The sequence below is a fragment of the Heterocephalus glaber genome, unplaced genomic scaffold (genome assembly GCF_053883595.1).
Source record: "Heterocephalus glaber isolate CG9 unplaced genomic scaffold, H.glaber_assembly_v1.0 deba00001442, whole genome shotgun sequence".
NCBI lineage: Eukaryota > Metazoa > Chordata > Mammalia > Rodentia > Bathyergidae > Heterocephalus > Heterocephalus glaber.
In genome coordinates, this window is record NW_028258296.1 from 53,154,296 (window position 1) to 53,731,011 (window position 576,716).

The 576,716-nt window shown below is 39.3% G+C and overlaps 4 protein-coding genes, 3 long non-coding RNA genes and 1 pseudogene across 19 annotated transcripts; 4 read left to right on the plus strand and 4 right to left on the minus strand.

The window, feature by feature from the left end:
- Positions 1–20,040: 20,040 nt before the first annotated feature.
- Positions 20,041–138,768, minus strand: Tbx15 (T-box transcription factor 15). Of its 2 annotated transcripts, none has more exons than XM_004853830.3 (8): positions 138,295–138,768; positions 70,744–70,957; positions 65,879–65,980; positions 64,113–64,284; positions 62,905–63,072; positions 51,357–51,421; positions 35,836–35,933; positions 20,041–22,443 (listed from the first exon to the last, which is right to left on the minus strand). In XM_004853830.3, exons 1-8 carry the CDS (start codon positions 138,497–138,499, stop codon positions 21,659–21,661), a joined length of 1,809 nt encoding a protein of 602 aa, XP_004853887.1. In that variant the 5' UTR covers positions 138,500–138,768; the 3' UTR covers positions 20,041–21,658. The 2 variants fall into 2 exon arrangements, with proteins under 2 accessions (XP_004853887.1, XP_021121423.1); XM_021265764.2 differs by lacking the exon at positions 138,295–138,768 and adding an exon at positions 88,335–88,551.
- A 25,706-nt stretch (positions 138,769–164,474) lies between these two features.
- On the minus strand, positions 164,475–164,587 carry LOC147827748 (U6 spliceosomal RNA; annotated as a pseudogene).
- A 15,616-nt stretch (positions 164,588–180,203) lies between these two features.
- Positions 180,204–262,693, minus strand: Wars2 (tryptophanyl tRNA synthetase 2, mitochondrial). 3 transcript variants are annotated; one of them, XM_087213320.1, is made up of 7 exons: positions 262,505–262,619; positions 257,250–257,280; positions 213,221–213,478; positions 196,105–196,185; positions 193,895–193,980; positions 183,866–183,984; positions 180,204–182,377 (listed from the first exon to the last, which is right to left on the minus strand). In XM_087213320.1, the coding sequence occupies exons 3-7, from the start codon at positions 213,365–213,367 to the stop codon at positions 181,929–181,931; spliced, it is 882 nt and encodes a 293-aa protein (XP_087069446.1). In that variant the 5' UTR covers positions 213,368–213,478; positions 257,250–257,280; positions 262,505–262,619; the 3' UTR covers positions 180,204–181,928. The 3 variants fall into 3 exon arrangements, with proteins under 3 accessions (XP_087069446.1, XP_004853888.3, XP_087069445.1); XM_004853831.4 differs by lacking the exon at positions 257,250–257,280 and having other exon boundaries at positions 262,505–262,682; XM_087213319.1 differs by lacking the exons at positions 213,221–213,478; positions 257,250–257,280 and having other exon boundaries at positions 262,505–262,693.
- A 177,687-nt stretch (positions 262,694–440,380) lies between these two features.
- LOC106010137 (uncharacterized) lies at positions 440,381–469,316 on the plus strand. The gene is made up of 5 exons (XR_001184066.3): positions 440,381–441,062; positions 442,701–442,761; positions 455,350–455,462; positions 468,618–468,702; positions 468,869–469,316. It is a non-coding gene; the product is annotated as an uncharacterized LOC106010137 (long non-coding RNA).
- Positions 445,005–499,165, minus strand: LOC147827749 (uncharacterized). Of its 4 annotated transcripts, XR_015452076.1 has the most exons (7): positions 498,688–499,165; positions 497,963–498,136; positions 480,379–480,488; positions 467,437–467,527; positions 453,514–467,054; positions 451,356–451,430; positions 445,005–451,171 (listed from the first exon to the last, which is right to left on the minus strand). It is a non-coding gene; the product is annotated as an uncharacterized LOC147827749 (long non-coding RNA). The 4 variants fall into 4 exon arrangements; XR_015452078.1 differs by having other exon boundaries at positions 445,005–445,956; positions 497,963–499,165; XR_015452077.1 differs by having other exon boundaries at positions 445,005–445,959; positions 497,963–499,165.
- A 31-nt stretch (positions 499,166–499,196) lies between these two features.
- Positions 499,197–539,585, plus strand: Hao2 (hydroxyacid oxidase 2). 7 transcript variants are annotated; one of them, XM_004853836.4, is made up of 9 exons: positions 499,197–499,355; positions 515,779–515,821; positions 521,847–521,985; positions 524,662–524,813; positions 525,613–525,896; positions 527,517–527,726; positions 531,554–531,712; positions 532,064–532,133; positions 533,243–539,585. In XM_004853836.4, exons 3-9 carry the CDS (start codon positions 521,855–521,857, stop codon positions 533,296–533,298), a joined length of 1,062 nt encoding a protein of 353 aa, XP_004853893.1. In that variant the 5' UTR covers positions 499,197–499,355; positions 515,779–515,821; positions 521,847–521,854; the 3' UTR covers positions 533,299–539,585. The 7 variants fall into 7 exon arrangements, with proteins under 7 accessions (XP_004853893.1, XP_021121429.1, XP_012931013.1 ...); XM_021265770.2 differs by lacking the exon at positions 515,779–515,821 and having other exon boundaries at positions 499,209–499,355; positions 527,520–527,726; XM_013075559.3 differs by lacking the exon at positions 515,779–515,821 and having other exon boundaries at positions 499,210–499,355.
- A 12,032-nt stretch (positions 539,586–551,617) lies between these two features.
- LOC101707488 (3 beta-hydroxysteroid dehydrogenase/Delta 5-->4-isomerase type 1) lies at positions 551,618–559,172 on the plus strand. Its single transcript, XM_004853838.4, has 4 exons — positions 551,618–551,762; positions 551,881–552,087; positions 555,706–555,870; positions 558,089–559,172. The coding sequence occupies exons 2-4, from the start codon at positions 551,943–551,945 to the stop codon at positions 558,898–558,900; spliced, it is 1,122 nt and encodes a 373-aa protein (XP_004853895.2). The 5' UTR covers positions 551,618–551,762; positions 551,881–551,942; the 3' UTR covers positions 558,901–559,172.
- Positions 559,173–564,933: 5,761 nt separating this feature from the next.
- Positions 564,934–574,384, plus strand: LOC147827750 (uncharacterized). The gene is made up of 2 exons (XR_015452079.1): positions 564,934–565,407; positions 568,419–574,384. It is a non-coding gene; the product is annotated as an uncharacterized LOC147827750 (long non-coding RNA).
- The last annotated feature ends 2,332 nt before the right edge of the window (positions 574,385–576,716 follow it).

Here is a 576,716-nt window from a genome sequence, read left to right on the forward strand (position 1 = left end):
CATGGAAGTTAATAAGCATAAAATATAGCATTAGCACTAAGAATAAATGAGGAACCAATGAAAGATGAGGCTGGTGCTTGCCTACATGCATAAGGTTGGACAACTGAGGCCCCCACCATTCAATAACTCTGAGATTCATGACCATTTTCCTCCAGGTTGTCACCAGCTTTAATGCCATGAAATGATAGAGTAGCTCCTATTAACCATGTCAAAAGCTCAAAGCAGAAGGTCAAACTCAAGCAGCAATGAAGACAATGCTGATGGATTTCCCTGGCTAGTCTAAGAGGATCCGTATGCTCACTAGAAAGTAGCACCACCAAGAGCCAAGATAGTGTGCATACATATCTCATACTGCCTTAGAAAGTGGCTTGTGTAGCTTTTTCCAGGCAAATGGATATTTGAGGCAATCAGCGATGCTTCCAACTGAAGAAAGAATCATAATAGTCTTTAGTTGGGCTCAAAGTGTCATGGTAATACCACAGCCATGTACCTTGATGACGGTACCTGGATCTGAAGTCTACATAGAACTACAGGGTCACGCACCTGGTTTAGTGAAGTGAAAGTGGGCTTCTGCCAGGCCGGTGTTAGTGTTTCCCTGTACTTAAAAGTGGAAGAGAGCAAGCTGCCCCAAACATTGAGCCAAGAACTAAAGGAGCAGACGTTATTTTGGTGGGGAAGGCACCAGGGCTTATGCTTTTCCATGAGCTAAGGCTTGGAGGAAAGGTCCTCAGATGCCACCAGAAATAGCAGAGCCCAGAAGGAATTGCTACAGGCATACTCTGTCCTTTGCCCCATGCTTTCTCATAAATATTTCCTGGCTCCCATTTGCTCAGAAAGTAATGTTTTTACTTGACATATACAATGATTTTTCCTTCAGCAAGCCAGAGATCATTTCTGTGGTATTGAGAATCTCAGATATCCAGGACTTTCTTGTTGGCATTATTTGTCCTTCTAGAAAATTTCTTCCAAACCTACTTTGAATGTCATGATATCAACAGCTCTGATGTTATCAGGGTTGGCTTCATGAGTCCCAAACTCGGAAAGTCTCACAGTTGGTTTGATGCCCTGCTGTTCCCATCTTGAAATTTGGGGTAAAGTTGAACAAGGAGCCCTACATTTTCATTTTGGACTGATCCTGCATATTATATAGTGGTCCTGACTGCAGCCAACTGAAAAAATTATCTCTGGCTTTTTTACATTTACATTTTTCACAGGGTTTTCACATTTGTTATCTTACTTGATCTTCATAAGGAAGCACGCAGAAAAGGTGGGAAATTGATGTAGAATACAAACTTTTGAATTTAGATTTGGGTTCCTATCTAGGCTCTGGAGCTGTGTGACTAACCTTGGACCAGTTATTTCTTTTGACCGTCTTCTTCATTCATGATAAATATGCAAAACAACATATATGGTAATGCCCAGCGCATGGTAGATACTGAATAAACCTCAGATCCTATCTATTCTAGTTCCTCTCTCTCCCCACCTTCAAATCTCCCAATGTGTAAGATAGAAAAATGAAACTAAGATTTGGATGATCTGACAGATTTGTTATTCTGGGTCATATGAAAAGCAGAAATCAAACTGGGGTTAAACGTGCAAAAATTTTATTAAAGGAATAGGCTGTGTCAGAGTAATGGGAGAAAGGTAAAAGAGAGAGAAAACTATCAAACCATGAATCAAGTCTGATCCAGAGAGAGAGAGAGAGAAAGAGAGAGAGAGAGAGAGAGAGAGAGAGAGAGAGAGAGAGAGAGAGAGAGAGAGAGAGAAACAAGGCTGGGTGGAAGTATGCTAGACTGCTGTGCCATTTAAGGAGGATTTGGCAGGGTAATTGAGGATCCTTGAGCCAGCCAGAGATAAGACCTCAGTTGAGTCCTCACCTTCCAGGAATGGTTTTGGCTCAATCCCAGCTGTGTTCAATCATTCCCTGGAGCAGCTCATTGAAGGCGCAGTCTTAGTGCAAAGACAACTTTGACTTCTGGGAGCAGTATTGAGGCTGTCAGTTGACTCTCCCTGAATTTGTAAGGAGCATTTTCACAGCCACCACATCAAACTTCATGCTCAGTGGTGGCAAAAGTAGATTCATCCTGGACTCTTACTTGCTAGGAATTCAGTTAGCTCAGCATCTTCTGTAAAGGAAAATGTTCCTTCGCCACAGTTTTCTCAAAATCCACATATGTGTTTTATTGAAATTGATGATTCTGTCCTGCCCTGGACACAGAGCATCTGTCTGCTGAAGAAGCCACTGTTCTGTCTCCCAGAGGAAGGAAAATGTTTCCTCAGAACACATCCACAGCTGCTCAACTCCATTCTACTGCAGTCCAGGAGAGGAGATCATTCGTCACAGGACACAACCCTTTCCATAGCCCCTATTCCCTAAGACTGGGCCAAGGAAACTCCTATAAAAGTTAAATATCTTCTGGCTGTCATAACCTACAAAGTAGTTTTAAATAAAATGAAGGAAAGAAAAAAAGAGGAAAATAGGGTGAGGGAAGAGGAAAGCAACTTCTTGCTGTTGAAGAATTCACCTATATGAATTACCATGCTGATATATTTGATTTGTTGAGAAATTGGTGAAGATATGGCAGGTGGTCTTATTGTTCCCATTTCTTTTTAAATCTGGAAACAGATTCAGAAAATGTAAACCCCTTTCCCAAGTTTTAAAAGTTCATAAAAGGCAGAGCTGGAAGTTTTGCCCACCTTTCCTTCTGTTCTCCAGTAGAACTGGGTCTACACGGCACCAATAAAGTGCTTCCACTGAATCACAGAAAATGTTACTCACTTCAGCAAATTGCTATCCTGGCAGCTCAGTGCTCCAGCTCGTACACTTCTTTCCAAGCTTACTTAGGGATCTAGAGCCCAGAATACATAATCACTGCCAGCATTTATGAGAGAGAGAAGGAAAGATCCAAAGACGCACACTCAGAATTAATCAAGAGGAGGGCCAGGGATTTAGTTCAGTGGCACCGCACCTGCCTCACAAGCAAAAGGTCCTGAGTTTGATCCCCGGTATAAAAAAAAAAAAAAGAATTAATCAAGAGGAAACAGATAGTAAGTAGGTAGAGAAGAAGCAGGGAACAGGAAATTTAATACAATAAGAATAAATCTAAATGAAAAAATGTTTTTAAAAAACAAATTCAATTTTACTTTGTTGTTTTCACCTAAGTGAGGTATTAGTACAAACTCCTCGAAGATTTGCCTTAAGGAACAAAAATAACGTATAATTGGTTTCACATTAACTCAAATGTTCCTAGTCCAGAGCTTTAAATATTTAAAACAAGGTCTAAAATTTAGCTTGGTTTCCTAATATGTATTAAGAAAGATAAACTGAGCCGATGGGGATGCAATAATATAAGGAATTTCATATTAACTACTTGAGAGAAAAACAAAAACATTTACTCTATTTAGAAACATTGATTTATTCTATTAAAAAATACATACAGTAAATCAGACTTACTTACTAAAAATAGACCTAAAAGGTCACAAGATTTATGTGCTTGAAAATAATAGAATAAAACATAATTTCTTTTATAAAACATGAATTTATTCATTCCTAATACCTAATTCAAACCAGCTTTCTTATATCTTACTCCCTCTTTACTGTTAGCCCCACAACTTCACACATACACACCCTGCCCAGTTAATCTAAATTAAAGAAAATTTACTATGTTTGCATGGTAAATTTGCAGAAGCCTGTTTCCATTCGTGACGCCAAGTGAGAAAGTGAAGGCTCATGGAAAAAATTTAAAATAGGCATTAAGGCTTTTTATTCCACAAAATCACAAAACCAAAGCTTCTACCCCATTTAGGAGACCCTTCGACAATATCCTTCAGATATACTCCTCTCTCTGTAGAAAATCTTACACAATCTTGCCCATGCTTAGAGCACTCAGCAACGCCATGATAAAAAAAAAAAATCATGATTCTTTATATAATACCTCCCATTTATTTACAGAATACCAAAATCATGTCTTTACATCAAGTTCAAATAAAATCTTCAACATTTAGACAGATATTATCATAGCATCCATTCATCTTATTCTTTCTAGGATATCCATGAACAATTTTGTCCAGAGTCCATTTCCTATACAGAGACCCCACATGACAATTATAAACATCCCATCTCTTTGAAACATATAACTGGACATTAGTCTTTCAGCTTAACAGACATTGAAACTGTACTCCCACTAGATCTTTTACCCTTGTTTGAAGGGTAAATAAGTGTGAATAGTATTATCCACCTTGTAGGTGTATATTAAATATTTAAAGGAATAATCCATCTTGTGGGTGTTTCCAGAATCCTCCTCTTGGGTTCTTTACTCTGTAGTTAGGAGAGACTGAAATCTAGGCAATGGAAGACAGGCAGAAGTGATACAGACCACTTTCAGGTTTTTTCTTTTGTCCTCCCAAAATTTCTTGTATGGGATCCTCCCTCTCTTTCTCCATCTGCCAGCTCAATAGAAATGAGTCCAAGGACCCAGGGGAAGGGGAAGTTATAAGACAGCTCTGAGCCTCTGAATGACTACATGCCTCACCTCTGTGGCTCCTCTGACCCATACTAGTGTGCAATGTAGGCAAGAATAACATTATATTAAGTCACTGAGATTTTAAAGTTGTTTCAGCTGTTGCCTAATGCTGTTTTATATATTAGGCTAAAGAGTAAAATACAATGCCAAGTATAAAGAAGTGCTCAATATATATTAGCTACCATAGTTGCCAATCAGTTGAGAGTTCTTTTGCTTGATTCAGATAGAAATAAACAAATCATCAAAGCTCAGCTCTGCTAGTGACCCTGGTGCCACCCCACAGCACCAGATAGTGCTAGGGGCAATTGGTGGAATCTACCAGGTGCCAGTCTCTGTCACTGATCTTTGTTGGCTGATCCTGGTCTCTGGAGCATCTCAGGGATAAAGGCACCTGGTGTTTATTTCTCATTCTTTTAAAGCAACTACTCTGTCCACACAACTCAGAATCCTGAGTAGACTCACAGGAACTTCCAAGCTCACACTACCCAAGAAATAAATCATAAGTAGATCTTTTACAAGACCACCAGAGTGGAGTTTTATTGGAACAGGACCTGTGCAGCACTGCGTGGGGGGGGGGTGTCAGTACCCAGGAAGAAGTCTTCCTACACTAATTTAAGGAGTATAGAGGGAGTGCTTCAAATATAGCACCTTGTAGGCCTGTTATTGGTCCAAGTGCAATCCTGTGATTGGTCCAAATTCAGGTCTGTTGATTGGTTCAAGGGCAGGTCTGTGATTGATTCAAGTGGGTGCTGGGCCCAGGACAGCTGCGGGTGTCTTAGCAGTGATTCAAGGAAAGGGGGAAGCCAAATGAGCTGTTCGACAACTGTTGCGTCTCAACGAGAAATGGCTGGACAGAAACTTGGGTTAGATACTAGGAAGTAGGAAGAACTTATTCAATTGGGAAGTGTAACAAGGGATGGGAGAGGGGGGAAGAGAAAGAAGGGAAAATTGATTTTTTTAAAAAGAGAAAGAATTGAAGAGGAAAAAATGGAAACAGATTTTGTAAATCAGAAAGGAAAGAAGGGTTGAAGGGAGAGGAGGAAAGTGTGGGAAAATTGAGATATATTATGTACATGCATAAATTTCCCATTATAAATGTGGTCACTATGTATGGCAAGCATGTACTAATAAAACAAACAAATAAATAATCCACTCTATTGTTTATTTTGCCTTAAAGATCTGTAGTTTAATATAATCCCATTTATCTGTTTTTACTTTTGTTGGCTATGCATTTGGGATCATATCCAAAATATCTTTTCACAGACCAATGTTCTAAAGTGTTCCTCCTACGTTTTCTTCTAGTTGTTTCATAATTTCAAATCTTACATTTAAGTGTTTAGTCCATTTTGAGTTGATATTTGTAACTGGTGAAAGATAAGGTCTAGTTTCATTCTTCTGTGTGTTTTCCCAACACCATTTATTAAAGTGATTGCTCTTCCCCCAATCTATGTTCTGTGGACTTTTGTCAAAAATTAGTTGGCTATAAATGTGTCAGATTATTTCCAGATGTTCTACTGTATTCCATTTGCGAGTGCATCTGCTTCACGCAGTGCCATTCTATCTTGATTACTATAGCTTTATCATATATCTTGAAGTAAGGCAATATGATGCCTCTAGTTTTTTTTCTTTTGCCCAAGTTGTTTTTGCTATTTAGTCTCTTTTATAGTTCCAAATAAATTAAAAGTTTTTCTTCCAAAATTTTGAAGAATGGCGTTTAGTATTTTGATGGGGATTACATTGAATCTATGTGGACATTTTAACAATATTAATTCTTCCAATACGTGAACACATGATCATTCCATTTGTTTATATCCTCCTCAGTTTCTTTCATCAATGTTTTATAGTTCTCATTTTAGAGATATTTTACTTCGTTAGTTAAAGTTATTTATGGATATTTTAATTTTTCTGCCTACTACAAATAGAATTTTCCTTTTGATTTCTTTTTAAGGTATTTCAATAATAGTATAAAAACACTACCAATTTTTGTTGTTGATTTTATATCTTGCAACTCATTGACTTTATTAGTTCCAACAGGTTTTGGTGAAGACTTTAGGGTTTTCTACACACAAGATTCTACTATCTACAAATAAGCACAATTTGACTTTCCTCTTTAGAATTTTAATGTCATTTATTTTTCTCTCTCTCTATCTTATCTAATTTCTGTGGCAAGGATTTCCAGGCCATGTTAAATAAACATGGTGAAAGTAGATTTCCTTATCTTGTTCCAGACCTTACAGGAAAAGCTTTTGATACTTCCCTATTTGGTAGGGTGTCTCACATATGGCCTTTATTGTGTTGTCCCCTCAAGAATTTATGTTTTACCATCTTGTCCACAAAATATTTTAAAATCTTTATCAAGTAGTACACTAACAGTGTGATTAGCTGAGCTATCTCATTCTTCTAATCAATTAATTTAACAATTGTGACAACATCAAGTGTATATTGTTTAAACTCTCTTTCTTCTATCTCCTCTTTCAAAACAGTAACATTTGCCCTTCTCTCATTGTTCTAGCACATCTCACTATCCATGAGTTCTTAACCAGTATCAATAATGTTTTGCATTTCACCTGCAAATTCCTTCAGGGTACAATTCATCTAGATCTACAGAATTGAACTTAGTGAAATCTGAAGCCTCCTGCCCCTGGTCACAGGAAGCACTTGCAACTACCAAATACTGTAACCATGATTACAAGTAATCTCAGCAATGGGCCAGGAAACTTTATCTTCTTTGTGGCACATCTTCAGGCTGGGACACATGCATGTCCACACAGCTATGTGCAAAGGGTCTCTTATGTGCCAGGCATTTTAACACTTGTAACTCATTTAATTCTAATCAAAATCCTATGAAAATTGAAGTGCAGAGAGGAAAGTTGATCAAGGCTACAGAACCAGAATCAGGCGGAATCAGGGATCAACTACGTCTTTCCAACTTTTCAAAGGAAACAAGCAGGAAGACTTTGTGGAAATGGGAAGGGGACCTGGGGATATTGAGAAGGGAAGGGAAAGTAAAAAGGATTAAGTTGCACTATGTATATATACCAACACTCCACGTTCATTATGTATTCATTATGTATCTCAAAAAATTAAAACAATTTTTAAAGTTTTAAAGGAACAAGATAGAAATGCCAAGAAAATAAAAGTAAAAGTGCCTTGATATGAACTGATGAATACTCCAAGTATCCCTTTACTTGGAGGCCTGTTCATCTTTGGATGGAACAGATGAGATGAATTAAGATGGTGCACAACTATTGGAGAGATTGTCCAAATACTCACTCCACCACCGGCAACCTCGATAAACCTGTGTCATTTACATTACCTATCTGGGCCCCAGTTTACTTATCTATAGGATGGAGATAAAAATTTTGCTAGGATAAATGTGGGCTGTTACTTTTCATCAAGTGAATCATAATTTGGCATCTTTTTCCTATGGTAAATGAAGAAACAATTGGGGTTGATAACTATGAAGGTGCCCACCAAATTCACACCGTGTGTGTGGTTACCTCTTACGTTCAATAAGTAGCAACAGGCTTTCTGAATTGTAAATGTCACCACATGCAAATCAGAAGTAACAAACTCAAATGCTGGTGAAGCAGAACAGGCAAAGACTTTGAAACTACAGAGTTCATAACCCTTCTGAGGAAGCAACCCTATTAGGCTCCACGTGAAGCTGTGGCTTCAAAATTACCAAATGTTTGTTTTTCCCAAGAGGTAGTAGAATTCAGACGTTTATGTAAATTTTCCCATTTTTAAAATTCGACATGTTATTTTTTAAGTATTTAGTATTTTACATTTTTACTAGCAATATACCACCCTTCTGTAATCTCTGGCTTAAAGCCTGGAGTCTGAAGCCTCACTCTTCTGGTCATAAAATGGAATTGTGACTACAACATGCTATAAACATGACTATAAATAATCTCAGAGATAGGTCAAGAAATTTTATCTCACAATGGAGCACCTCCAGGCTGGGAAACCTGCATGTCCACCCAGCTATGTGCAAGAGTCACCCTTTTTCTGCCATGGATATTAGCTTACCACAAGACTGCTCTAATCCAATCCCCTAGAATCTGCATGTCAAATTCCTGGCCCATCCCAAGATTCCGGCCCCTCACCGGTGATCTTGCTTATGGTGTCAATTACTAATGGTCTTGAGATTAAGAACCTGATGAAACAGATGCCAGGCTATCTGTTGCTAAAATTGTCTATGTATGGTTAGAAGCAGGGAGAACCCTGCCCTGGCCCGGTGCATCTGTGAAGAAGAGGAGGTTATTAAAGGCAGCATCCAATGTCTTCACAGTCAAGTCTGCTGAAGCCCACAAGATTATCCATTTGGGGAAACTGGTGCTGGTGGCAGGTGTTGAGTAAGCCTTGCTCATTTTAGGATTATGAGAGAGCTGAAGAAGCCATGACATGTTGCTAAGAGTCAAATCTATCTTTGGAAACCAACATAATTTTCCAGTAGATTTGATCCATAAAGAGCCAGAGCTACAGTTGGTTAAGATTTAATGTCTACAAGTAATAATGTAATATTTTTACAATATTTATTTCATCATTTATATTGGAAATAAATAAAATAAGAGCGATTTAAACTCTGCCTATCTTCAGAATACTGGACAAAAATTATGGTAGATCCATGCTATAGAGTGGTGTGCAGCTAGAGCCATGGAATAAATGAAATTAATTTTTATAAGGCTACTCATATAATAAAATTTTGGCATTATCAGTTTTGGCTGAAACAAAGAAAAAGAGAAAAAAATAAAACCTATCTGAACATGTGTGTCAGGGTGATATAAATGTGAGCATGTAGTCTGAGTAGGTTTAGAAAAAAATCTGGAAAGACACATGCCAAACAATTAACACTATGTCAGGGAAAATTCTTTATTTTTTAAATATATATTGAAGTGTTATTTTGTTAAAATATGCGATTAGTAATTTTGTAAATCTAAAAAGTAAATGTGAAAAGAAAACACAGCTTTCATCAGACCAACTCAGCTCATTCATTTGGCATCTGTTGTGACTTCGATATTGTGCTGTATGCCATCAAGGGGATGAAAGAAAGACTCTTCCTGTCCTTATATTATAATCCACTAGGGAAATGTATATATAGTATAAATGCTTTTCAAATGCAAGTAACCACATCCATCTCTTTTCATAAGTAAAGGGAGATGCAATCATTCCCATTTTGCAGACACAGAAAACTGACATTCAGAGAAACTGAATTCTAAGTAGCAATAAAACACAGTTCCGACTCTAAATCCAAGCACTTCACCACCAATTGCTCAAAGGTAAATGTCTTCATTGTCCTTTTATATTTTTCAGATTATCAAGGCTATAAAGAGGAAAGGTAATTCAATAAGAACTAGTTAAGGAGCATTTAAAGTGCTTGGGAAGAGATGAGACACCCAAATGTTCAAGTTTAACTTTCTACTTAAACTTTGTCAGCTTATTATGGATCTTTCTTTCTCATTTATGTCTTAAAACAGAGTCTACTTTGAAGATTGACCAAAAAATTATAAAAGGCCTGGATATCTTTCATGGAACATCAAAGATGGCAAAGACCTTACAAATCATCTGCCCTGAAGCCAGGAAACTGACTTGAGACTTGAATCTTCTACTCTTTCAGCCCATTCATGCCAAGTCCTACTTATGAATGGCCCAGTGAAATCTCAAGCAAGCATTCCTGCATGTCCCCATTGCCAGGGAGATGCTCCCACCAATTACAATCTGACCTCAGCAAGATTCTCATTGGTTCACTGGTTCCCTTGATGAGCTTTAATGGAGCTGAGAGTCACACTATTCTAATCATACCTTTTTTGAATCAGCTTTGACTGACATATTCTTTTGTATCAGGAAGACAGATTGACAAATACTACTACCATTTACCAACTTTCTACTATGCCGCTCTTACTGAGATTAAGGATTTTGATTGCATGTTTACATTATCTTTAACAAACTAGAAAATAGATTCTAATCTTGCTCTTGTCACTAATAAATGATAAAACCAAAGGCTAAAACCCAGGTCTCTTTACAATAGTTCTAGTGTCCATTCCCTGGATGTTGTCTTCCATGAATAACAGAAAAATGCTGGATTTAGCCCAAAGACTGCAGCTTCTTTAGAAGCAAAACCTGCTAATAAAAATCTCTGCTTCCAGGCAACCTCGATGGAAATCAAATAAGAGTGGATTCATTCTGTCATCTCCTGTTCTATAAAACAGAGAAAACCAGACTCCTGGAGAGCCACTGCCTCCAGCCTTACAGGACTCTTCTATTTTCTCTTTGTTCAGATTTCTGATCATGTCCTCAGGCCAGCTTCCTGATCTCTAATCATAGCAATTCTCCATTCTGTGCTTGGACAGTCTGTGAAACCTGTGCACCCATAAAACAGATGACAGATCCCAGGCTTAAAAATTCTACAAACCTAATCTTTGGGTTTCTTGTGGTTGGTATTTAGGAGAACTGAAGTAAAAAATAGATGTGTGTTTAAGCCTATGGGTTAACTCTACATCCTCCCACCTTCATAATGCTACCTACTTCTGATCAGGGCCCACTAGTCAATGTGGTGAGAGACAAAAGATAGTTGTTGTATCTACGTCAGCAGTCCCACTGAATTGTCCCTCTGATACAGTTTTTCCCTAAGTACCATTTTCTAGAAGATAATGAGCTAAAATGAATATATCTCCTACTACTAGTTCTTTATTAATTATTTCAGCTAACAGAAAGGATTATGTCATTGAAAGCATAAAATGCACCTAAAAAAATATTCTTCAGTAAAGTCCAACAGAATCAAGGTGTGACATCCCCAAGAACGGCCAAGTCACGAAAGAGCTAGGCATGCTGGAAGCCAAGTTAAATAACTCATAACTCTGCATGGCTGAGTCCTGCTAGCACCCTCAAGCATGGGCCTATGAAATGCCTCAACAGGCCAGAGGGCCCCTTTTGAATCTTACTTGACTTTACCCCTGCAAAGGTAACTCTTTCGTGATTTGACTTTCCCCAAGCACCTCGCACCTTCCCACAAGTGACCTTTGCACTTGGTGCTTGGCTTTTCTGTGGTGGGTTAAGGGTCTGCACAGATTCACAGCATTGGGTTCCCAGGGTGGAGGTGCTGTGGCCATACATGGTATTGCTCTTCAGATATGCAGGAGAGAGGGAAGTTCTGCTCAGGCCAGAAAATTAATGTCCTCCATGTCTCCATGACTCTGCTTCTTGTGGCATCGCATTAACCTGGTTGGTCTCCACTCTAGACTGTGATCTCCTAATTGTATGAACTAGCTCATATATATATATCGCCAACACTTAGTGTTGTGGATGAGCAAGTTCGAACAATAGAGATGCGCCACACTCTGTGCCAAATTTGAGCCCATTTATTATAACCAGCGGCTGGGGGGGTCTAGTGCCCAGAATTTTCCTCAGCAATGAGAAGCAGTTTGATTTCTCCTTTTAAATCATGCTTTCAACTGGGGAGGGCTCAGGGGAGAGCGATCGGAATCTTACAGAAGCAGAACCATACCAGGTTAGTGGGGGGTACAAGGAAGTTTCACACACACTAGGTGAGCTACAAAACATCCTGCAGCTGCAGCAAGTTACTGCCAAGCAGGATGTGGGGGTTTTGGGTGTTTTGTTCAAGTGCAGACACTTTGTTCAAGCACAGGTACAAAATGGCACTGAGGCACAAGATGGAGTCGGGTTGGCTATCACATTAGCCCTATGACTTATGCAAAATAGACTTTCAGTTCATGTTGATGAACCATTATTTTTCCCCCCATTAACTTTATTGGTACATTTTAGGTGTAAAATACAGTTACATTCATCATTGGGATCTTGTACAATTACATGAGTCTCTTGGTTCTTTTTTTTTTTCCCCTGCCCTGGCCCTCCCTTCACCCCCTCCACCCTTTTCTATTTGCAAAGACCTTGTTTCCATTTTTTTCCCCTTCTCATATTTTTTCCTTTCCCTTTTTTCCCTTCCCCTACCCCTCCCAATTCCCCTGCTCTTTCAGACCTTTTCTTCCTGTTACACAATGTCAGTTATACATTTTTTAAATTACAATATTAAGATCTAGGAGACATTACCACAGATTTTACAGAATTTAAAAGGATATAGAAAGCATATTTCAAAAATCTTTTTTGAAATAAATTTGACAACTTCTAAGAAGTAACTTGGAAGACAAATTAATGAAACTAACTCTGGAGGAAATATAAAATTTGAATAGCAGCTATTAAAGAAAGTATATTCCTAGCTTGAAAACCTACCTATATGACAATAGCAGGCTCATAAACATTTTAACTGATAAATTACATCAAACATTTAAAGTTGAAAAAAGAAGGAACACTTCTCCCCTCATTTTAGGAGCTCAACATTGTGCTAATCCTAAAGCTGGATAAAGATAATAGAAGAAAAAAGTATGAACATAGATAGAAATTTGTTTAACAAAACAAACTATTGGAAGTCAGATCTGGCAGTACATAGAAAGTGGTTTTATTATAGGGATGGCAGTGTTGGTTCAGCATTGGAAGATCCACCCCCAAAAGTCATCATTTTAACAGAGGAAAGGAAAAAGCCATATGATCCTGTCACTAGTTGGAGAAAGAGTATTGGACTAAATTCTACAGCTGTTCATGGTAAAAGCTATCAGGAGACTAGAAGTAGAACAGAAACTTCTCAAAAGATCAAAGACATGTACTCCATACTTCCAACAAAAACTCCTTCTATGAATGGAGACGATACAATGCTTTCTCCCTAAAGTGGGGAATAAGGGCAGATATGCCTACTCTTCATCTGTCCATTAGACTCTGAAACATAGGTCTAAACCAAAATAGTCTGGCAATAAAATGACACAACTAGGATAGGATTGGCACGGCAGAAGCAAAATCTTTATATGTAGATGAAATGATCATCTACAGAGAAAATACTAAGAAATCTCTAGGAGCCCCTAGAACTTGTACTTGAATTTAGCAGGATTAGAAAACACAAGGTATGAACCATTATTGAAGGTGTAGTTGGATGGCTTGTGATGAAAATAATTTCTAGGTCTGTGAATTCATTATATCCCAGAAATTCTTTCAGTTATCTTTCTTTGTCATGAAATATTGTGTGGCTTGTGTTGACATTCAAATCGAAGGACATACATCCAATTACTGCAGAAAAACTAGTTTAACTCTAAGAGGATAACTTTGTTTATCATTTATTGTTAGTGGGGGCACTGGTTTCCCCCATATTTTCACCGTATAAGAAGTAATGAATTTAGCAGACACAAGATCATTAATTACTTGATCTGTATCTCCGTATCTACTGGAACATCTTCTTCAAAGCCTCCAGAAAGGCTATACTGGGCTTAATGAACATTATAAAACCAGCTTCTTGGTATAACACATGGACCACTCACCCTCTGTCTTAACTTTTCACCCACTCCACAGAGCCTCAAACACACTCCTGTATTAGATACATACTGAGAGCCCCAGCCATCATCTTTGTTAATCTCAACACCTTTACTATGCTTGAGGATACTTGAGAATAGCTCTCTTCCGCTACTTAATATAGGATGTCTGTGAGTACGTCTTAATGAGTCTTGAATCCTTGTATTTTGACCACAAAACAGAGTTTTTCCAATTCTGGATTTCCTGGTCTTTCCCCTGATTATTTTTCTAGTGTTTGAATCTCTAATTCTGAACAGTGAAGGAAGCCCTTCCCTGGCCATGTTTCAGAAGAATGAACCCTTGTTAGGGTGGAGACTGGAGAGATTTAATGATAAGATGTATGAAACCACGTTGCAAAGAGACAAAACCAATATTTAGGGTAAGGTTTTATTGATGAAGCATGAAACCCTCCTCGGACCAACAGACTATGGAAATGGAATATGTGGTATTTTACCTACATGTCTCTGGGAACCATGCTGGATCAAAGTATAGCTCAGGGTAAAATGAGCTAATGAGAAGATCTGAGACGTCGCTTTGTTGAAAAGCGTGCCTGACTGTGAGCTTCCTTTCTTAGTAATACCATGAGCATCATCCTGAGGTCGAAGGCTGGAACATTGCCAAAAAGTTAGACAAAGCCTAATTCCAGAAATTCAGTTTAGAAGCCAAGCAGGAATAGGGCTCCCAAACAGACTGGATCTTTGGGGATTGCAAATAACATTACATGAGCAGATTTCCATGCTTCCGCCTTGGGGTAGGGAGCGTCATCTGAAGGCCTGAAAATAAACAACAGGCTGAATAGAGGGTGATCTTGCTATGCTGGAGATAACTTCCATATGCACGCCATACTTAGGCTTTTTCTGGATTAAACCAGATGAGAGGTGTTTTGGTTATTCTATAAGCTTTTTATTGAAGAGAACATGACAGAAATAGCTTTCTTGCCATTTTGCCCAAGTAAATAAATCATGTATATTAATTAATACTGCAGGCTCTAAATCAGACTGCCTGATTGTGACCTTTGGCAGATTTACATTTTGTTTTCTCTCCTGCATAATGTGGATATAACAATTTCATAAAATGGTTGTTGGGAAATAAGACAACATATGTAAAGCACTTAACCCATATATACTAAAGAATTTAATAAATATTTCTTGTTTTATAGTCCTTAAAACTTGAAAAAAAGCTCACTCTGAATTTAAAACACTTCAAAAATGTTTTAGGAGAATGAGAAAAACTCCTACGGAAAGATACATCTTATAAATGAATCAAACTGCAGTGTAGTATAGTTTGGTGCTTCAGATTGTTTTATAAAGCAACTGAAAATCAGGGTCTAGGAGTTAGACTTACCTTTCTTGCTGGGTTTATAAGAAAAGTGGATTAGATTGACTGAAGCTGGGTTGGCTCAGAGGCAGGCCGCCACTCCCTAATGCCTAACAAATATATTTCCTTTTCCCCAAACACTCAACTGCACTGTATTTCCCACTTCCCTTGGAGTTACACATGGTCATTAGAGTCCACAGTTAGCATGGGGAAGGAGTCATGTACCAACTTCAGATCTGGCTTATAAATATGTCATATAGATATGACACTCTCTCTATGTGGTATGGATGGAGAAGTACTAAAGTATGTGTTGAAGATAGTGATGGAGTGATGAGATGGAATGAGCCCAATTTTCTAAATCACTGGTTGGAGAAGAACCTCCTAACCAGGAATTCTGTGCTGCTTTGTGATGAGTGAGAAACAAATATTAATATGCTTAATATGCAAAGATTTGGAGGTGTATCTGTTACACCATCTAAACACAGTGTAAGACATGCTTTACCATCTGAAGTCAATATAAGAGAGGATGTACAGAATAGCAAAATGGGGAGAATCTTTTCCATGGAGTCCAAAACCTTCCTCCAGGATAAGAACTGGCTCCAGGTTGATTTGGCAATCCTTTGGCTACCCCCTTTCTCTACTCTGGCTGCACTGAGTGAAAAATGCCAACAATGACTCAAAACACCTTTGGTTTTCTATGCCTCTGCAGGGCTTGCAATGAAGTCTAATAAAAACAGAAAGTGTGAGAAGGAAGCATCTGAAGTGGGAAATTCTGTTAGGCTGGCCCATAAAAGATGAGTGCTATGGGCAGTAAAATGAGCTAAGAAGGAAAACATGATGAATGTTTTCTCAGCTTTATGCAGGAAGGTACCCCTTTCACCATCCCACATGGCACTGCATGCCTGGCTGGAGAAAGCAAGGAGATCCGCGTAGGGCCTGACTCAGGAAGTGTGGCCACTGAGCTATTCCTGGGGCCCTGGCTGGGGTGGGGGATCCATTGTGGGGATATAACTCGACTTCTCCTTCACTTCCCAGCCCCTACTGGTCCTTTCTGAGTTGAGGTTCCCACTGAGATATGAGAGGAAATCCTAAAGTTTGACAAGTTACATGGCCAGTACACTACACATGGGAAAAGAAAATCCAGAGTCATCTTGTCAGGAGCAGCAAGCAAATGACGGATTTGACTTATTACAGTGAACATCTTCAACTACTGCCCCTCTCCCGAAGTTCATTGATCCAAATATATGTGTCTTTACAGTGCCTCCAGCTGGAGTAGACTCCTTTGTCCTCAGTTTATGCAGTTCCCACAAATTCTTCAAGGTACAGTTCGAGTTCAACCTCCACGAACTCATCACTTTTTATTTTATTCCCTATAAATCCCATTTTTGGAAAACTATAGTAGGGGAAATCCCTGAGTAGGAGCCCTGTATGTTATTTACGAGCTCTGTGATTTTGTGTACATTGTTAACTTCTATGAGTTTTAGTTTCCACACCTATAAAATAAGGATTGAAATACAAATCCTGTGGGGATTATAGGATATTGCTTTGCATAATGTGTGACATGTAATAAACACTCAATAAAAATTAGTTTTCTCCTGAAATTCTGAAGCATATATGACCTTTACCACCAACTTAATATTTTTGCTGTTCGTTCCTTCATATGCATATACCTTCATTACTTCAATTTTTTTACCTTTAAGGTAAAAATTTACACGCAGTTCTGAGAATATTATGGTATTGAAAGGTATATTTAAATTTTTTTGCTTATTGTTTTTTATTATTAATTTGATTATCAATTGGTGATCATTAGTTATAATCATTTATCAAAGCCAGATAGGAGGGATGCCTCTAAGCAAGTTATGAAGATATGACTTTATTAAGGTCATGTAGAAGATAAATTCAGATATGAAGACTGTCACAATGACCCTCGTTTCAGATGATTTGGACAAATAAGAAGCAATACTACAAAGCCATCATACGTCCAAAAATGACTGGCCTTAGCTGAAGCAAGACTAACAGAACATATTTTCCAGAAAAGACATGGCTGTTCTCAGTAAGAGTTCAAGTCAGCAAATTCTAAGATAATGTCTACACTTATACTAGTTCAAATATCACCCACTTAGATCAGTGCTCTAGAAAACCTATCTAAATAATTATTCATCTTCATTCCCTAGTCATTTTTTATCATCCAGTTCATCTGTAATTTCTTCAAAGTAATTATTACAATCTGCAAGTATTCATTTATTTGCTAGTGTATTCAGTATAAGTCTCGAAGAGATCATGAGCTTCTTGAAGGAAGGAACATCTCTGATTGTTCACCGCTAAGATTTCAGTGCCTAGAGCAGCACTTGACACAGTGGCATTAAAGCAAAAAGCTTTTGTGAAAATGTACCTTTGTGACTGGTTTCCTACTGAAGTAAGTCATTATTTTAGTTCCTCTGAAATCCTGAAAGGGCTAAGGAATGAGCTAAACTTTTGCCATCAGCCAAACATTTCTGCTCTACAGAAGATGTTACTCTACAGTCCACAAGAAGTTTCTGAGTGTCGCCAGCTTGATTAAATTGCTTTTTCAATATAAATGCTGTAATTTCCCCCCAAAATTTATTTTATTGCCTCTTAAAATTGGTATTTCATTCTTAAATGCACCAATTCCTTACATCTAAAAAAAGAACAACACTAAGCATGCTTCATAGCTCAAGTTCTACCTCCTTAATGAAAAGAAACTCAACTTCCCTTCTTTCCTTAAGCAACTCCTCTGAATTTTCAGAGCTGTTCATGTCATTTGCTTGTTGTATATATTACTGCCTGAAATGTGAGCCCTTTCAAGAAAGAAATCATAGCGTATATTTGGTGTTTTTACCCTCCACTACATATAATGACTGTTTGCTAGCTACTATCTATTAATTACTTTATCATAGATTACTATGAGGGACAACAAATCTCTGATAATTTAGGTCCCTTTAATTTGGAGTGAAAAATAATTCATCCATGAAATTATTTTGCATTATCCTTGAAAAATGGATTCACCATTAAGAGTAAATATTTACTGAAATCCTGTAATAGGTTGGGAACCTTCTCGGGTATTGAGGATGCATGGATGAACAAGACAGCCTATCCCCAAGGAAGATGAGCAAGGTGGAGCATCTTAACCTCCAGAGTGATAGTTCTTCTAACAAACAGCCCTTTGTATTAGTATAATAAATTTCCACTATTTCATTAAAGAGAATTAGAAAGGGATAGTCTTAACATCTCTTTCTCCAGTTTATGTTAAACAAAATATTACTACTTCTTCAGGTATACATGGAATGGAAATATATGCTTGAGTTCAGATGTAACTGACATGGATTGTTTTAACAAATCCAAATTACAGAAGTATTTTGTATTTCGTAGTCTAAATGATTATTGAAATCATTCTTAATATTAAAATAAAATATGGAGATTTCTTTGTCACATGTAGCTTACCAGGTTATGATTATTTACCTAAAGCCTCAAAGGGCAGTAAACCAATGAACAAGGTTTGGTTTGCTTATAAAGCAGAAAGATACATCCAAATGTTTCCTAGGTAGTCATCTTTGATCTACCATCCTACCAAGGGGTAACTCAAGGTTTCCTAATACGAGTCTTTTTAAGTTTTGACAGCAGGTCATTCGGAGCCTGAAATCCATGGAAGTACTCACTTGATCATTGTCTCAGCTATTTTTGCAAATTATGATGGCTAATGGAACCATCTGATGTTCCAGTCTTTGAAGTTATACAACCAAAGCAATGATTAAGGTTTTGCTCCCCAAATCCAAATCCATTTCCAGGAAATAAATGAGCAACCCAGCCCCCCCAGATGAGTCAATGAGCAAGTAGTCTATTAAGCAGGAAATAGTCTGGGGTGGCTGGGAGTAAGAATAGGAGATCTCATGTCCTGGTTCCCAACACGTAAGTACAGGCAGATCCTTTACCTTTATAATCCTACTTACCCATTTACAAGCAGTATTTCTGCCATGTCCAACATACACAGCTACCATGAGATTCAAATTAGATAACATGTCAAAGTGCTTTTTAATAAAAGTGCATAGTCCAAGCACTTTATTATTTTATTAAAAATTGCCACTTGGTACATAACAACTCCTTCCATGCCACAGTGATGCATTCGGGAGAGAGTGTATATTTACAATTAAACATAAGAAGTAAAATCTATCCTCAGAGGCATTCTTGCTTACACGCCTTAAGATATTTTTTTTTTCTTGATTGCCCAAATGCTTCGTGGGACTGTTGGAGCTCTGGCAGGATGACATGGTACTAATTCCACAGACTCAGAGTTCAGACTACCAACTCCATCGCTCACTATCTGAGAGCCATTGTCTAGTATTTAACATTTTATAAGTTTGCTTCCAGATCTACCAAATGACTATTAAAATATCCCTATCTCATAGAAGTGTTGGCAAATGAGTCAGTTGTGAAAAAAACAAAACAAACATGGTTTAGTATCTTCTACCAGGCAGGGATGAAGATAGCTACTACACACACACAGATTTCTGATCATACGAAAGCAAATATTCCATTACAGTCAGAAGGCCTGGCTTCTGAGCTGTTCACTTGTATCGTTCTGGATAATTCACTTAATCTGTCTGGAGCTCAATTACTAATTGTAAAGCGGGGGTGGTAATATTTTACTTCATGGTATTTGTATGAAGATCACATAGAATAGTACGTTTGAAACTGCTGTGCTTATGTAAGGCAGAACGCAGATGAGCAAGGCTGTTGCTTAGTTTTCTGCATGAACAAACACACTGGAAACAATTGCAAAGATTTTATTTAGCGGCTTTCTGTGCTTGGCACTTAGAAACAGTTCCGTGCATCAGGGCAAATTTTTATACACCTTTACTTCATACATATTTTACACACCCTTTTTTGCCCCCTTTTCAATATTCAAAATATTGGATTTCCCACTAGGCATATAAATACATTTATCTACAACACTTCAAAACCAAAAATCTTAATATCTGTATTATTTTATTTGGTATTATTTGCATTTCCACACCATTTTAAAAATTTAACTTGCACCAAGCTTCACTTGTTTTCTTATCATTAAAGGACTTGAAGGGAAAAGGAAAGATGAAGGAAAAACCCAAAACTTCAAAATGCAATGAACTATTTGATATAAATGGAGATCTATGGGCAGGTAAAAATGTATAGTAGACCCATCTGCAATTTCCTGGACCATGACAGGTTTCTCCAGCACAGAGGTTACAAGAGGCAGAGTCTCGGCCCAGGGTCTGCATCTGGCACATAGAGGCCAGGCCTCTATTTCTTGGCATCACCCGGGGAGGGGGCATAGAATTCTTCTATCTTCACACTTCCCTGTCCTCCCCCTGCCATGCCGCTTGTTGTGAGACTGGCACTTCCCATGTGGTGCACCTCTTCTGGTTACACTGGATAGAGCTGTGGGATCAGAGACATTCCTTGCCCCAACCCCTTGCACAAGTGCCCTGACCGTGCACAGTGTCCCAGAAAGATTTTATCCTCAGTAACTCCTCCATTCTTTCTATAGCCTGTAGGTTTGGGGGGAAAATAAAAGCACAACACATTTCCTTGGTAAATTAAAACTCTCATTGCTCACACCTTCTCTCTCAGTCTTCCTCTCCACTCTTTTCTGCTCTCTATTCTTTCTCTTCTCTCTCCTTCAGCTTCTCTCACTCCCTCTTTTCATAGGCACCACTGGGAATACCAATGACAGCACACTGAGTGAAGTGAGTCAAAGTTTAAAAGCAATTGTTTTCAGGAAGCCAAGTCCAGTTGTAGTACTGATATCTTTCCAAGCTCATCGACAGGGAAGGGCTCCAGGATACACGGTACATTCTGGAAACAGCATAAGCTGCAGCAGGGATAAGCTGGTGGCTACTGCTGGCCCAGTTCATCTAGTGTTGTACATAGATTCTTGGTGAAAGCACCATTCTGGGCCTCCCTCCACAGAGTTCACCCAGTTCAGAGTCAGTGTGCAGAATGTCTGTATATGTATGAGTTTGTCTATGATTATGTGTATGTGCATGTAAGTATGCAGGTGTGTACAGGTAGGTCTGCACGTGTGCGTTTGTAACCTTTCGTGGCTGCGTCACACTAGCGTCTCTCTTAACGTCATTATAAAATGATTATTCAGTCTATTCAAAGGCCACTCTGGCATAGACAATGGTTTATAAAACTAAGGTTTGAGAAGGCAGGCCACGGAGTTGTGGAGGATTCACTGCAAGTATCCTTCAGTGGCTGAAAAGTGTCTCTTGTTGTATGTGTTTTTCTTCTCCACAAAAAGTACACAGTTCTGTTTCCTAAAGGCACTGGGCTCCCAAAGAGGAGGATCCACCTATGGAGACTCTGAGTCTTGACTGCCATAGGCTCTGTGGAGTTTGAATTGCCCTTTAGACCATGTGTACAGACATCTGGGAGGAGGAGCCTGGGACTGCCCCATACTGCCGGCCATCACAGGTGTTGGTTGCCTGCTGATTATTAGGGGAAGGGCTAATCATGTGCATGCTGTGCTCCATCCCCGTGGGCAGGTACTGCCTCTCTCCAAAGGCCCCATTGGAAGGAGAAGAGCAGAGTAAAGTGCTTTGAGAGGCGCTCAGTTTTTCTGGGCTTGCAGCTAGCCTGGGGGAGGTGGGGAAATTGTATCCATACAGGTTGTAGGGGTTGTGGAGGGAGAAAGCATTGTAGGAGCTCTGCTGCATGTGGCTGCCCCCGAACATGTGTGGTGATGAGGAGCTGGAGGCTGCATTGCCTGCCTGCATGACATACTGAAACTGGGAAGCGGGGAAGGACCCCAGCTGGCCACCGTAAGCTTCCATCTTGCTGTTGCTGGGCAATGAGGGAGGAGTTGGTATTCCTGAGATCAGGGATGGAGTCCTCTGAGACATGAAGGTTTCAGAGGGCTGAGTGGCTGAAGCAGTGCCACTCTGGAGCCTGTTGTAGCCACTGTCACTCAGCCCTGGATAGCTTTGCAAGGCAGCCATGTTGCTTCGGGCACATGGTGGATAATCAGAGAGGTTTAGATTACACAGCTGGCTTTCTCGGCAGCCCACGTTGAAAGTGTTGGGGGCCAAATGGAAAGCTGGAGGAGAACAGGATGGAGACAGAAGATGAGAAGAAGCTGAAGGAGACGGTGTCCCAGTGCTGGAGGTGGTTGGAGAAGTGCCTGTGCTGCCCCCTGAAAATGAAACAGAAATACTATTAAGCGTTGTAAGATGCATTGTTGAGGCCAAATGTAAGCCATACAGAAGATGCTTTCCAATGTCAAGACAGGCTGATTTTTACAGAACCACTGCTTCTTTTTAACTCAAAACCCTATGCTAAATGATTTGACCTATGCATGTGTACTTACACACATCACCAAAGAGAGGACAAAGGTGACAGAAAAAACACTAAACTGTTTTTTTCTGGAAAAATCTTCCTGACTTATTTTTTTAAATTATAACAAGCTGTTCAATAATCATTTTTCAGGCTTACTTTGGCAGCACATACACAATAATCATTTTTCCTCATCTCACCATCCAATTCGCTTTTTAATAAGACCTCTAGCGATCAGTTTTCAAACCTGCCAGCTCAATTTTTCCCATTCTCAATGGACATGCATGACATATGTATCTCTTTTTTTTCCCAGTACTGGGAATCCAACTCAGGACCTTGCACTTGCCAGGCAGGTGCAGCGCCACTGAGCTACATCTCTGGCCCTTACATATGTATCTTAAACAGTGATTCTTTCTTACTTTTCCATCTTTAGTCTTTTAGCCTAAAATGTAGGACACTAAAGTAGGAATCTTATCTCAAGGGAAACAAGGTGCTGGGGCAGGGTGCCAAGTCAGGACTGAGGCATATGAAAATAAAGCAGAGGGGCCCAAGCACTGACATCTGGGGAAAGATAGTAAAGTTCTATCATATGAAGCACATATTATAAGCCCAATTATGATAGCTAGGTTGGAATAAAGCAAGGCTGGTCAGAGAAGAAATTCTGATCTAGAGACTGCTGATCTTCCTTCACAGGCATCTGCTCAGTTCAGAGACTAAAAGCTCTGATTGGAGTCCTGGATTCCGCACATCTATGAGGACAAAAACTGTCCATAAACTGACCTGAAAGTCACGAGTGCAGGATTCTACTCACAGCTCTGCCACACCAACCACCCATACGACCCTGGACACTTCACTTGCCCTCTCTAGGTTTCAGTTTCTTCATCTAGAGATGAGAAATTGAGTTAGATCAGTGGTTCTCAAGTGAAGACTACCTGACATTGAAAAATTCTGATATTCCAGGATCCCCTCTCCAACCAGCTAAAGAGAATTTCTGAGCACGGGACTTCCACATCAAAAAAGCTCCTCGAGCAAGGTTGGTGTTCCGCCATGATTGAGAGCTAGTGATGCAACCTGATTTTCTCACTGCATCGTACCCACAGTTGCAATTCTGAAACCTGAGTGTACATGAGAATCAGATAGTGGGCTGGTTGAAAAGCAGATGCTGACTCCATTCCCAGAGTGACTAAATCTGTAGTTTTTCTCAGGGCCGGAGACTAAACAGCAGGACAGCATCCACTTCCCAGCAGAAGTCAAAGACTGGTGAGTGATAGGGCTGCTGAGTCCTTCACTGAATTCCAGAATGAGAGGCTGCTTTGCCTTACATACGGAATCTCCCTCGAGGATTCAAATTTCCTCCCTCGCAGCATTATGGTATTTTCCATAACAGGTGAGAGCTGTGACATCCCAGGGGCATGGTAACCATGAGCTCACTCACAATACTTGTTGAGACTCTAAGAATCTAACCACTTCTATAAGAGGGCAAAGGACATTTTAAATGGAAAGGAACAGGAGCAAGGTTTTCATGAATGAGGAAAACGTGCAAAAAATCAGGATTTAAAGACATTGGGATACAAAAGACACAATCCTACTGTTTTAGGAAAAGTGGAATGGGTCCCAGATATGTGGACTAAGAGCCAGATGCCTCTAAGAGGAACTCAAAGTTAATTTTTAACAGGTTGAATAAAAGCCTCATCCTATACTCATAGGTACAGGTAGCAGTATTGGCTCTAGAAGTACAAATTTGGCTCTTGTCAATAGTTTTTTTTCACAGTTACATTTTTATAAAGTTTGACTAGTATCTATCACCTCTGCCTTGGTTAAATGAATGTTCATGATGCAACTGAATCTACAGTCAATACAATCAATTGCTAATTTTAGTCATCTCAGGAAATTCTCTTTCTTCGCGTCTAGCTCACAATTTAAGCTCTTGTAGGGGAGGTAAGATTGTTTTCACCCCACATTCAGAGATAAGGCCAGTACTGTAAATACTACCAGCAGCTAGCCATGGTGGGGAAGAGCCCAGGCCGGAGTCCAAGTCCATGGGTCTCTGCCCAGCTCCTGCCCACAGCAGTGCGGACTACTTCTCAATTCTCTTCAGTTGTGAAATGAAGACTTTAAACTAAAAGGGCTTCCATTTCTGACCTTTTCAGCCTTGTAGCTATGTCTGAGGATTAAAGCAGTGTAAAAAGCAAATGGTCACTTGTCGGGAGCAATGCTACATAATTTTAGGGTAAAATCATTTGGTTAGCTTAGTTCTCCTGCCTACAGCCCAGCTATGGAATTCCAAGCCATAATTGCATTTTGGCCTCCGGTCTCAACTGAGACCTCAGTGATCCGGTGATGCTGTCTGTGATTCTCCAGGACAAGAAACATCCTGGGAGCTGAAAACATCCTGGGAGGAACAAACATCTACTCAGTTCCTCCTTGTTCTTGGATTGTTACATCTTGTTTACCTGGATGTACTGAACTCTCTGCAAGTCATTTGTTACACTTTGTTTCTCCCCATGTACTGAATAAAAGGTGCTGTAAACTGGGGGCTTTCGTCTTTGCCACCCAGAGCAGCACTGATCAGCTCAGCTTTTTCTCAGTCTCATTTTTCTACCTTTCCTGTAATTCGCCTTGGGCTGCCGTGGCTCGCAGGAGACTAGGACTTACTGCAGAGGTTCTAGTAATGTCCCCTTTCCCTGTTCCCTACAGTCACTCCAAGTACTTTTCAGGGAATCATTTTACTACAATGAAGGCGCCCTGGAAGGGGAAGATTCTAGAAAGAGAAAGGAGACCATCTCATGCTACCTGTTTTTAAACAGCCAAATGGCCTAGCCCCACTGTGTTTTACATAAAGCTCAGGGAATTCATTTTCTTCTCTTTGAAGCATCATACACATTTTCTCCTTTTCCACTCTAACTGCCATGAAGTTCACTGAAATAAGTGCTATAGCGCAAATGGAGAAACTTGACTCCTGTTGTAAAGAAATTTGTGTTTTACAAGATATGGGTCTGATCTCTTCTCTTTGAAAGCCTGTTCTGCTCTCCCTGACCTGGTGTTTACGTGGCCCCTGAGGAGACCACCTGTTCAGCATGCTGCACTATCCTGTTATAGGTATGATCCTTCACGCACCAGCCCTAGCCCTACCACAGGAAGTGTGAGATGGAGCAGATGACTTTCTGCAATTCTAAATGATTTTCTCAGATGGCCCAGAATGGAACGAATGGTACTGATTTAAGGCCTCAGTTGGTTTCACTATAAAAAAAAAAAAAAAAAGAAAAAAAGAGGGGAACTATTAACAAGCTACAGGGATTTCTGCTGTGCAGATGAGAGGCACATGTTAAAATGTTTGTAGTCAGCTTGCTTTGGCTTTTAAATGACATTCACTGGAAATGAGACTCAGTGGCCTGCTGAACTTCATGGGGTGGAAGCCTCCATATGAACTAGTGTTTGAAGGGGAACCGAACCTAACCAAGAGAAGGTCACATTCCTTCCATTCACTTTGAAGAAATGCTCTTATGCACTTGCCATACTAGTACAGATATTAGCTATTTTTCAAAGCCCACATAGAGAGAGAAGACTATGGTATTCATTTTGCAGAGAAGCAAACTGAGGTACTAAGAAGTCTTTATTCTCTTATGATCTAATAGCTTGTCAACTGTTAAACAAGATTGGGAGTGCCAGGCAAGTGCTAAATAAGCTTAGGGAAGCAGCCCACCCTCTCTGAGCATTTCAACAGTTTGCTGAGTAGAGACCACTGGTAGAGACTGAGTAGAAAAAGGCTAGGCCAGAGTGGGGGCCAGGCTGCTCTGACACAGAAGGGCCAGAGCTGCCTCAAAGGGAAGCTCGCCTCCCTTTTCCATGTAACCTTCTCTTCCCTTCACCTCCATCTTCTGTGCATCTACCAGATCCTGAATATCCTAAGAGTCTTGATAAAAGATTATTTAATGGTCAGTCATGGACTGTAGAAGCAGACAAACCTAGTTTCCATCCCAGCTATCTTATCTTGCTGACTATGGGACCTTAGCAAGTCAGCCTCCCCACGTTCAGGTTCCATAACCATACAAATGGAATTACAAATGCCTATCTTCTAGGAGTGTTTTAAGAAATAAATGAGAAAATATATATTACGAAGTACTCGTAACAGTACTCAGCCTATGGGCTTTAAATATTCCCTCTCCTGAGTGGCGAAAAGAAAGGAGAAAGGAATCTCAGCTGCCAGTGGGGTGGCTCTAAAGGCTTGGCCTCTATCCAATGGAGCTCAGTATCTTGGCCTCTGCACTCACTGATGAGCATGTCCTCACAAGGGCTGGACGCCCTGTTATTATACATGAGTTAAAAGAGCCTCCATGCTGTGAATGCTGGAACACTGGGTCAAATGATGGCTGTGAACCCACCTGGCCATATTCCCAAAGGCTATGGGCTCTTCTCTGAATCATCTGTCCCATCTCAGCCCAGAATTAAAATGGCCTATACCACAGTTCTGTCTCTTCTCAGCTCAAACAAAGAAAAATGGACAAAAAAATCCCACAAATTTAACAGACTTTTTGGTGTCTTTCCCACCGTCTTCCTAGGTCTTTCATTTCTAAGAGGTGATCAAAGTATAATGCTTAATATTCTCAAGTGTTTCTGGATGAATTTCCACTGCCTCAGCTCCTTGAATCCTATTTGACGCATAGACCAAAATGAATAGTCACATATTAAAATTCATAACCAACATTAACTTGCTCCTATAGTCAAAGCTAATCGTCCAAACAACCTAAAAAAAATACATTTAGCAGTGATCCCATATAAGGACAATAACCTAGAATATACTTGTGTACCATGAAGACAAGTTAAATGTGACCGTGAAAATCCTGAATACCAAACCTGCTGACTTTTGCATCTTTAAATTGATCACTTCCAGATTGTAATATGGAACCTTTCACATGCAGTTTCCTTTTGGATTTATTTTGTTGTGATTTTTCCCCAAAAAACATTGAAAAGCAGTAAGATAAAACCCCATCTGGACTAGTAAAGAATAAATTTCCATGTAATTATTTGGTTCCTCAAGCCAGACTCTTCTCTTATATAACTCAATGACGTGTTGCTGAGATGTGTGATTTGCTATGTATCCTGAAGCTTACAAATGGATAAGAGGTAAAATATCAGCTGATCCCAGGGAATAAACCCACAGACTGTCAGAGATCATAAACTTTAATGAGCACAGTACTGTCCATCTCAACTAAAGGTACCCTTCTTGTAACGCAAATGTGAACATTATAACACTAATGGGAACTGTGTGCTTTCAATCTTAAAAAGACTCTTAATACATTCCTTTCCAAAAAATTTAAAGATGTGCATAGATCCAAACTCCTTCCCTTTAAAATAGCTTTTAGGGCTGGGGATTTAGCTCAGTGGTTTCCCCGCCTGCTGGGGACCCGAGTTTGATCTCCGGTACCAAAAATAAATAAATAAATAAATAAATAAATAAATAAATAAATAAAATAGCATAGCTTTCAAAGGAAAAATTATGAGAAAGAAAAAAAAAATGGAATCAAAGTCTGTGTAAATAGGGAAGGGTGGAGGGGGTGAAGGGCACACAGGTAACGGGAGAAAAAATAAGAACTAAGATACATCATGTACAGGTACAAATACCCAATGATAAATGTAAATGTATTGTATACCTAAAATGTACCAATAAATATATATATATATAAATAAATAAAATACAATAGCTTTCAATATATTACCCAATTCTCATTTTTCACATTGGTCCTCTGCATCTAAGTGTCTCTGTTTCTTAGATGGTTCTATTTTTCACCTACCATGTCCTTTAGGTGGGTAGCACCATTTCTTCATTTTTCATTACTTATTTTTTCTCCACTATTTGTTTTACTGTCTTCCTTACTGCAGTGTACATCTGTTGTTATCACATAAACTAACCTATCTCTCCTGAAAATAGTACCAAGATTTCCCCCTAATAAAGACCCTTTCCTATTCTGACTTCTTCATTCTTACCTCCAAGGAAGGTACATAACCCTGGGTTGGACAATCAAATCCCCATCTTTCCTCCCACCACTGTAACTGGTTTGGGGGTGACCCAATTAGAGCTAATGAGATTCAAGGAGGTCTTGCTAGAATCTTAGAAGACAGGGATATGTCCTTTCCCATCAGGGCACAACCTAAAAAGATGTAGGGCCAAAGATGCTTGCAACTATAACACAGGCTCCTGAGAATGAAGTCAACTTGGAAAAGATCAAATAGTTGAGAAATAGGCTAGCCTTAATCTGGGTGAAGTTTATTGGGCTCCTAGATTTGAATTTGTTTAAAATAAGCTTGAATCCTTTCTGTTTCAAGCCAGAGTTTCTTTTTTGTTTTGCCATTTGGGTTTTATTCTACTCACAACTCTAAGAATTCTAATTGATACATCTCCCTAATTCCACAGGCTATTTTATTGTGAATCTGAAGGGTTGGGAATATTAGGATAAAGCTGGAGGAGAGAGGAATGAAAATGAGAGTGGTAGGAATGATCTACTGACCACTTGTTTAGACGGAAGCTATGGATTCTGACTTCATAAAATATGATAAATTCTCTACAAGTAGTACCAAGAGATTTCAGCTATTTGGATTCTTGATGGAAATTAAGTTCTTAAAGAAGATGTGATAAGATACCTATTCTATTTTCAAAAACATATAACTTCTTAAATTGTTATGGGAATAGGAGGAGCTGCTACTCTGACCTCATTCTGATCAATAAGAACAAGCTAAATAATGATGTAAAAATGCTGGCAACTTTTTAAAAAACAACTTTCATACAGACATTCATAACAAAATGAAATGTAGATAATAGAATAACAACTGTCTGATTTCTTTAAAGATTTCTAAAAGTTTAGGGGAAAGATATGCACAAATAAATGACCAGAAAAACCTAAACAGGAAGGAATGTGATTCTGAAATTCAAGTATGAACCAATAAAGGATAAGATAAAAAGAGGAGTACCTAAGAACAACAAAGTGGCTATTCGGTACGGCTTTATGAAATAGTTATGCAAGACATAAAAAAGAATATATAAATAAGAGCAGAAATAAACATAAAAAATAATGTGAGAGAAGCATTAGAAAGCCTAAAATTAAGTGAAGTCTATAGATTTCCTTAGCAGCAATACCCATGTTCTTTTTCGCCTACAGGGTTCATTTTCTTCAGACTAGTTATATCATTTTAATTGCCCTATCCTTTTTTTACCATCTTGAACTTTTAAATTCAAGTTTATTTGCAGCTAACAAATTATGGGATGCTATATTTTAATACAGGTATACATTGTCTAATATTTTTAATCAAATCTTTGTAATATTTAAATCAGAATAAATATATTTACTCCAACACTTATAATTTCTTTATGGTGAAAACATTCAAAATCCTTTCCTTTTTTATTTTCTTAGAACAGGGTCTTGCTATGGAATTCAGGCTGGCTTGAACTCACTAAGCTGCTCAGACTGGCCTCAAACTCATACCAATCCTCCGGCCTCAGATTCATGAGTCCTGGGAGTACAGGCATACACCGATGTACCTGGATCTCAAAATCCTTTCTTTTAGCTTTTTAAAATACACAGGACATATTTTTTCCTTAACAGAAACAAAGTCTTTGTAAATAGGGAGGGATGGAGGGGTTGAAGAGAGGGCAGGGGAAGGGGGAAAAAATAAGAACCAAGATATATCATATAAAAGTACAAATTCCCAATGATGAATTTCATCATATTGTATACCTAAAATGTACCAATAAACTTAATGAATTAAAAAAATACAGAGAACAGTATCATTATCTATGGTCACACCACTGTGCAACAGGACACCTAGACCCATTGGCCAAACTTTCACCATCCTCCCTCCCCCTAATTATCTATTAATGTCATTAAGTCTGTCCAGAAAAATTTAACGTTACGTATGACAGCATGAGAAACACTAATACAAGCTGACTAGATGGATGAAAAATAACTCTTAAAATTTCAAGGTCATTTTACTTACTTTCCATAGCATATGCACTTATATATTATATAGACACCTGAAACCATAAATAATTGTTCCCATCTTGTATGTAATTTTATAATTTCTACTTAAGATTTTTGGGATGCTTTTTTCATTTGTTTTACCAAGGTACTTTTCTTCCTGATATCAGGCCTTCTGGGGGTTTTCATTGTTGCTGTGGTGGTGGTGGTGGGTTTTTTTCCTAAACTCTTTTCTCTTCAAGTTTAGGCTGAAATTGGTGAGTTCTTGACAAACATAGTGATACTAATCCCTTGATACAGCACCTAGCAGAGTTCATTTATTCATTCAGTCACTAAATGTGAACAAGATAACATGTCTGGAACCAAGTATTTAATCACAAGGGGAAAATATAAGAATATAGAAATGAAAGATAATCATGAAAGAATGATATTTAGCCTACTACAGATAGCAAAGAAAAGTTCCCTGACAAAGTGCTATTTAAGTTGATATCTTAGAGGTAAACAGTAATAACTATAAGTCAAAGTGGGAAGGAGCCTTCCAGACAAAGAGAACAACATGTGGCAGGAAAGAGCACAGCCTGATAGAAAACTACAAAAGTAAGACCAGAGAAGCTGGAACAGCAGAGGAAAGAGGGAAAGTGATATAAGCTATAGCTAGAGTGATAATAAAGGTAACAATTAGGAATAATCTTAGAGCACATTCACTGCATATTTAGTAAGTCCTAGGCACTTTTGTAAGTGCTTCATTGTCTTATTTAAGGTATTAACTTATCTAATTCTCACTGCCACCATCTCTAATTTAGAGACAAGCAACTCAAGCCAGAACGTGAAAGATCAAATAGACTATGCTTAAAAAAATGTTTTGCATAAGTGAAAGTACATCATGGCCATGGAAGAAGTTTAAGGAAGTTGAAGTAAAAGGTTAACATGAACAGATGTGTGTTTTGAAAAAGTTATTCTGACTACTGTGTGCAGAGGGATGTGGAGGGAAAAATAGAGGCTATGAGTCATCTAGGTGAGAGATGATGAAAGCTCAGAGTAAAGACACAGCCAGGGAGGTTAGAAAGGGAGCAGATTCAAGGACATGGTGATGGTGGAATGGGACTAGGAGAGATTCAAGACAATGAGTGAATGGGGAGTCCTTCACTGAGAAGAAGCTGACTATAGTCTCTATTTCAGACACACTGAGCATACCGGACTTGGGCAGAAATACAGTTACCAATTAAATACAATATCAATTACCAATCGAATGTCCCTCATCTAAAACTTTATGCCAGAAGCATTTTGAGATTCTGGGCTTTTAAAAATACATATTGTAGAATATTTGCATATACATGGTGATATATGTAAGGGACAGGATATAAACCTAAACCTGAAATTCATTTTTTTTGCTTCATGTACACATCATACACATATTCTAATGGTAATTTTATACATTGTTTTTAATAATTTTGTGCATGAAGCAAAGTTTCATGGTGTGGAATTTCCCAATTATAGTATCCCATTGGCACTCAAAAACTTTAGATCTTGGAGCAGCTCTGATTTTGGATTTTAGTATTAGGAATGCTCAAATTATACAGTTTTTTTAGTGGACTGAATTGAAATGCTCTCCATACTCCATCAGGAGCTCCTTGTTCTTATAGTATAAGTCATGTTGTGTAGCTGAAATCATGTTTTTCTATATCAAAAGGGACATTCTATAAAAATATTCTATGTGACTACTCAGTTGCAAGCTTGACAAATGGGCACTATTCTTCATCTCAGTGATTCATGAGTTCTGCGTAAAGTGGTTATTTTTGAGTGATTACAATGACTAGAGAGTTCAAAAACTGCTATCTACTGAATTGTTCTTTCTCAGTATTTTACTAGTATAACTTTACTAGTATAGTATAACTACTATAACTAGTATAACTTGCCCAGCATCTGATCCTCTTCACTGACCCACTTCTAATTAACACAAGTCAAACTGATGAAAATCCAGACAGAGATCCTATCATTCTGACACATTAATCACCAAACACACTCTAAAACACTCAGTGGTTTTAAGATCCATAGTGATTTCTACTGGCACTTGAACAAAAGAGAAAGCTTCACATCTCCTCGTTCCCACAGAGGGGGACAAATCACCAGTGCTGAGGTCCCCAGAATCATCCCTTTCAGGACAACAGTTGTCAAATCACTTGGGGCCACTGCTCACAGAAGCTCTCTTAATTTGAGCCACACAAGTAGCTCTGTCTTACATATGAGGAAACTGAGGCATGCATTTTATTTAAGAATATCCATCAGAACAACAACACAATAGCACTGAGCCTGCCTATAATGCACTTGGGCTCTTGCTTCGTTATCTCTGCGTGTCTAGGTTGCCTCAGTCACCTTCCCTAAGCGTAACTTACTCGGTTAGGTCATTTCTTCCCTGTTACTAGCAGTATTCAAAAAGAAACCATTCCTGAAAGGGAGGTTCTATCTCCAGACTCTCCCAACACATAAATATCTCCGCTGATTCCAAATAAAGGCCATACAATTGATTTCATTTTTAAAAATGGAATATAAACCTATCAAGAGTTAATGTTCAAGATGTTGAATGACAAACCGTGAATAAGAAAAATAAACTAAATTCTTTGTGGGAAAGGAATTTAAAGCTTTAGTGAGTAAGAATGAAGAAAGATAATGTGATCTGGTAGAAAGAAAACTGCCCTGCTAAATGGGGAATCTCAACTCTGCTCTGCTACCACTTAACTATGGGTGTGTTACTAGATGACTGTATGCCTCAGTTTCTCTTTCCTGTCAAAGATAGAAGATTTTGAATCCCACACATTCTTCTCCATAAAAGAAAACAACTATTTAGGATACATCATTCAATGCTTTAAATTTGTTTTTATTTTTTGGGCTGGGGATTTAGCTCAGTGGTTCTGCCCCCTGCCTCACAAGTGCAAAGGCCCGAGTTTGATCCCTGGTACCAAAAAAAAAATTTTATTTTTTGTGTTTTTAAATTTTTTTCTTAGTTATACAGATTAATGGGCTTCATTTTGGCAGGTTTATACAAGCACATAACATATTTTGATCATTTATATCCCCTCATTACCTCATTTCCCAGACTTTCCCCCTAATTTCACATTGCAGGGGCAGGGGTCAGGTTCAATATGAATAATATATTTTCTCAATCCTTTTTTTGTAAACAGAATTATTTGAGTTTTGCACAACTATGGCTGACTCAACTCAGTATTTTCCTTGAAATTTTATGAAGGAAATTTTACAAAGGAGCTGTAATGAAAAAGAAATGAAAATGACAACAAGAGCAAGAAAAACAAAGCATCCTTACCCTCATCTATGTAGAAAGGTTGGTCTGACCTCTACCAATAACAGCAAAAAACTGTCCTAGAGCTATAATTAGACAAGTTCTTGAAGCAGTGAGGCTGTACTGACTCCTCAATGAGTCCATCATTATTGCGTTCTTAAATTTGGTGTCAACATTCCCCTCACTAACAAACCAACTACTCTAAAACCAGTGTCCCCCTCAATATTCCACTAGCAACTTAACTTCATTTTCCATTCCAAGTTACAGAGAGGTTTAGCAAAAATAGCTGACTCTTCTTCATTTGTGAGTAATACTGTGCACATTTACTGAAACCTAGTTCTTAAGGGAAGGGGAAATGAGTAGACACTTTTAAGCCCTTTGTTAACATCAGGAAACCAAGTCTTTTTGTTTATTTTAGAGACAAAGTCTTGCTATGTCCCTAAGTTGCCAAAGCTGAGCTCAAACTCACAATCCTCCTGTTTCAGCCTCACAGAGTGCTGGGATTACAGGCCTGTGCCACCACACCTAGCTAGATACATATCTTCCTACTGGATCAAGTTCAATGTATAGTTTAATTATATACATACTCTAATTAATCTATTTAACAGAAAATGTCATTAACTATTTAATAGAAATTTTAATCCAGTAAATTAGCTTTTTGCTAGCCTCATCTCACTACTACATGAATCCAAAGATTCAAGTTTGTTTCCTTCAGTATAAAAGGGGGTCACTGAAATAGTCATGACATTATGCCTTGAAATTTCAGTTTCTCCTAAACCAAATACTTTCAAAATATCAATAAACCTTCACGATGATAGATTTTCAGGAGCGTCATAAACCTTGATGCACCAATACCCAAGTAATCTATGCAGGTTCCCTGTGCCTGTGCTGCCCAGGGGTCTCACACGCTGTTGCAATGTAAGCTGCCTCCCTCAATGATCGCTCCATATCTACATCCACTTACACACCAGCTATCTGTGCTCCAGAAAGGAGGCTGGCAGGGGTCCTGCCTACCTAAGCCACAGGACCACCAAGGAATTTCATTTGTGCTCATTAGCTGCTTCTCCAGCCAGGTGCTGTGGGACATCTTGGAGTCACAGCAGTCAACACAGTCATTACCTACCATGCCTGCTCACAAGAACTGGCAATATCTCTACTACCTTCTTTACCTTCTCCATGTTACAAAAGAGCTCAGTCTGTACATTTTGATGAGTGTCACAGTGGGGCAGAAGGAGGCTGGAGGAACTGGGAAGAAGATTCCTAAACTATCTGATTCTTTGGAAAGCTTTCACTCAGGTAACCAGGTGGATGGACCTAGTAACAGGATGGTACTGAGAAAAGGAACAGAGACCAGCCCACAAACCCTCTGTATATATAGCCAAGGTTTCCCAACCTGAGCTATGAGAAGGGCGATTAGAAACCAGATGAAAATCACAGAGCAGTGGGACAATGTTATTTAGCACACTGACTTGAAAGGGGTATTAATCCAGACAACCAAAACAAGAGAGAACACAGTAACAGGGTTCAAATGGGCTTGTAGCAGCACCCCCCTTTATGGTGAGACCTGATGTAATTTATTCCCATTGTCCACAGCTAAGTTTCTTCTCATCTATAAAACTAGAATAAGAAAACTGATGAGGCTGCCATGAAGAATAAAGTTATTATGACAATCTCTTCTAATACTAGGATCCATGTGAATGCTTAATAACGGCCACGATAATTTCATCATCCTCAAAAGCATAAATATATAACTATGTTTTCAGGAAGAAATAATTTGGAATGCCAGATGAGATGCTGTCTCTAGAACCAGCTTGTTTGCACGGGTGGTGATACTTTGGTTATTTAGGGAGCTACTGAGTTCTCTTTGTTCCAGGAGAATTGGTGTAGCCCATATCTTGACATGGAGCCAGGCGTGCTGTACTCAGTTCAGCCTCCCCGACGTTCCCCATGCCTAACACTAAGAAGAGGCCTTGCCCCAGGGCTTTACCTTGCTGCTTTTGCATAGTAGTAAAATCCTCAAAGGTGAGTGTACGCACAGGAGGTCTCCAAAATGCGTAAGTCTCCATGATAGCTTCAAGTCCAGTTCTGGGGAAAGAAAAGCCAGAAAATCAAGTTGTAAACATCCCCAAGAAATGAGCTGGCTTTTTAATGATCCAGAGGTGGTTAGTGTGACAAGTGGCATAGGAGAGGCACCAAGAGAGAACACCACTAGGGTAAGGTAGTCTGGAAAACACAAGGTACAATGACGCTACCTTGTAGGAAGAACGAATGCAACTCATTCAAATTATTTGCCAGCAAATCTATAACTGTGATTAAAAACTCATCTGATCTTTTGTCAAAAGAGGTTTGATATACATGAATACAGCATATAAAGTGCTCAAGATCAAGGGCACTGATATCGTGAGTACGGGGGCAAGAGTATAGCGCTGACTGCTTTGATAGCACAGGGCAATGCCCTGTCATTACCACATCACCATGGATGCAGCTCATCCCAGAGTCAACTCTACACCAATGAAACTGCCAAACTGAAGTTTCTTCAAGGTTTTCTTAAGTCAACAGAGATGCTCGGGTGGCAGAAGTAAAAGTAAATAATCAAATAACACTAAAGCTTCTATTGCAACAAGAAACACCTACTTGAAGGCAAAGAAGAGGCTTGGACTCAGAAGGTACACCTCAGGCAAAAAGATCAGTACATTCTGCAAATATTTACCTGTATTTTAATAGCACAATAATCTGAATGGTTTTAAAAGTACAAACTGTCAGACTTCAGAAACTGTCCAGTGTTTCACAAATACATTCCTTTATGGTTTCCAGTTCGTTGGTATTGGGCATCCCCTAAATTGGACTATGTGCTCACTGTCTGCTTTACTATCCCTATGGTTGTCTTTTTCATCTTTGTTAGGAGCTCAAATACATCATTTTCAGATAATTATCCAGGTTAACTCTGATATAATCTTGCCAATACTCCATATCTTCAAAACAGAGTATTGGTGGGGGCTTGTTTAAAGCTTGAACACAGCTTCTAGTTTTTTACTTTTCTTTAAAAACTAATTGTTTCATTTCTATCTAGGTAGGGGGAAAGGAAGTGTAGAGACTCTAGGGAAGGTAGAAGAAGGCAAATGGAGAAGAGCAGATAGCATACATTCCCTTCAATGCAGTCATTGGAAGGTGGCATGGTGTCCCTTCCAGGAACAGACAGTCTTTGTCCTTTAATATGAAATGTATGCTGCCTGCCCTTCTCCCTAGGTAATACATTTACAGAGTTATCTTCAGTCTTACATGCCAGAAATAGAGTGAAACGTTTTAAGTAAAAATAAATAGTCTATAAAACAAATAACTATAGGATCCCCTGTGGTTCTTCTCAGATGAGTAGATATACTGATTGGCTCTGTGTTGGAAAATTTCCTCCCTGACCAGGTCTCACTTGTACAGCTAACTTTCTAAAGTCTTCCCTGGAATCCTGGAGGCTTTAAATACACCAATGTTGGCAAAGCAAACTCTATATTTTAAGAAGGGGTTCAGAGGAGAGAGTGCTGCCTGGTGTTTATTAGCTGTTAATCTGTTAGAAGGAGGAATAGAAGACATCTCCACATAGTCACTCTACATTAATGCTGAATACAGTACATGAAATTATTTGTAGAGAGAAACAACCCAGGCTATCAGAGAGTTCAGAATAATAAAGGGATAGGTGGATAAAGCCATGCTGAGCCTTGGTGGATAGAAGAAATAGGCTAAGCTTAGCTCTTACTGCTATGTTTTGGAATGTTGGCGACCCACCAGGTCATTTTAGGATTCCCTTTAATGGCACAGAAGGCTCACTGCAAATGGCAGTGTTTTTATTGTCCCACCTTCTAGTCCATTCTTCCCAGGGACATGTAATAATGATGAGGACAAAATGCTAGCTCAAGGACAAAGCACAATCCTTCTTTATTTCATAACAAAGGCTAGAAGATTATTAAGCAACAATAATATGCAAATATACTACCAATATCATATTTATTGAATAAGTAGAAAATGAATTTAGGATTCATTTTCATAATTGACCCAAAAAAAGGCTGGGGCAAAGCTGTTCATGATTTATGTAAGCAGCCAACTTTATACTACAAAATAGTAACCATGTATCCATATGTCCAAATCTTAAAATCCAACTAAAAAACAGAGTTATAGAATTGCACATTTAAAATTTGGGAATTTGGAAAGGATCTTGGGTATCATCTACTTACCTATGACACCATATTTGATGGTTATACAGACCCTGGTGGCATATTTCCTTAGGAAAAGATTTGGTTTTTTATTAGCTGTGTTCAAAGCTCTTTCTGACATTTGGCTGAAATCTCTGATACAGCTTTCACCCTCCGTTCCCATTACCAATGGGAAAGTGACAATGGTGCCAGACATTTCTCATGAGGAATCTGCCTGCCACGTGCTCATCAGGGAGATAGATCTGCCTTAGCTGAAGAATGCAATGTACCACATGTCATATACAGGCACATCCATGGTCCCTCAAGCCATCTGTCCTAACAAGGGTTATTTTGATGGCCGAATTGGGAAAATTGGAGTTCCCACTTTCCCCCAAATAATGGTAAGACCTGAAAGTTACTAATCATAGCTAATTAATCCACTGAGGATCTATCTCTCATAGATTTATACTATATAGAACATAATATAAATTATCCTATTGTGTGTATTATCCTGTAGGATGTAATATGTAGGATGATATAAATCTCCTAGATCTAAATGAATATTTATATATTCAGTGTATCTCTCCTCTAGGAAAATTAATCCTATTTGTTTTCTGTACGCCATATCTTCCATTTGTCCTCAAATTCTATTAACAAATATATTAAGATTTGGTGTAGTGCAACAGCAATATTAGACAATTCACTTCTGTCCAGCACTAGCATATGTGTACTCAGAAGCTTTGGATCTTAGGGGTTTTTTTGTGCCCCAGTGCCCACCGCAATGTTAGATCTCAATTGATATGCGTGGAATTAATAAGTGGAAAAATAAATGTTTTACTGAGTCACCCTGTTGTAAATTTTAGCTACCATTCATTTCTTTCTCAACTTGAAACTTAAGAAAACAATTTTGAGTAAAATAAATTGAATATAGAAGCAATCCTCTTGTATTAAAGATTGGGAAATTGTGAGTATGCTTTTTTTGACATAGAGCTCAGACAGGTTTCAGTTTTCCTTTGATTTCTTCAGTTTCAGTCATTAAGCATCTGACCTTGAGTAGACTGAGATCCCTGGCAGAGGTCAGTCATTTCCGCTCTTCGTATCTCCTTAGAAGAGTCCTTGCCAACTTCCCATTATATCTTCAACCCTTTGGACGTCTATCCAGAGTTTGTCCTGTGCTGCACATTGCTTACTTATTCTCTATCATTTAACCCTTCTTTGTGAAATTTTATGTCCAGATTTTTACTGGATTCACTACCAAGGAAAAGAGCTGTCTCAAGTGACCATGTTTTTCAATGTGTTCTACACGGTGGTCCTCTTTGGGTTTGCTGGACACGAGAGACCTGATGTCCTCTCTGAGGCTTCCAATCAGAAGTGCTCAAATTGGCAAGTTTCCCCCCTTGCTTGCTTTTCCATATCACCTCCAGTGACACAGAGGACATGTCCAAACCCTGTGGTTAAGTCCTTTGGCTATAATCTCCTCTCTGATTTCCAGGCCCCTTATCTTTTGACTTTTCAGTGTGTTGGCCAAACTAACAGAATGTGCTGAAAAGAAAGGGAAAGATAAAGGGGGCAAAGCAAGCCAAACAGTTCTTTGCAAGTTGATGATGCCTCAACATCAACTGATTTGGGAAAATAACCAAGTTGTAAAAATATATTCTTGCAACCTTATTCCAAAAAAAGTTGGGATCATCCCTTTGAAGTTCAGCAAATCTTTTTGCTGCTGTGTTTGCAATACACAATAATTATATTAATTTTGAGGTACGGGTACATTAATATATCATGTCTTCATCATTTTCCATATCCTTTATTTTATGTTTTTTTTTTTGGTACCAGGGATCAAACTCAGGACCTTGTGCTTGCGAGGCACGTGGCGGAACCACTGAGCTAAATCCCTGGCCCCTCCATATCTTTTCTTCCCTTCCTTGGCTTCTTGTCCCTTCCCCGATCCTCTTTCTCATCTCCAAAAAGTCTACCTCTATATTCCCTACCATCTCTCCTTTATTTTACTCTTTAATTTATCTATATTTTGAGTTTCTAAAATAAGAGAAATTATGTGATATTTAACCTTCTTTATCTGATTATTTTCACTTAATACTACGGTCCCAAGATCTGTCCACTTTCCTTCAAATGATTCAAATTCACCCTTCTTTATGGTTGAATAATACTCCATTGTGTATATAGACCACATTTTCTTTATTCATTTGTCTGTTGATGGGTATCTAAGATGTTTCAATAGTTTAGGTATTGTGAAGTGCACTGCTATAAACATGGATATCCAAGTATCATTAGAGTATGATATGTTTAACTGTCTCGGGAATATACTTAGGAGAGATATAGCTGGTCAAGTAGAATCTCTATTTTTAGCTTTTTGAGGGATTTGCAAACTGATTTCCATAGTGGTTATACTAGTTTACCACCTACCAATAATGTAAAAGGGTTAGTTTCTCCCCACATCCTCACCAGCTTTGTTGTTTTGCATTCTTTTTTTTTTTTTGGTACCGGAGACTGAATTCGGGTCCTTGTGCTTGCGCAACAGGCGGCGAAACCACTGAGCTAAATCCCCGGCCCTTGTTTTGCGTTCTTGATGAGACCCATTTTTCCTAGAGTAAAGTGAAGTCTCACGATTGTTTGATTTGCAGTTCCCTGATGACTAAAGATGTGAGGTTCAGCAAATATTTGACAATTATACTAACATTTATTAAAACATTCACAATCCTATTAGGTAGCACACCAGTGAGTATTTTCTGCTACTCTTTTATTTTGAAATAAGGAATTGCTTTTTATCATTTCTTGCACTTATTTTGTTTAGTTTTGACTTTCTTGCTCAATTTTGACTTTTCCTTACACCATATTCTGGTGATACTTGTGAAAAAAATGTACAATTAAATAATATGGCCATTTATCATTTCTCAACAGGTCAAAAGCTAAGGATAGCCTAATATGAGAGGAATTTTTCAAGTCATAAAGCCATTACCCAATCCAAAGGAAAACATATGCCAACTTCAGGAAATATAAAGGCAAAAAAGACACAGAGTCTTTTCTCTTAAGAGTTTCCTGTTCGATGAAAGAGAACCATGTGTAAATAACTAAGTTCTGAATATTGTGGTGCACTGAAGACTGGTAAACAATACCAAGGAACATGAAGTCAGAAGTATCTCTTATACTGGTAAAGCTCAGGGAACATCCCACAAAAGTCCAATTGTTTAACCTTGATATTAAAGAATACTGAGCACCCTTCCACTCAGAGAAGAGGCAGGAAAGGCCTTCTTAGTAGAGTCAGCAGTGTGTGCAAATACTTAGAAGTATGGAATGGAAAGCATCTTCTGGGGATGGAAAACAAGTCAGGATGACAGCATGCAATATCAAGTAGTAGACACCATGAACAATTATTTCATATTAAGTGCTCAGATTTTATCCCATGGGTAACACTCAGCCTCTGATCTCCTTTCCTTTTCTATCTTTCTCCGGTGTTTGAAAAGGCTCAGAATATACTACTGTTTGAGATCTAATTATCATATCTCCACATTCTTGGACTGCCCTTGCTCCACTGAGGTGAGGTCAAGAAAGTGTGTCTTGCCTTCACTGGATCTGGAATCAGCTCCTCTATACAGAATCTTCACGCTATTTCTTATCCAGGTATTTCTAAAAGACGCCCCAGCAGAGGTGTGCAAATTGACTAGAAAGCAAACTATCATTCAAAACTTGGCTCACAGTGGCACAACAGGTATATCTACATGATGAAGTAGGTGCTTCCTTGATGCACCTCCTCCAATGGCTTTGAAGACTCAATACCCAGTGGACAGATGATTGGAGCTGAGTTAGACTTTTCATCACCTGGTGGTCTCCAATTTGGGATTCCTGCCCCCCCCCACATTACACTAGATAATAATGGCAGCCCCAGAGGAGTTTTCACTGCCTTAGGAGTAGGATAAAAATCCATAATAATACTAAGCAGGTTAACTCAACTATTAAGATTCTTTGCCATTGTATGGGATGATCTAACTTTAGTAATTCTTTTTTTTTTTTTTTAAAGTTTTTGAGACAGGTTCTTACTGTGTAGTCCAGGCTGGTCTTGAACTCACTATGTAGTCCAGACTGGCCTCAAACTTGCAGTAATCCTCCTGCTTCAGCCTCCCAAGTGCTGAGATTACAGGCATGCAGGACCACTAAGGTTCCAAAAGGGGTAGATTAGCATCATAGATAAGACTGTGGATCTGGGAGTTAGATTTCTCAGATTCAAATTGTAACCCTAATTTTCATTACTATAACCTTGGCTAAGTTGTATCACCTCCTTATGCCACTTCTCTCTATCTATAAAGTGGAGATAATGATAATACTTTCTGCTAAATACAGATTGATTAAAGAAAAAATATGCATAAGAAGAGAGAAAACATAATGCAAGGTTAATGACCATCCATCTAAGTCAAACAAAATAAATCCAATCATTTTGCTCAAGTTGTGGCCTGTAATATAAGAATGCAATCTTACAACCCTGGAATTCAAACCTTTGTCAGCCCTTTGGCTCCTGAGTAAAAGTGGAGGGAGCCATAGGTTGCCTAATTCCCTTTCTCACTCTCTCTTCAAAGAACCAAAAGCATGTCCTGGAGGCCCCTGTAGGCCTCATTATCTCACAGATATTTCAGACTCCAATATGTTAGCCATTAAAAAGAAGTCACTCTGTTCAATGACACCATCCCTGGGCAACAGCCATACATAATAAAACAACTGCCAACTTTCCCTGGCAAAGCCACACAGCCAATAGGACAATGATGGAAAAGGTTCATGACAAGTGCAGGAGAGCAAACAATAAGGGAGAGAAATATGTTAAGTACTGGCAAAAAGACCACAAGCCAGGGGACATGATAAACTGCTCTGGCCTGGATGAATGGGAAATGTCCAGCGAGATGCTGCTGCCAAAATCCAGTGCAGGGCCAGCTAGCTTGACCTATAGATGCAGCAGTGCCTGAGAGGGAGTCCAGCAATGATTACTTCCATAGATCTGCTAAAGGGCAGAAGCCCCCGTGCCAGGGATAACAAAAGAATATGCAAAGTCTACAGGGGCTAGTAAGATTGCCAGGAAAGAGCAAAATGAGATTGGCTGGAAAAATACAGCCAATGGCTCCAGAGAGAACAAATGAAAACACAGAAACCAAACATGAAGGAAACACTTGGGATGCTGCACTGGTTGAAGTAAGGTAAGTGGTCAGCCTGTTGGCTCTCAGCTTGCTACATGAGCCTTTATGAGCCACAGGGAGTCAGAGGTGGATGAGGGCACGGTTTCTGCTGACTATCAAGCTGCACCTAGCAGAGGAGAGTGAAATCATTCTGCATGCTGTAACTGGCTGGATTTGCAAACCCTAAAAGCAAGCACCTTGCTGTATTCAGTTTTGTCACGAGTAAAATGGGAAATACTGAACAGATAGCATCAACTGTAAGGTGAAAATGGACAGCTTAGAAAGCAGATACTACATGAAATACGTATTACTATTATTTGGCCACATAATTTGAATGGCTAGAAGTAAGTCTGAAGTTGATCTGCATGCAATTGCTGGTATTTTGGCATTTGGACCTACAGATAGAGCAATTTTCCATATTTAGCTTAATAGATAAAAGGTGGAAATAAGATTTGAATCACTTGTTTACAATAGAGAAGTCTGTTACTAGATGTTAGCTGAGATCCATCCTGCCCCTCTCCTTTACCCACTCTCATAGAAAAGTTATTTTCGACCTAAGTGAAGAGGAACTGGGCCTGGGGCTAATTTTCCAGCTGAGTTTTCTTTGTCCTTCCTTGTCTTTCTGTTATCCTATGGTACTTTAATTCCTCATCTCACACTCTTTCCACCAGGGGTTGTGAGGAAGGGCTGAGCCTCCAACACAGGCTTCTGTCTGTACCTGAGAGAGGGGGTTTTTCATTCCATAACTCGGGCCTTGGGACAGAAGCTACTTAGGAAGAGGTTCCAGGAAAATTCCTTACTCTCAAATAGCACCACCCTCACATTAAGTATTAACCTCACTAGACATCCTCTTTCAACAAACACATACATCCACTCCCATGCAACAAGTGAAAACTGTCACTTGAAACATTATATTAAGGGGACAGGTGGCACTGAGAAGATCTGCTGCCTGCCACTCTCCCAGGAAGCAGCGGTGCTTGCTGGAAACATTCTGAGAACAAACTCAGACTCAAATTCCTCCTGCACCTCATTCTGCCGGCCTTATTGTTTCTTCAGTGAGAGACAACCCCTTAAACTACTTACTTCTATAAAGGAATCTCCTTGCGACACAGACACTATCGCTGGCTTCTCTCTGACAGTTTCAGAATTGTGGAATTTGAGTGCCCTATCTAAGGCCTCCAAGGGTGGACTCCATAGAGAAGAATGTACTTACTAAAAAACTGCACCAGTTCTCTAGGCTAAAGATGGGCCATTTTACCCAGGACCTATCATGGAGCAACTGCTCCACGGGCATCATGCCAGCTAGAAATATCTGGAAGAAACCATGTTATATGGGAGAGTCAAGTAAGGATAAAGCCCAAGGTCAAAGGGGGAACCAAGGGCACAGACAGAGGAGAACCCAGAGTCCTTCACTCCATGGCACTTTCAAGATAAATTCATAGAACCCCTCACTCCACAGACAGATCACAATTTTAATCCTTTCCTTCTTTTGTGTTTTCTTGGAAGGAAGTCCCTGGGAATTATATAAAGTTTCTCAAGCTTCCTTGGGCTTTCTGTAAAAGCTTGGCAGCCACCCCTAAGAAAGACAAATCTCTCACATCAGACGTGATGGGACCCACAGAGTCCTCTTTCCTTCCACTCTTTGGCTCCCACTTTCACAAGAAAGGTCTTTGCAGTCCTCACTCCTTCTAGCTGAGCGATGCGTCTTGCAGGCATGTGGGCCGATGCATCTCCCAACACTGCATCTTGCCAGTGAGGTTCAGCGCAGGGACTCTTGATTCCTTTCGGCTCTGTGATATCTGTTTGCCCTTCTGTACACGCTCCCCATTGGGATGGCCATCCCCAAAGCCTTGATTTTCCCTCTTGGTTTCCTGCTGGGGAATCTTTCCCAACCAAACTCTACTGTGCTTTAGTTCAGCCCCGGGAACTCTTTGCATGAGACTCATGCACTAAACATTGGTAGTGTCCTTCTCCGGGCGCTGGGAAGCACAGACACGCCCCCTTGATGCAGAGCCAGATCAGATGGTCTCCAGGCGTGTCTCTAAGAACAATTAGGTCAAATCGGTGTCTTAAGTAAGTAACCAATTTCAGATTGGCATCAAAAGTGCCATTAGTCTTTCAATCTGAGCCTAGTCATAGATTCGTTCTGTATCCTCTTCTCATTTGGTGCCCAAAGCTAGTGTCCAGCTGCTTTTTTTCCTGGATTTGCCCTTTGGGGGATGAGATTTTCTCATATCAGAGTTCCTGGTTTTTAATTTCTCTGCCACTCACCAACCTGTTTTGTAACTAATAACAATTATTGTCTCATTATGTACACTGGGCACTATAGGAAAAAAATCTGAGTAGAAACCTGAGAAGATACAAGCCCAAGGTTCTCGGAGCTTACATTTGAGTAGAGGGCAGACTCTAGCACCACAGACTGCAAGACAAAACATCATCTCAAACTGAGGGGACCTGTCTTTCCCTCAGACTGGGACATGTTACTCCCTCCCCCTGTAAGGAGGTGTCACCCAGGGGCAACTCTGAGTACTGTGTGCTGGGCTAGACCTCATTAAAGATGAACACATACTGACTCTCATCCCAAACCAGATGTGAGCTATGTCATTTTTAAGAAATACAGAAGTGGAACAACTTAGAAAGAAATACAGTTTTCCTCTTATAGAGAAAATGCCTACAAGGGAAATCTGCCAGAGTCTCTACTCCAAAAGGAATCTACTATTCTTCCACACATCGACTCACAGACACACACACACACACTTATTCATATACACACATTACACATGACACATATATCCTTACACATTCACCCAAACACAGCCTCCTGGTGAAGGCTTCTAATGAAGAGCACAGTTGTAGGTCAATAAGTACAGCGCACTAAAGTGTGTGCCTAACACTTCCTGAAGAAGCAAGACAGCTAGGTACTGTGGTGTACCTCTGTACATACTTCCACCTACTTAGGAGGCTAAGGCAGAAGGATTACAACTTTAAGGACAGCCTGGGCAACTTAGCAAGACCTTGTTTCAAAAGGAAAAATTAAAAAATGGTTATGGGTGTAGCTCAGTGGTAAAAAACTTGCATAGCATGGGCAAGGCCCAAGGTTCATTCTCTAGCACTGCAGAAGAAAAAAAAAAGTGATGAAAAGGAGAAGGAAAGGGAGCAGAAGGACAGTGAGGAAGAGGAAGAGGAGGGGAGGCAGAAAGAGAAGCAGAAGAAAAACCAGAGAGAACTATGACAAGATCTGATGATGGTAACACCACAGGGCTGATGGCACAGGTTCATGGGAGCTCCTGATGGCCTAGACAGTCCAATACATATTATTTATTGTCTTCATCTGAGCTCAGAATCAATTCAGAGAAAGACACCAAAGCCTACCACATCAGAGCTCAAAATACTGATTTTACTGCTGATAAAATTATCTGGAGACAGTGGCATGGGAATGGGGCTGAATGAGCTGGATAGAATTCCACTGAAAGAGAATGACTTTCCTGAGCTGCAGGCCTCCTCTGCTAGATTCGCCATCCTCAGAAGCACAGTCTGGGATGTGTGGTCTCTGCAGGTTCTCAGGGGGCACCTACAGCAGCAATCACATTGGTCTCTGGTTGTGAAGAGAGAAAGGAGATAGGGAAGGGCTGGGAGCCAGGAGCCCTTCTCCTTGACAATCTCTTTGCAAGAAAGGAGGAAGAATGGCAGCTAATCCCCTGAGCCACAGCTCCTTCAAGGACTCTTCTTTGCAACTCTGAGGTCATGGAGTCGGTTGGCCACATTCTGATGGCATTGAACACGAGACACTCATAGGTCCAGAAAGACTCCCATGAGGCAGCTGAGAGTGTGCAGCAGGTGGGTGCATCCTCCCCATCTTTCCTCTCATATTCCTCCCAACCCAAGCCTCAGGATCACACTGCTATGGATTGAGATCAACAAACCTAAACGTGTTTTGGTTTGAGGTCTGGCAAACTTTGTAACTCCAAAGTATTCCACAAATGTTTTGTGTTCTACAAAACCAAAAAACACTGGCCCAGCACTTCCTCCATCCTACTTTTTAAGCCTATGTGTTTTTAAAGGAAATGTAATCCGTATGTATGGGGTACATTTATATGCAACTCACTGAGCCCTGCTCCTCTGCATGAGTCACTTAATGTCTAAAATTCATGGGGAGAAGTTTAGATTTATTAGAGTTCTGTTCACACAAGACAGGATCAGAGGAGGTGCTGGTTGGAAGGTGGTAAACTGGGTCCTGATGCTGACACAGAGCCACCAATTCCCTGAAAATTTACAAATAATTTCCTATTCCTCACCCATCAATCTTTCCCATCTGCAAAATGGCGCAAAGAATTCTCACCCTCATCAGATGCTGCAGGCAAGGTGAGAATTAAATCACTAGCTAGCTAGTGATTATCAGATAATTTTGACCTTATTAAAAAGAAAAAACCAGAAGATTCACACTTGCCCTAACAAGATTATGTCATTGTATTCTAGCATCCATTATCCAGCCTTCTTCTATCCCTCCTCGCCTTGTCCTGTCAAACCACTATTCTAATCTCTACTTCCGTGAAATCAATTGTTTTAGCTTCCACATGAGTGAGAATATGCAGCATTTGTCTATGTCTGGCTTATTTCAATGAACAAAGTCCTCTCAGGTTTAATGTAGCCTGCAGGTTTTGATGGGACATAATGAAGAATGTCCATGCTGTCAGAAAAAATAAAGTACTGAAATGGGCTAATGAGGATCCATAGTTCAGCTTTTCTAGAGTCCTCACAGACAAAAGCCCACCAGGCAGGACAGACAAGTAACTAGGTGCACTGAGCAGTAAGATACTGACCATGCTTCAGGACCAGATGAAGCATCAAAGTTCCTTTTAGCCCAGTGGAGAGACAGAGGACCTCAGCACTTCAGCTAAGGTGGCACCATAACTCCCTGGCCAGTGGCAAATTCTTCAAGGTGTAATGGCCTCATTCTCAAGGAGAAAGTGTGGCTTCAGTTCCCAGAACATAGGTCAAATGCTGGCCAGCACATCCTACTCTTCCGCATCTCTGTATACCCATCTGGTGCTGCTCAGACACATCCTTGAGCAAGGACAATGGTGCATAGCACAGGGACTCCTTGGTGTTGTACAAACACACCTAGCACCTGTGTGTCTTTTCACTGGCTGTTTCCCCCACTTGGAGTCAGGTACATGCTTGGCAACTTCCCTTACGTCATTCATGATGTCTTGTCAGAGAGCAAACCACTGACTGCCCTGAAAAAGTGACTTCAATTCCAGCTCTACCTCCTAACCTATTTATTCTTTGTGGACTTATCAATAATATATATATTTACTTCTTGACAGCCATGCAGTATGAACTAGAAATGCTCAAAGTACCAGGTGGCAATTTTTAAGAGCAAGGTACCCGTTAAGAGGAAAGCATTAGATGAGAAATCAAAACCAACCTTAGACAAAGAGGCCAAATTCTCTTTTTGTTTTGAAGGGCTCTAATGGAAAGAAAAAAGAAAACAACATCCTAAGTGCTAAGAAAATAAATAAATACTGGATGTTACTAGAGATACCAAAGGAATGGAAAAGAAATAGTTGGGTAACTACTATCAGTAGGTTTGGCCCCTGGAGACAGATAGCTGTGCTACAGAGCAGAAATTTTTGACTTTGAGATGGACCTTTTGGAAAATCTGAAGGAAGATATAGGTTTGTCCCCAGAAAAATGTGTACCTGCTCATCCACACATCATTTTACCTACATCTAGGAGCTCACAGACCCCTGGAATCTGTCCATGAACTCCACACTAAAGTTCTTAAATGCCCTGGCCATGCATGCATGGCCCACAAATCATGAATATCTTGCTCCAAAGAATCACCATTAGGCAGGTATGAAGGTTTCTTTATGAAACCTTATCACTAGCAACATCTTCAGTAAGCTCAGAGCTTAGAACCTTGAGAATAAACCAACAGGAAATATCTCTAACCTGGAAATTGAATGTAGCCTAAGGGGGAGGAAAAAAGAGCCCATATGAAATGGAAGGAATAGTTATTCATTCTTTATTGGCTAAACATTGAAAACAAAGCCTAGGTCAGTGTCCTGGTGCATGTTTATAATATCAGCTACTTGGGAGCCTGAGGCAAGAGGATCACCAAGTTCAAGGCCAGCCTCAGCAACTTAGCAAGACCTTGACTAAAAATAAAATTTCTGTAAGGCCATGGATATAGTTCAGTGGTAGAACACTTGCGCAGCATACACAGACTTTGGGTTCAAGTCCCAGTAGTGAGAAAACTTTAAACAAAAGAAAGATCATTTTTGGACAGGAAAGCATTTGGTTAGGAATCCGTATGCTTGTGTTCTAGTGTCCTCTGCCATTAACTAACTTGACCTAGAATGCATTGCTCAGTGTTATTATCTGAAAACTGGAAGTTTAAGTAAATTTTACTTTACTCAATAGGTACGGCTTTAAGAATTCTGAGGCAAATAAAATTTTATAGAAATATGAATGTATTTTGAATCAACAGTATAGTAAAAGGAAGTGCTTTTATTAATCATTTTAAAGGAAATGATCAGCATGACTTATTTTTAGCATAAATCAGTTATAATATATTCATACACCATTTATTGACAAGGGCACATTCAAAGAAATGCTTCAACTGAGAGATTTAGTCATTGTGTAGACATTATAGACTGTCCTTAGACAGATGAGTTGGTACAGCCTACTACACACCTATGCAGTGTAGTACGCACCGTCGTATCTGTAGTCTGTCCTCCATAACACCATAATGTAGTACATGGCTGTGTAAGACACAGCATACTACGTAAAGTGGTTCTAAATATAAGGTTTTGGTTTATCCAGAAACTCTTGTTAAGAGAATACTAAAGGTAACTCCTGACAATCTGTCATCCAGATGTAAAAGAATGCCTGCAAATTATGAAAGGCACCTGACCATTAGAGTAAATAGTTGTTACAAAGCCTGTGCACTATATGAGATGTATGTGTTACATTTGCTGAATTGGTGTTGTCTGCATAAGACAAAATGCTCTAACTGAATAATAACCTTCAATATATCTGGCTTCCCTGGACATTTCAGTTCTCTCATAATTCCCCATGGATAACAGATTGAAGATGAGATAGGAAGAATTTAGATAAAAGAAAGAAGAGTTACCAACCAGAAAAACAGCACACCCTCTAAGGCCATTGACAGCAGGAGCAAATGATCCCTCAAACATCAGTAATTTGCCAGTGTTGCCTTAGGTAACAATAGCGTCATACTGATGTTGGTGCATCATCAAGAAAGGTGATGTTCATGTGCAAATACTGAATAGTTTCTCTGGTGTGAGAAACTGAAAATGTAAACGAGAACCAAAATGTATAATAGATAATGTGAAATAGGAAGAAAAGGTCCAAAGGGGAAGGGGGGAAATGTGAGAAAAGAGGAAAAAAATGGAAACAAAGTTTTTTTGTAAATAGGGAGAAGTGCAGAGGTGGAGGGGAAGGAAGGGGAATGGGGAAAAAACAAGAACCAAGATAGATCATGTACAGGTATAAATTCCCAATGATGAATGTGATAATAATGCATGCCTAATATGTACCAATAAACTTAATGAATTATAAAAAAGAAAAATGGTGTTCTAGAAACTCTCCCTACTAAAGCAGGAACACATACACATATTTTGGAACTACTTCCTAGGAGTAAAATGATTATTGCTATATATAAATTTTAGCTCACAAAGGTAATGATTTTCTGAAAAATTTTGTTTGCCCACAACTCGCTGCTTCTCAGTATCACTAAATACATGATATATCAAGATAACACTGCAGGTGCTGTAGCCACCTATAAATACTTATTAAAAGAATATCAATCTTTGATGATGATAAATTAACATATGATTTGTTTTCAGTGACTGAATCACCAAGTATGATACAGGTGGGGGTTCTGGAGGGAGTTAAAGTGGTGATTTAGATTGTGTTAACAAATAATTTGGAAGATGCACTTTTGGGAGGGCAGTTTTTCGCTTCTCCAATCAAGAGTCTGTTTCTCTTTACCTGAATCAACACAGTGATGGAGCATGGAAGCTTTATCAAGAAATCAGGACCCAAAAGCCACCAATAGGGTGTGGAGAGACTAATGTCACATTAAAAAAAAAAAATCAGTAAGTCTCTTCCCCAGTTATTCTTACCTGTTTCTCCCAGAATCTCTGAAGCCTTTAGCAAAAGGGTTTCGGTCAATTTTTAATCTGGTGATCTGGAAACAAACAAATAAATATGAATTGCTTTTATATGAACAGATTTCTTTTCGCTTGACTCCTAGAAAATTAACACCAATTGCTCTGCTAATAATAGCTATGGTTTTTGTTTAGTTTCCTTTTAATTTGAGATTTAAATTGAAGCTTGATATAGGACTTAGGCCTGGCACACAGATGTGGGACTTCTTTCAAAACCAAGGTTCGCCCCCATATGTGACTGTAAACTCCCTTCTGCTCACCTTCCTTGGCCCAGAGGGGTGATAAATCATTTTTCTAGACAGACACTGAAATGGAAAATTGGGCAGTGGTCAGGTCCAGGTTGAGTGGCACATGGAAGGCACTTTGAGAGTGCTTGCTGAATGGATGGTGAAAAAGTGACTGAATAATGCACGAATGGATCCAATCGATTCAGTGAGGTGGAATCAGACCACGAGACAGTCTGCCTCAGCCTGAAACATTCAAAAATTAACTACATTTTCCTATTCCACTTAAGTTGTGCCTTTCTTCTCAACAGGAATTGTTCTGTTAGTAGCCTGAAATGCTCAAGTGAATAACACAAAGGGTGGCTAGACTTTTTCCAAGTTTTTGCCCAAAGAAAAAAATCTACAAATGTGAGACTGAGCAGGGGAGGATACAGCACATCTCATCCAGTCTCCAAGGCTCACAAACAAATCAGAAGAAACACCGAGGCAGCTTCTTAGGCTAACCATGCCTGGTGAATCCACTTGTATCTCCCAGGGAGGGCAGGTCCTTAGGGGCATTTGGTTTTTCCTCCTCAGTTTAACCCCTCAGAGTGTCAGTTTCCCTCCACGGGATCCTGTCTTAGTCCCAGAAACCCGGTCATGGTTGTGTATGTTACCCTCATGCCTCTGTGCTAGAACAAGCCTGACCAACATGTTCCATATGCACCCTAGTGTTTCCGCGTTCAGTCTTGGTCATGGGAGGCGTTTTGATACCTTGTGTCTGAACCAGATGTTAATGAGTCACTACATTCAAGCAACAGAAACTCAAGGATGGAGGCTAGGAAGCTGAGGAAAGAAAGACACTCTTGATGTGAGATAATTCTAGAAATAAGGAAAGCTCATTATTAAGACTTTATATTTGTGAAAGCCGCAGAACATATGTCTAAGCTAACTAAAGTTGTTCTCCATGCTTCAAATATGTCTCAGTACCTCTCCCATCTCACTCTGTCAGAATGGAATTTCCCAAAGCCACAGCCATTAAAGGTCTTTAAAATGCAATGTGAGATTTTGACAAACAGGCTCTGACTTGAAAGAATCACACTGGCTTCAAGGTTATTTTTCTCCTGAAACATTCCTTGCCTCTAGAATGGTACACTAATAATGTAGCACTAATAATGTAGCAAAAACAATTTTACATCTGTTTTATAGACCAGAGCAGGAGCCTGAAGGTTTAGCTTTCTAAAATCCAGTGTCTGCCATGCGAATACTGTATTGAATTTAAAGAGTCTCACTGCTTTTCTGTGTTTGACTTAAAATCAGTTCTTTCTTCCTCCATAATCCACAGCAATAAACCACACACCATATTTTCTTTTCAAGTTGGGGTTATAATATTTTATTTTCTCTTTCAAGTTGGCTTATCCTGTCCAGCTCATTTATGATAGAGGTTTCTGATATATGATTGTGCTGCCGTGTTTGGGAGGCCTTCGCAGAACCCTGTAAATATAACGACACGCAAGTTCAGGGGCCTGGGCAAAATGGTTGAAAATCTAATTCCCTCAGCTCATTGGAGCCCAGACCAAGAGATCTGCATGGAAATTTAATAGACAAATGTCATCAAATGTTAGGAAAAATAACACACCTACACTTGTTTCAAAACTTGTAATGTGAGATTTAGAGAGCTTTATGAAGAACGTGGTTGTGCTTGTATTTATCAAGTATCTTTTGTGTGCTAATATACACAGAATCGTTATGTGGTGGTATGTGTGTATATATATGAATGCCATTCCTTTCCCCAAAGAAGCTCATAATCAAGAAGAAAAAAGCAGGCGTGTACCCTAATAGTGACACTCTCCAACAGAAGGGAATAAGGTTTATAACAAAGCCAAAGTTCCCTGAGAACTTAGAGGAAGGGACACCTACTCCAAATTGACGGGCTCTGAGATTTCACATTAGACGTAGTAGATGAGCCAGCCTTGAAGAATGTGTCACATTTGAATGCAAAATGCAAGACGAGGAACAAGAGAAAAAGAAAGTATATCATAAGAAAGGCACTATTGGAGGGCTGGGGATTTAGCTCAGTGGTGCCGCTGCCTGCCTCCCAAGCAGAAGGTCCCGAGTTCAATTCTTGGTATCAAAAAAAAAAAAAAAAAAGGCACTATTGGAGCTAAAGCATCAAAGTAGGAAGGGATGACACCGAAACACTAGGGAGTCCAATTTGACCAGAGTGTAGGCTAGGGGAAGGGAAGTAGTGAGAAGGGAAGCTGCAGAGGCTAGATTCAGGACACATCGTGGAGAGGGATAACCACTTTGCTCAGGCATTTAGATGACTCAAGAGACAGAAGAGAGCAATTTTAGTGATAAAACAAATAATCATCCCAGTTCATTCTTGCACTGTAAATTTTGGTTTTGTGTACAAATACAAAGGGAATTAGAAACAGTATTTTGGAGAAATAAACCAATATGTTTTTAACTTCAGTGGTTCCCATATCAAGAGGCAGCCTGATTGCCTCAGATCTGGTGTCTCTTACAGTACAGAAAGGGGTGTGAATGACAGAGTGCCCAAAGGCTTGCTCTCTTATGGATGTAATAGAAGAAGAATGCTCAAAGAGTAGAAGAGGAAGTTGAAAGCCCTCCCCTTTCCATGCCCTAATGCAGTATGGCAAAAGAGAAGACAAACAAATAGGAAAGCAAGCAATTAGACTTCGTGTGCCTTAGCTCTCCCATTCAAACTAAAGTCCAGGTGATACGGTGGGCAGACACAGAGGACACCAGCGAGGTGATCCCCATACATACATGGGAGAGCTGGCCCTGATATGGTGGGTGGCTGACACAGACACAGATGTGCTTCAGCCTTGTCAGGAGCCAAACAAAAGACCTAGGTGAGACCCAGGAAGAGATGAAGTCAGCAAGAAAGACCCTCAAGGCCCTGATTGAGGGAAGAAAACAAAGTTCACTTCCAGCAGTGTCTAACCAGGAGGGTTTCTCAGCACCAGGAACCCAAGGACAGACCAGACAAGACACCTTACAGCAGGGACTAGTGAGGCCAGAAAACAACACAGGGACCTATAAGCAACCAACTTGAAGATACAGAATTCTCTCACCTCTACCCCTGCACATGCAGCATATAAGTAGAAGCCATGGGGTACAGCAGGCAAGGAGTAATAAACAAAACTAAACACCCGCAATAGATTGTATTACATAAAGGAAACTGAAAAGGTATAATTTCCCCCTATCCTACCTCAATACAAGGGCCAAGGAGTTTTCAGGAAATCCAGTTAAAGAAAACCATACACACACACACGGAGAGAGCGAGAGAGGGAGAGAAACAGTGAGAGAGAGAGAGAGAGAGAGAGAGAAACAGTGAGTGTTTTACCCAATTTTTAAACTTATTAGAGTGAAGGACACATTGCCATTTATCCTCCTCACAATACTTGCCCTAGTTTCAAACACACATCCAGTCATTCTTGCCACTTTCTGAAGCAGCTCTGGAAGTCGTTTCTCATGAGTGTGTTTTGTTACACTGTCATGGTCCCTCCATGTCCTAAATCAATTCAAAACATTTACCTTTCATGGTCATTTTGACTTTGAGGAAGACCCAAAAGCCTTATGGTGCCAAATCCAGTCAATAAGGTGGATAAGGACACAGTGTAATGTTTTTATGGGCCCAAATTTCCATTGAATGCTACTCAGCACTGACATTCACCATATTTTTGTATCACACCTCATAAAGACATTCATAAAAGAGGACTTCCAGAACTGTTTCAGAAAGTGGCAAAAATGACACTGTATTTTTAATCATCAGAGAGAGAATATTTGCGCAGTTGATTTTCAAATTTATTCCACAATTATGTTTAGCAGTAAGACCAAAGGATCTCCACCTTCTTGACCTTAGACCAGTTCACTGTCATCTATTCTAAACTATTCTAAATAGCCTTAGAACTGATCTCCTTTCTCCTGCTCCCTAATTCAGTTTCTTCTCTACACAGCAGCCTAGGTAATCTCTGTTAACACATATCTGGATCATGACATTCTCTTCAGTGGCTACCACTGTGCAGAAACTCCACCAAGCTCCTGCAGGGCCAGCACACCCTGACTCTGGTACACTCTCCCCACCCACCACACTCCCCTGCCCTGGTCCCCAGGCTCCAGCCAAACCAGGCTGCTCTCAGTGCTGGAGTGTGCCAGGCTCTTCCCACTCATTTTACTGCTACACTACTTTTCAAAAGCTGACTCCTCTCAAGCCTCAGTCTAAATGTCATGTCCCAAGAGACAACCTTCTTTACCACAAAACAGAGTATCATTTCTAGTCCCTTTGATGTACCCTCTTTAATTCCATCTTTACTCTTAACTAGTGATCATATATTTATCATTTATTTATTGTCTGTCCCCCCCCCGGACTACAGGTAGAGACCATATCTATTTTATATTCCAATTTATTAAGCAGGAACTGCTATGATGTAGTATTGGCATTCAATAGATATTTGTTCAATAAATGAATTAGGGAATTAATGACTATGTGGGAACCAGGGATCACCCGTCCCAAAGCCAAGACAAGATTTAGAGATTCCAGATAAAAATCTGTCTTGATACTATTACAGGCATTACAGTCAAAAATCTTAAATGACCTTCCAGTCAGAACAAGGTCTTCTGGTAACTTCCTGTGCACTTAAAGTTATTCTGCACCAGTCATGTTCAAACTTGGTCCAGTGATGATGAGAAGACATGGGAAATACACAGGTTGTGAAAGCATTTTTCTTCACTGATTGCATTCCCATAACTTTAAATGTGATTTGTTTTGTCTGAGTTACTGAGATCAGTGCAAAAAGAGAGAGTGGTTGCTGACTTGCCACGGTTAATTTTAATCATTGCTGACTTTTTTGCCTGGTAACATGGAGGCAGTTAATAAATGAAGCATACCTCACAAAGCACAGTACAGATATAAATAGTAGAAGCTCCAAAGGAAATGAAACTTGAATAACCCAAGTATGATTTTACAGGCCTAAAAAGAGAAGGCTGAAAGGGCCTTCTCTTATTAATACTCTCTTAGTTATTCTTATATTCTTGAAAAGTTTCTCATCAGGGAAAAAAATATGAAAAAAAAACTTTAGCCTGTATGAAAAAAATAATCCTTTACTTATTTGATTGCAAAGTTAGAGCAAAATCAGCTCAACAGTGTAGGATATAATGAGTGGTTCAGAAATCTGACTGGATTTGCTTCACATACCTGGCTGTGGTTTCACACTTCCTATCTGGATTATGTAGCCAATTCTCATCAAGAAACAAGACTTCATTATCTGAGAAAAACAGAGCTATGTCTTTTTGTAATCCAGTTTCATATTTGAAAAAAAACAAGGTTCAGTAGTATTTTTCCCTTAAAGAAGACAAAGACTTTGCAGTGGAAATTTCCTGCTAATTCAATGAGCACATATTGGCATCAGCTTCTTCCAAGAAAAAAAAAACATAAATAATTGAATCACCTATATTCCCACTGTACCAACTTACTCTCCACGATGAGATTCTGGGCATGGTGTACCTTTCACTTTTCCGTGGACCTGCCAATTTGGCATTCCAAGAACAAATAATAGTAATAATAACTTCAGTATGTTAGGAGCCCTGGGAGTCTATAGGTCAGGCTCCAAGGGTAGGAGAAAGGAATGGAAAAAGGGTGGGGAAAAGCATGAAATGCTCCATGAAAATAAAAACACTCTTTTCACACTTCATATCCAAAGAAGCAGAACTAGAGATGTATAAACAAGGCAGTAATAGAGATGTGTTAGCCAATCATTCATTCAGGTATGCAGCCATCTGCAAAGCATATCCCCAGTGCCATACATTATGGGGCAGAGAGAAATATCTTAGAATTATAGAGATGGGAAATATGCTACATCTTAACTCATGACCTTACGGTTTGGATTCGAAATGTACCCCAAAGGCCATGGGCTAAAGGCATGGTCTCCAACTGATGGTGCTATTGGGCGGTGATGGAAACTTTTGGAGGTGGGGCTCTCTTGAAGAAAGTAGGTTATTGGGGGCATGCCCTTGCAGGATATATTTTTCACTCTCTCTCACTGCTTCCTAGCCACTATGAGGTAAGCAGCTTTTCTCCACAATATGGTGAGTTATTATGTTCTGCCTCACCACAAACCCAGAAACAACAGAGCTAAATGACCATGAACTGAAACCTCTGAAACCGAGAGCCAAAACAAGCCTCTGTTCCTCTTTAGTCATTTATCTATGGAATTTTTGTCATGCAGAGGGAAAGATGACTCACACACATGGTTTCTGGGCTTCAGAATTATTAAATTATTAGGCCAATGCTAATCCTTCCCCCTTCCCTTTAAGGGATCGACATTTATCTCCCAAGTTTTTGAAGACATGAGCACTTTTCTATTCTCCTGCCATTTTATTTCATAAAATAAGTGATACTTTATATTAAAAATAGAAATAGCAATACTGAAAAGTGTATATCAATTAAATTGAATATTTACATCTATAAAATAGTGTTATTTTTCTCATTTGGGGGAATAATTAAAAAATTTCTCCACAGATTGGCACTGATGAAGGTCAAACCATCGATTTACAAGTGAGAATAACAGGCAGAATGTTTCATTAAAGGCAATACAATCTATCAGCTACAGAGGTGGGTTTAGAACTTGTCTCTAAACTCCCAATTAGTGTTTATCTGCCGTATCACACTGGTTCTTGAGAACCACATGCAGAGTTGGTCTCAAAAAGCACAAAATACTTAAAGGAAGACTGGACATACGCATAGTAAGGTTCTAATGTGATAAAGTCCCGAAAAGAGGTACAGTGTACTAGCAGTTCTGAGGAGACAGAGCTCTTTTGGAATGGAAAAAGTAAAAAAGGTTTAGGGGATAGTGTTTTCACCTAACTTGAAGAGTACAAGTTAACCAGACAGATAAAGAAATAAAGGAAAGACCTTCCTGGAAAAGAAAACTACATGTAAAAGCAAGGCAGCTATGAAGTTTAACAACAGAAAACTAACTCGATGGCTGCACTTTTGTAGAGGTGTGATGGTAACAAAGGAAAATGGGCCTAGATATAGCTGGCCATTAGTCACAGTGGGCATTAAAGGAAAGTCTGAGATCCTGGACTTTGCTGTCCAGACACTGAGGAGTCATTGACAATTTTTTTTGTTAGTGATACTGGGAATTGAACCCAAGGGACTCTACCACTGAGCTCTACCCATTGCTCTTTTTTACATTTTTTATTTTGAGACATAGTCTCTATAAATTGCCCAGACTTGCTTTTAATTTGTGATCCTCCTGCCTTAGCCTTCCAAGTAGCTGGAATTACAGATGTGCACCACCATACCCAGCTCATTGACAGATTTCACAGATAAGTGATGCAATCAGTACTATGCCTTCACCAAAATTCATCTTGTACGGGATGACTTGTGAGACATTCAGCTTGCTGTCCAGGTGACCTGTTTGGAAGCTCTCTTAAGAGCCCAAGGTTAGAGGAAGGCCAGAACAAGGGCAAAACCAATAACTTTGTGGCCCACAAGTTCAACTGACTTGTGTTTTAATAAAAAAAATACTTTTAAATGAAATTTTGTTACTTGTATATGTTGACACTATTATTTATTTTATATGCTGCTTGAGATAGATCTGCTTTCTAAATGTGATCCAAGCAGGCTAGGCACATTCAACCACAGGCTGCATGTTGGACATGCCTAGTCTAGAGGTAGAACTTGTGTGAAGAGTCAGCTGTCCATCTGGAGAGACAAGAAGGAAATTTTCAGGATACAGGCTTTAACAACAGGGAGAGTTGGGAACAGTCAAAAACCAACAGAAGATTCAGGAGTATTTTGTTTATCAGTAGAGAAACAAGATATTTCTACCTCTCACGTGTAGACTTGATAAAAATATATTGGTCTAGAATTTTTGTAAATGTTCACAGACATGAACAATTTTCAGTATTTGAAAGCCATGTGTTGATTACCTTAGTTTAATGACAATAAATTCCTCCTAAACCTCATTTAAAATCATGCAGAATTAAAGAAGAATCACAGAACTTCAGAGCTATCAGGGACCTTGAAGAGTAAGATTAACTTCTTATTTCCTAGAAGCAAAAATTGAAGTCCAGAAAGATATAATAACTTTTTTAGAGTGACATAAATAGCCACTGGAAAATTTAGGACTCAAAGGCAGGTTTGCAAATGTCCAGCCCCTCGTTGTTTGTGAAACAGGACACTGGTTTTCCCTAGGAAGAGTTGGGAACATTTCATTTCAGTTCCCTTCCCTTGTCTTTGTCATGTTTCTGACACTATCGAGCACTTACCACCACCATTTACCTTCTTTTCTCTCCCATAGACCTTCTAACTATTCCCTTAAAAAGAAATACATAAAGTATTTTGTCATAAAGTCTTAACTATTCTCCTAGACTGTGAAAGGGAATAAAAACACAGCAACAGGTGAATATAGATCACAAAAGAACATTTTCTGCTCTCTGGCATCTTCGGGACAAATTGAGAAGTACTACATAACAGCTCTGACCTATAGGATGCAGACTTCAAGGTATCTGGGGGAAAGACCTGAGGTTATTGCGTTTTATTAGAAGGCACTTACTACTGTACTTAATCACATCTACATAGTCAATGGGAATTCAAAACATTCATCTTATCCAGGGGGTGGGGGCTTGTTAAACAAACAAAACTGGTCTCTTGATCTGAAAAATGGATGAATTAAGTATGACTCTTCTACTTTGAACATCAGTACAACATGAATTCATCAACATGACAAAAATAGAGAGATTAAAGTAGGTAACTACTGGTTATTATCCATTTAGGGGCTAACATAGCTCCTCCAATTCCCAACAATCCATTTTCTTCTCTTTTTTTTTTTTTTTTTTTGGTACCTGGAATCATACTCAGGACCTTGCACTTGTGAGGCAGGCAGCGAGATCACTGAGCTAAATCCCCAGCCCTACATAGGATCTTTCAATGACAAGGTCAGAAGTCAAACCAAGTAGGCCTATGTGCTGCTAGGTTTCATGGTGTTAAGCATGGCATCCTGCCCTTATCCCAACCCAGAAATGGACAAAATATTTATCTGAGTGAAATATACTCAGATGCTAGAACAGTGTTGAAAAAGCGGAGGAAAGGGAAGGGATTTCAGGTGCCCATGACTGATTCTTTTCCAGTGTCAAAGCTGTAGCTTCCAACTTTCAGCTTGAGTTACCGTACAGCTTTCCTGGCTTCTAGACCCAACCTCCAGGAGGTGATTCTGTGTTTATTCCTCAATATTCCATCTAGATCTACAAATTAATTCTTAAATTTTGAATATGTTTTACCACATCATGCCTTCATGAGAAACTAATGGTAGCTGAAGAAGTCTTGGGGAAAGTCCAATCAGTTATTCCAAGAGCTGAGACTCTTACTCCCCCTCCTCTGATCCACTGCTAATCCCAAGTTTCTAGGTGTTCCAAGGGCCATGTCTATATTGCTGATATATCTTGTATTAGAGCTTGAAAAACATCATGATTATTTACGTTTTCCATACGGCCCCTAGTCGCCTCTGCATTTTTACCATCTAAGGAGTTTGAGATGGTTTCATGGCTTTTAAATAGCATCCAAAGCAAACTAAATCTCTTTTTCTACTTTATATCAAATGTGACATTCACAAGGAAAATCTGAAATTGGGAACACTTTATAGATGCTAAGAAGATCTGAAAGTCGTATAGTACTTAACATTTACTGGACTAAAGCTTTGTCATATATCAAATGCTTCTCATGGTAAGGAATATGTAAGGAACGTTATCTAGACACACCCTGGAAGATATATTCTTTCTATATGAGACAAAGATTACAAAACTCAGCTTCATCTGCCTTGTACACAGAAGTGCTCAATAAATGATTAGTAAATAAATGTTTTCCTCAATTGCTTAAAGCACAAAAGTGTCCAATCCAAAAGGCACCATGAAAACTCGTACAAGTTTATTTTGCTTCAAATGAGCCCCCAATAAAAGCATGATGATTCTTAAGCAAGACAAGCAATGAAAATTTTCTATGTTTCATAAAACGACTCACTACATGATCCTTTTTAGTAGACAATTTGCAAAAGTATAAAACACAATTTAAAATGGGTTTGCGTTTCAAGAGGTAGGGATGTGGCTCAATGATAGAGCACTTGCCTAAAATGCAGCAAGGCCTTAGATTTTAACCCCAGCATGACAAAAGGGATTGAGGGGAGGGGGGTCACATGCATCTTTTAGGGCATTCCATAAAAAGAGATCACTTGTAAATCCATCTAGCCACTCTCCTCAAAAAAAGAATAAAATGGGAGAAGAGAGGTTGAAGGCTGGGAGGAGAATGGAGAAAAATAAGATTAAAATATATTTTGTACAGGTACAAATTCCCTATATGAATGTAACAAATATGTAATAATAAAAAATAAAGTTAAAAAAAGAAAAAGAACAACAATTAGAATGACAACAATAGTTCCAGATACCGTTTACCTGCTCTTCCTCATTCATACATCTCCCGCATTTGTCTAGCTAGTTCCTATGTGTGTGTCAAACACCAGAAAGAGTATTAGCACTCCCAGAAAAACTTCCTTATTTCCCAAACCAAGAAATTCTCTGTTTACATGTTTGCTTTGAATTAATCTATAGCATTATCACTGTGTGTTTATGTGTCTTTTACTCAAAACTTCTTTTTTTAAGGCACAGAATTACCTCTTTAGCTCATTTCTTTGAGATTGGAATTGGAACATAGTTATTTCTTAATAAATATCTGTAGAATGAATGAACACATTACATACATAAAAACTTACAGATCTTAGGGTGTGGCTGGTGATCACATGGAGGTAAATTTAGTCTGAAAGTGTAAATGGAAGTGGTGAGTCTTAAATAGTTTGAGGGCTTGATGACTTTGATGTAGCCTGGTGGAGGGATACACAGAAAACTTCAGATAAGAGGGCAGGCATGAATCAAACCTCAGTACTTGCCAAGGAATTCCAAATGATGGGGATCAGTTGGTGGTATGTGGTAGAGATCATGATCACAAGTACAAGTACAGAGAAACATGAAGATAACTTTTAGGAGGTTTGGTCCTCTTGATCAAGGATCTTGTCTCTGATCTAAATGTAGACTTTGCCAGCTGTCACTAAGCATTACCATATTGTCATCACTAAGGGCCTCTATATACTACAAGACTAGTGTCTGTCATTCTGACATTTCAGTGCCATAGTGAAGGACTAAGTTTATCTTACCAAAAGCAAGAAAACTCTCCCTTAAAAAGCAGATGTAACAGAGGACTCTCAAGAGCAGACTCTTACCTGCTGGTTCTGATAGGCTGTGACTGTGGTAAACACAGTCTCGGGAAAGTTGAATGTTTTCACCCCATCCCCTACAGGGACAGGCTTGGTGGGGGAAAGGTCACTGCTGAAGTCCTTGCGGATCACATGAACTCGAGGCTGGTATTTGTGCATAGAGTGCAGAATGATCTGAAATGAAAAGAAGAAATATGCTGGGCTCGACTTTAAGGTCCCTACATGTTCTCAAGTTCTCATGCAAAACAAACCACAAGAAGGAAGTATGGTAGGAAGAATGGAGACTGGGAGTGGGATGTACAGGAAACTAGAAATCAGTATATTCACCCCTCAGAGAAAGAATTAAGTCAGTAGATTACACTGTATGGAAATATACAGTAGGGTATCCTTATTATGGATGATTGATTAAATATATTTGTTTTAGTTTGAAAAATACTGAAAGATCGTGCCCGTACAAAGGACAACACCCACCTGAAAAGTCTCAGAACTTCTACCCTATGTAGAGTTGCTCCGTCCAACCTTAAATTTTTAGTATGGTGTCCTTAAACTCTACACACTATTATTTGCACTTGTTTTTGAATTTATGAACATTGTTTCATGTCATGTGAGTGTGAATGGCATACAGGTGTTCTCACTTCCTCAGAAAATTGTCATTTCCTTGAAACTAGGAGTCCTGGTTTTATCTCCTTCAATCATTCCTTAGTCCCCAGTATGGAGCCTGGCATTTAGTGAAAATTTAGTACACGTTTTATTAGCAGAGATAAATTAATAACATCAGTTCTTCCAATTATACCTGAAAAGCCTTGAGACTTCATCTTCTCTTATACATTTATAAATTTCTTAAAAAATCAGCCAAAATGTCATTCTCATTTCCCTTAGTTTGTTATTGTGTGAGTTATTTAACTGAATGATGCAATTTCTTGTGCTATTGTTTAATTTGTCTTGCTTGTGTTTCTTTCTTGCCTTCCTGACTGGACTATAAGTCCTTGCAGCAAAAAGACTTGGTTCTATAAACACAAGCTGATACACAGCAGATGTTTGCTAAATGTTAGACCTGTAATAAGTGAAATTTAATTTTTATGTTTATTTGCTTTAAATGACTTGATGTGGCATGGAGATTTTAATTTTACCTATTTGAAAAAACCTAGGGTTAGTCAGCTCTAAAGTAAAAGGGGGAAGAGAGAGAAAGATGGATATGAGATTCTTTAACTCACATGTCCTTGATCATCCAGTTCATTGTTGGTCAGCTTGAGTTTGTCAAAACTGACCACCTGTCTCATCCAGGTATCTCCAGAGGCTAGAGAATCGGGGTGTATATAAACCCTTGGAGGCACAGGGGAATCGGCATTGCCAGCCACCATCCACTTAGAGCTGTGATACACATACCTGGAATAGGGAGAGTAGAGGATTCAGAAACAGACACAGAGAGAAATCCAGTGGTCCAGGAAACAAGTGGAGACAAAGATGACAAGAATGGAGAAGCAATGGGAGAAGTAACAGACATAGTGAATATCAGTGAGAAAAACAGAAAGGCAGATAATGAGGGGAAATGAAATAGAGATGCAAATGGACAACGGGATAGAGGGGGAGGGCAGGAAAGTGTTGTGTTAATGATCAAAGCTATGGCTCTCCTGGGGAAAACATTCTCACAGTCCTTTTCCTTTCTCCTGTCTCTCCTTGCCATGCACCCCTGTGTGCACACAGGCATGCTGAACCCATGTGTCTGGCTAAGGCAAAGGCATTTTACTGCAACCTTTCACCTTTCAAATGCAAACCATATAATCTTTTGGCCACTTGTTCAGGATTTTGTTCCTTATTAAAAACATCTTCCATATTGTCCTATAAAATGCTGCCATGTGCAGAGACTCTCCAAGCCCCTCACTTGTTAACCATTTCCTTGCCGCCAGTCTGAACTCAGGCATCTCTGTGAAAGCAGAAGACCCCTGACTCAGCACAACCATTCCCGGAACACTGCTAACCTCTCTCAGCTAGCCCTTTCTCTGATGAACCTAGTCTTGAAATGCATTATTTTCCACATTCTTTTCCCATGAAGCCACAGGGCATGAGATGTTCACAGTAGCAGAAGAAGTCGATTTCCCAGACCTCAGCAACTCTCCCATGGCACTGAAGAGTCATCTTTCCTGCTTCTGAGTCCTGATGGACCACAGAGGACCTGGATCCTGGCAAGTGAACACACTCAGTCCAAATTAAGCTCCCTGCAATTCAGACCATATCTCTCCTGGCCAGCTCTCTCCCACTACCATGCTAGTCCTGGCCTTCCCCATCCATGTCTCACCTCCAAATTCACAGATTCAGGGCCAAACTCTCAGACTTCAGATGTCTCCAAAATGGCCCATCATTTACTGATTTGACTGAGATCTCAAGAGATCAAAATAAACCACAACTCTTTTTCTAAGAACTACATAGAAGCCGTCCAAGAGACTTGGAGACTATGCTGACTTTTAATGACTTTGAGAGAAAATTATTTAGAAAATATTGTCATGTCCATATTAAGGACAACACTTCTCTCTAAAGAGATATTCTTCTTGAGGTCTTACCTAATTCTCTATACATCAGGTGTACGATGGGGTATACTGTGCTGATCTGCTTTTTCCCTTCTCCAAAATAATTCATCCCAACTCATTTAGTATTTCACAAACTGAATCATTAAATGAATATATTAATCACTTTCAATGCTAATTTTAGGCTCAAGATTTATTTAGCTTTTGCTTCCCTGGAGGACATTATAAAATTCCAGTCTATCCAGTCACATAGGGAGGATTCAAGACCAGGATTATTGAGCCCTGATCTCCTACCTCTGATTATGACATCCTGCCTGGTACTATGCCACAGTCCACTAGCATAGCCTCTCTGTTCCCTGTGTAGTGTGCATTGTTAAAATGCTTTGCATAGTGAGTTTAAAGAACTGTCTTGAGATAGTGATGATGCCCCCAATCCCATATCCCAGAATCATTCTTACCTGTATCTTTTATTGTCCACAGGCACAATGTCCATTGCTATGTAGTACTGCTGGTGTGGATCCAAGCCAGTGATTTTCACTCTCATAGCAGGAAACATCCTCCTGTGGGAACAAAGCAGTAATGAAGCAGGAGAGGGAGAGAAGTAGTGGGAGTAAAATCTCCAAGAGTGTCTTGTTATTAGCTCTTCCAAGCACGTATCAAAGTCCAATGTCCTCTAATTCTTAAAGTGGGCTGTTTTATTTTCACTTTAGAAATTATCTCTATAAAGTGTAGTGGAGACTTATATTGCTCAAATAACATTTCTTCTTAACTTAAATTGATCCATTTAATGATTCGTACACTCGAGGGACTCATACCATACCCTGCCTTATATTTTAAGTTAATTTTAATGTAACATATATATGTATGTTTGTATCTAACATAAATTACCTATTAGCTATAATATTTTTAAAGGTAGATACAGTAACTTATACCCTTATTACCCAAGGGAATTATCAGTTTATTGTAGGCGATTACAAATATCTTGGCTTTCCATTTTTTCCTTTTCTCATATAATCTCTGTAAATACAAAAGGGTAGAGGGGGTGAAGTGAGGGCAGGGGAATGGGGCAAAAATAAGAACCAAGATATATCACGTAAAGGTACAAGATCCCAGTGACGAATGTAACTGTATTATATACCTAAAATGTACCAATAAATGTAAAAAAAATATCTTGGGCTTGTTGAGTTTACTTGAAAATGACCACTCTAAAAAAACATCTCTCAAGAAAAATAAGAAAAAAATGAAGGAGCTACTAGTCTCAAAACAAGGGGCCACCAAAGGTTTTATTCAATGTGTAAGACTTAGAAAAAGTTCTGCAAGTTCTCAGGCTGTCAATGTGTGTGTCAGAGGAAGGGCCCTGAGGAATAGGAAGCAAATTCCAAATGAATTCTAGTGGCCTCTGGGCAGTACCTTGTTTCTACCACAATGGCTTGTTAAACTTGCCAAAACAAGTGAGGTCAGGATATGGCACTTTAAAACTTCTCTCATAATTGAAGAGGAGGAGAGGGAGCAGCCCAAAAGAGGTATTGAGTTTCAACAAGTCCATAAAAAAGTTCACCATTCTTCTTTCTCCATAAGAAAAAAAAAATCAAGGTCTTTTGCATCAAGCCAGACATAAAAAAAATACTCAATTCAAAAACTTGGATTGCCCTGAATGAGCTCTAGGGTGCTTCTACACAAAATGCTGCATTAAGTTGAACCATCTGGGACTAGTTAGTTGAGCTGGGCAGAGCACAGTGCTAATGAGGTCAAGGTCACAGGCTTGATCCACATATGGCCTAATTGGCTCTGCTCCATTTCACAGCCACAGCCCATACCCTGACCTCAGTCAGCCATCTTGCAAATGTATACTTGTTGATCACATGAGAGGCTTTCTCTGCAAGTCACACATTCACTACTTATTCAGGAAACACAATCCAAAAAGAAAAGGTCCTCTGGCTGTAACTCAGTGATATCATCATCATATTGGAGGGACACAAGAGAAACCATAGACCTTTAATAGGGAAATCGGCTAATTCTTAAATAGTTGCAAATAATAATATACAGCCATTTCTCTTTTTTCTACTTTATTCTTTTCAGGAGTTTCTGTTGATACATTCTTTTAGATTTTCTCCCCCTACCCTTGTAAGTATAATTTGAAAGTCCTATGCTTTGGTTTTATGGTAAATTAATGAAATGTAATGGCTGGGTACTCTTAATGACTAAATCTACTTTCACTATAGGTAAGGCACTTTGATCCACATTGACAATTTCCAAAACTTACAAGTCATGGTCTACACATTTAAATGCAGATCGATAATTACTTTGTTAATTACAATAACTTACAATTGCCCTGTATGTATACATGATTGGGAAGCATCTTGCCGGGGATAAGGAGGAAGTTCTTGCACCTACTTCTTGACCTAAGGAGATATGGCTTCTCTTACCCACCCATAGATGCTGCATTACATTGAAAGAACTGAATTTTTTTCATGATGACTTCAAGAACAAGGTTCTTTGGAAACAAGGATTTTAATGTTTTTCAGTTTAATAACTGTTTGTCTGGAACTGTCATATGACCTTACGGGAGAAGATACCCATCTCTTCAGTGAGCTATGTGACTTTGGATAAAGTCTGACAAAACAAGCAAAAGGACAAGATAAACTTTAAGGTGTTCCCTTGCTTCAAAATTCTGTTTGAATTCTCAAAAACTTTGTAAGCATTTCTTTGTCTTTTGATCAGTACTTTAGCATAGACTATCAGTTGAATTCATAACATTCAGGAGAAAAAATAATTTTACATATTTTATAAAATGAGATGTGTTTGGTTTTAATGTTATGGCTAAATTTAGAACAGTTCTTTTGTCTTTCAAACTCATTCATCCCTACAAGCACCTCTGTCCATGGTGCTGATTATACCGACTGCTGGTACATTCAAAATGCAAGAGCTGCATGGATTGCAGTAGTTTTAAATCACCACAATTGCAGTTTGGGATGTGGAAAGAAGTAGACAATGGCTAAGATCTTCTTAATGGTTAAAGGGGCCAGTGAAACAAAGATAATTAGCATAGCTAAGAAAAATGGAAATTGGAATTGCATAAAAAAGGAAAATTATGTGAAAAGAATGAAATTCACTAGGGAAATGAAGAGAGATGAAGAAAACTGAAGAGAAAGTCTCTTTTTGCAGCACTAGGGATTGAACCCTGGAATTTTGCACTGAAATACATCCCCAGTCCCTTTTATTTATTTTTTTTTAATTTTAGACAGTGTCTTGTTAAGATGCTTAGTTGTCCAGGCTGGGCTCAAACTTTAAATGCTCCTGCCTCAGCCTCCCAAGTAGCTAAGATTACAAGTATACACCACTGTGCTCAGCTATGAAAACATTTTTAGAATGTTTCTAAGTTGTCCTAGAATTATCTGAGCAGTATGTTAATGTGATAAGAGCACAGCTAAGGCAATACAATACAGAAATGGAATTTAGTTTCTAAACCTCAATAAAGAAGTTTGATGTAACTAAAGAATAAAATGTGTGTCTGTGCAGGAAATGTGTGAATGATTCAAACGTCAAGGTGAACTGGTGAAAACAAATGTGCAGAAGAAATTGTGACATGAGTCACAAGAGAGTTGTCAAGTAGATATTCAAAAGTACTCTACTCACAGACATACAGGAATAAGTGAATGCTGTCAGGAACAGGGATGACTGGAATACAAAGACCCAAAAGCAAAGTGAAAATCCAAAACAAAAACTGGAAAATGTTATAGAAAAAAAATGTAATACTTTGCCTCTCTAAAGACCAATCTGCCAAAAAAAATTAAAAATAAAAAGCTTTTCTTTGAATTACTTTATTTTCTTCCAGGCCTTACCACCAAAAAATATAGAAGAGAACATTAAAACCCAAGCAAAAAAAATGAGATGGCACTGAAAATAATTCTTCTTCAAAGCTGTTCTACCTAAGAAGCCCTTTGGTGTTTTTCTTTTCACTACTAAACCTTTAGAAGAGAGTTCCAGAATATTGGAGGTTCATTTTATTTTTTTAATTTATTTTATTTTATTTTATTTTATTTTATTTGGTACCAGAGATAGAACTCAAGACCTTGTGCTTGCGAGGCAAGCACCAGAACCACTGAGCTAAATCCCTGGCCCTAGAGGTTCCTTTTAACTTCACATTTCTGTGATATCTTATTGTATCTGGAGGTTTCTTCATGTGCATGTAGGCAATCAAAATATTTTTTTACTTTAAATAGCCATGTTCATGGAAATAATTCAGTGATATCATCATCATATTGGAGGGACACAAGAGAAACCATAGACCTTTAATAGGGAAATTGACTTATTGGCAATGAGATCCATACTGGCTTTTGAAAACATAAAAGTAGCATAATTATTTTGCTTAATTGCAGTTAACTATCCCTATATACTCAAAACCTAGTCCAAATTTAGTTTTATCTGAATCATTTTTAGTTTGAATCCATGGGTCAAAAATTACAACAATTTCTTAATAATGATGCAGAGTTATAAGTGGTTAATACAAGTGTTTGGAACTGCAAAAATTTATATAAAATTCTGCAGTTCCCTCTTACTACCCCTGTGACTGAGTCAAGTGAATGGACCTCTTTCAGCCTTTGCATTCCCCTCCACATGTGGGATGATCAGACCCCACTTTACAAGAGTCTTTTGAAGTTCAAAGGACATAATGTATGTTGAGCGTCCAACACAAAACAGATATGTAACAATGGAGAACTGAAAAATGCCAATAAAAGAGTAGTTCAACTAAAAGTATCTTTTTAAAAAAAACTATGCTTTTAAAATTTTTATTGACCTTGATAAATAGTATTGCAATAGATTCTACAGGTCATGATTAAAGTTTTATAATAATGTTGAGCTAACAGTAAGATACAATGGGGTTACCAACAGGGCTCAGAAGATACACCAAACCCAACTTTTATGAAAGCATTTGGTTTCTTTAAATGCCTTGGAAGATGTAAATTATTGTTTGGGGAGAAAACTTCTCATAAACTTCTCATAACATTGCATGGAGAGATAAACCACTTGCTTTGACCATCTACCTTTTAGATACAAATATAAGAACAGACTTCCAGATCTAGCTGAAATACATTTGTAGGTGGAAAGTGTTTGTGAGGATAGAAGTGATTTGGATTGAGTAGTTGGAAGAAAATAGCAAAAGCACAATAAACACCACAGAACCACATCACCAAGATGTCCAAATGCAGAAAAGTAAAAGTAACTTGCTTTGGCTTCAGTGATGCTATCCCAATGAAGGGGAAATGTAATGGCTCCTCCTTCTGCAGATTCTTTTAATTTGGCCAAAGAAACTTCTCCTTACCTGCCTGCTTTGGTGATGATCATCTCAGTTCCAATGTCATGGAACCTCTTCCACAGGTCGGCACATTGCAGCTCCACCTGAATCTCCTCCATGGAAGACATGGCAGCAGGCACGGGGCCCGCAGCTCCTGTGGCCAGGTCAGCTTGAGCGCTGAAGGAGCAGGAGGTCCGCTGAGTGAGGACCTCAGAGTCTGAACCAGTGCTCTGCTCCGAATCTGCAAAGTAAACAACCAGGTCTTAGGTGAGAAATTACTCAGCCCTGAAAGACGAGGGTCAGGTGGAGTGGGGAGAAGGTGAACAAAAGGAGACTTGAAGTTGGGAAGCTCCAGAGTACAGCACTTGGAGAATTTTATTATTTGTTTTATGGTTTGTTTTTGTGATTTATGACCTTCTTTCAGGTTTCACATTTCCAACATGACATCTGGCATTTTAGTAAGTTTTAGCAAGAGCTGAAGAAAATTGGTCCACAACAGACAATACAAGTGTCCTAATATCACCAGGTTAAAGGGAATGAAACCAAACTGCGTTGACAGAAGTAAACACAACATTAAAGGAAGATAACAAAGACTGTATCTCTAAATGTAGATTAGGCTGCTTCATCAGGGAGAAGGAAAGAGTCAAAGCTAACAACACCATCTTTCATTCCATGTCACTCATCCTCATGGTCCAGCAGTCAGTTATTTTTTAAACAGAGTGATTTTTCTCCTATTCATATATACCCTGGTCCTCAAAAGGATTGAAAAGTTGTTTGGGATCTTTAGAAGCACTTTGTCACATATTTGAGTAAATGGTTTTTCCTAAAAGTCCAATCAGGCCATTTTTGATGGGGGGAAAAAATCTCTGTTATAAGGCAAGGATATAAGCATATGGAAAAAGTTACTTGGGAAGGCAGTTGAAACAAATGGAATAAATGAGTTCGGGAGACACATTGATTGGTTTCTGAAGGATGGCTGAGGGGAGAGGGTGATCCAAACAGGAAGGTGGAATTCAGAGCAACCAAATAAAAAGCTGGCGTGCTGTGCCAGATGGTCCGTCCCTGTGTCTTCTGTATGCACAGCGAGAGGTGGGAGCAAAGAGGCAGAAAGATGGAGAGCTTGGAATTGGATTTACCAAAGAATTCCCAGAATTTTTTAAATTCTAGGGTTCTAATCCCAAGAACTCTTGAATCCTAAGATTTTCCAAGTTGAAATTAGTTTGTATAAACTTCTTAGGTCAAATGATACTCCTAACCTAGCCTAGGAACTTATTTCTCTATCCTTCCCTTAATATCCAGGATTCTGATAACTTTACCTATAAATAAATACATATTTAATACAAAGGTTGAAAACAACAGCACATTACTCGGACAAATCACTTTTTAAACTATGTTAACGAATAAAAATTACACAAATTTATGAATACAGTGTTGATGTTTACAAGTGCTGTGTAATGATTAGCAGTTTAATTATCATTCCGTTTCCTTAAACATTATTATTTCTTTGCATTGGGTTTTCTTTTTATTATTTATTTATTTATTTTGGCACCAGAGATTGAACCTAGGGCCTTTGCATAGAGCTATATATTCAGTCCTTTTTAAATTAATTTTATTGGTACAGTTTAGATATTCATAATGGTCACATCCATTATAGGGAATTTGTACCTCTACATGATGTATCTTGATTCCTCTTTTTTCCCCATTGCCCTCCCTCCCTTCAACTCCTCTTCCCCTCCGTATTTACTTTTTCCATTTTATTCTTTTCTCATTTTTTTCTTGTCCTTTCCTTCCCCCTAACCCCAGTTCCTCTTTCCTTTTGAACAATTTTTTCCTGTTTTCCAATATTAATTATACATTTTGGTCCTTATTTACACTTTTCATTACTTACAGCAGAGAGATAATGAAATATTTATGCATGTGCATCTGATTTATTTCACTTAAGAGTATAGTCTCATAGTGCATCCATTTACCTAGAAATGTCTCAAGTTTACCCTTTTATGGCATAGTATTCCATTATATAAAAGAACCACATCCTTTTTATCCATTCATCGATTGTTGAACATTCGGGTTGTTTCCAAATTTAGCCATTACAAACTGTGCCCCTATAAACATGGGTGTCTATATATCACTGTAGTATGATACTTTCAACTCCTTTGGGAAGATACCCAGAAAAGGAATATCCAGGTCAAATGGGACATCTAAATTTTAATTTTAAGACAGGGCATCACTACATTGCTGTTTCCCAGGCTGGACTACATCTTGCCATCTTCCTGCCTCAGCTTACCAGAGTACAGGGATTACAGGGGTTGTCACCACCATGCCTAGCTTCTTTCTTTCTTTTTTTATTCAAGACAGAGTCTCACTTTGTAATTTAGGCTGGTCTTGAACTCATTACATAGCGAATCTGGCCTTGAGCTCGCAGGCATCCTCCTTCCTCAGCTTCCCAAGGGACTACAGCCTTGTGGCACCATGCCCAGCTCTATTTTCTTTCTTAATTAAATTTCCTTTTCAACTGATACATGAAAACATAAAAATGGTCTACATTAATGGGGTAATGTGATGTTTCAAATACATGTACCCATTACATAATTTTTAAATAATCTTAAACAGGTCCTATCTCCTCACTTGTCATTTCTTTATGGTAAAAACCTTTCAAATCCTTTCTTCTGTTTTTTCTGAAATGTACAGTGCAAAATTATTTTCTGTAGTCAACACACTATGAAATAGTAACCCAGAACTTCTGGATTCCAACTATAACTTAGTACTCATTCATCAGCTTTTTCCCATTCCTTCCTTTCTCTTACTCTCTCCAGCTTCTGGTAATCATCACTTTATCCTCAATTTCTACAAGATTTTCTCAGATTCCACATATGCATAAGATCACATGGTACTTGTCTTGCTGTACCTGGCTTATATTGCCTAACAAAATGAGCTCCCATTCCATCCATATTGTCACAAAAGATAGGGTTTTGTTCTTTTTATGGTTGAATAGCATTTCAGTGTGTATATATATGTACCACATTCTCTTTATCCATTCATCAGTTGGTAGACATTTAAGTTGCTTACATTCCTTGCTATTTGTTTACATTTCTTTGCTATTATGAGTAGTCCTGAAATAAATAGGGGAGGGCAGTTGTCTATTTGACACATTGATTTCATTTCTTTTGGATATATACTCCATAGTGGGATTGCTGGATCAAATGATAATCTCTTTTTTGTGGAATCTCCATACTGTTTTCCATAATAGTTATACTAATGTATGTTCCCACTAACAGTCTTCAAAGATTCCCTGTTCTTCACATCCTTGCCAGAACTTATCTGTTTTTAATAATAACCATCTTTACTGGGATGAGGTAATATGTTACTGAAGTTTTGATTTGGACTTTTCTGATGATTACTGATGTCTGGTATTTTTTCATGTGCCTCAAGACTACTTGTATGTCTTCTTCTGAGAAATATCTATTTAGGCCTATGGGAAATGGCTTCAATGTCATCAAGGGTCAAAACTTCTTGGATATCAGTCCTTGACACTAGGAAGATGGAAGAAGGATGAGACAGAATGCCAGATCACCTTGCTGCCATCGTCATTTACCTGTAACAAGTTTTTAGACCTGTAAACAATACATTGCATGGTTCCTTTACTTTTCTTTCTTTATAGCAATGACTTGTTTCTCTCTAAAATCTAGGCATCACCTCTGGTAAGAATATCCCACAGCTTTGTCAGAGTCCAGAAAGAACAAAGTGCTTCTGTACTCTCTGATTCGTACCCATCACTTCTGAACGTATCCAGGTTGCTGCCTAACTGAACCAAACTCCTAAATAAAGGAGAAGTTTGTAGCTAAAAACTTTAGTTTATCCATAATCACTAGTTCAATCAGTATCTTCATTTAAAGAAAAGTTTTATAACTAGATTGTAGATGTCTAAGCAGATAATTTTATGCCTTCTAATAAAAAAGGTTATCTAAGACAAGAGCTGCTGCTGAGTGATAAATCTCCATTCTATCCTGATTCTGGGTCACTTTCAGTAGCAGAACCATTACATCATCACACACTTAACCAAACACAGCAATTCAGATCCCCGAAGACATAGAAATCCTCACTTTTTCTGCAAGTAAATGATAATGCCACTACAACATACAGGAATCTGTGGGACACAATGAAAGCAGTTCTACATGGGAAATTCATAGCAGTGAATGCCCATATTAGGACAACAGAGAGAACTCAGTTAAATAACCTAATGCAGAACCTCAAGCTCCTAGAAAAAGAAAAGCATAACAAACCCAAAGGTCATAAAAGAAAGGAAATTATAAAGATCCAAGCAGAAATCAATGCAATGGAGACTAAAAGAACGATACAAAAAAATCAATGAATCAAAGAGTTGGTTTTTTGAAATGATAAATAAAATCAATAAATCTTTAGCCAACATTATCAAAAAAAGGAAAATAAAGGCTCAAATCCATGCAATTAAGAATGAAAAGGGTGAAACCACAACAGATCCAGCAGAAATCCAGAGGATCATCAATTCCTACTTTGAGAACCTGTACTCTAGTAAAATGGAAAACACAGAAGAAATGGACAGATTCCTAGATACATATGAATTGCCAAAGTTAAATGAAGAAGATATAGAAATTCTAAACACCTAAGTAACAATGAATGAAATTAAAAATGTAATAAAAAATTTAGCAACAAAGAAAAGCTCAGGTCCTGATGGCTTCACTGTGGAATTCTATAACACATTTAAAGAAGAACTATAGCCATTACTCTTTAAACTCATCAAGGAAACTGAAAGGGAAACAAGGAATCCAAATTCATTCCTGGAAGCAAATGTTACTTTGATTCCAAAACCAGGGAAAGACCCAACCCAAAAAGAGAACTACAGGCCAATCTCCCTAATGAGCATAGATGCAAAACTCCTCAACAACATACTGGCAAAAAAAACACAGAGGGTCATCAAGAAGATCATACACCCTGACCAAGTTGGATTTATCTTAGGGATGCAAGGATGGTTCAACATATGTAAATCAATAAATGTAATATACTATAGTAACAGAGTCAAGGACAAAAACCACATGATCATCTTAATAGATGTAGAATAGGCATTTGACAAAATCCAGCACCCATTCATGATAAAAATGCTACAGAAAATTGGAATAGAAGGTCTTTATCTCAACCTGATTAAGGCTATCTATGAAAAACCAACAGCCAACATCATACTAAATGGTCAAAAACTGAAAACTTTCATGCTAAAATCAGGAACAAGACAAGGATGCCCACTATCACCACTCCTGTTCAATATTGTTCTGGAAACATTAGCCACAGCAATTAGAAAAGAGAAAGAAATAAAAGGAATAAAGATAGGAAAGAAAGAAGTGAAACTGTCATTATTTGCTGATGATATGATACTTTACATAGAAGACCCAAAAAGCTTGGTCAAAAGTCTTCTAGATCTAACTGACAGATTAAGTAGAGTAGCTGGATAAAAAGTCAACACTCAAAGAACAATAGCCTTCTTATACGCAAATAGCAGACCCATTGGGAGAGAAATCTGGGAAATAATTCCTTTTATAATTCCTTCTAAAAAAAAGAAATATCTAGGAATCAACCTAACAAAGGAGGCAAAAGACCTCTACATTGAAAACTACAGCACTCTGAAGAAGGACATTGAAGAGGATATAAGAAAATGGAAAGATATCCCTTGTTCCTGGGTAGGAAGAACCAATATAGTGAAAATGGTCATACTTCCAAAACTACTATATAGATTTAATGCAATGCTGATTGAAATTCCAACAATATACTTCACAGAACTAGAGAAAACAATCCAAACATTCATTTGGAAGCAGAAGAAACCTAGAATAGCAAAAGCAATTGTAGGCAACAGAGACATGGCTAGGGGTATCACAGTCCCCAACTTGAAACTATACCACAAAGATACTGTGATAAAAACAGCATGGTACTGGCAAAGAAACAGACCTGAAGATCAGTGGAATAGATTAGAAGATGCAGCAACAACCCCAGAACTACTCAGCCATCTCATCTTTGACAAAGGAGCCAACCACCCTCATTGGAGTAAAGATAGCCTATTTAATAAATGGTGTTGGAAAAACTGGATTTCAACCTGCCAAAGATTAAAACTAGATTCATACCTATCACCGTGCACTAAACTAAGACCGAAGTGGATTAAAGATCTAAATATTAAGACAGAAACACTAAACTTGCTGGAAGATAAGTTAGGTAGAACTCTTAATGACATTAGCATAGGAAAAGACTTTATGAACAAATCTTCAATAGCACGGGAGCTAGCATAAAGAATCAACAACTGGGATCTCATCTTATTAAAAAGCTTCTGCACTGCAAGAGAAACTACCAACAGAGCTAAGAGACAACCTACAATGTGGGAAGAAATTTTTAGCAGCTGTACCTCAGACAAAGGTCTACTATTGAGAATATATAAAGAATTTTAAAAACTCAGACCCCCCAAATTCAAAGACCCAATTCAAAAATGGGCATCTGAAATGAACAGACATTTTTCAGACAAAGAAGTAAAAGCAGCAAATAAATATATGAAGAAGTGTTCAATATCACTGGTCATTCGAGAGATGCAGATGAAAATGACACTGAGATTCCACCTCACCCCACAAAGAATGGCTGCTATCAAGAAATCAACCAATAATAAATGCTGGCGGGGGTGTGGAGAGAAAGGAACACTTCTCCATTGTTGGTGGGAATGCAGACTGGTGCAACCACTGTGGAAATCAGTATGGAGATACCTCAACGAACTAGGACTACAGGTCCCATTTGACCCAGCTATTCCCCTACTGGGTATCTTCCCCAAAGAATTAAAAGAATCATACCACAGTGATATATGCGCACCCATGTTCATAGTGCCACAGTTTGTAATAGCTAAAGCTTGGAAACAGCCCAAGTGCCCATCAACTGGAAACTGGATAAAGAAGATGTGGGTTTTTTATAAAATGGAGTACTACTCAGCCATAAAGAATGAGAAACTAGAGACATTTATAGCTAAATGGATGTATATTGGGGCCATACTCTTAAGTGAAATAAATAAGATACACATGTGTAAATACCGAATAGTTTCTCTAGTGTGAGAAACTGAGAGTGTAAATAAGGATGAAAATGATTAAAATGAATAATTGATAATTTGAAATAGGAAAAGGTCCAAAGGTGGAGGAGTGGTGGGAGGGGAAGGGGAAAGGAAAGAAGGTAAAGGAAAAATGACGAGAAAGAAAAAATAATGGAAACAAAGTCTATGTAAATAAGGAAGGCTGGAGAGGGTGAAGGGCACACAGGTAATGGGGCAAAAATAAGAACTAAGATACTGGCCCGGGATTTAGCTCAGTGGTGCCACCGCCTGCCTCGCAAGTTCGATCCCCGGTACCAAAAAAAACGAACCAAGATACATCATGTTCAGGTACAAACACCAATGATAAATGTAAATGTATTGTATACCTAACATGTACCAATAAAGATATAAATTTTAAAAAAACAAAAAAAATCCTCACTTTTGAATTCTTCAAAAGTTTCTCAAAATAAGACTTTTTAAAAAATAGCCATAGCTTACCATTGGGAACAAAGTGTTATAAAATCCCCTCATATCTGTGCCACCATTACAAAATCATTGGAACTAGAAATCCTGAATAAGGCCTAGCAGAAATTTTAGACATATGATTTCCCCAATGTATTTTTAGAAAGGGAGCGGGCAGGGATTTAGCTCAGTGGTGCTGCCACCTACCTCACAAGCTCAAGGTCCCAAGTTCAATTCCTGATACCGAAAAAAAAAAAAGGCAGGGGAAAAGGAGTGAGAAGTGTCTTCACACGGAGTCATAAACATTTCATGATCATCAAGTTAGGGCTACAGTTGAGATGAGGACTATGGCTGGAGAATTAGGAAACAGGAGACTCTGTTACACTCTCCCATGGGAAATAAAAAAAGGAACTCGAAAAGCCCAGCATGGGGGTGCAGGACTCTAATTCCAGCACTCTGGGAGGCAGAGGCAAGAGGATTTCAAGTTTGAACCCAGCCTGGACAATCTAGCGACTTCATGGGAACTTGTCTCAAAAACAGAAAAGAGAAACTTTAAAGGGCTCAGTGCCGAGGCCCTGGGTCCACCCCCAGGACCACACACATAGAAAGATTAAATGACGGGCTGGGGATTTAGCTCACTGGTTCTGGCGCCTACCTTGCAAGCGCAAGGTCCTGAGTTCGATCCTTGGCACCAAATAAAAAAAAAATTAAATGAATTAACGAATACCTTAGAAGCAGTACTTAATTTCAGGGCTCCCTTTCCTCTTCATGCAATAAGAAGGAGCAAACTGAAAACTTTTAGAATTGCTTCTGCTTCTGATGACCAGAAGAATGTAAGAATCCTCTCTAGTGCAGGTAAACACAGGAAACCTCAATTGGAAGCATCAAATTTAAAACTGGGCTTGACAAGTTAAATGAGGGGAAAGGGCTCAGATTCACATTATCATAGGAATTAAAGAACTGAATGAGGGTTTTTTAGTTTTTAAATTCAATCAAAACAATCAGTGAGCACCTGTGAGCATATGACTTTAGATTAGTTACCATATAGTAACTCACCTGGAATTAGAAACAGAATCCTAGACCTTGAGATGCTTTCCAGTCAGTACTGATGAATTATCTGTTTATTGATTGCATATTATTTGCCCAGCACTGTGCTAGATTCTGGGAAATACCAACTACACATAGGAGCCCTCTTCAAGGTATTTACAGCACAGGTAGATTGGGAGAGTTCATAAATAATCAGAGACCAAAGCAAATGACTACCACAGTTTTCCACACTATTGCATGCTGTCTCATATGTTTCATTGAAGTCCAGAAGAGAGGGATCCAAGAAGGCTGGAACAGCCCTGGGAAACCAATGGTTACTAGAAAGGAAATGGGCAACCCATGGACACATAGACAGGATTTTCCTGTGAAGAGATTTTCAGACTGCCGTACTTCCCTAGAAATACTCTGAACTCCTGGATTATCACTCACATGAAATGGACCCCTGTGACTTTCTTTACAGACGATAGGCACCAGGCCACACCTGCAATACGTTGAATGCACCTTACCACTTTTCATTATCAGTTGATTCTTAGATATTATAATTTGTAAATAAAATTAGTGTTATATTTTATACAGTTTAAAAAAGAAAAACTTTGGGAGTAATGAAGCCACCTGTGAGATACGCTACTCTACCCTTAAAATAGTAACTCAGAGTCAGGACTAATTTAGGTTCAAATAAAGTTTAATCCTCTATAAAATACACTTATACATCATAGTTAAAGAAAATATTTAGGCTAATCAGACAATAACTTTAACTATTAATCAGGATGCACAATCAAGTTACTTAAGTGATGAATATAAGAAATATATAGTTGGTTATTTTAACCTAATCAGATCACCTATCAAAAATATAATCAGTCACTTAAAATCAAACAACATATATTTGCTTTCATGTTCTTTTATTTTTGGCAATTTGTGACTTTCTTTCTTCAGAAAATGGCCTTTATGAACTCACTTCAATGACCCAGAAAGATTCCTTGGTTATCAGATGCCTCTTATGAATAGTATTTCAAGAAGGGAAGGTTTAGTAAACAAAGAATAGTTACACTTAACCAAGAAATTTAAAGAAAAAACTTAGAAAACAATGAGTAAGTTACATTATGTGATTCATAAGGTCAAACCAACATGTCTATTTCCATACAAAAAGAAAACCCGTATAAAAGATTCTAGCCATCAGCTCACAGTGTCAATCACTTTCTATCTCTAACCTATTTTGTTTTGCTAAAACAGATACTACAACATTAAGTTTCCATCTAAAGTTTTGCGAGTTCCATTTATTCATGATTGATAGCAATAATATTTTCTAAATTTATATTTTACACATATAATATAGCCTTCTATTGATGTGGTCAAGGCATATATTTTTAATGTCCATTTTGTGGGTGAAAAAAATTGAAAGCAAAAGAAATTGAAAACAGATTAGAACATAGGTCTCTTGCCTCTTGATTTGATGATCATATCTCCCCAAGATAATCCTGTTCAAAGCAGCTGGCAATTCTGTAACACTTCTCAACTATTTTAACTATCCCCACAATTGATATGGCTTACACATATTTAATGTTGGCCAAGTCACATAATTCTTCTAGTCCCCAGTTTCCAGAATCTTTATTGCACAGCACATGTACATTTAATTAGAGCTGCTATAAAGTCTCTTTTAACTCTACTGTTTAATGGGTGGATTACCAGTACACCTTAGAGACCACCAACTCCAACAACAGTAAACCAACCACAATGAGTTGATTTTGTTATCATAAAAAGAAAATACCTAAATTGCTTACACTTCGATTTTTTTTTTTTTTGGTACTGGGGATCGAACTCAGGTCCTTGCACTTTACACTTTGATTTTAATGGACCTTAAGGTCAAAATTCGATATTTTAAAACATTTTTCACAGTCAGCCAGGTGATTTGCATCTGTACTTAACAGATAATTTTGAAGAATTTACTATATTGAACAAAGCTCATTTACTCCTATGGCTCTGCTACTCACCAGAGGTAGGATCTGTGGACATCGCTTTGATTCTCTGGGCCTAGTTTCCTGATATTTACTATTATGGTATAAGGATCTAAGATATTATCCTGTTTTTAAAACTGTATTTATATTTTTATGATGAAACGTAATCTAATGCTTCTGTTGCTAACAATGTTACTGCCATTGAGCAGTGAGATAAATATGAGCTTAAAAGAACTATCCCAAAGAACTACCGCTTAATACCTATTGAGCTTTTACTATATGTCCATCTAAGAAATATGTCAGGCTAAGATAGTACCATATATATGTGATTATATAGTACCAAAAACCCTGTGATTATCTTCATCTTATATATTATTGATGATAAGTTTAGGTTGTATCAGTTCCACTGCCTATGAAATTTGGGCATATCAGAGTACATTTAATTACATTTTTTATTTCACAAGCATTCTCCTGTGCATAGACAAGGTTATATGTTAATGAACTAATAGAATAAAACCAGGTTCTTGCTCAGGTAGAAATAACACTCAAACTAAGAAGATGGATTATGCTAGGTGCTGTACCAAGGTAGGAACAAAGTTTTAAGGAGCTTAAAGAGAAAGCAATTGACAAGAGAAGGGATGTGTCTTCATGAGGTGACATTTGAGTATTAACTTGAAATGTAAGTTCAATATCAAGTAGAGAAATTATGTTGAAAGAATGTCAGGTGGGAATAGCATGAACAGGGACTTGAGTTGTTTTTTTAATAGAATGTTAAGCAAACTAGAGCAGTGGTAGCAAACCTATGGCACATGAGCCACAGCGGGCTGTTTGTTATCAGTGAAAGCTCTGAAAGCTTCCTCATCACTGGTTTAGAGTATGTCAAGGAAATCAGAAACAAAGGCAGAAATTTAGGTTCAATGCAACCAAACAATTATTTGCTGAACATTTACTATGTGCTAGTCATTCTTCAAGACTCTTGGGATATCAGGAAATGAACAATGCATGGAGGATGTTGGGTATCAGAATATAGAGGCTAGACTCAATTTTCTACACATTAAAATTTTATCTTAAGTGAAGGTGATGATAGTTCTGGTACCAGGGATTAAACTCAAGATGTGGTGCTTGCCAGGCAGGTGCAGCACCGAGGTGATGATAGTTCTGACTCCTTGCCAGACTATGAATTCCATAAGCCAAATTTAATGCTCTGCCACATCTCCTGAGCAAATGATGTATGAGAGGCTGGTTGCTGTGTGGATAATGGGCCATCGATGGTGACAACAAATACAGAATGGCACTTCCACAGAAGGAGATATCAAATGTCATATTTTCCCTCAAGGAATACATTGTTTGACCCATTATAGGAGAAAGATGCAACACAGATGTTAATCAAGCACTCCATCTAAATCTTTTCTTCTGCCACATACTCTTGCATGACTACATTTAGTGCTACTTCCTACCTGATATTGGCAAGAAGGCCACTCTTTGATCTAGTTCCTCAGTCTTAACATTTCTAAAACCAGCATTCTATGGCCATCTCAAACCTGCCATTCACGTAGCAGCCAACATAAAATCTTATAACCCAAGCAGCACTCTCTATATCGGATACACCTAAACTCCTACTTCCAGAGGACCCCCCGTTATGGTTTGGAGCTTGAATGTCCCCCAAAAGCACAGGGCTTGTTGAGGGCTTGGTTGTTGACCTTTGGCACTATTGGGAAGTGGTAGGAACTTTGGGAGAAGGGGCTATTTGAAGGAAGTAAGGTCTTTAGGGGAATGCTCTTGAAATGGATAGAGGGACCCTGCAGTCTTCTCTCTCTCCCTCTCTGATTCACAGCACCATGAGGTAATTATTTCCTCCACATCAACTTGTACCAAGATATTCTTCCTCACAAATGGCTCCAAGGCAAGGCCAAGGCCATGAAATGATTGAAACTATGAGCCAAAAAAAAAAACAACCTTTCTTCCTTTTAGGTTGAATGCTCTCAGGTATTTGGTCACAGCAATGGAAAACTGACTAAAAAAACTATGCAGTGGAAATTGGTCCTGGGCAGCCAAACTTTATCCAATAGCTTAGAGAAAGCTGGTAATGAAACTTTTCATAGAGTAATTCTAAACATGGCAGAAACAGAGCTTTTGGCACTGACCTGAGTATGGCCTGAGCCCACATTTGATACTCAGTCCAGAGCTTCAAGGGAATGAACTGTAACCCAAGTTGGATTAAACTAAAATTATGAAGATAGCAAACACTAAAATGAGCTTGTTAGATGACTTCAATAATGGAATGGAGTCGTTGAGCTCTCCACGTCCTCCAAATTCTCTTTGGAAGAAAGAGGGAGGTAACCTGAAGCCTGCAATTCCCATGCCAATAAGCCAATTAAGGGGACTAAGAGCTCTAACTGTTCAAAGCACTCTCTGCCTAACAATCAGCACCTCTCGGTGGCACACAGAATTAGAGCAAGGACTCAAAGTCATCCCTGAGATCTAAGCCTTTCAAAGAAGCTTTATAAAGAACTCAGCAATAACTTTTTATCTATTTCTTGTTGAACAGGCAAAGGCTCAATGCCACTAAATGCTCAATCTCTTGTGTTCTGGCATGCTTTGAAGGAGGAGGCAAAAGAAAAGAAAAAGAACGTAACAGGCACTGGGTATTTTATTGTTATTTCATATAATTTTGCCAGAAACCTTATGAAGTAGGCATTATTACTGCCATTTTACAAATGAGGGGCCTGAGGCTTGGTGTGAATAAAGGCTTTACTCACATTATACGACCAGGAGGCGTCAGACAGGGATGTGAGTTAGCCTGACATAAAGGCAAAGGCGGTATTCTTTCCACTAGGTACTGTTAACCATCTTCAGAGATAGAACTGCAGTGCTGTTGCCCTTTCCTCGCTGCTCAGTCAGGAGATAGCTCCATGGAAACCAAAACAGTGTCAGTTCTTTGGAGAGAGGAGATTATCCAAACCAAGTCAGATGGGAATCTTCCTCTCACAGCACCCACACAGTTAGGTTTGGGAATATTTTAAGTGTGTCTCCTCACCAATTTAACATTATTTATTAATTAGGTATGATGTAAAAATCCTTTCTTGTTGTATTTTACTTTCTGTTCCCAGTCCTACCTGGGTAAAAGATGCAAAGGTGACAGTCACTGAAGATCAGTATCCATGTCAAATCACCCTTTTGCTTTAGCCTACACCAATAAGCGAAATAACATTAGAAGGAAGATGTGTGGGATTGGAGAAATTTTTAATGACAACATTGACAGGACAAGGTAGCTGAAATCTTTCCTATTTGTACAAAATTTGTTTTACTTAGGCTTAATTCAGGTCAGAGTTCAGGGCCCAAAAGTTTTGGATAATCCTAAATGAATACCTATGCTTCAAGAGAACTCATGTATGTGAAAGCACATTATCAACACAAAACTGTCAAATTAACACAGAAAATGCTACACCCGTGTCAAGAAGACCAAAAGAAAGGGGAGGGGGGAGACATGGGTCCTGGATTTTCTGAAAGTCTTAATTTCAAATATTTTATTGTATTTTCCCCATAAGATTAAAATTTGTGAGACCAATATTTCAGTAAATATTCCTGATGAATGCACACGTAATACATAAATAGAATAAGCAAAACTTGGCCGCCAGCCACATGGCAATACCAACCTAAATACCTCTTGCACCAAGGGTTCACCAAAAGTTGATTCTGATGAACTGGGTGGTCTTCAGATTTTACCAGTCAATTTTAGGCCAGCAGCTGTCACCACAGAACCCTCCCTGAGGCTCTTGGTGTTTTTCCTGGGTAAAGCGACACATTAGCTCATCCCAAAGCCGGTGCTTATTTGCTCTTTGCCCACAACTTCCAACCTCCCACTACCATCCCCCAAACCAGCCTCTGCCATAGCACCACTTTACATCTGCCATCATGGCCTCTCAATTTCTGTGAAGTGTAAAGTAGGCCTTCCCCCAAAAGCTCTGGAAGCAATGCCCTTACACCTTGTTAGAATGTCCCCTTTAAGCACCAGTAAGTAAACAAAGGCACACTCATATGCCAAAGGGGAAGAACTAACCAGCCAATTTCTAAACAACAAGTGTAATTTAGCTATGACTTGTGGAGACAGTGTCCTTGGAGGTGGTAATTTCAAGAGGCATTTGAGCACAGCCAGGAATATATGCCCTTCAAGTGATACTCAGAAGACTTCCAGCTACACCAAAATTAAAATCTACCCATCAACCACACAGACATAGAAAAACATACTGTTTGATGAACATGTAACAACTGTAGAATAACCTCCTCAGCAATCTTCTGAATTCATCCATTTAATCATTTATTTGCCTAGCAAATAATTATTGATGATCTAGCCTGTGCCTGATAATGTAACGGTTCTATACAGGGCCCCAAATTGAACAGGGTTTAATCTATAACCCCAGGAGCTTACAAAATCTTTTAGGAAGACAGGATAGGTGCATAAATTAGTCTAATAAAGTAGAATAGTCAATTTGCAGCATGACCCATAGCGCACTTGGGCTTGGGATCCAAAAGTAAAGTTCTAGACCTCATCTCCTCTCTCCCAAGTGTCTAACCTGGAGCAAGTCACTTCACCTTTTTAAGTTTTATCATCTGTAAAATGATAATATCATTAGTATGTAGTTTGAGAAACTTTTATGAGCTGCTAACAAGATGTATATATATATATATATATTTACATAAATATCAATAGAAAAACATCTGGATATGTAAATAGTATGCTCATGTACTTTAATCTAAGTGATATAGCAAAAAATGTCATAGGAATTTAGAGGGGAACAAACTTCTTTTAACCCCGATGTCTTTTCTGGACCTAAAGAAGAGATGTCTGAAAGACACAAACATAGAGATGGAAAAGGAGAAGAAGGATATTTCTTCTGTTGTGCCTGAGACATGGCAGCAAAATCCAGCCGACATGTTTGGAGAACGGCAAACCATGCAATCCAGATCACATCTGTGTCATTACACTGCATCTTTGGCACCTGAAACAACATCTAGCACCTATTATGCACTCATAAGATGGTATTTTGTTGAAATAATTAATTAATTGCTATATGTTTAGCAAAGCAAGAGAAGAAACATAGGCAGAAAAGATTTGGGAAGTAGTATGGTGCCAGATGAAGAATCTTGAGTCCTAGTCTTCTCATCTTCTTCCAGGAGACAACTACATCGCTATTAATGAAGTATCTTAATTGCACTACATGTTTCCAGTAAAATCCCTATTAAATCACAGGGTTGCCTCTTAATATCATAATGTTAACTTTTGGAATCCTACTGGTTCTTCCTTCCATGACTTTAAGTTGTGCTTTGCCCTTTCTCAAGATCTGACCTGAAACTTCTCAGGGGCTTCAAATGTGTGCAGTGAATTCAGTGACTTCTGTCAGTAGCAGCTATGGCCAAGCATCTAGAAAAATCTTAGCTAGTAACTCTCCTCCACATAAACCTTAAGAAAGCCTTGTCTATCCTCATTTTATCATGAGGATAAAATGAATAGAAAATCAAGCCCTTCTACAAATGCTAGAGGTAATGATGCTGAGGAGGGACAAAAAGGGCAGAGACATCTCCTCCCCTCAAGAACAGACAACCAGAGGGTTCCTGCTCTCTGCAGTGAAGCTTGGTTTCCAGAGATGCTATGTAGTAAAGAGACAAGCACAGCCCATCTTTATAATCATACAGACTCAGGCAAGTGCCCCAGGCCCCAGGTAGAAATCTATTCAATTTCTTCCATCATTTGGAAAGTGGAGAAGCCATAAGGGTTAGATGTATTCCCAACCACTTCCCTGTCTGTCTCTGAATGGAAGAAAATCTGCATCCTTTTAAATGAAGAAAAGCACATCACAATAAAGAAACTATAAAATGTAAAATTGAAAAAGATCACAAGACAAAGAAAATATTTCAAGACCTGGGATAAAAAAATCTATTAATACTGATGTTAGGAACAATGGTAAAAAGGCAGAGGAAAAGCAAAAAAATAATGAAAATGCCACCATGAACAGAAACAATGAAAAGAAATACTATTTTGGTAGGGTCTACTTAAAATGATCTGGTTCATGATGACTGCCACAGAAAAGGAAAATGACCACGTATGGAAAAAAGAGAAGAGGTCAGACTGATAAGAAAAGACTTATCTTCAGTTAGGAAATCAGCCAGAGGAACAGCAAACTCTGGCCTTGAACGGAGGAGCAGATATATCAGAAGAAACAGCCTAGGGACACTGTGAAAGGAACAGTGAAGAGAAAGAGAGAGAGAGAGAGAGAGAGAGAGAGAGAGAGAGAGAGAGAGAGAGAGCTGATAGGCTGCAAGAGGTTCCAGAACCTTTTTAGCAGCACTGGCCCTCTGGCTCAAGTCAAGGAGGGAGACAGATCTAGAGGTCAGTGAGGTAGGTAGGGGTAGGAGGGGGAGGCCCAAGAGTTGAGCATGTTAAGCCTATTTATAAGTGAGATCACTGAGACTCAGACAAGGTAAATGCCCAGTGCCACCCAGCCAGAAGTTATAAGATGGGAGAAAAGGACCTAGGTATTTCTTACTCCAAAATTTGAGCTCATGTACCGTACACATATCTTCAGAAATCCTAAGATCAAATGCTTTGATAGCAGAAAGGAGTCAATTTGGGGGGCACAGGAAAAGCATTAAAAGTGAAAGAAGCACCCTGGATTATTAATGACATTGTCTTTATATTTACAACTCACTAACCCAGTTTAAGTTACTTGCAAAACAGAATTCCACTATTGCAGCCCATGATTTCGACTTTCCAGGAAAAGCCCACCTCTTGAGTCTCTCCTGTCTTCTTCTTTTCTTTTTCTTTCTAAAACCTTTCCCAGGAGGGAATGAGTCATCAAAGGATTCTTAGTGATCTCCAAGACAAGGGTGAGGTGAGGTAGGAATTGCTCAATATCTTCTTCTCTGTGGAAGGCTGATTTGGAAATCTCAAAGTCAACATGTTATTTCTAACTCCATCCTGACTTCTTGAGTCATTTTCACCAGGTCACTTGATTCCACCTGCTCCCAGCTAACCCCTTGGCTAGAGCATGCTTCTGTTTTTCCCCAGGCCTACCTACCTTGAAGCATTAGAATGACCCCTGAAGACAGTGTCCTCCAAGTGTGTCAGCAATTCAGAAGCTGACAGCTTCTAAAATAGCTGGTGTGTTCTTGCATGTCTGTTGCCCTCTGAAGGAGTGGTAGCATCGCCGAGGCAGCAGGATTTCCTTGCCAACATTGCTCCTACCCTCCTCCCCATAAGGCTCTGCTCTGCATCTCCCAGTCCCAACCTAGGAAGACTTTGAGCCCAGGGGCCATGGCATTTAAGCACTGTCATAGTTCCCACTTCAATTCCCACAGTGGTGCCAGTTCAGCATCTGGCACGATGACCTGGTCTGAACTGTATTTAGAAGCTTCAGATATGGCACTATGTTCCAGCCCATCTCAGATTGACAGGAGATTTCCTGAGCACCTGGGCTTGTGAGTCAAGCACTCCTCCTCCCCGAGGATGGAGGTCAAAATGACTTTCCTCTGACGCTCTGTTTTCTTCTTAGGAGTGTAACCTTCTGTTGGAGGCTTCTAAGAGAGTTAATCTCCAACACTGCTATTATAGAATGCTATTTTTTAAAGTCTATACTTTTTATAAATCAGGGAAAAGAGAAAGCAATGGGAAAATTGTTCAGAAAATGAGTTTAGTACTCTATTCATAGATTATTCATACAGATAAATTTCTCTGGAAATACATCCCAGAAGTGCTGGTAATCCACCAGAGACTATCAGTGAATGAAGAGTGCCTGTCCATGATTTGACTTTATGGGACAGTGATAATAATTCACGTGGGCTTGGCATCCTCTGAACCAGTAATCTTTTTTTGAAACAGGGTCTTGCTATACAGTTCAGGCTGGCCTTGAACTCTGTAGCCTAGGCTGGCATTGAACTTGTGGTGATCCTCCTGCTTCAACCTCCCGAATGCTGGGATTGTGCCACCATGCCCAGCCTAAACCAGTTTTAAAAGTAGCCCAACAGAGTCGTGAAAAGTTAATTCTGCTTAGTAGTGAAAAAAATTTAAGTCCCAGTTATTTATACTTTCATGCAATTTCCTCCTAGACAGGTAGATTGATACTTGTATAATGCAGATAGGGTAAGCTGTCAGTTTTGAGGGTTACTGCACAGAGTGACTCTAGGTTCTCAACTCTGACAGTTCATGGGAGAAAGAAAGATTGACCCCCAACTTTCTGCCCCAGTGTCCCTGACTAGAGTTCCATAGAGACACTCTGTCAGTGCTTGGCCTCTCTTCATTTCTGGGCAAGGACCCAACTCCCTGAGAATGTGGTTTTAGGATCACGGCATCTAATCCATTCAAGGATTATTTTCCCCCCTACTGCTGAGATGGGTGTGTTAATCATCACCTCTCTTTGTTCTGTAATAAATTCAGCCCTGGCTAATTCCAAGTCTCTATGCATCACTGAAGTTTAAAGATGGCGTTTTGACAGTTTAGATATTTAAAATCAATGGACCACCAGCCAGTAAAAAATTTTAAGTAGTTTAAGAGACATGTGGAAGTAATTTTTTCCAAGAATTCACAAGTCTGAAGGAGGAGATCTTATTGATGGCATATGAGTTGTTGTATATATTAAAGTATTGCTGTATATACTATATTTTACATATAATCAAGATTGATTTAATAGCAAAGGCAGAGTTCCCTGATTATATTGAGTATTATATTATCAGAAACTAATTATAATGTACACACTATGTAACATCTTTTTTAAAAAGTAATGAAAGACTAAGGTAACATAATAAATGGATATGCAATGATTACACATTTAAAACACAAACATAGGTGAGGTCCTTTCATAAAATCAGAATATTTTTCTGACACTGACTATCTACCTTCATTTTAACTACAGTCATCTAAAATGGATGCTAAAAGAAAAATTTTCCATAAAACATTAATTTCTAATTTTTGAGCAGCTTATTAATCTAAGTCAATGGATGGGTTTGGGGATCTACTAGTCACCTAAAATTGTAAGTTAAATTTTAAGAGCTTGTGTTTTTCTGGAAGAGGATACATAGGATTTAAGGCATTCTCAAAGAGGTCTATGCCTCTAAAGGTTCAAACTGTACAAGGGTTTGATTCATTTTCTTCAGTGAGGGGACAAAAGTCCATTTTTCCAAGCTCTCTTTTGCTGTAATATACTGCTTTCCCACAGCCAGATATTTAACAAGGGAAGAAATAGTCAAAAGAATATGACAAAGAATACTATGGTGCATCTTAGTAAAGATGTTGTCTTTGTGTCCCTGATGAAGATGCAGTGCTTGTGTTCCTCTGTGTAGTCATGAACATCCAATGATCACCTAAGACCACTTCTCTTTCTCTGTATATTTCCCTATTTCTTATTTATCTTTATGGTAACTCCACACGTGTGTATATATAAGTGAACTAAACTACAAGCCATCTTTTGGGGAAGTCATTAAATTATAAATTACATATTATGAATAACAATGGGACTTTTCCTTGAGTCGTGCTGTTTTGCTCTGTCACACTCTCTTGCTCTCTTTCCTCCTAAGTCTCCGAAAAATACCAATGGCACAGAAACCCTAGTTTGCCAGCCTGTTTCTCCTTATAGGTACCAAAGACCACAGTGAGTTTGCTGTTGTGAGACCCACAGTCAGTCTCTTCCCCAAAGACGCGCTCGCTGCTGACGGTCCCCACACTTCAGAAGAAATGCCCCACCCCTTGTGCTCAGAGGCAGAGCTTGTGCCTGGCACTGGGACAGAGAGGCAGCTCCCTGGGGAAAGCTGGATGGAGTAAGCAGGCTGCCCACGCCAAGGCTTCCCTAAAGGCCATCTCAACCTAGCCTGACCGAGGAAAGAACACTTTGGTGAGCTCAGTTTGTTTACTGCGAGAGCCTCCTTGCCGTCACAGCTACACATCTATTTTTACCACTCTGTGACAAGGAAGATGTTCTGCTGTCATTGAAGTGAATGATAAATAGAGGCAACTTTGCATTCTTTGTCATTCCATGATGAAAACGACCCTGTATATAGAGTCTGAAAACAGGAGTTTGAGCCCTGGTTCTGACTCTCCAGTGAGATATAACCTTAACTTTTTAAGCCTGGAGAATTTCTGTCAACCCATCTGTGAAAAGTGAATAAGGAATCCTACTCCTTACCCAACTCGATGAGTCACCGGCAAAGTAAAATAATGCAGACGAAAGCATTGTGTAAACTATAAAGTGCCGTAGAAATGTAAGTTATCAGCATTACATATAATCAATTAACCCACAGTAGTTCCTCAATGTGCTCCAAATACTGGGCTAAACCTGTGCCGTGCCCATTAGAGATGAGGAAACTGAGACTCAAAAGCAAAGTGGAGCAGTGAGGGCCTTATTCACTAGGAGCCTGGATGCTCGCTCTTCTCTCTCCCCTCCATGACTTCTTCAGGTTGTGTACTTCATTTTCTCTTGCTGGGAAGAGAAAATACCTCATCTTTAAAATGGAGATGATAATCATTTGTTCCTATGACACAAAGACCTGATAAAAATGACCCCCCAGAGTTTTGTTCCATGACCTATGATTCTGCAAGATGTAAGCCAGGGTACAGGGTACCTTGCTGGGGAGTAGGGCCAGTAGCCAGGTCTGCTAACCAACAGACTTCATCCTATCATTGCTCCTTTGGCCTCTGAATCACTGTGCTTTATTTCCCCAGGGGTGACCCAATGAGAAACCATAATTCCATTAGAGTTTCTCCCATGCTAAGTGCATTTTACTATATTCTGATTCTCTGCTGATCTAGATATACAGCAACTATTCATTTATCGAGCAAAATAGCCCACTGCCCAGTGAAAGGAGGCAGATATATTCTTTAAATTCACTTTGAGATATTCGCTCTATCACATGACCCTTTGCATAGATGTCACTAAGGAGCAGAATAATTTTATAATCAAATAGTTTTACTATCAGCAATAGGAAGCTTCGGTGAATGCAACGGCAAAGCTTTCCATTGACAGGCCCCGTGGGAGTCCAGGCCTGGGACAGAGTTAGCATTCTTTTCAGCTAGTGGGAAACAAAAGCTAGTCCCAGGACACTTTGGGTTTGTTTTCCATAAAGTTACTCAGTTTATCCAGAGTCCAACATTCCTGTTTCTTTTCTCTTTTGGGACTCAGGATAACTCACTTCTTTGTCCCCACAGAATCACTGTTATGGCAAGACTCAGTGTTTATAATTTCTCAACTCCGTAGAGAAATGCCTAAGAAAAGATGGTCCTCATTGCTTAAAAAGACCTTCTAAAAAATGCTACTTGTTGCCTCAGGGAAGTGACTTCCTCTCTTCTCAAAAAGAACCTACTGTGGTATGGACTCGGGGAAGTCTGAATTCAGTTCTCCCAAGACTATGTATTCCTAGAGATAGATGTTCTGCTACTCAGTCCTTATCAAGAGAAAATGTGCCATGCCTCTTGTCATGATCTTAAACTACCTGTGGAAGACTTCTTTCTTGTCACTATAATTTAATTAGGAGGCAGTGTGGTCCCTATTGAAATACATTCTCTTAGGTAGGGAGGGCAAATGTGTTCTGACATATGTGTCAATTATGATCATTTGATGGCAGTACTTGAAAGCACAAAACTGAGAAGCATGAAGCCCTATCCAAGCTCACATGGCAGAGTACCAGATTGATTAACAATGTTTGCCATGAAGAAAACAGTATGGAATAGCAGTATGTGTTATAGATCCATTATCACATTCTAAGGTTTCTACCAAAACGCTGCCATGCATAAATTGTCATGGTATTCCTCTTACTTAATCTGAGGAAATAAAGCCTATTATGTCACTGTCCATATTTTATGTTATTCTTTCCAAGTAGTCCAGGTTTTCCAGAGGCCTGAGGGGAGCCACTATTCTCTCTCTTCTAGCAATGAGGTCATCATGTTAGCAAACTTCTGCTCTGACACAGTAGTGGTTTTAATGGAGAACTAATGTCTTCATCAGTATCTGTGCTATTTCACACTTCATTTCCTCCCAAACTCTTGGATGAAAACCATCCGGTCCTGGTGATTTACTTTGTGGGAGTTTGTTTCAAGCAAGTTTCCTTCTCTAGGGATGTCATGCAAGCATTTTCAAGGCTCCAGCGGGGGAGCACCTCGCCTTGAAACATCAGTGTGTGATCAAGTCATTCAAGAAACCCAAAGGCCTTGGCAGAAACCTGGCTGTGAGGTCTTTAGCCGAGGCCTTTGAGTCTGAGACTAACAGCAGCAGCTGCTATGTTTTCAGCCTATCTGTACTGTCAGTGGTTCAAGGTGGAGCCAACTTGTGGGACCTTGAAAACCATAAGGAGACAGGAGGAAAACACAGACACTCTGAACTTGTCTCTCTCAACTCAGGCTGTCGCCAGATCTGTCAATGAGTTTCACAAAGTCTCGAAACTATTTCATGGCAAGAATGGTCTTAAACTTCTTTTGTATGACCCATAGTTGTACCATTACCCAACACAGATTCTCCAAGGCAGTCCTAATTTACATTCAAGATATATCTTTATCTAAAATAATATATCTGAACTGGGAGTGCAACGGAGTGGTACAGTACTTGCCCAGTATGCTCAAGACCCTAAGTTTGATCCACAGTACCACAAGTTACATGATTATATATATATATGGCTTGAAAAGCCAGGCCCTAACTTCATAGATATACAACAAATGCTTTGCTTTTAACTTGTTAAAATTCTGCCTACATGGCATAACTCAAAAGATGAAGGAAGAAGTGTTACAACTTGAACACAGTTTTCATAGGACTGCTCTTCAAGGGTGGCAGGTACTCCTACACAATAATAGTCCCACAGCCTTAGGGTCTATGCATGACTAGTGAAGGAAAGATTTCTCTACTGATGTGAGGCCTCTGGGTTCATCAAGGCAAGCCCATGTCTGACTTCTCCATTCGGAAGGGACAAAGAGAAGACTGAGGAGGAAGGACCAAGGTGAAGCCACTAATGTAGATCTAGTACTCACTAGCTTGAGGATGGCCTCCTCTTCATGCACCCATAGGGCAGAAGCTCCCATGATGTGGTCTCATTTTTTGCCCTCAACATAGTTTAAATGCGGACAAGAGACACATTGGACCATTAAAGTATCTGACAATAGGAGTAACAGAAAATATATAAGCATCTTCTCCCAGAGCAAGACCCAAATGCAGGGCCAGGCACAGCCTTCCCAAGAAGAGAGCATATGTGAGGGGCTTTGGCCTGAGCTACAGGACTTCTGATGTGGTTTTGCTGGTGGTGTTTTTAAGTGACTATCTGATATTTACACCTTGAAGAGGACGGGCCTCTCTTCATTCAAGAGGGAAGTTTTACTCAGAATTCTATAATTCAAAGACTATCATCAAGAAGAATAAGAAAAACAACAGCCACGGTTTCTGCAAGCTCATTGGCATAACAGCACAATGTGCTTCATATTTCTCACTGGGCAGTAGCTGGGTCCATCTAAACACCAGTACATGAGGGCTGAGGATGTAGCTCAGTGGCACCGCACCTGCCTGGCAAGTGCAAGGTCCTGAGTTTGATCCCCGGTACCAAAACAAAGCAAAACAAAACAAAACAAAAAACACCAGTACATGATCTTGGTCCTTTGCTGAATGAGGCAGTGAAGATAAGAAAGCCCAGCAGGTCACTATGATACTCTGCAAAGGCCTTGGCAACTACCATTCCCCAAAAGCAACACATATAGACAGTCTTCACTCTGGAACAAATTTCAATTTTGGATAACTGATGGGATCATTGCACCATCAGACGATGATGAATAGCTACATGCAATAACAACAGAACACTCCAGAAAACCAATGTCTAAAAACTACATCTATAGTGTCATAGAGCCCTTAGTTTAGAATAAATTTTATCAACAGGAAGGAAAAAATTCTCCTTAAGCAGAGACTATGAATGTCCAAACTCCAACAAAATAATAGGGAAGAAGCTTATCTGCCTACAGTAAGAGATTTCTCTCCCATTTGGCCCAGAGAAATATTCTAAGTTCTTAGTCCTTTGTTCAGCTCCATGAAATTCCATGTACAAGTAACAACAAACATGCAATTCCGCTATGCATAGGAAGCAGGGGTAGCTCTCTGCTCAGGAGTAGGAGTAATTGGTACCACTCCAACTTCTCCTAACTAGAGAAGGGATACAGGAGGAGTATGAGCAACAGTAGTAACAGTTGTTGGCACTGAGCCCAGAGAAACAGACTTGTGGACTCCCGGACCCTGGTCTCCCCCTCTGGCCTGGCAGGGTCTCCACGTGGTTCCTGAGTTCTTCTTGGCAGTCATTAAAGTTCACCTGCTACAACCACAGGTGCTATTTTCTGTTTTGCTTCATGGCCTTCATTGCAACACCCCATTGTTCCTGATTCCAGGTGACAAAACCTAAAGGTCACCATTGATTTGGGCCAAAATTGCTTCCCACTCCCATCCTGACAAGCTGCACCACACACTCCAAAGGTCAGCTATGTATGAGGTCAGTACCCTGTCCCTATAAGGGCCTCATGATTCTTCACTCCTATAGCCCCACACAGTTGTCTCTGCCCTGAGCCTCCTCTGGTGCAGGTGTGAGAGGGCCCTGCCCTCTTCCATGTTAGAAATCTGAACATGACTCTCAGTGCCTTTAAGTTGCAAGAATGTAGGACCGCAGTGGAAGATGAAGCAAGTATACTGCAGGAGTGATTTTTTTAACAGATTTTCTGTGTTTTAAACCACCCATGTCTTCAGATTGAAACTAAGATTCTCAACTCTCAGTGCTTTTAGATGTGAGTCCTCATGTTACTCACAGTGCTCACCAAGAGCAATTGTCTTAGGCCTATCATTTTATAGTCCTAAGGCCTAGCACCAGTTCTAGGTTTTTCATCCCTCTTTCTCCTGGGCAGTCTGTCCCAACATACTCCCAAATACCCACCATTGCCCAGGACAAGTAGCCAACTTCCCAAGAGCACTAGCCATAGGAAGTTCAGCAAATAAAATAACAGTTTCACTTTACCTCAGGATGATAATAAGAACATTTTCCTTGGCCAAGAAGCTGCATTAGACTCATGAAAGACAAAAGTCACGCATGTCTTCTGCTTGAAATTCCACTGTCTTGGAAAATTAGAGGCAGAAAATTACTAGGAAATATTGTCATCAGCCAAAGGACTCTAGAACTTGAAACAAAAGGCGTGTTCCATATTTAGTTCCTCCCTGCACTTGGGCCTCTTAAAGAAGTATATAAATAGGGAAAGTGGACACAAAGGAGGCAGAAGTAGAAGGAGGCATTTCATTTTTTTTTAATATACAGATTTGATACTGACATTTTTCCCATTTTGTCAGGAGAAGTTTCTGAGGGAAACCCATGGCCAGCTAAGGTTAATTTTTTTGAGATTTGATTTTATGACTAAATTCATTAAGGTTATTGATATTTTCTTTCAGACTAGCGATTTTTTGGTTGTCCTCTGAAATTTATCTTCATGAGTGAGTCACTGGGATTTTTTTTTTCTTCCCATTAAGTTAACTGGTACATTTTAGGTATAAAATACAGTTACATTCATCACTGGGATCTTGTACCATTACATGAGTATCTTGGTTCTTACTTTTTCCCCTTCCCCTGCCCACCCTTCCCTATTTGCAAAGACTTTGTTTCCATTTTTTTCCTTTTCTCATATATTTTCCTTTCCCTTATTTTCTTTCCCCTACCCCTCCCACTTCCCCTACTCCTTCAGACCCTTTGTTCCTATTACACAATATCAATTATACATTTTTAAAATTATAATATCAAAATCTAGGAGACATTACCACAGATGTTACAGAATTTAAAAGGATATAGAAAGCACATTACAAAAATCTTTGTGAAATAAATTTGACAACTTCTAAGAAGTATCTTGGAAGACAAATTAATGAAACTAACTCTGGAGGAAATATAAAATTTGAATAGCACCTATTAAATAAAGTATATTCCTAGCTTGAAAACCTACCTATATGACAACAACAGGTTCATAAACATTTTAACTGATAAAATATATCAAACATTTAAAGCAGAAAAAAAAGGAACACTTCTCCCCTCATTTTAGGAAATCAACATTGTGCTAATCCTAAAACTAGACAAAGATAATAGAAGAAAAACATATGAACATAGATAGAAATTTGTTTAACAAAACAAACTATTAGAAGTCACATCTGGAAGTATGTAGAATGTGGTTTGATTATAAGGATGGCAGTATTGGTTCACCATTGGAAGATCCACCCCCAAAAGTCATCATTTTAACAGAGGAAAGGAAAAAACCATATGATCCTGTCAGTAGTTGGAGAAAAAGTATTGGACTAAATTCTACAGCTGTTCATGGTAAAAGCTGTCAGGAGACTAGAAGTAAAACAGACCCTTCACAACAGATCAAGAACATGTACTGCATACTTCCAGCAAAAATTCCTTATATGAATGGAGAAGATACAATGCTTTCTCTCTAAGGTGGGGAAAAAGGGCAGATATGCCTACTCTTCATCTGTCTATTAAACTTTGAAATATAGGCCTAAACCAAAATACTCTGGCAATAAAATAACACAATTAGGATAGGACTGTCAGGGTAGAAGCAAAATCTTTATATGTAAATGAAATGATCATCTACAGAGAAAATACTAAGAAATCTCTAGGAGCTCTTAGAACTTGTATTTGAATTTAGCAGGATTAGAAAACCCAAGGTATATATAAAAATTCAGATCTATGTATACTTGCTATAAATGAAAAATTGGATATTGAAATTTAAAAGTTATGTAGAAGTACAAAGGACCTAGAAAAGTAAAAAGAAAAAGAAAAAAAAAACAGTGTTGGAAGACATTTAATGCCTAATTTTAAGACTTCCTCTAAAGCTACAGTAATCAAGGCAGTGTTGGTGTAAGGAAAGATGTATAGATCATTGGAATAAAACAGAGAATCTAGAAATAGAACCACTCCTATATGGTCCACTGAGTTTTGAAAGATTATTTAACATTAACATTTTGTAGAATATAAACTCAATTCAAGAGCAGAGGAAAAGATAATATTTTCAGCAAATGGCTCTAGAACACCTGGTATCCATATATAAAAAATTAACCTCAACTCTTTATTTCCATACATAAAAATAACTTGAAAGGATCTATAAACTTAAATATGAAAGACTAAAACTATAAAACTTTAAGAAGAAATTATAAGGGAAAGTGTTTTTGAATTTAGGGTAGGCAAGAACTTCCTAGGATACAAAAAACATGATGTATAAAAGAAAAAAATTGATAAATGAGATTCCATCAATATTTAGAACTTTAAATGACATCATTAAAATGAAAAGTAGTCCTTAAACAGACCATATTTACAATGCATATAACCTATGACCAGAATATATAAAGAACACTTACAGCTCACTAATAAACAACCCAATTAAAAAGTAGACACAAGAAGATGATAAATAGCCAGTACAGCACAAGGAAAGGTGTGCAACACTAGAATCAGAAAAATACTAATAAGTTCAAGAACAAGATTGAATTATATACTCATTAGGGAGATGAAGCTAAAAATTTTAAAAGCCTTGTCATGACTTTTTCTTTTTGTTGGATTCTCCCCATTTGCATTTAATTTGTCACACCCAATGGATTCATTCTGCTAGGCTTCCTGGGGTTGTGATCCTTATTGTCTTTTCCTAGGATAATGTGTAAAATTTTGTGGAGTGCTGGTTGGGTATTCATGAAGTTCCTGAGGTGCTCTTTATCATGAAAGTATCTTATTTCTCCATCAATTTTGAAAGATAGTTTTGCAGGGTACATCAATCTGGGTTGGAGGCTGTTTTCCTTTAGGGCTTGAAATATGTCACTCCAAGCTCTTCTAGCCTTGAGGGTTTGCATTGAGAAGTCTGCTGTGATTCTGATGGGCTTTCCTTTGTATGTGATTTGTTTCTTCTCTCTCACTGCTTGTAGAATTTTGTTCTTCTGTTGGATTTCTAGAATCCTAACTATTATATGTCTATGTGTAGATTTTTTTGATCAAGGGTAGCTGGAGTCCTATATGCCTCACTTATCTGTATGTCAAGTTCTTTTCCCCTGATTGGGAAGTTTTCTGCCATCACTTCTGTGAACAGTTTTTTTTATGTCATCTGCACTCTCTCCTCTTTCTTCATTGACTCTAATCAGTCTTACATTATTCTTCTTTGCATCGTCTAGCAGCTGCTGGATTGATTTCTCATGCTCCCTTATAATTTTAAAACAATTTTTCTTTTCCTGGTCACTAATTGCAATCTTATCTTCTATCCTCACATTGGTTCATTCTGCTGTGGGACTGTCAATGAAAATCTGTTTGCATCTGTTTTATGGATTCCATTTGTTTCCTATGTTAGGATTCCATCATGTTCCTCAGCTCCTCTTTTTTTTTATCTGTGTCCACCTAGATTTATTAATCATATCTTGTACTATGGGCACAATCTCTGCTGTTATCTGAGAAATTATTTCTGATTTCATTTTTTCCAGATCCTCTTTTGTTGCCAGTTCCGGGAGTCCAGGTGGTTGAGTATCAGATTGTTCCATCTCTTTTCAATTGGGCTTGCTGCAGGTGATCTGGAAGTCTGTTTTTGAGACTTGTTTACATGTCTTCTCATTTCGACAGGGGTTGTGGGTGTGCTGCTGGTGCCCGTGCGACTCACCTCTTGTGCCTTGGGAGCAGTGGAATGGCGGCCGGGGAGCCTCCTCCTGGGCACTGGGATTGGCTCACCTCCTCTGCCCTGGGAATGGTGGAATGGCAGCCTGGGAATCTCCTCCTGAGCATTGGACTGGGATTTAATTCATTCTGAATGCTCCTCTTTGTTTTAGCCCCTATAACACTTGATTCAGTCAGCCAATCAAATATAAAATACAAGATATAGTATAAATGCAAGATAGACTATAAAAATAAGGCTATGTAAAATAGTATCTGGAAAAATTCCATCTTCTCCACATACCCAATAGGAACATGACATCTCCACTTGTCACTCATTTCCAACCATACACCCCATCCATACACCCCTTTGGAGCCTTTGAGCTCTGAGAGCCTCACTCCAACTAGAAAGAAAAGTCAAGATGACTCAACCAATATTCTAACTATAAGACACATTTTAAAGTGGTGTTGCATTATTTTATCGCTCACACAATAAGATTTCAGATGGGAATGGAAGATAGGTGAGAAAGGCTATGTGCTTATAATATGTGTCATGGTGCACATATGAGACTTATGAGATAAGTCTCAAACCTGGGTCTTCCTAATGGAGAACTAACACTTTATACACAGAGTTGTTTCACATTTCTTCTTTTTTTAGAAGTTTGTTGTCCTTCGCTCGTGGTAATTCTCATTACATGAAACTTTTTATCACTGTTAATGACTGTTTTCTTGCTTCCTACAAAAGTAGACATAATTTCATCAGATCTGGGTTAGTTCTAAGTAAACAATCTAAAATTAATAGGACCAAGATGTTCGCTCTGTATTTGGAGTGGGAGTGGACTCAGTGAGAATACTGTAAGCTGTCTCTAGTGGTCTTTGCCCATCCTTCCGAGTTCTAACAGCCAGAAATACCAAAGAAGACCACGTTTCTAGCTCTCAGAAAATGCCATCAGCCAGGCAGTGACTGGGAGAGACACTTCACAGGGACACTTGTAAAAGCATCAGTCTGACCAGCTACTTTCCAGTGGGCTGTCAAAGCCCCAACCTGCAATCAAATCAAACTGTAAGAGCAAGACTAAATAGAACCAGTTGACAAAGTCAGATAAACCTCTGGGACCAAGGAAAGCTAAGGAGTTCCCCTGTGAGGCTTGCCAAAGCAGGGATCAAAGGAAGCTCCAAGTGGGTGCAATATCAGTCCTGGAACGGAGGTCGGGTACTTGGCCTTTTCCCAGCTTCCAGTGATACTGAATACAACAGATAAATTAAGATCAAGGCACAAGGCAGTTCTTAAAGCACCAGCCTGTCCCTAAGAGATCCCAGGAGCACAGATACCATCCACCATGAGCCAGACCTTGTCCTCACTCAGAGGAATGCCTATTAACATGGGGGTCGATTACATAGAACAATGTCTCATCCAAAGCCCTGCAGCATGATCACAGAACGGGGCAAATTCATCAAGGGCATTCACTTGGCCAAGGAAAAGATTTAAGACAGCCTCACTGTATTAGCTCCAGCTCCTGATAAAGCCATATGTGTATGAAGAGGTGACAATGACTCAAAATAGTGAGAAAGTTCAAGTGCATACATGACAACCTGACCTTTTAACTTAAGGCAAGCATGGCCTACCAGCAAATCTGAAAGACAGGAAATACTTCTGGGATTAGTAACTCAGCAGATGCTCATTTCAAGTTGGAAGATTTCCCTAATCCAACAATTTGTTTCCACAAAGGGTGCACACAGGTATCTCAGCAGGGTGTAGGATGTGATTCCACAGGTCCTTGCTCAGTACAACCCTTAAGTTCCACCTACCCCAACCAAGAGGGGGCAGAGTCTCAGCCCCTGGCTGGGTGATAGAATTACAAGCTCTAAAGCTTCAGGCTTCCTCAGGCCCAGGAGTAAAGCCCAAGAAAGGATAATGGAGAATGTAAGTCAGATTTCTAGAGTTCATCCTCTAGAGCCATCAACACAGAAGTCATGGTGTCAATTTAGGGTCTTCAGGAGAGTCTTCCTTGATCCAAGCTTGCCTACAGCTCACCAGTGGAGACCACTTCTTTTAAAAGTCCATCTGTCTTGGAAATAAGGAAAATGTGCTTTTTAAAAAGCAGAGATGGTTACGACAAGTGAAGTCGACCACTATAATGATTCTGAATCTACAAAGGAAAGTCCAGAACCCCCCCCTCCAGGACCATGAGGTTAAACCAACACAGCAAAAACTTTATATTACATAAGTCAACAAATCTCACTGTTACTCCCATCACACGTTCCAAACCAATCCGGCCTATTCCAAAAAACCAATCAAGCAGAGAATAATTATTAAATACATACAATAGGAGATGTCAATGAGTATAATTCAGGGCCCTGCCCCCAAGGCATTTAAAATATAGTGTGTAGACAGTGTGGAAATATAAAACTGACAGACAAGAAAAAAAACCCTTGGCATGCCTTTCTGCTAGGCAATACTATTTCTGCTAGAGTCTGCAAACACAGCTCTCCGAGTAAGAATAAGAGCTCTCGGGCCAGGGACTTACCTCAGTGGTTCTGCCGCCTGCCTGGAAAGCACAAGGTCCTGAGTTCGATCCCTGGTACAAAACAAAAAGAGCTCTCTGCTCTAGAGCCATCAAGCAGTGAAAAAGTCAAATAATCACCTAGGGTCATGACCTTTTGCTTTAACCATGGCCTTTTTTAGGCTCCAAGGAATGCTTGTTTATGGCAATTTAGTGAGTCCAAGGTATAGTTACATGACCCTGCTCCTCCCTATGTGTGTCCCATAGAAATTTATAAGACAGATACAAAAATTCATCTATAAAACAGTTCCTCCTTCCAGGCAAGGTAATGAGCACAGAGTCCATCTTAGGTCTACAAAGACCTCTCATCCTAATGAGCTTTTCGTCTTATTTTCCTTCTATACCCATAACCTCCTGCTCGGGATTGGTATAGACTTGCTGCTAGCATTCATGCCATGTGGTGCTGAGTTATATACTTTCACATAGTATTTGTCATGCTTTCACCTGTGCTCTTCTTGGCTTTTCTACAGGAATGCAAACATCTTGGAAGAAGGGACCAAGTTTCATTATCTACACAATCATCAAAAGCTGAGCTCAGAGCCAATAGAAGCACATTGAGTTAACTTGAGAATTTATTTTTATTTTTACCAAACATTCCCAAATAAACCAACCACTTCAATTCAAATAATGTATCAGTGCATCTATGTGACTCACACACAAGCTTGCAATGCAAAACCAAAGTAAAACAATGGATTCCAAGAAGGCTCACTGATGATGCCTTTTCATGGTAAATTTTGGTGGCATCATGCAAGGAATATGATGTACTGTGCATGTGACAACATCCAGTCAACTTTCCACATGGAATACAAACCCCACTATCAGCTAGAACAACCTCCCATTAAATAATACAGTTATGGAATTCAGCTTTCATCACATTGTTTTTGAAAAACTACAAGTGAGGCTGGAGTATCTTATTGCCTCAGAAGGGAAGAAAGTGCTCAAAGAATGATGGTGTCATAAATAAGCACCCAGGAACTCACTGGAAAAGATTCCCAGGGGACAATCCAGGGACAATTTGAGTATCAAAATAAACAAAACAGATAATAATGTTAAATAAAACAGGAATTTACTTAGTCTACAATAAGTAAATAAATAAAAAGGCAAAGCTGTTTTTTACAGAACAGTTAATAAATATAGGTGGAGCCAAAAGGCATAAATGGACACTAAAAGAAGTTAAGTGAAAATGTGATGAGGGGAAAGATGTTTCCATGGAATTAAAATATCTCCACATAATTATTTTTCAATTTCAAAGCACAACAAACTACTTTTACAGTGGAGAGAATTGCTTAACACCACTTAAGGGATCAAACTTGACATCACCAAAATTGTGATAATCAACATCATCAGATTTTCATCTGGGGCACTGAGGATACATCAGCTTTATGATGTTTCTACTCAAAATAAATGACTTAAATCTAAACAAAAGGAAATATCAGAAAACCTAAATTGAGGGACAATCTGCAAAATAACTAGTATGTGCACTCCAAAAAAATAACAAGGTCAATAAATACAAAGAAAGGATGAAAAACTTTCTACATTAAAATGAAATTTCCAAAAAAATAAAAGGAGATTAAAGAAACTTGGCAATTTAATGCAATGTATGATTGCTATGGCCTGAATGTTTGTGTTCTTAAATTTTCATCATGTCAAAAACAAAAAGTAAATTTTCATATGTCAAAACTTAGCTGCCAGTATGATGGTTTCTTGAAGTAGGGTTTTGAGAAAGTAACAGGAACAGTGCTCTTATTATACAAGAGATCCCAAGAACTGCCTTCGCCTTCCACCATCTGAGGACCCAGCTAGAAGTTTTCACACATCAACAAGGAAATAGGCCCTCCCCAGACACTGAATCTGCTGGTGTTCTAAACTTGAATTTCCCAGGCTTCAAAACTGTAAGAAGTAAATTTTTGTTTCTAACCCACACAGTTCATGTTGTTTTAGTAATAGAGTTATAGTAGCCTAAGGGGACTAAGACAATAATTTTGGATTAGATCTTGGATAAGGAAAAAAGAATATGGTCATAAATGTTAGGTAAATGGCAAAATTTAAATATAGACTGTGGATGAGATAAATTGCAACAATCTAAGAAGTCATCCATTCACTAACAAATAGTCTAGGAAAATATATGTAGGTATTTATGTACAAATATGTATATACACATATACACACATTCCAAGACAGAGCAAATGGAAAAAAATTATAAATAATTAATGAAACTGGGTTAAGAGTAGCGGAGTTCCTCGTATGGTTCCTATAACTTTTCTGTAAATTTGAAATCACATCAAAATTAAAAGTTAAAACATGTTTAATCATTTTGAAAAATCATCGGAAGTATTTTGAAAATATAACTAATAATCTCATCATCAGAGAACTCAATGACATCTACAACCTTTAAAATTAGAGTAAATATGCTGACAGTCCAGGGTAACAGAAGGCCCAAGAAAAGTTGTAGAACAGCTGTGGATGGGTGACCCACACCTGTGATCTCTGCTACTCAGGAGTGTGAAGCAGGAGAATCCCAAGTTTGAGGCCAGCCTGAAAAACTTAGCAAGATCTTGTCACAAAATAAAAATAAAAAAGAGCTAGGGATATAGGTCAGTGCTCCCTGGGTTCAATCTCCAGTATCATAGAATAGAAATAAAAGGGGAGTGGAGTGAGGAAATAGAGAAAGGAAGGAGGGAAGGAAGGAAGGAAGGAGAGAAAGAAAGAAAAAAGAAAGAAGGGAAGGAAGGAAGGAAAGGAAGAAAGAAAGAAAGGAAGAAAGAAGGAAAGAAAGAAAGAAGGAAGGAAGGAAGAAAGAAAGAAAGAGAGAGAAAGAAAGAAAGAGAAAGAGAAGGGAAGGGAAGGAAAGAAGGAAAGAAAGAAAGAGAAAGAAAGAAAGAAAGAAAGAAAGAAAGAAAGAAAGAAAGAAAGAAAAGAGAGAGAGAAAAAGAAAGGAAGGAAAGAAAGAAAGAAAAAATTTGTCTAACAAAGCAGATGATTCACAGATAGATAGGTTCCTGTCTACCTCCACTCATATGGGAAATTTAGGAAATTACACTTTGCTGTATTTAATTATATTTAATTAGTTACTGCAGGGTTATAGAAAAATGAAACAATGGTGTTGAAAGTGCAGCCATGAACATAATCGAGGAAGAAAATGGAAATAAAAACTTTGGTCAGTATTGGGCAAATCTAAAGCATGGTTCAAGCCTTGCTCCTTTAGCTCACAGTGATGACTTGGCCTACTGCCCCCTCCCTAAATCTAGGAGTTGCAGTTTCCACAAGGCAGGACAAAGACTAAAGTGAGAACTAAGGCAATGGCCTGGAGTATAAAATCAGTGATCAAAATAAATAATATTTTAATACAATATTTTTAAAGTCAAAATTAACACAAAAATATGTGATGAACAAAATTTATCAAACTTTTGAATACAATAAAGAGTATTATAGGTTGAAATTTTCCTCCCTCAAACTTCATATGTTGGAATCACTAACCCCCAATGTGACAGATTTTGGAGAAGGAGCTTTGGGGAGACAACTGGGGAGCTCTGGAAGTCCTGAGGATGCAGCCCTTATGAGACATCAGAGATTTGGTTCTCTCTCTTTCCACCAATGTAAGGACACAGCACAAAGGTGCCTATTTGCACATCAGAAAGAGAATCCTCACCAGAAATCATGCCTTCTGGAACTTGATCTGGGATTTTAAGTTTCCAAAACTGAGAAAATAAATTTTTATAGGAATGGAAGTAAGCAGAGAACCTGATCTGAGTCCTCTGCTTTGTTAAGCCAAATACCAGTCTATAGTGGTTTGGTTTGGTTGTTTGTTTGTTTGTTTTGAGACAGAGTCTCACTATGTAGTTCATGCTGTCCTCGAACTCACTATGTAGTCAATGCTGACCTCAAGCTCATGGTGATCCTCTTGCCTCAGCCTCCCGCATGCCAGGATTACAGGCCTGCACCACAAAGCTTGGTTCAGTCTATGGTATTTTGTTATGACAGCCTGAGCAGACTAAAATAGAAAGGATCCGTGTTACTAATTTTTTTCTTTTTGGCTCAGGCTCCAGTATCACTCCAGTATTCTCATATTTAGTTTATCATGGATTTTACATTATTTTTAAGCTTTGAAAATATTGCATTAAATATTATTTTACTTGATCAGTGAGGTCAGTTTTGTCTCCCTCCGGTCCTAGCCCTGCCCTAGGAAACACTAGTTTCGCTCTGCTCCCACCACAATATCTTCACATATCCCCGCCAGTCCCTTCTCCTATAAGGAAGTAGCCAAATCCCCATGGTTTTCAGGTCTGCACTTTACCGATGTCATGTCTTACAGGCCATGTTGAGTGCCTGTCAACTTCATACCAACTCCAGCTGGCCCATCCTACCTCCTCTCCTTTCCAATTGCCTGGTTCCAAAGAAAGAAAACATCGAACAGCTGTTTTGCCTTCAAAAAGTAAAGAGAGTGGCTGGAACAGAAATCCAGAGGAAATATTGATAAAGGATGGGTAGAAACCTGGACTAGTATGCTAATATTATAAATGCTAGTTAATGGAAAGTCTGACTAACTTGGAGAGAAAATGCCTGTACAGTCATGAAACAGTTTAACATCTTCCATCAAATAGATGATAAGACAGGTAGCGAAGCATAGAAGATAGATAGGGAAATAAAGTGTATGTTTTAGTCACTTTTCCTGTGGAAAAAATGGTAGGAATAAGGGCAAAAAAGGTGGAAGGTCAACAATTAAGTACCTCCTCTGCACCAGGATCTGTGCTACGGTAGATGTTTCCCATGTTACCTCATCAAATGCTCCCAACTCTGATTGCTGGGCTGTGGAGAACGCACTGTGCTCCTAGGCCAGAAAGCTTTCAGGCAAACAAGAGTATATATTTATAGACATCTGTGAGAGAGACCATCAGCTCTTCTCTGGAAAGCAGAAAGTTGTGTTCTGCCAGGTGTTCACGGCTTCTGCATCTCAATGTGAAATGTACGAGGTGTCTAGAGCTGGTGCCCGAGACATGATGGCCCTTGATATTTCCAGTACCTGACCTCTGTCAGCACTACCGGGGCTCCAGTCTCAATAGCTGGAAAAAAACATACCATTCTTGCCAAGGAGTTGAACCTTCCCTGGAGTTACTACTGCACCGCACCTGTTTCATTCCATTTACCTATCTTCTAAAATCTCCTTAACACTCTAAGCATTGGCAAAATAGAGAGCTTTGTTTTCCTGAACAGTGCCATCCCTATTCCAGGCTCCTAAGTCATCAATATTAAACAGTGAATGAACTCACTTCAGTGAGCATGAGCTCATTTCAGAGTAATATTTAGGCCAAATGAGGAAGAAATGAAATGCGATGCCACAACAAGAATGAGCACAAATATCTGCAACAAATTCAACACATCCAAAATCACCCAGGTTAAGATCAGAGTTAGAAGCCAATTTCTCCTCCTCGTACAGTCTCCTGGAATAGACTGCCTTGGAGTGCACTAGGAAGGCAGGTTTCCTGCGGCTTCCCCAAGAGGAGAATCTGACGGACACCAGCTTTCCTACATCTCTCCTGCACTCCAAGAAAAGGCCCAGAAACTCGAAGACTGGCAAGACAACTGCAGCCTTGTAGGCTGGCTGAAGAATTCCCAGAGGAAAAACAATTTTTTTGGAAAGAGAGAAACGAAGAAGAGAAGGAGTGAAAGCAGGGACAAGGGAGAAGAATGTCTGGCCGGAGCTGAGGGTTTGAGTGCAGCTCGCTAGGGGACACACACACACTCCCCCCACCCCGGCTATTTCTGCCTCTCTTTTTGGCAGCCTCTCCACCTTGTTGTGTTTATAGGCCTAACGTGACTTTCTACCCAATTACACCTGCTGGACTTGCTTTGCAAAACTTGCCACCTTCTGCTCAGTTCAGGTTTCATCTGATTCGCACCATGAAGCTTCGCTGAGGGTTTCCAGCACTCTATGCATTTTCACAGCTGAATTGCAACAACTGGATGTAAATCTGATCTAAGGAACACCTGCAGCTCTTCCCTGCACTTCCACTTCATCCTTGCCTCCAGTTCCCCTCTCTAATCTTCAAGCTGAATGACTGGAGTGGCCAGGTTTGATGACCGAGCTTCTCCAGGATTTGATGTCCTCTTTCCCAAGATCCCACAAGAGGGAGGCAGTCCCAAGAAGTGCCAGAGTTTGCAGAACACAGTAAGGTGACCAGGAGGCTGTATAGCAGAGGGAGGGGAGGGCTGCTGGGAAGGCACATGGGACAGAGAGCACTAGGCTGCCATTTATAGGAGATGACACAGCCTCCCAAGCAGGCTATTGACTGAGGCACCAGTCTCCATGGGATTGGAGCTTCATGTTCTAAAGTTGAGAGACTGTAAGGAAATAGGGACAAGTGGCCACTCTGACTCAATCATCCCAAATATTTGCTGCTTGTTGCTTTGAAGGGAGGAGGAGAGAGAGCAGTAACTGAGGTCTGGTCAACACAGCAGTGGCTCAAAGTGCAATTTAATCGTCCTGGACTTGGCCCAACCCACCCTCTTGGTGTGAGAGAGGAGCAATTTGTTACTTCTGCTGTCATCGACACTGGGAGACTGAAGCCAGTTTTGCAGGCTGCAATCTCAGGAAAGGCTGAGCAGAAGAAGAGCAAAACAGCAGTCCTCTTGGGCTGAGTAGAGATACATCAGTGGCCCCCAGGGTCTTCCTTCATCCATGCCTGGTAGGAATCAGAAGCCTGAAAATGACTTTCTGGCTCCCCCTTCTCAGTCCAGGTTCTGTGCTCCCAGTTCTGTTCATAAACTGCCGGGACACCTATTGCCCCATATTACACTTATCTGAGTATGTGTCTGTCTTCTTAAGAGTAAGGATTGTACCTTCCTATCCTTGTGACTCCCAGCACCTAGTACTGAGCATCTATTTATTGAATGAGTGAATGAACTACAGCTATGCTAAAAGTAATTTATTCACTCCTGAGCCTGAGGGGTACTGCTGTGCTGCAGATCAGTCTGTTTACACAGCTCTGGGGATAAGGCAGTTACCTTCCTTGGGATACAGGAAGAAAAGCATCAAAACAATGTTCCCATTGCTATTTAAAATTCAGATCCTGAGGCCTACTGACTCTCTGAAGTGGAAACTTGACTACAGAGATTTTAAAATGACCAGAAATTTCATCTCCCATGATCCCCTTATTTTATATGTATGAATTCTGAACTCTAGGGAAGAAAAATGATTTGCTCACAAGTCTCCTTTCCCTACTACTGGCAGAGCTGAGAATAGATTCCATTCTTTCCTACCCTGAGCTGAGGTGGCTTCTGTGAACATCTTCCAAGTACTTGCTACATGGAAAGCCTTTAGCAAGTTCTGATGTTAAGGCATAATCCCTGTCCTCAAGGTATGTACAAGGTATGACCAAACATACAGTTAATGTCAAATTCTTTTTAAAATTGTATTATAGTAAAAGATACATCATCATTAATTCCCCTCAAAATATTCGCCATTGCTTTGAAACACTTATCTCATCATTCTTGCTACTTTCTGAAGTGTTCTGGGAGTCATTTTTCATGAATGACCTTAGTTGTACTGTCCAGGCTAACTCAACGTCCTCAATCAATTCAAAACATTTACCTTTCATGGATATTTTGACTTTGTGGAAGAGCCGGAAGTTTCAAAGTCCCATTTTCAGTGAGTAAAGTGGATGAAGATACACTGTAATGTTTTCATTTGACAGAAATTGCCCTAAACATTTTGAATCTGTCCAGAACATTGAGACAGCCACAACAGAGCAACTAAAGACACTCATAAAAGAGGCCTTCCAGAACTGCTTCAGAAAGTGGCAAGAATGATGGGATAAGTTGTTCAAAGCAAGGGGGAGGATTTTGAGGGGAATTAATGGCAGTGTCTTTTACTGTAATAAATTTTTTTATTTAAATACAACCATATGTTTTTATCAGACTTTGTATAGTCCAAGTACTGATATAAGACTCACTCCTACAATCCAGGCTGACTGCAGTACCGATGCTGAAGCAGAGGCTAACAGCTTTGGCCCCCCAAATCCCAAGACATGGATGTTTAGGTGAGAACATTCTGTTATGGCCAACTTCCAACTTCCAATTTTACAGAAATATAAGGAGTAAGCCAGGGTTAACAATGATGTCATAAGGCTATGCCACATATCAAAAATTTCTAATACATCAAACCCAAATCTCACCAAACAAAATTTCTTTCTTTGAAAACAGTGATACAGAAGGAACATTCTTTTTTGTTCTGGTTTTTGTTTTTTCAGAATGCTAAAGAAAATCATGTAAGGGTCAATTATTGCTCACCAACACTGGCTAAAAATAGACTATGTAAGCTTACCATTTGTCCCATTTTCAGATGAATAAAAATTGACTGTGGCTTTCTTAGTTAAAGCCTACCAACAGCCTTTAACTTCTGTCATTTCATATGGTGCTTTATATCCTCAATGCACAATGGAAACCTGGATGAAAGTGAAAAGAGTAACTATCATCACTCCTGGTAAAAGTGAAGTAGGCTGTCACTCTCACCTCTGTGGCTATAAATGACACCAGTCTTTCCTACAGTATTCAAATGACGTTTTGTCCCAAGGGCTTCAAAATTATCTATAAGATGAATGAGAACAGAACTGATGAGGCTCAGTAAACTTTCACGTAGCACATCAGTAGCTCCAATCGGTTATGAAATACTGTTACCCTGCACTGTGTGGCTCTCAAACAGGGCCAAGCCAACCACTAAACTGAAGTGTTCACGGCCCCATAAGATTGAAGGTACTTTTCTCTGCCCACTGCAAGGTTTTCTCAGCTTATTTATCTGTGTTTGTCTTTTTATCTATAAAAAGTAGAAGTACAATATTCATTCCTTCTTCAGTGGGAATCTACACGATTGACACCAGTGATGATCTCTGGAGAAATGTGGCCGTTGTGTCAATCGTATGTATAAATTTAGGAATGGATATTACATTTTTGGGAGAAAAGATCTCAAAAGCAGAATGAGTTTCTCTCACTCTGTCAGTTCCATTACGACTAAAGTTTCCAGAAAAAGAAAGAATAAGTCTTTAGGGGACTACTTCCTAGGACGATGAACCTATTCAGAAAATGAAACTAAGAATCAAGAATCAAGTTCATTTTAAAAGTTTTTGCATTCAGGCCTCTCATTAAATTGTCTAAGCCCTGAAAGTCTTTCTAACTTTTATGCTGTGATGTCTAAATCTTTGTTAGACAAGATGGAGAGAGGAAGAGGGAAAAGGAGGGAGAGGGAGGGGAAGATGGAGGGTGGGGGGGAGGGAGAAGGGGAGGGGAGGGGAGGGAGAGGGAGAGAGTCTAAGTAAATAAAATAATCCTTGAGAGGACTTCAGATCCTTGGATCAAAACTTAGCCATAATATTAATTTATGGAGATGTAGCAAAAGTAAACTGTGTTTGTATGAGGTAAGAAATTACAGCAGAAATTTGAAAGCTTCAGGACATTATTTTACATAAGCTATTACTAACTGTGTATTTGAAGGGCTCTTTCCATTGAATCAATCTTCTCCTTTGCAACATCTCTCCAAACATTCATTTCAGACCTGCACTGTCGCTGACTTAGACCCCACTTAGACTGTGGGAGAGATTCCTAGTTTCATTCTTACTTGGTCTCCTCTCCTGAGCATCCGACTCTGCTACCTATGCCTTCTCTACTTAATCAGGGTTATAACTGGCTTTGGCCGAATGACTATGACATATTTAACTTGCAGGCTGAGGCCTCAGTGCAACGCTCTTCCATTGCCATAGCAACTCTGGAAGCCATGTTGTTGGCATGGTGGAACTACAAAATGGAAGCAGCCTAGATATATGAGTCACCAGTCACAAGACAGTCCTAAGGGAGATCCAGCATGTTCTCAGTGTTATAGAATGTTAGATCATTGGCTCCTAATCAAAGAACTCTACTTCTAATAGACCCTGGGTCTGGCCGAGACTTGCTTTAGCCAATCAGATTTTTGTCGCCCTGACATAAGGCTTGAGACATGTTCACACAGTGGACTTTGCACCCTTAGAACACACATAATCAGAGCCATGCAGTGAGGAAACCTGAGCTAGGAACACAGAGAAGCCACATGGAGGAGACCAGAGGAGACTGTCCAACATCCCAGGTGAAACTACAGACGTATGTCCCTTGGTAGACCACCCCAGCCTGCCATTCAAGCCACCTCAGCTGAGGCTCCAGATATCATGAAGCTCAGATAACTCACCCTGAATGCCTGATCCACAGAACCATGAGCAAATCATGGTTGTTTTGAGCCACTGAATGTTTTTAGCCACCAAATGCAGATAACTAAAACTGTGAACAAGAGATGAACTTGTAAATATGCACTCACTAAGACCTCAGAGTTTCTTTAGCATTCCAAGAGGCCTAACCTGACTAAACACTGATCTTTCCATTTCTTTCTCTCCCAACTTCTTATATTTGCATGCTTTAGAATCTTATTTACTATTGTCATATGAATCATCCAACACTTGGAAGAGCCCTGATCATATAATACATTAAGTGATCATTAACTGTGAATGATTATGTAATTCTTAGAACAATCTTTATAGATAAGGAAATTGAGGGCAAAAGAAGTTTCAGAGCTACTAAAGGACAGAGTTGCAATTCAAGCTCAGCCTCAAATCTTATCACTATCTTCCTCAAAAACTTGAAGCAGCTCCAAATACCTACTCTCTTATTCTTTGGGACTCAATTTTATTTATTTATTTTTTGGTACCAGGGATCGAACTCAGGACCTTGCGCTTGCAAGACAGGCACCGGAACCACTGAGCTAAATCCCCAGCCCTTGTGCCTCAATTTTAAAGTTCTTAAAATCAGAAGTATTCTTAGTCATCTCATGTTCTAGGTGTCCAGTAAACAGTTTTTGGATTTAATTGAATGAACCATTGCCTCAGGGCTCTTATAAAAACCTGACACACTTGTGCATGGGTAAGCACTGGGGAGGCGTAAGCACTGGGGTCAAATACACAAACATAGCTGCTCACAACCATTCATTGGAGTAGAGTGGGAATAGTCTGTCAGAGTCTTTGCCTAGGTCCCCCCACCCCACCCCAGGCTTTCCAAGCAGTTCTCTTTTCTACTACAGGAAGGGATAAACACCCTTCACATATTTCCTCTCACCCCCAACTGCAAGGAAAACAGCAACACTAATTAGTTGTAACAGGGTGTTCATTTCACACAGATCTCAGCAGGCTGCCCTGATATTCTTTGAAATGGTCTGGAAACAGCCTTGATTTTAAACATGTGAAGATAATTGAACCAAAGTTGCACCCAAAAACTCCTGAGTGGCATGCCTTTTATTCTCTCCCTTGCTAATAAGAAATGTTTGCTGCCATTTTTTATTTACTCAACACCTTGATGGCCTCTAGCATTGAAGACTTGCACCCCAGGATCCTAAAAGAATGAGTTAAAGTAATGATTGGTAATAAATAGGGGAACGGGAAGCCTGAGAGATTAAATAAAACCTTGTGCCTGTTTAAAGAGAAGAATTGCCTTTCAGATCTATAAACTTAAGTCTCATATCTGGAAAAAAAAATGGGAAAGTTAGGGAAAGAACTGAAGAAGATTTATGATAAAATCAATTTGCAAGCATTTTTTCAAAGACAAGAATATTAGTTAGTAAAGATAAAAATACTTTCTAATATATCGGTGGCAAGCAGACAGGAAAATAGACTGCCATACACCAAGTACAGAAGTGTAAGTTGAACATCCTTTTTAGAGGGTAATCTAGAATTCCCATAAAATTTTTAGATGATATAACTTCAACTATACAACTATACAACTCTAGACTTCTAGAATTTATCCTATAAATGCTATCACAAGAGTACCTAAAAACAATCATAGGGTTTTATTTAAAGAAGAAAATGACTGAAAACAATCTAAAGATTCATTAAAATGAGCTTGAGAAAAATAATGATGGAGCCACAAAATGTAAGGGTTTATGATTTTAAAACGCAGAAAAGAGGAACCTGTGAGGATGGCTATTTAACTATCTCAAAACAGCTCAAAATTAATACCATAAAATCTAAAATATTATTCCATAATTTTTAGTTTTTTAAAGATTTGTATATGTGTGTGTGCATGCATGTGTACATAATTGTTTACATATAGCATTTACATAATGACTCAAATACATCTGTAATAATGCAAAAGAAACTGGTAACAATGTTCATCCTGGGGTGATAAGTTAAAAGACTCAGTATGGGAGATTACTTTTCACTTTATGTTTTTCAGTAAGTATTTTTGGTTTCTTTGTGTTAAAATGTATATAAATTATTGGGGGTTTTTTAATGTGTAAATGAAAGCAAGGAATAACTAACAACTGTCACTTCCTGTTAGAAAATGGAAGCTTGAAGGCCAACGTGACCTAAGGCACAGACCTGGGAATAATACTTTAAAAGGAAAAGAAGAATAAAAATAGAAGATCTTGTGATTTAAAACTTTGATTCAGTCTTTCAGAGGGGAAACTGTATATACCTGCCATGCAAACAGTAATTCAACAGGTGTAGAAGAAACCAGAGGTCCATTTCCAAAAGACGGTACCTAGTGATCACTGTCACCAATCAAGGATGTAACAAAAGATGCAGAGCAGGTGCCCCGGGCCTGCTGAGCAGCGCCCAAGGAACCGTACAGGTGACCGTTCTAGGCTTGGAGACAGTGGCTCCTTGAAAGAGTGAAGGAGACCCTCCAGGTTGTTATCACATAGCTGTAGGCTCATCCCTGGGCTAGATGCCAGTAGGACTAAGAGAAAACCCACTGCAAATTCAGAGGCCCTCAGATCATACAAAGTCCTCTATCTGTCCCAAGCACATCCTTTAATCTCCCACCCACCGCAACCCAGGGTAAGGAAAGGAGGGTGCACTGACACTAAGGGTCTCAATGGAGAAGCTCAGGTCTGCCTCAGCTCTCTGCTCATACCTGACTGCAATCTTGGACAAGTTGTCTTTATTTGTTTGCCCACATCTAAAATAAGATGACTAGTGACTTTATTTTTTATGGTTTGAATGTGATTATTAAGTTGATTTTCTATCCTGGGACAGACAGTATTCTGAGAAAATAAACTGCTATATGCAAGTGATCTTTCTGTTGGAAGGCCAGCAATTTTTCTCAAATTTCCAGTCATTGCTTTAATAAGAAGTCAGCATCATAGCCCAGAATAAACAAAATCCAAAGATATGACTGATTCACTTATTACCACACACGTTTATTAAGCATTTATTGTGAGTAGCTGAGGATGATGTGAAGATGAAAGATACACAGATAAAGAAGACAGACACCTGACATATAGAAAAGACAAGATCTAGTGAAGGGGATAGACAGAAACCAACACTCATACTCCAATACATTCACTGCAGTATTCTATTAGAAGTATAAGCAAAGTGCCACAGGAGAAAAAAGGGTTGACCCTGTGATACATATGCTACTGAATTTCACATACAGAGTCACCAAATACCAAGATGTACAGACCAATAACAATTGCTAAGTAGACTGCACATTTATTGGTTGAGGAATCTGCTAGTTATTAGTAACAATTTTCTATAACTTGACACTAATCAACATGTTGTTTAATATTGTTTCAACTTAGTCAAGCATCTAATTCAATAATTCCAAACCTAAAAGACCAAAATGACTCAATAATTGGTGGTTATTTCACATTACACACCAGCAGCAGCACTGTAAAAAATTATAGAAATAATCTATAAGTAGCAGCATTATTAGGCAATATTTTAATGCAGATGCTTTTAAAATAATGTGTTCACCACTACCAAGCACAGGGTTTATGTTCTCCAAGTGTCTGACCAACACCGTAATAGTCTGTCAAAACAATAAGGGGCCAGGGATTTAGCTCAGTGGTTCTGGCACTTGCCTCGAAAGTGCAAGTTCCGAAGTTCGATCCCCAGTACCAACAAAAAAAAAACGAAAAAACAGTAAGTGAATCAAATCCATCAGCTAATGAAGGAGAGGGACAAGGAGAAGATAAAATAGTCAAAGCCCTGAGACTAAAGAGTGGAAGCCATGTAGACAAAGAAAAATTACCAAATGTTTCACTGTTAAACTTGTGTTTTTTTTTTAATTTGATGTTTCACTCAAGTCTGAATTACAACTTTTGGGCAGAGCTCCCTGAGTTGACCAGCACAAAATTACATTTAAATCTAATTCAGTTCTCTTCCAGAATAGCGTTCAGTTGTCAGTGTTAAAACCCTGAAGGAGTTTCCTTTCCATGACCTCTATAAAATTACAAGTTGTATTTGCCACAACCAGAAAAACATCCAGAGCTTCATTTGCCTAGGGAACCTGCCATCAGATATTACTTACCGCCCCACATCATTTCAATTGCCCCAGAGTATTCCTATTTAAACAAAAAGTAATTTCCTAAGCTTGCTATAGTAGTGAATATGCTCAGCTATGACATTTGTTTGGGTGCTGGTAGAACGGTTACCATAGCTTTAAATATGTATATTCTAGAGTAGTCTGAGCAAACAAGCACTTTCTAGCCCATTTTCCTCCAGGCACTCCTAAGAAAAAGATAGTGATACAGAATAGTGATTTTTGAACCCTGCTGTCCCAACAGTATTATCTAAGAACTTTTCTAACATAAAGATTGCAACCCTTTCTCCTCACCCATACCTCCTGAAATGTGTCTGTGGGGTAGGGGAAGGTAGAGAAACCACACTCACTGGTAATATATGCCTTTGGGAACAGTAAATGATGGACCTAATTGAACATGTGGTCTCCTTAAAATAATTATATAGGAAAATCAGAGGAGTTGGTGCTTGATAGTTTCTGTACAAATCAGGAAAATTTAAATATGGATTAAAATATCAAATTAGTATTAAATGTGTTATGTGTGAAGATTATATTATGTTTTGGTAAAAACTGACATTTTTGAAGTCTATCCAAGTACTGAAGTACTTGGTGAAATGGCATGATTGTTGAGGTTTGCCTTAAAATATTCTATAGTAAGAAGAGAGATGGGGGATTAGTATGACAAAAAAAAATTTTTAATGACATTCTATTTATTTTATTTTATTTTATTTTATTTATTTATTTTTGGTACCTAGGATCGAACTCAGGACATTGCACTTGCGAGGCAGGCTCCGGAACCACTGAGCTAAATCCCTGGCATTGCCAAAAATTTTTGATGGAGCCGAGGGTGGATGATGAGAGGATCATAAAGGTTTGAGATATATTCATGTTTAGAAATTTTCATAACAAATTTTTTAATTATCTAAAAGAGAACAATAACAATCAGAGACTAACTCTGTCAGTGAGCTATTTTCCACTACCTCAGAAAGACAGTCCCTTGGCCTGCTACATTCTCCTGCCTTCACATGGAGAAACAAGAATCAGAGAGGTAAACGGTTCACCTGCATCGCCAGCTTCCTGCTCCTAGTAGGTTTCTGACAATTTTTCTCATATAAGCTTTACAACTCAATATTCTACTATGAAAATTGAATTAGGGATTTTTCTTAGTTATAATTTATACAATGTTTTAGAAGTTGCCCTCTATAAAAAATTTTGAATTTTACTTTATGAAATTCTCTGAAATAGGACAGTTTTATTTTCAAGCAAAAATATACTGAATCTGAGCTTAGCAAAGCAGTAAGTGAAATTCAGCTCATCAAGTTCATAAAATGTGTGAATTTTCAAGCCTGAACTAAAATACACAACTCTTTAATAGGAAGATATAAAAAAAAGGAAGATATATCTTAAAGTTTAGCAAATTTGATGTACAAAAATTTGGCTTTACCAATAGGCATTTATCTTCATTCTATCAATACAGTTGTTTTTGTCTGTGTGACATTTGCTTCAAAAACATCTAAAAATAAGTACTTTTGTGCAATAAAAATTATCCTTGCTACCCAAAAATTATAAGTGTACATTTGATGAAAATTCACAAACTTCAAAAAGTAGAATATAGCAGTGCGTAACGACAAGTCTCACTGGTGAAAATAAAATACAGTTATATTTGTAAAGACTACTCAGAAGATCAGAAGATTTGATGCTGATAGTACTCATGGGTAAACAGCCCATTTTGCTGACACTGTTGGATGACGAAAGCAAGACTCAGAAGCTCTCAGCATAAAACTAGTCTTGACCTTGTGGCTCTGAATTAGGCTCCCAACACAGGATGTTGGTGCCACACTTCCCATCTACAGAAATGCATGAGAAGTGGGTGCTGGAATTGGTCCTCAGTGAGCATGGTTGCTGGACCAGGCACAGGAAGTTTTCTTTTTCACCCATACTCCTTTCCACATAAATATGCTACGTCTCAAACTCTATATTGAGTGCCAGGTGCATAAAACTTTTTTGAAAAGTATGACTACAAGTGGAATCAAGATGTCAGTTTATACGTTTTCCCAAGTTAGAATGGCTCTAATGCCAATCAATACATCATCTAGCATAGTCTATTACCAAGATCTGGGCTAAAGAGAAGTCCTCTTGCTAGTCGTGAAATGCAACTGGAGCAATAGCCAGAACATGTTCCTCCACACGGTGTCTACACCAATTTCTTAGGCAAAGATACTCAATCCCTGTACTTGGACCAGTTAACATGATAGGCCTCTCCCAAATCCTATGGCTTAGGTTCATTCTCTCTTCTCCCTTACTCAAAGACTAAATCTTTCTGAAATAGAAAAAAGAAATCACTTAAGCTATATGATTATCACAGAGACCCCAACACAGTAATCTTCTGTGATTACTTTCTATGGCTGTTGATCTTGACTTTCTGGGCCACAAGAGGCCTGAAGAGAAGTCTGTAGTTTAGTCAAGAAGCAGGATGTCGATGAGTGAATAAAAACTTTCAATCTTCAGAGATAATATGTTATTCTCAGAATGTGCTTCCGCACCTGTAATTCCCCACTGTCATTCGAAGATGTGAAAATGAGGCCTTTAATGGCTTATCACTAAGTCTTCAAGAGTTGTCATTTATCCCCTCCATGGGTTGAGTTCCTGGATCACATGCCCTTTCTAAAAGGGATACAGAATAAGCTCAATTTTGGAGTTGTAGATTCTCAAAAGATACCAAGTCCTTCAACAATTCATAGGGTTTATTGGCTATGAGCATGTAAAAATCCACAAACGTATCTTGAAGTATCCTTGCAATTTAAGATCAAAGTTTCCAACTTGAGGAAACACTCAGTCATCCTACTTATTTACAAGCAAGGTACAGAGAAAGTTTCCCATGCTTGAAGTGCAAGGCATCAACTTTCCCTGGTCTCTAGGTTCCTTGTGGATGTTTGACTCTCAAAGGCTATCTCTATCTACTCTGCAGCATACAGAATATAACTATGGTTTAAAAATCCATGGTGGCACTGGATTAGTCCCAAAATCTACCACCAGTGTGTACATAGTAGCTGAGAGCTCAAACAAAAGCAAATTTGGAGAATTTATTCTTCTATAGCAAGTTCCAGCTACAGGTAACAGTAAGACAGGTCAGAAGACATAAGAGAAACAGCAGAGAGGCCCTTTTCCTCCTTGACTATCTGAGTTACACCCAGAAGAGTATTAAAGATGCTGTATGTGTTATGCCTTGTATCTAGATGTCCCTCCAAAGCCTCATGCAGTCATAGGTGGGGCTTTTTGAAGGTGGCGGGATCTCAACTGTGTGATAATGGGACTAGGATGTAATGCTGAGATTAATGGTATGATGCTAGGATTAAGGGTGCCCCACCCTGAGTGTGAGCCTGGATAGAATATAAGGAACAGAAAGAGGGCTACTGCCATCACTTAGTGCTTCTTCAGTACTTCGCTGCTTTGCTGCCTTCTGCTCACCATGATCTGTTTCTCCTCTGCAATGCCCCACCATGCCACCCTGCCCTGGAACTAGCCAACTATGAACTGAAACCTCTACAAACTGCGAGCTAAATAAACCTTCCTCCTTTAACTTTGGGTGTCAGGTATTTTGTTTCAGCAATGAGAAAAAATAACTAAGACAGAATTTGGTACCAGAGATGTGGGGTCATTGCTGTGACTGTACCTGACCATGTGGAACTGGCCAGTGGAAAGAGTTTGGAAAGGTTTTGAGATGCTGGGGAAGAAGTGGCCCTAGAATGCTTTAAGCTATACTTAATGTTTAAGATTCTGGTTAGAGTTCAGAAGACCAAAATTCTGATAGATAGGCTGCCAACAAAGACTGGGGTCAGGAGATTTCTGTTGTAAAGAAGGATGGCAGGACCGGGGATTTAGCTCAGTGGTTTTGCCGCAGGTGCAAGGACCTGAGTTCGATCCCTGGTACTAAAAAAAAAAAAAAAAGAAGGATAGCATTGTTAGACTCCAGACAATGTGTGTTGGGCTCTAGCAGAAAATTTGTCTGCATTTTGCTCATGTCCAGAAACTGCCTGAGACTGAGATTAAGGGGAGTGGACTAATTAGTCTTCCAGAAGAAATTTCAAGACAGTCTACTGTTGGAGCCATGGCATGTTGGTGACTTTTGGCCAGATTTATGTTGCGAATCAAGAGCAAAGAGGCCAGCAGAATGATACAAAATATTGTGAGTTTGGCTAAAAAGGAATCTCTGGTAAAGTTGCGGGCTGCAAAGATGGGGGAGAGGAGATCTTGGTTGCTAAGAAGGAACAGGACAATAGAAAAGACATCTTGAGGACATTATTAGAACTAGCAAGACATTACAAGAACTGTGCAGCCTCAAAATTGCAAAGGTGAGAAAACTTTGCTGTGAGAAGAGTCCCCGAATGATGGAGGCCTAGGGAATTTTTTCCACAGGATTTGGTTCTTAGTGCTCAGCAACCCTGGTACTCAACCCCTACAGCTAAGATAGAAAGAAGCCTGGCCACTGCTCCAGCTGGTGGCAGACTTTAGCATCATCCAGGTGGTGCTGGTTTTAGGTGCATGTAAAATGCAAGAGTTGTGGGGTCAGGAAGGCTTCCACCCAGGTTTCAGAAGAAGGCCTGGGAGGCCAGGCAGTGGGCTCCTGGGAGGTCAGTGTGTGATGCTGTGAGTGTGAAGCTGAAGGTGCAGTGGAGACCCCAGAAGCTTGGAGAAGCCAGGAGCATGGATCATCTGAGGAAAACTGCCAGGAGGGAGCAAACCTGCTAAAGAAAGAAGCCACGAGAGCTACAACCACCAGAAGTGCTACAGGGGCAGAGCCACCCAAGCTCTTTGGAGTTTACAACTTGCCACAGATTGCTAGGAATGCTGGACATGGAACGATGGAATTTAATGTTTGCTCGACTGGATTTTGATTTTGCTTTGTTCTCATTTCTTTCTATCATCCTCTTTATACCTTTTGAATGGAAATGTCTATCTTGTGCCATTGAATGTTGGAAGTGTTTAACTTTCTTTTCATTTGTACATTCGCAGCTAAAAGTTTGCCTTAAATCTCAGAAGAGACTTTAGACTTGGATTTTTCAGCAATGCTGAAACTGTTAGGACTTTAGCAACTGTTAGAGATGGACTCAATACCTTTTGCTTAAAGTGATGCTCATGAGTCTTTGGGGGTCCAGGGGCAGAATATTATGGCTTGTGTCTAGATGTCCCCCCAAAGCCTCTTCTGGACATAGGTGGGGTTGTTAGGAGGTGGCTGGATCTAAGGTGTATGCTACTGGGATTATGTGTGTAATCCTGGGGTTGAGTGCTACCCGCCCAAAGGGGCAGTAATGTGGATGGAATATAAGGGGCAGAAAGAGGGCTTTTGCTGTCAATTGCTGCTACTCCTTCTGTTGCTGCTGCTTGTCTTCTGCTACGTCCTGCCCACTGTGTGATGCCCCTCTGCCATGCCACCCTGCCTTGGTGCTATCCAGTTATGGCCTGAAACCTCTACAAATTGTGAGCCAAAATAAACTTTTCCTCTGACTTTAGCAAACAATGAGAAAAGTAACTAAGACAATATGTAATTCGACAAAAAACAAAAAGTACCTAATACTCTGTGTATCTCCAACTCTGATGCTTTATGACTGATGTTTCTAAAATGCATACTCACGGAGCTGCCTCGTGTTGCTCAACCTTTGAGCATGCTCAAAGATTACCTTGTGTTTCAGGGATCTTTTCTCCTTTCTTCTGCTGGAAACTGCCTTCTCCCTCAGTAAGAAGGTGAGTTCTGTATTAGGCTGTACTGTCAATTCACCCACATATTCCCCACTACTTGTGGAAAGGAAAAGCCAGGCAAATTCTTATGACTCTGCTTGAACTTAACTCTGCTTTCTCAAGCAAATAAATGCACTCTGTCTTTCATTTAGAAATATATTTTGTTTAACATGGAATTTTCAGATTTACTTTTCTTGCATTTCTTTTTGTTTGTTTGTTTGTTTTTGTTACCTGGGATAGCACTAGGGACCTTGTGCTTTCCAGGCAGGTGGTGGAACCACTGAGCTAAATCCTCAACCCTCTTCTATTTCTTTTTCTCCTTTGCTGAGCAGAAAAAAGAGGCTGCTATAAACAGAAGATCTGAAGCAAATAGGGAAAGATGGGACAAAAAGTCTTCCACAAACTAATCATACTTCTGAATGCTAATACCTCATCAGGCAATAAAGCTCCAAAACGAATTCCGTGCAGAAAGCATCAGATATCTCTATCTACAAAAATGCCCTTTAATAGTAAAATTAGATAATCTTTCTTTCTTACTCAAGTTTCATGGTCTCATCCTCATATAGAGTACAGAGATTCAAACTGACAAGTCTAAGAACCAATTGTACAATGTAAAAAAGGTCAAGGGATAGAACTACGTGTGTACATGCATTTATAAGAGCACAAAGAAGGCCACAGAGCCAAGACCACTGAACCCAATTCTCCTTGGGTTTAGGCATTAATTGTCCAGGAGTCTAAAGGTTAATTACAATCCAAAAAAGCAAAAAGAATGTAACAGGTGTCAGTAGGTGTGGTGGTATAAACCTGTCATCCCAGGACTCTGTGAAGCTGAGGCAGGAGGATGACAAGTTAGTGACTAAGAGCCCCTGGGCAACATAATGACTTAGGAAGAATCTGTCTCAAAATAAAATTTAAAAAATTTTAAAGGGCTGAGGCTATAGTCCAATGAAAAGACCTTGCATTCAATTTCCAGTACCAAAAAAAAAAGGTAACAAATATAACAGGTATGTTTCTTGCTAATGAAAGAACAGGTCAGTTGGTGGTGTGAGGCTGGCAGATATTCTGTGAATACAAAGGCAGGACAGAGACCTTGCTCAGAGATAATCTAATCAGATTATTTGGTGAAGACTTCCATTTAAGGGGAGCTTTTGAATGACAGTGGCTGCGGTCAGGGGACCCATACATTTGTATGATCTTGGCTATATCTATGAGAGTTGTAGATTACCTAGCAGAGCCTCTCTTGTGATCATAGTCACAGAAGCACTCTGGCATCATTTTGAGATAGAGAAGCCCCTAAAAGACAAGCTCTGCATAGTAGTCACCAAGTAAAGAAAAAGTTGGTAAAAGCATCTGAGAACTTTCCTCCATAATGGTAAAAACCAACCATGGAGGGCCGGGGATTTAGCTCAGTGGTGCCATTGCCTGCCTTGCAAGCACAAGGTCCCGAGTTCGATCCCCAGTCCCCAAAAAACCACAAAAAACCAACCATAGTGAGCTCTGCACAAGCACATGTAATTTTCTGAATCCATCACGTTTGAATTTGGATACCATGTTGATTAAGACTTACATCGACTTGTCCTTCTCTATCCTGGAATATTCCTGTCAAATTAAAGGTGGGTTCTTAAAGTAGATTATTAATTCTTTAGTGTGGATCTTAAAGAAGCAGGGGGGAAAGTGCCCCAACAAGAGCAGCAGCAGAAACAATGGCACAGAAGAGAGACAGCACATGAAGAGGGACAAGGACGGGCTAAGAACAGGGCATCGGGCAGATAAGGCAAGAAGGGTAGTGGGGGAGTATTGCCAGCCCTCTCCAAACAGTTTCTCACCAAACACTGAAGAGTCTGAGTTTTCTCACTTTACCAAAAGTGTAATTGGGAAAAAAGCTACACAAATGGTATTATGGAAGACTTTCTACGTACCAGCCACTGTGTAGAGCACATTCTATTCATCCCACAACAACCCTGCAGTGCTTTACACAGCTGCAGCACAGAATGGTTCAGTCACTTGCCAAAGGCCACACAGCCAGAACTAGGTTTACAAGTAGGTCTTCCAGACTACAGGCCCCGTACTTCTCTACCATGCGGTTCTGCCTCTGTGCCTTCTGTCTGTTATCTTTTTCCCCCACACCAGCCAGCTTCTTCTGCTTCTAGGACATGAGGAGCTGTCTGCTTTCTAGAACATTTCAGACTCATCTCCTGACAGACACCATCAAATGTGCCACAGGGCTAATACTGAGCTGACCAGAGGGTGAACAAAGCCCTTGAAATTCACAAGAAGCGCAAGGTGAACACCCGTCTAAAGTCTATACCTATACATATGCCCAGAAACCACCCTTGTAACAAAGCAAATCTTTTCACTCCCGCTACTCACTAGCCATAAGCCACACAGCTGTGGAGGCCTAACAATTTGGGCAGGAAAACAGACGGGGGAAAAAAAAGAAGAAAAATGTAGTCAAGCCCCAAGGAAAAAATGTTAACATGCGGAACCAATTCACCCACGCAGGCTGGAGAACAGTTACATCCAGCTCTCCATAACACCTCTCTTCAGCCCCCAGCCCTCCTCTACACACACACACACACACACACACACACTGAGGTTAGGTTTACTATTTGCTCACCCCAACCTCTGTCAGATTGGCCTGTGTCCGTAGGACACTTCCTACAGTACCTACCACCCGGTCAGAATATCACAAGGATGCCTTAAATCTATGTGATGTCACAGTCTAATCTGCATAATGCACAGTTGCACCAGATGGCTTCTAATACTCCCAGGATGAATGCTGGTCATGCTAACTAGTACTCTGAATGCTGGAGAAAAAATGGAATCTCTAAAGCCTGGAGGGTTGCATATCTTGCAAAAAGTACATTTCCAATGGGACAGATCTCATGAATGAGAACCAGTGAATCACCCAAGTCTGCAGCATTCATTAATCCTCTGCCACATTCCATATTTCAAGAGTTGGCTCCATGTACATTCCTTGGGAAAGGAAATGGGCCGAAAGATTCAAATGCTTGTATTTCTGTAAGTGTGTATCAAATCCCACTGAGCAGTTGCTTGCACAGAGTGGGGCTGGCAAGTAGGAGAAAGCAAAGGTTTAAAACAGAGATCGACTTTACATTTTTCTTATTTTTAGTTTCTAAAATACACTTTTCTGTCATTGGGCACAACTGACGGGAATTGAACAGATATATAATTGACCAGCAAAAAAACCCATTAGTTGTAAAAATCCACAAAAGGAAAATCAGGGGGTAAAGGGAAATAGATTTTCTCCAAATCCCTGTTGGTGACATCAGACTTCCTAAGAGAGGAGGGTTACTAGGTGTGGGAGGAGCAGTGATGGAAAGACAGTGAACAGGTGTACTAGAAAAGAAAAAAGAAAGAAAAGAAAATCCTGAAACCTGCTGTTAAATTTGAGTTCTCTAGAACTCACTGCTCACATCTTACCCACTTATAGTGGAAGAGAAGAAATGTAGCACAGACTCTAAATGTTTATCAGGATAAGAAATTTCTACAAATAACAGATCCCATACCAAACAAGACTGCTCTAAATAGAGCTGTTACAAAATAAATGGATCAGAGCAGTCATTCAGAGGTTAAAGTTAAAGCTGTGACTGTAAGAGCGGGTGTACTTGCTGTGGGTACTCAAGGCAGTTTCTTAATCCTTGGGCATTAGAAAGAAGCCACTGTGGAAATCAGAATCTCTTCCTTTGTAAATTCAATCCATGGCAAAAGGATTTCAGCTGTGATTGCTGAGTTTGAGAAAAAAATCAACAGTACTTAGAAATGCACGAATTGCCAGTCACTGCAACTGATACGTTTCTAAGCTGTTCCATTTTGAATCAATTACCAATGAGATTCCATTCATCCCGTTGTGAATGGAGAAAGGAATGGGTAAAACAGAAGAGTTGAAGTTTCCCCCGAATTTCATTGCATGAAGGGATTTAAGATGAGGAGGTTTTAGATCAAATTCAATATGTGCCCACTACCCTTCCGACTCTGAGATTTCTGTGCATTAAAGTCAAAGAAAAGCAGGACACATTAGGGAGGCTGCAATGTCCCTTCCCAAAGACCATGGCTTAGAAACCCAACCCTATGCTGCTGTCACATGATGCCCTCTCCTAGCTGACATGAAGAAGTCACTTTAGGACTAGAAGGACTAATAATAACAGGCAAAAAAAAGAATAGAGACCCAGAAACTATAAATAAGCTCTCATTTATGATTTAACAACTCTCATTTTGGGGACAGCAGAGGCAACAAGCATGAATGCACACCCACTAAATATTCTCCCTAAAGCACTTAAGATCAGAGGAGAGTTTAACAGAGGAAGCAATCGATCTTAGTGGTTAAGGATATGGACTTTGGAGCCACACAGTGATCGAATTTGTTAAGCCTCAATTTGCAGATCTGTAAAATGGAGAAACAATTACTGTCCTCCCAGGACTATGGGGTAGATGTAGTGAGAGAATGTGAATAAAACCATCAGCACAGTGCCTGGTAGAGAGTGTATTCACACCCTTGAAAGTTACTGTTGCTTAGAGATGTGAAAACTCTGAGTTAAGAGGATGATTGTAAGGCTGGGAGAGTAGAGGGCCATCTGTTTTGAAGATAAAGTGTGGGACAGAGTCTATCTTGAAGACTGAGGTCTGGATTCTAGCAGAAAAGAGCATCTTCCTTCTCTGGAGGGTCAGGACCCTCCAGGGACAGAGGCTGCTTGCAGGAGGCAGAGAGGGACCTCTTCTCATTCCTCTGTCCCAAGGAAGCTACCTTCTTCCTCTGCTGCCAGGAAACAATATAAACAAAGTCCAAAATATAATTATGTATTTTGTAAATGGTAAATGATCAAATCCAGGCTTCTGTTTTCTGAATGGAAGAACTGGGCACTCTCAGCCAGCTGGCCAGATTTAAGTTCTAACCAGTCTCCTCTTCCATCACATTCAGCCTAGTTACAGGATTTGCTTTAGTTTAGTCCCTCTGTGCTTGCCCCCACCCGCACCTATTTATCTCTCTCAACTCAACCAACCAACATCCACTAATCTTTGACTGCAGCCTCAACTAATTGGTGCAACTGGCTTATTTTCTCCAAAATCCTGGAGGTCCATCAAAATACTGCTTTACAAAGAGTAAATCTTCCTATTTTCTAATAAGGAAAGCCTGGCATTTGAAGATTTCTGGGCTTCAGATAGAAATATCAGTAACTAACCACAGAGAAGCATGCTAGTACTATTCCAGTTCCCCGCACTTGGTCGGGAGGGTGGCTCTGTACCGTCAGAGCCACGTTCTGGGGGAATTGGTAAAGTTGGGTCTCTGCACTCCCACCTTCGGACCACCTCATCCTCCTGTTGAGTGCCAGCCCAGCCTCTCCACCTTGGATTGCCCACCCATCCTTGCGCTGCTCACCGGGGTTCTGGCTTTTTTTCCTCAGTGGAACTTTGAAAAATAACCAGTCTCTATTCTGTTTTACTTTATCCATCACACATACTCAGATTCTGTAGTTTCTAACGCGAGGCTGTGAACAGATTGAGGATCCGACTCCATGTCCCCAAAATTCCAATCAAAGCAGAATTCGTGACAATTTTTCTTCATCCAAGCTGGTTGCTAATGTGTGTGATCACTATCAGGTCAGCTGATAGAAACAATAGGCAGTGTACTAAATCTTCCTATCCCACTTATCCTCATATTAACCCTTTGATGAGCACGTTTATTATTCCAACTCACAGATGCAGAAACCGGGTTAAAAAAGATTAACTAAGTTGCCCAGAGTCATACAACTAGCAAGTGTTAGAATTAGGGCTTAGACACAAGCACTCTAACACCAAGATCTAAGTGTTTGACCACTACACTCTATAACTGATGCATTTACTGCACCAAATAGAAAAGTTAATAAGATACTCAGAGTAGTATCTCATTAGTGCTTTAATTATACAATTGCTATATATTAAATGGAATGCATATATATGTGTGTGTGTGCAGATATGTGTGTTTAGCACAATGGATGACATATAGCATGTTCATGACATGAACATATAGCATGTTCACTGAGTGCTGCTCTGTTACTACTGCTCATATTTTACTACCATTACCATTATGTTGTTTTTATTTGCTAAATGCCTTCTCTGGGCCAGTCCTTTGTGCTAAATTCTGAAGACGCAAAAGCAGTGAAGACAAGATCCCTGCCCAAGAGCAGTTTGTAGAGTAGGAGTGAAAGGACAACTCATACATTCACATACTCCATGATTGTAGAAGCCTAAACAGGAACTGCACAAAACAGGGCCACCAAATGAGGCCGGGAAGCAATCACTGGGGCTGGAGCCCAGCTGTAGAAGTCTGTAAGGAAATAAAGCCTCACAAGATGGAAACAAGCGAAATCCTCCTAGGTGCATACTGGGCCCAGTTTTGCATCTGACCCTACCTCAAGTTCAGTTGCCATGAATAGAGTTCTTGAATACTAAGCTGTCTTCTGATCTAGCTTGTTGACAAGCGTTTTGCCTGTAACTAAGTCATCGTTTTAGCATTCTCACTTCTTTGCCAGATCAAGATCTTGGCTTCGCAGACTTGACATAAAAAATAGTTACTAATGCTTTCCATAGGCTGAGGCTCAGATAGTAATGGGGCAGCAACTGACTTTCGCGGGGGATGACAATTTATTCATCAGTGATAAAGTTGCTTTTCTAAATCCTCATTTTTGCAAATACACACCTTTCTCAGTCATTTCTAGGAATTGCACAGAAAATGTTCAAAGCATGAAAACTTACATTCACTTTCAATTCATTAATGTTATACAACCATTTCTGATGACACACACAGGGAACAACAGGTCGCATCAAACACAAAGGACTGGAAATCACTAATCCAGGACTTCTCAACATGTGATATTAATATAAATCTTTTTCAGGAGTTTTATGAAAGCTCTTAATTTTAGCTCCAAAACACTGTTTTTGACTTTGTGTTGCTATTACTGTTACTTTCCACAACTGCAGTAAAACTTCCCTCATTCCAACAAAGTAAGGGACACTCAAGTGAAGGCCAAGGTGCACTAGGAGAAAATATTATTATTTCAAAAGGAACCCTAACAGGATTACAAGACCTTATAGCTAGAGGGGCCTCAGGTTTCACTTCAGCCCAGCTCTCTCATCTCACGAACTAGGAATTGAGGCCTCATCAGTGGCTATGAAAAAACTTTAAAACACTGTTTTTCAACATTAATATGTCTGCTTCTACATCCCTGGTTCCAAAGTTAATGGTAAAACTAGCACTAGACTCTAGGTCCCCTAATTTAAGCTAGTCCAGCCCTCTTCTTAACATAATACATAGATATAAAAAAAATATGAGAGTCTGTGTTGAAAGCTTTGTAGTATAAGGGAGACCCATGGATATTGACATAAGCAACTAAGGTTTCTAGAAGATTTTACTATTCAGCATTCCTCTGCCAGCTTTTTTATACTTTTAATTTTCTACCTAAACTCTTTTTCAAAACAGTGTATATAATCCCTTTCGGATTTTGTTGTTAAAAAAGAAAAAAAAATATTCAATTTCTGAATTGAGGAAACTGTTGAATCCAGCACTGAGTTGCTGTGTTCACAATCACTTATTGGTAAAAGCGCTTGCCCCTCTCCACTGGAAAATTCAGTATTTATTTTTCAGGAGTGAGAATGGAAGTTGATACACACCCAAGTCACCTAACCCCAGACATCCAATTCAGGGCCCCAAGCCTGTATAGGCCCAAGCTTTGCAGCCAGCAGGGTGCCTGGGCAGGACTTCCTTCTGCCCGTCAAAGTTAAGCAGAGGGAGGCCTTTCCGGAAGGCTTCTTACTGAACTTAGGCTTTTCTCAGCGACTAGTCGTCCTCACTTCCCATTCTACTTGGTTAAACTGAGTGGTTTCTCTTTTGGAGAAGAATTATTTCAATTTTTGTAATCCCCAAGAACAATGTGAAAGTCAGTTGTTTGCTGTCCCTCTGTCTCCTTGGGCAAAGCCCAGTTCTGGACTGGAGCGTCTATACCATTATGGGCCTTTGGACCTTCGCAAGCAAGCTGGACCCTGTGTGTCCTGAATGGACAGGATGCCTTTCCTTTGTGACAGACTGGCTACAATGCACACTGACCCTAGAATTACCCATTTGGAAATGGTTAGGCATTAAAAGTTGTGCAGGCCCAGGGATTCTTGGTTTCTAATTGCTAATGTTTGAAGTCAGTTTGATTCCTCGGAAATTTGTTCAGCCTGATGAAAGCAAAACTCAAACTCCCCTCAGGGCGCGAGGTGTAAGATCCTTGGGTTCCGTTCGTTCTTCTGATTTGTTGTTTTTGGGGGGTCTGATGGTTTTGGGGGGTTTGATTTTTACCAAGGTTTTCCTGGTTACCCCAGAATCTCCACATTGCTCCAGGATGTAATCAGAATTAAGAAGGAACCGACGGTCCCTCGGGATTTCGTGCTCCCTGGTTTCAAAGGCTCTGCCGCAACCGCGGCACACGGCCGCAGCCCGGAGGCCCGGAGCGCAGCGCCGGCGCCCCAGCAGCAGGCGGCCCGGCCGGAGCAGGAGCGCAGCCCGCTGCTCCGCCCCACAGAGGCCGGGGAGGGGCCGAGCGCCGGCAGTGGCGGCCACGGCCCAAATCTAACTCGTGAAAGCCACCAGAAATGCCCCGTTTTCCCAGAGAAAGGTTCACGGGAAGGGATGCAATCCCAGTTCCTTCCGCGGTGAAGTTATCTGAAAAAGAAAACTGGGGGTGGGGGAATGAACGATTTCAATGCGCTGAGGTTGAGGAAGGGAGAAGCCAGTGGCGGGACTGGAACACAAGGAGGTCAACTGCTTTCTGAGCTGCCTGAAGCTTTAACCTTGGGGGCCGGCCTATATGTGAGGCGGTAGAGAACGCATCTGAGATGGCATTAATCTGCTCACCTAGTTAAAAAGTAGGAGTCAAAACTCCAAGGATCCAGCATACAATAACGTAGGTACAGTACACAATAACGACCTCTAATACCCCTTTCAAAGAGAACTTAACTGTGATTATAGTGGGTTGGTTTTTGTTTTGTTTTTAATCCTATAAAAGGTATGGCCGCTTCCTGCAAACAGCTCATTTAAGCCTCAGCAATTATACTGTTAAAAAAAAAAAAAGGACAAATTGAAGAAAAAAATCCGTATTTTTAGGTCTTTAATTTCTCTACATCTCAAAATTTCTCTTTCATTTCTATAGACATGATTATTATCCAGATTTCACTTAGTTATTCCGTGTACTTTCCACAGAAACACTAAATAACATTCAGAATTAAAGGCAGCGTTCTGCCCATCCAAAATAAAGATGGCATTACTCACAAAATTAAATGTCTAATTTAGTTCAAAATTTTCCATTGTCCCTGTTCTTTAAAAATTGTATCTGTGCAGTCTCATTTTCTGGTGCTTTCTCTTAGACTTTGGTCATAATCATCATCAGTTAATCTAAGAATTAAATGAAAACGGTATTAAGTTTCAAATTTCTAGGATTGTCAAATGCTATACAAAGTGACAAACATTTGGCTTCCCAAATTTTATGTAATCCCAGTTTGCTGAACTGGCTATACATGAATGCATACACACATGGGCACACACACATGCACACACACACACCACTCTCTGGACCTGAAATATTGATCTCCCACTCAGAGCTAGTGTTTTGATGTTGGATATAGCACTCTGGTAGTTTTCACATGGATACATGTATGTGTTTCCCATGCCCGCATCCATGGGAAACATGTATAAACATATACATTTATGTATATACTTTTTAACACACTTCTCTATAAAGGACAAAACTAGATACTGCCTAGTTTTTTAAAGTACAGAAAAGAAAATAGTGATCGAAAGACCTGTTTGCATTTCTGGTATCAAAGCTCATCACCACTTGTGGTTAGTAAAATATCCTGCCTCAAAGTGAAGCCATTAATGGCTCTAAAGAAAGGTTGATTATCCTCACCAGTTGCTTAAACACCCCACCTCCTCTCATTTCTCAGCAGTTCTCCCTACCAAGTCTCATTTTCCACCTGAACACTTAGAGAACGGTCTCACTTAAATTAACTAATGATTATACTTTCCCCAAAGAAGTGTAAACAGACCCTGATTTATAAATTTGCTAATTCCTGTTCCCAGTGTAGACCCCTGAGTATCGCAGTCATGCACATATAAAATTGGAGGCTTACTAGAAACCAGAAAACGCAAAGCAAAAATAAACCACGTGGAAGAAGAGGAAAAAGATTCCACATTCTACCAGTTCTCTACTTTTCCTTTTTGTGAAAAATATTGCAAGTGATCAAAACTTAAACCTCCGATGGAAAAATCATTTAAATATTGAACTATTAAATGCTGAATTACTTCAGCTTGTGAGAGGAAGAAATCGATTCCAGCTATACTACCAGAATAACCATGTAAAGAATCTCTGCACTTCCTCCAAGGAGAAAGGAAAGTGACGTGCCGATCTGCCCCTTACCCCCATGCAATTTATACAGGGCAGCCTTGCTTGTCTGCTTTCTTCTTTTTTTGATCTGAAACCACTCGAAGATGGAATTCACTCACAAATTTAAGTAGTATTTTCCCCCAACATAAGGACGTTCCCCCAGAGTCCATACACAATCTCTCAAAAGAATTCTGTCATTTTATTAATATTGTATCTTTGCCAACAGAATGATTGTGCTAGATCTGGAATACTCTGCTCCTTGGTAACACCAATGAATGCGCTAGGAGAGGCTTGGATGAACACAATGTTTGAGTTTTCTGAGCCAAAACATATTTGTCTTTCTCTCCTTGTTGCTCAATATGGAGGATTAATGATGAGGTACTTGCTCCCATTAGATTCGTGTCCACACAGGCAGAGGACATTATACAGATAAATGGGAAGCACAAACCACTGATACCCAGTAAGTTTAGTTTTGGCCCACAGATTAGGTACTTAATGATATTCTTCACTCGCTCTTCACATGCTCTATGTAGGAAAGATATTTTCAGCTAACTTTTTCATGATTAAAAAATACGATTTGAAATAATTGATATGGGGATGCGGAGCTGCCAAGAAAACGACAGCAGATCTGTGTCAATCTGATTTCAGTCCCAGCTCCATTTTAAGAAATTTAACTCTTCCGTCCTCCCTGCATAAGCATCTCCTCGTGAACTTTTCTGAGAATTTCATCTATAAAATTAGTGAACTCGAAGTGGCCAGCTGGGAATCCAAATATAGTGTTCAACAAGACACACTTGGGTGGGGTGTGAAAGACCAGACCGAAGTCAGAACTGCACCGCCCCGAGGCTGTGGCTGATCTGCCCGGGGAAAGCCTTTGCTGCCACAGGTTTGGCATCTGCGGTGAGAGCGAGGGCTCCAGGGTGCAGGGGGGCGACAGAGGTGAGTGAGGGGGCCCCCCTGAACCTCGCGGCATCGAAGGAAGAAGAGACAATCCCCAGCACCACCTTCGCCCCTGGTTACCCTGGTTACCCCGGAGCCGGTCGAGCGGGCTTCTGAAGCCTGGGAATGGGTAGGAGTGAGGGGGGAAGAAGAACATTCTAACCAACACACAGCACACTCCACCTTCCTCTGGACAGCAGCCCAAACCCGGAGCATCGGAGTTATCCCGGTCATCCCTGCCCTTGTCACTTCTTTGAGATGAGCCGAGCCGTAAGCATTACTCCCCTTTTCCTACTGACTTCTAGTGTGCCGCTCCAGGGCCCGAGTTTCAACAAAACGTCTCCACAACCTTCCAAGGAGGGTCCTGTGCGGTGCTCTCTCCCAACCCGCGCGCCCTCGGGGCGTCTTGGAAAGGAGGCTTGGAAGTCTCCTTCGTTCTCACCCGCTGGTGACAAATTCAATCCTTCCGTTCTCGCTCTTTTCTCGGTCACGCAAGGTCGCTTACCCAAGAGGTGGTCTCTGTGGAAGGCCATTTTGACCGGAGAGGCAGGAACCTCGCGGGCGTCCAGCAGGCCCCATGCTTGGCTGCACCCAGGAGGTGCGCTGGGCCTCGGCCCGGCCCGCAGTGAGGAGTAGGGTCCTTGGCGCGGCCTCTGCTCCGCGAGCCTTGGGCTTAATGCCTCACACCTTGTCTCTCCACTCCGAGCCTGGCCTGTGCCCCGGCTGGTGCTTGCGCTGGCCCAAGCACATTTTCTCTGCTGCCTTCCAACTCATCATTCTTCATTCGTTACTTAAAGGTTAGTAAAAAGTCACTTCCTCCGTTTCACCCGTTTCCCTATTGGAGGTGGGTGTACAAAGAGGTAGCGTCAGCACTAAAATCTCAGTTTTACTCAGAGCAAACAAATAATACAGTGGAAGATTAATTCATGTGACCAGCTGATTGTAACTGCGGAGAAGATGCTGGGGCAGCCGACCTTTGGGCTTGGACTCTTCCTGCCTCCTTTCACTTAGGTGATGCCGTGGGAGGCTGCGGCCTGGAATGCGAGATCCTGCGCGTGTGCTCGTGTGCGCGGGGCGCCGACTCCCCAGCGTGTCCCCCTCAGTGTGCCTGTGCTTGCGCCCCCACTCGCGTGCGCTGCCACCTCCCCGCGCCTCTGAGCGCCACGGCTGCAAGGCTCAGGCCTGCAGGCTCTGAAGGGAAATCCCCCCCCCCCCCAGCCCCCGCAGAAGGTTTGAATTATTTCGCTCCGCAGGAGACCCGGCCTTGGCTACCCGAGGAGACCCGCTCGGGATTCGGGCGGGAAATGCCCAAGCCAGAGTCGGGGGTACCGGGTGGAGCAGAGCATGGGGTCGAAGCGCAAATGGCGCCGCCGCGCGCTCAAAATACACTTCCGAGGCCGCAGCGTAGCAGCTGTTCCGGCCTATCCTGGCTACAAAGTTTCCTGTTGCTGCTTAAGGAGAGGCGGGGGCGAGCAGGCTCCGTACCCAAATTCCTCAGAAAGAGGTTTTGAGACCCTCTCCACCATGGGTGGCTGTTTCCTAGCGGCATGTCCAAAAGAGAACGCTTGTGGACACGGATAGGACGGTGAAAGTACCTCTCGAGTCCCCTCCAAATCTCGGGGGCCCTCTGTTTTTGGGGGGGATCCCCAGGCTCAGTGGAATTTTTTGAAATACATACTGTGACCTCTGACGGGTGAATGCCCAAGGCTCGCAGGCCGGGCTGGTCCCCCGCTGCTGCAGGTTGGTGCCCCAGGTGCTGGTGCTGCCAGCTCTGCCCGGACGCAGAAGGAAAAAACAGCAAAAGGCCGCTTCTTTTACTTAACTTTAAGCTTTCGAGTCTGAGCCTTGGGTTGTAGGAGAATCCTGGGTGTTCAGGTTGAACGTAGCAGACTGGAAACAGTCAGTGCCAGTCAGTAAGAGGTAATTGTAAGGGTGACAAATAAATACAGTTGGTCTGCCTAATCTGCTCAGTGTGTGTGTGAGTGTGTGTGTGTGTGTGTGTGTGTGTGTGCATTTCTTCCCCCAACCCCCTGGAAATTTTGCTTTTATTTGTGTTTTATTTTGTTTTTTGTTTTTTTTGTCCCTGCCTTGTTATGGGCCTAAGGCCGGTCAGCCAGGCAGCAACCCCTGGCCCTAACCATGAGCAGACTGACTGAACAGAATTGTGAGTCCCAGCCTGGCTAAGACACTGCCCTACACCAGTGGGGTCGCCTGCATTACTCCTCCATACACATATCTTCAAATGTGGCTCTGTGTCTTCGTTAGGATGATATATATGGGGGGGGGGAGAAAGTAAAGGCTTAAAAAGGCCCCTGTCCCTGGTCACCAATTCTGCTCCAGCCTGGGACCACAGCCTGCAGCTCCCCCTCCTCTGCTGTGGTCCAGAGGCCACTTTTCTGAAATTTCTTTTCTCCTATGCCCAGATTGTAGGGAAGGCTCAGCCACTGCCAGGCGCCAACTTAGGGAGCCCCTCTGCCCATGACCCGATCGGACAGCCTGTGGCCCAGCTCTGTAGAAAGCCCTCAGTGGCTCTGCTGCATCTTCCTCCTCCTGGACCCCTCCCTGCCCACAAATATATTTTGTTTTCTCCATTCCAAATGCCCATCTTCTTTTGTAAGTGATACTAAGAAATGACCAATAGCCTCTTAACATAAAGTTAGTTCTGTAAGGTTTTCCATCCCAGCCCCTCCCACAGGAGCTAAGGATTAGAATTCTGGAGACCACTTCCCCACATTGAAACCTCTGAAAAAGTCCATCTTTGCTGGATACTCTCACTTTTCTCTCCTCACTTCCGCCCCGGAACACCGGCAGAAAAGGAAAACTGAGCTGAGTCCCTTTTTATGACTAAATCTTTTGAACATGGGACCCTAGACAGGCTCCCTGGGGCCTCCCATGAGAAGTGTTCCCGCCGACAGGGGGTCGGCCACGCGCAGTTAAATGATTTCTGCTTTTCCCACTGGCCCAAAAATAGGATGAAAAGAACCTTTTAAGTCACAAGTTGTCATAAGCCCTACAAGAATTTCCACTAACTGCAGGAAGACCCTAGTGAGATTTCTGACAACAGATAAATTAGGTGAGGAAACAGACTGAGCAGACAGAGGAAATGTATTAGCCAAGTGTTCCTTCCTAGATTGCTCAGGAAGGGGTCTGAGTGGACATAAACCCGCATCCAAATACAGAGAAAGACCAGGATGGACAAAATAAATCTCCTTTTAATTTTCCTTTCATCGACTAATAAAAATAATTCCCCAGCACTAAACTCAAATTCCATAACGGGCCACAAGAACACGGAGAATTCATAAAACCCGGTCTCTGCAGGTCACTTGCTAATCGCGTTATTATTATCCTCAGGAGCGTGGAAATTGAACTGTCACTGCCTAAAGAGAAAATGTAAGCGACAGCTGTCCCTCCTCGGGTTTGGCCAACTTTCCAGCTGGGATCCCCAAGCTCCTGGGCTCAGGCACTCCCACTCACTGGCCGGGTCTTGCCAAAGCCTGGCGGGGTCTCGTCCCTAGCCCTGGCTGGTCAGCACGAACACCTCCAGCGTGGCTTCAGAAGTCAGAGCTGGAAAATTTCTAAAGCCCTTAAACCAAGCTGCAAGCGAGAGCGAGCATTGTGTTCGTGTGCTTGCCGCACAAGGTTCTTCTGACAACAGCTGTCCCCCAGAGCTGTTTTTGCACAGTTGAAATCTTGGAACTTCACACAAACGTTACCCCACCCCGAGGTTCTGTTAAAATACAGACACCGACATTCGTCCTACGTTTTATGGGCTCTGCGCACGCTCTATGCCCAGAATACGCATAGATCCGGACACGAATTAGCCCACCCATCCCTTACCCAGAACACACAGAGATGTGGGCTCTCAACTGTGGCCTAGGGTGCACTGCAACAGGTCTAACCTCAGCTCCAGCCAGGTAGAAATATAATTACACTCCGTCAGTCATCCAAAAGTTAGTTGAGAGAAGGGCGAGGGTAAGACTGGAGGGAGGCTAAATGAGACACACTGGGCATTTCTCGAGACTCAAATACAGGGTCTCAGAAGGTCGCGCCAGTCCTCTCCGGCTCTCAGAAGCAACTACCAGCTCCTCCTAGCTCTCGAGCTTGCCCCTCATTGCCCCCCGGAAAGGAACCGAGGAGTCTGCAGCCCTTGGGCAACGCGCACCTCAACGCTGTGCTCTGCTCTGGGGAGAAAAGGGGGTTCGAGCAAGTAGGCCTGAGGTTGCCTGAGCTTGGCGAAGAAAGGGCAAGGCTCTTGGTTCCGGCGAATTTAGGGAAGCTCGGGGCAATTGTGCCAAGAAAAAGAAGCCCGCGTTGGAGCAAGGAAGGGAGTCAGCGGCGGGGCCTTGTTCCACGCCCGCGGACGCCCTTGGGCTTCCCCTCTCCGTCCGCTCCGCAGCCCGAGCCCAGGCACTCACCCGGGTGGGGCTCCAGGCCGTGCGCCGCCGCGTCCTCCGCGTCTCCGAGTGGGCCTGCGGGGCTCAGCGCCTCCATGGACAGGTCCAGCCCCTTCTCCTCCCAGTCTCGCAGTTTTCGCTTTTTATTTGAGCCGATCAAGGCTTCAACGGAGAATGCATGTGCTCGAGAGCTCAGGGCGACTGCAGATCTTCTCCTTTCACTCATTTTAGCCGCCCGCACCCCGGCCCCCGCTCACCCCCGCTACTGAGGGAGCAGCCTGCGCCCTCACGCTCCCAGCGCCGCCGGGCCCGGCCGGGGAGAGGCGGCGGTTCCGCTGGTGCTCTGCACCCTCCCCCTGCGTCCTCCACGCCCTCCGCGCCGGATCCGCCGGCGCCCCCGGCTGCCCCAGCCTCTAGGAACGAGCGCTCCGAGCGCCGCCCGCTCGCTGCATGAGCGCCGAGTCCGGCTTCCTACCCACTGGGAAGGCGCTCACTGGCTGCGCCGGCCGTGCTTCATCTTTTTAAAAATTAATCTCTCTCTCTCTCTCTCTCTCTCTCTCTCTCTCTCTCTCTCTCTCTCTCTCTCTCTCCCCCTTCTCTCTCCACCCTCTCTTTTTCTCTCCTCCCTCTCGGTCTTCCCGTCCTTTCTCTGATCCAAACTTCTGGGAAACTTTTTTTTTTCTAAATTCCTCCCTTCCCAAGGAACAGGGGGCCGGCAGTGCGCTCCCGTCCGAGGGGTGAGGGAGAGGGAGGGGGGAGGAAGAAAAAGACTGAGGGGGAAAAAACCCAGCCCCCAGCCAATGGCAAGAAGGGAACAAGAGAAACCCTGGGAGCGCGGGCCAATGAGAAGAAGGGAGAGACTGAGGCTCGGGCCTGGGCTGCTCCTGGTAGTCCCCGGGATGCTCCGGAGCCTACTTTAACCCCTGGCTTCCCGGTCCCCCATGGGTTACTAGAGGTGGGGAGAAAGGAGATCTGAAAGTCGAGGTCTAATCTGCTTTGTTACAAACGTCAGCCAAGCCCAAATCCTTACATTTTCCACCCAAATATGCTGGGTCTTATAAACACTGCGAGTCCATAGTCATGTTTAATTGCAGATCCGGAATTTGGAGGTCTCTGACAAAACGTTAATCTGCCCCGAAAAGGCCCGAAACGATTGTGATTCTGATAGTCTCATGCCTGTCCCAGGTGCTTTTAGACTTGACGGTTCTGCCCAGATTTCACCACACAGGTTCCTGCTGAATATTTTGTAAGCAGCTCTGGTGAAGGCAAAACGAAACAAAAAAGCTCCATTACTATGCAGGATCTTGTAACTAAAAATCCAGACTGCCTCCTTGTTCCGGCGGTACCTGGTGGAGGAGGAGACACGGAGCCTCTCCGCAGCAGGAGCGTCCTGAGCGCTCACTGCCACCCGACCCGCTAGCAGCAAATACTCGCCGGGCAAAGCTAGCTAGGAGCTTTCGTAACTGAGGAGAGTTTTCAAAATTCCTTTTCAATCCTACCACCTCCAGAGCATACATAGCTTTCCCTCCTCGCCCCGTTGACCATCTTCCCTTTCCCCCTCTTTTTTAAGTCTTTCAAGAGACTGTTCCTTAGAATCGTTTAAGGGACTTAAAATCCAACGTTCCTGACCATTCTCATCTCACACGCCCTCCCCAAGGTACAGCCGCTGGTCGCTGGTGGCTAGAGACCCAGAGCGCAACCTCGCGCGTCGCTCCTGCCAAACTGGAACAACATCTCTGATTTCGCGGGCGGCGGACTAGACACAGTCTCATCTTTGCTCCCAACGCCCTGGTTAAAAGGGATCTATCCCCCAGTGAAGAAGCCAGAAAGAGCCTGGTCCGGTCCGGAGCGGGAGGCGGAAGGCCGAGAGGTCCAGCAAATAGGTCTCCCGGAAGCCAGGCCTCGAGCAGGGTCTGAATCTGGAAGTTTACGCCCGCCTGAGGGTGTCCACGGCATGTTAAAATCACACACACACACACACACACACACACACACACACACACGCCAGCTCCTGACCGTGAAAAATGACAGCCCGTGGGGCCTCTGAAACACCACATTCCCTGCTGACCTCCAGGGGCCAAGGAAAGTTAGCCCTTGCCTTATAAGCGAAAGCACTTCGGTGCCGGAGGCTAGGACGGAGCATTTGTGAATACACCTCCGGCCTCAGTGCGATCTTCCTCAACTTGGATTCCAACTGGGAGGAGAAGACGCTGGTGGCCCACCAGATGCTGAAAGGCAGGGGATGGGTGTGATTTACCCAGACCTGACTTGGGCCTTCCCTTCTGCCTGCAGAATTAAATTCCGGCCTGATTGCAGTGCAGAAGCTGAGGCTGAAAGTGACCTGACTTTCAACAGGCAAAATGTTGGAGAAAAGGCAGGCCTGGAGTGTGTACTTCTCTTTCCCCATGGCTCAGGCCTCGCTCTGGGCTCCTAATTTGGTGTTGCCTGGCAGAAGGTGGTTTGGTGTCTGCCTGGACCAGGCCTGGTGAGGAAGGGTCACCCTCCAGATATTGCCCAGGTCTTTCCTTCTGCTCCATTGCCTGTACCTCCCATCTCTCTCTGGATGCCTCTTCCCTTCTCTCTCAAAGGCCTGGTTTGAACTGAGACGAAGGCCACACACCCTCCCAGAGCAGGCAACAGTTTGCCTCCAAAAAGAGACAGCTTTTGGGCTACACAGCATCAAAAATGGAGATCTAGAGGCCTGAACCTACATAGCGGCCCGGCCCATAGATGCAATGTCTCAGAAGATGGAACAAAGCCTTCAATGACAAGCATCGCTACCCCACCCCAAACCCCGGGGAGAGCAGAGTTCAGGTTGCAGAAAACTTGCTCCCACACCCCACCCCTTGCTCCCATCCTGTCCCATATACACACTTATTCTGGAATTTTGAGTTAGGCCAGAGAAACTGACCCAGATGAAGACAAGATGGTTTGGAACAGTCATGGAAACAAAGGTTGCTCTAGGTAAACGGGAGGCAACTCCTGTTTTTTGTTTTGTTTTGTTTTGGGGGTGTGCGTGTGTGTGTGTGTGTGTGTGTGTGTGTGTGTGTGTGTGACTACAGACTTTAATTTTTTCTCCCCCAAGGGCATGCACTCCTTGGTATGTAACTGGGCTGATGGAGAGGAAAGTCTGGAGAAAGATTAAGCAAGATGATTTAAATACCTATGACTTAAGTGTATAAGAGTATGCAGTTTGCAATGGGAAAGGGAGGATTGTGGAAATTAAATGTATGTACAAATGTGGTAGTGTGGTCTGCATATTACTTCTATTATTACTCAAAGGACTCCCGTTTCTATTTTAACCTTTAGGGGTAGGAGTGGGGTCCCCAATATGAAACTAATGCCCAAGGCACTCCCCAGATTCCCATTGGAAGGCTCCAATCTTTTGTTCAAGGCAGCCCCTACTAGTGATGAGTCACTTCTGGTCTTTTTAGACCTGAAGCTGATTGACAAGGATCAAGCTGGATGGCCCCAAGCCCCTGCAGGACCTGAAAGAGGAAGAGAAGGTGACACTGTCAGGCACCTCAAAAGTCAGAGATCCAGATCCCTAGGTCTCACTGCTCACTTGTAGGGTCCCACGGGGAAGTGGAGTTCCAGACCTAGCCTTGGCAGGAGACAAGCCAGGAAGGGAAGGGCAACCCGGTGCTCACCTCCAACTGCCCAGATATTCTAAGTTTTCAGAGGAAAAACAGTTCTGCAGCATCAAGAGAAGAGTCACAAACACAAACAGGAATTCCCAGAAAGAGCCTGTGCGTTGTCCATACACCTGTCTTTCTCTCCCACTTCCCCACAGCCAATATCACCTTAAATTCCACCCCTGCTCATACCACAATACTAAGGTGATCTGCCAGCTGGCTTTGACTTTGGAGTTTTGAGTCAGTAATTGCAAACAAAGTTAAAGACAGTTGACCAGCAGGGCATATTAGGCTGGTGTGGGGGAAAGGGAATTGTAGCGAATTTGGCCATCAAGGTAGGTGTAAAACATTATGAGGCACTTTGGGGTGGGAAGAAGTCATGGGGACTCCAAAGGAGGTGGAGCCTGGGACCAGGCCTGCTTTAAACCTCAATTGTGTGACCTTAGGCAAGTCTATTAACAGCCCAGTGTGCCTTCCCAGGTCTCAGAGCAAAGGCGTCCTAAATGATTTACAGTTCACACAGCAAAGAAGACACTTAGGCTGAGGACTGCACAGAAGTAAGGTTTTACTATTGCTCTGATGGAATCTTTCGGGAATATGAAGCCCGCATTCCCACTTTTCACTTCTTTTCCCAAACTGGCATCCCAAAGCAACAGGAGAGCACGCAAGGGGCTGCGTGAGTGGTCCGAGGCGGCGTAGGGGAAGGAGCAGATTTCTGGAGACGCCCGCCTAAAGTCGGTTCAGGAGACCAAGCGGCCGGCCCGAGGTGCAGCAGAGCGCCTCTCGAGGGTCCCAGTGGGCTTTCGGGCCGCGTGCATCCTTGTCTATTCTACCACCCCCCTCACACTTTTTAAAAATAAAAGACCGTGGGGGCAAAAGGTCTTTCATGATGGTTTTTGTTTTCGAGAAATAAAAATCTTCTATTTTTATTTTAAACCAGCAGCATGCCCACCTCTCGGTCTTTCCAGATGTTTGCAATAAAATCACAGGTTTTGCCTTTGGGACTGGAAATAAAATTTAACGGCCGTCACCCTGTAATTATTCTCTTAGCTCGCCCTTCATAAATTTATCTGCTTTCTATCGGCGTTGGGGCAAGAGGCGAGTGAAAGGGGGGGAAGCCCCGATTTTATATTTGTGGCTATAAAAAAGCGCCACCCGGTTTCCTCGCCTTCTGCCGCCGCGGTGTGGCCGGGAGAGCGGGGCCAACGGCGGCAACATTGCGCTATTGTTCGCTGACTTCGGTGTGCGCAGGAGCAGGGCCCTCCACAAAGGGGGACTTGTGTGGCCCTGCCGGAGCGGCCGCGCCCAAGAGGCGAGGAAATCCTTCCTCCCATCCAGGCCCAGCTCCACTTTCCCTGCGCGCGGAGCAGCGCGGCAGCAGCCGGTCCTTAGCCTGCAGCCTGCGCTGTGAGGCAGCCCGCGTCCCGCAGGCTTCTCAGGAAGCGAACCTTCGGCCTCGGCTGAATCCACCATGAGGAACTCGGGCCTGGGGAGCCAGAGCAGGGCCCTCTGGAGAGGTACCGCAGCCCCTCTGCTTTGCCTCGCTTCAGCTGGGCTGGAAGGTAACATGCCACACTCTCAGGAACTCAAGGTTGCTTGGCAACCCCTGAGCCCCCATCCAAAGCCAGTGACTCTTGAGACCACCAGTGTGCACCCCAAAATAAACGTTGATAATCGACAATTACCATATGCTTGTATAGGAAGCCTGAAAGTACAAGGTTCATGTGTGTATCTTGCAGTGACCACACAAAACCATGTGTTTATTTGTTCTGAAACACACACATGCATGTACTTGGACACCCACTCACCTGTGCTGTGGTCTTTCTAGAATCAAGCATGAACACAAATAGCGCATGCATGGGTACACAGTGTCACTGGGCTGCCCCTAGTTCCTTTGGACTCTCTCTGATCCAAGAGGCTGTACCCTAACCTCCTCCCCTTCACCTGCATGGAGCTACCTTCCAGGGCAAAGTCTCTGAGCTGACGAAAGAAGGGGAACATGAGGAGCACCCCATTTCCAGGACTTGCCCCTTTGGAGACCCACTCAATGCCTGGGGGAGATCAGGGCTCCTAGCAAAGCCCCAGGATTCTCAAAAGGGACTGGAAGAGGAGCAAGGGGAAATGGCAGGACCCAGTGGGAGCAGCAGAGCTTTGTCTTGATTTGTTTTTCATCCTGTGTAGTTCCTTCCTCACTTCAGAACCAGAAAGCCAAATCCTAGGTGGACAATTCTTTCCCGTTCTTTGCAGTCCCAAGGCTCCCAGCTCTTCCATGTACACCCCTTAAATGTAACACATCTCCTTCCTGCTGGTCTTGCTGGTGCTTAGCTAAGCAAAGATTTCCTTTTTTTTTTTTTTTTCAGAGACAAAGAATTACCTAAAGTTTATTGAGTGAAGAGGTAAAGAAGCACCAGGCCCTGTGGTCTAACTCTGCAGCTGCCTTGAGACATAAAGACCCTCTCTGAGTTCCTATGGGGGTGGGGATGGCAGAAGGGAGGCGTGGGAGAAGAGTACCTAGTACTGAAATCTAGTACAAGGACTAGGAACACAACCAATTTGAAGTATTCTGGCCTTGATGTCATGATTACTTTTTAAAAAATTTGTCTAGAAGTGACTGGATTTGATTTGTCACCAATGAAACAGCCACCTAGGAGCAAAGGGTCCTCAGTGGAACTGTGGGAGCTTATGCAGCAGCTGGGCCTGTGGTCCACAAAGGCTGACTGGTAGATTTTTATAGCACCCTTGTGGTCAATCTTCCTCTCTCCACCTGTGGAGAATGAGTTCAAGAGAGAGGAAAGTAACTTTGCATGCTGGACATGGTGTGCAGCTCCAAGGAGCTTGAGAATTCAATCCTCCTGAGTGTGTCAAGGTCAGTGTAGCTAGGTGGCTGAACTTGTGCTTGCTTTGCTCTTGAACTCGGGTAGGAATGTAGAAGCTGCTAGGGATATGAACTGAGTCATGGGAAGCTTTTCCTTGGTTTTGGTCCATAATTCATGGGCTACTTCTTCTACCCAAAACCTAATCAAAGAAAGTGGAAGGAATCCAGAGTTTTGGGGTAATATATACAGTATAAGATCCCTAGGGATGCAGAAACTGGCCAAGGTAAGAAGATTATCAGTATCAGAATGCTGGTTGTTCCTTAACAAATGAGCCCTGGACGGGTTGAGATCTTCTTTTATAACCTGATGAGTCTTTAGAGAATCAGGGCCTGCTGCTGAGGAAGACATGGGGTTGGAGCTCCCACCACTGAACTGTCAAACTGCCCCAGGGGGCTTTGGATGCTGTGACCACAACAAAGTACCCTAGAAAGCCAGGAGTGAGAAACGAGGTCTATCCCTAAACAGGAAAAGTACCCAATAATTCACATTCTTCCCAAGAACTGCAAAAGACAGCCAGCAAATCCAAGTGAATGAAGACATTCTCAGGATGGGATGCAACAGTCTGTGAATCCATGTTCTAACCCTCAGTGGTGTTTGCCACACCAGGAGGCTAGGGAGAGGGATTGAGGACTCTAAAGGGCAAAAGTTAGTGGCACTAAAGGGAACTGGAACTGCAGCAACACCCAATGTCACTATCCTTGGGTGCTTTCAACATTAAAAATGAGTACTTCCAACCCAGATCAGAAAAAAGTAGAAGGCAATACTATCCACAGGCCACACTGCCTGTAAAAAGCAGAGCAAGATAAAATGTCTTCATTTCCATAATCTCTCTCTCTCTCTCTCTCTCTCTCTCTCTCTCTCTCTCTCTCTCTCTCTCTCTCTCTCTCCCTCTTTCTCTTTCTCTCTTTCTCTCTTTCCCTCCCTCCCTCCTTCTCTCTGTCATCCTCCCTCCCTCCTTTTTGAGACAAGATCTCCCTAGCAGTTCAGCTGGCCTGGAACTCACTATGTAGACCAGGCCTCTAACTTGTGGCAATCCTCCTGCTTCAGCCTCCCTCCCAAGTGCTAGGATTACAGATATGTGCAACCATGCTCGGTTTAGGCTTCCTCTCATGCCACTAAGTCTCCTTCTGTATCTTCTCTCTTTCTGCTCTACAGCACTTTTGAAGAGTCAATATTTACTGAACCTTTTACTCTGTCAGACCCTGTACTAAGTGCTTTACAAGAACTCATGTACTCCACCCACTTCAAATTCTATGAGCCAAGAACTAATATTACCAGCAGAGTTTTACATGGGGAAAAACTGTGAGGTACAAAGGAGCTATGTAACTTGGCCAGGATTTCACAGTTTTTAGTGCAGGTAATCTGGCTTCAGAGCCAGCCAGGATTCTTAATCCCATTTCCCCAGCCTCTCTTCGTACATACGTATTTATGCAACTTGTACATCTAAGTTCTCTCTAGCTGCAACAGACCCAGGGAAAGTCGCTGGGAAGTGAAAAGCATTGATGAAACTGTCTTACATGGACTGAAAAAAATGTCTGTCTAGGTGTAAAATACACACAGGAGGCCTTTCCAGTTTGAAAGAAGCAACTGCTTGAGCAAGGGGGGAAAAGGGCAGGGGCCTCCATCATATCTTACTCAGGGCAAGGGTCAGCCAGGTCCTGAGCTGAATGGCTATCCCTGAACAAGCACCAGCAACTGCTCCCAGGAAGGAAACCTGGGCAGTTGTCTCAGGCTGGGTTCCATCAAGAGAGATCCTGCTGCAAAGCCCCCTGGGCTGGCCCTTAGCTCTTCCCTGGAAGTACCATTGCCCCGTGGGCATGGCTGCTCACTTTGGAAACATCTCCATGGACCCTTTATTAGCCCAACCCCAAGCCACCTAGTCCCTGAAGGTCTCCTGCCCCTCAGCTCCCTGCCTGTGGTCATTTCTTGCTTGTGGGTTGCTAACTGAGAGATTAGGAGGCCACAGGGACTCTTGGGAGAGTCCAGCTTAGTTCAAAGCACCTGCCCGTCTCTGGGGAATTTGTAGGCCAGGCCGATGGTACCTTCTACCCAGGAAGACAGAAATGTGGAGGACCCTGGCTGCAAGGGTGGACTCCCCATGAAGGCACAAACCAGTCCTGGGAAACTCGTCTGGGCAGGCGATACTGAGTCCTCCTGAGTCCCCATCCTTCCAAGGGAGCAGCTTGGCACTTTCCACATTGTGCCATGGGCCTCTTGGCTCTGAGGTGGCTTTAGGCGGGGACAGGGTTTGGTCAGGCTGTGGCTGGTGCGTGGGTGGCCGCAATCTCCTCCCCTCTCTGGGACCCCCACCCCACACATACCCGCAGCAAAGGCTGGCCTAGGGAGCCCTCATGTGTGTGGGGAAAGATGTAGGTGAAAAGGAGCCAGCTTCTGGGACTCCGGGCCCTGGACTCAACTGGCTGAGCCAGAAAAGTTCCCCTCTTTCTTTATTCCTCTTCTCCATTTTCAGTTTCTTGGTGGAATTTTGACAGTCTCTCTCTTAATTTCTTTCTCCCTACCAGGAAATACAGTGCCTCACTGGCAGATGTGCTCTGTGCCAACACTGATTAAAACTCCTGTCCAGGTAATGTAGTTGTGCTGCATGTCAGGCTTCTGGGTGTAGGGGTTGCCCCTGGAGTGAGCTCCCTGGGCTGTCACTGGATTTCTCTATCATGTTCACCAACAAGGGCAACTCCCAGGGTGCTGCCGACTGTGCCCGCTTTCCTACCAGCCCTGGGCTTCTGCTTGCTGACCTTCCATCTAGTTTTCCTATATTTTTACTTATCATTAGAAGCCCAGTTCCTACGAGTGGGAAGGGAGGTGACTGAAAGGAGAGGAAAGGTGTGTGCAGAGAGGACCTTGGAGCCACTCATTTGGACCCTGAGAGCCCTAACAGGCGGCAGCTCCTTTTGATCAGCTTGTCAACAAGCTCCGTGGTCTCCAGCACAGTCTGGCGGTGCTGGCGCTGGGGTCCACTCAAGGCCTCCTTGAAGCCAGAGTAGTATAAGTTCTGACCTTTCAGGACTGAGGAAGGATTGAGAAATAAAAGCTAGGAAAACAGAGAATGGAAGGAAAGGGCAGAATTTGAAAAGGGAAAGAGGGGAAAGGAAAATAACAGAAGAAAAGGAAAGAAAATAAAACGAAAGGCCAAGGACTGCTTCTCAACCACAGAAACCCTCGCTGGGCATAAAACAGGCAGCTCCCAGCCTTCACCTATCTTTCCCAAGCAGCTTGGAATGACTCAGGCGTCCTAGAACAGTCTTCTGGAAAAATGCACCTCCTGTCACCTATAGTAGAGCCAGGGTGGCCCAAGGCCTGGGGTTTGAAGCCCTTGGCTAAGGTTTCTAAGCACTGCACTGACTCCGGATGAAGCCAAAGCGGCCGGGCGCCCCGCCTCACCTCTCTGCAAGCCCTGACGTGCTGGACACAGAGTCTTCTGGTCATCAGAGAGAGCACAGAGATCCTAGTTCAAGACTAGGGGAGAACGAGCTAAGTTGGGGCCAGGAACCGGGAGACCCGTGGAAGTGTAGCCAGGCTGGTAACAAAAGAGGGAGGGATCTCAGATGGGTGGGAGGAGTTCGTGGGAAGCTGGTGGTGTTTTGCACTTTAATATTTTTCCGAATCTTAATCCAGTTTGACGTTAGTAGGTGAAGTGCCCAGAAAGGCTGCATGTCGGTCTTATGTCAGTAAACCCCGAGCTCCCGCTCTCGTGGCAAGGATGGCAGAGGAAAACTGGCTTTTGTCCCTCCAGCCACCGAGGCCGCCGCTGCCCCAGCCCTCCGCCGGTAGAGCTCTCCTCTCCGAGGAGTTGGGTTTTCTCCGAGTTTCTCCTCCCCTGTCTTCCAGTTCACCTTCCCAAACTGGAGCCTCAGTTTTTGTTTTCTTCACGCCCGCTCTGCCCTCCATTTGGTCAAAACAAATGCGTGTGTGGGTACGTGTGTGTGTGCGTGTGCGTGCGTGTGTGTGCGTGTGGGTACGTGTGAGTGCGTGCGTGTGTGTGTGTGCGCGCGCGCGTGTGTGTGTAATCCATGGCGAAGAGGAATGCGTTACAAACGCGGGCGAACAGATGTACCTCGGCGCCCCGACCCGCCCGGCAGCTGCTTTGCGCAAAAAGCTGCTCCTCTGCCCCACAGCCGCGGAATTACATTATTTTCTCTCAGTGTAATCATCTTTTTACCGAAGGTAAAAAAAAAAAAACATAAATTGCTGATTTGCAAGATCAAAGTGCCGCCTTCTGGTGCATCTGGAAGGGAGGGAGGGGTAGAGTGGCTCAGTCACGGCTGCCCAACTTCAAAGTGTTTTCAACCGTGAGTTTCGCCCCTTGCGTTTTAAACCCTCTTCCCTTCTATCACCGCGGGGCGCACAGCCGGGGAGTGCGTCGCTGTGCAGGTTCGGGGCGCTTGCTCTGAGAACCGTGGTCCTGACCCACTCTGCGCCTCCCCACCGTACCCAGCCGCTAGCCTCCCGGCCAGACGCGACCCTTGGAGGGCTCAGGGGGCGTGGTGAGGCGGAGGACCAGGCGGAGGACCAGCCGGAGGAGGGCTGATCCCAGACCAGCGAGTTAGAAATGCCAGGATTAATCGTAGAAAAGGCTCAAAGTCGTCAGGTCCCTGGAGGCGCCTTGGTTGCGTCTCACCTTCCCAGGCACTCTGGCTGACTGCTTTGCCGAAAGGACTAGGGAAAGCTAGATTAGAATTCGGATTATTCGGGGGACCCGGGTTAATCCTAGGCAGGTTTAGCGGCCCTCTTCGTTGGGATTTGTTTCTTTGTAACCCAGGTAACAGGCCCGGTCCGCGAGGACAGAGTTCGCTCCGGGCCCGTGCGCTTTCCTTAACCGAGGACTCCCCGAGCGCGGGCCGGGCGGAGGGCTGCAAAGCGCGGCCCGGAAGCTCACGCGGAAGCCGCCAGAGAAGCGGCAGGAAGACGTGAATACTGGCTGGGCAGGGCCCGGGAAGGAGCTGCCGCTTCTCGGCTTTCGCTGGGAGACTGATTACCTCGGTGCGGAGCGACAGAGCTGAGGGTTCTTTCTCTGCGCTCCAGGGGACCTGCCTCCCGCGCAGCGCGCAGGGCGCTGCCAGGTCCCCAGCGAGCTCGCGGAGCCTTTGGGGACTGGCTACAGGGCAAGCCAGACACCAGCTTCTCCCAAAGAGCGGCCGTCTTTCTGGAGAGACCAAGGCACAGGGTCAGCTCCATTGCACTTGATCTGAATCGTCCCTGTGTGGCCATTTCTGGTGTTTGAAATTTCAAGTTTTTCTGCTGACACAGGATGGGTTAAAACAACCCAAAGCGCGCCTGCCTTTTCCTCCTCTGCGCTCCGTATCTCCCCAGCCGCCCACCAGGCTGCACCTCTGACCAGTGAGCTGTCACCCCTTTGGGAGGGAGGAGGCAACCGGGTACTGTTATTTTCATTTCTAGATAAGAAATCAAAGTCCTTACAACTTCGTTGACTGCTCCTAGGGTCCTGAGCTGCAAAGCGAGTACTATTACCCAGGTCACCTAAAATACCTTGCTGTTTCGGGGTGATTCCCCGCCTCACACTCCCATCTGCTGCCCATCACTCCAGGTCATCGACCCCTGGCGGCCGGGACAGCTCGGCTCAGGCCTGCGCTCCGGGGCATCTCACCTCAGCCAGGCAGGTGCAGAGGTGCTGGGCGCGGCAGCCGCGGGTCGTCCGGCCGAGGGGCAGGAGTAGGCTGTCCGCCTCCTTCTGCTGCCCAGTGGCTGAAGGGGCAGAGGAGGGGGGGACAGGGTTGGGAAACCGCCTTCAGCTAGCCCCGGCCCCGCCTCCCAAACACATCGTCCAGGAAACCTGGGAACTTTCCATTGTCTGAGGAGCTTCACTAAACAAATTGTCCTTACAACTATAGGACTTCGGAGAAGAGCGGGCCTGGGCAAGCTTGCGGGGTGCCCTTTCAGGGTGCCTGCCCTGCGAGAAGTGTGGCCGGAAGCCCCCCACCACCAGGGCGCAGAGGGGAGAGAGGAGCGCAGGGCCTGCCTGCGTTCCAGCGCGCACTCGGGAAGCTGGTACGCGGCGTCGAGGATCGGGGAGGAAGGGAGCCCTCGCCTGTCCTCTTGGGTTCCTAATGGGCCAAGGACAGCAGTCACTTAGTGGCCGGAGCCTGCAGAGAGTGGCTGCCTCGGAAGACCCTTGCCATCAGGCTATCCACTTTCAGCGCCAGGTTTCCTAGAGTTCAAGGAGATGGCATTTGTCAGGGCCCTGATCCCAGAGGGTAGCTGGGGGTGAAGCGTCCCACTTCCTGGTCTGCACAGAACCCGCGAGCGCGCCAATATTATATTTGCCTCCGGTCTCTGCAGATCTCGCGCTTCCCAGTTTTCCCGGTCCGCGACTTCCTGCAGCTCGCAACACCCTCGACCCCACCCCGCCCTGGGAGGAGGTTTTCTCGGAGGTCGGGAACTCGGAACGATAATCATGCACTCCTCTCACCGCGCTGGGTGAAGAACTGGCCACCTTCCCGCAGGCTGTGTGGCTACACGTGCGGGCAGACACGATTCACAGGGCCACTGAGTCGCGAGCTAAGCTTCTGGAGGTCACCTGACTATAGAGTTCACAGTCCTCATTTACAAAATCGGGGCCACGGGAGGCCTTTCGGTTCCTGGGTCCCTGGGTCCCTTCGCGTCTGAGCGCCCGGATTTAGCACAGACGATTCGCACGCATCTACATTTGAATCCCATCACCGAACACCGCTAAATCCAGCGCAGACCTCCGCTGTCTTCCAGTCCCTCGGCTACTTTCTAGCTCACTGTTTTCTGCAGGGGTGATTAACGATCCCAGATAGTGTAAGGAATTCAACTTCTCAAGCTCAGCATTTTCAATTCTTTAATTTGTCCCTAGGCGGCCGTTAGTGATCGCGACTGTAGATCACATGGTACGGGCCAGGTAGAGAGAGCAGCTGATTCAACATTGTTGAGTTGGGGTTTGGTTTCGTTTTTAAAAAGCGACTGAGAAAGTAGCCCCTAGAGAACTTCAGGAAGGCAGCAGGCTGCAGCCTGCAGAGGTCCCTAAGCTAGACCCCTTTGGGTTGTCACCACTCGGATTCCTTTAGACAGTGAAGGGCAAGCAAACAGCCAAGTCCCTCTGGGCCTTGGCCTCCGATGTGGGTGAAGCAAGTGGATGGGGAAACCCAGGTTCACAGGTTTCCTGCCCCCATGCTGAGGCCTCACTAGGAGAACCAAGCTCTTCCAGGTCTAACCTGCTTCCTCTGTGCACCAACGAATGCATGGCCCTGGGGGGAACAGGGCCTCTGCTGGGGAGATGAGAAGGTCCCTCCTCAAGGCTGCGTCAGAGGCTCCACGGGTTGGCGTCTTTGTAGCAGACACTCCTTCACTCCCCATCTTTCCCCCATCCTACTCTGTGCCCTGACCATTCCTCTATCCTATTTTAAAAGGGAACTTGTCTCTCCTGGTAGTGGGAGGGGGGACAGGATCTTTCCGAGTTGTCTCAGCAGCTACCACTGTTTCTCTTCATACTCTTTTCCTCCTGAAGAGACAAACTTTGGAGATGGCTCCCTTCGTGCACCTCAGGACTCCCAAATGCCAGGGGGTGTATGAGAGGAGAGGCGAGAGGAGGAAGAGGAGACTGAGGGGAGAGGGGAGGGGAAGAGTCTCTGTGCTTGTTTTCCCAAATCTTTCAGGCTGCAAGTGAAGACTGCTCTGAGATAGCAGAAATACATTTGTTTTCTTCTTTCCGTTGGCTGGAGCACTGCTTGGCTGTTCCTTCGGTCAGAAAAGGTCTGGGGAAGGTGGGAAGAAGAGGGCATCAGCTTCCTCTAGGTGGCAGCAGGACTGGCTAGGGCAAGGGGAGGGACCCCTTAGCGAGATGAACTTGAGGCCAGCTGGGTGGCCAGAGTGCGACCCACTGAGCTTCAAGGTCCTGGCCCCAGACTCCCTTCTCTGAAGTGCTCAGATTGTCATTTCTGAGGTGACACTCTATCTCCTGAATTTTTTTTTTTTTTTTTTTGTACTGGGGATCGAACTTGGGACCTTGTGCTTGCAAGGCAGGCGCAGGAACCACTGAGCTAAATCCCCAGCCCTCTGAAATTACACTCTACTGTGCACACGTACACGCTTTTCTAAAGCAAAACTAGAGCATGAAACTAGCCTCAGTTGGAAATAGGAAAAGTGGTCTCTGTCATTTCTGGAACTGACATTCTTCTCCCAAATTAAGACCCTAAGCTTTCCTGAGAACTCCAGCCACTCTATGAAAATGCTGACTGAGGCTGGAAGTAGCTAACAGGGTCTATCTGCCTGTCTGTAGGTATGTGGAACCCAAGCAATGAAAGCAATGAACCTCCTAGAGAGGGCGTCTCCTAGAGAGGGCATACAGGAAGGTGGAGGTGTGCAGGGTGGAATAAGCTGAAGGACCTTTAGAGAAACACAAGTGTGATCTGTGAGGGAATGAGGACATGACCAAAGCAAAGTGTTTGCTTTTATTGACCTATTCTTTGCTGGGACTCTGATTTACCAAGATGTCGCAGAGGCCCCAGCCCCTGGCAGGAACATGGGAGAAAAAAGGCAAAAAGGAGCAGATATAAAAATTCTTTCCAGTCACACACACACTAATAGAAGCCTGTATTTGAAGCTTCTTGGGAGTTTGAGGCCAGGGGAGGGAAAGATCCTGGCCTGCCTAGGCAACTTAGCAAGACACTTAGCAAGACTTAGCAAGATCTTCTTAAAATAAAAAATAAAAAGGACAGGTGATGTAGCTCAGTTTATTTCCCAATGTAGGAAAAAAAAACCCTCCCATAGTCTTTGCACACAGCTGCACATATATGCATACTTAAACTTCATTTTTTAAACCTTGCATTGGACAGAATAGATATGCACATCCATTAAACAACCTATAAATGTGTACCACAGACAGAGAATTTTATTAATCTCTCCTCTATAAATAAGCATGTACATCACATGTGTGTCTGAATGCAAACTCCACTCTGGTTTTGTGGCAGGTGTGACTCTCAACTGTCAGAGTGATGGGTCTCAAACCTCAGGATATGCACACACCTTGGGTGGTTGCCAGAGTTGGTAATGAATCTGCTGCCCCCTAGGATTCACACTTTTCCTCCTGTACAGTTGTGGAAGTGGGGAAGGGAAAGTCTTGTGCTCCAACTTCAAGCTCTACTACCTTTGGGGATAATGCTGAGAAGCAGTAGGCTGAATCCCTTTTAAATAAAGGTTTCCATCCCTAAAGTCTGTTCTTCTTTCAGGAGCATTCTAACGAGCTTGGGAATCATAAACCTGCAATCAACGAATTTTTTTAGTGCATATGGCAAAGGGAGGAAAGACTGACTTAGGGTTCTTTCCACAAGTGTACACTTGAACAGCATGCATGCGCACAGGCACATACAAATGACTATACAAATCATAACATTTACATGAAAGGTACCTAGGAAAAAAAAAGAATAGGGGAAGGTTCGCCATGTTTTCCCACTTCTCAAATCAGAAAGTCCACAGACTCAAAATATCACTTAGCTAAAAAAAAATACATCACTTAGCTTTTTAGAAAAGTTATTTAATTGACAAAATTTTCGTATTTATTTTGTATGTGTTTTGAAATGGCTGCATTGAGCTAATTAACACAGAATTACCTTGTATACTTCTTTGTGTGTGTTTAGAACGATTAAAATATATCCCCATTAGTTTTCAGGTATAAAATATGTTAACTGCAGCCACCATGTCATACTATAGTTTTCTGAAAACTTCTTCCTCCTCACCGAAATGGTTATCATTTGGCCATTTAGCTTTTGAAGTCATCTTCATGTGCCCTGTGCACTTACCTGTTTTATTAGTGCATAAACAGATCAGACATCAACCGGGAAATATAGGGCCGAATGAGCCAATTGCCCGTGGCTCCGTGGGATAGTGGGTAAAATACAAAATGCTTGGCATCTCACGCACAGATTCTGTCTAGCACAGTTCGTGGTCCCGCCTCAACAGCTTCCGTGTTGGCATCTGCTGTTACAAGGGTATCCCTGGGTGGTGGTTTTGAAATTTAAGTCCCAGATCAAACAAAAAGAGTGGAAATAATGCCACTGGAGGGACTGGGACAAAGGTGAGCGTGGAAGCTGGTGGCCCCTGGAGCTAATCCGCTGCTTTCAAGCATACCCAGAGCCTGAATTCCCCTAATACGAAACCAGCAAGGAGAGAGCATTGCTAACGAGATTTTCCTTTCACGGATCATATACGACCTCCCTAATGGTGCATTCATCCTAGCTTTGTCTGGTGAAGTATGTAATAGAGAAAAATATCCAACTATATCAATCTGAAAACGTTCTTTTTCACCTGACTAGCGAAGCAAACGGGTTTTCTCCTTCAGAGTATACCTCTCATTTTCCCACTTAGTCTTTGAAAATCTAGCCCTAGATTTAAACGCCTATGATCACCTTCACTACACCTCTATAGGTGAGACAGGCTCATGCTTTTGCGGTGTGGAATAGTTAACCTAATCGGGGGCCAGGACAGGGGAAGAGCCTTAGCCGAGAGCTTCCCTCCCCGGCCTGCCTTTGGCGGCAGGGCCCGAGATGTTGAGGGCCAGTGGGGCAGGCAAAAAGGCGGTCTAGGCGCTGGAGGTAGCAAGAAGCGGGGGTTCCGAATGCACACCTCAAGCTTGGCGCTTTTCAAGCCTGGGAGAAAAGCAGAGCCTCTGCCTCGGGGGCCCGTTTGCACCCAGCGCAAGGGCGCGCGAAGGGCGCCAGGCACAACCCCGTGCTTGCTGGGTCTCCAGAAGCAGACCGAGCTGCCTTTGTCCTAGGCGGGCAGCCGCAGCCCCGACCTCTGGTGGGCTGAGCAGGGAGAGCGAGTAAAGGGGTTGGGGAGAACGGCGGGGTCCAGATCCAGGCCAAGCCCTCCCGGAAGCAGACGCGCCTCGCCTTTCACTGGCTCCTTCAGACCCAGGGGCCCGGAGACTTCACGGGCTCCAAGATGCGCAGGGACCCTCGACGCGGGGCGGTCTGGCGCCACACGACGGGCCGAGGGTTCCCGCGCGAGCTGGTCCCAGCTCTGACTTCTCCACTTTCTCTCTCCACGTGAGAGGGCGAAGGGCATCTTCGCCTTGTTTTTTACTCGGGTGGAGATGAAGGGCTGAATCTCCGGTCTGCACTACCCGGGTGTTACACTCTCCATTGTCTTCTAGCGGGGAAGAAAGACCACTCTGACCTTCAATTTTTTTTCTCCCTTCCAATTATGATAAGTGACTGCCCTTCGTCCGGTTCCTAGAAGGGCCTACCCCTATGGGACACAACTTTTGGGGAAATGCGCTGGGCTGGAGAGTGAGATTTCCCGGGAACCTGTTACTGGACCTTGGGGCTCCAGTGGCCCCAAGTTCCGGGGCGCGGACGTCGAGTGGGAGGGTGGGCAGGAGGAGGCTTCCCGCTGAAGGCCGAGGTCAAACCCCTCAAAACGCCCTGAGTTCTTTGCCTGACACTTTCTCCCTCCGGAAACGTTCTCGTTTCCTTCTCATAGCCCTGTGGAGAAAGACCAGGGGACCCCCTCGGGGAAGTCTTCCCGCAACCCGCAACCTCGAGCCGCTGTTTCGCGGAGGAGGCACCGGCAGCTCAGTCTCAGGGCTCGGTTTTATTTCGCCAGCTGCAAGTCGCCAGCGCTACTTCGCGCTGTCAGCGCTGTTTCTCCGGTTGCCCGGGCACAGGAGCGCACCGAGGAGCGAACACGCAGGCCGGGGTCACTGTCACGCCCAGGGAGAGACCACGCTCTGCTAAAGTTTTACGAATTTTATCCGCTGGCCACTTGAAGGTCTCAGAGGCTCTTCATGCTAAGACTTTGCCCCCTTGAATCGGAAACAGCATGAAAGAGTGAAGTAGTTCCGTGGTTCGGGCAGCGCAGGGCGCAGCTTTGCCGCTGCGCGCCTCACCGCGCGACCACTCGGGCCTGGCAGGAGGCGAAAGGGCAGCCTCGGGCCGGCTCTGAGACCGGGGGCAGGCCGGGGTGACCGGCGGGCCAGGATGCCCAGACTTGAGCAAAGCAAAGAGCTCGTTCGCTGGTGTAAAAGAGCGTCTAACTTTACTCTGCGGCCGCTGCTAGACTTCAGCGGTAGGCCCCAGTCAGAGGCGACGTTTCCTAGTCTCAGTTCGAGTGCGGCCTCGTAGCGTCCACGCCTCCCTCCTTCCCCTGCTAACCCGGCTCTGTGGGATCGTGGGCGGGAGTCAGGGGCCGGCAGCCCCGGTGGCCGGATCAGCTCCGCGGCAGGGAGACATGGGCGTGCGTGCGCGCGCAGCGGTGTAGGGAAAAGACTGTGCATCTGCCCATTGCGCGAAGGTGCTCAGGATCCCAGGACCCGCTAGTGTCTGTGGCCCCACCCGGGCCTCAGCTCCGAGGCTTTCAGTCTCAGAGACCCGAAGGAGAGGTTTCGTGATTGTTCCCAACGCCCTGCGCCTTCCAGCGCGTTACACCTCCCGGGTGACCGAGGGGCGTGAGAGTCTTGGCTCGAAGGCTGCTTTCTCTCGTCCGTTTTTCTCACCCTTCAACCTCAAATACAGAAACCGGGGAAAAGTAGGAAAATCTACTACAGGAACACAGAGCAAATTTAACAGTCACAAGACTGCCCCCCGGCGATAGTTTTCAGCAATAACATTTTTTGGGCAACTTGCTTTATCTCTTTTAAACTAATGCCATTTGTGGTAGAAAAGTTATTGAATCCAAGTTTACATTAATTCCCCCAAGAAGAGGAGAAATGGCTCCCCAAAATCCTTTATCCAAAGACTCTGAGAATTTGTTCAATTTGTCTTTCTAGCTTCACCTCCATTAGCATTTGAGAGCTGCGCTTTCAAAATAACGCTCTCCCTCCCCAAGAGGCAGACTTGCTCCCACCCGTCCCCTTTGCTTCTTCTTTTTTTCCTCCCCTTCTTCGGAGAGTTTCCTCTTTCTGAAACAATAGCACGGGCCGCTGGAGTCAGTCTGATGATATAATCCTTAAGGCATTCACAGGCGGACCAGGGGCCAAGCTATCAAAGACTTCAGCTTTTTCTTCTTTTTTTTTAAAGCTGTTTACTATTCAGGAAATTTGGTAATTATTTTTTTCCCTCCATGTAGTGGTATTGCCCTCTTCCTTTTGATATTAGATCCTCTATGGGCCTCTAACTTCATGCTGTAGAGAAAGGAGAAAGATGAAGGGACCGAATTCTGCATCAGAATGTAATTTTCCTTTATGTCATCATTGCTGCTAAAGACCAGCTGAGGGCTTCCAAAAGAACAGGACCCCCAGAGCAGAGCATGCAATCTTCATGTTTCTAGGGACAGAAGAGAGTGCCAATTCCACTTACTCTTTTCCACCACAAACTTGGTTTTTTGGTACCTCATTCCACCAAAAAAAATGCTTTTATAATAAGATTGAAAAAGCACACCAGGAGGGGAAAAGGAGGATGATAACCAAACTTTGTTAAGAATGCTCTACAATGAATCATGTTATATTTGGGGGGGGGTTAATGTATCAGTTTTATTATCCTCAGATGCTACCTTGTTTACCATGGTTTTCCCTGTGCCTAGTACAGTGCCTTACTTACAGCAGGCATCATTCAACAAATTTTTGTCCTCTGAATGTTTGAAAAGCATAAAAAAAAGGAGCATAAGAAGCACTGGATGTTTAATTCCATTCATTTAAAAATCCCTCCGTGATGCATTTCTAGAGCTAATGTCCCCTACAAAGCAAAATCAATTCTGCTAGATTGTGAGAGACTATGTTTAAGGACTTCAAGTTTTCTCTCCCCAAGTAAATTGTAACACACAAAGATTAGGCACTCCACGTTAATACTTTCATCATAAGCAATGCCTTGCATATTGCTGAGTACACCAATCAACCATTTTAGAGAATAGGAAAGGAAAAAGATTCAGCTTAAAATGTAACAGGTTGTTCCAGGTGTGGTGGCACTCAGCACTTGGCAAGCGAGGCAAAAGGATCGCCACAACTTTGAGGCATCCTGTTCTACAGTTCAGGACTTGGGCTACATAGCAAGACCTTGTCTCAAAACCAAAAAACCAAATAAATAAATAAAATAAAATGGAGTATATTGGGGGTGGGAGTGTAGCACAGTGATAAAGTATTTGCATAGCAAATGTGAGGCCCAGGGGTTTGATACTTAGCACCACAAAAAGAAAAATGTTGCAATATGTTAAGTGAAATTTGATGTGCAGGTAAGCCTTGGTATGATGCCAGATAGCCCTGTAGGTGGGCAATAGAGGGCAAGGAAGCACGACTCCTTCACATGATATCTCCTCCTGCCAAAACCCTCTCCAGAACTAATGCATTTTCCTCCCCACCTTCCCATGTTACAATATGAAACCATGGAGAAGAGGATGAGCTGAGCTGAGAATGACTCTTCCACATTGCTCTCCTTACAGCTTTTCTAGCCTCATGGTAAGCTATGATGAGTGGTTACCTCAGTAGGTTTGAGTAGTTACTAATGAGATCATCACAAAAGTTGTATTCACATTATGTACTCATTTGGCTTTTTTCCAAGCACAATCATGATAGGTTTCCCAATAAATGCACGTTATTTGGTGAAAGAGACCCTGAGAAGAAACACTCTCAATGTAAGATTACAGAAGTTTATCCCTCCCCTTTTTATTTTTCATTGAAAATTTCACCGTGGTAAGTAAGCATACGCTCTGGAGATCAATTTGGAGCTCTTCAAACAGAAAGACCTCTGCTTTCTTGAATTGACGTCCCATTAGCACCTTGCACATAGATGTGAAGCCCGATGTGCAAACATTTAAAATGCTGACCTTTTCAGCAATGAATAGTTCCTTATTTGATTCCTCAATACATGTCTGATTTAGCATGTAAGCAAATCTTAGATACTTGACCAAAATGTTGGCTAAATTAGAAGCCAGATGGTTCTGGATTTGATCCTAAAGCCAACAAATCAGAAGTATTTTCTATCTCAGATAGAAAAAATAGTTGTATATTTAATTATAAAATAATTGTAATCCAGTAGAGGGGAAATTTGATGATACAAGAATGAAAGGACAATTGCCAAAGCAAAGTCTTTGAATAAGTGTAAAGTGGAGGGACCAGAGCACATGAGAACAGATTGGACTTATGTGAGAGACCAGAAATAGAAAATGCTTTCTGATTTTTTTCTGATATATCGTAATGGGGAATAGTAACTATCAGTTAGGGCTCTTTACTCTGATCAGTTAGGGAATTTTAAAGAATCAAAGGATAGCAAGCTGAGTAATGTATAAATTTTTAAATACCAGAAGGTATTTATTTAAATGCAAATTGTTACTCAAAAAAGTTATGATGAGATTCTATACCTTATTCAAATGATTACTGAAACCATTTTGGAATGCTGCTTTTGGAAATGACTTCATAGAGTGTTTATCAGCCACTTTAGAGACTCTGAATTATCATTTGTCCCAATGCTCTTTTTCCTGCAAATATGGGTGCACTTTTGGAAATCAAAGCTGAGGAATTAACTCTAAAAATGAAGAGTATCAGCTGTGTAATAGCATCTTTTTTTTTTTTTTTTCGGTACAGGGGATCGAACTCAGGACCTTGCGCTTGCAAGGCAGGCGGCAGAACCACTGAGCTAAATCCCCAGCCCCATAATAGCATCTTTGCTAAAGAAAAGGTGCCATTTCAGAAAGTCCCTGTGACAGAATGTACAGGCCTCAATGTAGTGGCTCAAAGCAAATATAGGCTGTTCCCAATCATATCTAGGGCTTCAGTCATTGAAAGCAAAGCTCCAGGATTCCTAGAGGATGTACATCTGCCCAGAGAGCCCCAGATATTCTGGCTATTTTTATTTGAGAGACTGCTTGCTTCAGGATAGCATCCCTATATTAGGAAGTTTCTGAGATATTCTAGGAAGGTCTCAGAGGAGTTGAATTAAATTAGTCTTAAATCTTTTCCCTTCCCAACTCCTCCTCCTAAATAAAAACAAACAAAACAACAAAAACAAATGTATTAGACTAGGACTCACACATGTACTAACAAACAGTAGGTTTATAAAATTTACTGGCGATCTAAATGATGATAGAGCATCCATAGTTTAAGAAATAGCTGCACAATACTCAACTGTAGGTTTCTAAGTGTTCTCAACACAATCTCCCAAAGTGCAGACCAGTGAAAAACTTCATGCTCATGATGCAGCCCATGTCTGCTGCTTAGATGGAGCTGTAAAATAAGGGTGACCTTTTATTCTACTCTGCAAAATACTGGGAGGTGGAGGTGGAAGAAGTGTCCCCTTTGCTATTCACGGATGTTTTTAGATTATTACTCCTCTCTTCTTCCTAACAATCCCTGGTTACAGGAAACATGTTATTAACCTACAGAACTCTCCTGACTTCTTACAGGTTTTATTGCTGGCTCACACTCTGCCTACACAGCTACCGCTGACATAGTTTTTGTGGTTTCACATTAAAGTAAATGATTTTTACAGTTCTGCAGCCTCTTTGACCATCTTTCCTCTAGAGATCATGATTTATCACCTTATATCAATAATTATTCCTTGGGTTATACCCCAAACTTTTAGTAGCAAGCCCCCCTCCCATAATATTCCACATCTCAGCTGTTGTAAATTGTGCCACTACAAACATGAGTTTAGTAAACTATAGCACACTGTTTAATTTTTTTAGGACTTTATCCAGGAAAGGAAGAGCTGGGTCAAATGGCATTTCCATTTTTATTTTTTTGAGGAATCTTGCAACTGATTTCCATAGCAATTGTACTAGTTTACATTCTCACCAATGGAGAATTCTTTTTCCTTGGCTTCCTCACCATCCTTCATTCTTTGATTACTTGATGATAGTCATTTTGATTGGTGAGGTAGAAGCTCAATGTTATTTTGATTTGCATTTTCCTAATGGCTAAAGATTTTGAACATTTTTTTCATGTACTTATTGACCAATTGTACTTCTTCTTTTGAGAACTGTCTATTCTGTTCATTTGCCCATTTTTAATTGGTTTATTTGTTGAGGGGTGATTTTTTTGAGTTCTTTATACATTCTAGATATCAATCCTCTATTAAAAGAGTCCCCAGCAAAGACTTCTTTCTAATCCTGTAGAATGGTTCTCCACTCTGTTAATTGTTTTCTTTGCTGTGCAGAAGCTTTCTAATTCTGCATAAAATCATTTGTTGATTCTTGGTAATATTTCCTGTGCTACTGGATTCCTATTCAGGGAATCTTTACTTTTCCTATGACTTCAAGTATTTCCTCTGTTATCTTTTCAGCAGTTTCAAAATTTGTGGTTTTAACTATAGATCTTTGATCCATTTTTATTTCATTTTTAGTACAAGATATAGGGATCTAGTTTCATTCAGAAGAAGCATATAGATATCTAGTTTTCCCAGCATCATTTGTGAAAAAGACTATAGTTTCTCTAACATACGTTTTTGACCCTTTTGTAAAAAGTCAGATAGCTGTAGGTACAAGGTTTGTTTCTGTGTCTTTGATCCCATCAGTCTACATGTTTTTGTGTGCCAATACTGTACTGTTTTTGTTACTACAGTTTTACAGTACAACTTGAAATCCTGTTTTGTGATGCCTCAATCATTATTCCTTTGGTTTGGTGTTGCATTGGCTATTCTGAATCTTCCCTGATTCCATATGAATTTTAGTATTTTTTTCTAGATCTCTGAAGAGTGTTGTTGGTATTTTAATAGGAATTGCATTGAACCAGTAGATTTTTTTTTATATGGCTATTTTAACAATATTAGTTCCGCCCATTCATGGACAAGGAAGATATTTCCATTTTCTAATGTCTTCTTCAATTACTTCAGTATTCTATAATTTTAATTACACAGGCTTTCCCCTTTTTTGGTTAGGTTGATTCCTGGATATTTAATTTTTTTGGAAGTTATTGCAAATAGACTTGCTTTCCTGATTCCTTTCTCAGTGGGCTCATATTGGTGTATAGGAATGCAATTGAATTTTGTGTGTTGATGTTGTATGCTACCATTTTGTGGGACCTTTTATGTAAAACATCACATCATCTGCAAAAGAGGATAATTTGACTTCTCCCATTTATATTCATATCTCTTTCATTGGCTTCTCTTTCCCAAAAGAGTGCAATTCTGGGGGTAGGATTTCAATATATAAACTTTAGGAGAACACAATTCAGTTTGCAACACTTCATCACCATTTTCTTTAAATTTCTACATAACGCTAACCAGCTGTTGACTAACCACTTACTTTCCTATTGGTTTTGCACTGTCTCTCTTCTTCAATGTCAGTTCAGAGAGAGTGAGGATTTTTGTCTTGTTTTTCACTGCTGTGCATCCAATGCCTAGAACATTGCCTGCATGTAGCAAGCACTGGACACATATTTGTAAAAAGATTTACTAGATTTTCATATGCATTTCATATGGGTTCCCTGAACCCATTTGAGTTCATGAACCTTAACATCCCCCTTCTCATAGTGATTTTCAATCATAAAACCATTATATTTGCATCTACACTGTGCTCCATGGTGTGCTTGATACTGGAATAATTTTTAAAGAACAAAAACAATAATAAAAATTCAATCTTTTTGCAATAATCTGTGCTCAATGGTACTTATATGTAACTACATATAAGGGGAAAATACAGACAGTTAATTTATGGCACAAGTTTCAACTACAATAAAGAAACTAGTAGGCAGCAAAGTACTCAGGGAAATCCCACCCATAACATAGAGATAATAAGATGGGCATTATGGTGTGTGCCATTCTGGGAGGCTAGGGTAGTAGTATTGAAAGATAGAGCCCATCCAAGTAACTTAAGTGACCTAGCAAGACTGTCTCAAAAATTTAATACAGGATAGTGTTGGGGGAATGGGGTTGTAGCTCAGTGTGAAGGCTCTGGGTTCATTCCCCAACATTGTGAAAAAAAAGCATAATAATTCTGATGTGTTACAGAAGTTTGTGAGGATAAGATGTGGTTATAGTTTACCATACACTTTTTCATATTAGGAAAATATTTGAAAGTTACAAGAAGAATGACCTTTGGGAGCCATATAAGCCCTCTTATAGAATGTTCCTATGCATCAAGAAGGAGTTAACCTGCTTGGTAGTGCCCAGGGCCTGGCTGGGCCTGGCCAGCCAATGGAAACAAATCAGAGATGTAATTCTTGTAACGTGAGTCATTGCTGGGGTGCAACAGGGGGACATTCTAAAGCCATACAGAGGAGCCCCTCTCTAGCCTACCCACACAGTTCAATTTACTCTCCATAAAAATGCAATAAAAATCTCACTTGCCTCCAGACTGTTGAACACTTTCGATTCTAAATGATTTGGAATAGAACTCCTGACAGTACTTCTGGAAAGAGTTGAATGAAGTAGCCTTATGAAAAAACAAGGGGAAGAGAAAACAAAGTAGTTGTATTTTATCAAGCCAGATAGTAGTTTAAAGCATGGCAACATTGTAAGAACACATGAGCCAAGGCTAAAATAATTTTTTGCAGCAAATGGAAGACATGTAGAATGACTTTTCTGTTCTTAACAGTGAGTAGGGAGATTAAACTCCTTGTTCTGAAGCATCACATAATTTTGGGGGGAGTTAGGTAATGCTAAGTCGTGCTTCTTCATTATCACAGAAGTCCACATTCACTGAAGTCCAAAGCTTGGCTAGGTTATGGATGTGCTAAACATTTCTTCTATTTGATGCCATTGTCCAAAGTGTTTACCACCTGTGCCAAAGACATTAGATCAGTTTGCTGTGCATAGTAATAATAGTGTTTTTTAATATGGAACACTTCATGAATTTGCCTGTCATCCCTGCACAGGAGCCACGCTCATCTTAATCTTCTCTGTGTCGCTCCAATGTTAGTATATGTGCTGCTGAAGTGAGCACAATAATAGCACTTTATTAGGAATGGGATTTGTGTTAGATTTCTGTTACTGTAACAACAAACCCCATGTAACTGATTTAGGAAGAGAAAAGGTTTCCTTTGAATTATAGTTTTGGAGGCTTCAGTCCATGGTCTGTTGACCTTGTTGCTTTTGGGCTTGTGGTGAGGCAGTATGCATATCATGGCAGAAGCATATGGCAGAAGTGTTCACCTCATGGCTGGGACATGAAGAGGAGTGAGAGGAAGGGGCTGGGTCACATTATCCCCTTCAAGAGCATGTCACCAATAGCCAGAGGACCTCCTAGTAGCCTGCACCTCCTAAAAGATACCCGCTCTGTAATAGTGCTCTGGACTGAAGACCAAGCTGCTAACTCAAGGGTCTTTGGGAGCCACTTACCCAAACCATAGCAGGATGATCTATGGATTTTACTTAATTGAGCTGTCTCTTATTAATAGAAATAATGGCACTATGGCTTTAATCTTAAATCATGATTCTTTTATAAATCACGTCCATTGTACCCCTTACTTACTTTGCCTCTATCGTCCCTGAAATCTCAAGTGTGTACAGGTTTTATATGAATACACTAAGTACAAGAGTCTTTATTCCCACCAATATACTGTCCAGCCCATCATTAATGCCACCTTAGTCTAGTCTGAGCTCACCTAGGGTTCTGAATACTGAAGATTATGATAATAAATGTGGTGACAGCACAGATATGGTAGTTTCCTTTTATGATATTGATGTCAGAAACTTTCAGAAATAATTTGAACATTCCTAACTAGTGCTTAATGGAATTTTATGACTTTCTTGCTCATAAATTTAATCCATGCTGAACTGTTTTTATTTCTAGGCCATATAACCCTTTACAGGGTAATAAGTACTGTAATTTTACTACTCACTGTGTAAAATAACTCCCCTTCTTATTTGTCTCTCTTGGCTTCAGGAAATTCTCATTAATTCTACTATTGGTGATCAAAAATCTCTGTTCACTCTACCTACAAATGCAACCTCAATTATTTCCCCTTATGTGATTTACATACCCTGAAATGACCTAAATTTTTGGGCTTTCTGTAAGTAATCACACATATAAACAAAAACATCTAAGCTAAATTATTTTGAGTTAATTTGATGAAAAAGATGGGAGAAGACAGGAAATATCAGAAAGTCAAGATCATTTTTTTTTTCCAGTACTAAGGATTGAACCCAGGACCTTTACACTAAGCTACATCCCCATTTTGGTGGGGCAGGTTCTCACTGATTTGCTAAATCGCCCAGGCTGTGCTGGAACTTGCCATCCTCCTGCCTCTGTCTCCTAGAATGCTGATATTATAGGCATATGCCACCATGCTTGGCAATAATTATGTTTCTATGACTTATTATCCATTAGTACCCTTCTTTCTCCAATGTAAACTCCTTAAGTCAGGTTAGTTTTTATTCATTTTTAAAATCTGCCTTCCCCAGCACAGTGGCTTGCAAATACCTGTACATCATTTTTTTTTTTTTTTTTTTTTTTTTTTTTTTTTGTACCAGGGATTGAACTCAGGACCTTGTGCTTGAGAGGCAGGCATGGCACCTCTGAGCTAAATCTCCAGCCCCTTATAAATCTAGATCACTTCAAAGTGAAGGCTGATTGATAAGTCCCACTCTCAGGCTCTCAGTTGGTGTGTGGTGGAGTCTATGGATTTGCATAGCTCACATGCTCCCCAGGTGACCCAATAGTGCTGGTTGGAGGCTCAGAGTCAGAGGACCATTGCCTCAGTACATAGAAGACTCTCACAAAGTTTGCTTGTTTGTTTGTTTTTTTGCATTGGATTGAAGCAACTGATTGGAGGAGGTACATTAGACAAACAGGCTTGTAAGGTTAGTATATTAGCTGGGTAGAACCTAAGGTGCTGTAACACAGAGAGCTCAAGAGAAAGTGGCTTAAACATGATAAAAGTTATTTATCCTATAACAACTCAGAGGTAGGTGGGTAGTCCAGGGCACCAAGGGAGCCCAGGCTGGGTACTCCACTCTGCCCACATTTTCCTTGTAGTTTCCGAAAATGGGTTGAACATGCTGTTATATGATGTGAGTGTGAGGAACAGTAGGTTTTTTAAAAAAGAGATATGACTTAGAAATTACACACATCACTTTTGTTCTTGTTTCTTTTTGTTTTTGTTTTGGTACTGGGGATCAAACTTGGGACCTTGTGCTTGCGAGGCAGGCGGCGGCACTGCTGAGCTCCATCCCTGGCCCATCACTTTTGTTCTTATCCTATTCACTAGAGTGAATTTACAGGACCCCTTGGTGCAGGCTGGGAAAAGTAGTCCTTTCTTGAGTCCATGCGCTCTGCTAAAATTCAGAGGGAGGGTTTGCCACCTAAAAATGAAGAAAGAGAGCCTGGATGCTGGAAAGCAGTTAGTAGTCTTTGTCACAAAAACTTTGAAAATTCTGAAGAAAGTGATGTAAATCTGAGTAATAAACATAATAAGGGTGCTCTGTATATTGGTACCCATTGGGTCTTTTCTGGGGGGCAGAGGGACAGGTGAAATGAGGAGGCAATTATGCTTAATACTGAGGATATTAATATGGTATTAAATGAATTAGAAGGTAAAAACCTTTCTGTTCACCTCAACAGACCCATATGCCAGTACATCAAAGGGACATCAAAAGGTGCTTTCCTCAATAGAGCATTGTGGAGGACCATACAGTTTGATAAAAATTCAGTTGTAGAAGGTGTGAGAAATTGTGTGGTGGTCCTGATTAGTAGCAAGAAGAGAGTAAGAGTGAGGGACATAATAGCAGTTATTGCAGAGGGGTGGGAGGATGGCTGGAAGGAGCACACAGAAGCTCAACCATGATATGACCACATGGAAATATCTTACCTTGGCTGCAGCAGTGTCAGACATGAAGGGAGACTGTGGAAGAGAGTAATAAGACCTGCAAAGATGTCAGAAGGAAATCTTGAAAGGAGCATTTTATATGGTGACTATTATGGTTTATACCTGGATGTTCCCCAAAAGCCTCATGCACTCAGAATTGGGGCTTGTGGAAGGTTATTGGATTACGGGGACACTACAGCTGGCTTGGTGTTAGGAGGTGGGGTCTGGCTGGCAGAGGTAGGTCACTGGGGGCATGACCTGGAAGGGAACATTGCTCTCCTTGGCTCTGCCCTTCCTTTCTTTCTATGGCCATGACATGGACAGCTAGTCCTCTGTTGTGTCCCTCTGCCATGCTGTCCTGGCTTGGAGCCTGGTAACTATGGACTGAAACCTCTACAAACTGTGAGCCAAATCTTCTCTTCTAAGTTGCAGGTGTTAGGTATTTTATCTCAGCAAAGAGAAACTGACTAAGGCAGTGATTGACAGCAACTGGAGAGTGGTAAAGCATTGAGCTAGAAAAGCAATAGATAAAAGGATCAGCAGCAGTAGCTGGATTAGACATCAATTTAGATGTGGGAAAGGGGGAAGAAAACTGATTTCATGATGCCCTAGAGGGAAAAGTAGTTGACCATTTTACATGAATATGGATGCACACTAATCATCAGGGAATTATTTTCTTTGTACTGAGCTTTGAGAGCTTTAAAGATAACTAGAAAAAAGCAAGTAGAAAAGACAGGCATAAAAACAATGAAAGAATAATACTAATAATTCACTAATGAACCAGCAGTCTTAGACATTCTGCTATTTGTTATTTTTTCTGTAAGTAACACAGAAAAGGAAAGTATCATTAAAAAATCTTGGTTATCTTGAGTTCTCATGGGTACTTAGTTCCTCTACTAGTGCAAGAATCTCTTCTGATATACTGCTGAGGAACCAGATACTTCTCACTGACTGGCTTATTCATGGTGGGAGCAATTTCCCTAGAGCTGGCTCCCATGGTCATGTCTGGATAGGCATGCAGTTTTTCTTTTAATCACCACAGAACAACCCTCTTTTCAGGGGAGGCTCTTGAAAATGTGGGAATCTGTCTAGACAACCTATTCACTTGAACTAACCATTGCTCTCAGTGGGCTTTTTCTGTGGAAGATGCTAGTGTGAGGAGATCTGGCATTAGGAGCTAGGCACAAAGTAATTCTTTGTCACTGCATTCACATAGACAATAGGATATGCTGTTCTTCCTAGAGACGCTGTATTTTTACATATTACTCAAAAAGTGGAAATCTGTAAAATCAGACCATTTTATTCTAAATATAGCCATATAAATAACATCATCTGCTTTTCAGAAATGCTTTTAGAAAATGACAACTGTAGGACTGATTTTCTATGTAACATATGTGGGTGGGGTGGGGAGGTTATATAAAAAATGGGTTTGCATTCAATAAAGCCAAGAGTTTCATCAAATATTAAATATTTTGTTTGAGGATCACTGAGTGTGACATCTTCCTATGGTCTGAATATGGTTTGTTCTGAAAGGTCTGAGTTTAATCTCCATTGTGAAGTAATAAAAAAGTGGAAAATTAATCTACAGTATTTGTAGGTGGGGCCTTTGGGAGGTGATTGGGACTAGAAAAGGTCATCACCATAGAGCCCATGTGGTTAAATACTGGTGGTTTTTAATCAAAGAGAGAAAGAGAGAGAGAGAGACAGACAGACATGCTCTTTGTCTTTTGCCATGATGCCCTGAACAGTTTTGGGGCTCTGTAAGTAAGAAGGCCATCACTAAGTGCAGTTCCTCAACCTTAAGTCTCCAGAACCATGACTCACAATATACCAATTTTTCCATTATAACTTGTCTAGTCTGTGGTGTTATCAGCAATATATAAAGGATTAAGGCACATCTAGATGTGGTATTTCAAGCAATTAAGAGGTAAAGTTATAGTTGATATATCAGGAAGAAAAACTGAGGAAACTTTGGTTATGCTTCCTACTGTACTTCTTGATGACTCCACATAGACAAAGCGCCTGAGGGCAGAGACAGTGCCTCAATTCTAGTTCTTGTTGTCCAGATGGTGCCTGAAAAACAGCTACTCCACTAATGTTTGATAATTGAATGTGTTGGGTTGGCCCACTTTGGACTCCATTTTGTTGGCAAAAAAATTTATCAAACATTGAAAATTTCATGTAGCTCAGCCTATTTGCATTCTCATGCCTCCCTGCCCCATACTTCATGCTTTTGCTTTTCTCTCCATGTGGTCATGTTTCTATGTCCTCACCTCTGAATGGAAAGCTCTTTCTATCCTAGATCTATCATATTCCCTCCCTGAACATCCTTATTGTTCACTTATTTTCATGTACACCCAACATTTGTTAAGTCTGTGTGTCCTCTACTAAATTATACACATATTGTATTTCCTCTGTTACTTTCACAAAGTAGGCCCTTCACAAATATTTACCATATGTTGGATTACATATCTGAGGATAAGTCACTAATGTGATGAACCCCAGTTTCCTTCCTAGAGAAAGAAGACAATCCCTGCTTAGCAAACATATCAGAATTATTGAGGGTTAACACGTGCAGGCTTAAAATGATTAACAGTTATGCCCCAGGTTGTTCTGACTATATGGGTGTATGAAATCTTAATTGCTAGTGATAGGCAATCTGTTTTCAGCTCAGTCACAGTGAGGGACTGATTCTTCTTAGCCAAAAAATTTCAAAGGACTTATCCATTTGACACTGAGGAGAGAATGTTGATTACACAGGGGCAAACACACAATGAGAACACAGATGTGTCTTCATGTTAAAGAGAAAGAGAACAAAGCTGCCATATAGCATAGTTGTTTCTTTTATTTAACTAGTAACATTGCACACAGCACTAGACAGAGGGAACTGGAAGAAAACAAACTTCAGTAGAAAGCAACATAAGGATTCTGCTGTGTGCACGAAAGAAGAACACTCGTGAATAATTATTGAAGTACTGCAACAGGAAGGAGAGGAGAAGATGGAGACAGAGAGAGAGACTAAGGGCTCAGAATATCATGGGACATACAGGAGAAGATCAAAGTCTTGAGATAAGATTCTGGCTTAGGGAAAAGGGGTAGACCACTCCATTGGGTAGAGTAGTGAAGGTGCACCTTAAAATACCAACAGTATTCATCACAGAAGTTAAAAAAAAATCCTGAAATTTATATGGAACCAGAAAATACTCAGAAAACCAAAAGCCATCCTGGGCAACAAAAGCAAGGGAGGAAGCACCACAATCCCAGACTTCAAATTATATTACAAAGGTACAGTGATTAAAAACAGCACAGTACTGGCACAAAAATAGACATGTGGATGACAGAACAAAATAGAGGATGTAGGAACAACCCTAGGCACATTCCAGTTATCTGATCTTTGATAAAGGGGCCAAAAGAATGGGATGAAGGAAAGACAGCCTCTATTAATGAAGAGATAACTGGTTACACACATGCAGAAGATTGAATCTAGACCCATATCTATCACCATGTACCAAAATAAAGTCAAAATGGATCAAAGACTTAAATATTAAAGTACAATCTGTTGGGAGAAAAATAAGTAAAATGCTTGAAGACACAGGCAGAGGTAATGACTTTCTAAACAGAACAAACCCTAATTCGCAAGAAATAGCATCAAGAATAAATGAATGGGATTATATCAAATTAAAAAGCTTCTGCACAGCAAAGAAAACAACCAATAGAGGAGAAAACCCACAGAATGGAAAAAGTCTTTGTCAACTACTCTTCTGACAGAAGACTAAAATCTAGAATATATAAAGAAAATCAGGTTCAACAAAATAAGAGACCCCATAAAAAACTGGGCAACAAGTTGTACCACTGCCCCCAGCACTGAAAAAAAGAGCTGCTCCTGATGCCGAGGAGGAGCCTTCCAGGCTTCTGTACCTCTGCCCCCAGTGCCAAGGAGGTGAGCTTCCCGGGTGCCAGCAGCACCACCCCCTACTGAAATTAGAAGACATGTAAACAAATCTCAAAACCAGACTCCCAGATCACCTAAAGCAACCCCAAAGGGAAACGAGATGGAACAATCTGATACTGAAACACCTGGACTCCCTGAACTGGCAACAAAAGAGGATCTGGATAAAAACGAAATCAGAAGTAATTTCTGAGATAACACCAGAGATTGAGCCCATGGTGCAAGACATGATCGGTAAATCTAGAGAGGACACAGATAAAAAAAAATAGAGGAGCTGAGGAACATGATGGAATCTCAACATAGGAAACAAATGGAATCCATAAAACAGATTTCTAGGAGATTAAAAACTTCAGTGAAAGTTTACAGAGCAGAATGAGCCAATGTGAGGACAGAATTTCAGATATAGAAGGTAAGATTGAAATTAGTGACCAGGAAAAGAAAAATCTCTTAAAAATAGTAAGGGACCAGGAGAAATCAATCCAGCAGCTGCTAGACGATGCAAAGAAGAACAACTAAGACTGACTGGAGTCAGTGAAGAAACAGGAGAGAGTGCAGATGACACAAAAAAACTGTTCACAAAAGTGAAGGCAGAAAACTTCCTAAGCAGGGGAAAAGAACTTGACATACAGATAAGTGAGGCATATAGGACTCCAAATAGCCTTGATCAAAAAAAATCTACACACATAGGGATATAATAGTTAAGATTCCAGAAACCCAACAGGAGAACAAAATTCTACAAGCGCTTAAAGAAAAGAAACAAATCACATACAAAGGAAAGCCCATCAGAATCATAGCAGACTTCTCAATGCAAACCCTCAAGGTAAGAAGAGGTTGGAGTGATGTATTCCAAGCCCTAAAGGAAAACAGCCTCCAACCCGGATGGTTGTACCCTGCAAAACTTTCAAAATTGATGGAGAAATAAGATACTTTCATGACAAAGAGACCCTTAGGAGCTTCACGAATACAAAACCAGCACTCTAAAACATTTTAGACAATATCCTAGGAAAAGACAATGAGGATCACAACCATAGGAAGCCCAGGAGAATGAATCCATCTGGCACAACAAGAAATTAAACACAAAGGGGGAGAATCCAACAAAAAGAAAAAGTCATGACAATTACAAATCAATATGTATCAGTTATAAACATCAGTGTTAATGTTCTCAATTCACCAATCAAAAGAAACAGACTGGCAGAATGGGTCAAGAAGCAAGATGCAACAATATGCTGCATACAACAAACACACTTAATTTGAAAAGAAACCCATAGACTGAAAGTTAAAGGGTGGAAAACAATACTTCATGTGACAGGAACCTGAAAAAAAGCAGAAGTACCTATCCTCCTTCCAGATCAAGTGGATTTCATACCAACACTGATTAAGAGAGACAAAGAAGGACACTATATCCTTGTAAAGGGAACAATCCAAGAGGAAGAGATGACAATCGTTAATATATATGCATCAAACTCTAAATGTGCCTAATTATATAAAACAAACACTAACAGACATGAAAAGTCATATATGCACTACTACAATTGTAGTGGGGGACCTCAATACCCCACTGTTACAAATAAATAGATCAACTAGACAAAAAGTAAGTACTGAAATACTAGAACTCAATTGAACTATTGAACAAATGAACTTAACAGATGTTTACAGAGTGTTCCACCCAACAAAATCAGAATACACATTCTTCTCAGCTGCACATGGGTCCTTATCCAAAATAGACCACATACTCACTCATAGAACATATTTAAGTAAGCAGAAAGGAATTGAAGTTATCACCTGTATATTATCAGAATATAGTGTGATGAAACTGGAGATCAATGGAAAAAGAAACTGCAAAAATTTCATAAACACATGGAAACTGAACAACACACTTCTGAATAACCAATGGGTCACAGAGGAAATTAAAGAAGAAACCAGACAGTTCCTTTAATTAAATGACAATGACAATACAACATACTGGAATCTATGGGACACAGTATAAGCAGTCTTATGAGGGACAGTCTTAGCAGTGAATTCTGATATTAGGAAAACAGAGCAAGCCCAATTAAACAACCTGATGCTGAACCTCAAGCTTCTAGAAAAAGAAGAGCAGGACAAAACCAGAGCTCATACAAGGAAAGAAATTATAAAGATCAGGGCAGAAATCAATGCAATGGAGGCTAAGAAAACAATACAAAACATCAGTGAAGCTGAGTGGGTTCTTCGAAAGAATAAACAAAATTGACAAACCCTTAGCCAACCTTATCAGAAAAAGGAAAGAAAAGGTTCAAATCCATGCAATTAGGAAAGAAAAGGGTGAAATTACAACAGACTCAGCAGAAATCCAGAGGATCATTAATACCTACTTCCAGAACCTATATGCCAATAAGATGGAAAACACAGAAGAAATGGACAGATTCCTACATACATATGAATTACCAAAGTTGAACGAAGAAGAACTAAAAATTCTAAACAACCCAATATCAACCAATGAAATTGAAAATGTAATTAAAAACTTACCAATGAGGAAAAGCCCAGGACTTGATGGCTCCACTGCTGAATTTTACAAGACATTTAGAGAGGAACTACTGCCACTCCTGTTTAAACTCTTCAATGAAATTGAAAGGGAAGCAACACTCCCAAATTCATTCCAGGAAGCAAGCATCACCTTGATCCCCAAAGCAGAGAAAGACCCAACCAAAAAGGAAACTATAGGCCAATCTCACTAATGAACATAGATGCAAAAATCCTTAATAAGATTAAGGATTAAGGATTACTGGCAATCAGAATGCAGAAGATCATCAAGAAGATCATACACCCTGATCAAGTGGCATTCATCCCAGGGATTCAGGGATGGTTCAACATATGCAAATCAATCAATGTAATACACTGTATCAATAGCGGCAAGGACAAAAACCATATGATTATCTCCATAGACACAGAAAAAGCATTTGACAAATTCCAACATGCATTTATGATAAAAACCCTACAAAAAATTGGAATAGATGGTCTCTACCTCAAACTGATAAAAGCCATCTATGAAAAACCAATATCCCATATCATACTAAATGGTCAAAAACTGAAATGCTTCACACTAAAATCAGGAACAAGACAAGGATGTCCACTATCACCACTCTTGTTCAATATACTTTTGGAAACATTAGCCACAGCAGTTAGACAAGAGACAGAAATAAAAGGAATAAAGATAGGAAATGAAGAAGTCAAATTGTCATTATTTGCAGATGACATGATACTGTATATAGAAGACCCCAAGAACTCCACCAAATGTCTTCTAGACTTAATAACCAAATTCAGTAAAGTAGCTGGATACAAGGTCAAAACACAAAAATCAATAGCTTTCCTCTACAAGGACAACAGACTCACTGAGAGAGAAATAGGTCAAACAATTCCTTTCACAATAGCATCCAAAAAACTGAAATACCTAGGAATCAACCTAATGAAAGAAATCAAAGACCTCTTCTATGAAAACTATAGCACTTTGAAAAGGGAGACTGAAGATGATATCAGAAAATGGACAGACATCCCTTGCTCCAGGGTAGGAAGGATCAATATAGTGAAAATGGCCATACTTCCAAAACTGCTATATACATTCAATGCAATCCCAATTGAAATTCCAGCAGAATACTTCACAGACTTGGAGAAAACAATCCAAAAATTCATTTGGAACAAGAAGAGACCTAGAATAGCAAAAGCAATTCTAGGCAACAGAAACATGGCAGGGGGTATCACAATCCCCAACTTGAAACTACACTACAAAGCTACTGTGATAAAAACAGCATGGTACTGGCAAAGAAACAGACCTGAAGACCAGTGGAACAGATGAGAAGATGCAGAAACAACTCCAGACACACTCAGCCACCTCATCTTCGACAAAGGAGCCAAACACCCTCACTCGGGGAAAGACAGCTTCTTTAACAAATGGTGTTGGAAAAATTGGGTTTCAACTTGCCAAAGATTAAATCTAGACCTATATCTCTCATCACACACTAAACTAAAATTGAAATGGGTTAAAGATCTAAATATTGAAAGAGAAACAGTAAAATGGCTAGAAGAGAGGTTAGGTAGAACTCTTGAAAACATTGGTGTAAGGAAAAGATTTTATGAACAAAACCTCAGTTGCCTGTGAACTAGCACAAACAATCAACAAGTGGGCTCTCTTCTTATTAAAAAGCTTCTGCACTGCAAGAGAAACCACCAATAGTGTGAAGAGACAACCCACAATGTGGGAAAAAATTTTCACCTGCTGTTCCTCAGACAAAGGTGTACTATGTAGAATCTATAAAGACCTTAAAAAAATCAGACCTCCCAAATTTAACGACCCAATCCAAAAATTGGCATCTAAAATGAACAGACAGTTCTCAAAGAAGTAGAAATAGCAAATAAACATATGAAAAAATGTTCAACATCACTGGTCATTTGAGAGATGCAAATGAAAACAACATTGAGATTCCCCTTCACCCCAGAAAGAATGACTGCTATCATGAAATCAACCAATAACAAATGCAGATGGGACTGTGGGGAAAGAGGAACACTGTTCCACTGCTGGTGGGAGTGTAGACTGGGGCAACCACTGCGGAAATCATATGGAGACAGTTCAAAGAACTAGGACTGGAAGTCCCATTTGACCCAGGTATTTGCCTGCTGGGTATCTTCCCCAAAGAATTAAAAGAATCGTACCACAGTGATATATGTGCACCCATGTTCATAGCAGCACAGTTTGTAATACCTAAAACTTGGAATTGCCCAACAACTGGAGACTGGATAAAAAAAATGTGGTTTTTTTAATAAAATGAAGTACTACTCAGCCATAAAAAATGAGAAATTAGAGACATTTATAGCGAAAGGGATGCACATTGAGGAGATATCTTAAGTGAAATAAATAGGACACACGTGTAAATACTGACGTTTCTCTAGTGTGAGAAACTGAAGGTGTAAATGAAGGCTAAAAGGTATAATAGATAACGTGAAATAGGAAGAAAAGTGGCAAAGGGGAAGTGGGAGGGGTAGGGGAAAGGAAAGAAAGGAATGGAATATGAGAAAATGAAAAAATGGCACCAAAGTTTTTGTAAATGGCGAGGGATGGAGGGATTGAAGGGAGGGCAGGGGAATGGAAAAAGGGAACCAGGAAATGGGAAAAAGAAGAACCAGGAGAGATTATGTAAAGGTGCAAATTTCCAGTGATGAATGTCATTATATTGTATACCTAAAATGTACCAATAAAATTAATTTAAAAAAAAACTGGACAGCTGAAATAAATACTTCTCTATAGAAGAAGTACAACTCACCAATGAGTACATGACAAAATGTTCAACATCTCTGGCCATTTGCTAATTGCAAATTAAAACAACACTGAGATTTCACCTTACTCCAGAAAGAACGGCCATCGTCGAATGAAATAAATGCTGACAAGGCTTTGGGGAAAAAGGAACATTTCTATATTGTTGGTGGGAATGTAAAACAGCACAACCACTACAGAAATCAGTATGGAGATTCCTCGAAAACTAAAAAGAGAAATTTCATTTGGGCCAGCTATTTCCTTCTATCCTCCTAAAGGAGTTACAGGCATCATATTACAGTGATACATCCACACTCATGTTTTTGGGGGGTTTTTGGGGGGTTTTTTTGGTGCCAGGGATTGAACTCAGGACCTTGGGCTTGCAAAGGAACCACTAAGCTAAATCCCTGGCCCTTGCATACTCATGTTTATAGCAGCACAACTCATAAAAGCTATGTCTTGGAAGTGGCCTATATGTCCATCGACAGGTGAATGGTTAAAAACTGTGGTATTTATACACTGTGGAGTACTGCTCTGCTGTAAAGGATAAATTTGAGTCATTTGTAGAAAAATGAGACCACAGTCTTGAGACCATGTTAAATAAACCAGACACACAACCTTAAATATTGCATGGCTTCTCTTGCATGAGAAACCTAAAGAATAGACTATCTAAAGAGTAAAATAAAAGATAGGCAATAGGAAACAGGGAGATAGATCTTTTGTAAATGTGAAGTGGATCTAGAGATGGAGGGAGGAGGGAAGAAAGGAGGGAAAGGGAAATAAAAAGGATTAAGATTCATTATGTACATGTGCCAACTCTCTAAGATCACTGCGTACTGTAAATATGTGCTAATAAAAGAAAAGGAACAATGGGACCCAGCTTCTCAGATTCTCTGCTTTTCATTCTTGCCTCAGGATGAGGCGAGGCAGCTTTGCTCCTCTACATGTTCCCACTTTGATATGCTGTCCTGAGACAGAAATAAAAACAACAGTATCAACCAGTGAAAGCCTAAAAACTCCAAAACTGTGAGCCAAAATGAACTTTCCTCTTTATAAACTGATTTTCATATATTTGTTATAGTGATGAAAAGCTGACATACACTGTTACACAACCTTTAGTACAGTGCCTAATACATACTGAGAACTCAATAGTGTTCGTCATGGTATTATAACCACCTTTACATAAATGTCTGGAATGTTTCTGGGGAAAAATGTCAGACTCAGTCCATACAATGACATTATTTTGATAAATGTTTGAGGCATCTACAAAGAGCAAGATGTACTCGATAGCTCACTGTCAGCTGGTGACTTTTAACTCCAGTAGTGATAACAGCACAGGTCCACTTCAAAACCATGGGTGACCCTGTGCCCATCTGGGATTCAAAGGTTTGCCTTTTCACCATTGTCTGAGGAAGAGGATGAAGATGAACAAAAGGAACCTATGCTGAAAGAAAGCTTTGAAGGAATGAAAATGAGAAGTACGAAGCAAGAACCAAACGGAAATAGTAAAGTAAATAAAGCACAGGAAGATGATTTGAAGTGGGTAGAAGAGAATGTTCCTTCTCCTGTAACAGATGTAGTACTTCCGGCCCTTCTGGATTCAGATGAGGAACGAATGATCATACACTTTGAACGGTCCAAAATGGAGTAAAGAATGGGAAGATTTGCAGTCAAAGATGGCTAGTATCAAGGAAGAGATCAGCTTCTGTAAGTGTCTTCTACAGTGGTCTGTGGGATTAAAGGAGACACTGATATCCTAAAACAAAACAAAACAAAACAAAAAAACAACATACTCATGGTGTTCCGAGTTCCTACGTGGACAAGGTGGGCCTGAACTAGTTTTTGTCAGTAAGTGGAATTACAGAGCACCAAGCTGTCTGACCATTATTCCAGCCATCTGAAATATTTTTCACCATTTCAACGCTCCACAAAACATATGGAAAAAACAATTAAAATCACCTTTTAGGGTAAACCACAGTTAAGGTTTCCAATTCTTCATTTCTATTAAAGACTGTTGGGTCCTGTAAATGTAGGTGGAAGGGACACAAAAGTAGATCATAAGTTCCTGGGATTGCTGGGTGTGAGAGTTAACTTTATGTGTCAGCTTGGGTTACTCAGATAGCTGGTGAAACATTATTTCTGGATATGTCTGTGAGGGTATTTCCAAAGGAGGCTGGAATTTGAATTAGAAGACTTTGTAAAGAAGTCTGCCCTGGGCAGACATTGAGCAATCACCTGAAGAGAACAAAAAGATGGAGGGACAATTTGCTCAATTCTTGAGCTAAGATATTCACTTTTTCCTGTCCTAGGACATCAGAGCATCTGGGTCTGGGGACTGTTGACTCTAGGACTTGGTTCCCAGACTGGTAGCCCATTGGCTCCCAGACTGAAAATTACACTATCAGCTGCACTGGCCTTTGAGGTTGAACTGAATTACCACTGGCTTTCTTGTGTCCAGGTTACAAATAGTGTATTGTGGGACTTTTCAGCCTCAGTAATCATGTAAACTAATAAATCCCCTCATAAATCTGCATAGTCTGTTGGTTCTGTTCCTCTCAGAGTCCTAATATATTAGACAAGTCTCTTAATTATCATAGGCCAATTTTAATCCTAAGCACACAGATATCTTCAAAGAATAGCAGCAATAGGAAGCATTCAAATATGAGCTCACCTGGGTGCGCTCTTTGCTCCTTGGAAGTTATTACAGCTTACGGTTTTTCTCCTCTGACAGTCCTATCTATACTACCTTTACTTCTATGGAGGGAAGTTGTTGCAAGAGGTTAAAAACTACACAATTAGTTTGATAGTTCCATCTTTAATTTTCTCATTTTCTAATTGCAGAACAGGGTTCTTCTGAAAGGCCTGGGGAGAGCTTTGTAAGAAATATACTCAAAGAGGGCCGGGGATTTAGCTCAGTGGTTTCGCCACCTGCTGTGCAAGCACAAGGACCCAAGTTCGATACCTGGTACCAAAAAAAAAATATATATATATATATACACATATACACACACACACACACACACACACACACACACACATATATATATATATATATATATATATATATATATATATACTCAAAGATACTCCAGGACTGTGGATATTCCATTTCAAGAAAAGATCCAAAAAGTAAAATATTTCCTTTTTCCATGGGCGAGGCTAGCTCCAAGAATCCTCAAGAGGAGCTTTTAATTTGGATACTAGGATATGGTGCTTTGTAGTTAGGTCTGTTGTGTTCTAAGGATCACTCTACTTCCTTCTCTCAAGTACCATTAGTAAAATGTTTGCCTAACATCCTAGTTATATCTGTGTAAATGGTGACCATAGTAGCAAACTCTTACAAGCAATTTCTGTTACAAAGTCAATCTCACTATCAGGTCCTGGCACAAAGGATCATCATTTTCTTTTTCTTGTTGGTTTTTCTTTGGTACAGGGGATTGAACTCGGGTCCTTGTGCTTGCGCAGCAGGTGGGAGGATCATCATTTTCATGTTCAGGTGTAGGAAATGAAAGTGCACAGAGGCTAGGTTTCAGAGTGATTTATTATTACATTATTATATTAGTGATTTATTACTACATAGAGAGACTGAGGTAGAAGTGAGATGAGAAGTTTCTCCTCATATCGGATGTGTAAGGTCTCAATACCACTTCATCTGTCAGTATACACTTTGAAGTTCCTGTCGTAAGTATAAACGAGAGAACTTGGGAACCGCCTTTGCAGTTTTGGGGGGCAAATGTGACCAAGGTTGGCTGAATCAAGATTTAAAATAGGGAGCTGTTGGCTGACTTGGTGACATAAGTGAAATCAGTAGTTCAGGCCTTGTATTTCCAAAACCCACTTTTAAAATCACAATGTTTGTGGGCTTCAACATGCTGCCTCTCAGAGCTTTGTGCAAATGAAAAAATAAAAAACAAAAACAAAACAACAAAAAAAGCAAAGAAAAGAATACGACTCTTCTCAATGAGTAAAGGTTTAACGCCTGGACTTGTTTCTTTTTTTTGTTACCGGTAATCAAACTTGGGACCTTATGCTTGCGAGGCAGGCGGTGGAACCACTGAGCTAAATCCCCGGCCCTGGACTTGCTTCTTATTATATAAGCCAACTGTGCCTCCCGAGCTTCCCTTTCTGCATATGGAAATGGGGATTCCTCTCCTATATATTTCACAGGAGGCTGGTGAGACTAAATTGAGATGAATGCAAAAAAGTGCTAATTAAGAATATAATTCAGGAACCTGGACTCTCGTACCATGAATGAATCAAGTTGAAATAATGAAATGTTTTCAGAAGAGAGTATTCCACATATTTCAATTAGGAAGTGGACCAATATTTGCTGGAATGATCAGTGTGGTCCCTGGACAAGCAGCTTAAATGCACTAAGGCGGGCAATATCTCAGTGACAGAGGAACTATACATAATAATCAACTCGTTCTTATGAGGTGTTATGGTTTAGACCTAGAATGTCCTCTAAGCCTCATGCATTCAGAGCTGTTTTAGAAGGTGACTGCATCATGGGGCGCCACACTCATCAATGGATTTGTTCACTGATCAATCCATGCTGAGTGTGCTGTAGAAGGTTGGGCATGGTTGGGGTGGGCCACTGGCACTGTGACCTGGAAGGGTACATTCTTATCCCTGGCTCTTCTTTCCCTCTCTTGCTTCCTGCCCTGTATGACATGAGCAGCTTTCCTCTGCCAGACCCTTCTACCCTGCCCCTCCTGCCTTGAAGCCAGCTGACTACAGACTGAACCCTCTAGAAACCATTAGCCAAAATAAACTATTCCTCCTTTAAGTTGTGGGTGTCGGGTATTTTGTTCCAGTGAAGGGAAAGTGACCAAGACAAAACCTGAATAAAACTTGGACCAAATGACATCCCATGGATTTTAAGTCTAAGACCTCAATATACTGCTTTTTAAAAAGGTTTGCTTAAGTGAACACATGTTATAATAAGTACTCAAGGAAGGAAACACACATCCTATCCCACTTCCCAAGTTACTGCTCACTTCAATCACATTTGTGTAGATACATTCAGATCAAGGAGCATGCCTCAAATAATTGGGATTCACACAGCTATGCCTTCTTTAGTATTTTTTGTTTTCTGATCACATGTCATCAATGAGATTCAGAATATTATTTGAACACTATAAAACTTCATTCATCAAATGAGGCTAATAATCAGCTATACAAAATTAAATGATTCAATGCCCCCAAATGCAAGATACAGATCCTTTTGTGATTAGTTTGAAGCTTCCTATAGAATCCCCACCAATTTCTTCACCTCCTGGATCACAGGATATGCTAATTCTTTGGCTTTTGCTGATCCAGTGCGTAGAATCTTCTCTAAATAGTCCTTGTCCATCTTCAGTTTTTCAATTTCACTCTTAATTGGAGCAAATTTCTCAATGACAGCATCTGCCACTATCTGCTTATAGTGGGCAGTGTCGATGCCCACGCTGCCGTGGACCACTTCCTCCACTGAGAGCCCCGTGACTGCAGCGTGGATTGCCACCAGGTTGGAGACGCCCCCTCGGCTACCAGGGTCGTAGGTGACTTCAGAGGTGAAGTCTGTCACAGCCTTGCGGAATTTATTCACTATCTCCTCTGGGCTGTCTGTAATCCGCACAGTGGCCAGTTTGTCAGGGTCTGATTTTGACATTTTGGCAGAAGGGTCACGGAGGGATTTCACCTTCTTCATGGGTGCTGGGTAAAACACCAACACACACATGCCAAAAAATGAAAACAACAAACAAATCACCAAGATTGTCACCAAGCAGATCTTAAAAACACCAAGGATACCAAGTAATTATCATTTTACCTGATTATACAAATGACAAATACTCATTGTGAAAAACTCAAGCAATGTATGAAGGACCATCTGACTCATATGATAACACCATTAACATTTTGTTGATATTTTCAACCATCTTTTAATGTACACAGCCACATAAAAATGTAAAATCGTACACAAATAAAATTATGTCAACCATTCTGCTTTGCAGTGTACATTGTTTAAAGTATTACTCCTCCTCTCTGCTCTACCCTATTAGTAACTTCTCTCTACCCTTCCTGCACCCCCAACCAATTTTAACAATCTGCGGCAATTCTAACATCTTCTTACCCAGGATTACTAAGTTTCACACACACACACACACACACACACACACACGACTTATTTATTGCTCTGATAGCATCAAGATGCTAATTTGTGCTTCATAAATCCATGTTGTTATTATTAGCAATTGTCTATTTCATGGCTATTATACAAACATATAAAATTGAAATAAGTAATATAATAATAGGTAAAAACATTAAAATCTTATTTATTGCTAAAAGGAGGTTGATTTAAATGTATGAGGTTCTCTATTTATTGTTGTAAATTATTGGATTAAATCCATTTATACTGGATTTATGTTTCTAATTGATACTAGCTAGGCACATATTATCCTCCTTTCAAATGCTGTCAGCTTAATAAAGACAGTGCTCAGGTTCCATAATCTCTGCCCCTGCCACAGGTTTACAATGCTATCCAAATGCTGACAGAGATTTATGGCATCTTTCCTGAAGAAGTTACCCAGAATAGCATAGCATCAAAGGCTGAGTCTGACAGTTCAGATCCAGTAGGTACATTTGTATGTTCTCTCTGTCTCCATTGAGGAAGATAGAGCGTGAGGATTATGGATTCCCTCTTGTTTTATCTAGATCATAACTCAGCAGTTCTCACTCTTATGACTTATTTTACTGTATTTAGGAAGGCAAGGTACACAGAAGAGTTCAGGGTATGACCAAACTCTGATGTTAAGCAGATATAAAGTGGGACACAAAGTGAGCTTTACCAAGCCTTCGTTTCCTTATCTGTTTAAGGGGGAAAGATATCTGCTCCATCAAATAAAATTTTATATATGCATGATTATATAACATATACACAAAATTATATAATGCCTTATACATTAAAACTATTATTTTTAGTTTTTAACTTCTCCCATACTAACTGTACAGTTTTAATTACGTTTTTCAATAATCCAATGTAGTCTAGTAGTCCTGACAAAATGATGAAGATTCTACTTATAAATCCTTAAGACTGTCCACCAGAAAGTCAAGTTTAGTACCAAGACAGTCCCAAGCCTCTGTCTTTAATCCAGTCCTCTCTTCAAAACATGGTCTGATTTAAGAGTCTCATTTGTTACTTACTTAGAATGGACTGGGGCACTGGAAAGAAATGCCCATACTTCTTGTTGAAACCTTGTGCTAGATCTTGAACTAGTTCCATGTGTTGGACTTGATCTTCTCCAACAGGAATGTGTGTGGACCTTTAATAAAAGACAGACAAGAAAGCTCAGCAAGGCTCCTTCTTAGACAGAAATGGTACTGCAAGCAGCTGCACTTCCTGTGACCACTTCCCTGTTGGTGTTCAACAAATGTTCACCAACCACAGAGGGAATTTGAGACCCAAGTCTATATGTGTCTATCAGATGAATAGTGAAAAGATGTTTGTCTATTCTGGTTCTGTTTCTTCCATAGCGAGAAATACAGCCATCAACACCAGCGTGACAGCATCTTGCTGGGAGGGATGAACGCGATCTTCAATAGCATATGCTGCACACACAACTGTATTTTTTTTTTTTGGTACCGGGGATCGAACTTGGGTCTTTGCGCTTGTGCGGCAGGCGGCGAAACCACTGAGCTAAATCCCCAGCCCTGTGGCTTTTTTCAAATAAGATAATTTTCCTTCTTGATAGCTGACTCACACCACAAAACACTCACACCACAAATGTCAAGACAAAATCCAAGAGGGGATCACAGTGCTGGGCAGCAGCCTTGCTATGGGTGCAAGACATACTTGAAACTGACAGTTCGTGTACTCGATCAGGTGATCCTACAATATAAACAGAATGTTATGGGAATTCTGAGAGCTCTTTTAAAAATTTAAGGAAAACAGTTAAAGAACAAGGGATGGAAAAGAAAACTGCAGGGACAAGGACTGCAATGAACAGCGCTTTCTTGTCTTTGAAAGTCAGTAAATGAATACTGTAAGAAATTCTATGAAATGATTGTGAGGGCCATGTCCACACAGCCTGGAGCAGAAAGTCCCTGGCTAGTAAATGATGAAAGCAAAAATGCTCCTTTTCCTCTCCCTTCAAACACCCTGCCTAGGACTGTACAGTGCACCTCTCTGGGTTATACAAGCACAAGTCCCACCTTTGTAAGTTTCTTCTTTGGCCGGATCTTGCTATTCCTGTCTGGTAATTATAGTAAGGTTGACATGCTCAGATCATTTTGACTGCCCCAAACCAAATTAGCCAACAGAGCAGGTTAAAAAGCAATTACAGTAGCCCATAGGAAATCACATGGACTGCAACTAACACAGAAAAAACAATTACCATAATCAATACACTTTAAGCACATCAAAATGAATATTTCCACATGTCAAAATGGTTCCAGATTCACAAAGCAACCAAACTAAACAGAAAACACATTTAGTTTTCATAATGATGCCCTGTGCATCTCGCCTTATGTGAGATCCTTGCCTCTTTTCTTAGTTCTGAGGGGTTTTGATTTTTGAAAAAAGGATTTCAAAATTTTAATGTTTTTCACCTGGGCTTATTGCTTCACGTGGCTTTTGCATCTGACTTTCGTTTGTTTGTTTCTGGTCTTTCCTCCCTCTGCTCCTGCTGCTCCTTTCACCTCCTGTAATTTATTTTGGCCTTTACTTCTCATCCACTGAGTTTGCACTCTATATTAATTCAGCCTGTCTTTGATTCTCCTCACTTATGGGGCTTATTCTCTTTACATTTTCAACCTCTCTCCTCATGGTCTTCCTTTCACTTCAAATAATTTAGTGCTGTTCTTTAAAAATTTATACCCAACATAATGATATCCATATTAATATGTCTACTCTTTTTCTCCATTTTCTTTTTTCTCTTACCCTGACTCTGGTTTCTTAAGTACAACATAAAGCAAAAGTCTTTCATAATTTTGACTGTTATAACCTCTGTCACATAATAATGGGTCTGATCTTCCTCTTTGGTGACTAAATCATTTTTCTTTCACTTAGATTTTTATTGCATCTAGTTTATTTGGGATCTAGCCCCATCCCTCTGGCAGAATTAGTGTCCAGATGAATAATCATTGCCTACAAATATCTGCTTGCAGAGATTTATACTTTCTTTTTTCCCCCTACTTCCTTGGCTGTGTTTGCGAGTTTTCAGCACTACTGCCTTTCTTTACCCAGCCTGGCCAAGGCAGGAGTCTGTGTGTCTTTCCTGTCATAAAGCATTGATCCCTCACCACTGCTTGCTTTTTGGATTTGGGATAATGAGTCTAACTCAGCAATCATTTATTGAAAACACACAGGTGAAAGGCCTGGTGTTGGGTGCTGTGAGAGATATAATGAAGTTTTACCTTCTTCAGGAGGAGAGATACTGAGTGGAGCTATAAATTCTTTTGCCTATTCCTCTCTGGTGTTCTCATTTCAGTGCATGGCAAGACCAGTTGCATGAGTTGCAACCCAGTTGCATGAGAAAAGTGTTCTCATTGCTGACACTCCACTCTTGTCGCCTATTAAGGTCACCATGAAGTCCTATCAGTGTGATCTCCTCAAAATTTCTCACATTTGGCGGCTTCATTTCCTCTTCATTGTCACAAACAAAGTCTAAATTAGTGAAATAGCCTCTGAATTGGTTGTTGAGCTACTCTTCTCCTGTAACTCATTCTCTATATTTTAACCAGTTATCTTTTGTAAAGTATAAGTCATGTCAAATTCACTCTATCCTTAAAATGTACAAATACCTCCCTACAACTTTTGGAGAGTGAACTGGATTGCTCCTTGACATCTCAATCCTTTCCCTTCTATGCTGTCTTCTGATTTTCAGGGTCTAGCAGTCTGGGAACTATATGTCTCAGATTTCCTCTCCATAGAAATTTGATTCAGTGTGGTACTTGCCCAATAGCAAGAAAGAAGAAATGATTTCTGAAGCAGTGTGAGCAAATATGTGGGTAATTGGCAGAGTAAAGAAAGGAGGTTTAGGCAGCAGCCTTCACCATCTCATGAAAGTTCAGATCCCTCAAAGAATGGATGGGATTCAAGAACCAGAAGTCTCCAGAGCAGTGTTAGGAACTTTAAACATTTAATATCACCTCTCACAAAGCTTATTTTTAGTGGTAGTGGTCTGACCCACAGACATTACAAGGACTCATCTCTACTCTTACTCTACCAGACTGATCATTGTAGTCTCTATATTCTGTTTAGGGTTTGGTTTGTGTTATGGCTTGGATCTTAAATGTCCCCCAAAGGCCCATGTGTTGAAGGCTTGGTTGCCAGCTCGTGATGCTACTGAGAGGAGGAGGAGGAGCCTTTAGGAGGTGAGCTTAGTGGAAGGAAGTCCAGCCACTGGGGGCATGCCCTTGAAGGGGACAGCAGGACCTGATCCCTCATTGTCTTTCTTTCTTTTTTTTTGTTAAATTCTTTTATTGGTACATTGTAGGTACACAACACAATTACATTTCTCATTGGGAATTGTACCTTTACATAATGCATCTTGGTTCTTATTTTTTCCCCAGTCCTAGCCCTCCCTTCACGCCCTCCACCCTTCCCTATTTACAAAGACTTTATTTCCATTTCTCATCATTTTTCCTTTCCCTTCTTTCCTTTCCCCTGCCTCTCCCACTACCCCTACCCCTTTGGACCTTTTCCTCCTATTCTGCATTATCGAGTATTCATTCTAATCATTGCTACATTTTAGGTATACAATATAATGACATTCATCATTGGAAATTTGCACCTTTACATAATCTCTCTTGGTTCTTATTTTTCACCCTTGCCCAGCCCTCCCTTCAACCCCTCCAGTCCTCCCTATTTACAAAGATTTTGTTCCTATTTTTCCATTTTCTCATATTAATTCCATTCCCTTCTTTCCTTTCCTCTACCCCTCCCACTTCCTTCCCTTTTGCCCCTTTTCTTCCTATTTCACATTACCTATTATACATTTTAGTCCTTATTTACACTTTCAGTTTCTCACACCAGAGAAACTATTTGGTATTTATACATGTGTGTCCTATTTATTTCACTTAAGAGTATCGCCTCAATGTGCATCCATTTAGCTATAAATGTCTCTAATTTCTCATTTTTGATGGATGAGTTGTACTTCATTTTATAAAAAATAAAAAACCCACATTTTCTTTATCCAGTCTCCAGTTGATGGGCACTTGGGCTGTTTCCAAGTTTTAGCTATCACAAACTGTACTGCTATGAACATGGGTGCACATATATCACTCTGGTATGATTCTTTTAATTCTTTGGGGAAGATCCCCAGCAGTGGAATAGCGGGGTCAAATGGGACTTCCAGTCCTAGTTCTTTGAGGTATCTCCATACTGATTTCCACAGTGGTTGCACCAGTCTACACTCCCACCAGCAGTGGAGCAGGGTTCCTCGTTCCCCACAGCCCTACCAGCATTTGTTATTGGTTGATTTCTTGATAGCAGCCATTCTTTCTGGAGTGAGGTGGAATCTCAGTGTTGTTTTCATTTGCATCTCTCCAATGACCAACCAGTGATGTTGAACATTTTTTCATGTATTTATTTGCTATTTCTACTTCTTTGTCTGAGAAATGTCTGTTCATTTCAGATGCCCATTTTTGGATTGGGTCTTTAAATTTGGGAGGTCTAATCTTTTTAAGTTCTTTATAGATTCAAGATAGTAGACCTTTGTCTGAGGAAAAGCAGGTGAAGATTTTTTCCCACATTGTGGGTTGTCTCTTCACACTGCTGGTGGTTTCTCTTGCTGTGCAGAAGCTTTTTAATAAGAGATCCCACTTGTTGATTGTTTGTGCTAGTTCACGGGCAACTGAGGTTTTGTTCATAAAATCTTTTCCTACACCAATGTCTTCAAGAGTTCTACCTAACCTCTGTTCCAACTGGTTCAGAGTTTCTATTTTAATATTTAGATCTTTAATCCATTTCAATTTTAGTTTAGTGCATGGTGAGATATATAGGTCTAGTTTCAATCTTTGGCAAGTTGAAGCCCAATTTTTCCAGCACCATTTATTAAAGAGGCTGTCTTTCCTCCAGCCTCACTGTCTTTCTTGCTTCCTGGATGAAATGAGGTGAGCAATTTGCTCCCCTGTGTAATCTGCCATGATGCAATTTTTCACCACAGCCCAAACTTATGGGGCCAAGAGACCATGGGCTGAGTGTTCTAAACAATGAGCAAAACTAACCTTTTTCTCTCTTAAATTGATTTATCTCACATATTTTGTCACATCCCTGGAAAAGACACTAACAGTTTGGCTTTTACTTAGTCATAGTTTCTTGAGGCCTCTGTTTCCTCATTTTCCTCTATCATTTCAGATTTTGCTTTCACAGTCTACTTATCCTCTTCTTCTATTTTTCTGTTCAAATTCTTGAGGATGATCACCTGATCAGCTGAGGCACTCACTCCCATCTCTATGTGAATAGATTTAGCAGTTCTTCCCTGAAATGTGATTTATCTGTAAAATGGGGATAATACCACCTTACCTATGTTACAGAGCTACGGTGAGAATTTAAATAGATAATATATGTGTAGCAGATATTATGATGCCTTCAAATACTATTCAGCATGTTGTTAATCCTTCCTTCTCTTTCCTTCAATGTCATGGGTAGTGCCTTTTCTAGATAGTGGAATTACAGGTACTGAACAAATACTTGGTGAATACAAAAAAAATTGTGTGGGTGCGTGCACACATGTGTGTTGTGTTGTGTGTGGATATATATGGAGAGGGAGAGAGAGAGATTAAGATTTACTTAATATATAGCCAGCTATTTGAAATTAGGCATTCAGATAAATCAAAAGATGCAAAATAAAAATGAGCACTTGCTATTCTTGAATATTTTATCTTCCTTCAAATATCTGATATTTATCATGCTTTCAAGGTAAAGATGCTTGCAGCTTTCCATTCCTGAGTTAATTATCACGTTTTACGGAGAAAATTATGCAAATCTTTTGTAAGCCTGTCTGGAAGGCTCCCTTTCTACTTTCCCTTGTGTTTGCCCTCTGGCTGACCATGCCACTCATTCTAATGTTGATTTTGACAAAAGCAAACATGAAATTGATATGTGACTTGTATCGACATTTTATGAAGAGGCCACACAGATATGCTGGTAGAAAAAAAAGAAATACAAATATTTCATCCACTTTTCAATCTATCAACCTACATTTATAATGTAAATATTCATAGATATTCCGGCCTTTTCAAAATCCAGAAATATCTGAAACAAACAAAAACAAATAAAAAGTACCCCCAAGTGCACAGGTGGTTCAGCCTGATTGCACAGGAGGGCACTGTCAGTCTGTTTCTCTTAAAGAACATCAAGATGTCTACTCTATGTCTATGTCTAATTGTGGAATTAGATATGGCAGATAATTTCTAGGGTAAGTGGCAGACAGTATCTTGAATATAGTTTTATATTCATTATATAGTTTCACAGAAAAACATTTTTACCTGTTTGAACAAACTGTCTCTAAAATACCAGAATGCTGAAGAGGGACTCTACCACTACTATCCTCCTTTTGAAGATAAGAAGAAGAAAAGCATCTTATGCCCTTCTCAGAACATATCCTAACCACCAAATAAATGAGTAAAAGTTAAAGCAAGAGTGTTCATTCACAGCACAGGAAGCTCTGTGCTGTGGGAACTGGTTGGGAGAAAACTGAGGCTGAAAAAGAAATGTGTATCCTTAGAAACATGAACATTTTTATGGGAGAATCCTACTGATGTGGAAGGGACAGTGGGACAGAAAAGAAATTGTCAGAACACTCTTAAGGTTTACCTGCCACATCTGAAATACCTATTGTTTTAAATAAGATAAAAGGCCATTCATAACCTCAGGGACTGCTTTAAAGAGGGCAGCATATAAAACAGGTTTTGAGATCTTAAGAAGCTATTTTTGCCAATGTCAGCCTTTTAAAAAATTCTTCTTCTATCCTAAAATTTTTGGAATGAGTTTACACTAGGTGATAGCAATTCATCCATAATTTGCTTCATAATTCCCTTAGTTATGTCCCATTAATGTACTTTATAAGTAAGAGAATATAGTATTTTAACATTCTGCTAATTGTATTTTAGGGAATTGATAAGAATATACAGTAGTTACCCATTATCCATGGTTTCCATTTCAGTAACTTGGGGTCAACTATGGGACAAAAATATTAAATGGAAAATTCTAGAAATAAACAACATGTAAGTTTTAATGTGCATGCTGTTCTAGGCAGTGTAATCAAATCTTAACACTGTCCCCCAGATCTGTTCTGCTCAAGATGCGAAACATCCCTTCGTCCACAACCAGCCTATGAATGGCTTGGGAGCCATCTAGGTTATCGGATCAACTGTTGTAGTGTCACAGTGTTTATGTTCAATAACCCTGATCTTAATATGACCCAAAAGCACCAGGACAGTGATGCTAGCAATTCAGAAATGCTAAAGAGAAGTCATAAATGAAAAGATGAAAGTTCTTAAGGAAAGGAAAAGAATCACAAGGTGGGTTTTCTAATATCTATAGTAAGAACACATCTTCTATCTGAGAAAGTATGGAGAAAGAAAGTGAAATTTGTGCCAATTTTGCTGCCATACCTCAAACTGCAAAAGTCTGTGAGCTCATTTATCAAGGGTGTGATACACTTTGTCATTCACCTCCTCTGCTTCATCTTGGAGGCATTGTATCATCTGACATCCTCAAAAGGATATGTAGCCCAAGATATTCTGAGACAGCTCACACTCACATAACTTTTATTATAGTATAATAATATAACCTTTATTTTATTATTACTATTCATTCCCTATTGTGTGCTATTTATAAATTGAAATGACCATAGCGATGTATGTGCTACAGTTTGGACACCTTTCCTCGACATTTCCATAAGTGAAGAGCTTGTTCCCAGGGTGGTGCTACTGGGAGGTGCTGCGGATCTTTAGGAGGTGAGGCCTTATAGTCTGTGACTAGGCCACTGGACCATGCCTGTGCAAGGAACTGAGGGACCCCTATGCCTTTTGCTTCTATTCTCTTGCTTCCTGGCCAAGAAGTGAGCAGCTTGCATCACCATGTGGTTCCTGTCCTTGCCATCTGGCACCCACAGAAGCCCAAAGCAAGGAGTCTGCCCTATTTTGGACTGGAACCTCTAAAACTGTGAGCCAAAACAAATTTTTTCTCTTTATAAGTTAGTTTTTTTAGTTCTATTGTTATAGTGATAAAAAGCTGACTAACAAGGTTTGTATAGGAAAAGACATGGTACATGTAGGGTTTTGGAATCCCCTGGGAGTCTTGGAATGTACATCGTGCAGAGAAGGGGGAGCTAGTATATTCACCATGTGATATTGTATTGTTTTGGCTATTTTACGTGATAATGCTGTTTCCTGTCATAACTACTGGTTTACCACTAACCTCAGCAGACCACTGAACATGCTCTGATGTTCCTCTGTGGGCTGAGTAGTCATAGGTTCTTAAGCTTTTTGGCCTGCATCTGTAAAATGGAATTGATGAAGAAGCTCCTTAAAGTTACTTCCTACTCCATGCTCCATGGTATCATACAGAGGGCATTTACTTTTGTTAACAGTTACACTTTTTCACAGTCTTCAACTCGGAGAACTCTCCCATTATAGCTCTTGAACTATTATGGAAATCTACTGTGCTTGTGTCTTTGCACATTCTCCTGGTGAAAAGTCTTAGTTTTTGGTTCTGTAAAGAAGTAGCCTCTATAATCAGAATTACACATAAAATTGTAATCATCAAAGACATAATTACTGTCAATCATAAAAAAGTAACAGCCCCCTGTCACAGTACTTCTTGACCCATACTTCATTTTAATTCTAATACTCTCAATAAAATAAATTATTTCTACTTTATGAATGTGAAAATCAATATTTTTTATAGAATTTATAAAGTAAATATCTTCCTTCCTTAGGAAATGCATTATTAGCTTTCTTTTGTTATCTATTTTCACAATGTTATCAGATTTACATGCCAAGAATTCTAATTCTCATGGCCTTAGTAGAAAGGGGATGAAAATACATTCCTGAAGTCCTGTTCTCTCTAACTCTACTCCAAGCTTTCATAACAAGAAGGCTAAAGCTGTAGGTGTACAGTGACTGGGAAGTTTTATCTCTAGAAAGTGATATGGTGCCAAGGGAGACAGATGAGGGGAGAGCAGGGAGGAATTAGGAAGGGATGAGATCAGAAGTCCATGGCAGCAGAGTGGAGTGCAGGGTGGGTATTCTTTGTTGTGTATTTCTGAGGCCCACAAGCAGTAGCTGAAGAGATGAATTATGGGTCTAGGAAACATAAGGAGTTACTGTATATCCTGTTCAAAAATTTATTCTCAACCTATAGGTCTAATACAGCAGTTACTAGCTGCTGGTGAGTCTTTACATTTAAATTAATTAAAGCTAAATAAAAATTTAATGCTTATGCTTTAGTAATGTTTATGCTTTAGTAATGCAGTCAGAGAGGAACTGTAACACTCACAACATTCCAAAGGCTCTATAGCTACATGTGCCTAGTGGCGACAGAATTAGAAAGTACAGCTGTAAAACGTTTCCATATCATAGCAAATTCTATTGAACAGCACTGTTTTATAGTCCAGATTATGTAAGAAATCAACATTTAAAACTGCTGACATTTAATTGTTACTAGGGAAATATATATCACAGAGTGAGTGAGGAAGAAATATACACCGAATAGAAATATAGTTTGGCATAGACCTAAGAAATATATATGGCACAGTGCTTAAGAGCAAAGCCTGAGGGAATATATATGGGATAGTGTTTAAGAGTATAGACTTTGTACTTGAACGTTTGGGACTCAAATCCTGACTCTATAAGTTTTGCAAGGTACCTGACCCTGGGCCCAGCATTAAACACTCTGTGCCTCAGTTTCCTCATGTGTAGAGCAGGAATGATAGTAGCATAAATTTTTCAAGGCTGTTGTCAGGATTAATGTATATAAAGCTTCTACAACATTTTCAAATACATAGCATGCGATACTTAAGCGTTAGCTCTTAGTGTTCCCATTTTCTCTTTGGAGCACACTTCTATGATTTAGTCCCTATTACTAAGGAATAGACAAACCTATTCACAGGTCTGATCCTTTCTGTGTCCCCTTCCCCATGAGCCAAGCCTTTGTTTTGAGTGTTAAAATACTCTCTTGTCATCATGAGTATATGTGAGACCAAAGGTGGCCTTTCTTCTTACTTGTAGGACAGAACATCAGCTGCCTGGAGTACTGGATATGTGAGCAGACCCATCATTCCATCATGCTTCTGCTGGGCAGCCTTCGCCTGTAGGGGATGAAAAGAAGAGGGGCAGAACTCTGAGCTGAACTTAATGATATTGCTCATTTAAGAAGTTTGTAAAGTAGGTGAAGTGTGATCTGAAGCCACCTGTAATAACATACAATCTCAGTTCCTTTTAGCAACTATCTTCTGGTAGGCTTGTCTTCAGGCTCCAGACTTACATAGGAACAAGGTAACTGTGCTTTTCCACTGTTCACTCATTTATCCATCCATTCATTCACTTATTTATGGTACTAGGGCCTGGACCCAGGGTAGCTCATGCTACTCACACATTCTACCACTGAAATACACCTCTGGTTCCTTGTCCCTTGAAAGGATCCTGAACTGTCACTGTTTCTTATTTATTTCATTAAAGACAAGGAGTTTTCTAGGTTCTAAATCAGATAAAATTCAGATTTCACAGATAAGGTCAGAAATTATCATGAGAGTGACTTTCTAAAGTTAACATGAGTTAGTATCCCTTTTACTACAATGTCCATGATAGAGGCTAGTTCACAACTACAACTGGGTAAAGATTATGAAAGTTTAATTTGGAAATCGGCCAATGAGCTCTTACCAGATCTTCCTCTGGCACTGGAATCCTGGCCTTAGAGCATTCTTCACAGTTTATAGACTACCTTTGTCGGTCCATCTTGCTAACTACTATATCTCTTGCACCTACCATGACATAAGATTTGCAGAAATCATCACCAAAATTTGTTAATGAAGTCCTGACCACAGAAGGCAAGAACATGTGCTGAGACAAGGCTGAGATGTGAAGTCCATATGTTTCCCACAAGTAAGAAATCACTGACTAGTGGAAAGGTTTCTCCAGAAAATCAGTTTATTTACTAGTAATATGCAATCAGGAGACCCTTTCAAACCATTTTCAAGGAGGAACAGTAACTATTAAATTAATACTCAGCTCCTATAAAAAAGATTTCAGCATTAAACGTAGTGGTAGATTATTATGATACAATGGGAAAGTTTTGCCTAAACCAAAATATGGTAGAGAATGTTATAAAATGTTGTTTTTAATTCCTGGCAGGTAATGAATCCACAGCATTACCAATATTATCTTATTTATTTAGTGTCTTAGTCTATTTGGCCTTCTGTAACAAAATATCCTACGCTGAGTGGCTTATACACAACAGAAATTCATTTCTTGCAGTTTTAGAGGCTGGGGATTCCAAGGTGAAGGCGGAGTTAGTGTCTAAGGAGGGCCTACTCCCTGGCTTCGCAGTGGCGACTTCTCTGTGTTCTCACACTATGGACGGGGCAGAAAGTCTCTCTGGAGCTTCTTACACCTTTTATAAGAGCTCTACTTTCAGGATCACCTCCCAAAGGCTCTACCTTTAGGGATTAGATTTCAACAGGTACATTTTAGCGGGACACAAATATCCACACCACACCATCCAGGTTCTGTCACTTCAGAGCACCTTTTCCCCCTGCAGCATATGTGAAGGCTTCTGAAGAGCAACTCCTGAGGAAACCAGTGGCCCTGAAAATATGCTCAAAGGTGCTTAAAACTGAAATTAGTGTTGACATAGTTGGTGGCTACCTACTGTTAAGTTATCCAATTGCAAAAATAAAGTACTATGAATTATCCAATTTATCTTTCTCAGTTGAACATCTTACAAAAAGTACAGCCTTAATTTTTCTGTGGGTTTGAAATGTTGCCTAGACTAAACTTGTTTAAATATTAAATAAAATATGTTTTCTCATCTCCCCACAAGAAAATGTTTTTGCCTTATTGCCAGTTAATTCCAGTGGTGATGAGAGGCAACTCTGGGGTCTAAATCCAGACGTTGGAGTTTGAAACTTGGGATTTCAATAATCCTGAAATTGTGGTTGCTTGTTAAATATAATGTGGTAGGTACAAAATCATCACGTTGATTGAAACACAGATAAGAACATATAACTAATGGTATTTTTAAGTCAGAAGGAATCTTGGAGACTGTTTCACTTTCCACTTAATATCCTGAAGCAGAGAAAGATGTTATACTAGCCATTAGTGGGTAGCAGACCAGGGAAGAAAGTAAATTCAAGATTCCCAGAGCCTGACACAATAATAAGCAGAAAGTGGAAAATTGCTTCCTTTCTGTTTGTTAATCAGATCATTGGATTTACCTTCCACTGGTGTAAATGTTGTAATCGAGGCAGTCTGACCATGCAGGTAAGGATCCAACTTAACTGTGTGTGTTCAGACACCTAAAGAAATAAGATAGTATGTTAACAAAGGTGAGCAATATTTTCTTGAACATAAGCAAAACTAAAGGGTGATAGGTATTATCTTAAATGGCTAGATACACCCCAAGTCAAGGTTATTAAAAGGAGAGATAAAGGGGGTTTAGCTGTGATTCATGATAGATTTTAGGTAAAGAAGAAATTATAAAAGCTAACTGATACACCCAGCAATTTAGTGTTAAATCTTCTCTACACTACCCCAGCAAGGTATGACCAGAGTCTGCTACAACATCTCAGTGAGACGGTCATTATGTCCTGAGGAATTCAATGCACCTTTTAAAAAGTTAAGGGGGCTGGGGATTTAGCTCAGTGGTTCCAGCGCCTGCCTCGCAAGCACAAGATCCCGAGTTCAATCCCCCCATACCAAAAAAAAAAAAGGTAAGCTTATTAAGTAAACTCTGTCTCTCTCCCTGCACTCCAGGTCTTTTCTAATCAGCTTTGAAATACACTTAAAGATTGAATTCCTTAGCTCTAGAGTGATTTGAAAGTTAGGAATGATTTTACCATCCCATCATTCCAAAGGGTATTTTTATAATCGCTAGCTCCTTCTCTTCCTCCTTTTTCTTTTCTTCATCTTTTTTTCTTTTTTCTCTCTTTTCACTTTTTTTTTTAATAGAGGAGATCTAGTCAGAAAAAAAAATACTTTCCCCAATTCATTTTTATTTGAACAAAATTTGGTCAAATAACCAAGCCTAGCAACAACTGGGATGATTCTTGGGTCTAAGCCATGTTCTAACTGAGGACCTACAATTTCAGTTCTATGTATCCCACTCCTGGGTCTTGGGGATTCCTAGCTCTTCACTGATTGTGGCTTTTTTTGTATCCATATGATTTCCTTAAAAATCAGAGACTGTTGCCAATTCTGCAAAGTGGCCCCAAATGTGTTCTTTGTGGATTTTGCAAAAGGAACATAAAGGAATGGAAATGAACCAGCCCTGGCCTTTTTTATCGTCATCTGGCGTAAGATACTCTTTTTTTTTTTTTCCCCTGCAGTTACAGAGAGGGAAGAGTTGTTTTTCATGTGTTTGACAAGGAATCACTTTGAAAGTTTAGCAGGTTGCTAGGCTGAGTCTGTCATCTTTCTTCCAAGAGCCATTTGGGTTTCATTGAGGACAATGACTTTGACAGCAGTGTCCAACCAAATTGCTAACTGCTGCTATAAACAAAAAGCTATCAGACAAAAACAGTAACCCAGGATGTAAGCAAGAGGATTAGAGTTGCTTCCAATCATCAAGCAAAACACATTCCCATTAGGACTAATCCAACAAGGGCTATGTTTTGGCATGAAGGACTCTGTAATTTGTTTTTTTTGTGTGTTTTTTTAACTGAATTTGGGGAAAGGAATAAAAACAAAATAACCATGCCATGTAGAAGAGACAAGATGGCTCCTTCCCTTCATCTCTTGATCAAATGCTTAGCTTTGGTGACACGCAGAAAGCTACCACTGTGTTTCCACTAACACATATTTTCCTTGGGGTAGCTTTTTATTTGGACCTATGGTATGAAACTAACTGAATATTCTGCAGAGATATTCCTGATGTTTCCAAAATAGAGAACATCAAATTAGTCCAAATCATTCTTACATAGAAAAAGGAAGTAAAAGGTTAAAGGCAAATAATTTTTCATAATTCATCATTTATGATTATGGAAGAAAAGTAGTATTTCAGAATTTGGTTATCTTTTTAGTCAAGAAGGAAAAAGCAGGGCTGGGAATTTAGCTCAGTGGTTCCACCGCCTGCCTCACAAGCACAGGGACCCTAAGTTCAATCCCTAGTACCAAAAAAAAAAAAAAAAAGAAAAAGCAGAAATCATAGGTATGTAAATAAAGCATTTCCTTATGTTCTGAAATCACAAACAAAACAATAATAAGATCTGTTTTATCCACAGAAAAGCAAAGGTCGTGGACAATAACCTGGCTCACTGAGCATCCACAAGTCAGTGGTGACTGGGAGAAAAGAACTGAAGCCTTCTGACCCTCTATCTGTAGCAAGTGCAGTCTTCAGTTGTGTTAGTTTTGCCAGTCTTGGTTACTCCTGTTAAACAGCCTGGCATACTGTATGTGCTCAGTAAATATTTGTTGAATACGTTAACTCTATCAAAGGCTGCAGAAAGAAAAGGGCAATTCGATTTGGCAGCTAACTTCTTGATTCAAGCTGACTTCTTGAATTGCAAAAGCAATTTCAAAGGAGTGATTGAGATGGAAGCTAAATTACAATGGGATAAAGAGCAAGACTAGAAGGTGTGATATAAATACAGATGTACAAGGAACACAGCAGAATGGTCAAGAGTTCTATCTTTGGAGTGAGACTATTTGGGGTCTGAATGCCAGTTCTGCTATTTATTAGCTGAGAGACTGTGTAAGTGACTTAAAACTCTCTTTGCCTCAGTTTTACAATTAACAAAGTAAGCTTAATGATGCTATCCACTTAACAATGCTTAGAAGAATACTTAATACATAGTAAGCAGCCAGTATTATAGTTATTATTCTTGTAATGCAATTTTAATAAATACCTTGAACTTCCTATTTTGAGATGATTATAGTATACATGCAGTTGTAAGACATAACAGAGATCCCATGTACCTTTCCCCTAGAGTAGCATCTTGAACAAATATAAGTTAATATCACAACCAAGAAGCTGAATTTGATACAATCTATCTATGCTATTTAGATTTCACCAGTTTTACATGTACTTACTATGTGGAGGTATTTAGTTCTATGCAATTTTATCACATGTAAGACATTTGATTTTTAAGAATAAGGTAACTAATAGGAGGTAGTAGTAGTTATTTTTCATTGCTGGGACAAAATAGCTGACACTGGCTAATTAAAGGAGGAGAGACTTATGGAGGCTCATGGTTTCGGTGATTTCAGTCCATGGTCAGCTGGCTCCAAGGCACAAACTAGGGCAGAAGAGAATAGTGGAGAAAAGCTGCTTAATTCATGGCATCCAGGAAACAGAGAGCAGAAGAAGAGCCAGAGGAGAAGAGCCCTCAAGAGACCCACCCACAGTCACCCACTTCCTTCAACCAGGCCCCAACTTCTAATTGCACATTCAGGTATGAACTTATCAATGAATTAATCCTGTGATGAATGTAGCGATGCCAGCATCCAAGCACCGTCTCAAAGCTCCACTTCTGAAAAAAAAAGAGCCTTTTTGGAAGACATTTTTGACAAACCATAACAAGACTAGAGAGTAAAAATTTTGTTTTTTAAGGTAGGATAGATCTACTGCATGATGTACTAAGTAGGAAGAGAGCTGCTGAGGATACATGCAAGGGAAAAATTTGAAGAACAATATTCCTGAAGGAAGAAAAGGAATGGTAGCCAGCATGGGGAAAAGAAGAGATGAATAAAATGTCTTCAACTGAAATAAACTGGGGAAGTGAATATAGTTGAGGATATATCTTGTGAGGTAGGAGTGGAGAACAAAAAATTTTGAAGGGATTCATATCTAACAGGCTGTTACCTCTGAAAACAGATGGGTTCAATGGAGGTAAGAAATATACTCAACAGAATTGTTAGGTTTGAGAGGAAGTAACAAAAGAGCTTCTGAAATGTGTTGAAGAAGCAATATTCTGGGGGGTACTAAAAGGCTGATATCCTTCAGTCACTAAGATGTTCTGCTTAAATAATAACATATTTTTTAAATTTTCAGAAAAAATTCAACCACTAAATTGCATTTTTGGTTTTTTTAGTGAATAAGGAGTTTTAACAAGATTCAAAATTGCTAAACACAAAAAATTCACAAATTAAATTGTTTTAAAACTAAAAATGATATTTTTTTATACTTTACCACTGAAAGAGTAAAAAGGCAAAGTAGAGTAGAAGAAGATATTTGCAATTCTTAAACAGTATATATTAATATACAGGCCTACAAATTGATTTCATGCTTACAAATTAATAAGAAAAAAGCAGATAAACTTACGGAAATTGTCCAAATATATAAGTAATACTTACAGAATAAGATATCCAAATGACACATTAATATCAGAAAAACATTCAACTTCATTAATCATCAAAGAAATGTAAATCACATGCACTAAGTGCAAATTAAAACCACAGTACAATTTCACATTTTCAAAGAATGATTAAAGTGAAAAAATGTAAGTGTCAAGTGTAGCAAGGAGGTCTTTCAGATACCACTATGAGAATGTAAATTGGGATACCAGCTTTAGAAACTGGAATTCATTACTGCTCAACATTCACATGATCCAAGTATTCCATTTCTAGTTATATACTCAATAGAACTGTGAAAATATTCTCTACAATATATGTGCAGGAACATACTGTAATAGCTCCAAGTTCTAAACAATCCAAATTATTCACCTACAGGAGATTAAATAAATAAACAGTAGTATAATACAGGACTACTATGGGAATGAGAATTAATGAACAATTAATTATATGTATGTAACTGAATGAGTCTCATAAATATAATGTTGAGTGACGGAGGACAGATATACACTGAATGCAAAAAGTGCATGATAAATCTGTTTATATAACATTTATGTGGGTTTTTTTTTTGTTTTTGGTACCAGGGATCAAACTCAGGACCTTGCACTTTCGAGGCAGGTGGAAGAACCACTGAGCTAAATCCCCGGCCCTGTTTACATAACATTGACAACAGGTCATCTTAGGGGAGAGGATGGTGATTCGAGAGGGGAATGCAGGTGTTCTGGGCACTAGTTACATGGATGTGTATAGCTTATGAAAACAGGAAAAACTAAAAATATGAATATAAAAAATGAATCTAATTAAAAAACTCAAAAGAAATGATAAATATTAGACCTCATATAGGTGAAGAAAGAAGAATAGAACTAGAAAACAGAATAAAAAGAAAGGACTATAAAGGAATAGAGTGTCCCCAAATCAAAGCCAACTCCAGACCCTTTCAACACTGTTAATAAGGAGAATGGCCTCTCATGGATGATGAAAGATAGAGATACAGAGCTGCACTGTGCTGGACTCCCTCACTCCATCCTTACTCACACTGGCCCCAGCAGGTTTCACCTCGCCACAGCACTAAAACTTCTCGGTCATGACCATCAATGCTCACAGCAGAGGAGAAGGTGTCCTCTTCCTGACATACTCAGCTTCATATGACACAACTTACTACTTCCTGCACCGTGATATATTTCCTTCAGGTGGAACCCCAGACACTGAACGACTAGTTTTTCTCCACAGTTCATCTGTTTCTCTTTTCAGTCGCCTACTGTTTGTACTTTCTTTTGTGCCTGACTTCATCATACTGGCAACACTCAGGTTTCAGGGCTGGGTTCTTTACTTTTGTTCTTTTGCCCTTTGTAATTTCAGCTCAACTCACTGCTTCAAATACAATCCATAAAATGGATGACTACGGAATTCATACTCCAGCCAGGCTTCTCGGATGAACTCCAGACTCATGTATCGAACTACGTATTCAGCATGTATGTGGATATCTACCGGACATCTTGAGCTCAACACAGCTGCAACAGAAATCCTGAAACTCTACCCTAGGATGTAATAAAGATACATTCTTACTTTTAATGCAGTTTAATTTATAAAGGTTTTTCTTTATATTTAGTAAATTTGAATCTTGTCAAAAATCCTTAGAGACTAAAGGAAGCAAAAAATGCAATTAACTGCTTGACTCATAGCTGTCTCATCTCTGAGGATGGAAACTGTCCTTGCAGTAGTTTAGGGAAAAACTCTGGGCCACTCTGTGCTTCTCTTTTCTCAAATTCCATATCCATGCTACCTGTAAGTCTTACTGTGCCCAATTATAAAATATATTCGGGACCTCACCTCTCTTCACCCCTTTGGCCACAAGTGTAGCCTAGACACCATCACTTTCCTCTGGCATCCTGTATGAATTTCCTCAGTCATCTCTGCTTCGGCCCCAGCTCCCGTACAGACTACTAATAACATAGCAATTAAGGTGCCACAGGTTAGATCACCTCTTTGTTAAAATCCTTACTTTTTCTTTTCCCTAGAGCAAAAGGCCAAGTCCAGTCATGGTCTATGAAACTCAGCACAATCCTCTTTCCCATTCAACACCGTTATCTCTGCGACTCAAAACTCCCTCTGGCATCTCCTCTTTTGCTCCTGTTCTCTGATATTCCCTAAAAACACCAGTGCACTCCCACTTCAGAGGCTTTGAAATGACGCTTTTCTCTGACAGAACTCTCTCCCCAGAGGTATTCACCTGGCTAACTTCCTCACCTTACATTTGATCAAGTGTTATCTCATCGTGGGGGCTCGTCTAGAACACATTATTTGAAATAGCAATCTATTTCTAATTCTCCTAATGTTTCCCCTATCTCTTATCAGCTTTCAATATACTTTATATTTGGCTTACTTATGGTTATTTATTTTGTTACTCTAACAGAATGTAAGTGCTAGTGTGGCAAATATTTTGGTCTGCTTTATTCATGATATAACTTAAGTGCTTAGCACAACACTTAGGATATAGTAAGTGCTCACTGAATATTTGAGAAACAAATGCATGGATAAAATTAAAGCCTTAGTAATAGGAAATACTTAAATAAAATGTGGCACGTAATAGAAAATGTGGTGTAATGGCATGGTGTATAACAAAAGAAATGAGATAGATTTATATATATAAATACAGATCACAAAAGATACGATTCTATGAAAAATGAAAACTGAGAAAAGTAGCATACTTCACCACTTATAAAAATTTCTAAACAACGAATCCAAAAAATTTTTATATTCTTTATAGAATTATAAGTGCATAATATGAGTCTGTGGAGGCCAGAGATTTAGCTCAGTGGTCTTGCTGCCTGCTGTGCAGGCCCAAGGACCAGAGTTCAATCCCTGGTACCAAAAACAACAACAACAACAACAAAATATGAGTTTGTGGAAAATAAATGCAAAAATATGAGCTAGACCGATATATACCAAAAACTAGATTTGAGTTGCCTAGGAGTAGAGAAAAGAATGTAAGGAGGAGAGGCAAAGGAAATATGCAAGGCAAAGAATTAAAAGGGCCATCAGGGCCAGGGATTTAGCTCAGTGGTGCTGCTGCCTGCCTCGCAAGCACAGGGTCCTGAGTTCAATCCCCAGTACCGCCCCCCCCCAAAAAAGGGGCCATCAACTTCATCTATAATTTTATAATTTTATATAAGGAAGTCAAAGCAAATATGACAAGATCTTTATATCTTCGATATGAAGACTTGAATGTTTAATATATCACTGCATTTCATCACATTTTAAAGAACTTTCAAAAATATTTAATTAATAAAAAGAATACAGGAACCACTAATTCCAAAAGATATAGCTGCTAAGTATCAATCACAGCCAGTCAACCAATTACCTGGTTCAGTAATTCCTGGATCAAATCTCCAAGATATTTTCAGTGTCCCATAGGATTTTATCATTTCTCATATAAATGTTGTCTTCCCAGGAATCAGGTCCTATAAGTTTTAGTTGGGACACTTGGAAGACTATTCAGACTCACAAATTCCCATTTATTGTTTCCTCTCGGAAACTAGCAATTTCACGCTGAGTTATTTTTACTAGACTCTTATCATCCCCATGACAAATCCCCTTAACAGGAACCTTGTTTAGGGATCTGATTTTAATTAAAAGAACTCTGTATCAGTAACAAGCTCCCACTCTCTTCAGCTGGTCTGCCTCCTGCTAGTACTTGTATTTGCCAATAAATGTGTGTAGACTCTTTGGGTTCCTGAACTTATTCTTTATCTAGGACTTCCAAAGCTAAATAAGTTTCTCCTATCAACTTCCTGACTTAAAAAGTATTCCTATCTAAATTTTGTTGCTTATTGTGTATACATGTATGTGCATATCATTTTTGCTTTACTTGTAGCATTATATTAATCTATTTTGCTAGGCTATACTGTGAAATAAACAGCCTCCTAATTTAAGTGAAGGAGTGGTCTCTTTTTGGAATACATCTCCATGCCTGAGGAAAAAGGACAAGAGAACTACAACAAATATGGAATGGCTTTTAAAGGTTCTGCTTGAACATATGCAAATGATAAAGAGAACTACAGAAAATTATCAAATCACAAAGGTAAACAAGAGAAAGGAAGAAAGGAAACAAAGTACAAAACAACCAGAAAACAAGTAATAAAATGGCAGTGGTAAGCCCTTGCCTATCAATAATAACCTTGAATGTATGGATTAAATTCTTTAATTGAAAGACACAGAGTGACTGAATGGATAAAAAGCAAGATTCAACAATATGCTACCAACAGGAGAACCACATGAGCTTTAAGGGCACACTTGGGCTGAAAGTAAAAGGACAAAAGAAGATATTCCATCAGGATTCCGCTTGGACAAGGTATACATCACACCCCACTCGCCTTCTACTGACTAAGAGAAAAGTCATACGGACAATCCCAACGTTGGTGCTGTAGAAAGAGAAGCTTCTCATACAGGATGCACTGTCAATCACAAGGCACTGGGTGAGGACGTACAGCCTGCCTACATAAAGCTTAGTAAACGACTGCTTTTAGACCACATCTGGCCTATGGAGTCTTTTTGTTCAGCCCCTGGGCTAAGAACGGTTTTTTACATTTTATAATGAGGAGAAAAGGAAAAAGGAGAAAGAGGAGGAGGAAAAGGAGAAAACAATGGTAAAGAAGAAGGAGAAAGTTAGGAAGCGAAGAGGTGTCTGGTCATGGTGGTACATCCCTATAATTCTAACACTTGGTAGGCTGTGACAGGACAGTTGCCATGAGTTCAAGGTCAACCTGGGCTACACAGTGAGGCTGTGTCTCAGAAAACAAAACAAAACAAAACAAAACAAAACAAACAGAAGAGGTGGTGGTAACTGTAGTGGTGATGGAGACCACATGTGATCTGATTTCTACTCTTACAGGAAATGAAAATGAATAATTGTGAACAATAACAATCTACCACACATATCTCCCTCAAATTAGCTAGCTTGAGGGAAAATAAGGGAGCTGATTTGTCCAGACCTTGATGGTAAACAGTTGGTTTTTTTTAAATAAAAGCTATCTTTTTAGTAAGTTTCTATTTTAAATTTGCCCCAGGAATTTAAGCCCAACAAAATAATGAAGGTTTTTTTCTCTTTTGTATTACATCAAAATTTAAAACTTTTCTGCATCAAAAAATACAATCAAAGGAGTGAAAAGGCAAGCTACAAAATGGGAAAAATATTTGCAATGGTAGCTATTCAAAAGTTAGCAAATAACAAAGAAGACATTTCAAAGAAAATAGAAGTAAAGATAGTGGAAGTAATGAAATAGACCACAAAGATACAGCAGAGAGCTCTACAAAACCAAGTTTGTTCTCTAAAAAGATTCTAAGTGTCCTCTAGCAGCACTCATCAAGGAGAAACAAAAGAAGGGCATTTCAAGGAAAATAGTCCATAAAAAGAATTGGTATTGATAAAATATCAGCTTTCCAGTAAAATTAATTTTAGAAAACATCTATCACTATAGATATATATCTATCACTATAGACCAGCATCCTCAAACTTGCAGACTTTCCTGATGAGATCTGTGAATGTGTTGGAATTTGTAAATTCTGCATATTTCAGTCTTAAATGTGGAAATAAAAACTTGGAAAAGTTTTTGGAGATAAAGGAAACTTAGGTGGATTAAAACACAGCACTTAAAACCACCATCTGAAAAAGTTAAGTACAGCATGGGATTCAAAATATGTAAAGAACTTCTACAAATCAACAAGAAACAATTTCAAAATAGGCAAAAGATATGAAAAAATAATTCACAGAAGAAAACTAAAGAGTTAAGAAAAATATTTAACTTTACTATATTTTAGGAAAATGCTGAGAGTCAATCCACTATAATAGCAAAAATAAATATCTAATAACACACCAATATTACTGGAAATTAGACCAACAGGAATTCTCTTGTAAATCAGAATCCAGTCTCACATAAGTCAGAATCTAATCTTCTGAGTAATCTGGCAACATCTATACATCATACATCCTAATGATTCAGCTGCTAGGTATATATACCTAAAGAAAATCTTGCATTTGTGCATAAAAGGCATTTCCAAGTATGCCCACTGTAATATGGTTTGCAGGAACAAAATGTTGGGGAAAAAAAAGTCAAGATTCTTAGCCAGGAAAATGGGTTAATAAGTTGTGACAGAGCCAGACAATGGAATATTGTATTAAAACAAACAAGTCTCCAGCCATGTAACATGGAACCAAATCATACAGATGCAGGAAGATAGGCAGCATGATGTCATTTACATAGTCTTAAAAATGAAAAAGAAATAATATAGATTATTTATGGCCACATTATATGCAATAAAAATATAAACATATGTGGGAATGATAATGTCAATATCATGGTTATAACCGAGGAAGCAGGGAGAAGAATGGGATTAGAGTGAGCTATACAGAAAGTTTCTATTATATTTGCAATGTTTCTTTTTTTCTAAAAAACAAAAACAGAAAGCAAGTCTACCAAAAAGTCAGCATTTCAAAAGGCATTTACATTTATACTTTCTGAATGATTGAAATATTTCTTTAGCAGCCTCCAAATGAAAAAAAAAAAGTCTACAAGAAACTCTTCTGAAAATATTTTATTTTATTTTATTGCAATCCTAGGGCCTCATGCTTGCTAGGCAAGCACTGTGCCACTGAGCTACACACCTAGCCCTGAAAATATTTTATTATTGAGGATAAGAAGAGGCATTGTCATTAATTTGATTTCAATCTTTCAATCCTACTTTACCTTTATCTAAATCCTTTACAACATCAGGGAGCCTGGTGGGGCAGTACAGTATATGTTCAGTAGGGTAGGGTGATAAAAAATTAGCATTCAAAGAGGACGATACATCATTTTAGTTAAATGCTTATTATAGAGATTAAGAGGGGTATTCAGAAAACTTAAGTAACTTGTGCGCTGTGTTACAATGAAGAAGAGATGATAGTGACATTGAAGCCAAATGTATCTGGTTCTGAAGCCTACACTTTTCCACTCTCTCTCTGATAGAAATCTGTACCCCCCAGCCCCCACCCCCACAGTACTGGGGATTACACCAGGGCCATTGCATTGAGCTATATCCAGAACTCTTTTCTTTTTTTTGGAAACATGCTATCATTAAATCACTAAATTGCCCAGAATGATTATGATCCTCCTGCCTCAGCCTCCCAGAGTGCAGAACTCTTCTTGAAGGCATAATCAAGCTATAACCTGTTCCTCTGACAAGGATGGAGCCAACAAAAACACTGCAACTTGTTCATCAGGTCACACAAGGTAATGATCTAGGCTAGAAGTGGTACTAGGGTACTAGTGGAAACTTTGAAGAGTTGGTTATATAATCATTTTTCTAACTTCTCATCATTTACCCCATAGGCCATTTAGATCCTTTCTTCTCCCAGGAACATTTGAGATAATGTCAAGTTTACACATAAATCCCCCCAGTTCATTACTCTCTGCAGACATTTCTTTGCTCCTTTCTACTATGAGTTAAATATACACCCATTCTTGATATCTAACAATTTTGAGTTCAACAAACAAGAACACATATTCAAATATGATTCCCAGATTACCAGGATAAATGAGGACAACAGAGATTCTGTCCACTTTGGGGCCTTAGTTTTACCTTCTAAGAGAAGGAACAATGAGTTAGGTATAACTGCAGCCAGTTCCTTTGGCCCTCGTTCAGAAACTGATCTCCCTGTCATCCTCTTTTATTTACTATTATTATTGATTTTAGTTTCCTGGGAAACAAAACGTAACTCTAACTAGAGAACAAGGCCACGTTCCAGAACTGCAGAGTCCATCCTCCTCCCTGGACTGTTTTGGACTTTCTATAACATTATGTCCGATGGTCTAAACTGTCCTTTTTCCTGGCCTAGGCAGAAAGCTAGCGCCTAAAGCTCCATCTTCCACTTTTTATCTTCCATCTGTACGGTGATTAGATCACAAGGAAAGTAACAAGAAAGGATGAGGAGATCTGTACCTCAGAGATATCTGTGGCACTCAGATTGGATCTGCACTTGGGCCTGGTGGATATTAAAATCCATTGACTTCGGCATTCAGATAGAGACCTCTGCCAAACACACAAAGATTCTCTCTCCCTCCCTCTCCTCTCCCTCTCTCTCTCTCTCTCTCTCTCTCTCACACACACACACACACACACACACACACACACACACACAAACCCTCTTAGAAGAGAGTCTATAAAATTTCCCACATATGGCAAACATATTTTAGGGGAAGCACCATGACTATAGGCCAGTGGGAGAGAAAGACAAAGAAAATAATGAGAAAAATCTTCAATACATCTAAACTGTTCAAGTCAGAATGCTAAGAATGAATGTAAAGGATGGGAGATGAACATTATTGGTAAAATCAGCATTATAACACAGTTAAATTCTTTCCCTACTGCACATCATTACCAGGACTTTTTCTGATCTAAAAGAATAGCACATGGGAACACTATCTTTATATTCTAGCAGTAAATACACTGTAAAATACACATGTAAATTTAAAAATACAAAAGAGTAATAAATGTAAAAATAATTTAACATAGAAGAGGGAGATCATATGTGGGATCTAAAAAAATCAAACTCATAGAAGCAGTAATAATAGGAAATAATATTTTTCTTTAACTCACAATTTAAAAAATTCTTCACTTTACTTACAAATAATTGTGTGTATATGTGTGTGGGATACAGACGTAATTAATGTAATTAACTGGCACTGACTTTCAAAACTTTAAGAATAATTATTTTTCAAATTCCTATCCTCTCTGTAACATATCTCATGATCAATTAAAGGCTTAAATGTACAACAAAATTCTCAATATAAGGAAACTGACAAAAACACTTTATAAAATGTGAATACGCGATCTCTGAGTTATCTGTCCTAAGAACTGATTTATCAAATTCTTCAAAACAAAACCAGAAAAAAATTTCTTCAACATCTGCTTTAAAGAATTATTGACGAAGGTAAGGCTGGGGATGCAGCTCGGTGGTACAGCACTTGCCTAAGGAATTATTGATGAAAGTGAAACTGATCATGTGGACACAAAATAAACTGATGATGAAAACACCTTCACGGTTTAGTGCAAGCAATGGTAGTCTAATGCTTTTTGAGACTTCACTGCTGAAAGCCTTTCTAGCTAAACAGATTAGATTTTTTGTGTGAGGGCATGAGAAAAGTACGCATGCATTTTTTTTTTTTTTTGGTACTGGGGATGGAACTCGGGACCTTGGGCTTGTGAGGCAGGCAGTGGAATGCATGCGTTTTTGATAGAAAGATAACTGCCACTCAGGGAATGGACTGCCATTCTGTAAGAGCAGGAGAGGAGAGAAGGCCAATTCAATTGTCCAGGCAAGAAATAATGCAGGCCCCCTTGAGGTTGGCTGGGCTCCCTATTGTCCGTCCACCAGCAGCTGCTGAGGCAAAGGCAGGGGCCAGGTTGGCAGGCAGGGGCAGAATAAGGTTCTCACCGCATGAGTGTTTCTCCCAAAAGTGATGCCTTAGGAGGAAAATAAAGAGTCCTGGATTGCTCAAGGCATGTAACTTCAGGTAGCCAGTTAAGAAGTTATATGCGTAAAGAGCATTTGTGAAATGCATGCTTCCACAGCCTGGGAAGTGCCATGTGGCATTCCCTGAGTCTAGAGAAGCCTGGCCCAGGTAAATGGTGGATCTGGTGGAGTAACAGTCATCTCTATACCTTTAATCACCAGTAAAAGAAAGATAACATCTGTGTCTGTTCTGATGATGAACAAAAAAGGCACACATATGAAAGGGCTGAGTAAAACTAATTTAAAAATATTAGTTTTCCAATAAATATGGCTTCCAACTCTTTTTATAAATCTAAAAATGGTGATTATTTTCTGTCCCCATTTTTGGAAATTTCATAAGTTGATCACTTCATATTATTTGAACTGATACTATAAAAAAGTCAAAAGATAACAAGTGTTGACAAAACATGGGAAAAAGGAACTCCTCTTTGCTGCTAGTGGGACTATAAATTAGTATAGTCATCATGGAAAATGGTATGGAGATTGCAAAGAAAATTAAAAATAGAAATACCACACAAACCCACCATGGGTATATATCCAAAGGATATAAAATCAGTATATCAAAGAGATGTTTGCACTCCCATGCTTACTGTAGCTTTACTCACAATAACCAAGATATGGAATCAGCCTATGTCAACCAACAGACGAATAGATAAAGAAAATGTGGCATAAATATGCACACACAATAGAATACTATAGAATACAGTCTTAAAAAAGAAGGAAATCCTATCATTTGTGACAACATGGATGAACTTGGAGGAAATTAAATTAAGTGAAATAAATGAGCCATAGAAATATCAATACCATATAGAGCACAGGTGGGATCTAACAAAAATTGAACTCACAGAAGCAAAGAGTAAAACAGTGGTTATTAAGGGAGGGTGGTGGGAAAATGGAGAGATGTTGGTCAAATGATACAAGATATAACATTACAGTTAGAAGGAGAGTTTGCAAAGTCTATTGCATACCACAGGACTATAGTCGACAACAATGTACAAAAAGAGTAGATTTTAAGTGTTCTCACCACAAAAATGTGAGGTAATCAATATGTTCATGAGCTTGATTCAGCCATTCTGCAATGCATACATAGACCAAAACATCATGTTGTGTCCATAAATATATATAAGTTTTATTTGTTAGCTAAAAAAGCAGGACATGGTCAAGACTAAGCATCTCTTGTAGTCAAAAAGACTGAGGAAGCCTTTCAGGCTGGTTTTATGGAAAAAAAAATATGAAATGTAGGCAAAATGAGCACTTCTGCTGGTGAACTATCAGAATTCCTGATAACACAGCTCAGTCAGGGGTGGCAGCAAAGGCAACTGCAAGGGAGCCTCAGCCTGGCACTGAGGCCACTGAGGAGGCAAGCACCTGCCGGTCACCACTGCGCTGCACTCTGTGACCTGTGGCCACAGCCTTCCCAGAATCAATGAGCTTGTGAGGCACCTGGGCACCATTCAAGTGGCCAGTGAGTTTCCTTATTCCTTATCTATGAGAGGGATATGCAAAGTCTTTCATATTGTGGGTCACTCTTCCATAACTGCTCTTTTGTACAACAGTGTACCATACAGAAGAAGAACATCAATTACTGAGTCTTAGATGCTTATAGAGGTCACTGCCAAAAACCCTTTACAAAGGAAAACACATCCATAATATGTTAACATTATAATATGGTAATTATTTCCGGAGGAGTAAGTTTAAGGTACAATGGTTGAATGTGACTATAAATGGGCTTTTAATTTTTACTTTAAAAAGCCATCTGGCAAGGGGTGACTTTGTGAAGATTGATATATTCAGTCTAAAAAATAAGAAAATATGTATTTGTGGTTAGGAATGCAATTTTTTTAGAAATAGCATCAAATAAGGATCAGGATAGAGTTTGTATCAAAACAGCTTAGATGGAATGAAGAAGATGTGCTTTGCAAAATGCATTAGGTGACTCAAAAGATGACTCTGATGATAACCAGCTTTTCCTGTCAGAGAGAATGCAAAGAGTTTGAATAAAACTATTTTGTGAAATATGAGAGATACACTCCTTTTAGAGAGAAAGTGAGAATACTTCTAAGGTAGGATGACTGAGACTGAGAGAACTGGAAACAACTAACCTGAAGAAGGCAAAACCTACAGGGTAGGATAGTACATATGAAACGTCTCCAGTATGTGAAGAGCAGATGTGCAGAAGAGTTGATTTGCTGTCTATTTTTAGAAAGCAGATGTTAAATGAATGGATGGAAATTATAGAGAGGTAGATGTTTGCTCCATGTAAGTACTTTACAGCAATTAGAGCTGTCCAAATTGAATTTGAAAAGTCATGTGTAAGTAAATTTTTCTTGACCAACTGTAAAAACAAAACAAAACAAAACAAAACCCTTGGGGTAAATTATCTTTATAGGCCTTTGAATGAGTATATTCTAGTATTTTATCAAAAATATCTACATGCTGGCAATGAGCTTAAATTGATAAACTTCATTTATTTTTGAAGATAACTCTTTTCACTTAGTGTGTGTATGTGCGTGTATGTGTAGTGCTGGAGATCAAATTCAGGGCATTGAGCACGCTAGGCAAACAGTCTACCTCTGAACTGCATCTCAACTCCATAACATATATTTTAACCACTTGCTTTGTATGAATCATTACATTAAGTTCTGTGGGTAAGAAACATATATTAAAATAATGATAGATGCTTATGATTAAGGAAAGTCATTCTTCTGCTACAGGTTAAAGTAAATATGTAGTGAGGGCACGATTCAGTTAGAATTTGTGCCTTATTTGCTAAGGTGTCTCTTAGTTGTCCTGTATCAGGGCCAGACTATTTGCCTGTCCAAGAATAAACTGACTCATTCATAGAGAAGGTATGAGTCAATATTTTGGCTTTGTTCTAAAGCCTTTCTTGGCTTGGCCACTAGACACTGGGATTTTGTTTTCCAATTTCCCAGCTTATTTTATCAAATCTTTTCAAAAACTATTATACAATGAATGAACAATGGGAATCATCCAAAAGGTCTTCCAAATACATACTCAATAAAGCAACACTGGAATTATATAAAACTACTGATCACTATATCTTATTCTTAACCAAAAAGATTAGTCAATAGCAAGAAGTCATCAGATTAAATGCAACCCAATATAGAAAAACAATTGCAAGTTTAGAATTATTGATGAGATGTAACTTTTCAATAGATGAAGAACTATAAATTTACTAATAGTGGAAAAATAGTTGAAAAATACTATTGAAATATGAAGATACCTAATGATATGAATACAGATAAGAGATTAAAATATGAAGATACCTAATGGTATGAATACAGATAAGAGATTAAAATATGAAGATACCTAATGATATGAATACAGATAAGAGATTAAAGTGGAATAATCACATTCAATGAAGTCATGTTCAATTTTTAAAAGCCATGACAAAGAGCTGTGTGAACCACTGAAATTTTCCTTCAAATCATCTGAAAATGAAAATTTTCTCAGTTGTAATTTGAGAAGCTAACCTGAGACTGTTGAAAAAGGATGCTTTTCTCTGGGTTTATGCCGCAGGCTAGGAGAGCAGCAGTCATGTCAAAGATGCTCTGCCGAAGGGCAGTGGGGTCTTGGGGGACAGTGAGGGAGTGGAGGTCAACGATGCTGTAAAGCACCATGTTGTACTTGTCCTGTAATTTCACCCAGCTCTCAATGGCTCCCAGGTAATTTCCCAGGTGGAGGATTCCTGTAGGCTGAATGCCAGAAAACACTCGCTTCGTGCTGTCTTTCTGGAAAAAAGGAAAACAAACATATTTGCTTTTGAGGCAGAATTCAGGGTCCCTATGTTCATGTTACCACAGCCATGATAGCTAATCCTATTTTTGCAAATTGCAATTTGATAGTCATCATTATCATGCATTTTTTGGCCTACTTTTTCCAAATCACTACTAAACACAGAAAATGACAATAAAAAATTGTTTTTGCACTCAAAATCTTCCATGCACAAAAGATACATAAGAAGGCTGCACTTATGAAAATAAAAGTAAAGATTCATGCGCCAACAGAATCATGACCAGTGTCAAAAGATGAAGTTTAGGGTACAGGCAGCAGTCCCCAGGAAGAAAAGATGATCCTGTAATTCTGGTGAAAAAATGATTCTGTAATTCTGGCAATCAATGAAAAAGGATTCCGACATAGAATCAGATTACATTAGACATCAAAAGAACCTCAAACGTTTTTCATGTGATTACACTTATTTTGCCATTAAGGAAATGAAGGCCATAGCATTAGGGATAAAGGTTACTTCTAGGTAGTTATGTTTTAAAAAAATAATTACTAATATTAATTTAAGGTACAGAGTCTTGAGCTCAAAATCAGGAAACATATCAGTGTGATAAAACGATACAGTGAATGCATACATTTTAAAAACATCACAGTAAAAGACACCTTGCCATGAATCCCCATCAAAATACCCTCTTCGCTTTGAACACATTTATTGCACCATTCTTGCTATTTCCTGAAGAGGATGTGGGGAATCCTCTTTTGTGAATGTCTTTAAGAAGTGTAAGTATTAAGAATGTCTTTAAGAAGTTTAAGAATGCTGCTGCTGAGTGCCATCCAAGGGAAAGGAAGACTTGCCAAAATCGTCAAAATGTGTCCTCATCCACATTATGCTCTGGATTTGGCACTGTGTGACTTCTGGCTCTTCTTAAAAGTCAAAATGATCATGAATAATAAACGTTTTGAACTGATTCAGAACATGGAGGTGGTCAGGAGAGTGCTATTAAAGACACTCATGAAATAGGACTTCCAGAACTGCTTCAGAAAGTAGCAAGAATGATAAGTGTGTTTGAAGGTAGAAGGAGTATTTTGAAGGGGATTAATGGCAATGTGTCTTTTACTGTAAAACTTTTTTTGAAAAATTTGAACACTCACTATATATTTTCTCTTTTTTTCCACTACCGGGAATTGAACTCAGGACCTTGCACTTGGGGACAGGCACGATGCCTCTGAGCTACATCCCCAGCCCCTCACCATATATTTTCATCATACCTCATACATTTTATTTTGAATACTATTTTTGATAATATTTAACTTTTCTATACTTCACTTCTATAATGTCCTTTAAATTTTGATAAAATCATACTTAGTTTTTCATTTCTTCAAAAGGAATCTTTAATTCTGTACAACTTTATAAGTTATAAAAGCAGTTTTTGTCATTTTCCTTTTGGATTATATTTTCTAGTACTGAAGTTATAATAGGAAAATAAGAAAAAATGCAATATCAGGTAAAAAGTGCTATTTTTCTCCCAAATGATTTAAAAATTCTACAGTAAAAGTATCAGTAAATGTGCTGAAACTTAAAAGTTCTGCAAAAATAAAATGCATCATCATTTTAACAATCATCACAGCAGAATATTAGTAACATTAGCCTTAACTGACTAGACAACTACTATGCTCCTAGTATTTATACTTAGGGCCTTATATATATTAGTATACTTAAACCTTACTATGCCCAATATGATAGGTGCATTATTATCTCCAATTCCCAGGTGAGAAAACTGAGGATCACAGATCTGAACAGATTGCCTGTGATCACACTGCTAGTAAATAGTGGAAGTGGGATTTCAAGACAAATGTCGCTGACTTCAAAAGCCATGTGTGCCCTCTTTATACCTACCATGTTTTGCTTAGCCATCATCTATTCAGAGTTTACATTTGGCATATTTCACAACTTGCAAAATAAAGTTACAGGGGAAATAAAGTACCAATCTTATATACATGCCTTTGTGTATTATGTGACAAATTTCTATAGTGTGTGTGTGTGCGTATATGTCATAAAGTATGTATGCATATCTTCAACTATACTACTATGTGGTGAACTATTCTTAAGTATGTAATGACATATCCTTTCTACTACCAGTTCCTGTAGCTGCACTTCCTTTTATTTGTAGCTACTGTGTTGGATCTGAGGTACAATCTAATGGTTTAATTTCATCTCTTTATTAAAGACATCTCATGATTATTGGCTCTTTTTACTTCTGTAAGAATATATTCAAGTTATTTTGCCTATTTTACTCAGATTGTATTGTCATTAATTGATTTAAGGATTTGCATATATTCTAGATACTAATATTTTGTCAGTTACATGTATAAGAAATATATTCTCTCATCCTTTGGCTGTTTGTCTTCTCTTTATGTTGCCCTGTGAGGAAGGGAAGTTCTTAATTTTACCAAATATATAATTTGGAAAACAAGAGTTTGATCTCATAGGAGAAATCCTTCAACATCAGGAGATCACAAAGATATGTACAATAAATATACACACATATACATATACAAACCATGTACATGTGTGCACATGCTTAAGTTTTGTCTTTCGTGTTTAAGTCTGTATCCAGGTGAAATTTTTGCATATGACCTGAGGTAGGCATTCAATCCCCACCACCCAGACACCTAATACGGATATCTCATTGTTCTAACACCATTTATTGAAAAGACTTTGGAAGGTCCTTGCTCCAGAATGTCATCTCTGCCATAAAAAGATTGCTGTATGAAGAATATGGTAAGGACCTCTTCTTTCAAATTTATCTCATTGGTCTATTGGTCTATATCTACAACAGAATCATACTGCTTTTTAATAAGTTCCAGGACCTGGTGGATTGAATCTTTTTCTCTTCTTTTCTTCCAGAGTATCTTACCCATCCTTGGCTCTTTATTCTTACCAATACATTTTGAAGTCATTTTGTTCATCTCAAGGAAAAAAAAAGAAACCTGTTGAAGTTTTTTTTTGACTGGGATTACACTGAGGCTTACAGATTGCTTTCATCAGAACCACCACCCTGGACCCCCCTTTCCAGGAAACCATATAGCATACTAAGGCTTTATCCTTATGTGTAACATTAGCTCCTGAGAGATAACCAACATTAAATATGTGAGTGCCAATGCTTAAAATTTCCCCTTCCCTTTCCTCAGGAACTCCAAAACATACAAATAACAGTTTGTTTTTCCTGCCTAGTCCTAAGATGACAGCTTTAAAATAGAATTCTTCATCACAGTTCCATGGTCTAGAATTGCACTTGATTCGAGCACTCAAGAGAACCAACAGATTTGTGGCTCTGAGGATAAGAAAAATACCATTTCAGTAACTGAGAACAAATATAAGCTAACCATTCAAAATCATAAATGCATACATACTTTCACTGTCTTCAAATGACTAACTCCTCAAATCATTCATTTATAAACAGTATTTCAAAAATAATTTCCAAACGAGAACTGAGGGGAAAGGGGGGGTGGAGGAAGGGGGAAGGAAAGAGAGAGGAAGAGGGAGAGGGAAAAAGAGAGAGAGAGAAAAAAGAATGAGAATGAGGGAGGCACAGAATGAGTACATATATTAGTGAGGCTTCCTCCAGTATCCAGGGACCGTAAGCAGTTCTGGGTTCCTGATATGGGAATAAGCAAAGGAATTTTCAGTACAGTAAAAAAATGATTAATGGGCTTTAGGGTTGATTGATGAAGAGAAAAAACAAAGCAGAAAAACAAACTCTGAACTTAATAAATGGAAGCGAAAAAAATTCCATACAGAAATACTTGACCCAGAAAGAGGGACTGCTTTGGGTAATGTAAAGGGTTATAAAGACTAGAAATACTAAGCTGAAAAAAAAACTACGAATATTTCTACATAAATTCCTCCATGGTCAAACTAAGAAATCATTCCCCAGGAGAAATAGAGGAAACAAATTCTTGAGAAAACTAGAAGAGAAAAGCACTAGAGGAGAGACTGTGGGAAAAAGAATTGTGACCAGTGGGAAGGGGTTAGACATGACCTAATACATCTTTTCCATTCTCTAGTTTCTGAGATTCTATACACTGGTGCAGAAGGAATGATATTATCATGAAATAAGAGCAACAAGAAATGTTTTGTTCAATTTTGAAGGAGTTATTAAAAAAAATACAGACTCTAAATGGGAGCTGGATTCCTAGTCTTAAAAATATACAGAGAGCATTCTGCTCTTCTAGGGTGAGTTTATGTTCCTGTCTGTTCCCCCTGCAAGAGCCAGCAGGCGGCCTGGCGGCATGGCAGGGGAGATATGCCTGGTACCATGAGATCACACCGTTGGAATGCAGAGCTTAGGCGGTGGGAGGATGGGGGTTCTGTGTTCAAAAGCACTAGAGTTGGAGAAGAATGAAAATGAAAGAAGCATGGGCGGGAGGCAGACCACAAAGAAAATAGCTTCAGGACTGGGCCATAGGCATAATACTCACTGGTGGGGAAGGAGGGTGAGTGGAAAGAGGGTGGCCTTTACAAACCAGGTCTTCATCTTTACTTCAAGCGTATTTCCTTAACTAACACACTTCCCACCAGTGCGTGTTTGGGTTCAGTTTTGAACTAGCCCTGCTAACAGTCCTGGGACTTGATATTATCACCCAGAAGAGAGGATAAGTGCTTGAATCAAAGGTAGAAGAGATTTATCAATTCAAAACAGAACCAAAACTCTTCCTGTGTAAGGTACTGCACATATCCAAAATTTACACTTTTTAAATATTAAATGACTATACTCAAAAGCAATTGAAAAACTATTAATACGGCAAAAGAAAATGTGATCCCCTCAAGACAGCTTCTGTCTTTAACCCCCAAAACCAAATAACATACATAGAAAGAAGGCTGTCTTTTAGCTGTTGAAACACTTTCAACTTCAACACAGTGGTGAAAAACAAAGGCCTCAACCAAAGGTGTCTGTCCTCTTACAAAGTCCTGCTGTACCCAACCGTAACAGCAATTGACCAACGATCACACTTGTCTTAACTACAGTCAAGAGTAAACCAAAAATGTGACGGAGCAATCACTACATCTTACTGGTTAAAAGAATGGTATTTTATCAAAGACTGCAATGAAGAAAGTAGCCAATAACGTTACCAAGGTATTGTGGTGGACATCTCTTTCTGTAAGTCCATTTATTTTCCTAATTGTATATAAGTTAAAAATACTGCTTGACACTCACTCCTCAGCTCTCAGTTTGTGAATCTCAATTTTATCATTTACATTGCTCTATTTTAGTTGTAAGGTCCTGAAATATAACTTAATATATAATTATATTATATATTAATATAATATATAATATTCCCTTGAAATATATAATATCCCTTGAAATATATTTCCTTGACATATATAATTAAATATATAATATACAGTTATATATTAATATATAATAATTTTCCTTGAAAATACCTTTCTGCCAATTAAGGATTTAAGAACTGAAACAGAGGAGATTCTGAGCATAAACAGCACTATAGGCCTGGCTAGAGGGGCCAGATACTCCTTGGAAGGCTTTGGAGCTAATCAGCATTGCTGTGCAAGTCAGTTCTGTCCCCCACAAAGCACAGAGAGCCCTGGTCTGCTGAGAAATCCTACTCACCACCCAAACAACGGGTTCATTTCTCCTTAGAAATGAATCCAGAAGCTCAGACCTGGGGATCAATATAGAAAAATATGAGTTCAGTACAAGAGAACACAGGTCTTATATCCTTCCCCAATGAGAAACAATATACAGGTCAACAATTAAGACTTATTTGTAAAAAGAAAGAAAAAAAGAGCCTTAACCCATTAGACTGTAAGTTCACTAAAGACATCTATGACAAGCATTTACTAGTAATTGTTATTCTGATAAGAGTTTAAAAGGTCTTACAAGTTTACATTGCCCTACTATTTCAACCCTGGGCCCCAAAATAGCAGGGCAAAATTAACAATTTAAAGAAAAGTTTTCTATAGGCTTATTTAAACCACTTCGAAAATTCAAGAACTATGTATCTAATTTCTCTACACATACTGTGCCATCCTACCATCATGTGATGGAACTCTTCTGCAGATGTATTTTTCCTCTTGTGATGAAATTTATCTATCAGAAGTATACGCTTGCCCTTTCATGCACCTTCTCTCCTTTAATGGAGGTAGGAGTCGCTGACATCACTTTCTGGGGAAGGAAGATACTTCCAGGCTAAATAACCTTCAGAAGGAGAGTCAGATCTGGATCTGAGTGTTCATCCCTGGGCCCTACAAGCTCTGTGCTCCTTATCGGCCTGGGCTTTAAACACCCCACTCTCACCAACTCCCTACTTTCACAAGCAGAAGGTGGACTGCTGAGATGTTAAAGTCGAGGGCAACATCACTAGTGGCAGAGCTGGGACCAGAATCCAGAGCTTCACTACTCTGCCCACCATAGCATCCGATATTCCTGCCGAAATTGAGTATGTGTCCCATCCAAAACGCAGGCTGGAACTTATTCCCCATTGTGGGGGTGTAAGAGATGGGCCTTTGGTGATTTGGATTTAGGCCTTATACACAAGGCTGCAGAGAAAGTCCATTCTTTTTGGCCTTCCTTCCCTTCTGCCATGTGAGGTTACTGCATTCCTCCCCTCCAGAGGATGCAACAACACAGTATCTTAAGGGCAGAGGGCAGCCTCACAAGACAGGAATGCTGGTGCCTTAATCTCGTACTTCCAGCCTCCAGAACTTTGAGAAAATAATTTATGTTCTTAATAAAATTAGCCAGTCTGTGGTGGCTTGTTATAGAAGCAGCAATGGACTAAGACAGTAGGTTTGTTTTTAGCGACTGTACTCAAGAGCAATTGAAAAATCCCAAGCAGTTCTTTATTCTTGGAGTGATTTCTGGGTACTTAAGTATCTCTCTGGGGTATTTCCTTCCGGTCTTTCTTCCCCCTAGCAAACAGCACCTCAGCGAGTGTCTCCCCATCAGCCGGAAATGAGAAAATACAAAGTCTTGGAATTTTGGCTCCCAAGAAAGATTATATTGCCATCTCAGGACAGTTAAGCTACATATAAGTGCATTTTAAAACAGCTTTATGGAGCTGGGGATGGTGGCACATGCCTGTCATCCCAGCACTCAGGAGTCTGAGGCAGGAGGACTGTTGCAAGTTTTAGGCCAGCTTGGGCTACATATTGAGTTCAAGGCCAGCCTGGACTACATAGCAAGACCCTGACTCAAAGGACAAAAATCAAACAAACAAAAACAGTTTTATTGAGCCAGGCTTGGTGGTACATGCCTGTAATTCCAACTCCTGAGGAGGCTGAGGCAGGAGGATCACTAATTGAAGGCCAGCTTGTCTCAACATAAAAGACTATCTTTTGCAAATGGGAAGGGGACCAAAATACACAGGTAGGGGAGAAGGAGGGAAGTGTAAAGGGAAGTGGTAGTAAAAGGAACTGAGATGTGTTATGTACATGTACCGACTCCCCACAATGAATGTAAAAATTATGTATGACATGTACTCATAAAAATTATTAAAAATTTAAAAAGGTTGCATGAAGGCCCTGGGTTCGATCTCCAGTATGTGTAAATAAATAAATAAATAAATAAATAAGGCTGGGAATGTAGCTCATGACTCTTTGGGTTCAAATCCCTGTACCGCCCCTGCTATAAAGCCTTACTGAAGTATGATTTATATAACCTAAGATATAATTAAGAATAAATTGTAGGTCTTTTTTAGTTTTATTACAAAGGTAATAAAAACTAAATTAATATATTACCTAAATAAGACACAAATATTATATAAATATGTGCAAATACTTTCAATTCCTAATAACACTATTCGCTAAGTGTAATCAGCTGGGGCCATAGGCTTGCCATATATAACCTATTTACCACTGAACAATTTACTTTTATTGACTTATTTTCAATAGAATAAAAGTTTATTGTTTACAATTCAACAGTCTGAGAATGTTCCATAGCACTGGAAAACTGTGGCAAGAGTTATTTCTATGAAAAGTTGGAGACAAAAACCTAGTGATTGGACAAAGAATGGGGAGGGGCCGGGGATTTAGCTCAGTGGCGCCGGCCGTGCCTGCCTCGAAAGTGCAAGATCCTGAGTTCGATCCCTGGTACCAAAAAAAAAGAGTGGGGAAAAGGAGAATGATAAGCGGAGACTGTGTATAGACAATTGATTCAAAAGGATTTGTTATAAAAGGAGCCAAAATGGGGCAGTAGCTTGAGGGAGATATAGATTTGAAACATTTTTTTGATATCTTTTTTCTTCCTTTTCTTTTTTTTTTTTTTTGGTACTGGGGATCAAACTTGGGACCTTGTGCTTGCGAGGCAGGCAGCCAAACCACTGAGCTAAATCCCCAGCCCCTTTTCTTTCCTTTTTTAAAAGGGGGGGGGTACCGAGGACAGAGCACTAGATAAACAGATAAATGCTCTATCACTGAGCTATGTCCTCAGCTTTTATGATTGATTTTTAAATTCTTTTTGTTTTTGGTGGTGATGGGGATTGAATCCAGGACCCCGTGCATGCTAGGCAAGAGCTCCATTGCTGAACCACATCCCCAACCAAGTTTTATTTTCAAACAGGAAAAATTATGGCATGTTTCAGTGCTAATGGAGAAAGGACTGAAGATGCAGGAAGAAGAGAGAACTTCAAGAGCCTATTTGAGTATACAGAGAACATGTTAACCACAGTGAGGGCTGTGATTCAGAGGGTGACTCAGCCATGCCGACAACAGGCTAGCTAGGTGCATGGGTACAGAAGCAAGCGAGGCAACCACCAAGCCTGGTGTGCCTTGGAAGGGCTCACTGGATCACAGGAATTTCAGTGCCAAAACCAGGGCAGCCCTGACCGAACTAGAATGTCTGATACCCTAGAGCAGTGGTTGCAAAGCTATGGCACATATGTCACAGCTGGCTGTTTGTTATCACTGAAAGCTCTGAAAGGTTTGCCATCACTGTCCTAGAAGTAGGACAGTATGTAATGGAAGTTTATGGTAGTTCCCTTTTGATTGTTTTGAGCATTGCCAAATAAGAAGGGTCAAAAAATCTTCAGTGGATTCAATCCATTACCAAGGATATGTACCCTTAAGCCCTGTGTTTTGCAAACACAGTACAGGATATTACGAGGAAGTTACAGTTCGTGGGTTAGAGCTGTAGCTCAGTGGTAGAGAGCCTGCCGATCATGCCTGAGGCCCTGGGCTCAATGTCCAGCCCCATAAAACGATGACAACAAACACCCCAAGCAAAACAAAACATAAGTAGTAGTAGTTCTTGTTCCACAGGAGCTTGGGCTACTGCAGGAGAGAAATGAATAGGACCACATATAAGGCAAGCCAACGTGAGATTTATGTAATGAGTTTATTCACTGAAAGTCATCTCAGTCATGTTTCGTATTCTTCAGGAATATACTATCTACTAGAAGTAGAAGTTACTTTAAAAAATGGAAACATTGCTTGGAATTTTACTGATTTCCAGCATCTGTATATCCATTATCTCTTTTCTTCTTCAAAACTTATTAAATAAATGCTCCTATTATCATGTCCACTTCAACTGAGGAAAAAAACCCACATAGAGTGATTAAGCAATTTGATGTCCCCGGTCACACAGGAAGTGTGCAAAGTCTTGAAGCTTGGGTTGATCCCACAGCCTAAGCTTTCAGTTCTATACTGCACTGCCTTCTGGAAATTGCATAAAAATAAATTACTAGCATACCCAAGTATCTTACACATTTAGAGAAAGAGAGAAGGCTGAGAATGTAACTCAGTGGAAGAAAACTTGCCTGTGTGAGCAAATTTTGAGTGGAATAATAAATACAGGAAAAAGATCAATAGATATTAAAAATTTAAAATTATAAAGAATGATCTAAGTACTTAAGATTAGCTTTTATGCTAAAAAAAAGAAAACCCTCTAACATTAATCTTAAAGTGTTCATCTGGAAAGATGCAATTTATCATTATATCCGTGACCAACCAAAGGCTTATCCTGCCCGTCTAACCACTGTTCACACACCCACATCAATGTCTGCCTGATGGCTCTTCTTCAGTTGATTATCTGAGAACATCTATCCTTTAGAGAGTTGGCTTCCCACCCCAAAGTCCTCAGATGGTTGCTATATGTGAGAGGATTAGACTAGGCTAAAACTTTTCCTAGTTGTGTACACTTTTTGAATGCAATGTTCTTAATAGATGTGCCTAATATGTGGAAACAATGTTAAGAAGAGCTTGGCAGGTGGTGAGGTAATGGGAGAAGCAGGGAGGAAGCCCCAGGAAGCCCTCTCTGCTCTTTCACCCTCATCCCAGCCAACCTCAGAGTGGGGATTCCCAGGACACAGTTTGAAACCACTTATTTCAAGACATTATAAAAGAATGAGTATTTTATTGAATATTAAAATTTCCTTCTTCATGAGAGTATGAAATAGGAGAAAGCTCTTTAGAAAGAAAATCTAGATTAAAAGTACGACTATCATATATACTGAATTAGTATACGTCTTCTCATTCCTTCCTCCGGAATACGGTTTACGGGGCAGTTAGTGGCCCTTATTCACAGTACACTATATGAGGAGCTTACCTGACCCCTTCCCTTACTTGTATACCTCATTCCCCTCTGCAGCCCCTTCTCTACCTGAAGAACTCCCCTTGGTTTTTGACTCCTAATAACTTCTCCCTGATTTTAAACTTGTTATAAGCAACCCCTTTCCCCTACCATGTGTGCATACACACATGGGTGTACACACCCACACACATGCACGCGCACACACGCTCACTACACACACTTCCACAGCTTTTCTCTTGCTGCTCACCCTGCCTCCCAGCCTTCACTTGCTACTACTTCCAGGCAGAACAGATCCTCCCCGCTTCAGTTTTTCCCTATTGCACATATCACATCAGTAACTTGGTAAACATTTTCCTATTTGCTTTGCAAATATTTTTCCACCTAGAATACGAGCTTCTCCAGGGCAGGGGCTGTCTTTTTCATCTTTATATCCCTAGTAAATAGCACATGACCAGGTACATTGTAAGCACCCAATAAATGTTAACTAAATACATGACAAATCTTTTCTCCCCCACTTTGGCTCCAAATGTTAAGAGCAAAATAACTACAAACAAAATAAACCAAATGTTCTAGTTACAGGCAGCTGCTAAACAGGTTTTCTTCTATAAGTTTGTTTAAAAACTGGTTTTCTAAAACTCAGAAACCCAATTCTTCAAATGGTAGTTAAACTTCTGGGAGGCTGCCCATCAAGGTCGCTTTGAGCCTGCATAATTCCAGAAGAATGATTATAACAGCATGACTTCAGCTGTACCTAAACATTCATAAAATTGTTTCTGTGGGAAAACGAAATCCAAGGTCCACATTAGAACATCAGAAACCTATCCATGGTTGGGGGTCCAATTCTGAAGTAGAAAGGACTGGGGGAGCTGATTTTGTATGAAGAAGTTGCTTTTGCATATATAGTGCATTGTTTTTAATCAGATTCCATAATTACTTGGAGGCACAATAACATGCTAAAGTCTCCTCCAGCAGCCACGATCTCTTCTAACACTGGTATTTTGAGTACAGACCATCTAAGGCAGTTGCCCTGGCCACACCTGGTGGAAAAGGACAGAAAGAAGGTGGGAGGGAGGAAATAGAGCAGAGGTTCTTGAAGTGTGTTCCCTGTACCAACAATTTTACCATAACTTGGGAGTATCTTGGGTCCCCTGCTAGGCCTGCTAAGTCAGGAATTCTGATATCTGGCCTTACTCCAGAAGAAGAAATGGGAAAAGTTATGCAACCTGTGCTTTCACAGGCTTAGATGATCCTGTTGAGTGCTAAAGTTTGAGAGGGGCTTTTGGGCACCAATAATCTATTCTTAAAGTTCACTTCAACAGCATAAAATGAGATACAGATGAAGGCACTACGAATGAAAAAAGAAAAGATACTCTCTAAGGCTAATCTCAATCTTGGCTGCATAGTGATCGCTCGGGAGCTTTACATACACCAATGCCACCACCCCAAGAGATTCTAATTTAATCGGTCTGGGCTTTGGCATGAGCATCGTGAGTTTTAAGAGCTCCCCAGGTGATTCTAATGTGAGGCCAAGATTCAGAAACCAGTATTCTAGGACAATTACTAGATAATTACTCTCCAAAGCTGCCAATGTGCTAGGACACACGGAGACACAAACACACACACACACACACACACAGAAAAGACTAACAATGTCAAGAGTAAATTTATTTATAATTTAAATTTTAAGGTCATAAAATCTGAGACAATTATACATTATCGTATGGCCAGAGGTTCTGTTAGCACATGGCAGTTCAGATACCACATTAGGCAGCAGAAGGTCAGCAGAGGATGAAGGTAGGAGACATCCCATGTCACCACCTTACACTGGTGAGAGGAGATGCCAGACAAGGAAGCACATGATCTTTGCTGGTTAACTAGACTTACTTGGCAATGTCCAGTTCCATAAATCTTTATGGCTCAGGGATTCAGAAAGGATACATAACTTGGATTTTATCAAGGAAATAATCACACTAACATGTTTTTAACAAAACAATGGTCATGGACAGAAGATAAAATTATTCTGCCCGGAGAGATATCTTTTCGACCATTCATGTCTGGCAATCTCCCTAGGTTTTTCTGACCTCTCCTACCAGAGGCTGGAGCCAACACTCAAGCACAGCTATTAGTTGCTTGACCAAAATCAGGACTAATTAGCAGATGGGCCTTAACCAAGTGAAGCTGAGATGTCAGAAAATCTTATATACGATAAGTGAAATAATTTCATGTCCATCTCAAGTGTTCTGTAACTTTTTTGAGAGAAAAATGAACCTACAGAACAGAGAAAAACATTTCTAAACCTATTTTCCTGCCACTAAGACAGTACACACACACACACACACACACACACACACACACACACACACAAAACAGGATCTCTGGTCATCCTGGCCTCTACCATGTGAAAGAAATCTCACCTTCTAGCTGGTCATGGTTCCCTTTCTCATCCAAGCTGCAGACAGGTAGAATCCTTATGGTTGTTTCAACCACATTCACCTCAGTTCAGATACCACCACCTGTCACCTCAGATTGTTAGCTCAGCTTTAGTGTAAGTTAGAAAGTGCCAGTCAAGCAGTAAAAGATGATTATGATAACTAGTCTGGTTACTGACCACCGTAAATAAACATGATCTAGTACTAGACTGCCTGGATTCAAGTGCTCTTTCTAGTATAGAACACCTACAAACTGGAGATAATTAATGGCACCCACTTCATAGGGTGGTTAGCAGGATTGTGAGCTTATTAGTATAAAGTCCTTCATGTCTCCCATATAGTAAGCTCTTCATAAGTTATCTAACCTCCGTTTATGGAGGTCAGAATTTCATGTTTTATTTTGATTCAATCAGTCAACATAAGGAAATCTGCCCTACAGAAATAGGCAAGAATGTAAAGGATACCTGGTGTTCCCCACATGATTATTTAAAAACAAAAGAACTAGAAATGACTAATATCTATTAGTAGGTAAAGTATTAAATAAGTGATAATGTTCTTTTTATATAATGGAATACTATAAATAGATAAGAAGAATTAGGAACTGCAAGTATTGGTGGAGGGAAGGAAGCTGATTCTGGAGCAGAGCATGCAAGCCCAACACCAGTCTAATGTTCCCATGGGCAAATCACAGAGCCTCCTCATCTGTGAAATGGGAAGAATAACAGTAACTCCCCGAAGATCCAAGGATGTGGTTCAGCTACAGTGATTCTATATAAACATTTGTTAAATACATAAGTGCTGAAAAGGAATGAAGGATGCACACCTAAGTTATCAACGGTTTCCTGAGAGAATGGGAGTAATGATTTATTTTTCAACACTTTTATATTGTTTATCTTTTTCTTTTAAGGATATGAACATTTTTTGTCATCAAAATTTTAAAATAGGCCTAGTCTTTCTACATACAGCATGATTAAATTAATTGGCATGTACCTATAAGAGTTTCATACTAACAAGAATGTTAGTAATTACCATTTTAATCTTCCATAATGGGAAATAAACACATACAGTTAAGTAACATATAAAGCTTTTATATGAAGCTATTTATGAATTAGAACTAGAATGGAAACAATATAGTTTAAAGAGCATGAGTTTTAGGGATCTGAGAGTGCTAGGTTTAAATTTCTTCTATGCCTGTTAGTATTTTTCATAAATTCTTTAACCTCTCCGAGCCTTAGTTTTATTATTTAAACAATGAGGTTAATGATAACAGCTAATATTTGCAGAGTACCTTTCAACAAGGGCTATGAATGTATTATCTCATTTAATCCTTGCAAGAACTCTGAGGTAGGTAGTACTATCATCCCTGTTTTATAGATGAGGAAACTGAGGACAGAGGGGCTAAGTAGTGCATGGATAGTAACATGAAGACATGACTTGAACTGAGGTAGATAAACTTCAGCCATACATAAGTCAGAGGGAGACCATGAGAAGATAGCAAAGCACTTGCTTTCACCGCTTTGATCCACAAAGTTACACTACCTTTGAGAATGCATTACCTAAAAACTACCTTCATTTTATGTTATTATAAACTGCTAAAGGGATGTGTGGCTCTCTTGTCTACATGGCTTGCACTAAAGATAACTGCTTGATGTACTTTTTTTCATCGAGAAGTGGTGGCCCGTACCAGGGCAGGTGACAAGGACAGTGGTTCTTATTCATCTGGACAGCAGCTTCAGTGCTAATTCTAAACACAGGTGGTGAGAGAGACAGCCAACAGGAAGGGGGAAGGAATCGCTGCTGACATGAGCAACTGGGAAGATTGATGGTTTCCCTCTCTCCTTTTCCCCAATGCGTCAGCCTGGGGGCAGAGATGTAGGAGCTGCTGTGCTGGGGACAGTAAAATACACAGCACAGTGTCTGCTTGCTGCAACACTGATTAATGAGACTAAAATGACACCGAAAACAGGCAGTGCTTCGGAAGGAGAACTCACAGGCATTTCTTTCTTTAATGGTGTAGACAAAAGCAGTTCCCATAAAGCACCAGGTTTGAAGTAGAATACCCTGTGGTTCGAGCCATGCAAGGGTATATTTGGAGGAAAGTATGCAGCAGAGGGTGAGTGAGGGGGGTCTGTGATGAAATAAATCCACTTATGACTGGGAGAAGGCTATAAATTCATCACAAACTCCTCCATCTCATTTGTTAAAAAAATCCACAAAGTCCCAGATAAGATATTTACTTATCTATCTTTATGTGAAAAGGACATGAGAACATACAATCACAAAGACTTTTCTCCTTATTCAAAGCATTCTTCCTTTTCAGAACTAGATGATAATAATATTAATTTTTATGGCTTTCCTCAGCTGTCTAATATATACATTAACACAGTATTGTCTCTAATCAGAAAAGATGAATATTAATATTAAATATTTCCAGTAATTTACAGTGATCTATCGGACATATCCATTTGAATTTACCACCAGCAACTCTTCACTTTAAACTACATCCAAAACAAAATATACTGACTCAGAACCTGGTCACCTTCTCCCAAACCTGCTCTGCTTCTGCATTCATAATCCTGGCTAACAATACAAATAGCCATTTAGTCTGAATTTTAAGAGTCATTCCCAATTCCTTCTTTTCCTTCACTACATTCTATGGGTTCAAAGCCTAGTTCTCCTAATTACTAGCTGTATGATCTTGGGCAAGTATTTGCTATTCAGTTCCTTCTTCTGAAATAAAAATTTGTGTAGTACCACTTCATAGGATTATTACAAGAATTAATGGTGCACAAGAGCACACTAAGTGCTTAGAATAGTGCCTGGTACACAAAAAGTGCTCAATAAATATTAGCTATTATTGTCATCTAATCAATTATTAAATCAATAGGGACATTACTCAATATGATTTCATTTCTCTGTCTCCATCAGTGTAGTAAGAAATCCCAGTCATCTCACCCATGCTGTTTCACTAGCTTTTGACTTTTGCATCTTCCATATTATCAGCAGAAGTTTCTTCTCAAAATAATGATTCTCTACTGGTTCTTCCTTTCCTATAAAGCCAAGTCTAATCTCCTTAATTGAGTATACAAATTCTCCATATTCTGACTTCACATATAGATTACTAAAATCATGAAAATAAATATTATTATCTTCTCGTTCTGAAAAGAAAGAATGCTTTGAACAGGGTGGCAAGTCTTTGTGAGTGTATATTCTCATGTCCTCTTTACATAAAGATAGGTAAGTAAATATCTCCATATGAACCTTAATTAAGCAAGTAAAAAGTCTTATAAGAAATTTTGGGTTCATGCTTTATACTTTTTTTATCATGTTATCTTTCATTAAGCATCCTAGCACCAGAGTCAGTATCATGTTCAAATAAAACCCTAAGAGTAATCAGTAGTTGTTAGAGCCTGAAATTTGAAGTCCAAAATGGAAGAAATATTTATATAACAACTGAAGTATTTCTGGTAAGATAAATGTATAGTATTTCCATTGCTTGGTGTAGAGGCTCAACTATCTTCACCCCAAATTCATCTCTACCTGGAACCTCAGAATTTGATCTTATTTGGAAAGATGATCTTTGCAGATATAGTCAGTTAAAGTAAGTTATCCTGGATTAGAGTGGCCCCTGAATTCAATAACCAGTTTGTTTGTTTTTTTAAATAAGACAGTGGAGACATGGAGACACAGAGATAAGATCATGTGATTGAAGACTGAGGCAGGGTTTGGAATGATTCAGCTGGAAGTGGAGGAAGGGCAAGGACTGCTGGAGCCACTAGAAGCTCGGAAGCATCAAGGAAGCATTCTTCCCTAGGACCCGCAGAGAGAGCTTTCCCTACCAACACCCTAATGTCAGACTCCTACCTTCCAGAACTGTGAGACAATAAACATCTGCTATATGAAGCCATCCAGTATGAGACATTTTCTTACAGTAGCCTTAGGAAACTAGCGGACTTGGCTGAAGCAGTAAACGGATACAGCAAGTCTTCCAGATCGATAATCTGGCTAAAAGTCATCACTCCAGTCACTGAACTCTTCTGGAGCTGCACAGCCCAACACTGGGCAATGTAGAGTAGAACAAAAGCATTCTGCACTGACTACCGTGATTGGCCAAACCTTAACTGTACACACACAGGCAGTGGTGGAGAGAAGCAGGAAGCTTTATTAGGTCACCCACATCAAGTAAACAGCCCGGATCAACTCAGGGACGTAACCATAGATAAAGTTGCTGTTATTTTGTAAGGGGGTCAATTCAAAGTCATAGAATCATATTTGTATTGACTCCACAAAATTACTGCACATGACTGGCTCTGCACCATTTATTTCTTCCACTTAAATAGTAGCACTGAAATTTCCTCTCTACTGCGATCCAGAAAAATGTAAGTTTAAATGCAGCTAATGCTATTCCTTTTGGTGAAAAATATTGATTGTATGTCATTTTTCTGATGTAATACAAGATACACTTTGGGAAAAATGAAAGCTATATATCTTCCATCAGTTAGATTTTATAAGGTCTTTGTAGTTTTCTAAATACAATCTTTTTTTTTTTTGGTACCAGGGATTGAACTCAGGACCTTGTGCTTGAGAGGTAGGCTTGGTGCCACCAAGTTAAATCCCCAGCCCAAAATACAATCTTTTAAAAAATATTTTTAGTACATGTTTACATTCCTTGTGTGGAGTCGGTGCATGTACATAACTCATTTTAATTCTTTTTTCATCTCCTTTCCCTCCCTCCCTTCCCCTCCCCGCATCTCTTGATTCCTTTTCATTTGAGAAAGATCTATCTCCTTACTTCCTATTATCCCTATTTTATTTTTCTCTTTATTTATAATTTGGGTTTCTCATAGAAGAGAAACCATGTAACATTTAAGCTTGTGTGTCTGATTTATTTCATTGAACAATATGGTCTCAAGGTGCTTCTGTTTTCCTACAGATGATTGAACTTTATCTTTCTTTATGGCAGCTCACTCCACTGTATGTAAATAACACATTTTTAAATTCATTAATCTTTTGATGGACATATATGCCACTTTCAAGATTTAGCTATTATGAATTGTGCTACTATAAACATGGGTATGCATGTATCACTGCAATATAATGTCTTTAATTCTTTTCTGAAGATACCTAGAAGGGTCAAGTGGAATTTCTAGTTTTAGTGTTTTGAGGAATCTCCATACTGACTCCCATAGAGATTTACTCATTTACATTCCCATTAACAGTGTAAAAGGATCTCTTTTTCCCCAAAGGCTAGACAGCATTTGATTATTGGTTGGTTTCCTGATGAAAGTCTTTCTTTCTGGGGTAGGATAGAATCTCAGTGTTGCTTTTATTTGCATTTCTCTAATGGTCAGCAATGTTGAGAATTTCTTCATGTATTTATTGGCCATTTTCTGTGAAGTGTCTATTCAGAGGGATCTAACTTTTTGAGTGATTTCTATATTCTAGATATTAGTCCTCTGTCTGAGAAATAGCTGGCAAAAACTTTTCCCCATTCTGTAGGTTTTCTTTTCACTCCGTTGGTTGTTTCTTTTACTGTGCAGAAACATTGAGTTTGATATGATCACATTTGTTAATTCTCAGAACTATTTTCTTTCTCTAACAGAACTTTTTCTTCCTTTGACATTTTAAGTCTTTTTTTTTTTTGCATAATCACCCCAGCCCAAATGGTTTTGGGATACAGGTTTTCTTAGAAAAAAACCAGTGAACTATTACTTTGAAAACGAAGTACATATGTCTATAATTTTTTTTCTTTGAAGCTCTTTAGAAATTCTTAAAACCTCGGGTATGTAATTAATAAACCTGGGGGGGGAGAAATTCAAATTTACAAACCAGTGTCAGCTGATCATTAATTCACCATCTCTCTTTATGTTTAAAAGAGTATGTCAATAATCTCTGGAAGCTCTCACTGACAGCCCATAATGTTAGAGAACAAATAGTCCAATATATTTTTGCCATGCCACATGGCTTCCTGCATGTCATATCTTTGGGCCTCTTATAAAAGTTTGGAAAAACTTGGTATCTACATGCAGATGCAGAAAGGCTGTTATCAAAGAAGTGTCAGCAAGAAACTTTTCAAAGTGCTCAGTTCCTTACACTTACTAATAAACCTCAGAATTTTGCATGTGTAAGTACGTACCCTTCCTCCAAAACTCTGCCACCATGCTCAGTCTTCTACTCATGTCTAAATGCACCACCCTGATTCTGATTTACACTCACTCTTGTGTGTGTGTATGTATGTCTGTAAAATAACTCTGTATTGCTTAGCTATTGGTCTCATTAAGCCCAATAAAATTCAAGAACAATCTTTAATTGAGAAAGACTTCCCCTTCTTGCTTTTTGTTTTTTTCATTTTGTTACTAAGTTGGTTCATCATGTATTGGTAAATAAAATGAAGAAAGTTTTATCTTGTAAAATAAGGCAGTATCATAGCTTTTAAAAAATTCTAATTATTTCCTTTTGTACTTATGAATTCTTATAGTAACCAAGTTGTGAATGTATCAATTAAAATAACTTTTTAATTTTCTTTTATATTTTCTTTTGATTTTTCAACAGCTCCAAGAAACTCTTTATTCATCAGTGGAATATTTATCATGTCTTTCTATAGTGAATACTTATGCTCCAATGTATTTTGCACTCTTTATTTTACACCTCTTGTCTAGTTTTGTATGTTTTGTTCTTATATAGGTATACTAGTTTTATAAGTGCTTTGAGTCAAAAAAATGATAATTTTTCAACTATACCTTAAACACAAAATCATCACTCACTCAAACTATAAAGATTTTAAGTACAATTTACTTAAGAGTTTTTTAGACCCCTTCCTTGGTAGAAATATTTTTATAACATACATAATTCTCCAGAGCTAAATTAATATATAAAATAATCACTGTAAATAATACAATATTGCTCTTACTTTTAACAATTCTAAACACACAGCTTGAAAGTGTACCCTGAAGGTACATTATTCTAGTTAGATGACACATTACCATGTGCTGAATAATTATTAATGGTAAAACACTTGGTACCTCAGTGACACCACTGATTGCCTCAACTGGTAAATTCTTGGATATTTTTGTGGAAAATAAGACTTTTGTTTTGATATTATTATTACATAATCACCAGTCACAAGAAGCTAACTTCAAATGCTGATGTCCAAAGCATTACATAATGATGAGGAGTGAGATATGTGAGGTAGATCAGAGCTATTTTACGCAGACAGGTAGTACAGCAATGGGTAAAGATGATGCGATGCTACTGAAATGTCACCAGTTCAGTTCTACAGAAGTTATTTTCTTAGTTTATTTTCTTTCTTAAGAAACTTGTGATTTTTCAAAATGCAATAGCAGAATAAATACCCCAGTGACCTATCAGATGGTTTATGTAACAAAGGATTTTTCAAATTCTCTCTTTTCTAACAATTGTGTGTGTGAGTGTGTGTGTGTGTGTTACTGGGGAATTAAACTCAGGGGTGTCCTGTCACTGAGCTACATATCTAACCCTTTTTACTTTTTATTTTGAGATAGAGTCTCACTAAGTTGCCCAGGTAGAACTTGAACTTGCAATCCTGCCTCAGCCTCCCAAAGTGCTGGCTATATTTCCAATAATTTTAACATCTTTGGTGACTCTTTACCCCATTGGTCCTGCTGAGTTAATAAGGTGCAAGTCTACTTTTCCAGCTATTTTCTCCTATCCCTCCATTCTGTGAGTTGTACACTCTTCTGAGCCTTGAAAAAGCCATATTCTTTTTTTTTTAATTTTATTTTATTGGTTCATTTTAGGTATACAATATGACATTCATCACTGGAAATTTGCACCTTTACATAATTTCTCTTGGTTCTTATTTTTTCCCCTTTCCCTGCCCTCCCTTCAACCCCCCCATCCCTCCCTATTTACAAAGACTTTGTTTCCATTTTTTCATTTTCTCATATTAATTCCATTTTCTTCTTTCCTATTCTTTTAAAATTCGAAGCCTTTGTACATGCAGTGTTTTCTGCCTAGCATGCCTTTTCCCAAGTGAAAAATCACAATTTACCTTTTTAAAGACCCAGTTCAGATTTATCACATTTGTGACATCCTCACCACATCTCCAGGGCAAGAAGACTTACTGGCTTCTATAAGCAATCATCATGCTGCGTTCTCCTTCTTTTAGACAACATGGTAACTTACATGTCTAATATCTTCACCAGCCAGAGAAATCCTCATGGGCAAGAGTCATGTTTTCAATCCCTAACATCGGGGAGTGGAGGTTTAATACATATGCATATATGAATGGGGCAGAAATGAACACTCTAAGATGCAAGAGCCAGCAACCTGATAACCTGATCTTAAGCTCCATGGTACTCAAGGGAGGGGAGGATGAAAGAAAGACATTTACCAAGAGTAGGAAGGGGAATTTTTAAATGATCTCCCTATCACCTTTCAGTGAACAATAACTACAGATATCAGAACATTTTTCCAAACTCCTCATATACTATTTTAATTGAATCTGTAGTCAAATACTCTTCAAAACAATATGCAGTTGCAAACTACATACATCATATATATATATATATATATATATATATATATATATAAAATATATAAAACTGAACCCAGTGCCTTTGCATTGACAGAGTCTCCCTAAGTCACTTAGTCACCTAAGCTGGGCACAAACTTGTAATCCTTCCTGCCTCAGCCTCCAAGAGTGCTGGAATTACAGGCATGTGCCACTAAGCCCAGCAATAACTAATTTCACCATGCTCAGCAACAACTAAATTTATGACCCTTGTATAATGTTACTCAATTGCTCTTATAATGCAAGCAATCCTACCTTAAGGTTCAAAGTGGATTTTATGTTACAGTTTCCTGACACTTAATTTTATCAATGTGTTGTTAAAGAGACATTCACAAGTACACAGGGAGCTCGGTGTGTGAATTCAGTTTGAGTTTTTTACTAGCTCTGCCCTGAGGCTGAGTATGTGTCCAACGTCCAATGCAGTTCCATTTCCTCTTTTCTAGGAGAAAGCACTGCGTGCACCCCGCCAGGCACCCAGGAGCACTCCTAATCCGGCAAGGGCAGAAAGAGAGCCGGACACCATGGGATCAGGATGTTTTGAGTTAAATTAAGGGATGAGATTCATGGGAAAACTGAGTAGAAATGTGTTTATGTTTTTTAAATCTGAATCTTTAAAAAGAATAAATTAAGAATCGCAAAATCAGTATCAGATGTTGTACGATGACTTCAACACAGCAAATAACATCTGAAAACAAAATATTTTGAAATCTAGTTCCTTCTTTGCTCATCTGCCGCTGTTGTGGTTCATAGGGGTCAGGGCTTCCACTGAGATGGTTCCCAACAACCAAAAGCGACACGGGAAAGTGCTGTGGTCCTACTAGCGTTCTCAGCAGTAACGAGGAAACTGCAAACTCCTCAGGTTCATTCGCAGGAAGAGGAGAAGTATCTGTTTTAGCATCAGAATTACTTATGGAATATATGTTCACTGATTTTAAATTCAAACAAGACCCATGCTAAAATTTATGTAGAAGAATAAAAAATGTTCCAATGAACAAGTCACATTTTACTAGCCTCATCTTAAAAGGACTCCCCTCTGTATAGTGTAGGTGCTGCATACATAATTATCATTATTTTTAATTAACCTCTATGTCTATGGACCTTTGCATCTTGTACAATGTAAGCACATGCTCTATCACTGAGCTACAGCAGTGGCCCTTCAATATATAATTATTGAATGAATGACTAAACGACAGTTTCATCATCATTTTCCCTTTTATTCTCAAAGCCTTTTTCTTTTTTTCTTTTCCTTTCTTTTTTGTAAGCAGTGTCTGTCCCTGTCCTTGGTCTTCAAAGCCTTTTACTGAAGTAAAGGCACATACCATTCAATGTAGAGTAAATATTCACTTATTATATCTAACGTAAGACTTCTCAATACAAGATCCCAGGCTACTCAAGGTTCAGTTTAAAACAGGGAGATCTGAACAATCTCAATGTTACTAGAATATTCTTATGAGGAGGCAAGATTAGGAAAGTGAAGCTTCCTTGGGAGCCATGGAAACCCCAAATATGCCCCAGTAGGATATTGCTGAACACAGGCCAGATTCCAGAGCTACAAGCAGCAGAATATGTGCTAGATCTCACCACTCATCCTTTTCCCCTAGATCTGCTCAGACAAAATACCACTAATATCCCTTAACCTCAGCAAGGCCAACTCTTATGATTTGGGGCTTATAAAGAAGGTACCATCTACTTTGTTAAGTCCTGTTTTCAGGTAGGGTTTAGTTTAATGTGCAGGTACAGGTTTAATTTAATGAGTATGTTTAATTTTATCTAATTTTTGTTAAGGGCAACAGTAGCTTCACTTAATTAAAGTAACCTTTCAGTGAGCACATACTAAATACTAGATCCATCCTTCCTTCTTTCTTTCCTTCCTCCATCCATCTATCCATCCATCCATCTATCCATCCATCCATCTATCCATTCAGATATTTGTTGAGAGTAGCCATGTGCCAAATACCTTGTTGGACAATGATGACATATTAGTAAATGTAAAATAAAACATGTTACAAATAAAACACAATTGCTGCCCTTGATAAGCGTGGTTCAGTGGGGACTGAGACATACACAGCTACTTCACCTGCCTGGTTTCCTTACAGCTACTTTTAAATCTCTCGTTGGTTAAGGGCCCAGGAACTTCCCCCTATTTATCAGGTTATCTCACTTCTTGCTTTACAGATTAGTATGAAATATTGTTTCTATGTTGCACTTCCTAATACTCCCATGTTGCCAACCATCCCCTTTGGTTTCAGAAAAAAATACCCCTTTAAGATTAATGTCTCCCACACTGCCACAGATTATCTTTCTGAAGTGTCCTTCAGAGCATTTCTCTATCAAGCTATCTTTTTCTGTCTCCCATCTTTAATCTCTTTCTCCTTACCAGGTCTTCAGTGGTTCACTGCTGTGAGGAAATAGAGCTGCTCCAATCTCGGGTTATTTCTCTCTACCCAACTCTTCCAAATATACCTGTGGGAACCCTACATCTGCCACTCACCTTACCTTCGCCCTCAATCTATTTCAGGTTCTGACTTCTCCAATTTTGTCTGTTGGTTCCTGTTTTTTATTTTCATTTGCTCAATGGGGAACTGACACATTGTACTTTTCAGTTTGTCTTTCTTTTCCTAATAGGAAACATTTACAAAAAGGAGAGGTTTCTTTCTTCATTTGTTCTTGCTTCCAGCTTGGGTCCAAACATTGCTCATCCAAGCCATACTCTTCAAGGTCTGTGACTAGCAACAGTGCTCCCGCCATACCTGTGGACTTAGCGCAGGGCCAGGCCTGGCTCCCCAGCCTGCCCTCATTCAGGACCTGGCGCTGGTCTCTCTCGCCCTCTATCTCAGCTGGTGATACACATCCCAACATTTGGGTTCGGGTTAAGGACAGAGAGCCTTGGTCTTTATCAAGTTTACCGTAACTATCAAATCCACACCTGGCCAATAGTAAAACGATATTTTACCACTGGCCTCATACATATGCATCCTCTGGAACCTCCTTGGGAAGGAAACCTGTTCTTTAAAAGAAAATATGTGCATTCCTGGAACTTCAGGCCATACTGTCACTTTCTTTTCTCCTCATTATTATATTTTTTAAAAAGCTATAGCTGTGTGTGGTGGTGCATGCCTCTAATCATAACTACTTGGAAGGCTGAGGCAGGAGGATTGCAAGTTCAAAGACAACCTTGAAAATTTAGCTGGACTCTCAAGATATAAAAATCCAAAGCTGGGGATGGAGCTCAGTGGCAGAGCAAGTGTCTAGCATGTGCTTCCCAAGCTCAGTACACAGCACCGCTCTCCTAATAAAACAGCTTGTTTCTTTTAACAAGCAAAATAATATAGAGCTATATAAAGAAAAGGATAAAAATCTTCCCTTGCTTTTTATATTACATCTAAGCCATCAATATTAGGTCACAGGAGTATACCCATCCACACTTTTATCAAAAGTAGGAAAAAATTTACATATGGAGCATAAATTTTTAGACAAAATTGGGATGTTACTCTCACTTGCTTTTACTACCACATCACAATATGCCATGGACATTCTCCCAGGTTAATATATGTAGATGTCACGGGTTCTAATTAACTAATAACTATAATATTAGGACCCTTTCCTTTCTCTTCATGCCTATCGTCTTAGAATAACCTTCCTACTACTTTGTTTGTCTCTTACCCTTCCTTTTGAGAATCACAGGACCTAGGAATGTTAAAAGTCATTAAGTTACACATCAATACATTCCTGATTTTAAAAAAATGCTTCAAGAAATTCATAAACTACCTTAAGAACACTAAATGAGTGGGAAAGATGGTCATTTAATAAATCTTTGTAGAGTATCTCCTTTGCGATCTTAAATTTCAGGAAAAATCATGCAGAACCCAAGGAAAGAAATAAATATGACAACTGTAGAACACAATTAGTGCCATGAAGAAAAGAAATGAAATTAAGCATATTATAGAAGTGCCTACTTTTGACAGGGTGCGCATCAGAAGTATCTTGGAGTACATAACATTTGAATTGCACCTAGAGAGGAAAGACATTTTAAAAAGAGGCAAGGTAAAAATATTCCAAAATAAAAGGCAAACATAGCAACCACAGAAGAAAGATCAGCAACCCAGGTGTGTAGGGAGGAAGGGGCCCAAAGGGCAGGAAAAGAGCCTGAAAAAGCAGACAGAGAGGCCTTGCAGGTATGGGAAGCAGCCAGGTTGGGGAACCGACTGATTCGAGGATCTTAAGCAAGGACTGATTTAGTCAGATTTATATCTCACAAAGGTTACTCTGATCTTTAGATGAAGAGAGAATAGAAGGCAGGCAAGAAAGGAAGGAGGGCAGTCACTGCTGGAGTAGAGATAAGCAATGAGAATAGTTATGCTGAGGGCACTGGCAAGCAAATTGATGTGGACAGATGTGACAAATATTTGAAAGGGAATTCCCATGAGACTAGCTGATAGGAGTGGATGTGGTGCTGAGAATGAATTCTAAGCATGGCTTGGTAAATCTGGAATTTATTTATTTGGAATTGGCAAAACTTGGAAGCAGCCAATATGTCCTTCAATAGGTGAGTGGGTAATCTCTGGTACCTCTACACAATGGAGTATGACTCTGTGCTAAAAAGAAATGAACTATGAAGACACCGAAGGCATGGAGAAAACCTAAATGCTTATTACTTAGTGAAAGAAACCAATCTTAAAAGGGTATATACTGTATGATTCCAACTATATGACAGTCAGTAAAAGACAAAACTATGGAGACAGTAAAAAGCTTAGTGATTACTGGGGGTTGAGAAAAGGGAGGGATGAACAGGTAGAGCATACAGAACTTTTTCGGTCAATGAACTACTCTGTATGACACAACGATGGACACATATCATATCTGTCAAATACACATTGTCAAGAGTGATCCCTAATGTGAGCCATGGGCTTTGAGTGATAATGTGTCAGTATAGATTCTTCATTTGTGACAATGTATCATTATGGTTCGGGAAGTCACCAGTGGGGAAAGCTATGCATATGTGGAGACAGAGGATGTACAGAACTCTCTGTACTTTCTATTTTGCTGTGCACCTAAAACTTCCCTGAAAAACAAGATTTATTTATTATTAATACTTTCTCTATCCCCAAACTCCTAAAATACCCTATTGTAGTGACAGTTGTTCTTACCCTTCTCTTCCTGTGTCCTTCCCACCTTTTCTTGTCAGTCTCCAATAACCTTCACAGTGCCAAATCTAGTGGTGAGTATCTAGTACCTGTATTACTTAATCAGTTGACCCCATTCCACACTCTACTTCCTAAAACATTGTAAAAACAGGTGTTTGTTTCTACCACATCTCCTGATTTCACGATAACCTTCCTGGCTGCTCCTTGTCTGTCACATATGGCTTCTCCCCTCCTTCCCACCATTAACCACCTCTCTATGTTGGAAGGCCTCTAAGTTACCGCCTGAGTTTTCCACCACACTTGCCTTCAGTGAGCTCATTTTCCCCCTGCAAGAGTCAAAGGCCCAGGCAGATGAATCCTATTACTTGAACCCAGGTCGTGTGCATCACTTGCTCATTCTATCTGAGCTGAGAAAAAGGAAGATTCTCAGATGCTCTCCTCTGGCTTCCACACCAGCAGAAGTGGTCTTGCCTCACACCAAAGTTCACCTCAAATTCAAAGAATTCTGTAAAATTAGGAAGGGGAACAGACAGGCAGTAATTTTTTAAAAAAGGACCTAATGTAAAAAGTCACTTTTATTTGTTTTTTAATTCACAAGAGTTTATGAGGGACTGAGCTGAGGTCAAGGAGAAGATGACTGAAGATGTCACTATTGTGAGAGGGCAGGAATTGTTGCAGAGACTGGTAAGACAAAACCAAACAAAAAGATGAAATCTCTGAACTCCCAAATTTTACCTTCCAGTGAGGGGCTGAGCCTCTTGGCTGCTTCCAACATGCTTCTGCTACTACTTCAAAACTCACAAAAAATAATATGATTTTAAAGATCTCCTTTGCTCCAAACTTCCTTGCTTGCTAATCCTTGATGTTCTTTCATGAGAACACAAGTTTTCTTCATTTATAATAATGAAAGGCTTACCATGCTTAATACTTGGCAGAAGTAAAAAATAACTACATCTGTGATGTTAGTTCCCTGCCCATCACTATGACAAAATACTGAGATGATCAACATAATAAAGAAAATATTTGATTTAGCCTGAGGGTCTCAGAGGTTTCCGTCTGTCATCACTTGGCCCTGTGACTTTGGGTCTGTGGCAGCACACTACATCATGGGCAGAGCATGTGACAGAGAAGGCGTTTTCACTGCATGGCTGCAGAGAAGCAAAGACCAAGAGAGCAGGGGGCCACATCTTCTTTCAGGAGATAACCCCAGTGATGTGACTCCTCCAACAAGGCCCCACCTCCTAAAGGTTCCACCACCTCCCAAAATAAATGAGGCCTTGGGGAACACTTAAGATCCAAACTATGGCACTGTTTATACAAAAGTATGCCAAGAAGAACAATGATAGTGAATATGTACTGAGACTATGCCATGCCATGCTATTTACCATACTTAAAACAAAGCTGTAACACAGACACTCCTGTTATTTGTATTTTACAAATATGGCAGCTAAAGCACCAAGGAAATAATAACAGCAGGAGAAGAAGAAGGGAAGGCCAGGAAGGTGGCTGTAGTAATGACTTGACATCTTAGCCTTTCTTTTCTTTTCTTTTTCTTTTTTTTTTTTTTTAACCAGAGAGGGCATCTCAGAGCAGGCAAAAAACAAGACATATAGAAAGGGATAGGCTCAGCTGGACATGGCAGTACACACCTGAAATCCCAGCACTCTGGGAGGCTGAAGCAGGAGAATGACAAGTTGGATGCCAGCCAGAGCAACTTAGTGACATGGTGAGACCCTGCCTCAAGAAGAAAAACGGGCTACCAATGCAGCACAGAGCAAAAAGGACCAGGATTCGATCCCCAGTATGGAAAAAAAAAAAAAATGTTACTGGCCAAATCGAAACTCTAAGTATGTACACAAAGCTCAGCAGGGACAATACTCCTAAGAACTGGCAGCACTGTTTGGATTAATTAATGGTTTGGAGGAGATCTTGCTTGTTTTTCTTAATCTAGAAGTACTTTTTCTCAGTATCAGGAGATCTAAAGGCAGACAAGAACAAGAAGGTTGAGATTAAAGTCCTCTAATGATGAGAAGTATGGAGTGGTGACAGAACCAGTTTGGAGCAGAAAAAATAGTAATTTTGAACTCACCAAGGAACGTAAACAAGATACAAAACTCTTTTAATGGCCTGGCCAGAATTCACCAATAGTGTCCTCAACTTCTTAGATAAGGTTTAGAGAATTGGGAGTTGTGCTAGTATTTAGGGTGCAGCTTGAGGACCACACTTGTCCACAAGAAAGATAATGTTTATGGTTAGGGTTTGGTAATTCAGCCTGTTATCCCAACTTAGTTGAAGAGACAGTGTGGCAGTTACCCACAATTCTGTCTGCTGCAGAAGCTAAAAACTCATTTCTAAATACATCCTGCAAAGATCCAAACCAAAGCCTGCTGTATTAGAGCTCAGAGTTAGATGGCCTCCAGCTACCTTAAAATGCAGCCACATGCTCCCTGATATTACAGGTCCTATTATGCAAGTCTCCTCCCCAATCCCAGAGGAGACTATAGGACACGCCACCACTGTTTCTTCCTATCCACATTTTAAAGCAATAGAAAAAAAAAAAATCTAGCCACAATTGGCTCCAGTTGGTGTGAATAATGAGATGTAGTTGTCAGAATCCTGGAAAGTTGCCAGCATGGTCATTAGTTGGCCAGATACTAGGCCCACGTATAAAAAGGACTATGAATCCTATTTTTACATGAGGTCAATCTCAAAGAGATTTTAAATTTGGGACTTGGGTGCAGAATGAAATAATATATGAATTAGAACCTTTCTTGCAGTAAGTCTTATGCATAAGAAAGAGGATAGACTGAGATGAGAGGAGATGGAGTTTGAAAATCAAGTTTTGCCCAATTAAAATACAGTCCTTTTTTGAAGTCTGTGATACAAGAATCCTAGCTTTGACAAGTTGGCAGTAATCCTTGTGATCTATTTTACTGGGATATATATTGTCACTGTAGAAAATAAAACAAACTACAAACTGGAGAGCAGACCCTGCCTGTGATCATTAGACAGACTGGACCAAGTGTCTCAAGCCTTTGATGCCCTGACATATTATTTTCTGGATGGTGTCCAGCAACCCAATGCAGAATAGCTCTTTCTCTACTGTATCCAGATGGCAAATGGAAGAGATCAAATTCAACATTTTCAGGGCTAACTTTAATGGATATGAAAGGCTGGCTCCTCTACCAGCTTTTCAGGGATCTAAAGTACAGAAGAAAAAAAAAAGGCCTTGAACAAAGAGATAAATAATTGGCTCCCCCTCTCCACCCTTCAAAACAAAACCACGGATGGGGTAATCTGATTCAAGTTCATCTTCTGGTTGAAAAAGACAGCCAAATATCAGATCAGTTCTAATCACTGACAGTCTCATGATACTTTCTGTGAAGTTCAGATGGTGTTATTCTTAATATTCTGAAAAGTTCTTTTCATTCCCATCATGCAAATATTTTCACTCTTCCTCTATTTCCTTCAAAAATTTAACCAAGTATGTACATGTATGTAGCTGTGTGTGTTTGCCATGTGCATTCTTAAATGTTTAGGTTATAAATGGGTACAATAAGATTATCACACTCCCACTAGAGGCTGAATTTCAGAATTGGCTTAGCATGAGCCCTAGCCATTTATGCTGAGTGTAGAGGAGGTAGCAGTGATGAAGAAGGCCCAAAATGTGAAAGAGAGGAATACACTTACCTTCTATGAGTTATTCCATAAAATAGAGATAGGTCAACTTAAAATAGGGGCACTTAACTGAAGTTTATGGACTTATGAAATTGTATAGAAAGTTTGAGGAAGCATGTACACATTTTATAAGGTAGCAGACTCACATTTAAACCAAAGGAAACAGTCACACACACAAACACCAAACCGATGTGTAAGAGCTCTAAGGTCAAGACTTAGAAATGAAATTAGGCACATTAGTAAACCTAAAGAGAGAATACCTTCTCTTGAGGGGCAGAAGCTCAGAAAAGACAGACCTACTGGGAAAATCCTGTACTGTAAAGAATCGTCCACGGGAGATGGGCTTGCACACAGGCCAGCAAAGTTGTCCAAGGAACACGAATGTCTCTGCCGGAGAGGGACCTCCGCATTATCACAGCCTCATTACCTAGCCAGTGTGGTGACACAGTGAACTTCCTTTAGCGTGATTTCATGCTTTCAGGCTATATGTTATGGTTTATATCCAGAAGTCTCCTTAAAGCCTAGGCGCTCATAGGAGAGTCTTTTGGGAAGTGATTGGAATGTGGCAGCGTGATACTTATCAGTGAATTAGTCCACTGATGAGTTTATAGCTAAATGTGATTTTTTTGTTTGTTTTTGGTACTGGGGATCAAACTCCGGTCCTTGCTCTTGCGAGGCAGGTGGCCACACCACTGAGCTAAATTCCGGGCCGGCCCGTTAAATGTGATATTGACGGGTCACTGGGGCGTGGCCTGGAAGGGTATAGCTCCTTCCCTCCTCCCTTGATCTCTCTTTGCTTTCTGCCTGCCATGTCATAAGCAAGTCTCCTCTCCAAGCCCCTCTGCCATGCTTTCCTGCCTTGGAGCCAGCCAACTATGGACTGAAATCTCTACAAACTGTAAGGCAAAATAAATCTTTTCTCCTCTAAGTTGTAGGTATTGAGTACTGTGTCTTAGTGATGACAAAGTAACTGAGATGCTATCTTATTAATAAGTTGCCTTCCCAGTGAAATTTGACCCCAAGAGGGACTATGTTGTTTACAGCTGGTATTCATGATCACTCTGTCTTCATAAATAATAATGTCATTTGTGTGGTATGCGTGCATGCGCATGTGCTTGTGTGTGTGTGTGTCTGTGTGTGTGTGTGTGTGTGTGTGTGCAGGTATTAATCTCTAAATAACTTTTCTAATTTAAGCTTCCAAGATGTCACCTTCTAGGTTTTCATCTACCTATTTGGTTACTAGTATCTTGCCTAGTTTTTATCATCCTAATGTTAAGCTCATAGGCTCATACTTGGTCCTTTCCTTTTCTTTCTAAACACATTATCTTGATGATTATACCCAGTCTCACAGAGTTAAACACAGTCTATCCTGAGGACTCAGACATGTATATCTCCACCTATAATACTTCTCTCTTGAGTTTTGGTCTCATATATCTAGCTGCCTCCCTGATATCTCCTCTTAGGTATTCACTAACCATCTAAACTCAACATATCTAAAAACAACTCCTGGCTTGGCACAGTGGTGCCCATCTGTAATTCCAGCTCTTTGGGAGGCTGGGGCAGCAGGATCATTTTAAAATTTTATTTATTTATTTATTTTTGGTACCAGGGATTGAACTTGGGTCCTTGAGCTTGCGGGGCAAGCAGCGGAACTACTGAGCTAAATTCCGGGCTCCGTGGAGCAGGAGGATCATAAACTCAAGTCCTGCCTGGGCAACTTTGTGAGACCCTGTCTCAAAATTTAAAATAAAGAAAGAAAGAAATAAAAGAGTCTGGGGACATAGTTCAGTGGTATAGCACTCATGGATTTGGTCCCCAATACCACAAACACACACACACACACACACACACACACACACACACACAAATCTCTTGATCTTCTCCCCCAAAGTTTTTTCCTTGTTACAGTCTTTACTATCTCAGAAAGTACAAATTCATTTTGTTCATTCTAGTTGTTCTAGACAGAAACCTTGGAATTGTAGATGGAGTCTTCTCTTTCATCCTATATTTAAGTTGTCAGAAAATCTTGTTGACTCTATCTCTCTTAAAATAAATATCCAGAATGTGATTGCTCCTCATTAAATTATCTTCACACCCACCCTAGTCCAAGCTACCATCACCTTTTACTTGGATCTCATATTGGCCTCGAATCTGGTCTTCCCATCTCTTCTCTCACTCCTCTATATTCTGTTTTTATCACAACAGCCAGAGGGAGGCTTTAAAGCCTTCATCACATTTGTCATTACTCCACATAAAAGCCTTTCAATGACTTCCTAACTCAATCCTGGTGAAGGTCAAGGTCTTTACAATTGCTTTTAAGCCTCTATCCTCAGCCTCCCCATTTCCACAATCCACTTAGCCATCTGACTGCATGTCCTACTACTATAATGAGCAGCATAATGGAAAAACAACCAAAGGTTAGGACTCTGGATCTTCACTCTTTTTAGCCGTGTGCATTTTGTTGCTTTTTTGACAAGTTACTTAATATATGCTTTATAGATCCTTATTTGAACTATCTTATAGCGTTGTTGCAGGTATTAAAATGTGAATATTTGCAAAATATTTAGAAAACTATCCAAAACATAGTAAGTGCTATGCAGTTGGCTCTCTGTATCTGCAGGTTCCTTGAGTTGAAAATATTTTGTAAAATTGTGCCTGTACTGGACATGTACAGACTCTTGTCATCATTCAACTAAATATTGTAATAATCATTTACATAACATTTACATTGTACTAGATATCATAAGTGATCTGGAGATGATTTATAGTATATGAGAGGATGTATGTAGGTTATATGTAAATACTGTGCCATTTTATAAAAGAGACTTCAACTGATCTGTAGACTTTGGTATCTGTAGGAAATCCTAGAACCAATTCCCAGAAGACATCAAGGAACAGCTGTACAGCACTTGTTAAATAAAGAAAATACTTTCCATCAGTCATAGTGGTCTCCTTCCTGGTTTCAACATTAGGCCCTACCTCACAGCTTTTCTGCTCTCTCCTCTTCCTTAAGTATGTTCTTCTTCCAGCTATCTGCCATGTACACGTCCTTACCACCTGCAGGTCTGACATCAAAAGTTACCTTCTTGGAGGCTTTTGCTTACCACCTCCTTTAAAACTACAATATCCTACAGTCTCCATCTCCAGTCCTTGCTTTATTTTTTCTCCATATCACTATCATCCAACATACTATATATTTTAATTACTTAGTTTTTGTCTTTCTCTATTAGTGACATGTACATTTTTGCCTGTGTTCTTCTCTGCTTTAGTGCCAACACCTATGGTACATAGTAAATGTCCAATAAGTACCTGATGAACAAATAAGTACATACAAAATATTCATGATTTTATTCTCTGAAATAGAAATGAAGACAGAATTCACCAGGTAACATAACAAAACAATATTCTAGTGAATAGGGTCTCATAACAGTTTAGGAAATATTGGGTACAAATTATCCAAAATATTGTACATGACTACATAAATAATAGTTGATATTTATAGTTATACAGCCTTTTCTTGCTATTTTCCCACCTCTTGGCTATTCTCTGAAATTAATTAAAGCCTTAGGAACCTGACTCTCTTTCTGGTCCTATTTCCATTACCTAAGACAGTTCAATTATCAGGTACATGACCCGTCTACTGTATTGGCATTCAAGACATTTACTGATCTCAATTTCAACCATTTCTTCCCATGTCATACCCCAGAATTTTATAATCATACAGAATTCCCCCATTTTTGACATGATAAATGCCAATATTCTACTTAGTGTACAACCTTCTACCTGTCAATGCTTTCATACTTTTATTTCCACTATATCTATTTTTTAAGCTCATTTAGAAATCAGAGCCTCTGACTTTCCCTAGTGCAGCACTTCCCATCTGTCCCCTCATCTTCCCTACCCAGGCTGGCTCCATGGTCAATTGCCTGGACTCTGCTTTCACAAGCAATCTCAGCTTCCCTTGACATGATGTCTCAAGAGCCAAGCAAAAGCTAATCCCGGACCAAAGTTAGGGAGTTCTTGGGAAAACTGGGTATCTGTTTGTGGGAGACTGAAGCAGGACCCATATCTCTCACCATGTACTAAACTACGATCTAAACATTAAAACGGAAACATTGAACCTGCTGGAAGATAAAATAGGCAAAACACTTAGACGTGGGAAAGGATTTTTTTATACAGAACTCCAATTGCATAAGAAATAATAACAAGAATCAACAAATGCAAGTACATTAAAGTAAGAAGCTTCTGCATAGCAAAGGAAGCAGTTAGTAGCATGAAGAAACAACCTACAGAATGGGAAAAAATATTTGCCAGATACTCCTCAGACAGAGAACTAATATCTGAGATATATAAAGAACTCAAATTAGACCACATAAAATAAAAGACCCAATCAAGAAACGGGCAAGTGAAATGAACAGAAACTACTCAGAAGAGGTACAAATGGTCAACAAATATATGAAAAATGCTCAACATTTCTGGCCATTAGAGAAATACAAATTAAAACACTAAGATTCCATCTTATACAAAAAACAATGGCAATCATCAAAGAAATCAAAGAACAAATGCTAGTGTGGTTGTAATAAAAAAGGGTCCTGCCTACATTATTGATGGGAATGCAAACTAGTACAACAAGTATGGAAAGCGTATGGAGATGTCAAAGAACTAAAATTAAAATTCCATGTGACCCCGCTATTCCCCTTCTAGAAATCTTCGGCAGAGAGCTAAAGACATCATACTACAGCAATATATGCCTACCAATGTTTATAGCAGCACAGTTTATAATAGCTAAATCCTCGAAGCAGGTGGTATACGTATCAACAGACAAATTGAAAAAGAAAATGTGATACTGTAATTAATGGAATATTACTTGGCCATAAAGAAGGATAAATTTGAGACATTTGTAGGAAAATAGATGAATTGGGAAAATATACTGTTAAGTGAAATAAACCAGTCACACAAGCTTAAATAACGTTTGGTATCTCTTATTTGCATAAGGCAATGTACAAATAGAATAAAAGGATAGATAGAAGGAAACAAGGGGGTAGACCTCTTGCAAATGAGTAGGGGCCCAGGAGGATGAGAGGAAACAGGAAGCATAAGTTAAGCAGAATTAAGATATGCCATGTACAGGAACCTATTAACCTTAATGAACGTAAACATTGTATGTTATAAACATGAGATAATGGCCATGGTGTTCTCCCTAAGGTCCTGCTTGTGTTGAAGCAGGTTTGTCTCAAATAGGAACCTAGTATAGAATTAATGATAGAACTTGCTTTGTCTTGCAGGTATGGGCACTAGAAGGATTCTTCCACCTAGCTTAACTGTTATTAAGCGACCTGCCTCCTGAAGTTATAGGTTAGATAGGACCGTGTCCTTCCCCTTATCTTTCCAGTTTGCTGTCCCCCACCTATGGTTTTACCCATGTGAAATACAGTTCTGTTGAGTTCTAGAGTGGAAAAAGAAAATAAACATGAGCTAAGAATAGTAATAACAAGAGTGAAAATGAGGAAAAGTGATTTACAGGCAGAGGGCGGGAGGTGGTGGGTGCAAAGGGGAAAGGACCTAAAAAAAGAAACAAGTTGTATTATGTATATGTACCCATTCCCCAAGATGAATGTGAACATCATTACTGTAAACATGTTCTAATAAAAGAAAGACAAAAGTTAGAGAGCTGCTTCTGTACATGAATGCCTTACTTGCTGGGCGGTGTCGGCAAAAAAACTGAAAACAATGAAAATTCTCCTTAAAAATCTCATTTATTCATTTCTAATTCAGTTAGGCTCATTTCTAATTAATTTCTAATTAGGCTCATTGCTTATCAGACCCTTTTAAAAATTATTACATGAAATGTGCTTGACACTGGTCTAGATTCCTACAAATATTAACTCGTTTAATCTACACAGTATCCCTGCAAGATAAATACTATAGTCTTCATTTCACAGATGAAAAAAATCAAGGCACATCAAAGGCTGACTGAACAAGGGCACACTGCTAATGAGTAGCGGAGCTCTACTAGCTCCAAATCCTGGAAGTCAGACTAGAGGATTCAGGCTTTTAACTCTATACTCCTCCGCATCTTACAGATGAAGACAACAATGAAGTACAGAGAGGTTCCATAACTTTTCCAAGGCCTCCAACTTCCACTAACCAGTTATCAAATGAAAGAACTTGAATTTGAATGTAGACTCTGACTCCAGAGCCCGTACATTTACCCACTAATCTACACCCTCTCCTCAGGACTCAAGCCCTCGGAAAATATATTGGCCAATGGGTTTTGGAGTTCCTCCATTTCTTGTGCCATTGCCATGGCAGCAAACTCCTTTAGCTCACACCCATCTCTGTCCTCCTCCTAGTCTCAGAGTCGATCTGTCTCTCTCAGTGTTTAAAACATTTGCTCTGAAATGCATTTCTTCCATTTCTTCCCTTTGTCTTCAACCTCTCCATTTTTATTGGCTCTTATAATCATGGGTAAGTTTCTTTCACCATAAAAGATCCAACCTTCAAAATCCTTGCTTGCTAAGCCCCTTCTTTATAGATCCCTTTACCCTTCTTGACATTTACTCCTCTATCTGTTCAAAAGAATAATCCTGGACCAGGGATTTAGCTCAGTGGTTTTGTCGCCTGCTGCACAAGCGCAAGGACCCAAGTCCGATCCTCAGTACCAAAAAAAAAAAAAAAAAAGAATAATCCTCACTTTCACACCTCTTGTCTCACTGTCCTTATTTTAATAACCCTTCTAAAGCTACCATTGGTAGTATCGTTAGTGATACAGCAATTGTAAACTCCAGTCAGTAACTTTTAGTCTTCATCTCGCCATACCACTATCCTGCTATTCATTCTACTTTGAAATTCTAGTGGCATTCTTAGCTCTATAATGATTCTTTTCCCACTTCTTCCTTTTGGATTCTTCAACTCTGGCCTCTCCCCCAGGTTTTGAACTGAGGTTTAAAAGACTCTAATTTTTTTAAAAAAAATTGTTTTCTTACATTACATGCCTTTTTGATGCTCTCCCTATTAAAATGCTGTTCAGTAGAGAATGACCCCTCAGCTTTGTTACTCGTTTTTGAGGAGGCTTTCCTCTCTCTCCATTCCTTTTAACATGTGTTTAGATGGAAGCTGACCCTATATCCACACAGTTGACCTAAAGGTGGGCATGTGACTTTCAGGAGGACCAGTATTATAGAAGCCTGACCAAAAAGTCTGAAGGTTGGACAGAAAAAGTAAGCCTAGAGGACAAGCTGTGTCTCTACGTGACTCATAGATATGTTGATATATTCCCAATCGAAATTAAGGGCATATGGCCTGCTAAAGGATTTCTGTTCCATTTCAGAACACAAAAAACTGTGTTAGAGGTTATGTAGATGGTGAAACATTGGAATTTCCAAGACATTTTAAAGATTTATGGGAACAACTAGTCCTGGATTTTACAAAACACCTGGCCCCTGAAGTTACAGACTGAACTAGGCAATGCTTATACCCTCCAAAATTTCTATGTTAAAACCTAATTTCCAGTGTTATAGTTGTTGGATCATACAGTGGGGCCTCTGGGAAATAATTAGGTAGTGAGTAGAGAGCCCTCGTGAATAAGATTAGTGCCCTTACAAAAGAAACCCCAGACAGTTCTCTTGTCTTTTCCACTATGGGAGATTACAGCCAGAAGGCAACCATCGGTGAAGTAGTAAGGAGCCCTACCCCAGACATGGAATTTGCAAGCACATTAATCTTGGACTTCTAGCCTCCAGAACCATGAAAAATAAATATCTGTTGCTGAAGCTACTTGGTCCATGGTATTTTGGGGGTTGGGGGCGGTACTGGGGATTGAACTCAGGACCTTGTGCTTGAGAGGCAGGCACGGTGCCACTGAACTAAATCCCCAGCCCCCATGGTATTTTTTGGAGCAGCCCAAACAGATTTAGATACAGATTTGTCTGGAGATGTTACAACCAATTCCCTTCTCTCTAACACATATGATATTCTACGATAGTTCTGTGATTATGCTAGATTTATTTAATATTTTATTACAATGTAAATGACAAAACTAGTAAGCAAATATAACAATTAAGCTTTCCAGACCAACTACCAAAACTCACTTTAAAAGAAGAAAATACAAATTCTGTCTAATATCATGGTCATGTAGATAATAAAATCTGCTTGCATCACATTACTTTACTTTTATCATGGTTCAAGGAAAAGTGAAGTTGCATAAGACTGGAAGCTTACATATGGCCTTGCTATCTATATCACGGAACTGTACAGTGGGACACTTGAGGGTGTTTTCTATGAGGGCACAGAGCATATCAACACCTAAAGAGTGAAAGTATTACATATGGCTTGACAAGTCACTTTAAAGGAACTTGAAATGGACAACTGAACAAAAAAGGGAAATGTCAACATAATAAATGAGTTTTTTTAAAGCAAAGCTTTGAATGTAGTAGCAAAAAATACAATATCAGTTCTTATATAGGTAATATGGCATATTTATGAAACTAGACAGTTTCTTGAGGCAAAATTACATTCAGAATAAAATCGTTTCCTTTTGATCCAAATAAGTCTACACTTTTCTATGTACAGAGGAAACATTTTAGTATCATGTAAACCCCAATATAATTAGTGGAGACTGAGACAAATAGTGTTAGGGCTAGATCAGACAAAAAAGTTTGTTACTGTGATAATCTGGAAATATATAGTTGGACAATCATTGAACTAGAATTGGTAATATCTTTCAACCACTTATGAACTCTAGATACTTTGGGAAATAATAAAATATTAACTCTAGTAAGTACTGACCATCTTTTTAATTAAGTACATCAAAATATACATAAAAACTTATGACTTATATTCAACAATATGCTTAATGTCAATGTCAATGTCATGCATTTTCTCATGTGTTACCACAATCACGGTTTTTGACTGAATTCATTCACTCCTTAAATACTTAATGAAGTTTTCTAAGACAAGAATTATTTGTAAAGGCTTAAGAAATAACTTACTTCTCACCCATATAGTGATCATAGCTAGGGTTTAACAGAAGAATGGTTCCTGTCTTTCTTGACCGATGGTGTCCTCTGGGAACATACTGCCTGGCGAGCTACATCTGTGTGCCAAACACACTGGCCCATACCTTGTTAGAGTGTTCAGGAAGACTGAAATTTTTAAAAGCGTGTGCTCTTCCATCTATTTTGAAGCAGATGCCTATAAGAAAGATACACTATCCCATAAAATTTCAAAATGGGAGCAATCATCTCCAGCTTCAGAAATTTTCCTGGAAATTTTAGATGAGTTTTGTTGTTTGTTTTAAACCATTTCATAGAGGTATGATTGATATATAAAAGCTGTACATATTTTTGTTTTTAAAGAGGAGAGGAACACAGAAAGATGAGGATGGGAAGAAAGGTCTGCAAAAAGAGAAAAAAGTAGTAAGAAAGTAAAATGAGCCGCATGCACGCCTGAATTCCAGCACTCAAGAGGATGAGGCAGCAAGATTGCCATGAGTTCGAGGCCAGCATGGACTACATAGTGAGACCCTGTCTCAAACACATACACACATACACACACAGAGTAAAATGAACAACTCTGAGCAAATTTAGAAATTTCATAAAATATAAGGCCAAAGATCCATGTAAGATACGAATCACTAAAGAAATACTTTAACTTTTAATATCTTATTGGTGCCTCTACCTTTGTAGTACATAATTACTTCTAATTCAAGAGGTCTCTTTACCAACAATTTTTTGAACTGGCTGCTTAGACAATTCTCTATGGGAAGACAGGAATACAAATCAGGGACTTCAGTAAACCTCTATTTTCCTTCACTATTGCATTCTTCTGCTTCCAAGCAGGAGTCCAAAGTGACACAGGAAGTACAGAGTGGGACTGAGTGAATATAATGCAAATGGCCCTATAGTTTCTGTTCATGGGGAATAAATGAAAAAAGATAACAAGTAGGCCCTTTTTTTGATGTATAAAATCAAGTGTGTTTAGTGTGTTAATTGTAAAGCTTCATCCACATCCTAATTAATGTACTGACTAGTTATAACTTACCTTAACACCCTATAATTAGTGAATATAGACCTCATAGATATGTCCTTTAAATGAGAATCCTTTAGAATAAAATTCTTCCTTATTTCTTGCAGAAATGGCTCACAGCACTAATTACTTTCATCTCTCCCACCTTCCCACTTAGTACTTCTGCTACATCTTGAAAAAAGCACTCAAGCCACAAATTACAAATAGATTTTAGATAGTGGCCCCTGGCCATCCATCAGCTTTAGCACTCAGCATGTCCCATCCGACAGCAGGGCACTGTCCAGGTTGACCTTTCAGCAAAAGACTGTATAAATAGAACTTCCTACATGCACCTTGGGACTCATGTGTTTAATATCCAAGGTAATCTTAGCAGCAGTAGCCAAATACTGTAGAGTCACTGAGATAAAAGTTATAGACAGCTTTGCCCTTTCTCATAATTCATCCAGCCAAACAAGATCATAAGAACAGCAACAAAAAAGGATGATTTATAATTTCTACTCCATATGTCACCATGGCGAGATATATAAGTGGCTGTCAAGGAAAAAATTTAAAATTTGCAAGGCAGTTATTGGCAAAATAACACATGTAATTTGTTTCAAAATATGCCACCATTTTATTATAGTAAGCTCACAGAGTTTGAAATCAGGCTACCTGGATTTACGGTTTGGCTTTGACACTTGCCAGCTCTATGACCTTGAGTGAATTATTTACCTTCCCAGCATCCTCTTTTATTTTTTTTATTTTTATTTATTTATTTATTTTTTTGGTACCAGGGATCGAACTCTGGTCCTTGTGCTTGCAAGGCAAGCGACGGAACCACTGAGCTAAATCCCGGGCCCCCCAGCATCCTCTTTTATAAAATGGGGCTTACCTCGTTGAGTTGTAGGGTTTTCATGAACTAATGCATATTAAGTGCTTAAAATCATGCTTAGCACACGATAAGCATACCACAAATGTTTGCTATTAGCCCACCACCCATTATTATCATGTTCAGTAATAAGTGAAATTACCATAGTTCTATCAGACCAGGGTCCAAAACTGAATTAAACATTAAACTAATTTTAACCAAAAGGATAATACTCGGTGAACTAAAATATGAAAGAATACTGACATTTAGTTATTTAGATGATTCTTCATACTACAGAATAGGTAAAGAGAGAGAGAGAGAGAACACACTGAAAATGTAATCACTGAGTAAAATACTGAGATGACTAAATAGTGAAACTTTGTATGTTACTCAAGGTTAATGAGAATATGTGAAATATTTTGGAAAGTACAAAGTGCTGCATTAGAGATAGGGTATTAATTAATAAAATAATTTCATTTGAAAATATTTATAAGATGAGATTTGTTATTTTGTTTATAAGTCCAATTACCTTGCTGAAAAAATCTAAAACTCTCATTCCAAGAAAATGAGACAGGAAGCAACATGATGAAGTTCATTTAGGGTTCCCTCCTCAGCACAGCTGTAAAAACTGTAATGAGGCCACAGTCGGAACAAGAGGACAGGAGAGTGAAGGAGAAACAGCCATCGCCAAATGCTAGTTGACGTCCTGACAGGCAGCAAGGGATGGAGAAGTGGAAGCTGTGAGAATCTTCACAGCTTAGAAATCAAGTTGACTTGCCTTTGCTTTTTAGGAGGCAAAGGAACAGTCAAAGAAGAAAAAAAAAGGCAGTTCAATGGCCAATGGGAAGTAAATTCAATTGGAAATGGAGAAACAAGGAAGACTGTAGGTCAAATAAAACAGAGCTATGAATTACAATAAATGATGAGAGGACAAATCGTACTTAGCTAATGGGGCAGCACAACAACCTAGATATGACTTGGCTTTGCTCAGGAAGCAAGGAGATTAAGAAAAAGTTTTATGCCCCCAGTTGGGAACAAAAGATGTGATATTACTTGGAAATTATACAGAGAGAAAACTGTAAATTTCTGAGTAGAATTAAGTCAAACTAGAATCACTGTGTCACCTCTGAGCCTATAAATGATGTCTCTACAGCTAGTGTGTCACACTATGCCAGAGCAGCTTCTGTCCTAAATAAGTACGTTTTTTCTTGTGGAAATTCAGGAGGAAGACTTAGGCCTCACACTTCCTCTTTAGAAGGAAAACTTCCAAAGTCCTGAGTGGTAGTGGTAGAGTAGAAGCAAGAACAGAATTGGAGTGGTTATTCCAAGAGGCTAGCAGCCAGGACGGAGTGACTTAGCGTGAGTCTGTACCATCACCTTTCTGCACAAAGATCACCATATTTATATAGAAATAAGCTGCGGAAAAATAAAGAGGAAAAGAAAAAAATTGTTTGCTATTATTTCAGGTACTAATATAGCTCAACATACACAAAAATATTATGTTAGTCATACAACATATGCATATCAATGTAAATAGTCCCAAATTTATAGGGCAACTCCTTAAAAATAATCTACTCTTCACAAGTGATCTCGATCAACAAACTCACTTTGATGCTTAAGAAAGCCATTTTTTAAAAAGAAAGCCGACTTTTAAAAAATTACTTCCTGAGAAATACAAGTCTGTGTGGCTAACAAAGCTGAAGTATTTTTCAAACTACATCTTAAGAGATGAAAGATTGTGTGGCACTATCTCAGGGGGACTTGGTTTGTGTGTGGTAGGGGAAAGCAAAAGAGACTCAAACAAGCCAGGGATATAGATAATTCTGTATTTCTTAAACCAAAGCTATACTTTTATCTGCTTTATCTAACAGGTATTCACGCAAGAGATGACTACTGATCAATAAGAAAAGCCACAAGCAAAGCAGGGTTTGAATCCTGAAGCTCTTTACTAGCTCCATGATTTAGGAAAATGACCTAATATCTCTGAATCTTAGTTTCCCCTTTTATAAAACCAGTAGAATAATATTTCCAGAAGCATTGGAAGAAGTTAATAAGATAAAATATGCATAGTATATAGCATGGGGTTTTCATGTACGGTAGGCCTTATCTAAATTTTAGTTTCTTCCTGAAATATATATAGAAATGAATATACGTATACAAATGTGTATATATATCTTGGTTTGTGAGCATATCTCATTCCAGACACATGCTTATAATCCAAAGCACTTGTGTATCAAAGAAAATTTCCCCACAAGAAATAATGGAAACAATGAATGATTCATTCCACAACCCAAAAATATTCATATAAAAATGATTACAAGTGTAAATAAGCACTAGAAGGTATAATAGATAATGTGAAATAGGAAGAAAAGGGGCAAAGGGGAAAGGGAAGTGGGAGGTGTAGGGGAAAGGAAAGAAGGGAATGGAATTAATATGAGAAAACGAAAAAATGGAAACAAAGTCTTTGTAAATAGGGAGGGATGGAGGGGTTGAAGGGAGGGTAGGGGAAGAGGGAAAAATAAGAACCAAGAGAGTATGTACAGGTGCATACCTCCAATGATGAATGTCATTATGTTGTATACCTAAAATGTAACAATAAAAGGATATACAAAAAATGATTACAATACTGAAATATACAAAATAATAAAGTAAATACAAAATATAAAGAAAAATAAACAAATTAACCTACACTTATCTTTGAAAACCTTCGTGACTGGTTTTCAGTGAGATGAGTAAGGAAAGACAAAGTAGGGTTACTGTGTATGACAACTTTCACTATCACTAATGAAATCACTGCTATCTGTTGGCTCAATGGAATCTTTTTCTTTATGTAAAACTTTAACAAGGAACCTATCCAGTGACACTTGCTTGTGCCTCCTTTTGAGGATTTCACGGAAATGTGACACTGCATTGTCATTAAACAGATTCATCATTTGCACTGCTACAACCTTATTCAGGTGGTGTTTTGCTACAAACGTTGCACTGTTTCTCACATTTTACAAATCTCCCAAATCTCACCTGAAGTGAGGGATTCCTTCACCTTTTTCTCCTTCTCTGCAGAGGAGATCTCTTCCATAACCTCTTGCTGTTGGGAGATGATAACCCACAATCCCAGAGACAGAGAGAGAGAGAGAGAGAGAGAGAGAGAGAGAGAGACAGAGAGCCATTGGCTCAGTTGTGATCATGTGACATCCAGCATCACATACTACTGCTATTGCAAGACATTGTTCATTTATCAAGTTAAAATGTATTAGAAATGCTTGCTTGTCTTGTAGAACACTTGCAGAACAACTTATCTGCCCTCCAAGGTTTTACTGTGTGTTTAGATATATCTATATCTACCTATATAATCTCCTGTAGACAGTTTTTCTGTAACTTGCAGTTATGCAACTATATTGAGAAAGAATTTGGGGGTCAGCAGTATTACCCTCTGGCAATTTCTGGCTGTGGCTACCTTAAGGTTGCCAGCATAAATCCTCAGCATTTATCTAGTGTTCCTCTTCTTATTTTCAGTAGTTTTCATCAGCTGCTCAGAGATAATTTTAAAACAATTGAAATACTAGCTAGTATTTATATAAGCTAAGTCAGTTCACATGAGCAATCAATCTGAAGAGTATTTTCAACAAATTTACTTGCTGACTGAGATTAAAAGGAGCTATAGAGTGGATTCACTTAAGACCCTCCTGTACAATTTTAAGAAAAGCAGAGACACAAAGTAGCCTGATTAACCAGGCAGTTACCAATTACCATAACTCCCGGTTGGTTATAGGAGTTGTGAAAGCTTTCCATGATGTTGCATGGAGAATACTGGAGTCACTCAGAACACTACTCCAATTTAATGTCATTAGGATCACAAAAACCTACATCTATAAACACAAATTGCAAAATATGAAATGAAATGGCTACAGTAAATTTTACTATCCTTACTCCACCCTTAATTGTGTGATATTGGGCAAGTTACTTAACTAAAGCTTATTTCTCAATGCTTGAAATAAGGTACTAATAACTGCTTTAAAGGCATTTTATGAACATCTCTTCTCTGTATTCTTACCAAAATCCATAACCTCGGTCTAATCATGAGAACTCACTGGAAAACACAATTTAGAGACCTTCCATAAAATAACTGACCAGTATTCTTCACAAGTACCAACGTCATGAAAAACTGAAAAATTGTCATAGATTGGAAATCCATGACAAACAAATGTGATGTGGAATCCTGGACTAGATCCTAAACCAGAAAAATGATTAGTGGAAAAACTGGTGAAATTTGAATTAGGCCTATAACTACATTAATAGGACTGTACTAATATTAATTTTTTTGGTTTTGATAATTGTATTATGATTATTAAAGATACAGTTTGGTGATGGGTATACAAGAATTCCTTGCACAGATGCTGCAAATTTGTAAATCTGAAATTATTTTTAAAAAATTATAAAAAGTTTTGTAATGAGAACTAAATACAACATCAGAAATCTAATACAGGGTCTTTGTTTTGGTAAACATTTTTCCTTCAGCTAGTGGCTATGCTTAGTGACTGTTAACAGCAGAAACAGCATGTTACTATTGACCAAACCTAGCCTGAGGATAGCTAATAATGAACCATGTTGTTGAATAGCATTAAACTATGGACATTTTATACTTCACCTGAACTATAAATAATCTTGCAGAAATCTACTAACCATCAATATTTCACTCTCTGCACAATACAATCATGAATTAATGCTTAAAGAAGTATGGATTCTATGTTTGGCCAATGCTGACAGGCTCAAATTTACCTAATAACCATCAGCATTTAAACATAACATGTCAGATTTTTAGTCCTGACTGCGATTACTCTCATCTTGTTCGATTTCAACAGTTTTCTGTCAAGCAACACCTGGAAAAATAAGCCTTTTTCATATAAATTGTTGACACCTTACAATGGGTATTGTGTGATATGCGATATATGTGGGTTTTATATATATATATATATATATACATGTATCTGTGTGTATATATATATATTTATATTTACTCAGGTTCTTGGTCTCTTATAACTTTACATCAAGTGTGAAGTTAGCTTCTCACATGCTAGATGAGTGAGCTATATCCCCAGCCCTTTTCTCCCTATTTTGGACTTGAGTTTACATCTAGCCCTGAAGAGCAAAAGCTTACATGAAATAATTAAAGATTATCAACTCTAAGTTTTTCACCCAAGATACTGTTTAAAAAACATTCCCCAAACACTAAAGCAACTTAGAAACCTCAACACTCTTATTAATCACAGTTGATTATAAACCACTGCTATGGCTTATCCAGGTTTGCTTCCTACTTCAGGGGATAAGTGCAGAGCTAAAACCAATAACAAAGAACTTAGCTATTTCTTGATTTTTGATAATATCATCCATGTGATAAATACATTTACTTTTATTATACTTTAGCAAAATATTTCTTTGTTTTTCTACAAAGGCTATGAGATATCATAAAAGTGTCTAATGCATCTGGTTTAAGAATCCAATTCTTCCTTCACATATTTCTGCATCTGTTCACAAAACCTCTTTGACTTCAAAGGAAGCTTTTCAAGAGAAAAAGAAGATACACACAGGAAAAGTGCCCATAAATTTTTAGTAGTCCTTTTCTAAGGCCATTTTAATAACAGCACTGTAGGACAAATATCTTTCTCAGAAACCTAAAATACATGAAGACTACAGGTTTGTATGAAGATTTATGTTTTCAAATATTTTTTTGGTTGTAAAAGTGATACACCTTCAATTTAGAACATGTGAAACACAATGCTTAAAGAAAATTTAAATTACTTTTAATCCACTCTTTAGGGAGACCAAAGCACAACCAAAAAGTTAAGAATGATTATTTCCTTCAAGTCTTTTTTTTCTGTGTATATATTAATATTAAGATTTATATATAAATATAATATTGTATCCATACTACAAATACAATTTATCTTTTCTCAATTAGTATTTCAAAGGACTGCATTAGTCTCTCAAAACATCACTCTTTATGACTGAAAGAATATGTAGATTTACATTTCACAAAAAATACTGTCACATTTAATTCTAATTTATTCAAAGCTAAATTACAGGATTGGAAATACTAATCTCTTCTGTACATATTGAGGCAATCTAGATAACAGTTGATTAATTTTAAGAATAATCCTATTCATAAATGTCACTGAAACAACAGAAGAGGTTTCAGATTTGTTTCTTTATTATTGTTAACGATTTAGTGTCTTCAACTTCCCTGGGTACTCATTAGTGGGCTCTAGTTTGTTTTTTCTTTTTCTTTTTCTTTTTTTTGGTACCGGGGATTGAACTCGGGTCCTTGCGCTTGCGCAGCAGGTTGAGAAACCACTGAGCTAAATCCCCGGCCCTCTTTTATTCTTAATTTTGCAATAAAGGTAGTATATGACTTAGTCAGCTTGGTACTGGTAGTGCACACTTTAACATGCTATAACTTGTTATAAATAATTAATTCTGGTTCCAAAGAATCAAGGCCACAAACTTTAAGAAGATTAGCTAGCTGATGATCTAAACTGGAATCAATTCTAACCTAACATTGCCTCCTAAAGTAACATATGAATAGATGTTTGCTCACCACGAGCTTTCCAGTATGCTTTCTTCATCCTTAAAAGGCTCACATTAATGAAGAAAACAGAAGTTCAGAAAATAAAGTAATTTATGGGATTATTAGAAAAATAAGTTGAATTTAAATCTTAGTTTTCATTATTCTCACTGGCTTTATTTTGCCTTCATATTCTGGGAGCCAAGGATTTTCCAAAGCTTGAAAATACCTTAACATGTCAATTAGTCTAACTCTACCTACATTCGATTTGTAAGGAACTGATGCCCAGAGAGATTGTGACTTGTCATATAACACAACTAGTAAGTGGCAGTCAAAGCCCTGGACCTCCGTTTTCTAACTTCCAGTCTAGTGCTCTTTCCAGTACACCAGTTGCAATATAGCATCCTCACGTCACATCTACACATTAATGAAAATGAGTATGTGTTTGTCAGGAAATTGCCTAATAATCAGTCTCAAATTTCCCTGTAGGTCTCAGAATAAATATATTTACATATGTTAACATATATCGTAGATAGTGTAGGTCAAGATGCTTACTACTGAGTTCGCACTTGTAAGTTTAATAGTTAAGTCTGAACAAGCGAAAAAGTATCCCTCCACTTTTTTGTTCTTGTTATGTGGGTAAAATAACAAATATGGCTGGGATGAAGGCTGTGTCATGCTCTCAGCAAGACGAGAAAAATGGTAACAGGATGACGCACTTGGTAGCTTGCTGTCATTCTTTCACAGACCCTGCTAGCTAGAGTATGCCTACGGGTGAATAGGAGGAACCTGCCTGGAAGGTGTGCCACACTCCCAGAGAGCGCCAGGCTGCATTAACCTAACCTCCCAATTCTAAGATGTCTTCTCTAATTTCTCCAAGGACCCCTGGTTTGCTGTTAGGCAAAAAAGGATAAGAGCAGTAATGGAACCATGAGGAGGGCAGTCCCAGAACTACAGGGTCCCTGGTCTCATAATTATACACCAAGGTTGGCCTCTCACGTTACCCAGCAACAGCCCCGCTCGCGACCACGTGGTCCGGCGGCTGCACCCTCCTTCCACAAGGGGTGCCTTACATCATCACGAATCTTTGCAACGTCTCCACGCTCCTAGTGGGCGGGCAATGGACCTTAAGAGAGACATGTCGGTACTCTCCCTAGGAAGCAGGAAAAGATTAATGGAAGGAGGAAAGGTAGGCTGAGAAGAAGCTCAGGAAATAAGTCGGCGGAAAAAGGGTCGTCTTCGGTTACCTGGGGAATAGGAGCAATTTCTGGTCCTTCGTGAAGTGCCCGGATGACACTCTGGCACCCTCGCGCTTTCCTCATTGCGCGCAGCGCCATTTTGAGAAGGGCGGAGCTGTCATGTGCTGGATGACGTCTCTGAGGGAGCCGGTCCCGGTCTCGCTGCTCCTTTTCCGCGCCGCGCAAGCGCATATCCTCCCGCTGGGCCGAAAACTGTCCGGTTCTGGTACGCACGTGACGACGTGGGTCTGGGCTTTAGTGTTTTCCCTGTTTTCCTCGTTTCTATGCAGGCTTCTTTGAAGGAGAATCTCCGTTGGGGATATAAATAGTGGCGCCTAAGAGTGGGCATAAAGTCAGGTTGCCTATCTGGTGCTAGCCATCTAGAGGCAGCTTTTTAGAATTTTCTCTAGGAATGAAGTCTCCCAGTTTTCTCAGCCACTTAGTAAGTGGGTTTTTGAGACCCAGGTGGCCTATCCGTTCTTCCTGCAAACTGTCTAGTACAGAGCTATGAATGAGACACTGAATGAAGGTATAAAGAACGTGTGAATCTTGCCTTCAAGAAATGCGCAGCCTAGAAGGTAGCAGGTAAATAAATGATCCACACTGACGAGGTGTCACAAAAGCAAGTAACTACTTTGGAAAGGAGAGGTAGTTAGAACTGAAGTGCTTCATCCTGGTCCAGGGAGGATTCAGGAAGAATATGATGATGCAAAGTGGGAGAAATTAGTTAAAATTATGAGGAACTTTAATAGAGCTCTCCTGCTTCTATTAATGCGCTCAAAGATCTCCCAGATAAAGAATCAGTAAAAATATGTATGTAAATAATTATATATAATATAATACTGGGAGGGATTTGTCAGAATTCCTTTGTGTGTAACATTTATCCTATGGGTAAATACTGGAAATCACCAAGGGGAGGAAGAAAATAAATTGTGTAAGAGATGCCTATGCTATCAACAGGGTGAAGTCTACCACATTATGACAGAACTTGATAAAATTATCTTGTAAATATGCAATGTACTAATGAAGTTAAGCATAATTGGTGCAATTAGAAGTAAACAGGAGTAATTACAAAGGTGAAGGAGAGAAAATCTAAGGAAATCAAATTTCATTCATCCACAAAACGGATTGTTCTGTTTGTTAAATCTGAAGTTCCTGTGGTACTTCCAAATATGATACCTTTCAGAAAGATACATGAGTCTGCAGCTTGGGAGGGAAGTTTGAACTAAAAAATATGGTTATTGAAGCCAAAAGAAATCTGGTAAGATGATGAAAATAAATTAGCCAAGAGATGTCTGAGAACCCAGAGAATATTTAATTGAAGCCCAAGAAAAGACCTTGAAAGGGAAGGGATATATGATATCCATTGTAAATTGCAGTTTTTATCAATCAGTGCCTTGTTTAGTACTCGAATATAAAGTGAAGCATTACAACAGTTTTTATAGGTATATTTTAATTAGATTATATGAGCCTGGGAGTTAGCAAGATTAGACATCTGATATTTCTATTTATCTGGATTTCAAGGTGAAACCTGACAAGGAGACTGGTGCACCAGAAGCTGTTAGGGTCATAGTCTATGTCCTCAAGTAGTTCTTAGTTTTATCTGCCCAGACTCCTGTACTGTAACTGGTAGTATTTTCGCCGGGGGGGTATTTCCATAATATATACCCACTAAAGAAAATTTATCAGAAAACAAATCTGATTACATCATCTTGATTTTTAAATTAAATTATAAGCCATTAAAAATAAATGATGTTTCACACCATGGTGAGGGCCATGTGATTCCTGAGCATCATTCAGCTAGGTTGTTTTTGGAGAAGGGGTATATAGTTTTTATAATTCTGTAGGAATTTTGTAAGTTTTACATTTTCCCTGGCATCTAGATGATGCCTTACATGGAGTAGCTGCCTCTTTTAAATATAAATTTGATTTTAACAAATGGCACAATGTATTGGTGTACTACTTTTAACAGCCAGAAGAAACGATTGACAATAAAAAAAGACACAGGACCTAGTAAAAGTAAACCAGCCACACTTACAACTTCAGCTACTCTAGAGGCTGAGGCAGAAAGATCCAGGCCAACTTGAGCAACATAGTGAGACCTTGTCCCAAAATAAAAATAAAGTATGCTGGGGGTGAAGCTCAGTGATGGAGTACTTACCTATTATGCATGAGGCCTTGGGTTCAGTCACCAGTAGTGGGAAAAAAGTGAACCAGTTCTTTCTGCTTTTGTACTCTTTTACAATAACATTCTGGTATTGGGTAAAGAATGACCAAAAGGCCACCATTTTCTAACTCTTGTAGGAGGAGCTTACAGATACATAGCTTATTTTAATAAAAATAACCATAAAACTTCAGAGAAAGATTGTATATTAGTCATTGTATCTTTAAACAGAAATTCTGAAATGTTTCCATGAAAAATGGTTAACATTTTAAAAGTTCATATTATAGAATGGTAAATTTGGTTATACTGAAAATTCACCTGTGAATTTTTCACATTCTATGACAGTATTGTTTTAATAACTGTGTTTAAGGACAGTATTTTACCACTGCTATCATTTGAGTAAGCTGAAGAACTTTAGTAAAATGAGATAAATACTAAAAGCAGGCTTTAGATACACTTAAGATTAAAAACTTCTATAGTTCTCTTCTTGTAGCATTCATTGTATGTCTACATATGTTCATGCTTACAGTTTTGAACACTTGTTTAAAATTCATTTCTCATCAACACTCTTACAGTTAAGTTCTGATAATTTTGCTCTCTTCTTAACATTCCCTGCAAATACTCTCTTGCTAGAAACAACAGATTAAAACCAGACTGGCAGTTGAGGAACGGTTTCTATTGCAACCATGTGTGTCAGAAAAAAGGATTAGGTTTCCCTGTCCGCGAACATCAAGGGGAACCTCTACCTCTGCGCACACACCTCTATTCCTCAGTAATGGAGAGTTTATACCTAGTTAGATTTAAGTGGGATAAGGGAAGAGTTTAAATCCACTTTTAGCTCTCGTATAATCAGCCTTCAAGTCTCAAAGTATCCAGTTTTGTTTCTCTAATTTAATTCTAAGTGTCAAGTTGGTGTTCAGTTCTGAACAGGGTAATGGAGAATTGCTCTACACATTTATTCACTTAAAAAAGAATTTCACAGACTGCAAAAGTTCGATGGCAATTGTATTCAAAACTTACTTGAAGCAAAATCTTACCCCGACCTTTCATTTATATTACATAAGATTTTTCTAACATAGAGTGGGAGATTCCTTAATAGAAGTAAATGTTTATCTTCATAATTACGAGAGTATAGCTGCAGTTCTCTGGCCATGCCATCTTATGCTGAACTTACTATAAGGACCCAAATCAAAGTGAGGTACTTCTAAAAGTCATCAAAGTAGTGGGAAACTGTAATGATTTGGTGATTGCTCTTTTTCAGCTTTGCCCTAACTGTAGTTTTTTCGGACACTTTATAGCTGATGAAACTTGGCCACAGATAATAAATACCTTGACCCAAACCACACAACAAATAAAAGCAGGAATAAGAGAGATTTCAGTCAGTAAATGAGTGCACTATTTTCGGTGACATTACTGTGAAGCTGCAGAAGCTGAGGCTAGAAATGGTCCAGATGGGGAAAGATTTGCAACAACCATGTGTCAGAACAAGCAAATAAAGTCTGAGTTTAAAAAGCTGACACTTGCCTCTCTATCTATAACATTAAGGGATGTCTTTCCCCGGTATATTTTGGGAGAGTGCAAATTGTCTCAGCGTGAACATTATCCTGCTGTCGGAGTAATAATCAGCATGTTTATCTTGTACATGAAGAGTTTTAAGGGAAGCATTACTATACCTTTCTAGGCATGCCATGTGACACAAATCAAGGATTTGAATAGCATAAGGGTTCTGAATAGCATGGGATTTTTCTGAGTACCTTTTCCCTTGAATGACGAGATGATAGTTTTTGTGTTACTAGATTGAGCTTCTTTCACTAAGGACCCTGATTACTGCTTCACACCAGTGGAGTAGTACTTTTGATTGGGGTTAGCAGAAGGCTGCAAGGGTGGGTAGAGACAGAGCCGACTGAAGTAATTTGCTCTCACCGATCTTCAGAAACCTTTGGAAAGTCTTCACTGTGCAGCACCAGAAGGCTCTAGGATGCTACTACAGGCTCTAGGATACCTGCTAATAGTTCATGTTTTCTCCTTCACACTCCTTGGAAACTACTGTTTGAATATTAGACAGTAGGTCTTTAAACAAGACAAAGAATTGCTCCTTAGGTGTGGATCTACAATAGAATACTTTTGGAGAATTGAAAGAAACTATTTTCAGTGTTCCCCACCCATACTATTCATCTTCAGTCTGAGGATATATGTTCCATGGAGGAAAAGGAACTTTAAATTTAAATTTAAAGTCAAACTTTTGAAAGACTACTTTACCAGGTCGTCTGTCTTTACATGTTACCTCTTTTCCAGATGATGTGTCCCTAGAGACAAAATCTATATGGTCTCTTCCCACATTCTAATTTTCAAATCAGCCTCAATTTCCAGCTATAGTGGTACCTTGGTTCACAAACTTAATTCTTTCCATGACTCTGGTTGCAAACCGAATTGGACGAGAATTTGATTTGGTTCTTATCCAATTCAGTTTGCGACCAGAATTGTGGAAAGTTTGTGAACTGAGGTACCACTGTACTTAGTATATCAGGCATGAACTGGCTTTCCACTTCCAAGTTTATCTTGTACAAAGAAAACTTTAGAAAGGTCTCCAAAAAGCTTTCTGAAGTAGCTTTTAGGTAAATTCTTTTCTGTTTTCTCTGTTAATATTTGTAGTCAAACTATATTATATCCCTCCCCAATCCTATATGGTATGATTCTAAGATTCTTGCTGTGACTAATGCTTACATCTTGATCTTTCTAAAAACAAAATCTAAAAAATGTTATTACCCTCACTGTGTCAGACGAATTCCATTTGAGCTAGTCAGATTTTACTGGACTTCCCCAAACCCAGTGACAGTCAGCTTAATGTTTTCTGTTACTTTTATTTTCTGTAAGTCAAACTGAGCATGAACTTGAAGAACATCTATTACTCACCTCAGTGAACAATGTAACCTTCATTTGCCTCTCTTTCCTTATATGTTGAGTAAAAAAATAAGATGCCTAAATCCATTGTAACTTTTGTGGCTCTAGATGTGGGTTTCTGATTTGTCCCAAATTGAGTCATTTAGAAAGAGCTATATTACAGTCAGGATTCACGTGTAAGGGCATATCTACTGACTCCATGTCCACAGAAGATGCTGAGATACAAAGACTGAGAATGGGCCTGAGAATTTTTTTCAAGATTGCACCAGGCAGCTACACTTACCCAAATAAAATTTCCCTACTTATCATCTAGTTGTGGCATATTTAGGGTTATGAAAAACAGAGACTGTGAAATGTCTCAGCCAACTCTGATGATGAAGTGGCTTGGCAGGTGTCTTTTCAGAGAGCAGAAAGACTGTCTTGACAGATCTTCACTCTAACTACGTTAGGTAGAAGTTCCCTTAGCTTCCAACTGTTTTTTTTTTCTCTCAGAAATGTCACTATTATTTTGTTCCTGGCAATCACAGTGACTTGTAGGACAGAGAAAGTTATTGGAGAAGGCTCCCTAACAGACTGTGCAGAACCATTATCTATTTATAGAATTAGAAATGTAACTAAAAATGTGAAAAAATTTCTAACTCTTAGGTTAACTTTCTAAATAAGCATGAGACTTCTGCAGGCAATATTTTCCTCATCTTGGACTTCACAGAGTATTTGCCACATCAAAGAGGGGCTCAGTAAACATTGGCAGATTGATTAAATGAACATATGTGAGGGGAAAAGGGAGGTGTGTAGTGCAATATTTTAAAGGTAGTATAGGGAGTTGGGGGAAAAGGTGTTCTTTTTTTAAAGACTAAAACCCTGAAAGCATTTTTTAAATTATGTGATATATGCTTGTTTTTCTGTGGTTTGCTCTTTTTACAAAAAATTAGTGCATGAAATACTGTGATTACTTGAGGTTTATTACTTAGGTTTCAACTAAGATTTTTTAATGTAATAAATCTAAATTACTACTCTTCCTCTACTTTGTTTCCTTTTCTGTTTGGTCAAATTCCTGTGGGTGAGAATTGCACTCCTCTGGTGGGTAAAATAATTTCTGTGGAAATTATTCAAAACACAATTTCTGTAAACACTCTGTGAAGATATGATTTATTTCTAGATTCACCCCCTTGTGCTTGCATCATCTCCCTACTTAAGTCAAGTTCTTTGTCGGCCAGCATCTCTTTGTGAGAATGTGTTTGTGTCATTTGTGGATGGAAGAGGGCAAACATCTTTTAAGAGTATTGAGGCAATGAATGGGAAGCAAGAAAGAGGAGATTGTGTTTGGGGAAGCAATGAGTACACTGAAAAGAACATGAGATTTTATTCCCTGTCCTGACTTTACCATAACTAGCAAAATTATCTTGAAAAAGGCTTTACAGTTGAACCTGTTTTGTTGTCTGAATAAAATGGAAATGGCAGAACCAGATGGCTCTCAAGGTCCCTTCCAGCCCTTAACTATATATGTTTATGCTCACGTGGATGGTGCATTTTAAACCCAACAATCTCCCAGTACTTTGGAAGTATACCTGTAGGATGGATACCTCCCCATTTTGATAGGTGGCTCCACTGGGACTTAAATGTTTCTTTAATTATTACATCATGAATTTGCGGAAGATAACACTGTCTTGGGTAGTCTACTATTGTTGCAACCCAACCAAATTGTGACTTACCTTGAAGAGAGTGTTGTTAATGAGAAAAATGATTAAATAATAAATTGAACGTAAATGTGAAATAATGAAGCTTCCCATATTCCATGCATCTTCTGACTTGTGGGACAGGGTGGTTCGGGCGATGGTGTCTGAGGAGATCCTGTGGCAGAGAAAGAGCTGGAGGAAAGGGGAGAACCACTTGTCTCTAAAGGTTATTCGGCAGAGTTGTTACACTTTTATTCATTCGTACTATCCTTTCATGGAAAAAGCATTTCATACATGCTTACTGTATGCCCATAAAATAAAGGATGAAAAGGGTCATCTTGCATCATTTCAAGTACCACATGATACTTCTTATCTACTATCACATGTATCAACATCTTTTCTTGACCCTTGTTTCCTAATTTCCAGTCTCCACCCTTCCTTCCTTCACTGCCATTCTCAAACTTACTGACCTCCTACTATTATCATGGTCCTGTCTAAGATACTGGTGGTGCTCCATGGAAAATTGAGACATGGATGCCACTGTGTGAGAAGCAGGATATTACATGGGAGACTTTTGATAAACTTTATTAAAATACAGCAGGGGTAACTGCTATTATAGAGCACAGACATGGTCATGTAAACGGAAGTCCCCCAGTTTTTAAAATATTAGCAATTATTTCAGAGTGAGCCGCTAACAGAACAAGGATGCACTTCCTGAGGCCTACTATGATTTCAGTTTGCTTTGTTCTCCAGTTCATTTATTGGGAAGTGGTGGAATTTTAAAAGAGATGAAGCCTAATAGGAGTTCCTTAGGTCAGTAGCAGCACTGCCCTCAGAAGAGACTGTAGCACCCTAGCCTTTCTGGCTTCCTCCTTAATGATGGGATCTTTGTCTCTTTCACATGCTCTTGCCATCAGTTGTGAGGGCCTCACCAGAGCCAAGTTGATGCCAACACCTTGTTCTCAAACCTCTAGAACTGTAAGCTAAGTGCTCATTCTTCCCCTCTCACCTCCCACCTACCTTGCTCTACTCTTCTCACACTGGTCTCATCCCCAATCCTCAACACTCATCACCACATAATATATTTTACTTTTCCTCTCCTAGAACATAAGCAGCACAATAAGACTTTTGTCTGACTTTTGCCATGTCCTCAAAGTTTAGAATATGTATGGCTGATAATATACTTATTGCTGAATCGATTTCCTAGGTTTACAGATAAGAAAACTAAGATCAAAGATGGAAAGCGAATGAAGTCAAACTGCTCCTTTGAAGGAGAGTCTGGGTCAGTAGACACACAGAGCTTTCTCCCCACCAAGGGTTCTGTACTAAACAGAACAATGGGCCCCAGAGATGTACACATCCTAATCTCAGAAACATGGCAGAAAGAATTTTGTGGAAGTGATAAAGGATGTTGAAGTGGGGAAATTATCCTGGTTTATCTAGCTAGCTAAATGTCATCCTAGGTATTCTTCTAAGGGGGTGGGAGATCACAGTCAGAGGAGGAAATAGGATGGTGGAAACAGGCTGAACAATGGAAAGGGGCCATGAGCCATGGAGGAGTACAGGTGGGAAAGAAAAGGATGGATTCTCCCCTTGAGCCTCCAGAAGGAGCATAGCTCTGTCGACACCTTGGTTTTAGGACTTTTTACCTTATAAAACTATAAGGTAATAAATTTGTATTATTTTAAGTCATGTTGGTGATGATTGTAGAGTGGCATTAGAAAACAAATACAGGTTCTATTTACCGTATCTGAAGAGAAAATCCTTGGCAGGTAAGGCAAGGACAACTTTTAATTATTCAATAAATAGCTACTGAGCACCACTCCCTCCTTCTCTGGGGGAACATTGCTCTTGTGTATACTAAGATGCTGTAAAGAATCTCATTCCTGCACCCAAGAAGTGGAAGTAGCAGGAATGACTGTGGTCGGTGGATGGCGAATCCTGAACCCAAGGGACTGGAATCTGGGTTGGACCTGAGGTTGATGCCTAGGCCCCAGACACAAGAGCTGGGAGCCTCCTCCTAGGGATATTTTCAACAGGCACCCTTGTTCCTGTACTGTCACCTGGAAGTCCCATACTTTCAAGGGGCCTCCAAGAGAGTCTCGCTGAAGCACGCATGTCACCTGAGGAAGAGATTTTAAAAGGCAACTAAGTCCAGGCTGGTGGACTATGTTAAGGCTCAAATCTTTCCTGGCCATTTTTCCTAGATTCATTGTATGCCTTTTGGTTGTTAGCCTAACTTCTGAAATTCTGTTCCTTAGTTTCTTTAACTACTAGATTTATTTATTTACTGATTTATTGAGTCAACCAACATTTACATGTGCATTGATTTACCTGTTTTAATAAAGGAAAAAATCAGAAATGATATGAAAGGAAAACTTTTATATCTTACTTTATATATATTTTTAAGCAGTAGAATCGAGACTATGTATTTCTTTAATTTGGAAACTTACAGTGTTTTTTTCCCCTTTTCCTCCTCCTCTCCTCCCCCCTCTTCTTCTTCCTCCTTCTGCTCCTGCCCCCTCCTAACCTCCTCTCTTGTTTCTCTTCAGTGCTGGGGATGCAACCCAGGGTCATGTGCGCTCCAGACAAACACTCTACCTCTAAGGTCCACCTCCAGTCCTCCCGTGTTTTTAATTTAAAAAATACAGTCACATTGTCAGAGCTACTCTGAGGCCTTGCCGAGATAGGCCTGCAAACAAGAGAGAACTCCTGAGCTGTACCCACTTAGAGCTGAACAGGAGTGCCTAGTGAATGGAGGACTGCCCCACGAAAATCAAGTGTTATTGAGGAGGCCTAGAGAACCTAACCCCGCCTGGAGGACAGCATAGGGGTGGGAAGGCTTGAGTAGAGAATGTGGTCTGTGTACTATCAGACTTTGGACCCTTGGACTTGCCTATCCCCTATCCCTGGCCTCAGTTGCTTTGCTAAGTGGAGCCAGCTGTGCTGTGGGTGTATTTCGCCCCATCCTGTTGTCCCTGCCTGGCCCCTTCTTTCCCTGCCTCCCACGCCCTGGTATGACACAGGCATTTTCAGCCCTTTCCCAGGAATCTATTTAGAGCCAGCATCCTGTGCAGCTCATAAGGAGTCACAAGCCCATGATGAGATAAAGGAAGAACTTAGGATCAAATAGAATGAGCATGGACAAAGCCGAGGGGGAAAATATGCATGTTTCCATTTTTCATTTGCTTTCCCCAAACAGGATGCTCTCACACCATTTTCTATAATCTAAACAGTACGTTCCTCCTCAGCAGATTGTGAAGATGTAAAGTTGCATGAAATCTGTTCTTCCAGCATGGAGTTAGTAGCCTCCTGCTGCTCCCTCAGCTCCCTGTACTCCCACTCACAGGCTCTCTCACACCTTCTCTCATCTCCTGACCGTTTTGCGTGGACCTCCCAACTGCTCCTGGAGCACTGCCCAGCCTTGCTAAACACATGCTTAGTAAACAATTCCTGAATCAAATGGAATAGAATAAAATCATGTACATACCAGTTTGGGTGAGCATTGAAACATCTCAAGCCCAACCCTCATTTTGAAAGGCTGGAAACATTGTTTTCAGTTTTAATTGATTTTTAAATTTTTAATTGATCATTTCTAACAAAAAACCCCACAAAAATATTTGCACAATTTTCAAATAAATATTCACCCATGACATTATTTGTCTGCTTTGATAGACGATTGCGGAGGGGTGCAGATTGAGAGCATCATAAGAGCTCTATTGTAATTGCCCTCTTGTGGATGTATATGAAGGAGTGCAGGATTTGTAAGAGGGGGAAATGCTCTGAAACTCTAAAGTGGGAGGCAGATGTTAGTTTGTTTTCTGACTAGTAACACAGAAACGGGCCTCACCTTTGGCCGCTTAGATACTGAAGCAAACATCTGTGTCTGCAAAGGATTGAGGAATGGTGGGAGGAACAGTTTCTTGTTGCATTCAGTTGTTTAGGACTTATTCAGAACCCAGATGGTGTTCCAGTGCTGGAATTGGCCAGGGACAGAAAGGGAGGTGTCCAGGGTTTGTCTTCAGTCAATCAGCAATACAGTAATTCAAACAATCTTTTGATAGTAACACTGTTCAGTGACCTGCTTTGAAAGAATTCCAGTCAATCAAATGACAGTCACACATCTTGGTGGCATTTCATACCACACTTGACTTCTCAGAAGCAGTTGATGCCAGTTTTCTTCTCTGGTAGCAAAAGCAAGCCCTGGCTTCACAATGGTCCAAGGAGCCTCTAGCTGGCCAGGGAAATTGGAAAATATTCTAAAAACAAAATTAAATATTCATTTCATTTTAATTTGCATATGCCATCCAGTACTTTTTAAAGATGTCAGTACTATGGAATGACATGGTCTACCATAATATGTTCCACCTCTGAGATCTAGCTGTAAGTTCTCAGAATAAGACACTCATGGCCTGCAGTGCAATGCTGTCTGATTTTCACCTTGGCCAGCAGTGATGTTTAGCCCATACTTACATCTCTATGTAGCTGTAAAATATTGTGTACATCCAAGATGGTCTAGTGAGTTCTAGAAATTCTTGATCTTTCTCAATAAATACTTTCTCAATAAATATCTTCTTCAATAACAAATCAAGCATCCTCATTTTACAATTATATTGTGATTTTGTCATGAGGAAACTTATTTTCTAGCCTCCAGCATCTAGAAAGTAAATATACAGCAAACCATTAGGAATGTTAGAATCATTATTGGGGAGTCAAAAATGTTCTGCACGTTTACATTCTAAGCTCTCTACTTCAAAATTTCTTCCTCTTTTCCTTTGTGCTTAAGTACTGTATATTTGGTGTTGGTTACGTGGGAGTTTCTGTATGTTGTAACAGAACAGAAAATACAAAGCCAACTTAAATTTTCTTTTCCAATCCTACTGTAACTTAGATATCACTTGGCCACTTTCTTCCACCATAGAGAACAAGTGGTAGTCAAGCCCTAGAACATGGAAATTGCTTATTTAAACCATTTCTTAATATTAAAAGGAACATATTCACAAAAAATTCAAACTCTAAAGCAAATACAAAACAAGATGCGAAAATACTCTTCTTCTGTATCCTCTCCAATTCCTGAATCACATTGTCAAGAAAAACACTGCTAGCCATTTGTGGTGCTTCTTTCCAGAAGTATTCTATGCATATTATAAAGTTGTCACAAATACCCACCTACCCCTATAGCTTTTGTCCTATATCATGTCCTGAAGATTTTTATGTATGACTAAACATATATACCTTAGTCTTAAAAAATAAAGAGCAAGGGAGTATTCCATTGAGTGAGAGTATCATAATTTGTTTTTATAATCTGTTTTGGTGGTCATTTGTATTGTTTTAGGTGCTTTCTGTGGCAAGTAATGCTCTAATTAACTTTTGTGGATACTTACTTTTACACATAAGAAAATAAATCTTACAACTTCAGAGTACATTTCTAAAAGTGGAAAGAGTAATTCTGAGGTTATGTGCATATATAACAATGATTATCTCCTAATTTATCTCCAAAGCATTAACCAATGTATACACTCAGCAGCAGTGCATAAGAGTGTATTTTCAACTGTTCCCATCACTGGAAATTGGCTCATTTGTTAAGAAAAATATGCAAATACTACCTTTGGGGTTCAGGGAAGGACGTCTAATGTTTACTTTCATAAATATGTGTTTAAGCCAGGTTTCTTTATTGTTTCTAAATAAATGAGACAACCAAATTAAAAGCAGAAAAGGTTTTTAGTATTAGTATATGTGTGCTGTACAAGAGGCTCATATCCACTTTAAAGAATAGATACATATATATAACACAACTTGGTTCTTTGTTATTCCCCTTCCCCTCCCTACCCACCTCCCTCCCTCTGTCTCTAAATCCCATTCCCATTTTTGTTATTGTTGTTATTACTATTACTTCATATTGATGGCATTTATTGTTTACACTCATTGTGAGTATGTGGTATGAGTACCAGGTACATCTGAAATCTTTTTAGTTTCCCTTCCTCCCTGTCCCTTATTCTCCTAGCCCCCTTCCCATTTACGAAAGATGTATCTCCCTATTTCTTTCTATCACTCCTTTATTTTCCTCTTTATTTGTACTTTGCCTAACTCAAATGAGGGAATTCATATGGTATTTAAGCTTGTGTGTCTGGTTTTTTTCATTTAACATTATATTTTCCAGCTGTGTCCATTTTCCTACAGATGTCTTCAATGTATTCTTTATAGTCAAGTAATATTCCATTATATATAATACCACAATTTCTTTATCCAGTCATCCATTGATAGGCTGCTTCCAGGATTTAGGTGTTATGAATTACGCTGCTAAGGAGAAAAACTTTACTTTGGCACATGGTCTGAGAGGTTTCAGTTCATGACGAGTTGGACCTGTGGTAGCATAGTACATAGTGATAGAGCACATGGCAGGAGAGGCCTGTTTACCTCATGGTGCCTGAGAAGCGAAGAAAGGAAGAAGAGGTGCTAAATTTCCAATATCTGTTTCAAGGACACATCCTCAGTGACCTGTCTTCCTTCCGCTGGGCCCCATCGTACCAAGCTTTCAACACAAGGATCTCTAGAGGACATTTAAGATCCAAACTCTAGCAACATCTCTACCATGTAAACTTGATACAGTGAGGATTTTTTTTTTTCAGTTTTGGATAATTTTGTAATTTAAAAAGATTAGAGATTCAAAACACCTACCTTTAACTAGTTTTGTAATAATTTTACTTGTAGAATTAAAACCTAGAATATGAGACCATTCCTCAAAGAAGACCCTAGAAGGAAGCTTTTCAAGGTAAACCTGTGTAACTAGGGCCATCACAGTGAGGAGTGGAGTAGGACTTCAAGACCACTCACAGTGTGAGGACTGGACATCAACATACAGGAGCCCAGAGACAGCTGCAAGTTTCTTACAATGCTTCTACCTCCCCAGTGGGACATAATCTCTAGAACAAGAAATTATTTTTACAGGATGCATCCATAATGCAAGAGACAATGGTCAGGAAGTACAGTACATGCTCAGTTCTTATTTCTTCAACCCTATAGACTACTACAATCTGTGCTTCTCATTTTATGTCCTTCTGGGAAGGAGTGTCCTTCCTTTCTCTTTTCCTGAACCAGATTTGCAACTTGCCTACCTCAAGATCCATCTGCAAGTTTATGTATTTTCTTTAGAAAACCCAAGTGCCCTACTCTCAGAATCATTAGAGGAGATATCCCGGGCAAGAATTCTTGGTAAAACAACATTCAGATTCAAGGGAAAACATGTGACTCACAACAACTTAATGATTTAGTCTGGTCTGCTACCAAATAAATGTCGCTATAACATTAAGTATCTCAAATACGATTGGTGAAAGGGAAACTATGCCAGTCACGTGGTATTTGTGAAACTCAAACATGATTTTCTCATCAAGGAGAGCAGAAATAGAAGGAATAAAATTATACTCTTTATTAGGAAAGCAATATTTTAGTGTGGCTGCTGCTAAGTAGTAGTTCTGGAAGAACAATGTTTTGAGACAATTAAAAATAAGTGATTCAGTATTGATATTAGTGCAAAATTATATAAACCCAGTGAAGTGGAATTTGATGGTACCGTCATTTATTCTTTGTGATAGACTGAATTGTATCAATCTCAAAGTCATGTGTTGAAGTTAAATACTTTATACTTAATAAATCAGTGTGACTTATTTGGAGATAAGGCCTTTAAAGAAGTAATTAAGGTAAAAGGAGGTCATGTAAGTAGGCCCTAACCCAATATGACTGGTGTCCTTTTAGAGGAGATTAAGGCACAAGTAACACAGAGGTCATCTGAAGACACAGGGAGAAGACAGCCATCCATAGGCCAAGGAGAGAGGTTTCCAAATAAACCACGCCTCTGGCACAATGTTCTTTGCCTTCCAGACTCCTAAAGTATAAAAAAATGAATTTCTATTGTTTCAGCCATCAATCTGTGCTATTTTATTATGGTTGCCCTAGCAAACTAATACACCCTTGTACTCACGACTCTGGAGATAATACTTCCACAAAAAATGAAACAATATATAATTATTCCACTGTGTTGATACTAGTGATATAATAAAAAGAAATGGAAACAACATAATATCCTTTCATAGGAGAGTGGTAAACTATGGTATAGCCATCCATATAGTCTGCAGTATGATTCAGCCATGAGAGAAGTGAGGAAGTCCTCCGTGACCTGTTATGAAGTGACTTGTAAAGGCAAGAAAGAAGGGAAGAAAGAAGGAAAGAAGGAAGGAGGGAGGGAGGGAGGGAAGTAGGGAAGGAGGGAGACAGGGAAGGTGGCATAGATTGTTATAGTTTGTATCTAAATGTCCCCCTCTCAAAGCGCCATGCACTCATAGGTAGGGATTTTGAAGCTGGCTGGATCTAGGGAGCAGTACAGTGGGATTAAGAGTGCGTGGCTCTGGTTACAGCTGCCTGCCTCGCAAAGGCAGGGTTCCAAATTCATACCAGGTAACAAAAACAAACAAACAAAAGATTATGTGGCACTAACCTATTCCTCTGATTAGAATTAACATAGTTCTAGGTGTGGCTGAATGGATTTACTAAAAACAGAAGCTCCGCCCTGGGTGTGGGGGCCACCACCAGGAGGCTTGCAGCCTGGATGGAATAAAAGGGAAAGGCAGGCTTGCTTCTTATTCCTTTTGGCCTGCTGCCTTCTGCCTGCCATGAATTGCCTCTCCCTGTGATGCCCCTCTGCCATGCCACCCTGCCTTGGGACCATCCAACTATGGACTGAAGCCTCTACAAACTGTGAACCAAAGTAATTCTTTCTTCCTTTAACTTGTGAGTGTTGAGTATTTTCTCTCAGCAATGAGAAAAGTAACTAAGACACTGAGTAGTATGTTATGTTTGTTTTACAAAAAAGAAATAAAAACCATGTATACATATTTGTTCATTTTTTGTGAAAAATAAACATGAGAAGAGTAAGTTGAACATGGGAATGGTGATTGGAACGAGGGTGGGTAAAGATAATGAACTAGATATAATATGGATGAAATGTGATATCTCTAGGAATATCTGCACATTTTATATTTTTGAGTCCTATAAATGTTTTACAAATTTAAATATAAATTGAAAAGGTGGAAAGAACAAATCTTAATATTGACTATAACCAAGAATAAGAAACCTAACCACTTATCAAGTTGATAACATAAGCACACAGATAAAAAATATAAAAATAATGTGAACAGAGTGATCTGAATGGGATTTAATCTAAGAACTAAAAAGTCTTTAATAAAATCTAGAATTTAGGTTGTTAGGACTAGTATTGGAGCAATGAGAATTTTTTTATTTGTATTGAAAAATAGTCTTAAAAATGTCTTTAGATAGTTGAACAACTAATGAGTTCTCCCTGTTTAATAAGTACAATGTAACTATGGAGTGGGGAAAAGCAAGGAACACTCCTGAAATTAGAAAATGTCATTATGAACTCTGTGCCAGGAGCAATGGGAACACCTAGAATTTAGGTTTTGGTGTCTAAATATCATTTTTCCCTAAAACCAAGACTTGCTAGGCAAATGGTCACTTCTACATTTGGGAGAGTACATGGTAGCCCCAGAAATCAAAGGTGGGCCCCAAATTGGAAAAATCTCAGGAGTAGGACTGAGAGGCTCTCATGCTCACATTTGAGACACTTTGGGACTAAGAAACCTAAACCCATTATCCTCTGTAGTTAATATGCACAAATAAATGTGGTTTTTTTAACCAGATGATTATATGTCTGAATTTCTTTCTGGACTCTGTTCTGTTCCTTAGACGCATTTGCCTTTTTGAAACAAATATTGCGTTCCTCTGGATTGCTGTAACTTTGTAATGTGTCATAGAGCCAGGTGGTATAAGTTCTCCAACTTTGTTCTGCTCTTCCAAAGTGCCTTTGAGCATTCCAAGCATTCGTATAAAATTTAGTCATCTTGCCAATTTCTTCAAAAAAGATAAAAAAAAGAAAACAAAAAAAGAAGTGGCTGTGGAGCTTTGAATTAGAAATTCATTGAACCCACAGACTAATTTTGACAGAATTGGCATTGTAACTATCGAATCTTGCCATCCATGAATCTGTTTAAGTTTTCTTTAATTTTTATTAGCAATATTTTGTAGCTTTCCATAAACAAATGTTAACCATCTTTTGTCATTAAGCCCTTACTATTTCAAATTTTGATGCTATTGTAAATAGTATTTAGTATTTCAATTTTTAATTGTTGGTAGTGTACAGAAATACAATTAATTTATGCACATTGATCTTGCATCCTATAACTTTGCTAAACTTACTAATTAGTTCCAGTGACTTGTTGTACCCTTCTTAGGATTTTCTATGTAAATTATCACCTTATTTATGAATAAAGACAGTTTTACTTCTTTTTTCTCCAATTTGGATCCCACTTATTTCTTTTTCTTATTGTGTACTGCTGACCACCTCCAAAATAATGTTGACTATATGGGGGCAGTAGCCATTCTTCACAGACTCCTCATCCTAGAGGGAAAGCACTTAGTGTTTCTCTACAAACTATGACATTGGGCTGGGGAATTTAGCTCAGTGGTTCCACCACCTGCCTCGCAAGCACAAGGTCCCCAGTTCGATCCCCAGAACCAAAAAAAAAAAGCTAAAAACACACAAAAAAACTATGATATTAACTGTAGCTATTTTGTAGACTCTGTTGGTCAAGTTGAGGATGTTTCTTCTATTCATAGTTTTCTGAGGAATTTTAAAAAATCAGTAATGGATATTGGATTTTGTTAAATAATTTTTTCTCAATGTATTGAGATGATAGTAGATCATCTTTTATCTTTCTCTTGTCTGTTAATCAGAAAAAGTATTTCATTTTGCTTTTAAAGATATTATTTTGGACTCAAGAGTTCTAGTTTGATAGTTTTTTTTCTTTGAGTGCTTTTAAAAAATTGACAAATATAAAGTATGTACATATTTATGGTATTCAACATGATATTTGGTGTGTGGATACATTGTGGAATGGTTAAATCAGGTTATTTAACATGTATGACACCTCACTTGCTTAATTTGTGTGTGTGCATGGGTGTGTCTGTGTGTCTGTGTGAAGAGAACACTTAAACCAGCAATGGCAAATCTTTTAGAGATTCCAATGGTAATAAACAGCTCACTGAGTCATGCGAACCCATAGGTTCACCACCACTGACTTTAACTCATCAGTTTTCAAGTATACCATATATTATTATTAATTACATTTATCATCATGTACAATAGATATCTTGAAGTTATTGCTTATGTCTAAGTAAAAATTTTTATTCTTTGACCAACATACTCCCACACATACATGTACACACTCACAATTCAGGTAACCACCAATTTATCTCTGCTTTATGAGTTTAACTTTTAGATTTTTCATGTAAGTGAGATCACATAGTACTTATCTTTTTGTGCCTGGCGTATTTTACTTAATGTGCTTTCTTCCAGGTTTGCCCACATTGTTGCAAATGAGATTTTCTTCTTTTTAAATCCTCTATAGTACTTCATTATGAGTATATGGTACATTTTCATCATCCAATTTATTTGTTAATGACACTTAGGTTGATTCCTCTTGTAAATATAACTGCAATGAACATGGGAGTGCATCCATTTCCTTTGTATACTGACTCCAAACCTTTTGAGTAATACTTGAAGGATTGCTAGATTATAGGATAATTTTATTTTTAGGGGTTTTTTTTGTGTTTTTTTTTTTGTACTGGGGATTGAACTTGGGACCTTGCGCTTGCGAGGCAGGTGGCAGAACCATTGAGCTAAATCCCCGGTCCTATTTTTAGTTTTTTGAGGAGTGTCTACACAGTTTTTCATAATGGTTATACTAATTTACATTCCCATCAGCAGTGTACAAATGATCTGTTTTCTTCATGTTTAGCTTTCTCACAACACTTCTCATTTATCTTTTTTTTTTTTTTTTTTTTTTTTTTGGTACTGGGGATTGAACTCAGGACCTTGTGCTTGCGAGGCAGGCAGTGGAACCACAGAGCTAAATCCCTGGCCCCTCATTTATCTTTTTGATAATAATCATTCTAACAGATGAGAGGTTATATGTCACTGAGGTTTTAATTTACATTTATCCAGTGATTAGTGATGTTGAGCACTTTTTGTGTTTCTGTTGCCCATTTGTATGTATTCTTTTGAAAAGTATCTTTCAAGTCCTTTGCCTATTTTTAATTGAATTATTTTTTCTTTTTTATAGAGTGGGTTGAGTTTCTTATATATTATGGATATTAACCCCTTATCATGTCTTCCACGGTTGGATAGCCAGTTTTACTAGCACCATTTATTGAATAGAGTATCCTTTCTCTGTTATTTATTTTTGCCATCTTTGTCAAAAATCAATGGACCATAAATGGATAGATTTCTTTCTGGGCTTTCATTGTTACATAGGTCTATATGTCTGTTTTTATGCCACTATGATGCCATTTTAAATATCATAAATTAGTATTGGATTTTAAATCAGGTAATATGGTAGCCATAGCGTTGTTCTTTTTAATCAATATTGCTTTGACACCTCAGGGCCTTTTGTGGTCCCAAATTTTACAAGATTCTTTCCCATATTTCTGTAAAAATAAAATCCTTGGACTTTTGTGATGGATTGCATTGAAGCTGCAAGTTGCTTTGGCTAGTATATTATAAGCATTTTTAACAATATCAATTCTTCTAGCCCAGGAAAATGGGATACCTTTCCATTTATTTGTGTCCTCTTCAATTCCTTTCATCAATATGGTATAGTTTTCTGTGTACATTCTTGGTTAATATTATTCAAATATTTCATAGTTATTATAAACGAGATTATTTTCTTTATTGTTTTGAAGTAGTTCATTGTTAGTGTATAGAGTTGCAACTGATCTGTTTTTTGAGGGGAGGGCGTCCTTCAAGGACATTATTTTCTATTCCTCAGCTCTGAAGAATATGGGGCAGTGAAGCTGGCATCCACTCTGTCTTTGACAGCTAGGATTCTTTTAAAGATTCAAATATTTTATTAGTATGGTTGTGATACATAATAATTATATTCATTTGGGTAAAAGTATATATATATATATATATATATATATATGTATTCCATATCTTAGTCATTTTTGATCTCCCTTTCCCCCTACTCTCATCTCTCCTCCCTTTCCCAAACTCTTTTCCTCATCTCCAAAAAGTATACCTCCCTGTTTCTTATAACCTCTCCTTGATTTTGCTCTTTAAATTATTTCTATTTTGCATTTCTCATATAAGACAAACCATCCAATATTTAGCCTTCTGTGTCTGATCTATTCCACTTAACATAATCGTCTCAAGATCCATCCCTTTTCCTACAAATGACTCAAGTTTATTCTTCTTTATGGCTGGGATATATAAATTTTCTTCATTCATCTGGTGATGGGCATCTAGGCTGTTTCTATAATTTAGCTATTGTGATTAGCACTTCTATAAACATATATCATATCATGTATATATCACTATAATATGATAAGTTTAACTTTTGAAACAATACCCAGGAGAGATATACCTGAATGAAATGGAATTTCTACTTTTAGTTTTTTTGAGAACTCTCAAAACTGATTTTCCTAGTGGTTATACTTGGTTTGTATTTCCAGGAACAATGTAGAAAGATTCTTTTCCTTCTGCAACCTAGCCAGCATTTGTTGTTTGAGTCCTTGATAATATCTTTTCTTGATGAAGTTAGATGGAATATCAGTGTTGTTTTAATTTTCATTTTTCTAATATCTAAAGATGCTGAACATTTTCCCATGTACTTATTGGGCATTTGTACTTCTTTTGTGACATATTCACTCAACTGTCATTTTTATTGCATCTTGTGTTTGAGGCTCTACTTTTTTTGATTTCTTTATGTAGTCTAGACAGTACTCCTCTGAGAAGTCCAGTCACATTGACTTACTTGGGCTCTAGTTCTATCTTCTTACCTCAGTGGACACTGGAGTCTACCTGAATTTTCTTTTCTGTGTGGCTGGAAATTCCACCAAAGCGTAAGATGGGCAATTTTAAGGTTTATCTCACTTGTTTCCATTTCTCAGAGAGCACTGTTTCTATTGCTCATTTTCAGGATCTTGATAACTATTATTTAATATATTTGTCCAAGTATTTTAGTTGTTTTACACAAGAAGTTAAATCTATGTTACTCCACCTTAGCCAGATGCAGAAGTGCCATGAGACTGTTTTTACGCATTTTAAAACATCCTCTTTGACAGGCTCCCACTGAAGTTCCCTAACTATTCAAGTCTTCTTCAAGATAATAATTTTTGTTTATGTTAGTCCTCTGGCTAAAAAGTTGAATATGCTTTCCTCCATTCTGTATTATTTTAACACACATTTTACACCATGTGATGTTTTGATGAACACACTGCATAATATGATAAAGCCACTTATTTTATTTTTATTTTTATTTTGGTGATAAAGATTGAACCCAGGACCTCATTCATGCTATACACAAGCTCTGCCTCTGAGCTACTCTTCCAGCTCCAAGACAATATACAATTAAAGTATGGCATGTACTTTAGGTAAGCATGGAAAATACATAAAGACGGACCTTTCCTGACATTTTAAAAAGTGAAATTAATTGGTCAGATTTGAAGGTAGATTTCATTTTGTATAAGTCAGTATTCACTATTGCTTTTGTGGAATCTTCACTATTGCTTCACTATTGCTTCTCATCAAACTCTTGGCTTAATTTCTGAAATTCTACTTTATGGCCTTAGCTTTTCCAGTGTGCAACAGTGGCATGCAACATTGCTTCTGTTTATCTATCTCTGAAATTTTAGTCTCTTTTTATAGATATGGAAATGAACTCAGGAAAATTAAATAAGATGCTTAAGATCCCACAGCTAGTAACTGGTACTGGAATTCTAGATCCAGGTCTGTTTGATTCCAAAGCTTAAATTCCTTGTCTCACTTTGTCCTCCGTTATGAAACATAATAAAGCTTAATGATTCCTTGAAAGAAACACTTCCCCTTTTCAGTTTTTCATTTCTTAAAGAAGAGAGCAAAAAGAAAGTCATTTAAGGGGCCAGGGATTTAGCTCAGTGGTTCCACCACCTGCCTCACAAGCTCAAGGTTCGATCCGTGGTACCAAAAAAAAAAAAAAAAGAAAGAAAGAAAGAAAGAAAAAAGAAAGAAAGAAAGAAAGAAAGAAAGAAAGAAAGAGTCATTTAAGACAAGACAGTCCAATATTCATCAGAGTTGGTAATTATGCACGTAAAGTTTTCTGAATTTACCCAGGAATCAGATTGAGTGATACGGTATGACTGTATCATACCTGAAGACCAGGAATAAATTGCATTCAATAAACAAACACAATAAGCTAACAATATGCCAAAACCTTTTAAAAAATGACCTTTTCAAGTTTCTATCAGTAGAAATGTTTACTCCTCAAGCTCATCCCAGTTATTTTGGTCATGACCGAAAGCTTATTTGAGTTGGGGACTTTGTCGAACTATGGAAGAGCTTCTCTTAGGAATGGTCTAAACTACAGGAAAAATCAAGTTTTGATCTCACATGGCTTTCCTAAAAATGCTGTGGTATAGGCTGAAAAGACATGTCTCCTGAAAAATGGAGAATAAAATTATATACTGAGCTCACAATGGTCCATTCTCATTTCCCACATGTGGCTCCTCCATGACCAGAAAGCCAGATTTCACATTATGTGGGGGTTGGGTTTGTGCCTGGAGGCCATGGACAGGGGACCTGTCATCGGAGGAAGTCAAGAACAGGAGCCCAGAAAACAAGAGGGAAAAAAGCCTGAATTCATGGACAAGGCCCAGAGTTTATCTGAACCGCCTTCAGTCTCAGGCGAGGTTTAGCATCAGGTCATTGGTGCCTATCACTATGGCAAAGAAGAATTATTTTTATTAAGCATTTTGTGTTTATGCAAGAGTTTTCAGTCATTAATCATTTAACTCTTGTGCCTCATGAGACTCCTGTAAATGGGAAAGAAATAACATAATCCTTATTTTACAGTCAGAGATACAGAAGTAATGTTGCTTGGCACTATTACACACTGAAAGAGCTAAAGGTATACATTAGAATTTGGGGAACAAAGCCAGGAGTTTGAAGAGTTTTTGTTCCACCACAGAAATGAGGTTTTCTGTTTTTACGCAAAATGGACTTGCTTATTTTTCATTTTGAAAGCATAGATCCTGAAGTGTACGGAAGAAAAAAACAGACTTCTTACATACAGTCTGCAAGTTCTGCCGAGTTCCTATGTAGCTTTTGAAATCCCAAGTTTTCATGTAAGCAGTAGAGCTTGTAAGGCACTGTCGATCTTGTTCTGTAATAGAGGAGAGAATATGAGTAAAAACATTCAGTGTGGTTGTGAGTACAGTGGAGCTCTGAGAGGGCTACATAGAGATTTTGCTGCCTGGAATTAATCTGGTGGGCTACCTGGAGGGAGTATGTTTTAAATTTCAATTAAAAACAAACACAAAACAAGACTTCAAAGATTCTTCATCAGAGATGCTTCAAAATATATTCCGCATTTCTTTCTATGGAGTATAAACATCACACAAAAAATTCATAAATGTTACAATAAGGAGGAATTTCCAGTAGGCTCCATGAGGGCACATTTTACAGTAATAGGAAATGAAGAAAAGTTTCTTGACAGTGAGATCTTTGAGATCTGTTAACTGGAGGTAGTTCCAGGGCACATGGGATAGAGTTGCATGGGGAAGAATCAGTGAAAATCACTTGAATGAGACTAGAAAAGAACAAAAAGACCTCCTTGGGAATCAGCATGGCCTCTGATGGGACCAGGAATACAGAAAGGGTTGGGACTAATTAACTTCCTTTGATATAAAGCAGACCTTAGATTCAAATCCATGTAGAGCTATGTGACTGAAAGTCTCAGGCTCCTTATTTGTAAAATGATATTTAAAAAGTCTATATGTAGATGAGGAAAATTATACAAAGTTTGACAAGTGCTGAGATGGTACATGACTCCAGGCACATGTACAGGAGCTTATATGGAGTCTGAAGCTTATGCAATTTTGAAGGCCTTCTTTAAGAAAAAAATGAACAATTCTGGTTATAAAATTAATAAATACTTATTTTGAAAAAAGAAATCACAATAAATAATTAATTTTAAACAACCATAAAAACAGCACACATATCACAAAAGCCAGGAAAAATGGCATGATATTCTTATTTGTTAATGCTTCTATTTTACACACACACATACATGTATGCAGAGGTATACATATGCTGTACCTTGTGATGGCTTCTTCACTTAATAATTTTATAACATCATACTGTATAAAAGTAAAAGAAATATATTTTAACTTTCCTCTAGTATGGGTATCAAAATTAGGTTTTTATTGTTGAAATGTTAGGAAAAAGTTTTTCAGCATCACAACTTGTAGCTTGAAATACCATTCATGCAAAATTTTACAATTGTTATTAAATTTAGGAAAACATTTTCAAGGTTTTACATCTAAGAGTTGTAACATCTAGATAACTTTTCTCGGACTAGCTTCTGGCTCTGTAAATTTCAGATCTTGTTTCTCCTCCACTATCCCCCTAATTTCAAAATTAGGTATTGTAGGATGCATTCCCATTCCAGCATGATATATCTTGGTCACTTAAGTCACTGGGTAACCAGTCAACAGTTAAGTATATTTCTGGAATCCATTCATATAATTGCTTTGTTACCAAACAACTTTATGGGGAAGTGTCATGAACCCAATAATACATTCCACTCCACTCAAGCTAAGTGTATCTTCAACCCAGTTCCATGCCATGCCACACAGGGGAAATGTGACAGAGGGGAAATTTAAGACAGTTTTAAGTAGTGGTGTTAAGTAATTTTATAAACTATACCAAAAAACATATAACCATGATAGAGCCCCTTTCTGAGACTTGGAAAGGACTCATGCCATGAGCTTGAAGGTCAACTGCCTCTACATGTCAGATCAGTATGCTGAACAATTCTTCGTCACTACACTGGCAATTCCTGCTCAAAGTGACCAAGATGATGCTGGAGATTGGGATCATAAATTCAGGAATCCTCCCTTTCTCTAGACACAGAGATATGAGGTATATCTCCTTCAGCAGTGCTGATTCTAAGTTAAATTGAGTTGTGAAAATCTGATGTTAACTATGGAAAAGAAACTGTTCTTTTTTACATTTTGCTGTTTTCTTGCATCAACATTAACAGGTTATATTTAAGTTCAAAATTCCCCTTGAGGTTGCTGTGATTTACCTCGCTCTGAATTCTATCATCTTTCAGAAAATCTCGTCTAGGAGTATTGCTATCCTACTCCCAAAAATTAAGATGGTAGAGCTGAGCTAGTAAGTTTGTTCCACCTGCCTCAGGGCCACTCCCTGTGCTCCTCCTGGGCAGAGATAGTTTAGAGGCCAGTGAGGTAGCCACTGGGAGACAGGGCCTAACAGTGTGGTGATGGCCATTCCCGAAATGCAACCCCCTCAGAAACATGCTGCCCCTGTTCTTGGAAAATGGGTAAAACAAATAAAGCTGCTGCCTATTTGGAACATACACTAGCTCCTTCTACATCTGCAGGACATTTAGCTTCTTGCATCTGGTAGTGTTTGTGCAAATATAATTCCATATTCACTAATAATTCCTGGGGCTACCCCCCCCCTTGGGTAACCTTGTTAATATTCTCTCAAGGCCTGGTGTGAACGCCTCATAGCATTTTGATTAGAATTCAATCTTGTGTTTTTCCCCCCTCTCTGTCTCTTTCTCCCTCTCTCCTCTCATGCTTTTCTGGCCCCTGGTTTCCTGGCCACCCACATCAGGAGACATTCTCCCTCCCTTCTACTCTCCATTCTCAGTTTCATGGAATTTCCTTGTGTCAAAGCCAAAGTGTGATTGACATATTTTCCCCCTCTTAAGAGCAGTCATCTCAGTGTTTGATTTAACCATCTCCTTATGGGGCTCATACAGTCATTACATGGGTGAAAGAGACCTCCTGATCACCCTTATTCTTGTGCAGCAGCTAAGCCCCATGCAGCTCAGCATTTTCATAGACTTTTAAATTGCTCCTCTCCTTTTTATTTACTACATTTTGGTGGGGGTGGGTGCTGGTGGCACTAGCAAATATCTCCTGGTAAGTTGTACCTTGAGGTTGAAAGAATTTTAGTTATCCACAAGCGGTTGGACCAGCTGCCTCCTGCCAGTGCCCTCTACTGCCAGGAAAGTCATTTGCTGCAATAGAGACCCAAGGAGAGTAGAAACAGAATGAGTTCTCTAGTTTTGAATTCACCAGCTCTAAGCAAGTTGTGTTCCTTTGGTTCCTTGGTCTTCTTGGCCTGTCTATCTTCTCTCAGGAGAAGAAAATAGAAAATAAAAATAAAAACAAAAGAGAGCACTAGCATGAGGAATTATATTTAAACCCAGGAATTTCTTGCCAATAAAGGCTCTTAATGGTGAAGTAAGTAATTCTGGAATGTGTGAACTCTCAGGGTCTTCAAAACAGACTGTCTTATCATTGAATTATTGTGGGTTCTGAGGGCTTCTGTCTGCCCGGAGGGAGTAAACTGGATGACCTTGGAAGGTTACTTGCAGCTTTTCGATTCAGCAGCAATGCCCTCTTTCCTGTGAAGGGCCACACTTCTCACAGGATTGGAGCAGACTGTTTTAAGGGAATCACTCTTTCCAGAAGTAGCCTGAATCGCATCACACTGTTTTCCAGTAATGAATCACATCTTCTGCTGTGGAATAATATGCTGCCTACTCAGAGCTCCCCATTGCAGGTAGCTCTAGTGTATAGTGTAATAATTATCTTCTTAAGGAGGACTTCCCCCACCCCCCACCACCAATCTCATTGATTCAGAGAAAAATAAAGTGCTACAAGATAAGAAGTTTGGATTTTGCAGTATCAAAATTTTTTTTCCTGCTGAAATTTCAGCAATAGAGGTAGGTTTAATAAAAATCTGGAAGTTTATAACTATTAAACCTTAATTCATTGTGTAAAACCAGCATTGACTGATATTTCACTTTTAATCAGGTTAACAAAGAAATATGATCACTGAAATACTCTTACTAACATAGTATAACATAAATACTTTCTCCTCACCATTGACATCCATGTTATGATAAACAAAGCATTAAGGCAATCAAGCAAGCATGTGTTCCTATACTGATGGAAACAGTTTTAGGTGTCTTAAAAATTGTGTATGTATGTATAATGATCAAATCAGGATAATTAACAATTCCCTCTCCTTAAAACATTTATCATTATGCTGGGGACATTTGAGCTGTTTTCTTCTGGTTCTTTATAAGTTATAAACTACTGTATTTTGGTACCAGCTGACTTTCCTCTTTCCTTGCCTTCTCTCCTTCCTATTCTCTAGTAATTACTACTCTACTTTCTATTTGACATTTTTAGCTTCCACATATAAGTGAAAGCATGCAGTATTTGCCTTTCTGAGTCTGTCTTATTTCTCTTAACATAATGTCCTCCAGTTTCATCTATGTAGCAAAAAAAGATAGGATTTCATTATTTTTATGATTAAATAACTTTTCAACATGTATGCATTTCACATTTTTTCATTCATTCATGTGCTGATGGACACATCAGTGGATTCCACACCTTGGCTATTGTGAATAGCACTGCAATAAATATGGGAGTTCAGGTATCTCTGATATGATTTATTTTCCTTTGAATAAACGCCCAATAATGAGATAACTGGTGTATGGTAGTTCTATTTTCACTTTTAAAAGAAACCTTACTGTTTTCCAAAATGTTTATACTAATTCAAATTCTTGCCAAGAATGTAAAAGAGTTCTTTGTTCGCAATAAACTGTGCTTTTAATTGGTGTTATATCTCATTGCCTTTGGGAAACGGGGCTCTAGAAGAAAGATCAATTAAAGCCACTATATAAATACCCAATACTCTCCCTTTGTCCAAGAATGGAGGCAGGCAGAATCTTTTGTTCCTCAGAGCACAGTCAAGAATAGATTGTAACAGTTAATATTATTTTTTGTTGGCACAGGTTCAGATATAACCAAAAAAGAAGTATACACCAAAATCATCTCCAGTTGGCAACAACACATCCTGATGGAGTCTGCTCTAGACTACATCTTTTTTTCCCAGCTGCTGCAGAAAATCTTTCCACCCAACATCCATTTTCTTCCCCTTTAGTTACAGAAATGCAGTTTTATTTGAGATAGTGATGAAACACCATAAAAGGATATTTTCCCCATCTTCTTTTGAAGGTAGGAATGGTCTGTTCACAAGACTAAGTTCTGGCTAATACAACAGAAATGGATTTCAGAGAAGGCTGCTTATAGGAGCTGATACAGCTGTGAGTCCCTTCTTTTTGACCTTCTCACTGCCTGGAATGAAGATGTGATAAAAGGGCTTACAGCAATCAGATTGAAACATGAGGTGGTTTTGAGGCTGGAAGCAGAGGCTAAGAACAACAGAACAGAAATAAGAACAGAAAGAAGAAGATGGAGTCCCTGACTACCTGGGAAAACCACCACAGTATCCTTGGACTAGTTGGTTCTGGTCCTCTCTGTGTGTTTAAGTCACTGTAATCTTGGGTTTTCTGTACTCTGTAAGCACATCTAATTATGGGACAGCAGCTGTGACTGCCTCCCTCATTGTTGTATATGGCAGAGTCCAGTTTCTCTCCACCGTGTGGCAAAGCTGCCTGGCATGTGTAGACCACTCCGAGACTCAGCTCAAGAGAACCAGGCCCCAGAGGGAAATTATTCTTCCCTTACTCATTTTTTTCATCTCCTGACCCAAAAGCTGCCTCTTTTCTAGATAATTGAGAGTTATTATGGTTATTCATTCAGACCCTACCCTCTGTCCACAGGGGTGTGGCCTCTCCTGATGCTGCTAATGAGAAGCACGTAAGGTCAAGTTTCAGCCACAGTTCATTTCCTTCATATCTGAAAAAAATGGGGACATTTTAAAATAAACATAAACCACATACGGTTTTAAAATATACTCTCATGTATTAGTTTTGGAATCCCCATCAGAGTGCTTCTTAAATTTTATTTTTGACTCATCTTACTCATATATATATATATATATATATATATATATATATACACACCTTTCATAGTCAGCAACATCTGAATACAAACTCAGAGATGTACACACAGACTCATGCATGATTTCACATACCTACACACAGATCTTTCTTTCCTTTTTTTTTTGAGACAGGGTCTCACTCTGTAGCTCAGTGGGCCTTGAACTCATGGCAGTTCTCCTGGCTCATCCTCCCAAGTGCTCAGATTACAGGCATGTACCTTCATGCCCGAGACCAGATTTTTTATATATACTCCCACATCAAGATGTATACCCTTGAGCATATACTCCAGCACATTGATTCACAAGCTCAAAGGAATACAAATTGAAGATTACTGAATAGGAAATACAAGAGGTACCATAGATGTAACAGTTGGAGAGACTAGACAGGTAGATTATAAACAATCAAAGCATGGTACTCAATTTTAATGGTGTTGCCATAGTGCGAATTTTCTATATGCTCCAGGATTAGATTCCACAGAGGCTGATTAGGGAAGCTGACTTAGAGCACAGCCTAGTGCTACTGCTAAGCCAGCCTTTCCAAACTGGCTGTGTCACTGGCCGCTTCATGATAGCAGGACTACTTCGAGCTATCTTGAACTCCTTGGTGTTAGCAAGAAAGTGTAATCTTGTCTCCCAGCCAGGTACCTGGGTACTGGTACCTCATGCTAGGTACACAGTAAGATTTTGAAATATGACTGAATGATGAATATTAATATTCTCCGCACAGACAACACAAAAGGCTATCTGATCCCCACTTGGTACGTGTAAAGAAGAGAGAGAAAGCAAACCAAGTGTCTACTTGTTTTCTGGAAAGCGTCAGTTGAAGGCAGGCAGTGGGAAGGGGAGCTGCAGCAGAGATAAGAGGCTTCAGAGGTGACATCTCACCCTCTGCCCAGCACTGGCTTTGCTCTCATAGCACTGACACTGGAAAGATGATTGGTAGATGGTGTCCAAGAACCAAGACATCTACTGCTCCCCAGAGAGGCTCCTCTAGAGACAGACAGACCAAGACTTTTGTTTGGACAACTTCTCCTTTTGTTATTTCTTTTTCCATTTCCATCTTATTCTTCAACTCTTCCTCTCCTTTCCCATGTTTGAACTTCTCAAATACTTGTACGTGCTAACCACACCCTGGTCCTCCTGTTGGGTGGCAAGTCACACACATTTAGGGCTTTTCATTTTCCTTTATGGACCAGTATCTCCAGGATATTTAATCTTTTTGGTGGATCTCTCCTGAATTCTACCCAATTTTAAAATAAGGTAAATTTTCTGCCCCTGTGGATTGAAAAGCATGCTATTGCAAACCTATACAGAGATCCAGCTTACAGAGGGCACTTGTCCCTGTGTCTTAAACTCTACAGTCTCAGTTGTCTTAAGTAGGGCAGCCTTTAAAAGGCCAGAAAGTAAGAAAAGGGAGAAAAGGTTGGTTTCAAGAGCTGGAGGCCACGGTGATTGTGGGGTTTGTTTGGGGTTTTTTTGGAACCAGGGATCGAACTCAGGTCCTTGCACTTGCGCAGCAGGCGGCGAAACCACTGAGCTAAATCCCCGGCCCTGTGGGGTTTGTTTTTAAACTTTATTAATGATGGGTGTAGGTGATAGTTGTATCTGGGTCAGGATTCAAAAATAAGAAAATATGTACAATGATCAGAAATCATCGTTCCTAACCCTATCACCCAGCTCACCTGACTCTGAAGAAACAACCAGTTGTCTCTACACATAGTCCAGTGATAGCTAATGCATATGCATATGCAAGTGTGTGTACATGTTATCTTCTACCTTCATTTTTACACAAATGGTCATTGCATGGACTTTGCTTTCTTCTGGTTTTTATCTTAGCAATATATCTTTTTTTTATTCTTAAGTTCTTTTATTGGTACATTTTAGGTATACAATTGGTTTACATTTATCATTGGGTGCTTGTACCTGTACGTGATGTATCTTGGTTCTTATTTTTTCCCCATTACCTGTGTGTCCTTCACCCCCTCTACCCTTCCCTATTTATATAGATTTCATTTCCATTTTTTTTCTTTTCTCATAATTTTCCCTTTCTCTTCTTTTCTTTTGCCTTCCCCTCCCATCACCCCTACCTCTTTGGACCTTTCTTCCTATTTCAAATTATCAATTATTCATTTTAATCATTTTAACTCCTATTTACACTTTCAGTTTCTCACACTAGAGAAACTATTCGGTATTTACACATGTGTGTCCTATTTATTTCACTTAAGAGTATGGCCTCGATATGCATCCATTTAGATATATGACTCTAGTTTCTCGTTCTTTATGGCTGAGTAGTACTCTATTTTATAAAAAAAAAAACCCACATCTTCTTTATCCAGTTTCCAGTTGATGGGCACTTGGGCTGTTTCCAAGCTTTAGCTATTACAAACTGTGCTGCTATAAATATGAGTGCACATATATCGCTGTGGTATGATTCCTTTAATTCTTTTGGGAAGATACCCAGCAGGGGAATAGCTGGGTCAAATGGGACCTCTAGTCCTAGTTCTTTGAGGTATCTCCATACTGATTTCCACAGTGGTTGTACCAGTCTGCACTCCCACCAACAATGGAGAAGGGTTCCTTTCTCCCCACATCCCTGCCAGCATTTGTTATTGGTTGATTTCTTGATATCAGCCATTCTTTCTGGGGTGAGGTGGAATCTCAGTGTTGTTTTCATCTGCATCTCTCGAATGATGAGTGATGTTGAACATTTTTTCATATGTTTATTTGCTTCTTTTACTTCTTTGTCTGAGAAATGTCTGTTCATTTCAGATGCCCATTTTCAAATTGGGTCTTTGAATTTGGGGTTCTGATTTTCTTCAGTTCTTTATATATATAGTTGTCCTTTGCCTGAGGTACAGCTGCTAAAATTTTTTTTCTCATATTGTAGGTTGCCTCTTAGCTCTATTGGTGGTTTCTCTTGCAGTACATAAGCTTTTTAAAAGATGAGATCCCAGTTGTTGATTCTTTGTGCTAGTTCCTGTGCTACTGAGGTTTTGTTCATAAAATCTTTTCCTATGCCAATGTCTTCAAGAGTTCTACCTAACTTATCTTCCAGCAAGTTTAGTGTTTCTGTTTTAATATTTAGATCTTTAATCCACTTCAATTTTAGTTTAGTGCATGGTGATAGATATGGGTCTAGTTTTAATCTTTGGCAGGTTGAAATCCAGTTTTTCAACTTGGTCTGCTTTTTCATTTGTTTATTTATGTGAGTCTCAGTTGCATTTTTTGTATTTCATTTTCATAATTTGTGCCCATTTCTTGGCTGATTTCTTTTTCACTATTGTAAAATTTGGATCTTCATTCATTTCTTCTAAGCAACTGTGTATGTGCATATGTATATACTTTTGCTTTTTGCTGATTAATTTTGTAGTCACCATTTCAAGGCACATATTTGAAATCGTTTCTACTCTATGTTTCTCCAAATCTTCTTGGCCGACGTCTCAGCCCTGCTGTAATACTTTGGGCTGGGTGAATCTTAGTTCTTGGGATAAGGTAAGGGGAGAGGTCTTGTGTATTGTAGGGGTTTGTGACAGTGTCCCTGCTCTCTACCTACTGGATGCCAGTGAATATGTCCATCTCCAGTTGTGACAATGACATTGCTACATTGCCCCTTTACAATGGGGAAGGGTGCTCATCGCCCCTGACTAAGAACCACTATTCTAGTCCATAATCTAGGGAAGATATTCATTATTTTCACCCGCTCCCAACTCACTGCTCTACAACACAATTATGTCTCATTGTAAGACGGGAAATAGCTAAAGGCTAATGTTCTCTTCTGAGAAAAAATTGTAGCCTAGAAGTTACCACTGTTAAATAAAATTTATAGGAAGGCGCTGGTTCAGACTGAGCTTCTGCACGAGACCCACAGATCAAACCAAACTGGAGTCACCCATGCTAAAGTTCCAAACCACAGAGTGAAGCAAAGTCATTCATGTGACTTTCTGAGAAATTAGGAGAGTGACAGATAATAGCCAAATCCCAAAGCACCAGCTTTTTCTAGCGTCACGAGGAAGTCTCCATTGCTTCAAACTTTACAAGGACAGTACCCATTGGGTTTCTTCTTCTTTTTCTTCTCCTTCTCCTTCCCCTTCCCCTTCCCCTTCCTCTTCCTCTCTCCCTCCTCCTCCTCCTTTCTTCTTTCTTCTTCTTTTTTTCCTGCTTTCCCAGCCCTTTTCTCTCTATGAAGCCAATCTCCTCTGCTAAGCTCACCTGAACATTTGGTGCTGTCCGATTCTAAACCTGAAAATAAAAGCCATTTTAGAGCTTTAAGTTAATTTTGTTGTCATTTCATCTTTTGACACTATGAAAATAATGGTTATTCTTAGTTTATATCACTCTACATGTGGGAATCAGGTACAGGAACCAATTGTATGAGTTTGAAAATTAAATAGAATGAGCCAGGCCGACTGCATTGCTTCTGTATCTCACCACTTAGATCTTACTTCCGCAGTGTTGCAGTGTGTTCACTAGCTGGCTGACATGTGATCACTGACTTCTCAGCTGGCTCAAATCATAGTATCTCAGGCTAGAAGCAGTGCCACTGTACTCTTTAGGACATGACATTATGTCTACCCCCCTTTCATACTCTCAGCAATGTCAGGCCACTTTTGCATTTTCTACAGTATTTACTCCTTTGCAATGTGCAGGTCAAGTGTTCAGTAAAAGTAGTACTTTGCTAACCTAATTCCTTTAGCCTGATGTCCTCTGAGGCCTTAAGGGGAAACATTGTAATATAGGGCAGAATATTTAGGGTTAAGAGTCAAAATGCCTAAATACATATCTTACCTAAGAGTCATTAAGTTAGTAGCTCTATGTATAATTACCTAATCTCCATGAATGATATTTGCAAAATGGCAATAAATGTGTTATAGGTTGCAGTGGAGATTGGATGAGATCACATATACAGTGCGACAAGCACAAAGCAATATTGTAACACATTTTAAACTCTCAGTTAAAACTCTAAGAAACTGAAAACAAGATAAACTTTTATCTTCATGTAAAAAATGTTCTTTATCAAATGACTAGATTTATATCAGATATTTCTGTAAGAAACATCCATTCTTATTTCTTATTTTTCAGAGAAAGATACTTGGAGGTCTAAATGGTTTGGACCTTCTGCTTAAATCAGTCAGCTTCATGAGTGATTCTTCTATGGAATTCAAAATTGACTGTTGATTAACTTATGATGCAGAAAAGCAAAATTTGTTCTTGCTTGTATTCTCTATGAAAGAAATCAAAGTTTAACAATAGTGTTATAGGGAAACATTTAGTTGAGCTTGCTTATTTTACAATTTGGAATGCCACACACATATAGCAAAGTACACACATGTACTGCATAATAAATAACTGCCCAGAAAATATTAGGTAACCTGCGCTCAGGTCAAGAAATATATAACCAGCCCCCAAGAACAGGGTGTCCCTTTCTGATCACAATCCTTTCTCTCTTTGTATTTCTTTATAGTTTTACTACCTACAAATATGTTCCTTACTAATATAGTTAAAATATTTTTCTGTCTTATGTTTAAACTTTACATTAATATAATGATATGATATTCTTTTGTGCCTGGCTTCTTTTAAGTCAGTCAGTTTTATCTATGTATTGCTTTATAATAATCCACTGTAGAAATGAAAAACAATTCACATATATATCCATTCTACTATTCATAGATGAATAGGTTATTTTTAACTTTGAACAGTATGACCTAGGTTGCTGTGAACATGGGTTGCTGTCAACAAGAGCAAGCTTCTCTAGCTTAAATACCTAGGAGAATTTTAGAATACTATATGAGGTACGAGCAACTGCAAATTTAAACATTTTTCCAGAGGTTACATTAATTTACGTGCCTACTACTAGAGCATAAGAGCTCCTGGGGTGACACATCATTGCTCTACCTGACACTCTCAGACTTTCACATTTCTTTTTGCATTACTAGAAAGAGAACTGAGGGCCTATGCAGTGAGCTACATTCTCAGCCCTTTTTAATTTTTGATCTTGATACAGGATCTGGCTAAGTCCCTAAGTCACCCAGGCTAGGTTTGAATTTGGAATCCTCCTGCCTTATCCTCCCAGAGTGTTGGGATTACATGCATGTTCTGCCAGTCCTGGCTAGCCTTACTCATTTCTATGAACTCGATGAGTCTTTGGTGGAATTTCAATGTGGTTTTAATTCATATTTCCTTAGAGTTGAGAACCTGAAAATGTATTAGTTTGTCAATGAAGGTTTTCTTCTTTGTGAATGACCTCTTAAAGTTTTAATTAATTTATTTATTTTTGTTAAGTCTTTTTGGCTGTCATTGGTGGTGGCATTTATTCCTTTTTATATTCTGGATACTATTCAAGTGTCAGTTAAATGAGCTGCAAAAATCTCCCCCAATTCTTTAATTTATTCCTTCCCTTTCTTTATCATTTCTGTTGTTAACAGAGTTCTAAATTTTAATGTAGTCAATTTACCAATATCTCTCATTATGGCTAGTGCTTTTGTGTAATGGTTAATAAAGAATTTTTTATGGAAGTTGGAAAGATTTTCTCTTATATTACTTTCAGAAACTTTAAATTTTTGCCTTTTACATTCAGGCTTATAAATTGACTTTTGGGTATCCTTTGAGGTAATGATGGGTTTCATTTCTCCCTTTCCTCACCATCATATTTGTAGCGAATGGTCCCAGAACCATTTATGAAAAGATGTACCTAAAATTTTTCTTCCCAAAGGCAAGTTTCTCTATACAAATGAGACTGTTACTGGGTTCTCTTTTATGTGCCATTGGGCTATTTATTGAATCCTGCTTTGGTAGCATTTCTTAATTATTGTAGTAATTAATAATAAGCCTTGAAATCCAATGGAGAATTCATCTTCTTTGTTCTTTGTGGGTGTCTTTCTTGGTTCTTGGCTTTTAACCATTGATTATTGATTGTAGAATCAGTTTTTAGGATCCACATGCAGACAAGCATGTGTACATCTATTTATATACATATGTGAAAATCTGTTTGGAATTTAATTAAACCTGTAAGACAGTTTGTGATATCCGATATCTTAATAGTTTTCCATTTATTTGGGCTTCTTTAATGTTTCTCGATAAAATGCTATAATTTCCTTCAGAATTCTTACTCATCTTTTGTTAGATGTTACACTTAGGTAGTTAATATGTGAAGTGTTATTGAAAATGATATCCCTTTTATATAACTTTTAAAAATTGCATGTGGCTGGCATATAGAAGTAAATATATATTTTTGTGTATCAATTTTGAATTCAGCAACTGTTAAATTCTTATTAAATTTAATTATATATCTATAATAATTTTGGTTTTTTCTATAGCTACAATCATGTTTCTCCTAATAGTGAAATTTTTTTAAAAGAATTTTTACCCTATAACTTCTTTTTCTTATCTTTTTGTACTTGTTAAAAACTCTAATGAAATGTTAAAAGGAATCAGGAGATAGGAGATAGTGGACATCATTGCTTATTACCGCAAAGGAGAAGCTATTAAGATATTACCATTTCATATGACATTTGAGGTTTGTTTCCTGGTTGCACTAAAAACTTTTCTATCATGAGTAAATGCTGAGTATTTTCAAAAATCTTTCATGCATCTGTTGAGTTCATCACCTAATTTTTTCCTTGGTCCTTTATATAAATTACATCAATGGACTATTTTAAATGCTAAGTCAATCTTGGATTCTAGTGACAAACCGAAACTGGTCATTATGTAGTGCTTATTTAATATATTGTTAGATTCTCTTTGTTAATATTTGCTTTAGATTTTCATAACTATATTCAGAACTGAGATTGGCTTGCGTCTTTCCTCCTCCTCTTTCTCTTTCTGTTCCTCCTCCTCCTTTTTTTGTGGTACTTGGGATTGAACCCAGGGATTTTACATTCAACTACATCCCTAACCCTTTTTATTTTTTATTTCCAAGCAAAGTCTCACTGAATCACTAAATTGCGCAGGCCGAGCTTAAACTTTCAATCCTCCTGCCTCACCCTCATGGAGCACTAGAAATATAGACATGCCACCGCGCTTTGCATGTGTTTTTCTTTCTTGTTTTGGCTTTTATGATGTATGTTACCAACGTTATTCTAGCTTTGTATGATGAGTAAAATATCATTCACCACTGAATGACGTTCAACCTACTGAAAGAATGAGTGCTAGAGTAGAATTACTTTGTTTCCAAGAATTTTTCATGAAACTCCCCAGTGAAGCCAAGTCAAATACATATATACATATTTATAACTTTTTAATCTTTCCAGATGAATTCAATTTTATTATTACAAAGTAGCCTCCTGTATCATTAATTAGGCTTTTTACCCTTAAGTCTATTTTGTCTTTCATTAACACATCTAGAAGCTTTCACTTAGTTAGTATTTGCATTGTATATATCTCTGCACTCTCATTGTTTTTATATTATGTTTTAGATGTATCTCTTATAAATAGCATTTCATTGTTGTTACTTTTTAATCCAGTGTGATAATCTTTATTATTTACTATTTAGTCCATCAAAAGTTAATATAATCTAATTTAAATTATAATTTGATTTAAATTATATTATTTTGTGTTTTCTTTTTTAAAAATCTCTCTTGTGTTAATGATTCTTTCATCATTTTGTTTTTCCCTTGCTTTGAAGGTTTGCAGAGTATTTATATTGTTTTGGTTGTGACTCTAGTAATGACAACATCATTTTTATACCAAAATCTAATATTAATGAATACCTTTCAGATCACTGAAACATGAAAGACATTAGAATAATATGACTCCATTTAAACCTTTTTGACTAATGTGCTATTGTTGTCTTTCTACTTTTCAAAACCAAGAAAACAAAGTTATTATCATGGCGTTATATAGTGAATATTCAATTAGTTTTACCTTTATTTTGCCATTTTCTTTGCCATTTCTCTCTTTCTGATTCTCTAACCTTCTATCCAGGATCATAAACACAGTTTTTTCTCTTTTCCTGAAACACATATTTTTACTATTTCCTTTAATAATGGCCATTTGATGACAAATTCTGGTTTTGCTTAATAATTTATCTTATTTTCAGTTCCAAAGACAGATTTATTGGGTAAATAATTCTAGTTTGGCATTTCTTTGTTTTTTTCTCCATTGATGTTTTGGGGTTTTTTTAAACAGAAAAGAAAAAACTTTAATTGGAAATTCCGAAGAAAGATAGGAAAGGACTCTAGCTTAAGTAGCTGGAGTTACAGGGGTTCAAATCCTCTGCACAGATTGGAGGCCAGCTTTCAAGGTTTAGCTGGTGGGCTGAGTTCCAGTTGATCATTACATCAATCATAGTTCTGAAATCCTCGTGGCTGAGGGATGGTTCCATTCCTAGGAAATGAGATTCATAGTTAAGCTCGTTGCAAACTTCTTACCATATTCTCCACTTCTTCTCTTGTGTATTTTCTCTGGATTTCATTTCCTCATTTGTATTTCCAGATAATTGTCTGCTCAGTTTAGAATTCAGTGGCTGAAGCCCAACGTCCAAATCTTACCCACTACCTCTTTTTGTATGGACAATGAATAAAAAATGGAATTTGCATTTCTAAATAGTTGAAAGAAAAGGTTAAAACAATAATGTTTAGGGGCAGGGATTTAGCTCATTGATTTCGCCACCTGCTGCACAAGCGCAAGGATCCAAGTTCGATCCCTGGTACCAAGAAGAAACAAAAAAGAATAATGTTTTCTGACATATGGGTATTAAATAAAATTTAAATTTTTGTATCTATAAGCAAAAGTTTTATTAATTTACAGCCACGGTCATTTGTTTTTTTTATTGTCTATAGCTGCTTTTGTACTACATTGGCAGAGTACAGTATTTGTGACAGAGGATGGAGCTGCAAAACCTAAAGTAGTTACTATCTTGCTCTTTGTTGAAAATATTTGATGGCCACTATTTTATCTGAGGTTAGTGCTTTCTTTAACTGTGTCTACTCAATCATTAAATATTTTTCAATGGCTCACTCCCTGTATTATCTTTCCTGTTGCTGGACAAATTACCTAACACCCACAATTTAAAGGAGGAGAGGGTTATTTTGCTCAGGGTTCCAGAGAATTCATTCCATGGTGACTGGCACCAAGGCAGGGACATCATGGCAGAAAGGTGTGGTGGAGCAAAGTAACTTAGTTCATAGCAGATGAGAAGCACAGAGGGGAACAGCGGGGGAGACAAAAGGGATAGGGAGAGGATACAGTGCCCAAGGCCTTGCCACCAAGACCTACTCAGACATACCCAGAAGTACACATTGCAAATCCCCTATGCAGTTCCAAGCCAATGAAGCTGATACAATTAAATTGAAAATACCATATAAGATATCTTATTGATCAAACGAGGCCAACTTTATTGGTTAGTGTGGGATATTGAGTAGGGTGATCCAGATATAAAAGTACTGAGGAAAAAAAAAATCTCATGCAAAATCCAACAGACTTGGGGGGGGCGTGTCTCTCACTTTGGGGAGATAATTTTTTGTTTTTATAAATTAGATAGAATATAAGTTGCACTGTTTTAGCAGCCATTTCGGAGATAGAATTAAAGTATTTCCTAAACATATTTCCATCTCAAACATCTCACAAAACAAAAGATGTATGTCTGTTGCTGAGAATAGAAGACCTATTAAGATGTGCGCTCTAACACCAACAGGACAAGAGTTAGCAGAGACACAGATGTATGAACAAGTCATCTAAATAAACTGTCATAGATGTTTTAATAGATAAATATACATAATATAAGGTTGCCATAGAAGCAGGAAATTCCTATTAGGGAAGTTGAAGAAGGCTTCATAAAAGAAGTGCCATTTGACAAAGTCTTACAATATTATCTGGTTTTCCAACCAAAAACAATGGAAGCAATTCATGGGCAATGGAATAGCAAGGGCAAAAGCCAAGAGGTGTAAAAATATAGCAATATGTGTTTGGTGACAGGAAAATAATTCTAAGATCTTGTAGCCCTACGTGACTGAGAGGTAGTAGTAAGAGATGAAGTATGTGGGGCAAATGATTATATTCTTTGAATGATAAATTAAGTTGGACATTTTGTTGTCATTATTGTTGGCAATGAAGAACCATTAAGAAGATTTAAATAGGAAAGTAAAATGAGCATGTATTTGCTGTAGAATACTCTGGCACCAATATGAAAATATCTGTGAAGTGAGAAAGAGTAAATCCAGGAAGATATGTCATATTACAGTTGTATGGCCAGAAAAAAGAACTAACTGCAGATGGATAAGGTAGAGGGACATGTTATAAAAATGATTCTGGCTTTGATTTGAGTGATCTTTTAGATAATAAATAGAGTAAGCAGAGCAAAAGGATAGGCTGGAAGATGGATATAACACAGAACTTTTGTAGTTATTTGTGGCCAGGAAACACTCCTGTGTAGATGCCTAGAAAGAAGAACTGTAAATCTGGAGTTCACAAAATAATTGGAGTTAAGGATGAGTAGCATGGAGTGGGACTCACTTCAGGAGAGTCATATAGATGTAGAGAATTGCTGATGGACTCTTGAAGAGCAGCAATGTGATCATTAATTCTAATATGTCAACTTGATTTAAGAACCAAGTAGCAGATCAGTAAATTCTGGCCATATCTGTGGATGATTGGAGTAGGCCAGCAAACTGAGGGTGGAATACTCATCCCAGAATTTTTATGACACCAACCAATAAATTTGTAATTTGACAAAATAAAAAGAGAAATAAGAAGAAAGTATTTACCTTTTTTTTTGAAGGTGCTCTTGTCTTAGCCACTGCCGATGCACATTGTCTCCAGTTCCGTGGGCCTCCAGTACAGAATTTTCAGCCTTCCAATACACTCTCTTCATCTTTCTGAAACAGACTTGCATCATTGACTCTGCAGTGAGTCAGGTTGAAGGCGTTCAACATTTGACTGCTAGTGGATCCCCCAGATCTCCAGAGCCTAGAGACTCATTTTGGATTCCTCCATCTCTGATGCAGAAGATGGTCACTGGGACTCTTCTGATTCTGATTCTGTAAGCCTATTTAATAAATCCCTGGTATAATCATAGATACGGTATATTTTATATAGAGAATCCTAATACAAGCAATTCAGAAAGGGTATTGAAGAAAAATAAAAAGCAAATGTTTTTAAGAGAAAAAGGAAGAGAAATAGAAGAGAGTGTATTATATGGAAACCAAGAAAAAGGGAGAGAGTTAATGCCACAAAGATATTCAGTGGGACAAGATTTGAAAAAAACTTTTATATTACTTCAGTGGAGGAGCTAGAAAGTAGAAACTGAATTGTAGGGCCTGAATTGCAAATATGTAGTTAAGTCAGTTAAATCGGGGAACAAAGTAAAACTCTACCAAAGGAAAGGAACAGTAAGAAATACAGACCCTTGTCTCAGGCTACTTGAATTGGCATCTCAGATCCACTATCTGCTAGCTCTGCAACTTTAGGTGGTCTAACATCTCTTTTCTTCAGTCTCTTTTTTTCTATAAATGTGATAACAATACCTCATTGAATTTTTTGAGGGTTAAGTGACTCACATATTAATAACTGAGACCAGTGACTGGCATACGGTGAGTATTCAATTAACTTTATTTATTATTGTTCCTTCAAGAAGTAAGGAAGCATCAACAGCCTAGGGTGACAGGTTGGGGACAGAAAGGAGTCCAGTGCTTTATATAAACAGTCATAAGTAGATGAAAATAGCTGGAGGTGAAGAAGAAATGAAGACACAAGACAGTGAGTTTGTAAGGAACTAATGTCCAAAGGAGGAAAGTCTGTGGAATGAGGAGAAAAGATAAAGACGTTGACTCTGGGTAGGACAGGAGGAAGCAGAGTTATGTGCAATATCTGTATATGTCTATACCCATATATGTTTCAAATACCTTGCTTGTAATAAAAAGTGTAGCATTTGTGCTGATTTGCATCTTAATTTTCTATCTTAATAATACATCTTAGAGTTTGCATTGAACAGCTGGGTAATGGCCCCAGCAAATGGGTTATGAGAATTCATTTAAATGTTCTGTTACTTGAGAAGGAAGGGTGCTGAAGCCATGTCAGGTTACTTGCTTTTACAAATAACACTGTGATGGACATTACTTGTGTGTGTGTCCATGAATACCAGAAATTGTGAATTTCATTTTGTTGGATGCTGATTATTTTTTCAGTCCTGTAAATATCTTTGAGTGGTTGTGTGTGTGTGTGTGTGTGTGTGTGTGTGTGTATGTGTGTGTGTGTGTGTGTGTATGTTTATATTTGTCCATGCATGCACTGGGGACTAAACCTGGGGCCTCTGGTATTCTAAGCTCTATCACTGAACTACATCTCCAGCCAATTCTTGAGTCTTGCTTTGGTCTATTTGGATCTTGTTAGGGCTATCGCAGCATTCAATAGGGTTAATTTCTACTTTTAAAGAGTCGAAACTCTTCTGAGTACTTTACATGATGTCCTGTGAATTTTGAGGAGTTTCACTCTGTTACAGGGAACAGAAAATAGTTCCAGCCCATTTTGAGGCATTGGTCTCTCTAGTCTTTTCCACTGGTTGTTCCTCTGGCTTCTAGGACCTCTGCTAGTTGACCTACACATTTGCTGAACAGTACTGAGCTATATTCTGCAAGGAAGTTCTCTAAGCATCTCCAGAGTGCACTGTCTACATCACTCTCTTCTCTCTGCTTTTCCCTCTGTGGACTCTAGCTGCCTTGGCCTTCCCAGACCTCTGGGCTCAGCTCCATTTGGTGAGATCACAGGTCTCGGTATGCTGTCCCTTCCCTGTGTTGAAGCCTTGAAGCTCCATCTCCACCACAGCTGGGGCAATCCTCGGCCTAATGTCATTCATTTCCTGTCTCTCAGGGATCACTGGTTTTTGTTGTCCAATATTTTAAAATCATCGTTTCCTATAGTTTATCCTTCCTTATTTTATATGTTTCAAGCAGGCAGGTAAATGTGGTCCCTGTTAGTCCCACTCTATCTTCTAAATCTTTTATTTTTTACGTTTACATATCTTTAATACATCTAGAATTTATTTTTGATGAGAAAAATATAGTTTTAGTATTTTTTTCAGTGCTTAGCCAGTTGCCCAGCATCATATTTTAGATTCTTCCTTTCCCCCTTCACTCAGTTTAAAATGTCACCTTTATCATAAAGTTTCATGGATATTTGCATTCTTTGTTCTATTATATTCATTTTTCCATTTTATCAAATCTCAAACCTTTTTACTTATTGAAATTTCAAAATGTGTTGCATAGTAGGGCTAGTTTTCTCTCTTTTTTTTGTATTTTCAAAATTTCCTTGAGTAGTCTTGCATATTATTTTTCTGCATGAATTTTAATATCATTTTCAGGCTCCTCAAATATTGCAGGTGCTATTTATTATGATTGCACTAAATGTGTAGGGCTTAGATAATTTTGAAGATGCCAAAGAAAGTGTTGGGAGAATACAAATTTAATGACTTTAATATTTGTGCTACGGAAGGAGGCAGAGACATAAATTGAGAATGAATAGGATGGAGGCAAGGTTCACGCTAATAGTAAATGATGATGTTCCAGTGAGTCATATGTACTACGAAGAGTGGAGTCACCAGATCCCTGGGAAAGTTAGCTCCTGAATGTGCGAAGCAGGGACTGAGTATCATAGGATGAAAAGGGAAGAGTCATCAGTGGGTGTAGGGCTTGTATGTTTCCTTCCTCTGAAAACATAAAACATGTGACAAAGGAGCCCCAGAATTTGTAGTAACCCCCAAACCAAGAAAATAAAACAGGACTTCCAATTTCTTAGAAAATAACTATCTCTCTGGTTTACTGTTAATCTCCCGTGCAAAATACATTGCCTATCTATAGTTGGCACTAAATAAATAATGATAAAATGACAAACTAATTTCTCAGCATTCTGCTGAAGATGCTATATTGTTTTCCTGCCTGTGTTTCTTTGGATTCAAGGCACTGTTTATCCAGTCAGAAATCTAATTGATCAGTTCACCAATTGGCTGGAAGTGCACAACTGGTGGGTTTCTTGTGCTGTACAAACTGGTGTAGTGTCAAATTGTATTTAAGCCTTGTTACACTTTCTTTCCAAACTATTTGTTATTCATATAACTAGAAGCACAGGATAACTAAGATAAAGGAGAGTTGAAGGCAAAAGTTTCAATTTTTTTAACCACTCAGAGACATTCCTATCAATGACAGAGATAAAGAAGGGAAGGAGTCCATATTATGTCAATGTGTGCTTCTACTGAATGAGTCTTTAGTGAGTTGCATGCTCTACTGTCTGAATCACTCAATGATTTTGTAAAGGTAGACTCTTAATTTAGTGTAATTTTCCAACAGTTATCTCTTGGATTAGATCTAAATAACATGCGATTTAGATTGGTATAGCACTTTCACCCTGAAATATCTAATGGAGCTTCTGATAGAGAACAAAAATGGCTGCTCTGCTTTTAGAGACAGAGTCTATTCTTCCAGTAGGAAGACATATCTTAAACTCAAGCACTCTCTGTGCAGAGATCAGCTATTAAATAGGAAAAGGAAAGTTTAGAAAGTTCAGAATCCACTCAAACATATTAGATCTTAGACCAATGAGACCTTTCCTAGGCCATGCAGGTTTACTTGGAGCCCACTTCCTTCAAAAAATTCATTTTGTATTATTTTTGTAATGGGAGCAAAGCTCGAAATGTCTTAACACTCCCTCTGAGACTGGCCATTCCATAGTCCATAGAAAGCAAAATTTGGATGAATTAAGGGGAAAATGAGTCAGAAATTTCCCCCTGCACAGTCAATAGAAATAGCTCTTTGGGTAAAATACATTTTATTTTATTTATTTTTGGTACCGGGGATTGAACTCAGGACCTTGCTCTTCCAAGGCAGGCGGTGGAACCACTGAGCTAAATCCCTGGCATGGTAAAATACATTTTAGATTTTATTGAAACAGAAAGTATCATCTATGAATGTGAAAATAGTAATGCCTATTCTAATATATCTTCTAGACATTCAATCTTATCTTTTTCTGTGGACTAATAAAGGATTTAACAGTTTTCCTAATTTCTGTAGAAGGGACATTTTCTTAGTTCAAACCTAGTCAATTAAACTTTGCATTTCAGAGCAGGGTGGAAATGTAATCTCAGTTCCCCTGGGAATGTGTTGATGAGGTTTTTCTCAAAAGCTATTTTATACTTCCCAGTTGGCCAAAGTCTTGATGATGGTACAGTTCAGAATATTCCTGCACCCAGCTGACAATGTTTTAAATGTGATTTTTTTCCTCATATATTGAATGTTTGTTTATTAAATTTAAACAAGATTTTCATTTAGACATTAGACTTATGTGATGTGTGCATTTCTAGGTGAGCTCACAAGTGGGTTCCCCTTCTACTGATATAAAGGAAGTAAGAGTCAACAAATCTGGTATTCTGTCCTAGCTCTGACATTGCTTCCCTGATCGATACAGGCAAATTCCATCATGTTTGCAGGCCCCACGACATTATAGAAAGAGCCTAGACTTTCAAAAGTCTTGGACTTGTGTCTTGTCTCATTACCCATTAGCCATATCATCTTGATAAATTATCTTCATTTCTTAAAGACTTAATTTCTTCATTTATAAAATGGGAGTGAAGGTGATACTGTTGGGCACAATTCCTTGTTGCAAATAATCGAATCCACTCTATCTAGTTTAGGCAGAAATAGAATTTGTTTAAAGCAAGTCACAGAATCCTCTGGAAGGCAAGAGAAGCAGGTATAGAGATGATGAAGCCAGAAATAACACCAAACCGCACTGTAAAGTCTGCTCCAGGGAAAACACCTTTGCTGCCAATGCTTGGAAGCAGCTCTGCTTCTTGAGCAGACACTGTAGCTTGCATCCATAATGTTTTTATGTGAATGCCAGGCGCTCAGCCATTGGGCCCTTCTGGTCATGTTCTTCTGCTCGGTGACAGGCACTCCTGCTTCCTGACAGCGTTCCTTCAGAGCTGAGCACTCACATAGATGGATTTGACTTAACAAAGCTTAGTTTACTGGCGTCAGCAGCAAAGGAGCCTGTGATAGCAAGGTTAAGTCCTACTTTGGGGAGTTACAAAGTGGGAAATGCTCCAAACTCAGAAACAGGTTTAGAAGCTATTAGGCATCCTTAAATTATTAGACCCAGTTGCAAACCATACTCTTAGTAAGAACCTTGTACCATATGAATGGTGGTTACTACCTTTTAAAACTTATTTTATAGTCAGAGAAAAATGAGTGAGATGAAGCTTATAAGTGAAAATTTCTAAGAAATTTAGGCAAATGCGCTTTTAATTAAAAATTATATGTATGATTATAAAATTTCTTCTCATTATTTAAAAAGTCATACAGAACAGAAAAATTGTAAAAATCACAGGGAAGAAATGTGCACTCAATTATATTACCTGCTGGTAACTACTCTTACTATTTCAATTCATAACCATCCAATATAGTTAGTTATAATTATATGTTATATTATACACATCCCTAATCCTATATGCAATTTGAGATATGTACACACATAATAGTGATATATGATTTTTGAACCTAATTTAAAAATTATTATGTTGTGGGCATCTTTTCATGCTAGTAAATGTCAATAAACATCATCATTTTAAAGGCTACATCTTGTATTACATGAATATGTAACCATTTTTCACCAAGTACCCAGGCATCAATAGCTTCCAAGTTGCTTTTGTCAACATTGTTATGGAGAATACCTGAATAGCCAGATACATACTTTGAATAATTCTTTATGGTGAGTTTAAAAATACAGTGGCCATTTCAAAGTATATAACAATTGAAAATACTTTTAATATATAAAAGCTGGTCTCAGAATATTTGTAACCATTTTTACTGTTACATGCAACATTTGAGTGTTTATTTCCCCACATTATTATCCATATTTGGTATCATAGAACCTATTTATTGTAGTCAATTTGTTAGTAGAAAAATATCTAAAATTTTAACTTTCATTCATTTATTACTTAGACATATTTCATGTATACCTATTTTCCACTTACATTTTTTGTGAACTGTGTGTTTATGTCTATTGTATACTAATGGATCGATGTTTATATTTTACAGGTTTTAGAATTTTTAGTTATTAACTATTTGTCTTCTATATGTTCTCCACATACCTTTTCATTGAGATTTAAAATACATATAACACAACGCATAAATCTTAAGTTAACAACTTGATCACATAACAACTACCCAGATCTGATGTGAAGGACCATCCCCTAATTCAAGAAGGAATTTTCATGTTTCTTTCTAGTCATTGCCTCCTCTCAGAAGTGACCACTGTCCTGACACAATAAATTAGTATTTCCTGTTCTTATAATTCATATAAATGGAATCATACATGGACAGAAGTTTCAGGCTTCTATTCATACCATGTCAATGCAGGCAAGGTAATTCACTTCTCTGAGCCACAGTTTACCTATCAGGGAAATGGGGATGACAATAGTGTTTTTCACATATGGTGGTTGTGGAAATAAATGAGTTCATGCATATAATTAACTTGTGAGCAAGTATTAATTACGAGCTACAGCAGACACTAGAGCAGTGTTTGGCTTGTTGTAAGCATTAATGCTTCACTAACGTTAGCTGCTAGTATTATACTACTAGACCCTATTTGCTCACTTTTATTTAATCATCATCTCAATATTTAGAAATGTGTCTAGTCATGCTGTAGCATTTGTGTGTATGTGTTAGTTAGTCTTGTCTTGATACTGGATTATACCAGCAAATGGTACTTTTCTTTACTAGTGACATATTTATTCCCTTAATTGTAGAATGACTCCTTACCACTCACTTGCACCTAAGAATCCCACCAAACCTGTCTCCTAGATAAATCTCAGACCTGCTGAATATTTTCATTACTTCCTTCTCTTCTCTGGTTCATATTTCCATCATCACTCTGCTTCTCCACTGCAATAACCAGTCTCCCTTATTAGCTAGCCTCCCCTTGAATGTCATTCTCCCATAGTCGATAAGTTATGGCACCATGTTACTGTTTAACACACAGGGTGAGAGCTGGATCCTTTTCACATATTTGATGCACAAGTCCCAAGGCATTCAAGAGGCAGAAGTCTGTGTGCTTGGCTCACATGTAGAACACAATGGCAGCTCTGAAGGGGCACATGTCCTCTGCACCCACAAACTCTGTTTATTTTCTCCTCCAGCAGAGGGGTAGCACAGGTCAGCTGGAATGGTGCATCGTGATGAATATTTATTGACCCAAAATGTCATGCTGACAGACACATGGACAGGCAGACAAAGATTTCTGTTACAGAGGCCTCATTTCTCTGCTCGGGTGGTTCTGACAGGCTGACATTTCCCTGCACAGGTCCTGATTTCCCCAGCTGCATCTGGGGACTGCAGCACCTCTCTGACTAGGTCATCCCAGATCCCAGCCCACGTGCTTCCTTGAAGCCGCACTGCGGTCCAGGCCTTTACTGTATGGAGGTCCTGAGATGTGTTTCCAGTTAGATCACCAACATGTATGCTCTCGGCTAGGCAGTCTTGATGACAAGCTCTTCCTACTGGCTTTGCCATTTACACTTGTGTTCTCTCACAGGGCCCCTAGGTATTTGTGCATATTAAAGAGAGAAGTCCTGGGTAACCAGAAGTCACCTTTGTGGCAAAGAAATGTGTTCTGCTTTTGCTATAAATAGTAGTTGGGTGGTCATAAATCTGACTTTTTCTCTTATAATCCTAATATTTTGTCTCCATTTTCTGATTTCTTTCCCATCTTTCCCATCAAAGTTTCCTTTGCTAATTAAGTTAATTTTATTTTTAAACTTTTTAAGTCTTAAATATGACATAGATACAGAAAATCATAGAAAGCAATTGTGCAGGTGGAAATGATTATTTGAAGGCTAATACTCTTGTTAGCCAAACCCACACTAAGAGAGTGAATCCTACTAGTCACCCCAGAAACGTTCTATGAAACCCCTCTCAAGAACCAGCCTGCTCTCCTGAAAGACTACCCATTGTCCTGATTTTATCATAGCCATGGCTCAATTTTTTATACCCCTAAGTGCATATTCTTAAACACTAATTCAGTTTTGTTTTCCTGCCTCGTATATATCTTAAGTATCTTTTGACCATAGGTTTCTCCTCCTTTTTAAAATTTTTCCTCACATCTTATATTATAGCTTATTTACTGAACAAATTCAGGATGGACCTTGCTGATTGCTTCCCAATAGAAAACATTAATCTGTTCTTTTAACTTCTGTGGTTTTGGTTGTATTTGAATACCAATCTAAGTTCTTTTCCTTTCTCTCTTTTCTTTTTTGTTCTTTTTTTAAAAATATAATGATCTCATTGGTGATGTGCTCTTTCTTAGGGAGCATGAATGTCTCAATTCCTTCTCTTTCTGTGATGTTAGTTCTCACCAATGTTCAATGCTCACTCTCTTAATTCATTAAGATTGCATTGACAGGCCAATTCTATCATTCTTTCTTCATGAATTTGTTGAAATACCCTAATTAAATACCCATGTGGTTTTCATTATTTTCAGTGGTACAATTTGCATAGCTAAAACAGGATAAAAGCTGGGGTTTAGAAAATTTTTATTCATCAATTTTCAAAAAAAACCAAAAACTGGTTTCCTACCATCTTCTAAAGATAATTGATTTTTTGTGTGTGTGCGAGAAGGGGTAAATTTTATTTCATTGTGATCAGGACATTTAACGTGCCATCTGTTCTCTTAACAAATTTTTGTATACAGTGCATTATCATTGATTGTACATAAAATATTGTAGTGCAGCTCTTTAGAGCTTATTTGCCTTGTTCAACAGAAACTTTTCACTCGTTGATTGGTACTTTCTCTTTTCCCTCCTCCCTACCTCCTGTCAACTACTATTACTCCCTGCTTCTATGAATTTGACTATTTTTGATACTACGTATAAATAGAATCATTTATATCTTTCTGTGACTGGTTTGTTTCATTTAGCATCCTCAAGGTTGATTGATGTTCTTGCATATTGAAGAATTTAATTTCTTTTTTTATAATGTTGAGTAATACTATTGTATTGCTATAGGTTGGATCTGGAATATCCCACAAAGTCCCATAGGTAAAAGACTTGGTCCGCAAATTGGCTCTGCTGGGAAGTGGTGGAACATGTAAGCAGTTTCAGGTCATCAGGGGAACGTGATTGAAGGGGATAATGGGACCCCGGCCCCTTCATCTTCTTTTTTATATATCCTGGCCATGAGATGAATGTGTGTTCCTCCATGTACTCCTGCCATGATGTACAGCCTCACAACAGGCCCAAAACAATGGGGCCAACCAATGGACTGCACCCTCTAAAACCGTAATCCAAAATAACCTTTTCTCTTTATATCTTATCTCATATATTTATTATGGAGACAGAAAGTGAATGAGGAATGTGTTTCTCTGCAGATAAAGCCAAACTAACTGGTAGAAAAGTTTTCCCCCATTCCCTCCATGTCTCCAGGGTTCTGGACACTTCCTCTCAAGCATCTCAGGAATTTTCTTTATTCTCAGTTTTATTACTTCTCTCTCCCCACCAAATGTAAATGGATGTGGCTCTGTGCACTGAGTTTGCTGTCTGTAATATCTGATAATCAGTGAACTTGCTGGGCCCAAATGACTTGTATTCTATGTAACCAATGCAAAGTGATCAACTCCTGCAAGCCCACCCCTCTCCCAAGAGTATAACCTGCCCTGCTCAACCCCAAAGAGGGGTCAGCCTCTTTGTGGAGAAGTCTCAGACTGACCTGCTGGCGTTAAAAATAAAACCGTACACTTTGCCTCCAAAACTTCTGGGTGCATCTTCCATTCTGCTGGATGACCTGTCTGTATGTTCAGGCTGGCACTTTGCCATTACAAAAGATGGACAATACAGTGTATATATTACATTTCCTTCATGCATTCATCTGTTAATAGGCATTCAGGTTATTTCCACAAAACGATACTGTGAATAATGTTGCAGCAAACATGTGAATGGTAATATCTCTTAAGGATACTAATTTCATTTCTTCTGGATAAGTATTTAGCAGAGGGATTGCTGAATCATATAGAAGCTTGATTTTTAACTTTTTGAGGAACCTCCATACTGCTTTCCATAGCTGCTGTACCAAATTGGTTTCCACCAATGATGTGAAGACACTGGAAACCTTGCATTGTTAGTGGTTAGTAGTTTGGTTTTTTAGAGCCAATTTTGAAATAGTTAAATAAGCAATTATTCATATAATTTGAACACCTTCTCTCTCTTTTTCTCAAATACATCATAAAGAAGAGAAATGATTCAAGAAGAGGGAATTGACAGTCTATGAATTGGAGTGAAACTAAGATGTCATGGTTGGGACACATGCAGGAGCACAAATTCGGATTGTGATTCTGTTGCTTGCACTAGGGTGGGAGTTGAGGGTGAGGGTGAGGGTGAGGATGAGGGTGGTGGTCTAACAAAACTTTTCAAGTTGAGATTGTTTTTAACAGGGTTCTATTTGTCCTTTGAGAGAACCCACATTTTCCTGCTTATACAGTATACATTTTTATTGATACAGAGTTCACATACTGCACAATTTATCCTTTAAAAGTACACAATTCAGTGGTTTTAAAATGTATTCAAAAGGCTTTCCATCTATTGCTACTATCTCATCCTAGAACATTTTTATCATTCCTAAAAGAAATTCTAACCCCTTAAGAGTTTTTCTACATTTCTACTCCACACAATTTCTGGAAACTACTAGTCTACTTTTGTTCTCTGTGTTTTCCTACTCTGCATCTTTTGTTTAAAAAAAATTATATAATAAATGCATTTCTGTGTCTGGCTTGTTTTACTCGTAATGTTTCTAAGATTCATTCCTATTGTAGCATGTGTCATTTTTTCATCCTTTTTATGACTGCATAATATTTCATTGTATTTTAAATTATTGACTTTATTTGGATATAGAATATTTTATTTACCTACTCAGTTTAAAAACATTGGAATATCTCTACCTTTCGGTCATTATGAATAATGCTTTTATGAGCATTTATGGATATTTTTTGTTTGAACATATGTTTTCAGTTTTCTTGGGTGTATACTTAGTGGCATTGCTGGATGATATAACTATGTTTAACCTTTTGAAGAACTGCCAAACTTTTTTTCAAAGACAGTGTTCCATTTTATTTCAACCAGCAAGATAAAATGATTCAAGGTTTTCCATGTCCTCACCAACACATGCTATCACTAGTATTTTTTTATTTTAACTATTCTAATGCACTTGAAGTGGTATCACATTGTGGTTTTGATTTGAATTTTTCTAAAGACAAATGATGTGGAGCATCTTTTCAGGTGTGTACTGACCACTTATATATCTTTCTGGAGAAATTTTTTAAAAGACTACGTATTCCTGGATAGAGTTGCTTTTTGTTACTAGTCCTCTCTAGGTTTTGTATTTTTGCCTCTTCTCTGCCCTTCCATTACTAGGGAAAAGTTTGAGAATATTTTGCTGAATTGCCCCTTTGATCTCATCTTTATCTGAGGGGACTGCACTGCAGCTCTAGCTACAGACTCAGGGTGAAAATGAGAGAGGGAGAAAGCAGAGATACTCTTCCTTGTGTCATTTGAAAAGACCTCAAATGGGAGTGAAAGACACCCAATCTATTAGTGCTTATCACTTTCTTTGGGTTCTTTTTTGAATAATTCCTGTTTGAGATTAATAAGAAAGTGAGAGGGAAGTGGAGGCCACAGAGGTCATGTTTCTTTGTCTTGGATAAAGGACAGAACCGAGAGCATAATTCTATGCAAAGATTTATGAAGTTTTCATGGCTAGAACTGGTCCCAAGAACCTCTTTCCCTGTTTCTGTCCCTTCTTCCCAAAGAATTCTTCCTGTTTTCATGTGGCAAGGTTTCTGAGTGGCTCTCAGCAAGGGACACAATAAATACCTTAGTCGAACTTAGAGACACTATCCTGTCCCCAGGGCAATACATTTATGAAAGTGGCTCAGTACTATCTACATGCTTAGCATTATGCTGGGTGCTGAAGCAAAAGTACAAGAATAATAGTATTTTTTCTCCTCCCATTTATTCAGAGCAAACATTTCCAAGCACCTACAATATGCCAAATTTAGAGCTTTCCTGAAGGAAACCAACTTGAAGAAAAAGAACTCAGAACCCGAGTCATTGTTTGACTGGTGGATTTCCATGTGGTGGCTCCCTACCTGAAGCAGAGCTCCAGAAAGGCAGAGGAAAACAGATTGTTGAGTGATGTTCCATTGAGGCTCAGAGTCTTAAGGAAGCAGTCTCTGGTGCTGCTTCCACCATTGGCTAAAGAAGTATGGACAGGGAACTCGAAGCTTAAGAAGGGAGGAACATCATCAGCATGACACACAGGTGGAAACCATGTTTTGAGCTATTGCACATTTTTCTGAACTTGTCATCTCATACCTTATACGAGATTATTTTATTTCACATGATAATTTTACTTATAGAGGCAACAAGTAAATTTAACCCACCATCAACTGCTAGGAGGGTACTACCCCTTTAATTGTAATCTTATTAAGTTCCCTGCACCTTTTGGATGGTTACTTCCCTTTTCAGTCTGTATCAATTAATTCTCCATTGCTGGTTTCAGTTTCCTACTTGATAAGCAAAGGTTTTGAATCCATCTTGATTAAAGCAGCGAGGCCCCCACTCCATCCTGCCAGTTCCCTTTGAAGTTCACATATACTCTGTATTCCATTCAGCTGCCCAGGGCACAGAGAAAGATGAGCTATGGGCTGTGACAACGTAAGGGCACCAGGCCAGATGCTTCAAGGCATTCAGCTTCCTTCTGAGAATCAAATCATTAGGGGATTTCATCTCTCTGGAATGGTTTAGGTGTGGTTGAGAGAAAAAAGAAAACAATACAAAACCAGAAAATGAGGAGATGATCCCTCAGGTCTCTGCCAGCCACTCGTATTAAACTCCACTATCTAAAGTAGACTAGCATCTCTTTATTAAAACGAGTGGCAGTCTTTTCAATGTTCAGAATTGCCCAGAAATTTGTATTATTTTTTAATTTTTAAATTTTTGGGGGGTACCAGATAACGAACTCAGGACCTTGTCCTTGTGAGGCAGGCATTGGAACCACTGAGCTAAATCCCTCGCCCTGGACTATTTTCAGATGTTCAGATTTAAAATTATTAAAGTTGTTTGTTCCTTGTGTTGAGGATATCAAGAAAGAGAAGAGTGGGATTTTGCTAAATATGCCTTATGGTATTTTTTGTATATTCGTGCACCAACTACTCTGTCTTCAGCACACTTGCAACACTGCTTTCTCTGTCAAGGCTCTTTGCTTTTCCTTTATTTTCTCTGTCTCTCTGTTTCTATCACCTTCTGTGGTAAAATCAGAATCTTCTCTTAGCTTTTTCTCTTCTTCCACTTATTTTTCCTCTCTGTACATATTTTCATGTGGAAGGTAAGGCTCCGGTTTCAAAACATTTTGAAAAAGCCATTTTACTTCTCTGGAGAATGGTTCTTCTTCCTTAACTTTTCTTCTAAAGCTAAAATTCTATGATTTGTTTTGAAATACCTGATTTGTTCAAATAGTCCAACCCTCTAAAATCTGTGGAAATTGTCTGTGTTGTGACTGAGAAGCCAAATCCCCTCAAGCTCAATCCCCTTTTCTTTCTCTTTGGTGATCTCTTTACTCTGTATAATACTAGAGTCAAACACAATCTTTGAGCCCCCCCTTCCAAATTCCAGAGCTTGAAAATAATAGTGGTGTAAATCTGTGGGAGCCATTTTAGAAATTTCATTAAAATTAGAAGCTCAAGATCTGGGAAAGAGAGATAAAGAAGAGGAGAAAGCTGGAAAACACATTTCTTAAAAAGAATATTTTTTGTGGTATTGAACTGCCAATGATTATTCTATGTAGCTCAGATTGCCTTCCCTAGTTTCCATACCATGTATTTGTATGTTTTCCCCCCAGATAGAATATCTAAAAGAGCACCCCTCCCCTTAAAAAGAATGATTTTTATTTTCCATATGGTACATGCTAGCAATCCTGGCATTTGACCACATTTATGTAAACATGCAGAGATACCTATAAATTATTGGACTTATCCCAGTTTGAGTGTTCAGCTGTGTAGTAATCATTACAGCTGTTCTTACTTTAGCTTCAGAAGATATTTTGGTCCATTTATATGGCTGATTAGTTACTTACATTGTAGACTACATTTCTTACTTTGTTTGGTGTGGGGAGAGAGAGAACATAACAAATATTCACTAGAGGCACCCTTTCTTTGTATAAGCCAAGAGTTCTGTAAACTGGGGGATTTCCCCAAACCTGAGCACTCACCCCAAATACTAAATGTCCATCAGTCACACAGGGCCACCCTACAATTTGAGATGATTTAGGGAGACTGGGCTATCCCTAAGGTTACTTAGAATGAGGACAGTGAGAAGCCAGGAGAATTAACAGCCTTACTTTTGGAATTGGGGCCCCATCCAAAAGACCTGGGAAAGTGGCTGTTGGATTGGGAGGGACACTGGTGAAACTTAATAATAGCATCAAGGAATCTTGGCAGTAAAGGCTTAACTGGGCTTTCCCAATTTCTCCCATCTCTCCTCACTGCAGGTCTCATTGCTTAGTCCAGGCTGAGCTCAGATTCCTTAAAAGTGCCACTGGGCTGGAAATCCTGGGCTGTAGCCTCCTGCATACACCTACAGGGGTGCACTAAGCCAGCTGCTGCCTCTCAGAGCTGTTTCTCTCCAGCCTTTGGATCAGGTACTCCACCATAAATTATTATTTATAATTAACCATGCAGTTTACTCACATAGCATTTTAAGTTTTAGGCACCCTCCAAAGAACTGTTATATGGTTTTTAAAAAAAATTTAAGTGTCATAATTATCCAACCAAGTAGTCTCTATAGAGAAGCAAAAGGATTTTGCTAAGTTTTAGTGGGAATCAGTGTCAGATATTGGATTGGAAGGCAAGCATCTGGATTTCTAGACCTGTACTCTTCTATAAGAGCTCTTTGCAATGAGGATAATAATAAACAGAAAACACTTCTGCTATCCCTTTTACTTTTATTCTCCTCTTTAAAAGTCTGACATGCTTTATTTATATCAGTTCTCCTGAGATCAGTTTTCATGAAACTCTAGTACTTTATTGGCTCTCCTCCATGCTTAAACAATGTTGGGTAGAATCTCCGGTATTGTTCTGATTTATTCAGCAGATGGAGAATTATTATCAATATTTCTTCTGAACGTGAGGGGATATTTTTGGATGATAAAGTTAATTTCCATTTATCATCATTTTATCCCCAGAGCTGTCTTTGGAGGCTTTGATTTTTGTTGTACGAATGTAAACCATGAGGTTGCACTCAACTTGGTTTGTTTTCCAAGCTGGGAAAATTAGGACCAAAATGCAAAAATATATAGCTGCCTTTGGCAATTTGGTGGAAATTTTTACTTAAGGGAAAGCCAGTTTTGAATCAAATTTTTATTTGTTAGAGCTGGGAGAGGTTATACAAAACATGTCATAATTCCAGTTCAAGGCACTTGCTTTCACTGATGCAGATAATTAGACCCAGAGAAGCCAGGAGAATGTCTTAGATCACACAGCTACTGGATGGCAGTGCTACAATGAAACATCAAATCATTAAGTTATATGTTCTGGGTGTAAGGCATGAGATCTGACACACTGTCTGTAAAACTACCTGCTTCTCATAGATAAGGCAATCCTGAGGGGGCTTCATATGATTAGTTCAACTCACAGGGAAGTCACACAGGCAAAACTCAGCAAGGCTTTGTGTGGAACCCCATAGCACTATAAATGGGCCAATGGGCAAGTCAAGGAAGCTCCATTATTTCCTCTGTCTATTTTGAGAGGGGCCCATGGATCAAGCCTCCTGGAATGTTGCTTTGCCTTCATTGAAAGTCCAGGTTAAGGACTCAGCTTCTTAATTTGGATGGATGTGGCCCAAGCTTTTCCTTCATTTTCTGTGGTAATTAAAAGGAAGGAGGTGGAGAGGATTTCCTACCAAACCACAGTAAGATTAAAGGGCTAGGGAGGAAAATCACACATTGGATGTGGATATCAGGGAGTTCTTGAGCCCAGAAAGGAGACATCTTGTTATTAATGGTGGCTGTGCCATAGCTGTGGGTCAGAAACAGGAAAGAGGGGAGGGGAAAGAGAGCCTCTTGAGGTGAGAGAGACTCTTGTGCATTTGTGTTGATCAGACCACAAGCATGCCCTTCAGAGACAGAGCCCAGTGACACTGGGGAGGCAGGAATCTTTGCTACCTTCTGACCAGAATACCTGCTGCTGCCTCTTCCTTGCTCAGGGGTGATGCTCACAGCAGGGGAAGAGGCAAGATTACTAAAGATAGCCATGGTCTTTGGGACTTGGTCTTTCAAAGGAATCAGTGGAATTAGAAATAAGGTATTGGTTTTAGTCGGTCGCATATGTTTGGGTTCTTAGCCCCTAGGAGAAGAATTTCTGGCTGTAGCTCCCCACCCAGAGGAGAAAATGCATCCAGCAGCAGGGAGGAGCATCCGTACCTGTGCAAGTGGTGGGTCCTTTCGCCTGTTCTTGGAGGGTGCAGGACCAATGCATCTCTTCACGCAAGCTCTCTGTCAATCATCTGGCCTGATCTGAGTGGCCACACTTCTGGCTAAGCATCTTCCACATCTTCTACATGGCTTTTCAACAAGTGCAGAGGATTGCAATGTCCACAGAGATGCAGGCTGAGCACAGAAATGGAGGACTGGAGGAGAGTTCCACCCCTGTTCTTTGTCTCATTTGCTTATGTTTCTCAGATTCAGGGTGTTTGGAGGATTAGGCATATACCGAGAGGATGTTTTGTGTTGTGTTACTTTTAATTTCATAAAAATTTAAATCTCTCAGTTAGTGGTGAAAATAGTCAAAGTAGCCCCCTTGATGTCCTTTAGGTGGATTCACTGTTAGTGTGCTCTAATTGAGCATATGGGCAAGCTACAGTAGTGCCCACTGACCACTTATATCAAAATCGCCCCTCAGCTTCCTTCCTCGGGGGTTCTGGGTGGTGGGGAAGGCAGAAACTTAGAGCAAGTCCCAGTTAGCACTCATACGCTAATGCACATGAAATGCCCTTTGTAGGCCTTATTCGGGCTCAGGTATCTATTAATTTGTCCCCTAGTTCTTTATGTTGCCAATTTCATAAGCTCCAACACATCCTCAGAATATTGTCATGATTGATATCATTTCTTTACACCCTGCATTGCACCTCTAGATACACAAACAGGGAAAATCAGCCCCTTTTCTTTTGCTAAAATATATTTTTCTGATTAGCTACTGTGTATGACCATTATTCAAAGTCAAAAAACCTGCAATGGAAATAAAATCTCATGTTAAGATCCTTGCCAACTTTTTAATACTTAAGTGTAAATTATTATTCACATTGAAAGTTGGTTTTATAGTCTGGGCCTGTGTTTAACTGGAAATGTTCTCTGTGAATTATTTTTGTATAGGTAATAAGTATGAATACATGCATACACACACACACACACACACACACACACAAATGCCAGTGGAACTTTTAACTGTCAGCATTTCAGTATTTAAGAGGTAGCAAAAAACTAGTGAAGTATCTGAAGTGACCCTAATGTACAGTTATTTACATTTTGTGGTCTGTATCATATCATTTGAAACAAAAAGCATTAAGAAAACAAGGGAAGATGCAGAAAAGGACAGGGATTGGACATTGGGGATCACACAGCAGCTCGGGTGTTGGCACCCTAAGTTGTAATCAAGCAGCCAAGTTACCACCTGATAATAATTGTATCCCCATGCCCGTGTGTCCCTTCGGATTCCTAAATGTCTCTCATGCACATTCTGCATTCTTTAAACACATAAGACTGCGTTGAGCAGAAGCTCAGCCTTTGCTGAATACATATATGAAGGCCATTCCTCAGCTTCCTCTGAAGGTGCTGCTCACACATGTCAGGCCCTAGAGACAAACAGGAGACCTGGGCTCCTGCTCTAAAGACTTGCATTTTGGTTTCCCCCGTGACCTTATCTGCTCCCAGCCACAGAGCTGCACAATTTCAGGAACCACATTCGGTTACATGGGATATAGGGCAGTGGACCCCAGAGCTGGGCACCTGGTACCTCTGACTGTACCTTGAACACCTTCCGAGAGGATTGCCCCAGTCACTATGGGCACAGGCTCTTGGCATTAGCAGGTTGGACTTGTGCACATTTGCTCTCCTGTTCATTCCCTCACAAATCCTGCTCCTCTGCAGTTTTATGCTGATTCCTCAGGAAAGCCTAGGGATCATTTTCCTTTGAGAACTGACCCTATTCCTCCTCCCCAGTACCCTTCATCCTTGACATTTCTAACCTTGTTCTGTAAGTAATAACCAACACTAAGAATATCTGGGAGCCTGGAAGTTGAAGACATTCCCTTTATTGAAGCTCTAATGGAAGGCCTTAGAGTTATGGCTCTTGTAGAGATGCAGGATAAATATGATATTTTGGGCACAGACTTTTTCAATTATGGGCAGCTCAAACCCAGTATTGCTCCTCATCCATCTCAATCTGAAGGCTGGTGGGGAGGCTGCTCCTAAACATCTTTGCACACTTAATCTCAAACCCCACTCATGCAGCTTCTAAATTTTAAAAAATTAATCAAACCTAAGCCTTGCAAAGTGCACATTCTGATTTATATGAGTTTTGGCAAAGAGGCACACTGAACAAAAACCTTCTTAGTTGGAAATGACAGTGCTGGGGGAGTGAGGACTGAGAATGTTATCAGGGCACCCTGTTCTGAAGAAGTAGTGGCAGCTCCTGGAACTCAGTTAAAGGACTTGAAACTTGGTGTTATATTAAGGCTGGAGTCTAGAGGAAACAGGGAAAGAATTGGGGTGTTCTCTCATCCTTAGTTTTAATGTCAAGTCCTGGTTTCCATGATGGAAACCCTAGAAAGTCCAGTCCCAGAGGAAATGGCAGCGACTGTGCACAGATGCCTTTATAATGGCTGAAGGTGAAGGATGGGAAGTTGAGTTCATTTTTGGCTCAGGAGCTCATCTTCTGGAAAGATTCCCAGTTGCCCATGTCCGGGTCTCCAAGGCACCAATGACTTCAGATCTGATTGAAGTCACTGTTATCTAAGAAGGCCCAATATCATAAATGAATATGGCAGCAATCAATGCAGGATAGTAATGTGTAGTTAGGCCTGGCACAGGTTCGTGGTTCTGAGTTACTACTATATTGTATATCCTTGCTGTGGATTAAACTTAGTTTTGACCTTAATCTCCAGGAAACTGAAACATATCCTGTATAATTTCTGGAAGCTGAAGCCTTTTGGTTAGCAGTGCTCTGCACCTTGCACAGGAGAGGGGCTGATGGAGGGAGACTGACTGGCTAAGTGGGCTGGGGCTCAGGGTAGAGTGCCAGCTCAAGAGGGGAGTCCTTGGTAGGAAATAGGACCAGAAGCCCATTCACACAAAATGACCTGATGGATACAGAGAGGGTTAGCTATGGTTTTTTATTAAAAACAATGTTTTCTAGGTGCTTATTTTAAATCCTCTTCTGTTTTAGTAGAGGGTGCTGCTCCTTTATTACACATCCTGAAATGTGAGAGTAGCTTTGTCCCAGGGACCTGCAGCAGCAGCCCCACCCATTTCTTCAGCCAACCTGACAAGAGATCAATGTTTGGCAGGGGCTCAGACCTTCGCCTGGTGGGGCTGAAACCGGTCTTGTTACTACAGGCGCCATGTGTGTTGCTGTAATGGACGCTGGGATCGCATAGGTGAAAAGGCTGCTCTCCCTGCAATAATCTAGGTGCTCTAATGGGAGGCTTATGAGAATCCTACTAAAGAAGCCCAGAGGGGGGAACAAATAATTCTAAGTTGTGTTAAGAGTAGGAGGAAGGATTGCAGAAGAAGCAACGATTGAACTCCACCTTGACAATGTCTTAGGACTTCATTGAAGTAAAGGATGGAGAACACTCAAAGGCTAGGAAAAGTTGAGAAAAGCCAGAAAGGCCTGATAGTATGACGTGTTTGACAACAGGCCTGGGATAATATGGTGTGTTTGACGCCCGGCTTCATAAGACTGGAAAGGGAGTTAGGAACCAAATTATGAAGGACTTCTAACAGTCATTGTAAAGCTTCCAGATGCTCTGCAGTGGATGGAAGGGGGTGGGTAATCCAATAATAAAATGGGCAATCAGTTCTTGAAATAACTACTACAAAATTTAAGTATTTTCTAATGGTACATTAAAAAGTGCAACAGATTTTAGTGTCAGAGGGCCTGATTTGGATCCCACATCTATTAATCAAATTGGCCTTGACCAATTTATTCTAACTGTAAAAGGAAGCAAGTAAGTATTTTAATCTCACAGAATTATTACAGAAGTAAAGAAGAAAATATTAGTAAAAATTAGTTTCTATGATGTAAAGCATTATGCAAATTCTAATGACTGATATTTTCATTTGATGCCCCCCCAAAAACAAACAAAAAAAAGTTGGCATAGCATTTGTTTGCTAAATATCCTGCCTTTGTGTTGTAGAGGATACTTTTTTTGTAGTCCAAATACTAATGGTTGACTTCTATGAATCATGGAAACCTTTATTAGATGTGATATTTCTAAACTTAGCACACAGCCTAGCATAGATGAGAGCAGAAAAAAATTAGCATTTCAAAAACACTTTTCTGTCCCAAACACTTGGAAGCCATCATCTTATTTAATCTTAACTATAGCATTTTGAGGCAGTTATTGTCTTCGTTATACAGGTTAGAAAATGAGAATGGAAAGTCAATTTAACTTATTCAGATTAACTAGCCTTTACCATATGGACCTTTAAAGTTATGCTAGATCTAAAAACCGTAGGAGCCATGCTTATAAAGCATAGCTCCTTGGCCATAGCTGATTGGACTGCTCTTGATCCAACCAGGGCCAGTTAGTTAACATTCCTCTTACTGAACTTTGGAATTGGGACACTCAGCCCTTAGCCAATCATCTTTGGAAATGACTGCTGGAAGGATAAGCAGAGTCTGACCTGAACCCACAACATAGAAAGCCAAATTCAGATGCAGGCTTGATAATGCGGGGACAACCACCACATGACAGGAGGGGAGCGTAATGTCCCCAGAGGAAGATAAAGCTGCACAAATAGGGTCAGAATCTGGGGACTCTGAAACCCAGAGTGAGCCAGGCGAGAGTCTGCCTCAGCCCCTTGTATCTTCCAGTTCCCAGCTCCATTTCTCTGGAGATCCTGACATCTTTATTTAGGCTAGCTGGCCCGACAGTGAAAACAGACCACAGTAAATATTTACTGCATGACTGGCAGACCCTCAGCCTTCCATCACTGGTCCAGGTATCTTTGCCCTAAGTAAACACCTATTACAGTTTCCTGATTTTAGTGTCATTCTTTGGTCTGAAACTCATTCTTGACAATTAGGTCCTGGGGTTGTTGCTCTATAAAAATAACTAATGTTTTAGAAATTCCTCACCTAAGAAAGGTGGCAAGATACTAAAAGAAAGGTACTTAAAAAAACATTTGAGGGAGCTTTAAACTACTTTAGAAGATCTGAATACCTGTGAATAACTAAAATAATACCTCTAAAAACATAATATTTTATCTCAGTGTATTTTAAAAATGTAAGTTTGGTTATAGGCTAGGATTTTGGGTTCTGCTTTTAATAATAATAACACAAAGTTTATTTAATATAAATTTAAAAAGACATACACAGAAAAGCATCAAAAATGTTTTTCTTGGGATTAGTAGAAAAGCAGTGACATTACATATTTCCTCAGAGGAAAAATTCTGCAAGTGAACTTGAAGTGTCAGGGAGAGGAAGACTTTATTACTTTAATACTGTAGCTAGAAAGAGCAGGTTAAGTGTTCCTTTTCAAAGCAGCTTACCAGAAAAAAGGAAAAGGCTTCAATGTAAGAAGTCCACTCACTTCTATTTTTAACTGAAAAAAAACTTTCTCCAGATTTTATTTATTAACTATGGGGACTGAACTCAGGGCCCAAGTTATATCTCATTCCCTTTTAAAATTTTTATTATTTATTTCACTGGACATAGATTTTTAAAAATTAAGTTTATTGGTAGATTTTAGGTATACATATGATGACATTCATCATTGGGAATTTGCACCTTTACATGATATATCTTAGTTTTTCTTTTTCCCCCATTCCCCTTCCCTCCCTTCCACTCCTCCACCCCCTCCCTATTTATAAAACACATTGTTTCCATTTTTCCTTCTTTTCTCACATTTTTTTTTCTTTCTCTTCTTTCCTCCTCCCCCTACTTCCCCTTCCCTTTTGGATCTGTTCTTTTTTCACATTATCTATTATACATTTATACTTTCAGTTTCTCACACCCTAGAAACTATTTGGTTTTTACACGTGTGTTCTATTTATTTCATTTAGGAGCATGGGCTCAATGTGCATCCATTTTGCTATAAATGTCTGTAGTGTATCATTCTTTATGGCTGAGTAGTACTCCTTTTTAGAAAAAAACCACATCTTTATCCAATCACCAGTTGATGGGCACTTGGGCTGTTTCCAAGCTTTAGCTATTACAAACTGTGCCACTATAAACATGGGTGCACATATATCGCTGTGGTATGATTCTTTTAATTCTTTTGGGAAGATACCCAGTAGGGGAAAAGCTGGGACCTCTAATCCTAGTTTTTTGAAGAATCTCCATACTGATTTCCACATGGGCTCCATCCCCTTTTTTAAATTTTTGGGACAGGTTCTTGCCAAGTCTCTAGGTTGCTCAGGTTGGGGTCAAACTTGTGACCTTTGCGTCTCTGTGCACCACCACTCCAGCTAATTAACCTTTTATTGTGAATCTATGCTAAAATTAGGAAAGCCTTAGTCTTGTGGCTGAATGAAAGTCCTACTTTTCTGAAAGGAAAGATATACTGTTCAGAGAGTGTGCTTTATTATTTCTGACCATGTCACCCAGCCCAAAGAGGATCCAGAGTGCCTAGACATCAAGGCCAAATCCCAGGTGGCCGGGATCACAGTCAGTGCCTGGGTGGAACAGGAGCATCGCCTCTGGGAGACAAGTTGTATTAGTCCACATCAGGAGACTTCACAATGTCATTCTTCAACACACTGAATTCATTTCCAGTGTGAGTTTTTAGTAAATGGAACACTTGCAAGCTGCACAGAAATGGAGAGTAGATTGAATTCAGGGTCAGAGGGTTGGCTTGCCACCTATCACTTCCATTACATTACTGTATGATCTTGACAAACCACTTGGCTTCTCTAAACCCAGTTTTGTCATTGAAAAGAGTGACTGCAAGTGACAAGACCTTGGAAAATCTTCACTTTCTAGGAGCATGGGATTTGATCTTCTAGAGAGGTTGTGGATAGAACCAGAAGAATTCTATATTTAACCATGACTGGCATTGTGCCTGGAACAATGCAGGCTCCTTCTCGCCCAACTTTACTCAGTATTGAGCACTGACACGGACATGGTAATCAGACCCTGCCAGCCTAGACAGCATGATCAATGGCGGGGTGTCTGAGGACTCTGCCCTAGCCCAGCCACCGTATTCCTGCTGCTTGATGGGGAGAAGAAGGCATGAGCCACTGAGGCTACCTGAGCAGGTGAAAGCCCTGTCTCTTGGGACTTCAAGGGCTTGAGAAGCAAGGAATTCTTTTCCATATTTGGATTTCAAACATTTTTCAAAATTCAACGCTAGAAGGATCAAGTGGTTCCAGCGGTCAGTGTCTTAGAAATAGAAAGTCAGCTTCACCAGAAATGCTTGGAAGGAGGCACTGAGCCTAGGGTGGCCTGGTTTGTAGGGTGTCAGTGCGGGGTGCGGTGAGGAGGAAGGTGGGTAGCAGGAAGTAGAGAAGGGTGCCTGTGCGTTCCATCATTAACGGCAAATTGCTTTGTAAGGGAGGATTACCCACTAGAAATCAATAAGCAATTTCCAGCTGATGTCCTTTAAAGCACATAAAAGTGTGGAAGCAATCATGGCTGTGGGCGAGTTTCCATGAGGCCCCAGGCGCTTAGATGAAGAAATGAAAGCTGCCCCAAAGCTCAAGAGAGAGGAAGGAAGGGAAACAGCTGTGAGCATCTCTGGAAGGAAGAAACACATTACATGCACACACAGGGTGAGAAAGAGGACAGGAACTCAGGAGAAGGAGCAGCAGGAAACTGCATTTCCACTCATTTCAGTTTTGGAAACACAATGGTTTTGTTAACAAAAATCCAGGAGCTGGTTCCCACTGCAGGAGGATTTGTTTTTAAAAAAATGAGTAAACAAGTTAGGCTTTAACTGAAAACACATAATTCTCCACCTTCACAATTCGCTGTTCCATCAACATGGGCTGCACAGTACACTCTAAAGTTAGAGTTTAGGACAGAGAGTGGGGTTTAATACCATACCCACTGAACTTCACTTGTGCTCAGCTTGACGTTAGAGGAAATTTAATAGACTGATCCAAAGAGGGAAATTAAGTCTGCTTCACTTCTTCTTCTGTAGGAGTTGGACGACTGTTGGTCAATGAAGCAATCAAGATAATAGGAACATATGCTGGGAAACTAAATTAGCAGAAATGCAGGCAAAAGAGGGGCAGTTGTCAGCTACTATGCTGTGCATCGACTTAATCTTTGATTAAGATTAAGTAATCTTCCTTTCCTCATCTGTTAAAAGAGGATAATGATACCCAAGTCATAGACCTGTTGTAAAAATGAGATGCAACAAGGGTGTGCAACAGGGCTGACTTAACAGTAGCTCCCGAGTAAATGAATACTGGGTTTACTTTCTCCCTCAGACCCCTCGGCCCAGACCCACAGGGACAGTGTTTTGGCAAATCACTTGTTGGCTGCCATATAGAAGTGCCCTTCCTGTCATCAGGAAATGGGATGTTGTGATTGGGTCTAAGTTTTCTCTTTTTCCGACCTTGAAGAATCATAATTATCAGAATGGGTATTTTGTGTTTCTTGCTGAGAGTTGTCTGAGAGTAGGGATGGGGGATGGTGGCTATTTTGATGTTTCTGCTAATCATACACTCCATGGCTGCCAGGCAACTGAAGCAACTACATTTTCTGGTACAGTTTACTTACTGCTGCCCTGTAGGGAGATGGCTTTGTGTCCATTCTCCTTGGATGCCGTGTGAGGCACTTTGAAATGAAATTTGCACCCTAGGCTTACTGGGGTACTATTGCCACTTTAAGGAAGGAAAGACTAAAATTGAGAGAGATGGACTTGCCTGCAGACTTCTTATAATCAGTGTCTATAGTTTGAGACTAGAGCTAACAGCAAGGCTAAGTTCCTCATGAGCTGGCAGGAGAGGAAAGGAAGAAGAAAGAGTAAGGACCAAGTCTGTCAGTACTGACCTTAACTCTTCCTAGCTTCTGCTGTGTTGTTCTCTGTAATGTTCTCATGTAGCCTCTGGAGGTGTCCAGTACATATGGAATCTCTCCAGCCACCCCATGGCACACTGTCAGAGCTTCAGTTTAGGAGGTAGGTCACAGCCTACTGTGCATGCCAGAGCTGACAGCTTCTCACAAAACAGTTTCAAAACTAACTTGACTTCGTTGATAGCCATGTTGGTCATGAGTGCTCCTCTAGGGCAGGCCAAGTTCGGGAATGATTCATAGGGATGATGTTACTCTATACTATTGCTATTCCCACAGTGATACATGAAACTGCCTCTTCTTAAATACCCATTGGCGGTGGACCAGAATTTGACATGTATTATCTCATTTCATCATCACAACAACCTTATGAATTATTATTACTCTTATTCTACTTACAAAACTGTTCAGGGAGGCTAATAGGCTTGCTGAAGTTCACAAAACATGGTACAATACTATCTTTTTAATACTTCAATATGTGGTCTTTCTTTTTCAACATGGAGTCTCTAAAATAATGAATCCTTTGAAATGGAAAATCAAATCTGGGCTATAGGATTTAAACTCTGCTGTTCTCCAAAATGAAATTTTTCCTCTGTAATGTTAACTTCCGTTGCCTGCACCCCTACACTGAGATACACTTACGAATCAGTCATAGGAAAGGTTATCTCTGTGCCTTCCAAGACATCTACCAAGTTTATGGTCCTAATAGCCCAAGGATCCCACTGGATCAGCCATGGACTGTTCCTCACTGTCCTTCATGGTTGGTAACAACATTGTTGATTTTTTTCCTGTGTCCACTTCTTTCTTTTAATCTGTCACCACTCTCGTCCATTATCAGTAGTCCCCTACCTCTCACTTGCAGGCTTTCCCTATTCTAAATCCTGCTGCTAGATCAGTCTTCTCCAAACATCATTTTGCAAATGTCAACTCACATTCAGAAAGCATTCCATTGATATGATGTAGCATTTGGGCTGATATTGGGAAAGAATGGTTCATGATGTGACATGGAAAAATCATTCAGACTATATTATTAAATAAAAAACTTGGGTACAAAATACATAGAATGTTAATATTGATCGTGTATGTGTGGTAGAATTATGGATGATTTTATTTTCCTTTTGCTTATGTGTAGTTCCTAAATATTTTTGCAATAAAAATTTTTGTAATAAGACAAAAGGTAAGAGTTACTATAAAAAATAACAAAGAGGTACAGAAGGTAGTGTGAAATAAAATAATGGGCTCTTTTGTCCCCCACCATTCAATCATCTAAAAAGGTAAAAGTTGTCATGGCCAGTGTAGGGAATAGTGAGGAAAGGGCATGCTTATTCAACCATAGAATGTAAATTGCCACCGTCTTAGTAAAAGATAACGGGCGGCCAGGTTCATCAAAGTGAAAAATTTGCATAAGCTTTGGCCCCAAAATTCTTCTTTCAGAAAGGTGGCCCTCAAAGATTCATCTAGATCCACAGCGGCAGCATCACCTGAGAACTTGTCAAAAATGCAAATTCTCAGGCCCACCTCTCACCTATCAAGTCAGAAGTTCTGGGAGTGAGGCAGAGGAATCTGTGTTCTAACAAAACCTCCAGGTGACTCTCATGTATTTTTAGAGTTTGAGGGCCAGAGATAAAGAAATATCCACCATCCCTACGGAAATTTCTTTGTGTGAACAAAGGTACAAGAATGACTCCACACTGGTTTACATTCCCACTTTATTCATAAGAAATGTTGTAAAATTAGAATGTTTCCACTCAAGAGGGGAATTGCTAAATATTTTACTATTATATCCTGTTAAATACTGTGCATTAATTAAAGAGGAAAAGTATCAGGATGGAAAGATCATGAGATCTTTGCAGGAATATATATGTGTAATACTATTAACCAGCTCAAAGAATGCATGCACATATTTTTAATTTTTCATACAGTAAACTTTTTATTACTTAGGTTTAAAAAATCCTCCCATTAGTTTTTGCCACATTTTTATTAGTACATATTGGTTATACTGATTAACAAGTTTAATTTTGGTAGATTTATACTTCTTTTCATGGTCATTTTGACTTTGAGGAAGAGTCAGAAGTCACATGATGACTGGTGAAGAGCTGTATGAGGACATACTGTAATGTTTTTACAAGCATGCCTTTCCATTGGATGGCACTCAGCATCATTCACTGTATTGTTTTTGTCATGCTTCACAATGTACTTCAAACCTAATTCTCTAACTCCCACTCTCATCTCAGTATTTCCATAAAGAAATGTGGTTTATGTCAACTATTTTGAGAATGGTTTGATACTTGGTCTTATCTCCATTTAGGAGTTGAGGAAACTAAGAAATGTGATAGTTTAGTGACTTCTTGCCTCCAGTTACATGGGAAGCATCTGAACCTGGAACCAATTCGCTGTGTTCCAACCCAAGTGCCTGTGCCACTTCTCCAAACCAGTTGGCTCACTGTTCCCCTGGTAACCTTTGCTCATGCCATTTCTTCCTTAAAATGTTCTCAACCATGTACAGATTCCATGCAGTCTTTCCAGAGCTCTAATCATGGAAAAGCCTGAGTCCCTACACTATGTAGGTAAACCTTTTGCCATATGCAGGGCTTTGTTCCCTGCACTACCCTGGATAATACATCAGGTCTACAAAAGGCTATCACACCTTGGGATAGGAATTGCTCTATTTATTCTTTGTTTTCAGAACTTAAATAAATGAGATACTGGAATCCTGAAATAAATGGCTGCAGTTGATGAAAACCATGATAGATTTGCACTAACACATATTTACCATTGCTATGTCAATGACTGCTTAAGTGATGGCAATGACAACAATCAGAGAAGCATGCTCCTAACAGATTTTGTCCTTGGAACTCAGGAGCTGGGGTACAGATGAGAATGAGACTTCTCTAGGTACTCTTCTTCATATACTTTTGATTTCTGAGTTGTAGAAATACTTCAGTTATTCAAAAATAAATGTGAGAAGTTAAAATAAAACAAACCTTAAGGTTCAATACAAACCAAACAAATGAATCTAGCTGTATATCACACTGATTACCTAATGACATAGACAAAAGAATTTAATTGAAAGTCTGAATATAGTTCCCTGTGTGTATTTTCTCAGTGCAAATATTCTATGGATTAAAAGAACTTTAAAGAAAATAAAATTTTACTTAGGTGGTTGTTTGTTAATAATTAGAACGATAATAGAATTCTAAAATTATCCTATGTATAGTGTCAGAAAAAGCACTTATGTAAATGTATAGCTGTCATTATATGGTATGCAGAATAATGCCTTACTTCCCAAGATGTCCACATTTCAGACCTGAAATTATATTACACAGCAAAGGTATTGTGATAGATGGAATTCAGGTTACCATAAGATAGGGACACTAGAGCTGGACATGTAGATCAGCAGTAGAATGCTTGTCTAGCACGGGTGAGGCACTGGGTACAATCAGTAGTACTGGAAGAAAAAAAAAGACTGTTAGTTTAAAATAAGGAGATTAGGACTAGGGATTTAGCTCAGTGGTGCTGCTGCCTACCTTGCCTTGCAAGTCCAATGTCCCGAGTTTGATCCCTGGTACAAAAAACAAAAACAAACAAACAAAAATAAATAAATAGGGAGATTATTTTAGATGATGATGATGATGATGATGATGATGGTTTTGGTTTTGGAGGCAGGGTCTCACTATGGAGTTCAGGCTGGCCTTGGACTCATTGTATAGCCCAGGCTGGCCTCCAACTCACACCGTGCACCACCATGCCCAGTCCTTTCCAGATTATTGAGTCCAGTGAAGCACCACGAGCCCTTCTAGTGAGAGAAAAAGACAAAAAAGAGCAATACAAATGTCATAAAGGAGAAAAATGCAGAAGAGATTAGAAGCATGAGAGTGACCCAAATATCTTTGCTGGATTTGAAAGACGAAAGAAAGAGACTTTGTACCAAGAGATGCAGGTGGCCTCAGGAAACCGAGAATGGCCCTCAACTGACGAAGAAACAGGACATAATCTCTCTAACTACAAGGGACAGGACTCTGCTAAAAACTCTGCGAGCAAGGAAATAGATAGGTTCTCTTCTAGAGACCGCAGAAAGAAATGCAGCCCTGCTGAAACTTTGATTTTAATATGGTGTGACCTATACCAGACCTTTAAACCAAAGATACATGTTACTAAATGTGTTGTTTTAAATTGTTAAATTTGTAGTACTTTGTTATGGTAGTGTATAGGTTTGCAAAGGCTGCTAAAATAAAGTAACAGAAACTGGGTGACTTTAACAACAGAAATGTATTGTTTCAAGGGTCTGTCCAAAATCAAGATGTAGGCAGTGTTTGTTCCTTCTGAAGACTGTTTGAGAAAGACCTACTCCAGGTCTCTTCCCGTGGCCTATTAGTAACCATCTTCTCCCTGTGTCTTCAGATCATCTTCCCTCTATATGCATCTTTCAGGATATCAAACAAATCAGATTATGGCCTACCTTGGTGACCTCTTTTTAGTTGGTTACCTGTGCAAATACTTTGTCTACAAACAAGGTCATATTCGGAGATACTAAGGGTTGAGGCACCCAGCATATATATAGTATGTGGCTTCCCAACTATGTCAACTCAAAGGACCTAAAAAGCAGTAATATCCCTAAAGAAACAAGCATACCTAGTAACCAGATCTCCATTGCCAAATATCACTTCCCACTAAAGAAACTAGGACTTTTTGAAGAAATCACTGTTTCTTGCTTTAATGCCCAACAAGCACAAGTAAATCTAAGGAGTTTTGGTGTGGCAGAAAGAAAGGAAGAGTTTAAAAATTGATGAGGTGGGCCAGGGATTTAGCTCAGTGGCACCGTGCCTGCCTTGCAAGCACAAGGTCCTGAGTTGGATCCCTGGTACCAACAAAACAAAACAAACCAAACAAACAAAACACACACACACAAAAACTCATGCAACAAAAAATTAATGAGGTTACGTCAAAAGGATACAGGATCTTGTTTGAAGGTGTTACCCCTGAGAAAGTTTGAGATAATTTCAACATCAAGGAGAAAATTACAAATAATGGATTAAAATCCTTGAACTTTTTGTAAGTTCATGAGTCAGTAATGAGATTTTAAAAAGCACTTATTTTAGCAAAAGAATGCCACTTCATAAACACAGAAGGAGTGATAGAATTAGAAGATCACTATATTTCATCACTTGATGTAATAATTGATTCAACAAACAGATAGTAATCTCTACACAAAAGGTGACTGGGAGTAGCACATGACACCAGCATATTACTCCACAAAGCATTTCATAATCAGAAAGGGGGGAAGATACCTTTTTAATGGAAATATTTGAGGATTATTACTTTAAATAATCAGACTCAGTGTTACCAATAGTGGAACAATCTGACACTATGTAGGCCTTTTGACAGGAGGCATACCTGATATGAGCCACACCTATGCAATATTTTTTTGCCAAAAAGTTTAACTTGAATCTTACCACAAAGAACAATGGTACAAATTCAGAATGTGGCATGTTCTAAAGATAACTGCTCCAGACTCTGCAAGAGAAGTAGAGAGTGGAACAGTGGTTTCAGAAAGCTAGGGGTGGGGGACTGAGGAATGAGAAGTTGACCCACATTCCAGTTAGTTAGGAGGAGTGAGATTTTGAGATAGATTGCACAGCAGGCTGACCATAGTTAATAATAATGTATTATATATTTTTAAATCATTAAAAGTACATATTCTAAATATCCTTACTTAAAAAATATAAAATGATACATGAGGAAATGGATGTTAGGCAACTTGACACAGTCATCCCACAATGCATGCATAATAATCAGAATGTCACACTATACCCATAAGTATATACCGTCATTGTTTGTCAATTAAAAATAAAATTATAAAAAGAAGAAACTGAAGAAAACTTCAAATGAATATTCAACATTAGTAGGATTCTGGTATTTTTTAAAAATACTACTAAGACACATTTTGGGGACAATTTTAGTGGGAAAAGTATATTAGACAATATAAGGGAATATCTTGGTTTTTCTTCCTTCCTTCCTTCCTTCCTTCTTTCCTTTCAACTTCCCTTTCTTTTTGTGGTACTGGGGATTGAACCTAGGACCTATTTCATGCTACACATGCTACTACACCCCCAGTTCTGTTGGTTTATTTGATTTTATTATTTTATTTTATTTCAAGACAAGTTCTCACTAAGTTGTCCAAGCTGACCTTAAATTTGTAAACTTAGGATTCTCCTGTCTTAGCTTCCCAAGTAGCTGGGATTGTAGGCATGCTTGGCCTATTTTGTTGTTAAGTGTGATGATGTGATTATATCAGAAATGTCTTTACTCTTATGCATGCTGCATGAAGTATTTTATTCAGTGCCATAATACCTGAAGGTTATTTTAAATAGTTCAGAAAAAAAATTGTATACCAAAGCCTATTCTTAGCAGCCTCTGAGAACAGATACTTAGGAATTTTGCAAGCCATTTGTTAAATCATTGGTGGCTTAAAATATTCACAATGGGAAATTTTATTCTATTCTATAGAAATTGGCAATTACCACAAATAAAGGCCAACCTTGACCACCCCTAACCCAGTTTATCTGCCTGCCACTGCATATGGAATCAAATCCTAATAAATGGTGAAACATTTCAAATTGTTTTCTATATGTTGTTATTCTTTCAACTTTTGTGAAGATTTGAAATAGAAGAGTTTTTCCTTCCTGGGAATTCCGAAAGCCACAGAGAGAAAGAGGTAACAGAGAGGAAGGCCATAGGGCATCACTCAGCTTGGGAATTGCCCAGAAGAGGGTCCATATTTCTCCCTGGGGCCTCTGGCAAGCCTGGCCTGAGTTTGAGGAAAAGGCACACTTCCTACTCCTGCTCTAGGCAGAACCCTGGCTGCTTCCATTCCTCTAAGCCTAGAACTGGGCTGCTGGCTTAGCGGCTAGATTGGGTTCACAGGATCCTACAGAAAACTTCTAATTCTTATGAAAAGTCTAAGGTAAAGGTAAGTGGTCTGTGGCAATTATGAGTGGCAGTATGGGTCCCTCTTCATTTTACTTTCTCACTTCCTTTTCATTTCTTTCCACCATTAATTATCTGTTCCTCTCACGGTAGCTCCCTCTCTTTACTACTCTCTTTACTACTAATTTTACTCAGAAGCATTCTCCCTACACTCTTCCTAGCTCCATCTTACCTACTCTCCCAGGGCAATCACGATACTTTCCTGCTCTACAAAATCTCCCCACATAACCTCTCCCTTTCTTTGACACACCTCATGGCCCTTGATGTCTGAAGTTGCGCCTTGACATATACTGTCTGGGATTGAGTTATGAGGCCAAGTTTTAGAAACTGATTTGGAAGACTCTGGAGGGCAGAAACTGGATTCGATATCTACTTACTGTAGAAAAACACAAGAACACTCCTTTCTCTCAAATACAGGCTGATACAAAATATCTACTGGACTTGCTTGAATTTTTATACTTTCTCTCAGCTTCTCAATTTTTAAAATTTGTTACATTTCTCTCTTCTTCTCTTCCTTCCATTTGATTCCTGAGTCTGTTCTAGGACAGCTGGTGTTCTCGGGAGATCATTCCTTCCCCTTGCTTTCCTCCTCTCCTTCAGCCTCTGAGGCTATCGATGTGGCTGGTCCTGACTCTGGGTCTCTTCTCCACTCAAGGCCTCCTCTTTACTCAGGGAACTTTCTGGCATCGAACTCCATGACAAAAAGAAAGGCTGTCTCAGAGAAATATAGATGCATGATACATTGTTCTCACTCCTGCTTTCCATCCCCCAAGTCTTCAGGCTCCTGGAAAGAAGTAGGGTCCAGTAGCATGGAAATCTCAGACATCTGCATCACACATTTTTTTCTCTCTCATCCCTTTTCCACCCTCCCCCATCCCCTTGAATTCTCCACACTGATTCTTGGGGTAAAATCTCACACATTTTCTCAATCTATATGCAAACCAGGTAGGATTGACAGCCAAAGAAAGCTGCACATTGCCTGGTTTAAAGTTTATCTGTTCTCTCTCTGAAGGAAAATCTTTGAGCTCTGTGACAGTGCCTGGAAGCCATGGCCCTTGTCCTTGACTGCCCCAGCCCAGGCGAGTGTCTGACCCCTGCTAATGTGCAGGACCTTTTGGAGCAGACAGTGGGGGAGGAGGTAACCAGAGCCCACCGAATGCCTGCGATTCATGTTCTCTGAAGGGATCAGAGTGTTATTAGAAACGCTGCCTGCCAAATGCCGGGCAAATGTTACCAATTTATTAATCCTGAGGAACCAATGTGTGAAACTGGACAGAGAGGAGAGAGGCCAGTTGCCTTCTCTCCCCACTTCCTGCTGGTGGCAGAGGGAGGGTGGGGTATAAAGGATTCTGCCTCCTCCAGGAGGATGTTGGTGTCTTAATCACATGTGATAGTGACAACAAATATTCTTGGCTGCAGCTTCAAAGGATGGGGAGATAATTGTATCCACTACTCCTGGGCTGGATAGCTGCAATCCTTAGGCTGCAGCTTGCTGGTTGTGAGACATGATGGCCAGAAAAGTGGGGAACTTAGTCCTCTCTGTGCCTCTGTCCTCAGCATCTTCTCACTATTATGACCAAGGGAGAGTGCAGGAGTAAGAGTTCTCTCAATGGCTACCATGTGTATAGTATGCTTGTCACTTAGCTTTGTCATGTAAATGATTTGCAATTAGTTAGTGTCTTATGGCTGTTTGCAGTTTCTCCCCAGTGAAAAAGAGGGCTCCTTCAGAGTAGTGTGCATTTCTCTCTGCCTCACTGTCGTTGATTTGTGTTCTTAAAGGTGATCAAGTTGAAAAACACATTACCAGCCACCATTTGTTAAAGAATTGTATACCCTTATTATACATTATCTCTTTTAATCCCTATACCAATGCCCACATGAGATAGATATTGCTCTTGTTCACTTTGTATTGAAGAAACTGAGTTAATCAAATTAATCAACTAGGCCAAGGCTGTAGGTTCAAATGGGCAAGACTCAAGCTCAGGTCTGTTTAGCCACTCATGTCCAAGGAGAGTGGAAATTCTACAAAATTCTTGGATAATTTGATAAGACTTTTAGGAAGCATATGCAGGTAATTTTCTTGGTAATAGTGCTTTGAGAAGTCTTGTAGTTCAGATTATCAATTTTTAAAAGAATTGGATTACAACAAAACCCATGGATACATATTTTAGAGCATAAATAATTTTTATGGAGATTCACATAAATTCTAGAGTCTTATAAAGTATCAGGCTTGTTTGGATAGGCATCATTATTGTTACATAAAACTATAGGGGTGTGGGAAAAATCTTATTATTTTAGAATCCTATGTATTTAGACTTTGGAAGAATATTATTTACTTTGTAATGTGTCATGATGAGTCATGTCTCAACACTAAAGGCAAGGTAGTGTCTAGCAGGGAAGTCTGATTAGTAAATTTTGAAGTAGATTATTGGTAATAGCTCTTTTATTAAAACCAACACTTATTAACTAAAGATAGACCTGTTTGTCAATTGTGGCTATGAGTATTTGGAGATGTTGATAAAGTCTCCATGACTGAATGCTATTATGCTCGTATTAAATTCAGGTCTGATGGAAATGTACTCGAAACATTACAGTTATCAAGTGTACTAACTGGCATGCTGTGACTAATGAAAGGCAAAGTTACCATCTATTCTCTGGGTGCTTTCCTGCCTCCTCCCCTTTTCTGACAGGTGAAGGTTGTGGTGAACCATGAGGCAGGAGTAGGTACTTCTTCACTTAGAGGGAGAATGGTCAACTGAGCATCACTGAGATATGGAAGGAAAGTTCATCCTTTATTCTTAACTAAATTCCAGTCTAATTCCTCTTTCTTGTTTTGATATGTGTAAAAGCTTCTTCTGTTTTCTCTTCCTATAAGCTGTTTACATCCTTCCCTAAATCCTTTCAGGAGAATAAATCACTCACTAAAAATCAACCTCTAATCCAATGAAGTTACACATATTTATTTTAAAATAATTATTTTCAGGTCCAAAAAGTGAAACAATTTTTTTGTCCCTTCAATATTATAGCAGTGAAAGACCCCTGAGGACTTGGAAATTGCAATATCCTCTAAGATTCACATGCAAAGTTATTAGACATCTAGTATAAGAATAATGAATAAGTCCAAAAATAATAATGGCAGCAATAATAAGGTACAGAATTGATGATGTGAGTACAACTGAAACTTGAACTGGGAATTCTCCCAAGGAGACATGGCTGAAATGTAAGCATATTATAGCAAGAGGAAATGGAAAGAAAATACTCTATTCTATTTGGAGAATGACTGTAAACAAAGGCTGGCTCTCAAGGATAAAAAGGATAATTGGAAAAATGCCAATCTTCCATGCTATATTGACTCAGTATTTCTCAAAAAACTGAGTACACTGTCAACTGATTTAATGCAGACAAATCTAAGTTTCTAGTTTTTCTTGGAAAATTGGGAGGACCTGGCTTATCCAACTGATCATGATAGGCCAGAGATATAATGGCTTCCATTAGAAGGACATGCGCTCTCTAGCTTGCCACAGTTGCCATGTTCCCTACCATTGCCTGCTCACTGACCTTCATCCATCTTCTATATTACATCTTCGTGAGTTTTTGAGTGTGTGACCCCTGACTGGTAAGCGTGCCTTCAGCTACTTATGCTGAAATTAGCTTCTTAAGACCCTGGACTCTCCTTGTTCTGATTCCATGCTGAGCATGGAAACTTGAGACTTTGGCTTTCCATGTAATTTGCCTATAGGGGAAGAATGCATTGATCAATATATGAAGAACTACATAGAGTACTGTAAATGTAAACAAGGGCTTAAGATTCAGAATGGACATGCCTGGTTCCAATTCTGGCTCTTACACTTACTATAAAAGGTCATCATGAGAATTCTTCACACCCTGGCAGTTAACCTCACCTGGACATGATGCCCTGGGTCACTGGGGGTTGCATACCAGAACATTCAAATTGTAAAATATTATATGAGCCAAGTAAATACTTTTATGTCACAAACTGCAGCATCCCCAAGTCCAAATGACCCTCCAAAAAACTTGAATTTCTCTAGATAGTGGACATTACAAAAGAAAGCAAATTATTGGTTGGAAATATATGATTGGTTATCTGTTTCAGGGAGGAAGATGGGGAAATGGTGGCTGGAACATGAATTTTGAATGTAGGAAGCTTATATTCAAGTCTGTCTTCTTGTTTTACAGTATGAGTTATTTCTCATTGCTGAGACAAAATACCCAACACCCAAAGTTAAAGGAGGAACAGTTTACTTGGCTCACACTTTGTAGAGGTTTCAGTCTATAATCGGCTGGCTCTAAGACAGGGAGGCATAGCAGAGGAGAAACAGTTCATGGTGGACACAAGGTAACAAAGTAAGCAAGAGACCATAGCAGGATCTTTTTGTCCCTTGTATATTCTATCTAAACTATCGGGATTTGGGCGGTACCAAACCAATCAGTGGACTGATTTAGTAATCACACACCCTTAATCCCAGCATCATGCACTCTAGCTTTGGCCACTTCTGAAAAAAAGCCCCACCAATGACTACATGAGACTTTGGGAGGACATCTAAACACAAGCCATAACACTATATTAACCATGTAAATTTAAGGGAGTCATTAAGTTTTCTGAATCACTAAGATAAAAATTTCCTCCTTACATAAACTTTGTGAGGATCAGATGGAATAAGTCAGGGAAGACAAAAAGAAAGGAGAAGCTATAAAATGTGTGGGATATATAGAGACAAAATTTTTATAAGCCTTTTTATGAGCAAGAATAGAATTAGTAAGAGAAGGATCCAGAAAACCTACATCAGGATTTCTAAGCCTATCAGAGTAGCATTCACAGACAAGAGATGAGTGCCAGGCTGAGAACACTCATAATTATCAAAACCGGATGTATAAATTAAACTAGATTCTGATTTATGAAATAAACAATAACATCCAGTCATGACAAAGGTAGAGAGTATCACAAACACTACTAGTGAAAGTATAAACTGGAGTAAAGAAGCAATTTGGCAGTACCTATCAAAAATGTAGCTATGTATCTGTTGACTGAGTAATTCCATTCTAAGAATGTATCCTAAAGAAATATTTATATAAGTGGGCACTAATATGAGAATGTTCAAGGTAATATCAAACTAGTAATAGAGAGATAGTTAATACATTTTACATATTCTTACTATGGTTCTACATAACCATTAACAGGAGGTAGATACATATGCTGCATTTTGGAATGGAGTTTGTAATGTGTGACTACAAGTTGTACTACAATATGTATAATGTGACCATATTTTTAAAATGACCTAGATGTACATATGTACCTAGAAAAATTACAGTTTCCAGACCTAAGTTTTAACATTGGTTTCTACAGGGGAGTGGGAGTTAAATGTAAGGAAGGAACTCTTACTGTTTACTTTATATACTTTAAACTTACTTGAGTATTTTTGAATGATCTTATAGTACTCTTGTATTTTAAAAAATGCAATTTAGTTTCTCAACCCCCAAAAATGATAATTGTTTAAGGTGATGGCATTTCTAGTTACCCCAGTTTGGTCATCCTATGTTATATACAGTTTTATCACACTGCATTCCATAAATATGTACAATTATTTCATAACTAAATGAGATTAAAAATTGAAAAGGAAAAAGTTAAACTAATATGTAAACTCAGAAAAAGAAGCAATTAAAGAGATAACGCTAAAGGTAGACATAAACAGAGGCTGGTGAGCCACACATCTGGGTGTCTACAAGATTGTTACTGCACTGACCGTCCTGTGAATTTGTCCACAGATTCTGACTCTGTCTCTGCTCCAATGTTGTGTCTTCTCTGGTGTCAACTTACTGTCCTACTCCAGCTACTTCCATGACTCAGACTTTCTTTAAGGGCTGGGTTTGGGCATTTTCCTCATATTTTCTCACATCACCTAATCCTCTCCTAAGGCTACTTTTAATTCTGTCATCCTATCTTAGTATCGACATATTCAGTCAAGAGGCCCAAATGGGCTAGGACGTCTTCAAGGTAGCAACAAATGTGAACGTTCCTCATAGATGAGCACCTGCCACTTAGGAAGAAGTTGCTCCCAAATTCATGCATGATTCCTAGGGAGATGACTGGGACACCAATGGGAATGGTCAGGACAGAGTCACAGACATGTTGTTCCTAAAAGCCCTAACATTCTGGACCCAGTGGGCCCAGGTGGTATATAATTTTTTGAGTATAACTCTCTGGGGACACAGGGAGGCCGATAGCTTGAGACAATCTCTCCCTCTTAGCTTGCCTAGACACTGACCTCTCTAAATGAGGGTCTTTATTTATATTGCACTTTCTAATACATCAACAACATGTGGGAAGACTCCAGGAGTGAACTTAACTTTCTTTTAAAACGTGTAGTGTGGATCAGAAGCACGGCTCCATATACCTGGAGACCTTTATTCTTCTACTTCTCAACAAGCAGGCTGGGGTGAGATTTGTCCATTGACAACAGAGATGGTTAGAAAGATACAGCTTCTCCCAAGATTAGAATTGAAACCCAACCTCCATTAAGTTAAGAAATCCTCAATGAAGACTGTCTGGCTCTATCAGCCCTGCAAGCTTTTAGGAGCTGAGACAGGAACTTCTTAGAACCCAGGACAGAAGTATTTTCTAATAGTCCCTTTTACATTTTCACTTTTCCATGACTCTTAAAACAATCCTGATCAGGATCATTTTCCTGTTGAATCTCAATTCTGGATCTCCTGCCTATCAAATGCTAAGGAGAAGAGTTAAAAGCACTATATAAGTAAAATTTTTTTTATTGTAATTGCAGAATATTAGAAAAAATACTATATATTTTTTAGTGTTCTGTCTCTTTACCAAGAGTGTGTGTTTACATGTGTCACATAAACATAAAATAATACCTGGTATTAATAGTAAATTCTGTATTTATTTATTAGTAATAAATCCTGTATTATCACTTTGTTGAGAATGATAAGTGAAAAAGTACCTAGAAAAGCACAATGTATTATACAGATATCATTTTGTTATTATGTGGCATGAGTGAATAATAGTTTGTTATACATTTTTAAGTAGGAAAAAGTAAAAAGTCAAAGCTTAAGATATAATTATTTTAAATTTCCGAGAGAATCTATAAATTTTTATGTTGACAGAATCACAGATTATTTTTTTAACTTCTGAAGGCAAAATTGCTTTTCTCTCTGAACCTGAATAACAGATTCTTCCCCAAATAGATGTTTGCTCTACAATACAGATAATTCATTATGCTATGTATTTATGTGTATCTATCTACACATCATCTATGTACAATAGAATAATTATTTATGCTATGTATACATATGTCTGTCTATCTATCTTTCTATCTATCTATCAACTATTGGAGGGCTAAATGCTTTACTGGAAGAAAAAGACAAAGGGCATCATCTGCTTCTGTTAAAGGCAATATTGGACAAGTGAGTGGGCAGAAACCCACCCTAAATTCTATTTTATGAAAGCCTAGATTTAAGAAATTTAAGTCAAAGAGTGACCTGCTAAGATCCTTGAACCCTTACAGAATAAATGTGAAGTTGCTCAATAATCAAATTATGTTAGAACTCACCGTGTGTGTAATATCACAGACAAGCCACCCGGGGTCATACACCCTGGGATGTAAAGAGTGTGATTCAATTTCTTGGCAACAATTTTAAAGATGTGGGTTATTCACATAACATTTGTTCATTTACTTATTCACACCAACAAGAACAAATACCAAGTAATGTATTATATATATAATTAATGAATATAATAATAATCAAAGTTCTAAGCTTGCAATGTACATAGTATGGTGGAAACAATGGAGATGCTGCTTAAATTATTGGAAGAATGAGAAAAGTCTTCTCAAAGGGGGTGAAATATGACACAGACCTTAAAAGATAAAAGGAGTTCTCCAGGTAAAGAATAAGAGGCAGAAATTCCAGAAATAGAAAATAGGAACTAAGTTAATAAAGGCACAAAAATGAGTAAAAAGCCTGACAAGAAGGGAACTGAGGCTAGAGGGCTATAGTAGAGAAGGGAACAGAGATGAAATTGTAAAGGATGCACATATATCATTCAAAGACTTTGACTTTTTAACTCAGGCAACAGGAGCTACTGATGGCTTTCCAGTGGGAGAGGTATCAGGAGACAATCAATGTCTTAGTGATTGCAGTCGAAGCTGTGGAATGAAGTCTGAAATTGGCCCTTTAGGATCTGTTGAAATAGTGCTGGCAAGAGATATTAAGAAACTAACTCAGTCCAGGGCCAGGGGAGTAGAGAACAGGAGAGATAGAGAGCAGAGGACATTCCTTATTGGAATTTCATCTTGCCCCCAACCTTGACATAGGTACTTTATGCACCCTTTATTTTATTTTATTTACCTTTTGTAACAATCCTTTGAGTCAAGTGCAACCCCTTTTGAAAATGGATGTCTATGAGGATAACTCATTCAAGAGCACACAGGCATTAAATGGCCCAGCCAGGGATTGAACCAAGGTCTGCTAAATACCAAGGCCCAAGAATCAAAAGAACTTGATTGCACATGGTGGCACATGCCTGTTATCTCAGCTACTTGGGAGGCTGAGGCAAGAGGACCATGAATTCAAGGTCTGCCTGGAAAACTTACTGAGATTCTGTCTCAAAATAAAAAATGGCTGAGGTTATAGCTAGTGGTAGACAACTTGCCTAACATGTGCAAGAATCTCTGAGTTCAATCCTCCAGATTCTAAATATAGATAGATGATAGACAGACAGACAGATATAGATAAACAAATTAGGACTTGGTGAATGATTAAATATTTCTTCCAATTTGAGTTCCATCACTACTCACATTGCTAAACTTGCCCCAGGCTCTAGCAACCCTGGGAAAAACTATTTTGCAGGTTATGTTGTCATGGGGAAAGGAGTATTTCTTAAAATGTTGGAGTCCAAGTCCACGTTTACCCTATGTAAATCTGTATGCATTTTTCATTGCTCTTTTCCTTTAAAATTTTTTATTAAGTGTTTTGGCACAATTTAGGTATACATTATGATCACATTCATCATTGGAAATTTGGGGCTGGGGATTTAGCTCAGTGGTACCACACCTGCCTTGTAAGTGCAAGGTCCTCAGTTCAATCCCCGGTACAAAACAACAACAACAACACCAACAACAACACCTTCATCATTGGGAATTTGTACATGTACATGATATATCTTGGTTCTTGTTTTTTCTCCATTCCGCTACTCTCCCTTCCACTCCTCCCTTTTTACAAAAGTACAACAACTTTGTTTCTGCTTTTTCCTTCTTTTCTCATATTTTTCTTTCCCTTCTTTCCTTTCCCCTACCCCTCCCACTTCCCCTTTCCCTTTGCCCCTTTTCTTCCTATTTCACATTACCTATTTTGGTCCTCATTTACACTTTCAGTGTCTCATACTAGAGAAACTATTCAGTATTTGCACATATGTGTCCTATTTATTTCACTTAAGAGTATGGTCTCAATGTGCATCCATTTAGGTATAAATGTCTGTAGTTTATCATTCTTTATGGCTGAGTAGTACTCTATTTTATTTTTAAAAACCCACATCTTCTTGATCCAGTCACCAGCTGATGGGCATTTGGGCCGTTTCCAAGATTTAGCTATTACAAACTGTGCCGCTATAAACATGGGTGCACATATATCGCTGTGGTGTGATGCTTTTAATTCTTTTGGGAATCTACCCAGTAGGGCAATAGCTGGGTCAAATGGGACCTCTAGTCCTAGTTTTTTGAGGAATCTCCATACTGATTTCCACAGTGGTTGTACCAGTCTACACTCCCAACAACAGTGGAGAAGGGTTCCTTTTTCCCCAGAGCCCCACCAGCATTTGTTGGTTGATTTCTTGACAGCAGCCATTCTCTCTGGGGTGAGGTGGAATCTCAGTGTTATTTTCATTCCCATCTCTCAAATGTCCAGTGATACTGAATATTTTTTCATATGTTTATTTGCTGTTTCTACTTCTTTGTCTGAAAAATGTCTGTTCATTTCAGATGCCCATTTTTGGATTGGGTCTTTAAATTTGGAAGGTCTAATTTTTTAAAAAATTCTTTATATATTCTAGATACCAGGATCTTTGTCTGAGGAATAACTGCTAAAGATTTTTTCCCACATTGTGGGTTGTCTCTTCACTCTGTTGGTGGTTTCTCTTGCTGTGCAGGAGCTTTTTAGTAAGATGAGGTTCCAGTTAGTGATTCTTTGTGCTAGTTCACATGCGATTAAAGTTTTGTTCATAAGGCCTTTTCCTACACCAGTGTCTTCAAGAGTTGTACCAAACCTATCTTCTATCAGGTTTAGTGTTTCTGTTTTAATATTTAGATCTCTGATCCACTTCAATTTTAGTTTAGTGCATGGTGAGAGATAGAGGTCTAGGTTTAATCTTTAGCAAATTGAAACCCAGTTTTTCTAGCACCATTTATTAAAGAGGCTATCTTTCCTCCAGTGAGGCTGTTTGGCTCCTCTGTCAAAGATGAGATGGCTGAGTGTGTCTGGAGTTGTTTCTGCATCTTCTAATTTGTTCCATTGATCCTCAGGTATGATTCCATTGCTGCTTTCATTGCGTTTTCATAAGCTTAGTGGCTTAAGACAATATGCATTTATTATTTTATATCTCTGTAGGTTTGAAGTCTGACAGGGGTGTCACTGGGCTATGATCAAAGTAGAGTTCCTTTCTTAAGACCTTAGAAAAAAATTTTTGCTTAATTTTCCCAACATTTAGAGGCCACTGCTTTGGTTCATGGCACCCTTTCTCCATTCATGGCAGGTTGAGTACTCACATTGAATCAGTCCAACCTTCACTTCTCCTTTCTCTTCCACTTTCAAGGACTCTTCTGTTTACTTTGGGCCCAGTGGATAATCCAGGATAATCTCCCTGGTGTTATATCTGATGATTGGCAACTTTGATTCCATCTGCAACCTTAATTCCCCTGTGCCACAAAAGGAAACATGTTAGAAATTCTGGGGATTAAGACATGGAAATTTTTGTGGGGGACATTATTTGCCTATCATGAGATTCTTTATGGTATTTTACAGTTGAATCTTCTTTCACTATTTCTGGAAACTTACAAGGAGAGCATGGTGAGGAAAGAGTTAAGTAGGCATCCAAGAGGTACGATGACCTCTTGACAATGTTGAGTGTGGTATGGACCAATGGGCCAAGAGCTGAGTGGTTACATCTTCGAAGAAATGCTCATCAAGCCATGACCAGTGGAAAGCAGAACATCAGTCACCTGGGAAACCAAGTAAACATAAACATACAGCCATCCGTCACTGCCATCTGGAAGAAATTGGGTAGTGAGGGTCTTCCTGTTAGGCCTTGCTCCAGTATTTATTTGTATAGCTGGAGATCCCAGGCCAGCCTTTCTGTCAGCGATGCTTCAGTGAGGAGTATGGGCCTGAATCTCAGCCTGAAAGTAAAACATACCACCTTTCTTTGTGCATGTGGATGTAAATATTACTAGTAGACAGGTCACTCAAGAGATAGGTGCCTGTATTTCCAAGTCTAAACAATCGTGGTAGGTCATACGGGGAGGCCCCTGTGTGCTTGTTGGCAGCACTGTGTTTAGAAAAATGAATTTCCAGTGAATGCTGCCTGTGTTGTGCTCTGTCTAGGAGCTACGGTGTCCAAAATGTAGACTTACCAGCTCCACCTTGGTCAATGATTTCAGGTCAAGATATGTAGGCAAAACATGATTTTATTTGGGTCTACTATATGAGGTGCTATGCAAAGTTATAAGCTTCTCCTCCTGTTGGTCAAAGAATGTGTTTTCAGCTGTTACTCTGGTGGTGATGATAGATTTGCCCTGCTCCCTTCACATGTCCCTGCCCTGTCCCTCAAGTGAGTGGAAGTGTATTTACAAGGCAGCTGGCTGGGGTAGGCAGGGGCAGGTCTGAGGCATGGATCAGAGCAAAGTGAAGTGACCCCTACAGGGAACAAACCTGTGACCTTGGCCTCCTCAGCACTATTTCCTTACAGACTCAGCTAAGAATGCCCCTGAAAGCTGGCCCTTCATCCAGATCCATATGGCACATTAAAATGCTCAACATGTGCCTGGCTGCAGCAAGAGGAACAGTCACTCCAAGTTCAATTTCCTGGTGTCATGTTGTCTTCTCTTACCTTGAAGACATGTTTGGAGAGACCTCCTCTCACAACACTGAGTCAAAGCCAGGCAAACACATCCTTGATGAGCTGCATAGACTTCTTATCCTCAACCATGGTTACACCATGGGCTCTTGAAGGGTCTGGACTTGAAAGATGCTGGTGAAATTATTCTTAAGTGGATGAATTAGTGAGAAAGATGAAATTTTTACATATATCTTGACTTTATTTTGGAAGGTTGCCCTCAAAATTCTCACATTCCTTATCATTTATCTTATGGAGAGGAGATACTTACCTTAAAGTACTACTGGCCACTAGAAATATAATACAAACCCCAAATGTAAGGCACATGTATGCTTTTATGTTTTCTAGAAGCTATATTAAAATACTTAAAAAAAGGAAAGGATGAAATTCATTCTTAATTTAATCCTATATAACTAAAACATAATTTCACATATACATTATATAAACATTATCAACGAGCTTTTTTTGTTCTTCTTTGGTATGAACTCTAGCAGTCCATCTCAGCTCAGACTAATTAGATTTCATATAGCCAGTCACTTGTAGCTAGTAGCTACTGTATTATTCAATAGTGCAGCTCTACAGACTTTTACTTTCATTGACTAATATTATTAATTAGCACTTGAATTACCCTTAATGAAGAACCCTTACTTTCCTTAGCTCGTTAGTAATTACCACACCGATAAATTCTAGTATAAGCTCATAGGTCATTGATCTAGGCTTGGAAGGAGGTTCCATATTTCTCCTCATCACACATGCTGCCACTGCTGTAGGAATCCCCCAAAGAGAGCAAAATAGGGTGCTTCCGAAGAGACTCTAGTGAGTGAGATGACTCTTAATTTTAATTAACTAAAATGTTGCAGTTAATTTTGGCCAAATAGTTTAGGTGGACACACCCATATTATAAATGCCATTACTGCATAAGACTGGCCCAAGTGTCAGTGATGTGCAGATTCACCTTGAGAACCCATTCCAAACTCCTTCCGTGGTTTTAGCAGTTGTCCTCGTTTTGAACACCCTTGGATCCTAAGAAAATCCAGGCCTGTGCAGAAACACATTTCTCCTGTGCCCCTCACATCCAGCTCCCTACTTTCTATTATTTCGCTTATTTTAGAGCTCCAAAAAGCACACCTGAAGCTTTTATCCTGTTTCCAGAAAGCAATTGAATTCCTAGTCACCCCTTTATTTCTGATTTTTCAACAGTAGCAATATTTGGTAAAATTTCCTAATTTTATTTCCAGCTACCTATGGCTGCAATTCCCTTCCCAGATTTCCTCTCAGATAGACTTAATTCTAGCAATTTCACAACATTAAGTTTTGCAGTCAGATGGCCTACAATGATCCTTTGCTTAGAACTCTGGTGCTGTGATTTTTCTCTTGAAACCCAAATCATCTTTGGAAAAGACAACTAGTTTCTCACCCAAGTCGTGTCCACACAGGTCTATTCCCAGACCACATCTGGCATGAAGAGAAGCTCAGTGTAGCACACAATAGGCAACTTAGCCTCATTTTAGACCAGACGGTTCTGAAGATCCTGTCTCTTGCCTGTTGATCCCACCTTTAGTCCCCATCAGAATGACTCCTTGGGGAGGGATCCAGACAGTCATTAAACACAAGGATTTTCCTAAAGTGTGCCTTTATTCTGCTGCTCTCCTGATTAACACACTCTCAAGGCTGATTAATGTACTCTGCAAGGTGAAGTCCAAATCTTTTAATCATGCAACAAAGCCTTGCATTTTAGGGCTCTGTGCTACCTCTGCAGACTCCTCTCCTCTCATGTCTCATGCCTCAAACACTATCCCTACACTTTCCTGAAAACATTAGGTGGATTCAGGTGTGTACTCTCTATACCTGAATGGCCAGTTCTCTCACCTGCACCTTTGTATACCTTGCTGTCACTTAGTCACCTACTTCCCAGATGGAGCTTATCACTCCTTCTTTTGTGACTCCCAACCCTGTCCAGATCTCTGGCACAAAGCCAAGGAGAGGATTTATTTATATGGCTAACCAAAACTCACCTGGGAGCAAAGACTGTGGCTTGGTTAAAACTGACTTTCCTTTGCCTATCAAGATGACTATGCATGAATAGGTATTTCACCATTGATGAAGGAAGAAAGAACAGACATTTATCTAAAAGATACAGGGATGTCCTATCCTAGAGAAAGGGGTTTGTCAACTCATCTCCCTCATAGCTCCTCCTTTTCTCTAGGAAATATTTAGAATTTAAGCATGATTAAGGTTCTGGAACTTTTTGGTGTCCTGGAAGATAAAGGAATTACAAGAATGTAGGAAGAGAAAATCAACTGGCTGATTCATAGAATTTCTACTGGCCATAAAAGTTATAAAAGGATCATACCACAGCGATACATGAACACCCATGTCTATAGCAGCACAGTTTGTAATAACTAAAACTTGGAAACAGCCCAATTGCCCATCAACTGGAGACTGAATAAAGAAGATGTGTGTTGTTTTTTTAAAAATAAAATGGAGTGCCACTCAACCATAAAGAATGAGAAACCGGAGACATTTATAGCTAAATGGATGTACATTGAGGCCGTAGTCTTAAGTGAAATAAATAGGACAAATGTGTAAATACTGAACAGTTTCTCTGGTGTGAAAAACTATAAGTGTAAATAAGGATCAAAATGTATAATTGATAATTGAACTAGGAAGAAAAGGTCTAAAGGAGTAGGGGAAGTGAGAGGGGAAAGGGAATGGAAAGAAGGGAAAAGAAAAAAACGTGAGAAAAGGAAAAAATGGAAACAAAGTTTTTGTAAATAAGGAAGGGTGGAGGGGGTGAAGGGAGGGCAGGGGAATGGGGAAAAAATAAGAACCAAGATACATCATGTAAAGGTACAAGATCCCAGTGATGAATGTAACTGTATTTATACCTAAAATGTACCAATAAACTTAATTTTAAAAAGTTATCAAAGGGACCCTCAGAAATCTTTTTAGGTTTCCTAGCTTAGTTCAGCATGGAAGGAAAAAAAGGGAGGAATTCAGGACAAACATTACAAAAGCTTGATGAACAAAGTGCAATAAAGTGAGAACTCAAACTTTTTGCCCTATTACAACCAGTAAGGGGTCCTTAGATCTTTGCTCGATGACAATTACAAGTTGACTCAAGAAAATCCTACAGGATGTGAGATTATTGGAGTGGTTTATCTCAGACTTATAAAATCTGAGGAAGATTTCCTTCACAATCTTGGCCCTTCATAAAAGGCTTATATTTCATACAGAATGGAATTGACACTTCGGGGAGCTTAGCGGTAGCAGTTAAAGAAAGAGTGAAATTTGTGGTAATATTTGAGCGTCTCTTACTAATCTACTTAAATAAGCAACTACACACCAGAGAAAAATATATTTTAAAAACACTATCTAAAGATAATGGAGAGTGATAAAATTCTCCAGTGTCATTGATATTGGAAGGAGTCAATACATGGAAAAAGGAAATGGCGTTGGTGAGTTTCTAAATTTCATAGCTTTTAGACTGAGGCAGAATCTAGTCTGCACCATTTAGAATGACTAAGTAAATTACACGCAATCCTCAAAGGATGGAGACAAAGTGTGGGTGGGGAATCCCACTGCCCCCATCTTGTGACTGACCTTTGACCTACACTCCTGTGGGGCAGACCCCAAAACACTCAGCAAAGCTAAAGGAGCTCAGCCATTGTCCTTAACCAGAGGACATTAAACAGATAATAAGAAAAAATAATGAACATCTTTACACAGTAAGTATGACAACTTAGAAGAAACAGATATACTTCTTAAAAGATGCAAATGAATGAAGTTCAACCCAAACTGTACAGTCCAAATTCTACTTTAAGAATTACTCTAAGAATTAAAAACCTCTCTGAAATCCAACTCTTGACCCAGAGGCTTCACAGGGAAATTCTAGCAAACTTTGAAAGAAAATATACCAATTCTCTACAAAAACAAAAAACAGTGGGAAGAAAGACTTCTCATTTTATAAGGCCAACATTGCCTTCATACCAAAACCAGACATTATAAGAAAATAAAACTTCTACTCGGTATCCCTCATGAACACAGATACAAAAAATCTACAAAATGTTAGCAAATCAAATCTAAATGTTAAAATAATATAGCATGACCAAATTGCATTTGTCCTTGAACTGTAATACTGTCAAACATTTGAAAATCAATCAATACATTTTATTATATAAAGAGGCTAAAACAATAAAACCATAAGATCATCTCACTAGATGCAGAAATATCACTTGACAAAATTCAATATTTGTTTATGATGAAAACTCTAAGGAAACTAAGAATTAAAGATTGAGACTTCCTCAGCCTGATAAAAGGCATACATGAAAAATTCATAGCTAATATCATACTTAATGGTGAAATCCTGGATACTTTTTTCCTCTAATACCAGAAACAAAGTAAACAAATCTATTTTCATTACTCCAATTCAACATCATTTTGAAAGTCTTTATTAATGCAATAAGACAAGAAAAAGAAATAAAAGGCATAGATATTGAAAAGGAATAAATAAAACTATTTTTATTCAGAGATGACATGATTGCTAATGTAGAATCTGCATGGAAAAATATATTAAGGTTAAATCTAATAAAATATGTGCACTATTTGCATGCCAAAACCTAAATATTATAAGAGAAATAAAATACTTGAAAGGAAAGCTATATTGAATTTGTGAATTGGAAGACTCAGTATTGTTGAGATGTAAATTTTCTCCAAGTTGATCTACAGATTCAATATGAATCAAATAAAAATCCCAGCAAGCTTTTAGTAGAGCCCAATGAGCTGATTCAAAAATGTATAAGAAAAATCAAAGGAGCTACAATTGCCAAAGCAATTTTTAAAAAGAACAAAATTAGAGGAATTATATTGACAAGACTTATTTACAAGCATTATCAGGAAGCCATATTATTCAAGAGAATGGTGTTTAGTGAAATAAATGAAGAAAAGATCAATGGAGAGCTCAAAAACAAATCAAGGGAATTCCATGGTGACAAGATAGTCTTTTCTTCACATAGTACTGGAACAATTTGGCATCAAATGCAACAAAATGTATCTTAATACATAAATTAAATTATACACAAAAAATTAATTGGAAAGTGATCGTAACCTAAATGCTAAACATAAAAGTTTAAAAATTCTGGAAGAAAACATAGGAAAGAATCTTTGTGACCCTGGGTTAGGTAATATTTATTAGGTAGAAAACAATATTCACAACCCATAAATAAAAAATTAGTAAGTAGAACTTTTTCAAAATTAAATATTTCTCATATTTGATTGACACTTTTAAGAAAGTATAGATACAAGACATAGACTAACATAAAATATTTTCAAAATGCATTTCTAGAAAAGGCTGGTATCGAAAATATGTAAAGAACTCTCTCATCTCAATACTAAGGAAAAAATAAGAGCTTAATTTAAAAACTGAGTAAAACATTCAAACAAATGTTTCATCAAGGACAATACATGAGTGACAACAAAGCATGTGAAAAAAGTGCTCCACATTAACAACTAGAGAAATATATATTAAGACAGAATGCTAGAAAACCATCTTGAAAAACTGCTGACAAGACTGAAGGAAGAGCAACTGGATTTGATCATAACAGACTATATACATGTATTGAATTACTTTACTGAACACTGTATGGATGTGCAAATATTATGTGTCAACTTAACAACTGTACTTCTAGTAATTTACTGGACAAGTGAAAATGTATGTTCACACAAAAACACATGCACACACCTAGGTGTTTGTAATGGTTTTATCTATAGTTATCACAAAGTAGAAATATTTCAAATATCCATCAACATCATAAAATGTAGTGGTACATCCATACAAGGGAATATAACTCAGTTATAAAATAGAATGAAATACATACAATGCCATGAATAAATCTCAAGTGCATATGACAACTGAAAAAAATCCCTCAAAGGCTGTATGCTGTGTAAATACATTTATATGACATTCTGTAAAAGGCAAAGTTTAAGGTCAACAAATAGATTAGTGGCTGGTTGTGGGTTGATAGTTTAGGGAGGGCTTGACGACAAAAGGACAGGAGGGAATTTAGGATGAAGGAAAACGTTCGATGCTGTGACTGTTGTGGTCACTACTGTCCTGTATGTGAGTGTGGCAGCCTCGTTGCACCTACGAAGGATCCTTTACTATGTGGGAATAAACCTGACTTTTTCATACTGGAGAATAAAATTGACCTAATAGAAAGAAAAAAGAGGTTCTTTGAAACAAAGTAAGGCAGTTTATTTTTCCCCATTAGACTGAAGAAGACACAGATCTAACCTCATTCTTCCCATTTGACCTCACCCCTTGATAGAAAACAGAAATGGTGAAATGGATATCTGCTGGATAGAAAAGGAAACATGAGGTTATTTTAAGTGTAGAGAATTAAGTATAAGTTTCAAGTAATGAATTAAGGATGCATTGTGATAACTGAATTATGGGTTATGAAAAGGGAAATGAACAAAGGATACTTGAGAAGTATATGAAAACTTTCTCTTTTTGAGTATCAAGTGAAGTTTACCTCCCAGATGAGGTTACCATGGATCATAATTTAAGAATTAAAATTCACAGAACTAGCCTTTCAATTCTTTTATTTGATTTTAAATCAACATCTTTTTGCTATTTTTTCCTTTTGGCCAAAAAAACTGAATTGAGATTCCATAAGAAGGTTTCTTTTAAAATAAATTACACTAGTCCATTTATAATTGAATTTTATTTTCACTATCAGAGACTTTTTTATTAGTAAAAAAAAGTAAAAAGATAGCCCATTTCAGGATATATTTTTATAAGGATAGAAAATCTAGACCTATTTTAACTTATAGATGAAAATATTTAGAAAAATTAGAAATTTTTAAGTAGGTAAAATTTATAATTTATAAAATATTTTAATTAAAAAGCACTTGTCACTGAAATGTTATAGCATTGAAGTCAAATGGATAATATAACAAAGTATAAATAAATTTTACAAGACATCACTTAAATATTAAACATCAATATGTAAATATTGTATGGAATTTTCTGTGTGTGTGGTACCGGGCATTGAACTCAGTACCTTGAGCTTGTGAGGCAAGCGGCGGAACCACTGAGCTAAATCCCCAGGCCTGTATGGAATATTTTTAAAACAACTTTGTATTCAAATTCAGACAGTGTCCTGCAATTTTCTCTAGTTTACTACTCAGTTCCATATAAACCTGATATATTTATTCTAAACAAGTATATAATATTGTTGTAAATCAACCTAGGGTTCTTTTGCTCGATTCAGATGGAAATTGTGAATTGGGAAAGTACAGGTGTGGTAGCAGTCCTGAATTCACCAAATGACACTGCTGAATGTCAACAGCTGATAGTGCCAGCTGCTAGTCCTGCTGCTGGCCACCACTTTCTGGTGCTGGCTTGGGCCAGACACTACAGATTGACTCTACCGGGTGCTGGTTTCTGCCACTGTTAGTCACTGTTTTCAGTGCCAAGTTGTGCCAGAACACATATTATAAATTATTTAATGCCAATAAATTTGGGATGTTAGATGATAAGATAAAATTCCTTGAATAAAATAATTCACCAAATCTGAGACAAAAAAACAATAGAAAATCTGGCTAATTTTATACCTAAGAAGTGTAATCTATAATTTGCAACTTTTCCCTATATTCCACTTCCAGGAATTTTGGAGTAGCTTGCATTAGACTAACCTTCCTGTAGAAAATTATCATAAATACTGGAAGAGGGAAAACCTACTTGAAAATGCTAGTGAGCCAAAGCAGGCAACAACTACAGATAAATCAAGTCTTTCAAGGGAACAGTTATTGTAGAGATTTGCACTTATGTGCCTTTTGTATGAGAGCACTCTGCAGTCGGTACAACATAGGGTGATGGAATTCAAGAGGAAAAAGTCCTATCAGTTTGTAGACAGAGTCACTTACCTCAATGCAGAGACACAACTCCTGACACCCACGACTTATAGGAGGAGGGGTTTATTTGGGCTCAGGAGTACAGTCAATGGCTGGCTGCTTCCACGGCAGAAACTGCCTGGCATACGGCATCCTGGGGGTGGGGGGAGCTGCTTATGTCATTAAGGCCAGGAAGCACAGAGTGAAGGGCAGAGTCAGGGAGGGAGAGGGAGACACACCCTCCAGGACTGCCCTCCACTGACCCACTTCTGACCAGTCCTACCTGCCCATAACACAGGGAGTGCAGGAGACATCTCTGGAGTGTGCCACTCAAGATCTCTGATTTACCCATGAGATTAACACACAAAAAATAGAAAAATATGATCAACAGAAACTTACTTTGAGATTCCCAAATGCTGGGATATATAAATACTTCAAGTCAGCTATAGAAATATTCTCAAAAATTTAAAGGAAAGAATGCTTATAACTAATGAAGAGAAGTAATATCTCAGCAAAAGAGTGGAAACTATATGAACTACCAAATGGATATTCTAGACCTGAAAAGAAAAATATCAGAAATAAATATAACTGGCTGAGGTTAAAAGCATATCTGAAAAAGTATATTTGAGCATATATAAGCTCAAAAAGTAGATGAATTGAAGTTATCCAATATAAAGAACAGACAAAAAGAGATTGCAAAAATGTATAAATAAAGCTTCATTGACAGACAGGACGATATCAAGCAGTCTAACACAAGGGCAACTGGAGTTTCAGGAGGAAGAGAGATAAAATCAGGCAGAAACTATTTTTTAAAATGATAGGAAATTTCCATGATTCTATAAATAAATAGATCCAACAAGCTCAGTTAATGCTCAGCAAGATATATCCAATGAGAACCATACCAGGCATTTCATAAATTAGTGATAAAAAATAGAGATAAAGTACAGAAGAAATTAGATAAGAATTGTCTCAGTTACTTTTCATATTGCTGAGAGAAAATACCCAACACCCAGAGTTAAAGGAGGAAAGGTTAATTTAGCCCACAGTTTATAGAAGTTTCAGTTCATAATAAGCTGGCGCCAAGGCAGGGTGGCATGGCAGAGGGGCATCGCAGAGCAGGCAGACAGAAGGCAGCAAGCAGCAAGTGACAAAGGACAAGTGACAGGAGAGACCCTCTCTCTGTTCCTTATATCTTATCCAAGTTACCCACCCTTAGGGTGGGTAGCACTCACACTGGGGGTGGGATACCCTTAATCCCAGCCCAGCACCGTGAATCAATCCCAGCATCGCATCCTTGATTCCAGCAGTTTACACCCTAGATCCAGCCATTTCTGAAAAAGCTCACCTATAACTGCATGAGGCTTTGGGGGACATCTAGATACAAACCCTAACAAGAGCAAAGCATGGTATATAAGAATATTTCTAATGGTAGCTGGAACCTCGTCAGAAACAGTGGAGGAAAAAGACAAAAGAACCAAAAGGGGAAAACTACTATAAGAATGGAATCTGTATCCAGTGAAAATACTCTTCAAGTGGGTCAAATTAAAACATTCCAGATAAACAAAAGCTGAGTTAGCAAGTTAAAAGCAAAGTCCTTCACAAGGCTGCCTGGATTTCAGAATACAGTTGCAAGTCTCAGGGGCCACTGTCACTTTTGACAATGGGCAAAAAACTCGAAGGTTCCTACAATACCCTCCTCTTCCAAAGTTCACTACATGGCTCAGAGAACATGGGAACAGGCCATACTTAACATTTCTGTTGTATTACCAAGATCCAAATGAAGAGCCAGATGAATAAATACATATGGCAAGTCTGTGACAGTTCTGACTGAAGGAGGTTTTTGTTCCTCTTAGAGAGTCAGAGCACACCATCCTTTCAGTATGTAAACATGGTCACCAAACAGGACTCTCCACTAAGTCTCTGTATACAGAGATGTTGTTAGTCTTTTATTGCATAAATATGATTGATTAAATCATTGGCTGCTCATTGAATTCAGTCCCCAACTTCCTTCCTTCACCATTTGGATCTCCCAAAGATCCTTTATTATTTGGTCTTCCTGGTGACCAGTCCCCATTGGGAAGCTTTCCAAGGCCTTGCCATGAGACGCCTAATTAGCATAACAAAGGCATGCCTATCACTTATGAAAGTCTAAGGAGACAAAGATTATATATACATACATATATATATGATTTTATATCTAAAAGTAAAATGTAAAACAATAAATCTTCTAAAAAAAAACCAGATAGACATATTCATGATCCCAAAGCATGCAAAGATTTCTTTTTTTTTTTTGTATTAAATTCTTTTATTGGTACATTGTAGGTATACAACACAATTACATTTCTCATTGGGAACTTGTATCTTTACATGATGCATCTTGGCTCTTATTTTTTCCCCATTCCTAGCCCTCCCTTCATGCCCTCCACCCTTCCCTGTTTACAAAGACTTTATTTCCATTTTTTCCATTTCTCATCATTTTTTCCTTTCCCCTGCCCCTCCCACTACCCCTACCCCTTTGGACCTTTTCTTCCTATTTTACATTATCAATTATACATTCTAATCATTGGTACATTTTAGGTATACAATATAATGACATTCATCATTGGAAATTTGCACCTTTACATAATCTCTCTTGGTTCTTATTTTTCACCCTTGCCCAGCCCTCCCTTCAACCCCTCCAGTCCTCCCTATTTACAAAGATTTTGTCCCTATTTTTCCATTTTCTCATATTAATCCCATTCCCTTCTATCCTTTCCCCAGCCCTCCCACTTCCTTCCCCTTTGCCCCTTTTCTTCCTATTTCACATTACCTATTATACATTTAGTCCTTATTTACACTTTCAGTTTCTCACACCAGAGAAACTATTCGGTATTTACACATGTGTGTCCTATTTATTTCACTTAAGAGTACTGCCTCAATGTGCATCCACTTAGCTATAAATGTCTCTAATTGCTCATTTTTATGGCTGAGTAGTACTCTATTTTATAAAAAAAAAACCCCACATTTTCTTTATCCAGTCTCCAGTTGGTGGGCATTTGGGCTGTTTCCAAGTTTTAGCTATTACAAACTGCGCTGCTATGAACATGGGTGCACATATATCACTGTGGTATGATTCTTTTAATTCTTTGAGGAAGATCCCCAGCAGTAGAATAGCAGGGTCAAATGGGACTTCCAGTCCTAGTTCTTTGAGGTATCTCCACACTGATTTCCACAGTGGTTGCACCAGTCTACACTCCCACCAGCAGTGGAGCCGGGTTCCTCTTTCCCCACAGCCCCACCAGCGTTTGTTATTGGTTGATTTCATGATAGCAGCCATTCTTTCTGGAGTGAAGTGGAATCTCAGCGTTGTTTTCATTTGCTTCTCTCAAATGACCAGTGAAGTTGAACATTTTTTCGTGTATTTATTTGCTATTTCTACTTCTTTATCTGAGAAATGTCTGTTCATTTCAGCTGACCATTTTTGGATTGGGTCTTTAAATTTGGGAGGCCTGATCTTTTGAAGTTCTTTATAGATTTGAGATAGTGGACCTTTGTCTGAGGAAGAGCAGGTGAAGATTTTTTCCCACATTTTGGGCTGTCTCTTCACACTGCTGGTGGTTTCTCTTGCTGTGCAGAAGCCTTTTAATAAGAAGAGATCCCATTTATTGATTGTTTGTGCTAGTTCACAGGCAACTGAGGTTTTGTTCATAAAATCTTTTCCTACACTGATATCTTCAAGGGTTCTGCCTAACCTCTGTTCCAACTGGTTCAGAGTTTCTATTTTAATATTTAGATCTTTAATCCATTTTGATTTTAGTTTAGTGCATGGTGAGAGATATAGGTCTAGTTTTAATCTTTGGCAAGTTGAAGCCCAATTTTTCCAGCACCATTTATTAAAGAGGCTGTCTTTCCTCCAGTGAGGGTGTTTGGCTCCTTTGTCAAATATGAGATGGCTGAGTGTGTCTGGCATTGTTTCTGCATCTTCTAATCTGTTCCACTGGTCCTCAGGTATGTTTCTTTGCCAGTACCATGCTGTTTTTTTTTTTATCACAGTAGCTTTGTAGTAGAGTTGCAGGTTGGGGATTGTGCTACCCCCTGCCATGTCTCTGTTACCTAGAATTGCTTTTGCTATTCTGGGTCTCTTCTTGTTCCAAATGAATTTTTGGATTGTTTTCTCAAGGTCTATGAAGTATGCTGCTGGGATCTCAATTGGAATTGCATTAAATCTATATAGCAGTTTTGGAAGTATGGCCATTTTCACTATATTAATCCTTCCTACCCAGGAGCAGGGGACGTCTGTCCATTTTCTGATATCATCTTCAATCTCTCTTTTCAGAGTGCCATAGTTTTCAGAGAAGAGGTCTTTGATTTCTTTCGTTAGGATGATTCCTAGGTATTTCAGTTTTTTGGATGCTATTGTGAAAGGAATTATTTGCCCTATTTCTCTCTCAGTGAGTCTGTCATTGGTGTAGAGGAAAGCTATTGATTTTTGTGTGTTGACCTTGTAACCAGCTACTTGACTGAATTTGGTTATTAAGTCTAGAAGACTTTTGGTGGAGTTCTTGGGGTCTTCTACATAGAGTATCATGTCATCTGCAAATAATGACAATTTGACTTCTTCATTACCTATCTTTATTCCTTTTATTTCTTTCTCTTGTTTAATTGCCATGGCTAATGTTTCCAGAACTATATTGAACAAGAGTGGTGGTAGTGGACATCCTTGTCTTGTTCCTAATTTTAGTGTGAAGGATTTCAGTTTGTGACCACTTAGTATGATACTGGCTGTTGGTTTTTCATAGATGGCTTCTATCAGTTTGAGGTAGAGACCATCTATTCCAATTTTTTGTAGTGTTTTTATCATAAATGCATGTTGGATTTTGTCAAATGCTTTTTCTGCATCTATGGAGATAATCATATGGTTTTTGTCCTTGGCTCTATTGATATAGTGTATTACATTGATTGATTTTCGTATATTGTACCATCCCTGCATCCCTGGGATGAATCCCACTTGATCAGGGTGTATGATCTTCTTGATGATCTTCTGCATTCTGTTTGCCATTATCTTATTAAGGATTTTTGCATCTATGTTCATTAGTGAGATTGGCCTATAGTTCTCTTTTTCAGTTGGGTCTTTCTCTGCTTTGGGGATCAAGGTGATGCTTGCTTCCAGGAAAGAATTTGGGAGTATTGCTTCCCTTTCAATTTCATTGAAGAATTTAAACAGTAGTGGCAGCAGTTCCTCTCTAAATGTCTTGTAGAATTTAGCAGTGAAGCCATCAGGGCCCGGGTTTTTCTTAGTTGATAAGTTTTTAATTACATTTTCAATTTCATTGGTTGATATTGGGTTGTTCAGAATTTTTAGGTCTTCTTTGTTCAACTTTGGTAATTCATATGTATCTAGGAATCTGTCCATTTCTTCTGTGTTGTCCATCTTATTGGCATATAGGTTCTGGAAGTAGGTATTGATGATCCTCTGGATTTCTGCTGGGTCTGTTGTCATTTCACCCTTTTCATTCCTAATTGCATGGATTTGGGCCTTTTCTTTCCTTTTTCTGACAAGGTTGGCTAAAGGCTTGTCAATTTTGTTGATTCTTTCGAAGAACCAACTCTTGGCTTCATTGATTTTTTGTATCATTCTCTTAGTCTCCATTGCATTGATTTCTCCTCTGATCTTTATAATTTCCTCCCTTGTATGAGCTTTGGGGTTGTCCTGCTCTTCTTTTTCTAGAAGCTTGAGGTTCAGCATCAGGTTGTTTAATTGGGCTCATTCTGTTTTCCTAATATGCATATTCACTGCTATGAATTTCCCTCGTAAGACAGCTTTCATTGTGTCCCATAGATTCTGATATGTTGTATTGTCATTGTCATTTAATTGAAGGAACTGTCTGATTTCTTCTTTAATTTCCTCTGTGACCCATTGGTTATTCAGAAGTGAGTTGTTCAATTTCCACTTGTTTATGAAATTTTTTGAGTTTCTTTTGCTATGGATCTCCAATTTCATCGCACTATGGTCTGATAATATACAGGGGATAACTTCAATAAGATTTCTTAAACTGAAGGTAAACATTAAAATATTGATAACTTTTGTTTATCCAAAGATAACACTGTGAGAATGAAAAAGCCAGAGTGGAAGACATATTTTACGAAATTAATAAATAATTTAGAAAACCTAGGAAAAAATGGACTTATTTTCTTTAAAAAGAGAACATCCACATGGCCAAGAAATAGGAAAATGTGCTTAACTTCAGTATCAGGGAAATGTAAATTAAAATCACAATGAAATACACAACACATCAAAAACAAATATGGTTAACATTTGAAAGGCTGGTAATACCAAGTGCTGGTGAGACTACAAAGTGGTAGAGCATACATATGTCGCTGTTCAGAGTGTAAATTGGTGCAACCACACTGAGAAACTATCAGTAGACATCAAATTTACTAGTCCACTTTTTAGATACAGTATATCTTCCAAAGACATGCATACAAGTATTTATTAAAAGTCAATCATTAAAATATCCATAAGAATATTATTTAAAATAACCATATCAAGAAATAATTCAAATGTCCCCAAACAGTAGAATGGAGGAATAAATTGTGGTGTATCCACTTGTAACAGGAATAATATAGTAATGGTTGCTACCTCGGCACAAGAAATAGATTACCATACCCAAATGCTCAAGCTGGTGGTTGGAGACATCTTTCTAAAAAGCAGACTGGGCTTCCTGCTCCTTTTCCCACTGCTTCCTTTAAATAAGCCAATCAAACATTTTCCCGAGAACTTCAAGAGATGCACACAATTATCTTACACATATTGCTACTTGCCATTCCCTCTTCCTTTCCCTGTCCCTCTATGCCTTATCCTTCTACCTGTCTTGAGTGATTCGGGGAAGGATTGTTCTCCTCACTCATTGCTCCCTCCCTGCCCAGGATCTGTAAGTGATAACATATTTAAACCTTTTTCCTCTTGTGATGTTGAATTGAAATTTTGCCTTCCTTCAGAAGAAACAGCTGTTACTCTAAGCTGTTTTTAATCTGAGTCTCTGGGAAGAATATAGAGCTGAGCTCCTAGTACCACAGAAATGCTCAGGAAGCACATATTAGATGTAGGCCAGCCAAAAGCCACAAGAATATCTGCCAGTATAGACAGGTTTCCTGCTTTAGGAATCTCCTGGTCATGGGTTAGACAAGAAGGTAGTATGTGATCAGCCAGGTAAAAGAAGTATCTCATAGGTTATCATGCAAGAAAAAGAAATGTCTCATGAAAGGAACACTGTAAACTGTATTTTCAAGTAGGGCAAGTTGATATTCACTCTGGTAAAAGAACCCAAATTTAGCTGGTGGCTCTCAAAACACTATGCAATTGTAAATATATAGTGAGGAAAGTGAAGGCATTACATCCACACCCAACCACATGGATGGTGATGACAAACATAATATTGAGCAAAAGAAGCCACACAGCACAGAATACACTCTTATAGAAACCCAAGGACTGCTGAAACTCAGTTATAATATCAAAAGCAAGGAGACTGTTTACTTTGTAAGAAGAGTGAGGGGACCATAACTAGAAGGACACGAAAAGCAAGTACTTCGGATGGTGGCAATGTTCTGTTTAGTAATCTGGAATGGTTACATGAGTGATTTGGGTGGTGGTTGCTGGGATATCTTGCGCTATGGTCACTTTTCTGAATGTATGTTTTACTTCTCTAAAAAGTAAATTTAAAAAATGTGTTAGAGACATGATGGGCAGACATGACAAGGCAAATTGTTTGAATGTATACATTCTTTGGCATCAGTTGTATGTGGTAGAGAGATTTAGAGAAGAGATTAATCACTGGCAAATAGACTGACCAGAAACTGTTTTCATGGACTTAGTAGAAGTTAATTTAAATGTTGCATAACAGCAGGATTTGAACAGAAAGAGGAGAGGTCATATAAAATTCTTCAACTCATTAATCCACAAAAATGGGTTTATTCCATCACTAATAAGACATAATCAAATATCACATAAGACATAATCAAATATCACATTATATGTCACTTCTCTTAATACATAATGATACATTTGCAGCATTATTCACAGTGGCTAAAAGTTAGAAACAACCCAGTATCTATCAAAATATGAATTGGATAAACAAAATGTGGATAAATAATGGAATTCACACTACAATGTGAATAAAATTTTAAAACATTATGTCAAGTGAAAGAAGCCAAACATAAAAAGATAAATATTATGATTCTACTTTTATGAGATACCTATAATAGGCAAATTGAGGGACAAAATATAAAAGAAGTTACCAGAAACTGGGAGTAGGATAGAGTTAGGAAAGAGGAGCTGCTGGTTGATGCTTGCAGAGTTTCTGTTTAGGATGATGAAAATATTTTGAGAGTAGAAACACTGCAAATGGGGTTAATGTCACAGAATTATGCACTTAAAATGGTAAAAATTTTAAGTAGATAGATAACACCACAGTTTAAAAAAATAGCAAAAAAAAAAAAAAAAACTTGAAGAATTTGAGACAAATTTTGGGAAACATTTACAGATATTTTCCCCTGCATACTATGTACTTGTTGCTTGTTCCCCGGACTCCATTTTTCAAATTTTCTTTTCAAGTGGTCTCTGCTTCTGTTTGAGAAGCTATGCGGTTTCAGGGAGCTGACTTCACCTCTTCTTCCTGGAGTAAAATTTACATGTTTTAGACAAAAGTTTACTGACCACAAGGCACAATCCAAATGTGGTCTTCAACTTACTTTTGTAAATAAAGTATTATTGTAACACAGCCATATCTCTTCATTTGCATGGTGTTTGTGCCTGCCTTGTGCTAGCTTGATTTTCTTAAATTGCTGAAGAGAAGGAACATACTTAAAAACATTTTTAGCAACTTAAAATGTGTTGAATTTTAAAAGTATAAAGAGATTAATTCAGGTGAAAGAGATGGCAAGTATGATGAAAAGAGAAAAAAATACTATATCTAAATGCAAAGGTATGGAAAATGGGGCATATTTGGGGGAACTACCCACTGTTTGTCAATGAAAGAGTAAGGTTCCAGGGAAAGCAAAAAATGAGAGGGAGGTGGGAAGCTGTCCTGAAGATGTGACAAAGTTGGCACTGGAGCAGCAGGCAGATACCAGAAAGCAATATCTTGTTAAATGAACATAAATTATCAGTACACTTGTAAGGAGAATATTAGTCAATTATTCTTTCAGGACTTTGGCAGCTCCATTTCTATTCACATAAACGATGTGTTCATTTTTAATATTTTTATCTCTCCATTAACATACATCAGTGTTTGTTTTGTTTTTAAGGCACTTGGGTGGTTGGTAACAATAAAGCCCTCGTTTAAATATTTGAATATTCAGGTGATTGATTGGTTTAAATCATCTCATCCCTCCTGAGTTGAAATTTGTAAGATTACTTCCTAACCACTAGAACAGTATGAGCGTTAGGGGACTCAGCATCCTTAATCTCAACCCCCAGCCTCTCTGATGTCTAGGACACCAAACCACCTATGAGCGTCTGCTTGGGATCCAGAGAGGGAGATGACAGTCTGCAGAATCAGAGCTCAACTCTGTCCAGTAGAGGTGGGCCTGTCATAAAGGGGAAGAGTATGCTATTTCTCACCTCTAGCTTGGACGACTATGCAATTATTTTAATATGAAGGGTTCTCCAGGGACTCATGAGTGGAGGCTGTGATCTCCAATACAAGAATGTTCAGAGGTGGGGCCTGGAGAGGTGATTGGACCATGAAACCCACTGATTAATTTCTTAGATAATTGGGCTTTTAGGAACTGGACCTGGCTGGAAGAAGTGGATCAATTAGGGATGTGCTTTTGGAAGGTTATATCTTTTTTTATTCTTTCCCATACTGGGGATCGAACTCAGGACCTTGCACTTGTGAAGCAGGTGTAGTGGCACTGAGCTAAAGCCCCAGTCCTGAAGGTTATATCTTTTTGAAGGCCCTTTCCCTTGGACTCTGCTCCTGGCTGCCATAAGGTGAGCAGCTTCCCCCCGCCAAACATTCTTCCACCATGTTGCTCCTGCCTTGGAGCCAACTATCCATGACTAAATCCTCTTAAACCTTGAGCCAAAATAAACCTTTTCTCCTTTAAATTGCACATGGCAGGTATTTTGTCCCATTGATGAAAAGGTGAATAATTCACAGTAGCTACTCTCTGACCTGTCTAGTGCCATGGCCAGAGATCTAGCTAGGAGCCAAACAATGAGCCATTGATGGTTTACAATAAAATCTTAAAAAGAATGGGAAGTACAGGGCCTTCAGGGGTTTCAACTCATCGATCTTGTGGCCTAGGACACCAGGTAATAAGTTTAGACTTGAATCTCTCCCCAAAGTATTGGGAATCTTGGGCCAATCACAAATCTTCCTTATTTTTACTACCTCCTAGGTAAGTAAATTTCGCCCTGTCTGAAAAGAGTGACTGCCAGTGTAAAGACTGTGGAGACCTTGGCAAATGTGTTAACATTAACTCTTCCTTGTCTGCCTCTTATCCCTTTGAATAAGAATTTTTCAGTCTTGGCTATACATCAGAATTGACTGGGGAACTTTGAAAAAGTGTCAAAGCATTTGCCCCACTCCAGTGATTCTGAGGTTGAACCAGAGAAAAGAACCTGTGGTGTAGATCATAGCTCTTACCTGGTGCCCACTGTCACTTGAAAACAGCCATGGCACTAGTGTAAGGGCTATGAGGGCACCTCTAGATCTCTTTGTGGGGGCTCTCTTGGTCTTCCAAAAGGCCCACCCATGATAGCTCAGTGACTAAAGTGGCCATTACTGTTAAAGGCTTTAATATTCACAGAAAGAAAGTATTTCAAGGGAGTGTAAAGTCCTGACAGTAGTGCCAACAGCCTAGGAATGGTCATAAAGATAAAAGTCACTTCTACCCATATGCAACAGATGGCACTATTAGCCAATTCCTGCCATTTAGTTCCCTTACAATCACTTATTATTCCTTAATATTTGGTAAATTTGCTGCATATGTGCCTGACTTTAAAATGTTTTATAAACATCATTGGCTCTGAAAGTACAAAAGCAGTACAAAAATAAAAATGTCACTAAAAAAAGTAACTATGACAAAATGAAAGAGATCTGTTTGCTTTTTGTAGGACAGTACAGGGATTGAACAAATGGCTTTCTCATTAAGCTATATATCCAATCCAGTTTTTCTTTTTTACTTTGAGATGGGGTCTTGCAAAGTTACTAATTTCCCCAGGCTTCATTTGAACTCACAGTCTTCCTTCCTCAGCCTCCCAGAGTGCTAGGATTATAGGCATGTGTCACCACACCTAGCTAATAGGGACCATTTTTTAAAAATAAAAATAGGTGGTAAAATAAATGGAGGAGTGCACATGCATGCAGAAATAATTTTTAGGCAGTAGAAGTAATTCCAAAAGGCAGAGTTAATCATGAAATGTGAAAAACAATGTTGTGCCTATGCAATTGACAATAATAAGCAAGAGATGCGGGATGAATGACAGCAAAAACCTTGTAGTGTGGCTGGAGAATTACAATATACCATGCATGCTTTATCTTTATCACCAACTATACAAGTGCTTTCTCTCATCATCATTCAGCCATCCAAATCCACAGAGTATCAATTAGAGTGTTTTTAATTCTGGAGAAGTTTGGGTTTGCTCTAGCATGTGCAACGAAGCATGATAAAAGTTCTGTGATTTATTCTTCTGCTAAAAGCCATGGCCAATTCTATAATCTTAAAGCCAAATCTGCACTTTCAAGTCTATGCTACTTCATGGTGTAAGACAGCCTAGTCTAACACTGATAGTACTACTACGGAGGCCTATCTTCTAGCAGAAATGATTGGGAAGATGGGTAAATTAATGGATTTAATACAGATCAAAATGATCTTTGTTAGAAAAAGATACTAGTTGTAGTCACTTTTCCACCACTAAGACACAATACCCAACACCCACATCTTAAAGGAGACGTTTATTTTTGGCTCATGGTTTTTAGAGGATTTGGACTACAGATGGCCAGCCCCAAGGCAGAAAAGGCATGGCAGAAAAGTCTGGCAGAGGAAAGCTGCTCATGTAATGGTGGCCAGAAAACAGACAGAGAAGGGAAAATCCAGGGAGGGAGATGTACCCTTCCCAGTCATGGCCTTGGTGACCCACCTTTTCTAACCAGGCCCACCCCATAGCAGCACCTTCAGCTATGGATTAACCAGTGCATTAATCCACTGATGAGTATAGTGTCCCATGATCTTGACATCTTTGGAAAGCTCTACTTCTGAAAACATGACTCTTTGGGGGAACATTCTAGTTCTAAATCATAACAATGCTTGATAGAATGTATCAGGAAGAATAAGAAGAACATGCCTGATTTAAGCCATGAATGCCTAACTTTTTTTATATGAAAGCACATGGAGAAATTGCAAACTCCTGTCATACATTTTACAGTGGACCCTCCAGTTATGGCCAGCATGACATAACTTGGGTTATGACCAGAATTTTAGTTTTAACTTACTACCAAAGTCTTGAGTTATGACTTAAATGGTACTTGTGCTTGCAGATGGTCTCAGACACAGATTTAACCCTTAAAGAGTTCTGGCAGGAACATTACAACATCCTTTCCTGTGAGAGGTTAATTGAGAAATCTTGGGCCAAGTTCTCTCTAAGGACACTAAGATCTGCCTGTGTACGGGAGAGAGACTTTGAAGGCTGTATAGAGGAGCCTGAGCCTTCAATTGACCAATTTGAGTTACAACCAGCCCTTGAGAATGAACTGAGTTCATAACTCAAGAGCCCACAGCAAATCCATAGTATATTATTCAGGATCCAATAAGAGAAACAGAACAAGTAGGGGAATTATTGCAGCTGACTGACTCACATGATTGTGGGGCCTGGCTAGACAAATTGCAGTTCCATAGGCATGAGGATAGGCTGGAACTCTCAGGCACAGGTGGAAGCTGCCATCCATAGGTAGAATTCATGAGGAAATTCAGCTCTGATTTTAAGGCCTCTGAGCTGATTAAATCAGGCTTACCTGTGTTATCTAGACTACTCTCCCTTACTTAAAACCTACTGAGGGTAAACTTGAATTATATTTACAAATGCCCTCATGGCAACACCTGGATTCATGTTTGAAAAACTGGAGACTGCAGTCTAGCCAAGACACATAAAACACCACCATCACAAATAGTATTTTTAAAACTAAGCTGCTTCTAAGTAGAAAAGCTTTTAGATTAAAAATAAAAGGTTTTCTTTAGGTTCCAGGAACTGAATCCTTTATGTAGAAAGCACAGATGTCATTGCCTGGAGAATTGGGTGATATTCTTAAGTACAAAAACTCATTCTTTGATTTGGTTATTCAACAAACTTAGTGAATACATACTTATGATTTTCCAGTCTCTGTAACGAGTGCTGAGACTGCATGAATGTGATTCTTGTCCTCAGGAGATCCACAGACTAGTGGGAGAGATGGAGACACAGAGCTTCAGTATCCTGTGGCAAATGCAACTGTAGTTCAATGATGCCTCTAAACCTAGTTTGTGAAATTAACCCGGGCTTGCTGGAGGAGAAGGCTCACAAATGGAGTCTAAGCTTCAACTTTGAGGGATGTAGCACATAGGGATGGAAAGGAGGGCTGGCAGAAATCTCATTGAAGTCAGTCTCGACCTCTAGACTGTGCCAGCCTCCATGGAGCTAATGCTTATGTTGTCAAACACATTGGAAAGGGCCAAGCTCAGGCAGACTCTCACAGATCATTCTGATCTGTGTTTCATTATGTGCCTTTTAGCCCAGCTGTTAGTGGTGTGTCCCTGGCCTGTTCACTAAGGCCTCCAACCCGTACTCCTCAGGCAGAGGGGAGAGCTTGCTGCTGAGACTTATGGCCTGCCAGTGCAGTGGCTTCCTCTTTGCTTCTCAGTGTGGCCAGTTCTGCTTTCCATGGACACATCACCTCCATGGCCTATTTCTCCATCTTTTTGATTCATGCTTGACCTCCTTTTGCGTCAACAGTAATATGAGCTGGTCATCAGCATTTCATTAGCATATAAATATCTTCAGTTTTAAAATGGAATAAATAATGTTTGCTTTACATGCCTTTCAGGACAGTGAGGGTTAAGCGAGGCATTGTGTGAACCCCCTTACAACTCGTATTTGCCACATGAAAATAAAGCACATGTTAAGTATTGCTATCAAGTGTCTTAACCTGTTTATCCATCCATCCATTCACTCATTCCTAAATTGTGCATCACTTAAGGATTGAGATCATCTTTAAATCTATGAAACCTCACACAGTTTTCTACACATAGTAATTGCTCATTTGTTGTCAAGTGAAGACAATGATAATGAGATCATCTGAGGCTTTGGGAAGCAGATAATTGCAAACAGCCACACCACTGGTACTAGAAGGCTCAGAATGTTCCCATCCCCTATTTCTGGCTAATTGCTTCTTTAACAGCATATACACTGCTAAGAGAGTCTTCCATGCTCACTCCCATGACTGAGTCTAGCACCTCTTCCTGTTTCCCTAGAATCCTCTGCTTTGGTCATTTCTTTCACTATGGTGGACTCTGTCAACATGAAGGGGAGTTCTATGAGAAGGAAGATTTCATTTTATCTTTCTCAGCATGGCTCAGTTCTTGGCACAATGAAAGTATGATAAACAACACCTTCCCAGCCTGATAATTTATTTCTTTTGCACTTTATCTTAATAGTACCCACACACCAGATAGACTGTTGTGTAGGGGGAACCTGGCATGTTCTTAGAAATGTCTTCTGGAGCCTTGTTAAGCGCTTAAAAAAATAAAATGGAGTTAGGAAGTACAGGTTAATTTCTGACCCTGTGTTTTCTTAGAGAAGACCTGATTCCCAGGGTTACACCTCTCGCAACTTCTCTACTATGGCTTCTTCTTAGACGGTATCCCTCACAGGACACAATTAGGTAGCTGGTATCAAACAGTGATAGCAAAATGTACCCAATCCCCACGGAATTTTTAACGGGTGCTGGTGGACAAAATTTCATCCTCCATTTTTGTTTTTCTTAACCTTCAAAATATTTATGTGTGCCCATAATATTGTGGACTTTTCAAAGGAAGTGAAAAAGTCAAAATTTCTTTTTATATGTCCCATGCCTAGCACAGGTAAGCCCTAAACAAATTTTTGTTAATTTATATACCTGCCAAGCACGTGCCCTCAACTTTGGTGCCGTTTTGATTTTATTGCCCCTAGTTATAAATTCATCTTGCAACCGGGCCATTTCTTCTTGCTTTGAGGGGCCTGGCTATGTGATTCTACAGCAGCCCAGCCAGGTGATTTCTTTAGAGAGTGACTCAGAAATACAAAAACAAAGGAATTCTGAGGTGTGCATTCCAGGAGGACACAGACACCAAGGTAATTCATTTTTAATAACTGGCTCAGAATTATGAATTAAAGCATTAACTAACACCCTGTGGTCTCCTGTAATGTGACCGCTAAAAAGCCATTGCCACAGGGGCAGGTCTGGGTTGGTTCAGCAACTTTCAAATGCCGGCTGGACTACAGGAAGAGTTTGATGCATTAAGTAACTTATGGGGTGCTAAGAAGTTCCTTAAGCTATTATTAAAAACATGAGAACTCCTCCCTGGTTAGACCTCTAGTAAGTCAGACTTCTAACTAAGCAGAACTGATAGGCCCATCGTTTGATGTTTTAATGAGTTCTGCAGCAGATGTGAGATGTGACAGACAGGTCCGTGGTGGTGATTTACTGGCCATGAAACAGAATGATGAGAGCCCTGCCCTGAAAAAAGAAAACGTAGCCGAAGGACAGGTCCTCCCCCCACATTGCCTTCCTATCCCACCAGTCCCTTCCCCTTCTTTTTTCTGTGCATATGTTTTTGATTTCCTCACCCCGTGCCTCTCAGTACTGGGATCATTTCCATTCAGGCACACACAGAGCACTGCAAACTAATTAGCCTTGGATACAGGCACAGGACCTCAGGCTGCCAAATCCTCTTTCCCCCACAATTCCTCAGCTTTCGCAGCCTGCCTCAGGCCTGCAGCCTCGCACTGGGCCTCTCTGTATAAGTTGCCAGTTCTAATTTTGCAATTTCCCTTCACCTTATCAAATATGGCCCAAGCTTGCCAGTGAGTGGAGGGGGAAATGCTCTGGAGTGAGTTTTCTCCTTTAGTCCCTTCTCTGCTTTCTCCTCACTAACATGAAGACTTGTTTGGATACAGTTTCAGTGTTGTCTTGTTAATATGACCTTGGTTAATGGTTTTCAAAAGAAAGCATTGCCCATTTGGCGACACTCATGAGACTTTCTCACCAAGCTCTTCCACTATACTCATATCTCTACGTCCCAAGAGCCCCGTACCTCTGACTTTCTTCAAAAGTTAAACTGTTTTCCCACAAGCAATAGATATCAACTCTTTCCCAACCAATTTTGATTGAAGATCTTTGACACTTACTGGAATAGCATCTAAGAGAAGGGTGAGAGGAAGAGCAAAGAGATGGAGAGAGATGGCATGGCTCTGGGACTCGGGCAGGGGAGGCCTGACTCGGAGGCTCCTCCTATGGGGCACCCCTTCAATGGAAGCTCTGAATCAGAGGCAACAAACTGGTAGCTCTTAGGCCAGATTTGAACCATCAGACTAGAAAATTATTTGCCAATATTTAAAAAGTAGGAGGTTCTGTGTAAAAATCCAAATTGATTGCTTCCTGGGAAAAAATTATATCTGGCAACACTGGATCAGCATTTATGGTTGCATGATGGAAGTGGCTGAAGCTGAGTAGTTTCTGTATTCTAGAGGTGGAGTGTGAGCTCTGGTTCACTGTTGTCATGAATCTTCCCACCTGTATTACTTTATATTATCTACCTGCTCCTTGCAAACATTTGAACTTGCCATTCTTGTTATAAATGGAGAAAGAGACTTTCAATGTTGAATCTTAAGAGACTAGCTAGGGTTACAGGTCTGCACCATTGTATCTGACCAATAGGTCAATGATTTTAATGATCAGCTTGATATCTTTCTGTAGGGGTCCTTGAATTAGTATTGTGATATGAACTACATATCACACTTTGCCTCTAACTTCTCTCCCATCCCCCAGTATAATTAATTTTGCAAAGGAATTGACCCTAAAGAGACAATACAAATTTTTGTCCTGCTATTTGACATGGGTAACTCCATAGCTTATCATTGAAGGTTTTCTGAGATTTCAGTGGTATTCAACCACCAGACTCTCTCGAGAAATACAGTTGTCAAGATTTAATCACCCTAACAAAAACACAGGCTATCAAATACATACCTGGATTTTTTATTTAGACCTTAAAATTGTAAAGTAGACTAGATATACATGGAGCCAGAAACCAATGATTTCTATTTTAAATTGATACATAATAATTGTATGTATTTATAGAGTGCAGTACTTCCATATATGTACACAGTGTGTAATGATCAGATCAGAGTAATTGACATATTCATCATGCCAGTTTTCATTTCTTTGTATTAGGAACATTGAAAATCATCTGTACTAGCTATTCTGAAATTTACAATTAATTGTTTCTAACTATTGTTATTCTACTGTTCTCTCATCATCAGAAGTTATTTCTTCTGTCCTACTGCACTTCTGTAACTGTATCTTCTATCCACTCCATCCTTCCCAGCCTCTGCTAACCGCTAGTTCACCATCTACTTCTAGGAGATCAACTTTTTAAGCTTCTGTACATAAGCGAAAACATATGATATGTTTCTGTGCCTGACTTGTTTCACTTAACATAATATCCTCCAGGCTCATTCATGTTTCTCCAAATGCCAAGATTTCATCCATCTGTTTTAGCTGAAAAATATTTCCTTTTTTTTGTATGCTCATTTGCTGATAAACACTGAATTGATTCCATATCTCCTCTATTGCAAAAAGTGCTGCAGTAAACATGGAGAGCAGATAGCTCTTCAGTATTTGGAACAAGAAAAAAAGGTCAATTTTTACCACTTATTCAGCACACCACTTGAGGTCCTAGCTGAGTAATTATGCAAGAGAAAGAAATAAAGGGTATCAAAATTGGAAAGAAGGAAGTCAAACTACTCTTGTCTGCAGATGACAGAATGTTATAGATAGAAAAACCTAAAGATCTCACCAAAAGCAGTTAGAATTGATAAATAAATTCATTCAGACATAGGGAAAAATACATATAAAATTTGCATGGAATCATAGAAAACCCAAATAGCCAAAATAATCCAGAATAAAAAGAACAAAGCTAGAGGCATCACAATATTTGACTTCAAAAGATATTAGACAATCCCTTAGCTAAACATAGCAAAAGAAGGAAAGAAATAAAAAGCAAACTAGAAAGTAGAGCAATAAGAAGTTTAAATAATTCCCCAAATTCTCTATTCCATTGTTTCAAAAATATTTCAATATATACATTAATTTGTTTCATTTGTACTACTAGTTTCTCTTAGTTTATTGAATGTTTTGTGCTAATATCTGTTTATTTTTTATAAGAGAGAGTCTTTTTGTCTATGACTTTTATTCTGAGTAACATTTTGGCCATTCTTTTAAGATTATGGTACATGGTCTATTAAATGTTACTATTCTCTAATTACTTTGTTATGAAATTTTATTTTTCATAGAAGTAGGAAGAGTGCTTTTTAATATTTTCTTTATTGATATCTACATATATTACATTAAAATAAAAAATATCAAGTCTTAGGGATGAAAACAAAAGAAAATAAAGAAATGAAAAAGGTGAAATCACAATGGTCAGCAATGAAGTCCAGTAGATCACTACTAAGTAGTACGAAAAATTGTGCTCCAGCAAATTGGAGAGTCTTGAAGAAACAGATTTCTAGACACATGTGAACTACCAAAACCAAATGAAGAAGACATCAAAACTGAACAATCTAATAACAGGCAATGAAACGAGCCTGTAATAAAAAAAATCTACCAACTAAGAAAACCCCAGAACCTGATGGATTCACCACTGAATTCTATAAGACCTTATACCAATTCTCCTCAAACCTTTTAATGAAATGGAATGGGAACTCATTCCTGGGAAAACTCATTCCTGGAAACTAACATTACCCTAATTCCAAAACCAGACAAGGATCCCTAAAAAAGAAAACTACAAACTAGTCTCTTTAATGAACATACACACAAAAATCTTTAACAAGGTACCGGCAAACAGGACACACACACAAACACACACACACACACACACACACACACACACACACACACATCACAAAAAAGATTATACATTGTGACCAAGTAGGCTTCATCCCAGAATTGCAAGGATGGTTCAACATAAGCAAATCAATAAATGTAATACACCACGTGAACAGAACCACGAACAAAAACCACACGATCATCTCAATAGGTGCCAAAAAAGCTTTTGACAAAATCCAGCATTCATTCATGATAAAAACTCTGAAGAAAATAGACATAGTAGAATCATATTTCAATCCCATAAAAGCCATCTGTGACAACCCAGCTACCAACATCATTTTAAATGTGGTAAAGCTGAAAGCTTTCCCTCTAAAATCAGGAACAAGACAAGGATATCCACTATCACTAGCCCTGTTCAATATAGTACTCATAATATTAGCCAGAGCAATCGGACAAGAGAAGGAAATAAAAGGGATAAATATAGGAAAGGTAGAAGTCAAATTATCATTATTTGCAGATGACATGATCCTTTACATAGAATACCCTTATCACCAAAACCTCCTAGAATTAATAACCAAATTCAGCAATGCTGCAGGATACAAACTCAACATACAAAGAGAAATAGCATTCCTGTACAACAATAATGAACTCACCCATAAAGAAATTAGGAAAATAATACCATTCACAATAGCATTAAGGAAAATAAAATATTTAGGAATTAATCTAACCAAGGAAGTGAAATACCTCTACAATGAAAACTACAGTATTCTGAAAAAGGAGACTGAAGAGGACATCAAAAATAGAAAGATGCCCCCTGTTCCTGGATAGCCAGAACCAATATTGACCAAATGGCCATGCTTTTGAAACTGATGTGTGGATTTAATCCAATCCAAATGGAAACACAAACAACATTCCTCACAGAACTAGTCAAAACAATCCTAAAATTCATGTGGAACCAGAAGAGACCCAGACTAGCAAAAGCAATCCTGGGTAATAAGAACTAAACAAAAGGCACCACAATCCCAGATTTCAAGTTATATTACAAAACTAGTAATAAAAACAGCATGGTACTGGCACAAAAACAACATGTAGGTCAGTGGAACAAAATAGATGATGCAGAAACAATTGCAGTCACATTCATCCATGTGATCTTTGACAAAGGGGACAAAAATATATGCTGGAAGAAAAATAGTCTCCTTTGAAAATGGTGCTGAGGAAACTACACATGTAGAAGATGGAAGCTGGACCCATATCTCTCTCATTGTAGTAAACTAAAATGAATCAAAGATCTAAATATTAAGAGAGAAAGACAACCTCCTGGAAAGTAAAATAGGTAAAACTCTTGAAATCATAGGTGTAGGCAAGGACTTTCTGAGCAAAACCCCAATTACATAAGAAATAACACCAAGAATCAACAAATGGCATTATGTCAAATTTAAAGTCTTCTGTACAGTAAAGGAAACAACCAATGGAGTGAAAGAAAACCTAGAGAATCAGAAATTTCTTTTGCCAGCTACAACTCAGATAGATGACTAAATCTAGAATATATATATTGACCCAATTAAAAAATGAGCAACTGAAATAAATAGATGTTTCTCAGGAGAACTACAAATAGCCAATAAATACACATGGAAAAAAAATGTTCAACATCACTGGTCCTCAGACAAATGCAAATTAAAACAGCACAGAGATTTCATCCTACCCCAGAAAGAATACCTATCATTAAGAAATCAAACAATAACAAACACCAGTGAGATTCCAAAGAAAATGGAACCCTTCTGCATTGTTGGTGGGAATGTGAAGTAGTATGTCCACTATGGAATTAAGTATGGAGATTCATCAATAAACTAAAAATAGAAGATATCTTCCTCAAAGAGTCAAAGACATCATATTACAATGATACATGCATAGCCATGTTTATAGAGGCGCAACTAATAATAGCTAAATCTTGGAAAAAGCTATATGTCTATCAACAAATGAATGGATAAAGAAAATGTGGCATTTATATGCAATGGAGTACTACTCAGCCATAAAGAAAGATAAATGAGTCATTTGTTGGAAAATGGACTCACCTCGAGACCATAATTTTAAGTGAAATGAATCAGACACACAAGTTTAAATGTCACATGCTTTCTCTGACATGAGAAACCCAAAGTATAAATCAATTAAGGATCAAAACAAATGATAGATAATAGGAAAGAGGGAGAGAGACCTTTTACAAATGAGAAAACCAAGAGATGGAGGGAAGAAGGGTACATATTAAGATGTGTTATGTACATGTATCAACTCTCTACAATGAATGTAATCATTATGTACTGCAAACATGTACTAAAAATAGAAGTTAAAAGTGACAAAGTTCAAACAGCATGCTACTATTATAAAAACAGACAAGTAGGCCAGTGGAACAGAATACATTACCCAGAAATAAATCCACATTTTTATAGCCAGCTGATTTTTGACAAAAGCACCAAGAACATACATTGGAGCAAAGAAAATCTCTTTAATAAACGTAGCTGGGAAAACTGGACATCTGTATGCAGAAGAATAAAACTGGATCCCTATACCATTTGATACAAAAGTAAACTCAAAAAGGATTTCAGGCTTACACGTTTAACAGAATATTTTTAACTATATGTAATCTATATAATCAATGCCATAGACTTTTTAAACTACATACGATTTGTAACTATAGATAGACTATATGCATCGTGGCATCTACCAAAGATTTATAGAGCTGCATCCATGTATCCAGTAATGGTGGAAATTGGACTTGAGAATCTACTTGTTTAAAATCCTCCCTCAAAACATGAGAATGGCCTTCTGAGACATATCCAGTACCTAAACTCATAGGATTGTGGTGCAGAAATAGCAAGATTTTTTTTTAAAGAGCCATGTTGATTATGAGAAAGTGTTTCTATGTGATCTCCCTAAACTATGTGCTCCCAGGCTCCCCAGAGAACCAAAAAATCTACTTGTTTTTTTATGTAATCAGAGAAGTACATACAGGTTTGCTCACTGGGCAGGAACTTTCTTTCATCCCTTCCTTCAATTATAAATTCAGTGTTAATAGTCAACAAATTAACTCAAATATGGATTTCCCCTACATCATTCATTGTAATAATTATCACAATCTTCTATAGACTCTTTCTTGTTGGTGATTAACGACAAGTTGAGCTCCACATTCAGACACTAGTTCAGGAAATCTGGGTTGCATAGGGATAACTATACTTAGATTAAGAGCCTCCGGAGTAGTGGGACACAAGGCCAAAAAGCAATGCTGGTAGAGTCATTGTAAAATAGAAAAGCATTCCATTACAGATGTCAGCAATTGTCAACAAAGCAACTACAGAAAACTAGTCTAGAAGAACTACTTTCTTTTTCCTGTTATCCATTCTTACCCTATATGATTATGTTTTAAGGATGTCTCCTATTTTTGAGAAGTAAAACCACCCAAAGCATATTAGATATGACAGACTGAAATTTTCTTACGCTATCTTCCCTAATAAAATTTTATCAGTTGGAAATTTCCATTCAATTTATTCTGTAGTGGGGCAGAAAACTATACAGTTTTATCATTCTTGACATCACCATAATTATCATCAAATGTTCATTATTAAGCTTTTAAAATCTAGGCTATATTTTCTAACTAGTGGCTGTAGGTAAAATTGAATATAATAATTACAATTAGGGACAGTGATAAAGAAAGCAATTGGCAGGGAAATACTTTTCATTCATGTGACATCTATAATTGTGTGTTTTATGCCAACAATGAGCAACATGCTGCAATACAGTAGTAAACAATACAGACACAATTCCTACCTTCAAGGCACTTACATTATAGTAGAGAGACACATGGTAAAATGAGAAACATAATTACTCAATAAAACAGCTAAATTAACAGCTATCTTTGCTTTTATTTAACTTGAGTCAGAATTCTGAAGACATCTTTGAGGTTCGGACACCAAATAATAGCTAAGTGCTCACTTCCCTTCAAGTGTTCACAAGTGTCCATTCTTTGCCTACTCCTAAATATTACTGTCTCACATACAACGTCCTACATTTAGTGTAGAACAATGGTGATAACAGTGAGTTGGCAATTTTTTGGAGGCATAAATATAACTTTATTGAATGGTGATTCTTTTTTTCCTTAGTGATAGACAAACCATGTGTTTTTATCAAACCAACTGCTGCTATGGACTAAATGTTTTGCTCCTCTCATTCATACATTGGTGCCCTAATCCCCCAATGTGATGATTTTTGAAGATGAGGCCTTTATAAATTATTATGTCATGAAAGTGGACCGCTCAAAAATGGGACTAGCGCCCTTGTAAGAAGAAACATGAGAGAGAATCTCTCCCTTTCTACCCTGTGAGAATATAGCAAGAAAATGGCTACAAATCAGGAAGACAGCCTTTATCAACTCATCTTGCTGGAACCTTCATCTTAGACTTCCCAGCCTAACGAACTGTGAAAAATAAATCTTTGTTGTTTAAACCACCTACTCTATGACATTTGTTATAGCATCCTAAACTGACTGAGACAGTTGCTTCCACCAGGATTAAGTTGTCCTGTTACTAAAACTAACTCTTTTGTGAGAGCAAGGCAGCAATTAAAAATACAACTTTGGGAACCACTGGAATCATATCCCTCCACATGCGTAGTAGAGGTGGGACTGGAAACTTCTAGAATCATGACTCAAGTTCCTGCAGCTGAAGGCCGCACTCCTTTCAGATAACAGATGGAAGCTCAAGGTGACCCCAGGAAACATGAATTAGGGCTCTAGCAGAGTGGCTCTGAAAACTCACCAAATCAATAAACTATCAGTCTTGATTTACTATGAAATTAGGGGAAATGGAAGCAATTAGTGTCTTCCACGATGTTTTTAGTAGTGTAACTTTTTCGTAACACAAAATCTTAGGTGGAAACTCAGTACAGAACAGAAGGAATGTAGTCTTGGCACAGTGTTGAGTTTGCAAGAGAATAGGTTTAAGGCGGTAAGCAGCAGGAGGTAGGTCGCTGAAAGCTTAGCCCTTGTAAAAAACAAAACAAAACAAAACACATCTCTGAAACCCCTCGACCTTCAAGATGCAGAATTTCAGGAGCAGTAAACAGAACGAATGACCTCTGAAGGACCTTCCTTGCTAATACCATATAAATTAATACAGCACCAGGAAGCCAGACCGCTTAGAGATGCAAAATGGAATGGCATCATCCCCAGCTCAAGTCAGCTAATAATCAACAGAGCAAGACTTGGAAGGGAAGTCAAGTCAAGGAGCAAGGAAACCTATTCCAGCAATGGGAGACCCTTCCACTACCCACTCCAGCCCCAGCCTTGCACCTTTATATGTAAAACATCACATTGCACCACTAGGTGGAGCCAAGGTTTTAGCAAAGGCAGAATGCTGAGGTTTCCAAAAGCACATGCGCTCTTTGCAGAACTAGGTTGGTGGGGGGGGGGGGGGGGCAAAGATAGAGAGAGACTGAGAGAATTCTAGGAAGTCTTGTGTCTGTTGATTTCTGCTTTTCCCGAGACCACGTCCCAGTTCTACCTAAGTCCATCATGGAATTCACAAGCAAAAGGATCTGTATTTAAGTTACTCACAGGTCTCAAGCACCACCTCGACAGTGGGTAGAGTGTCCAATGCAGGTTTAATAGGAATATTAACCCATGGAGAAATGTATGGCAGTACAAGCAGACTTGGAGGTTATCAAATCCTACCATTTCAAGACAACCTTCTAGTAATAGGTAATCACTTATCTCCCTCTGGTAATAGGGAGTTCTGAAATACTTGAGAAAACTATTTCCTTTTCTACAACAAATGTTTGTCCTAAAATTCTTCCTTTATATATATATTTTTTTTTTCATTTTAAATTTTATTTTATTGGTACAATTTAGGTACACAATATAATGACATTCATCACTGGAAATTTGTATCTTTACATAAACTCTCTTGGTTCTTGTTTTTCCCCCCTTCCCCTGCCCTCCCTTCAACCACTCCATCCCTCCCAGTTTACAAACACTTTATTTCCTTTTTTTCATTTTCTCGTATGAATTCCATTCCCTTCTTTCCTATCCCCTACCCCTCCCACTTCCCCTTTCCCTTTGCCCCTTTTCTTCCTATTTTACACTATCTATTATACCTTTTAGTCCTTATTTACACTTTCAGTTTCTTACACTAGAGAAACTATTTGGTATTTACACGTGTGTCCTGTTTATTTCACTTAAGAGTATTGCCTCAATGTGCATCCATTTAGCTATAAATGTCTCTAATTTCTCATTTTTATGGCTGAGTAGTACTCCATTTTATAAAAAAAAAAACACATTTTCTTTATCCAGTCTTCAGTTGATGGGCATTTGAGCTGTTTCCAAGTTTTACCTATTACAAATTGTGCTGCTATGAACATGGGTACACATATATCACTGTGGTGTGATTCTTTTAATTCTTTGGGGAAGACACCCAGCAGGGGAATAACTGGGTCAAATGGGACTTCCAGTCCTAGTTCTTTGAGGTATCTCCATGATGATTTCCACAGTGGTTGCACCAGTCTACACTCCCACCAGCAGTGGAGCAGGGTTCCTCTTTCCCCACAGCCCCACCAGCATTTGTTATTGGTTGATTTCATGATAACAGCCATTCTTTCTGGGGTGAGGTGGAATCTCAGCGTTGTTTTCATTTGCATCTCTCTAATGACCAGTAATGTTGAACATTTTTTTCGTGTATTTATTTGCTATTTCTACTTCTTTGTGTGAGAAATGTCTGTTCATTTCAGATGCCCATTTTTGGATTGGGTCTTTAAATTTGGGAGGTCTGATTTTTTTAAGTTCTTTATAGATTTGAGATAGTAGACCTTTGTCTGAGGAACAGGAGGGGAAGATATTTTTCCCACATTGGGGGATGTCTCTTCACACTGTTGGTGTTTTCTCTTGCTGTGCAGCAGCTTTTTAATAAGAAGAGATCCCACTTGTTGATTTTTTTGTGCTAGTTCACGGACAACTGAGGTTCTGTTCATAAAATTTTTTCCTACATCAGTGTCTCCAAGAGTTCTACCTAACCTCTGCTCCAGCTGATTCAGCATTTCTATTTTAATATTTAGATCCTTAATTCATTTCGATTTTAGGTTAGTGCATGGTGAGAGATATGGGTCTAGCCTTAATCTTTGGCAAGATGAAACCCAATTTTTCCAGCACCAATTATTAAAGAGGCTATCTTTCTTCCAGTGAGGGTGTTTGGCTTCTTTATCAAAGATGAGATGACTGAATGTGTCTGAAGTTGTTTCTGCATCTTTTAATCTGTTCCACTGGTCCTCAAGTCTGTTTCTTTGCCAGTAACATGCTGTTTTTATCACAGTAGCTTTGTAGAATAGTTTCAAGTGGGGAATTTTGATACCCTCTGCCATGTCTCTGTTACCTAGAATTGCTTTTGCTATTCTGGGTCTCTTCTTGTTCTAAATGAATTTTTGGATTGTTTTCTCCAGGTATGTGAAGTATGCTGCTGGGATTTCAATTGGGACTGTTCTGAATCTATAAAGCAGTTTTGGAAGTATGGCCATTTTCACTATATTAATCCTTCACACCCAGGAGCAGAGGATGTCTTTCCATTTTCTGATATCATCTTCAATTTCTCTTTTCAGAGTGCTATAGTTTTCATAGAAGAGTTCTTTGATTTCTTTTGTTAGGTTGATTCCTAGGTATTTCAGGGTTTTTTTATGCTATTGTGAAAGGAATTATTTGCCCTATTTCTTTCTCAGTGAGTCTGTTATTCGTGTAGAGGAAAGATATTGATTTTTGTGTGTTGATCTTGTATCCAGCTACTCTATTGAATTTGGTTATTAAGTCTAGAAGACTTTTGGTGGAGTTCTTGGGGTCTTCTATATACAATATCATGTCATCTGCAAATAATGACAATTTGACTTCTTCATTTCCTATCTTTATTCCTTTTATTTCTTTCTCTTGTCTAATTGCCGTGGCTAATGGTTTCAAAACTGTATCAAACAAGAGTGGTGATAGTGGACATCCTTGTCTTGTTCCTGATTTTCATGTGAAGGGTTTCAGTTTTTGACCATTTAGTATGATATTGGCTGTTGGTTTTCCATAGATGGCTTTTATCAGATTGAGGTAGAGACCACCTATTCCAATTTTTTGTAGGGTTTCTATCAAACATGCATGTTGGATTTTGTCAAATGCTTTTTCTACATCTATGGAGATAATCATACGGTTTTTTTTCTTGGCTCTATTGATATACTGTATTACATTGATTGATTTGCATATATTAAACCATCCCTGCATCCTTGGGATGAACCCTACTTTAGTCAGGGTATATGATCTTCTTGATGAACTTCTGCATTCTATTTGCCAGTATTTTATTAAGGATTTTTGCATCTATGTTCATTAGTGAGATTAGCCTGTAGTTCTTTTTTTCAGTTTGGTCTTTCTCTGCTTTGGGGATTTAGCTGATGCTTGCTTTCAGGAATGAATTTGGGAATAATGCTTTCCTTTCAATTTCATTGAAGAGTTTAAATAGTAGTGGCAATAGTTCCTCTGTAAATGTCTGTAGAATCAGCAGTGAAGCCATCAGGACCCGGCCTTTTCTTAGTTGGTATGTTTTTAATTACATTTTCAATTTAATTATTTGATATTGGGTTGTTTAGAAATTTTAGGTATTCGTTCAAGAAGTTTTGGTAATTCATACATGTCTAGGAATCTGTCCATTTCTTCTGTGTTGTCCATCTTATTGGCATATAGGTTCTGGAAGTAGGTATTGATGATCCTCTGGATTTCTGCTGGGTCTGTTGTCATTTCACCCTTTTCATTCCTAATTGCATGGATTTGGGCCTTTTCTTTCCTTTTTCTGTTAAGGTTGGCTAAAGGTTTGTCAATTTTGTTTATTCTTTCGAAGAACCAACTCTTGGCTTCATTAATTTTTTGTATCGTTCTCTTAGTCTCCATTGAATTGATTTCTGCTCTGATCATTATAATTTCCTTTCTTGTATGAGCTTTGGGTTTGTTATGCTCTTCTTTTTCTAGGAGCTTGAGGTTCAGCATAAAGTTGTTTACTCGGGCTCGCTCTGTTTTCCTAATATGTGTGTTCACTGCTATGAATTTCCCTCGTAAGACTGCTTTCATTGTGTCCCATAGATTCTGATATGTTATACTGTCATTGTTATTTAATTTTAAGAACTGTCTGATTTCTTCTTTAATTTTCCTCTGTGACTCATTGGTTATTCAGAACTGTGTTGTTCAATTTCCATTGTGTTTATGAAATTTTGGGGTTTCTTTTGCTTTTAATCTCCAATTTCATTGCGCTATGGTCTAATAATATACGGGGGTGACTTCAATTCCTTTGTACTTACTTAAACATGTTCTATGTGTGAGTATGTGGTCTATTTTTGGGAATGACCCTTGTGGAACTGAAAAGAATGTGCATTCTGATATTGTGGGGTGAAACACTCTGTAAATATCTGTTAAGTTCATTTGTTCAAGAGTTCGATTGAGTTTTGGTATTTTGTTACTTATTTTTTGTCTGGTTGATCTATTTGTGACAGTGAGGTGTTGAGTTCCCCAACTACTATTGTATTACTGCATATATTACTTTTCATGTCTGTTTGTATTTGTTTTATATAGTTGGGCACACTAGTGTTTGGTGCATATATATTTATGATTGTCATCTCTTCCTCTTGAATTGTTCCCTTTACAAGGATGTAGTGTCCTTCTTTGTCTCTCTTAGTCAATGTTAGTTTGAAATCCACTTGATCTGCAAAGAGGATAGCTACTCCTGCTTTTTTCGGGTTCCTGTTGCATGGAGTATTGTTTTCCACCCTTTAACTTTCAATCTATGAGTTTCTTTTTGAATTAACTGTTTTTCTTGTATGCACATATTATTACATTTTGCTTCTTGACCCATTCTACCAGTCTATTTCTTTTGGTAGGTGAATTGAGACCATTAATATTGATGGTTATAACTGATATACATTGATTTATCATTGTTATGACTTTTTCTTTTTGTTGGATTCTCCCCCTTTACATCTAATTTCTTGTCATGCCCGATGGATTCATTCTGCTGTGCTTGCTGGGGTTGTGATCCTCAATGTCTGTTCCTAGGATATTGTGTAAAATTTTTTGGACTGCTGGTTTGGTATTCACGAAGTTCCTATGGTGCTCTTTGTCATGAAAGTATGTTATTTCTCCATCAATTTTGAAAGATAGTTTTGCAGTGTACATAAATCTGGGTTGCAGGCTGTTTTCCTTTAGGGCTTGGAATACATCACTCCAAATTCTTCTTGCCTTGAGGGTTTGCATTGAGAAGTCTGCTGTAATTCTGATGGGCTTTCCTTTGTATGTGATTTGTTTCTTTTCTCTCACTGCTTGTAGAAATTTGTTCTTCTGTTGGGTTTCTGGAATCTTAACAATTATGTGCCTATGTGTAGATTTTTTTTTGATCAAGGCTATTTGGAGTCCTATATGCCTCACTTATCTGTATGTCCAGTTCTTTTCCTCTGCTTGGGAAGTTTTCTGCCATTACTTCTGTGAACAGTTTTTTTTAATTTCATCTGTACTCTCTCCTCTTTCTTCACTGACTCCAATCAGTCTTATGTTATTCTTCTTTGCATCATCTAGCAGCTGCTGGATTGATTTCTCATGGTCCCTTACAATTTTGAAGCAATTTTTCTTTTCCTAGTCACTAATTGCAATCTTATCTTCTATATCTGAAATTCTGTCCTCACAATGGCTTTCAATGGAGTTTTTAATCTCCTGGAAATCTGTTTGTACCTGTTTTATGGATTCCATCTTTTTCCTATGTTGGGATTCCTTCATGTTCCTCAGCTCCTCTATTTCTTTATCTGTGTCCTCTCTAGATTTATTAATCATGTCTTGCACTATGGCCACAATCTCTGCTGTTAACTGAGAAATTATTTCTGATTTCATTTTTTCCAGATCCTCTTTTGTTGCCTGTTCAGGGAGTCCAGGTGTTTGAGTATCAGATTGTTCCATCTCCTTTCCCTTTGGGGTTGCTTTAAGTGATCTGGAAGTCTGGTTTTGAGACTTGTTTAAGTGTCTTCTCATTTCAATGGGGGTGGGTGCTGTTGACGCCCTCATGACTCACCTTCTCTGCACTGGGAGTGGTGGAACAGTGGCCCATAAGCCCCTACCTCTGACCTGGGAGTGGTAGAACCTCTTCCTTTATATTAAGCTAAAATTTTCATCTCTTTATCTTCTGGTTTTTGTGTCTGTTTCTGGTCTTTAACGTTGTAGAGAATGAGTCTTGTCATTTTCATTATAGTAGTCCTTCAAGTATTTGAAATTAGCTACCACTTTCCTAAGTGTCTTTGGTTTTTTAAACCAAAACCTCTTCTAAATGTATTACTTGTTCCCTAAACAGATTCCCATCCTGTCATTGTCACAGTAGAATCATCTTCTTAGCAACCAAACAGTGTAACTTAACAAGGGATGTTCATCCTAGGCAGACAGCAGTAGATTTGGTAAGCACAACAACATTGTAATAATGTGACATTTTAGTTGAGCAGAATGCAACTGACATGGAGGAAAGGTAGAGAGTATTGAAAATGAAGCTAAGAAAGTGGACCTGGCCAGCTTGTGAAACCTGACATACTCCTCCTTAGCATTCACCTGTCATCCACCCATCTTTCCTTCAATTCCACCAATGAACATTTACAGAGAAATTGACACTGTATTAAGTTCTGAGAAGAAAATAATGAGCAATACAAACTCAGTCTTTAAGTTACCTACCTCTAAATGGAGGGGAAAAGACATTAATTAATGAAGCCATAAAAACATATAAAATGACAATGAGTTCTAGCAAGTAAAAGTGTAGACATCCATGAAGAAATGTAACAGGGAGTGTGGCCAAGTTGGGCAAGGGATGTCAGGGAAGGCTTTCCTGGAGAAAAGGCGATCTCAGCTGAGATCAAAGGGAAAGAAATGAGTGACTAGGCAAAGAGAAAGTGAATGGAGTCAGGTGGAGAGAGAGTTGTCCAGACCAAAGAAATTGCCTGTACAAAGATACTGAGGTAGAAAAACTGAAAGAATGTTAATTCCCCCCAAAGGCAGAAGTGAGGGTAGGAGTAATGAGAAATGCAGTAAGGCAGGGTCAAGATTAGAGGAGCTTGAAGGACAAAATAGTTTAATCTTTATTCCATAAATAACTAGAAACCATTGAGAATCTTACTCCAAAATTTTTTAATAGCTAGAGACATGGTAGATATATAGAAATATGCCATGGCTATAGGTGTAGGAAGTTGGACTAAGGACATATTTGGCAGGAGGAACCTCTGGGGATGAGGTAGAATTAACCAAGAGAGATGATGGTGAATCAAAATTATTATGATGATAGATCATAGGTTCAGAATGAAGCAGTGGGGAAGCTGGAGTAGCTACTCTATGTTATGTGACTGAAAACCTGTAAAAGAATGTAAATGAAACACTCAAGTTCACATATCTAGTTGGTAGCAGAGGAAGTAAAGGAATCAAGATTGAATTTAAGTAAGAGTCTAGTAACCATCCTACTTTTTATCCTAAAAAACAAAGCTATGTTGGGGATAACCAAGAATGAATAATAATGTTGGATGATGAGATTCTCAGACAAGGAAATGGGGGTGGTGGTGTTAAGCATCAGCTTCCTAATTACTAACCAAGGGTTTCTAAACTTCAACCTCTGAATGGGAGATTTCTGGATTTTAGGATTGTTCTTCATTAGCTTTGTTATTCTCTCTATCCTCTATTGTGGTTATACAATTGATATTAAAACTATGGATACACTTGTGAAACCACCACTACAATCAATATATTAGACATTTTTACACCTCTAAAAGTTTCCATGTGCTTCTTGTTTGGGGATTGTGGGGGAGAGTTGGGGTTTTCCAGCTTTGCTTTTGTGATACAAACTTTTAATATGAGATCTACCTTCTTAACAAAGTTTTTAAGTGTACAATACCATGTTGTTAACTATGGGCACTATATTGTATTGGTGTTTATGACATTTCTTTTGCCTATGTCTAATATCAAATATATTAAGTATACACAGGTTTTGAGATATCAATGATACCTCAATAAAACTTTTAAAATATTATCAATAACTTTACCTTTCAAAATTAATTTTATTGGTACACTTTTGATGTATATAATGATCATATTCATCATAGAGAATTTGTACCTGTACATATCTTGATTCTTCTTTTTTTCCCTATTCCCCTTCCCTCTTTTCAACCCTTTTTCCCCTTCTTGTTTACAAAAGCTTTGTTTCCATTTATTCCTTCTATTCTCCTTTTTATCCTTTTCTATTCCTGCCCTTCCCCCTCCCACTTCTTTGTTCTCCTTCCCATTTGAATATTTTCAACCTACTTCCCAATATCTATCATCCATTTGGATCTTTATTTACCCTTTTAGCTTCTCACACAAAAGAAACAATGCAATATGTAAACATGTGTGTCTAATTTATTTCATTTGAAAGTATGAGCTCAAGGTCCATCCATTTACCTAAGAATGTCTCAAGTTTATTAGTATTTATGTCAGATTACTACTTCATTGTATATAAAAATCATATTTTCTTTAACCAGTCATCCATTTATGGACATCTGGGCTGTTTTGCAAGACTTAGCTATTACAAAGTGTGCTGCAATAAACAAGGGTGTGCATATATTGCTGTGGTATGATGCTTTTTAACTCCTTTGGGAAGATACCAAGAGGGAGAATAGCTAGGTCAAATAGAACCTCTAGTTTTAGTGTTTTGAGAAATGTCCATACTGATTTACATATTAATTGTACCAATCTACACTCCCCCCAATAGTGGAGAAGGGTTTTTATCCCCCACAGCCTCACCAGCTTTTGTTATTAGTTAAATTCTTGATGATAGCCTTTCTTGTGGAGTGAGATGGAATCTGAGTTTTATAATTTGCATTTTTCACATAACCAGTGATATAGAACATTTTTTTCATATATTTATTTGCTGTTCATACCTCTTTATCTGAGAAGTATCTACTCACTTCAGATGCCCATTTTTGGATTGGGTCTTTAAATTTTGGTATCTGAAGTTTTTTGAGTTCTTTATATATTCTAGATATTAGTGCTTTGTCTGAAGAACAGCTGGCAAAAATATTTTCCCATTCTCTGGTTTGTCTCTTCACTCTGTTGGTGGTTTCTTTTGCTGTGTAAAAGATTTTTAGTATGATGGGATCTCAGCTGTTGATTCTTTGTAGTAGTTCCTGTGTTATTAGGGTTCTGTTCATAAAGTCTGCCTAAACCTATGACATCAAGAGTTCTACCTATTTTGCCTTTCAGTAGATCGTTTGTTTTAATATTTAGATCTCTGATCCATTTTGATTCCAGTTTAGTACATGGTGAGGGATATGGTTCAGGGTTTAATCATCAGCATGTGAAAAGCCAGTTTCCCAGCACTATTTGTTAAAGAGGCTATCTTTCTTCCAGTGAAGGTGTTTGACCCCTTTCTCAAAGATAATGTGAGTGAGTGTGTTTGGAGTTGTTTCTGCATCTTCTATTCTGTTCCACTGATCCTTGAGGCTGGTTTTTGTTTTTGTTTGCCAGTACCACGCTGTTTTTATCACTGTAGCTTTGTACAATAATTTCAAGTTGGGGATTGTGATGCCCCAGCCTTATTTTTGTTGCCCACAATTCCCTTTGATATTCTAGGACTCTTCTGGTTTCAAATGAATTTTAAGATTATTTTCTCTAGTTCTGTGAGGTAAAGTGTTGATATTTTGATCAAACTCACATTAAATCTGTATAACAGTTTTGTAAGAATGTCCATTTTAATTGTATTCATTCTTCCTATCCAAGAAAAAGGCATACCTTTCCATTTTCTGACATCTTCTTTGATCTTTTTCAGAGTACTATAGTTTTCAATGTAAAAGTCTTTTACTTCTTTCATTGATTCCTAAGGATTTCATTTTTATTGTTGCTATTGTGAAAGTTGTCATTACTCAAATTTTTCTCTCAGTGAGCTTCTTATTTGTGTATAGTAATGCTATTGATTTTGGGATGTTGACTTTGTATCCTGCTATACTATTAAATTTGGTTATTAAATTTAGGAGTCTTGGGGAGTTTTGGGGATCTTCTATGTAGCATATCATGTCATCCACAAATAATGATATTTTCATTTCTTCCTTTCCTGTCCTTCCTTTTATTCCTCTTGTCTAATTGCACTGGCCAGCATTTCCAGAAATACATTAAATAGGAGTGGTGATAGTGGGTATCTTCCTCTTGTTCCTAATTATAGAGTGGAAGCTTTCAGTTTCCGACCCTTTATTATGATCTTGGTTGTTGGTTTGTCATAGATGGCTTTTATTAGATTGGGATAAAGGTCTTCTATTCCAATGTTCTGTAGGGGTTTTTAGCATGGATATATGTTGAACTTTGTCAAATACTTTTTCTATATCTATTGAAATGATCACATGGTTTTTGTCCTTGGTTCTTTTAATGTGGTGTATTACATTTATTGATTTGTGTATGTTGAACCATACCTTCATTTCTGGGATGAATCCTACTTGGTCATGGTGTACGATCTTTTTTTAAAATTTATTTTTATGTTTTTATTTTATTTTTTAAAAACTTCTTTTATTGGTACATTTTAGGTATACAACACATTTACATTTCTCATTGGAAACTTGTACCTTTACATGATGCATCTTGGCTCTTATTTTTTCCCCATTCCTAGCCCTCCCTTCACCCCCTCCACCCTTCTCTATTTACAAAAACTTTGTTTCCATTTTTTCATTTCTCATCATATTTCCTTTCCCTTCATTCCTGTCCCCTGCCCCTTCCACTTCCCCTACCTCTTTGGACCTTTTCTTACTATTTTGCATTATCAATTATTCATTCTAATCATTGGTACATTTTAGGTACACAGTATAATGACATTCATCATTGGAAATTTGCATCTTTACGTAATCTCTCTTGGTTCTTATTTTTCCCCCTTCCCCTGCCATCCCTTCAACCCCTCCATCCCTCCATATCTACAAAGACTTTGTTTACTTTTTTCCTTTTGTCATGTTAATTCCATTCCCTTCTTTCCTTTCCCCTGCCCCTCCGACTTTGCCTTCCCCTTTGCCCCTTTTCTTCCTATTTCACATTATCTATTATACCTTTTAGTCCTTATTTACACTTTCAGTTTCTTACACTAGAGAAACTATTTGGTATTTACACGTGTGTCCTATTTATTTCACTTAAGAGTATTGCCTCAGTGTGCATCCATTTAGCTATAAATGTCTCTAATTTCTCATTTTTTATGGCTGAGTAGTACTCCATTTTATAAAAAAAAAAAACCCACATTTTCTTTATCCAGTCTCCAGTTGATGGGCATTTGAGCTGTTTCCAAGTTTTACCTATTGCAAATTGTGCTGCTATGAACATGGGTACACATATATCACTGTGGTATGATTCTTTTAAATCTTTGGGGAAGACACCCAGCAGGGGAATAACTGGGTCAAATGGGACTTCCAGTCCTAGTTCTTTGAGGAATCTCCATACTGATTTCCACAGTGGTTGCACCAGCCTGCACTCCCACCAGCAGTGGAGCAGGGTTCCTCTTTCCCCACAGCCCCACTAGCATTTGTTATTGGTTGATTTCATGATGGCAGCCATTCTTTCTGGAGTGAGGTGGAATCTCAGCGTTGTTTTCATTTGCATCTCTCTAATGACCAGTGATGTTGAACATTTTTTCGTGTATTTATTTGCTATTTCTACTTCTTTGTGTGAGAAATGTCTGTTCATTTCAGATGCCCATTTTTGGATTGGGTCTTTAAATTTGGGAGGTCTGATCTTTTTAAGTTCTTTGTAGATTTGAGATAGTAGACCTTTGTCTGAGGAACAGGAGGTGAAGATTTTTTCCCACATTGTAGGATGTCTCTTTACACTGCTAGTGGTTTCTCTTGATATGCAGAAGCTTTTTAATAAGAAGAGATCCCACGTGTTCACTGTTTGTGCTAGCTCACGGGCAACTGAGGTTTTGTCCATAAAATTTTTTCCTACACCAGTGTCTTCAAGAGTTTTACCTAACTGCTGTCCCACCCAGTTCAGCATTTCTATTTTAATATTGAGATCTTTAATCCATTTTGATTTTAATTTAGAGCATGGTGAGAGATATAGGTCTAGTTTTAATCTTTGGCAAGTTGAAGCCCAATTTTTCCAGCACCATTTATTAAAGAGGCTATCTTTCCTCCAGTGAGAGTGTTTGGCTTCTTTATCAAAGATGAGATGACTGAATGTGTCTGGAGTTGTTTCTGCATCTTTTAATCTGTTCCACTAGTCCTCAGTTCTGTTTCCTTGCCAGTACCATGCTGTTTTTATCATAGTAGCTTTGTAGTATAGATTCAAGTTGGGGATTGTGGTACCCCCTACCATGTCTCTGTTACCTAGAATTGCTTTTGCTATTCTGGGTCTCTTTTTGTTCCAAATGAATTTTTGGATTGTTTTCTCGAGGTCTATGAAGTATGCTGCTGGGATCTCAATTGGAATTGCATTGAATCTATAAAGCAGTTTTGGAAGTATGGCCATTTTCACTATATTGATCCTTCCTGCCCAGGAACAGAGGATGTCTGTCCATTTTCTGATATCATCCTCAATCTCTCTTTTCAAAGTGCTATAGTATTCAGAGAAGAGGTCTTTGATTTCTTTTGTTAGGTTGATTCCTAGGTATTTCAGTTTTTTGGATGCTATTTTGAAAGGAATGATTTGGCCTATTTCTCTCTCAGTTAGTCTGTTGTTCATGTAGAGGAAAGCTATTGATTTTTGTGTGTTGACCTTGCATCCAGCTACTTTACTGAATTTCGTTATTAAGTCTAGAAGACTTTTGGTGGAGTTCTTGGGGTATCCTATATAGAGTATCATGTCATCTGCAAATAATGACAATTTGACTTCATTTCCTATCTTTATTCCTTTTGTTTCTTTCTCTTGTCTAATTTCCATGGCTAATGGTTCCAAAACTATATTGAACAACAGTGGTGATACTGGACATCCTTGTCTTGTTCCTGATTCTAGTGTGAAGGATTTCAGCTTTTGACCATTTAGTATGATACAGTCTGTTGGTTTTACCTAGATGGCTTTTATCAGTTTGAGGTAGAGCCCATCTATTCCAATTTTTTTGGATAGTTTTTATCATAAATGCATGTTGGAATTTGTCAAATGCTTTTCTGTGTCTATGGAAATAATCATATGGTTTTTGTGCTTGGCTCTATGGATACAGTGTATTACATTGATTGTTTTGCATATGTTGAACCATCCCGGAATCCCTGGGATGAATACCACTTGATCAGGGTGTATGATCTTCTTGATGATCTTCTGCATTCTGATTTGCCAGTATCTTATTAAGGATTTTAGCATCTATGTTCATTAGTGAGATTGGCCTATAGTTTTCTTTTCGGTTGGGTCTTTCTCTGCTTTGGGGATCAAGGTGATGCTTGCTTCCAGGAATGAATTTGGGAGTATTGTTTCCCTTTCAATTTCATTGAAGAGTTTCAACAGGAGTGGCAGTAGTTCCTCTCTAAATGTCTTGTAAAATTCAGCAGTGGAGCAATCAAGTCCTGGGCTTTTCTTAGTTGATAAGTTTTTAATTACATTTTCAATTTCATTGGTTGATACTGGGTTGTTTAGAATTTTTAGGTCTTCTTCGTTCAACTTTGGTAATTCATACATGTCTAGGAATCTGTCCATTTCTTCTATGTTTTCCGTCTTATTGGTGTATAGGTTCTGGAAGTAGGTATTGATGATCCTCTGGATTTCTGCTGAGTCTATTGTAATTTCACCCTTTTCATTCCTAATTGCATGGATTTGAGCCTTTTCTTTACTTTTTCTGATAAGGTTGGCTAAGGGTTTGTCAATTTTGTTTATTCTTTTGAAGAACCAACTCTTGGCTTCACTGATGTTTTGTATTGTTTTCTTAGTCTCCATTGCATTGATTTCTGCCCTGATCTTTATAATTTCCTTCCTTGTATGAGCTTTGGGTTTGTCCTGCTCTTCTTTTTCTAGAAGCTTGAGGTTCAGTATCAGGTTGTTTAATTGGGCTTGCTCTGTTTTCCTAATCTCAGAATTCACTGCTAAGAATTTCCCTCACAAGACTGCTTACATTGTGTCCCATAGATTCCAGTATGTTGTATTGTCATTGTCATTTAATTAAAGGAACTGTCTGGTTTCTTCTTTAATTTCCTCTGTGACCCATTGGTTATTCAGAAGTGTGTTGTTCAATTTCCATGTGTTTATGAAATTTTTGCAGTTTCTTTTTCCACTGATCTCCAGTTTCATCACACTATGGTCTGATAATATACAGGGGATAACTTCAATTCCTTTGTGCTTACTTAAATATGTTCTATGAGTGAGTATGTGGTCTACTTTGGATAAGGACCCATGTGCAACTGAGAAGAATGTGTATTCTGATTTTGTTGGGTGGAACACTCTGTAAACATCTGTTAAGTTCATTTGTTCAATAGTTCAATTGAGTTCTAGTATTTCATTACTTATTTTTTGTCTAGTTGATCAATTTATTTGTGCCAGTGGGGTATTGAGGTCCCCCACTACAATTGTAGCAGTGCATATATGACTTTTCATGTCTGTTAGTGTTTGCTTTATATATTTTGAATTTTGTTCTTCTGTTAGGTTTCTGGAATCTTAACAATTATGTGCCTATGTGTAGTTTTTTTTTTTTATCAAGGCCTTTGGAGTCCTATATGTCTCACTTATCTGTTTGTCAAGTTCTTTTCCCCTGCTTGGGAAGTTTTCTGCCATTACTTCTGTAAACAGTTTTTTTAATGTCATCTGCTCTGTCTCCTGTTTCTTCTTTGACTCTGATCAGTCTTATATTATTCTTCTTTGCATTGTCTAGCAGCTGCTGGATTGATTTCTCATGATCCCTTACAATTTTGAAGCAATTTTTCTTTTCCTGGTCACTAATTGCAATCTTATCTTCTGTATCTGAAATTCTATCCTCACATTGGCTCATTCTGCTGTGTAGACTTTCAATGGAGTTTTGGTCTTCTGGAAATCTATTTGCATCTGTTTTATGAATTCCATTTGTTTCCTATGCTGGGATTCCATCATGTTCCTTAGGTGCTCTCTAGATTTATTAATCATGTCTTGGACTAGGAGCACAATCTCTTTTGTTATCTGAGAAATTATTTCTGATTTCATGTTTTCCAGATCCTCTGTTTTTGCCAGTTCAGTGGGTCCAGGTGGTTGAGTATCAGAGTGTTTCATATCATTTCCCTTTGGGGTTGCTGTAGGTGATCTGGAAGTCTGGTTTTGAAACTTGTTTATGTGTCTTCTCATTTCGACCCAAGGTGGGGGGGCTGCTGTTGACACCCACGTGGCTCATCTCCTCTGAGCTGGGAGTGGTGGGACAGTGGCCCAGAAGCCCCTTCCTCTGGGCTGTGAGTGGCAGGATGGACGGTGGCCTGGAAGCCCCTACCTCTGGCCTGGGAGCAGCAGGATGGATGGCTGCCCAGAACCCCCTTCCTTTGTGCCGGGAGTGGTGCGATGTATGGTGGCCTAGAAGCCCCCTCCTCTGGGCTGGGAGCAGTGGGATGGATGGCGACCCAGAAGCTCCTTCCTCTGGGCCAGGTGTGGCAGGAAGAACTGTGGCCTGGAAGCCCCTTCCTCTGAGCTGGGAGCAGTGGAACGGCTGCCCAGAAGCCCCTTCCTCTGTGCCAGGTGCAGCGGGATGGACGGTGGCCCGGAAGCCCCTTCCTCTGGGCCGGGAGTGGCAGGATGGATGGTGTGTATAATCTTTTTGATGATTTGCTGTATTCTATTTTCCAGTATGTTTTGGAGGATTTTTACATATTTCTTTATCAAGAAGATTGGCCTGTAGTTATCTTTTTTGGTTGGATCCTTCTCTGGTTTAGTGTCAGGCTAATGCTTGCTTCCAGAAATGAGTTTGGAAGTATTTCTTCCCTTTCAATTTCATTGAAGAGTTTTAGGAATAGTAGCAATAGATCATCTCTAAATTTCTTGTAGAGTTCAGGAACTGAGCTTTTCTTTGTTGGTAAATTTTAAAAATTACTTCCTCAATTTAACTGACTGATATTGACTTATTAATAATTTTTATGTCTTCTTAATTCAGTTTTGGTAGTTCATATGTATCTAGGAATCTGTCTATTTCTTCTATGTTTTCCATCTTATTAGAGTACAGGTTCTCAAAGTAAGTTTTGATGATCTTCTGAAATTCTGCAAGGTCTGTTGTGATTTTGCCATTTTCATTCATAATTCCATGGATTAGGGCCAGGGATTTAGCTCAGTGGTTCTGGCACCTGCCTCGAAAGTGCAAGGTTCTGAGTTCGATCACTGGTACCAAAAAAAAAAAATCAACTTAGGGCCCGGGATTTAGCTCAGTGGTTCCAGTGCCTGCCTCACAAGCACAAGGTCCCGAGTTCAATCCCTGGTAGCCCCCCCCCAAAAAAATTACATAATTGGATGGATTTGAGTCTTTTTTTTTTTTTTGATAAGGTTGGGTAAAGGTTTGCCTACTTTACTTAATCTTTCAAAAAACAAACCTTCAATTCATTGATTCTTTGTATATTTTCTGAGTCTCAAGTGCATTAATTTATGCTCTGATCTTTATACTTTCATCCCTTGTATGTGTTTTGGGTTTAACTTGCTCTTCTTTTTCTAGAAGCTTGAGGTTTAACATTAGGTTATTTATTTGAGCTCACTCTGTTTTTCTGATGTGGGAATTCACCACTATAAGTTTCCCTGGTAGGGTTGCTTTCACTGTGTCCCATATGTTTCAGTATGTTTTATTGGCATTGTAGTTTCATTGTAGAACCTGTCTAATTTTCTCTTTATCTGTGACCCATTGGTTGTTCAGGAGGGTGTTATTTGATTTCCATGTGTTTATGCAGTTTTTGTGGTTTCTTTTGCCATCGAGGTCCAATTTCATTGCCCTCTGATTGTATATGCATGGGATAATTTCAGTTTCTCTGCATTTACATAAGCATGTTCTATGAGCTAGTATGTGGTTTATTTTGGAGAAAATCCCATGTGCAACTGAAAAGAATTGTTGGGAGGCAGAACACTCTGTAGATATTTACTAAGTCCATTTGTTCAAAGATTTGTTTCAGCTGTGATATTTCTTTGTGTTTTTTTGTCTTGTTGATCTATTTGTGAGAGTGGTGTATTGAGGACCCAATTATAATTATATTAGTGATTATTTGATTTTTTCATGTCCATTAATGTTGGACATGAGATTTTCATGGACATTCATGTTGGACTGGTATTTAGTGCATATATATTTATGATTGTTATCTTTTCCTCTTGGATTGCTCCCTTAACACATATGTAGTGTTCTTTGTCTCTTTTTCTTCTTTGTCTCTTCTGATCAGTCAAGACTGAAATTCACTTTGTCTGCAAATAGAATAGCTATCCCTGATTTTTCTGGGTTCCTGTTGCAGGGAGTATTATTTTCCATCTTTTACCTTTAAGTCTATGAATTTTTTTTGAGGTAAATATGTTTCTTGTATCCAGCATATTGTTGGATCTTGTTTCTTGATCCATTCTGCCAATCCTTTTGATTGATGGATTGAGGCCATTGACATTGATGGTTGTAACTGTTATGTATTGACTTATCCTTGTCATGTTATTTTCCTGTTGTCAGTTTCCTTTCCTCTTCTGTTTAATTGCTTATCTTGCTTGGTGGATTAATTCTATTATGATTCATGACATTACTGTCTTTATTTTCTTTTTCTAGAATTTCCTTCAGAACTTATTGGAGTGCTGGTTTGGTGATCATGAATTTCTTCAGTTCTTTATCATGGAAGTATCTTATTTCTTCATCAATTTTGAAAGGTAATTCTGTGGGATACATCAATCTGGGTTGGAGGTTGTTTATTTTAGAGCTTAAAATACTTCACTACAAGCTCTCCTTGACATAAGGCTTTGTGTTGAGAAGTCAGCTCTGATTCAAATGAGCTTTCTATGATACATGATTTATTTTTTCTCTAAGAGCTTTTAATACTCTTTCCTCATGTTGAATTTATGAAATCTTGATTATTATATGCCTTGGTGTAGTTTTGTCTGATCATGGCTAATCAGAGTTCTGTAAGCCTCATTTATCTATATGTCAATTTTTTTTCCATGCTTGGGAAGTTTTCTGCCATTATCTCTGTGAACAGGTCTTTTATGTCCTTTGTGCTGTCCTCTGATTTTTTATTGATTCCAATCAATCTTATGATATTTTTCTTTGCATCATCTAGCAGCTGTTGGATTGATTTTTCGTGGTCCTTTTCTATTTTTAAGAAATCTTTCTTTTAATGATCACTAACCACAAACCTGTCTTCTAGATCTGATATTCTATTCTCACATTGGTTGATTTTGGTGTGTATAGTTTCAATTGCATTTGTAATTTCTTGGATATCTGTTTGAATCTGTTTCATGGAAACCAGTTCTTTCTTATTTTGAGCATCCATAGTTTCCATCTCTTTCCTAAACTCTTCTATCATTTTTATCTGTATCTACTCTAGCTTCACTAACCATGTCCTTCATTATGGTCATGATCTCTTTAGTAGAAAACCAGAACTCTGCATGTGCACTATATAACAAAAAATTCAGAACAACTCTTCTAGTCCACAAGGAAAGCCAGGTTGACATGATACCTAACAGGATTAGGACTCAGTTCTCTACTGCAAAGACAAACCACACAGGGGCCCTCCTCTGTTGTTTAGAAATCAACAACAAATGTGAAATTAACAATGCATAAGATAACACTTGAAATTCTATTGTTTAAATGAAAACCACTGGTCATTTTAATGCCAAGTTTCCAATTAAGGATTTTATTCCAAATCTGTTTTATGTGTCATTCCAAATAAAACATTAAAAAGATGCTAGGTGAGAATATGCTCTATTTATGGATGACTCAGAAACTTTTTAAATGTCAATGTCTCTAGAAGCAAGAGAAATACACTCCCTGCTAATGAAATGATTGCTGAGAATAAACCAGTGTCCATCTTAATAAATTAACTTTCTGAATCACACTCATTTTAAGGGTTGCCACAGATTCTTTTAGCTTCACTGCTCCTCATCCTTGAGCTGCCCATTCTGCTATCAGGGTTGCCAGCTCTGCTCTAGCCAGAGTGTCCACCTCCTACCATCAATTTCACATTGGAATGACACATCACACCACAAGGCACAGATCTTACTTTCTTGGAGCATACCCAAAGAGTCAGATCACACAGACCAGAGGTACAGGGATTGCTTTCTATGGGCAGAACTTTGATGATCTGCTCTGCAGCACGGTTTACTGTAAAACAATACTCAGCCAGCTATGACTCTTCAGAGAGTGACTTGTTCAACAATATACTTTGAATTGACTCACCTGCTTTTCTTGACTCACTTCTCACTTCTGTTGCCCTATGACTAAACCACTCAATAAATCATTAGTGTTCAAATCTTGCTATGAGCCCTGTGATTTAGGAACTATTCTTTTTTTCTTCTTTCTTTCCCCTTTGTTCTTTCTTCCCTTTTCTTCCTCCCTTCCTCTCTCTGTCTCTCTTTCTTTCTTCCTTTCTTTCTTTCTTGCTTGCTTGCTTGCTTTCTTGCTTTCTCCCTTCTTTCCTTCCCTCCCTTCTCCTCTTCCTCATCCTCCTCCTTCTTTTCCCACTTCTGTCTCCTTCCCCCTCTCAACTCTCCCTCCCTCCTTCTTTTGGTAAGTTGTTTCTCTCCTTAAAGATCTGATTCTAAGAAGCAGACATATGTTCAATTTAAGAGACATAAATCAACCCCTAAGAAGGATTACTACCTCTGAGGGATCTTTGGGTACATAAATTTCAGTGGGCATAATTAGTGCTTCCATGTGATAAAGTTCTGAGTCTTTTCTCCCGTGTGTTAGATGCTAAAATGGTGAGCTAAGAAAAGCAAGGAGGAGACATATATGTAGAATGTCTTTATTTTTTGGTACTTTGGAAATATTTAACTACATACATTTTTATTGTGAAAATATGCATTCAGTTTTTTATAACTATCAGTAATAAAAAAGTCAAAACTCAAAATGTCCACACAAAGAGACATGACTCAGAAGAGGTTCCAGCTTTCTCCCATGTGATATGTTAAACATATTCTTAGACCAGTATTTTGTATACCTTCACTTAATTACATTTTATCATAGCCAAAGGTGGATGTTATTGTTATTTCCATTTTCAAGATAAGAAATCAGTGGTCAGAATGCTTAGGTAGCATCCATTGTCATAAAGCACACTGAAGAAACAGAGTCAAGCTCACCTGATCACATGTGTTGCCCCCTGTAGAACCATATTCTCACCCAAGTCTTTCAGTCAGAGTGGTTCCCACTTTGGGTTTCTGGGTAGAGAATGCAAGATGAGGACAGTGGTGACAACAGCACATGCTACAGTAAAACAAGCATCACAGGATGACCCCACCCTGCCCCAGGTCTCTGTCCTTGGTTTTTCTAATTCTATCCAGGGCCACATATTTGGCATCTACAAGAACTAGGGGAAAGAGGTCACTAGAGGATGGTTTCCTTCCTTTGGCCCTGGAATCCCTAGAACGAGAGGCAGGGAAGGGTAGACTACTTGGCTACTAGTTATTTCTCTCACCACCCCTGCCTCTAGGTTCAGTAGCCATCACATACACCTTCAACCAAAATTTAACCTACCATTTCCTCATGTTTCATCTGCCTTTTAGCCATTACTTATTTCCTCACATTTTAATGGCTGAGGGGAAACATACTCAGCATTTTCACTCTAAACAGTTCACAGGCAATTTTTTTTTTTTTTTTTTTTTTGCCTTTGATCCCACTGCAGCTGGGGCAGCAGCTACTCCATTCCTTCCTGCCACCCCAACTATAGGTACCTAAGGGTTTTATTGCCTCCCTTTTTGGCTCCTGCCACTTCTTTTATTCCTTCCCACCTCAAGAAAATATACCTGGCCCATCCTTGTGCCCCCTGACCTCAGAACATCAGTCCTGAGTTAAACCCATGGCCGGCACCACCCAGACTTAGCCCAGGCCAAGCAGAGATCTAAAAGAAAGGATCACTTTCACTTCTGGCCCCTCTTGCCAGGGACGCCCCCGCCAGGCCTTTCTCTTCTCTTTTCTCAGGCTTCCCAGCACCTCAGATTCTCTTTCATTTAAAATCAGCAGAACAAAAAGAAACCACATATTCTATGATCTATTTCTTAAATTTACTCATTTATATGATAAACATGTTCACAGCCTCCACTTTGTCAGGCACCAGGGAAACAGGCACCTTAAGGTGGGATTCCACACCAGAGAACAATGACTTCCAAGTCAGGGTAAGACATTGCCCAGATATGAATGAAAAGCCACGGTCTTGGAGAACTGCTGGAATTAATGTGCCAAGCAGGGAGGGGCAGACATGTGAACTAGGGCTGGGACAAGGTCCAGATGGTAGAGGGAATGTGTACCCCACAGCAGGATGTCTCGATTTCATCCTGTGGTCACCAACAGCCATAATACTTTCAACTATGATGCTGAGATCTGAAATGATTCTATAAATGGCCCTTTTACTGAAGAATGGGATAACATAGCCATCGCTTTCATCATTGCTTGTCCTAGGAGGGATTCATATTCTAATAAGACTCCAAATAAATGGAAGTCTATATTAGAATTTAGGAATCATGCTACAAGCAGGAGAGGGATTTGGGGGAAGATAGATAGAGACACCAGTCATGGAAAACACACCAGTAGTGACACAGATGGTACAGCTAGGGACTGTGGGACTACTCCCTTTTCACTCACTTGAACCTAGGCAACACCCTAGGGCCAAACTCTCTGACCTTTGTCTTTCGGCCTCAATGTGGAGCAGAGATGGAAAAGCACAGGCACAGTAGATACAGGTGGCCTGACTCAGTACCCATCAATCATGTTTCTGGTCATGCTCTGAAAAACCCAAGGCACAGGTACACATTTCAAATCCTTAAGCCCATTTTGTGCCATAGCATTTTCCTTTCCATTCGTGCCATCTTCCTTTCCACTAGCATGAGTCTGCTGGCTCTGAGAATACGTTCCCCCTTTAAACTTTATTAAATTTAGCTGCCTTTTCCAACCATTGTGTGCAATGTACAGTTCTTTGTTCTTTGCTCACAAGACCCTGGAAACTCCTCTGAGACCCCATCACTCATGTAACAGGATGGCTCAAATCTTGACTCCCACAGTTCCCTACACCCAGCCACTTGCCTTGGTCTTCAAATCTTAAAGAATGGCATTAATAGAAGAAAGGCAACCAAAGTCCTCATATCCCATCCTCACCTCAGCTTCCCCCTTCTTTTATGAAAATTTTCTGGAGAGCAAGGGCTGAGAAGATCAAAGCATCCACTTCTGTTCCTTTGATGTGACCAGAGAAGAGCTCTGATGTCACCTGCATTTCATTAGACCTGATATTTAGCTTCCTAGAGGTCAGGGTGGTTCCCCTGCTTTAACCTGGCTATAAGCAGGTGCCCTTTGCTGGAAATATTAGAGGCTCCCAGCTCCCCTCTGACCCATTAGGAAGTTATACAGTTAAAGAAACTGAAGTCTAAATATCTTTATTGGCTCTAAACTTTGCACTATGGAGCCTCTCTCCAATCTTGCTGCCAAAATAGTCTTGATTCTGGGTAGTGAATATGTATGTCTTCCTCACATTTTGATGCTTCATAGAGTTAGGAAAAGTGTAAATTTTGGTTTGAAATGTATCGTTTTCAGCTAGAACAATGTCAAGAACCTCAGCTGATTGCAAGCACTGACCTACCCTTTAGCCAAGTAAGATGATCTAGCAATGGCCCTAGATTTGCTCGTTATATTGGAAGAACTGGAGTACAAACTTCAATTAGTCTGTCTACAGAGGAAAATTTTAACCATAACTTTTCTCCTGTGTACAAAACAAGTGGATTAAGCTGTATAAATTATGCTCATGTCTCAGAGGAGCATGTTTCATAGCACATCTTCACTTCAGGCTACAGAGTAGGCTGCAGGAAGCATTTTTAGTGGCAACACTGAGACTTCCATCAATTTAGATCTGCTCATTTCCCAGGCTAGACTACAGGCTCAGGCAAACCCCTGGATCTATCCTCAATGCAGCTCAACTCACCTTGTCTGCAAAATAGTGTAGGTGTTGGATTCTTCAAATGTATGCTCAGCACATTAAACAAATAGATCAGTTGTCTTCGAAGGGAAAATAAAAGGAAGGAGTTCTGTTGGGCTTCTTTATCATCATCCATCCTTTCACACTTCTTTTTACTTTCCATTACTTAAAGAGAAGATTATCTTCTGTTCAGTGCTTAGGGCTTCTAAAATTCTTCATTTGGTCCCAGATGGTAGTGGGCCAAGTAGCTCTTTTCTGCAAGACTCCCTTCTCATCCCGAAGGGACATTTGCCTTCCTTTCGAAGTTGCTCCCAACCCTGTGGTGCTGTGGAGTCTTGCTCGTGTTTGTGGAGAGCAAGGCAGATGTCCTGCTTTACTGTTGACCCTAAAAACAAGGCCAAGAGCCCTTTTGTTAGTGCAGGTCTTTCTCCCTGTTCAGTTTTTGGAGAAAAGGCTAATAGGAACAAAAAAACCAAAACCAGGTGTGGGGACTTCCTGCAGTCCCTGTTCTTGATGGTATCAGCTGGAGCCTAAAGACTGGGTCTTAAGTATTGACTCTCTCACACATCCAACTGACCTTGGTGACTCTCTTAACTATTCTCAGCCCAGTCTCTTCAACTATTCAAATAACTCTGATCACTACATGTGGATTACGTGAACTGAGGCACTTTTACTTTCTTTCTGAAAACCATCTCTAACTTCTCTTTCTTCCTCTCCCTTAGTATCCACTCAGCTACAACAAAATTCATGTACAACAAGGACTTTTGCCTCAGCTTTTCTCTTTGGCTAGAATGCCATTTCCCGTAGCTTCTCTGCTATTTTGTCTTATCCCACCCTAGCCTAGCCTCAAAACTCAACTGTGTTATCTCCAGTAGGTTCTCTTAAAGAGTTAGTCACTTCCTCTTATTTGATGCTCTAGTATTTCAAAGTACATTATGATATAATAAATACAGCAAGTTTTATAAATGTTTTAACTAGACTAAGAGCTCTTCAAGGAAGGAGTTCAGTTCTTTCTATGCCTATGTGGTACTTCTCTTACTAACAACAGCTACATCCAATTTGCTATATGCTAGACAGTGTGCTATTTATTCACTTCTCATTAGTTCACTCACAAAGGTTTACTACATAACTTCAATAGTCCCTAAAGCCTGTTGTAAAAGGCTTATGCATCCACCTAGAAAAGTTCTACACTGGGAATTTTGAATATTCAATGTTTGTGTCTGTCTGTCCAAGGTACTATTGAGTGGGCTTTTATAAGTTATTAAATGTCATAACTCTCAGCCTTGAATGGCAAATAGGATTAACAAGAGCAAAAAAGTTCTCCAAGACACATTATACGTAATGAAAATTAAGAGTATCTAAAACAGTTTATAGAGAGGAAAGAAGACTACAAAAGAACAAGAATCTGATTTCTATCACACTTCTCAATACTGAAAAAAAGAAAGACAAAGTATAATTAATATCTTCAAAATGTGCAAAGATGGAAGGAACTTCAAGCCTGAAATTTTATAGCTCATCATGACCTGAGAAAATGTATTGTGAATTGAAGGGTAAAATCACTTTATTTCTATATTTTGAGGTTGAATGAGAGAGATTATAAAAACCACAAGTCTCAGTAACTGTCACAGCTGAAGATAGAGAGATAGAAGTCTTGCTTCTACAGAACGCTGTTCCCAGAATGATATATGTGATCTTAATTCTCTGTTCCTATTGTGCTAACTTCTGGCATCAATCAGGTTTGTGATGGCAGCAGCAAACCCCATACTTTTTTGTTTTTTGTTTTGGTACGGGAGATCGAACTCAGGACCTTGCACTTTCAAGGCAGGCGAGGTGCCACTGAGCTAAATTCCTGGCCCCAAAACCCCACACTTAATGTGCTGCCTGTTGGTCAACCAAATATTTTTTACCATTTGTGTTTAATTCTTAAGGATTGCAGGAGCTATGGCATCCTACACCTTTCTAACTGATGAGGAAGTGACAAAAAAAAAAAACATTTCTAATCAAGCCTATCAAGTTTTGGAGAAACCATAAGGTTTTCCTGGAAAAGAACAGCTGCAATGGTCCGACTCCAAGTGCACGCCACTTAATAACAGAACCCCAGCTCGTGACACCTCATTCTTGAATATATTCTGGTGGTCAGAGGTAACAGTGACACAAATGAGGGTTGAGAAGACATTGCTCCAGGAAGTCCTTATAATCTACCAAAAAGCAGCTGGAACTTTCCCATTAGCTAATACATATAATGTTCCTGCTGCATCCAGTACCTTTTTGATTATAAGTAAATCTCTTATTTAAGTAATAGATTATTATAATTGCTACTTTTAATTTTGGAAAACTACAAAGTCAGCCCTCATGGGCTGGAGGTTAAGGCATACATCAAACACAAAGCCAAACCTAAGCATCAGCAAAGAATTGGAAGAAAGGGAAGCTTGGGTCAAGTGGATAAAGTGTCAGCTCTTAGTGGTTAGACACTGAACCAGGTGAAAGGGAAAAGACAGATCCACTCAGTGCTCTCGGAGTGCATCTCCCTATATGTTCACATCACTCCTTTTTTGATAAATAATGTGATTTTCTCCTCCTCTTGAATATATGACTGCTTAGACCAATAGCAGGTAGCAAAAGTGAAATCCTGGGACTTCTGAGTCTGGGCTGTAAGAAGACTTGGCATTTCCACTTTCTTCTTCTTGGAATCCAGCATCTATACTGTGATAAGGCCAAGATAGAGAGCCCACACAGAAGTAAACTGTGGCACTGCAGAGGACAACCCAAGCTGAGCTTCCAGCCAATATCCTGTACCAATGATCAGCCATGCAGATACAGCTTATCTCCATAGACACACCAGCTAGTCCAGCTTCCAGATGACTGAAGCTCCAAGGAACATTATTTACAGCAGAAGAATCACCTGGAAGAGACTCATCCTTCTTTAGAATCATGAGAACTAATAAAGCCATTTTTGTTTTAAGCCACTAAGTTTTGGATAGTTAGGCTGCAGTAGATAACTAAGTCTTCTAGCTTAGTGGAGAAGAGAGGCATTAAATAAGAGATAAAATGGGATGAATGTCCAGGGCATTATGGGAGTAGAGCATGTCTTAAATTTGAGAGTTTAGTGTATAAATTAACCAGTAGTAAGGGAGACAGAAGTGTTCCAGAAAGAGGGAAAGCCCTGTGTGAAGGAATTTCTCCAAGGCACATCTAAAGAACCAGACTAATCTTCCACAATCCAATCCAAAGTTGTGAGAAGCAGTAGGGTGAAAGAAGGGCAATAGTATTTAGAATTTCATAATTATCATAAATGCATGGAGAGGCCTTTGGAAGACTATACACCTAAAAGTAAAGTAAACTGAGTTGTGATCAGTTTTGCCTTGACTTTGTGTGGGTACTAAAAACCAAAATCCAGAGAAATTTTTTAATATTCATTTTTTTTAGGAAAATGGGGAATCTTTGGGGTTGTGAAATTCCCCAACAGCACTCAGTCGAGAGCATGTGATACCTTTTTTCTTGGCCATAGGAGGTCTGGTCCCCAGATTTGGCTGCCCACAAGTTGGCTAGTGAGTGGGACCGCGACTGATGGTTTCCATATGAGCTGTTCTGAAAGGCTGTTGGCACGGACCAGTACAACTCCATCTCCAATGTTCAGAACTGTTGATCAGTCTATCCCAACAACCCACCAGAGATGCCTGCTGTCTTTCAGGAAATTCCATGCTCCTGGGCCAAGTCCATTGTTTGAATGCCCCTGAACATCACCCAAGGAGCTACTCTAAACCCTAGCCAGGAAGAAGAAATAGACACAGACCAAAAGAGACTGAAAAATTTGGGCAGGAAGCAATAAAATGAGATACAGCTTGGAAAAATACAGACTGCTACATCTAGGAGAGAAAACAGTATATCACTAGTGACCCCCAAGCCCCCACGCCTATGTAAATATATTGAGCCTAGGAACAGAGGTTGATTACTATCAAGCTAACGAGGCTTAGCCTAAGGGACTCTGAATTGTGCACAGCATTTCCAATGCTTGGGAGCTCCTAGAAAGGTGTTACATGTATGTTTTTATAAATTTGAAAACGTAAGTTTTTAAAAAATCCTTTTCTTAAATAGAGTCTGACAAATTGTACAAGCTTCATGTGGCACAAAATCTAGATCTGTCCCTTAAGCAGCCTGAAAATTTCAATGGCCAACAAGCAACCATATTGGGGGGCCCTCTGGTAGATAAGAGCCCTTTTAGCTGGGTGACATGGAACACACCTGCAATTCCAGCACTCTAGGAGGCTGAGGGAGGAAGATTGGAAGTTTAAGCCCAGCCTAGGCAACTTAGTGACCTTGTCTAAAAATTTTTTAAAAATTAAAAAAGGCTGAGGATGTAGTTCAGTGTGAAGGCTTTGGGTTCAATCCCCAGTACCATACACACACACACACACACACACACACACACTTAAAAAAAATACCCAACCTTTTTTGTCTACCTTGTGAAACTGTTGAAAGAGTCCCTTCAGGCCAAATGTCATGAAGTTAGGCTCAAATCCTTTTGACATCTATCTCTGGTAAGGTGGTGAGCAAACGGGGCTAGTTGTATGCTAATAGAGCCCTTGCATCTCATGACTCTAAGACTAGTCTTTGACAAAGTTAAGCACCCAAAGAAATAATTCCAACACCAACCATGCAGAGTTTTTTCTTACCTTTCATTAAAAGTCTTGGTTTAAAAGCCTGATGGATTCTATTTATGCTGAAACAGATAGGGCGGATAATTGTCCAAAACTGTCTGTAGGGTGAGGACCTCCATTGTACCACGATTCCAGATTTAACATTAAATAATTGTGTTCTACCACTGAAACTAATTATAGAAATGTCAGAGAAAGACTCTGGATTTCTGTGAAGCCCACCTGAAGCTCTGTTTAGGGACAATGCTAACTGAAATGTCCTACTGGGATTCTGAGAGAGAATACGGAAAGCAGCAGGCAGAAATCTTGGAATTACTTTTTAGAAATCTAAGGTGCTATTTTGACTTTATTGCACACAGAAAAATGTTTTCTACTTTTTCCTGTTGTATAAAATTGTACAGGAAGGAGCAAGATGATTATCAAGTGGCTTTGCGCTACTTTACCAACTGTCTCATACACGCAGCTCGGGTGGGAAAGCATGCTTTCGCTCATTTAGCATGGAGCTTTGGTCCCAGAGAAAAAATGCTTCACAGCAGGAGACAGCCAGGAATCTCCAGTATTGGAAGACATTCATGCTTTTTATGTTTCAGATTGCAGTCCCACAAAGCTGGCACAAACATTTGACAACAGAGAAAAAGCCAGGCGGGCTTCACTCAGGCTCCATGAAAACATGAGGAAAGGTGTTCTTAACAGTGAGTGTGCCTAGGCCTGGCTTAGCATGGGCTTGCCCTTTCTGAGCCCTGTAAATGCTGCTGTAAGTAGCCAGAGAAGTGCTTCTACTGACCAAATCCTAGAATCAGTCATTTTACCAGGGATCAGAAAATTCATCTCCCATTTATGCTTCTTTATCTGAAGTTTAATGGTGTCACATTTACCAAATAATGATTGGTAAATTAATGAAGGCAGACACTAGATTTCTTGACATTAAGCGAAAAGGTGACGAAAATGACCTTAGTCTTCTTTGTCCTCTTCTCTCTTTTTTCCTTTGTCACCCTGGAAGATCCCCTCCTGCAGGATGCAGGGCTCTGATGAATCAGGGCTAATGATAGCCATTTAATGATACCGGGGGAAAACTGATTGAAGACTTCACACTGAGACCTGGTAGCTTGGGACTTGGTAGGAAATACCCCACATGATGACTTCAGAAAAATGGCACACTTTATACATTCATTGGGTTGATTTCATAGCTTGGGTATTGAGTAACTCCGCAATGAATGTGCAAGTACAGATGTGTTCATATGATGATCACGGTACACATAAGCAATGGAATAATATTCAGGCCTAGAAAGGTTCAAACTCTTGCGACTTTCCATAATGTGGATGAAACTGGAGGATATAGTAAATGAAATAAGTCAAACATAGGAACAAAAATATTGTATAATATTAGTTATATGTGGAATAATTTTTAAAATCAAATATTCTGAAATAAATAAGAAATATTAGTAACCAGGGATCAGGGAGACATAGGTCAGAGAACACAAAGTAGCAAACAGATGTGGGATAAGAAGTCTAGAGTTCTTATATGCAACCTCGGTAATAAAGCCATACTGTACGCAAATTTCATAGTAAATGAGTAGATTTTTAGCTGGAAGTACCACAAAAACAACAAAAATAGATAACGATGTAAGATGATGAGTATTTTAATTTACTTCATTATAGTCACTTTTTTACTATGTACTCCATAGAATCATGTGGTTCCTATACTGAGGAGTATAGGAAATTAAATTATTTTAAAAAGAAAAATGGCAAGCAACACTTAGTAATCTTTAAAAAATTCTCAAGCATCTACAAAGGAGTCTTATTTTATTCCATTTTGTTTTGCAGTGAAGCTACCGAGCACCCCCAAAATCATCATTCCCCTTATTCAAAAGGTAGATAGATCCTACCAGAAATCTTTCAACTGGTCTCTAGGGATACGGGGGAAGTAAAGTCTGTTTGAGGTGATGCTCAGGATCCCAAGCTGTCAAAATCTATCAGCTGAGCCAGGATTAGTATATTAAGAGTTGGAGAAATGTACATGCAAATCCCAGAAGGGAGCTCTTGGGCCAAACTGTGCTCCTTCAAAGTGTGGCAATGACTGCAAACATCTTTGCCTAGAGCTTCTAAAGATATCCACGTATTTCCACCAGCTACCCACCCTCCTCCCAGCCTGAGCACTGGATGAGGAGATCCCCAGAAGAGAGGTCTCCTTGCCATGGCTTCTGGGCATCCTTGGTGAACATTGCACAAGGTACTTTTGGGAAACCAGCCCAAGCCTGTGATCTGCAAGGAATGCCATGAAAATGAGTCCAGCTTTTTAGGAGACATTTGTCAACTCCTATGTCTCTTCTTTAACTTATTAGTTTGACTTATAACTTTAATTTATTACTCTGTAACTTACTTTATAACTTATTTATTTACTTATAACTTTAACTTATTGCTTTAACTATTTTTTAAACTTACAATGAGGCCATTTTGCTTTCTGACTTCTCCCCACTTTTTTCTCCAATTCTACTTTTATCCCCTCCCCAGATACACATATCTGTACCGTTCCTTCTTCCCATTCAAGCCATTCTTCAAACTGCCAGCTTTGTTTCCCAAGTGTTCCTTTCCAGCATAGCTCACCCAGAGAACGCTACTTTTGTTTTTATGCCATGTCATTTGCATATCACATCCCAAGTTATCCCAACCGCACAAGGTTCTCCCTTCCTAGGTCTTCGGGGGAAAGTCAGGCTCAAACAATGGGTCTTACATGTTCAATGGCCCTGGACAATGTTGGAAGAAAATATCCAATAATTTTAAATGAATCCAATTTAGGAGGTGACTACCCAGGATCAGATAAATAACAATCCCATGTATAGGAATCAAAGGAGGATGACATTGAGCAGATTTATCTCTTCCTCCTTTTGTTAGCTCTAACTTTAGTTAAATGAATGTGTTTGAAGGTCATCATTATTCTGGCTGGCTACTGTAAGACATAAAGGGAAAAAAGCGGTTAATTTCCAAGTAAGCTTGGCTCTAAATGTAGAGAACGTCTCAGCACATTGGGACTGGCCACGCTATGAGCCACTGTCCACTATAACAGCCTCTGGCAGGAAACACAAAAAGCCTATATAATGGCGGAACTCCTTTCCCCTGGACTCCATCCTTGTTTGAGTGGGTCTGATTTACTTGGCAAATGTTGTGAAGTCATCTGTCTGTTTCCTGTATTCTGGTTTGGGCTGAAATTGATTTATTCCAAAATCTGTTACGTATTTAGGATGTGTCACGCTCTGAATACTGGATTTCATTGCTATTCCAGTAACTTGTACAATTAATTACATTTTATATGTGGGCTATTATGGCTTGTGCTGGCATGAAGCATATATATTGGGTAAGAATATTATGCAGATGGCATATGACAACCAAACCAATAGCTACCATTTGTGTAGTGTGCTTTACAAATTACTGATTAATCCAAGGGTGATGGCTTCAGGCATAGCTGGTTCCAGAGGGGGCCCATTTCTCTCTCTCTCTCTCTCTCTCTCTCTCTCTCTCTCTCTCTCTCTCTGTCAGCAGTTCTGCTTCAGACAGGGCTTCTCCAGTAGGTGTACCCTGACAACTCTATGTTTATGTTACCTGTATATCTTGCCTCATAAATTAGATTTATTTAAAATTATTGGATCTTTTCCCCAGAAGAGAAGCCTCTTCCCCATGGCTTCTGGGGATCCTTGGTGAACATTGCACAAGGTATTTCCACCAATTCTTGCAAGAAAAATGCTTCTTATTTTATACTAGCTCTGGCTTTAAAAAAAAAAAATCCTAGAAATGAGTCTCATTGGATTCATCAGTAATACATTTATACCATAATGAAGTACTGTGTTTATGGGACTGGAGTATCCTGACTTTCTAGACTAGGGTCATACGACCCTCATTGGAGGAAAGGTAAGGTGGAGGGTGGGGATCAAGATCCATGGAATTCCCACACCCTTCTCAACTTCCTCTTGTGGTGACCAGATTTGGAACCACAGCATTTGTTTTTTTTATTTTTCCCTTAGGACTCTTTGGTTGACTGCTACTTTCTACAGTGTTCTCTCTATAAACAAATTCTTAAGCCTCTGCTTCTTTCCCCTAAAGTGTCAGTATCACATGCACAAGTTTCACCACATTTTGTTGCTCCCCGATTGCCAGTCATTCTCCCCAGAGTTCTAGTTTACTGCTGTCACCACTGGAGTTTATAACAGCTTTCCATTTGGCTCCTTTGTGAATCTCATTAATATGCAGTTATCACCTCTTCCCCTATCTTTAACAGACATTAACAAAAAAACAAGCCAATAAGGAAGCCCAAAGATTCTGCAGCAATAACTAAGGACATTGATGAAGGAAGAATTTGGCTAGAAAATGGAAAAGGGCCCACATTGCCCACACAGATTCTCATCAATCCCAAAAGAGACCTCGAGGAAAATAAAAGAATTACATTATAAGACACAGAGTGTATCAGTATCTGTTTCTATAAATTTAGAGTAAAAATCACAGCCATGAGAAGTTGAAAGATTTGGAGGCCTGAGGCTGCAAGCTTCTGCTTAATTGAGAACTCAATTAGCAAGGTTAAATGGAGGTGCCGCTGACAAAGGAATTTAGTTGTTGGCTGGTCTCCATGTTCTGAAACAGAAATGCTTTGGCCTTAGAAGTATCTCAAGATAACTTTTGTTGGTTGAGGTTCAGTTTCAGCCTGTGTGTCATTCAAAATGGTATATCCTTACATTGCTGAAAATCAAATCTTCCTCCCTCAACCCCAGTTGGATTTTTGTTGTTTGTTTGGCTTTTTGAGACAAGATCTCACTATGTACTTCAGGCTGTCCTGAACTCTCTATAGAGCTCATGCTGACCTCCAACACACAGCAATCCTCCTGCTTCAGCCTCTTGAATTCTGGGACTACAGGTGTGAACCACCACACCCAGCTTTGGAGTTTTTTTTTTTTTTTTGGACTAAAATCTTTTCCTGTTTTAGTCACTATCTCTATATTAACTGAGCTTCAAAAACATCAAGGCATGCTCATTATTTCCTTTCACCTGGGCTATAAAGCTTCCTAGTTGCCTTCCTCCACTCTGTCCTTGTTTCCACTCCCTGTTATACACACAGCACTTCCACCTTACTAACATCAAAGACGATCTCTGTAAAAAATGAATCAGATCATATTACTTTGTGTTTTTCAGAAATGAATAAGCTGAAGTGCACAGAGAGCTATCAAGTAAGGCAGGCATCATTAACAGTATCTTGCTTTGTGAGTAGAGGTAAAGTACAGAACAAGAAGCATTCAGTGTGTAGGATGTGACCCTCTGAAGGTACCACAGCCATACCTAATTCTGTCTAGCAAGTCTTGGGGGAGGGGGCAGTGCAGTGAATTACTGCTAGGCTGGAGCATTTAATTGCCTCCCATGTTGGGAGTGTGGCAACAGAGCCTCCACCAGCCCGGGTTTCTATGACATTACAATGAATGGAAATGAACAGTTTTCCTGATTATTGAACATAACGTGAGTAACCAACAAACCTTTGTTGTTTCAAATTTTTAATATTCAAGGATAGCTGTTTACCAAAACATAACTTAGACATTCTCCTGTTCAAATATTACAACTGGAAGAAGGTTGCTGTTGTAACGAAACAAAACCAATATGACTGAAAAAAAAGAAACCCTTAAAACATGCAGTATTGGCTTATAGACCATAGGTAATGGGACGTGAGAAAACTGATATTGGAAGCTGGAAAGTTGGCAATCTATGTTATTTAGTTGTAAAGCATTTGACATCAGTCAGTGGAATTACTGGGAGTTCATGGAAACTTTAAAAGGTGTGACCTAATAGAAGTTAGGTACTTAGGAGCATGCTCTTGAAGGAAACATTAGGTCCTTGGGCCCTCCTTTCTCTCTCTGATTTCTAGCTGCTATGAAGTGAGCAGCTTTCTCTTCCATGATGTGCTGCCTCACCTCAGACCGATAACCAATGGGACTACAACCATGAACTGAAACTTCCAAAACCGTGAGCCTAAAAAACCTTTTCTTTTCATAAGTTGACTTATTCCAGGTATTTGTTACAATAATGGAAAGCTGATCATTCCAAAGTTCTACAGTAAATTCTGAGAGTTTGGGTGACTATAGAGGGAGAGGTAGGATAGGAATACCAGAAATGATAAGTGAGAAAGAATGGATGATAGCATGAATAGGTGAATGATAAAAAATCAATATGTTCAATTTTAGACAGAAATTATTAAAAGGACGATAAAAGTTGAAATTTGACCTACAAATTTCAGCTATTATGACATAGTCAAGAAATACATTTAGATATTTGTAGAATTTGGATACTTTTATATTTTCCTTGAAACAAGTTTTGATTCTTGTTTCTTTATGTTATCAGTTCTAATTCAATTTGTTTTAATGTCATGTGTTCTACCTTAATTAGTTTTCCATAAATATAATAATGGAATTTTATAACTATAAGTCTCTGCGGGAGATTGAGCTGAAAGTTCTATTCTGAAATTTGCTTTACTGACATCTAGTGACTATGCAGCTTAATTGCAGTAATAGTTTTTAGAGTGGCAAAATAATTGAAGATACACCCTCAAATCATGGAGAAATTGCTGCAATTGTTTTTTCATTTCTTGTCCTCTATTTGTTACTTTCTTTGCCTTCTTTTACATTATTTTGTTTTCTAACCTTTCTTTCTCCTTTTCTTTGTATATCAGGTATAGCAAATTATTATAGTCAAGAATATATAAACTATGTAACCAAAGTCCCCAGCACATTTCTGAGGGAAAAAGCCAGAAGAGTTACTGAATCTGCTAGATGTATAGTAAGAGATACACCAGAATGTTTTTTCATTCATTTATCTAATGTTTACATGAGTTTCATGTAACCTCCTGTCAGACAGGAGGATATCAGGTGCAAATTTTGAGACAAAAACCACTGTCCTTACTCTCAAGAACTTTATTATTTTATAGGTAATAAAATAAATACTTTCAGTTTAGTAGGATAGAGGTAATCACAAGTCAGTGGCGAACATCCTCAATGCTCAAACTCTGTTAATTGTGCTTAGCAGACTTCTTAGGAACAGCCCATGCATATACCACATACTCTGCCTAGACTTGTCTCCCTCCTTCCTCTCATTTTTGGTACACTTGATATAGGATTAAAGCAAGCAGTGTATGTAGAGTCCTTGGATTAGGGTATAGGATTGCCAAAATGTTACCTACATGCCATTTTTCTATTCTCATACTCATTAGACTTTATGCTGGCCACTATGGTAAGAGCTGGGAATACTAAAATGAAAATGCCTTATGAAATACATATATAAATATGTCAATGCAATAAGGTCACAGTTAATTAGAGAGTCAGAAGTAAGAGAGTGAGAACTATGCAAATCAAGGGGAGCTATGTTTAGCTAGTCTCTGAACTGAATGAACTGTCATGTATAAACTAGATTTGGCCAGAATATCAGAATGAATAAGGGCATTCTTTGTAGAGAGCACAGCATGCTCAGGAACATGAGAGTAAAAGAGCACACAACCTGCTGAGGGAACTCTGAGTAATTCAGGATTATTTAAACATAAAGTGAAAGGAGAGAGAAGTCAGAATGGAGGAAACAAGATCCACATTAGCAAACACCTTGCCATGCCAAAAAAAATTAGAATTTCTATGCTAGGACTGGGGTAGTTCTCACTAATGGCCCAAGGGCTTCATTGCTAAGAAATTTTTCTGGTATATAAAGGTATGTTTATTGACATGAAAAACTTTACAAAGAAAGTAGATTACAAATAATGCTTAAGGGAATTTTGAGTTACCTAGGCTAATCTCAGCAATAAAGAAGAGGGTAAATAAAAGAATAAATGGTTCTGGAAGGATATGCAACAAAGGGTTAACAGGAGTTAGTCCTGAGAGAAGGAATTGTATTATGTATAATTTTTCTTTTCTACTTTTTTTATAAGAGATGTTTTCATTGATGTGCCTAGTTTTAAAAGGCAACATATCTCTATGGTGTGCATATATATTGTTGTACAGACAGCCCACACCCTAAATTGTGCCCACCTGTCTCTTCAGTGTCTCTGTTGGCAAGTCCAGTTCAATCTGATACCAACAGAAAATTGCTGAAGAATTCTGAGCAGGGAATCATACGATTACATTTTTGTCTCCTTGGTAGTAACAGAGTACATGAAACAGGAGTTAAAAATTAGAAATAGGGACAAGTAAAAGACTGTTAATATAATCCAGAGGTAAGAGCCTGAATGAGGACAGCAGTAGTGGGGACTTAAGAATTAGAACAATTGACAGGACTTGGCAAGCGATTGTCTATCTTTGTCATTTGTTTGGTTTTTTCTGGTAGTGGTCATGGGAAAGTGCTGTCTAGCATGACTCCCAGATATTTAGGGTGGGCAATTAGGTAAGTGGAAGATAGAGATATCATCCTAGAGAGATCCAACAGGATGTAAAGGCACATTATGGAGCAAGATCTTGTGATCAGTTGGAAAGCTGGAGTTAGAGGTTTGTGGTAGACATTCTGCCAATGATGGTGTCAGAGACCAGTAACAAATTGTGGTGTTGAAATTAAAATTGAGAAGTTCTGGCCACCATTCCTCTGCTCCCAGGACAGAAGAGGTGAGCCAATCCCAGCGCCCAGGAAGAGGCTCCCCAGTTGCCATTCCACCACTCCCAGGGCAGAGGAGGTGAGCCATGTGGGTCCCAGCAGCACACCACCACCACCACCACCCCCGTCAAAATGAGAAGACACATAAACAAACCTCAAAAACAGACTTCCAGATCACCTACAGCAACCCCAAAGGGAAATGAGATGGAACAATCTGATACTCAACCACCTGGACTCCCTGAACTGGCAACAAAAGAGGATCTGGAAAAAAAGAAAACAGAAATAATTACTCAGATAACAGCAGAGATTGTGCCCATAGTGCAAGACATGATCAATAAATCTAGAGAGGACGCAGATAAAAAAACAGAGGAGCTGAGAAACATGATGGAATCCCAACATAGGAAACAAATGGAATACACAAAACAGATACAAACAGATTTCCAGGAGATTAAAAACTCCATTGAAAGTCTATGCAGCAGAATGAACCAATGTGAGGACAGAATTTCAGATATAGAAGATACAATTGCGATTAGTGACCAGGAAAAGAAAAATTGCTTTAAAATTATAAGGGACCACAAGAAATCAATCCAGCAGCTGCTAGATGATGCAAAGAAGAATAACATAAGACTGATTGGAATCAATGAAGAAACAGGAGACAGAGCAGACGACATAAAAAAACTGTTCACAGAAGTAATGGCAGAAAACTTCCCAAGCAGGGGAAAAGAACTTGACATACAGATAAGTGAGGCACATAGAACTCCAACTAGCCTTGATAAAAAAAAAAAAATCTACACATAGACATATAATAGTTAGGATTCCAGAAACCCAACAGAAGAATAAAATTCTATAAACAGTGAGAGAAAAGAAATAAATCACATACAAAGGAAAGCCCATCAGAATCACAGCAGATTTCTCAGTGCAAGCCCTCAAGGCAAGAAGAGCTTGGAATGATGTACCTCAAGCCCTAAAGGAAAACAGCCTCCAACCCAGATTGATGTACCCTGCAAAGTTATCTTTCAAAGTTCATGGAGAAATAAGATACTTTCATGATAAAGAGCACCTCAGGAACTTCGTGAATACCAAACCAGCACTCCAAACAATTTTATTCTAGGAAAAGACAATGAGGATCATAACCCCAGGAAGCCCAGCAGAATGAATCCATTGGGCATGATAAATTAAACACAAATGGGGAGAATCCAAAAAAAAAATAAAAGGTCATGACAAAGCTTTTAAAACTTTTAACTTCATCTCCATAATGAGTGTATAATTCAATCCTGTTATTGTACTGTTTAGTATTTTTCTGATTCTAGTGTTGCACATATTTCACTGTGTTGTACTGGCTATTTGTCATCTTCTTGTGTCTACTTTTTCATTGGGTTGTCTATTAATGAGCTGTAAGGGTTCTTTATATATTCTGTCATAGGTTATATGCATTGCAAATATGGGCTCTTTAAGGACTACTTTTCATTTTAATGATGTCATTTAAAGTACTAAATATTGATGGAATCTCATTTAACAATTTTTTTCTTTTAAACGTCATGTTTTTTGTATCCTAGGAAGTTCTTGCCTACCCTAAATTCATAAGCATTTTCCCTTATAATTTCTTCTTAAAGTTTTACAGTTTTAGTCTTTCATATTTAGGTTCATAGATCCTTTCAAGTTATTTTTATGTATGGAAATAAAGGGTTGAGGTTAATTTTTTATACATGGATACCAGGTGTTCTAGAGCCATTTGCTGAAAACACTATCTTTTCCTCTCCTCTTAAATTGAGTTTATATTCTACAAAAATGTTAATTAAATAATCTTTCAAAACTCAATGGATCATATAAGAGTGGTTCTATTTCTAGATTCTCTGTTATATTCAAATGATCTATATGTCTTTCCTTACACCAACACTGCCTTGATTACTGTAGCTTTAGAGGAAGTCTTAAAATTAGGTACTAAACGTTTTCCAACAAGGTTTTTTTTCTTTTTCTTTTTACTTTTCTAGGTCCTTTGTACTTCTACATAACTTTTAATTTCAATATCCAATTGTTCATATAGCAAGTGTACATAGACCTGAATTTTTATATATACCTTGTGTTTTCTAATCCTGCTAAATTCAAATTCAAGTTCTAGGGGCTCCTAGAGATTTCTTAGTATTTTCTCTGTAGACGATCATTTCATCTACATATAAAGATTTTGCTTCCATCTTGCCAATCCTACCCTAATTGTGTCATTTTATTGCCAGACTAATTTGGTTTAGGCCTATGTTTCAAAGTTTAACAGACAGATGAAGAGTAAGCATATCTGCCCTTGTTCCCCACCTGAAGGAGAAAGCATTGTATCTTCTCCATTCATAGAAGGAGTTTTTGTTGGAAGTATGGAGTACATGTCTTTGATCTGTTGAGAAGTTTCTGTTCTACTTCTAGTCTCCTGATAGGTTTTACCATGAACAGCTGTAGAATTTAGTCCAGTACTTTTTCTCCAACTAGTGACAGGATCATATGGCTTTTTCCTTTCCTCTGTTCAAATGATGACTTTTGGGGGTGGATCTTCCAATGCTGAACCAACACTGCCATCCCTATAATAAAACCACTTTCTACATACTGCCAGATCTGACTTCTCATAGTTTGTTTTGTTAAACAAATTTCTGTCTGTGTTCATACTTTTTCTTCTATTATCTTTATCCAGTTTTAGGATTAGCACAATGTTATTTCCTAAAGTGAGGGGATAAGTGTTCCTTCTTTTTTCTGCTTTAAATGTTTGATATAATTTATCAGTTAAAATGTATATGAGCCTGTTTTTTTCATATAGGTAAGTTTTTCAAGCTAGGAATAAACTTTCTTTAATAGGTGCTATTCAAATTTTATATTTCCTCCAGAGTTAGTTTCATTAATTTGTCTTCCAAGGTACTTCTTAGAAGTTGTCAAATTTATTTCAAAACAGATTTTTGTAAGCTTTCTATAACCTTTTAAATTCTGTAAAATTTGTGGTAATGTCTCCTAGATCTTGATATTGTAATTTAAAAATGTATAATTGATATTGTGTAATAGGAAGAAAAGGTCTAAAGGAGCAGGAGAAGTGGGAGGGGTAGGGGAAAGGAAAGAAGGGAAAAGAAAAAATACGAGAAAAGAAAAAAAAAGGAAACAAAGTCTTTGCAAATAGGGAAGGGTGAAGAGGGTGAAGGGAGGGCAGGGGAAGGGGAAAAAAATAAGAGCCAAGCTACTCATGTAAAGGTACAAGATCCCAATGATGAATGTAACTGTGTTTTATACCTAAAATGTACCAATAAACTTAATGGGAAAAAAAGAAAAGTTCTCAGGCACCAAATCTATTTCTTTAAAACTCACAAAGGCAGAGACTTCAAGCTTGGCATAAGAAAATACACCAACATACAAGGTCAACACTCAGAAAACAATTGCCTTCTTGTACACAAATAACAAACTCACTGAGAGAGAAATTAGTGAAACAATTCCTTTTACATTAGCATCCAAAAAAATGAAATATCTACAAATCAATCTAACAGAGGAAGCAAAAGACCTCTACACTGAAAACTACAGCACTCTGAAAAAAGAGATCAAAGAGGATACAAGAAAATGGAAAGACATCCCTTGCTCCTAGGTAGGAAGAACTAATATAGTGAAAATGGTCATACTTCAAAAAATACTACATAGATTCAATGCAATGCCAATTGAAACTCCAACAATATACTTCACAGAACTAGAGAAAACAATCCAAAAATTTATTTGGAAGCAGAAGAGACCTAGAATAGCAAAAGCAATTCTAAGCAAAAGAGAAATGGCAGGGGGTATTGCAATCCCCAACTTGAAACTATACTACAAAGCTACTGTGATAAAAACAGCATGGTACTGGCAAAGAAACAGACCCAAGGACCAGTGGAACAAAGTAGAAGATGCAGAAACAACTCCAGACATCCTCAGCCACCTCATCTTTGACAAAGGAGCCAACCACCATCATTGGAGGAAAGATAGCCTATTTAATAAATGGTTTTGGAAAAAGTGTATTTCAACCTGTCAAAGATTAAAACTAGACCCGTACCTATCATCATGCACTAAACTAAGATCAAAGTGGATTAAAGATCTAAATATTAAGACAGAAACACTAAACTTGCTGGAAGATAAGTTAGGTAGAACTCTTGAAGACATTGGCATAGGAAAAGACTTTATGAACAAAACCTCAGTAGCATGGGAACTAGCACAAAGAATCAACAACTGGGATATCATCTTATTAAAAAGCTTCTGCACTGCAAGAGAAACCACCAACAGAGCTAACAGACAACCTATAATGTGTGAAAAAATTTTAGCAGCTGTACCTCAGGCAAAGGACTACTATCTAGAATATATAAAGAACTAAAAAAAAAATCAACCCCCCCCCCCAAATTCAAAGACCCAGTTCAAAAATGGGCATCTGAAATGAACAGACATTTCTCAGACAAAGAAGTAAAAGCAACAAATAAATATATGAAAAAATGTTCAACATCACTGGTCATTCGAAAGATGCAGATGAAAACAACACTAAAATTCCACCTCACCCCAGAAAGAATGGCTGATATCAAGAAATCAACCAATAACAAATGCTGGTGGGGGTGTGGGGAGAAAGGAACCCTTCTCCATTGCTGGTGGGAGTGCAGACTGGTGCAACCACTGTGGAAATCGGTATGGAGATACCTCAAAGAACTAGGACTAGAGGTCCCATTTGACCCAGGTATTTCCCTGCTGGATATCTTCCCAAAAGAATTAAAAGAATCATACCACAGCAATATATGTGCATCCATGTTTATACCAGCACAGTTGGTAATAGCTAAAACTTGGAAGCAGCCCAAGTACCCATCAACTGGAAACTGGATAAAGAAAATGTGGGTGTTTTTATAAAATGGAGTACTACTCAGCCATAAAGAACGAGAAACTAGAGTCATTTATAGCTAAATGGATGCATATCAAGGCCATACTCTTAAGTGAAATAAATAGGACACACGTGTAAATACTGAATAGTTTCACTAGTGTGAGAAACTGATAGTGCAAAATTTGTGTCTATTCACTCCAGAGGCCTTGGGCAGAGTTTGTTCTTCCTCCAGTGGTGTTCTGCAGGAGTGACAGAAGCATGCTGGGGTACCTTAGAAAGGTCAGCGCTTCTCCCCTGCTTGGATTGGAGTGTCTCAGTAAGAAAGGTGAAATTACAAGGCATAGCCAGAAGATGGCGCCACACTCAGCCTCTCTCATCAGCCTTCCTGAGAGTAGGAGTCAAAAAATGGAGACTCATAGTGAAGGCCTAGGAATAGGAAAGCCAGCTCCATGCAGAAACTGAGGAAATGGAGCTTAGCTGGAGGAATAATCAGAATTTATATTTTCATAGTTTTCTGGGAGAGGAAACAGAGAAACCTCTTGCTGGAAAAATAATGTGAAGGAAGGATGCCTCCTCCTCTTCCCCAGGGCTCTAAAGGTCCCATCCTGTGCCACTCAGGGGAGATGCTTTTCAAGGGAGTGCAATGTTTTATTGAAGAAACTCCAAGGAGGGAGGAAAGAAGCCTAAGTAAGAGGCAGTCTAACAGGTCAACAGATGGAAACAGCTCCTTTCATGCATGTGGCTGAAAGCTGAAAGTCAGTTCCTCTGAAGGTAGAGTGAGTAGTTCACAGATCTGTGATTCTTTTCAACTTCCTGCTCACATGTTTGGACTGATGGGAACTCAGAAATTCTTGGTCTTCCAATGAAAAGTGGAGATGGAGACCCATATTCAGAGCTACTCAGCTAATGGAATGGAGGCCCTGGAGTTTGTAAATCTCACTTTCTATTCAATTTTTCCATATCTGTACAATGAGAATAAAAGAGTTATCTTTCACTGGGTGGTTGCAAAGATTAAGTAAAAATTACATCTGGGAATCTCGTGGCATGTGGTGAGTACTCAATAAATTAGTCTTCCATATTTCTCTTCCCCAGAAGTGCTCAACAGTGGCATGGTCCAAATATCCTTGGCCAGTCATTTTATTTCTTAGCTCAATTTTCTCAAGTGAAAACACACATAGAAAAGGAAATAATGACACCTCCTCCTTGATGAGGGAACCAAAAAATGTGTTATTAATTCAATCCAAGAAGTATTTCTGGTCGGCAATAATTTCATTTTGTATAAACTTCCAAGGTCATGATATTGCTATTCTGTAAGAACATTCATGAATAAAGATAATGCCTCTTTTCTGTTTACACAGCTAACCATCTACTTCAGATATTATGGTCTGAACGTTATGGTCTAATCTAATCCTTGAGAAGATTTGCTAGCCACCAACTGCAGATTTACTAAGTATCTTCAATAGTGCTATAAGATAAAGATGGGCTGTGTTAACTGTCATCATTACTTTCAGAACACTTCTAGGGGCCATGGCTTCAGCAGTACAAGCCTTACTCACACCGATTTAGGGTGAACATTTTTGTAAAATAAAAATCTGATTCAGTATTCTCTCCAAGGAAACAGTTCTATTAAAATCTTATGCAGGTCCATCTTGATTTCTTTTTTAAAATTAATTTTATGAGTACTTTTAAAGTATACAATATAATGACATTCATCTTGGGCAATCTATGCCTTTACATAATCCATCTTTGGTTCTTATTTTTTCCCCATTCCCCTGCCCTCCCTTCAACCCCTCTACCCCTCCATGTCTACAAAGCCTTTGTTTCCATTTTTTCTTTTTCTCACAGTAATTCCATTCCCTTCTTTCTTTTCCACTACTCCCCCACTTCCCCTTTCCCTTTGCACATTTTCTTCCTATTTCACATTATCTATGTTACCTTTTAGTCCTTATTACACTTTCAGCTTCTCACTCTAGAGAAACTATTTGGAATTTACACATGTGTGTCCTGTTTATTTCACTTAAGAGTATTGCCTCAGTGTGCATCCATTTAGCTATAAATGTTTACAGTCTCATTCTTTATGGCTAATACTGCATTGTGGGGGGCCTTGCCCCCCCCCACTAGAACTCTTGACTGCCTTTTACGGACATATCCGGGCCTGCTGCAAATCTACCCGGCAACAAGGAAGTAGCCCCAGTACCCTCCTCTTGCTCCTCCCCTCTAGCCCTACGGTATATATGTTGTAGCAGCTTCCGCAATAAACGAGACTTGATCAGAAACCTGTCTTGTCTCCATCTCTCGTGTCCCCCGTCCCCTCTCATCCTCGCTCCCCCTCTAGGGTCTCCGTTGACTTACCTGCGGGCCGGGACACTGCATTTTATAAAAAAAAAACCCACACATTTTCTTTATCCAGTCTCCAGTTGATGGGAAGTTGGGTTGTTTCCAAGTTTTAGCTATCATGAATTGTGCTGCTATGAACATGGGTGCACATACATCATTGTGGTACGATTCTTTTAATTCTTTTGGGAAGATACCCAGCAGGGGAATAGCTGGGTCAAATGGGGCTTCCAGTCCTAGTTCTTTGAGGCATCTCTAATACTGATTTCCATAGTGGTTGCACCAGTCTACACTCCCACCAGCAGTGGAGCAGTGTTCCTCTTTCCCCACAGTCCCACCAGCATTTATTATTGGTTGATTTCTTGATAGCAGCCATTCTTTCTGGGGTGAGGTATAATCTCAGCATTGTTTTCCTTTGCATCTCTCAAATGACCACTGATGTTGAACATTTTTTTCATGTTTATTTGCTATTTCTATTTCTATGTCTGAGAAATGTCTGTTCATTTCAGATGCCCATTTTTGGATTGAGTCTTAAATTTGGGAGGTCTGATTTTTTTTTAAGTTCTTTATATATTCTAGACAGTAGACCTTTGTCTGGGGACAGCTGGTGAGAATCATTTCCCACATTGTGGGTTGTCTCTTCACATTGTTGTGGAGAGCGAAGGGTTGAAACAACCCTGAGCCTTTTGAGATTCTTGAGTCAGATAAGAACATAATGAGCCAGGATATTAACCTGGTACAAAAACAAGGATGTTGACTTTTAAAGAGAACAACAAATATAGAAAGGATTTGAATATCTGCTGGACAAGAAAGTAGCATTCCCGGAATTGTAAAGATATAATTGACCTTTTCTCTGTAAAAATAATTAGTCACCAGGTCATGAGGGGAGGAAGGGAGGGAGGCTGTGGGTGATGAAGGAGGATATATAAAAGGCTCAATAAAGTGGGAAGGAGAAGGCTCTCCCTCTCCTCTCCTTTTCTTTTTGCCCGAATTTGTGTTGTTTTTCTTAATCCTCACCTCTCTCCTCAGGTACTGTTCGTCTACCGTTACATTGTTGGTGGTTTCTCTTGCTGTGCAGAAGCTTTTTAGTAAGGAGATCCCACTTGTTGATTTTTTGTGCTAGTTCACGGGCAACTGAGGTTTTTTTCGTAAAATCTTTTCCTACACCAATGGCTTCAAGAGTTTTACCTAACCTCTCTTCCAGCCAGTTTAGACTTTCTGTTTTAATATTTAGATCTTTAATCCATTTTGATTATAGTTAAGTGCATGGTGAGTGATATAGGTATAGTTTTAATCTTTGTCAAGTTGAAACCAAATTTTTCCAGCACCATTTATTAAAGAGGCTATCTTTCCTACAGTGAGGGTGTTTGGTTCCTTTGTCAAAGATGAGGTGGATGAGTGTGTTGAGTTGTTTCTGCATCTTCTAATCTGTTCCATTGGTGCACAGGCCTGTTTCTTTGCAAGTACCATGCTGTTTTGTTTTTTTTTTAATCACAGTAGCTTTGTAGTATAGTCTCAAGTTGGGCATTGTCTTTATTGCCTAGTATTGCTTTTGCTATTCTAGGTCTCTTCTTATTCCAAACGAATTTTTGGATTGTTTTCACCAGGTATGTGAAGTATGTTGCTGGGTTTTCAATTGGGATTGCATTGAGTTTATAGCAGTTTTGGAAGTATGGTCATTTTCACTATGTTGATTCTTTCTACCCAGGAGTAAGGGATGTCTTTCCATTTTCTGATATCCTCTTCAATCTCTTTTTTCAGAGTGCTGTAGTTTTCAGAGAAGAGGTCTTTGATTTCTTTTGTTAGGTTGATTCCTAGGTATTTCAGTTTTTTGGATGCTATTGTGAAAGGAATTTTTTGCCCTATTTCTGTCTCAGTGAGTCTATTGTTTGTGTAGAGGAAAGCTATTGATTTTTTTGAGTTGACCTTGTATCCATCTCCTCTACTGAATTTGGTTACTAAGTCTAGAAGACTTTTGGTGGAGCTCTTGGGGTCTTCTATATAGAGTAACATGTCATCTGCAAATAATGACAATTTGACTTCTTCATTTCCTATCTTTATTCTTTTTATTTCTTTCTCTTTTCTAATTGCTGTGGCTAATGTTTCCAGAACTATATTGAACAGGAGTGGTGATAGTGGGCATCCTTATCTTGTTCCTGATTTTAGCGTGAAAGTTTTCAGTTTTTGACTGTTTAGTATGATGTTGGCTGTTGGTTTTGTATCGATAGTCTTACTTTATCTTGAAATAAAGACCTTCTATCCCAATTTTCTGTAGGGTTTTTATCATGAATGGGTGTTTGATTTTGTCGAATGCCTTTTCTGCATCTAATGAGATGATCGTATGGTTTTTGTCCTTGACTCTGTTAATATAGTGTATTACATTTATTGATTTACGAATGTTGAACCTGTTGTGCCCAGATCGAGAAGTCCCCAAAGACCACCAAGCAGCCGATTCCAATGTAAACACACGAGGGTCGTTTATTCAAGCTCGAGCAGGGGCACTCAACTGTCACCGACACAGCGGATCAGGATTGAGAGCCCTGAATTTCAAATCAGCAGGGTTTTTATTGTGGCTACAGCAAGGTTTGGAGATTTTCCATTTAGCAGTTACATGATTGGTTGATATTTAGCAACTATGGGGTGTACATCAGGGGGGTTGAGGGGTGGCTACATGTAGATTTTATGGGAAAAAGAACAATCAGCACATTGACAGAGTGTTCTATAGATAATGGGCCCAGGAGCATCTGTTTTCTGGGCAGACAGAGGATTGAGTTAGGAGCTGTGTCCTTTTTTTATCTGTTGTCTCACAGCAAGGACATTTTATCATTATTTTATGGGCACAAAGGAGACTAGGGGAATAGTTGACTTCAGTGAAGTGGAATTTATGTCAAGGCCACTTTACTGTCTTATTCCAAGATGGAGTCAAATTTTAAAATGGAGTTAGTTAGGTCTCACAAACCATCTTTGCATCCCTGGGATAAATCCTGTTAGGAGCAATGCTACATAACTTTAGAGAAAAAATATTTGGTTAGCCTAGTTCTCCTGCCTACAGCCCAGATATGACATTTGAGACATAATTCCATTTTTTCCCCTGGTCACAACTGAGACCTCAATGACTGGGTGATGCTGTGATGCTCCAGGACCAGCGTACAGCAGCTGAAGACATCCTGGGAGGAACAAAATCTTCATCTACTCAGTTCCTCATTGTTCTCGGATTGTTACATCTTGTTTACGCTGATGTACTGAACTCTCTGTCCTGAGTCATTTGTTACATTTGTTTCTCCCCATGTACTGAATAAAAGGTGTGGTAAACTGGGGGCTTGCGCCTTTGCTGCCCAGAGCAGCACTGACCAGACCCAAAGCTCAGCTTCTTCTCAAAGTCTCATTTTTCTACCTTTCCCGTAATTAGCCTTGTGCTGCCATGGTTCGCAAGAGACTAGGACTTACTGCAGAGGTTCTAGTAAGGTCCCCTTTCCCTGTTCCCTACAAAATCCGACTTGGTCAGGGTGATCTTCTTGATGACCCTCTGTATTCTGTTTGCCAGTATCTTGTTGAGGATTTTTGCATCTATGTTCATTAGGGAGATTGGTCTGTAGTTCTCTTTTTGGGCTGGGTCTTCCCCTGGTTTTGGAATCAAAGTAACACTTGCTTCCATGAATGAATATGGAAGCCTTGCTTCCCTTTCAATTTCCTTGATGAGTTTAAAAAGTAATGGCAATAGTTCTTCTTTAAATGTTTTGTAGAATTCAGCAGTGAAGCCATCAGGACCTGGGCTTTTCTTTATTGGTAAATTTTTTATTACATTTTCAATTTCACACATTGTAATTGGGGTGTTCAGAATTTCTATGTCTTCTTCATTTAACTTTGGCAACTTGTATGTATCTAGGAATCTGCCCATTTCTTCTGTGTTTTCCATTTTATTAGAGTACAGGTTCTCAAAGTAGGTATCGATGATCCTCTGGATTTCTGCTGGATCTGTTGTGACTTCACCTTTTTCATTCTTAATTGCATGGATTTGAGCCTTTTCTTTCCCTTTTTTGATAAGGTTGGCTAAAAGTTTATTAATTTTATTTATTCTTTTGAAAAACCAACTCTTTGATTCATTGATTTTTTTGTATCGTTCTCTTAGTCTCCATTGCATTGATTTTTGCTCTGATCTTTGTAATTTCCTCTCTTGTATGAGCTTTGGATTTGTTTTGCTCTTCTTTTTCTAGCAGCTTGAGGTTCTGCATTAGGTTATTTATCTGAGTTTTCTCTGTTTTCCTAATATGGGCATTCACTGCTATGAATTTCCCACATAGAACTGCTTTCATTGTGTCCCATAGATTCCTGCATGTTGTACTGGCATTATCATTTACTTGTAGAAACAGTTTAATTTCTTCTGTGACCCATTGGTTGTTCAGGAGAGTGTTTTCAGTTTCCATGTGTTTATGGGGGTTTTGCTGTTTCTTACGTTATTGAGCTCCAGTTTTATTGCACTATGGTCTGATAATATATGAGGTAACTTCAGTTCTTTTACATTTACTTAGACATGACCTATGAGCTAGCATGTGTTCTATTCTGGAGAATCACTTGTGTGCAGCTGAAAGGAATGTGTATTCCAATTTTGTGGGGTGGAACACTCTGTAAACATCTATTAAGTCCATTTGTTCAATAACTTGGTTCAGTTCTAGAATTTCCTTGTTAACTTTTTGTCTAGATGATCTGTCTATTTGTGATGGTGGGGTACTGAGTTCCCCCACTACAATTGCATTAGTGCTTATTTGGTTTTTCACGTCCATTAATATTTGTTTTTTATACTTGGGGGCATTCATATTTGGTGCATATATGTTTAGCATTGTCATCTCTTCCTCTTGGATTGTTCTCTTTGCAAGGATGTAGTGACCATCTTTGTCTCTCTTAATTGGTTTTGGTTTGAAATCTACTTTGTCTGCAAATAAGATTGCCACCCCTGCTTTTTTCTGGGTTCCTGTTGTGTGGAGAACTGTTTACCATCCTTTTACTTTCAGTCTATGAATTTTCTTTTTGAGTTAGGTGTGTTTCTTGTATACAGCATATTGCTGGATTTTGCTTCTTAATCCATTCTGTCAGTCTATTTCTTTTGATTGGTAAATCGAGGCCATTAACATTGATAGTTATAATTGAGAGATATTGACTCATCCTTGTCATGATGTTTTACTGTTGTTGGCTCTTATTTCTTTCCCCCCCTTTCCCTTTAGTTTCTTACCATGTCTGGTGGCTTCCCTCTGTTGAGCCTCCTGGTGTTGTGACCTTTGTTGCCTTTTTCTAGGATATTGCTTAGAATTTCTTGTAGTGCTGGTTTGGTGTTCATGAAATTTCTCAGGTGTTCTTTGTCATGGAAGTATCTAATTTCCCCATTGATTTTGAAAGATAATTTTGCAGGATACAACAGTCTAGGTTGGAAGTTATTTTCTTTTAGGGCTTGAAATACTTCCCTCCAGGCTCTCCTTGACTTGAGGGTTTGTGTTGAGAAGTCTGCTGTGATTCTGATGGGCTTTCCTTTGTAAGTGATTTGTTTCTTTTCTCTAACTGCTTGTAGGATTTTGTCCTTCTGTGGGTTTCTGGGATCTTGACTATTATATTTCTAGATGTAGATTTTTATATCATGGCTAGTTGGAGTTCTGTGTGCCTCACTTATCTGTATATCCAATTCTCTACCTCTGTCTGGGAAGTTTTCCACTATTACTTCTGTGAACAGTTTTTTTGGTCAATTTTACTTTCTTCTGTTTTTTCATGGACTCCTATCAGTCTTATGTTATTTTTCTTTGCATCATCTAGCAGCTGCTGGAATGATTTCTCATGGTCCCTATTTTTAAGAAGCCTCTATTTTCTTTTTTTTGTATATTCTTTTATTGGTACATTTTACATTTTAGGTGTACAATATAATGACATTCATCATTGGAGATATGCACCTTTACATACTCTCTTGGTTCTTATTTTTTTCCCCCTTCCCATGCTCTCCCTTCAACCCCTCCATTCCTCCCTATTTACAAAGACTTTGTTTCCATTTTTTCATTTTCTCATATTAATTCCATTCCCTTCTTTCCTTTCTCCTACCCCTCCCACTTCCCACTCCCCTTTGCCCCTTTTCTTCCTATTTCACATTGTCTATTATACCATTTAGTCCTTATTTACACTTTCAGTTTCTCAAACTATAGAAACTATTCAGTATTTACACATGTGTGTCCTGCTTATTTCACTTAAGAGTATCTCCTCAATGTGCATCCATTTAGCAATAAATGTCTCTAATTTCTCATTTTTGATGGCTGAGTAGTACTCCATTTTATTTAAAAAAAACACATTTTCTTGATCCAGTCTTCAGTTGATGGGCATTTGAGCTGCTTCCAAGCTTTAGCTATTACAAACTGTACTGCTATAAACATGGGTGGACATATATCACTGTGGTATGATTCTTTTAATTCTTTTGGGAAGATACCCAGCAGGGTATCTTAGTTATGTGAGGTATCTCCATACTGATTTCCACAGTGGTTGCACCAGTCTACACTCCCACCAACAATGGAGGAAAGTTCCTTTTTCCCCACAGCCCTACCAGCATTTGCTATTGGTTGATTTTTTGATAGCAGCCACTCTTTCTGGGGTAAGGTGAATCTCAGTGTGGTTTTCATGTGCATCTCTTGAATGACCAGTGATGTTGAACATTTTTTCTTATGTTTATTCACTGCTTTCACTTCTTTGTCTGAGTAATGTCTGTTCATTTCAGATCCCCATTTGTGAATTGGGTCTTTAAATTTGGGGGGTCTGACTTTTTTCAGTTCTTTATATAATCTAGATAGTAGTCTTTTGTCTGAGGAACAGCTGCTAAAATTTTTTTCCCACATTGTAGGTTGTCTTTTAGCTGTGTTGGTGGTTTCTCTTGCAGTACAGAAATTTTTTAATAAGATGAGATCCCAGTTTTTGATTCTTTATGCTAGCTCCTGTGCTACTGAGGTTTTGTTCATGAACTCTTTTCCTATGCCAATGTCTTCAAGAGTTCTACCTAACTTATCTTCCAGCAAGTTTAGTGTTTCTGTTTTAATGTTTAGATCTTTAATCCACTTTGATCTTAGTTTAGTGCGTGGTGATAGATATGGGTCTGGTTTTAATCTTTGGCAGGTTGAAATCCAGTTTTTCCAACACCATTTATTAAATAGGCTATCTTTGCTCCAGTGAGGGTTTTTTTTTTCATCTTTTTTCAAAGATGAGGTGGCTGAGTGTTTCTGGAGTTGTTTCTGCATCTTCTACTCTGTTCCACTGGTCCTCAGGTCTGTTTCTTTTCCAGTACTATGCTGTTTTTATCACAGTAGTTTGGAGTATAGTTTCAAGTTGAGGATTGTGATATCCCCTGTCATGTCTCTGTTGCCTAGAATTGCTCCAAAAGCATCATTCTAATAACACTTTTTTATGCCACAGAAATTAATCTTTTGAAGATGACCAATGTACACATATCACAATAATATATTTAGAACTTAACCAATGTAAACATTTTATAATAACAAATTGAGACAATGTTCGTTGTGGTGTGTCTCCCATATGATTATCAAAATTAGTCGGGAGTCCCTTTAGTGAATTAAGACTGGAACAGTTATTTTCTGTGTGGCCACTTCTTCATTCACCAAGGGAGTACCCACAGTCTCTATTTACTTTGACAAACAAACAAATAATAAAAATATATATATATTTTTTATTTTTATAACTGCTTATTGCAATTTGTTTATTCCAAGTAGGTGACAATACATATTACTTTTGTAAAATAAATCTCAATGACACTTTGACAAGTTAGCAACCTGGAGGAAGAAGGGCATGGTTTTAACTTAATAATATTTATCTGCAAGACAAACTAATAATAGGTGAATATCTTTTAAGAAAATAATTTTCAAAAGGTGACAAGGAAAAGAGAGGAAAAAGATTTAGCTTAACTGTACAAGTGGACAAACAGACAACAGACAAACATATAAGACAATTTATAAAACTAGAGCACACTCAAATATATTTGGCCAAATTGAATTATAATATCTCTTTTATGGTTTTTAGGTTTATAATTGTATATAAGACTGGTCAAAAACTTTTGTAGTCAATTAACAGAGATCTCTTGAGATTAGGATCAGAAGGAATGCAAGTGCTTTTATACCTGTAAATGTAAAAAGAACATTTTAAAGTCCCCCCCTTATTTTTTTTTTTACCATAAATCTATATTTATTCTTCCTCTAGGGGCATCATCTCAGTCCTGGACCTCTCCATGGATTTGTTCATCATTGCTGGTGTGGGTCACTCAGGTGCAGCTGCGTTATCACTCTCAGCTGGGGTGCTATTGCCTGTTCTCTGAGATGTTGGTGGTTCTACCAGCGTGACCCACAGAATCACATTCTGGGAGGGCAGCCACAAGGTTTCATCATTATCTGTCAGGACATGAGGCAAAACCTCTCCCCCAAGTTATTAAGGCAGCAGGGCCATTCAATTTACCTGTTTGGACATATTTCCAAAGGACCTGTAGTTTCTGATTCTTAGCTGTGGCATCTGCATGCCAATGGAGCATTGCAGGTGGTTATGTGAAGCCTGCTACAGGTTTTTAAAAATTAAGTACAAAAACAGCTACATCTAAATGGGCTTGTGGAGGCAGCTGATTTTCTTTTGATTGTTTAAGCAATTGATGTTTGAGGGTGGCATGGGCTCTTTCTACTATGGCCTGCCCTTGTGGATTATATGGGATACCAGTACTATGGTTAACATGCCAAATAAGAAAGAATTTTTGGATAAATTTATTAACATATGAGGGACTATTGTCAGTTTTAATATTTTTGGGTACTCCCATGGCAGCAAAGGTGGATAAGCAGTGTTGTTGGACATGGTGCTCTTTCTAACCAGAGTGACACATGGCATGTATCATATGTGAAAATGTATCTATAGAGACATGTATAATTGATATGTATTGACTTACTCTTGTCAAGACTTTTTCTTTTTGTTGGATTCTCCCCCTTTGCATTTAATTTCTTGTTGTGTCCAATGGATTCATTCTGCAGGGCTTTCTGGGGTTGTGATTGTTGTCTTTTCCTAGGATATTGTTTAAAATTTTGTGGAGTGCTGATTTGGTATTTGTGAAGTACCTTAGGTGCTCTTTGTCATGCAAGTGTCTTATTCCTCCATCAGTTTTGAAAGATAGTTCTGTAGGGTACATTAATCTGGGTTGGAAGTTTTTTTCTTTAGGGCTAGCAATATGTCACTCCATGCTTTTCTTGCTTTGTGGGTTTGTGTTGAGAAGTCTGATGTGTAGAAATCCAGAAGATCATCAATACCTACTTCCAGAACCTATACGCCAATAAGATGGACAACACAGAAGAAATGGACAGACTCCTAGATACATATGAATTACCAAAGTTGAACAAAGAAGACCTAAAAATTCTGAACAACCCAATATCAACCAATGAAATTGAAAATGTAATTAAAAACTTATCAACTAAGAAAAGCCAGGGCCCTGATGGCTTCACTGCTGAATTCTACAAGACATTTAGAGAGGAACTGCTGCCACTACTGTTTCAACTCTTCAATGAAATTGAAAGGGAAGCAATACTCCCAAATTCATTCCTGGAAGCAAGCATCACCTTGATCCCCAAAGCAGAGAAAGACCCAACTGAAAAAGAGAACTATAGGCCAATCTCACTAATGAACATAGATGCAAAAATCATTAATAAAATAATGGCAAACAGAATGCAGAAGATCATCAAGAAGATCATACACCCTGATCAAGTGGGATTTATCCCAGGGATGCAGGGATGGTTCAATATATGCAAATCAATCAATACACTATATCAATAGAGCCAAGGACAAAAACCATATGATTATCTCCATAGATGCAGAAAAAGCATTTGACAAAATCCAACATGCATCTATGATAAATACCCTACAAAAAATTGGAATAGATGGCCTCTACCTCAAACTGATAGAAGCCATCTATGAAAAACCAACAGCCATTATCATACTAAATGGTCAAAACCTGAAATCCTTCACACTCAAATCAGGAAAAAGACAAGGATGTCCACGATCACCACTCTTGTTCAATATAGTTCTGGAAACATTAGCCACAGCAATTAGACAAGAGAAAGAAATAAAAGGAATAAAGATAGGTAATGAAGAAGTCAAATTGTCATTATTTGCAGATGACATGATACTCTATATAGAAGACCCCAAGAACTCCACCAAAAGTCTTCTAGACTTAATAACCAAATTCAGTCAAGTAGCTGGTTACAAGGTCAACACACAAAAATCAATAGCTTTCCTCTACACCAATGACAGAATCACTGAGAGAGAATAGGACAAATAATTCCTTTCACAATAGCATCCAAAAAACTGAAATACCTAGGAATCATCCTAACGAAAGAAATCAAAGACCTCTTCTCTGAAAACTATGGCACTCTGAAAAGAGATATTGAAGATGTTATCAGAAAATGGACAGACATCCCCTGCTCCTGGGTAGGAAGGATTAATATAGTGAAAATGACCATATTTCCAAAACTGTTGTATAGATTTAATGCAATTCCAATTGAGATCCCAGCAGCATACTTCATAGACCTCGAGAAAACAATCCAAAAATTCATTCGGAGCAAGAAGAGACCCAGAATAGCAAAAGCAATTCTAGGTAACAGAGACATGGCAGGGGGTATCAAAATTCCCCACTTGAAACTATTCTACAAAGCTATTGTGATAAAAACAGCATGTTACTGGCAAAGAAACAGACCTGAGGACCAGTGGAACAAATTATGCAGAAACAACGCCAGACACACTCAGCCATCTCATCTTCGACGGAGGAGCCAAACACTCTCACCAGAGGAAAGATAGCCTCTTTAATAAATGGTGCTGGAAAAATTGGGCTTCAACTTGCCAAAGATTAAAACTAGACCTGTATCTCTCACCATGCACTAAACAAAAATCAAAATGGATTAAAGATCTAAATATTAAAATAGAAACTCTGAACCAGTTGGAACAGAGGTTAGGTAGAACCCTTGAAGACATCGGTGTAGGAAAAGATTTTATGAACAAAACCTCAGTTGCCCGTGAACTAGCACAAGCAATCAACAAATGGGATCTCTTCTTATTAAAAAGCTTCTGCACAGCAAGAGAAACCACCAGCAGTGTGAAGAGGCAATCCACAATGTTGGAAAAATCTTCACCTGCTCTTCCTCAGACAAAGGTCTACTATCTCGAATCTATAAAGAACTTAAAAAGATCAGACCTCCCAAATTTAAAGACCCAATCCAAAAATGGGCATCTGAAATGAACAGACATTTCTCACACAAAGAAGTAGAAATAGCAAATAAATACATGAAGAAATGTTCAACATCACTGGTCATTCGAGGGATGCAAATGAAAACAATGCTGAGATTCCACTTCACTCCAGAAAGAATGGCTGCTATCATGAAATCAACCAATAAGAAATGCTGGCGGGGCTGTGGGGAAAGAGGAACCCTGCTCCACTGCTGGTGGGAGTGTAGACTGGTGCAAGCACTGTGGAAATCAGTATGGAAATACCTCAAAGAACTAGGACTGGAAGTCCCATTTGACCCCACTATTCCACTGCTGAGGATCTTCCCCAAAGAATTAAAAGAATCATACCACAGTGATATATATGCACCCATGTTCATAGCAGCGCAGTTTGTAATAGCTAAAACTTGGAAACAGCCCAAATGCCCATCAACTGGAGAATGGATAAAGAAAATGTGAGGGTTATTTATAAAATGGAGTACTACTCAGCCATAAAAAATGAGCAATTAGAGACATTTACAGCTAAGTGGATGCACATTGAGGCAATACTCTTAAGTGAAATACATAGGATACACATGTGTAAATACCGAATAGTTTCTCTGGTGTGAGAAACTGAAAGTGTAAATAAGGACTAAATGTATAATAGGTAATGTGAAATAGGAAGAAAAGGGGCAAAGGGGAAGGAAGTGGGAGGGCTAGAGGAAAGGATAGAAGGGAATGGGATTAATATGAGAAAATGGAAAAATAGGAACAAAATCTTTGTAAATAGGGAGGACTGGAGGGGTTGAAGGGAGGGCTGGGCAAGGGTGAAAAATAAGAACCAAGAGAGACTATGTAAAGGTGCAAATTTCCAATGATGAATGTCATTATATTGTATACCTAACATGTATCAATGATTAGAATGAATAATCGATAATGTAAAATAGGAAGAAAAGGTCCAAAGGGGTAGGGGTAGTGGGAGGGGCAGGGGAAAGGAAAGAAGGGGAAGGAAAAAATGCTGAGAAATGGAAAAGAATGGAAGTAAAGTCTTTGTAAATAGGGAAGGGTGGAGGGCGTGAAGGGAGGGCTAGGAATGGGGAATAAATAAGAACCAAGATGCATTATGTAAAGGTACAATTCCCAATGAGAAATGTAATTGTGTTGTATACCTACAATGTACCAATAAAAGAATTTAATACAAAAAAAAAAGAGAGAGAGAAGTCTGCTGTGATTCTGATGGGCTTTCCTTTGTACGTGATTTGTTTCTTTTCTCTAACTGATTGTAGAATTTTGTTCTTCTGTTGGGTTTCTGGTATTTTAACTATTATATGCCTATGTGTAGATTTTTTTTTATCATGGCTAGTTGGAGTCCTATATGCCTCAATTATCTCTATGTCAAGTTGTTTTCCCCTATTTGAGAAGTTTTCTGCCATTACTTCTGTGAACTTTTTTTTATGTCATCTGCACTCTCTCCTGTTTCTTCATTGACTCCGATCAGTCTGATGTTATTCTTCTTCATATCATCTAGCAGCTGCTGGATTGATTTCTCATGGTCCCTTACTATTTTTAAGAAATTTTTATTTTCCTGATCACTAATTGCAATCCTATCTTCTGTGTCTGAAATTATATCCTTGCATTGGGTCATTCTGCTGAATAAACTTTCAGTGGAGTTTTTAACCTTCTGGAAATCTGTTTGCATGTGTTTTATGGATTCCATTTGTTTCCCATGTTGGGATTCCTTCATATTCCTCAGCTCCTCTATTTTTTTATCTGTGTCCTCTCTAGATTTATTAATCATATCTTGTACTATGGGCACAATCTCTGGTGTTATCTGAGAAATTATTTCTGATTTCATTTTTTCCAGGTCCTCTTTCATTGCCAGTTCAGGGAGTCCAGGTGGTTGAATATCAGATTGTTCCATCTCATTTCCCTTTGGGGTTGCCTTAGGTGATCTGGAAGTCTGGTTTTGGGACTTATTTACATGTCTTCTCATTTCAACAGATGCGGCCTGCTGTGTCTTTGTTGGGGTGTCTTTTTGGTCACCCAGTGGTCTTGAATTCTCAGAAAGCCACCAAGCAGCCTTTACTCTGCTGCTCACCAGTACACCAATTCCTGGGTTTAGAGTGGTGGCCTTCTGGATTCCTGAGCTGACCTGTTGTCTGGGAGGGCTTCTGGCTGGGGCCTGTGCACACTTGGGATGGTATCTAGGTGTGCCTCTCTCTGGGGCCCCTATGTAGCTGCTGTCTGGGAGGACCTTAAGTTGGGGACTGTGTACTCCAGTTCCTGTTGTCTGCACATGCACTTATAAATGGTATAGGGCAAGACTCTGGGTATTGCTTGTGTGCCTGTACAGCTCTTCTCCAGGTGGATCCCTGGCTGTGACCAATTGTATGGTGGGCCTCTGGCTAAAGCCTGTGTGACTTTGCAGCCCCTTTCCAGATGGGCCTCTGACTTGGGCAGTTGTGCCTGAGCCTCTGGGATTGGGGTGGACACCAGCCAGGATCAGCCTGCAGCCATGCCAATATGGGCCACACAACTGCTTCCAGGGATCTGCACACACTCACTGATGGAATGGTAGGCCTCTGACACATCTTGATTTCTAAATACAGATAGCTCCAGTCTTCATGCTACTATTGTTTTGGGTTGCACTGGCCACTCAGCACCTCCTTACAGACTTATCCACTTCCTTGCCTTGAGTGATACCATTGGCTCCTAGATCTTAAATCTTTTAACATCACATCTCAGTCTCATCCTTGGTCTAATCTACTTCTTCATGTCTTGATTATAGGAAGTTTTACCCTTGACCATCCTCTTTTCACTGTGCAAATCTATGTGGATTGATCCTAGCATTTCTCTACTGAATATAATCATCTCCCATATACTGATGGCCACACAACACAGATGGTGATGTTCACCACAGTTTACATTTGCACCTTTATATTTCCAAGGGCCTGCAGTTTTCTGAGGCCATAAAGCAAATTCTGCCAAAGAAATGGGGACAGACATAATGTGTCATTCCCAGGATAAAGATACAAAAGGGCCATATGTGATTCTTTAGTCTCTCTCTTCTTTTGCCTAAATGACTCCTGTTTTAGATGCAGAAGTCACAAGATGTGGCAGACTTCTCAGCTCAGAGCCCTATGTGATGATGTAGACCACAAACCCTCAGCAATAGATACTTTACACGGTGTCTGAGTGAGAAATAAACTTCCTTTTTGGGCTTAAGCCACTGATATTTTGGGACTATTTGATAGTGCATCTTATGTAACTTGTCCTGACTTCCAAGTCTAGTACTTAGCCTAATATCAACCTATATTGGCTAATAAATTATTTTTAACAAATCAAATCAGTATTTTAGCCCCAATTGCTTCCCAGAGTTTTGTATGAACATACATCATCGATGTCAGAAGGTCTTTTTTACCCTTACCTTCATCTTTTCTCTGCCTTTCCATAGCACCTTGTTTGTATTTTCACCACCATGGCAGTGGATTCATTATAGTGCATAAATGTGAAGGTGAATCACTCTATCTAATGGGCAAAGAGGGCCCCAAAGGGCCCACTTTGATCTCCTTGGGATAAGTTTCATTTGGAGATTATTTGAGTCTCAAGTTTTGTCCATTTCTTCCCCAGAAATCTGTCTTAATCACTTTCTCATCACTGGAACAAAATACCCTACATCCACAACTTGAAAGAGGAGAGATTTATTTTGGCTCATGTTTCACAAGTATCAGTCCTTGCATGGTTGGTCAGCTCTGGGTGGAAGTAATATGGCAGAAGAGTCTAGTAGAGAAAACTTGCTCACCTCATGGGAGCCAGGAAGCAGAGAATAAAGGGAAAAGCCAGGGAGGGACATGGACTCTTCCAGGCCATACCCCAGTGACCTGTCTCTCTGACCACACCCTGCCCCCCAACAGCAAGCCAGCCATACCACCCCTATAATCCAATCACCTTCAAAACACAGGAGCCTTTGGGGGCCTTTGTAGATATAAACCACAACAGACTCAGAACAATCCAAATGGGGAATACTCAGTAAAAAATTTTTCTTTTCTTTTCTTGTCTTTTCTTTTCTTTTCTTTTCCTTTCCTTTCCTTTCTTTTCCTTCTTTTTCTCTTTCTCTCTCACTTTTCATTCCCCCCCTTTCTTTTCTCTCCCTCTTTCTATCCATTCCTTGCTCTCTGTGTCAGAATCCCTGGGTTCAAATCCCAAGCTCTACCATTTACTAGCTGTGTGACCCTAGAAAATTTAATTAACTTCTCTAATTCTTATTTTGCTCATTGGGAAAATAGGAAGAGTCATGTTCCTCATAGAGATTTTTAACACACTGAACTACTGCAAAGATTAAATAACATAACCATGAAATACTTAGAACAACTCCTGATGCAAAGTAAGCATTCAAACAAATATTTACCAGTATTATTATTTTCTTTGATATGTTCAACAAAAAGTTAAATAGTAATCAACATTTAATAACATTTCACAATCCTGGAACCTAATTTAGACTGACTAGCTTTTTGGATTTGGGCTTACCCTCCATTCACTTGCCAAAAGCCCTCTGTCTGGAGAGCTGCACCAACATTTCATACCAGAGTTTTAGTCATTTGACTTAAGGCTTGTTCCCCCTTAAAACACAAATACCACATAAAGTCTTATCAATCATTTATAATGCCCTTATTGAAGTAGGCTCAGACAACCCCAGCTGGAAATAATAATACCTCATATTTGTATAGCTCTTTACAATTGACAAAGCACTCCCACATACTCTCATTCTTGTGATCCTCAGAACTCTGTGTGGGTGAGGAGGAGCAGGGATGACTATGATTATTTCCATTTTAGAGAAGAAAACTCAGAATCACAAAATTTAGGAGCCAGGTGCCCATGCATGGCATGCCAAGAAGCTGGGACTCATATCAAATTTTGAGACCCTAGACACAAGCTCTTTCTGTGCTTATAAAACTTCTGAACCTCTAGTTGCAATATAGCATTTAGAGGCAAGATTGACTGAGTTTATTCTGGCTTCATCATTTGCTGATTAATTTTGGAAATGGCTTTTAACCTCTGTGTACTTTAATTTTAGCACTTATAAAACAAGGCTGATAGTAGTTGCTGATCAGTCCTTGGGAGATCAAATGAGATTATTTATTTACAGTATATAGTTAAAGATTATTATCCCTCAGCACTGACATGTTGTGTAATTATAACCTGTGATAGCAAAGAAACCTGAGGTAGCACCTTTTGTGCAAGAAGTTTTAAAGTGAGAATCCCAGGGCATTGAACAGTCACCAGAAGGAAATCCTTAGTGACTACATGGTGGTGGAACTGAAGATAGACTTTAAAATAGTGTAAGGAAAGGAAAAAATATGAGAAAAGGAAAAAATGGAAACAGAGTCTTTGTAAATAGGAAAGGGTGGAGGTGGTGAAGGGAGAACAAGGAATAAGGAAAAAATAAGAACCAAGATACATCATATACAAACAAATACCCAATGATAAATGTAAACGCATACCTAAAATGTACCAATGAAAGAATTTAAGAAAAAAAAAAAAAGGTGTCTAGGGCTGGTCCTGCAGGGAGGGGTGGGTAGGATAGGCTTGGAATTCTTCTTCCAGGCTATTACATTTAGCAAGAGGCCTGATATCTGGCTGGCTGATTATTGCCTAACAGGTTATATTAATCAGTTCTTTTCATTGATACAGAATCAATTCTCTCTCTCTCTCTCTCTCTCTCTCTCTCTCTCTCTCTCTCTCTCTCTCTCTCCCCAAGACTTACTGAGTTCATGCCCAGCCCCATATAGATAGATAGATAGATAGATAGATAGATAGATAGATAGATAGACAGATACACACATATATATGGAGAGATAGAGAGAGCTCTACAGAAGCTGAGATCTGTAGTAAACAAGCTAGAGATCCAGGAGTCCAAGTCTGAAGGTCACAGGAACAAGACCTAAGAAGACCTAGTTAGAGTTTGAGAGCAGGAAAAGTCTGATGTCCCAGCTCCAATCAGGCAGGAGGAATTTCCCCTTACTGGAAGAATTCAGCCTGTTTTGTTGTATTCTGACCTTCAACTGATTGGATAAGGGCCACCCACATTAGGGAGGGCAGTCAACTCAGTCTACTGACTCAGGGATTCAGGTGGTATTTTACTCAATATTTAACACACAGTAGTGGGAGAAGATACAGAGAACTATTAACTGAATTGCTAATTTCATCTGTGCCACACAATGTTCTCTTGTCTTGAATGAAGAAACACAGAAATTGGCATTTCCTGGCTGCAGACGTAGCTCCGTGGTAGAGAACTTGCCTAGCATATGAAAAGTTCTGAGCGCCATCCCCAGCACTACAAAACACCAAATGTTATTGCCCACCTTGAACACAGGAGACACAACTTAGCAAGTGTTATGGTTTGGGTCTAGATGCCCCCCTATCCCCAAAGCCTCGTGCAGTCACAGGCAGGGCTTTTTCAGAGGTGGCCAGATCTAGAGTGTGGGATCCTGGGATTAAGGGTGTGTGGTTACTAAATCGGTTCACTGATTGGCTTGACACTGCCCTAATCCTGGTAGCCTAGACAGAGTATAAAAGGAGCAGAAAGAAGCTGCAGAGGTCCCTTGCTTGCTTTATTATCTTCTGCCTGCCATAAACTGTTTCTCCTCCACAATACTTATCTGTCATGAAACCCTGTCTTGGAGCCAGCTCATTATGGACTTGAAACCTCTACAAACTGTGAGCAAAATAAACATTTTCTCCCTCAACTATGGGTGTCAGGTATTTTGTCTCAGCAGTGAGAAAAGTAACTAAGACAGCAAGTCACAACTGGTCAGATTATTTATAAATTCATTGGCCTGTAAAGATATAGAGGACCTAGGAAATGAAATGGACTCCTCCCCACATTTCATGGCCAAGGCAATCAAGACCCAGAAAATTATGGTAACTTACATGGGGTGAAAAGAGCAGAGACTAGAACCCTTAATCCCTGTCTGGGACCTTTTACAAATTACCATGTGCTGTGTTCTCTGCTCAGTCTGGAGGAAAATAATTCAGTCATTCAACAAACATTTATGTATATCTCTGAAATATCTACTGTGGAAATCATGAGTATTTACAATCTAGTTCAGTTTCAGCAGCATTTAAATCAGCATTAAATTGGGTAGGATAATGAGTATGAAGCCATCAGTGAAATGCATAAGGCATGTGGGAAAAATGAAGTGCTCCGTTAATTAAGAAATTAATGATTAACAAATATTTTGTCGAGCTCCTAATTGTGTGAGACATTTTATTTGGTTCCTGAGAAACATGATGTCTTCCCTTAAAGATCTTTATTTAGATGTAAATACAGATGTAAACAAATAATTGAAACACACTGTGTTTTACTCTGTATAAGAAGAGTATTTATAAAGACTGTGTAAGTACAGATGACTCTAGGAACTAAGGAGATTATTTCTAAGTCTGTTTTGGGAAGTGAAATTCACACAAGTGACACTGGAACTGGATCCAAAGTATAAATAGGAGTGTGGTAGTGAGCAGTGGAAGAAGCCACTTCCAGGAAGAAAAAAGACAAGGATTTGCAAGGACCTATACAAAAAAGCATGGTTGTTAATTAGGGAACTATAAGATCATTACGTATAGCTGCAGTCTGGGGTGTGAACTAGATTGTGTCAGACAAAGTTGGGAAAAGTAGGTAAGCCCCAGATCATAGGAGTCTTGGTTACTCAGTTTTGGAGTTTGGATTCTAATGTACATAAAATGAGAACCTTACATTTTGTGTAGAGAATTAACCAGGGAGGGTTTGAATTTTTCTCCTTTATAGTTAAGGGGATTTCCTACTATTTCCACAAGGCACACAGATTCCTAGGTCTAGAAGAGGAAGCAGGTTATTTCAAAAGAAAGGGGAACCACATGGTGTCCGTGTGGAGTGGGGGACGCTCAGGTCTGGAATGGGAACAGGAAGCCAAGTTAGGAAGTTGCTGCAGGCCCTCAGAAGCACATTTTTCAGCAAATGGATCAAAATGGAAGATGATGGGGCAATGTGAAGGGAAGTGAACGGATCTGAGAGAATGTGAAAGAGAGAAACTGGGAGTTAGGTCTGAGGGGGTGTCAGATGGCAGGAGATGAAGGGGTCCAGCACAACTCCCAGGGGTGCTGGCCCAGAGCTTAAGACAAGTGTCCAACAGCTACCTGTTGAAAATTCTTTATTCTTAGCCAGACTGAGAATGCTCTGAGGACAAAGAGCCCTGTACTGTGGGGTCTCTAACCATACAATGGTACCTCGGTTCATGAACTTAATCTTTCCATGCTTCTGATCACAGAATTCATTCCACAATTAAGTTTGTTAACTAAGGCACTGCTGTATTTTGTCCATAGGCTTTGATCTCTCTGGCTCTGTCTGCTGGTCAGTGTGAAGGCCGAGGAGTATTGGAGTCTGGTAAGTTCTGGTTAGAGTTATCAGGTGAAATATAGGACAACCAATTAAATTTGGAATTCTCAGTAAAAAATAAATTGATACTTTTAAATATAAGTATGTCCTGTGCAATATTTGGGATATGTTTGCAGGAAAAAAGCCATTGTTTATATAAAACTTAAATTTAATTGGGGACCCTGTATTTTAATTTGGTAAATCTGGTAACCCTAGTTTTGAGGTGTGTGTGTGCATACATGCACACGTGTGTGGGTCTCTGTGTGTACAAGTATGTAGATAGAAGGAATAGAGTTGTGCAGAAGTAATGGGATATACAAAAGATTAAAATGAAGAGCTTAAGAGCCTTCATTCTCACAGAGGATACAGGCAAGGTACAAGAAACAAAAAACTGAGTCACATAAAGGAGATTGGGGAACAGAGTGACTTGCAAAACTGATTCCCTCAGTGGAATGTACGCTGGTTTCCTCTTCTAAAGCAAATAGTTGGCACCTGCCAGAGAGACTACCCTGCTCTGACCTACTTGAGCAGGAGGGAGAAGACACTGCTTAGCACATGGATTTTGTGACCAGATGGTCTGGGAGCAGTGTGGCTTTTGGCAAATCTCATACTTTTTTTTTTTTTGTACTGGGGATCGAACTCGGAACCTTGTGCTTGAGAGGCAGGCCGTGGAACTATTGAGCTAAATCCCCAGCCCCATACTTTTAATCTGTTTCTTCCATGTAAAATGAAATTAGTAAAACCTGTCTCAGAGCATCCATTCAAAGTTAAAAGTATGTGCATAAATGTCTTGAGCCTATCGAACAAGATTATTATTTTCATATAATAATAGTACCTTACTTTCAGAATCCACTTTTGTGTTTTCATGGCCACTTTGTAAAAAAAATTATATCTTCACAATTACTATATGACATGTATTGAACAAATTTAACTGTTTTCATAACACAGATTTTTTAAAAAGAACATTAACCAGCTTGGCTAAAGTCACAGGAAGGGTGATTACTTAGAACCTGAAGTGGGATTTTTAAACTGATAAATGTTAGAACTGGAAATGGGTGTTTTCAAATTCTTGATGCTTAGAAATGTGAGGATCCTGCTGACATTTAATGTCTGAGGCCTAAGATGCTCCATGTACTGTATATAACGAGCAAGACAGTACTGGCCTCAGCCCTCAGTAGCTCCCCACTGAAAAACACGAATTTTCCTGCCCTATGTCTCCCAGTTGAAGAAACTGAGACCTAGAGATTAAATGACAGATTGTCCATCGCTTTTCACATAAGAAACAACGGTCAAAACCTGTTTGTTGATGGAGAGATTTAAGAAGGGAAATAGAGTACATTAAGGGAACTTTGATTCCTGTACCTAGTGAAAACTACAGAAGTGGGATTTGAACTGAAGTCCCTGGGATTCCACGGCCACTACCCCGATCTCTGGAAGAAACTGAGAACCGTTCTTAGTGGGATTGGCACCCCAAGTCCCCAGGCCTGTTTAACTCCTAGATCAGGCATGGGGCAGAAAGGTGTGAAATCCCTTTGGGCTGTGGGGTGTTCGCCCAAACTTCCCTTTATAGCTTTCATTCCTCCCAAAGTAGCTGCAAAGAGGACGTGAGGTGAATATTAAAAGCCCCAGGCTGGAGGACTTGTTTCCCTCCATCCCAGTCCAGAGCTGGGAACTTCAAAGCGAAAGGAAGCACGTGCGGGCGGGGGAGGAGGTGTAAATTTCCCGGCCCCTCAGAGCTGCGAACACGTCTGGATCCCGGCCCCTGCTCCCTCCAGGTGTCCGCGGCTCTGCCCCTCCCGCTCCTGGCTTTCATGTGGATCAAGGCCGGGAAGATGACAAGCCTCCTGACTGATAGATACACGGAGACTTCGCTGGTGATTTATTGGCTTTCTGCACCTGACGGGAACCACTAGGTCTATCTAAGGAAGGAAATATATGGGCTTTCCTGACTCCAAGTGGCGGCCCCGGGGCGAGCACGTGATGTCAAGCTGGGCCAGGGAAAGCGGAGCTCTGCACCGGCCTGTGTTTTGTAAGCTGGTCTAGGTCATAAAAGTGTCAACAGGCGATATATTTCTTGCGGGGGATCCTCTATGGGCTCTGGCCAGCTCCTTCTCTACCATAGCTGGCAGCCAAGTTGTTGGAGGCCGATGTAGGTGGTGTCCTGAGGTCCCCACCCATTGCCCCACAGGGAGAGGGGCTGGCACCGCTCCTAACTTTCGCCTGGCAGTCTGTCACGTGACAGACCCTTCTTGGGCACAGGGCGGGGCTGCAGCTACTTGCTCAGAGCCTGGACAAGCTGATTCCTATCAGGCAATTGAGTAAGCTGGACCTACCATTACTCACTAGAGGAAGGATTGTGAGCAAGTTATTCATCCCTCTGCGTCTGCTTTTTCATCTCTAAAATGGAAACGATAATAAAACGGAAAGTAATAAAATGGAAAGGATAGTGATCCACACTGGGTATGGTGGCAGTGATGGTGGATTTAGGGAGTGAAGTTCTACCCCTACTCTGGAGGATGAACTTACTAGGAAAGAGGACAGGATGACCCCAGAAAAGGAGAAGGGAAATGGCAGAGATGGGGCTGGCAGCCTGTGCTCAGCATTTTCCTTCTTATTCTGAGAAGTGGCAAGACCCTCAGAGGCCTCCTGTACAAGCTTGCTCTGTTTATCCAAGGGAAAGGAGTGACTGTGACATGGAACAATGGGATCTTTGACCCAGAGAGACAGTAGAAATAAGACCAGGCCAAGGATTGAAAGACACATTTGCACAGGCACAGCTTCACTGGGAAGAGGGATTTCAGATGAAATGTTGAGGCTTTGGCTGAAAGGAGTCAACAATTAATTGAGAGAGTGACCATGCCGGTGCCCCCAAAACAAACAGAGAGGCAGGGTTTTATTGATTTGCTGGGGTGGATTAAAGTCTGATAATTTCCACTGGCTAAGGGCATGGTTTCAAAAGAAGTTTCTTCTTATGATGCACTTCGACAGCTGGGTAGTAGTCACTCTCAACTCTTCCAGAGATTGTTGAAGTTTTGTGCATCTGATGACATCAACCTGTGCAAAACATCTTGACCTTGTATTTTGTGGCTTCCAGATAGGAAGTTTTTCTCAGGAATTGCTGAGTTTCTCTTAACAGCTGGAGTCATCATTTTGTGTAAACATTCATCTGGCCTTGATGGGGCTGAAGGACTTTCAGAATTTGAGCTGCTGAGAAAGCACAAGAGTGGAGAAGAAACACATGCCAATTCCAACAGGCAATAGGTCAAGTTAATCCTGTATCATAGCCTTCAATGAAACACTTTTTAGATGACCAACATGTATACGTGGAAAGCAGAGTAGAATCAGACTAGAGGTTAAGATAACAATGGCAATAGGAACAACATGAAGACAAAGATGCCAGATTTTTGTCCCCTTTTAGTCATCTCAGATATCTGCAGGCTCAAGTGAAGTAGCGTTTTAGAAAATTAGCCTTCAAGTTTCTGTAAAGTAACCCAGGCAGACATCATAATCTACATGTCAGAGGTGTTATCTTAGAGCAAAGCTACTGAGAAGCTAATAATGTATATAGCCCAGCGGTGACTTCAAAATTAATTGACTGAGAGCAAATGGAGCTAGAAAGGCTTATTTAGATTTTTTTCTTGGTAATAATTTCTCCTTGTAGGCAAACATTCTGTTTCTCTATTTTAGCAAGGGCTCACGACAAGTTGGTTGAATCATGTCATGCTACACAGGGTAATAGTTTATTGAGCCCAAGTTTCTTTGTTATCCCAGCTTTCTGTCCCATTGGCATGGTCCCTACCCGCAAATGATCCAACTTCCCTACACAGTCTTTCTCCTTAGTGCATATATTTCTGGGCCACACCATCAAAACCCAGTCACATACTGTATATAGTCTTGTTCTCTAATTGCCACCCCCCAACTTGGCAAAATATTAAACTAGTATATGTGGCAGGGTTTCTGTGCAGGTGAAGATGATATTTACTTTCTTTTCTGTCTAAAAGTAGAGTTTCCAGATCACTCTAAAAGGATTTATATTTTTCCTCACGGGGAAAAAAGGTCATTTAATAATTCTTCTGGGTTAAGCCAACATGGAAGTCCACCATATCCTGACCTAGTGTGATATGAGAGCCTTCTGCTACTGGAGCAAGGCTGCAAGTCCCTAAGGCCACTGGGATGCCACTCCAATACTGGAGCAGGGAGTGTACTAATTTGTGTCAGGAGCCCAAGAGCTTCTGGCAAAGAAGATGCTAATGCTGCCAGCCCACCAAGATTTGAAAATTGACCTGAGTGCGTCCATTGGGGCACAAGACAGTTACACCACAGAAATACAGTTAACATGAGAAGGGAAGCCTGGGCGCATCACCCCATCTTAATACAAAAACCAAAGAATTAAGAGGGTGTCTGGAGTTAACACACCATGATGTGGCTGATGCTATTCTCTGCTTCTCCAGAACCATTTGCTTTGACACAAATTAGGGGAAGATGCTGAGCATGAGAATATGAACTAAATTCCTAAAGCCGGTGCACACACATGGAATAGTGCCACCAGGGGTGTTCCTCCAGCCAAATCCAAGTACTGGACTAGTTTCTAAGCTACACAGAATTGGTATTTAAAAGCATCATCAAGCATCAAGATGCAAGGCAGAGGCCACCCAGTCAGATCCTAAGACTGGTATCTTTCAACTTTAAGTCTTCAGCATTCTCAGACAACCCCATGTGAAGATCCGGACAAACAAGAAGACATGGATAGGCAAGGAAGGCCTCAAAAAATAAGAGGTTAAACTACACTCATACTCCTAGTTGATGAAAAAGAGTTTAGGACTCAGATGAATCTCACTGCTTTTATCATCCATTTTCCTGTCTTCATTTAGAGCACAGGCTTAGTAGTGAGCCCACAATACTCAAGAAATATTTGTTGATTATTCTTTCCTAGAACTCCATTCGTCATATGTCATTTGGAAAACAGCTAACTTATAGTTTGTACACAACAATTTTTAATTTTCTGAATCTAGAATATTTTCCACTCTTGTCCTTCATCTTCCTTCTTCATCTCTTGCCCTGTTCTTGGCAAAAATTTTTTCATGGGTAAATGTTCTACTGGGTGACATCATGTAGGTTCTGAATGAGAAGGAGTGGCCAAAGCAGGTAAGAACACACACAAAGCAATGACAGCAAAAGCTACAAGAAGAAGCCATTATTCACAAGATCAGCGCATGCTCCCTTCACGCAGGTAGGTGGCAGATCTGCTATCCTCCCTTGCAGCTGACCTCACTACACACAGTCCCACAAGAAGGGTAGTGCTGCCTCCTGGACCACTCTGCACATATGAGAAGTGATTCTCTGGTCAGCCTAGTCCCTCACTGGACTCAGGGCTTGGAGAACACAACACAGTATAGATTTCAGACCCCACTGGTTCCCTCAGCTCCAGGGAGCCCTTGTACAGGGGTCAGCATGCATAGCCAGTGGGAAGTGCAGGCCTCAAATTGTTCTTCTGTGATCTGCCTCCCCCATCTCTGGTCTGCTTTGGGGCTCATTATAGACACCCGAAGTCCAGAGCTACAGGGTCCCCAGCTCTGCTGTTCATGATCTGTGTGATTTGAAGCTGATAAGTTAATCTTCTCGAGTTACATTACTCTTTTATAAAATAAGGATAAGGCTACTTTTATCATAGAGCTTTTGTGGAGGTGAAGAAATTCTCACTGAGGGCTAATCTGGGTATTCTAGCTTTTCCCTTCATGTATCTCATGACAATCCCTTTTACAAGATTGAATATTAGAAGCTGACTCTAAATCTTTGATCTGGAAGGGCTTTTAGAAGTTATTTGAATCACCCTGGACCTTGCAGTGTAAGGGATGGCTGGAAAAGAGCTACCAGGCTGGGTCAACTGCAAATCATTTTAGCAGGTGCCCAATATGAGCACTGGAGTCTACTACCTTGGATCATTCTATCACAAACTCATCACTACTTCTACCTCCCCTCCACACAGCCAGTGACCTCAAGTAAAGTCTCAACATTGCACATTAGGGTGTTAATAAATGGGCCTTTGGTGAAGGCTCTTACGCTGGGCTGAGCTTAACTGAAGCAGTGATGATTACCACTGTCCTGTCATTTCATTGTAGACCCCACTGTCAACTGGGAAACTCCCAGCTCTAAGCATGATTTGAGGGCACCAGAATCTGGGGAAGCCAGCCTGGGAGCATCTTTATGAGCCCAGCTGCAAAGCGTCACAGAACCAGCTCACCAGCCCAAATTTCCAGAAACACCAAGCTTCCACTCCCTGCAGCAGCAAGGTTGTAGAATAGAATGTTTGGGACAAAAGCTTTCCATTGGGGCAGAAGCGGGTTAGGAGAACTGAGGATGACACGACCTTGTACAAGGAACTTAATGTCTCTGAGATTCACTTAGCCTCCTAAAAGTTACCTACGGAAAGTTCTTAAAACACTCCAGAAGCATCTCTGTTTTTTACCCATAAAACTGGGTACATGTTGCTTCATTTTCATCCAGGAGATTAAAAATATTGCAATTTTATTGCAAAAATATTGCAATAAAAATTTTGCAAAACACATTTAGTCTGTCCATCCTTTAAAGGTCCGTATCTGTGTTAAAGAAGCAAACAATAAATACTTTTAAATCTTGTAATAAATGAATGACCTGCTTTCATTTGTTCTACAGATGGCTTTCTAAAGTCAGTGCAAACCTCCCCTGACTCTGACTGTTGCCGAAAGATAGTAACAAAGAACATTACAATTCTTAATTCAGATCAGGCCCAGGAAGATCGAGATCCTGAGTTGTCTCCTGGTTTCAAAAGTACACAGTGAAGCTAAAGCTTCAGGACTTTTCTTTGTTGGTTGGTTTAATGCTGTGTTAAAGCTAAGGCCTTGCAAATGCTAGGCAAGTGCTCTACCAGTGAGCTACCTTGGCCCTCAGTCTTCAAAACATTGATCCTTCTTTGCTTTTTCATAGCCAACTGCTATTTTAGACGTTTTCCACCAGGGGGCAGGAATCACAAGTATTAAAAATACTCAAAACAAAACAAAACAAAACAAAACTTTCTAATGAGGCCAGTCTGTGGTTTTAATTTTGGGGAGGAAACCAGGAAATTTGAATATACTTCCTATTTGGCCATTGCTTCTCTACTTAGAAATGGGCAAATCTTTTATATCAGAGCAAAGTTATTCTGTAAAGGGCCAAATTGTAAATATTTTAGGATATGTAGGCCGTACAGTCTTTGTCTCAACTAGCCTTGTTGGTATAGTGTATAAGAGGCATAAAAAATACTAAAACAAATGAGTATAGCTATGTTCCAACAAAATTTTATTTACAAAAATAAATAGGACAAGTTTGATCCACTGACTATAGCTGGCAGACCTCTGCTTCTTACCATTTGTGCTTTTGATACTAATTTTTTCCTTAGGGTTGGAACTAGCTATAACTAAACATACACCCTAGTTCCTGGCCAACCCCAAGTAAGAGGTTTTGGTGTAGAAGGACAGAGAAGCTCACTATGAGACTAAGCCAATTAGATCTCCATAGTGAGGCCTGGAAATAGAGGAGACCAGCATAATATACGCCTCTAGCAAAATGCTTGGCCTATAAGTGGCATTTTACTTTCTGAATAAATAACTGATTCACTGATTTCTTGGAATGTGAGTTTACTTTTTAGTTGTTCCAGAGTACTTTGGGTCTCTAGGTCAATCGCCAGTCTTAATATCTCACCCACAATCAATTTTCTTTGCCAAAATCAGGAGTAACATTAACCAAAAAGTCCAAGTGGCTGTTCTCTGATCACGTCAACTATTACCTCAACTGACCAAAACTTCTGGGACAAATGTGACCCAAACAATACTGAATCTTCTAATGTTCCCCCAGAGATCTTTTCTGAATCAAGCCCTCCTGTCCTCCTCGGGCGTTAGCCGTGAGACATCAGTGATCCTAGGGCTAGGATGCTGACAATGTCTCAGGTGAAGGAAAGGTCAGCCCACATCTGAGCATTTGGAGCATCTTGCTCTAGTGGCCCCATTGGTCAGTCCTGTCAAAGCTGCATCTGATGACTGAGCCCAGCTTGGAACTGGGAAGAAAGGGCCTGAACAGGAAAAAGAGGTCATCTATGACTCCTCTGTCACCTTTGTCTGAAAGGAAAGTCTAGCTTGAAGGTTGGTTGGGCAGACCAATTTCCAGCTCTGCCACATATTTCCAACATTACTTATCTGCCATGACTTACCATCTGTGCTCGACATGTTCTACACACATGGGCATGATGTACACATTAAGACATGTTCCTTGCATCCGAAGATATTCCCAGATTACGGACATATTCCCCCAACCAAATTGAAGAATGAAGGAAGGCATTCAAGTTGACCTCAGCATCCACAGGTCTAGGGGAGGTTTGAGACATTTTCTTTCCTTTAAGCTTCCATCCCTGATTCAAAGGATGACAGTATTTATACACAGGGCCCAAGACATGCTCTAGGGAGAGTTTGCTATCTGTGTAGCGGGTGACTGTTGTCTCCCTAATCGACACTGGCTGATGTCCTGGCCTGTGTCTGCCTCTGTTCTTCCCTTTCCACATGGGGAAAGGCAGCAGGCTGTAGCTCACAGCTCACCTGGAATGCCTCCGGTTGCTGAAGGGCTCAGTGGAGACTCTGAGACAACCTGATGGATCATCTCATAAACAGAGCCTGCAGGAAGGAAAAGAAAATTATGCCAGCAGAATGCACTTATGAGAAATAGATACGTGCAGTGCAGGGAGAAATGCTTTGATATTAAAATTTTTTGTAACTTAAAAAGGCATGAAAAATGATACCGGCCGCTAACTAATCAACATTCCTTTGTGAATGCAGCTTCAGTTCCTAACCAAAAACACATCCCTGCTATTGTCTTGTCTGGATCCAGATGCAAACATGATTAATTAAGTTTCAGCCCTAGAGTAGGAGGGGGATGGTCAGGATAGATGGCTTTCTGAGTATCCTTTTTTATAGGCCTGGGGAGACTTTAAGGCTGGCTGCCTATTTTCCCTCATGGGACTTGGCTCACTTTCTGTGCACTGACAGCCATGGGGTGCAGGAGTGGCCTGGACCCAAACCCACAGAGTGAGGCTGAAAGAGGCTTTCTTTTTTTTTTTTTTTGTACCGGGGATTGAACTTGGGTCCTTGGGCTTGCACAGCAGGAGGCAAAACCACTGAGCTAAATCCCCGGCCCGAAAGACACTTAACAGACAGTAAAGAGGGGCTTTTGGTACTTCCCATTGCCACTGCCCTGCACAACCTGCAGAGTAGCAAAAGCACATTCCATTCAATGTCTTGTTGGGAGACCTGGGATCTGCTCTTCATATTGCAGTCTGGAACCTTGGGCAGGCTGGCTCAGTCTCTGTACTAGTAGTAAAATTAAGGTGTCAGTTACTTCCTTCTTGCTGAGACCCAATACCCAACACCTACAACTAAAGAAGAGGTTTATTTTAGCTCATGTTTTCAGTCCATTGTTGGCTGGCTCTCTGGCAGGGAGGCATGGCAGAAAGGTCTGGCAGAGGAAAGCCGCTCATGTTATGGCATCCAGGGAGCAGAGAGTGAATGGCAGAGCCAGGAAGGAAGATGTTCCCGTCTGAGGATCATGCTCCCATCGACCCACCTCTTCCAACCAGACCCTACCTCCCAACAGCAAGCCAGCTATAATGTCCCCACAATCCACACCTTCCAAACACATAAGGCTTTGGGGGCCATTTTAGATCTAAACCATAATACAAAGGTTGGATTAATGTTCTTTACTAAGTCACTTTCATTTCTAACTTTTTATTTTGGCATCTGCAGTTCCTCACACACAGCAGGCGTTTCTCCATTGATTGCAGGCAAGGTGATGATTATCAACATTGTATGAAGGAGCTTAGTGATGGTGGGGATTAGAAGTGTTCGAGGTGGGCATCTCTGATGCATGTGGCTGACCCTGTAAGGTCTGAACAGCATGGCATATGGGCCAGCAGACTTGCTTCTTGATCCCCGGGCCCAACACAGTGGGTGTCTTCCCTGCATGGTGAACAGGAATATATGCACAGGTGAAAGAGTTTTATAAGGCCAGCTGGACTCCAGGGCGTTGCCAGTGCCAGATGTAACACCAAGAGCCTCTTATCAGACTTTAATGGGGATTTAAACCAAAGCCAAGACTGGGGTTTAGTGAGCTATTTCACTGAGGGCTTTCTGCTTCCTAAAGCCTACTGTTATGGCATGTATCTAGATGTCCCCCAAAGCCTCATGTGCTCATAGGTGGGGCTTTTCACAGCTGGCTGGATCTAGGCTGTGTGATACTGGCATTAAGGGTGCATGGCACTAAATTAGTTCACTGATTGGAATTAGCATAGTTCTGGGTGGAACCACCCAAAAGGCTGGTAGCCTGGATGCCATAAAAGGGAAAGGGAGGCTGGCTGCTTGCTGCTCACCGCTTTCTACCTCCCAAGTCATGAGCTGTTTCTCCTTTGTGAAGTCTTTCTACTATGCCAGCCATACAGCCAGCCATCGATGGACTAAAACCTTTACAAACTGCAAGCTGAAATAAACCTTTCCTCTTTTAACTTTGAGTGTCAGGCATTTTGTTTCAGTGATGAGAAAAGTAACTAAGACTTCTACTGATTCCATTCTTTGTGTCAGCTGTGAATGGCCCATTTTTTGAGAAGCATTCCCTTTCAAACACTGGAGCAATGATTACCCAAATACTTTTTACATCTCTGTTATTTTGTCTCTGGGAAAATCTGTGAAACATGCAGTATTCTCTTACCTAGCTAGGAAATAACTTTAAAAATATTATTTCTAATCCATCTTCATGTTTTCAAGAATGAATCTCTTATTCCCATTTCCTGGGTGGAGTGACTGAGACCACAGTCAAGAAGCAACTCCTGGGACCTGGAATCATAGAATGATTTCATGATGGGGCCAAGAATCACTATCATTTCCTGTCTGAAAGTCGAAAAACATGACCATATGAAATGAAGACTGTAGATTACAATCTGCTGGAACAACTTCAGAACACTAAAATGAGTGTGCTGCTATTATGAAGTGCATTCTAAGAGTTATTTACTGTTTTGAATGTAATCAGGTGAAGGAGATCTTCCATAGAGGTTCCTGGTTAATCTCAGACCCATGAAAGATGACTTTCACTTCATGTCAACAAAGATTTAACCCCAACATTGTGCAGGGTACTGCTCTGATGGATGTTTTATAAGGGAAGCAAGAAAAGGAGGAACTTCCCTTGGAAGCACAGCATAAGGATGGGCAGAGATGAAGTTTTGGCTCATAGCCTATGTATGACCCATCCCTGCAGATGCACGTGTGATGCTCTGTCCTCTAGCTGGCCTATCAGGAAGCAGCTTCCAGGCACTTCCCTTCTTCTAGCTTGGCTCGTACTTCCCTCCAAATCCAAATGTCTCCTTACTTCAGGGTGCTTCTCCTGTACTGGACTTGGCCTTAGAGTTCATGTCTTGGTTTCTCCTGCTGGATGTTCTTAAGATGTTGGGCTTAGGCTTGTCTTTCTGGCACATCTTCCCCTTCTCCACTACCAGAAATCTCTGCATAAATGTTCCTTTCACTGAGCTACTTATCTGCACCTCCAGAACTGGGACATGGGGCATAGATGGCCAGGAAAGGGGCCAGGAGGCTCTGGAGTGGAAGGTCTGAAAGGAGGGCACTTCTTTCTGCTTGGAGAGGGCTTTCAGGAGAACTGGCTGAAGGCCTGAGACCACCTTGCTGTTAATCTCTCTAACTTAAGGTTGCACTAGTCCTCAGGTCACACTAGTCCTCCCTGGCCCCTCCTGCTCCCTCCCCTCCACCAGCAAATGTGTTCCTGGCATGCCCACATCTGTGTCTGCACAAGCTCTGAGCCGCCCCAGCCCTGGGAGAGCCCCATTCCCTCAACAACTGCACATCTGGGGTTCAATTTTCTTTTGGGTAAGTCAGGGATACCTTCCCTATGTGGATGTACTGAGAATCAGTTAATGCAATAAAGATCTCCCCACACTCTCTTTAATACTCACAGAAGCCCTAAATGGTAGGCACATTCCTTGTTTTGCCGGTGAGAAAATTGGGTGCCTAGGGAGGCTGTGGAGAACTTCCTGTCACTCAGTGACAACTGAAGAAAGCTCAGATTAAGAAGACCAAGAAGAAAGCTCAGATTAGTCCAATTCCAGAGCCCAAGTTCTGTAGCCAAAGGTCAGAATAAGAAACTTTACTGTGGAAGCCCATAGTCCAAAGCAGGGATTGGCAAACTTCTTCTGTACAGGGCTTACTATAAAATGGCATTGTAGGCTTTCCACCCCATATTTGACCTTGGACATATATTCTTTTTATTTTTTTGTACTATGTTTTTTTTTTCTTCACATAAAGACCAGAGATCTTTCTTCACAATAAATTATTGTTTTATTGGTGTGTTGCAGTCCATTGTCTGAATGTGCCATAATTTTTTCCCTAGTACAGTATTGATATATACGCAGATTTTAAAGTATTTTTCTATTTAAAATAATGCTTTGAGATTCTTCTGTCTTTGCTAATACATGGCTGCATCTGTAACATAACTTCCAGTTGTGAAATTCTTAAGTTGATCTTTGTTTAAAACTGATAGGTGCAAAATTAAACTCCTGAGAATCTGCACCCATTTACACCTCAGCTTAGCAGGCATGAGCAAATATGAGCAAACACCACATGACAGGAAACACTTTGATCTTCAGGATTCAGGTAGGTGGAAAAATGTATTTCACTTTTACTCGTTTTTATTTGGGTTTAAGTAAACCTAAATAATTTAATCATTAAAATGCTTTTAAGCCCTGATTCTTGTTGTGCTTTCTTTTTGTTTTAACCACCCTTGAAAAATGTAAGAACCATGCTTCCTCTATAGACCATACCTTACTGTCTTTGGTCTGAAGGAATGAGCACAAGATTTGGACTTGGGAATGAGTTCAGAATGTACACCTTGTATTAGAGGCTATATTGTTAATGATTGCTCCACATTGGCATATGATATTGACTTCTGAAATGTTGTTATCACCTTTTTTTAATTTTTTGGATCCCCAGTAGCGGAGATCAAACTCAGGACCTTGTGCTTGGGAGTCAGGAATGGTGCCACTGAGCTGAATCCCCAGTCCATTGGGGGGTTTTTTTTGTATATCCTTTTATTGGTACATTTTAGGTGTAGAGTATAATGACATTCATCATTCGAGATGTGCAACTTTACATACTCTCTTGGTTCTTATTTTTTCCCCTTCCCCTACCCTCCCTTCAACCCCTCCATCCCTCCCTATTTACAAAGACTTTGTTTCCATTTTTTCCCTTTTCTCATATTAATTCCATTCCCTTCTTTACTTTCCCCTACCCTTCCCACTTCTCCTTCCCCTTTACCCCTTTTCTTCCTATTTCACATTATCTATTATACCTTCTAGTGCTTATTTACACTTTTAGTTTTTCACACTACAGAAACCATTTTTACACATTTGTGTCCTATTTATTTCACTTAAGAGTATTGCCTCAATGTACATCCATTTAGCTATAAATGTCTCTAATTTATCATTTTTATGGCTGAATAGTACTCCATTTTAGGAAAAAAAAAACCCACATTTTCTTTATCCAGTCTCCAGTTGATGGGCATTTGGGCTGCTTCCAAGTTTTAGGTATTACAAACTGTGCTACTATGAACATGGGTGCACATATATCACTGTGGTATGATTCTTTTAATTCTTTGGGGAAGATACCCAGCAGGGGAATAGCTGGGTCAAATGAAACTTCCAATCCTAGTTCTTTGAGGTACCTCCATACTGATTTCCACAATGGCCAGTCTACACTCCCACCAACTGTGGAGCAGGGTTCCTCTTTCCCCACAGTCCCACCTGCATTTGTTGTTGGTTGATTTCATGATAACAGCCATTCTTTCTGGGGTGAGGTGGAATCTCAGCATTGCTTTCATTTACATCTCTCAAATGACCAGTAGTGTTGAACATTTTTTCATGTGTTTTTTGCTATTTCTACTTCATTGTTTAAGAAATGTCTGTTTATTTCAGATGCCCATTTTTGGATTGGGTCTTTAAATTTGGGAAGTCTGATTTTTTTAAGTTCTTTATAGATTTGAGATAGTAGACCTTTGTCTGAGGAACACCGGGTGAAAATGTTTTCCCACATTGTGGGTTGTATCTTCACAGAGCTTCTTGCTGTGCAGAAGCTTTTTAATAAGAAGAGATCCCACTTGTTGATTGTTTGTGCTAGTTCATGGGCAACTGAGGTTTTGTTCATAAAATCTTTTCCTACACCAATGTCTTCAAGAGTTCTACCTAACCTCTGTTCCAGCTGGTTCAGTGTTTCTTTTTCTTTTTCTTTTTTTTTTTTTTTTTTGGTACCGGGGATCGAATTCGGGACCTTGCACTTGCATTGCACGCGCTGGAACCACTGAGCTAGATCCCTGGCCCAAGCATTTCTATTTTAATCCATTGTTTTTTTAATTTTTTTTTTTTTGGTACTGGGAATTGAACTTAGGACCTTGCATTTGGGAGGCAGGCACAATGCCACTGAGCTAAATCCCTGGCCCTGTCGCCATTGTTTTAGCATTGTTTTTTGTTTGTTTGTTTTTTTGGTACTGGAGATCGAACTCAGGTCCTTGCACTTGCACAGCAGGCAGCGAAACCAGTGAGCTAAATCCCCAGCTCCCCCGCCATTGTTTTTAACCCTGTAATAAAATTGTATAATCACCATATGTCTTAAAATATACAATTTTTTCTTTGTAAAATTCATTTATGAAGATCTTCATATAACTAATGAAGGTAAATAATTTTTGTTATTGCAAAGTTGATCTATTTTAGCATCTAGTAAGTAATTCTGATAATTATATAAATTATACATACACACATCTATACGTTACCTAGTTTTCACATTTAGGCAATAAATCTTAAGAAATTATTCTTTCAAAAAAAAGCAAACAAAAAATCATTGACTATGATGTTCCCAAGCACAACATCCCTAGTTCAGTGGATCAGAAGGATGCAGCCCAGGAATGGGACTGCTGAAGTTCTGGTAGAACATAGATGTACCTTGGAGGACTGCTGGTATATGGGAGGGTATCTTGGCTGCATACAGACTGACTCTGAGGGAGCGTGTCAGCAGCACAAAGACAAACCAAGGATGAGAAGTATGTGCCCAGAAGGAGGATGCCTCTCCCTCTATCCCATGAGGTGTTGACATGTGTAAGATTAGCCACACGTTCTGCTAACTGGAACAGAGAGCGGCCAATGGTAAGAAAAGTGGCAGAAGAAAATCTTGAGAGTGGCTTAATTATAAAAGTTTTCCATAGTGGCTTGGAAATCAATGGATTTGACTGGACTTACTCAAAAGTAATTGCAGTAATTTTTCTGTATCAATTTGAATGAGGATTCAAGATGGAAAGTAAGGCCAGGTATAGGAAGAATGAACACAAGTATTTTCTTGCCCACTTGTGTCTGTGTTTTGTGAAGATAATAGTAGTTATTATTTATCAAGTGCCAACTTTATGCCAAGTACTTTATACATATCATTTCATTTAATCATAACTTTATGATACATAGATTACTGCTTCCACTCCAGAAGACCAAGACACTAAGCTACCGATCCAAGATCACCAGTTAATCATCAGGAAATCCAGGACTTGTATCTGTATCTATTTGACTCAAACATATGCCTTTTTAGGATTAGAGGAAAGTTATTTAGTTACTTACAATTTTAACTTTTAAACCATGTGATTATATTGTTACCTACATGATAATAAATATAATTAAAATAAAACTGAAGCTCTCAGACTTTCTGGCAAAGAACCTGTTTGAGAATCATATATACAGTGCCTCATTGGAATATAAATATTCCCCATTGGACATCTTATAGATTTAAGTTTTTGTATGTTTCTTGATTTTCTTAGTAATGTGGGGTTATGTTATGTTCTTTTATGATTTCTTGTGTTTATTTGGTTGTTACTTTTGTGTATTTGTTCTTTCATTGGCTCTGATTCAATAGGTGTCTAAGTTCTCTCCGTTTCTGCTCCCTATCTAGTTTCTTCACCTCAAACCCCTTTTTTTTTTACTTTCTTTTTCAAGGTAATTGAATCTGGAATGTGTGATTAAGGGGGTTAAGGGCCTGTGATTATTAAAACACTGCACATGAGTGACTAGTTTGGCACTCCTGTGATCCCAGTAGTCAGAATAAGATAAAAGGGGCAGAAAGATGCTGTTAAACCTCCTTGTTGCCTTTACTGTCTTGTGTGCACTGTATTGTTTCTCCTCAGTGACGCTGTTTGCCATTCATGTCTTGGAGCCAGCTGATTATGGACTGAAACTTCCACGAACTATGAGCCAAATAAGCCCCTTCCCCTTTAACTTGGGTGTCAGGTATTTTGTCTCAGCAACGAGAGAAAAGTAACTAACATGGGGAAGATTGAGGAACAATACTAGAGAAGATAGGAGTGACTTCAAGGGAGCTAAGTATGGGGAATTTAAAAACTGGGGAGGAAGATTTTACAAGTTTGGAAAAAGAAAGTCCCACTTCATCTGCAAGAGGCTTTGGGGGGCATCTAAACACAGTCACAATGCTCCCCATCCTAAGGCTTTGGCTCTTTGTAGCTCACCTAGCTTACTCTCCTATCAGCAAGTTCTGACAACCACATAGCTTTCCTCAATTTCAAAGTGAATCCCCTTTCTCCCATATCTCGCCCTTCCCCCAACAAAATATCCTCTGAAAACTCTTAATATTCACCCAAGTCAACTAAAAGTACTCCAATAAAATCAGACCCCGGATCAACCTTACCTTCTTATCTACCACTATTCCCCCTCCAAACCTCCCCCTACTCATCCAACCACCTCTTATTCTCCTTACTCCACCTCACCTACCTGATTGCAGAGCAACCACAAATAATAAACTGTCATAGAGGGCATGGAGAACAGACAAAGGGGAGAAGAGTAAGTGCAGGGACTATCATATAGAAGTGCTATAAGATTGAATCTATGGATGCTGTTGTAGTAAGTATTCTTTTGGCAAAACATAGGGACAGAATTGAAATTACTTAAAATAAATAACAGAAGGAACAACAGTAGCTCTGGAAGTACAAAGCTGAAACTTACTCACAGGGAGGCAACATATAAGCCACAAACTCTCCTCACTCCTTTAGTCCCCAACCTGCAATAACCTCCCCTCCAAAAAAAAAAAGAGGGGGCCATATGTATTTTTTTAAAATAATATGATATCTTTTCAACCGATGATGTTACTCTCACATGGGGGACCCTAGAGAATGTCACATATCACAGAAAACCCCCTACACTTCTGGTGCTTAGAGAAGAAATTGAAAATGCGTGTGCAGCCATCTCAATGACCAAGCTTACCCAACCAGTAGTGCACCATACTAATAAATGTCCGGAAGCTAATGGCCATCACTTTGAGCACCTCTCGTAATTGTAGAGGTCAAAAGTACCTTGTGTTACTCTCATGATGTCTCAATTAATTTGCTATTAAAATATTTATACAAGTTTTTTTTTCCTGAAGTGTCTATACATTTTTTGGCAGTCTCTGTATATGAACAAATAAACACAGATACACAGAGGAGAATGAGGAAGCAAGGAAACAGATCTCAACACCGTCCCATCAAATCTCCCAAGACAGAGCAAGGAGTCACAAAGGGAGAATAAAATCAATACAAGGTAGCAGAAATCTATGAATAGTTCATAGAAGAGATGAAGAAAATAGATGAGTTCAAAGAACAAATGAATCAAAAATTCACAGCAATTTCAGTCAATATACCCATGGTGAATTTCAGGGAAGTAGGTAAAGAACTGGACAAGCTAACAAAAATAGTTCAAAATCTGAATAACAGATTCAATCAACAAAAATATGAAATCCTAAAAAATATGTCAGATGGGAATACCTGAAATAAAAAACTGTATAGAATTCATATATTGCAAAAATGACCAATGTGAAGACAGAATGTCCGATATTGAGGACAAAATAGTGAATTATGACAAAGATTTTAAAGAAGCCAAAAGGAAAATAAGAGAACAAGAGAAGACTATCCAGCAGCTACTAGATGACAACAAGAAAACCAATATAACACTAAAGTTAGAAGAAAAACTAGCAGATAGCACAGATGGATTCCCTAACATGCATAAAAAAATTATGTAAAAACATTTTCCAAATATAAGAAAACAGTTTAAAACACAAGAGAGTGATGCCTATAGAACACCAAACAATTATTATGAAAGGAGAAGTTCACCAAGGCATATCTTTATTAAATTACCAGATACCCAGCAAAAATCCAGAATTTAAAAGCAGCCAGAGAAAACTAAAAGAATCACATATAAAGGTAAATCAATTGAAATCAATCACAGCAGACTTCACAACACAAACGCTCAATGCCAGAAGAGCTTGGGGTGAAGTATCTCAGCCCTAAGATCAAATAACTTCCAACCCAGAATAACTTACCTAGCAAAGCAATTCTTCAAAATAGATGGAAAATAAGGTATTTCCATGAAAAAGTGCAGCTCAGAAGATATATGAGTGTTAAAGCAGCTCTAGAGAAAATATTTAAGAATATTCTTGACAGAAACAACAAACCAGCCACAGCTCAAAGCACAGAGGAACCTAGTGAGATCAATGCATAAACAAACAAAAAAAAACATCAGGAAAGAAAAACAAAGGATACACCATCAGATAAAGAAGGCAATGATAGTAAATAGCTCAGTAATATCTCTCAATGTTAATGTCCTCAACTGTCCAACTAAAACACACAGACTGGCAGACTAGATAAAAAAACAGAATCCAACAATCTGTTGCATACAAGAAACACATCTAACCCAAAAAGATATTCACAGACTGAAAGTTAAAGGTTGGAAAGCAATTGCATGCACCAGAACCCTAAAAACAAGCAGGGGTAGCAATTCTAATATCAGATATGGCAAACTTCAAGCTAAAACTGATTAGAAGAGAAAAAGAAGGTCAGTACATGCTAGTTAAGGGAATAATCCAACAAGAAGAGATAACACTTATAAATATATATGCACCAAATATCGGAGCACCTATCCCCATAAAACAAAAACTGCTGAAATAAAAATAATCAAATAAACACTAACAATCACAGCAGGGGATTTTACACCAGACTTTTGCAAAGAGATAGATCATTTAAACAAAAAACTAATAAAAAGGTATGGCTGTTTTCACTATATTGGTTCTCTATTCAAGAACAAGGGATATTTTTCCCTGTTCTGATATCTTCTTTGATCTCCTTTTTCAGAATGCTGTAGTTTTCACTGTAAATGTATTTTACTTTCTTCATTAGGTTAATTCCTAAGTATTTCATTTTTTCTTGATGCTCTTGTGAAAAGTACTAGTTCCATAATTTTTCTCTCAGTTCATTTGTTATTTGTGCACAGGAATGCTATTGATTTTTGCATGTTGACTTTGTATCCTAATACACTACTGAAACTGTTATACATATTTAATGCAACCCCAATCAAAATACCAATAGCATACAGCACTAGAGAAAACAAACCTAAAATTTATTTGGAACAAGAAAAGACCTAGAATAGCAAAAACAATCATAGGCCAAAAAAAATTGGCAAGGTAGGGAGCATCATGATCTTCGGCTTGAAATTATACTACAAAGCTACTGTGATAAAAATAGCATGGTACTGGGAAAAAAACCCACAAACTAGCCCTGAGGATCAGTGGAATATAATTGAAAATGCAGAAACAACTCCAAACACATGCAGCTACCTTATCTTTGACAAAGGAGCCAAACACCTTCACTGGAGGAAAGATAGTTTCTTTAATAAATAGTGCTGGGAAAGCTGACTTTCGATATGCTAAAGATTAAACCTAGACCCATATCTCTCATCATGCACTAAACCAACATCAAAATGGATCAATGATCTAAATATTAAAATAAAACACTCAATCTACTGAAAGATAGAATAGTAAAACTCTTGAAGACATAAGTGTAGGCAAAGACTTTATGAACAAATCCTCAGTTGCAGAGGAAATATTACAAAGACTCAACAACTATGATCTCACCATATTACGAAGCTTTTGCACAGGTTAAGAAACCACCAACAAAGGAAAGAGAGGAGACCCAAGCAGCTTGGGCCCACAACTAAATGGATGCACACTGAGGCCATACTCTTAAGTGAAATAAATAGGACAGTCATGTGTAAATACTGAATAGTTTCTCTGGTGTGAGAACTGAAAGTGTAAATAAGGATTACAAGGTATAACAGATAAAATGAAATAGGAAGAAAAGGTCCAAAGGGGAAGGGGAAGTGGGAGGAATTGGAGAAAGGAAAGAAGGAAATGGAATTAATATGAGAAAAGGAAAAAATGGAAACAAAGTCCTTGTAAATAGGGAGTGGTGGAGGTCTTGAAGGGAGGGCAGGGGAATGAGGAAAAAATACGAACTAAGATATATTATGTAAAGGTACACATTTCCAATGATGAATGTCCTTATATTGTAAACTTAAAATATACCAATAAAATTAATTTTAAAAAAATTAAAGAGACAACCCACACAATATGAAATTGTTTTACCAGCTATCCCTGAAAGGACTAATATATAAAATATATTAAAAAATTTAAAAAACAGACCCCCAAATTTAAACACCCAATCCAAAAATGGGCATCTGAAATGAACAGACATTTCTCAGATGAAGAAGTGTGAAAAGCAAATAAATATATGAAAAAATGTCAACATCACTGGTTATTCAAGAATTGCAAATTACAACACTGAGATTCCATCTCACTTCAGAAAGAACAGTTATCACCAAGAAATCAACCAATAACAAATGCTGGCATGGCTACAGGAATAAAGGAACTCTTCTCCACTGTTGGTGGGAATGTAAATTGGTGCAACAAGTATGAAAATGAGTGTGGAGATTCCTCAAAAAACTGAAAGTAGAAGTTCCATTTGACCCAGCTGTTTCCCTTCTTGATATCTTTCCAAAAGCATCATACCAGAATGATATATGCACACCCAGGGGTAGGGATTTAGCTCAGTGGTTTTGTTGCCTGCTGCGCAAGCACAAAGACCCGAGTTCGTTCCCCAGTACCAAAAAAAAAAAAAAAAAAAGACATTTCTGATATATGCACACCCATGTTTATAGCAGCACAATTTGTAATAGCTAAACCTTGGAAACAGCCCCAATTCCCATCAATGGATGAATGGATAAACAAAATGTATTTTTTATGTACAATGGAGTACTACTCTGCCATAAAGAAGGAAAAGCTTGAGACACTTTTACATAAATGGATGCACCTTGAGACCATACTTTTAAATGAAATAAATGGGACACACAAGTTTACATATTATATTGTTTCTCTTGTGTGAGAAACTGAAAGGGTAAATAAGGACCAAAATAGATGACAGATATAGAAAAGTAGGAAAAAAATGTTCAAATGTGAAGGGGAGCAAGGGAAGGAGGAGGTGGAAGGGAAGGAAGAGAAAAGAAAAACAAAATAGAATAGAAAGAATAACTGGAAACATAGCTTTTGTAAATGAGAAGGGTTGAAAGAAGGAAGGGAGAATGGGGAAGAAAGAAGAACCAGTATATATCATGTACATGCACAAATACCCTACGATGAATGTTATCATTATGTGTATCAGAAGTGTACCATAAAATTAATTTAAAAAACCAATAAAGAAATTTCAGAACTGAACCACACTCTTGAAAGTATGGACTTAATGGATATATACAGAGTATTCCACCACTCTGCAACAGAATATACATTCTTTTCAGCAGCACATGGTACTTTTTCCAACATAGATCACATGCTAGTCCAGAAATCCTGCTTAAGTTAATATAAAAGAACAGAAATTACCCCATGCATACTATCAGACCACTGTGCAATGAAAATAAAAATCAACAACAGAAGAAATTTTGAAAATGGTACAAGCTTCTGGAAAATTAATATACTCCTAAACAACCAATGGATCACAGAAGAAATCAAAGAAGAAATTTAAAAATCTGGAGGTTAATGACAATGACGATACAACTTGTTGAAACCTGTAGGATACTATGAATTTGTTTCTAAGAGGAAAATTCATCATAATCAATGTTCAGATTAGGAAAACAGAGCAAGCTCAAATAGACAACCTCATGAGCAATCATAAGATACTTGAGAAACAACAACAAACCAGTCCCAAACTGAAATTAAAGAGGGAAGTTATAAAGATGGGAGTGGAAATCAATAAAATTGAGACAAAAAATCAATAAATCAAAGAGCTGGATCTTTGAAAGAATAAATAAAAAAGCCCCTCACCAGACTTACCAAGAGAAAGCAAGAAAATACATCAATGCAATTAGAAATGAAAAAAGTGAAATCACAGTGGACATTGTGGAAATCCAGAAGATAATAACTACTTTGAAAAATTATATTCCAACAAGTTAGTGAATTTTGAAGAAGTAGACAGATTCCTAGACACATGAACTACCACAACTAACCCAAGAAGATGTAAATATGATTAACAACCCAATAACAAGTAATCAAACTGACACAGTCATAAAAAAATCTACCAACTAAAAAAAGCCCAGGACCTAGTGGATTCACTGCTGAGTTCTACAAAACCTTTAAGGATAACATTGAACATTATATAAATACATTCAACCATAAAATCTAGGAAATTAGAAAGAAAATAGAGTGGCAGCACTAAATGGGGTGGGTTCATTTGTGAATGGTTTTCATTTGCACATAGAATTATCTGGGTCAGCAATTCAGAGTATGCATACCTCTGTGAATTTTCCAAGTACTCTCTGGCAGATGCATGTTATATTATCAGGGCACCCAGAGTCTCATTTTTAAATTCTTCTCCCCACCATCTCAACAGTGACTCAGATTGTCCAAGACTTCCAGAAGCTTAACAGTTTCAAGGTTTACAATTTTTTTCAGGGAGAGAACAGCATCCACCATAATCTTTATTATTCCTCCATAACAGCTACCCTTGACTTCTACTGCTGTGATGTTCTTTCCCACATCACTATAGTGTTGCGTGCAAAGATAGCAACTCTTTTGAATGCATGTTTCCTTGTACAGCCATAATTCTCCGGAGCACAAACACTGGTGCCTAGGTGAAGCTCACTGTGTGTGTCCAAATCTGACCTCCCCCACTCTGGCAGATTGCATCATTAGTTCTAGTTCTCCACAACACTCCACACCCATACTCTTTGGCATATGACTTTGGAGTTTCTTCACTAAAGAGATAGAGTATATTTCCCACCCCTTCAATTTAGACTTAGCTATGTGATTTGCATTAGTCAATACAAAAAGAAGGAAGCAAAAATGTATCATTTCTAAGATTAGGCCTTGGCCTTAAGAAACCTCATGCGTCTTTGTGGAACTGAGTTGAGTCACCCCAGCCCAGCCCTCTTAAATAAGCTAAACTTCAGTAGACTCGCACATATTTGAATTTATCTATTGAAAATTAGTGGAGCCATGCAGCTGAGCCCAGCATAGATTAGCCAACCCTTAATCAAATTGCAGTCTTGAGCTAAATAGGGCTTATTGAGTTTGCCACTGACATTCCATGGTTATTTGTTCCAAGGCATTAGTGTAATCCTTGTCCACAGGGTCATAACCTCTACACTCTGTGTTTAGCTCAGATCATCAACCTTGATTTCACTTTTACTCAAGATAATTGCATTGCAGAGACTTTATAGATCTTCGCTGTCCCTGTCCTTAGTTGGGGGCAATCCTATTCTACCTCCAGTAGATCGCTATACCTTTGATCCTGGGGACATAGGGTTAAGGTCTTAGCTACTGCATTCTTCAAGCCTGTATAATCTTTTTGTAAAAATTTAATAGCTCCTTGCTACAGCTTCTCTTCCCAAAGAGCTGGGCAAGTTTGTGAGGGCTCAAAAATCAGAAAGTTTATTTTTAAATTTTCATCCAGAAAATGATAGTCCAATCAGTCAACTTTTACGCAGCTAGGAAGGATTTGTCAAGATATATCTTGACAGAGCCCAAAAGCTTGTCTGGTTGGAAAAAAGTCTCAGACAATATACTGCATTACAGAAGTCTTGGTCTGGCACCCCATTACATATATAATCATAAGGTAGTAATTTTATGAACTAATTTTACATTCAATAAAACTTAAACATAGACATTTTATGTTTGCGTTAGTTTTCCATCACTATAACAAATGTCTGAGATGATCACTTGTAAACAGAAGAGCTTTATTTAGCTCACAGTTTGAGGTGTTTCAGTCCATGATCAGTTGTCCCTGTTGTTTTGGGCCTGTGGTGACACATTGTGGCAGGAGTATTTGTCAGAGCAAAACAGCTCACCATGCACCTGGGAAGCAGAGGAGGAGAGAAGGAAATACTGCGGTCCCAGTATCCACTTCAAGGCTACACCCCCAGTGACCTAAAGGCCTCCCACTAGACCCTTTCCCTTAAAGATTCCAGCACCTTTGAAGAGTCCCAAGCTAGAACTTAATATTTAACTTATGAGCCTTTGGGAAATATTTATCAAACCATCGCAGTGTCTCCCCCAAATTCCAACAACTAAGGTAAGACAAAGCAAGGATAAAACTAAGATTTTAAAATTCTACATTCAGTTTTCTTGACACATAAACCACATTGGGGAGTGTGGCCCAAAGAAGCCAATAAATAGCTTCCCTCTTTGCTTTGTACAAATTGCCAAACAGAGAACTGGTAAACGGGAACAAAAATACCTGTTGTTTTGGAAGGAGGCCAGGGTGGAGGACATAACATCAGCCAAGTACACTTGCCAACACTGGGCACCAAGAGTGGAAGAACTCTCCCCTAGAACATCAAAATAAAACATGTTCTCTCTGGGCAGCCCACTCCCAAGAGGAATAATAATCTAAGCTGAGCATGCTCACACTTATCAGCCAGTTAAGACATTCCATCTTCCCCTCAGGAATGGAGAGAAATGGGAGAGGAATAAGCCAGGAATTTCACCAAACTGCTCCCTTCGAAAAAAGAAAATATCACAACTTGGGTAAACATATTCCCACAATGCCCCACATTTTCTTAATATCAATGAGTTAGGCTTCATTAGAAAAATCCACAACTCAAACACTCTACTTTTATAAATCAACTATGTCAGTATGTCTTCTGTCTATTAAAAAAACAGAAAAAATTGTAACCCTTAAACTCTGAAGTATGTGAGGTGGAGTGGGATGGGATACATACTGCATCGTCCTGAAATCACACTACCTAGTCTATTGTCAACTTTGCCTCTCTATGAATTTCACCTAGCTCTCCTCAGATCAAAACTTCTCTGTTTCATCAGTTTGTTAACTAATAAGAGACCAACTTATTTCTACTTAAGATTAGTAATTCTAACAAAGTTGCTGTTTCTCACACTCACATGTAGTGGTGTACTTGTATGCTCAGATTTATCTTTAGAAAAATCATCTGTTAGAAGAATCTGGGCCTTAAAGAGGTTGCTGTTTTAGCATATTTGTAATCTGTTACCAAGACCAGCTGTTTATTACCTCTTGCAACCAATGTACCCCACACATTGTATGCTTAAAGAATGAGAACTGATAGATGGATGTCTCAAACTGATTGCCAAAGCCTTTTATAAAGTACGGAGAAGGCAGGAATGGTTCTCATCATATCCTGTCTCCACCATCTTGATTCATCTACAGTGAAAAAGAGGGAGGGTGTGGGTGTGGAGATGTGTATGTGTGTGTGCATGTGCGTGTGTGTGTGTTGTGTGTGTGTGTGTTTCAAATTGCATTTTTTGGCTGCATCTCCAATGGGATGATTAAAGAACTTTAGCTCTTTGCAAGCAGCTTAGCCAGAAGTTTGAGTATGTTTCACTTTCCCAATATGGTTCTCATTTGCTTTTAACCTCATTCATTTTTTATTATTTGTCTTTCAGAGAAAAAAGGCAGAAAGAAAAATCAACCTATGGCTTCTTTAATTAAAGTCTGCATTCCTGCTGGTATATTTTAGGAAGACATTAGGTAACTTTTGCTTCACTCTGTGGAGAACCTTATACTGTGTTTCTATTTATTCATCAGGGCTCTGCACAGTTTTAGGGCCATTCCTGGTTTGGTGATCCTTAAATTTGTTTTCATATGGAATTGTGAACATCGTATCAGTTTATAAAATTTATGTTTCTCTTTCTAGAGTGCCAGCAAGGAACCACTAGGATAATGTCACAGTTCTCTTCATTGGCAAGAACACAAGGACTAAAGATTTTATCTGACTTTTTGATTTTTATACTTAAGGAAAAAAGTAAACTCCAGATATCTTCCTCCCCATCTCGAAAATGCCAAGCATTCATTATTTATTTGGTGTGAGACATCCAGACCCATTTTGATTTCAGTCTAATTTTTCATGATAAATAAAAATAAAGGTGGGGAACTTTAGGGTTATTTTCCCAAATGTGAAACCAGACAGAGTCAGGAAGAGAAGCCGTATGTTTGCCTTCTGGTTTCTTTTCTTCTTCACACTTAGGAAAGAAGACTTCACCCTAGAAAGAACACTGATAAGGTTGAGTCATTTAATCCCAGACCCTGTTGTCATTTCCACCAAAATAAAACACTGAGGCTAAGATTCCTCAGGCAAAACTTGATCTTTAAGGAAACTTGCCCATCTATTTATTCAACTCTTCTGCTCAAGGTGATAGTGTGGGTGCTATAGGGATTTGGAGATGAGTTCACAGTACACATAAAAGGAATTCATATAACAGACACAGCAGGGCGCAGGACAGATGTGGAACAGATGAAGGAGAAATAGAAAAAGTTGAGGATGAGGGGAGATTGAATATGCTCCTTCATGATGTTGATGTCACTGTGCCTTGGTTTCTTTGAGGCTTTCTTCACACATCATCCCAACCCTAAACTACATTTCCTGCAGAATTCTAGTCAGGTGAAACAGGGTCCAGGTGAACAGTCACAAAAAAGTCCTGCACCCCTGAGGACATGTGTGGGACAGGTCAGTGGTCCTGACTGTGTGTTGGCGTAGGCCTGAGGAAAGTGGCCTGAGCAACCAGAAACATGGAATTCCCATCTGTCAAGGTGAAGAAATGTGCAGGATTGAGTCCTAGGGCAATTCTAGTGTTTAGAAATCAGGAAAATGAGGATGAAATGGCCAAGCAGACAGAGAAAGAGCAGCTAGCTAGGCATTGAGGAGAACCAAGAAAGAGTTATGTCCTTATGCCAAAAGATTGAGGAGAACCAAGAGAGAATTATGTCCTTATGTCAAATGAGAAAGAGTTTCCAGAAGGTAGTATCCTTCTATCTCAGATACTATTGACATATCAAGATGAAAATGGAGACTCGAACCTTGGATTTAGAGGAGACTTGGAATTGTCAGAGTAGAAACAAAAACCTGATTAAACAGGAAGGTGTGAAAACAAATCTCTTGTCTAAAGACTCTAGAAACATGATCTTTGAAAATAAAATTAAGAAAGGATTTTGAGTGTTCAAAAAGTTAAATTATCAGTTGTCTGATCCTTTTGATGCTACAGAATAACCACCTCCCTCCAGTACTATTATTTTTGTTTTCTAAAATAATAGCTAATGTTGATTACACTCTGACTCAGTGCCAGTAGCTCTTACAATTTTGTATATACATTTTTCATTTATTTAATCTTAGTAACAGCCATTTAAGATAATTGCTGTTATTAAACCCATTCCACAGATAAATACTCTAAAGCTCAGAGATGTACAGTAATCTGACCAAGACAGGTATGGCCAGTAAGAAATGCAGGCAGAATTCAAACAGCAAGACTAGCTTTCCATAGCAAACTTGCCCACCGAAATCCAGCCCATGAGTCTCAGCTCCTTCACAGCATCAGCTTTTGAAACTACGGGCTCTTGAACTAAAGGTGTGGAAAACTCAGTGTGGGAGCAAATAGAGAGTTTGCTGGTTATACCTTAACCACAAAAAAGGAATTGCAGAGCCCTAGTCTTCTTTCCCAAAGCATTTTCCAAGTGTTCTTGAAACAATGGCTGCCTTTTTATACATCACTCAACTTCAGTCCCGGCAGCAATTGCAGGCACAGGAATCAGGAAGCTCATCGAAGCCCCAGTTTTTTTCTGTCCTCAGTGGTCTTTTGAATTCTCATGTAGTTGTATCCTACTGTCTGCTCTTTCCTGTTAAACTTTCCCGATGAGAGTGACTGCTGCTGAGCTTTGTTAAAACCTGGAGTGATGATGATGATGGGTAAAGGAAGAGGAGTCAGCGAGGCACGAGGCGAGGCCAGGCTTTTGTGAGGTGAAAAATAACAGTCACCTTGGTTCTGGTGTCCCTGAAAATGAGGCTCAGTGTTGGAACTAGTATCGCACCTTGAGGCCACTACTGTTCTGATTCTTCCTACTTTTTACCCTTTTTTAAGAAAACCAGACCAGGGAGATGAGGGCTCCATCTGGGTTCAAGAAGGAGACTTTGAGAACAAAGTGAGGGCCCCACTCAGAGTGGCTTGGCTGGGAAGGGTCCTCTGGGAAATTTGTCTTCCCTCCACTCTCCAACTAGCTCACCACCGGGACAGGTTAAGAACTTAAAGACCCGCCTTACCATGCCACTGATTCACTTGGCAGGAGAGCATCGGAGCTATCTCACTTTGGGAAAGAAGAGTGTGGATCTACAGTTTCTTTTTGTGGTTAATTTATAGCCCGCATTCCTCTCTATCTGCTCCCACTCTGATTTCCCTGCCTTTATTTAAACCCTTCTTGGGCTTTTTTGTGCTTCTCTGCCTTTCACAATGGACTTTATAATCACTGGGAACAATATTCTATCATAACCATCTGCGTATCTTTCTCTTTTTTTAATGAAGTAATATACTTTATTTAACCTATGGCTCTGGTATAAGTGTGACTCTACTAACATGGACCAAAACTGTGGTAAAGCCACACTACAAAAAAATGTACACTGCTGAGTTAGTGACCAGACATTCCATGACATCACTGATAAGCTCTTCTCTTAAAAAAAAGAAGCCACTTAAATCTAATTACTTTGCTCAGCAGTCTTCCATTTGTTTGCTTTGTATCCCCTAAGGAGGCCAGAGTTTCTGTCTTCTCTTTGGTTTACACACGTAGTACCTTCTTGTATCAGTCACAGCACCTTCAGCCAAAGTGACAGAAAACCTGGCCCAAATGAGTTAAAAAGATGCACTATTACTGAATATACCAAGGGGTTCCAAGTTATAGTATTTCCACGTTTGCTTAATGCAACGTTTCAATTACATTATCAAGGGCCCTGGGTCCACCTATCCTTTCTCTCTACCATCCTCAGCATGCTGCTCACGAACTAGGCTATCCTTCCTCATGGTCACAAGCATGTTGTGACTCACAGACCTGGCCAATGGTGGCCAATGGTAGCCAATGGTGGCTCCTAATAGATGAGAACATCTTATTCAGAAGCTCCCTGGCAAACACTGCTCACATTTGTTGGCTTGAATTGAGTAACATGCCAACCTGTATAGACAATGGACTTTCCACTCAGGATACCCTGAGTGATGGCAACAGCTTTTCTAAGCTCATGATTACATGGAAGAGGGTGGAACACCCCCCCCCAAAACAGAGCTGTAATACCAAGAAAGAAGTTAAAGCATACAAGGCTAGAAGAATGAAATTTGTGTGAGTAGCTTACAGCATCTGATAAAATAACACCTGATAAGGATATTTATCAATTTTCACCTCACCATAGCTTGGATTATTTCTTCATTTCTGGAAACTAAGTTATAAGAAGGCAGGGCCTGGGCAGAAAGGCTTTGACGAAAAGAGGAAAGAAAGCTTGGAGGAAAGATTACAAGCATGAGCCTTGCCTTGCTGAAGAGCCACTGCCATGGAAGTCTGCATAGGGAAGAGTAGAAAGCCAGCAAAAAGTATTTCAACATTTCAAGGACTGCACTAGGCCATCTGCTCACATATCCTAATTCTCATAAAACTCTTCCTTAAACACAAAATATTATTCTTCTATTACAAATGAGGAAATCAGAGCTCAGAGAGGTTGAGGAATTTGGCAAGAGTTATCCAGCCAGTGAGTAGCAGAATCAACCTGGCTGCTGATAGGAACTGTAATCTTCCCACAAGGTCCAAGTCCTTAAGGGATTTCAGGAACAGAAGCCTCAGGAAAACAAGTGGTTCATTATTATCTTGAAGCTTTGGGCCCCATATTTCTGTGAAGTCTCCAAAAAAGAATGGGCCATTTATGAACAGGGAAATTTTCAGGGGGATAAAAAGGCCAAAGAGTGAGGAATGGGAGAGAAAAAAGGAAATCTATGAAACCCAAATGGCTGAAGATAAATTAGCCAAATAACAGTTTTGTAAAATTATTAATTTGTTAAATTTAACAATATTACAATTTTTTGTTATAGAATTTATAGGAATTCATATTGTTTGTAATAGTTTTAATGGAATTTACAAAATTTTCCTAAATTTTGTTTTCCAGAGGCTTTGCCACAGGCAGAACTAGGTAGCACAGAAGAATTCTGTATATGAGACAGCTTTGTGCATGTATATTGTCTTAGTTACTTTTCTCATTGCTGAAACCAAATAACCAACACTCAAAGTTAAAGGAGCAAAGGTTTCTTTAGCTCATAATTTGTAGAGATTTCAGTCCATAATCACCTGGCTCCAAGGAGAGCAGCATGGCAGAGGGGGATCACAGAGAAGAAATAGTTCATGGTGGCCAGAAGGTAACAAAAGCAACAAGGGATCTTACCGGCTTCTTCCCACCCTTTTTATCTTGTTCAAACTACTTAGGGTGGGCAGCACTCACACCCTTTATCCTCCTACCCTTGGGCCTAGCACTGCACCAAGCATCAGTCACATATCTCTGAAAAAGCCCCACCCACAACTGCATGAGGCTTTGGGAGACATCTAGACCCAAGCCATAACATATATATACTTTGATGCAAGAGTGGTCTTCTGTTTTCAGGGATGATTGCATGTACAGCCTTGGGTGGGATACCTATGAAGCAATGAGAGGCAGCCATAGTGAGTAAGCAATCCCAAATCTTCCACACTCACGAATGTAGCAACTGATGTGGCAGGCTCCACGGGTAAGTTGGGGTCAGTTATTGAAGAATCCTAAATGCTGAATTATTGAGTTTGAAATTCCCAGGAGGTGATGGAATGACAAGAGTATAGGTGACACCTGCAGCAGTGGCTGGCACCCAAGAAACACTTGATACATAGCTGTTGGATGAACAGCCCACCTTAACACACTCCACGTTGCTTCAGTTGGAGCCACTGGTCTGTAAGCACTCTCTTCTGTAAAGCAAAAGCCAATTGCACGGATGGCTCTTCCACTCTCATCAAGTTGGAATCACTGTTACATCTTTTTTAAAATTAAGACATACAGGAGAGCCATAGGTGACATTATTATTTAATTGTGGTCACTGTTATTATCTGATAAGTAACCACCCTGAAAAATGGTGTACTGAAGGTGCTAGGTCCATAACTCAGGGACTGATAGCTCAAAACTACAAACATTTAAAATGTAGTGGTGTGGGCCTTAGTATACAAAAATGAAACTGTTCCAGGGGTTATGCACAACAATGTGTATAGAATCTCTATTTCCTTTTCTTTTTTTCCAATCATTTGCCTATTGGATTATTGTAAATGTGAATGTGAAAATGTTCAGAACATGCTTAATTCTGTTGAATTTAAACATGAGATACAAAGTGCTAAAATCTTGATGTAAAAATGAAAAGAAAGAAAAGGAAAAAAAGAAAATTATGAGTGAGAAGCATCAAATCAGCAGCAACCTTGGTTCTCACCTCCCACTTTGCCCACCTTGATGCCAGGTGAAGGGCCTCCCTCCTCTCACTCTCCCGGAATGACTACCACCTGCTCTTCCTGCTGTGTGCTTGTGCTTCCCTTACCCTTAAATCCAGGAACCTAAAGAAGGGGCATGGCCTTAATAATTTCAATCATCTTTCTTGGCTCTAACTCCTTCTTCCTCCTTTGGCACTTCATCTTTGTGTCTTTCCTTTTAATCTGTAGTTTAGAAAACCCCTACTCCCAATTGACCTGTTTAACTTACTCTCTTATGGCAAATTCTCCTCCCAGTATTGTCCATCTATCCACTCCCAATAATAACAGCTTCCCATCTGGGTCCAACTTCAACTACCTCTTTCAAATTATGTTGCTCATTTTCATGCATACATGTAAATTACATATATATATTGCACATATGTAAGTTATTTTATGTATACACACAGTCTTCCCTAGTATCACAGAAATTTGGTTCTAGCACCTTCCATAGATAATAAAATCTGCAGATGCTCCAGTCCTTTATATAAAATGGCATAGTCTTTGCGTATAATTTATGCACATCCTCCTGTAATTTGGGGGGTAAGGTCCTTAGAATCAAACCTAGATCCTTGTGCATGCCAGGCAAGTGCCCTACCATTGTGCTACATTCCTAGCCCACCTTCTTTTATTATTTAAAGCATCTCTAGATTACTTATCCTACCTCATACAAAGTAAACACTACATAAAGAGGTGTTTTATTGTATTCCTGAGACTATAAAGACAAGAATATTCTGTGCAGGTTCAGTATAGCAGGAATTAAAAAATATTTTCAGCTTACATTTGGTTGAATCCATGGATTCACATACAAAGGCCTAATATATATATTTCTAGCATAAGGCTTACCACTTTGCAGGCTCTATATTAAACCTTTTGTGGTATATATCTGTCTGTTAAATACTGTAGCCACTTACTACATATGGCTATTTAAATTTAAATTAAATAATATTAAATAAATTAAATAAAATTTACAATCCAGTTTCTCAGTTGCACTAGCCACATTGCAAGTGCCAGCAGTTATATGCAGCAAGTGGCTATTGTGTCATGCAGGAGCATCAGTGATGTTTTATTGAGCAGCACTGCACTGCATCATTTGTTAAGTTTTTTTCTTTGTCTTCTCATATTATTATTAGGTCCTTTGGAAACCCAGAGGAGACATATATTTACTTGTAAAAGGGATCATCCTTTTTCTATTCTGTTAGGCAAAGCGCAAAATGAACTTGGATATCAGCAGAGATAGTTTTCTCTGGGTTGTGGGTGGGGCAGACTTGCAGAGTATCACTTTCCAGGAGTTAGAAGGAATCCCAGATTCACAGTTCCCTGTCCCCTGACCAGGGCTGAGCTCAGCCCCTGGCTTCTGTGGAACATCTTGAGGCTCTGAGTGAATGGCAGTGATGACATGTTTAATGAAAGGTAAATATTTACGGTCAGTCTCCAGCAGATGTGCTCTGTGGGTGGGTGGGTGAATCTCTGCGTGAGCTGGGAAGCCATGTTGTACTCTGGATCTCACTGGAGAGGTAGCTTGTGCCTAAATTTAACCTTGTTGTTCTGAAATTAGAGCAGGTGGGGATCAGGGCATTGTTATATGATCAGCAGCCCTGAGACTGAACAAGGATTGCAGTGGGCTTGAAGCTGCAGTGTTTTTCATTGTGCTGACTATAAAAATTCCCAGAGGCACAGAGCAGCTATCCTATCAATATCCTGGGATGCTACTGGCATCTAGTGTAGAGACAGGGAAATAGCTGCTATGCAAATGCTTGGCAACCAGAGAGAAAAGGAGGGTCCAACCAGACCCCACTCAGGACTGCAGGGTTCACACTAGGGACCTCCTCACTAACAAGAGTGGTTGCCAGCAACAGAAGGAGAAATCGTAAGAATGGAAAACTGATTCTCCAATTTACCCACACAACACCTATAACACTGTCTCACAACACTACCAGATCCAACACCTTCTTTTTGTAGTTTAAAATTACAGTAATTATTGTTGCCATTACCATCCTGAAATTCAGTCTACAGACATTTAAGACCTACCTATGCTCATTACTATAAATATCAAATAATATTCTGCATGCAATATAAAAGAGAAAATAATGCTATATGATAAAAAGTATTTCAGTATGTATATATTCACACAGAAACAGACCAGAACATATAATTGGGTCACATGGTTGCACCTACATAAAAAGATTAAGTTTGGGTTTAAGAGAATTAAGACTATTGGTAAGAACTGAGACTGTATCAGAGGAAAATGAAAAGGCAGAAAGAGGCCAGCCTATTGATTGGTATGTGATAAGAGATAAAAGGAAATAATCTTAATTAAAAAGAAAAGATGTGTTTTACATGTGAGTGAATGGAGAGTAGATAAGAGAATAGCTACAGGAGGCCAAGTACAAATGGAGATCAAGAAAATGGAAAAATAGAAACAAAATCTTTGTAAAAGGGAGGAATGGAGGGGTTGAAGGGAGGGCTGGACAAGGGTGAAAAATAAGAACCAAGAGAGACTATGTAAAGGTGCAAATTTCCAATGATGAATGTCATTATATTGTATACCTAAAATGTACCAATGATTAGAATGAATAATCGATAATGCAAAATAGGAAGAAAAGGTCCAAAGGGGTAAGGGTAGTGGGAGAGGCAGGGGAAAGGAAAGAAGGGAAAGGTAAAATGCTGAGAAGTGGAAAAAATGGAAATAAAGTCTTTGTAAATAGGGAAGGGTGGAGGGGGTGAAGGGAGGGCTAGGAATGGGGAAAAAATAAGAACCAAGACGCATCATGTAAAGGTACAAGTTCCCAATGAGAAATGTAATTGTGTTGCATACCTAAAATGTACCAATAAAAGAATTTAAAAAAAAAAAGAATTCAGCAGAAGTAAAAACTTAGGAACTATCTTAAAAAATGTAGGTTTTCTAGAATCCATGGAAATACAGAGAGGAAGAAACGAGAATTTCCCACACTTCGTAGAATGGAAGTTAGAGCCAGTTTTCTTGGTGTTTAATATTGAAAAGGCCATGGCCCCATAGGACCAGAGGACCAGGGACATCTGGGAGTCTGACATATGATTTATCAATCAAATCAGTGCCCAGGGAATATTGCTGTCACTGTGTGAGGTTAATCAGCAAGCTAAAACCTGCACCTGGATCACAGTAGTTGGCCAGCAAAGATTGGTTGTGAACTGAATGAATCTGCCATTTGGTCATTTATGCCCTTGTATGATTTGGACAAGTGGCATACTTAATAAATAGGTTTCCATTCATCAAGCATCTCTGTGATGGGTCCTTTATATACATAAATTGCATAACTCAATTCTTAAAACAACACTGTAAGGCACATATTTTCATCTCCATTACAGAGATGAAAACCCAAATTTGACAAATTAAACCCGGGTTTGATAAAGCTCGTTATGAGGTGTGACAGAGCCAGGATTTGAATGTGGCTGTTTCACACTTGACTCTGACACCCACCCTGGAAACTAGGGAGTAGAAACAGGAAATACAGTTCCTGCTTCAGTTCAAGTCACCTGAAGTCAGGAGCAGTGATGTGACTTGCTGAATGCTATGCTGCTAGTGTACAATGTCTCCGTTCTTCTTTTTCAAAAAATGTAATTGACACATGATAATTGTACCTATTCTGGTGGTATAGTGTGATATTTTCATATATGCACAATATAATGATCAAATTAGTGTGGTTATTATTTCCATCACCTCAAATATTTATGTGTTATCTCTCTACTGACAGCAAAGCCACATTTTTCTCAGCCTTTATACCACATCTTGTGATTTTTACCTCATATTTTTGTTCTAGGGAATCTCAGAAATCAGCTGCAAGCTCAAGCAAATTATTAAATCATCCTGGCAGGATATGAGCATGGTAATTTATCAACTGTTTCATAATAGAGACCAGAAATCTAAATGTCACATAGGGCATTTTAGTTAAGATCTGCACTCAGTATGGGAACAATTAGCTAACAGACTGCAAATAAATTCTCTGATTACTCTCAGGACGGGATAGTGACTTGCTACAAAGCCTCTCTTGGATGTGATGGGGATCTGGCTTGAACATCTGTCATCAGATGAATGTTGGGCTTGATCCTTCCTGGCGGGCCAGACACACTGTTTCTGCCAGTATTATATGGAAAACAACCTTCCTAAATATGCATGCTGGCCCCATCAAGGATACCCAAGTGTGAATCACCTCTTGGGGACAAAAAGTCTTGTGAAATCAGTTTGTATGAACCAATTTTATGGTTGGGTGAACTGTTCTCTCTAGTAGTGACAATGAAGTGCTGTATTATAATGAAGCCTAAATGAAGTGAAATAAGCCCACCTTGCATACTCTAGAAGTTCAAATTGAAACTAGTGTGGAGAACTTTTTCTTACAAAGGTAAAAATATATCTACCTTTTCTCAGCAGTTTCACACCTGGGCATTTATCCAAGAGAAATGAAAACATGTTTATAAAATGAATTATGTTCATTTCATAGTGGCTTTATTATTAAAAGCCTCCCAAACTGGAAACTATCCAAATACCCAGGAACAGGTGAATGCAAAAACAAATATGTATTATGTTCATACAACAGGAGAGTACTAAGAAATAAAAAATAAACTACTCATACAAACAACATAAATTAATCTCAAAAGCATTTTGTTGAGTGAATCAATACATTATCAAATAAAAGTTTAACTGATTCCAACAATTTAAAGTTCTAGCGTAGATATAAGTAAGTTATGATGATAGAAATCAAAGCAGTGAGTCCCTGTGTAACTGGGAAGACAAGGAAATTTTCTGGAGTGATGAAATTTTCAGAATTGAACATTTTAATATGCATACTTTATTCTGTGCAAGTTATATTTCAACTGAAAAATAATATCTAAGATTTTTTCAGCTACAAAGAGACCATAATTGTCTTCTGTTTCCACTCCTATCTTCTCTTCTACTTGTTTTCATGCTCAGGTCTTCAAAGACCGAGAATCACATAGGCAATCCTTACTGTAAATATCATTAGAGTGGAGTGATAAAATTATAGTCAATCCACAATTGTAGGAAATGGATTAAGCAGCTTGTAGAGCAAGTAAATTTGAAATACAATCAATGACTGCAGCAATTTTCACCAAAACAATACCAAATTCAGATTCCAAAGTATGGCACACAAAAATACAATATCTGAGAGATGAATATTGGGAAAAAGAAAGTGACATTTATTGAGCATGCTGGCAATCTGGAAAGGAAATAGACTAATGTGTCAAGTTTCTCCTTTCTGGTCCTTAGGGATGTAGGAGGGGTTTTTATATGAAGCCCAGATTAGGGGCCACTGGTAAAAATCAAGGTTTTTCCAGGAGCTTGAGGAAGGCAGTCTGGTGAACTCCTCAGTATGACGGTTATTGTCTTAGGTCAGGCCGTTCCAGCTTCAAATCAGTTTTATAGTCAACATCTGATTCTTGGAATCAGCTCAGAAAAATAAGCAAGGCAAAGTAATGAAGGGTGAATGCTAGAGTCTGAGAATGAGAAATGGAACAGAAATAAAGCAAGATGGAGGCAGTAATGTGATGTAATATTTGTAAACTATTACAAAAGTGTAAGAAAAGGAACCCAGATAACCTCAGCTCAGGGAATGAATCCTGGGTTTCCCAAATTCAGTGAATCATGAGAGATGGGGTCAGCTTTAGGCAGCTGCTTTGCAGAGGCTCCAAATGTACCCAGGTGGCATGGCAGGCTCAAGGAATCCTCTGGGACCTAAGGTAGTTTACTCGGCACTCAGAACTGTGGGCTCACCCTGTGTGTCAGTGATCCATGTATGGGTTTTTTTAGACTCTTAAGACTTAGCAAAGTATCCCCAACCCCGTGAAGCTGATCTCATCAAGAGAACCTGCTGTACTTACTAGGAGCTCTGCCCCTGGATCTGCTGAGGTCCTTCCACGTTCAGGATTGCCAATAACAGTCCAAGGAACAAAGGTGTTCGGACTTTTGAATTCCATATCCTTCAGTGGGACTATGGTAGAAAAAGAGAAAGGAGGGGAATTTGAACAGACATGGGAATGAATGATGCTGACCACATTCCAGCTCTGCTTCTCTGCCTGAGAATTCATTTTTTAAAATTAATTTTATTGGTATGTTTTAGATATACAATATGATGACATTCATCATTGGAAATTTGCACATTTACATGATCTCTCTTAGTTCTTATTTTTTCCCCATTCCCCTGCTCTCCCTTCAACCCCTCCACCCCTCCCTATTTACAAAGACTTTGTTTCCATTTTTTCCTTTTCTCATATTAATTCCATTCCCTTCTTTCCTTTCCCCAACTCTTCCCACTTCCCCTTCCTCTTTGGACCTTTTCTTCCTATTTCATATTATCTATTATGCCTTTTAATCCTTATTTACACTTTCAGTTTCTCACACCAGAGAAACTATTCAGTATTTACACATGTGTGTCCTATTTATTTCACTTAAGAGTATCGCCTCAATATGCATCCATTTAGCTATAAATATCTCTAATTTCTCATTCTTTATGGCTGAGTAGTACTCCATTTGATAAAAAATAAACAGATAATTCATTTTTAATATATCTACTCCCTAATTCCACAGCAAATACATCATGCAGCTATGAGGTTTGGGGCTCTAGGCTCAGGAGTGAGATTCAAGAATGAATACAACATGACTTTTTATCAAGGAACTCCAAGTTCTGACAGAGCCACTATGGTGATGGACCAATTGGAATGTAGAATACAGTGTGATAAGTTACACACACACACACACACACACACACGCGCACACACACTGCCAATTCTGCCCTCAGCACTGAAGAAGGCTTCCTAAATGGAGAGAAACATCAACTTAGTCCCAAGAGTGTACATTAGGAGTGATCAAAATATTCCAGGATAGGGCCGGGGATTTAGCTCAGTGGTTTTGCTGCCTGCTGCGCAAGTTCAAGGACCCGAGTTCGATCCCCGGTACCAAAACAAAAAAAAACAAAAACAAAAACAAAAATATTCCAGGATGAAGGAAGAGTAAATACAAGACACAAAGCCATGAAAACAATGTGCTTTGGTGGGAGTAGAATCAGATGTCAGTGAACGAGCTGCTAGACCTTTCCCGGGGTCTGGGAAATCTCTGAGCATTCCTCACCAGCTCAACCACTGGTCTCTCATTCCCTGAAGGCTCTGTTCAGCAGATCATAGGACTCAGTTGAACACCCACACCCTAGTTGATGTAGAAGGCAGACCTGTAGGCTCAGTATCAGACCTAAAAACTAGAGTTGGAAGAAGAAAATAAGGTTAAATTTTTGCCAACTGAATCATCTACCTATGTGGCAAATAAGTAGGTCAAAAGTGATTTCTCTCTTCTCTGGCCTCATGTGTGTAACTCTCTGTGGTATTAAATAAAAGCAAAATAGTTAGGTGTAGATTCTGGGACCAGATAACCTGATTTACTCCTCAGCTTTGCTATTTATTAGCTGTCTTCTTGGACAACTTACTCTTTCCTGTGTGGGCCTGTTTCTTTAAATGTAAAATGACAAGAAAAGGCTGGAGGAAAAGGTCATGAAAAGATAGACTAGAAATATTTTAAAGTACAGTGGACCCTCAAGTTACGAGTGGCCTGACATAAGGACAACTTGAGTTAATTAGGTTAATGGAAGATTCATCTACCTCTTGTTATCTATAGCATGTACCCAGGTAAACATCCAGATCTCAGCAGTATTGACTTACAACCAGCTTGAGTTACAAGCAGCCCTGGGGAACTGATCAAGCTTGTAAGTCAAAGGTCCACTGTAGTTACAGTCATCCTTCAATCAACAAGCAGCAAGTTTGAATCTCTGAGACACAATCCACACAGACTCAGTTCCCCTATGCAGTCCTTGCTCCTTGCACTTTTATTTTCATTTTATATGAAAAGATATGATTATACTGACAGCTAACATCAACCTTGGAAAAGTGTTACACAGCTGAGAAATTCATGGTTCAGTCCCTTTTCTGGTACTCTTCACAACTCTGCTTTCCTGGAAGGGAATTCATGAGCTATAGTATTTGAGGAGCTCCTCCTCTGTAGGCTTTAGAATTTTCTTATCTGCCATATTTACCATCCATCTAGGAGCAAGAACAAAGGAAATCTGCCTTGGATCCTTTTGAGTACTGAGCATTTTGAAGAGTTCATCTTTGGTGATGTCAGCTAGAACATAACCATACTTCCTGGCAAGTTCAAGTCTTGGTTCCAGAAATTTGGCAGGATCTCCTTGCAGCCACAGTTCTTTGCATCCGTATAATATGGTACCAGCTCTTCAGGTGGGATCATTCATTTTGGAATGGGTTGTCCATGCAGAAAGAGCTGAACAGGTTCTAGCCCAACTTCTCATGCTCTTTTCCTCCTGCCTTTTCTCATTATTGTTGCAAGCCAGAGTGAATTTGAAAGTGGAATGGTATTGATTAGTAGGCCCATTCACTGAGATTACAGCCAGTGGTGAAAGGTATGGCTTCTTTTAATCAAGAGTCTCAAGAAAGCGCCAGCTGCTATCCAGAGTCAGGATGGAGAACCCTCAGGGCAAGATGGAGAGGATTAGGAATGTGAGCTTGAACCTGGGGAATAGTTTCTAAATTATGTAGGTGATGTGTGTGGGTATGGGTATTGATTTTGTTTTGTTTTGTTTCTGGTACTGGTGACTGAAGCCAGGACCTTTACACTGAGCTACAAACCCAGGCCTTTTTAAATATTTTTTAAAATTTCAAAACAAGGAAGGTCTTGCTAAATTGCCCTGGGTGGACTTGAACTTGCCATCCTCCTGCCTCAGTCTCCTGATGTGGTGGAATTATAGGCATGCATCATGATGCACAGCCTACATTTTCTAGCAACATTGGAGTTTAGAAAAACAAAAATTCCAACTGAATTTAATTTCTTAGTACTCTGATAAAAGTAGACAACAGTCAAGCCAATAGCATTTTTTCCTTGAAGAAGGTAAGAGTTCGAATTGATAAAATTCTACTTTCTCAGACATTGGAGATCTCTGCCTTTCATTCAATTAAAATAATAGGAAAACTTGTTCAATGATTATATAAACCATAAAATCATTTGGTAATGGGAAGGTTAAATACTTTTTTTTTAGATGAGGCCTTGCTATGTTGAGTCTGGCCTTGAACTCCTGGGCTCAAAGCATTGTCCTTCCTCAGCTTCCTGAGCAGCAAGCAGCTGAGGCCAGTGCACAGCACTGTGCCCAGCTTAAACTCAGTTAATGTAAAAGATTCAGAAATTAATATGCTTATTTAACTTCGCAGTGATATATTGTACCTAAATCTCATGAAACCTTTCATTTACCTTGAGTGATTAAAAATTGATCCTTGAATAATTTATGGTTATTCTTACAGAGAGAAATAAAATGATTCCTGGCTGATTCCTTTCTTAAAAATAAGAATGTTTAAAAACCTCAAAAAATGTAAAATGAAAGTAATAATCCCTGCTAAGCCCTTAGAACACTGCCTGGCTCATAATAAATGTCCTATAAAAGTTATTAGTCATTATTATTAAGGCTAATACTTTAATGGTACACAATGGGTTTGTCTCTTGGTGAATACAAAATCAATAAGCACAACCAGGAGATTAAAAAATAAAGTGAAGAAAGGTTTGCTACTGCAACAAGCAAGGAAAGGACTGGGGATAATTCTCAGAGCAGTGACTCTGAGCATCAAAGGGTTTTCTTGGGGAAACTCATACACACTCATGTGAAAAACACTCATCATCCCAGTAACCATAAGCACATTTCTGAGCATGCTCAGTTTGAAGTCATGCTTTCTTATATATTGCACATTTAAAAAATGATGATGAGAATGCCTCTGGGTGGAGATGTTAGTATTACATTGAGCAAAGTTTACTCTAGTTTGCCTAAAAGCGATGGGCAAGAATGACATGGTGATTTTAGGCTGGTTTCCATCAGATGAAACGTGAGTTCTGTAACTGGTAGAGTTTGAACTTTTGATCAGTGTTCTAAAGGGTTCAAAATTGTTGAAAATTTTTGAACAGGCCTCTAAATATTTATATACCAGGAGTGTGAACTCTGAATAAGTGACAGCAGTTCATATCCTCAAGATATGTGCATAAACTAAGCTCCTCTATGAAGAAGTTGAGAAAAAACTAGGGGAAAGAAGCATAACATCTTAGGTGATCACCCTTGCTCAATATGCTAATTAAAGGGCCTTTATCATAACCTAAAATAAAGTTAGATACCATAGAAAAGCTAGTTACTGGCAACATCAAGGGATTGGTATGGTCATGAGGTGAGAGACTTTGGGTGACACATCTAACAAGTTCATTAAATTTCCCAACTTATCTAGGGTTTGGGAGATTCTGACCATAGAGTTATTTTCCCATATAAATGCAAGGGTAGAGAAAACAATAATATAAATAGAAACTATACTGGTTAAGGAAAGACTAAGTAATAAGATACTGAGGAGACTCTGGCTTCAAGTTGTTAATTTTTATTTTTTATTAGCACATGGTTGTAGAACATAATGTTCATATGCCTTGTGGGACATTGGTACATGTATGTAATACATCTTAATTCCTTTTTTATCCTCTTTCTCTTCCCTCCTCCATTCATCTCTTGATCCCTTTCCTTTCTTTTTTCTTACATCTTCAAGTTTTATAATTTACCCAGGCCCCTGGTTCATAGGATAGAGTATTATCCCTGTAGGAGAAAGAAAATTTAAATTTACATACCTATTAAGGGTAAACATTACCAACCTTACATTGATTTCCAGTTCAACTTTTACATCAGGGTATACTCAGAACAAGTTTTCCTGGAAATGACCTTATATACAAAATCCCAATGAAGCTGAACTGGATATTTCCTTTGAGAATGTCTTTGATGAGGTGAGAGCAATAGGTAAGTGTTTTAGCCACTATTGCTGAGCTTTTTGGCACAGTTTGGCCAATGTAATCTTAGTGTTAAAAGTTAGTCCTTTCAGTCTTACCAGTTAACTGGGGCCTCCAGGTTACATATAATCTCCATTGTATTCCAAGCACCTGAGAAATACCACCCACTATCTTTGAAGTAAAAGCAGGTATCGCAGGTATCATCACTTTGGATAGATCAAGGAAGCCCAAACCTTGAGATTGTTCCAGAAATCATGGAAAGAAATACACGGAGACAGAGAATTCAGGTAAAACAATAAAAGTTTACTTGCAAGCAGGCAGGACCACCAAAAACTGGTCTGGTCAGTGTCCGTGCCCCTCTTTGTTCAGTTTCTCCTTTTTGTATCCTTTTTAGCCATTATCTCATTCCTGGTGGTCTTTGATGAATAAATACAATTCCAGTTCCTATTTACAAGTAGTTCCTGTTAATGATTATAGTCACAGACACATGATAAGCACCTGACAGTTAAAACATTTACATTGTAAATTTACCCAGGCATTGCAACTTGGTTTTTATAGGTTAAAATGTTATCTATAATGAAGTTACAGGTCAAAGAGTCAGATAAGCATCACCTTAAACAACCAGAGTAGTGGAGAAAGGCAAGTTTTAAAGGGATACACTACCTATTTTGCTTCTACACCTACTTTAATGTCTAAATTCTTATGTTATCTACAACTTTTCCCTATCAAGATGATTTCATTTACAAGTCCTTTTATAACTTCTCCTGCTTTTTCTGTTCTGAAAGGGAAGTCCTCTACTCACCCAGTAAAAATATGCACAGGCTTAAGGATATAAAACTGTAGAGCTTTCATTTGTGAAGAAAGCCTTTGGGCCCCTTCCTGGAGAAGGGCTGCCTTGGGAATTCATTCCACAGGATTCATTTCACACTGTTCAGCCTTCCAGGAACATAGAGGCCTCTGCAGGTATGATCTAATGGGGATGGGTAACTGCTGCTTGATCTGGTGGGAGGCCTTGTCATCATCTATGCAAAGTTGGTTTTACAGGTATGTGGAATGCAGGAGTTATGGGTCATGGAAGATTCCACTCAGATTTTAGAAGAAGGCATGGGAGGCCACGCAGTGTGTTCCTCAGAAGGCAGTGTGACAGTGAAGCTGAAAGTGCATTGGAGACCCCAGGAAATTGGAGATTCCAGGAACATGGATCATCTGCTGAAGAAAGCTACAATAGCAGATCCAGCCTAAGATAGAGGTCATGTGAGTTGCAACCAGCAAGAGCCCTTTGGAGCTCTCATTTCACCACCACTTGCCCCTGGTACAGGACATAGAGCTAGGTTTCAGTCTTGCTTTGTTTCCATTCCTTTTTAGTGCCTTATTTCCCCCCTTTGGAATAGTAATGTTTACTTTGTGCCATTCTATATTGCAAATATTTAACTTTTTTTTTAATCTTTACAGAGCTAACATTTTGTCTTGTCTCAGAGAAGACTTTGGACTTGCACTACTAAGCTATACTGTAACTGTTAAGATTTTACCAACTCTTAGAGATGGACTAAACTTATTTTACAGAAGTCAGTCTCATGTTTAGAAGTAAGGCCTACTTAGAAGGGATCACTGGAGGCATAATTTGGAAAGATATATTCTCCCCCTCAGATCCTCTTTTGTCTCTCTGTTTCCTAGCCACAATGCAGGAGCAAACTTCCTTCTGCATATCCTTTTACCATGTCATTTCTTTGTTGGAGCCAGCTGGCCATGGACTGAACCTAATGAGACTGTGAACCAAAAGAAACCTCTTCTCATTTAAATTCCAGTACCAAGTATTTTGTCTCAATAGGAAGATTAGCTAATACAATTGCCTGTGTCATAATCTTTACTATATGATCTTGTCTCTTACTATGCTCCTTGTTGTTCACACCCCTCTATTCACACTACCTCTGTGGTCTTATCATAGATTTTATCAATGCTAGGCATTGTTACTTCCAAAATATTATTTCAAACATTGCATTTTCCAGTTATCAGATCACTCATTTATGTGTTCAGACCACTTAAACCTTCACTGTCATGGACACTCTCAGCTCACAAAGCACCTCCCTCCATCCTGTTTTTCTGAAAATTAATAGTTTCCCCTAGTTTTATTAACAAATTCCCTTCTAAAAGGGGAATAAAACATTCAGCAGTATACAGAAAGGGGTGCTTTATAATCTTTGAACCCTCTTTATAGGTCAGAGGCTTGAAAAATCACTTAACCTCTCCACTTCCTAATATTCTTTTTACATTATTTCTTTTCCTGGACAGAGTACACTTTTTAGTAGTCAACAAAGACTGTGTAGCTCTGGTACTAAATAAAAACTTAACTTGATTTCTGGCTATATCTACAGTAACCTGGGGCTTCTTGGAAAAAATCTAGAATGCATTAAGTCACGTGTACAGACCCTTTGTCAAGAGCAATTCTGCATAAATTTTGGTGGAAAATAATTTCATAAGTAAAGTATGACTATAGGTGTCTAAGGCTCAATGTCATCTTGCCTGTGAGCTGGCTACGGCATTTGGAAACATTACTCCGTTATGCCTCTGGTCACAGCTGAGGCCTCAAGGGTCTCATAATGCTGTGGAGCTCAACAGCAAGGCTGCATCAGCTGAAGAGATCCTGGTTCTTTGAGAACCAAGTAGTAACACAAAAAGAAAAAGATTCCACCGGGGGAGAGACTAATTCCTTGTCAAACTTGACTCATCCCACCCACCATTGTAAGAGTGCTTTCTGTACAGTCCTCCTCAACAGGAGAACCTCGTGACTTAAGATCTTCATCAACTCCTCATGTACTTTGACTGCCACCCCTTAAGTCACCTGATGCTCCCTCCAATTATTGTGTGTACCTGATAAATAGTGGCCAGCTTGAAGAGTCTTTGTCTTTGCCCACTCTGAGGCACTGACCTCCTGTCCCCCCACATACTTTGAAATTGCACAAGTCTCTGTTGCCTTTTTCTCTTTAGCCCTTGCTGTCCCCCTTTCTAGGTACTCAGAGGATTGATCAGCCTCTGATACACCTTGACCCAGTCAAACCTCATCTTTGAAAGGAGGAGTCAAAGTTTGTCTTCTGGTTTCCCTCTCCAGGGATGATTTCGTCATTCTCTCCACTTAGGTCCATCTTGCCTTCAATCTACACATTGCTTTTGTCTCTGCTTTTCTTGTTGTGAACAAGTCTCATGTTAGAGGCTGGGGACACTCACCTATGGTGGCATGTTTTTTCAATTTTGTGTCTTTAAAAGCTTGTATAGTTGGGAAACACAAATACATTTAATATACCATGAGGATAGCACTAATTAGCATCACAGCTATATACAAATATTAGTATACATGTATGTACTTACTTTTTACTCTTAAGGCAAAAATTTAGACTACTCTGTTAACAGGTTTTACAGAGCAAAACTGCGACAGTTAACTGATTGTAGCAACTTGAGTAAGAAACTCCCAACTAAATTGACTTAGCAAAATTCTGGGTATGGAAGACCCACCCTAGGGGGGATTGTTACCAGGATGGTATAGAAAGGAAATGAAGAGGGAAGGATGTTCCTCTTGCTTCTTTGGAGGAGCTCCAGTCTTCACCTTCACCTTGGACACCATCTTTAGCCTTCTATGGCAGACCCTTCAGCCTCCTGATAAGGCCTCACACAACAAACTATAGGGAGCCCCAGGCCTTCGATTAGATCCTTCGGATCTTTACCATGCAGATAGTACTTTTGTCTTGTTCTACATCTGATTCCATGGGTGGCCGTTTTAAGCCAGTCTTGTAAATTCTTTTTTTTCTCTCAGGAAGTTTATTGGTGCATTTTAGGTATAAAATACAGTTACATACATCATTGGGATCTTTTACCATTACATGAGTATCTTGGTTCTTATTTTTTTCCATTTCCCCTGCCCTCCCTTCACCTCCTCCACCCTTCCCTATTTGCAAAGACTTTGTTTCCATTTTTTTCCTTTTCTCATATTTTTTTCTTTTCCCTACTTTCCTTTCTCCTACCCCTCCCACTTCCCCTGCTCTTTTAGACCTTTACTTCCTATTACACAATAGCAATTATACATTTTTAAAATTACAATACCAAGATGTAGGAGACATTACCACAAATGTTGCAGAACTTAAAAGGATATAGAAAGCATGTTACAAATATCTGTTTTGAAATAAATTTGACAACTTCTAAGAAGTACCTTGGAAGACAAATTAATGAAACTAACTCTGGAGGAAATATAAAATTTGAATAGCACTTATTAAAGAAAGTTTATTCCTAGTTTGAAAACCTACCTATATAACAACAACAGGCTCATATACATTTTAACTGATAAATTATATCAAACATTTAAAGCAGAAAAAAGAAGGAACACTTCTCCCCTCATTTTAGGAAATCAACACTGTGCTAATCCTAAAACTGGATAAAGATAATAGAAGAAAAAAGTATGAACATAGGTAGAAATTTGTTTAACAAAACAAACTATTAGAAGTCAGATCTGGCAGTATGTAGAAAATGGTTTTATTATAGGGATGGCAATGCTGGTTCAGCACTGGAAGATCCACCCCCAAAAGTCATCATTTGAACAGAGGAAAGGAAAAAACCATATCATCCTGTCACTAGTTGGAGAAAAAGTATTGGACTAATTTCTACAGCTGTTCATGGTAAAAGCTATCAGAAGATTAGAAGTAGAACAGAAACTTCTCAACAGATTAAAGACATGTACTCCATCCTTCCAGCAAAAATGCCTTATATGAATGGAGAAGATACAATGCTTTCTCCCTAAGGTGGGGAACAAGGGCTGATATGCCTACTCTTCATCTGTCTATTAAACTTTGAAACATAGACCTAAAAAAAAATAGTCTGGCACAATTAATAAAATACAATAAAATGGCACAATTAGGATAGGATTGGCAAGGCAGAAGCAAAATCTTTATATGTAGATGAAATGATCATCTACAAAGAAAATACTAAGAAATCTCTAGGAGCCCCTAGAAATTGTATTTGAATTTATCAGGATTAGAAAGCACAAGGTATATATAAAAATTCAGGTCTACATATACTTGCTATAAATGAAGAATTGGATATTGAAATTAAAAGTTATGTATGAGTACAAAGGACCTAGAAAAGTAAAAAAAAAAAAAAACCAATGTTGGAAGACATTTAGTACCTAATTTTAAGACCTCCTCTAAAGCTACAGTAATCAAGGCAATGTTGGTATAAGGAAAGACATATAGATCATTGGAATAAAACAGAGAATCTAGTAATAGAACCACACAGGTATGGTCCACTGAGTTTTGAAAGATTATTTAACATTAACATTTTGTAAAATATAAACTCAATTTAAGAGCAGAGGAAAAGATAATGTTTTCAGCAAATGGCTCTAGAACACCTGGTATCCGTATACAAAAAACTAACCTCAATGCTTTATCTCCATATATAAAAATAACTTGAAAGGATCTATGAACCTAAATATGAAAGACTAAAACTATAAAACTTTAAGAAGAAATTATAAGGGAATATGTCTATGAATTTAGGGTAGGCAAGAACTTCCCAGGATACAAAAATCATGATATATAAAAGAAAAAAATTGATAAATGAGATTCCATCAAAATTTAGAACTTTAAATGACATCATTAAAATGAAAAGTAGTCCTTAAACAGACCTTATTTACAATGCATATAACTTATGACAGAATACATAAAGAACTCTTACAGCTCATTAATAGACAACCCAATGAAAAAGTAGACACAAGAAGATGACAAATAGCCAGTACAGCACAATGAAACGTATGCAGCACTAGAATCAGAAAAATACTAAACAGTATAATAACAAGATTGAATTATACACTCATTAGGGAGATGAAGTTAAAAGTTTTAAAAGTCTTGTCACGACATTTCTTTTTGTTGGAATCTCCCCCTTTGCATTTAATTTGTCATGCCCAACAGATTCATTCTGCTGGACTTCCTGGGGTTGTGATCCTCATTGTCTTTTCCTAGGATATTGTCTAAAATTTTTTGGTGTGCTTGTTTGGTATTTATGAAGTTCCTAAGGTGCTCTTTATCGTGAAAGTATCTTATTTCTCCATCTGTTTTGAAATATAGTTTTGCACGGTACATTGATCTGGGTTGGAGGCTGTTTTCCTTTAGGGCTTGAAATATGTCACTCCAAGCTCTTCTTGCCTTGAGGGTTTGCACTGAGAAGTCTGCTGTGATTCTGATGGGCTTTCCTTTGTATGTAATTTGTTTCTTTTCTCTAACTGCTTGTAGAATTTTGTTCTTCTGTTTGGTTTCTGGAATCCTAACTATTATATGCCTATGTGTAGATTTTTTTTTTTTTATCAAGGCTAGTTGGAGTTCTATGTGCCTCACTTATCTGTATGTCAAGTTCTTTTCTCCTGCTTGGGAAGTTTTCTGCCATCACTTCTGTGAACATGTTTTTTATGTCATCTCCACTCTCTCCTGTTTCTTCATTGACTCCAATCAGTCTTATGTTTTTCTTCTTTGCATTGTCTAACAGCTGCTGGATTTATTACTCATGATCCCTTACAATTTTAAAGCAATTTTTCTTTTCCTGGTCACTAATCACAATCGTATTTTCTATATCTGAAATTCTGTCCTCACATTGGTTCATTCTGCTGCATAGACTTTCAGTGGAGTTTTTAATCTCCTGGAAATCTATTTACATCTGTTTTATGGATTTCATTTGTTTCCTATGTTGGGATTCCATCATGTTCCTCAGATCCTCTATTTTTTTTATATGTGTCCTCTCTAAATTTATTAATCATGCCTTGTACTATGGCCACAATCTTTGCTGTTATCTGAGAAATTATTTCTGAGTTCATTTTTTCCAGGTCTCCTTTTGCTGCCAGTTCAGGGATTCCAGGTGATTCAGTATCAGATTGTTCCATCTCATTTCCCTTTGGGGTTGCTGTAGGTGATCTTGGAGTCTGTTTTTGAGGCTTGTTTCTGTGTCTTCTCATTTCCATGGCGGGGGTGTGTGCTGCTGGTGCCCACACAGCTCACCTCCCCTGCCCTAGGAACAGTGGAATGGTGGTGGGGAGCCTCCTCCTGGGCACTGGGATTGGCTCACCTCCCCTGCCCTAGGAGCAGTGGAATGGTGGAAGGAGAGCCTCCCCCTGGTCACTAGGATTGGCTCACCCCCTCTGCCCTAGGAGTGGTGAAATGGTAGTGGGGAGCCTCCTTCTGAGCACTGGGATTGGTTCACCTCCTCTGCCCTAGGAGTGGTGGAATGGCAGTGAGGGAGCCTCCTCCTGGGTGCTGGGATTGGCTCACCTCCTCTGCCCGTGGAGCAGTCTGTAAATTCTTATATATTTGTATATCTTAATTAAATATGTTTCTCTGGTAAGCAATGAATGATCCAATAACTGTACTGACAAGAATTAAAGACATACTTAGAGCTCTTATAAACTTAGGAAACAGTGTTAATGACCCTGAATAGAGAGACTAATTACCCAATATACAAGTGTATCTCATTTATACAATAACAAAATGTTTATTTAATCAAAGCCAATAGATGTAGATAAAATTTTGAATGGCAGGACCAGATTTAAAGAGATGTCAAATTTTGGTCTTTTTATATGCCTAAGGTCTAGATGTATGTCATATAAAAGAGAGCACCTAGTAGTTATTCTGCATGCAATAAACTTATGTAGTGTCTTAGTTACTATTCTTGTTGCTGAGACAAAATACCTGACTCCCAAAGTTAAAGGAGGGAAGGTTTATTTGCCTCACAGTTTGTAGAGATTTCTGTCCATAGTTGGCTGGCTCCAAGGCAGGATAACATGGCAGAGGGCCTCACAGAGGAGAAATGGTTTATGGTAAGCAGAAGGCAGCAAAGCATCAAGTAGCACACAGCAAGCAACAAGCAGTGACCCTCTTTTTGTCCCTTATACCCTACCCAGGCAACCTACCCTTAGAGGGGTAGCACTCACACCCAGGGTGGGGCAGCCTTAATCCTAGCATCAAACCTTGAGTCAATCCCAGCATCACATCCTTGATTCCAGCATCACACACCCTAGATTCAGGCACCTCTGAAAAGCCCCGCCTATGATCACATGAGGTTTTGGGGGGAAGATACAAGCCAGAACATGTGATCTTAAATCTATAAACTTAACTTTAAATTTAGACTCACACCACATCTTGTATGTATTTCAAAATATATGTTATGTCATAAACTAAGATAATAGTTATTTACTTAACCAGTCATAAACTGATTATTGAAAACATTTTATAAGTTAACATGCAAGTACTCTTTCACTCTTAAAGCTCTTTTTTTTAGTAACTAGAAGCCTAACAATGGAAAACACAAACTATTTTAGTAAAATAGAGAAACTTTGCTTTTTAAATGTAGTTTTGTGAGCTTAACCAAGATCCTCTTAATATTTTCAGAAAACTTTATTACTTTAGACTTAGCAAGGTTAACCTTTAATTAATTATACCCAACTTAAATATATTATAATAATTTATTTAATAATATTTGTTGGAGTGTGCCACCATAAGACTGTGAAAAAGACAGAATTCACCCATCAGTGAAGTAAACTGAACAAATTGGTTCAGGCAGCTTCTTTTTAGCCATAAATGAAGATTTTTATCTAGCAGTTGCCCAAGCCCAAGTGGTTCCCATTTATTTCTTAACAATTATTTTAGATGGCACACCAAATCATAGCAGTTAACTCCTTTTAAAGATATATCTATATCTATATCTATATGCAAAGAAAAACTCCTAAGTTATTGTGTACACACAATAGACATTGCATTTATAAAATGAATTTTTTATATTATTTTGATTGTCCAACAACCTGGATGGGGATGTGTCACCACTCGAGGTGACTTAAATTAGCCTATTGTCAAGCCATGTGAACAACAAGCATTTGGACTAATATGAGTATTCATCTAAAATAGAACATATACCTGAAAAATTACGTATAGAAACATACTCAATAACCTAATCATATGTAACCGTAATGCTATCAAATTTTAAGGCTTTCATTTTAAGTCTTATGTAAGCCTCAAGCCTATTTGCCCTCATCTGGTAATGTTTTAAGACTTCAGAGTTTGTGTCTGAACATTAATGTTTTAATGTTTCAGAGTTTGGGTATCCTGAAAAACGATGTAACTGGTTTTTCACAGAAATTCCAAAAAGAACTAGAAGTTCACAAGGGCAAAAATAAAAGGAACAACAAAATTGACGTGACCTCAAAAAATCTTTGCTCAACCAGCCATAGTTACTTTAACTGCTTATTAACGCATATTAAATAGGCAGATGAAAAAACAGGAAACAGAAGACACAAAACAATTACTTTTAAATCAGAGTTCATTCTTAGATGTATCAGTCAAGTTGAACTTCAATAACCCTTTTATAGTTTTAGGTTTGAAACCATAAATAGACTAGTCAAAAAATTTTCTAGGAAGTCATCAGTTAGGGCTTTGAGGTGAATTATAGCAGAGATATCCTGTAATAAGTTAACACCAATGAGAAGCAGAACGGGAAAGAGAGAAAAAAAAACATTTGCACTGTGAAAGTAAGGACTATTTAAAGAAGGGTTAGGCTGATGGTTTATCTTAATTTAGGAATAGCTGCTACCACAGTACAAGCTCTTTGGGGCCCTCTGTAATAGAGTTACTACAGTAAACAGTTTTTATATAGCCACAGTTGTTTATTATGTACGTCTGCTCCAAAAGGACATGCTATTAAAGGTACAGTGTTGTAATTCACACATTTTTCTTTGGCAGCTATTTTTATTTCTCAGGAATTGCTCAGCCCAGGTATGGGTGTAGAAAAAACTAGCTGACACATTTTCTTGAGGTTCAAAGGACTCCTAATAAATAAGCATTCTAAAGGGTGGGGGAAATCAAAAGCCTGAGACATCACCAATGCATCCTGCTGAGAGTCTATATCTATAACGGTGCTTTCCTACTTTGAAAAGAAACACGAAGAGAGGGGGTTCCCTTCCTACTTGTTCTGTACCCCAGCCAGTGCCGAGGCAGTGAGCAGGAGCTGACTGGGCAAGTGGATAGAACCAGGCTGTCTGCTCCTACTGGTGCCTGCACCCTCTTCCTCATGATTCTGTAATCTCTCAGCTTATACTAGCTATACTTTTCCTTTACAGCCTTCAGCACAGCTCCAAGTATAGAACTTGGTTGGTGGCCTGGTGACATGTTCTGGAATGAAATTGTAGCAAGCAAGGGGGTGTTCTTGGCTCTTTTGATACCGGTTTTATCTGAAGCTGACATCAAATGTGTAAGGGTCCCAAAGGCCGCTTTATGCTCTATTAATGTAATCATCTGTGTTTCAATGGCCTCATTTTAAAAATCAGTCCACCCTGTCCAAGTGGGATTCCTGAAGGGAGAGGGAAAGACAGAGAGATGTGGACATATTCAACATTTCCCAGCCCCATCCTAAAGGCAGAAAGACAGACAATTTGGCACTAAAACTCTTTCATTAATTCTTTGAGAGTTTGAAGATTAAATTTAGACTGGTTTTTAGGAATATAGCCCAGGAGTAGTTCAAGGGGAACAGGAAAAACCAGATATGGGTCCTATGGAGATGTTTTTTCAACTCACAAAAGTGCCCTTTAGAGTAGCATGAGCTATGTACCTCCTCTGAAGGAGTGCTTTTCCAACCTGTGAATGTGAAGGGCAGATTCACTCTGGAGTCCTACAACTAGTGATGGACACAAAAGCCAGAACCTGAAGGGTCTCAGAGTGAGGGAAACTCACCATCTGGGAGAGACGGCAAACCTGGTCACCGGGCAGTCCTGGAATCTGGCAGCAACATGGGGAAGATTTGCCTTGGACAAACTGCTGCTGCCAACTGCATTATTTCTCAATGAGAAGGGACAGAAAAGTGCCTGATCTAACAGTAACTCTCTATGAAAGGCATAGGAACTTTATCCATGGGAATTGACACTTATTTCCCAAATCTTCACTACCCTAAGGACAGAAAGAATTAAGAATAAGTTTTCTTAGTGTGGGTTTCTGATCCTTAATAAACCACATCTCTAAAGACAAAAGCTACAATTGACTCCCACTATAACAGTCTTGTTTAAGAAGGGAAGCACTGGCAAACAGAAAATTAAACCAATTATCAGGGACCTGAACAACCATTTTCTAACTTTTCCAGAGAGATAAGATCAGAAAGGCTTAGAGGTACTCCTCTAAACTACAGTGTCTAAGACTCATAAGTATGTATCCTTTGAAGATAGCTTTCTCCAGTGTCATCTGGAGATCATTTGTCTCCTACAGTGGCTCAGGATGAAAGTGAGTTTCATGAGGAACCCTTGGGCAAGACATTGGGTAGGCCACACCTTTATATTGTGTCTTCCTGGATAAGCATGATTTCCAAGTCTCTTTTGGCCCATGGATGGGGGTATATGGTCTTAAAGGAATGTTTAATGAGGCTGCTACCCATCATGGAGAGTGCCTCCTGATATCTCTTCTCATTTCTAAGAGGAGACAGCAAGTGCCTCTTATCTTTGTTGCCCATATGTGTAAGTGTTCATTTCCTAAGGTCTCAGCAGCCTCCAATTGGAAAGAAAAAGGATTCTCAGTGTTGTGCCCAGATTGCCAGGTCCCAAAGACCACGAGGAGGCCATTTCCGATGTAAGCACATGAGGGTCGTTTATTCAAGCTTAAGCAGGGACTCTCAATTGTCACCGACACAGTGGATCGAGATTGAGAGCCCCGAGTTCCAAACTAGCGGGGTTTTTATAGAGGTTACAGCAAGGTTTGGAGATTCTCCACTTAGCAGTTACATGATTGGTTAACATTTAGTGAGCATGAAGTGTACATTTTTGATTGGCTGAACTCATCAGGGGTAAGGGGGGATTATGTATAGGTTTTACAAAAGAAAAGAAGGACAAAGGTTAGTGGGCAACTGCCACGTATTGATGGTCAGCAGACATGGTGACTAATGGTCACGACCACCCAGCACTCACAGTCAGCACATTGACAGACTGTTCCTACAGATAGTGGGTCCAGGATGTTCATTTCCTGGGTAAACAGATGGCTGAGTAATTAACTTAGGAACTTTGGTTTGTTATAGATTGTATCATTTGTTCCAGAGCAAACACATTTTAACCATTAATTTGAGAGGCTAGGGGAATGGTGGATTTTAGCAAAATGGGGTCACTTTGGTCTCACATCAGGATTTCAAAGAGAAGCAAATTACCATTTCCTAATAATAACAAAACTATCCCTGTAAAAGTGAACTACCAAAACCTCTATAGCCTCCAATTGAATCCTCAGACACACCCAAAAGCACTAAGCTGCAAGCCAATTAGAAGTTCAAAAGCCATCATAAAGAGCTGTCTGTAATGATACCAACCCATCCAGTAACTGCCAACAATTCAAGGAAGGAATACAAGGCCCTGTTTGGAAAATAAAAGATTTCCATCAAAGAAGCCCAAATATAAAAGATCTCAATCTTTCCATGCTGTCCACTTAAACCTATTATTGTTTGGACAAGAAAACCAAGATGTTATCAAACAACAAACAAGGGATGACAATTCTCAATTTCCTAAAAAAGTTAAATGCAGAATCCAGTCAAAATACTCTAGCAGTGCCATGAAACAAAATAAGCTCTCACCTCCTTCCGATGATCTTGGTGGGCCCTTTGTTGTTTTATGGAACTTATGCTCCCATGAACTTCGTCTGGAAGATGCAAACATGGCCAAGACTGGAAAATGTGATGGCAAGTTTAGGTCAAGGGATTGCAGGAAGGCCAGGTGTTATGAGAGCTGGCCATGAGCACAGCTTAGAGCTGAAATACAGAGGGGTGAACACGGTTATGAAAAATAAATGTTCAGATCTCAGATGGCTACTATGAAAGCATTGCTGAGCATTTCTTATCATCTAGTGGTCAGAAAACAGGTCACACATATCCTCCAAGCAAATACAGAGTGAGCCTTGAGCGAGGGAAAGTATGATAAACCAGCAGGAAATTTTTTTACTCCAATTACAGGTTCTAAAATATCTCACTGCACTGGTTGTTGGATCAGGCCATAGTTTCCATTGTGGTTACTATAAGCAAGGTTCAAATTCCAGCTCTGCTCAGTACAGCTGAAAGGCTTTGGGCAAATTAATTAACCTCATTTTCTCTTCCAAAAAATGGGACAATGGTGACTATCTGTTTGTCTGTGGTCAGAATGAAGTAAAGCAGTGCATATAATGTTAATGTGTCTGGTGCATCTTAAGCACTTAATAAATGTTAGCTGCAGCTGCATTACTAAAGATAAGTAGCTGGGGTAGAAGAGAGGAAGGGTCTGGAAAAGTTAGAAATTATTTAGAGAAATTTGTGGATCCACACTCAACTATTTTTTGGCAGCCAATTATTTCTTCCCATGTGCTTTTGTGTTTGCTCTTCCAAGCCTTTATCTTACTTTACCGGATTGTATCTCCACTCAAAGTATTAGTGGTTCTCTCTGCCTCTCTCTGCATTAATGACTGTCTGGCCAGACAGGGAAAGTGCTACACAGCAGGCAACCAGAGCTGTGCTAGCTGAATCTGCATTTATGTCTTGCACACAGCTCCCAAACTGTGTCTGCTCTTCTCCCATCCCCTTGCTACCTTTCTTCCCCAACACAGGGACTTTTGTAATTTTTTACCTGAAATCATCTGCTTCCTTCACTAACCCATCTTTGACAAACAAATGACAGCACAGAGTTTGGCAATGAGTAAGCAATTAGTTTATTTTGAAGTTTAATCTTGTAATGAACTTCAAGATACTTCTAATTCTTGGAAAGAATTTGCAAACCCAATCAAGTTCAGGTCAAAACTACCCTTGCTCTGGTTTAGTTACTTATTACAGACATGCTGACTGTCCTCATTAAAAGGTTATTCTTTAGCTTTGATCTTCTTTATTTCTGAGCCATGGGTGGGGAATTACTATTTCCTACCATATCCAGAAGGCAGCCAGGCATTGAGTGTTTGCCTGTGGACAAAACAGTTCCTGAGCACTAGAAGACGTTGGAATCAATCAGGTTTGTGTTGGGTGCTTTCTGTGTGCTTAGATTTGGAGGAGATCAAGTGACAGGTAGGGCACTACCTGTGTAAGGTGTTGAGGGAGCTGACTGAACTCACAAGATAAGAGACTTGGTAAGGCAGGTCACATGCAGACAGGTGGAAGGGACACTGGGGACACTGGCAGAGGAAACCTTGCTATCAAGGGGGCTACACAAGTTAGGTCCATCAAAGTTAAGTCTGAGAACCCCATGGTAAAAAATTTATACATTTCCTTAGGAAAACAAGTCAAAATATGTTCACCAAAAGGGTTCTGAAAACCCAAAATGTGTAACTTCTGTCTTTGGGGATATATCTATTATGTTGACCATAGCTTCCTGGCCACAAGTAGAAGTAAAGAGTGACAGGGCTACTGCTTCTAAAAAGCAAAGAAGTTAGTAGTTCTCAAACAACTAGACTGGTATAGTTTCTTTGAGGTCTTCACTTACTTGGAACTAAATTACAAATTCCCTGAAATGGAAGAGACTTCTGGGATTGTGATTGGGTCAAGGATCAATTTGGCGAGAAGTATACAAGCATAATACTCAAGACAGAGTAGTATTGATATAAAGATAGATGATACTTGAATAAAACAGAATAAAGTTTGAAAAGAGTATCAAAGGAGAAAGATTTTCCATGGTCTTCTACCTCTGAATAAGAGCAAAAGTTTCAAAGCCTTTACTGTGAACCACTATGCTATTCTGCATTTTACAAAATTCTTTGCTTCTCATGAGATCCCTGAGCTAGCGATCCATATTTTAATTTTATAGATAATAATTAGAACTTTTACAGATGAAGTTGAATATTATCTGTGGAGTAATATTTGAATGGCAATGGGAAAATTTCCCAAATTCTCAGGTAACTCTCCCCAGGAAATCACTTCTGCCATTCTCTTAATCATATTAATGTACAGAGAATGAGCTACTGAAGCCTGTCTTAGGCTTTGACTGTAAGATTCTTGAGAGACTGACAAGAAATAGGGTTTTTATTTTTTTAATCTGTAGTGTTTTATACAATGCCTAGATATACTAGGCTATGTTAGGCTGTGTTATAGTAGAGAGTAAATCCTAAAACCTTAGTGGGTTAACACACAAATATGTTTTCTTGCTGTACAAGATGTCCAGGGATATTCCTTTCCAAAGGTTATTTGAGACTCAGGCTGCCTTTATCTTATAGCAGTGCCTTCTGGAGGACATGGCCTCTAGTTTGCTGTGGCAGAAGAAAAGAAATAACACATGTCACTGTCACATCCAACCCACTGGAAAGTCCTGTAACCCTGTCTATCTTTAGGCAACTAAGAAACATTGGAAGCCCAGGAGGAGCAATAAATGCTTCTGTCATCCTAGCTGAGAATGTCTTGATGAACCTTGTTGGATAAATTAATGTGCAAATTTGGCACAGAGTTTAACTTATTCAAATATTGAGGCAGCTTCCAATTTCCAGAACCGCAGATGAAAATATATCTATCAACAAGGGGAATGACGAAAGCAGATCTGCCATTCATTGACAATTCACTCCAAAAGAGGTACTGTTCTGGAAACATTATAAGGCTATAAGGGTGATTGCTCATGCTTATGAGCATCCTGCAGCATAGTTGCTAATATTCTTCTTTCAGAAATTACTTTTTCAAAGCTGAGATTCAAGTCCATGTTCACCAAGTCATAAAGCTTATGATAGAGATTATCTTCTTTACTCTATTGGTTCCTTCAGCCTTCAGTATTTTATGCAGTGGAAAGCAATGGCTTCAGAAATTCATCAAAGCAGTTGCCTTAGCAAAAAAGTGCCAGGAGGAAGGCGAAGAGAAACACAGCTTCACTCTGTAACCTACACTTTCATCTCCCTTTCCTTTCTTTCCTACTACCACCCAGTGATGGCCTCTGATAGATCTAGATAGACGTAAAAAATATGAAGTCAGTACAGGTTGAGTATCCCTTATGCAAAATTCTTGCAACCAGAAGTGCTCCACATTTCTGATTTTTGTGAATTTTGGAATATTTGTATATGTTTAATGAGACATCTTGGGGATGGAGGCTAAATCTAAAAATATAATTCTTTTATGTTTCATGCACACCTTGTAGACATAGTCTGAGAGTAATTTCATAAATATTTTTAGTGAACCTGTATTTTGATTGTATCCTAATATCTGTAGTCAGGTGTGGAATTTTCCACCTGTGGTGTCATGGTGGATCTCAAAAAGTTTCAGATTTTGGAGCATTTCAGACATTCAAAGTGTAGAGAAAAAAATAGAGTTCAGGGACTGTTTTGAACCACTGTGTAATTTCTTGGTTTTAATTTTTTTTTTTGGTCCCAGGGATTGAACTCGGGTCCTTGAGCTTGTGAGGCAGGCAGTGAAACTGCTGAATTAAATCCCTGGCTAGTTTCTGACAGCTATTTGCATACTCTATCCCAAGCAAATGAAGAGGTGGGGCAACGATCTCACAGGGTCACACACAATACCTTTCCCAGTGGCTTGGATTTTGTGGGAACTGGCCAAGCTCACATTATGCAGCACATGTGATACCGCAGAATACAGACTCAGTGTTTCCTCCACCCACTAACACTCCAGGCTGATTCAAATGTAATGGAAATGAATCAGGATTCCAGGTCAGGTTTTGCCATTTTTGTCATGTTAGCTTGTAATCTTGCAATCTCTGGGTTTTCATTTCTTCATCTATAAAGTGAAACTGTTACATCCATCCTCTGTTTGCCCTTACTCTTATCTGATGATTTCGAGCATCAGATGAAATAATATATAGAAGAATGCTTATGGGCTTTTAAGGCCAATTTAAATGTAAGAGTTTTTTTATTGTTAGTGGTAGGGTGGTATTCTGGGTGTTGACTATTCTAATAGCTGTTTTACTAGTATTTTGCTCTTTTAATTTGCATTCTTTAATGACATGAAGTGAGGCATCTTTTCATATATGTTTTTGTCATTTATATATTTTCTTTCATAAGAAATTATTTTAAATGACCAGCTAAATAAGGATGTTTTGGTCTGGTTGTTCGTTTTGTTTTTTACTTTCTGATTAAGTTGTGATTTTGTTGTGGGCAGGGAAAATCTGTGTATGATTATGCCTTTTCAAACCCCTACAGACATTGCCAATCTGTCATTCTATAAACCACTGCTGCCAGCACACATTTTCTTCTTTTCATAGTGCTTTCCAGCAGGGTCATTGAAGTCAGGACACACTCCTAAATGTATGTTGTTGGACAAAGTATTTTAACCTGTTTTCCATTTATGAAAGGGGGATAACAATACTTATGGTTGTAAATTATCATGAGGATTAAAAAATTAACCTTGTAAAGCAATTTAGACAATCCAGGGCACGTAACAAAGCCCTGGATAAAGGGTTGTAGTTTTATTGTTCTTTTTCTTCAGGAATGCCAAAGTGAATCTTTATTTTAACAGGTCAGTGGTGTCAGAACGTAGGAGGGAGCCCTCCTAGTCTAAAACCCTAGTGGTGACTGGGGAGTGCTGCTTCTGTCACAGCTGCAGGCCTGTTTCAGTGAGCCAGCATGCTGTCTCCAGGGCTCTTTCCATGATAAAGCTGTGCCATTGTTTAACAGAGTAAGAAACTCCCCACCTTTCATGGGACTATATGAACATCTGCATCTGTGTCTGTACTTGGAACTCATTTGTTTGAAGTTAAGAATGTATTTTCCCATTCAAAGAATAGTATTAAAATAGTGACTAGATTTCCAAGTGACTAAAATATACTTTTGATTCACAAAGAAGCAGACAATGGGCATATTTCAAATGTAAATGACTATAAATCAATGGTGGATTCCTAGTTATTAACCAACACTGAAAGCCACAAAAATCATGTAATAAACAGTTTATTTTATTTCTTATAAAGGCTAATGATAAGGATATCAGTCTTAATTAGAAGAAAAGAGAATTCCATGGAAATTTATGTAAGGAATCTTGAGGTAATTCTGAGGGTATTTTTAAAAGCCTTTGAAATATTTTACTAACTGTAATATGACTTTTAAAAATTTTTAACTTTTTCTTTCTTGACATAAGGGACTATGTAGCATGGATTTCATCTGCCATAAGAGATTTGTTCTGGGTATACAAATGGGAAAGGGAAGGAAATGGGAGAGATTAGGGAAAGGGAAGAGGGGTGGAAAAGATTTTCCTGAGATCAGTCAATGAGTTGGAGAAGCTGAGGCAGGGGGAAGAGGTATACATATGTAGTAAGATGGATTTTGATTTCTCTGACAGCAAAGAAAACAGGTACTCTGAGAACATTTATCCTGTTATCAAAGGGAAATGATAAAGTGAGTAGTTCCTACTGAAACCATAAGGTGGCATTAGAGGTCCAGAGCAGTTTGAAAAAGACAGGTTTCCAGGTTGGGGAGGAGAAATAAGGCAGGCTGTGAGCTCAAGGTTATTTGTTGTTAGCATATAAACCAAAATACTGTACTGTTTCCATATTTTGTATTTATTTCCACAAAGTAAATGCTGAACTAGAATATTAATATAACCTCATCTAATTGGAGGTCTGTATTTAGGGGAAATAGAATGCAGGGACCTGAAAGACCACAACCAAATCTTTAATTTCTGGTGGCTTCAAACATAGTACAGTTTAAACTGAAATAAGCAAAAACTTGCAGCTTTTCAAATGGGAAAGATGAGCTTTAGCAAAAAATAGCTTGTTTCTGCTCATAAAATTAATAATATCAGTCACCTTCATTTGGAAGAAGGGGGTCTTGGGATGCCACAAACACTAGTCCACTGTTGGAGGAAAACAGGTTTATTCTGTGTGCCCACCTTCAAGTGAAAGAAACCCTCTCTGCTGATATGGCCTAACCAGAGTCAGGAAGATGAGAAGAGTCGGAATGGTGAAATCCAGAGCAGGTGAGGTGAGCCTCCAGGACTCTCAGGTCTATGGTGAGAATCTAATTCTTAAGTAAGGAGAATCTAATTCTGTTTATGCTGCCAGCCTATCTAGAAGTAATTGTAAGAGTCCTTTACTATTTCAGAAAATGTGCTGAATATGGAGGCGGAGATGGGTTTATTTCTAATCCTACCACACCCAGCCGCATCTCTGTGTCCCTTTAAAGTCCCTCTCAGCTCCATTAAGCACAAATATTCTAATTGTCTTTCAGTCCTGACACACAAAATTTGTGATCACCGTGGCTTGAGAAGGCAGGACAATGGGTAACTAATGGCCTTACTGTGTATGCGAGCTCCATGATGAACATGTACCTAATAAAAAGGTGGCCCCCACCCAGAACCTCAAAAGCTCTTGATATACAAAGCTCCTATTGCCAGAGACCCCTGTAGTCAGGTTCTAGTACCCACCTGCCCAGTGTGTGACACAGGCCTGAGAAAAAAATACACTAAGAGACAGAACTAGAAGAGAGACAGCGGGGTGCCAGGACAACCAGTGCTGGTGCAACCAACAAAGGCGCTGGCCAGTCCCAGGCACTGACTGTTATTGACAATCAACTGGGTTAAAGGTGAGCTACCAGTGGTTTCTATGGAAATGAATGTAAACAGGCTCATAAAGGAAAAGACAAAGCATTCTCAAATTTATGGTTGTAATTAGAACACTGTTCTTCTAGTCTGAAGTTTTTCGTTGTGGGAATGGAATTTGGGTGCCAGTTACACTGACTTCACCAAGGAGGCTTTAGCCAGACTCACTTCTATAAACAAGACAATTGTGGGGTTTTTTTTCTATATTGGTACATTTAAGGTACATAATATAATGACATTCATCATTGGAAATTTGCATCTTTACATAATCCATCTTGGTTCTTATTTTTTCCCCATTTCCCTCCCCTCTTTTCAAACACTCCATCCCTCCCTATCTACAAAGACTTTGTTTCCATTTTTTCCTTTTCTCATATTAATTCCATTCCTTTCTTTCTTTTCCCCTGCCCCTCACATTTCCCATTCCCCTTTAGACCTTTTCTTCCTATTTCACATTATCTATTATACCTTTTAGTCTTTATTTACACTTTCAGTTTCTCACATTAGAGAAAGATTTGGTATTTACACATGTGTGTCCTATTTATTTTACTTAAGAGTATAGCCTCAATATGCATCCATTTAGCTATAAATGTCTCTAGTTTCTCATTCTTTATGGCTGAGTAGTACTCCATTTTATAACAAAACCACACCTTCTTTATCCAGTTTCCAGTTGATGGGAACTTGGGCTGGTTCCAAGCTTTAGCTATTACAAACTGTGCTACTATAAACATGGGTCTACGTATATCGCTGTGGTATGATTCTTTTAATTCTTTTGGGAAGATACCCAGCAGGGGACTAGCTGGGTCAAATGGGACCTCTAGTCCTAGCTCTTTGAGGTATCTCCATACTGATTTCCACAGTGGTTGCACCAGTCTGCACTCCCACGAACAATGGAGAAGGGTTCCTTTCTCCCCACACTCCCGCCAGTATTTGCTATTGGTTCATTTCTTGATAGCAGCCATTGTTTCTGGGGTGAGGTGGAATCTCAGCATTGTTTTCACCTGCATCTTTCGAATGACCAGTGATGTTGAACATTTTTTCATATGTTTATTTGCTGTTTTTACTTCCTTTTCTGAGAAATGTCTGTTCATTTCAGATGCCCATTTTTGAATTGGGTCTTTAAATGTGGGGGGTCTGATTCTTTCCAGTTCTTTATATATTCTAGATAGTAGTCCTTTGTCTGAGGTGCTGCTGCTAAAATTTTTTTCCCATATTGTAGGTTGTCTCTTAGCTCTCTTGGTGGTTTCTCTTGCAGTGCAGAAGCTTTTTAGTAAGATGAGATCCCTGTTGTTGATTTTTTGTGCTAGTTCCCGTGCTACTGAGGTTTTATTCATAAAATCTTTTCCTATGCCAATGTCTTCAAGAGTTCTACCTAACTTATCTTCCAGCAAGTTTAGTGTTTCTGTTTTAATATTTAGATCTTTAATCCACTTCGATCTTAGTTTAGTGCGTGGTGATAGATACAGGTCTAGTTTTAATCTTTGGCAGGTTGAAATCCAGTTTTTCCAACACCATTTATTAAATAGGCTATCTTTGCTCCAGTGAGGGTGTTTGGCTCCTTTTCAAAGATGAGGTGGCTGAGTGTTTCTGGAGTTGTTTCTGCATCTTCTAATCTGTTCCACTGGTCCTCAGCTCTGTTTCTTTGCCAGTACCATGCTGTTTTTATCACAGTAGCTTTGTAGTATAGTTTCAAGTTGAGGATTGTGATATCCCCTGCCATGTCTCTGTTGCCTAGAATTGCTCCAAAAGCATCTTTCTAATAACCCTTTTTTGTTGATGGCATAGAAATTAGTCTTTTGAACATGACCAGTGTCGGTGTGTTTTCTGTAAGATTATGAAAATTACTAGGGGATCACTTCAGTGAATTAAGACCAGAATAATTATCTTCTGGGTGGCCGCTTCTTTATTCACCAAAGGGAGTACCCATGGTCTCTATTTACTTTGACAAACAAACAAATAATAAAAAATATAAATATTTTTTATTTTTATAACTGCTTATTGCAATTTGTTTATTGCAAGTAGGCGACAATACACATTACTTTTGTAAAATAAATCTCAATGGCACTTTGACCAGTTAGCAACCTGGGGGAAGAAGGGCATGCCTTTAACTTAATAACATTTATCTGTAAGCCAATTGAGTAATAGGTGAATGTCTTTTAAGAAAAAAATTTTTCAAAAGGTGAAAAGGAAAAGGGGGGGAAAAATTTGAGCTCAACTGTACAAATGGACAAACAGACAACAGACAAACACATATGACAATTTATAAAATTAGAGTCCACTCAAATATATTTGGCCAAATTGAATTATAATATACTTTTCATGGTTTTTAGGTTTATAATTGTATATAAGACTTGTCAAAAACTTTTGTAGTCAATTAACAGAGATCTCTTGAGATTAGAATCAGAAGGAATGTAGGTGCTTTTATGCCTGTAAATGTGAAAAGAACATTTTTAAGTTAGCCTCCCCTTTTTTACCATAAATATATACTTATTCTTCTGGGAGCATCATCTCAGCCTTGGACCCTGCCATGGATTTGTTGGTCATTGATGGTGAGGTGGGTCGCTCAGGTGCCACTGGCTCATCGCTCTCGGCTGGGGTGCTATCACCCGTTCTCTGAGATGTTGGTGGTTCCACCAGCATGACCCACGGTCTAACATTCTGGGAGGCAGCCACAAGTTTTCATCATTATCTGTCAGTACACAAGGCGAAACCTGTCCCCCAAGTTATTAAGGCACTGGGGCCATTCCACTTACCTGTTTGGACATCTTTCCAAAGGACCTGTGGTTTCTGAATCTTAGTTGTGGCATCTGTATGCCAGTGGAACATAGCAGGTGATTATGTGAAGCCTGCTACAGGACTTAAAAAACTAAGTACAAAAACAGCTAGATCTAAATGGGCTTGTGGAGGCAGCTGATTTTCTTTTGATTGTTTAAGCAATTAATGTTTGAGGGTGGCATGGGCTTTTTCTACTACAGCTTGTCCTTGTGGATCATATGGGATACCAGTACTATGCTTAACATGCCAAATAAGAAAGAATTTTTGGATAAATTTATTAACATATGAGGGACCATTGTCAGTTTTAATATTTTTGGGCACTCCCATGGCAGCAAAGGTGGACAAGCAGTGTTGTTGGACATGGTGCCCTTTCTCATCAGAGTGACACATAGCATGTATCATATGTGAAAATGTATCTATAGAGACATGTATAATTGATACGTATTGACTTATCCTTTTCATGACTTTTTCTTTTTGTTGGATTCTCCCCCTTTGTGTTTGATTTCTTGTCATGCCTGATGGATTCATTCTGCAGGGCTTCCTGGGGTTGTGAATATAGTTGTCTTTTCCTAGGATATCGTCTAAAAAATTTCTGGAGTGCTGATTTGGTATTTGTGAAGTTCCTAAGGTGCTCTTTGTCATACAAGTATCTTCTTTCTCCATCAATTTTGAAAGATAGTTTTGCAGGGTACATTAATCTGGGTTGGAGGTTGTTTTACTTTAGGGCTTGAAATGTGTCACTCCATGCTCTTCTTGCCTTGTGGGTTTGTGTTGAGAAGTCTGCTGTGATTCTGATGGGCTTTCCATTGTTTGTGATTTGTTTCTTTTCTCTAATTGCTTGTAGAATTTTGTTCTTCTGTTGGGTTTCTGGAATTTTGACTATTAAATGCAAATGTGTAGTTTTTTTTTATCATGGCTAGTTGGAGTCCTATATGCCTCACTTATCTGTATGTCAGGTTGTTTTCCCCTGTTTGGGAAGTTTTCTGCCATCACTTCTGTGAACATATTTTTTATGTCATCTGCACTCTCTCCTGTTTTTTCCTTGACTCCAATCACTCTGATGTTATTCTTCTTTGCATCTGGATTGATTTCTCATGGTCCCTTACTATTTTTAAGAAATTCTTATTTTCCTGATCACTAATTACAATCCTATCTTCTATATCTGAAATCCTGTCCTCACATTGGCTCCTTCTGCTGTGTAGACTTTCAATGGAGTTTTTAATCTCCTGGAAATCTGTTTGCATCTGTTTTATGGATTCCATTTGTTTCTTCTGTTGGGATTCCATCGTGTTCCTCAGCTCCTCTATTTTTTTATCTGTGTCCTCCCTAGATTTATTGATCATATCTTGTACTAGAGGCACAATCTCTGCTCTTATCTGAGAAATTATTTCTGATTTCATTTTTTCCAGGTCCCCTTTTGTTTCCAGTTCAGGGAGTTCAAGTGGTTGTCAGACTGTTCCATCTTGTTGCCCTTTGGGGTTGCCTTGGGTGTTCTGGAAGTCTGGTTTGGGGAGTTATTTACGTGTCTTCTCATTTCAACAGATGCAGCCTGCTTTGACTTTATTGAGGTGTCTTTTTGGTCACCCAGTGATATTGAATTCTCAGCAAGCCACCAAGCATCCTTTACTCTGCTACTCACCAGTACACCATTTCCTGGGTACAGAGTGACAGAGTGATGGCCTTCTAGATCCCTGAGCTGACCTTTTGCCTGGACAGGCTTCTGGCTGGGTCCTGAGCACACTTGGGATGGTATCTAGGTGTGCCTCTCTCTGGGGCCCCTATGTAGCTGTTGTCTGGGAGGGCCTTTGGTTGGGGGCTGTGCACCACAGTTTCTCTTGTCTGCACAGGCTTCGGCTAGGGTCTCATTGCACTTATCAATGTTATCAATGGGGCATGCCTCTGGGTATTGCTTGTGTGCCTGTACAGCTCTTCTCCAGGTGGGTCCCTGGCTGTGGCTGATGGCATGGCGAGCCTCTGCCTGAAGCCTGTGTGCCCGTGCAGCCCCTTTCTGGGCAGGTCTTTGGCTTGGGTGGGTTGCTTGAGCCTCTGGGGTTGGGGCGGAGCCTTAGCTGGGATACACCCACTGCTGCATTTGTCTGGGCCACATATCTGTTCCAGGGGATCTACCCACACTTAAGGATGGAATAGCAGGCCTCTGGTAGGAGCCTGTGTGCCAGTGCAGCTCCTCTCTAGGCAAACTCCTGGCCTGCCAGGGTGTGCCTAAGGCTCTGGTTTAGGGGAAGACCCCAGCTGGGGTCCTCCCATTTCTGCACCAGTCTGGGTCACACAGCTGCTCCCCAGGATCTGCTGGCACTCACCGATGGAATGCTGGGCCTCTCTGTGGGGTTAACGTTTCACAGCCTGTTTTGTGCATAATTAATATTATGGTCCTCTGTACCTATAAGAATACAAAGACATGAATCATTCCCTTGCCCTGACTATAGAGACAGTTCTGAAGAAGCCAAATGTCATCCTCCTCACATTAGAACATGCTTATAGATCAAGAGGGAAAGCTTTATTACTAGAAAGGAAAACATGTGAATGACATGGTTAAGGACTGATGGACTGAAGAGTACAGACTATATCACACAAAACAGAATGAACAACAAAAGCACATGGTCATCATATCCGGATGTGGTCCTGAGTCCTTCACTTGCAGGGTGGGAGGAATCAAGGAGAAGGCCAGGGCTGATTCTCTTTCCTGGACCTTGTGTTGATAAAACCCAGGAAGCAGTGTTGGCAGTAGTATTTACTTGGATTTGCGTCTATCCACTCTCCCCAGGCCCTTTGTTCCTTTGCTCTCAAACAGTGTAATCCTTAGTTCTTAGGCCATTCAGTGTCACAAAACTCTGGACCCAGTTTTACTCTGAAGACTGAACTGCTGTTATGGGTAATCTAAGAACTTCTCCTTTCCCCTCCCTCCCCATGTTGAGGTCTCTCTGGGGGTCTCAGCTTCAGTCCCTGGGGTATTTTCTGCCATGATTAATGGCTATCTGCTTGAGATTTATATTGTCACTGAGACTTTGGGCTCCTCCTCTCTCTGCTATCATTCACACCACGTGCAGAGCCTCCTCCTAATAACTCTGCAGTTGCTATGCGGGTGGCTTTGCCCTTTGAAACTGCTATCCTTGAGGCTTAGGAAACGTCCCCCAACTTGTAATGATGATCAAAGCTTATTCTACCAACCTTGGAGACTTTATCTCTCAAAGCAAAACCGTAATGTGTAGTTCCTGACATTGTCTCTGCCATTCCACAGAGAAACTTGGCACACATTCCTAGGGAACAAGTCCCAACCCTTCTAAAGCCCTAGAAACTGGCCATTATCACATTTAGAATGTCTGACCCACCTATGCCTGTAACACTTCCGCAATGGTCTCTCAAGCTTTGTTATCTTTCATGCTATGATATTTATAGCCTTGGCCCATCTACTTGCAAGGACTGTCTTCCCTATCAGTACCTTTCCCTGAGTACACTCTAATGTGAATGAACCACTTACTTTTTTTGTTGTTGTTAAATTCTTTTATTGGTACATTTTAGGTATACAGTGCAATTACATTTCTCATTGGGAATTGTACCTTTACATAATGCATCTTGATTCTTATTTTTTCCCCATTCCTAGCCCTCCCTTCACCCCCTCCACCCTTCCCTATTTACAAAGACTTTATTTCCATTTTTTCCATTTCTCATCATTTTTCCTTTCCCTTCTTTCCTTTCCCCTGCCCCTCCCACTACCCCTACCCCTTTGGACCTTTTCTTCCTATTTTACATTATCGATTATTCATTCTAATCATTGGTACATTTTAGGTATACAATATAATGACATTCGTCATTGGAAATTTGCACCTTTACATAATCTCTCTTGGTTCTTATTTTTCACCCTTGCCCAGCCCTCCCTTCAGCCCCTCCATTCCTCCCTATTTACAAAGATTTTGTTCCTCTTTTTCCATTTTCTCATATTAATCCCATTCCCCTCTATCCTTTCCCCAATCCCTCCCACTTCCTTCCCCTTTGCCCTTTTTCTTCCTATTTCACATTACCTATTATACATTTGAGTCCTTATTTACACTTTCAGTTTCTCACACCAGAGAAACTATTCAGTATTTATACATGTGTGTCCTATTTATTTCACTTAAGAGTATTGCCTCAATGTGCATCTACTTAGCTATAAATGTCTCTAATTGCTCATTTTTTATGGCTGAGTAGTACTCCATTTTATAAAAAAAAAAAAACACATTTTCTTTATCCAGTCTCCCATTGATGGGCATTTGGGCTGTTTCCAAGTTTTAGCTATCACAAACTGTGCTGCTATGAACATAGGGGCACATATATCACTTTTTAGCTGATGTGTATTGTATGTACCTCATCAACTATTTATTTCCCAGCTATGAGAAGCAGTTCCTTTACAGAACAGAGCATGCTTTAGTGTTCAGAGTTTAAATCTCAAATTCAAAAGCATCATGAAAAGATGTATGTTTTCCAAGAACCAAATTATTCTCTCACATATTTCATCAAAGATTAAATTCTGTACCAGTCACTGAACCCTCAGGGATGGCCTTGTTCCCTAGGAACAAAAGAGTCTTGAAGGACATCTTATAGCATCAAAGAAGTGCACCATAAAGTGAGTCCTCAGAGGCAGACTTTGTTTCCCCCTTTTTGTTTCCATGGCTTACCATTTTTGTAATTTTCAAGGAGTGCTGAGATTTCTCACAGAATGCCCTGGGTATCTTTCATGCAAATATAAACTCTGATAACCAACTTCCTAAAGTGACACCAACATCAATTAATTGAATCATTAAATCTTGAAGTGTGCTCTTTAAGTGGATTGGGTCAGGTTACTATACAGAAAAAAGCAAGGTCTTTCTCTAATGCCTGCCAGGTCTAGTCTGAGTCCTCAGTCAGGGGAAAGAGTTTGATCTTTAGACTTTTAGCAGCAAATATGACTGAACATCCTTGCTTGTAGATTTTAGCTTTCTTGTTACTGGCCTGTTTACTGTACCTTTCCATTTTTTAAAACCATAAAACAAAAAGGCTGAAGGGGTTAAACGAATGAACATTCCTAAAATTATATCTAGTGTATAAAAATTTCATTATTTCATTCTATCTTTTCCTCTCGAACAATTGTAGTAAAGAACAGAAGAAATAAATACTGGAATAAAAATGAAATAAAATGGGAATACTAGAAACCATTCAATAACTTGAAAACTCCCTTTAATTTCTGGGAGCTTCAGTTCCAGTATAGATCAGACTGAAATCTAAAACAATCGCATTTTGAAAATTTCTTCTCTCCCAAATTTTGGAAAAGCTTTGAACCACAAATTTATTCTTCTCTTCAACTGTTAAGTCTTATGCTATTCCTCCAATAAGAATAATGTACTAAATACTCTATTAAGTTTTATATATGTTATTAAAAGAAAATAATCCACAGTTATATTTTTAAAATCTCTTAAATTCCATATAACATATAATTTATGTGAATGCACTACCTTGTTCTTTACTATTAAATTGAAAATGGAGAATACAGTATCTCTCTTCAGAGGCTACCAGGAGGCACAATTCTAGAACCATCTCCTGTAATAATTTACTAACAAATATTTCACAAGGTATTCATTTTCTAGGCCTCATTCTCTTCAAATGCAAAATGGGAGGTTAATATCCCATTATCTCTAATACTTCTGTCTACTTCACAGAGAAATTGAGAGGAACTAGTAGAAGAGAGGGTAAGAGATTAGTAAAGATATAAAAGTGAGATAAAATAGTGTTTGCTGTATAATAGACCCCTGTTCGCAGGAGTTATGTTCCTAGAACACCCACGAATAGTGAAAAATTGTGAATTTCAGATGTGGTCAGAAAAATGCCAATAAATGTCGGTTTTTATAGTTTAAATGTGGTATGTCTCCCACAGTTATTTAACTTAATTTAATAAAATACTGTATTAATAAACTCTTAGAAGGAGCAAGGCATTTGGGGGGCATTTTACAGATCTTAGGGCTTTAAAAAGAATAAAACCAACCAAGAACACATCAGATACATGCAGTAGAGCAACCTGTTATGCAGGAAAGCTGGCATCTGCCTGACATGGATTAAGGACAGCAGCCAATTAGCAGCAAGGAGAACTGAATAATGCTCTTGGATTGGTTCCTTGCAAACTTCTGGCCAAAGGAACAATTGTGGAGGATATTTGCATTTCCACTGAGTTGTGGGTGTTTCCATGAACAATTAGTTAGGTTCTAAGAAAAAAATCCACAAAAGACTAGATCACAAATGAACCATGACTTTGAGGGAATGTATTAGCAAGTTAGCATTAATGCTTTACTCCCAGACAGCTTTCACATTATTCATGCTATTCCAGGCAAGTAAATCCAAGTGAGTGTGAGCCATTTCTATGGGATTAGATACAAGCTTTGTGCAGTTTCTGTGCTACAAATGTACAGAAGGGTATTTCTGTGAGTGTGCAGTGTGTAGGATATCAGGGGTTAAAACCTGGTGGAGAATTCTCATCCAATAAAGCAGAGGTGACATACAGGGGAGTGTTAAATTCAAGCAATGAACATTTAGAAACAGCAACTCAGTGTCATATAATACTCCAAAGCCTAGGGCTAAAACATGTGTTTGGGGTCTCTGGTTTGTTACCTCACTGGCAGGATTCACAAGACTCAGTATACAGTTGAGGCTAGGATTTGTGACAGTGAAAAGATTCAAAGCATAATTAGCCAAGGGAAAAGCTCATGGGGCAAAATCTGGTCAAAATCAGGTGTGTTCTTCCAAGACTCCACTTCCAGTGAAGTCAGAGTTTTAAATTATATATAGTTGTTCCTCTTCATTAGGTATAAAATCTGACTTTTAAAGATCCACTTTGCACTGCCAGTTACAACTCTATCAAGTTGAAGAACAGAGGAGGCTGAATGTGAGTTTCTGTCTCCAAAGGTCCCCAATAGCTCTCCAGCATTGAGAAATGAAAGTATATGTACAAAGTTGACTACTAGGGAAGCTCATTAGAGATTCAATGCCTAGAGTTTTGTGTTGGGGAATAGTCATATAATCACCCTCTATACCAAAATCCTAGCCTCCAGGAAGGAAAGCAGGTATTCAGTATAAATCACATTGCTCGTACAAACATTGCAGACACAGTAGACCACACTTATCAGGGAATAGTGACAACTCTGTTGAAATCTGTGTTTCTAAAAACCAGATAAGGCCCAAAATTGCAATCTCATTTTTCAGAGAATAATATTTTTAGCCCTGGTATATTAAATCTTTTATGTACACAGAATAATAAATAATTGCAATATAGATGGATAAATGCAATTATTGATTCATTGGACTAAGTTTTATGGACCTTTCAAAGGGTTGGGTAAAAATGTGTTGAATTAAATATGGCTGCTTCATTATATACAAATCAATACCTCAATACCTTCTTGCCCTTTCACTGAAAAGGCTTCCTATGAAAAGCTTTTGTGGCGGGGGTCCAAATTCATCCTCCTAGCTTCCATCTGGGATCCATGTGCTGCAGGGGCTCTTTTTTGTCATACACTTTTTTTCATTTAGTCCCATAAGTAATTGTGGGGTTTTTTGGTTGTTTTGTGTTATTTTGTTTTTTAATTTATGAAGTTTATTGGTACATTTTAGGTATACAGTATGATGACGTTCATCATTGGGAATTTGTACCTTTACATGATATATCTTGGTTCTTAATTTTTTCCCCATTCCCCAGCCCTCTCTTCAACCCCTCCACATCTCCTTATTTACAATGACTTTTTTCTGTTTTTTTCTTTTTCTCATATTTATTCCTTTCCCTTCTTAACTTTTCCCTACCTCTGGTTTTTGTCCTGGCTCTGTTAATATATTGTATTACAAATATTGATTTGCATATGATGAACCATCCCTGTCTCCCTGGGATGAATCCCACTTGGTCAAGGTGTATGATCTTGATGATCTACATTCTGTTTGCCAGTGTCTTATTGAAGATTTTTTTGTTTATGTTCCTTAGGGAGATTGGCCTGTAGTTCTCTTTTTCAGTTGGGTCTTTCTCTGCTTTTGGGATTAAAGTGATGCTTGCTTCCAGGAATGAATTTGGGAGTATTGCTTCCCTTTCAATTTTACTGAAAAATCTGAACAGCAATGTCAATAGTTCTTCTCTAAATATCTTGTAGAATTCAGCAGTGAAGCCATCAGGACCCAGGCTTTTCTTAGTTGGTAAGTTTTTAATTATGTTTCAATTTCACTGATTGATATTATATTATTTAGAATTTTTAGGTCTTCTTCAACTTTGGTAATTCATGTGTATCTAGAAATCTGTCCATTTCTTCTGTGTTTTCCATCTTTTTCCATTTTGGTGTATGGGTTCTCAAAGATATTGATGATCCTCTGGATTTGTGCTGCGTCCACTGTAATTTCACCCTTTTTATTTCTAATTGCATAGATTTGGGACTTTTATTTCCTGTTTTTTGATAAGGTTGGCAAAGGGTTTGTCATTTTGTTTATTCTTTTGAAGAATCAACTCTTTGCTTCATTGATTTTTTTTTGTATCATTCTCTTAGTCGACATTGCATTGATTTCTGCTCTGTTTTTCCTCCCTTGTATGAGCTTTGGGTTTGCTTTGCTCTTCTTTTTCTAGAAGCTTGAGGTTCAGCATCAGGTTGTTTATTTGAGCTTGCTCTGTTTTCCTAATGTGGGTATTTAGTGCTATGAATTTCCCTTGTAAGACTGCTTTCACTGTGTCCCATACATTCTGATATGTTGTGTTGGCATTGTCATTTAATTGTAGGAACTATCTGATTTCTTCTTTAATTTCCTTTGTGAATCATTAATTGTTGACGAGTGTGTTGTTCAATTTCCATGTGCTTATGAAATTCTTGTGGTTTCTTTTGCTATTGATCTCCAATTTTATTGCAGTATGATCTGATAATATACAGGAGTTAATTTCAATTCCTTTGCATTTACTTTAAAATGTTCTATGAGAAATTATGTGGTCTCTTTTGGAGAATGACCTGTGTGCAGCTGAAAAGAATGTGTATTCTGATTTTGTGGGGTGGAACACTGTAAATATCTGTTAAGTCCATTTGTTCAAGAGTTTGGTTGATTCCTAGTATTTCATTATTTATTTTTTGTCTAGTTGATCTATCTATTTATGACACTACTATTGTATAGGTGCTTATTTGATTTTTCATGTCCATTAATATTTGTTTTATATAGTTGGGCACACTAGTATTTGGGGAATATATATTTATGTTTGTCATCTCTTCCTCTTGGATTGTTCCCTTTACAAGGATGCAGTGGCCTTCTTTGCCTCTCTTAATTAGTGTTAGTTTGAAATCCATTTGATCTGCAAAGAGGATAGCTATTTCTGCCTTTTTTCAGGTTCCTGTCACATGGAGTATTGTTTCCCATCCTTTAACTTTCAGTCTATGAGTTTCTTTTTGAATTAAGTTTGTTTCTTGTATGGAGAACATTGTTGGATCTTGCTTCTTGACCCACTCTGCCAGTCCATTTTTTTTTTGATTGGTGAATTGAGACCATTAACATTGATGGTTATAACTGACATTTATTGAATTATCCTTGTCATGACCTTTTCCTGTTGTTGGATTTTCTCCTCCTTTGCATTTGATTTCTTGTCTTATCCAGTAAATTTATTCTGTTGGGCTTCATTGGGTTGTGACCCTCATTGTCTTTTTCTGGGATCTTGTTTAAAATTTTCTGGAGTGCTGGTTTGGTATTTATGAAAGTACTCAGGTGTTGTTTGACATGAAAGTATCTTATTTCCCCATAAAATTTGAAAGATAGTTTTGTAGGGTATGACAATCTGGGTTGGTGGTTGTTTTCTTTTAGGGTTTGAAATACCTCACTCCAGCCTCTTCTTGACTCGAGGGTTTGTGTTGTGAAGTCTGCTGTTATTCTGATGAGCTTGCCTTTGTATGTGATTTGTTTCTCTTCTCTAACTGCCTGTAGTATTTTGTTTTTCTGTTGGGTTTCTGGAATCTTGACTATTATATGCCTAGGTGTAGATTTTTTTTTTCCCATGGCTAGATGGAGTCCTATATGCCTCACTGATTTGTATGTCAAATTCTTTTCCCCTGCTCAGAAAGTTTTCTGCAATTACTTCTATGAACAGTTCTTTTATGTCATTTGTACCATCTCCTGTTTCTTCATTGACTCCAATTAGTCTTATGTTATTCCTCTTTGCATCATCTAGCAGCTGCTGGATTTATTTCTCATGGTCCTTTGCTATTTTAAAGAAATATTTCCTTTCCTGATCACTACTTACAATCTTCTATGTCTGATATTGTGCCTCATATTGGCTCATTCTGCTGTGTAAACTTTCAATAGACCTTTTAATCTCCTGGATATCTGTTTGAATCTGTTTTTATGGATTCCATTTCTTTCATATGCTGGGATTCCATCATATTTCTGAGCTCCTCTATTTTTTTATCTGTGTCTGCTCTAGAGTTATTAATTATGTCTTTCACTATGGACACAATCTCTGTTGTTATCTGAAAAATTATTTCTGATTTTATTTTTTTCCAGATCCTCTTTTGTTGCCAGTTCAGGGAGTCCAGGTGGTTGAGTTTCAGATTGTTCCATCTTGTTGTCCCTTGCATTTGGCTTTGGTGATCTGGAAGTCTGGTTTTGAGTCTTGTTTACATGTCTTCCCATTTATATTTGTTGTTGTTGTTGTTGTTATTGATGTTTGTGGTTTAATTCCTGGGTTGCTACTTGTAAAATCCTTATTGCTTGAGTATCTTTATTGCTAGTATTTAGAACCTTTAGGGAATGGCTATTTCCTGGGTTGTCTTTCAGGTTTAGTTGCCCTCTGGGTTTTGAGTCTGTAACGGCCTTTAGGCAATCTCAGTCTTGGTATACCAGGAAGGACAACTGACTAGAACAATCACATCACTGTGGCCAAAGTAATACAATCAGCATCAAAAATAGCATTAAACACATCCTAGAAAATGACAAAATGTGATAACTATTAATCTACCACCTTTGACCACATGAACTTGACTTGTGGTTATATATTAAAATCTAGAACCAACCAGAAGTATATTTTTTCAGTAAATAAGCCCTTCAACATAGTGAATTTGCCCTCTGGGGAGATTTAGAAGGAGCTGGGGCAGGTAGAGAAATAGAAGAAGAGGGAAAGCTTTGAAGTAAGATTGGAGGACACAGGAAGATCATGCAAACTCTGGGAAACTGGTGAAGACTGTAGAAAGAAAGAAAAATAAGAACAGAACAAACTGACAGCAACAGAAAAACCAGAAACCATATTCTTGCTTCTATAAAAATTAGAACAAATGAGAAAAAAAAAGGTCAAAAACAGGAACAAGAAAAGCAAGGAATGAAGAAGGAGAAAAGAAGGAAAAAAACGTCCCATTCAAGGCATGTCTCTGTTGTCCCCGGTGGACAACGTGGTTAGCATATACATCTGTGTTGATTGATCTCAGCGAGTCAGCCATAGTCCACAGAAGTTCAGGCTGGTTTCTGGCTGTGAGGCTGGAATTGAGCTTCCTGACCTCCTTTGGGTTTGAACCTTCCACAGTTCTACTGCAGGTTTTAACAGCCCTTTCCCTGCAACAAGTTTGGTTCCAGTAGGAGATGCTGATCCAACAATTCACCAAACACTGCAGTCTGTTGTGCCTTTATTGAGATTTCTCTTTGCTTTCCCATATGGCTTCAATTCTCAACAAGCCTGGGAGAGGCCTTCTCTCTACTGCTCACCACTGTGCCAATTCCTGGGCTCAGAATGATGGCCTTCTGAATCCCTGATTGTGTTGCTGTCCCAAGGGGCCTCTGGCTGTGATCTGTGTGCCCTTACCAATTGTTCCAGGGAGGCCTCTGGCTGGGGCCTGCACATACTTACAGATGGTATCTGGGCAGGCCTTTTGCTGGGGCTTGTGCACCTTTACTGATGGTGTCCAGGTGATCCTCTGACTGATGCCTGGTTGCCTGCTAAGATGTTGTCTGGGCAGGCCTATGGCTGTGGCCTGCATGCCTGTGCAGCAGTTGTCCAAGTGGGCTTCTCCCTTATAAGTAATTGTTAAGGGATACTTCAGTGTTTGACTTCACCAGATTTGGGCTTGGCTTGGAAAGTCTCAAGTACAAGTACAAGTACAAGGTCTTGGCTTGTACTCCAGCCAAGATATCTCATACTCCACATTCCATCTGGCCCTATGACCCCATCCCCCTTAGAGGAGATGATCTTATCCTGGTAAAGCTCTAGTTCCTGAGACTTGTCTCTTTCCTTCAGTCAATAACTTAAAAGCCCTTTGGTTTTTCAGTTTCTACTCAGTCTTTGGCTAATTTTTACACTGATATTTACTGCCTGGGAGTTAATTAGAGTTTCAGACTTATGGTATCTCAGTTTTTTCATCTGGAATCCTCTCTTGTGAGAATCCTATATGCTGTGACTGACTGACTCTACCACCCTGCTCATGTTGAGGAAATTTACTGGGGACCTATAGGGAAAGGGTGATGGAAATTGCCAGAGACCCCTGCAATGGTCCTGGCCTCCTGCAAACCAGTATGACATCCACAAGATAGGAAAGTGGGAATTAAAAAAAACACAGAGACAGAGACTTGAGAGAAACTGAATCTTGGGCTGATCTAAGCTGTGCTAGGCAGCAAAGACAAAAAAGTCCCAGGATATCCAGTGTTTCTTCATTACAAGTGGGGGAAGGGGGCAAGGTGGGCAGGCCTTGGGACACCTGCTCATAACAAATATCAAGCAGGCAGGACTGTAGAATGAAGGTACAAGCATATCTTTGCTGAAGAGAATAAACAGTTAATTCAGAGGGGAGGAATTTAGCTGGAGCTGAGTTGACCTTGGCTAGAAGTGAACTTAGCTGATTGGACTACTTCCAATGTAACACAGCTGGATTATGGAAGAGCAAGAAGCTTGTGCCACTATATCCTGCTAATACTGGGCAGAGGTGCCTGCTACAGTGAACCAAAACTATCCTCTTTCCTTATTCTGGGATTGTTGTAACAAAACAACAAGCTCCAAGTTTACAGAGTTCAGATTGTGGATGAGAGGAAATGGAAACAACATCCAGTACACTCTTTGTCTCAAAGTTAGCAAAAATTACAACAAAACTAGGTGTTGACATTTTAGCTTCCTAGAAATAATAAGCAATGACCTAGTCAAGGAGTAGCACAGACAGGGCTCCTTCCCCTATATCATCCATAGCCTCAGGCAATTTGGACATCTGGAAGTTCCTGGGACTCCTGTTGGTGTCAGTTCAGCCCAATTTTCCCACACAGTGACTTGAATTACAAGTATAAGAGAAAGGTGCGAAGAAATACAGCTGATGAGGCTAACATTAAGGAGGCCCTAGAAAGCTGTGAGTACCATGCCATGGGCATGCTATGGGCACTGGAGAATAGAGGCATGAGAAGACTCATGTTTTAGGAAGCAGGCAGTTAGAAGGAAACAAGATGGAGAACACATGTGGCAACAAGAGACAAAAATGGAAACTTTTTAAATGTCTTAAGAGGTGTTAGGACAGAATCTGGATCTGAGGTTATATGTGTAGAGCAGAGGAGGAAAAACATGAGGAGTGTGTAGGAGACCAAATAGTCAGAACTTGGGAATAGAGGTGATAGAGTGCAGTATGGTTTAGGGGTCAGCATCTTGGGCAGTTACTCTTTTACAGCCACTTAGGTTAATAGGCTGGCTCACCAGTGACTAAAGCAAAGGAGGCCATTTACTTTGGTAAAAAGGATTTATTCAAAGCTAGCTCTAAAGAGATGGAGGGGCCCATTTGCCTCAAATCACCATTTCACCATGTACAGCTGGGAAAAAATCTTTTATAGAAAGGAACAGAGAAGAGTGGGAGCACAGGGAGATAAGGTAGATCTCCAAACTTGCTTTATCACCTCCCTCCATCTCCAGCTCATTCTCCCCTTTCTTATGGAAAGGAAAGTGGACTCCAGCCTTCTGGAATCTCCACCTGCATATTCTGTCACTTTATCTGTGCTAAGGAGAGGAGGGCATTGATTATGTGCTCAGTAAGAGAAACTTGGAGAAGCTGCTCACCTCTAAAGAACAAAAATATCTGATTTTTCAAGTTCCATTTTGGTCTGCCAGTTACAACTCCATTAAAGTAAAGAATAGCAGAGAACAGATGCTGCACCCAAAGAGCTTGGCACTGTCACTTCCCCTTTTACCGTCTCCTCTACACTGGCCATGTTCTTACTGCGTTTGGTTTGGTTTGGTTTTTTGAAGGTCCAGAAATGTCCTTGGTGTGTTTGACAGACTTTGAGGCACTTGCTCGACAGCGGCTATCTAAGACAAGTTGGGATTTTATTGAAGGCGGTGCTGATGAAGGCATCACCCGGGATGACAACATCGCAGCATTTAAAAGGTCTGCTCTTCTGAATCCTTTCTATTGTTATGCTAAGTGCACTAGTTGAGAGCTCCTTAGATGATGCTGTTTGTAGTGTAGTCCTAGTTTCATTCTCCAAAGAATAGAAGAATGCTCAAGATATAATAATTGGGCTTTAGCCAGGTATTGTGGTACTCGTCTGTGATCCCAGCACTCTGGGAAACTGAGGCAGGAGGATCACAAGTTTAAGTCCCATTCAGATAACAATCTAGTGAGACTCTACTTCAAAATGTAAAGGAGGGAGTGTGGCCAGGCATGCTCAGTGCAAAGACCTTGGGGTCATTCTCTAGTACCAAAAAGAAGTCTTTTTGTTGTTCTGTTTTTGGGGGAGAAGAATAGGGGCTGGAGAGATGATGAAACAGAGAATTTATAGAGGGAAAATTTATTTTATAACAAGCACAAATGAGTTATCTTCTGTTTTTCACAATTTTGCAACCCAAAAAGGTGGGATAAGAGTACAGAAAGACTTGTCACATTCTTAGCCCCAGATGTCCTAAATTCCTGACCTTTTGTCTTGGAGGAAAAACATGTAAGAAAGGAGGGAGGATTCAGTCTGGAAAAATAATGATGATCTCAGGAGTCTTAGAGGGGATAGAAGGTTGATTCAAAGGGGAAGACTTGGACATAACATATAGGAGAATAGACTATGAGTCAGCCAACAATAGCTACAAGCCAGGTCTGGCCCACCACCTACTTTAGTGTAGGTCACAAGCTAAAAATGGTTTTCCATTTTTAAATGCTTGGGGCAGAAAAGCCAAAAGAAGAAGAGATGTAAAAATTATAGTCACGTGTCACTTAATAATCATGTGTCTCAGAATATATTCCGAGAATTACATGGTTAGAGAATCTCATTATTGTGTGAACATGATAAATTCTACAAACTAAAATGGCTACAACTTTTAGTAGGATATACAATCTTAGGGTCCTGTTGTGTTCAGGATTCAACCACCAACCTTATAATGTTCCTCATTCTGTACTCTCAGTCCAATATAGACTTAAAGGAAAGGAGTCCAAGAAGTTGCCAAGAGAAAGTGAGTTTTATTGCAAAGAAGCAATACAGACTTCTCCAAAGAGAGGGGGCTCCAGAGCTGAAAAGCCCCCAATGTGTGGACTGTGGTTGCTTTTATTGGGGTTTGTGTGTCCCCCTTCAACCTCTCCCTCAGTCTTTAGAGGGAACAGCTTGTCATTAGTCTTTATGCTGTTGCTAAGTTTGCACAATTAGCACAAGTGAGTCATCCTGTTGAGACCTGTGTCACTCAACTACTGGGGCTGCCTAGTTGCTTCAGTAACCACCTGATGTGGGAACATTTAACATTTTAGGGTTTTTTCAAGCAACCTCAACCACTTCTGTTCTCTCCACTTCCTCCTACTCCGTGGGACCTGAGTCCCTGTGCTGTCCCTGACACTACAGACCCCTATCCATACAGTCCACCATTGTATATGTGTGTGTGTGTGTGTGTGTGTGTGTGTGTGTCTGTTCTTGACTGAATTATTATATGACTATATATAAACATCAAATTGCAGTGCCCATAAAGTTTTATTGAAACACAGCCATGCTTATTTATTTACTATTGTCTATGGCTGCTTTTGCACTATGAAAACAGAACTGAATAACTGTGAAAGATTGTATAACACACAAAGCTGTCAGCCCCTTATTTAAAAAGTTTCCTGACTCCTGTGATAAAGAAGTCAAGAGAAAACTGAAAAATGGAATACAAAGTCAACATTAGCCTCTTTTATATTTTCATATTTGATTAGCAAACTACCGAGCACTTTTGTTTATTTCTTTGTTTGTATTTGTACCGGGGATAGAACTCAGGACCTTGCCCTTGCAAGGCAGCCAGAGGAACCACTGAGCTAAATCTCCTGCCCCTCACTGAATACTTTTAATGTTTGGTTACAGTTTGTCCTCATAAAAGTTGTAGAAAATTTGTTTTTTTATTCATATTTTACAGATGAAATAACAGAGGCTAATTTGCTCAAGTTTGCACAATTAATATTTCCAGGAGATTTTCCTAAGTTTATGTGCAAAAATAATGTTTATTAAAAAACAGGTTTTGGTCTCTGAGGTTCAGTCTTTATTTGTCTTAAAATTGTGTTTTACAAACATTATTTGTGAATTATCCTATCTTTTTCTGAAGCAGTACAGTATTTAAGTCAAATAGTCAAATGAATTAGCCTCCTGCAAAAAAGTCATGATCATTTTCTGGGCTTCATCCTCTTCATTGGCCCTTCACTTGCTTCCTAAGGATTTGTTGCTGGCTGAGGAGGGAATGAGCCTGGAACTTTTTCCTATGTCTTCGTTTCCTTTCTATACCTTGTTATGATGACTCATTGAAGCTGTTCAAGGCCTGAGAGTTTACTCAGGGAGGCAAGGCTGAAAGACACAGAAACCTGACAAAGCAAAACAGGGATTGATGCGGGCGGTGGTACATTAGCAGCTCCAAAAGGGTTGGGTCAACGTGGAATACGATGTTGAAGATGAGCCTCCTCGTGGACCTAAACTGCTTACTGAGGATCAGCCAACTGTACCCAGCAAGATTTCACTAGGATCCAGTCTGGATTAGCCCTGTGCCAGGCATCAGGGGCTCCAGGCAACACTGCCATGCTGGAGATTCGTCTCTCCAGATGACCTCCTCTTCTTGTCTAGCACAGATTCCGCCTCCGTCCAAGGTATCTGAGAGATGTGTCAGAGGTGGACACCAGGACCACAATCCAAGGAGAAGAGATCAGTGCCCCCATTTGCATCGCACCCACAGGTTTCCACCGCATTGCCTGGCCTGATGGAGAAATGAGCACAGCCAGAGGTATGAACCAATCTTGTCTTCAGCCTCTTCCCAGAAAGCTAGACATGTGCAGGAAGCTTCCCTCAGAGCAGTGGCAGGCCTTTTGCACATGACTTGTAGCAGGAAAGTGGCCGTAACCTGCTTTTAAAAAAGCTCATTGAAATGAAGAAAATGGGAAATGAGAAATACATATTTCAGTAGAGGTAGCAGTGTCAGTATCATCATCACCATCGCCAAGCTCCTTGTCATTAGTATGTGTTCACTATTAACATGTGTCCGCTAAGGAATGCTTCCGTATCTATTAACTTATTTTGATCACCCAACAAGACAGGTAGCATTATTTCTCTCATTTAACAGATATAGGAAATGAAACTTAAGGTCACAGCAAAGAAGTGGTAGAGCTAGCATCCTTCTAGTTGCAGGTACTACTACCAAGTTCAAGCTTTTCCAGTGGAATTATATTCCCCATTCCCTGACATGTTTCCCTTCTACCTCATTAAATTACAAGAAGGCTGCTTTCTTTTCTGAAGGCTCTAATATACCCAATATTGTTCTGTGGATTAAATGATATCTGTAGCAGGAATTTTTTATGGGGCCCGGGGGTTATGAGACAGTTTCCATACAGAGGAGTGGCAGAACAGCTTTAGGGCTTTCAGTATAATCAAACTGTCTCCTGGATTTTCCCAAGAAGGAAGCATAATGAAGTCTAAATTTTATCTTTACTGATACAGCAAGCTGGCCAGAGCCAGCACAGACACCTTGGGCTTCTCACCCCAGTCCAGAATGCCTCTGTTCTCCAAATACGTCTTCTCTGTTGCAGCTGCCCAAGCAACCAGCACCTGCTACATCACCAGCACATATGCCAGCTGTACCCTGGAAGACATTGTTGCTACTGCCCCAAGAGGCCTCCGATGGTTCCAGCTCTATGTGCAGACAGACTGGGAGCTAAACAAACAGCTGATCCAGAGGGCAGAATCCCTGGGTTTCAAAGCTTTGGTAATCACTGTGGATGTACCCGTACATGGAAAAAGGCGAAATGACATTAGAAACCAAATGGATTTGAAGATGAATTTAATGCTAAAGGATCTTCAATCACCCGAAGAGGTAATAATGATACCATATTCAATGGGCAGACACTATTGGAGGCAAATGTCCTTCCTTTTTTCCTCCTTCCTTCTTGTCTTCCTTCCCACAGGTATTTTTTTTTTTTTGAGTCCCTGTCCTATGCCAGACACCCAGGTTACAACAATTTATAAAGCAGATATGGATCCTGCTTCCCAGAGCCTCCAGACAAGCAGAACATAATCCCAGACATTCTTACCCATGGAGCTGCCCCAACCTGTCACCATGTATAGAAATGGGAAAGCCCTGGAAAGGATTTTTGCAGCAATAGGAAAGTAAAGACAACGTCTAACATTTTTCTCCTCTTAAAGACATATATATATTTTTTTTTGGTACTGGGGATCAAACTTGGGTCCTTGCACTTGCGCAGCAGGTGGCAAAACCACTGAGCTAAATCCCCGGCAGAAAGATTTTGTTTTTGTTGGTACCGGGATTGAACTTGGGACCTTGCGCTTTCAAGGCAGGCAGCAGAACCACTGAGCTAAATCCCCGGCCCTTAAAGGCATATTTAGAAAATGATAATTTTGGATGCCACTTGTAGATAAACTGATGCTCTGAAGAGGATACTCACAGGCAAAGTGACATCCAGTCTAGCCAACTTAGTTCCACCTTGCTGCCTTGAAAACTGAGGAGTCAATGCACTGTACACACTTAGAACTCATTCTTGGAGCAACAAGGTGCTCCAGAATGCCCGTTTGACATCTTTGAACTAAGTGACTACAAAGGACATTCTTTTGTGAAAATCTTACAGTGGTAAAGGAGAAAGTGTCCCAGAGAGAAAAATTCATGGTAAAGTTGGAATTTCTTGGCTATATTAGACAATAATAACAGCATTTTAGTCAACATACCCAGGCAAGAAACTGAGCGGTTTTCTTTCACCGGAATGGCACTGAGAAGTCCTAGAATATTTATTCCAGTTTCCAGAGGCACATGGAGATGAAAGGATATTTGATACACATGGTAAGCCAATGGTAGATATTGGGTAATAGCTGATTCAGGATTCTTGAAGTATTGTCTTGGTGTTATTAGTCTGTGTATACCTCAAAAACAATATCAAACTGACTTCTAGGTACTTTTACTGATTTATCTCACATACTAAACTTTGAATTCTTTTAAAATAGAGACTGTCTTATCTGTGTTTGTCTCCACATCCTGGCAAAATTATGGATCAAGGATATGATTAATGGCTAATGCATAAGAAATTGAAGTAGAGCCAGGTGGGGTGGTACATACCTGTCATTTCTTCTCGGTGATAGGACAATCACAAGCTCCAGTCTCACCAGAGCAACTTAGTGAGACCCTATTCAAAATAAAAAATATAAAGGGCTTGGGATGTAGCTCAATGGTAGAGTACCCCTGGGTTTGATCCTCAGGGGAGGGGGGGGGAGAAAGAGGGAGGGAGAAGAGAAAAGAAAAGAAAAAGAAATCAAAGTCAAAATTCCTTTACACAAACTGCTAGGGAAAGTAGCTAAAAACATTGTTGGATTTTGTTGATCCACTTTTCAAGCTTATAAATGGCAGGCTTCATATGTGTCTCACTTTTGGAACCTGTCAAATAGTTTTGTAGGAATTCAGGACTCAGTTACCTTTCTTTCCCCACAGAAGAAGTTCATACCTGACATGCAGCTGTCTTCCATAAACTCATCCTTCTGCTGGAATCATCTCTCCTGGTTTCAGAGAATAACTCAATTGCCAATCATCCTTAAAGGGATTCTGACAAAAGAGGATGCAGAGTTGGCTGTGAAACACAAGGTCCAAGGCATCATTGTATCCAACCACGGTGGGAGGCAGCTTGACGAATCTCCCGCTTCAGTAAGTAGGATGTCTTCAGAGGGGTGTGTTTGCGAGTGCTGTGTGTGTCTACATCAAAGTACTCTGTGCAATCTGGTGCACATTCTCTTTTCTCTTATCACATGTGACCTCTATGGGCATTAAGGACTGCTAATTATTAATAATAGCCTAGTGAACATGAAGCTATTTTTATAAATTTTACATTCATCATCTTTAAGCCTTATGACAGTGTTGCAAGAGAGTTCTATATCTATTTAACACATGTGGATGCTGGAGTTTAGAAATGTCAAGTAACTTTCCCAAGTTCAGACAAAAAGCAAGTTGTTAAAGAAGGCTAGATAAGATGTTCCAAAGGGGCATTGAGGCCCCCCACCTTCTGTAAGAAGTGTCAGATTGAAGCTCGTATGTCACATCGATCATACCTATGTTTTCCCATCTGACACATCTCAGGAAGGAGCAATGCCTCTCTTAAACTAATAGATAACTGGTTTTCATAATAAAACAAAAATGGGCCAAATGCATCCTTTAGTAAAATCTAAGCCTACAATTCTCTCCTCTCACTCACATATTTATGTTCATTTTAAATGGCGTTTAGTGGGAAGAAAATGAGAAGGGAGGTTGGAAAAGAATTTCTAAATGGGGGTTAGTTGCTGACTTATTTTCATGGAGATATATGTTATCTCATTTCAAAAAGTTGTTCTATTGTTGCTTGACTAATTTTAAGAAAAGAAAGTGAGAATTTTTTCTCCTGCTTTTAGCCTTTTTATTACATAAGCAAAACTATGAAATATACATAAGCATATACAGAATATATATTTATATATACATATACAAAACCAAAACAATAGGTATCAACTCTATTTTCATCACTATCATTAATGTCAATAGTTTGGTACTTTTTGTCATTGATTTCTTAGTGTAAATATAACGATTTCAGTTTTTAAATTATACATAATATTTTATACTTCTTTTCATTTAAAAATATATTAGAAGCATCTTTTGTTTCAATATATATGCTCCTTGTATTTTTAATGAAGTATTATATGATGGACAATTTATATAACCAGTCTCCTATCATTGAATATTTATATTGCTTCCAGTCTTTCACTATTGTAAAAAAATGCATTTAAGAACATCCTTATAGCTATAATCTCTAGCATATTCTCAACTGCTTCTTTTTTTTTTTTGATACTGGGGATTGAACTTGGGTCCTTGTGTTTGCGCAGCAGGCGGTGAAACCACTGAGCTAAATCCCCGGCCTCAACTGCTTCTTTAAGATGGATTTGAGGCAGTAGAAAGGCTTCAGCAGCCAGTGCCATGTTTGAAGACATGATTCTTAGACGTTTCAGGTGCCAAACATTCACCTCCTCTTCTGTATTGGGAGCTTGCTAGTGGAGAATAGGTTAAAAGAATGGCAGGTCCAGGTGCAGAGCAAGGACATACTTTACAGTGTCCCTCTGATCAGGGCTGGTTTGAAGGGCTGAGTCACCCTCCTACTTCCCATCCCACCTCTTGACCTGTGGCCTTAGAATAAAGTAAGTGTGCAGGGCACATGTTGACCTCTTGCACCCAACTTCTGCGAAGATGCCCACAAGCCCATCTCTTGACCCAGTAATCAGTGGAGAGCGCAAAAAAGCACAGCAGACCCTGAGTTGTCCCAAATGTGCCTATGGAGTAAGAGCAGAGAAAGCAGGGAAAAGCCTGCCATCATTGAACAGCAAGCAGAGTAGAAGATGGGCTTTGGAAAGAAAACTCATACAGACATTTTGCAATAGGCTCTCTTTAAGTGAATTAGCTATTCCTGCCCCTTTGGAAGGACCAGATAAGGAAGGGACAAAGAAGCAAACTATGCCTCCTCTTATGCTTCCTCAGTGGAGAATGAGCCTTGGCAAAGGCACAAGCCAGAGAGAATTTCTCCTGCCTCATTATGCTAATCAACAGGTTGTTCTCAGCCTTTGGCGTAATATCCAAACCTAAAGCCATCCAGGGACAGCTCTTTTGGAAGGTACCAAAACACTTCCTAGATAATTAATATTTTCATACACTATTGAAAACTTGAAAAGTAACAGAAAAGAAATACGTGATGAAGCAAACTGTTATTTTTTAATAAAGACTGGGTCTGACCTGACACTTATAGGGCCCCGTCTTCTCATCTCACCTGCATCTTTGCCTTAGATCACATAAAACTTTTGTTTATTCAAATAAACTCATCTCACAGGTCAGAGTTTACCATTTAATTTTTTTAAGCAACCGATTACATTCACTTATCATTTTTCTGATGGGTTCGATGACTCCTTAGGTTTTGTACTTGTGGTAAGCCCTTCACTCCTCTCAGCCTGGTGCCGTACTATGCCTTCAACATTGTGAGTTGAAAATCTCATTTTCTAAATTTTCAAATCATTATTTATTTATTGTTTGCTTATTTTTCTGAGACAGGGTCTCACTATGTAGTTCAGTGTGGCCTTGAACTCACGTAGCCCAAACTGGCTTTGAAATCATGGCAATCCTCCTGGCTCAGCCCCATGAGTGCTGGGATTTCAGACAGGTGCCCCCACACCCAGCTGAAAAATACTATCTCCCGTGAAATTCCATATCTAACACTGTTCACATTTTCTCCTGGAACCAGAGGATAGGTTAAGTGAGTTGTCCTTGAAAGACTGATGAATGTCCTGTTCTAACCTATTAAAAATGAACTCTAAAACCATACTGCATCCTAGGCTGAAATTCACTCCCTATTCTATTTCTGAAATCATTGTCAACTTCATTTTCTATTTGGGCTAGACAAGTTTGTACGATTACATTTATTTTTCTTCACAACATCATTGAAACATTTCAAATAATGTTTGGATATGAATTTCTCCAGTTATGACATGTAAATCTGAAATATATTCAATTCTCCCTTCCACTTATAAGTTAACCCACTAGATTCTTTCCTCCTCAGTTTGTTATCCTACTCAGTCTCAGCCTAAGTAGGTCATTCCAGTGGAATTCTAATTAGTTTTTTACGTACCAGAAAGCTCCTAGGGTACAATTTCAACTCTTCTTTTCTGGCATCCTCAGAAGAAGCACAGATAAGAACCTTGAAGCAGTTCAGAACGGCCTCTTCTGAGACTCCAGCCCCTTGGTGGGGCAGACTACTATGCTCCTCCTTACAGATTTGGAGTCCAGAAGACTGGGGATGGTCTGGCGACCATGAATGATATCTTGTGCTTATTTTGGCTTTCAAAAGCTTAAACTTTTAACATGTTGTTGCTGCTACTATTTCCATTTCTCAGATAAATAATTAGGGGGTTAGAAGCTAGTTTGTCAAACATGGTGACCTAAGGAATGATGTGTGCAGCACAGTTTCCCAAGACAGGCCACGGTCCAGACACTCAACCCATGGATGATCACAATTGTTTTACTAAAAAGATTTAGTCCCTAAGCAATGGAAGACATTTCTAACTATGCCACCCTAGAAACAGGTTCAGTAGAAGAAAATCAAGAGTCAACATGTTCTTTAATGTTAAAGTAATAATTATAAATGAAAAACGTTCCTCTTAGATATGAAGAGGACCCAACTATTTCTTCCACCCTGCAAACATTTAAACAAGGATCAGTGAGAAGGCAGACCTGAATTGAAGCAGAAAGTAGCAGGAGAGGGCATCCAAAGAGTGAGTGTCCAGGGGCTCAGGAATGTCACAGCAACTGCTCTTGAAAAGCTCCAAGAGCCTCAAGCATGAAACGGGAGGGAACTGTGAAGAACATGACCTCAGCTTGGTCTTCCTATCCTTCTTTGAGAGGGTACCCAACCCATGCCCCAGAATGTCAAAACAAAAATCCTTGCAGTCGCATGTGTATCTTTTCAGATTGATGCTTTGATGGAAGTGGTGACTGCTATAAAAGGGAAAATTGAAGTGTACCTGGATGGTGGGGTTCGAACTGGCAACGATGTGTTGAAAACTCTGGCCCTTGGGGCTAAGTGCGTTTTTCTTGGAAGACCAATCCTATGGGGTCTTGCTTGCAAGGTGAGTGTGGCCAAGTAGGAACCAATGCAAAGATATAGAGCCTTTCATTCCTTTCCATGCTTTGTAAAGCTTTTCCCTCTCATTCAAACATTTTTTTCAAGGATCCTGAAAGGTAATTATAACTCATCCAAATCTCCACGCTCCCTCTGAAGCATGTCACAGACTTTCAGTAGCTTTTATTCCTACCTTTTTCTCTTTGTTTTCCTTTATTTCCAGAATGATTCAAATTTCATAGATATTCCCCATCCTCCCTGCTGCACCTCTGACATCATCTAATATTTGTATCTGACAAATGATCGGAATGTTCTTCAAGGCTCTTTTTGTGCCCCACCCCTTCTGTCTTGGGAATAGGGTGAACGTGGTGTTGAGGAAGTTTTGAACATTTTAAAAACTGAGTTCCACACTTCCATGGCCCTTGCAGGTAAGTTTTTAAATATTGTCCTGATCTGGAGCTGAAAGTAGGAAGTTTTTAGAACTGGAATGGCAGCCCTCCCCTGTAGCTAACCCTTTCCCAGCTTGGTAGCCATCCAGAAGAGAGAACAGGAAAGGACTTTTTTAGACAAAGATCAAGCACTCTCCTCTGCCAGTGGAAACCCAGGGCTTTTTTCATACTCATTGTAGGTTCTGGGGACACTCAGTCTGGCTCTGCACTCCTGTTTCAGCTAAATTAGTTCTAGTAACAGGCTGTCTACACATCCAATGCATGCTGTTTCTATCCACGCAATCAATGCAGGCAAGAAACTCAATCTTTCCTATGTTTCGATATTCAGGAAAAGACCTTCTTATTAGCTATAGTTTGGTGAGCAATACACTTTGCTAATGTTATATTTGCCAATGAGAAGGTAAATATATCATAGATCTGGAAAGAACTTCAAGTTCAATATCAAACAGCCTATTATTAAATTCTTTCCATCTGCTCATCCCCAGGACCTTCTCACCATCTACTCCAGCTTAAAACTTCCCAGCCTCTTCCCGCCTTCTAGCTCCCCTTTCTCCCTTCCCTTTGCACTTTTGGCTGAAGTGACTCTCTTCAATCACTGTGTGTAATCAGCTACAGCATCACTTTGGATATGAATTACAATCTTGTACTAAAGAAGGGTCTCTTCCTTTGACAGAACTTTCCCTTAAAATATTGGCCTATGGGCAGGGGATTTAGCTCAGTGGCCCCTCGCCTGCCTCGCAGGTGCAAGGCCATGAATTCCACCCCCACAAACCAAAAAAAAAAAAAAGATTGATGGAGGAGCGTATGAGGTACTCTATTGCCTACACCATCCCCAAGCCTACTCCTCCCCAGTAGGTGCTGTCCATGCCCCTTTGCCTTATCAGAAATGAGATTAAGTTCAGGAATATCTATTGCATGTAAGTGTTGATTATTTTTAAATGCTAAAATCAAAATCTTATGTTTTTACTCTGACCTGTTGATGTAACAGTATTAAAACATGACATTGACTCAGGGTTGTAAAATATTTATAATTTCCAGTGCAATCAGAAATGACAGAAGTGAGCTTTGTAACTGTGTGGTTCTTTCAGGCTGCCGGTCAGTTGCTGAGATCAATCGGGACCTGATCCAGCTCTCCAGGTTGTAAGGAACTACTACAATTGTCCACTGGGAAAAACAAGCTCACCACATGGTGTGTAGTGCTTTCCTGCCAGGGCCCATCCGACCCAGGAGCTCATACCCTGCATGCTCAAACCCTCCTGTACTTGCAGCCCTTCAAACCCTTCATTTGGCTCAAAATCACCATGCCTTTATTTACCTTGCCACCTTTTATATGTTGTTCTTTTCTATAAAATTCTCCTCTGAAGTAAAAGATATTAAAATGGCAGGTTGTCACACAGAACATGCCAAATCACCCCGCTGCAGACAGGCAAGTCTGCCCATGCCCTACCGAGGTCCTGAGTCGCACAGAACATGCTGAATCATCCCGCTGCAGACAGGCAGGTCTGTGCACACCCTACCGAGGTCCCCAGTTGAGCGGAATACCCCGAATCAGCCCACTGCACACAGGAAGGTCTGTGCATGCCCTACCAAGGTCCTGAGTTGCACGGAAGATGCCGAATCACCCCACTGCAGACAGGCAGCCACCTGGTTCCACACTACAAAGATGCAGAGGACACCAGACCACCAGACCAAGGTGCTGAGTCCCGCTGTTCCCGGCCCAGAGGTAGGGGCTTCTGAGCTGTCATCCCACTGCTCCTGGTCCAGAGGAAGGGGCTTCCCCGTCACCATCTCTCCCACTGCTCCCAGCCCACAGGAAAGGCCTTTGGGTCACCATCCCTACTGCTGCTCCTGGCCCCTGTCCCACCTCTCCCAGCTCAGAGGAGGTAATCCGTGCAGGTGCTAACAGCCAACTGCCCCAGTCAAAATGAGAAAACAGGTAAATAAGTCTCAAAACCAGACTTCCAGATCACCTACAGCAACCCCAAAGGGAAATGAGATGGAACACTCTGATACTCAACCACCTGGACCCACTGAACTGGCAACAAAAGGGGACCTGGAAAAAAATGAAATCAGAAATAATTTCTCAGATAACAGGAGAAATTGTGCCCCTAGTGAAAGACATGATTAATAAATCTAGAGAAGAACTCAGGAACATGATGGAATCCCAACATAAGAAACAAATGGAATCCATAAAACAGATGCAGATAGATTTCCAGGACATGAAAAACTCCATTGAAAGTCTACACAGCAGAATGAGCCAGTGTGAGGACAGAATTTCAGATATAGAAGATAAGATTGCAATTAGTGACCAGGAAAAGAAAAATTGCTTCAAAATTATAAGGGAACATGAGAAATCAATCCAGCAGCTGCTAGATGATGCAAAAAAGAATAACATAAGACTGATTGGGCTCAATGAAGAAACAGGAGAGAGTGCAGATGACATAAAAAATCTCTTCACAGAAATAATGGCAGAAAACTTCCCAAGCAGGGGAAAAGAGCTTGACATACAGATAAGTGAGGCATATAGGACTCCAAATAGCCTTGATCAACAAAAATCTACACAAAGGCATATAATTGTTAAGATTCCAGAAACACAACAGAAGAACAAAGTTCTCCAAGCAGTCAGAGAAAAGAAACAAATCACATATAAAGGAAAGCCCATCAGAATCACAGCAGACTTCTCAACACAAACCATCAAGGCAAGAAGAGCTTGGAATGACATATTCCAAGCCTAAAAGAAAACAGCCTCCAACCCAGATTGATGTACCCTGCAAAACTATCTTTCAAAATGGATGGAGAAATAAGATACTTTCATGACAAAGAGCACCTTAGGAACTTCTTGAATACCAAACCAGCACTCCAAAGAATTTTACACAATAGCCTAGGAACAGACATTGAGGATCACAACCCCAGGAAGCAAAGCAGAATGAACTCATCTGGCATGACAAGAAATTAAATGTAAAGAGGGAGAACCCAACAAAAAGAAAAAGTCATGGCAATGACAAGTCAATACATTTCAATTATAACCATCAACGTTAATGGTCTCAATTCACCAATCAAAAGAAATAGACTGGCAGAATGGGTCAAGAAGCAAAATCCAACAATATGCTGCATACAAGAAACACACTTAATTCAAAAGGAAACTCATAGACTGAAAGTTAAAGGGTGGAAAACAATACTGCATGCGACAGGAACCCGAAAAACAGCAGGAGTAGCTATCCTCTTGGCAGATCAAGTAGATTTCAAACCAACACGGATTAAGAGAGACAAAGAAGGACACTACATCCTTGTAAAGGGAAGAATCCAAGAGGAAGAGATGACAGTCATAAATATCTATGCACCAAACACTAGTGCACCCAACTATATAAAACAAATACTAACAGACATGAAAAGTCGTATATGTACTAATACAATTGTAGTGGGGGACCTCAACACCCCACTGTCACAAATAGATAGATCAACTAGACTAAAAATAAGTAATGAAATACTAGAACTCAATCGAACTCTTGAACAAATGAACTTAACAGATGTTTACAGAGTCTTCCACCCCACAAAATCAGAATACACATTCTTCTCAGCTGCACATGGGTCATTCTCCAAAATAGACCACATACTCACACATAGAACATGTTTAAGTAAGTGCAAAGGAATTGAAGTTATCCCCTGTATATTATCAGACCATAGTGCAATGAAATTGGAGATCCATAGCAAAAGAAACTGGAAAAATTTCATAAACACGTGGAAAGTGAACAACACACTTCTGAATAACCAATGGGTCACAGAGGAAATTAAAGAAGAAATCAGACAGTTCCTTCAATTAAATGACAATGACAATACAACATACCCGAATCTATGGGACACAATGAAAGCAGTCTTACAAGGGAAATTCATAGCAGTGAATATGCATATTAGGAAAACAGAGCGATCCCAATTAAACAACCTGATGCTGAACCTCAAGCTTCTAGAAAAAGAAGAGCAGGACAACTCCAAAGCTCATACAAGGGAGGAAATTATAAAGATCAGAGGAGAAATCAATGCAATGGAGACTAAGAGAACAATACAAAAAATCAATGAAGCCAAGAGTTGGTTCTTCGCAAGAATCAACAAAATTGACAAACCTTTAGCCAACCTTGTCAGAAAAAGGAAAGAAAAGGCTCAAATCCATGCAATTAGGAATGAAAAGGGTGAAATTACAACAGACCCAGCAGAAATCCAAAGGATCATCAATACCTACTTCCAGAACCTATATGCCAATAAGATGGACAACACAGAAGAAATGGACAGATTCCTAGATACATATGAATTACCAAAGTTGAATGAAGAAGACCTAAAAATTCTGAACAACCCAATATCAACCAATGAAATTGAAAATGTAATTAAAAACTTATCAACTAAGAAAAGCCCGGGCCCTGATGGCTTCACTGCTGAATTCTACAAGACATTTAGAGAGGAACTGCTGCCACTACTGTTTAAACTCTTCAGTGAAATTGAAAGGGAAGCAATACTCCCAAATTCATTCCTGGAGGCAAGCATCACCTTGATTCCCCAAAGCAGAGAAAGACCCAACTGAAAAAGAGAACTATAGGCCAATCTCACTAATGAACATAGATGCAAAAATCCTTAATAAGATAATGGCAAACAGAATGCAGAAGATCATCAAGAAGACCATACACCCTGATCAAGTGGGATTCATCCCAGGGATGCAGAGATGGCTCAATATACCAAAATCAATTAATGTAATACACTATATCAATAGAGCCAAGGACAAAAACCATATAATTATCTCCATAGATGCAGAAAAAGCATTTGACAAAATCCAACATGCATTTATGATAAAAACCCTACAAAAAATTGGAATAGATGGCCTCTACCTCAAACTGATAGAAGCCATCTATGAAAAACCAACAGCCAATATCATACTAAATGGTCAAAAACTGAACTCCTTCACACTAAAATCAGGAACAAGACAAGGATGTCCACTATCACCACTCTTCTTCAATATAGTTCTGGAAACATTAGCCACAGGAATTAGACAAGAGAAAGAAATAAAAGGAATAAAGAGAGGAAATTAAGAAATCAAATTGTCATTATTTGCAGATGACATGATACTCTATATAGAAGACCCCAAGAACTCCACCAAAAGTTTTCTAGACTTAATAACCAAATTCAGTCAAGTAGCTGGTTACAAGGTCAACACACAAAAATCAATAGCTTTCCTCTACACAAATGACAGACTCACTGAGAGAGAAGTAGGGCAAATAATTCCTTTCACAATAGCATCCAAAAAACTGAAATACCTAGGAATTATCCTAATGAAAGAAATCAAAGACCTCTTCTCTGAAAACTATGGCACTCTGAAGAGAGAGATTGAAAATGATATCAGAAAATGGACAGACATCCCCTGCTCCTGGGTAGGAAGGATTAATATAGTGAAAATGGCCATACTTCCAAAACTGCTATATAGATTTAATGCAATTCCAATTGAGATCCCAGCAGCATACTTCATAGACCTTGAGAAAACAATCCAAAAATTCATTTGGAGCAAGAAGAGACCCAGAATAGCAAAAGCAATTCTAGGTAACAGAGACATGGCAGGGGGTAGCACAATCCCCAACCTGCAACTCTACTACAAAGCTACTGTGATAAAAACAGCATGGTACAGGCAAAGAAACAGACTTGAGGACCAGTGGAACAGATTAGAAGATGCAGAAACAATGCCAGACACACTCAGCCATCTCATCTTTGACAAAGGAGCCAAACACCCTCACTGGAGGAAAGATAGACTCTTTAATAAATGGTGCTGGGAAAACTGGTCTTCAACTTGCCAAAGATTAAAACTAGACCTGTATCTCTCACCATGCACTAAACTAAAATCAAAATGGATTAAAGATCTAAATATTAAAATAGAAACTCTGAACCAGTTGGAACAGAGGTTAGGTAGAACCCTTGAAGACATCGGTGTAGGAAAAGATTGTATGAACGAAACCTCAGTTGCCCGTGAACTAGCACAAACAATCAACAAATGGGATCTCTTCTTATTAAAAGGCTTCTGCACAGCAAGAGAAACCACCAGCAGTGTGAAAAGACAACCCAAAATGTGGGAAAAAATCTTCACCTGCTCTTCCTCAGACAAAGGTCTACTATCTCGAATCTATAAAGAACTTAGAAAGATCAGACCTCCCAAATTTAAAGACCCAATCCGAAAATGGGCATCTGAAATGAACAGATATTTCTCAGACAAAGAAGTAGAAATAGCAAATAAATACATGAAAAAATGTTCAACATCACTGGTCATTTGAGAGATGCAAATGAAAACAATGCTGAGATTCCACTTCACTCCAGAAAGAATGGCTGCTATCATGAAATCAACCAATAACAAATGTTGGCAGGGCTGTGGGGAAAGAGGAACCCTGCTCCACTGCTGGTGGGAGTGTAGACTGATGCAACCACTGTGGAAATCAGTATGGAGATACCTCAAAGAACTAGGACTGGAAGTCCCATTTGACCCCACTATTCTACTGCTGGGGATCTTCCTCAAAGAATTAAAAGAATCATACCACAGTGATATATGTGCACCCATGTTCATAGCAGCGCAGTTTGTAATAGCTAAAACTTGGAAACAGCCCAAATGCCCACCAACTGGAGACTGGATAAAGAAAATGTGGGTTTTTTTATAAAATGGAGTACTACTCAGCCATAAAAAATGAGAAATTAGAGACATTTATAGCTAAGTAGATGCACATTGAGGCAATACTCTTAAGTGAAATAAATAGGACACACATGTGTAAATACTGAATAGTTTCTCTGGTGTGAGAAACTGAAAGAGTAAATAAGGACTCAAATGTATAATAGGTCATGTGAAATAGGAAGAAAAGGGGCAAAGGGGAAGGAAATGAGAGGGCTAGGGGAAAGGATAGAAGGGAATGGGATTAATATGAGAAAATGGAAAAATAGGAACAAAATCTTTGTAAATAGGGAGGACTGGAGGGGTTGAAGGGAGGGCTGGGCAAGGGTGAAAAATAAGAACCAAGAGAGACTATGTAAAGGTGCAAATTTCCAATGATGAATGTCATTATATTGTATACCTAAAATGTACCAATGATTAGAATGAATAATCGATAATGTAAAATAGGAAGAAAAAGTCCAAAGGGGTAGGGGTAATGGGAGGGGGAGTGGCAAGGAAAGAAGGGAAAGGAAAAACGATGAGAAATGGAAAAAATGGAAATAAAGTCTTTGTAAATAGGGAAGGGTGGAGGGCGTGAAGGGAGGGCTAGGAATGGGGAAAAAATAAGAACCAAGATGCATTATGTAAAGGTACAATTCCCAATGAGAAATGTAACTGTGTTGTATACCTACAATGTACGAATAAAAGAATTTAATACAAAAAAATAAAAATTAAAAAAAAATGGCAGGTAAGCTGAGATTGTGAAAGTTAGTATATTTTTTGTGTATGCTAAATAGCTCTGTGAAATAACTATGGGCTTTGCATTCTGGACAGAAAAGCTATACATATATAAAATATCTGACAACAAAAATCATACTCTTCTGTACAGATAATAGGGAAATTGCCCAGTTTATCCCATACAACAAAGAGCTGGTCCAGGGAATGTTAGTGTGGGAAACACCAAAGAGAAAGCAAACCCATAGCCACCTTTACCTCACCCAAATAGATGCAGGGAGTATATACTAGCATATTTAGAAAGAGAAAATAAAGCATAGTGCTATTAGATAGCCTTGCTTAGTTATGACTAGAATGTACTCAGAATGCAGAAACTAGAGGGAGTGAACACCCAGACTCCCAAATCACTAATTCTTTTGATTCTTCTCAGAATACAAAGTCTTAAAAAGGTAGACTAGTAATGACTTAGTGAGTACATTCTACTTTTTGCACATTATATATATATATATATATATATATATGTCTATGAAAAAACTATGAATTTTGCTCCTTGAAAAAATATATATCTATATCATCTATATATGTGTGTATGTATATGTATGCACACAGAAAGACATGTTATTAAATATTCCCTCAGAAAAATTATATTCTATTTATCTACACATGTGTATATGTATTTAAAATATTCCTCAACACAAATCATATTCTATCCACCTACATACCTGTTTATGTTAAAAATATTACCCAACACAAATCATACTTTGTCAAGCAGGACAGGTGAACCAAATGAAAGGAAAGGAAGCTAGGGTAGTTAGAATACTTAGAAGAATATTTGATACTCCGTACACACTAACAGTCATTGAAAAGAGGCTCTGTATGCTAAGTGAGATGTCATTGCTAACAGGGTAGTAAAACGAAAAGAGAAGTTGACCATAATCCTAGTATCAGATCCTAACTTTTTATGCAGATTCCAAATTGGCTCCTGCATTGAGCTGATACTGTAGTTAGTTTGGGGCTAAGGAAAGGCCTTTAATTTGGCAACAAAAGTGGTACACTGGAGGTGAAAGTTCGGGATCATGATAAGAAGATATATTTAGGGGCAGCTTGCTTGCAGACACAGCAATCACAATTGCATTGTGAGAAAGGAAGCCTAATTGGCCATGGGACTTGAGGATGACCATAACTGAACTGACAATGTGTGCCTTGGAAAGATGCTATCTTCATATCTTTGTCCATTCATGCTGCTATAACAAAATACACATGGCTAGGTAATTCACAAACAAGAAACATTTATTCCTCACACTCCTGGAGGGTAGAAAGTCCATAATAAAGTATTAGCAGGTTTAGTGTCTGGGGAAGCCCTAGTCCTTGTTTCCAAGATGGCACCTTGTTGCTGTGTTCTCCGGAGAGGATGAACGCTGTGTTCTCACATAGAAAATGGATAGAAATATCCAGCTAGTTCTCTTGAATCCTCATGTAAGTCAAAATTCCATTCATAAAGCCTCTGTCATTACCTAGATCAACTTATAAATGCCCCACCACATAATACTAGCACATTGAAGATTAAGTTTGGACATATGAATCTTCAGGGACATACTCAGACCATACAACCTCAAAAGATCAAGAAGTAATGTAGGAAAAGAGACTAGACCCTCTTCTTTCCCTATATACAAAAACCAGAATGGATCAAAGACAAAGGCCCAAACTATGAAACTAATAGAAGAAAATGTAGGTGAAATGCTTTAGAACTTTAGTCTTATCAAAGATTTTTTTATATATAATCTCAATAACAGACAACACAGGCAAAAATTGACAAATAGAATTACTACATAAAACCATTTTGTATCACAAAGGAAGTACTCAACAGCATGAAGAAGCAACCCATGAAATAGGATAAAATATTTGCAAACTATTCATACAATAAGGGATACATTTCCAGAATATAAGAAACTCAAAAATTCAACAGCAATAATAAGTAAATAAATAGTTCAATTAAAAACTGACAAATGACCTTAATAGACATTTAGCGAAAAAGGACATGGCACTTTCTTAGAATATCCTTATACTTTCAAATGGCTGGCAGGCTTATGGAAAATGCTCAAAATAATTAATCATAAAGGAAATGGAAAACAAAACTATAATATCATCTCTCTTTACTTAGAATGGCCATTATCAAGAAAGATAAAATATAAGAGCTCATGAGACTAGATAGAAAAGGTGAATTCTCCTACATAGTTAGTGAGAATGTAAATTAGTAGCCTTAATGAAAAATGGTGTGGAGTTTGCTCAAAAATAAGTAATAAATAGAACTACCATAAAATGCCGCTACATGTTACATATTCAGTGAAATTGCAGTCAGTATATTTTGAGACATCTGCACTTGGATATTTATTGCAGTATTGTTTCCAAAAGCCAAGCTATGGAATAAATTTAAGTGTGCACCCAAGAATGAGTGAATAATGACAATGTGGTATACAATGGGCTATTTCTTAGTTATAAAAATAACTACATTTTATCATTTACAGCAATCTGACAGAACTGGAAGATATAAGTCAGGCACAGAATGACAAGTATTGCACAGTCTTATATGTGGAAGTTAAGATGTTTATCTCAAAGAAGTAAAGAATAGAATAGTGGTTACCAGGGCCTGGGAAGTGTATGAAGAGGAGAAGGATGGACAGAGGATAGTTGACGAATAAAGGGGTGCAATTGTAGAGGAAGAATAACATCTAATGTTCCACAGCACAGAAGGATAAGGATGGCTGACAGAAATTGCCTAAATAGCTAGTAAAGAATATTTTTAAGAATATTTAAAGGCATGACTCATACCTGGAGTGAGAAAACATCAATTGCTCTAATCAGATTATTATACATTTTACTCATATATTGAAATGTTACGTTCTACCCTATAAATATGTACAATTACTATGTGTCCCTTAAAAATAAATTTTTTTGGTACTGGGGATCGAATAAAAAAATTTTTTAAATATTATGGAATGCAATTAATATGAGAAAATGAAAAAAAGGAAACAAAGTCTATGTAAATAGGGAGGGATGGAGGGGTTGAAGGGAGGGCAGGGGAAGGAGGAAAAATAAGAACCAAGAGAGTATGTAAGGGTACATATCTCCAATGATGAATGTCATTACATTGTATACCTAAAAAAAAATGTTATGTGGTGTAACAACTCATGAACTACTGCAAGCGACCTTAAGAATTTATTTGTACTTTGACTCAAAGAATCAAGGCCAGAGACATAAAATAACAGAGGAACAAATGAAAAAAGTCTATTATTTGTGATCATGATCTACTGGATATTACAGAATCCTATGATTAATTGCCTAATGTCTATTTTGTGAAGGGCACTGATCTCTAAAGAAAAGGGACAAAAAGAATTTCAAGAGAAAATATTCAAAGACTCTGGAAACAAATTAAAATGAACCACTCAAGTCTTTTACCAGTAAATGAGCAAGGAGAAATCTTTATTTTGGTTATAATAATCTTATAAGATAGATGTAGACATTTTGGAAAAGCCTAAAGAGTTAAACTAATCTCAGATGTTAAAGTCTGAGAAATATTCTGTTACCCAGGGAACCCCAGAACATGGTCTCAGACAGACTCATGCATGAGAAAACTGTAGTACCTATCCACTTTCTGTAACACACGACCATACCTAAACAGATTTTGCTCCTCTCTGGCTGATTTCCCAACTCACATACTCCTGTCATCCGTCCAAAATCAACATCATGTATAGGGGGATTGTTGCACTGTCTAAATCTTTACATTCTGACATTTCACTTCTAGATCACAGAACTATTATCAGATACTACTTGTCTTATTCTCCTTACATATGTAAATGCATAACTTTGGTTTTATTAGTCTCTTCATGCCAGAAGCAAAATAAGAATATCTCAGTACCAAGTGGTCCTTTGTAGCAAAATATAAAACAGTTTTAAAGACAAGACTTGAAGTCAAAGAAAATATTAGTAGGGTTAAGATTTACCCCTCAATACCATGCCACAGTCTCTTACATTCTTTATGTTATCTTGACGGCTAGTGAATATGTTGGGAAGTTCTCCCACGATTCCCTGCAATAACTGTACTTATTAAAAGAATTTCAAAATGGTATGGTGGCCCAGTTGTCTCTTAAATCCTGAAGTCATCTGCTGAGGGCTTGGTTTGGTTATTCTAGACTGGTGAGTTGTATTCTAAATTGCATACAGGTAATGATGTTAGATTACCTTAAAAATCATGTAGTGGAAGTTCTACCTCTCTACACCTACCCAGGTATATAACTGGTGCATAACTGGTCTCTTTTTAGGTCCTGGACCTAAAAGTCTTTAAGTTAGTTTTTGGGTTCCAAAGGCTAAATCCAGCATGCTAAGGGAAATATGAAAGGATCTTATAAAAAAATAAGGCCAAAAGAATGTTCTCAATTGCTTAGAAGCATGGACATAGGAATGCCTACAATAATCAGAAGAAGTGTGTATTAAATCTCCAAAGGAATAGAAAGGATCTCTTAAAACTTAAAATGTCCTATATTACAATACAATCTGATATAAAGATACACAAAAAAATTAAGCATACATCTCACTACATGTCATACCTCACCAAGAAGATAAGCAGTTGGCAAATAAGCAGATTGAAAGAATGTTCAAGATCATGTATCATCAGGGAACTGCAAATTTTTTTAAAAAATGGGATATCACTGCATACCTATTAGAATGGTGAAAATTCAAAACACTGACAACATCAAATGCTAGCCAGGATGTGAAAGCATCAAGAACTCTCATTTACCATTCGTGAAAATGCAAAATTGTACATCTATTTTGCTTGGCAGTTTGTCATAAAACTAACCATATTCTTACTGGGTGACCCAGCAGCCATACTCTATGGTACTTACTCAGATAAGTTGGAAATTATGTCACATAAAAACCTTCACACAAATCATTGTAGCACTTTTATTCATAATTACCCAAACTTGGAAGCAGATAAGATGTTTTTGTAGGGGAATAGACAAACTTTGGTAAACCTAGACAATGGAATATTATTCTGTGCTTTTAAAAGAGAGCTATCAAGCCAGGATATCAAACTAACTGAAAAGGTTTCAGAAATCTTTACCACTGAAACTTCACCAATTTCAAACAGAAAAATAAATAGAAACCCATGTTGGGCCGGGGATTTAGCTCAGTGGTTTCACTGCCCTCCTTGCAAGCACAAGGTCCCAAGTTCAATCCCCAGTACCAAAAAAAAAGAAAAAGAAAAAGAAAACCATGTACTTGTTAGATAAGTATCATAAGTACAAATCTGCAGTGTTTTTGAAATTTTTTTACATTTCAACACATAGTAATAATGAATGTTTCATTCTGACATTTGCAACTTAAGGTATAACTGTTTTGACTGCAATCTCCACAGGGATAATGAGACCCTGTCTCCAAAAGAAGAAGGAAAGAAGGAAGGAAGGAAGGAGGGAGGGAGGGAGGGAGGGAGGAAGGAAGGAAGGAAGGAAGGAAGGAGGGAAGGAGGGAAGGAAGAAAGGAACTGTGGAAGGGAAAAAAGGAGCATAAAGCAGTGGCCCTAAGCCTCCCTTTAGAGTGAAGTTATTGATGACAATTGCCCCTTCAAACGTACTTTAAATACCTGGAAATCTACTCATATTCAGCCTTCAAATGGTACTATAACTACTTTTCCTTGGTGAATTTTTTGGCCTACAAAATAGTTCCAGCCTTTCATTAATATAGAAAGCCTTGAAGTACTTTTTTTTTTTAATAGTCACTGATCTCATCTGTTTCCTCTTATGTGTTACTCCATAGGGTTTTCAAAAGCATAAAGGCATTTTAAAGTCTATGTTTGGCCACCCACATTTCTATTCATTTATTCAGTCTCTATAGAAACATTCATTAAGCTTCTATTATGTGTTAGATGCAGTGCCAGTTCTTATGGTGATATAAAGTTACATGAGACATAGACACTTTATTTAGCCAAACATTCAAAAAATTTTGAGCACCTAGTCTGTGTCATACATTTTAATTATCTATGGTAGGAGGGAAAGATTAAGAAAGGGAGGGCCGGGGATTTAGCTCAGGTGCAGAGCCTGCTTTATAAGAGCAAGGTCCTGAGTTTGATCCTGGTACACCTCCCCAAAAAAGAAAGGGAGTAACCCATTTAAAATTTTTTTATTTTAATGTAATACAAGTAGATATTAACAAAGAAAATATAAAAAAGTTTTCTTCTATAAAAAGACAAAATTTTAAAACAAATAATTAGAGAATAACAACAGTTAATATATGGTGTATTATAATCTTAAAAGAATGGCCAAAATGTTACTTCAGTGTACAAGCTCTAAACAAAAACAAAAAAGATTCTCTCTTACAAAGAAGAAACAAACAAAATGACAAAACTTTCTAAAATTAAAACTTTTGTTCTTGTTTTTAAAATATTTTTATTGTATAAAAAATGTCATAATCAAGAGAATAACAAATTATTGCACTGTTTATCATTATCTTCAGAGTAGTTACTCAGAGTACAAGTCACAATGTACTAAAAAGTTTATAATGTGGGAAGTGAGGCTGTGACTGACTGGAAGAGAAGTGGAGGAAGCATCAATTCAGTGACATGGAGAGACATGAATCGTGTGCAGGGCCAGATCTGAAAGCACCTGGATAGAGGAAAGTGGATCACTTGGTCCCTGCATACCCCTTTGTAGCACCGAAATCCCTGGTTCCGTTGTTGTGCTCAATCTCAGAGGCATTCCAGGGTTCTGCTGTGGCCTTGACAGTCACCACCCCCTTATTACATAGTCTAAAAATTTCTGGAGCAAATACACACCCAGTGCAGTCCAATTTCACCAATATTCTGTGGGCTACACTTCATTTTCCATGACCTCTGGTGCACAGAATAAAATTCTTTGATGAAAATATACCCCTGGCACATTCCCTGGATCAACATTCCATCTTATGCTATTCCTCAAGAAAGTTGGGACCCAGCTTGCATATTACCCTTATTCATTCGGTGAGAGCTGAGAGAAATTACAAGTTGCAGATGAGACCCACTACTGCCCAACCACTGCCTGCAATATACCTAGCAAATTTCAACCTTAGAAGACCCAGAAGAAGCATTTCTGAGGCTTCAACTAGGAGAAATTGTGACTTTTTATTTTTTCTCCATTTTTTATTTTTATGATTTTTATTTTAATTTTTTAAATTTTTCCTTCTTCTTTTTCACCCCTACCCCTTTCTCCTTATGCTAGGGTTCGAGCCCAGGCCACTCACACATTGAGCATGTGTTTTGCCTCTGAGCCACATTCTCAGTTCAGCCAGAAGTAATTAAGTCCAATTCTGGCCACCATCCAGTCGTGCTGTAACCATGGCAGACATCTCTCCTTTATAAGGGGCTAGTGGGTCAGCTTCCCATTGTTGATCATCCCCCAGTGGGATATTAGGTCCTACTCCTGAGCAGACAGCCTCACAAGAACAGCAGAGAGAAAGACACAATGGTTGGTGACATCTAAATTAACGCTTCCTTTGCCTCTTACTAATGCATCCTGAATACAGTTTTTCAACAATGGGAGTCAGCAAACCTAGAAACTTGTTCCACAAAAGAGTGGGCTGGGTTTCTTATTTCAGCCTCAGGAACCTACTCAGCCCCAGTCTGGTGACAGGAAGAAAATGTTTGCAGCATGAGGTGAGGGGGGACTCAGAGTAGTGTGTCAAAACTATGCATATGTAGAACACTGCGCCAAGCAACTGCAGTAAATATTGTTTTAAAATGGATATGGTATGTTTACCAGTACAGACTACACATGAGACCATAAAACAAATCTCAGTAACTATCAAAGAACTAAAACCACACAGAGAATATGTTCTAACCACAATACTATTAAATCAGAAATCAATAACATATCTAAAAATCCTCACTTTTATAAAGTAAGTAACATACTTCTGAAATACATTTAGATAAAAAAGAAATCACAAGGGAAATTTGAAAATATCTTTATGTGAATGATGATTATGAACTCAATGTATTAAAATTTTATATACAGTTAAGACAGTGCAGCTTTAAATACTTGTGGAGAGACAAACTAACAGCCTAATAACCTCATATTAAATAAGAAAAACTGAAAGCTTTTCCTTTAAAATGAGGAAAAAAACAAGGATGAGAACAGTTACCATTTCTATTAAACTAGGACCTGAAACATTAGCCAGAGTAATCAGGCAAGAGAAAGAAATAAAAGGGACACATAAGAAAGGAAGAATTCAAATTATCATTATTTACCAATGGCATGACACTCTACATAGAAGTCTCAAAGAATTTCACCAAAAGACTCTTAGAATTAATAACCAATTTCAGCACTATAACAGGAAATAAAATCAATACACAAAAATCAATGGCATTCATGTATCCCAATAATGAACTCAATGAGAAAGAAATTAGGAAAACAATACCATTCACAATAGCATCAAGAAAAATTAAATACCTAGGAATTAACCTAACCAAGGAAGTGAAAGACTTCTACAATGAACACTACAGTACTTTGGAAAAAGAGATCGAAGAGGACCTCAGAAAATGGAAAGATAAAAAAAAGAAAAATGGAAAGATGTTCTCTGCTCCTAGATAGACAGAACCAATGTTGTCAAAATAGCCATAGTATAAAAAGTGCTATAATATAGAGATTCAACATAGTCCCAATCAAAATGCTATTTAGAGAAAACAATCCTTAAATTCATTTGGAACCAGAAGACACTCAAAATTGCAAAAGCAATCTTGGGTAACAAGAATAAAGCAGGAGGCATCACAATGCCTGACTTCAAATTAACTACAAAGAAATGATGATAAAAATAGCATGGTATTGACTCAAAAACAGACATGTAGATCAATGGAACAGAATTGAGTATACAGAAACATCCCCAGACACATTCAGCCATTTGATCTTTGACAAAGGGGCCAAAAACATATATTGGAAGAAAGATAGTCTATTCAACAAATGGTTCTGGGGAAATTGGCTATCTATATGCAGAAGCTGGAGCCCATATCTCTCATCATACACTAAAACTAAACTAATAAAAACAGATCAAAGATGTAAATATTAAAACAGAAACAATGAACCTATTGAAATGTAAAATAAGTAAAATACTCAAAAGTGTAGACAATGACTTTCTGAATTGAATTTTAATTGCACAAGAAATAACAAGAATAAAAATGGGATTATATCAGTTTTTAAAACTTCTGCACACCAAAGGAAACAATTACTAGAGGAAAGAGACAACCTACAAAATGAGAAAAATTTTCTGCCAGCTATTCCTGAAACAGAAGACTAATATCTAGAATACATAAAGAACTCAAAAAATTACACTACACAAAATAAAAGACCCAGTTAAAAAATGGGCAAGTGAAATGAATAGACACTTCTCAGAAGAAGTACAAATAGCCAAAAGACATATGAAAATATGACCAACATCTCTGGCCATTAGAGAAATATAAATTAAAACAATGCTAAGATTCCATCTTACACCAGAAAGAATGGAAATGACCAAAAAGTCAAAGAATAACAAATGCTGGCATGGTTATAATGAAAAAGGAACCCTCTTATATTGCTGGTGTAAACTACTACAGCTATTATGGTAATCAGTGTGAAGATTTCTTAAAGAACTCAAATTATAAATTCAGTTTAACCTAGCTACTCTCCTTCTAGATATCTTTCCCAAAGAGCTTAAGATATCATATTACAGCAATGCATACATACCAATGTTTACAGTAGCACAATTCATAATAACTAAATTCTGGAAGCAGCTTGTATGCCCATCAACAAACAAATGGATAAAGAAAATGTGGTATCTACACATAATGGAATACTACTCCACAGTAAAGAAGGATACTTTTGAGACATTTGTAGGAAAATGGATACAGCTGGAGAATATAATGTTAAGTGAAATAAATCAGACACACAAACTTAAATACCACATGGTATCTCTCATTTGAGTGAGGATAAGTACAAACAAAGAGCAAAATAAAGGATTGATAAAGGAAAGTGGGAGACAGATCTTTTGCAAATGAGAAGAGATAAAGGGTGAAGGGAGGATGGTGGGGGAGGAGGAGCAGAAAGATTTATCACTTGTCAGGTACATGCACCAAGTAGCCACAATGAATGTAAATATCATATGTCATGAACAGAAATTCAAAATAATAGCAGGAAGAATGAAAATAGGGACTTAGAAACAGAGGAGGGAAGTGGGGAGGGGAAGGGAGAGACTCCAGTTGTGTTATGTGCATACACCTTTCCCCTAAGATGAGCATAGACTTTATATACTGTAAACATGTACTAATAAAAATAAAAGATACTTATGAAATGCTTACTGTAGGGAACAGGGAAAGGGGACATTACTAGAACCTCTGCACTAAGTCCTAGTCTCCTGCAAGCCACGACAGCACAAGGTGAATTAACTTATTAGACAGAAAAGACAGAAAAAATAAGACTTAGAGAAGATGCTGAGCTTTGGGGCCTGATCAGTGCTGCTCTGGGGGGCAAAGACAAAGCCCCAGAGCTTGCCACACCTTTAATCAGTCCATCAGGAGAAACATGTAACAGATGACTCAGGGCAGAGAGCTCAGTACATCAGGAGAGTAACAATCATAAAAGGTCACTCAGGGGCAGTGGCGGTGAAAATCCTAGAACCATGAGGAACTATGCAGATGAGAATTTTGTTCCTCCCAGGATGTCTTCAGCTGGTGTAATCTTGCCCTGGAGCATCACAGCATCACCAGACCACTGAGGTTTTAGCTCTGACCGGAGGCCAAAATGGAGTTATGTCTCGACATGGTATACCTGGCCTACAGGCCGGAGAACTAGGCCTAAGCATAATTTTAATTGTGCAATGATTTTTCACAAAAATTACATAAAATTGCTCCCGACATCTTACAATTGAAGAAAAGAAAATCAACTAAGCTTGTACCCTATAAACTTGAAAAAGAGCAAGTTAAGCCCACAATAAATAAAAGCAAATAACAAAAATAAAAGAAAACTGAACAAATAAGAGGAAATAATAGTCAATTTTTCTGTATTTTAGGCACCACATTTATTTTCAGATTGTCTGTTTTAATGTATATCCAGAATTACAGTAATCATAGAAGAAAAATTTGGAAGAATATGGAAATAAAATGAGAATCTCATGGGCATAAAAATCAGAAAGTAGGTGACTCTAAGGTAGATTGGGAAAACCAGTCAACTGTCCAAAGTGACAGGAAGTAACTTTCCCAGCTAATGGTAGTATTGGGTGTCTTGTTTAGGATGATTGTGTGCATAACTGTCAATTTCATTGAATTTAACTGGTATTTTAATATATAGGAATTAAACTATTTTTTGAGTTGAAGAAAAACAGTATCTTGAGTAGCTCATGGCAGTGGTATTTGAGCACATCTGGAACATAGGCTTTAGAAGCAACCACAGCATTTTCAGTTCAATAATTTGCCAAAAGTAGTTTTGCAGTCAAAATATGTAGTGAGTGTAAATATCTAAGATGGGAGCTACTGTGGCCCATGACTACAAAATTTCACTCTTGAGACATTGGTCATTTACCTAGGTAGTAGTTATCATGGCATTGCTTCCTTTCAGTGATGCTCTTCCTCTAGAATCCAGAGCTCTTTGAGAGAAATAAAAATTGAGGTCATAGAAAGATCAAGTTGGAGAGAAAGTCATGCCACATATAACTTACTGATTAGAGCTGCCACAACTGTGAATTCTTGAATTTACAACATTTCAACTGACATGCCAACAAAGAAAACAATGGGATAAAGTGAATTTTTCCTGCAGATATATTTGCTGCACAAAGTATAATGCAAAATTTACATTATACTGGGATATTTTCTCCCCTTCTAAGACTGTGAATCCCAGATAGCTTGCATGACGTACAATAATGAGTGTTTTGAACTAAGGCCAAGAGTCTTTATCGCAAATGACCTTGAAGCTGACATTTTCTCCTGTGCCAGGGAGAAAAAATGTAAATTAGTTATTACTCTTTGGGAAGGAGGGATCTTGGAGAAAAAGTGAGCAATGAGAATGTAGCAAAAGTTCAAGCAATGAGCTGAGTCACAGGGTACAGCACATAAAGCTCCAGTCCTGCCTTGGGAGGTTGAGGGCACCAGCATCCAGGCTCCTTCATCTGCTTTTTTTTTTTTTTTTTTTGGTGTTTTGTCATCTGCCTTTTAACAGCTACAGGTTAGAGCTTTCAGTGGCTCCTGGTGGTGGGATGGGGATATAGAATTTTGCAAAAATTGGAATAGAGTGAACACATGAAGTTTCTGTGGGTTTGTACCTAATAGACATTTCTCCTTAGCTCTCTCCAGGGATTCCTCAGTCATCACATCTGCTTCTTGTATTCTGCTTGCTGCACTGACCATGACAGGGTGGAGCTGCCTGGTGACAGGAGCAGGAGGCTTCCTGGGCAAGAGGATCATCCAATTGTTGGTGCAGGAGGAGAACCTGCAGGAGGTCAGGGCCCTGGACAAGGCCTTCAAACCACAAACCAAGGAAGAATTCTCTAGTAAGTGGGCTCTGGGATTGAGTGTGGGGCTCCATTGGGCAGCCTGAGCAGGTATGGGGAGGGGATGCTTCTGAAACAAATAATTAAACTTGGAGCCATAAGGCTCTTGCGTGTCCACATCACAAGGAGAAATCATAAGTGTCAGAACGTAATATACACTCCACAGCTGCCAGGAGACTGGACTCTGGCCTGCTCAGAACTAAACAGAGTGGACACAGGCAGCCATGAGGACTGTCAGCCTGTCTCCCTGGCATCTAGAAATCACACATCAGTTCTCTCGCTCTCCTGCAGCTCATTAATGTGCTGAAGGTCCTGGACACCATAATTACTGTCCAAAATAGGCAAAGTACTATTAACTTGGAGGTTACAGTAGCAGAACCTTTTTTGTTACCCTGGGCCCTGTTGTTTTCTTTAGTCTTGTTTGTTAAGGGACTCAGCATCTTCTGTGAAGGAGAAAGAAAGGAAGCTAACGTAAAACTGATTCTGTGTGTATCTGGTGTGAGTGTGTGTGTGTGTGTGTGTGTGTGTGTGTGTATAAGATAGAGGAAGAGAGAGAAAGGGGAGAGAACGAAAGGGGAAGAAGGAAGGAAGGGAAAGAGGGAGAAAGAGAGGAATTAAGGGAGGGGAGGATGAAAGGAAGAAGGGGAGAATGGAGGAAGGAAAGAAAAGAAGGAAGGAGAGAGGTAGAAACAGAGATAGAAAGACAGGGAGCCAAGCAGAAAGATGTGGAACAGAGACCCAGATTAAGAGTAGACACACACATGGACAGCCTGGAGCCAGAGCCAAAGTGAGAGGCATGAGAGAATGGGATATTCTTCCTATGTTGATTCCTCCTATGCTGTTTCCACAGTTTCTCTCTGCTCTTCATCGCCCCGCAAAAAGCCACTGCCAATATGCGAGTGCAGTCCATTACTGTTTCCTTAAAATTGCTGCTCCTGTAATAGCATTGCCAAAAATGCAACCCCTGGATGGATATTGTATTTTTCCAGCTGTTTTGTCCCCAGTTTTTCAAAGTAACTGTGATAAGGCAAGAAGGGGCTCATCCATGGGCACCTCAAGGACTTTGAGGACCAGAAAGTAAAAATGACTGGTTTGAAGTCACCTGCTTAACAGGGAACAGAAAACAGGTTAGAACTGCATTTCCATGGTGGGGGGCACTCATCACCTGGCACTGCAGCTGATCTTGATGCCATCAGATCTCAGTCCCTTCCCAGTTCCTCTGTGTGCTTCACACCCATTGTCTGCCACCCTCTCTACCAGGGAGCACTGGTTCTCTACCTGAAAGCCCAGGATGCCCAGATCACCCCGCTGTGGACACAGAAGCACTGTGAGGGAACTGTAGGATCACACCCACCCCTGTCCTCTTCTCTGCTCCTCTCCGACTTGTTCCACTGTCCACTGTCCTCCCCAGACTGCTTCAAGGCTGTTTCCCATAAACAAAAATTAACACATAATGAGAATTGTTCGTAAACTTTCCATCTGAGTGATACTGATAATTTAACTGTTGTTGGCAGGAAGGGGAAATGCTCAGCCTAGAGGAAGGGCTCCCCATAATGACAATCCAGGGGGCGTGAGGGATGGGCAGAGGCCTGCAGCGAAGTGAGAGTGGATCCTCGACAGTGCTCCCTCCCTCTGCAAGACACTCTGTGACTTCTTTGCAGGGGCAACACATTTTGTCTTCAAGATAACTTTGTGAGGTAGGAAAAACGGATATCCTCCTTTTTACAGGTGAGAAGACAGGCTCAGAGAGGGTAATTAATATGTTAAAAGTGCCACAGATAAAGTGCATGGGTTTGAGGCCCAAGAGTTTGACCTGCAGCTTCTGTGCTCTTCACAATTATTTCGTTAAGCAACTTCTATCTAGGCTTCTCTTTCATGCAGCTCACACCAGCCAAGCAACTGCATGTTCTGTCGACACAGGACCACACTGGCCAAGTTCACGTGACTTGAACAAGGACAGGCTGTGACTACTATGAGCGCTCACAGCGCCCTCTCCTGGCTGTCAGCGTCCCTGAGGACTGATGGGATGAGAGCCCCCTTCCTTGGGGTTCTGAATTCCTCCTGTCTCTCACTGCCATCTCTCTGAGCCAGAGGATCTGATGTCAGCAGAAGAGGAGATGCAGAGGAAGGGAGAGGGGACAGAAGAGGGATAGGACTGGGGAAGATTCCAGTCTCAGGCTGGTACTGACCTGCTTTCCCGAGTCCTTCCCATTTTTCTTCATGGAGAGCCTTCTTGGGAACACCGGACAACACTTGGGGTTGAGCTAGCACTGGCACAACTCAGCAGAGGGTTCAGAGATGAAGTCCTCCTCGTGCATCACGGGAACAGTTTTCTCCAGCCCTGCATTTTCCCTCAGATTGTTTCTCTCCTTCTTCTTGGGCCCTTACTGCAACTGTCAGTTTCATTCATGTATCCTTGCTCTGGCTAAAAAAAGTTGATTCCTAAAATCTAGTCCTGCACTTGTGGTGCAGAGGAAAGACAGTGAGCCATGGAGGCAGGGGTGGGGTTCAGTGCTCATTAGCAATGTGTGCTCAGATCTGTCCCTGAACCCCTCTGAGACTCAGTTTCCTCACCTACACAGGGGAAAGGAGAATCAGAATTTCTGTCTGCTGAGATCTTCAGGAAAGGAAGCAAGTGAACTGTGAATTTGTTTGCACAAAGAGGTGCAGAGTGTTGGAGTCTGCATGCGGCACAGTGAATTTTTCAGGGCTAAATTGAGTTGGCCCTGTCACTGGCAGTGTCATTCTGTCATTCCTATGTGTCTCACTGGAAATATGCACATATTCAGGTTGTAACCAGTGTCCTGGGCTTGAGAGCTGGGATGGAAATCATCTGTAGCTGACTCATTGGCATCATTGATGTCCACTACTGACAATATGTGACACATAGTAAGACATTTTCAATTAAGTCCATCCAGAGCCCACCCTGAATTCTCTGTTAGTGGCTCCAATGTCCTCCTAGTCACCCAAATAGGAAACATAAGCGCTGAGTTTAACTGATTTTCTGCTCAGCCCAGACCCAGGAAGGCCCAGACCTGTTGTAGGAAGGAATGAAACTTACCACCTGTGGGTCTCCCCACTCTCTGCTCCTATTGATGGGCCCTGTTTCTCCTCATCAGAACTCTGGCAGAAACATTCTGATTAGTGCATTGCTGTCCTGCTTTCTCTTACATCCCCACAACAGTGCATTTGACATCCTGAGGCCCAGGTGAGTATCCTATTCACAGGCCTGCCACTGTTCCTCCTACAATTCCAAATCGCTACAGGATTCCTCACTGCCTACGCAGTTAAATTAGAACTCCTCTTTATCCAACTCTCTACAACTTTCCCACTCCCCCGATGCATTTGTTGAAACTTATCAGTATTCATTAACAATTATTTTTGTTCCAGAGACTCACAGAGCTTACTGCTCTGATTCATGTTTTGCAACACAATGGATATGAACAGTTGCTTATTCTCTGCCAGTAAATGCTATACACTTTGATTTCTGTACCTTTACTACCTTGTTCACTACGTGCAACGTGCTCCATCCTAGACATTCCCCTGCTCTAACTATCCTTGAAAACCATCCCAACCCATGCAGAAAGCTTCTAAATGAACTATTTTGTGTTTCCACAGAGCTGCAGACAAAGACCAAGGTGACAATGCTTGAAGGAGACATTCTGGATGCTCAGTACTTGAGGACAGCCTGCCAGAGCATCTCAGTGGTCATCCATGTCGCCGCTATCATCGATGTATCTGGTGTCACTCCTAGAGAGACCATCATGGACATCAACGTGAGAGGTAGAGCAGCCTGTGGGTGACATGCAGCAGGTGGGAATATGGGAATAGCAGGTGATATGAGGAAGGCAACAGAAGTCCCACTGTGGAATACCTGCTGGGCCCTGGCTGAGCAGCCTTTGCTCACCACTCTCAGCTAACAGAGCTCAGAGCTGTTATTCTCTGCTCTTTTACATGAGGAAACTGGGGCTCAGAAAAGCAAGGAAGTTGGCTAAGGCCCCAGAGTTAGTCAGAAGGAAAACAAGAATTTAAAAGCACTCATGTTGGACCCCCCAAATCATGAGTAGTCTTCTTTCAGTTACTCCATTAGAGGGTCAGCTCTCCCCTGACCTGACTCTACACTCTTGTCCATCCACCCAATGCCTCCCATGAGTGAAACCAAATCCAAACTCTGCTGAGGCCTCCTCAGCTACACATGTAGATAACAATATGGAGAATCTCTTGCCCGGTTGAAAGAAGACTTCATCCCCAAAGAACTAGCACAGCTGGTTCACAGAAGTCTGTTAGAATAGAACTGTCCAGCATGGGTCTTTACACTGTTTTTCCTAAGGTAGAATCCTTCCCCATTATCTACGATATTACCCCTTCCGCCCACAACTGTGTCTCAACCAGCAGAAGGTTCTGGTCAGATGCCTAAAAAAATCCCACCTCTGATCCTCATCTCTAAATGCTTGGTGATGTCTTCTGAATTGCAGCTTTCCAACTGGCTTTAAATGGAAACACATTAGCTCAGGAAAGCTTGCCATGTACCACTGTCACTCTGACTCTGGAGGGCCATTCTTTCCATCAACATCATCCCTCTGACATTGGCCCATCTGTCAGGACTGCCTTGATTCCGAACTCAGGAACTCAGTGACTCCCTTGTGAAGCAAACCAGTTATCTTTCATTTTCCAATACCATGTTAAAAGGACATCTTCTCATTTCTACCCCAAACCGCTATGTACCCACAGTACGAAAGGCTGTTAAGGAGGCAGATTTTGATTTCAGTTTCCTGTCTCATGACACCTGCCCTCTTCACCTGCCCCCTGAAATGAAAGGGGCAGTGTTGCAGGTATTCATTTACTAAAACAATTCCCAGGTTACCAAATGCTTCACAGTAACAGTTCAGCTCCCCTCTTTCTCTAAACTAAACTCATACAGTTTTGCACTATGAGTTTCATTATTTTTGAAGGAGTTGTTCACTGTCAAGAAAATCAAATGCACAAATATTTCTAATGGAGGTGTGGGAGGAATGAAAGAAAGGAAGGGAGAGGAAAAGAAAGAGAGGAGAGGGTAAGGGAGAAAGGGAGGGAGGTCGTTCCCCCCTCCCTTCTTCCAGTGAAGTTGCTGAGTCAATTCCAAGACCAGCAGCACTCACCCCTGAAGACTCCATGGTTCCCTGCTATTGCGTACATTCCCAGCATTGGGTGCACTCTTGCTTCCAGTTCTCCACTAGGCTTAACAGAAAAAAAATGCCAAAGCTAGATCCCAGAATACCAACTGAAGGGAATCGTTATCACCACTACTGTGCACAGTCTGGGTAAACAAAGTGATAAAAAGAACTAGTGGTGGCCTTCACAGGCAACACAACCAGAAACACACACTGGGTCTCCACATCTCTCCCAATTCAGTACCTATTAGCTCAGACTCAGATTGTTCTTGTGAAAAATTTATTAATCTTCAAAACAATATATGAGTATGGTATTTTCTATTTATGATTGTATATTGCTGATAAAAAAAATGAGCATATGTGATGTGAATGCTAAATTGTCTGTGTTTCTCCCAGAATTTTAGGATTTAAAATGACCCATAAATATTGAAATTATGTGGATGACAAATATTAATTAGTTTTTGTTTTTATTTTTGGTTATTTATTTTGTTCTTTATATTTATACTGGTGATTCAACCCTACTGCTAGGGCTTGCTAGGTAGCGCCTGTAACACTGAGCTCTATCCCAATACACCTGGTAATTACATGTCTATCTGCATTGGTACCCTTTATAAAAATCAAAATACACACACACATACACAAAGCACAGATATAAAAAAGCCTGGAAATACTGCCTCACCACAACATAAATATTAGCTTCTTTTCTGTTTGTATCTTTCCCTAACTCTAGCCTGGCAGATCTATAATAATCACCTCAGGGGAGGAGGTGAATATGAACATGAACCTGAGCTGAGCCATAGTGGGCCCTTTGGGTTATTTTCTGATGCTGACCCTGTGTTCCCCACTTGCAGGTACCCAGCTCCTGTTGGAGGCCTGTGTGCAAGCGAGTGTGCCAATCTTCATCTACACAAGTTCAGTCGATGTAGCTGGGCCCAACTCCTACAGGGAGATCGTCCAGAATGCCCGAGAGGAAGAGCATCATGAAAGCACATGGTCTGCTCCATACCCAGCCAGCAAAAAGCTGGCTGAGAAGGCTGTGCTGAAAGCTAATGGATGCATGCTGAGAAATGGTGGCACCATGCACACTTGTGCCTTGAGGCCCACGTACATCTATGGGGAAGGAAACCCATTCTTATCTTCTGTGATGAATATGGCCCTCAATAACAATGGGGTCCTGAAAAGTACAGGCAAATTCTCTATAGCCAACCCAGTCTATGTTGGCAATGTGGCCTGGGCCCACATTTTGGCCTCCAGGGCCCTCAGAGACCCCAACAAGGCCCCAAACATTCAAGGACAGTTCTATTATGTCTCAGATGACACACCTCACCAAAGTTATGATAACCTTCATTACAACCTGAGCAAAGAATGTGGCCTCTCTCTTGATTCTAGCCCAAGCGTCCCTTTGTCTCTAATGTACTGGCTTGCTTTCCTGCTGGAAATGGTGAGCTTCCTGCTGAGGCCAATTTACAATTATCATCCCCCCTTTGACCGCCACTTACTGACACTGTCAAATAGTGTGTTCACTGTCACCTGTAAGAAAGCTCAAGGAGACCTGGGGTATGAGCCTCTCTTCAGCTGGGAGGAAGCCAAGCAGAAAACTGGGGAGTGGATCAGTTCACTAGCACAGCAGCACAAGGGGACTCTAAAGACAAAGACTCAGTGATGTGCCCATGGCAGGGGTGTGGTCCTGGGTGATGTCTGGAGCTATTTATCCACTCCCTCCATCTGGCTTCCTCTTAAGAGTGACAGAAGCCCAGGTCCCAGAGCCTCCCTCTCCCACAGTGGAAACCTACCCTCTTCCTAAGGCCACCAGGTGCCTTTTGGTTCAATCTCCCCTTGTGAGTGCTAAAGTGATTCTTTTCTTTGGAAAACTTACACTACTTCACAAAGCACAATGAAAAAGGGAACACAGGAAATAAAGCTTTAAATGTGTAAGATGGAGTACATGTGGTTTTTGTTAACATTGATTTTCCACCTTTGTTTTCATTGCCAGGTAGCAGTAGTTCAGAAGCAGCATGGGGCTCTTTTAGGCAGAGTGATGTCAGGGCTGGCCAACCACCTGAGATTGCCTATGACCTGCTAGTTTCTGGCATGTACTAGATGACTTACATTCCCTCATTTCAGCCTCACCACACCAGTAGGAGGCAGGACCCCTATTCTCATGCTATGGATGAGGAAACTTGTTCTCAGACTCACCAACTGGTATGTCCTGAGGCCAGATCTCCATGGAAACTGACTTAAAATCTTTCATCTTCTACTGAAACTTGCAGGCTTGTAGAGAGGCAACAGAGCCTGGGTTGTTTCTCTCTGGGACACCACCATTAACTTTGTGGTATGTTCTCCCTGTCCAGCCTCTCAGGAAGCTCTAGATCTAGGTGAATCCTTGAGTAAACCCTTAGGCTGGAGGTGAGGTCCCATATGCCTTTACCACTGGCCTGGGAATTAAGGGAGAAACAGAGATGCTTCCATCCTCCAACTACGACATCAGAGTCCTTGATAGTTCTAGAATCCAACTCCATATGTGTGTTCTGACCACTGTTCTCATTTGCAACTTCATATTTCAGTCTTTCAATTCATATAATGAAAAGAGACCATGGGTTCTTGGGAAGTAAGAGGAAAAAAAATCTCAATTCCCACTACAAATGTATTCCCGAATCAGCCTAAAGTCTGCAAATCTACTCTCCCCATCTCAGGATTTAACTGTCACTCCCTCCTTCTTCCCATCTCTCTTATATCCTCTGTTTTCTTCCTTTATTCTCCTATCTCTTGGCTTCTTCCTCTCCCTGTATTTTGTATCTCAACCTTGTGAATTTCCCAGAAGAGAAAAGAACAAACGAGAAATCTGGTGACTTAAATGTTGACATAATCATTAATCAGTCAGGGTACCAACAGTCTCTGTTGTGTCCCCAGGGACAGAAGCAAGCGAAGAACTACCTGTGACAGTTGGGTGAGGGAAACTGCAATTGCAACACAGTGTTGGTTTATCTGTGTTTTGTATCAGAAACATCAAAAAAGTCTCAATCACATAGAGATCTCTTCATTCTCCCCATGTTCAATGAAAATTATAGAAGCCGTTGGTTAAATTGGAGGTTCTATGTTAGGTCCGACCAAAATCCAAAATTGCTACTCTGGGGCTAAATTTTCATACCACCAGCTGAAACTTAGATGCCTATTTGATCACCCAGAAACAAAGACAAAGAATGACAATGTACACATTTTCAAGCAAGCCAAGCATAGCCAGTATGACAATGAGTCCCTACTGCTGTAACCTTGACAAGAAAATAACTTTGTAATTATCATTGTACTTTCTGTTATCTGGTTGTGCTTTCTTCAACCCGCTCATGTCTTCTGCTCAGTTCTGTTGGACACTATTACATAGTGCAAAAGGAGATGTTAGCCAATTCCAGAATCACAAGTAAAAGCCAGTGAAGATCTGTAAACTTAGTTCCTTAAAGTTTGATGTTATGACACCCGGGAATTTACAGACTATTATGTAAGACAGGTTGGACCACAACTAAGGACTTAGTTGAGCATTTGCTCTGAAGAGGAAAGGGAAAGAACACTCGGGCAAAACCTGCAAAGCCCAAGGGAAAAGAGTCAGCACTCAGCATGGGGTGCAGTGGCCCCAGGCAGTGGCAGGTGAGACACATGTCTGCCCCTGCACCTCAGCTGTGCACAGCACAGTGCCCATGTCTGTCCAGGCCTGCCAAGCCTTGCACACTTTACATGTGTCTATGCCAGTAAATCGGGAAGGAAAGAGGCCGTTAAAGTCTGGGAAGGGCCTTTACCTTTGTTTTTAGCCCAGTGAAATCCATCATTGAACCCACCAGGCCACAAGGAAAGAATGAGGCTGCACACAAGGGTGAGTGGAGAAAGACAAGGGAGACTGAATTTACTGATAAACTCAACTGAATAAGCATAAGGCCTCAGAATGCTTTGGCCAACAGCGTTCCCGTCCCTACCTACACTGACACAGCACAGTATGGTCGGGACCAGGCATTCTGGAGTCCTCCGCACAGCTTGCATGCCCTACACACAATATACCACATGGGAGCAGCATAGATATTGAGGGACAGTGGCGACCCCAGGCAGAGCTCTCCCTGTTCTTTCCTCTACTTTTGGACTCTGCAGTCTGTGGTAAAGAAAGAGAGAAATATAGGAAAATCCTCAGCTTCTGGCTAATGTCCCTCTATCTGTGGGCACAGGAAAAGAAATTCAGCTAGGAGCCCCTAGGCTTTGAGGAGGAATGAGAGGTGGATGCCAGTGAGGACACAGCCTGAGCAATGGTGAGAATGATAATAGAGGACGAAGTTGGACATCAGCTGAGCAGGGCTTATTTGGGAAAGAAGTCAGGCCTTGTTCCAGTAACTAATTCTAAATTTCAAAAACAGGATGAAATTAGGTTCAGGAGGGAAAAACAGTGTTCCATGTGCACGTGCGAAATACTTACTTAACAAGTATGTGGTGATTGGACAGAGACTAATATGTTCATTCTTGGTGATAGGTCCCAACATATATTTTATTATATCCTAAACTGTTTACATGTTTTTAATGTAAATTGACAGGCTAGACTCAGGCAGATGGCCTCCAATTATCCTTTCTGCTTTCAGGCCCTGGTCTGCAGGAGAGATTACATGGGAAAGTTGGTAGGTGCTGTACACAATAAAAAGTAAAGAGCCCTGAGAGGTAAAGAATTGTGGAGGATTCTTCTGGGCAGGGATCCAAGGCCCTGCACTTGGGCTGCTAGCTGCTGGATAGGTAGGACTCCAAGGGAAAAGCATAAAGGCCAGTACTCATGGTGTCTGCAAAGGCCCAGTGGGAAAGGGGATCATGGTCATGCTGAGGCAGCAGAAAACTAGCCTGAGCAGATCAGAGAGCTCAGGTGCAGGGGAGAAATGGAAGATATCCATGCAAAGGCATCAGGGACACAGACCTGGACCTCCTTGGGTCATCTCAGGAGACACCACCTCTTTCCCTCTTCCTTTCAGAGAAGACATTCTGTGCTCCTTCCGGAGCACATTGGAGAGTCAATTAATTCCCATTTAATTTGCCTTATATCCTCTAAAAATCTGGATCTACCAGAAAAGAATTTGTCTCCTCCAGCAAGGAGTAGTGATAGTCAGGGGACAGAACTTGTGCTCCACTTAATGAGGCAGGAAGCAGTGCAGATCCCTCACAGCCTCCCAGGGAGAGTGCTGTACCAGCACTCTGTATTACCGACTTAAAGAGATGGAGGGGATTCTTCGAGAATATTGTCTTCTAGGCATTGTACTCATGCTTGTGATCTCAGCTACTCAGAAAGCTGAGGGAGGAGAACCCTGAGCTCTAGTCCAGCCTGAGCAACCTAGCAAGATTAAGTCCCAAAGTAATAAAAAAGGGTTGGGAATATAGCTCAGTGATAGAGCATCCTAGGGTTCAATCTCCAGTACCAGAAAATAAATGAATGAGTGGGGATTGAACCATGAAATGGAAGCCTAATTTATGTCAAAGTAAGGGCCAGTGTGTTGGGAGCAATTCTACATAATTTTGTGGGAAAATCATTTCACAGTTAAAATTATGATTAGGCCTAGTTCTCCTGCCTACAGGCCAGCTATGGCATTTTGAGACATAGCTCCATCTTGGCCTCCTATTGCATCTAAAACCTCAATGATCCGGTGATGCTATGATGCTCCAGGACTAGATGACAGCAGCTGAAGACATCCTGGGAGGAACAAAATCTTCATCTGCATAGTTCCTCATTGTTCTAGGATTTTTGCCACTGCTGCCACTGCAGCTGTTGCCCTCTGAGCACCTTTTACATTTGGTACTCTCCATATATACTGAACTCTCTGCCCTGAGTCATCTGTTGCATTTCTTTCTCTTGATGTACTGAATAAAGTTGTGGAGAGCTCGGAGGCTTTGTCTTTATCACTCAGAGCAGCACTGATTGGGCTCAAAAGCTCTGCTTCTTCTCTGTGTTTTATTACTTCTATCTTTCCTGTCCAGTAAGTTAATGGACCTTGTGCTGTCATGGCTCGCAGGAGACTAGGATTTACTACAGATGTTCTAGTAATGTCCCCTTTCCTTGTTCCCTACACCAGTGAGGCAAGTCTGCCATGGAATGGACCAGACCTTTATCAGAACTAAGTGTGGTCATAGCAGTTCTGTGGCATGCTTTCTCAAAACACACATCTGGATGACATTTCCCTGACACCATCATTCAGCTCTATACATTTTACCTCCAAAAGACTGCATGAATGTCCTCTTCATCTCGGGTCACCCAGTTTTGGTTCAGGCCTCCTCGTTTCTTACCTAGTCTCTAACAAAAGGCTCCCAGCCTGCAGTGTCTTCCATGAGGTCCATTCTCAGCAGTGGGGTCAAAGATGTCTTTCCACGATAACTTCCCACTATGCCAATCTCTTCCTGAAAAGTGTTCACTTCTGGACAACTTAAACTCTTTTGAAGGAAATGTTTCTTAAAATATCAGAGGATTATGAAAAAAATGTGAGAGAAATTTTTTTCCCTTTTTCTTGGCCCATGACCCTGCACAAGAGAAAGGAGCAAGAAACAAAGTCATTCTTACAAGGCATGAAAAAGGTTCATCAAGAAAGAGCAAGGGATGTTGAAATATAAGAAAAAAGTGGGCTGCCCACTGTCCCTGAGAGCAAGGGATCTTGTTCTGCTGCATACCCTGAAACAATTGCAAAGGTCCTCTATAACCCTGAGCTCCCTGTCAATAATGAATGTAGTTCATCCTCAGGACACAAGACCTAGCCAGCACAGTCAACTGTTGAGCCAAAATAGGTGCTGGGACCAAAGAGTGCCCCTAAGGTGGCTGCTGGCCTGTGTCATCATGGTATGGACATTGGCCATGAAACCAGGAATGTCTATCTCAGAAGGCCAGAATTCACTTAGTTCTTCCCTAGCTGGAGTCTATCAGATCACTGTGTGATTATTAGGACATCTTTACAGGCAGACAGAAGTGTACACGGTCAGAACTCTGTGCTTGGCTTAGTGGTCTGCTTGGGCCCCACATTTAATTTTACATTTTACTTAAAATATATAGAGCCAGTCCTTTCTATGAGCAATTCTTCCAATAGCAAAACAACTATTCCGGTATCTAAGTGGGGAAGGTCCCCTGCCTCCTGAAAGGCAGATCAAAGTGTTTGTAGAATTCTAACCCCAGAGCTAAAAATGGCACCCATGCCTCTCTGTTGCTCTGATATACTTCTTGTCTCATTTACCAATGAGAAAATTGGGGCCTGGAGGTGAAATGACTTGCCCAAATTGCATCAACCTACTATTACTAGAGTAGGTTTAGAACTGCAGCCTCTCCAATCTGCTGCTCCACATCAGGCTGATGGGCCTAGGAATAAAACAGGAAGTGAGAGAAGGTAGTTCAGCAAGGCCTGCAGCGTTATGGAGAGATTTGGGAGGAGTTTGGTCCAGTTAAGAGTTGAGAATTCCAAACAGCATCTCCCCATCTCTTGCCATCACTTGAAGTTTACCAAGCCATACCAAGCTTCTGCCAGGGCTTCTCTTGCCTGAGAAACCTGCTGTTCCCTGTATACCTGTCCATGCTTCTGTTTCAAGCTGCCCTTCTTCTATGAAATATCTGTTGGAAGACTCACTCTGTGGAAAATTATCACTGTCCACTGTGATTGTTCATGAACTTGTGTTATCAGATACTGGCCTGTGGACTCAAAGGGCACCATGGGGGACCTGTACTGACAACATGTGCACAGCCGTCTCTCCACTCTCACCTAGAATAAGCACTCCAGAAGGCTTAGGGAGAGAGGCAGAAAAGAAGGGCTTCATATCAAAGCAGACCAGGACCAGAATGAACAGGATTTTATGAAATGCATCAGAGGCTGACAGACAAAGTTGATCATTTGTTCCAGCTGGACGTGGGAACTTGTACTGCCTGGCCATCACCACAGACTGGAAGAGTTGAGGCCTAGATTCCTGGGACCTTCAAAGGCAAATAGAAAGAAAACCCTCCTTCCAAAATATTATTCAATGACAGAAGAATGTGGGATAAGAAAGCAGGTGAAAGAGAGCAGAGGGCAGGTCTAAGGAGCACATCTGCTGCCTCTCCGCCGCCTTCCCACATGAATGCCAGTTTGAGGGATAAGGATCCCATAGCAATGCACAGCCTGACCCTAATGGTACAGCAACAAAGGAGCTGCAGGTAAGGCAACTGCAGAAGGGGAAGAGAGGGGTAAACACACAGGGAGTCTTCCCTTTTTCAGAAGCAGATTCTTTCTTCCAGAAGGGAAGGGGTAAAAATCCTGGGTTCTCACTTTATTTGTGCCCCTAGTGTGCAACAAATATCACCTCTTTCTGGTCTGTTTCTTCCCCTTCAGAATGAAGGTTGTGACCTATGGCTAAAGCCTGTTGGAATATTAGAGGCATCTGTAAGATGCTTTGCATGCTCTGCCTTTCTAAACTCTTTCAGCTTCAACTTAGATATTTGCTCAGATAAAGCCTGACAAAAACATCTATCCAGATCCTCTCCTAGCTATATCTTCACTATCTTGTCCAAGGACAAACCCTGCCCTACACAGCCAGAAAAAAATAAACATTGACAGATAGTAGCTGTGCTGGTCATTGTGGTAAACAGTTACACAAGATCTCAAGGGAGAATCTCTTGACCCTGATATTTCCCAGGTTTCTATTTTACCCACGTGTCAAATATAAAGCCTTGGATTATGAACTTGCTTCAGCCCTATCCTCCTCATAACTCTGCCTCAGAACAAGTCTCAAAAGTCATCCTTATAGTCTGCAAATTCAACATGATGAATCTGGATTGGATGATATGTTGGGAACAAAATCAGCCTGTTTCTTCACCCTTTTACAATGTTAGGTGTGTCAGAATCTCTATCTCCTCACCTGTCAGCCCCCTCTGACTCTCTTTGGAGCACTGTATCTAGTGCCTGCTCACTCAATATTCATGGAGTAAAGTCCTGAGGGACTCTGCTGTTACACAGCTCTGGAAACTGAGGAAGGTCAATCATGCACAGCACCTTCCTCAGGATATTATCAGAAGCCATGGGCAGATTCACTCAAGCCCTAGTAGCTCAGGAAAGACAACACAATGGAGTGCCATCTATGAATAAAATCACAGCATGGTCCTGCCTCAATGAACCCATAGGTCCCTTAGACTAGAAACTGCATCCTGCCACTTGGTTGGAAACTCCTCCATATGAATGTGAGGGAATGCCAGCCTGAGAACTGCACAGGCACTCATTCTTTTCCCACTTTATGAAACACAGAAAGCTTGAGATGTGACCACCTACCAGCCCCTTATTGGTGTTCACAGCTTAACATTTGCTGCTACTGTGCTGAGCAGGGCACTATTGCAGGTAGGGTACAGTGAGCTATACCTGGATACCTCCAGGACAGCTGGACTTGGAAAAACCATTGGATTATGCTTTGGATCAGCAAAGATGATCTTGAATAGGCTTGATACACACAGCTGAAATCTGCTAATTCTAGGGAATCTTAGAGGGAAAAAGAGCTTGGAGGTTCATGACGGAGGTTGTCTGGATTTGTCCTCCCCTCTGCCATGAGAGCAAAAGGAAAGGAAACAAGGAAATTGTGTAGTACGCCTTAAAGGAGGGTGATGTAAGGAATTCTGCTCTGCTCTGTGAGCTGAGTGGAGAATGAAGGTCAGAAAAGGGGAGAAAGGGGCCAGGGATTTAGCTCAGTGGTTCTGCTGCCTGCCTTGCAGGTGCAAGGACCCGAGTTCGATCCCAGGTACAAAAAACAGGGGGACAGGGAAGACTGTGTATAGAGCAGACAAGCCATAACACACATTGGCTGGAGTTCAACAGCAAATGCAGTCCATCTTCCAAGTAGAAACCTCCCAAGCCTGATTTTCACCAGTGGGATTTCTGTCAGCCTTCTGGTCTCCTATGCTCTGACCAGAATCTCCCATCAAGAGTAGCCTAATGCTTTCCAGTTTTACTTTTCTGCCAGCATTTCAAAACCTTTTCAAACTCTTCCCACAAGACATTCTCAAAGGCTCCTGAACCACATAGTCAGATATGGTCACAGCAATGGACCCACTTCTCTGGTACCAAATTCTGTCTTAGTTACTTTTCTCTCATTGCTGAGATAAAATACCTGGCACCCCAAGTTAAATGAGGAAAGGTTTATCTAGCTCACGGTTTATAGAGGTTTCAGTCCACAGTTGGCTCGCTCCAAGGCAGAGTGACACGTGATAGGGAGTGGCATAACAGAAGAGAAACAGCTCATTGCACTTAGAAGACAGCAAAAGCAAGCAAGGGGCCTTAACAGCACCTTTCTGTCACTTTTATCTCATCCAGACTACTTACGGAAAGTAGAACTCACACCCTTAGCACTGCACCGTGAATCAACTGCAGTTTCACACTAGATCCAGCCACCTCAGAAAAAGCCCCACATAAGACTGCATGAGGCTTTGTGGGGATATCGAGACACAAGTCATAACAGATGGGATTATGTTTCTGGTTGTGCAATGGATAATTGCATTATGTTAGGCAGAATTATGAGCTTGCTATTGTCTTTAGAGATTAAGCATGGTTTAAGGAGATATATTTCAGTGAGAAATTGCCAGTGGTGTGTTGCGACCATTAATCTGGATTTTTCAACTTCAGTGGATTAAGAAACATGTAGAAAATTTTGTAAAGCATACTCCTGTGTGTGTCTGGGTGGGTAATGGAAGCATGATCAATAAATATTTTTAAAAATATAATCATTAGCCTTTATTTAATCCAAATCAAAACTTCAATGAGATGCCTTCTGTTATTGCTTATATCTAGATGTTCCCCCAAAGCCTCATGTTGTTTTAGGCAGGCCTTTGCACAGGTGGCTGGATCTAGCTAGGGTGTCTGAGTGTAAATTAAGTGTGTGATACTGTGATTATGGGTGTAAAGTAGTATATTGGTCAACTAATTGGTTTATTGTAGTTCTGGATGTGGATAGTGGGAAGCCCCAACATGGGGATGAGTGGCACCATCCAAAAGGCTTGTACCTATATGGCATAAAAGGAAAAGGGAGATTTGCTTCACTGCTGCTTCTGATCATGTGGTTTAGGAGCCTTTGTAATTAATTGGCTAGTTGGAAGAGATTGAAAAGGCTTAGAAATGCCAGCTGTAGAAGCAGCCCTGGAATGCTGTGAACTGAGCTTGATGGGAGATTCTGTTTACACCTCACAAGGTTGGAATGTTGACTACAATGCAACTGGAAAAGATCAAGCTCAAGAGGTTTTAATTCAGAAGGACTCCTTTGGCAGTTGGACTCCAGATCATGAGTGTTATGCTCTTGGTGAAAATTTGTCTGCATTTTGCTCCTGTCAAGAGTCTGGGATTAAGGGTGGTGCATTTACTAATCTAATGGAAGAAATTTCAAGTAAGTCTCATGTTTATACTGTGCATGGCTACTGTGGGAGGATTTTCACCAGATCTATTTTGAGAATTGAGAACAAAGAGCCCACTAGAATGTTTTAAAAGGTTTTGAGTTTGGGCAGAAAGAAGGCATCAGTAAAGTTATGGCCTGCAAAGAAGGATCAGTGATTGCTTGAAGAGCTTGGTTGCTGTAAAGGAACAGGACAATAGAAGAGATGGCCTGAGGATGTCATAAGAACCAGCAGGACAAGCAGGATAAGAACAGCAGCATTTGTAAAGACTATGCTTTGAGAAGATAGACCCACAGAATCATGTTCCAGAAAGGTGGTGACCTAGAGAATTTGTTGCTCATGATTGGGCCCACAGCACTCAGTAATCCAGGAACTCAACTCCAACATCCAAGAAGGAAGGAAGCCTGCTTACTTCTCCAGCTGGCAGAAGCCCTTGGCATCATCCACATGGTGCTGGGTTTAGGTGGATGTAGAATGAAAGGGTTATGGGATCTGGAAGGCTTCCATTCAGGCTTAAGAAGAAAGTCTAGGAAGCCAGGCAGTTGGCTCCTGAGATGGCAGTTTTTGAAGCTGTGAGTGTGAAACCAGAGGTACTGTGGAGAACCCAGAAAGTTGGAGAAGCTAGGAACACAGACTGTCTGAAGAAAGCGGCAAAGTATGATCAAAGCATCCCAAACAAGAATCCATGAGAAGAGCAACTACTAGCAGTGCCATAGGGCTGGAGCCTCCTTAGCCTTTTGAAGTTCACATCTTCCACTGATTGCCACAGATGCTGGAAATGCAACTATGGGATTTAATGTTTATCCTGCTGGATTTTGGACTTGGTTTGGTCCCAATTCTTTCTAACCCCCATTTGTATCTTTTGGAATGGGAATGTTTATCTTGTGCTATGTACTGTGGAAATGTTTAACTTTCTTTTCATTTGTACAGGGACCTGCGGTAAGGGTTTGCCTTAAATCTCAGAGGAGATTTTAGACTTGGACTTTTCAGCAATGCTGAAACTGTTAGAATTTTGACAACTCTTAGATATGGCCTAAATGCCTTTGGAATAAAGGGATATGCATGAGTCTTTTGGGAGCCTTATCTGGATAGTCCTCCAAAGCCCCATGTGGTCATAAGTAGGGCTTTTCAGAGATGGTTGAATCTAGGGTGAGTGAATGTGGATCAAGGGTGTGAAACTTGGAGTAGTCCAGTATTAGTCAACTTGATCAGTTGTCACAGCCTTGGATAAACACATAGAGGGGCCTCAGGAACAGGGGGGCACTGCACACACACACAGGCTGTTAGCCTAGGCAGAAAACACTGTGCCTTCCTGGATGGAAAAACTGCAGATTCTGGGGGGAAAACCCACTTGTTCCAGACTACAAAGATTTTTTTCTTCTTTTTAGATTTTTTTTGACTTTTTTTTGCTCATTTTCTTTCTTTTTTGCTAGTTTATTGGAGTATGTAGAACTTTCTTTTTTCCTTTATTTCTTTCTTACTTCTTTTTTCTTACTTTTGTATGTGATTTGTTGCTCTTCTCTAACTGCTTTTAAGATTCAGTTCTTTGTTGTACTGCCAGGATTTTCACTATAATGTACTTTGGAGAAGTTCTTTTCTGATTGTGGCTCTTTGGAGTTCTATATATTTCACTTATCTGGAGGGTAAATTCTTTTCTCATATTTGGTATTTGTGCTGTGTTGTAATTTTTCACTAATTCCAAATCATCTTAGATTTGTGTTCTTTGTGTCATCTAGCAGCTGTTGGACCCATTTTCCTGTTCTCTGGTTGTTTTTCAAGAATCCTTCATTAATTGGACACCAACAACAACCCTGTCTTCTAGTTCTGACACTGTACTCTCATTGCTCATGTTTGCTGCCTGCATTTTCAATAGATTTTTTTTAATCTCCTGAATTTCTGTTTGGAACCTTTTTATGGGCTCATTCTTTTCTATATTGGTTGTTTTGTTTTGCTTTGTTTTCTTTACTTCTGGTAGCTCTTTATTAGTGTCTTCTCTCAACTTGCTGATTGTTTTATTTGGCCAATTATCTATTTACATCTGTTTATCTGTTTATATTTCTTGTGAATTTGCCATGTAGCTTCATGATCTATTTTGCTATCACTTCTGTCATCATTTTGAATAATTTAGCAGTGTGCCTTTTTGTTTCTTCCTCTTTGATGGTCCATGGATAAGTTTAGGGGAATTTAGAATTTTTTGAGTAATTTTATTTCACTGTCTTCTCATGTCTCTATTTATTGTTTGTGTTCTGTGTGTATGTATGTGTGTGTGTGTGTGTGTGTGTGTGTGTGTGTGTTGAGGCCTGTGGGTTGATTATAGTAGTAAAATTTGTTGCTAGTATGGAGACCTCTTCAATTAATGTCTACTTTTCAGTGATGTCCTCTGTGCATGGCTATTGGCCTCTACCTTTGTCCTAAGGATTGTACCACCTCCATTTGCTTGGGAGAGCAATTTATAGCATATCTGGCCCAATATGCAGTTCTCCAGGTATGGAATGCATTATTATTAATGACCCTAAGGCAATTCAGATATTATCATCTTCATTAGATCAATTGATAGCAATAATTATGACACCTTGGGTCTAGTAATAAAATCGTCAACAATGATAGCAACCCACAAAGCACAACACTGAGTTCCACAAACACATCCGTTACTTTTCTGCTGTAAATTTTTACTTTAGTGTAATACTAGCCAGATTTGCATTTCAGTACCTTTCCCTCAGGGATACAGGAAGCAATCTTTGTATTTACCCACTTGGTATGGTAAAAGGCAAGGTGTGTGTGCACATCTGCAAAAGTCTCAAGCTGGGATTTTCAATCATATGATGCCCCATCTAACAGTTTTGAGTATGATTACTTGAGCATCACAGAGGGTATAATACACCCATAACACTCTAGGATCTGCCTTTTTGGTTTTTGGTTTTTTTGGTTTTTGAGGGGCTTTTTGGTACAGGGGATCAAACTCGGGACCTTGTGCTTCCAAAGCAGACAGCAGAACCACTGAGCTAAATCCCCAGCCTCTTAGGATTTGATTTTTAAAAGGTTGTCTTTTGATTTTTATGGTAGAAATAGGCCAATTCAGTAAAATGGCACATGAGAAAACAGATTTGCAAGTTTGAGAGGAGGTCAAAAGTGAATTATCAGATTACTTATGCATGAGTGATGAAGATGATCCAATATGGTAAAATGCATGTTTTCATAACAGAAGAGTGGTGTGGGTGAATGATGATGATGACTTTGATGTTGGCCATCTGAGCCAAAGTTCCTGTGATAGTGAAATGGAGAAAGAATCAACTGATGTGGACACAAGGAATTCAGACCTTCTTGATTCAGATGATGAAGAAAACAGCAATGTTAGTATATATTTGACTAGTTGAAACGTTGCAAAATGGTCATGTAACCAAACGGAATGATCCAATGTTAAAACTAGGTCCAAAAACATAGAGTCTTGGGAGGGGTGAAATATATTGAAGAGAATGCCAGCACTGCCATCCCATGTTTAAAATGGGGATGGACACAATGCTACAAGATGCTGTGAGATGCACCAATGCTGAAATACAAGTAAAATAATCTCTATCCACCAATACCCATATTCAAAAGTGTATTTATTATGACACCTCACTAGCTGAACTGAAGGCATTCATAGGTCTGATGTACTTAGCAGGGATTTCTCATGGTAATCACAAGAATATAAATGACTTACAGAAAAGTAATGGAGCAAAATATGGAATAAAAACTTATGCTCTTGTAGATGTGAAGACTTATTATGCTTTCAATTTAGAAATGTATCCTGGAACTCAGCCATCAGATCCTTATTCATATAGTAATAAACTGAATGATGTTGTGAACAGACATGTTGCTCCCATCTCCTAAACTAATCAGAATGTCCCGTTTGACAATTGGTTTGCCGGTTTCCAATTGATTTTTCATTTCCTAACAGAGCACAAGTACACTAGCACCAGAACTGTATGCGGGAACAAAGGAGAAATTCCAAGTGAAATGTTGCAATTTCAAATCAGATAATTGTAAAGATAATCTTTAGATTTCAGAAAGATTTACACTGGCCTCATCTATGGCAAAGAAAAACAAACTGGTACAGCCAATGTTCACACTGCACCATGAAGGAAATATTGAAGGGGAAACCTCAACAAAATGGAAACTTTCTACAACAAAACCAAAGGTGAAGCACACGTTGTTGATGAGTTATGCACAACTATTATGTCACTGAAGACACAAAGCATTGGCTAATGGTTGTGTTTTACTCAATCCTAAACATGTGTGGCATAAATAATTTGATAGTTTACAAAGAATATAACAAGTGCAAAGTATCATAGAGAAATTTTCTGAGAAGAGTGGGACTGGAACTCATAAGAGATCATTTACAGTAGAGGAAAAACAAAATGTTTCTGCAAGGGAGCTATGCAAAAAAATTGTGGAGCCCACTGGTGAGCCTTGGGTGTGACAATGAAAGCTGATTATTTTTGTTGTAGAGTTCTATTGGTGTTTTCATTGTTGTCCACATAGGTTTTTATTTCTGATGTTATCCCTTAGGTTTGTAAGCAAGTAAAGAGCTGATGTGAAAAGGCTGACATCTATTCCAAGCAATCATTAAATATTTGATATTTTATTTTATTGATTACTTATTTTTATGTTTAGTGCTCATTGTACAATATATTAGGAAGCTCCTGACAAAACAGGAAGAGAAGAGAGGAGACAAGAATGTCCTGCCAGATGGAACATAAAGTTGGCATGTGTGAAGACTGCTGTGGGTGTGACAATTAAAGCAAAAACTACTTTTATTGTAGAGATCTATTGCTATTTTTATTGTGGTTAATAAAGGAATTAATTTCTGATATTATCTTTTAGGTTTTATAAACAATTACACAGCTGATGTGAAAATGTTGATGTCTATTCTAAGCACTCATTGTATATTTGATATTTTATTTTATTGATATTTTATTTTCTTATTATTTAGATGTGATAATTGAAGTAAAGTTTTTTGTAGAGTTCTGTTGGTATTTTCATTGCAGCTTACTTAGGAATTTATTTCTGAGGTTATCTTTTAGGTTTTATAAGCAAGTACATAGATGATGTGAAAATGTTGATGTCTATTCTAAGCACTCATTACAAATTTGATATTTTATTTTATTGATATTTTGTTTTCTTATTTAGGTTTGACAATTGAAGTAAAGATGTTTTTGTAGAGTGCTATTAGTATTTCTGATGTGGTTCATATAGGAATTTATTTCTGATGTTATCTCTTTGGTTTTGTAAGCAAAGAACACAGCTGATGTGAAAATGTTGATGTCTATTTTAAGCACTCATTATATATATGATATTTTATTTAATTGAAATCTTATTTTCTTATTATTTAGTGTGATAATGGAGTAAAGGTTATCTTTCATAGACTGCTATTGGTATTTTTATTGCAGTTCATATAGAAATTTATTTCTGATATGATCTCTCAGTTTTGTAAGCAAGTACACAGCTAATATAAAAATGATGTTTATTGTAAACACAATACATATTAATAACTGCTTTATTTTATGATATTTTATCTTCTTGTTAACTATATTTTGTATAATATAATAAGAAACTCCTGAGAAAATAGCAACACCAGCAAGATATCAAGTATGTCCTATAAAAAGGCCAGGAAAGCAAAACACATGTGCTGTCACTGTAAGGGATACATGTGTCCAGAACATGCTGTTGTCATCTGAAGACTGCCTTAGGTGTGGTAATTGAAGTAAAGATTTGTTTTTTTGTAAAATGCTATTGGTATTTTCATTGTAGTTCATATGGGAATTTATTTCTATTGTTCCTTTTTAGACTTCATACACCAAAAAAACAGTCAAGGTCAAAAATTTTGATGCTCTTTTATAAGCAGTCAATGAATATGAAAAATATCACATTTTATTTTTGTAGTATTTTCCTATTAAGCACTTATAGTGTAATATAATGAAACTCATAATATTAAAATTAATAATTGATCAATAGAAATATTCTAAAGAATAAATATGTGGGTTTGACATACCTATATTTCTGTGTCTTTATGACAAGAAAAATGGGTTATGTTTCAAATGCAAACTGGATACTGACAAATCCTAATAATGAATAACCACAGACAAAGATTTAAACTATAGTATGAACATTAAGACAAATCAAATATTGATCTACAATTGGCCTACCATAAATATGTACTAAATGGAATAACTTTTACCTCCACTAACAGTGAAATAGAATACAATAGCAATTACATAAAGCTTAATAATAGTTACAGTAGTAAGGGTAGAGGTGTTCAGGAATCGGAGAATGATGAAGTAAATTTTGAAAAATTAATAAATGGGATGTGAAAAGGAGGAGAGAAAATAAATTAGGGAATCCTATTGAGAAGTTATGGCTTGTATATAGATGTCTCCCAAAAGTCTCATGCAGACATAAGTGGGGCTTTTCTGAGGTGGCTAGATCTAGGGTTTGTGCTGCTGGGATCAAGGATGCAATGCTAGGATTAAAGGTATGACTGATAACTGCCCTATGACTGAGTAGACTGGATAAGAAATAAGGGACATTAAGGGAGTCATCACATGTTACTAGTTGTATGTTCCTTGCTTGCTGTCTTCTGCCTGCCCTGCTTTGTCCTCTGTGATTCCCCTCTGCCATGCCACCCTGCCTTAGAGCCAGCCAACTACAGACTGAAAACTCTATGAACTGTAAGCCAAATAAACCATTTGCCCCTTAACTTTGGGGGTTGGATACTTTGTTTAAGCAGTAAGAAAAGTAACCAAGACAGAAGTACAAGGGGAATGGAGAAGAGGGAAAGGGGATAAAAATAAATTAAGATAATGTTATGTATATGTACTAACTCCTCATGGGGAATGTGATCATTATGTACTACAAACATGAACTAAGAAAAAATAAAAATTATTTAACAAATATAGTGCAAAATACTTGGCTACAACACCCAGAAGTCCTCAAACTTTCCTAAGTCAATGTTCCCAAAATTGAAACCAGTATCCTGACTTCAACAACAATGAAGTAATTTTCCATTGAAAAATGTTAGTCTCACTGATAAATGCCAGTCAATATTATTGATAATCATTAATTTACATTTCTGAGAACTAAGGCAAGGAAATATTTTTCATGAGATTGAGGAATATATATTTTATAGACTACATTAGACATTACTTCTCTATAATCACTTATCTCTGATCAACTCCCCCAAATCCTCCACACATTGAGAAGGAATGAAGACACAAAACTTCAGGCACTAGGGCTGTAACATTAACACATTTACAATTAACCAAAGCCACCTTATTGTAGGAAGAGTGAGCAGGAAGAATGATCAGGTAGCATGAGCTCTTGATTGTCGGATTCATCAAAAAGACATAGCACACAACTTTAGTCCTGCCTTGAGGGATGAGGACAGCCACACTCAGCTCTTTCAGCTGCCTTTTATAGTCTATTATGGCTTATGTCTAGATGTCCCCCCAAAGTTTCATGCAGTCATAGGTAGGGCTTTTTCGGAGGTAGCTGAATCTAAAGTGTGTGACTTATTCATTGAGCAATGCTAAGATTAAGGGAGTGTGATTACTAAATCAGTCCACTGGTTGGTTTGGCACCATCCTAATCCCCGTAGCCTGGATACAGTATAAGGAACAGAAAGAAGCTTGTCTTGTTTCTTGTTTGTATTGCTGTTCTGCCTACCATGAACTGTTTTTCTGTGGTGCCTATCTGCCATCCACTCTGCCTTAGAATCAGCTGATTATGGACTGAAACCTCTACAAATTTTGAGCTAAATAAACTTTTCCTATTTTACTTTGGGTGTTGGGTATTTTGTCTCAGCAATAAGAAATGCAATTAAGATGAATTTGGTACCAGAGAAGCGGGGTCATTGCTGTGACTTTACCTGACCATGTAGTTCAGAGCCTTTGGGAATAATTTGTGGGAAGAGTTAGGAAATGTTTGGAGATGACAGCTGAAAAAAGTGAAGCTGAAAATCCTTAGGCTAAACTTGATGGGAGATTCTAGAAGAGCTCAGAATACCAGAAGGCTGATAGAAATCCTGCTGGTAAAAACTAGGCTCAAGAAATTTCTGCTGGGAA

Bases quoted from the DNA above. Each gene is read 5' to 3' on its own strand.
- Tbx15 (XM_004853830.3), bottom strand. From the start codon at position 138,499: ATGAGTGAAAGGAGAAGATCTGCAGTCGCCCTGAGCTCTCGAGCACAT. The intron at 70,958-138,294 runs GTGAGTGCCTGG...TTTACTTTGCAG, and splicing joins CGGCCTGGAGCCCCACCCGG to ATTCGGAGCAGAGCACTGGT. The intron at 65,981-70,743 runs GTAAGGAGAAGT...TTGTTCCCACAG, and splicing joins ATCATCACCAAAGCAGGCAG to GAGGATGTTTCCTGCTATGA.
- Wars2 (XM_004853831.4), bottom strand. From the start codon at position 262,594: ATGGCGCTGCGCGCAATGAGGAAAGCGCGAGGGTGCCAGAGTGTCATC. The intron at 196,186-213,220 runs GTTAGCTTCTCA...TTATTTCTTTAG, and splicing joins TCCTTTTTCAACAGTCTCAG to GTGTCTGAACACACACAGTT. The intron at 193,981-196,104 runs GTAAATCCAATG...CATCCCCTACAG, and splicing joins AACATTTACACCAGTGGAAG to GCGAAGGCTGCCCAGCAGAA.
- Hao2 (XM_004853836.4), top strand. From the start codon at position 521,855: ATGTCCTTGGTGTGTTTGACAGACTTTGAGGCACTTGCTCGACAGCGG. The intron at 524,814-525,612 runs GTATGAACCAAT...TCTCTGTTGCAG, and splicing joins AGAAATGAGCACAGCCAGAG to CTGCCCAAGCAACCAGCACC. The intron at 531,713-532,063 runs GTGAGTGTGGCC...TCTTGGGAATAG, and splicing joins TATGGGGTCTTGCTTGCAAG to GGTGAACGTGGTGTTGAGGA.
- LOC101707488 (XM_004853838.4), top strand. From the start codon at position 551,943: ATGACAGGGTGGAGCTGCCTGGTGACAGGAGCAGGAGGCTTCCTGGGC. The intron at 552,088-555,705 runs GTAAGTGGGCTC...GTGTTTCCACAG, and splicing joins AACCAAGGAAGAATTCTCTA to AGCTGCAGACAAAGACCAAG. The intron at 555,871-558,088 runs GTAGAGCAGCCT...CCCCACTTGCAG, and splicing joins CATGGACATCAACGTGAGAG to GTACCCAGCTCCTGTTGGAG.